Source organism: Cetorhinus maximus, chromosome 14 (genome assembly GCF_964194155.1).
Source record: "Cetorhinus maximus chromosome 14, sCetMax3.hap1.1, whole genome shotgun sequence".
NCBI lineage: Eukaryota > Metazoa > Chordata > Chondrichthyes > Lamniformes > Cetorhinidae > Cetorhinus > Cetorhinus maximus.
The window spans coordinates 58,629,270-59,184,349 of NC_135892.1; the positions used below are offsets into that span (position 1 = coordinate 58,629,270).

General features: G+C 42.6%; 1 protein-coding gene across 4 annotated transcripts; it reads right to left on the reverse strand.

Annotated features, from left to right (window-relative positions):
- Positions 1–890: 890 nt before the first annotated feature.
- sptbn1 (spectrin, beta, non-erythrocytic 1) lies at positions 891–279,173 on the reverse strand. Of its 4 annotated transcripts, none has more exons than XM_078556983.1 (37): positions 278,930–279,173; positions 250,749–250,793; positions 160,768–160,961; positions 77,594–77,745; positions 71,121–71,294; positions 70,797–70,888; positions 69,552–69,632; positions 69,328–69,443; positions 68,775–68,887; positions 67,973–68,160; positions 65,914–66,031; positions 61,134–61,292; positions 59,059–59,361; positions 58,662–58,815; positions 57,038–57,908; positions 54,530–54,667; positions 52,644–53,400; positions 51,755–51,957; positions 49,196–49,286; positions 48,940–49,086; positions 45,311–45,574; positions 43,898–44,122; positions 43,138–43,227; positions 40,097–40,375; positions 39,422–39,552; positions 31,136–31,340; positions 23,377–23,751; positions 21,581–21,825; positions 21,222–21,360; positions 20,743–20,827; positions 20,251–20,447; positions 18,319–18,425; positions 14,331–14,397; positions 5,335–5,573; positions 3,972–4,145; positions 2,468–2,510; positions 891–2,162 (listed from the first exon to the last, which is right to left on the reverse strand). In XM_078556983.1, exons 3-37 carry the CDS (start codon positions 160,910–160,912, stop codon positions 1,947–1,949), a joined length of 7,083 nt encoding a protein of 2,360 aa, XP_078413109.1. In that variant the 5' UTR covers positions 160,913–160,961; positions 250,749–250,793; positions 278,930–279,173; the 3' UTR covers positions 891–1,946. The 4 variants fall into 4 exon arrangements, with proteins under 4 accessions (XP_078413109.1, XP_078413108.1, XP_078413107.1 ...); XM_078556982.1 differs by lacking the exon at positions 250,749–250,793 and adding an exon at positions 273,623–273,710; XM_078556981.1 differs by lacking the exon at positions 250,749–250,793.
- Positions 279,174–555,080: the final 275,907 nt, after the last annotated feature.

Here is a 555,080-nt window from a genome sequence, read left to right on the forward strand (position 1 = left end):
CATGATGCTGTTGCAAAAATTCATAAACTAGTGTTCATCCCAAGAGTATAGATCTTCTCCAAGGTTTTGGTTTGGCTTCATCTAAAATACTGTCTCCAATTGTGGCTCCTTCACAAAGTGTGGTATACAGAGGCTCTGAAAAGTATTCAAAGGAGGTCCACTTTCTTGATGATTAGTTTTCGGGTCCTTAGTTGTCAGGATAGGTTTAGAGAACTGGGACCTTTTACTCAGAGAAGTGCAGATTTTGTGGGGACAGGGTTGAGGTCTTTAAAATAACAAAAGGATTGGATTCTATCCAAGTGGCTAAGTCTTACAGTGCTTAAAATACGTGTTTTGAGAGAAGAATTTTCTGGCCAATAGCACTTACAACAGACAGTTTTAGGCAGGACATTAACATCTAGCTGATGAAAAGGGCCATGAGGGCTCGAAACGTTGACTGATTTCTTCTCCGCCGATGCTGCCAGACTTGCTGAGTTTTTCCAGGTAATTCTGTTTTTATTTTGTTTTGGATTTCCAGCATCCGCAGTAGCTTTTTGTTTTTATACAAATTTTAGATCCGGTTAAGGTCTGATCATAGAAAAGTACAGCCAAAAACCTAAATCTGCCTGTAATTTGGCAGGGTTACTGGTATGGAAAATTAAAATATAGATGCACACAACCTTAATCACTTGAGATTAATACATATTATTGCTAAACATTTCTATGTTGCATCAAATCTATTGTGGTTCAATTCCTGGAAATTTCCAAGGTGATAAACTTACTCATTATAAAGCAGTTAGAACGCAGATATGACATATATTGAGGAAAGACTTCCTAAAACGTACACAAACTGCATTTAGCTCTAAAACAGAAGGTTTATTGAAACTTATACAAGAATACCCATGGCACAATAAGTTTTAAAAGCATTTAATGACATCGCACATTTTAACAGATAGGGTAAAGTCTACAGGTGCAGTCCCATACAACTGAAAGCCTGTTGTACTACATGACTACCGGCCCAGTCTTTGCAAGGATTCATTCCTATTATGTATCCTGATTGTGCAGTAAGATGGATTTCATTACAATAGTTACAATGACAAAAATACACTATGTATCAAATAATAAGGTAATGTAGCAAAATTATGACACGCAGTGCTTTAGCCAACGAGCAAATAACCATTTGAGTAACATTTCTTTTCCAGATAATGAATCCCCACTTCAACACTTAACATCAATGCCTTGAAAGGTTTTAATATACATCTAAAGTTTTATACTTTGTACTTGAATTATTTGAAACATACAGTATAATGCAACTGAGCAACAAAAAAGAAAAGTTAAAATTACATATTATTTAAAAGTGAATCAGTATCCTAATTCATTCTTATATACCAACATTCTTTATTCACGCTTGGTGCACAAAGACCCAGCAGTTTTTGTTAATATCTGTTGCCAGGCTAACATGATTTTTTTAATTAAAATGCAAATTAATGCACATTTGCCTTTTGTTATAGCAAAGATGATACAATATACGTTTTAAATAAATGGAAGTTTCTACTAGCCAAGACTCAGGATAGCAACTTTAATAAATGGAATTGGACAAGTATTTTGGATCTTTTTAATTCACATTCCATGTGCACAATTAGAGTTTTCAAAAGCACTGCTGCCTTGCATTCCAGTAGCACATGGATGTAGGTTGTTTTATTTCCAAGACAGCCTCACAAAATTGAGGAGAAATTTAGATATTTGGACCCTAATCTACATACAAATCATCAACAACTGGTCCTTTCATTTTTAAATGAAAACTGCCCAATGCACCTCACATTCTACAGATTAGCAACACTCTGATGCTTTCTGTATATTAAACTAACTGGCTTGAGGGGCATTAGGCACAGAGTGTAATGTATTGGTTCTAAACGCTCATGCTAGAGTTTTATGGTAATGTAAGAAGTGCAGGCTGCTGATTTGCTCTACTTCTTCTTGCCAAACAGGCTGAATCTCTTCTCTTTGTCTTTCTCTTTATCTTTCTCTCGTCTGCCAGGGCTAGATTCACCAGCCAACACGACACTGGCTGGCAGGGTCTGTGCACGGCTAGCTGCTGGGGTGCTCTGGCTGCTTGGAATTGGCTCGCTCTTATCTGTAGACACAGCTGAAGTGATAGCTTGAATCCAGCTGTTCATTTCCTCCTGTTTAATAAAATAAAGTAGTGGCTAGGTGAAAAGATACTTTCATAGTATCTACATCAATACTTTGCTCTACGCAGCAGTAAATAAACAATGCATGACTGGACAAAGTCCACTACACTGGAATGGCTTTATACACTGAGTAAAAACTCCAGTTAAGAAAAAAAGATTTGAATGTACACAGAAATAAATGCTGAAAAACTGAACTCCAGCATAAAAGATTCAGGAAAGTGTTCTAACCTGAATGTTAAAATGTAAACAAGATAATAAATGCCTAATTTTGTTCTTGACAAGATTTAGAAACTTACATCATCTTTGGCTTGGAAGAGATATTCATTGCCATCGCTCAGCCTGTTTTTAACAAAAAGACACACATTATATGCATTTATTATTGTTGCAACCAAACCTAACAGCAGCAAAGTTCCAAGTTTGACCTATTAATTTACAGCCATGGTGCCCCCAAGCTAAGAATGCTCCCATAATCAACGACCATGCTGACAGACACTGCATACACAAAGAATGGTGTAGAATGTGTGAAATACTATCTATCTACAACTGCTATCCATGGAACTGTACCCTAGCTTTATCTTTGGGAGGTGAGGACTGAATAGAAAATAGATCGCTCCATGGGTGGCATATGCTTGGTTATTTAGAAAGTATGTACGTCTATAAGAAATGTCAAGTCATTTTTGCATTCATTGATAATATAGGTTAAAAATAAATACAGATTTGTGTACTAAAGACTAACTTCCAATCATTTTCCTTAAATGCTGCTTTTCTCCATTTTATCAATAATTCATAAGCTTGACCATATATCCCCTTCATTACAAGGGCCTGATGAATAAAAAAGGTTCTAGATTCAATTCTTGAGCTGAAATGAATTGACCTCAACAAGGGTGGAAACTGCTACAACTTGCCTTGGTGTTAGGGTAGGTAGGGAAGGCTAAAGAAAATTGTCAGGGTGCATGAGTCACTATCCAGTCATCCCTGCTAGTGCATGTGGAACTATACCCAAGCAAGGAGAGACAGTGCCTGCTGTAAAGGAAGGGGAAGGATTACAATATAGAAACCTCCAACTGCAAATGCTGTTACACAGAACACTGCCTGAACTTACTATGTCACTCAGGAGTCACTAATGAAGGTTGGTAAAGTGAAGCATTTTACATTACTGAGACAAAAAGTACATGTATCTGACCAGTCAGCAGGTTACAAATTACTCTGTGTGAACCATATACATAAAATGTATATATGCAGTGGATTCCTAGAATATTTACTTTTTTAAAAAAAACCTGAGACTGAAGAGAATCAGCTTGAATGGAAATTTATAAAAATATTTCAAGTTACTGATGTGTTTGCAGATCTATGTAAACAAACACAGTCATTTCTCATCATAGCAATTTCCAAAAGGAATCTGATTTTGCTGCATTTCATTTGATATGATTGCCTTTTGTTTATTCAGAACAGACATAAATCAATGCCATCAGAAATTTGCTAAGTTCACTTAGCCACTTCTTAATGCCACATTTTGTGACTATTTCACCTGTGTTTGAATACAACTTGCAGTTCAACATCAAAGATGTTAATCTATTTTCTCTTTCAGATATCGACTGATCTACTGCAAATTTCCAGTTTTTATTTCAGATTTTCAGTATTCCCATTTTTCTTTTCCTCGCTGCTACATGTTATCTTTATTTAATAAAGACTCATGAAATGTCTTAAAAATACAGTAAGAAGTTTAACTGATTTGGAGTGGATAAATCTCACATGACATATCTAGCACAGAAAACATGGACTAAATAAGAAAGCACTTACTTTAGTTTAAAGACATGCTTCTTCTTCTTATAGTCAACAGCTACTTCACACAGTGCCTCCTTCAGGCTGATTGGGACTTCCCCATGATATGTGATACCTGAACTAGCATTCTTTGCATCTTTATAGAAGCCCATCTCCTGGTTGTTTATCACACAATACACATTGTGCCATGATCTGAAGAATTAAAAAAATGAAAGAGTCCTTAATAGTTCTACATTTTTATCTTGTAATACACCAACATTTATTTAATCAAATTCACAATCATGAGACACTGCAAAGTCAAAATGTTTAATTTAAAATGTTTACTTTTCTCTTCAGGCCCCAGAGTCATTCTATACAGTTTCATGGGTGCAACGAGCCTTGCAATATTTTGCTCAAGTAGTCAATTTTTCATGTGAATAGGCTGCTGATATTAACTATCACACAACAGTCAAACCCAATTCTGCCTTTATGCAACGGCCACACAAGTACTTGCCAGTATAGGTCACAGGATTCCTGGCTGACTGTTCCCTTCTTAGTTCCAACTGTAGGATTCATATGATAAACCTGACTGACATCAACTGGTTCAGAACAGATTGAGAATCAAAGTTAGGACTTTCTTGGACTGGTTCAGTAACATGCCTGGCTTTGCATTTACTCAGTAAATCATAAAGAGGATTTTATTTTATTATTTTTTTTTTACAGAGATTAATTAAGTAGCAAATGTTTTGTAAATTCGGTTTATATCTGCTAAATAGTATTGATCAGGTCCTCCTCCCAAAACCAGTTTGAACTTTTAATAGATTATCTCTACAGGGGTACCTTTTCAGACTTCTTAAGCACAACAATTTTAACACCCTCAATGTTTTGCATTCTATAGAAGCCCTTTATATGTATATTAGATTACTATACTACTAAACCACTACTCAGTTGTTTGTTGTGCTAAGTTGCAGTATAGCATATTTGAGCTCACAAAGCTCCTGATCACATGTGGACGACTACACACAACGTTCCCTCTAAACTACACGGCCGTGATCTGAAAGTTCCCACGCAGGCTGCGCTCAAGTCTGCCTCTAACTTACAAAATAATTTAAAGGGCCTGTGCACTAGAACAATAGCCTATGGATTATATTAAAACATTGGAGGGTACATTACTACAGAGATACAAACAGAGGCATAGCAAGACAAAAAAAATCAAGGCCGGGGGTAGAAGATTGGTGGGTGGAAGAGAGAAGGCCCGAGAGCAAATTCCCCAGCCTCTTGGCTACCTGAGGTGCAGATCATGGGAGGAAGGATGTCTACATTCTAGACAAAAAAAAAATTACATTAGAAAGCCCAGGTTCAAGTTACTTCACAGAATGTGTACTTGAGAAATTGATGTAACCTGCTTGATGCTTTCTTATTGTGTGCTTCCCATTCGTGCTTGCGATGCAGGAAGCCCTCCATCTGTGCTGATGGAGTTTCTTGTGACTTGACAGGTAAAGTAGCAGATTGGGACTGCAAAGGTGAGGTCTTGGTTTTACGATCTGAAGTTGGTGAAGCTGTAGGACTGGGCTCTTTGGAACTGGTTCTCTGTTCAGTGGCGCCATTCACCATCTCATTTGTTTCAATTGTCTCAGACACCTAGATTCAACAAATAATAAACAAATTACTGTTTTAATGTAGTCCAAAATAGAATGAAACCAAACACACATACAAGGAGGCTGTGCATTCTCCACGCGCTGAAAATTTCATTATTGATTTATGAATTGTAAGTACTCATGTATTCAATGGATTTGAGACACAGTACAATAGAACATTAATTATTTAAGGATTTCTATGAAATGATGACCACCCACTAAAGATTGTGTGGACAACTGCACAGTGCAGTGTGGCATTGAATAATGTGGATAACCAACGTCCTAACTTAGATTCATGTTAAGAGGAGCTAGCTAAGAGTCAACAGGGCTCCTGTACTAAGTAGGGGAAAAATTAACCAGGATTTTAACTCCAGATCTCTAGCAATTGATCTGAACTCGAATTGCATGTATGTGGGTATTGGGTGAGGAGAGGAGCAAGCACAATGATAATGGTCACCATAGCCAAAATAAGCTAGCGCCAACACTTGTTTTTAAGTTTACACATGGCAACTTTACTGAGGTACCAGAAAGCTAATGGTGCATATGTACCTCAAGATGAGTAGTTGCCTGAAGAATTTTCCAAATCTCATGGGGGTGGGGGAATAAAGTTCCTAGCATTGCCAATTTTTGTGAAAAAAAAACTTTTCTTTGTGGAAAAACTTTATTCCTAGAATTAACTTGAGGAACTTCTGTGAGAATTGCCAAGGAGCTCATGTAGCCTGAGATAGATATGACTGATTTGTAAAAGCAGTTTCTAACTGTGAAGTAGATTTAAAGCATTTTTGCACAACAATATTCTTTTTCACACAGTGAGACTAAGCACACAGCAACTTTAACAGTGACCTGGATAAGGTAAACTGTTAGGTATTTGGAATGAGTATAAACAAAGTCTATAATGATACCTGATTTTTTTTTCAAAAAGACGGTGTTTATTAAAAGTTTTTTTTTATAAAAAGCATCTCCTTCCTCTTTTTCTTTCCATTTTTCTCAGATGGACTAAAATTAACCCTCTACCACTTGTTTCTTGTATATCATCTTAAGGGAATCCAGATGTAACATTGCTAAGAGAATGCAGCTCTACACTGGCATTCATATAAGTAACACCAAACCACTCCAGTAGAATCGAGAATAAAAAGCACTGCAGCTGTACTTTTAAAATGGAAAGGAAAGCTTATGATGCAGAGATTTACATCTATTTTCATTAGAAGCAAATAAAGATATTACCCCCAAATAACTTAGTGCATTCAATTCATCAAAAAAAAAAATCCAAAATAATCTTCATACAGATGCTTATGGGAGGGTGGGGAAAATTTTTGACAGTGAACTAAAGGCAGCATAAAGATAAAGATAAATGACGAGGCACTAAAAAAGCCTTGTACTATCCTCCCATTCTAATGGCCACCCCTTCAATGTAGATCGAGTTCTCCTTTAGCTGAGACTTTGCTTATGCTCATTCACTCTTTTCAATTAAGATATCATTTAGGCATGCAGAAATTTCAATCTTTATAGATCACATCATGCAGATCAGCACCACCACCTAGGTTTAGTTATTTATAGTTTGATTAAAAAAAGAGCACAGTTCTCAATGCACACAGCATTTTAAGCAAAGTAATTATAACATTTTTAACTAGTATGGATTTGAAATTAAAGCCAAGAAAGTCACAAAGCCAATACAGTTATTTACCCCCATAAACAGACAGACCCAAGGTCTTGTCCATCACTTGCTTTGTTGTTCATGTTGCTTGCTGCAGTGTGATCCTGACAACCTAGAGAGCAGCCAAGCTTCCAGCAGCTCTGCAGTTTCTATCTGGACAGGGCAGGTATCTTCAGAAATCCAGTCATCCAAATAATTGGAATTGTAATTCCACTAGATTTAGCCACAGAAATTCAGATCACTCTTGGTTCTTGTGCTATCAATACTTTTCTCTCGCTTTTCTGAATCGTATTTGCAAGGTGGATGCAGCAGTCAGTTAGCCACACTGTGACCAGTATGTAATTAGCAAATTTACTACAACTAAATAAATATTAACTAGTGCTTTAGTTTTAATTAAGAGAGGATCAAACGTGCACTCATTTAGAAATTTGCACATTCATACCAGTGCAAAAGATCGGGGCAACATTTTGAATGTTTTTTACATCAGAAGCATGTGCTGTGTATGAATTCTCAGTTCGGGTGGATTACAGCAATACCTTATTAATCTGATTGTTTGTCTCCTTCTTTGCTTTCTAACTTTTACATTTAGTTCACAATCAAAAACTATGATTGGATGATCAAGATAGTATTGATAGTTCTTGAGACTATTCAAATATGACTTTTCAATTTTACACATGCAACTAATTTTTAGAAAAAGGGAAAACAAAAATTAGCTGCCTTATTCCACTAGCATTTCATTCAGAAATCATTATTCATATTTTGCATGTTAACATAAGATTATTTAAAAAAACACTGCAGAAACAGCCAATCTCTAAACTTTCACATGATAAATATGCTTTAATACCTCATTAAACTACTACTGTTCATACAATACCGCTCAGACTTAAAGATGATGCTAACATAGTAAACAATTCCTCAACTCAGTGATTAATAGCTTATTAATCACTGAAAATTCAAATTAAGGGAGCGACACAAAAGAAAATTGGTTGCGACAAAATAACTTTCATCTGTCATTCTGTCGTGGTAATTTGGGGTTAGAGATTTCATATCAAAGTATTTTCTGTTTAAACTGAGATGTCCTTAAACTGTCTTCTCTGCTGCATATCTGCTACATTCTAGTGGTCTCATTTGGTAACATCTTTCCTTGAATTCATTTCTCAATGCTTTTCTATAAAATTTAGTAGAATTAAAGGCTGTCAATATGCATGAACTTTGCATGGTCAAAGCTGACAGTTCCCTAAAGAGCCAGTTGTACAGAACATTTTAGTTCAACACACAGGTGCCCCCTACTGTAAGAAAATGGTAGTTAATGGGAGACATTACAAAGAAGCTTATGAAATGATGGACAGAACTAGCAAATCAAAACAGTGTTAGTGAATTCGGTGAGAAAACAGACAAAAATTAAGAATTGAGGGCATAATCTATGACTGTTGTATCTATACTTTCTAAACCAAGAAATTTGTACTGTGATGCAGCTTCTAAAGACAATTTGGAGCACCAAATTAAAGGAATTTAAGGTTTTAGAACAATGCATATTTGCGCTGTTGTGATCTCTGGCATATTAAGCTTAAATTTACTCATAGCAATGCTTTAAAAATGTACAGTTCTGAGCGAGAGAAAAATATGTACAAAAACTAAGAAACTATGATACTTCTTTTGAAAACACAAACAAGTTAACAAAGAAAATATTAAATATAAGGTGAACTTTAATAATTAAAGCTTGGACATGCTAAACACATGCAAAAACAAACTAATACTGTTAAAAACAAAAATGACAGAAGTTTGTTAATCAAGTGATAGTTACAACAGAATCAAAACAAATATTGGAATTGTTTCATTTGTGTGTATTAGTAGCAATGCTTAGTTCAATTAGATGATGGCCAACATTGTAACAACTGAATCAAAATAAACAAACATGCAATAAGAACAGTCTGTGACTAAAGGTGAAAACAAAATTCAACACCACCATTCTTGTGTTGCACAGAACAATTAAGAACTTTCAATGACAGATTACATTTGACAAAATTATATGAAAATAACCAAAGACAAAAAAGTCTAAACTGGGCTAAATTAAACATTAAAGGGGATATATATTGCAAATCATACTAGCATTTGATCCAGCACGCTGCCTAAAATAATTATGATCAAACTTGACTTACTAACCAATTTGAATATTGAGAACTGACTGATTTGCTACATATAAAAATTTGGAATAAGTTAAAAGCACTCTGCTTAGAGCTCATTAGTTAAGAGCTCAATTAATTTAAAACAACATTTTTTTTGTCTTACTGCTATTAAACAGAGTCAAGATGCTGTTATGGGTAAAGTTAATTTTTGTTAACAGAATTTTTAGACTTCAACACAACTCATTTAATGAAATTGTCAACACATGGGACGTTTGTCATCATACAACGCTTTATGAACCATTCACCAAAGCAGAATTCCTGTACTGGTATGCACAGTCCCTCACCATCAGTGCAGAAAAAAACCCACAAAATATTAATACTGCAACAATAATCAGTGCAAGGTACAGACTAGAATCTGGTACAGGAAATAGAGAGAAGTAAAGAACGCTGACTATTTCTATTGACTCAATTTATAGGAAAGTGATTTCAAAAATCATTTGTACACTGCATGTATCAATATAGTAAATGTACATAAAAACACTTGCTATTGAACATCAATTTAGAGAAAGGTTTACACCTAGTTCCGTCGCTCTGTAATATTTGGTTAGGAAAAACTATATTAATAGTTCTGGGTTGTTTAGTGATGCCAATGTGCACCCTGTGTAGTTTGTTATTTACATGTTAGATAAAGCCTTCATGACCATAGCTTGAATTAGTGGCTTCTAAACATGCTAGTAATTTGTTGTTAAATCCTTCTCAGCTTATCTGCTGACAAGATTTTATAAAGTATTCAGTGTCTTAGATTTGGAATAAACTACTTGAGACAGTTTCCTGCAGTAAGGAAAAAAGTTGGCTCAATTAGAATGAAGGAAATCACTTTTTCACTGACATTAAATCCCCTTATACAGTATATATATGTATCTTATATATATATATATATTTATTTTCTTTCCTTTCCTATGTTGAATTTGAATTTTTTTTAGAAATAAAATCTGATTAACTTTTGTTTCAGAACTTAAAATACTAAATTAAAAATCACAATTAAAACCCAAAGCTCCCTGACACTTTGGAATAGCCAAACATTTAACAAATTCCCTTTCTGGAATAATTTATGAATAAGTGGAAGTAGCATGTGCTGGGCCTTGCTTTCCCTTGATGTCTGCACAAATCAGAAATAAATTGTATTCTTTGGATATTAGCACCTCAAGTAAAAATTTCTTTTATACCACTTCAATTAAAAAAAAATTGTCTCCCGGAGACCATAATGTAATCTTGTAGAAATATTTCATAAGTCACTCCTCAACTTATTTGGAGTAATGTTGATCTTACTACTCAGACTCTGAACAACGCACATCAGTTCAGGGTATGAGAACTGTCATCATCATACCCGACTGCCACTGAACTATTAAGTAAGGCATCATTCTTCAATTTGAACACAATAAAAATTCAATAAATATTCATTTTAGAAACTGTAGTTCAGAAATTGAAGTTCGCAAATACAATTAGTGTTGTTTGTTTTGTTGTGAATAGTATTAAAGAATTAAAAAATTAAGCTATAGATAAATCCAGTGTTACACAAATATAGAAATGTGCTTGGAGTAATTTATCCACCTAACATCTCCTTACAGGTAACATTCAATCTAATTGCTTAAAATTAACCTCTCTAATCAACCCTAGGTAAACATCATTCTCTATAGAGGATGAAATAATATTCTAAAAAAACCACAAATGGGACCACAGACAAGAGCCTTAGGACTCAATGTTCTTGTAAGTGCAAAAATAAGGCCCATTGTCCATGAATAGTATAAACAAGGTTACCCATGAATAGTATAAACAAGGTTACTCTGTTAATGTAGACATGTAAGGATTCAGTCTGAAAAAGTCAGGAGAGCAGCTATGCAACTGGTCCGAAGGGAGCATTTAATTAGGAGAGCAGGCTCGGCTCTAATTTCTCTCAGGTCTGCAATTTAGTTCTTCGCTATTTTTTAAAGAGAGCTGAATACTTGTATCGACTTGCTGTGTAAAACTCATGAACATCACATATTTCACGAAATTATCTTTAAATTGGCACCTAGTACAATAGTGTGTGTGTCAGGTTTGCTCTTTTTTCTTTATGGATCTCATTTGGAATGGGCTTAAGGGAAGCTTCATGAGCACAGGAACTCTTAAGTATCCTTTTGAAGGGTAACGTTTATAGTAAGATTTGAGTACAGGGTAAAGAAGTCTTGCTGCAATTGTATAGAGCCTTGCTGAGACTGGCCTTGGCAATACTGCAGTATTGTGTACAGTTTTGCTCTCCTTAACTAAGGAAGGATAGAATTATCATAGAGGAAGTGCCACGAAGGTTCACTAGACTGATCTCTGGGATAGTGGGATTGTTCTATGAGGAGAGATTGAGGAGGCTGAGCCTATATTCTTCAGAGTTTAGAAGCATGAAAAATGATCTCATTGAAGCATACAAAGTTCTTACAGGGCTTGACAGGGTAGATTCAGGAAGGACGTTTCCCCTGGTGTGGTGGGGCGGGGGGGGGTGGGTACGCTGGTGGTAGCTAGATCCAGGGGACACGGTCTCAGAATAAGAGGTAGGTCTTTTAGGACTAATGTGATGAGGTGGAATTTCTTCACTCAGTGGAGAATCTTTGGAATTCTCTACCCCAAAGGGCTATGGAGGCTCAGTCATTGAGTATATTCAAGACACAGATATGATAGATTTCTAAATATTAAAGAAACCAGGGGATATGGGGATAATGTGGGAAAATGGCATTGAGATGGAAGATCAGCCACGATCAACTTGATTGGTGGAGCAGGCTCGAGAGGTCAAATGGCCTACTTCAGCTCCTATTTCCTATCTTTATGGTGTAGTTTGTTAGATAGGTTTCATATTTGTGAGTTGTATTCACTTTTTGTAATACATTGGTTGCTTTTTTTTAGTAACTCATTCATATAACCTTGCTTTTAAAACATTTCAAACAGATATTTTTTCACGGTTCAAATGATAGAAGATGAAAGAGGGAGGTTAGGAGGCCCAGGCCATTCTGTAGAATGTAACGCAATTGCTAACGGGGACAAATGTCTCACCTTGCTACGGAGAGGGTTTTGTTATCTGTAGCAAATGTTTAACACAGTAATGGTATCACCAGCAGTTGACAAAATCATTACAGTTCTCAATTGGTGTATCTATGGCGTATTCCTGGGCAGCCTTACCGTATCAGGTAGTGTCTAGATTAAAAATGTAACTGATCCTTCGGTCAGCATGCTAGGTTTCTTTTAAATGTCCTTTCCCACTGAATATCACGATGTGCAGCCCCATTACATTTTATGAAGTGAAAGAGGGCATTGGTGATTGCCACATGTCCAACCTGAAGACCATGGAAGATGACAGTGTGTCTAGGTTTTCAGCTGTATATGCCATCTTGACCACCTGTTCTGCTGAGATATGTAAAATATGCTAATGGTAGAACTGTAAGATTTTGTGAGGGTTTGGTAGGCCAGCAGTAAGTGTGGAATAGACTCACAGGCTACACATTATAGTAGGGTGTCATCTAACCTGGTTCATGGTGTTGTTGATTAAGAATGTTGCATGGTAAGACTAAAATGTGCTGTCTTCTCATGCATCTGTTTCCAGTAAACAGTATTCACTTTAGCTACTACCTCCTGACTGGTATGGTGCACTGCCATCCTCTGGAGTGGATACAATAGAGCGCAAAATAGAACAACTCCCCTTGCACTGGAAATCCATGTCGCAGCCATCAATACTGGGTGTCAGGGCAGTGCCACACTTCTATTTGGCCAGATTCCGTTCCCCCTCACCCCACAATAACTACATGTGCAAAGGCTGAAAACTGCTGTGATCATTTTAAAACCTTAACTAAGCTTCAACATTTTAATTAACTAAGTACTTGCATCCCTTTATTTTTAAGGAACAGTTCTTTAAGGGCTGTAGGCTTCAGGCTAATTCTACTTACCACATACCCCAATCCCACTGCTGCTCCCACCAACTACTTCATTAGACTCCGTGTGCAAGGCACCAGCTTTGCAAGGAGCACCTGTAAAGTTATAAAATTAGCTGACCTTGTTAAATCTGGCAAAATTAGCTACCTGTTTGTGCAAATACACTCATTTTCTTGGAATCACAGAATTGACCTTGGCCAGCCTTAATTAGGAGCCATGCTTTTGCTGTGATAGGTGAATAATGTCCCAAGTTGCTAAACAACATTTTCAAATTCACACCATCTTGACTTAGTACCTTTTTGTTCCTCTAATTGACACCAGAAACTCAGTTACATAACATAAAACATGGAACAACAAAAACTCATTCCTTCCACAGACCAGGTGCAATTTGCCTGTTTTGGATTCCATCCCAGTCATTTAATCTTCTGAAGAAAAGTTATGGCAAAATCCTCCCTAATTGCCCATTGCAACAAAACTTCAAAATAATTATCTTTTCTCACATCTCTACCATTCAAGCCTGAGTGGTTGCCCATCAGAAACAAAACTTTCGCCAGCTCCAGTAATACAGGAGCCATTGTGTCTCAAGAATTATATCTACTTATCCATATAATTGAAATATAAAATCTGCTTGCATCAGGGATGAATTATTTGGCTAATCCACCACATAGCATGTCCACTTAAAAGTTTTAATTTCACCCAAACTATTTGGTTTCTATTGTTCTCATCATTCAAGGCTGCCAAATAAGTTGCTGGCCATTACTTATGATGGAGAACCAAAAGCAGTATGAATGCTTGAGATGAATGGATCCTTTTCAACTAGATTATTCATTAAATAAACTGATTTGCAGAAATAAAGCAGGTGAGAAAGTCAGCAGTTAAATGGGAATGAATATATAGGTTAGTCTAAGAAGGTACATATATTTCATTCTGATTGGTTTGGATTTCACAATCCAGATCGGGCCCATTCATTGCCAGCTCGTCTGTTCTGAAAGTTTTTGTAGGTTTGGTAGTTTTGAGAGCGGTAACTAACCCGTGGGGACTCCTGGTCTGATGGTAATCCATTCTGAGAAATGTGTTCTCCTTCTCTAGTGCCTTCCCTGGGAAGAAAAGAAGAAATAGTCTCATGTGATGATACATGTCACTGAACAGCCACGACAATCAACATTTTCTGACTGAATTGGATTTCTCTTCCCTTATTCATTTAAATTAATTCTAGGGAAATTTAGCAGAAGTATGAATTCCAGTTAAACTAGGGGCTGGATTTTCATGGTTCCGAATAGGACCAGCGGCGGAACTGAGAAAAATGACCCGAGAGCAGGGGTGGTTAGAGGTCCCGCCTCTGTTCCCGCCCTCAGCCATTTTCACAAGGGTGGGGGAGGAAATGGGCCTCGGACCCATCTGCTCCCATGAATGATGAAACTGACAGCGCTGTGGGCTCATTGAGAGCTTAGCACAGGTAATTTTAAAAATTTTCATGGAGATAGCTGGACTTTAGCAGCTGTTGGGTTTTACATCAGTTGCGTGCATGGATTGAAAGAAGAGTTTAAAAGGCAAATAAAATGGCTTTGTCTCTTTTACAGGACTTCATTAAATGCTTTAGTATAAATTGTAACAAAGTTCAGTAAGGTGAGTTATGAGAGTGCTATGATTGGAAGACAATTAAACAATGTATTTGCCAGACTGTTACTTACGACAGGCAAGCTGTCAAGTAAAAGATCAACATTGTAAATGTGGAAGAATCTTCAGATGAGTTTAAAAAAAAGCTCATCTAATGGATAAGAAGGTAGAGATATTTCACATATTAAAAGGGTAGTCCAGTACGATAACTGAGTGTAAATGTTTCATCTGTTTCCATTGCTTTTTTCAAATAGCAGTTCTGAAGCCTGTTTGTTTACTTGGAGTTTTATGGGCTATTCAATGGCTTCCAATTACTATAATATGACTTGAGAGTTCTGTTCATAAAGCGAACAATGAGTAATGGGAGCATGGAGTGGGGGGTTGCAAGGGGGAGGAAGGGGATGTCTCACTCCTGGGATTGGCTGATGCTCCCAAGTCCGATGATGTTTCAAACTTCATGACCTAGTATCTCCCCCACCAAGTTCCCTCCTGTCCAGTACCCAGCTTTAGTTAGCATGCTTTCCCATATGACCAATCTCTTAATCTGGATTGGTGCTAGGCAGGAAATTAAATTCAGCAGGATATTCTTTCCCCATACTTCCCGGCAGCTGACGGTTACCCTCATTCCCTTACTGCCAATACCAGAGTTTCTTCAAAGATGGACATTGATTTTTGACACAATAACACATTTAGGGACTTTGGAGAGCAGAGTAACAGGATGTTGCAGAAGTGGCAGTGTTTTGTGAGGGCGAGGGGTTGAGATTGGGCTTGCTGAGGAAATGTATAATTGAGGAGAGGGATCAATGCTATTAAAAATGTTATCATACAGGAAAATCCGAGGAGGCCCCATCAAGAAGCTCAGGCCATTAGCCTACTGCAAAATGCGAAGGAGACATTCAATATGCTATTAAGACCTCAACCATAACTCCTTGGGGCCTGAATAAAGCCACTGACTGATGGCGGAGCCTGAAAATTATCTCAATTTCATGGTACTATCCAGGAGCTACTGACCATTGTTTAAACAAACATAAGTGTAAATTATACCTTTATCTTTAGAGTGGACAGAGGGGGGTGAATTTTTTTCTATTTTAGTGACTAGAGCAAGTTCTCGCTGAAAGTTGTCCCATTTTAAGTCATTTAGATTTAACGTTGTATTTTTAATAGGGCCAGTATTCGTGTTCAGCTTTGTAGATTTGCATTAACCTTGTTTTGCACCAGGTGTGATGCAAGGTTGTGAGACCCAATTGGTGCCATTTTGGATCAACTTTTCCCGCTGGCTGACTCTCTTGCTTGCCTCCTCTTTGGCTTGTGGCTTACCTCTGCGGCTTTGCAACCTGAAGCTGTCCATAGGTTGCTTCCTGCCACTCGCCGCTCATCTCCCGGGCCCTCGATTGCAGCGAGGGTTCGGAAGGGGGAAGCCTAGAAGGGCTGGCCAGTGGGAAAGCCGGCGGTGACCAGAAGGTCAGTCAGTATGGTCGGTGGCGATCTGGAGAATTGGGGAGTGGGAGAGATGGCAAGTCCAGGCCAGGACAAAAAGTTAGTCCCAATGAACAGTCATATTCGCAGAATCATATTTTACAGATAATGTTCCAGGCGCCACCATCACTATCCCTGGGTATGTCCTGTCCCACTGGGAGTCCACAACATCGACTCTGGACCACATGAAATCTCATGGCATCAGGTCAAACATGGGCAAGAAAACCTCCTGCTGATTACCACGTACTGTCCCTACTCAGCTGATAAATCAGCACTCCTCCATGTTGAAAATCACTTTGAGGAAGCACTGAGGGTGGCAAGGGCGCAGAATGAACTCAGGGTAGGGGACTTCAATGTCCATCACCAAGAGTGACTCAGTAGCACCACTAATGACTGAGCTGGTCGAGTCCTAAAGGACATAGCTGCTAGACTGAGTCATCAGCAGGTGGTGAGGGAACCAACAAGAGAGAAAAAGACCTCAGCATCACCAAGCTGCTTGCTGCAGATGCATCTGTCCATGCCAGTATCGGTAGGAGTGACCACCGCATAGTCCAGCGGCTTCATCAATGACCTTCCTTTCATCATAAGGTCAGAAGTGGTGACGTTCACTGATGATTGCACAATGTTCCGGACCATGCACGACGCCTCAGATACTGATGGGGTCCATGTCCAAATGCAGCAAGACCTGGACAATATCCAGACTTGGGCTGACAAATGGCAAGTAACATTTGCGCCACGTAAGTGCCAGGCAATGACCATCTCCAATAAAAGAGAATCTAACCGTCACCCCTTGCCGTCACCCCTTGACATTCAATGGCATTACCAACGCTGAATTCCCCACTATCAACTTCCTTGGGGGGGGGGTTACCATTGACCAGAAGCTAAACTGGACTAGCCATATAAATACTGTGGCTACAACAGCAGGTCAGAGGCTAGGAATCCTGCAGTGAGTAACTCACCTCCCGACTCTCCAAAGCCTGTCCGCCATCAACAAGGCACAAGTCAGGAGTGTGATGGAATACTCTCCACTTGCCTGGATGAGTGTAGCTCCAACACTCAAGAAGCTTGACACCATCCAGGAAAAAGCAACCCGCTTGATTGGCATCCCATCCACAAACTTTCATACCTTCCACCACCAATGCACAGTGGTAGCAATGTGCACCATCTACAAGGTGCACTGCAGAAACTCACCGAGGCTCCTTAGACAGCACCTTCCAAACCCACAACCACTACCATCAAGAAGGACAAGGGCAGCAGATTCATGGGAACACCACCACCTGCAAGTTCCCCTCCAAACCACTCACCGTCCTGACTTGGAAATACATCGCCGTTCCTTCGCTGTTGCTGGGCCAAAATCCTGGAGCTTCCTCTCTAACAGCACTGTGGGTGTGCCTACACCACATGCGTTTCAAGAAGGCAACTCACAACCTTCTTAAGGGCAATTAAGAATGAGCAATAAATGCTGGCCTAACCAGCTATGCCTACTTTATTTATTTATTTATTTAAATTTATTTTTATTTTAGAAGTTATTTTGTTCACGATTACTGTATAGTAATTTAGCAATGTACAGTATTTAAACAAAGGGTATAATGTTTTAATTTCTTTCTAATAGGAAAGTTCCTACAGAATCTAACTAATGTCTTTACTTTGGTTGTAATGATTTGCTCAATGTTTTTTAATTTAAAGTTGCACTTTTCAGCAGCGCAACCAATGTTAAGCAAGGTATTCAGCTTTCTTTGATAAATTTAACTAAAACAATGTCATCCCCTCCCCCATCAGTATTTATAAACTGCTTAACTTGAGCATCATTCAGATTCTCCTGTCATGGTAAGTATGGTGACTAGTATGTTAGCTTGACTATTATTTTCCAAGGAGTTAAAGTTTTTTTAAACAGGTTTTATTTCACATTTTCTATAATGTCTTACTGTTGTGGTGATTCAGACTCATCAGAAGGCTGCGGGGTTGGCTGTGGTGATGGTTGTCTCTTCCTCTCCTCCTCTTCCTGCCTCCTACGTACTTCAAGCAACTCCAGCTGTAGGGATATAGAAAGTATTACGTTTGTGAGACTTTAAATCATGTAGACTATTTTCTGTAAATTTTTCAGTTTGCTTTGATTATGTGCAATTCAGAATGTGTTTTTTTTATGGGCAGAATTTAGCCCTTGTCACATGGGCTTGGCAGGGGCGGTCGGGAAGCTTCTGCCCGTTATCGAGACCAGAAGACGATTTCATGCTGGGCGGGCCAATTAAGGCCCACCCAGCGTGAAATGCGAGTGGCAGTGCTCAGCGCTGCCTGTGAGGGCTGGGGGGAGGAATGCTCAGAGAGAAGAAGAATTTTTTAAAAATGAAGAAATGAATACTGTAATAAAACATGTTCCCTCATGTGACTGTCACCTGAGTAGGGACATGTTATTAATTAAAATGTTTTATTTTATTTTTGATTTGCTTTAGGAAACCTCATCCCACCCGTGGATGAGATTTCTTAAAAAGTGCAAAGGCCGCTTGGCCTTTTTGCCTGCCCGCCAACCCTAAGGTTGGACGGCAGCAAAAAATTTAAGTTAATAACCTTGTTAATGGCCTTAACAGGCCTTTTAATTGTTGGCGGGCGCACTGCCGACTCTGGTGCACGCCCGCCGACCGAAATATTGCACAACTGCACGTTGACTTTGGGACGCTCGCCCAACATCAACGTGAGTCATTTTACGCTCGAGTGGGTTGGATGCACACCCACCCGCAAAGCTAAAAATTTTGCCCTACGTTAAATGTATGAACTGATCAGAAAATTGTCAAGGTATAAGTTTTTTTTAATGACCAAATTAGAATTTCAGAACTTGTGAAATAAAAATGTTTGTCTCAGGACCATGCTTTATCCCTAACTGCTGTTACAATTCTAACAAACATTTGTATCATCCTGAGGCTAGACTTCTGTAGCATCTTTCTCACTTCTACAAGCAACTCATTTGGAACATTATGGCCCTCTTTACTTGCACAAGGTCTTAAATTTCATGCCATCCTTGTCAAGTTATACTGTCCCCCAGACAATTGATTTCAAAATTTCTATCCTCACCTTCAAATCTTTCCAAAGCATCATCACTCTAAACTAAGCTAGAAGACCTCCAGCAGCCATATTTGCCTCTCATGCAAGCTTCACTCCTCTGACATTGGTTTACTTCTTATTTTCCCAAACCCTCTATTGTATGAAAGTCCCCACACCTCATTCCAATCCTTCCATCACACCCCAAATTCTAAAGTCCAAAATCCCTTCTCGGACAGTTCTTTCAATACACTAACAACAGTTGTATTTCTCTTTTTCCCTCTTTCAGGACGCCCACTTGCTTTTCTTGTCATGAAAAAATTATTTTGCCTGTCTATCTTTCCGTAAATTACTTCATGAAAATGAAATTCAAGAAATAGTTGCAAGTTAATGTTCAAATATGAAAAAGTACATTTAAATTATTAAAACACAAAAACAAATTTTATGACCATCTTGTCTGAATTTGCATTTATGATAAAGATAATTAGAGCTATATAGAGTTATATATAAGTGGACAAATGCAATAGTCTCATACCAACCATGTCCCATAAACAGCACTGAGGTGAATGATGAGTTAATCAGATATCTGCTAGATTTCAAATAAGTGTCAAAGGAATTTTAACATCCATTTGAAGAAAGGTACTTCAGTAGAGGACTGGAGAATCAATCTAAATTAAGGCATTTGAAGGCATCAAATTTAGTCCAGAAACCACAGTAATACCCAACTAAGCCAAGCTGACAGGTAATTTCAATTCCAAATAAAAATATCATAGTTCTTCAATTGTTTCATAATTCAAAAGGGGTTGTTCATTAAATATACTCACTGTTGTCAGTCTCTCCAACGCTGAAAACCTTTCATCCCACGTAGCTGCCGATTTCTCAAATGCCTCATGTCTCTTAATCAGTTTCTCCACCTCATCCACACTCTGACCCAATTCTCGACTGGACAGGTATGGCTCTTGGCCTAAAAGCCAGGCTTCTGCCACACCTGCATCTCTAGCAAACTGGTGTACTTCCAATACTAAGCAAAGAAATGAAATTCAGGAGGAGTGTTCAGAAATTAAAGATAAAATGCAGTGGTAAAGCAATAATATTCATAGATTTCTAATTAATATCAGATGCAACTCACAGACAGAATACCCAAAAAACTTAAGGCCTCTATCAAAAGGTTGCAATGTACAGTCAGAAAGATTGACTAAAAACTTCTCAGAAAGAACTTGATTATAGGAAAACGTACATGCATTACGTGTTCAGCAAAATATACTCTTCGTTAAATAGGATTTCTGTGAAAAAGGAATAATGGTAAGTATATTTACCTAGTCTGAGCCACTCCCATCTGTCCTCCCACTTGTCAATCATTTCTTTCCTCTTATCTGTTAGTTGCAACAACTTCTCCTTAATCTGTACATGAACAAAGAATTAATTAGAAATAGGATAATCCTGACTGTTATTACTGTGCATTTAACAATGCCTTCATTCTCTTATGTTACAACTAAGTATAATCATGAAGTATTCATTTAGAAATTGAGGTAAGCATCTATGCAAATATTGAACTTAATAAAAGTTCAGTCATCTTCTCCTGAAATATCAATATGCATTGTGAGATATTTCTACAAACATTCCTTTAAATTACAAACTTCCAATAATCCAGTAAAACTAGCAATGTTCTTGCAGTTGATATTTAGTGACCAGACAATTCAATCACAATGAGTGCTGACAAAATGCAGCAACTAAAATGTGGCCAGCAGTTTTGATGTCAAAGCTAAGCACAATTTCTTGATAAAGGGCGTGCTACCTCTTCAGATGCATAGTGCTTTCTTGCCAGGAGAGATTTCCCAAGTTCAATGCACGTTGTGAAACTGTCATTCCGGGCATCAATTTCAGCCTTGATGCCTTGGTGATTGTTCATTAGCAATTCTACTGATGAAACATCTCTGAAACAAGATAAAATATATATACTCTTAATTATTAAGAACTTGAGTTATATAAAACATCTCGAAGCAATTCAGAGGAACATAATCAGTCAAACATTGACACATTTACTGGATGAAATGAGACAAGGTCACAGAACATTGCACAACAAAATATTAGGTAATTATTACTAATAGTTATCCCTCTGTCTTTTTCTCCCTTAACTCAGCACACTAATTTTACCTTGGTTTCTCTTGGGTCTCAATTTGCCGAATAACATCTTCCATCCAAAGCATGAGATCACGCACCATGCTAAAGAAGCGGAACTTGTCACCAGTATCAAAAAGCTTTGCCCTCCGAGCCTCACATGCATCAAGAAGTGTCTTCCATGCCTCCAATACTTCTGCTTCGCGTTTCTGAATGTCATCAGCCTTGTCACCAGCATAAGCAGCCTGGAGACGAGCAGCGTCCTCCTGCAGCTGCCTTACCTATAACATAACAATATGTCAGCAATATACCACAATCATTTATTCTTACTCTCATTAGCTTCATAGTTACCATAATGCATCTAACCCAAAGACTATGCAAAAGCTAACAGGTACAAATTAAACCAGTAACTTTGTGTAAGATAGCCAGGGACCATGGAATATGAAGCAAGCAGTATATAATCTCAGTTTTTTTTTGAAGTTGTGTCTATTAATCTTGTTGTAATGTTCATGCTAAAAGCACTGTTTGTTTTCCAAAGACTTCAAGTATGACAATTTATGTAAATCCCATATCTTGTATGTAAAATAAGATTACACATTTTCCTTTTAAAGAAGAAACAGAAAAGTTTAACATCTCCAACAATTTCTTAGTTTCATTTCCATGTATTTGCAAAAGTTCCATTCTATCAAGGTGAGAAAACAGGGACAATAGAATTAATACCGAAGCAAATTACTCAGTCATCTGTAAGGCTATTATTGTAACCAGCCCCTCCTCCTCAGTACAAGTATTTGTAACCTGCAGATTTATATTCAGGATCCATTAAAACCATTTCCTGTATTTAAAAAAAAAAGCTGCAACTATGTTTGATTAATTTTCTTTCAAAGAATTAAAAGACCATTAATTAAAAGGTATACAACAATTTAGAATTACTAGGGAGAACATTTACAGACAACTGCAAAAATTATTCTTCGAGACTGTGAAATTATTTTTCTGGCATAGTTATTAACACAGTTTGTTTTTAATTTAATGCATGACAGCTTGATCTTCACTGTATGTGTGACTGCAGAGTAATGTTTGATGTTAAAGTGGATTAAAATGTTGTGATCTGCAGGGTATCAAGCGGTAGTATGCAGATTTCTATGTTCGCAGTGAGGCATCAACTTCTGCCATATAGTGATGACAATATGTCGAGAGGAGACCTGCTGCTTCTCCACAGAAGATGGAAAAAAATCAAAGGCCCTTCAATCATGTACAGGTCTCAGCTTCCAATTTCAAAGTGACACAGAGTGTGCTGGAGCAGGTTACCTGCTCAGTCCTTTGTCTGGAGATGCAGGCCAATAGAAGGATGAGAAATACCATTTTAATTTTAAAAAACATAATTGTCACCCTCAGTTATCAAGACGCATTGGCGGAAATCTGGCAGCACGTCTTCTCAAAGGTAACCTGGGCTGGATTTTATGTGCCATCTAGGAGATTGGAGTGGAAGAAAATAAACCAAATATATTTTTCTAATAAAATGTGCATATCCTGAGAAGTAAAATGAAAAGAGTCACTCACTCTTGGGAATGAACATCATGTCTAATAATGGTCTGTACACGGAAATCTATAATGGTTCTTGTAATAAATCACCATTATATCATATCGTACCCACATTGTGTAGTAATCTTCAAAAGCATAAGTGATACCACCTTGACTCTGAAGCCCCAGTTATGGAAAAATAAATTTGAAACTGCACTGTGGCTATAGAATATTCCATTAGAAAAGTTAACAATCCCAAGCTGTGGCTGTTATTTTATTAGTATTAACCATATTGAGGACATTTGATATTTTACCTGAGTACCAAGAGCTTGAATGTCATGTTCAAATGTTGTATGCATTCTCTGCAATGCTTCCACAGTATTCTGATCTCGTCCTAGTTCCTCTGGAAGCTTCTTGTGCTTGTCTTGAATTCGTCCAAGGATCTCCTTAGCATCGTGGTAAAATTTGTGCAATTCGTAAGAAGCTGCCAGAATCTGTGTTCTGGTGTCAATAAGCTCAAGAAGATCTGCCCAAGCTTCATTGAGTCCATCTTTCCATTCAGCAATTGTAGCAGCATCAGAATGTCCCGAATTGATCAGCTCATCAGCCATACGGTTCACACTGTCAACTCGCTCCTGACCAATATTACCAGTATCACGGGCAAATTCACGGAACCTCTCTTGCAGCATCTGAAAAGAAATAACATTTCTTAAAACATTTTTTATTTAGTTGCTTAGCTCAAGCTCCAAATATTTTAAATGAAACAACACATTTTCATGAAACGCTAGATGACTTCCTGTGGTGCTGCACAGGTCGATCAGGTCGCCCCTCAGTCTTCTCTGCTCCAACGAAAACAACCCTCAGACAATGCTCAATGCATCACATCTCCATCGCTTACCTATCACTCACAGCAAAAACGTACATTTATACAGTGCCTTTAATATAATGAAATGTCCCAACACACTTCAACACGTATCAATAATCTCTATCAATCATGACCCATGCCCAACATTCACAGCTTCACATCATCCTCACACACTTAGCACTGGTGGAAGCCTCATATCCACACCTCCCACCTTGCATGTACTGCCACTACGACCACACCATACTCACTGGCATATTTCCCTCTCTCTTGTAGGACAAGGTGTTGGACAAACAGAGGCAGCAAGTGCTAACTGGCAGGAGAGAGGTGCAGCTGCATGTCCTTATGTTTATGCAGAAGATGACGCTTGCCATCAGATACCCAAAGAACTTTAATCTGGCCAGGTAGTGGTGCAACAGCAAAACATTAAAGAAGAAGAAACATTGGCCTGAATAAAACACTGCGGCACCGAGGGCGGGTTCTGCACCCAGAAGTCAGCGGCCTTCCAACTTCTGGGCCCACCTTCGATAATGCACTAATTGGAGCACTTGAATTTGCAGGGCAGTTTTGAGGCCTTCATCCCGCCCAATCAGTGATGGAGGGTGGGCTGTCCGGCCTCTGAGGTCATTGGCCGTGGCCCAGAATGAGGTCATGGCCAGTAATTTAAAAGGGCGCACGGGAGTTTCAGGGGACACAGTAAATGCCAGCATTACTCAGAATTTGGAAGATCATTTGGACTTCAGCTATTTCCAGGCTTTAAGGTGAGTGTGCATTCGAGTTCTGCTGTCTCCAAACTTTGTCACTGAGAAGAGATGGCATTCTTTTCGAACTTGAACAAGTCTTCCACATCCACATCCATCCAGGTCATGTGCACTGCAGAGTCAGAGTCTTACAGCACAGAAGGAGGCCCTTCAGGTCATTGTGTCTGCGCCGGTCATCAAGCCTCTATCTACTCTAATCCCATTTTCCAGCACTTGGCCCATAGCCTTATATGACATGGCGTTTCAAATATTCATCTAAATACTTCTTAAATATTGTGAGGGTTCCCGCCTCTACTACCCTTTCAGGCAGTGAGTTCCAGATAGCCCCCCACCCTCCGGGTGAAATTTTTTTCCCCCTCAAATCCCCTCTAAACCTCCTGCCCTTTACCTTAAATCTATGCCCCCTGGTTATTGACCCTTCCACTAAGGGGAAACCTTTCTTCCTATCTACCCTACCCATGCCCCTCATAATTTTGTATACCTCAATCAGGTCCCCCCTCAGCCTTCCATCTAAGGAAAACAACCCAGCTTATCTAGTCTCCCTTCATAGCTGAAACACTCCAGCCCAGGCAGGATCCTGGTGAATCTCCCCTGCACCCTTTCCAGTGTAATTACATCTTTCCTATAGCGTGGCGGCCAGAACTACACACAGTACTACAGATGTGGCCTAACTAATGCTTTACACAGCGCCATCATAACCTCCCTACTCTTGTATTCAATGCCTTGACTAATAAAGGCAAGTATCCCATATGCTTTCTTAACCACCTTATCCACATGTCCTGCTGCCTTCAAGGGTCTATGGACATGCACACCAAGGTCCCTCTGATCCTCTGTACTTCGTAGGATCCTACCATTCATCATGTACTCCCTTGCCTTGTCATCACCTCACGCTTTTCAAGGTTAAATCAAGCACTCGTCAGAGTGCCAAGCTTCCTCCAAAGACTAGCTGGCGACTGTCCTGGAAGGGCAAACTGAGCGTATTGCAGACGCAATCGTTGGTATGTTCTCAGACTTGCACACCATCACCCTGACTCTGAGCTCAGGGCCCAGAGTGAAGGTGACAAGGGAACTGAGAGCATGGGTGGTGACCCAGCTTCTGGCACCTCACTGGTTGGCAGGGGGGACCAAACGGCCCTAGTGGTGGAGGATGAGCAGCAGCTGCCACAATCTGGAAGCACATCTCAACGCACTTCTGACGGGGTCAGCATCTCCTCTGTCCATCTGCCATTGACACAGTCCTCGTGCGGTGCCTCTCTCTCAGGAGGGAACTTCTAAAGTGGTGGGCCGCTCAAGGCCGCCACTGCTCAGAGGATGCCTGCCGAAGTCATCCAGGGCAAGGGATGTGGCATATCAGCAGTCCCTCTCCTGTGCAGCAGCAAGCAAGGGCGGAGCACTGTGCCTGAGCACTCATAAGTCAAAAAAATCTCCACAGTGGTCACCAAGAGGGTCACATGGGTGAGTAGCTTATTCCTGTGTATGTAAATATTCATTGCACGTTTGTAAATGAACCTACATCTCACACACCCTCAAGCTGATGTTTAATATTATGTTCTGGCTGTGGGGCTTGTATCAGGAGATAGAGGAAAGCTTGATAATATTGATGCAGGGCAGCAGGCCTCATGTGATCTAGCAACTCAAAACTGGGCATCCATGAGGCACTGTGGGTCATCAGTAGCAGCAGAGTTGTATTCAACCACAATCTATAACCTCATGGCCTGGCATATCCCCCACTCTATCATTACCATCAAGCCAGGGGATCAACTATTTGAATGTAGAACAGGCAAGCATGAGAGGGCCAGTCGACCCTTCAAGTTTGCTCTGCTATTTAATAAGAACATGGCTGATCTGGTTGTGGTCTCAATTCACTTTCCTGTATGACCCCCCATAACTCTTGACTCGCTTGTCTATCAAAGATCTATCTAACTCTACCTTGAATAAATTCAATGACCCAGCCTCCACTGCTTTCCGGGGAAGAGAATTCCACATATTAACAACCCTCAGAGAAAAAAATTCTCATCTTTGTCTTAAAAGAAAGACCTTTTATTCTTGAACTGTTTCCCTTAGTTCTAATCTCCCCCACAAGAACTTGTGAAGAGGACATAAGGAGTCTGCAAAGGGATACAAATAGGTTAAGAGAGTGGGCAAAGATTTGGCAGATGGAATATAATATGGGAAAATCTGAGCTTGTCCAGTTTGGCAGGAAGAATAGAAAAACAGCATATTATTTAAATAGAGAGAGATTGCAGAACTCTGAGATGCAGAGGGATTTGGGTATCTTGGTACATGAATCACAAGAAGTTACTATGTAGGTACAGCAAATGATTAGGAAGGCAAATGGAATATTGTCATTTATTGCAAAGGAAATGGAATATAAAAGGAGGGATGCTTTCTTACAGTTGTACAGGGATTGGTGAGACCACATCTAGAGTACTGTGTACATTTTGGGTCTCTTTATTTAGGAAAGAACATAATTGCATTAGCAGTTCAGATAAGGTTCACTCGACTGATTCTTGGAATGAGGGGGCTATCCCATGAGGAAAGGCTCTACAGGTTGGGCCTGTATCCATTGGAGTTTAGAAGAATGAGAGGCAATTTTATTGAAGCATATAAGATCCTGAGGGGACTTGACAGGATGGATGCTGAAAGGATGTTTCGCCCTGTGGGGGAGTCTGGAACTAGGGGACACAGTTTAAAAATAAGGGGTCTCCCATTAAGATGGAGATGAGGAGAAATTTTTTCTCTGAGGTACGTGATGCTGTGGAATTCTCTCTCTTCCCTGGACAGCAGTGGAGGTGGGCTGATTGAATATTTCCAAGGCAGAGTTAGAAGGATTCTTGACTAAGAAGGGAGTCAAAAGTTATCGGGGAAGGCAGGCAAGTGAAGGCAACCATGATCTTATTGAATGGTGGAGCAGGCTCGAAGAGCCAAACGGCCTACTCCTGCTCCTAATTCATATGTTTGCTCTAATGTAAGAGAGAACATCCTCCCAGCTATTCACTCTATCCCCTCAGGATCTTATGTTTCAATAAGATCATCTCTCACTGTTCTAAACTCCAATGGGTATAGGCCCAACCTGTTCAATCCTTCTTCATAAGATAGGACCTTCATCCCAGGAATGAGTCGAGGGGACGTTCTCGGAAACGCTTTCTAATGCGATTTTATCTTTTTTCAAATAAGGAGACCAAAATTGTACAAAGTGTTCCTGACGTACCCAGATACCTCCTTGCCATCAAGTTCTGCAATTTGTCTCCATTTAAATAGTATACTGCTTTTCTATTCTTCCTGCCAAAGTGAACTAGTTCACAATTTTTCTCATTATACTCCATCTGCCAAATTTTTGTCCAATAACTTAATTTGTCTATATCCATTTGCAGGCTCACTACCTCTTCTTGACAACTTACTCTCCTAACCATCTTAGGGTCATTGGCAAATTTAGCTACCATATGTTCATTTCCTTCCTCCAAGTCATTGATATAGATTGTAAATAATTGAGACCCAGCACTGAGCCCTGTGGCACTCCACTAGTTACAGCTTGCCAACCTGAAAAAGACAAGCCATATAAATACTGTGGCTACAAGCACAGGTCAGAGGCTGGGAATTCTCCAGCAAGTAACTCACCTCCTGAATCTCCTAAGCATGTCCACCATCTACAAGTTACAAGTCATGAGTGTGATGGAATACTCCCCACTTGTCTGGAGGAGTGCAGCTCCAACAATTCTCAGGAAGCTTGACACCATCCAGCTCAAAGCAGTCACTTGATTGGCACCCTATCCACCACTTTAAACAGTCGCTTCCTCCACTACCGATGCACAGTGGCAGCTGTGTGCACCATCTACAAAGTGCACTGCAGCAAATCACCAAGGCTCATTCAACAGCTCCATCCAAACCTGCGACCTCTACCACCTCGAAGGAGACAAGGACAGCAGGAGCAGGGGAACACCACCACCTGCAAGTGCCCCTCCAAGTCACATACTATCCTGTCTAGGAACTAAATTGCTGTTCCTTCACTGTCACTGGGTCAAAATCCTGGAACTCCCTCCCTAACAGCAATGTGGGTGTTCCTTCAACACATGGACTGCAGCAGCTCAAGAAGGTCACTCACCATCACCTTCTCAAGCAATTAGGGACGGCCAATAAATGCTAGCCTAGCCAACGACGTCCACATCCCATGAACGAATAAATTAAAAAGAGTATTTTGCAGCCAGAACAGTGGACAAAGGTAGCACAAGAGCCAGCTCGCTAGAAGGCATGGTCGCACATAGCTTCTGTTGCAAAGCACTCAGTGAACACTTAGTATGACAGGTTCCAGAAGAAAATCAACGGGTATGCACAATGAAATGCATGGTACATTGGCAGGCCTGCCAATCCTGCAGTCAATACCAAGGAGGAAGGAGCAGCCCCGCACCAACTTGGCACAATGTTTTGTACAGAGCTTGTCCATTGTTTCCAGCATGGAACTGGTGGCTAACTCCATTAGCACACTTAGAAAACTAATGATGATGCAGCAACTGATGGCATATGTCTTAGCTTCCATTGCAAAAGCCATCCAATCTGAAGTGTTGCAGTGGAAGCTCAGACATTGGTTATGAAAGCTCAACTTGCTGCCATCTTGGTTATGGGTACCAATATTCAAAGGGCTTGCAGGGTGTCACAGCAAACAAGTAAGCTGTCCTTCAAATGATTACTAGGATTGTTGAAGTGCTGCCCTATGGGAGTGCAGTGGCTTCGTAGAGCATAAATCTGCTGCCCCCCCAGGATGACAGTATCCGTGATCCCACCACTGCCACTGCGCCAATGTCCTTGCTACTGCCTGTCAGCCATTCAACCCAAACTGCCACAGTCCATGCTGAGGTGGTATAGTCTAAAGCCAGGCCTTGCAAGCCCACACCTGCTTGAGTTTGCCTTCAAGGTCACCTAAGTCTACTCCACCGGAAGTCAGAAGCCTTCCACCAGCTGTGCTGCTGTAACTGGGACAGCACTGCATAGGAACACTACAAGAAGCAAAGGCACACAGGAGACAGACACCAAAAGAGTTTACATTTGTATGCAATACCCGATGTTTTGATTTATAAATTTGGTTTAGAATGTTTATTTTGTGATGGTTTTTACATGTGGCTAAGCAGCACTGTGATGGTCATTAACAGAGGGAAGGTAAGGTGTGTGACTGTTGGTCAATGGGGATTGCGTTCATTGGTTTCACAGTTGGATGAATTGCTCACCAACAACCTGGGCAGAAAGGGGCTGTCTAGATTTCCTGCTCCCTTCCTTGTCCTCAGCTGCTTGCCGTATAGCTGGTAGCAAGGCTGTCACCTCATCATGCTGAAGTCCTGCAACATGCAGCAGCTCACCAAGAATCTTGACATCAGCTCTGCCGAGTGAATACAAGGTTCCTTCAGTGGTCCAGGTAGAAACGTTCTTTCAGCCTGCCAATGGTGTGCTTATCACATTTTCTGTGTGGCAGCATGACTTTCATTGTATGCATGCTGCACACATGTGCATGGGTTATGCATCGGAGTCATGAGCCATGTTGTCAGTGGACTGGTAGCTAACCTTTGGTTTGCAGCAGCCAGTGAGATCACAGGGATGGTAAAAGAACTAGACTTGCTCAGAGTTAGGATACAGGCAGCTGAGATTTGGACAAGCTCAAATTCACAGAGGATGCAGGGTATGAGAACAGCGAGGAGAGCATTGGAATAATCAAGTCTTGAGATAACAAAGGGATGTATTATAATTTCAGCAGTAAATGAGTTCAGGCAGGGGCAGAGCTGGGTGATGTTAAGGAGGTGGAAGTAGGCAGTCGTTGTGATGGAGGGGATATGAGGTCAGAAGTTCAGCTCAGGGTCAAATAGGATGGCAAGTTTGTCAAAGGTCTGCTTCAGTCTGAGAGATGGGCTAGGGAGAGGGAGGAGGAGGACAGCAATGTTCACTTTAAGTAGTGCGCATTCACTGGCATGCAGCAACTCAGAAAACATTGCTCAGGCCACTCATGAGCTGTCCCTTTTAAGATACCATAGGTTGAAACAAACAACAAACAGACCACCCACAATATTGGAGGAGAGGCAAAGGGGTGGGGAAGGTGAAGGAGGAGGAGGGTGGGGAAGGTGAAGTAGTAAAAAAATTAAGGTCTTCCTTGCGATCACTGCAAATACACCATTCTTAGCACTCTAATATGGAAGAAAATCGGGTTGTCACAATAACCAACACTTGAATAACAGCTCTGACTCAAGAAATTTCAGTAAATCATTTCCTCCAGAGGTAAGAAAAGATGGCAAAATTAATGGGCAACTGAAAAGTTTTCCACAGAAGTACAGTACCATGTACATGTATTTATAATAAGCAGAGCTGATAAGAATGATCCAGTAACATTAAGATTAGATTCTAATCCTGATTAATCAGACAAAAGAAACTCCAAAAATTATAAAATAAGATACTTTTGAGATGAACGTTTACCGTAACATGCTCATAGTCCTGCCCAAGTTCATGTGATCCAGCGACCACCTCACGTTCGGCTATCCATTGCTCCAAATCGTCCACCTCCCTGTTTAGTTGGAAAAGGCGGTACCTCTCATCCAGTTTCCCTCTTCTCTCCTCAGCCAAGTCTTTCAGGCCAGCATAAAGTTTGTCCACCTGGGACTGGCGCATGCTGATACGTTCACTGAAAAACCAAAAGGTGTCAAAATTAATAAATAATAAGGCTTCTTGTGAAAAAACAAATGCCAACTATTCCTATACAAAACTAAGAACCACAGACAATAACAAAGACCATAGAGGAGCAGGGGTTTTCTGCAACTGCATAGTGACATGGGTAGAAGAGAGTCCAAAATAATTTCACTTGTTTCCACAATTCTAAGCAGAGGATGACTTAGCAGCTTCGTTTGGGACAATATTATCCAAGACATGGACTCAATTTTCTCTCCACTTGCCCTTGTGATTTGAACGTAGACCGCACTGGCTGCACTTGGAGGATCAAACATCCCTGTGTTTTCTTCCAGGATCACTTTCCAGCACTCATAATTGGAGAGTTTGGAACAGGTTGTAAAATGCAAGGCGTATATTGCGTGAAGATGACCTATGCTGGCAGGTACCTTGCTAGAAAGTTCCAGTGACAGCACATGCAACCGAAGAGCTCAGCAGGCATAACTGAAATAGGATTTTGGCGAGACAAGTGACAATTAACTGGTACATTTCACAACTAAGAAAAACAACCTGCACTTTGTAAATAAGGATTTGGAAACAAGATTGCAGGACAGGCATGGCAATGAGAAGGATAAAAAGAAAAGGCATGAAGTGCAAATTTAGAATGAGACTCTGTGCACAGCAGGGGCCAGCGGAGATCACAACAAAGGCTTTGCGTTGTCTGTGTAATTTCATCCCGAATACTGGTGGCAGTTCTTACACAGACTCTACTGTAGTTTTCATCTAGTTTTCTAATAGTTAATTTGCACATATGCGCAGTGGATGGCCACTTGCGATTACAATATTGATTTCCCTCTTCGTCTAACCATCAATGGAAGTGTTCCCATTGTGAAACCCACTAGTGCTGGGAGCATAAAATGATTTACAGCCAGAAGGGGAAAAAAGAACACAAGAAAGATAGTTACAAGGTGACTGACGTACACTTACCTTAACATTGCCGTGCCCTTTCAGTAAGTTTCAGTGTGCAAACCACCAAGCAACCACTGACACCAATTTCATAAGGGTGACTTGCATGCAGGTTATTCCTGCCCCCTTATTTATACTAAATGAAGCAACTGTTCATCGTAGGAGGGTGGTCTGTCGCCATTGGTCCCTGTGCCCTTAAAAGTTACACTGCAGCCAAGTTCAGGCGAAATGAAATTCTTGTCCATTTTCTACTAGCGGCTGTCTAACAAGTGGCAAATCAATGGATAGACAGGAAGAAAATTTTGGCCAGAATTTTATGCCCCCTTGGTGTCAGGCATCATGGCGGGCAGGGGTGGGGGCACAATAAGGCGAGAAGGCCAAAAATTGGTTTTATGCTGTCATGAAACCAGTTTGCAATTGTCTGCTCCACCCGTCAATGGTGGGCCACGTTTCCCACTGCCGCATGTTGAGAACGTCATTTTAATACATTTGCATCTAATTATAAGCCCTGCTCGCTGGAATCATCCCATGTCAAATTTACACCCCTGTCGGCATGACTTCAAAACGGCGTGCTTCATGATTGCGTTTAAAAGGTATGAACCTGGCAACCTGAACTTCAAGTGGAACTCTGAGGTGAGTGCACACAAACTTGTGCAGCGCTCATGAGCATTGTCCGTAGGACATCATGGAAGAGGAGCCGTGCATTCGAGGGGGGCATAGACATGTCGCTGCTTCCCGGCTGGCTTTCAGTGCGGTGCCGGGGCAAGGGCTCCTGTGCAGGTAAGGCCAGGGGGATGGGGGGTCAGGCATGACAGCACAGACTGAAGGAAATACTCAAGCACATGCTGGGTGGTGGGTGGGGGAAAGGGGGTGAGGCAAGCAGCCACATACTTGGACAAGCTTATCAAAAGTGAGCATTTTTCCGCAGCTGAGGCCGTTCAGCTGCAGCTCCATTGACAAGCGTGGAGTTGGGCCTTTGAAGCTTTTATGCCCACTCAAGCAATGCAAAAGCATGAAAAGGGCCACCAAATGCTCCAGAGCTTTTCACTGCTCAGGTGCAGAATGCAAATTAGTGTGCATTTTAGGGGGCAGCAGAGCAACTGGCTGACTGGGCAAGTTGTACAATCCCTTTGTAAAAGGTGGCTATGGCGCAGTCACTGGTGGAGGTGCTCACAGCTCCTTGCAATGTCTTTATTCAGGTTTGGACTAGTATCCATTATGGTTCAAGCTAACAGCACAGCCTTGCAGTGTGGGATAGGAGAATGCCTGCACCTGAGCTGAGAGTAAAGTATGCAGTCCAGTGGGAAAAGCTGCCGCCAATCGGACAAGTGGAGTGGGGCAGACGTGGGTGGGTTTTCGGACAGCCAATGAGGGCTCTACACACTGGACATCCAAGTGGTGGCCAGCACTCTCCTGCATGCGTGAAGGGGCCTTCAGACTTAACTAAGAGAGGTTCTTAGTATACCCATGCTAACCCACTCATGTCTCTCTTTGATCCTGGAGGGGGAGAACATCAGGATCATGGAGCCTGGTGATTTAGCGGTGTGCTTCATGGCTTACAGAGGCCAGAGAAGAAGGGAGCAGTGGAAGCGCCTGACTCAGCAAGATGAATGGGTGGCAGGGCCTGCTGCACACACAGCTGAAGCTCCACAGTGAGCTGGTGCTTGTATGCATCTTGCTAGACCTAGGATCTGTAGACGCTGCCTGTCATTCCCGCGGATGACCGATAACCAGTGTTGCTGAAGACGGCGCATGTTTAGGGAACTGGTCGGTCACATATGCCACCTGCTGCAGGGTTCGGTACCATGGGGAAATGGAGGGCATCCTCTGCCAGTGGCCGTGAAAGTGACCGTGGCTCAATTTTTACCTCAGTGGCTCCTTCAAGGGCTACACAGGTGACCTGTGTGGGATCTCGCAAGCTTTGACGCACAATTGTATCCAGGAGGTCACGAATGCCTTCTTCGCAAAGGCACAGAACTTTGTGCATTTCGCCCGGAATCAGGAAAGCCAGTACGTAAGAGTGCTGGGATTTGCACAGATCTCAGGTTTCCCACAGGTGTATGGTGCCATCGACTGCACTCACTTGGCGCTTAGATCTCCATGGCAACAAGCATTCAACTGTGTCAACTGCAAAGGCTTCCGCTCACAATGTTCAGCTGGTGTACGACCACCACAAACATATCCTACAGATCCGTGCACGATTCCCAGGGAGCATCCACTACTCCTATATTCTAAGCCAGTCTCAGATCCCTGGCATTTTCCAGGGTCCAGAGAGGTTGCAGGGTTGGCTCCTTGGGAACAAGGGCTACCCACAGAGCACGTGGCTGATGATACTCGTGTGACTGCAACAGAGCGACGGTACAACGAGGTTCGTGCCACAACCCCGGCTTTGGTGGAGCAAACAATAAGCATTTTGAAAATGAGATTCCAGTACCTCGACAGGTCTGATGGAGCACTGCAATACAGTCCCCGGGGGTGTCACACACTATCATCGCTTGCTGAGCACTCCACAACCTGCTGCTGCAATGGGGGGAGCGCGGGAACGACCTGGCTGAGGAAGAGATGGAGGAGCTGCATGTATCCTCCAATGAAGAGGATGTCAAAGGGGATGATGAAGAGGTCCCCGAAGGCGAGGATGCCGGTGATGAGGCCATCGCACTGGCCGGAGGAGGCAGGCGCACTGGGGAGGCCCACATTGCTGCACGATTTGTGAAGAATGAATATTGAGATGTAGTGAGCACAGTCCTGACATCCTCACCTTACATCTGTGAACGTTTGACTGTTTGTGGCTAATGGCTGCACACAAAGCCTCAGTGCTCAGGCTCATGTCATGGAGAAGCAGCGGAGGTCCTAATAGTCGCTAGATTCCAGGAGGATGACAATGACATGCAGTGATAGATCTTTACAAGTCTTCACATTACATCTGTGAATGTCTGACCCTTGTCTGGCTGGGGGCAGGTCGCTTGCACTCTGATCAGGGTCAGATAATGGAGACGTAGCCATGAAACTTTAAACGCACCTGATCCTTTGTTAGCCTTCAGCACCCGACCACTTCAGGAGCACAGCGTCACTGGTCACACATGCTGAAGAGATGCTGAGGTGCTGAGAGCACACAGAGAATGACGGAACTCTGTGATGCCTGCCCAAAACATTCTGGCAGCAGTAACGAGCACCATCGAGGTGCAGGTATCACTAATGTGTCCAGTGAGTGTGAAGCCAGACAATCACTTTGGTCTGAAGGTTGCACATTGCACAGGGAAGAGGCCCTGGACTGAGACAACTGTCTCTATCTTGTGCAGGAAGCAAGGTTTTACATCTAAGTGACACGAACATTGCTTATCATAACAAGGAGTCATAGGCAAGGAGACATTCTTGGGAGTTTATTTACAATAGTGAACATTTACAACAGTGAACATGAAGTACAAGTGATTAACAACCATGCCCAGGCTGTGCAACTACATCATCTTAACCTTCCTAACCCTGCTGCTACATCTTGGTGCTCCCCCAACATCCACAGCGGAGGTGGAGGCAGCCTGCCAACTGCTACATGCTGTGATGACCTTGACTGGCATCCTCTGGAGGGCCGAGACCTGGAGGACCCCAGCCTGCTTTCAGGGTCCGTTGAGTGGCAGTGGCATCCTCCTCGGCCTGTGGAGCTGGAGCTGCAGGGGTCACAGGAAGAGGGAATTCGAATGGGCCAGACACTCCCGGAGTTACCTGGGTGGATGGCCCGGGATGTCGAGCTGTTGCTCCCTTGAGGAGAAGGGCAAGCTGGAGTGAAATTGAGCTGGCCCGCACCCCCTCTCGTGTTGACGCTGTTATAGGCACCAACTATGGAATCATAGGCATGCCAGCGCTATCACCTCAGACTGAAGGTGGATGGACTCCTCCATTGTGCCTTGCAATCTGAGGAGTGCAGCGGACGTCCCTTCCTGATGTTCCTAAGCTTGCCTTTGCAGCTCCAGCAACTGAAGCATGTCCAAGCCCAGAGGCTCCTCATCTGACTTGGACTCAGCAGATTTCTGACCTCCAGTAGTCCTCCGAGTGCTGGAAACCTGGGAAGTCCCTGCTGCCACCTGCTGTGGATCAAGCAGTGCGATGTGCTCACCAGATTGTGACCCTGAGGCTACTATCTAGAACTAGGTCCCATCGAAGTGTGCACCTCTGTGCTGGTGGAGGGTGTGGCTGAGCGCTGTGATGGGTCTTCAATTAGGGTGTCATCAGATTCTTCTTTCGCGGCGTCTTTTTTTAATTCATTCATGGGATGTGGGCTTCGCTGGCTGGGCCAGCACTTATTGCCCATCCCTAGTTGCTCTCGAGAAGGTGGTGGTGAGCTGCCTTCTTGAACTGCTGCAGTCCATGTAGCAAAGGTGCACCCATGTTAGGGAGTTCCAGGATTTTGATCCAGTGACAGTGAAGGAACGGCGATATGTTTCCAAGTTAGGATGGTGATTGACTTGGAGATCAACTTCCAGGTGGTGGTGTTCCCAACTATCTGCTGCTCTTGTTCTTTTAGATGGTAGTGGTCGTGGGTTTGGAAGGTGCTAAGGAGCCTTGGTGAATGCCTGCAGTGCATCTTGAAGATGGTACACACTGCTGCTACTGTGTGTCGGTGGTAAGGAAGTGAATGTTTATGGATGTGATGCCAATCAAGCGGGCTGCTTTGTCCTGGATAGTGTCAAGCTTCTTGAATGTTGTGGGAGCTGCACTCATCCAGGCAAGTAGGGAGTATTCCATCACGCTCCTGATTTGTGCCTTGCAGGTGGTGGAGAGGCTTTGGGGAGTCAAGAGGTGAGTTACCCGTCACAGAATTCCTAGTCTCTAACCTGGTCTTGTAGCCGCAGTATTTATATGGCTAGTCCAGTTCATCTTCTGGTCAATGGTAATCCCCCAGGATGTTGCTGGTGGGGGATTCAGTGATGGTAATGCCATTGAACATCAAGGGGCGATGGTTAGATTCTCTCTTGTTGGAGGTGGTCATTGCCTGGCACTTGTGTCGCACAAATGTTACTTGCCACTTGTCAGCCCAAGCCTGGATATTGTCCAGGTCTTGCTACATTTCGACATGGAGGCTTCAGTATCTGAGGAGTCATGAATGGTGCTGAACATTGTGCAATCGTCAGCAAACATCCCCACTTCTGACCTTATGATGGAGGGAAGGGCATTGATGAAACAGCTGAAGATGGTTGGGTCGAGGACACTACCCTGAGGAACTCCTGCAGTGATGTCCTGGAACTGAGATGACTGATCTCCAACAACCACAACCATCTTCCTTTGTGCTAGGTATGACTCCAACCAGTGGAGAGGTTCCCCCCCACCGATTCCCATCGACTCCAGTTTTGCTCGGATGCCTGGATGCTACACTCGGTCAAATGTGGCCTTGACACAAGGGCAGTCACTCTCGCCTCACCTCAAGAGTTTAGCTCTTTTGTCCATGTTTGAACCAAGGCCGTACTGAGGTCAGGAATTGAGTGGCCCTGGGGGAACCCAAACTGGGCAGTAGAGAGCAGGTTATTGCTAAGCAAGTGCCGCTTGATAGCTCTGTTAGATGACTCCTTCCATCAATTTACCGATGATCGAGTGTAGACTGGTGGAGCAGTAATTGACTGGGTTGGATTTGTCTTGCTTTTTGTGTACAGGACATACCTAGCCAATTTTCCACATAGCTGGGTAGATGCCAGTGTTGTAGTTGTACCGCAACAGCTTGGCTAGGGGTACGGCTTGAGTCGAGGAACTGGCTCGTGGGCCCCCTCGGCTGCTTCCCAGATTTGCCTGTGAAAGCAAGAAGAGATAATTAGTTCATGGCAGGGGACTGTGGAACAGGGGAACCCACTCAGCATGGCTGTTTGATGGATGTTGCACTCCTGGATCTTCGCTTGATTGAGCACCGCCAACCTCAACACACGCAGGAACGGTCCAGATTGTCGCTGGCCAGCTATATGACTCTATTTTCAAAGTTTGTGAGGACCTTAATGTCAGGCATTCCTCCACCAGTCTGCGACCTCTCCCTTTTGTTGTGTACTAGCTTGTCTTGCATGAAGACAGATGGAGAAAGTGTAGGCAGGATGCCTGCCAGGTGTGGGTGGTGACTAGTGCCATGGACAGGATGAGGGCATGATCTGCAGGGCAGATGAAGGTGTGTGAGAGAGAGAGTAAATGGTGATGTTCCTTGAAGTGGCAGTGAATGAGATTCCTGTGGATGTGCGATGGGTTTGTGAGTGAATGAGTTGAGAGTGATGAGAAGAGTGACTTACCCTGGCAGAACAGAGGAGATCATTATCCTCTTTCAACACTGGGGGTGGCTGTTCTCTTCTGCAGGACGTTGACGCTGACCACCGCTGCATTTGTCACCTTGCTTGCTGGTCTTCGCCGAAGGCAGGGGGTAGAGGACTTCAAGGGAGGTCTCCACTGCGTCCAGTAGGCACCAGAGGGAGGTGTCACTAAATTTGGGGGTAGCGTGTTTCCTCACTTTGGTAGCTATGACTTTGTAGCAGCTTCCGATTCCTTTGAGAGTGCCAGCTTTGTGCAGGGGCGTCCTTTAAAATATGGCACCCAGGTTACTGAAGGCCTGAGGTGACGGCAGGGCAGGCGAATGTGAGGCCACCCTGCCAGTGGTCTGGCATGTTTCCTGAGAATGCATTATTAATGAGGTGGGTCGTGCCGGGAATGGGATACATTGCGAAAACCCACCCTTGCGGCCGGTGGGTAAAACATCCTTTTTCCCGCCCGCTACCTCACTTTGTGCAAACCTGGGATGATTCTGCCCTTAGGCTTATCTTGCAAAGACTACAATGTAAAAAAAAAAGCTTTAAAAAACAATCTCTCAATTTTTCACATTTAGATGACAGCTATACATTGATGTAAGAAAATGCACAAATGAGGAATGATTAAATATTTAGGGAGTGAAACCGGTTTCTGGTCTTCATGCAAGATGAGCAAAAATGAATTTGCGGACTGTTACACAGCTGATCAATGGAAAAGAAATCAAGTGGGATGTAAAGTTAATTGCCAATTTGCTATCATCTGTTTTAGGCTATTGCTAAAGACAAATCTCTGCGAAGACAAATTTCACCCTTTTTGTATTTCAATACTACTGAACTTAGATATAATATTAATGCCAAGGATTAAACCAACCTCTCTGGGTGCCCATCTGCCACCAGAGCTCGGCTCGTCTTTGAGAGTTGATGCACAGTCTCAGCATAATCTTCCACTGCCAACTCCAAAATCTGATGTTTTTTCAACATCATTACTGCACTCTGCTCATCCTGCAAAGTGATATATCCATGAAAAGTTGTTTTTAACAGTTCCCCAGGAATTTTCTAAATTTTTCTTTAAAAATGTTGAATGAAAGAGGAGATCACCAGAAAAAACAGTGACTAATCATTTAAGTATTTTAAGTAATCTGGACACAGACTTCTTAAAGATGTTCAGAAACACAGACTGAAAAAAAAGGGAAACAATAGTAAAGGCATATTTTGTTCGGAGTACACTGCCCAACATACATGTTCAGTACCTTTAGCAGGGTTGGGTGCAGTAACCATTATAGACAACTATCTTTTTTGGACTACTATAGAACTATGGAGACAGAAGAGAAACATAATTTAATGGGATATCATTCACTGGAAGTTTCGGAAAGATGTCTCGATGGATTTTAATCAAGTTGTCCATAAACTTTAGAGAGATGCCATTCACTTTTGTAAATGAACCTTATTTTAATAGCTTTGTTTTTTTTCCCAATTTAACATGCTTTCATTTAGCCTATTTCTAGTCAGCAGCACAATCAGAATAATAAAACATGCAATATTCAACCTTCGCTTTCTCTTCCGACATCATGTACAATTCTTGTTCACTCATCCAAGCTTCAGCCTCTGCAGCATCAAAATAATACTGTTGGGCTTTGTGAGACTCCACCAAGCGATTGTGCCGCTTCTCTGTTTCTTCAGACAATAATTTCCAAAGTTCTCGTAGATCTGATAATCTCTGCTGAATAGCCTTAGCACTTGGGGAATCAGCAGTTATCATACTTTGGCTTCTCTCAAATATATCATCAATACGTGGTTTATGGCCTTGAATTTCCTTTTGAAGAGTCTAGACAGAAGAAAAAAATGCAGCCTTATTACTACAACACAGAACAAATTCTTGCCTATAGTGGATGCATTCGTATGAACATAATTTGCTGCACGGGTGATGGCTAGTATAGTGTGGGAGTGTTAATTTCAACAACTATAAATTCCTTGTTTGTGAAGTGCCACGACCTTTTGGTCTGATGGGCTACTACGTCAAATGCAATTGTTCTTTTCAGTCATTCATTAAATGAGTTTGCAATCTGCCTTACTCATTTATCCAGTTTTCAGACTATGTAAATGTTATTATTGTTAACAATTTTTTTTGTTTAGATGGGCATTTGGAAAAAAAAAGGCATGAACTATTACAACTGCTGGATTACTGCTATGACAGCCTCAAAATGTGCTGCATGGTAATTTAGCTTTCTTATATTTTGAATGTGAAGTGAATGAAACGTTTTGAGCGCTGTTTAAGTACAACTGATTGCAAACTGTATAATGGCCCAGATTTTCCTTTCAGCAGTGAAAGGATGGCTTTCACCGATTGCTTTGAGTAGTTACCCAGAGACTTTGTGGGCTTATCAATGGACATAATCCCACATCTGGCCCAGTGCGGTGTTCTCTATAGGGTATCCGTGGAATCTGTGAGCAGGGAAAGCAGCAGGGAGGTTCTGAATCAGACTAAAGAATCCTCACAGACTGCAAACATGCAAGTAAAAATCAGGAAATATACATTATATTTAAACTATTGTACAGGAAGCAAAATATAGGTTGGGACATACAGATGGGATTAAGGGAGAGAGATAAATGAGAAAAACAGAATAGTTTTCAAAAATTACTTTAATTTTCATTATTTTTTTAAAAAGATCTGAAGAAGGAATAAGACTCAACACAATTTTTTCTGGACCAGTGAGGCTGGTCAGCAATAATTATCACGTATTACACCATTACAAACTCACTTTCTCCTGAATGCCCTCACCCTAATATTACCAGCTATTTTTAGTGCGAGACCTAGGGAAGAATTTTAGCCCCCATAAATTCACAGTGCCAGGCTGCATGTTGGCACCATTCTGACCCAGGGCAATTTCCTGGAGGGGGAGTAGAGGGTGCCAGAGGGGCTACCTCCCCACAAATGGTGGGTAGCCAATTAAAGTGGGCAAAAAACCAAGTAGGGTCAATTCTCAGAGGTTAATTGGAATTTTCCAGTCAACTTTTGCACCTCCCTCCACAAATCAGTTGCTTCGAGCTGGCCTCCCAGCAGCAGGCCAAGGGCCTAATGTTCTTGGCAGACTGTGAAGCACTTCCCATATATTTGGCCACAACTATCGCTGCAGACCACCCTGTGGAGAGGTTCCCCCCTCCACAATAGTGGCCTAGCTGCTGCGGCAAATTTTAATTCAAAATTTGTTAAAGTTGCTGAGAGAGTGCCTCAAGATGGATGTGTCCTCTCCCTCCTTCAACTGAAAAGACAGGCAGTAGTTCCTCCTGTGCTGGAGGGCCTCCCAATAGCCCTTCAACTTCAGGTGGATGGCGAACGCACCCTCTTGCCACTAATTGGTCAATTCAGGGAAAAATCACTGCCTGGTCACTGTTCCTCATGCAGTGCAAGGTCAGAGCCCTCATTTGACCCTGACGTCAGAGTCCTGACCCAAAACCCTGCCCTTAATTACCCCAATTCACATATTTGTGATTTCAGTGCTGAGTATACTAGCAACAGCACACCCTTGGAGGAGCAGGGTATTTCTAACAGCAGCTTCTGGGTTCTCCGTTTAACTGTGCATGTGAACACCATAAGTTGCTGTCAGATTTACCCTTTAATTATGGCGAACGCTACTAGCCTCACTATCAATTTGCCACAAAATTTAGGCCAATGTTTCTCATTTAACAAAACTATCATAGCCTAAAGTGAAGTGAAGTCTACTTCAATAAGCCTCTTTTAGTATATTCTGTGCACCTTATCAAGGTACTATATACTTATGTTCGTTCTTGCAGTGCAACAGGATGTGAACTTATGTTTGAACAGCAGTTTCTGCCCATCTTAAATGGAGCATTTAACCCTCTATAATTGGCAACTTTGAAACTGATGATATTGTCAACTTATAAGGGTATCACCCTTTTGGCCATTATAAGTGACTGTTCATTTTAAATGTGGATGTTTTAGGTGGTGGGAACTGTATTTCACTACTGTTAAAAATGGGTATGTTTCATTCATCTGATAAAGTAATGTTAACTTTCTAATAAAGTTATGATCAAGCTCAATAAATTTTGCATCTGTCTTCTACAGTACAGAAAGAAAATAACTTGCATTGAATAGCACCTTTCACATACTCAAGATCTTCTAAGGCATTTCTTAGCCAATAAATTATTTTTGAAGTGAATTCACAATCTGCAAACCATCACAAATATCAATGATATGAATAACCAGTTTATCTGTTCATATAGCATTGGTTCAGGGCCGATTGCAAGGTAAGCCACTGAGAGATCTCCCTAATCATCATCTTCAAAAAAAGTGCCTTGGGATTTAATCACACAAACAGGCAGCATTTAATTTAACATCTCATCCAGAAGATGACACCTCTGACAATGCAGTACCTCCTCCTCAGTAGTGCAGTGAAGTTTTGGTGTAGATTATATTTTCAAATACTGGATGCAGACTGGAACCCACAGCCCTCTAATTCAGAGGCAACAGACTGAGCCAAATAAAATTTTGGGCTATTAGGCTACTAGCAGTAAACAATCATACCACATTTTCAAAACATTTGCATCTATACATTTTTCATCAGTCACCTGGTTTTTCTTGATCAGCATCTGTACAGTCTGGAGGTTGTGACCATGGTCAGTGGATGTTGCAAGAGGCATGCGTTCTTCAGCCCACAACTGAAAGATAAAAATGAATGCCAGTGCTTGGTTTGATTTTTTTTATGACCTGTGTCAGTACACGTAGTGATTATATGCAATAAATTATTTTTGTAGGTGGTTTTGCTGGAGAATGCACTTGAGCTCTCCATTCATTTGCATATTTAAAGTGTATTTTTGAAAAGAACTTAAATGAGAAAATGCCTGAAAGTTTACATGCCCATCGCAAAAGCAACGAAGTTGCATTCTTCAATTTTATTGAGCAATTTTGTATAAATTAACTGACTGGAGCACTGATTTTTATTTTTACTGTTTCTCCACCTTTTCCAATTGGAAAGGAGAATAAGGAGGAATAAGTTAAATAAAGTGCTTCATATAAGCCATGATGTTTTGGTGTTGGCAGTTTTACCTTTACTAGCAATTAGATGATTTTCGAAACAGGTGTAACTAAGTTCATTTACAAGGCTGCTTCCAATTTTGTAACACTCTAAAGTACAGCAACACCACCAGCTACTTTGTAGTCAAGCAATACAACCTTTGATCAAACAAGCAGTAATTAACAAAAAGATCAAACCCAAGGCAACACGATATAGAAGTATGATCTAATTTCTGCATGGATTTTAACCAAGCCAAAACAAAGTACAAGTTAACATGCTCTGTTTAAATTACATATAGTGATGTTCCTACTTACAATCTCATCCTCCAGATCTCTGTTGAATTGATGTATTTCTTTAGATGCCAACAAGTAGTTTTTCCTTTCATGTAGTGGTTCCAGTAGCTGCAAAAATCTTTTTTCAACTATGGTGCGCTTGCTATCCACCTCATCAATATCTTTGCCTTCTTGGCTCAAAATCTTGGCCTGACCTTTCAGTTCCTCCACTTCCTTCTTTCGCACTTCGATCTGATTTTCTAACATCTAATGAAAGAGGGGGGTAAAAAAGCAGTTTATAAACTGTACCAAATGATAAATGTGCTGCAATATAGAATTTTTCTTTCGGTAGTCTTCAAATATTTTTGAGAGCAGAAAACAGTTCTTATGCAAAATCTTGAGAATGTTAACTGAATAATACAAATTAATTCAGCATGCTGAAGTCACCCCAATTTTAAAATTCCTTATTTTCACATGTCTCACCCTTTCCAGTCTCTATAACCTCTTTTGTCCCCAGAACCCTCCAAGAACTTTGTGCTGTGCTAATTCTGGCCTTTTGCACAACCCCGATTTTAATCATTCCACCACTGACAACCATTCTTCATCTGCCAAGGCCCTAAGCTCTGGAACTGCCTCCCTAAACCCTTCCACCTCTCTTTCCCCTTTTAAGGTACTCCTCTAAACCTACATTTTTCCTAATATTTCCTTATGAGGCATGGCATCAAATTTTGTTTGATCACACTCCTCTGAAGCACCTTAGAAGGTTTTCCTACTTTAAAGGTGTTATGTAAATTAAAGTTATTGTTGCTGTGGATTCATTGCATTAAGCTAATGCTAAGTTTGCAATGTGACCCAAAGAAGCTACCTAACTACCCAGTCTGAAAATTATATTTTCCAGTCAACACATGTTATTCCTTATTATCTTTATATTTTACTCCACTAAAAAGCAAATGGGCTATAGAAACTTACTGCCTATTTTGAGTTAGTAACATCAATTCCTGATGATAATTTCACTGAAATACTTTACTTAGACAAATAGACCTAATGAACGATATGTAAAAGTAGCCAAAATTGAGATTTTTTATTCTTGATGTAGTAAACTTTCTACTATTTCACATCATCTTGAAAGGGATAAGCTATAGTTGGGTTCTGTACAATAATGCAATTAATTTTCTGAAGATACAAACACAATCTTCATTCTGCATTGAGGTTTGATGTTTACATATTGCTATTTGAAGATGAAAATATAATTTGACTTAATGAAGACTGCTACTAAAGCAATGAGAATCATCTAAGCTCTGAACATATACTTCTTCACCAAGGTGCCCAACAAAGCTATGTTGGATCATGGAGTTTGAAATGGATGATCAGAGGAATATATATTAAAAAAAGGCACATTTGAGGGTTCAACTGGTCCATGTTCCATTGTATAAACTAACATTACTGGGTATATACCTGTTGTTTCTTGAGTAGAATAGAGACACTGGTAAGGTCCTTGCCATAATCATCAGACTGGAGCTGACCTTCCAGGTTATGCAGCCATTTGTCTAAATCGGCACAGCTCTGGGTGAAAAGCTCTGCTTTGTTGGCATCGAACAGACGCTGAGCTTTGGCCTGTGTAGTAGATTCTAGTTCTTCCCACAAATGGTGTAGGGCTGTCAGCTTTTCCTTCACGACCACCTCAGTCTCTGGCTTCTCTGCAGTTAGCTGCATTCCCTCCTACAGGATAAATTGAAATAACATTCAGCAATCTACCAGTTCTCACAGCAGCTATCCTGGTATTTCTGGAAATACAAGCAAGCTACCCTGGGTAGCTTCAGTTGTTAACTTCACCTTCCACACAATGAATTCTTTGCATTTGTTTATAAATAGAAAGTACTTGACTACGTGTAGATTCTGGTGCGCTGTGTGGTCTAAAGCGCAGTGTGTACTACATTAAATAAACATCCACAATGGAATCTCAAAGCATCAACCAATAAGGAGAACTTGGATGGTGAGTATGACAGGGTGCCTGTGCGCTTGTATCTCACAGAAGAATTCCTGATGAGGTGAGCTCTCAATTTCAGATGGTGCTTGGAAGGAAGCACCAATTAGACAAGTAGCATTTAACCACAATCTAAAAGACAAATTAATCTAGGTTGCTTTAGTGCACCCTACAATTGCACACAGATGACACTGGCCATTTATGTATTTTGTATGAAATTACTAATTGCATACAGATGGCCACAACTCAAGTCCTAAACACTAGCTTTATCGAAGCTGCAATACTAAGTGCTACTTTCTGACCATTGAATTGATAGCGCGAAAAACCACATCAAAATCTAATCTGAGGCAAATCTAATACTGACTAGCCATGCTGCAGCTCAGTTTATCACAGCACCGTTTTATAATGTTTTATAATCATAGGTAAAGCCATGCTGTATAGAGGAAAAATCCAATTTTAAGAGCAATTATAATAAGTAAACTCAATTAAAAGGAATTGAGAACTAGGGAAGGGAACAAGGGGCAAGAATTAAAAAAATTATACTCCTGAAATTCAATTTTTTTCCCCTGGCGTCCAGCCGGAACTCTGAACCTCTGGGGCAGCATTTTCCCCGTTGGAGGGGATTGTACGGGAGCGGGTGGGTTCCTGATCAGCGCCCCCAGTTGGGAGCACGCCACCATTTTACATGGGCGAGCCAATTAATGCCTGCCCAGCGTGATGTCTGCCTGGAAGCGTTGTATGCTCCCTGTGCGTGCAGGGGTGGGGTGGGGGGAGAGAGAGGGGAGGGGATTCCCTGAGCAGTTCTGTGTGCTCTTTCGTGCATGCACGCAGAAGAGTGCACAGATCTCCCTGAGGCAAAGTGCTACCTCAGGGAGATTGGTTGAACTTTTAAAAATGTATTAAAGGTAAGAAAAAAATTTCCTGACATGTCCCCTCATGTGACACTGTCACATGAGCTGGGACAGGTCCATTCCTTTTATTTAAAAAATTTCTGAACATTTTAAATCTCTCATGAAACCTCATCCCACCCGTGGATGAGGTTTCATGCTTTTTCGGAAGACCGCCTTAGGGCTCTTCACCTGTCCGCCAACCTTAAGGTTGGACGGGCAGGTCCACTAATCATTTTAATTACTTTTTTAATGGCCTTAATAGGCTGTTGACAGGTCGGCAGGTGCACAGCTGAGTCGGCTGCGTGCTCGCCGAACTGAAAATCTAAATGATGTGGGGTGACGTCGGGATGCACGCCCAACATCACCCCGCGTCATTTTACGTGTCGTTGAGCGGGCCCCGCCCCCGCTCACTGACTGGGAAATGCTGCCTCTGGAGTAATGGCATAAATCAGGGGTTGCGGGGGAGGGGAGGGCGTAAACTGGAATTTCCAGGTGTCTATACTTAGACGCAGTATAGTTCAAAAGTTACTTGTAAAATTGAAATATCTAATTTGAGGCAAATCTAATACTGACTAGCCATGCTGCAGCTCAGTTTATAACAGCACCGTTAGGTAAAGCCATGCTGTATAGAGGAAAAATATAATTTTAAGAGCAAAATTATGTGGATTTACACAAAGAAGCTGAAGCAAACTTCTTATTAGGTGAGTGTACAGGATAAAATCGCAAAGCTGATTTAGAAAAAGAAGTTGGCTAGAATGGGGAGGGTAAAATTAAAAACAAACATCTAACAGAGCAAATCACTAAAGCAACAGTATCAATTGGTAAATTCTATTCACTGAATTCTTATGAATTACCACTCTGCTTCCAGAGAAGTACCAATACTTTAATCCTGCAAGTTTTAAGATTTTATGCATCAGGCAAGCTGGGATCAATTATTGTTAATTATTTTGCTGATAAAAAGAGACATGTCTAAGCTATTCACCTTGCACTCGTCAGGAAACTCGCAAGAATACCAATATAAGAGGGAAGACAACAATTTATACTGTATGTGAAGAGAGTGCAGATTGGTCGGCAAGTGTCATTGCCATGCGGAATGCACCACGGATGGTGACTGACAGTTAACTGCCGAGCATTGTTTGAAATTTAAACCAGGCAGCCTGACCTTTATATCCCTCAGGGCAATGCCATGACCAATCTCAGCGAATGACTGTCACTTATTTTGTTTAGTTGAGACAGGTGCAATTTATGTACATGTTCTTTCTGTTTGCAAAGAACAGGACCCTGTGTATTAATATATGTAGCTTCCAGTACTCACAAATGCGCCACATTTTGAGCCTGACTGACAATCTTAAATTGGCTGTCAGCTTAATTTTTAGCAAATTGAGGAGGCCTAAGGCCATCCCTTTTGGCCCTGAAAAGTGCCCAGTCTACCTCAGTTTACCCTGGAAGGGCAAGATATCTCAAAAATTTAAATCTAGTTGTTTCACACTGCTGCTATGTAGTAGCAACACGAATGGTATTCACTACTAACAGGATGCTGCCATCAAGCCAAAAAGACATTCTGCCTATCACACAAATGAGTAATGTGGTATATGAATTTCAGTGCCAGTGTGATGCTAGGTATGTAGGCCGTACATCCCGAAGTCCCAACTGCTGTTCACGATGGGCAGGGGTACAGACCGTACCCAACCAGTTTTGCTTGCAAAACTCAAAACAGTGTCCAACATTAGATGTGATTCCGCAATTGGACAACATTTGCTAAATAATCTTCAACGTGCTAAGACTTACGCTGACAACCAATTTAAGATCGTCTGTTGGGCTTGCAGTGTGTACTGGAAGCTAAATATATTGATACACAGGGCCCTGTTCTTTGCAGACACAAAGAACATGTACATACATTCCGCCTGTTTCAACTAAACAAACTAAGTGACAGCCATTTGCTGACTCATTGTTGTTTTTCCCATTATATTGGTGTTCTTGCAAGTGTCCTGATGAGTGCAAGATGAAAAGCTTAGACATATCTCCTTTTTCAGCAAGACTCAAGTTCTGTACCACCAAATGACTATTAATTATTTTGTTGCCATCACAAAAGTGACAATAGAAGTGAAAGGGTTAATTTTCAAACTGTAAACTTAAAAAAAACACTCCAAGCGGCAATATATTTATTATAGAAACAGAAACAGAATTGAGTATTCAAGATTCTATCATACCTTATCAATTTTATCCAGCCATTCTTTGTTTGATGCAAGCTCTGCCATAAAAGCCTGATGCTTCTGCCATTTGCTGTGCAAATTTCTGGCTTCATCATAGGACATGTCCTGAGCAGTGAGCATCTTCTCACTGATCCAAAGGGACAACTATAAAACAAAAGCATTAAGGTGTGTTCAAGGAATATAACATTTATAATTTACAATGCACATATAAAACAAAGTACTTTGTTAAAAATAAGTTGTATAGCAAGTTTACTTCCTGGCAGTCTTGGAGAAACTTCTGTAGGTCTCTATTATCCTTAAGGCGCATAAGTAGTTCGCTGGCAGCCTCACGGTTCTTCTTATGCCTATAGGTTAAATTTAATAGTAACATTTTTAAGGAGTTGTTTAGAATGATTTCTAAATAAAAAGGTTTTTTTAAAATGAGACTTTAGGGTCACATTGCACAGGCTTTTCAATATGCAATTTTCCCCTTTTCATACCCTACATTGCACCCTAATGTTAACAGTTGCAGTTCTTGAGTGTACCAAAGAGAAAGGAATTAATTTACCCACTTTATACAGAAAATACAATAACTACATCTTGAAAACTACATTGCAGTACAAAGCTGTAAGACGAGCTAATGCTTCAGATTAGATTAAATGCAAGGACAGATCTCAAATTGTTCAGTCTTGAAGCACTTCATGTAAGAGTTGAATGTACATGAGCTTTACGATACACCCTGATGGAACAGGGGCTGAAACAGAAGTCTCACACGTTAAATTTATGATAGCCAGATGGTTAAAGTAGAAAACCAGATGCCAATCTTTTACTTAATACTAAATTTACCTATAGAATTCAACATTACAAATGAATGCCTTCTCCCTAAACAACACCCAGTCTCCCAGAGGTCTCTTATATTCTACCTTCTTCCTAAACAACACCCAGTGTCCAAGAAGTCTTTCTTTATATGTGCTCAAGCTAATCAATCAATTGTATATCCTTAACAATAATACAATTAATATACCATTAAAATCACAAGCTTTGAAGACATGAATGAATATTGGAGAATGTTTCTAATATTTTAGGCCTTCTACCACTTTCCGTTACACACCATTGGGATAGTAGGTTACCTAGACAACGTAATGGCTTTCATTACTGTCAGTTATCAGTACTTTGTTCTTGCTGCTAATAATCTGGTTGTCAATTATAATCTGGACAATGCAGAGTAAAATCTTCTTCTAATAGTAAATCTTCCTGTTTTGGGTGTCAATAAATCAAATTTAAATCCACTTTGTAGAACTGAGTGGAATTTGAGTTGTTATCAGAAACCACTGGCCTCCTTTGCTCTGATCTTTTGGAGAAAAGTGTTAGTGGGGAGAACATGAAGAATTTCTTCCAGAAAATATATCCCTTGGATGTGATACTTGATCTGTGATGTTTGTATTTAGGGATAGTTCTATATGGGGAACCTCTGAACTGACCAAGAATAACTTTAAACAGCCTTTTAGGCCAACTCTCAAAAGCCTTCCCTTGCTACAGTAATTAACTAAACATGGAGCATAAGACTGAGAACTGGCAGTAATTACTTTACAAAGATCCTGGATACGAGAAACTGTATTGATAACAGGAACACACCAGTTAAAAGATCCTGAGGAACTTCTGCTTTTCTCTTTTTGAATTGAAAATGCAACAACGTTCTACCCTCAAAATATTTAAAACTATTCACCACTCTGCTGTGACTGCAGTTTTTTTCTGGAAGCTGGGGATGGGGGGGCAAAAAGGGTGTGGCAGGAAAGAGTGATTTAAACACCTAACAGTTTTCCACTCTTGTAATTGCTGATTAGTTTTCAACAGTCACCATTAAACTGGTCTGAAGGCAGCCACACAGTGCAAAGTGAAAAGAAAAATGGGAAGGGATCATCTTAATGCTAAAACAATTTATCAGAAACAGGTAGGTTTTCAGGAACAGTTTTTCAAAGGCAAGTAAAATAATTACTGGGCTGCATGTGATGGTAGAAAGTATAATACATGGGGCAGAATTTTGCCTTGATAATATCCCTGAGGCACAGAGCTGCCTCAGGGAGATGAAGAGTTTGAAAAAAAAATAAAGAAATTAAAAATAAAGTACAACATGTCCCCTCATGTGACCCTGTTACATGAGCAGGGACATGTTATTAATTGAGTTTTAAAATTTTTACTTTATTTTTATTTGCTTTAGGAAACCTCATCTTGCCCGTGGATGAGGTTTCCTAAAAAGTGCAAAGGCTGCTTTGGCCTTTTCGCCTGCCCGCCAACCTTAAGGTTGGACAGGCAACGAAAAATTTCATTTTATTACCTTGTTAATGGTCTTAATAGGCCTTTTAATTGTTGGCAGGTGCATTGCCGACTCCGGCGTGCACCTGCTGAGCGAAATATCGCGTGACTGCGTGGTGACGTTGGGCATCAACACGCGTCATTTTATGCTTGAGTGGGTCAGGCGCATGCCTGCCCGCAGAGGTAAAACTTTTGCCCATGAATTCTTTTAATACTCGTTTCATGATGTATATCATTACATTTCCACTATGTCAGCTTAAACAACCTAGTTGCTTTGCTAAATAAAGGCCAAAATATTGTACTGCAGAAGGGCACTCAATGGAAATTTGTCTTAGGATGAGCTCTCCAACAAATCAAGACTCCAACATTAGATAATGATGCAAATACAGTAAAAATTTACTCCTAGTAAAGTAGAATATAACTATTTGCAGAGAATATAGGATATTCTCACGAATGTAGGATATTAAAGTTAAGGGTTTACAAAAAGGACAGAACCTCACTTCATTAGTTTCTTTCTTACCTTTCATCAATTGAGTCAACTTTCTCCTGGATTTTGTCAGAATAAATATTGCCATCGCTGACTAGTCTCCTGCCTGTCTCTACCACTCCATTGATCTTATCTTCATTAGCATCCATGGTAGTCATGAAGTCTTCCTGCTTCTTAATGGCAGCTTCAGCAGCCTCTAGTGTGGTGGGCATTTCAGTGTGTGCCAACACATACTCCTTTATTTCAACAAATCAATGAATTGTCAATCAGCTTTGAATAGTCACTTGTAATCAGGGAATAAAAACACTGATTGCACATAAAATGACTTGTTCCACTTTTAACTTAATTCGTGCTCGGTACAAGATTTTTCTTGGAATGGTTTGGATTACAGGCCAGTACTTCCCAAATTCTTATAAGCTTTCTCTTCATATTGCTCTAATTTGTTTAAATTTTGATTTCCATCTCTCCCTAACAGCACTGTGAGTATACCCACACCAGACAGACTGCAGCGGTTCAAGGCGGCAGCTCACCACCACCCTCTCAAGGGTAATTAGGGATGGGCAACAAATGCTGGCTTTGCCAGCAACATTCACATTCTATGAAAGAATAACAAAATATTTAGAGAAACGCATGTTAAAAAACCTGGTGATAGATTTTTAAAAATGTTCATCTATCTCACTGTTTGTATCTGCTCAGCTGAGCATTTTCCGCTGATCTGGACCAAAAGGCAGCAGGTTTCAAACAGTGGGTCAATTGAATTTTAGTTTCCATCAGATTGGAATAAAATAATGAAAAGTGAGGAAAAATCTTACAAATGTGAGAAGCAACGTGCTAGATCAGTGTTAGAAAATTACCAAAGGGTCTAGGTTATAAGGTGCAACTCAAAGCCAAAATTAACTGTAAGACTCTGTGCTTAGCTTACCTGGTTGTTGAGGAACCCTTCTGCTTGCTTTGTGTCTCTTAAGAAAAGTTGGTATGAATGAGATTGGGACAGGTGATTCTGTCTGTTCTCCCACATCTTGTGCAGCTCATTCCATCCAGTATCCAAAGCCTGCAGACGCTGGCGTAGGAACATATATTGTGCATCTGTTTGCCCCTGCGTTACCATTTCACCCATGTCACGCATTTTCTGGTAGTCTTCTTCATAGTTATTAATTTCATTTTTGATGTTTTCATGCTGGGTAAGCAGCTTCTCCCCTTCTGCCAGGGTGTTGGGCATATCTTCAGAGGCAATTGCAGTTTGGGTTCTTGATAGCCAGGATTGGAAGTCATCCAAATCGCGCAGGAATTGCTGAAGCTTGTTTGCTTCACCAAGTGATTCTTCTCGGTTCTTCAAAGTATATTTCATTTCTTCCCAGACATCATTGATTTCTGCAAGACGGCTCATTATAGCATGTTCCTGGTCAGGATGTTCAGCAGCAAGTCTTTCAGCTTCTTTCTGCAGGTCATCTAGTTTAGCTTCAATAGCTGTCAAATCACGTTCCATTCCAGTTAATTTCCTTTGGAGGGCCATGACACCAGCAAGATCGTTGCCCAGATCTTGTGTGGATTCAATGACTTTGGTCTTTTCCCTAATCCAAGACTTTGTTTCATTGCATTCAAGGTGGTAGTTCTGAATGCTGAGTGCAGAAGTGAGTGCATCTTTCTTTTGGTCCACTAGTTGACGGAATTGACTCCACCTGGAATCAAAATAACAAAGTGGAATCACAGGTAAACATGGCATTGTGCCACTCCTAGCCCACAAGAAAATATGAGGGGTAAGCCACAAGCATTATTTTAACTGCCTCCCTGCACCACCCAGTTTCTGCTAGGTGGAGGCAGTTAAAATCAAGGTGCATGATGTGTGTGTACTTTAGCCTCTCGATAAATGATGCATTCCGCAATAAACTGAAAACATCTTTTGAATGAGGAATAAATTTGACTTAAACAGTTTTAAGTCTGATCCATGTACATAGAAAACAAATACATGCAACAGGTCACATGGCTGCTTACACTGTTAGGTAACCAGTGAACACAAATCTAGTGGCAAGTGAACAAACACAAAGAACTCTTAGGAATAATTTCAGCAAACAAAGCTGAGTGTAATTAAGCAACTTCAAATAGGTTCATATCATCATACAAACCAGGACAAAATTCAATAGAGCTGCACTGGCACTTTTTGGAAGTCCTTGAACTTTAGTCGAAAAGTTACAACTACATAGAATGGTATCTTGGGACAGAAATGCTTTCTAAGACTGACTGAGAACTGCAGGAAATGTAAAATATCAATGCAGTTTGGTCTTAATTAAACATTACAATTTAAACAAACTTGAGTTAGGAATCTAAATATGCTTCCATTGTGGCAAAATTAAAATGAAGAGCTCACTTATTGTTGTATAAAGTGTCAAAGTGGCAAATAAGGTTGTTCTAATTTGTTTGATGCGTCAGTGTATGATCTAACGGGCCATAATATAAGTAGTAGTAGCCTGAAATTAGTGGGTAACAAAGAAATTCAATGAGTACTCTAGAACCAGTACTAAATGTAGTCTGAAAGTGAGGATCCAATGGACAGCACAACCTGATGACAACCTCTCAGCTGAATGGTCATCAGCAAAGGTAGGTCTCTTTCAATATGCTCAAGTAGACAGGGATGCTACTACAGGAGTTGGGCACCAAGATTCATAAAAATTGCAATCATGCATAAAAATTAGACAATAACATTCCTTGGATTTGATGCTCAATGTGAAAACAGCCTTTTCTACAAAACCTCTCAATCAAATTCTATTTTCTTGTCAGCCATAATACTTATCCTTTGTGTGACAGTCATACCTTGTATTTAGCTTATCTTGCTGTGCTTTGATCTCCTTTTCACTAGGATGCCCGCTGTGGATCAACTGACGAGCTATCTGGTTCACCACTGCGATACGAGAGGCCTGGTTGTTCATTTCTGGCTCCAAACTTTCAAACCTGTAGAAGTACAAAAATTAAACTTGGATCAATCAAGAGCTGGATTCTTGGACTGATTCCCTAATTCTTTAAAAACATTTTTTGAACATTGCTGCTGAGATGATTCTGGGAATGTTCAGAAAATCTAATACTTGGTTAGCTTTGTATTTATCTAATGTTTTCGGTTTCCAACTTTCTACCTCTTTTCTCCATAAGTGAAGAAAGCAATTTATGCTACAATAAGGTGTCATTGATACTTTCAGCTTTCTGCTACTTTGCCACAGTGGACATTCAATACATGGAAGTTGGGACAATAAGCACTCGTAGGCTCTTTAATAGCGGAGGTATCACTGTCTAGCTTAGTCTTGTATCCACACCTAATGTGCTGTGAGGGCATGTTTCAGCTTACATCACTGAATAGTCATTTGGAGCAGAATTCTTGGCTGATTTTTCAATTCTCAAGCCAAGGGGTATGTGGACAAATTGTAGTGTTCACCAACAATCCAGCAGTGATCAGATAACTCAGTCCAGGCAAGGGATGCAGAGATACTTGCAAACTCAGTAATATAAAACAACTGCTGTGCATTTAACTCCTGAGCCATTAAGGGTGATTATTCTGATGAAAGGTCAACCACCTCAAGTGTTAACTGTTTCTCTCTCCACAAATGCTGCCTGACCCACTGAATGTTTCCCAGCATTTTCTGTTTTTATTTCATGTTTCCAACATCCATGTTATTTTATTTTGGGTCATTTCTGACACAAACTCAAGATTCTTGAAAAATTTATCACCATTGTAGACAATGTAGAACTAGTTCTCCAATACATTTGTATGACACAAGCATTGTATACAGTGCTATTTAAATATTCATAGGTGCTCGATTAAAAGCAAAATACATTCAATACATACTTGGTATGAAAACAAATAATTTTAGTTGTAACACTGTAGTAATCAATAAAAGCATTTTAGTTACAAAAAAGAAACATTCTCAGACTATGTACCTGTGATACTGTGATGCTATCTATCTAGAACAGGGATCTGCTCTGGAGCTGCAAATGGCTCATTAAGGACTCATTGCTGCTCTTGACCTTCATTGATCAAACCCATTTTGATGGTAATTAAATGGCTTGTTTCTTTTTTAAAAACTTTCATTAACATTGACCCAGATTTTCATGAAGTCCAGAAGGACTGCAGATCCATTTAAAAATGGCAGCGGGACCCAATTCCAAGATACCCGTCACCATACTCAGCATCCCCAATTTTCGCCAGTGCGTGATAAGGGTGTGGGTAGCAAACCCAACCTGGCTGGCTCCCACTGAGGGAGGGGGGTAGGCATCTCCTAGACCCCTGCAATTTTAATGGACTTGGGCCAGCTTCTCCATGACTGTGGTTCATCTCGGAGGAGTCATAATCATAGTCTGGATACAGGAACCTTTTGAAAGCCAAGTTCAAAAGGTCCTACCCAAGCCCGCTTCTCATGTCATCTAAGTGCCAACTCTTGCCCCCCCCCCCCCACCGACCCCATACACCCTCCATGCCAACTCATTGCCCTTCCATGCCCATTCACCATTTTTTCTCCAAGAAATATGAATGACTGCTTTTTTTCTAAGCAGTTCCACACATGTTATTATAGTGTCCATTGGTTCTGTACATCGTGTGTATTATGTGAATGGGCATGGAAGCTCCAAGAGTTGACATGGTGGCTATAAGGGGCAATGGGGTTAAGCAGGGAGGGGGGGGAATGAATTGGCATTTAGCTGGCATGGAGAGTGGGTGGGGGGGTGGATGATGGGGTGTGAGGGATGAGGGCTGGAGGGCCTAAAATGTAACCAAATAACTGGGACTGAAGTCCCAAAGAACTGATGCGGGCCTTTTAACCAGCCCACCTCGGCACTTGGCCGCCTCCTATCTGCTTACGGGGGTAATGGGCCCTATTCCATCCCACGCTACCCCACCCCACAGCAAAAATCACAATTGGGGCACTTTCTACTGAGGCGGGTGCAGCAAACCAGGAAATTTCCTGACTTGAGCTACCTACCTTGGTAGTGAAAATCCGGGTCATTTTAATTGTGAGAATTGTTTTAGGAAAACAAAAAAAGGCTAAAAAAAAAGAGAAATCACTTTCTTGTAAAAACATTTAAAATCTTCTTCAAATGCCTCTGCCTTGTTTTTCATTATTATTGACATTTGAGTAATAGCATTGTGGCTCTTAAGATAGAACTTTTGACCAAATTTTTAAAATGGATTGTATTGTTATTAAGGTTGGTGACTTCTGACCTAAAATGTTTGGTCTCCATTCCACCTTGTTTCAATTTTCACTCATCTTGTATAATGTAGGCCCTGAATCAAAAATCATCTTTTACATTTCATAATCCAAACATTGCATTCCTTACCTATGCTGGATGACCTCTAGATCTTCAAGTTTTTCTGGGATCTCCATGCTGTTCAGCCACTGCTCCTTTTCATCAATCCATAATTCACAAGCATCTGCTTCACTGAACATCTTGTACTGTGACAGTGCATCCTGGAGGGCTTGCTTACGAAGCCGTGCCAGTTCTGCTAACTCCTTGTAACGTTCCTCAATGTCAGTTAATCTCCCTTCTATTTCGGGTGACTTATAATACTCATCAGGCAAACTTTGTCCCTGTTCATGTAGTGCATCAATGATTTGTCTGTAGCTAGCAACCTCCTCACCAACATCTTTGTGTTTCTTCACTAAGGCTTGAGTGGAGTATTCATCATGACCAACATCATTACTGGAGACAATCCTCAGAATATCTAACATCCAAACATCAATATCATCACCATCAGCCTTAAACTGGTGAACATTAGCAGCTTCCTCTAATCGCTTTTTCTGAACTGCAGACAGCTGCTCAAGGTGGGCCCATTGCTCCTGAATGTCTTTAATTCTCTCCTTAATCTTCTCTGATCCAAAGTGCTCCTCAGCTACCATTGCTTCACCTTCTTTTATGGTTTGTTGAAGAGGTCCTCTCCGTCCACTCATTTCATCCTCAAATGCCTTGTGTTTACTGAGAAGGCGAATCACGCTAGTCAGATCTTTGCCATAGTCAGCTGATGAAAGTATCTGTTCTTTCTCCCGGATCCAGCCTTCTTCCTCTGCCATTTCCCAAAAGAACTTCCAGAGGCGTCGGGACTCTTCCAAACGAGCCCTTCGTTCAGCTGCCAGCTGACAAAGCTCTTGGTAACAGAATTCCAGGTGAGTCACACGATCACGAATAACCTGTGGGTCACATGGTTTATAACCTGAAGGGGGAGAAGGGGAGAACGTTTTCAACATGGTTATAAGCTTAAAAACAAAATCCATTTCAGCTCAGTTTAGTAATACAGCAATAACACAGAGAACCATATGGCAGCAGGAGCTTCCACCATTCCTTACAGTTGATATGTTAAATAACTATCCCAATGACATTCTGCTCTGTTTTCTTCCAATAGTTATGCGCCAAAAGCAGACTGAAGATAACAACCGACCTGCTTGCAGGTTTACACCAATTTCATTTGAAACTGGCCACAAGCTGACACATGAAAGTAGCCTGGGCTGGGTAACCTTTGCTCCAGCTTTCTATTTGTGCTCATGAGTTGTGCTATTATGCTCCCAGATTTAACCAATTGTATTTTTTTGGCATTTTATACTTTCCTCATTGCCATCTTGCTGTGAGCAGTTGAGACAAATCAGGGATTAACCCTTCCTCTGTGATGTATGTCAATGGCACGCCACATGCCTTTCCCAGCAGGGGTGACTGAATCACAATCAAGAACTGAAACGCTACATAATTTTTCATCACCCCTGCCTTCCTTAGGGAAACTAAGGCATACATAATACTACCAAACTGAGATTAGCTAACTGAGCACAGTTTAAGGTTAGCTGTTGGGAACTTCCTGGTAGGCAATGTTTATTCAGTCTCAATATATAGTGTACTTACCCACTAAGCCATAACAGGAGCACACAAAATACTACTTGAAAAGCTAAGGGAGAAAAAAATAAAGCTTAAAACATACCTTCTCCTTCAGAAGCAAATTTTTGAGCAGAAGCATTGACAACTTTCACTCTGTCAGCCTGAATAGCAATGTCAGCTTCAACCAGTGCATGTTTCTGTAGGAGATCTTCAACACCAAGTAAATGCTTCCCATAGTCTTGTGACAACAGTAGAACCTGAAACAGTTTCAACAACTTTCATTAAGCGTTAGGTCAAATATACTAAATGCAGCATAAAAAGTTTATAACACATTGAAATAGTTAGTTAGAAATAAATTTGAAACCACCTCTTCTGGTATAAGTGCCATTAAAATTTTATCTTTGTTCTTAGGTGTTTTAACATATTAGTTATTTCTTACGCAAATAAAATAAATTCCACAGTACATCTATACAATGGAAAGTTGGAGTTGGCTTCTCTACCTTCATTTCATCCATCCAGTCCATAATATATAGCATTTCCTGAAAAATCTTTTGCAAGTTAAGATTCATTTCTAAACGATGACGACGAGCTCGCAATAATTCCAGTAAGTATTCCCACAGCCTATAGACATTCTCTTTCCTTGCTGTGATGCGTTTGATGTCATGGTAGTTCTCTGCTTCAAGTTCCTTAGCCACAGCCACAACTGCTTGTACTCGCTCTTCATATGCAGCAATGTCTGTTTCAATAGCTTCATGTTTCTTAGTAGCAGCTTCGACAGCCGGGAGATCAAAACCAAAATTATCCTGTAGCGTAAGAGTTAGAAGTCATATTGAGTGATAGCATTTTTAAAATATTCACAAAAATTGGTATTTCAGAGGTAGGGAGCTATGGACAAATTTAGACGCTGCTAATGAAGTATACATTTATCTTCAGAACCCTACTGCTAAAGGAGATTAAAAGGGACAAAAACCTAGGGAAGAATTTTCCCTCCGTTTGGTGCGGGGGGTTAGTGCAGACATGCCTCCGATCAGCACCCCCAATTGGGGGTGCGCCACCATTTTACGTGGGCGGGCCAATTAAGGCCCGCCTGGCGTGACGTCCGCCAGGAAACGCTATGCGTTCCCTGTGCAGGTAGGGGGGATTCCCTCAGCTGAGAGTGTGCTCTTTCGCGCATGTGCGCGAAAGAGCACACTCATCTCCCTGAGGCTAAGTGCTGCCTCAGGAAGATTGGCGCCAAATTTAAAAATGGTAGATGTACAAAAATAAAATCTCCCTGACATGTCCCCTTATGTGACACTGTCACATGAGTTGGGACATGTCCATCACTTTTAATCAAACTTTTATTCAATTTTAAAAAACCCTCATCCTGCCCATGGATGAGGTTTCATACTTTTTCTGAAGCCCACCAGGGCTCCCAGCCTGTCCGACAACCTTAAAGTTGGATGGACAGGTCCATTAATTACTTGAATTACTTTTTAAATGGCGTCAATAAGCCATTGACAGGTCGGTGGGCACACAGCTGATTCGGCTGTGCCCCCACCGACCTGAAAATTGAAATGTGGGGTGACATCTTCCCGCGTCGGTGAGCGCGCCCCCCCCCACCCCACTGGCCTAAATATCCTGGCCCTAGAGCTTTAAATAGTTGTATGAACATCACACTATAGCACTCAAACTCAATTTTCAAGTCGTTACTCTAGAAAGGTATGTGGTTGAACACAAGATTTCCTCAGTCTTCCTCCCCTCCCTCAAAATTGTGAGTTTCCTTGCCACAATCCACCAATCAATAGTCAAGATAATAAGCAGTTACCTTCCCCTAGGGCCACTGCCAATGGTGCTATGTAATTCACTAATGGGTCGGTCTCACTCATCACGAAGGCCTGGGCTGATTTAACCTGAAGTTTGTAACATGATGAAGCAGCTCATTTCTGGGACCAGAAACTCATCATGAGGACTTACGTGGTGCTTTTATATTAGTGTGGAAGTTCTGGAAGTGGGGCACTGAAAAATAAATCCACAACCTCAGCTCCTCTCATTTTAGTGTACAAACATATTGCTAATGCTTGTTTGAGGGTAAGTATTGAGTGTTCCCTGTGCTAAACGTGGGTGGTAGAAAGATTCCTGGAGCTGCTGGAAACACCTGAAGTTGCCTCCTTTATGGCTGCCATGGCAGCACTGCCTGTGTATTTGTTCCTAATAGAATATTATTAATGTACAAGTCTGTAATCTTTCTGCTTTCATATTAGTACTCGAATCTGAAGGCTTCCAGTTGCATTGGAGTTTTGCTAAACATAACTAATGATTTTGATTTTTATTTCAATACAAGAAAATCAGTGGGCTCTTCATACTTACAGAAATTATGTGTAAGAGCAGTGGTTTATGAAATAATTAAATGAATAGGAAAGACAGTATCAGCCTTGCAGGATTCACCTTCATTCTTGCTTGCATTACTGTAGTCTCGAATTCTCAGCATTATAAAAGTACATGATACCTTGATAGTTTCACATAGAAAAAAATCAATAGATTTAGAACTATAATATTTTTGCTATGCACTGAAAAAAAATAGGTGAAACTTTACCTGGGAAACAAGGCGCTGGTTTTCACTTAGCCAGGTTTCTCTCATAGCAGCTTTACGATCAAATCGACGTGCAAGTTGTTCCAGCTTTTCTTGCCTGATCAGCTCAGTTCTTAATGCCAGTTCTCGCTCATGTTCAGCTTTTTCCAGTCTTTCCCAGGCCTGTCAGATTGGTATTCGGTAATTTGGCAACATTTTAATGAATTAATTACTCATTGAACTGTATTCAAATAAAAATTAATTATATCTATTTTTCCCCATTAAAATTTAGATTACCTATATTAGAAGAAAGAGAATGCAGATGAAAAATATTGACACTTTTGTTAATTTGTGATACAGCCATGTGGAGGCAGACTCTGAGCAGCCACAAACAGCAGCTGCAAGAAGCTCGCAGAACTGTTGTTAAAAGCAGGAGCATGTCTAAATTGTCAACAACACTGGAATACAATGAGATTTACAAATGTTGTTGGGACTCTGTATAACAGGGATCTTGGGTATCTTAGGGGAAGGGAAAAAGGCCAAAATTTCAGATCTCTGTGGGGAAAATGACCAACGGCAGACTCCAAAAAGACCTCTTATTGAAAGGTCAAAGCTTTCAAGTAAAATCCTTTATGAAGGAATTCAAAAGCACAAAAGACAACTTTGCAGATAAGTTTTATCATTTGCATTGTGTAATTTTAAAGTCTTCTTTATCCCAGACAACCAAGCAAAAATGAAGCCACAACATTATTGATGAACCGAAGACTGTCATCCTGATTTTACACATGACCAGCAATTCCACCATGACGTTGCTCATAGTAAGTTGGAATGTAGGTTTTTTATGTATGGGTTGGAGTTAAGCAATAAAACATGAAAGGGAAAGCATGATGCTTGGAGGAAGGGGTTGTATGTAAGCTTTTTTCATTTGAAGATCTCCTGCGGCTGCTCACAGTGAGTCAGGTTTTATAAAAGAGGTGAAATCAAAAATGACCTTTTCACCCAAAAGTAGTGCAAATGTAGAACACCCTCCCCAGAAAAGACCGTCAATGCTGGGTCAACTGAAATTTTCAATGCCGGGATTGAGAGATGTGTTAGATAAGGGTTATCAAGGAATATGGATCAAAGGTGGGTAAATGGAGTTGAGGTACAGATCTGCTATGATTTAATTGAATGATGGAACGTGTTCAAGGCCCTGAAAGGCCTACTCCTGTTCCTATCTGTTAAGCCAAGTAGCATCAGAGACAATATTTTTTCAGCATTGTGGGTGTGTTGTAAAGCTATGGCTTATATCGAAAATGACTTTATTTATTTATTGGGCTGAAACCACAGGTTGAGTTTTAAAAGATTGCACAACAGCATTTCAGCGAATTAAAACAGCAGCTTCTAAGATGGCCGAACATCAATGTAGCTGTACTCTGCAAATTACAAAATCATTGTAAAAGAGCCAGGCTGTCTGGAAGAACGCAAGAAAGACAATCAGCTTAGAGGAATATGAATCTCCTGAACCATTAACAAAACATCCAGCCAATCACCAGTGTACTGTGTATTCAACTGGATGTGGAACAAGTCATTAGATGCAATCACTTTGAACAATGAACCCTGGCTGAGAAGGGAACTTTTTCAGCCATAATCTAATCTTGTCTAAACTATGGACCTGGAATCAATTTGCTATGACTATTGGTGTGTAACTGGTCAGTTAGTGAGGGGGGATCATGTGATGAGCCAACTAACCCTCTTTTGTATTTTAAGAAACTACTTTTCTCCTGGCCAGAGAACAGAACAGGGGAGACACAGGTGATGGTCCAAGTGGGCATGCTCTCTCTCCATCCATGCTACATGCTCGAGCCCTGCCTGTTGTTTTACCATCCGCACACCACAGGCAGTGTTCAACCCAGCAACTGCTAACTCCAGAAGATATAAATGGTCCATCAACATCTTTAAATCATCTTGATGCAGAAACCAGAAAGACAATTGAGACAAGTCTGAAACCATCCAAATCTTCAATCTACAAGATCCATATATCACTGACTTCTATTGGACTTTTAAACTACTTAACCTGTCCTCCCACTTTGTAACTTACTTGCGTGTGCACCCTTGAATGCATTTGGGGGGAGATGGTGCTGTAGTAGTGATAATGTCACTGGACTAATAATCCAGAGGCCCAGGTTAATGTTCTGGACACAAGGGTTCAAATCCCACCAAGGCAGCTGGTAGAATTTAAGTTCAATTAATAATCTGGAATTAAAAAGCTAGTCTCAGTAATGGTGACCAAGAAACCATTGTTGATTGTTGTATAAAGCTACCTGGTTCACTAATGTCCTTAAGGGGAGGAAATCCTTACCTTGTCTGGCCTACAGGTGACTCCAGACCCATAGCAATGTGGTTTATTCGTAACTGCCCTCTGAAATGGTGCGGCAAGCCACTCAGTTCAAGGGCAATTAGGGATGGGTAATAAATGCTGGCTTTTGCCATCAACGCCCGCATCCCATGAAAGAATAAATTTTAAAAAGTGTGTGTGTGGAAGCATTTTTATTAGTTTTATTTAGATCAGGTGTTAAGTACAATAAACACTACTCTCTTTTATTTTAAAAACTTACAAGTAAACCTGCATGTCTTTTATAGTTACAGCACTAAAAATAGTTAAACACTCTGAATTGGCATACTTCTTTTTTTAAAAAAAACCCGTTGCAGTCAAATGAGGAGTGGGAAAAAAAAGGGGACCCATTCTACCCCTCCTCACCTAATCATAACAGGGTGGCTCTTGAAGCACTGGAATGGAGACCCGGAATCTGATGGTTTTGAGATGGGTACTGAGGTGGGCTCTAGCACTACTTTAAGGAGCACACAGAAGGGACAATACGCACAACATTTAATGCAATATAGGGAGCCATAGATTTTTTAAAAACGCAAACTTTAATAGAAATGTTACTCTCTAATGCTCTGCTGCCTCTGTCAAGAATCCAACTTTTATTTACTCTTAGGGGTGAATTTTACACCCCACCTCCCTCCCACCAGCATATTTGTCAGTTGGCGGGGGTTTGTGGGGGCACGTCAAACGAAGCAGGTGACCAGACCACCACCTTCCCGCCCATCTCCAGCCTGTCCCCCATATTACGGCAGGCAGGTAAGGCATCAAACAGCCCACCTGCCCTTAGGCCTATTGAGACCCTTAAGTAGACATTGAAGGGCTTCATTCTGCTCCGCCACAATTTTTCTGCCTGCAGGGGAAGGCGGATGCAAGGCAAGCAGCCCAGTAGCTAAGACAGTGCAGGATGCTGTCCAGCAGGAAGAGAGAATGCCTCTTTTGGGGGGGGACTCTTGTCCTCATTGGGGGCATCCCCCCCACAAGATGGTAATCACCCCTTTGTCCTTCATCCCCACTCCACCTCAGCCATGCTAACCTGAATCCCACCACGTCCTACCCCTTGCTGGGGTCTCCCAGCCATGCCTGCCCAAAATTCCTGGACTTACCTGAAGTCCAGGGGACATCTTCACTTCTTCGTGGGGACTGGTTGTAGTCCCAGCAGTGACCATTACTGTTTTCTGGAGCTGTTGGGACTACAACACTGCTCAGGCTACAGAGAAATTGGCCGGCAGCTCTCTAGGTTGGGACTCTCTGTCCCTGGGGGGGGCAGGAGTCCCATTCTGCACTAATTAAGGTTGCTCCTAGCATATTATAGCTGTCTGGGGCAGCTAGATTTCACATCAGCAACGTGCATACTGACTGTTAAGTCTGAGGGGGTGGGGGAAGTTGATAATCTGTTCCTCCCTCCCCCGCCACTGCCCCGATAAAGTCCACTTCCTGATCTATTCTTGATTCTTCTCCATGTTCATCTGAAGTTTTCCCCTGGTTAATGTTACCCATTATAAGATGCCATTTGGAAATGAGGCAAGAAAATACAAGCTGAATGGTACAATTTTAAAGGGGGTGCAAGGAAAGAGAGACCTGGGGCTATTTGTGCACAAATCTTTGACGGTGGCAGGACAGGTTGACAAAGTAGCTAATAAGGATATGGGGTCATAGGATGTTGGGCTTTATAAACAGTGGTATAGCATACAAAAGCCAGAAAGTTATGCTTAACCTATGTAAAGTACTAGTTCAGTCCTAATTGGGAGTATTGTGGAAGGATGTGATGGCTTTGGAAAGGGTACAGAGTGATTTACTAGAATGATTCCAGGGATGAAGGATTACAGTTACGTGGATAAGTGGAGTTACACTTCTTAGAGCAGTGAAGGCTATAAGAGATTTGGTAGAGGTGTTTAAAATCATGCGGGATGTAGATGAGGTAAAAAAAAAACAAATTTGTTTCCAATGGCTCAAAGGTCAATAAACCAGGGGGGCACAGATTTAAGGTGATTGCCAAAAGAACCAGAAGTGACAGGAGGAAAAACTCTCTTTCACAAAGAGTGATTAGGATTAGTAGCACTGTCTGATAGGTGGTACACACAGATTCAATAGCAGCCTTCAAAAAGGCACTGGATAAATATCTGAAGGAAAAAAAAAATTATGACAGAAAGTGGGACTAACTTGATTGATCTTTGAAAGATCAAGTGCAGACTTGATGAACCAATTGGCCTTTTCCTGCGCTGAATTAGTCTATGATTTTAAGCATATGTGCTCAGCTGAAGTCTCCTCCTGATCAACATCCAGAAACCAAGAGTAAATTATATGCTAGTTCTACTCAAGGGATATTGCTGTACAGTTGAGTGCGTTCCTGGGTTCAGCTGAAACTACCAAGGCTTCTGACGTGGATAAACACATTTCCTTCAAGGAGAAAATAAAATAAACATTTTTCATGATTACCTTGTTGATATCTGAGATGAGTTTGCCTTCTCTTGGCATGTATACTTTCTGATTGTTAGCTCTCATTTTGCTTTGAATGGTGAAAAGCAATACTTCAAGATTTCCTTTTTCTGTAAACCTATATGAGAAGGAATATCAGACAGGAGCCAAAACATTTCATATATTACATAACTATTTATAAAATAATAGAAATTCCATGCTTTTTAATTTTGTAGCAAACTCAGCAGGTGAAACAAGAAGTTCAATAATGATATAACTTGTCCAGAAAAATTACACCTGGCGTATGTGGAATAAGCTTAAATTAGTTCTCATGATGGCAAGAAGCAAAAGCACAAGCTAGGGAGGAAAATCAGAATTATCCTTTTGTATTGTGAAAAGCTTGCTTTGGATCAGATAGCACTCAGCTTTGATTAACAAACAGCAGGTAAATGTTTGCACTCATAAATTTATGTCAGGCAATGACCATCTCCAACAAGAAACAGCCCAACAACTTGCCCTTCACCTTAAATGACACCACCATTGCCAAGACTCCATCAATGTCTGGTCACCGCTGATAGAAATTTAACTGGGTTAACTGATCAAGACAATCTTTTACCTGCTTTTTTAGACAAAGTGTTTTGTTACAAGTGCCCCGACTCCTCGAAACTCAAGCCACCAGACACAAGAGCTTTCAAGAAGCTTGATGTCATTCGGTAACAGAGCAGTCCAATTCAATGCCAGCCCTTCCATTGACTTAATATCCATTCCCTCCACCACAAGCATACTGCAACTGCAGTACCTGTTATCAACAGGAAAGTTTGCAACAAACCCACTTCTACAGTGCCTCCCAGCCCCGTGGCAGTGAGAAGCACAAGAGCATAATGAAGCTCCATAATTTCCCAATGACACACTGGCCTGACTTAGACCTAAAGAGCTGGGTTTTGCACACCTCCTCTGCCACCGTGTTTTCAGCAAGGGGGCGTAAAATACCAAAGGGTGCCCAGCCCACCCTCGAGCTGTCCCACATAAAACAGTAGGTGGGCGGATGTCAAAATTGGCAGCCCACCCATCATTTTTAAATAAATAACAGACAATTGAGCTCGTTACCAAGCTAACCGACTGGGATATTATGCTGCCCAGGCCATAATACGGGTGGGCAGTCTGCTTTTTGAGCCCAAGTTGAAAAAAGGCAGGGATGAAAGGAAGGATGGGGGTGGGGGGGGGGCACATCATGCAGGAGGTGCCCCATGCGCATCAGGGGCGCCCTCTAAGTTTTACCCCTGCCTTTATTCCTTCCTTCCTGCCTGCCCTCCAAAACCAGCCCCCCAATCTTAGGCTTCCTGATCCCTCCCGCCCAAAAATGCCTGACTTACCTGGCTTCAACACCTGTCTCCTTTTCTTCACAGGTATGTTTGCCATCCCAGCAGCACCCACTACCAAGTTCTGGCATGCTAGGGCTGCTGGAGCTGCCCGCCAATCTAATTGGCTGGCAACTCTAGAGGTTAGGACTTCCTTCCTCTGAGGGTTGGAAGTCCCACTCTCTCCTTGTTTAGCCCCCAGCAGCAGTGCATTATGGCTTCTTTCAGGTGTGTCGGCTGCAGCCAACTTTCCTTCTGGGGGGCGAGGGGCATGGAGTGCAAGCAGTTAAGACCCCTGTAAAATCCAGCCCATAATGTTATTTCTTCATTGTTGCTTGGTCAAATTTCTGAAATGCTCTTTCTAATATAATCATGACAGCAATCACCTGCAGGAGACATCCTATCTGTACCATTGCAGGCCAATGAGGGATGGGTACTAAATGAAGTCTTCTCAGTGTCACCCAAATGCAGAGAATAAATTTTTAAAATTCAAGGTGTTATAAACAGCTAAGAGCTAGCCAAACATCATCATTCATCTAGGTTTTCCTTATTGTAACTTTAACCTGTTTTGCCACTATTTGTGCACTATGATACTAATATATTATTAAGTGTACTGAGTCAGAAAATGATAAGTGTTCAGTAATTAGCTCTTAACTATGTTCTCCCAAGCAATGTATGAAACTAATTGAAGTAGTGATTTAGTAACTGTTTAACACTCTTACTTTGATGGTTTTTCTACTGTGCGATATGTGTTAAATGCTTGTAGCTGCTGCTGAACACCAACCAGTGAGTTGGCAAATTTACGATTGTTCAGGATGATGATAGTCTGCTCAATCCACTCCAGCAGGTCAGATGCCAGGGACTCGTATTTTTCTATCATTTTTTCAGTCTCAATTGCATAGTCAAGTACCTGTAACAGGTTGAAACAAAACAATTTTATAGCAACAAAACTCAGACATGTCAGATGTATAAAATGAATGATATTGTACAATCATTTCAGTAAATGAGTTCTGGAATGGTTTAATGTGCTACTTATTGTATCAGAATGGATACCTTGAAATGAGTTAATAACTGTACCATGATCGAGAAGGTCAGATGACAAAAGCAACTTTAAGCCCAGCAATTTAATTGACTGAATACATGCTTTGTGAACTTTTAAGGTGAATGTTATGGGGGGCAGCATGATGGTAAATTCATCTGATGAGTTTATGATCTTAGTTGAGCCATCATGGAATAGTAAAGCATTTCCCATAAGGAAAAATATCTTTTTACAAAATAAGGCAAATAACCCTTCTGGACATGTGGGTCAGTAGCATCATTAGCAGAAAACAGGTCTGACTATAGACACTGGTATCTAAGAACTTAAGATGGGAGAATTACAGTTTCAATGTGTCCCAATTTCAGGTGTTATGAAGACTGCTTTATATACTTAGTTCACCACTGAATGACATTATACTGTTTTCTGATATTACTGGAAGTTTTCCTCAAATTAATACAATTAGATTACAAGAAATTTTAAAATACCTTTCCAATACGTTTTCCTTCCACAGCCAGGGCCTTCATTTTGGAGAAGTAATGGTAGTATGTCACCACATAAGTAATAATTGACTTCTCATCAGGGTGATCAACACTGACATCTGACAAATAAAATGTTGAGTATTATCTAAACTGCATAGCAAGGTCTAAAACAGCTTGTATAAAATATAAATGGAGGGCAATGATCAATTTTACATTATAAGCATTATTACATTTCAGTGAACATGTAGGTTATTGATGCCAATGCATATTTTCAAGACAGCAAGCTAGAGAAATCAAATACTACTGATGGTATTTCAATGTCATTTTCAATAAGGTCAATGTAAATTTATTATGAACATCAGATTGGGGGAATGATGCAGCGAGTGGAGGTGGGGAAGAGTTCAGGAAATAAAAAAAGTGATTGTTTTTGAGTAGGGAATTAACAAGTCTGAAAAAATAAAGCTCCTAGTTCTCAAGCAGCAAATTATACAAAGTCATTAAATGAAAAGTTCCAACAAAGTAACATGCCGAAATTTAAAATGAAACATTAAAAACCAACCTTCAGGATCCAGCAGCTTGGTAAGCCCAAGGTGTTGCTCTGCAAGGTTGAAAGCATTCTGGAGATTGTAGTGGGCATTAGACTTCTTAAGTTTGTCAAAGTCAATCAGGTCCGGCCTGACCAAATTACAACAAAGTGAGAAGATAAAGTCACATACATATTGCAATATGGATGCAAAGTGTGATTATTTAAATATTTCTTTGAATCTAACAATGCCAACATACCTATGCTTGTGTATAACAGCATTGAATGCCATGCCATCTCTCCAGCTGGTGGTAAAGTTGTGAATGTTGACATTGGGATAGCTATGGTGAGGAACAGAAAATGTAACATTTCTTCAATCTGCTTTTCAAAGTGGAAATGAAGTAAGTCTACAAGCTAAAATTGTCAAGCTAGATTCCCCAGTTGCCATTTTAATAAAATTGTAAATCCATTCTTCAGAAACAGATTTATGATTTGGTTACACAGGGCAAATCTTCTAATGGATTAGTAATATTATAACTGCAGTGGGTTCATTTTCTCAAATCCTTATTTCTGGTGAACATGTTCTTTTAGGGTTTTGCTACACAAATAGGAAACCATGCTACAATTACTATATCACTAACATATAGCAACCAGAGAAGAAACACCCCCAACATTAAAATTCATATTTAGCAAATATGCAGCTATTCTTGCAAGTTTAGATTAACTAAGACCAAGGGTAAACAAAGGGCGCCAAATAAGAACAAAATGTAGGCTCTCTCAAAAATGTGGATGGGTGAAGAAAAGAATGCAAAGAGCAAGAGCTAACTTATTCAGAAGTGTGCTACCTTTATAAGCTAGTTCAGAAATTAATGGAAACCAATACTAAATTTAATCGACCTAGTACCATTAAAGGCATTTTAAAGTGAAGGTCACATGCTTGCACGTGCACGAGTAATTGCATACATGCACGATGTGTTTCAGACTTGAGAACTAGGATTACAATGTTTCTACTAAAACTTTGCCCCTAAAACCTCACTTAACTTGCAAATTATTTACTTTTAAAAGGATCAGCATGATAAATACATGGACCTACCATTTAGATATTGCTGCAGGAATTCTTTACCGAAGTATTCATCCAAAAATAAATTAAAATATTTGATTTCACACTACTTAAAAGTATCAATGTTAACATTGCAACCCAAATGTTTAAGAAATACCTTTAAAAAAAGCTCCAGTTGAGGAGGCTATCATGTGATAGAAGTCTTAAATGTATTGTTTTTCTGTATTTTAAAAAAACAGCAAGAGAAATGGTTTTGTTTTTTGAACACCCAAGTACGGCCTTAACTGAAACATCCCATCAAAAATAAAAGACTTTAAAAGGGTGTTGAAGAAAAGCAAAGCAGATTTTTTGTTCAAACCCAAGAGCTTAAAGAGCTCAAGGTTCAAATGAAAAAATCACTATAGTACAGCAAATTGATTACAACAATTCTTTTAATGGCACTCACCCTGCTGTTTTCATTTGGCACCACAACAGCAAGGCATCTTTTGCAGATTTCTTTTCCTTGTTGTCTTCTGATTCAACGCTGATATCTTGGATCTGGAGAATAAAAATGAATACCAAATGGGCTTGTTTACATAATTACATAATTTCCTGGGACCTAAATTGAGGTATTGAAAAGAAGTAGATTTAAGTAGTCCTAAATACATCAAATGCTTTTACAAAAAGGAGTGCTCATATTTTGTTAAAGTGGCCAAAAGTGTAAATAATTAAAACAAGCATTAATTCATCCTAAAGGTCTGAGTGGCACTCGCTGCACTGATGAATTTACCTGGAATCGGAGAATGATGGTCCAAATTAAACCGAGAGTCAGTCGATGGTTGCCATCCACAATATCATGGGATCCCATATTTTCTAAATGTACTCTTTGCTCTTTAAGGAACTGAAGGGCTTTGTCAACATTTTCAAGACAATGGATTCGCATTCGTCCTTTTGTTGGTTTTGGCTAGTAGAGAAAGGGATTATGCACATAAATACCAAATGTCATGCAAAAGAACTCTGGCACTGAAGTATAGACTTAATATTGACCCAGAATTTTTAGTTGTAACAACAGCAAAATTGTCAAGCATTCACTGTCCTTACTCCTCTGAAACTGATAGCAGCTTCCACAGTCCACAAATGTACAGTTAAACACAGAAATACAGAAGTTGCTATCAGCGATTCTACGCTTCTCCAGAGGATATGCTGTTGAGGTCCCCCCAAAATGCAACCAATCAAAATTCACTGATCTGACGAAAACTTCAATCAATCACTATCCCATCTCCAAACTCACTTTCCTCTCTAAGATCCTTGAACATGTTGTGTCACACCTGACTTCAAGATGAGCTTCTGACCTCGCATTTGTGCCAGTGCCTAGACCGCCTATTTCTACCCCTAATGTCACCTGACTTCGCCCCCCGTATCAGCTCATCTGCTGCTGAAACACTCATTCATACTTTCATTATCTCTAGACTTGGCTATTTCAAATTTCAAATGCTCCTAACTGGTCTCCCACATTCTATCCTTCATAAACTTGAGGTCATCTAAAACTCTGCCTCCCGTGTCTTAACTCACAGCAAGTCCCGTTCATCTATCATCCTTGCACTCACTGACCTGCATTGTCTCCCAGTCAGGCAACATCTTGATTTTAAAATTCTCACCCTTGTTTTTAAACCCCTCCATGACCTGGCCCCTCCCTACCTTTGTAATCTCCTCCAGGTCCTATCCCCCACCAACATATCTGCCCTCTCATCTAACTCTAGCCTCTTGAGCATCCCCAAATGGGTGTCAATGCCCCAAGCTGCCAAGGCCCCAAGCTCTGGAATTCCTTCCCTACACCTCTATGCCATTCTACCTGGATTTCCCCCTTTAAGACACTCCTAAAACCTACCTCTTGGACCAAGCCTTTCGTTATTTGATCTAATATCTTCTTGAATGGCTTGACATCAAATCTTGTTTTATAACACTCCTGTGAAACACCTTGGGATATTTCATTAATAACAAAGCATAAGGTGTCCTGGGCTTTATCAATAGGGGCACAGAGGACAAAAGCAAGTAAGTTTATACTAAACCTGTATAAAACACCAGTTTTAGCCTCAACTGGAGTATTGCGTCCAGTTCTGGGCACCACACTTTAGGAAAGATGTGAAGGCATTAGAGAGGGTGCAGAACAGAATCATGAGAAGGGTTCCAGGGATGAGGATCTTCAGTTACACAATTGGAGAAGTTGGGATTGTTTGCCTTGGAGAAGAGAAAGTTAAGAGGATATTTGATAGAGGTATTCAAAATCATGAGGGATCTGGGTGTCATAGACAGAGGAAAAACTTGCCATTGGCAGGAGAATCGAAAACCAGAGGGCACAGGTTTAAGGTAATTGGCAAAAGAAGCAATGGTGTCACGAGGGAAAACTTTTTTATGCAGTGTGTGGTTAGGATCTGGAATGTCCTGCCTGATAGTGTGGTGAAGGCAGGGTCAATTGAGATTATAAGAGGGAAATGGATCATTATCTGAAAATGAAAAATTTGCAGAGTTGCAGAGGAAAGTGGCACTAGGTAAATTGCTCCATCAGAAGGCCAACACAGACACAATGGGCTGAATGGCCTCCTATGCTGTAAACATTCTATGATTAAAGATGCTAAGTTGTCGTTGTTGTCTTATGCTCTCAGTCTCGCTGTTAAAACTTTTGAAAAAAGTCACACCTTGTTGAATGAGGTAATAATTGGTTTATAACAGCACACTATGTTTATAACTGACCCTGAAAGAGTAATTTTATAATTACTAAATGCCTATTTTTTCCATTAGAGGCAATTCCATATATATTTAAAACAACAAAGAAGCTTGGGGGATGGGGGTTGAAACCTACCCATGATGCCAATAGCTACCCTGCAACAATTTAACGCTGGGAGCAGCATTAATTGCTTTAAGATGAGACTTGTGCCCCCTTCTTGGGAGGAAGCCCAACTTAAGAGAGCTGCTGGATAATCAGATGGCCAGCAGCTTTGTAGTCCCAGCAGTGCCAGCTGGGAGCAGTGGCCACTGCTGGGACTACAGGCAGCCCCACCACACCAAACGGCCCAAGTTAGTCCTGGGTCAGGGGCCTCAATGATGAGGCCTAAGGGGTTCATGAGGCCAGGGGAGGGTTAAAATGGGTGGTGACCATTTAGAGGCTGCCTCCGATGGGCCTAGGGGGCCCTCAAATAAGGCTCCTCTCACTTTGTCCGACAGCAACCTGCACAACTAAAACTACTGGGCTTCCTGCATGGTGTGAGCTTCCCCACTGCCATGGGTAAAACGCAGAGGGGTGCAGGATGAGGCCCTTAAGTAGCCATTAATTGGCTCGATGCCTCCCCCACCCCCTGTAAAATTTCAAACAGATTGGGGGCAGGCGAGCAGGTGATGTGAAGGTCACCTCTTAGATTTTATGTGCCCCCTGCCTTTAAACTGCTGGCAGAGAAGCCTAAAATCCAGCCCAATATGTTTTTGTTTTACAGTTTATGATTATTTGAGCTTCACGTAAATCCCATATTTATGTCCCAATCATTTATTTCACTGCCTGTAAATTTTAAAACTGAGGATGAAGGGATTCAGTAGTTTTTAACTTCCTGGTTTGCTGCCTATGAGAATACTTCAATGTGATTGACTGCTTAAGAAGTATTTAGATGAACACTTGAAGCGCCATAGCATGCTAGGTTATGGGCCAAGTGCTGGAAAATGGGATTAGAGTAGATAAGGGCTTGATGACTGGTGCGGACATGATGGGCTGAAGGGTCTCTTTCTGTGCTGTAAAACTCTGACTCTATTAACCTGCTTAATGACGTCACTATAGCTGGATGCCTAGAAAGCCTTTGGCTTTGTGTCAGATTCAAACTAAGGAGGAATTTATGGCTCAGAGATCACTAGATCTTTGTGGGCAGCTTTCTTTGAGTCAACAACAAGCTCAGTACTTGCTGCTGACCCCAAAATCAAGCCCTTTCTTCCAACATTATTCTAGGATAATTAAGAGGCGTATATTAATGTCATAAATCACTTAACGGATTTCTTCTTCAAAGCAATGGGATGACTTCTTTCAACTGGGGGAAAATATTCTCAGTTGTGTTCTTCATTAATTTGATATTGATGAATTAATGTTCAAAGAGAATTAATATAAGGGTGATGCCTCTCCAATTTCCATTTAAAAGGAAATTATACAAATATTTTTTAATAATATTCTGGAGACAATTCCTCTGAATTTAGAGTCCATCACATTTGTAACCTGAAGGCCATTTTTGTATTGTATAGAATACCCAGTCATTTGGCAACAAGGCAGAAACAGCAAACACATGCAATCCAGTTGCAACAACCAAGGACCAAAATTAAATGTGTGGAAAGCAGAAACCTTTAACAGTAAAGTTAAGGTAACTGGTTGTGGCTAGGCAGTAGAGTGGCTAAGCACTCGTTTCTTTGCCTAATGGTTTAAATCTTATCTAAATTAATGGGATAAAGTGTGAGCATCAGGTAGGCATGTTGAACCAGCTGATCTTTTCCTGCCTGTCACTTTTGTTACATTCAACAACTACTTGCATCTAGTTAGCACCTTTAATGCAGTAAAATACCCCAAGGTGCTTCACAGGAGTAAGATCAAATAAAACTTGACAATAAGCCACATAAAAATTATTTTAGGACAGGCAAAGAGGTAGGTTTTAATGAGTGCCTTAAAAGGAGAAGAGAGTGGTAGAGGTGGAATGGTTTAATGAGGGAATTGCAGAGCTGAGAGCAGGTGAAGGCACAGCTGCAAATGGTGGAAAGAATAAAACTGGGAACATGCAAGGAGCCAGAATTGGAGGAACACAGAGATGGTGGAGGCTGGTAGGGATGGAGGAGGTCACAGTGAGAGGGAGAAAGGAGGCCACGGAGAGATTTGAAAACAAGAGTGAGAATTTTAAAATCAAGTCGTTGCCAGACTGGGAGCTAATGTAGGTCAGTGAGCACAGGGATGATGAGTAAATGGGGCAAGGTATGAGTCCCATTGCCGAGTTTTGGATAGTTAAAGTTTATGGAGGGTGCAAGTAACCAGTCAGGAGAACATTGGTATAGTTGAGTCTAGAGGTAACAAAGGCATGGATGAGAGTTTCAGCAGGAGATGAGTTGAGGCAGCGGCAAAAATGAATGACATTATGGAGTTGAATGTGGACAGCCTTGGTGATCAACAGGATATTAAGTTGAAAGTTCAGCTGTGGGTCAAACAGGAACACTAAAATAGCAAATAGTCTGGTTAAGCCATGGACAGAGATGGAGTCGATGGTTGAACATGACGTTTGTGGCAGGTACCAAAGACAATGACTTCAGTCGCACCAATATGTAGTTGGGTGAATCCACAGACATTGCTCCTGGCTGCGTGAAACCCGTGTGTCAGGAACTCAATCACCAGCACTCCATTAAACACAGAATAAAAGCAGTTCAATCATCACACATTTGGCATATATGGGATATTGTTACTGAACAGCAATTGATTAAATGCTAATCTTCCTCCTTTTCAAAGCAGGACTTAACACCAGCCATTTCAAATCATCTCAGTTGATAGTAACTTTTCAGTTATGGTCAATGGTTGTTCGAATTCGACACTCGAGCTCATATGCATAAACTTTGTTGATACTCCAACACAGTAACTGAGGGAGTTTTGTATTCTGGCATTGTTTGGTGAAATGGTCTGCTTGTTCCAGACATTCAGGTGGCTGTTAAGGACCCCACAGCACTTTGTGCAGAAAAACAAAATTCCACAGATTTTTTTTTTTAATTCCATGTGTGCAGCACATGATATGATCATTTGATAAAAGGCACTTGTGGTCATACGAGGAAATAAGCCCATGATATTTAATCAGTAAGCTTGTACTCCTTAATAATTTAACCCAGTGAAAACTACTCATTTTACACTTTACAATGTGACTGAGTGTAAGTAATAATAATGCACACTTTCAGGGCCACACACTAACTTCATCCGAAATCCCCAAGGTATATTGGGGAAAGGAAACACAAGAATGTTTTTCTTAAGGCTGTATTAGTCTGTACCCTAAGAAGCTAATATCCATTTTAAAATCCTAACTGTGGGAATATCATTATAGAAACCATAGCTTCCTGGTTACACAGGTGATTAATGATCAGTCTAACCTTTAACTTACATTCCTGCGTATATTCAAATAAAGGAGTGTTTAACTGTATTGGCTTCAGGATGTCAAAACAGCTCCCTCATAAATCAGAGATTTTCGCCTCCACTCTAACTGTTGTGCAATGTCGAGGAAAAGTATTTGTTCCTTAAGAACCAAATCTATTTGTATACACTATCTTTATTTTACAATGGTTGAAATATCTGTAGTATTTGGCACCTAGACAATGAAAGCCTAAAGGTTGGATTTTTCAGTCTGAAATGGGACTAAATGGAGGTGAGGTGTCCAAGAATTGGCTGCTGAGTGGTGCTAGCAGAAGTCCCACTTCCATTTTTGCAGGTGCCATTTTGCAGGGCAGGGCAAAGGGTACGGAGCAGGAAGCCTGTCCTTATCAGAAAACCTAAGGTCAGATCTTTCAGGATTTTCACTGGGGCGGGTGGGCCAGAAGGCCAGGAAACATCTTAAAAGGTATGTTAGAGAAGCTTTAGGGGCTTAAAGGTGGCATTGGAGGCATGTTCTTGTTAAGAGAGGTCAGTAAAGGAGGGGTTAGAGGTAGGGGGACAACTCCATAGGAGGGCCAAATTTTGGGTAGGCATCGATTTCGTTGGCCCTCTGCTAATTTCTGCATGTAGCATCCTCATTATCCAAGGGTTGCTAATCAGGGATCATGCCATGATATCATGAAAGGGCAAAGCAAGGAGGCAGGCCCCAATAACTACCCCAGCCAGTATGGGGATTAAATCCACGCTGTTGGCATTATTCTGCACCACACTCTAGCCACCAAGCCACCTGAGCTAACTAACCCCATATCTACATAGCTAAGAAAGATTAATTAAAAAATCAAATTAGACACAAAGGACTATTATATGTTTTTACTGTTATAATAATCTTTAATAACTAATTATATTGCTTTCAGCACAAAGAGATTAAAGACAAGCTTCAGTTCTCAAAAGATTACAACTGAAGCTGCAATTCCTGTACATTTTTGTTTAATTTAGTAAGTATATCAAGAACTGCTACCTAAACAAAGCCTTCCATAGTCACATGTTTGTGTAGGGAAAAAATTAATTGATAGTATTTTGATCCAGGGAATATTACTGCTCATACATCTTTCTGTCATACTTACAAGTCTTTCTCCAGACAACACCTCGAGTAGTTTGATCAGCATCCGGCCATCGCGTAGGTCTGTGTACAAATCTGTGATTCTGCAAGATACTCGTGCCAAGTGTGAGTTTACCCATTTTGTGAAAGTCTTCTTTTGAACAGCTTCACGCTCATCTGTCAAATGTAAACAAATAAAATACCGGTTTATTAACTGTTCAGCATTTCAAAGGAGTATTCGTTCTTAAAGCTAAAAATTTAGTACCTCCAGGTTCTCTGTGACATCTCGCTTCCCTCCACTGAAGTGAAAGGCTTTGGGATAATCTGCCTCTGGTCAGCAGCCTTAGCGATGGCTGCTGTGGGATTTCTAAGTGAGTTCCACACTTGATCTGACCTGCCTCATTCCCACCCCAACTGGCTCTAAGCAGGCAGGAAACCCTTCTCCATATCAATTATGGGCTCATTCCTGTGAAAATCTGAATTTTACTCAGATCCCACTGGAGGTGGGTTTCTGGCCAACAAACAGAACTGGCTCCTGTTTCCCACCTTCCTGGCGAAAATTCAGCCCCTGGTGTCAGTTCAAACAGTACTGAATACTTCCTGTATTATATATATATTCATTCTCATATTCCAGTCTTTTCATAATTCCCACACCAGGAATCATAGTGACACTTAGAAATCTCGGTATGCAAACAATGCACCACCTTATGATTAATATGGATATGTGGAGCTTCAATTTTTTTTCGATTAGTCCTTTGCTGAAAAAAAATTGTGAAAGATTGCTAAATAGTAAGCAGCATGATAATTGCTTCAGCAACCAATTGCCTTTGGTTTTGTAAAGGTGGATCACTTAATTTTGGTGTTATGCTCCTGTCTCCTGACACGCAGTAACCCCGAACTAAATTTACTGGATTTATTAAGTTTAGGGCAACCTGTTTTTATTAGGTCTTCCCAACTGCCACCAATCTATCCAGATCCAGTAAATGCATTGTTCTGATTACTTTGCTAACCTTTTGTAGTGTGGAGTCTGTGAAGTTCTTTGAAATGTGTTTTTATTTTCAAGTGTTATATAATGCAAGTTACACCATGATATCAGCCTGTAAAGATCATATCTGGCTAACGTAACAACAACAGTCAGTGCTCTGCACTATACACTGGTTAAACAATCAGCCTGACTGTGCAGATATTACACAGTTGCATCCAGTTTCCAACTGGTTTGCATAGGGATCAACTACTAAGTGTGGGAGATTGGCTGTTCGGAAAGATCTGGCTAGCAATATAAAAGCAGATTCATATTAATTTCCAATCAACATCAAATTGTAAATTATTTTTTAGCTCCCATGCATATTTAGATAAAACACCAGATAAATCATCATACGTCTTCAAAGATTACTCAAAAAATAGGGAAGCAGATTCTGGATTAGAAATGCAATGGACAGCATTACAAGACTCAACTTCTAGGTCACACATTGTCACTGAATTTTTAAAAATTAATTTATGGGATGTGGGTGTCGCTGGCTAAGCCAACATTTATTGTCCATCCATAATTGCCCTTGAGAAGGTGGTGGTGAGCTGCCTTCTCGCTGCAGTCCCTATGGTGTAGGTACACCCACAGTGCTGTTAGGGAGGCAGTGAAGGAACGGCGATATATTTCCAAGTCAGGATGGTGAGTGGCTTGGAGAGGATCTTCCAGGTGGTGGTGGTGTTCGCATGTATCTCCTGCCCTTGTCCTTCTAGATGGTAGAGGTCATGGGTTAAGAAGGTGCTGCCTAAAGAGCCTTGGTGAGTTTCAATGTTAAATATAGAAATTGTTGCATTCCTAGAGAACAGAGGCATTTCATCAATTCATGGAAAGCTGGAAATTTCAAATTAAGTCTCAAACAATTTATTACAGAAGCCCCCTTTAAGAAAAGATCACCATTAATTTAGGCCAACTCCTGACTGCAAATAGCAATTCAGGACTGGCATCTTTTTCAGCTTCATACTTGCCTTTCAGCCAGTCATTATATTAACAAAGGACACTGGGATCACTCCCATCTTTTCTTGGTAGCTATATGTGGAACATATTCATAATTCAAATGTTCAACTACATATTCAATGTTTCCAATGATTAGAGTGGTTATATTTATTACCTCTTTTGTATCAAAGCTTTTTCACTTCTCATATCCTCAATGATAAAATTAGAATAATCCCTCTAAAATCTTTTCAGTTTTCGATTGACATGGCATCTCTACGATTTGACAGATTTATACTGAATCTGGCACAGCTAAGTCAGTGACCACAGGCAGTAAATACATAATTAATACAGAAAAGCAAATATGAACACAATGAATCCCTTGGTCTTACTTTCTTGTCACAATCGTGCAGGTGGGAGTTGGTTTTCAAATTTAAAGCCAAAGAGCACTTTTCCCCATGATTTCTGGAGCTTGCTATTATCAAAAACATTGATTTTGAAATTTGGCATTTTTAGTCAGGTTTTAATAAAACTAGGATCCTTATAAATTGGCTAAGGGTATTCAAAATTAGAGAAAGCAAGTTTACTGCAGAAGAGGAATGCAATAGGTGCCCCTTTCCATCTCAATGGGAATTAGCTTGTGATTATAAATTAACTTCCATGGCTACAGCTGATCACTGCATTGTGACTGATCAGTCTTTAGAATTGAAAAGAATAATGGATACAGGGTGGGTGGTGCCATTGAAATAGAAATTCACGTCAAATACAGTGGAGCACTGCTCAAACATAGCAATTACAGTCCTTAGTGACAGAACTGCACTGCATGTGTGCATTGCAGCATTTTTACAAAAATTGGTTTCCTCAAATATTTAATGCAAAGCTGATCAATGTCCTAGTCACATTAAAAGGCAACCTTCCCTTTTAACTACTGCACAGCAGTCTCTTTTCTGGTTTTCAAGCTAAGAGCTGAATGGTATGGTCAGATTATTTATGGATTGCACAAGGACCATTATTCTAACACTAATTCAAACATTGCTGCTAAGCAACAAATAAATGCATCAAATGATCTTCAGCTTAGGCCCAAGGAATAAATAAATAATTGATCTTTTCAATCTAGGTACTTTATAGTACGTCTGAAAATGAAAATCTATTATATTCTGCCTGAATGGAATGGAAATAGCCGAAAGTTAATTTAAGAACTAACTGCAGCACAATAATGCTGGGCTAAAGAGAAATTGGGTTTCTGCAATTCACTTACATAACTGTAATGCCCTATCACATACCTGGAGATGGTGAACAATTTTGATCTCAAAGCAGAATATAAAGAAAGACATAAAGCCGAAGCTTTCTGCCTTGCACTCACCTTGGGAAACACCAGCTAAATACACTGAATCAACATTTGTGAAAAAATTTACATCCATAACTACACAGGACCCACAGTGTGTAATATTATTTTATTTTACCTCTATGGAATGAGATGATCAGTGTATCATTGTTAAAGTTGATCTTGTGAATTGGGACGATGCTGTGTACTTGCAGTTACAAAATGGAATTTTATTAGAATGGCCAGATAGTTCTAGAATGTTAAATAAATTTCCCTCAACCACAGCTGCAAGTGACCAAAACCTGGCATCGATTGAATGCTCTTTGCACTGAGCTTATCTTCATGAATATAAATAACTGTCAGGTAACTAGCTGGTTAATTGTGCAAGAGACTCTGCAAGAGAAAACTGCATAATATATGAGACCCAACATTCAAACTCTACCTTGTTCTTTATATCTTACATTTGTTTTTTTAAAGAAACACATTAACAATGTGGTGCAAAAATGGACTACCTATTCAATGGATATTATTTCTCCGACATGTAAAAGGCATCTACCTGCATCAGATCATATCGGGGTCATTTTGAAATCATTGACATTAAGTATAGATATGCTCAATATTTATCCAAACTGCATGCACTAAACAGAAGAGTTTTAACTTTAGAACTAGTCAGTTATTAAGTGTGATGGGGAACATGAACAGTTGTCATTATGAGTCAAATCTGTTAACCCTAAAAACTCCCTGCTGCCAGTTAAGAAACTTTCAATCAAATGATATGTATTTTTAGTTACTTAGCAATCTCTGGAGGGACTAGATGATATAGGTGGGTCTTATTTATCTTGCATATTACTAAGAATGTTTTCCCATGGGTTTACACACAGAACACATCTATGAAGAACTCAACTCAGGAAAAAGGAAACTGCACGAGCACTTGTATTGATAATAGGCAGTCTCCTAGTGTTATCTTCAAGCAACACTGAAAGGAAGCTTCCTCTTGACGGAAATAGCTTATAGTTTAGAGTTACCACATTGAGGATTTCAGTTACTGCATCAATACCACTGGCAGAAGATGTGGTAGTTATTTGGTTAACCTAATATATTCATAGATCCCTTATTTTTTCTCCCATCTTCTCCCTGTCTGAAGTTCTATACAGATAAAATAAAAGGGCAAAAGAAAAATGTAACCTGAGAGTGCATTTTATAATTACTTTTACTGACCTAAGACAAACTGTGTTGTGACTGGCAGGCTGTGTTGTGTAAAAGCTGCCAGCAAATGCCTTATTATTTTTTAAAAATCTTAAACTAAAATTTACAATTACATACCACATCATAGGATGCAAAAATGTATTGAGATTCTCAATGCTAGGATCGTCAGACTAATACTAGAAGCATAAATGACATTGAACTATGAATGCAAAAAGCTACGTTTAACACAGCTGCTTTTATGTTCTAATGTGAAGCAATTTCATTTAATCTTGCATAACAAAGCTTATGCTCCTGTTTAACTTGTGCTTGAAACATGCATTATGAAACTTTTATTTCAATCTAAAATTTGAGATCCAAGTTCTCAAAAACTGGCTGCAGTTACTTTTAAAAAGTTCGCTTTATTTTTAATTATTATTGCCTCATTCCCATTTTTCATAAGAGCGATCTAACACAATTAACCTTGAGAGCAAATTAATGACTTACATAAAGCCCGACTTCCTATTCTTGACTATGTTGTTCTGATGTTAGATAGCTAATGGTATATTTTTTCTACTCAACTGAAACAAGGTAAATTCTTCACACAACTAAAATGCTGATGAATGCACTATTGTACAACATGCAGACAAACAAAATACTAAAAGCTTTATCACAGCATAAAAACATTGTACTTGGGCTTTCCAGTATCAAACAGATAGGCGTGTATAGATGAGCGTGTATGTAGCCATGTGTGTGCAGGCACACGAATGTATGCAGGCATGCGTGTGTACATGCGCGCAAGAGATGAAGAGAAGGGAAAGGGAGGTAACTAAGCATTTAGTGTAAACAATACAAAATAGAATAGCAGTTTCGTCGTCACATTGGTATTAGTAATTGCAAATTATGCTTTGCAAAGTAGAATACTGCAGATTCTGGAAACCTGTAATAAAAACTGAAAATACTGAGCAGGTCAGGCAGCACTTGTGCAGAGAGAAAAGCAGAGTTAATGTTTCAGGTAGATGACTTTTCATCTGAACTGAAGAAAGTTAAAGATATAACAAGTTTTAAGCAAGTACTGAGGCTGTGAAGAGGGGAGGAAGAACAAAAGGGAAGGTCTGTGATAGGGTGGAAGGCAGGAGGAGAGATTGAATATAAGAACATAAGAAATAGGAACAGGAGTAGGCCATAAGGCCCATCAAGCATGCTCCACCATTCAATGCCGCCATGGCTAACCTTCGGTTTCAACTCCACTTTCCTGCCACTGTCTATATCCCTTGATTCCTTGAGTCACCAAATATCTGTCTATCTCAAATATATTCAAAAATGGAGCATCCATAACCCTGTGGGGTAGAGAATTCCAAAGATTCACAACACTCTGAGTGAAGAAATTTCTTCTCATGACTATTAAATGATCGGCCCCTTATCGTCAGGCTATGCCCTAGATTCCCTAGTCAAGGGAAACAATTTCTCAATATCTACCCTGCCAAGCACCTTGCAAGTACTCGGCAGGACTGGCAGCATCTGTGAAGAGAAAAACAGAGTTAACGTTTCGGGTCGATGGCCTTTCATAGTTCTGATGAAAAATCATCAACCAGAATGTTTCTCTCTCCACAGATGCAGCCAGACCAGCTGGGTATTTTCAGCATTTTGTTCTTATTTCAGATTTCCAGCATCTGCAATATTCTGCTTTTCCCTTCAGAATCTTGTATGTTTCAATGAGATTACTTCTCATTCCTCTAGGCTCCAGAGAATATACTCAGAATTTATTCAGCCTCTCATCATAGGACAACCCTGTCATCGCAGGACAACCCTCTCATCCCAGGAAGCAATGCAGTGAATTTTTGCTGTATTGCCTCCAATGCAAATCTATCCTTCCTCAAATATGGAGGTCAAAACTGCGCACACTAATCCAGGTGTGGTCTCACCAAAGCCCTGCACAATTGTAGCAAGACTTCTTTATTTTTGTACCCAATCCCCTTGCAATAAAGGCCAACATGCCATTCACCTTCTTAGTTGCTTGTTGTACCTGTTTCACACCTATTAAAAAATATTTTGCTTTTCTATTCTTAGATTCAAAGTGAATAACCTCATACTTCCTTAAATTATACTCCATCTGCTGTCTTGTTGCCCACTCACTTAACATGTCTATATCTCTTTGCAGCCGCTTCATGTCCTCCTCACAGCTTACATTCCCACCAGTTTTGTATCATCGGCAAACATAGATACATTACTCTCTGTCTCTTTGTTAAAGTTATTAATGTGGTTTATAAACAGCTGATGCCTCAGCACTGATCCTTGCAGCACTATCCTGGTTACAGCCTACCAAGTTGAAAATGCCATTTTTCCCTACTGTTTTCTAAATGTTAACTAATCCTTTACCATATTAATATATTACTCCCAACTCCATGGGCCCTAATCTTGTGGTGCCTTATCGAATGTCTTCTAGAAATTTAAATATGCTACATCTACTGGTTCCCCTTTATCCTCCCTACCCATGAAGGATTGAGGACCAGAGGGCACTGATTTAAGGTGATTGGCAAAAGAAGCAACGGCAATATGAGGAAAAACATTTTAATGCAGTGAGTGGTTAGGATCTTGAAGGCACTGCCTGAGAGTGTGGTGGAGGCAGATTCAATCATGGCTTTCAAAAGAGAACTGAATGATTATCTGAAGAGTTAAAATTTGCACAGCTACAGGGAAAAGGCAGGGAGTAGGACTAGGTGGATTGCTCTTGCAGGCAGCTGGCATGGACACGATGGGCTGAATGGCCTCCTTCTGTGCTGTAACTATTCTATGATTCTAGCTATATCCTCAGAAAACACTAATAAATTGGCAAATATAAATTCCCTTTCATAAAACCACGTTGGCTTTGTCTGATCATATTTTGATAGCTAAGTCAACATCTGTACCAGGTTAGAAGTCATTACTTCTCTAACTTTTTCCAATTCTGATGAAAGTTTGACCTGGAAAGTTGCAGGACAATTTTATCAAACTAGTTGCTGCCAGAACACTGAGTCCGTTTACAGGTTGGGAACCTGAATTGTGAAGGAGCAGGCTTTGCCAAAGCTCCTTCCCAGAGTCTTGGCCTTCAGCATCTGGCCTCTGGGTTACTCAACCAATTAGGGAGGGTGGATGGGGTGACATGACCATTCTGTCAAAGCAAAGATTTCTAACTAAAGGGACCACAGCGTGGGTTACAAGGGCTTGGATTTTTAAGGTTGCATGAACCACAGGAATGGAGAGGAGACCTGGTAAGGGTGCTGGTCAGTTCTCTTACCTGCTTTGGGGTCTGAGTAGCTGCAGTGAGGTGAGGTCTCCTAAGGATAGGAGGAAGAGGAGAGCCTTTCCAGCCAAGCAGGCATGGATGGAGGTGACCAAGATAGTCAACAACAGAAATGTGGTCCTTCCAACTTGAAGACAATGCACCGAGAGGATTCAGGACCTTAAGTGGACATGATCGGTGAATGACATACAATTTCAGGTGCTAAGCCCCAGACTCTGACTTTCCAAGCATTCTCCTGCAGAGCACGCCTTAGGACAACACACCTTGCAGTTCCACTCATTTCTTTCTCTGCAGGCACCTCGCATCATTATTTGAGCAGCTAACACTCACACCCATCTTATTGCCCATTCACACCCATGCCTCACAGACACCCTCCATAATATTGCCCTTCCCTCCTCTCCCACACAAGCCATTTCAAACACACACATCTCTGTTTTCACTCCTTGCAGAAGACAGCAAATAACTTGGTTAAGGGTAGAGACCTGAGGGACCTTCATTAATAAGTAACTTAACAGCCATTGGAAATGTGCTCCAGGAGACTGCGGATGTCAGCAATCACCTACCATGAGAGCCTGAGCCTCCCGAGGCACTGTTGCTCACAAATAAATGTTCCGAGATGTGATGCAACCTTGGGTTTCATTTCCTACCAGCTGGATCTCAGTGTCCATCCCCTCTGGCCTGTGGAGGGGCACATGGCTGAGGAGGAGGCAGCTGGAGAAAGTGCTGCTGCTGGTGGTGTTCTGGCTTCTGCTCTTGCCCCTTGCCAGAGGCACAAGTGGAGCTACATAATCTGCTCCCAGGCCTTGGTGAAGGCGGACAGCAAGGAAGTGCAGCTGAAAGTGAAGTGAAGACAAACGAAGTACCTTCCAAGGAGTTGACAATCACCTGTCAAGCGGTAATAGTACTCTCAGAGAAGATGTCCTTTGAACAGCAGCCTTTCACATACTTTGCTGGAGTTCTTCAGTTTCACTAAGCAAATCCTTCCCAGCTTGGTAGTTTCACTGAAGAAGCTCCTCACACCATGCACTTGCATCGGTAATCCTGGCGAGTTGCCAACAGGCCAGGAAATAGGTGCCCAGAATTGAGGTTTAAAACAGTTATTCAGTGCCTCAATTACTTTCCCGACATCTTCAATCCCACCCCGGCGAAACCAAAATGAAGATGGAATGATGTCAGGATCCTGACAGAACATCAATTTCATGGCATTAAACTCCCTACCTGCACTTAAACCTGCATGCCTTTGCCTGTAAAAAATTGGCCTGTTAACTCTGTTTTTCTCTATCCACTGATTCCGCTTGACCTGCTGAGTATTTACAGCATTTTTTGATTTTACCCTAGTTGCAAACCCTGTATTTAATGGGCTGGAATACGATCTTTCTTTTCTACAATATATCCATGATGATAGCAGTACAATTTTTTTTTTAAAACAATACTTGGCTCTGTACTCCAGTGCATTCACCCTCAGGAACCACAAGGAGTTAACTGGACAAAAAGATAAAAGCAAAAAACTGTGGATGCTGGAAATCCAAAACAAAAATAAACATACCTGGAAAAACTCAGCAGGTCTGGCAGCATCTGCGGAGAGGAATACAGTTAACGTTTCGAGTCCGTATGACTCTTCAACAGAGGAAAACGGTTAACGTTTCGAGTCGAAACGTTAACTGTGTTCCTCTCCGCAGATGCTGCCAGACCTGCTGAGTTTTTCCAGGTATTTTTATTTTTGTTTTGAGTTAACTGGGCACTCCTGGTATAGAGGATAGTTTCATGAAAGCATATGCAATGCAGAATCAGTTATAACACAACTTTTTAATAAATAAAAGCCTAGAATGTTCAGCAACAGTGCAATGGAATCAGAATGCTTCCTGGTTAACAGAAAATATTCCAGGCATCTCTACACTCATCCAAATATTAAGTCTGAAATTGGCATTTGCGATTTGTCCAGAGCACACGCAAAGGATATTAATTACCAAATAGCTATTGTTGCAATCTTTACCAAACTTGTACCAGTCACTAAACTACCCTAACATTCAATTGTTCAAAATTCTTTGTCATTACCAACATTAAACACACATGTAGGTACGCAAATATTACTCGCCTCGGCTTTAGAACAAAGAGAAACAAACATCCTTGGATACACAGCGGGTCAATGAAATTCAGGAAATGTGGCCCTTCCTGCAGAATTAGCCTAATGTAATGCACGTACAATAGCAATCTGGATAAGTAAATAAGCAATTATTCATGCATATTCAGGCATTGCCAAGTCAAAATCTGCTTAATTTGGAAAACAATAGTGTTTTTTGAGGATGGTTGGGGTGATGGTGGAAAAGGGAATGAGAGATAGAAGGCAAAAAGTTTGTTATAAATCAATTGTCAGTGTGGTTATTTTCATGACCTCTAACATGTACAAAGCTCCAAAATCAACTTTGCAGCTGGAAATTATCATGAGCAACCCAACTAGATTTCCCAATTGTGATTTAGTTCTCATGCCAGCTTTCACTGAACATACCTTGTACGTGACTCCTTTTTTGCATGGTCAAAAAGTTAATACGAGCGTACGAATTAGGAGCAGGAGTGGGCCACTTGGTGCCTCAAGCTTGCTCCGCCATTCAATAAGATCATGGCTGATCGGAGTGTAACCTCAACCCCACATTCCTGCCCACCCCGATAACCTTTCACCCCCTTGTTAATCAAGAATCTATCTAGCTTTGCCTCAAAAATATTCAAAGACTTTGCTTCCGCCGCCTTTTGAGGAAGAGAGTTCCAAAGACTCTCAACCCTCAGAAAAAATTTTTCCTCATCTTTGTCTTAGGGCTCTGCAATCTCTCACCATTTAGATAATAAGCTTCTTTTTTATTCTTCCTGCCAAAATGAATGATTTCACATTTGCCCACATTATACTCCATTTGCCAGATCTTTGCCAACTCACTTAACCTATCACTTTGTAGCTTCCTTAGTCCTCTTCACAATTTACTTTCCTAACTATCTTTGTGTCATCAGCAAATTTAACCGCCATTCTTTTGGTCCCTTTGGTCCCTTCATCCAAGTCATTTATATAAATTGTAAAAAGTTGAGGCCCCAGCATTGATCCCTGTGGCACACCACTCGTCACATCCTATCAACCAGAAAAAGACCCATTTATGCCAATCTCTGCTTCCTGTTAGCTAGCCAATCTTCTATCCATGCCGATATGTTACCCCCTCCACCATGAGCTTTTATTTTCTACAATAACTTTTGATGTGGCACTTAATCAAATGCCTTTTGGAAATCTAAGTACAGTACATCCAACGGTTCCGCTTTATCCACAGCACATGTGACTCCTTCAAAGAACTCCAATAAATTGGTTAAACTTGATTTCCTTTTTACAAAGCCATGTTGACTCTGCTGATTGCCTTGAATTTTTCCTAAGTGCCCTGCTATAACATCTTTAATAATAGCTTCTAACATTTTCCCAATGATAGATGTTAGGCTAACTGGCCTATAGTTTCCTGCTTTCTGTCTCCCTTTTTGAATAACGGAGTTATATTTGCTATTTCCCAATCTAATGGAGCCTTCCTCGAATCTAGGGAATTTTGGAAAATTAAAACCAGTGCATTAACTATCTCACTAGCCACTTATTTTAAGGCCTTAGGGTAAAGTCCATCCGGGCCTGGGGATTTGTCAGCCCACAGCCCCAACAATTTGCTCAATACTACTTCCCTGGTGATTGTAATTTCCTGCGTTCCTCCCTCCCTTCCATTTCCTGGTTTACAGCAATTTCGGGGATGTTACTTTTGTCTTCTATCATGAAGATCCAAGCAAAATACCTGTTTAAGTCATCTGCCATCTTCCTACTTTCCATTAACAATTCCCCTCTATAGGACCAATGCTCACTTTGTTAACTCTTTTCTTATTTAAATATCTATAGAAACTCTTAATATTTGTCTTTATATTACTAGCTAGCTTTCTCTCAATCTAATGTTGCCCTCCTTATTAATCTTGTCATTCTTTGCTGTTCTTTATACTCTTTCCAATCTTCCACCTGCCACCCATCTTTGCGTAATTATATGCTTTTAAGTTTGATACTGTCCTTAACTTTTTGGTGGACCCTCCCCTTGCAATTTTTCTTTCTCATTGGAATGTATATATTCTGTGTACTCTGAAATATCCATTTAAATTCCTGCCATTGAACTTCAATTGACACATCCTTCAACTCATTTGCCAGTTCACTTTAGCTAGCTCCACTTTCATGCCCTCATAATTGCCCTTATTGAAGTTTAAAATCTTGGACACACTTGTTTCTCCCTCAAAATGAATGTAAAATTCAATCATGTTATGATTGCTGCTACCTAGGGGTGCCTTCATTAGGAGGTTATCAATTAATCTTATCTTGTTGCTCAATACCAGGTCTAGTATAGCCTGCTCTCTGGTTGGCTCCTGAACATGCTGTTCTAAGAAACTATCTCGAAAACATTCTATGAACCCTTCATCTACGCTTCCTTTGCCCATTTGATTTATCCAGTCTATATGTAGATTAAAATACCCCATGGCTATTACTGTTTCTTTCTGGCAAATTCCCATTATCTCTTCTTTTGTACTCTGTCCTACTGTGTAGTTACAATTAGGAGGCCTGTACACCACACCCACAAGTGGCTTCTTGTCTTTATCATTCCTCATCTCAATCCAAACTGCTTCTGCATCCTGGTTTCCTGAATTTAGGTAATCCCTCTGTAATGTGCTAACACCATCATTAATTAACAGAACCACCTTTTCCTAACCTTCCTAAATGTCACTTACCCTTCAATATTCAGGTTCCAATCTATGTCATCCTGTAGCCGTGTCTCTGTAACAGCTATCAGATCGTACTTATTTATTTCTATTTGCACTATCAGTTCATCTGTTTTGTTTCGAATGCTACGTGTGCTTAGACACAGAGCCTTTAGTTTTGTCCTTTTATTATCTTTGTAGCGTCTAGCCTTATCTGCTGATTTACTCTTAGAGTTGTACTCTGTTCTTTCCTGTCACATTCTGTTTATCCTTTCCCATATTAATACCTGTCTCTCTTGCCTTGTCTCTACTCTTTGGTTTACCACATCCTTCCAAATTTGATCCCTTGTCCCCACTATTCAGTTTGAAACCCTCTCTACTTACCTAGTTATGCAGCTCATGAGGGCACCAACCCCAGCATGGTTCAGGTCAGAATATCTGAAAAATATTTTGAAGTACTTTGGCTTCTATGTCCTAACTATTGTTTAAGTGAGCTCTCATCACTCATGTCTTTGACAGTGCTCACACATGCCCTGAAAAATAGACACTTTTGAAAATGTGCCCAAAATAATGGAAAGAAAGATTTTCATCTCTCCACAGGAATTTTTGTGTCTTCGTGAAGCAGCAAATTAATTGCTAACTGAATTCATTTAATAACTGAATAAATTTAAGATAGCCTAACATGTACTATAAGTGTATTTTGACCATTATAAAAAACTTGAAATGAACTGCAAACTACATTTCATAATTAATTCCAATACAAACAAGTTCTGCTAAAAATTCTCGAATTATTGAAATGGCTGCTTAACGAATTCTCATTTCAGATGCCATTCTGACGGAGATAGTGATAGTGTGAATATGAAATTGGCTAAGGGTAAGAAAGCAGAGTAGTGGCAATTGGCTATTTTTTCCCAGAATGGAGGGAAGTATACAGTAGTGTTCTCCAGGGTTCAGCATTAGGACCACCGCTTTTGTTGATCTATATTAGTGCCCTGGACTCAGCTATACGCTGCATGATTTCAAAGTTTGCATTCAAATCAAATCTCATGTGTAGAAAGATAGTAAAAGATTTAAGGAGGGCATTGAGAGACTGGTAAAATGAGCAGACACATGACAGATGAAAATTAATTCAAAGAAGCATAAAGTGATATAGTTTGGTCAGGAGAACGAGGAGAGGCAATATAAACTAAATGCCATAGCTTAAAGGGGGTGCAGGAGCAGAGAGACTTGAGGTTTATGTACATGAATGGGTAGGACAAGTAGAGAAGGCTGTTAAAAGAACATTATCCTAGGCTTGGTTAATAAATAGAGCCATAAAGTACAAATGCAGGGAAGTTATGCTAAATCATTCTAAAATATTGGTTGGCCTCAGCTGAGTATTGTGCTAAATTATGAGCGCCACAGTTTAGGAAGGATATTAAGGCTTTAGCGAGGATGCAGAAGAGACTAACTAGAATGGTGCCAGGGTTGAGGGATTTTAGGTACATTAAGAGACTGGAGAAGCTGAAGTCCTTAGAGCAATGAAAGTTAAGGAGAGATTTGAGAGATGTGTTCAAAATAATAAAGGGGTTTAATCAGGTAAAGAAGAAGAAACTGCTTCCAGCAGCAGAAGGGTTGGTAATCAAAGGACATGGATTTAATGTAATTGGCAAAAAAAGAGAGGCAACATAAGGAAACTTTTTCTTTTACACAGCAAGTTGTCATCTGAAATGCAGTGCATGAAAGGGTGGCGGAAGCAGATTCAAAAGTAACTTTGAAAAGGGATTTGGATAAGTACTTGAAGGGAAAATAATTACAGGGGTATGAGTATGTTCTCTGGGACACCCTAACTCACATGAGGTTGGCTAGCTTCTACTGCTCTGCCATGTGGCTCTTGGACTGTGAGGCAGCTCCCTCACTATCAGTTTTGCTGTCTGGGAATGGCCCTGTTCCCTGTTTAGTTTAGCAAAGGAGGTGGTGTTAGCCAATTTGGTCTCTGGCTCACTCCCTTCATCTCTTTAGAAATTCATTTTCCTGACCCCTTTGAATTTTACTGGCCTAATCTCAGCCTTCTTAAATCCAGGTAACTTTCCCTGAGCCATCTTATCCCTGATGGGTTCTTTCACCCCCTGCAGGGTCTCTGAACTTTTTTCAGCCTCCTGCTACACTGAAGTGTTTTGCTGAAATTGTTCGGTTTACCCAGCTTCTCTGGACTGTTCTGGCTTCTTGAGGAACAGTGCTTGGGACCTCACCAAGTTACTTCCCCGTAATACAACTAATTCCCTGTCTCCTTTCCATCTCTTTTTTGAATTCCTTCTCCACTTCTTGAGCTTTTAATTTTAACTCCAGCATCTCTTGCTGTTGGGCCCGTTCTCTCTCCTGGAACTCTTTCTCTAGTCTCCACTTTCCAGCTTTAATAGCTGTTTTGTGGCTAGGGCAATTATCTTGAATACAGGTCTCCGATCAGTTTTTGGTTCTGATTCTTGTATCTGTTCTGGATAGGGACTGAGGTCTAGCTTCTAACAAAGCATCTGGAGTATCCCAGGCTTTTTGGCCTCAGGAGGGGCTTTTACCTGTATTTTCCTGGCTGCAAATCTCAATGGTCCCAGACTTAGGAAGGCTAAAGTTTCAATAATCAATACTTCCATTCTCATACCCATCTTTGTAGTATAATTTACCATGTTGCTCTAATGTGAGATTAGAAGAATTTGCTGCAGTACATGTATTTGACTTACAGATAATTTCAGCCACTGAATTTTCCCTCTTTGGCTTCCAGTTGATTTCTTTTATCTCTAATTTGGCTTTTCTCTTAACTTGAACTCTGGTTAAATTCAAATTGGATCAATCCCAGATGTGAGTTCCCAATTTCTGTTATGGATAGATTAGAACAGCTCTGATTACCCATCCATAAACAGAAAGATGTTTTCAATTTTCCTATCTTCTCCAGCCCTTTAGCTTTGGAATTATCCAATCCTTCATTAATAACCTCTCAGCAAACTCGAGATAAGGTAAAGTAAAAGGGGTAGTTTATTTTACACACACACACACACAAAACACAGGAAGGGGTTTTGCAGCGTCCATCCCTTTTGCATTCATACAATAAAAGAGTGGTAAGGGAATGAAAGGGGTGCAGGGCAAAGACCATGATAAAAATAAGAATTATAGTTTCACGTGGGTCCAGAGTCCAGAATCAATGTACAAGGAAGGTTTTTTTTTTAAGGTGGCTTTGTCTGGTAGACTTCCTGGTCTTGGTCCCAGGTTGCAGGTTGAGTCCGTTGGAAGATGCAGCAAAGTATTCTTGTATCCTGAATATGAGTTCATTCTGTAGGCAAAACACAGGGTTCTTTCTGGAAATCAGAGTCGTGTCAGAGATGGAGGTAAGAGACAGGCTGCTAGCCTGGAGTATGGTTTTCTCTTGCAGTTAAATCACAACTGAAGATAAAATTCAAAAGCTTTATAATTAAAGGAATTCAAACAGCTCAAGTCTCCATCATGTGACAGGGTGTATTTGGGCTGAGCTATTCAGCTAACCCTTGTTACAACCCATTGTGTTTTGAGCAGGTAACTGTAGAACCGTTATCACAACGTGAGAGAGGAGGATCCCAATAGCTTTGTCTTTGTCCAGCACTGGCTGGTGCAGACGCCTCATCTAATAGCTCTTAGTTGGCTTGGCTGGAATGTTTATACAATGCAACAAGTGTTACATTTTAGGAGTTTGGTGATTTAGCACCCTCGCCTTTGAATCAGAGGGTTGTGGGTTCATGTCCCACTCCCGGAAACCAAGAACTGTGATTGTACTCGAAAGAGTTGCAATCTGTGACTGTTGATAACTCGAAATAATTTTTTTTTAAGCTGCTCAGAAGTTTTCAGAGCTACCACGTGGTCAGCTGCGGCCATTTTATCAGTCCAGCCATTTGTCCATTTTTTAAAAAGTAAGAGGGGTTTATAAAGTAGCCAGGATGATGTAGATATATATATTTTCCTACCAGTCTTCTGATCATGACACGTGCAAAGAAAAGCCAGATGAGTGTAATTCTGGTGAAAACTACCCGAGGAGGCAGTTAGGACATCAAGAGGTGGGCAGCTGATCATAGTTGTCCTTCCCCATTTATGAAACCACAATGCATATCAATGGGACACTATTGGTATCAGAAAGGAATACCTCTGACTTTGCAAAGTCAAATTTCAAATGTAGCCCTGATCATTAGCAGGCTAATACTTGGTAATATTATAGTAAGCCTTGATAAAATTTAACTTACGACTCTATTTCCATATTGTGCATAACCAGGATACGTTTTGGATTAATTTTGTGCATCTGTTTCAAATTCAAGGCAACTTTGACAACGTATTTACTACAGAACCTCTTGGAATATTGCCTAAAGTTCCCAGGGTGTGAAAACTCCCTAAGTTTTGGGATGGATTTAAAAGTGGCAGGAACAACAGAAAACAAATTATTCAAGCTTTTGCATGTGCAGACACTGATAAGGCAGCATCAGATTCATTCCCAGAAATAATAGTTCAGCAGCTCTAAGGCATAGGCATAGCAACTTAATACAGAAGATCCTCTACTGAATCAATGAATGCATTACGTTGGTGAATCTCTTTCCACTATATGGAATACATCCTAACAGTTGCCAATGTAAGCCACTCAGAAGTGTGAATTTTATTATCATATGTCTAATAGCTATCATAAAGTCTCTGCTAGGCCTTACTGAATATTGCTTCTCAATATATTATATTGGCTAATTCAATGGATTCTGACACACAGGATATAATCATTCTCAGGATATAATACCACAGAACAATAGACGCTACCAAAGATATGTACAGCACTTCCATGCAGTCCTTGCTATTTCCCATCAAAAAAAAAAGCAAATCATGAACTTTTGACATCTAAGTGTTGGGGAAAAAACTGTGGAGCATGTCCTGCCACAAATCACCCATTTCTAGTTACTCTAAAATACCTGTGAAATAAGAATTCACTGTTAAAAGAACTACACTTGTTTTATACAGTTGTCGAGTCCATTTTTTTTGCTTTTTAAGAACAGAAAGTATATCATATAGAATGCTCCATAATTCTTAGGCTTCTGTCAATAGGAAAACACGTTACAACCATCTGCAATGATATAAGTGCAAGTAGCAGATCTACCTCTGCCCTTCCTATACTGTATTACAGCGCTTTTTATCTCTACATATACCTGTATAAACTTGGCACAATAGTACAAATTTTTTTCATTCTTTCATGGGATGTGGGCGTCACTGGTTGGCCAGCATTTATTGCCCTTGAGGTTGCAGTGGTGAGTCACCTTCTTGAACTGCTGCAGTCCATGTGGTGTAGGTATACCCACAGTGCTGTTAGGGAGGAAGCTCCAGGATTTTTAATGCAGCAACAGTGAAGGAATGGCAATATGGTTCCTAGTCAGGGTGGTGTGTGGCTTGGAGGAAAACTTGCAGGTGGTGGTTTTCCCATGCATGTGCTGCCCTTGTCCTTCTAGGTGATAGGGGTCACGGGTTTGGAAGGTGCTGTTGAAGGAGCCTTGGTGAGTTGCTGCAGTGCATCTTGTAGATGGTACACACTGCCACCACGGTGTGTCAGTGGTGGAGGGCAAGCAGGCTGCTTTTTCTTGGATGGTGTCGAGCTTCTTGTGTTGTTGGAGCTGCACTCATCCAGGCAAGTAGACAGTGTTCCATCACACTCCTAATTCGTGTTTATAGGGAGTCAGGAGGCGACTTACTCTCCGCAGGATTCCCAGTTTCTGACCTGCTCTTGCAGCCACAGTATTTATATGGCTGGTCCAGTTCAGTTTCTGGTCAATGGTAGCCCCTTGGAGGTTGACAGTTGAAGAATCAGCGATGGTAATGCCATTGAATGCCTAGGGGAGATTGCTAGACTCTCTCTTGTCGATGATCATTGCCTGGCACTTGTGTGTCTCTATATCTATCAATTTCTCCATTTATATTAATCTCTCTATCTCTAGCTAATTTTCTGTGCTGTTGGTAGGACAGGACATACCCAGGGATGGTTGTGATGGTGTCTGGGACATAGTCATGTTCACGGAATAATACCTTACAGACAATGTCAGGCTGTCACTTGACTAGACAGTAGGACAGTACTCCCAATTTTGGCACAAGCTCCCAGATGTTACTAAGGAAGATTTCACAGAGTCGACAGGGGCGGGCTTGCCATTGTCATTTCCAGTGTCTAGAAACATAGAAAATAGGAGCAGGAGTAGGTCATTCAGCCCTTCAAGCCTGCCCTGCCATTCAATATCATGGCTGATCCTCTCTCTCAATGACATACTCCCATGCTCTCCCCATACCCCTTGACAACTTTGGAGCCTAGAAATCTATTTCCTTCTTAAATATATTCAGTGGCTTGGCCTCCACAGCCTTCTCAGTGGTAGAGAATTCCACAGGTTCACCACCCTCTAAGTGAAGAGGTTTCTCCTCATCTCAGTCCTAAATAGCCTACACCGTATCCTGAGACTGTGACCTCTCGTTCTAGGTACCCCAGCTAGAGGAAACATTATCCTGCATCCATTCTGTCCAGCCCTGTCAGACTTCAATGTGTTTTAATGAGATACCCTCTTATTCTTCTAAACTCCAGTGAATACAGGCCTAGTCGACCCAAAATCTTCTCATATGACAATCCTGCCTTCAGTCTGCTGAATCTTTGCAGCACTCCCTCTATGGCAAGTATATCCTTTCTTAGGTAAGGAGACTAAAACTGCACACAATATTCCAGGTGTGGTCTCAGCAAGGCCCTGTACAGCTGCAGTAAGACATCCGTGCTCCTGCACTCAAGTCCTCTTCCAATGAAGGCCAACATACCATTTGCCTTCCTAACTGCTTGGTGCAGCTGCATGCTTGCTTTCAGTGATTGGTGTACAAGGACACCCAGCTCCCTTTGTACATCAACATTTCCCAATCTACCACTATTTAAATACTCTGCCATTCTGTTTTTCCTACCAAAGTGGATAGCTTCACACTTATCCAGGTTATACTGCACCTGTCATGTATTTTCCCCATTCACTCAGCTTGTCTAAATTGCCTTGAAGCGTCTTAACATCCTCCTTACCACTCATTCCCACCAAGTTTCCTGTCGTCAGCAAACATGGAAATATTACATTTGGTTCCCTCATCCAAATCATTGATATATATTGTGAATAGCTGGGGCCCAAACACTGGAACACCCTACTCGTCACCGCCTGCCACTCCGAAAAGACCCACGTATTCCTACTTTCTGTTTCCTATCTGCTAACCAATTATCAATCCATGCCAATATCTTACTCTCAATCCTGTGTGTTTTAATTTTGCACACTAACCTCTTATGTAGGACTTTCTTAGAATCCAAATACACCACATCCACTGGTTCTCCCTTATCTATTCTGCTAGTTATGTCTTCAAAAAAGTCCAGTCGGTTTGTCAAACATGATTTCCCTTTCATAAATCCATGTTGACTTTGTCTAATCCCGTTGATATTTTCTAAGTGTCCTGTTATCACATCCTTTATAATAGACTCTAGCATTTTCCCTACTACTGATGTTAGGCTAACCCATCTGTAATTCTTTGTTTTCTCCCTCCCTCCTTTTTTAAAGAGTGGGGTTACATTTGCCACCCTCCAGTTTGCCGGGACTGTTCCAGAAACTACAGAATTTTGGAAGGTGAGATCCAATATTTCCATGGCCACCTCCTTTAGTACCCTGGGAAGTATATTATCAGATCCTGTGGATTTATCGGCTTTCAGTCCCATTAATTTCTCCAGCATTATTTTTTCAGTAATACCAACTTCCTTCAATTCCTGCTTCTCACTAAACACTTGGTTCCCGACCATTTCTGGGGAGTTATTTGTGTCTTCCTCCAAGAGGGCAGAACTAAAGTGGCTGTTTAATTGCTCTGCCATTTCCTTGTTCTCTATTATAAATTCTGTTTTGGACTGTAAGGGACCTACATTTGGCTTCACTAATCTTTTTCGTTTTACATACTAATAGCAGCTTTTACAGCCTGCTTTTATATTCCTTGCAAGTTTACTCTCATACTCTGTTTTGCACTTAATCAATCTCTCGCTCCTCCTTTGCTGAATCCTAGTGGTTTTAATACACCTGAGTGGCTTGCTAGGCCATTTCAGGGGACATTTAAGAGTCAACCATATCTCTGTGGGTCTGGGGTCACATGCTTGCCAGACCAGGTAAGGATGGCAGGTTTTCTTTCCTAAAGTGAGTAGTGAACCAGATAGGTTTTATACCAATTGACAATGGTTTCCAAGTCACTTACCAAAACTAACTTTTTAATTTGATTGAATTTATTGATTAAATTTCATTGAATTTAAATTCAACCAGCTGCCTGGGTGGGATTCAAACCAATGCCCCCAGAGCATTAGCATGGGCCTCTGGAGTAGTGGTTTGGTGACATTATCACTACACCACTGCCTGCTCTCAAAACTGCCTTAAGAGAAATGTTTTCAAAAAACATAATGTGCCAACCCACGACCTATGTATTTTAAATCTTCAGAAACTAAGCCAATTTTCCACCATTGTATAGAAAACATGGCATTAATAAGCATCCCAGAAACTATTTTCATTACAGAATGGGTAGGGACCAATAATGTTGGTACAGTCCATGTTTGCTGCCTACTACTTTTTCCATCATGCTGGTGGGTCTTCCCACAGCATATAAACAGGAAGTTTTACCAAAACATAACGTGAATAGATCTCGACTTCATAAAATAGAGTAAAATGAGGGATAATGAGTCGACAGTCTGTTTTACATCTCTCAACTTTCATTCTCAATTATTTCAAGTCAGTTGACAAGAAGTTTAATTGAGCCTTTCTTTGTGACTTTGTCCTCTCAGGTCTTGATTCACCATGGCCATTCTTATTCAAACCTTTTCAAATACTTCCCAATAGGACCCTTTCATGTTACACATACTTATTGTTACATGTTCTAATACATATAACCCTACATTTATCCACCAGTCATATCTCAATCCATCTACACAATTAGTCCAAATGTTGATGACGCTCTCCTTTCTATTCATTACCAATCTGCATAGTTTTGAAAATATTTGTACCATTAGTAGAGACTTTCAGTTTCCTATCATTCACAGATATTGTGTACAGCATTGCTGCAGAACACATCTCTATTGAACACCACTGAGTTAAATTACTTTTACAGGCAGCTTTAGAATTATTAAAAATGGTATAAACCAGGATGTGTTCCCAATAACATCACTTTGCTACAACCACCCCACCCCCATTCCATACCCCAATTTAGAATGCTCCCTTATATGTGAGTGGCTTTCACAGGCATTCAGAAATTGAAATGTTGTCAGGGCTAATTAATTCCCCTCATTTACCACAGCATACGGTTTAGTTATAATTCCCAAACACAAAATATCAACCACTGTCATTAAATGTGCAATGCGTTTTCAACAGGCCTAACAGATTGAATGAAAACCTATAAATATCAGCTAGGCTAAGTTGGCCGTACTCTTGTGTGTCACATTTGTGGGTTCAGGTTTCACACTAGGACCAAAGTGCACAAACTAAACTGACAGTTCAGGTGCAGTATTAAATGAGTGTTGTATTGTCAAGAGTGCTACTCTTCAGATGATAAACTGAACCATGGTCCTATATACCTAGATAGGAAAGATCCCATAGCACTACTTGAGGAAAAGGCTCCTGACCAAATCATAAGACATTCGCGCCAATGCTGTTTGAGAAACTGTGTTACAGAATGGCTGCCACATACCAACAACAGTCACTGCTTATTTTCTTTTTTCAGTTTTTACCATCAGCTTCAGTGAAAGCAGCTTCAAATAGCCATCATAAAAAGTTAAATAAGATCCAAAACAAGATCCTACAATATTACATTAAAGTTTCTTACAATGAGTTCTGGAGGTGGGATCAGAACTAAAAATAGTTGAACTCCAACCTTTAGACTGTGGTTGTATTTATATCCAAAGTGGGAATGAGGTTAGTGCACAGCCAGCCCATGCAGGAGTGACAGTGGGGTTGCTTGGACATTTTAACTGTCAGGCACCATTAAACACTGTCGGCTGATTCCCAACTGAAACGGCCTGGATGGTGGCAGGAAGTGGCTGCCCAGTTACAATTGAACAGCAAGAGCTGGCCATAAGTGACCAGGGGAACAGACCAGACACTCAGGTAAGTCTCACTTTTCTCCTTGGCTTTCTACAACCTTCAGATCTGAATATCTATTCACATTCTAGAACTTTTTTGGCTTTTGTATACCTTCTCATTGCTCTGAGCTATTTTCACACCATCTTTGGTTACACCCAATATGTTTCACTCATGAAAGGAATTAGCATACCCATTGTTCTCTAACTGCTTTTTTGTTTTATTCAGGTTTTCTCTTCTTCTATTCCTCTGATAAGGAATCTACACTTATTTTCCGGTATAGATGGATGGACCTGCTGTGCATTACAATCTTTACCTATGTTGTTCAAACTGTCATAGTCTCTCAAATAATTCAAGTTTGCACCTTCACTACCAAACTGGTAATAGCATACCTAATATAAAGTCTTCCGTGGATAAGAACTTCCTGACATCAGCATTTACCAGCTAGTACCCATGTCTCCTTATCCCTCCACCACAACTGAAAATAGTTGGGTTTAATCTTTTCTATTCTTAGAGCCTCACACCTCTCTATGGTTCCCTCTTGGTTTCTTTCCAAGTTCAATTAGAGAATCCAAGATGCAATTGGATGCTATGCTGGGTGGCTGAAATACTAATTGGACAAACTCAGTGCTTCAAATTGCCTTTGCTACCCTTTGCCTTTTTCTTATTTTCTATCCTATTTATATAACTTAATGTTTTGATGATGAGCATCAGCTTCATGGGTCTTTTGGTGAATGGGTTCCATGGCTTCAATGTTTTCATGGTTCAATTCTTATCACCAAGAAACAAAGTACTCAAGATGTGACCTGAACAGAGTATTGCAGGTTGCCTCAGACTTGTGTAATATTGACTTGGCAATGCAGTTTATTTTCTGTTAACTATATTGACTGCTGCTGTACAATGACCAGATGTTCCAAGTCTAGAGCATCATCATCTCCACAGCATGTTTAGCTTACCTCTAGCTATTTCGGTATTGGTAAATTGTTATGGTAGCACAGTGGCTATGTTAACAGACTAGTAATCAAGAGGCCTGGACTGAGAATCCACAGACATGAGTTTAAATGTAACCATGGCAGTTGGGGAACATGGTGAATTTAAATTTGGAATAAAAAGCTAGTATCAGTAATGCTGACCATGAAGCTACTGGAGTGCTGTAAAAATCCATCTGGTTCACTAATGTCCTTTTGGGAAGGAAACCGGAAGTCTTTACCCAGTCTGGCTTATACATCACTCCAATCACAGCAATGTGATTGACTCTTAATTGCCTTTTGAAGTGGCTTAGCAAGCCACGCGGTTGTATTCAAGAAGTTGGTTCATCACCAACTTCAAGGAATGCCGACCTTGACAGTGATGCACACATTGCATGAATGAGTAAAAAAGAATGATGCTATTTCTGGACAAACTTTAATGCAGCTCTGAAACATTAAGGTTTTTTTGGCTCAATACAAATGCAAAACGTTTAGAAGGCTAAGTCAATACTTAGGCTTACAAGGGAAGATCACATAACACTGTGTACTAGTACTTAGAGAATCCACTATTTACATCTACATTTGGACATCATAAAATATTAAATTAAAATGTAAACAAAACCAAAACAACCTATATAAAAATCAATAATATTCCCATGTACACATTGCTTTTCAAAGGTTGAAAAAATCTTGCTCTAATTTTCAGCCTTCATATCTTGAAGGTACTGACTTTTTGCTTAGATACATTTCCTCAGCAAGTAGCCACTCTTCCCATGTAAGCTTAGACAGTGAATGTAAAAGATTATTGAACCAGTGAAAGCATCATAACTGAACACAATCCCATCTCACTCCTCTAACGTGAAGGTGTACTTCTTAATCAGAGTTACCAGATGCCAATCAGGATTTCTGGCAATTTTCTCCTCTGTAATGCAGAACATCGAGATCAATTAGTGCAGAACACAGGTAAATTCTCAATGTGTGCCCCTACTGCACAGAAATACACAGAGCACAGGTCCTGTAACTGTATCGAGTTAGGGCCTAATGGCCTTTTTAGTGCCTGTCATGATGTTCAAGCGAAGCCTGAATCAGGTTTTTTACAAAAATATTTCAAAAGGCACCAGGCATGTTTGTAATGTTTTCAGTTTAAAGTTTCTCTGTTCAATGAAAAAAATTATGAAAATTCTATTACTAATAGAGGATGCAGAGGAGATTTATCAAAATGGCATCAGGGATGAGAGACTGGGTCGTGTGGAGAGACTAGAGAAGTTAGGAATGTTTCCTGACTGTAGAGAAGGGGAGATTTAAGCGAGGTAGTCAAAATTATGAGCGGTTTTGATTGAATAGAAAGGGAAAACTGTTTTCAGTGGCAGGAGGATTGATAATTAAAGGACACAGATTTACGATAAATGTCAAAAAAGTCAGGGCAAGATGAAAATAATTTTTTTAATGCAACATTATGATCTGGAATGCACTGCTGATGGGATGGTGAAGAAGGTTCAATTGTAACTTACAAAGGAGAATTGGATATACAATTGGAAAGGAAACATTTGCAGGGGTTATGGGGAAAGAGCAGGGAAGTGTGACTAAATGGATAGCTCTTCAAAGGGTTTCAAAGGCTCAATGGGTTGAACAGCTCCCTTCTGTGTTGTTTGACTTTATGAATAGTTTGACATTGTTAGTGCTGAAAATTATAAAGAGAGGCCATTGAACATATGCCTTCCACAGGCTACATATAATCTACTGCTTGTTTTACACCCAATGTACTTTATTTTCTGATGGAAGGTTCTGTAAATCTTTCTGTACCCTTACAAGTATATCAGGCAAAGCTCTAGAACATCAAGCCAATCTTACGTCTGACATCTTTAAGCATCCCACTCCTGATAAGTTTGTCCATTTTATTTGTTTTTAAAAAAGGAATTAATTGACAGCATTAATTGCTTTATCTGGGACATGATTCCTTGTATCCATATCCTATGGAAGAATGTGCTGGGAGAGAAGAAGTGAATCCCAATTTCAAGTTTTGCTCAAGGTTTGGCAACTTTAACTCATGTCTCTCAGTGCTAAAGAGAGAAGCAACTAAAGTCCAGGAAGACTACAAGAATACCTAAACAAGTGTTGCAGAAAAAAAACAAGAAAAAAAATGAGGCAGGTAAATGAAATGGGTATAAAGTTTAAAGGTAGAATGTAAGGAGAAGGACAAATTAGTCTACTGCAAGGTTTTGTCCATCATACACAGAAATGAGAGCCTTCCATTACAACCCTAAACTTAAACCACAAACTAATCTAGTCTGGGTGTAGTATCCCATTATTAACCCCATTAATAGATTAACAACCTGATTATTAAATTCCTGCCTGAATCCAGGAAGCCAGTTTTGTAAAGAACCTATCATCTTCCAAGACTCCTGCTGTCAAACTGTATTGTAGGGTTCAGTGAATATGTCAAAGTATCAAAGCCATCATTTTTGGCTGCTACCACTAACTTGGTACCCTTGCCAACAATTTTATCCCGCTCCCCGGCCATTTTTTCAGGCAAAACTAGACTTTTTGCCACCTCAGCAAACTATTTAATCCCACATTGAGCTTCCAACACCGTATTCTCTCCATCACAGAGACCACTGCACCCTTCCCCCTCAGCCCACTTGCTGCTAAAGCCCTCATCCATGCGTTTGTCACCTACAGATTCAACGACTTCAATGCTCTCTTGGCTGGCCTCCCATCCTCTGCCCTCCGTACACTTCGGCTCATCCCAAACTCTGCTCCCATATCCCATCCCACATCAAGTCCTTCTAGTTCATTACCTCTGTCCTCGCTGACCTATATAAGTTTCAATCCCTCAGCATCAATTTCAAGGGCTAATTTTTATGTTTAAATCCCTTCATGGTCTTGCACCTCCCTACTTTCTAACCTTCCTCCTGTCCAATTTCCAGTAACTCCAGCCTCAAACATCCCCTTATTCTCTGCCAATGCTGCCAGACCTGCTGAGTTTTTCCAGGTATTTCTGTTTCTGTTTTTGTTTTGGATTCCCCTTACTCCCTTCACCCACCACTGATGACTGTACCTTTAATTGTCTAGGCTCCTCATTCTGGAATTGTCTCCACCTCCACCACCATTATGATTTGCCTTTCAAACCTTACTGTTGACAACTCCGATTATCTTCATCTTCTCCTTTTTAAAAAAAATTACAAATCTGTGTAATGCTTTAGGACATTTTACTATGTTAAAAGCACTATGAAAATGCAAGCTGCTGCTAACATATTGTGAAAATTCTTTTCACCCAAGATGCAGAAGCTCTTAATAAAATCAAATGGCAGTTGCCTCAGAGTGCTTGATTTTGATTTTAAAATGTGGATCATGTCACCTAGAATCTGTGCACAGGATAATATTTGATTATGGCAAATGTATTTTCACTCCAACTATCTCGGTTTAGTGTCAGGCTATTTACATCAAAGTTTTGGATAAAGGATTTTGAAAGGCTGTGTCAAGATGCTCAATCTTAGATCAACAGGTATTATATCAGTTAAGGCCTTTTGTCCAGTCATAGATGTGACAGGTCTGAATTAGTTCTCATGAAACATGCAGCTTCTCATCTAATGATGAATAAACTAAGCATGTCCTGCCCCACTGAAGTTATAGCTGGTGCTGCACCACAATTATCAAAATTCAAATTTCATATACTTTGCATTTAGAGCTGGGCAATGGAAGTATAAAACCATTTTTAAACAGTTAAGTCTCCAAAATGAATGTCAGAATCTATATTAAGCTGATTTTATATTTGTTTTATATTAAGTCTTTAGAGAGCAGGCTGTGTCATTCTCCCTCATCAACCTTTGTAATGGGCAGCCAATCCTCCTGAAAACCAGTTGTACTATGGAGTCCATCGTTCCATGATTGCGCAGGTTGGTTGGGACATTTTGGCCTGTGCATATGCATTCAGTAACGACATCATAATGCTTGTGATATGACATAACTACAGAAGGAACAAAAGTATGTGACAGTGCCACCAAAGCACATGATTACTGGTCACAGGGAGACTGGACTGAGGCAATAGAAATATGTCTTCCTTTCTTAACAAACCCAGGTGATTTACATTAACGTTGCTGTTAGCGGTGCAAGGTCCATGCTATGGGAACTGGCAACCAATGGACAACTTTACCTGCAACATTGTAGGCAAGGCAGATCTGCTGATAAATAAAATACATCACCAGCAATACCAGACACCAATTTCTGAATCCCTTGAGGCTGAGCACTTGGTTCACTTGTACGTCCAATGTGATTTTCTGCTTATTCTATAAACAAACTCCATAGATTCAAAACTGTCTAGTTATGTAATACTGATGTTTTTATTCTATTTGAACTGTAAACAACTGATGGGAAGTGAGTTATGCTATTGCTGGGTTTTTGACCATGTTTTAAAATAATGAACTTTACTCCAGCTATGGAAAGGATGTACACAATTTTCAAAAATTTCACATGACCTTGAAGCCCTTAAGTATTGATGCTTGGCCACACTGTAATCACTGTACTGTTGTTTAAATCATCTGTTCCTCTAAACTGAAAGGCCCCACAGTTTCACATTTTTTCCAAGTGGGACACACAGCGAGGCATTCAATACTGCTACTAAAGCTGGTTAGCATTGGTTTCCCTACAGTAGTTCTCTCACAAAGAGCATACTCTCTTCCGACCGTTACTGTTCCAGCAAGGCAAAACGAGCTTCTTTGTGTAGCATGGACTCTCCCACCAACGTGACCTTAGCGACAAAAGTAGAAGTCACATGCATGAGTGGATATTATTCATTTTGTACATTTATAAGAGAGGAGCAAGGAGGTTAAATGTGGTTGCAGGCTTCACTGTACCACACTCATGGACGCATAACAAAAGAAACCCAGCCAAAATGATGATAATCAATACCCTTAAGATTATAACCTTCCCATCCTCACTCAATTCCGAAATAAAAAGGAACAGCAAAAAACGTCAATTAAAAATAGCAACATAGGAAAGTTTGCAATGACACAAATATCCAACGTACAAATGCTTAACTTTTGTTTATTGATTTTGTGTGCACACCAAAGATTCCTCAAAGCAGCTTCATAATTTCTATGGTTACAATTTTGCATCCATTTCAGTTGTTCACCACAAATGGCGCGATCAAAAGGATTTCAGTGAAGCTTAATGCAGGCAATTCCACATCATGGTGACTTCAACTGTACACTCAGCAACTGAGTTATACATTTTGTCACTCCAAATTTGAATTTTATCTGGAGACGGAATTTTAATCTACATAACAAACTCCCTCATATTTTATCAATAGGCACCCGTGAATAATTTTTCAGGCTCATGTCTTCAAGCGATCTTTGTCTGATTACTAATTCTTCTAATTAATTTTAGAGTTTTTTTTTAAATGGCAGTTATTTCAATACTAAAATGCTTCTGATGCAAGTCAGTGGAATCTTCAAAGTCACAATTTAACATTTACAAAATCATAAGTCAACAACAACTTGGGTTTATACAGCACCATTAATGCAGAAAGACATTACAAAAGTGTAATCGGATAAAATCGGGCACCTAAGCCACAGGAGGAGAAATTAGGAGGGATGATTGAAAACATGGTCAAAAACCTGAGTTTTCCCCGAGTAGTAGAGAAATTTAGGGATGGTAGTGCCTTACCGTTGAAAGCACAGCAGTCAATGGTGGGTTGAAGGGAGGGAGGGTAAACAAGAGCACTGCAGATTTCTCAAAGCGATTGTAGGGCTGGAGGAGGTTACAGAGATACAGAGAGAAGGGGCAAGGTCACGAAGGAATTTAACATGAGGATGAAGATTTTGAATCTAAAGCATTGGGGGACTGGAAGCCAACATAGGACCAGGGTGATGGACTTGGATACAGGCAACAGAGTTTTCATGAGATGAAGTTAATGGAGGATGGAAAACTGACCAGGAAAGCATTAGAAAAGTCAGAAGATGATAAGTGCATGGATTAGCAGCAACCACACCTTGCATTTATCGAGCGCCTTTAACATAATGAAATGTCCTAAGATGCTTTTACAGAAGAGTAATCAGACAAAAACTGATATAAAGCCAAAGGAGATTTTTGGATGGGTAACTAAAAGCTCAGTCAATGAAGTAGGTTTCAAAGAGATTCTGAAAGGAGTGAGGTGGAGGGGTGGAAATTTAGGGAAAGAAGTTTAGGGCTTAGACGATTGAAGGAACTACTGTCAAAGGTGGGGCTGATGTGCTTACCAAAACCATTCGGTGGTTTGCATGGGATTCACTAGGAGAGCATTGGTAGTTAACACTCGCTGACTGGGTTCCTACATGAAGGAATAGGCACGTGGGGGAGGTACTGGAGGATTTACAGCACTTGTGGAATTGCAACCCAGTAAGAGTCAGTGTGTTGAAAATAAAGAAATGCAAGGGAGAAACTAGACAAACAAAACAGTTTTATTAGACCCTAACGTAATTATAATGCATGTACAGGTTTGATACTGGTGCCAGTTGTGGACTAATGAGAGAAGACAATATAAAGTTATTCTGCCCAATCACAATGCAGATGTGACTATTTAAAAACCCCACTATTTAAAAAATGAGGGAGGGAAAAACAGCGAATTACAGACCAGTTAGCCTAACATCAGTGGGAGGGAAAATGCTAGAGTCTATTATAAAGGATGTGATAACAGGACACTTAGAAAATATCAACGGGATTAGACAAAGCCAACATGGGTTTACGAAAGGGAAATCTTGTTCGACAAACCTACTGGAGCTCTGAGGATGTAACTAGCAAAATAGATAAGGGAGAACTAGTGGATGTGGTGTATTTGGATTCTCAAAGTCTCACATAAGAGGTTAGTGTGCAAAATTAAAACACATGGGATTGGGGGTAATATATTGACATGGATTGAGAATTGGTTAGCAGACAGGAAACAGTGAGTAGGAATAAATGGGTCTTTTTCAGAATGGCAGGCGGTGACTAGTAGGGTACCACAGGGATCAGTGCTTGGGCCCCAGCTATTCACAATATAGACCATGGATTTGGATGAGGGAAGCAAATGTAATATTTCCAAGTTTGCTGATCACCCAAAACTAGGCGAGGAGGATGTTAAGAGGCTTCATGGCGATTTAGACAAGTTAAGTGAGTGGGCAAATACAAGGCAGATGCAGTATAACGTGGATAAGTGTGAAGCTATCCACTTTGGTAGGAAAAACAGAATGGCAGAGTATTTAAATAATGGTAGACTGGGAAATGTTGATGTACAAAGGGAGCTGGGTGTCCTTGTACGCCAATCACTGAAAGCAAGCATGCAGCTGCAGCAAGCAGTTAGGAAGGCAAATGGTATGTTGGCCTTCATTGAATGAGGACTTGAGTACAGGGGCAAAAGTGACTTCCTGCAGCTGTACAGGGCCTTGTTGAGGCCACACCCAGCATAGTGTGCAGTTTTGGTCTCCTTACCTAAGAAAGGATATATATATTTGCCATAGAGGGAGCACAGCAAATGTTCACCAGACTGATTGCTGGGCTGACAGGATTGTCGTATGAGGAGAGATTGGGCTGACTAGGCCTGTATTTACTGGAGTTTAGAAGAATTGGGGGGGGGGGGGGGGTCTCCTTGAAACCTATAAAATTCTGGACAGACTGGATGCAGGGATAATGTTTCCTCTGGCTGGGGAGGGGTCTAGAACAAGGGGTCACAATCTCAGGATACATGGTAGGCTATTTAGAACTGAGATGAGGAGAAACTTCTTCACTCAGAGGGTGGTAAACCTGTGGAAATCACAGCAGGCTATGGAGGCCAAGTCTCTGAATATATTTAAGGACGAAACAGAAAGATTTCTAGACTCTAAAGGCCGTCAAAGGGTATAGGGAGAGAGCGGGAGTATGGCATGAAGATGGAGGGTCAGCCATGTTTCAATGACTCATCTATTTTCGACAGGATAAACAAACAAACATCAAAGAGAAAGACTATGCTAATTTCTACCTAGTATAATATTGTCTGTAGTACCGTGGGATACTTTCAAATTGATGGCGGCAATTGGAGCACAAACTCATGTAGCCATTACAATTAAAAAAGATGGGGAACTCTGTGCCTCTGAAGGGCAAAAGTGTAGAGGTCAGTGACATGGAAAACAGGCACCATTTCTGTTGGCCCCTTCAACATGGACACCAACAACATGTGGTTATATAATACTTCTAAGAAAGAAGAGACTTGCATTTATGTGCACCTTTCACAATCTCAGGGCATCCTAATGTGCTTTACAGCTAATGAAGCACTTTTGAACTGTAATCACTGTTGTAATGAAGGAATGGTAGGAAATGTAATAGAGTAAAATGTCCAAAGACATTTCACAGGGTGTTATCAAGCCACATGAGGTGGTAATAGGACAGGTGATCAAAAGCTTGGTCAAGAGGTGGGTTTTAAGGAGTATCTTGAAGGAAGACAGAGGGAGAGAGGTGGAGAGGTTTAGGAGGAAATTCCAGAGTTTAGGGCCTAGACAGCTGAAGGCATGGCCACCAATGGAGGGGTGAAGGAAATCAAGAATGCATAAGGGACCAGAAATAGAGGAACACAGAGTTCTCAGCGGGCTGTAGGAGGTTACAGAGATAGGGAGAGGTAACTGTTGCTGATTCAGTATTGAGCAGTGGAGCAGTTGGAAATCATTCTCAGGACTCACCAGTGCCCAGTAGCAATCTTAATATGCTGCAAACCCACGGCTTTTGTCTTTCATAAGTAAATTAAGTATTTTATTATTATTAACTTTATTTGCCAAATGTCAGCAAATCATTCTCTTAAATTTCCTAGGGTATCTCACATTGCATCAACTTAAATGCAGACTGAGGTTTATGTTTTCCTAGTAGTACTGTGGGAATGCTACATTGTCGGATGTGCTGTCTTGCAGATAATATGTCAAAATAAGACCCCATCTGTTCTCTCAGATAGTCATTTAAGATCCTATATCACTAATCCAAGAATAGCAGGGGAGTTCTCTTGGTATCCTGGCCAACATTTATCCCTCAACTATTACTAAAGCCAAATTATCTGATCATTTATCTCACTCTTGTTCGTAGATGTGTACAATTTGGTGCTTCATTTCTCTCCAATACAACAGTGACTAGACTTCATTGGCTGTAAAGCACTTTGGAACATGTCATGGTTGTGAAAGGCACTATATAAATATAAATCTTTTAACAGTCAGATAGAATATTTAATTTCAAGAGTAAGTTTTTACAGGAGGTCTGAAGATGCCAGTCTCCTCCTGTGCAAGCTAGTTTTGGGCAGTTGTCTGTAGTAGCTGTTATTAATAAAAGACAATTTAATTTACTCACAGGCAGACAGACACATGAACATGCACATACACACATACAAAATTTAAAAGTGCATCAGTCTGCGGATTGGCTCAGCATAATTCTGAATTTGAGAGTACAACTCATTTACCCAAACTCAGAACAAGATCCCCACTCTTATACTTGCATTAAAGTCACAAACGTGGATTTAAAATTACAGAACTGCAATTCTACTTACCCCTAAGGATAGCACAGTGCAGAAAATCTTTACCAGAATCTGGACAGCTAACAAAGCATACAAAGTAAATCAGACACCACAGATGAATTCAAATTTTACAGTTAAATCCAATTGCTATGAAGAAGTTAATTTCATTCTTCTCAATTGAATTCTATTAAATAGGCGGTCTTATAACCAGTGAAGTGACAATTTTACCTCCATAGTTGACCACAACATGTTTGTGGCAGTTTATAACAATCTGCACACAACATCAGAACGACTTGCCTTAATATAATGCCTTTAACATCATAGAATGTTCCTAGGCACCTCACAGGAGTGCAACCAAATAAAGTTTGACATCAAACCACCTAACAGGATATTAGGGCAGATGACGAATAGGAGTGGCGAATAGGAATAGGAGCATTTTAAAGGAAGAAAGAGGGATGGATGACGAATGTTTTAGGACAGAATTCCAGACCCTAAGGTCTTGGCAGCTGAAGGCATGGCCACTAATGGTGGAGCAATTAATATCAGGGATGCTCAAGAGGCCAGAATTGGAGGAGCCTAGATATGTCAGAGGGTTGTAGGGCTGGAGGAGATTGCAGAGATAGGGGGGAATGATGCCTTGGAGAGATTTAAAACAAGGATGAGAATTTTAAAATCAAGGTAAGTTTAATGTGTTGAATTCATTTGTACAATTCAATTAACAGCCTCAAGGTTTCACTTCAGAACATTTTAAGGGAATGGAAAGTACACTTTCCTCCTTCATAAAAGTTGTCATTTTGCAGACAGTGAATTGCTACAGTTGTTGGGTATGACTGATGAGTAATATGTGTAGCACTCTACTGAATGTTTTGACACGAGATACCAGAAACAGGTATTAGAACAGCTGCTAATGGTCATCAAAACTTTGCAATCCAGCAGAAATAGTGACTGCCACTGCCCAAATTCCCCTGTTAAACTTCCGAAAAGCTCCTGTATGAAAGCTAACATCTTTAAACTATCTTTGGTGACATCGTAGTATACAGATCAGATTTTGCACAAGCATGGACCCAGTTAATATTGCAAAATTGGCCTCAATATGCATTCAACAACCTATTAAACTCATTTTTTTGCCTTCGCAATATTATAGAATCAATTTATTCCTTCGGTTGAATATGTGAACTGCTGGTTCTTAATTCATCTAAATGAAGGATCAATAGTGCTGGAGAATAAAAATATTTTTGTACACCTCAACATATCTCAGAAAGTCTCCATATGCTTCCCACAAAGCTAATTAACCTGAGGTGCAGAAACTTGTGTTATACAAACATCCAATGCAGCTATTTTGCACACATCAAGATCCCCACCAAATGACCAATTAATTTGTTCTTGGTAGGTTTGGTGGAGGGAACAATATTAGACAGGCACAGAGGACTCCTAATTTTCCTCTTCAGTAACATCCACTTGAGTTACTAAGCAAACAGATGAAATCTCAGTTTAAATAGAAAAATGGCACGAGTGACATTGCCAAACTCCCTCAGTCCAGTACTGGAGAGCCTAGGTAATGTGCTCAATAAAATTTTAATTCACAATTTCCTAGTTCTGACGCGAAAGGTAGAAAAGGAGGCAGAGTTGCATAATTAAGGATTTTCCTTTTTCAGAACCCAATATCAGCACAAGTTACAGGTCAACTAATTACACAATACAGTTCCATTGACTATGCTCCAACATGGTGCCCAGCTACAACCCCAGAAGATCACCATTAAGCAGGATTGCTGCAAACCCATCACAGACAGTTATCTATAATTTTCCATGAAGAGATTAATGTCTATAATGCTGTTGGAAATTATTTTTTTAAAAATAGAGTGCCTGTGTCTATGCGTGTTTATGTGTGTGTGTCTTAATTAGATTAAAACCAGCTGGTCTAGAGGCTTTGATGTATAGAAAGAAATAGGTTTGAAATGGTAATTAGATAAACATGGGGAAGTTTAAAAACATAGGTGTCAAGGGGGCTATTTGCATTTTTAAATAAAGCATTCAAAAGAATGGGTGAAATCTTGCACCTAGCTAGAAGACACCAATAAATGTGTTTTTTTTTCAGCTTACTAATAAAATTGGTGGAATCTAAATATGTTATTGGTAGAAGAGGTAAAATTAAAGACCTAGCGATACAATGGGAAATTTACATTCAAAGAGAAAGATATGTATAAGGAGAAAGGAGATTGTGTGTAAGGGAGAGGCATTTTAAGATCTATCAAGTGTGAGAAGCCTCCAGCCTGTAAACCTCAAGTCTGTCTGCAAGGACCCAGGGCTGAAAGAAACTAATTTTGAATGCGACCGTCCAGGGTGTGCTCTGCCAGGTGTCTCTTTAAATCAATGAGTTTTACTGTTGCCTTAACGGGGGTGTAACTGAGAGTCAGATTAATTAGGGGATTTTTGTAGTTATTATAGTAATAATTTTGTAGACATATGTATGTGCTTACAATTTTTCTTGTATTAATAAATGTTTAATTTAGTTTTATAAAAAAACCTCTTGAGACTTGGTAGTCTTATTACTACTGAATTCAAAGCCTGCACCTTGAAACATACAAATTGCAAAAATGGGTTTTGACAGTTGTTTCAAGTTTCCCTCTGGGATTTGAGCAACTTAGCCTTTACCATCAGCTGTGTCATAATAATAATATAAACAACTGTGCTTGAGTTGGTATCCAGAACCTAAAGCTTCATGTATCAGGAGAACGCAGGTTGGAAACTTTGTACAACCTGGCCTCTTTGCACTCCAGGCTCAACAGAAATCAACAGCATACTGATAAACGTTGAAAAGGACAGAACAACAACAGAAGGTCACAGGTTACATCTCAAATCCCTAGCACAGAAAGTTGTGTCTGCTGAAACATTGCAGTAGCTAACACCTTTGAGCAAAAATTAGTCAAGTTTATGTTATGTTGACTCAAAACTGAATAGAGCATGCAGAGAACATGTGTGTGCATCCATTCTTCAAGTGAACAAGTGAATGAGTAGAGTGTTGCGTATATTGAAAAGTATCACATTTACGATTGGAGCCATGCAGGAGATTACCAGAAGTAGCCGAAAACATGAGCAAAATGGTGTACTTTAAGCAAGATTTTAAAGGTGAGGTTTTGAGAGTGGGTTCCACAATACAAAAGCAAGAGCAGAGCAATGGTGGTGGGGGAGTCGGGGCAGGCAGGGTGGAGCGTGTACTGCAGATCAGACTTAGAAGAATCAAGGATGCAATCATGTAGGTAGGAAGAAGAAAGGCCATTGGTTATATGTACACAAGGGTTTTTACTGTTGATGCATTGAGGCATGGGAAGCCAATAGATGTTGGCATTTGATTGTGATGGGGAAACCAAACCAATGATTTTGTTCTTTGAGCTGTTAACTACATTGGTGCACAGGGGAGTAATACACTTGGAGCTACTGAAGAATGACTGACAGATTTACATCAACCAGTAATCCATCTGCATATGAAGAAAACATGGTACCAACATAAGCTAAATTAGCAATGTTACTTTACATCATCTAAGCATCTACCACAAGGCAGGCAATGGTGTGAAACATGGCATTGCGCAGGTAAGTTATCATACTTTACAACAATCTGGTGGGGTTTACCTGACTTTATCATTGGAGAAATTATTATTTTTCAAAGGATCTCCAATTTAAAATTTTTGGGTAAACCGTTGCCCCAACATAGCACATGTCAACTGAATATTTCAAGAGTTAAACTAATAATTATGCACAAGTATGAAGAAAGTTCCCGGCCTTTGACAAAACTGTGCCAATGTCCAATAACAGAGAACAATTTAACTTTCTGTTAAAACTTGCAACAGTTATTTTTTGGTCAGCTGGCAACCTACCACTATTAAGAGTTTCTAAATCAAGCTGTGTAGCCAGTTGAAACTGTTTAGCTTACTAGCACATTGTACCAGTAAGCTTTCTGCTTTGGCCAGCTAGAACCAGTAGGCTTACCTGAAGTAGGATGAAATGAATCCCAGCCCATAAATAAGGTTGGCTAATCAACTGTCAACAGCGCGCTGAAATACTGCAAACCTACCCAACTGAGGTACTGGATTACAGGGTATGGCACAGTGAATCCACTCAGTTCCACTCTCCCATTACCTAGTTCCAGTATGGTTTCCATCTTGGTTAATATTTGAAGGAATCAAGAGTTCCAAGGAAAATATCCCTTTTCAATTTTGTGAAATGTTACTGAGGTGACAAGTTTCTATTTTAGAGCACAATCCATTTATTAATGTTTTACATTGAAGTCAATTCCTTCAGAAGAGCTGAAGAAGTTAAATCATAACCTTAAAAAACAGAAAACAGAATTCAACCATGAAAGTAGAGGAGTAAAGAGCCAGGAGCGCAACCAGGTGGCAAGGGTATACAATAAACCAGTGGGAACAGTTCACTGATGCTTCAATGGTCATATATTATTTTTGATCATTTAAATGTAAAAAGTCAATTGTCTATTTTCAAGTGTTATTGAGGGGTGGTGTTTATGGCATCTTCTGGGAAAGTTATTACTACAAATTAGAATCCACAAATAAACACAAACTCCCATAAACCTATCCAGATTCAAAAACTGAACAGTTGGGAACACCATATAATGCTTTTTTCCTATTGGGAGAAATTCCATCATCAGTAACTCAAAAAAAATGAAAAAAGAATTATAAATGGCTGGGACAATGGGCAGTATAAAGTAATTTCCATTCTACTATTTGAACAATTTCAAATCAGTCATAGTGGGCGTGAAATAATGCAAAATGTACTCACGATATGTTTCTAATTGGAATATATAATATGGATAAATGGAAAAAATTACATTCATGATTGATTCCCTAAATTAGAAATTTTTAGGGCAGTGTGTAGGGAACTTGATTCTCATACTACCTTTATTCTAGACTTGGAGTCTGCCAAGGATTGGCAGAGTGTGAAGTGTCACATTCTTTGGTACATTCATCTCTCAAACACTTTGGGACTAAATTTAGTATTTCATTTGTGGGAATATTATTTTTCTGTTGAACAGTAACGGATCGGAAACCAATGATGCCTGTTGGGTAATTGATTTGCAGGAATTCCTGTGTTTTATTGTGTACGGAAGCTGAAAATATAAATCAGCAGAGATGGATAGTATTTGAGAAGTAGTGTAATTTTATTAACTGCATATTCACTTCACTCCCTTCCACAATTTCTAGCAAATTTTCCCAAGAGCATCAGTGCTGATTAGGAAATAATATTTAAATTAATCACAAGATCTTGTATTTATATGCAAGATCTTAAATTACTAAAAGATCAAGGCAAATATTGACACTGAACTCAAGAAGATACTAGGACGGTTAACTGGTTAAAGAAATAGGTTTGAAGGAATGTCTTCAAGGAGGAGAGAGTGTGGTTAACGGAAATAATTACAGAGTTTAGGATCTAGAAGGCTGAAGTATGACTGTCAATAGTGGGGCAAAGGAAGTGGGGAATGCAGAAGAGGGCAGAGTGAGAGAGCTCGCTGTGTAGTCGAGTTGGGGAAGATAGAGATTTGAAGGGGAAAGGCCACGGACTGACTTGAACACGAGCATAATAACTTTAAAATCAAGATATTGATGGAGCGGGAGCAAATGTAAGTCAGCAAGAGTTGAAATGGCGGATGAATGGATTTGACATGGGATAGGATATGGGTGGTGTTTTGGTTGACCTCAAGTTTAGAGAGGGTGGAAAATGGAAGGTCAGCCTTCCAGGAAAGCACTGGAAGGGCCAAGTTCATTGTATGGATGAGGGCTTCAGCATCAGGTGGGCTGAGGCAGGGGTGGAAACCGGTGATGGCAAGGAGGTAAAATCTGTCGGTCTTTGCAATAGATACGATACTGGGAAGGAATTATCTAGCTCAGCAGATTTTGTGGCAAGTCAAAATTTGTTATATTTTATAAATAAATTATACTATTACACTTTGGGGTGATAATTAACCCGGTTATCCTAAAATCATTCTTAAATGTGCATTAGTGCATATTACTGTCAGACTTTGTGGCTTAAGTCCTTATATGGAGCTCAAACACAATTTTCTGACTTAAGAGGCAAAGGTGCTAACAATTAGGCACTTTGACAACAGTAAAGATCAATTTCTTCTGAAAATCTGAGAGCTGGAGTCGAATCCTTTCTCTCCACAGATGCTGCTTGACCTGCTGAGTATTTCCAACATTTTTTGTTTCTATTTCAGATTTCCAGCATCTTTCACAATATTTTGTCATGTCAAATTCTTTCTCTTCTGAACTGATCCATTTCTCTTAGGGTGCATTTCCACAATAACAATAGTGTCAGGACAAATGCTGCAGTCATAGTATAGCCGAATCTCGAGAAGGGGTTGTGTCACTCCACCTGGTGAAAAGTCAGTTCAGCCTGATACCTAACTTTTATTCAAATTTAGCATTAGTGCATAACCAAAACAGCTTCACAACACCACCAAACATGAGGCTAAAATTTCGATTGTCCCCAAAAACAGAAGAGGGGTCTTGTTGCACATTTAACCTGTGCCTGTTCAAAGCAATGCAGGCAGCAAGCAAACGACATGCTGCCGTCTAATGATAGTGGCAAGAAGTCCAGTGCTAAATGCGCTGTTAAGCGGTTACACGCAGGGGACCCAAGATCAGGTGAGGCTAGCACCACTTAAAGCTAGACTGCTCAACATAACACCAGCCTGTACCTCAAAGGGGAGGGACATTCTGGCTGCAGCACATGGTGAGTGATGTTGTACATGAAGGCAGCCTTGGTTTTGACTGTGAGTGTTAGCAGACTATTTGCTCCATGTCATGGGTGCTATAGCTGCAATTCTCCTTGGAGTTAGTTGCATGAGAGGGAAATAGAGGAGAAGCAACAAAAGCAGACAAGCCGCTTGGAAGGGAAGGGGGGTCTTTTGGGAGCTACCTCCACCTAAGCCAGGGGCAGTGTGTGCATTGCCTGCACTTTATGAAGGAGGTGCTCACGGAACTCTGCTCTCTCTTGCAACCAGACATGCGGCCTTCATAAAGCGCAGATGATGCACACACTGCTCCTGGCTTAGGTGGAGGTAGCTCCCAAAAGACCCTAAGTGGATAAGGCCTCCTTCTGAGAGCCCTTCCACTACAAGCAGCTTGTCTGCTTTTGTTGCCTCTCTTCTATTTCCCTCACATGCAACTAACTCCAAGGAGAATTGCAGCTATAGCACCCATGACTTGGAGCAAATAGTCTGCTAACGCTCACAGTCAAAACCAAGGCCGCCTTCATGTACAACATCACCCCCTGCAGGCTTCACACACTGCTCTTGGTTTAGGTGGAGGCAGGAGAAATGATACCAAAAGACTAAGGCCTTCTCTATGTACAACATCACTCCTGCAAACTTCACCAACTTTAACTCACTCTTCCAACCACCAAAGACTTACACAAACTCAAACAGGGCTAAAAGAGATTAACTAGCAACTAACCTGTAAGTTGATGACTCTTTAAATAGTGCTGATGGGAGGGTCCTTCTTGCTGCTGAACATACGTTCAACTGTGTGTGTTTGAAAGAGGATGTTAGGTTGAAAACAGTAATGTTGGTGCCAAAGGAGCGTTACACACTGATGGTGTCATAATCTGCCTTCTCTGCATACTGCCAGCGCATGGTCCTCATGGCTGCGCTAACAGCCTCACCAAGATGGTGTCTGATGCATGTCAAGTGTGCTTGGGCAGTATGAAGTCATTTTGGAATCAAAATAATATCTGCAGCCTAAAAACCACAGATGCCATGGAACCAGATTTTATGGCTGTTGATTGTCTGTACAGTTAACAGTCCAATGTACAGTGCACTTTCAAAGCAGTGCTCTCATCCAACTTTGAAAGATAGATCAGACATTAAAAATCAAAACCCCATAAACTGTTTCAGTAGTTCAAGGTGTACATTAGAGATCTAAAACACTTTTAAAAAATTTGTTCATGGGGTGTGGGCGTCGCTGGCTAGGCCAGCATTTATTACCCATCCCTAATTGCCCTTGTTCAGAGAGCATTTAAGAGTCAACTACATTGCTGTGGGTCTATTAAAAAGTGGGAAGTTCTTCCAATGTGGGCTAAGATTTCTCCCTCAATCAATATCATTTGAAATACATGAAAGGCTGATGGAAATTTATATAATTATTGCTTGTAGGCTACGGTTGTGTACAAAATGGCTGCTTCATTTCTCTGCATTTGGACTGCAGTGACTGAAGTGTAATGATTGTTTTCATGCTTTCACAGGATGTGGGCGTCACTGGCTAGGCCAGCATTTGTTGCCCATCCGTAACTGCTCTTGAGAAGGTGGTGGTGAGTTGCCTTGTTTTACGGCTGTGATCCATAGAATCACAGAATGGCTACAGCATAGGAGGCGGCCATTTGTCTGATCGTGTCTGCGCTGGCTCTCCAAAAGGAGCAATTTACTTAGTGCCACTCCGTGGTCTTTTCCTCATAGCACTGCACATTCTTCTTTTTCAGATAACAATCCAATTCCCCCTCAAATGCCTCGATTGAACCTGTCTCCACCACACCATCAAGCAACACATTCCAGATCTCAACCACTCACTGCGTGAAAAGCTTTGCCTCATGTCTCCATTACTTATTTTGCCAAGTATTTTAAATCCGTGCCTTCCTGTTCTTGATCCTTCCACCAATGGGAAGTTTTTTCCCCTATCTACACTGTCCAGGCCCCTGATTTTGTATACCACTATCAAATCTCCTCTCAACCTTCTCTTCTCTACCATGTGGTGTAGGTATGCCCACAGCTGTTAGGGAGTTCCAGGATTTTGACCCAGAGACAGTGATGTAATTGGCAGAGTTGGATTTGTCCAGCTTTTTGTGGACAGGACATATCTGGGCGATTTGCCACATTTTCGGGTAGATCCATTGTTATAGCTGTACTGGAACAGTTTGGCTAGGGGCGTGGCTAGTTTTGGAGTGTATGAGTTCAGTACTACTGCTGGAATGTTGTCAGGGCTCATAGCAACATACGTGAGGCACTTTGATATATTTAAGTGTCCACATGAATGCCCTTAAGAATTCTCTGATATGTTTCCTTCCTCTAGGGAAGGGGGAAATGTGGGCTGAATCATCATCAATGGCATTCCATAATTATGCAATTTATTCATAATTGCAGTATGTTCCACTGGTCAGGCCAAAGTGGGTTAACAGTCACACAATGGCAATATGAATGCGTCATGATGCTACTGTGGTTATTTCTACAAAGAAACAGAGTTACTAAGTTTTCCTAATTAAAGTTACTTTGATATTTATCTCACTAAAATACTCTCACTGCTTTTCTTTTAATAAACTGACCCCATTAAATGTATATTCCCTCAGCAATTGTAGCTGCAATACAAAACAATTTGTTTTGCATTGACACAATAGCCATAGTGTAAATTCAACAAATGCCTGATCAGGCCATGGCCAACAAGCAGATGAGGCTGCCTGGAGAAGGCAGTGCTCATCCTGCTTCATTTCAGAAAGATTGGGCCTTCACACTTGAATTAATTGTTTAATATTGGCATGATAAGATTTTTGGCTTCGCACTGGTGCTAAACTTGCTAAGTTGAATCATTGCAAAATTCCCCAGATAATGCATTATGACGGACACGGAATCTGGAGTACAAACTAAATTTCTACAAAACCAAACTCGGCCACTTTGGGATTTTTATATTGTTGACTGTGGGCTGGATTTCTATATAATTAGATACTATTCTGGTTCTTAACATGGCAGCACATCATTCCCAGGAAGTAGGTTCAGTTTCCTTCCCATTTTGCTGAGGCGATTTCCTGACAGGTCAAACGGCAACTGCATCGATACCATCTGGGTGGAACTCTCCACACTTTCCTGAATGAGAATAGCATGTTATAATTTCAAAAAAAAAGGGAAGGGGACAGAGAAGGAAACTACAGAAACATAACTAAGTAGGAAAAAACTCTCACTTTGAAATGGCCTGAGGTTATATATTAACAATCCTCATCCACATAATACCAAAGCCCTTTGTTTATACACTGAGACAATCAAAAAGGATACACATTTCCTTTCAGGGCATCCTCTGTGTGTCATTTGTAAAAATACACAGCGTCTGACATTGACAGGGCTTGTCTACAATGGCCACTCTTGTTGATAAGGAATATGCTGTAATTCACTCATTATTAGCTCCATCTCAACTTCTGCACAGAAATGCCCTGTTTCAATTTGCAAGCCATTACACTAACGTGCTACAAGCTGAGTTAATTACATGAAATCTTTGTTACTGTCTAAAGACAACATTTTTCCCCAACCTATATCTAGCTCAAGGCAAAGCAGGCAATGTGTACATGAACAATTTGGTTCAAACACCAGATGTATACGGTTTTTGACTAGTCAGTCTGCATCTGCCTTAAATTAAGAGATTTTAAAACTTAAAAACAAACTGTCATTCCACCAACACTACAAAACTATTTCATACGAGAAACAATCAGCACCAAAGGAACAACTGAACACTTGATTTGTTTGTGCACAGTTAGAAAGAAAAACAGAAAGATTTGCATTTATATAACACTTCTCTCAGAATCTCACAGTGCAGAAGAGGCCCTTCGGCCCATCGAGTCTGCACTGACATGAGAAACACATGACCTACCTACCTAATCCCATTTACCAGCACTTGGCCCATAGCCTTGAATGTTATGACGTGCCAAGTCCTCATCCAGGTATTTTTTAAAGGATGTGAGGCAACCCGCCTCCACCACCCTCCCAGGCAGCGCATTCCAGACCGTCACCACCCTCTGGGTAAAAAAGATTTTCCTCACATCCCCCCTAAACCTCCTGCCCCTCACCTTGAACTTATGTCCCCTCGTGACTGACCCTTCAACTAAGGGGAACAGCTGCTCTCTATCCACCCTGTCCATGCCCCTCATAATCTTGTACACCTCGATCAGGTCGCCCCTCAGTCTTCTCTGCTCCAACGAAAACAACCCAAGTCTATCCAACTTCTCTTCATAACTTAAATGTTTCATCCCAGGCAACATCCTGGTGAATCTCCTCTGCATCCTCTATAGTGCAATCACATCCTTCCTATAATGTGGCGACCAGAACTGCACACAGTACTCTAGCTGTGGCCTCACCAATGTTCTTTACAACTCCAACATGACCTCCCTACTTTTGTAATCTATGTCTCGATTGATAAAGGCAAGTGTCCCATATGCCTTTTTCACCACCCCACTAACATGCCCATCCGCCTTCAGAGATCTATGGACACACACACTAAGGTCCCTTTGTTCCTCAGAACTTCCTAGTGTCATGGCGTTCATTGAATGTTTCCTTGTCAAATTACTTCTTCCAAAGTGTATCACTTCACACTTTTCAGGGTTAAATTCCATCTGTCACTTATCTGCCCATCCCGTCTATATCTTCCTGTAGCCCAAGACACTCAACCTCACTGTCAACCACCCAGCCAATCTTTGCGTCATCTGCAAACTTACTAATCCTCCCCCCCACATAGTCACCTACATCGTTTATATAAATGACGAATAATAGGGGACCCAGCACAGATCCCTGTGGTACACCACTGGACCACTGGCTTCCAGTCGCTAAAGCATCCTTCTGTCATCACCCTCTGTCCCCTACAACTAAGCCAATTTTGAATCCACCTCATCAAATTACCCTGTGTCCCATGTGCATTTGCCTTCTTTATAAGTCTCCCACGTGGGACCTTGTCAAACTTCTCATGACCACTAGACATCTCTGCGGGATTTTCCACACTCGCCCGCCACCGGGATCTTCCAGTCCCGCTGCAAGTCAATGGACTTCTGGCTGGGGCGCCGCCTCACCTGTGGCGGGTCTTGCTCGCAACAGGGCCAGAAAATCCTGGCCCTCATAGCACTTTACTGTCAATGAAGTACTTTTCTTCAAGGTGTAGTTACTGTTGTAATATAGGAAATGCAGCAGTCAACTGTGAGCACAACAAACTCCCACAAAAAGCAATGTGATAATGACCAGAAAATCTGTTTTTGTGATGTTGAATGAGGGATAAATTTTGGCCAGCGCACTAAGCTAACCTGCCTGCTCCTCTTCAAAATGGCATGGGATTTTTAGATCCACTGCAGAGGGCAGGCAGGAACTCAGTTTAACATCTCATCTGAAAGATGGCACTTCCAACAGTGGAGCACTCCTTTGGTACTGCACTAGAATGTAAGCCTTGATTTTTGTCCTCAAATCCAGTAGTGGGACCTGAACCTGGAACCTGTGACTCAGAGAGCTGAGCCATAGCTGACTTGGTTACAAGTTTGTCAATCATTTGGGACAATCATGCTGAGAACTAGAGGTTGCATGCCTCTTACATAAGAAGGTGATTTTACAAAGAATTTAAAGCACAGAAACAGGTAATTTGGCTCAACTCCCTGCTTATATTTAACACTTCACAGGAGCCTCTCCCACCCTACATCATCTCACCCTCCCAGCAAATCCTTCTACTCCTTTCTCCCTCATGTACTTAACCAGCTTCCCCTTAAATGCATTTATGTGATTTGTCTTCTTGTCTCATCCTCATGTGGTAGCAAGCTCTACATTATAACCATTCTCTGGGTAAAGAAGTTACTTCTGAATTATTTATTGGATTTATTAGTGACCATCTTATATTTATATCCCCAGTTTTTAAATCCCCTCAAGTAGGCGCATTTTCTCTATGTCTATCTTATCAACCCTTTCATAATTTTAAACACTTCTATCAAGTCACACCTCAGCCTTTACTTTCACAGAGAAAAGAGCCCCAACCAGCTGTCTTTCCTGATAAGTATAACCACTCAGTTCTGATATCATCCCCGGTAAATCTGTTTTGCAGCTTCTCCTGTGCCTCCAACCATTGTATAATGTCAAGATCAGAACTATTAACAGTACTCCAGTTGTGGTCTAACTAAAGATCTATACTAAAGTTTGACATAACAGGCCAAATTTCCATTCCAGATCAGAGACTGGACGTACAACTGAAGATGCACATTGGGTCCCCAAGGATGTACTGAGGTGCGGACCTATGTGGGAACTGCCCAGGAAGTTTCAATTTCTGATGGACTATTCCCCTGTTCCCCAGAGCCCTCTGTGCATAACTCTGACTCTGAGTTAAAGTCATAGACTTCAGGCAGTTCTGCGGTATCTACCTGGGTTATCCAGGAAATGTTTGACATTAAAACATAGTATAACAACTGAACTACACAACTGACAACCCAATCTCCCCGGCCACTCTCTCAATCACCTGACTCACCCATGATCTTTCACCCGAGTACATACACCCCGACAACCACCCCCACCCCGACCACTTACGCGCCCACCTAGCCACTTCACCCACCAACCCACCTACCCAATTATCCACGGACCCAGTCACACAAATTCATCCACAACCATTTATTCAGCCATTCATTAATATTAAGACTGGACCTTTAAACTTGCCATACAGCAGCTAGTGCCATAAAAAGAGATAATGTCGTGTCTTCCCTCGATACTACTCTGCTCTGATGGTGTTCCCTGAGGGATGCTGCACATTTCTGTGTAAGCCAGGACTGGAAGACCCCAGAAGAAATGCATCAAATTATGCGAATTTCCAAGCTTGGTGGCAATCCAGCCATCATTGCCGCTGTTCGGAAGATCCAGGCCAACATTTCTGTTTTTCAATTCTATTCCATTCCCTGATACACAAAACAATTTTTATGACCTTGTTGACATATGTTGCTACTTTATGGATTTGTATATCTGTACTCCCAATCCATTTGCTCCCCTAACTCATTTCGACCTTTGTAAAGTATTTTTTTAAGATTCCCCTTTAAAGACAGTGAGTAAATGTGACATTTTCTGCTCTAAGCTGTTATTGACCCAGAGTTTTAATAATAATTAGAAAATTGCTTGGGAAAGAGGAATATTAAAGACAGTAGGCGAGTGGGAGAAGACTAGGTGACTCAAATTAAGGCAAATGCTCGAGCAGATTTGTTGGGGCTGAATGGTCTATTTCTGAGATGTAACGTTCTGGTTTCAGAGCACCAAGCTCAACTGCCTGAAATGCACAGAAATCTTGACTGACAAAAATCTCTGATCTCTGCAAATAAAAGTTAATAGCACAAATGCCATCAGATTAATGTGGTCAATGCCAGTGGCCTAAGATTGATTCCCCGCTCAAAACTTATTTCAAAATCTTCAGGTCACAAGAATTTAATGATTTAGAAAACACCGATAGTTTTAACAAGATGTATCTTTTGCAGTTATTGAGAAATTTGAGAGTGACATGGTGTTTTTTTATCCTTCCTTTTTAAAATATTCCATAGAATTTATGTGGAATAAATGGATTCCTCTTCCTCCTCCTCTTCCAGATTAAAGTCCTTCTAAACAATTATTTTCTGCTGTACTTCCTGTATGGAGCTGGTCCCAGTTCAGTTATAAGTTCCATTCATAATTTTATCTGAACTCAACAGAACATTGTCTCATCTTGGATTTCCAACTCTCACGCCAGCTTGATATAACAGTAGCACCCTATTATCTCGAGTTAGAAGATGTGGGTTGAGACCTACTCCAGGATTTGAGGACTCAATCTAGGCGGTCACTTTTGTGCAGTACAAAAAGAGAATTCTGCATTGTCAGAGATATTGCTTTTGAGATAAGAGACTAAACCAAGCCTGCCCCCAAATGCACATAAAGGATCCCATGGCACGGAGAAGAGGAGTTCTCCTGGTGTCATGGCCAATACTTATCCTTCAACAAAACAAGCGGTCATCTATCTCATTTGCTATTTGTGGGGCCTTTGCTATGCATGCCCCACATAATAAACGGTGACTATCCAAAAGTAATTAATTGATTGCGCCACATTTTGGGAGGCGAAGCTGTGAAATACACAATTTCTTTCCTGTAGTCACTTCAGGTAAGGGGAGTGCAAGTGTGAGCAAAAAGTGAGAGTATAAGAATGCAAGAACACAAAAATGAGGGGCAGAGGAAGAGGGATAAGGACAGTTCAGGGGAGAGGAACGGAGAAAGCGTACTTGGTGTCTCCGATAGCATATGGTTGAGCCATTAGAATAAAGATTTTTAAGCACGGCAAGTGCCACACAGCTCACTGCATCCATGCTCATTATAAAAGAACTATGCGCATATTCCCATTCTATCCTTTCTCCATATACTTATAAATTGTTTTTTTTCCATATCCTCATTTACTTCTCTTTGAAATGCTATTATGGATTTTGTTCTCATTACTGCTTGTGTCAAGGCATGCCATGTCCTAACAACTTACTATGAAGAAGTATTTTTCTGATCTCTTCCTTTATCCTTTTGGAGATAATCTTAAATTTGTGCCCTCCAGTTAGCAACTTATTTGGGTGGAAATTAGGAGCTGACTATTTACCTCATCAAAAACTCTCAATTTTGAACATCTCAGTCAGATCTCTTCAATCTTAGATGATGCTTCCAGAACAGCAGCCTAATCAAGAGTCATACGGAGTCGAAACGTTAACTCTGTCTTCCTCTCCACAGATGCTGTCAGACCTGCTGAGTTTTTCCAGCAATTTTTGTTTTAGTTTCAGGTTTCCAGCATCCGCAGTATTTTGCTTTTAGCCTAATCAATGATTTGTATAGATTTAGCATTATCTCATTGATTTAGTACTCTATGTACCCATTTACAAAATTTAGGTTCCCACATTTTTAAAAGTTTACTTTATCAATATTTCAGCCCACTTTTAAAGATCCATATATCTGAATCTTTAAGTCTTAGTCTGTAATATACTCAGGATGAGAAAAGCCCTTGTTGTTGTACACACATGACAGCTTCTTACTGCTCTCATCCTTGTAATATCACCTTTCCTTCAATCTCACCTCCTAGAAGTGGCAAAATTCAATTAACCTCTTTCAAAAATTCCTGTTTGACCCCTTAAAGATGATCGGACAAGCCCAAGGATGCTGTAACTTGTTAGTTGTTTCCCAAAATATTTTTTCTTTCTGCTGTGATCCTGTAATTTTCCAAGTATGCACCTACATTTTCTTAAATGACTGGAAGGAGTCAATCCTCACTATCAACTCTGCAACCATGTTCCACAAATCAATCAGCTGAGCAAAATCAAGCTTCCTTACACTGAACTGGATTCCTTGCTTTCTCAATTTAATTAGTCGGTCTCTAGTTCTTTTTGGCCATATTGCTGCAAACAATTTATCCACTTGTGTATTATTGATTCCGGTAATAACTTCAATGGTCTGAAACAGATCCCTTCTTAGCCTATTAATCACTATTGAATCCAAAACCATAGCACAATATCTATCTCCATAAACTCAATGTGCTAGGGTGGGGTGGAGGGCAGGCATTCAGGCTTGTGTTCTTTGCAATATCTTCTTTGGAGCCAACATAGTCCTCATTATGGGGGCCAAAAATGGTACACGGTTCTCAAAGTCGGGTCTTCCCAAGACTTACTAAGCTACTATTGTAGCCTGAACAATGCAGGCATGACATCCCAGGGCCCTGTTTGCTTTGGCCGCAGCTGCTCAACAGGAGTTTGAACCTTCATAGAATGGTCAACACCATTCTTAAGTCTCCCTTCCCGTTATCTTTAAGCTGCCCACAAATGTTACATTTGATACTTAAAAGAACACCCAGCTACAAAGACAGACATCTGACAAGCTTGGGTTCACTTCCTCAAATTATTTATATCCAGTGGTAATCTATAATTTATTTCCTTTTCTAACGTCTTTACTACAAAATATATATATTTTTGTTGCCCATCCCTTATTGCTCTTGAACTGAGCAACCTGATAGGCCATTTCAGAGGGCAGTTAAGAGTCAGCCACATCGCTGTGGATCTGGAGTAACATATAGGCCAGACCGGGTAAGGATGGGTGATTTCCTTCCCTAAAGGGTATTAGTGAACCACGTGGGTTTTTTACGACAATCGATGATAGTTTCATGGTCACTACTAACTTTATATTCCATATTTTTACTAATTGAATTTAAATACCACCAGCTGCCATGGTGGGATTTGAACCAGTGTCCCAGAGCATCATCCTGGGCTTCTGGATTACTAGCCCAGTAAAATGCATGAATGTAATAACTGCACTATTTATCCCCTGCTCCAATTTGTTAATAAATGCAAAAGGAGGGGATACATCATTGAACCCTTGGGCATATGAAGCATGATATTATATGTGATGTGTTAAAACAATCTTTTGGAAATCCAAGTAGTTTTTTATTTACCAAGTCACCCCAATTTGCCATTCCAGTGACTTCTTCAAAAAGAAAGATGTTTATCAAAAATAACTTGTTTTCTGAACCATATCGAGCATCCCCTATCAAGGCTAAGCTTTGCATGTAACCTGCTCCTCTACTCCTTCTGAGATTTTAGTGTATATATTGCCTCTACTTGTTCTTCCTCCAAAAATGTATCATCTCACGTTTCTTCATATTAAATTTCACCTTACATCAATTTTCCCAGCCTACTCTCCTATCTCTGCCCTTTTGTAGTCACTTATAATACTCTTTGCAGTTAGTGACACTCCCTATTTTTCTGTCAACTGCAAACATTGTTACTGTACCCATTCAGATCATATATACTTTATAGTATTACTCACAAACTACCCTTCCTGTTGTATGCAGCCCTATAAAATAAATCAGACAGGTCTCAGTAGAGGTCACGGATTGAACTAAAGACCTCTCTGAATGGTATAGCTCAGTAGAACAGTGCCACGTGCCATCAAGAGAAGCAGAGATTCAGATCGATTTATTAGCTGGTAGTATAAATGCAATTAACAAATATCATACCAATACTTCCCTTAAAAAATGCATATCCTACTGTATGCTCTTGAAAACTATAAAACATTACATTTATTTTTAATGATTTTTCATCTCCAAGTAATAGCAACAGAAACACCCAGCTGAGATCAGTCCATTTACCAGAGTTCACAGAAACCCCCTGGGACATTCCTGGTCAGCAAGGTTTGGCTAATCAGTGGTTAAACTCATGGAGCTATCAGGGAAATGGTTGAGACCATTTTTACAGCTGGAGCAGACACATGATGGTCTAGCTGGTTGCTCAAATTTTAAATAATTAGAAAGCAGTTTTTTTTCAGTTAATAAAACATTAGCCTTGCAAACATAATGCCAATGAAGCATCTTATAGTTAGCTACTAAATTATGTTTATTGAGAAATATTTCCTTTCTCCCAGCAAAATAAATCAAAACTACAAAAAGAAAAAGAAAAGCTCCTTTCGCCATTTCAAGCTCAAAGGCATAATTGTCAGGAACACAATTATCATGGCTTCAGTCCCCTGTTTATAATTTATGTGCCAGTGTTAAATATTTCAAAGCGTTGCTGAAGAACAAGGGAGTCCTTTCACAGTCTGAAACAGAGAGCAAAGCTTTGTTCCTGCAAGATTAAATGGCATAACAAAATTTGGGAATTCCACAAGAGATCTAAAAAAGGACCACTCCCTCTTTTCTTCCTCTATTGTTCTCAATAGCTCAGCTACCAAAATGCCCTGTTATCTCATTTAAGGCTAAATTATCTGATCACTCTGAATCTAGAAGGTTGCTTTCAGTCTGGCTTTTGCTTTTAAAATTGTAACTTATTAGCATCCTTTAGCTCTTTCCCACCAGGTACCAATTTCTTAATAAAAATACTTTAAAAGGAAAATTAGCTGGAAAAAATTATAGCACCACATGGTTACTGCACCTGCTAACTGGAGTTCACAGGGATCTTAGCAACAGTAGTAACAATGGCTTGGCATTCTTACCTTGAAGCTGCTTGAATCTTCCTTCCAGCTGATTATAATTGTATGGCATCTGAGCAGGAAAGCCAGCAGATAATGGTCCTGACATGCTAGATGCCCTCTGTATTTCCATTTGGTAGCAATAAATTGAAGGGCAATACAGTAAAAACAGAAGGAAAGTAATCCTTCCGTAAACTCAGACAGCCACAGAACCCCAACAGAAAAGGCTGGCTGCTCACCGTTCGCGTAACTATCCTACAAGCAAGCTTCTTAAATAAACAAAAATCCAGCACGCTTCATTCCGTGTAGGTTGATGGTTTAAAAAGGCATCAGCCTTGGATCAGCATCACATTGTTTTTTGACTGTCCGGTCCGCTAGTCGCCAGACAATTTTACCAGCAGCTTTAAAATTTCAAAGGAAGTGAACGACTCAACGGCACACCCACTAAGCACAAGCCAGCAGCTAATCTTCCTTCTTTCTGAAGCCAGTAAGCACACCTTCACATTACTCCAGTCTGCAGTGTAATTTAAGCAGTAGGCAGTCACAGTTTGAATGATGTCACTATTAACATAAGAGTAGCAAGGAGTGGGAATGTACCACTTGCAAAAAAATAAAGAGGGGTTTACAAAAGGTCAGCAACAGTTAAAAAATAAGTAACTGTTAGAAAAACAGTTGCTCTTTGTGCACATACGAAATTAAATAAAACTTTCAAGTTTATTTTTTAAAATGTTTCTACAAAAATAAACAATAAAGTGCTTCCTGAGGTGGTCCCTCCTTAAAACTGGGAGAATTACAATCATTTAAGTTCCTCGTAACAGGAAAGTCTCAGATTTCCATCACATGGGAAGGAGGAAGAATTTCCTTTACTTAGCTAAGGCAAATTGCATTCCACACACAAAAAACAATATTGGAAAGGTGTCAACGCTACTCTTAAACTTATAGGTTAATTTAAAAATGGGATTACACATCAGTTTCATGTGTTGCTACTGAAAATTGATAAATTCTTGGACTTTAAAATACTGAGTTATTTAAAGTCTTTAAAAACAAAGCAGTGCTGTCAAACTTGTTTTAGTTTTTTTTGAGACTTTATGCAAAACGCGGCTGTGTGTAAATCATAAATGGCAGAATGGAATGGTTAGCACTCTTTACCATGATCATGAATAGCAACTTGAGGAAACAGTATATTCAAAACTCTTAAGGCCCAAACAAAATAAAGGAACGTTCATTTGTCCCTTCTGCACAGATTTATTCCCTGCTTCTCTTTACACAGTAATCCCGTTTCCCAGCCGTGTTATTTTTGGACCCACCCATCCTACCTCCAGGAAAAACAATCTATTGATGTTTTTGTGTACAATGACAGGAATGTGAACAGAAAACAATAATAAAACACAGCATTTATGAAATAATTTTTAAAATTCTATCTTGGGATCTGGGTGTCACTGACAAGGCCACCATTTGATGCCCATCTCGCCTTCTAGAGCTGCTGCAGTCCATCTGGTGCGGGTAGGCCCACAGTACTGCTGGGAAAGGAACTCCAGGATTTTGATCCTGTAACAGTGAGGGAATGGCAATATAGCTCCGAGTCAGGATGGTGTGTGGCTTGAGGGGAACTTGCAGGTGCTGGTGTTCCCATGCATCTGTTACCCTTGACCTTCTAGGTGGTAGATGTCGCAGGTTTGCAAGATGCTGTTGGAGGAGCCTTGGTGAGTTGCTGCAATGCATCTTGTATGTAGCACATAATAGTGCCACTGTACATAGGTGATGAAGGGAGTGAATGCTTATTGTGGTGGATGGGGTGCTAATCAAGTCAGCTGCTTTGGCCTGGATGAGATCAAAGTTCTTGAATGTTTTTGAAGCTGCATTTATTCAGGCAAGTGGAGACCATTCCATCACATTCCTGATGTGTGCCTTGTAGATGGTGGACAGGTTTTCGGGGAGTCAGGAGGTGAGTTACTCACCACAGAATACCCAGCCTCTGACTTGCTCTTGTAGGCACAGTATTGATATGGCTGGTTCAGTTCAGTTTCTGGTCAATAGTAACCCCCAAGATGTTGATATGGAGGATTCAGCAATGCTGATAGTATTGAACGTCAAGGGGAGATGATTAGAATCTCTCTTGTTAGAGTAAGTCATTGCCTGGCACTTGTATGGTGTGAATGTTACTTGCCGCTCATCAGCCCAAGCCTAAACGTCTTGCTCCATATGGACATGGACTGCTCCATATCTGAGGAGTTGTGAATGGTACTGAACATTTGTGCAATCAGCAGCAAACATCCCCAACTTCTGAACTTATGGTGGAGGAAAGATCATTGATAAAGCAGCTGAAGATGCTGAGGAACTCCTGTAGCCATGACCTAGGACTATGATGATTGGCCTCCAACAGCCACAACCATCCTCCTTTGTGCCCAGTGTGACTCCAACCAGTGGAGAGGTTTTCCCTTCCTTTCCATGGACTTCAATTTTGCCAAGGCTCCTTGATGCCACACTCGGTCAAATGCTGCCTTGATGTCAAGAGCAGTTGCTCTCACCGCCCCTTGAGTTCAGCTCTTTTGTCCATGTTTGGGCCAAGGCTGTAATGAGGTCAGGAGCTGAGTGGTGCTGGCAGAGGCCAAACTGGGCAGGTTATTGCTGTGTAAGTGCTGCTTGATAGCACTGTTGACGACACTTTCCATCACTTTGCTGATGGAGCAATAATTGGTCAGAGTGGATTTATCCTGTTTTTTAAGACAATTTTCCATATTGTAGGGTAGATGTCAGGATTATAGATGTATCGCAACAGCTCGGCTAGGGGCACAGCTAGTTCTGTGGTACAAATCGCCAGAATTGTCAGGATGTTGTCAGGGCCCATAGCCTTGCAGTATCCATTGCTTTTAGCCATTTCTTGATATCACGTGGACTGAATTGAATTGGCTGAAGGTTGGCACCTTAGGCTGAGACAGAGATGGATCATCCACTTAGCTATCTAGCTGAAGATGGTTGCAAATGCTTCAGCCTTGTCTTTTGCACTGATGTGCTGCCTCCCCTGGACCACCCCAACCCCCCTGCAATTATAGTGGATGGGAGTATTTGTGGAGTCTCCTCCTCCTCCTGTCAGTTGTTCCACTCACGACTGGATGTGGCAGAACTGCAGAGCTTTGATCTGATCTGTTCATTGTGAGATTGCCTAGCTCTATCGTATGCTGCTTCATTGGTTTGGCATGCAATTAGTCCTGTATTGTAGCTTCACACCTCATTTTTAAGTATGCCTGGTGCTGCTCTCCTGCACTCCTCATTGAACCAGGGTTGATCCCTTGACTTGATGGTAAAGGTAGAATGAGGGATATACCAGGCCTTGAGATTACAAATTATGGTTGAATACAATTTTGCTGCTGCTGATGGCCCATAGCACCTCATGGATCAATTCAGAGCTGCCAGGTCTGTTGTGAATATGCCCTATTTAGCACAGTGGTAGTGCCACACAGCACAATGGAGGGTATGTCTTCAGTGATTATGCAGTGATCACGCCTATCTATACGGTCATGGACAAATGCATCTGCGAGATATAGATTGGTGAGGACAACGTCCAGTAGCTTTCTCCTCATGTTAGTTCCCTCACCACCTTTTGCAGGCTCAGTCGAACAGATATATCCTTCAGGACTTGACCAGCAGTGGTGCTACTGAGCTACACTTGGTGATGGATGTCAAAGGCCCCACCCAGAGCACATTGTGCTCTTAACACCACTTGGAGGAAGCACTGGGGGTGGCATGTTATCAAGGCTTAAGTTGTTGTTGTCTTACACCAGTCCACTAACATTTTAAAAATATTGCCTTTTTTCAAGGAACTGGAAAGGTTCAGTTGCCTTTCACATCTGGGATCTGGGTTGAAACTATGAGAGGAGAATCTTATATCTCTGTGGTACAAAAGTCCCATGGAAAATTGGTTCTGGTCAGCTTCCATCCAATCCCTTGTGGTATGGGCATAACACAAAACTATTCCTAAATAGAAACTAATTGTACACCTTACTGAGGAATTGGCTTCATGCAATGTGAAAGCAATACCCTTCCCACTGGCTCTTGAAACATGGGATTTACATGGCAGGCTTGAAGAGAAATTTCGGACTATTGAGATTCAATGAAACCAGTTGCCAGGAAGACTGGCCTTTAGAATGGATCTTGCACAATACTGAAGTAGATAGAGAAATCACAGGGTGACTGGTGAGAGAAATGGAAAATGTGACCTTGACACAACAGGGCATGTGCTTCTGAATTGGGACTATGGCACATTGCTGAGGCACAATAGAAAATACTTTAAATCCAATCCAGAAGTGTTGTAAAAGGGTTAACATTAACACCTCTCATCCCATTAAGGACAAAAATTCTCACACAAAAATGTATCCTCATTTTAAAAGGTTCAAACTCAAACAGAGTATAACTAATCACATCTGATACAGCAATTAACAATCTGAATAAAATTAGGTAAATAAAAGTGAATTACCAGCTTTGCACCTTAAGGAACCTTTTTTTAAGACTAAATATTTGACGCATAAAGAAAAAATTTCTTTCACACCCTCAGGACATTCCAAAGTGCTCCACAAACAAGTATATCTTATTTTAGAAAGTGTTAGGAACTAGAAGTAGTTAAATTAAGTTATATTTGTATTTGTGGGTGTTAGGACTGAGTTTTAGCTTTAAGTCTAAGTTTGATTTGTGTTTCTGTATTGGTGTGTTAAGAAAGGGGGAATCTTGAGTTTTAGTTTCACTTTAAAAGATGCCTGCATTTTAATTAGGTTTTACGACTCTTGGAGGGGAGTTAAAATAAACACAAGGTAGGAAAAAACTGTGCTGTTGCCTAGAAATAGGAGGCCCACACGGACAGAGAAACCAAAAGCTGTTCAAGTTTAGTTGGATTATGCTCTGAAGTCGAAAGGAGCTATCAGAAGCAGCATAGGAGAGGGACAGATAGCATGTCCCAAACTAAAGAAGAAACCCAAAGCCACGGAGTGAGACTGAAAGGAGGAGTCCCAATAGGACCTTTTAGTCGAAGGGTGAAAAGGAATCTGGCAAAGGCCCTGTTAAGTGAAGCTAATAGCAAGCAACAGAGAGAAATGCTCCAAGCTTAAACAGGGAAAGCTGCAGGACGCAGACTTTGAAGCAAAATAGGCTTGCAAGAAGCCAGAAGGTCTAAGGAGACAGCCGAAGGTCTGTAACTCTTTACTATGGGCATGTGAAGCAGTGGTGTTCTGTTGGCACGGCTGAGCATTTGAGATAGAGTGCGTGGAAGAAAGCTCAAGTGCAAGTGGAAATCCAGGGGAGAGGGACATCGGAAGGAGAGTTCGAAACCCTTGTGGAAGGCATCTGAGAGAAAGCATAGTTTGGGGGAAGATTCCAAAGTGGGCTCCAGAGTGTGAAAGAAGGAGTTCAGTGAGGCCGGTTGGCTCATGGTGTGACAAGCATCAGGGGGGAGTTGATGCGAGATCCGTAGTATCTGTTTGGGGTGGCATCTGTCAGTTGGTTTCAGAGTGTGGTGTGCCTGACCACAGGTTGCCTATTGGTTTACATGGATTGTGTACTTATTGGGAACATTAGAGTATAAGATAGAATTTGTAACTTGTGTTATCCTTACAAATCTGTATATATCTGTAAAGGTATAGGTGTGGGTGAAGGAGTATTATAATATAGTGCATCATTTCTTGTTTAATAAATGTTTTATTCTTTTGTTAAAAGTTCATCAGTTGACTCCTGTGGCTCTGTTCAGTGGCCACTCTCCACATTTCTAAACAAAAAATAAAAGTTAGGATCTATCAAGGATCTGACTTGTCCAGTAGTAACATCAGCTGGGATCATAACAAAAGTATAAAACATAGCAACCAATTTGCACACAACAAAATGGCCAGTTACTTCCTTTGCTTTGCTGATTTAAATTGAGAGATTAATGTTGTTGAGGAAGTGGGGAGAATACTTCTGTCCTAATAGTGTCTTGGAAACTTTTACATCTAAGCAAACAAACAGAAAAGTCCTTGGCTTAATGCTTCATATGGAAGACAGCTACAATGACATTGAAGCACACCTTCAGTACGGCACTCAAATGTTGGCAATGATTACCTGCTTAAAGCCTGGATTGACATTTGAGCTCTTGGCCTTCACATTCAGAAGCAAGGATGCTTTCACTGTGAATGGTGATACTATTTCATAAAGGAAGGATAAAAGAACTAGCACTTACATAGCATCTTTCACACCTTCAGAGTGTCTCAAAGCTGGCCTCAAACTTTAATGCAAGTACCCATAAGGTTCGGAATGCTTAAATAAAGCAAAATGGAAGAAGGGTGTAGACCTAGCTGTCATATTTGCCCTGTCGTATATGTAACAAATTGCTTCACCAAATCTCATGCACTTCTGTAAGGCTGCTTATGGAGCAGTAATGAGAGAGTAACAGAGGAATGCATCCGCATTCTCAAAGAAAGGAGAACGGTATGTTGTACTGGTAAGAGGAGGGGGAAAATAATGGCATTAATTAAAGCACATGCCAAAAAAATGTTGAAGTCTTTCAGCTTTTACATCAATATGGGATTTGTACTTTAATTTTTCTGACTATATTTGGAAACTCAAGGAATGTGGGGCATGGTATCCAATACTTATACAAACAGCTTGCTGAGCAATAAAGGGGCAATTTTAGCTTCTTAATATACAGGCATATAATGAAAGAGTTTGGCTATAATGGAAGTATTGGATTACCTCATGACAATTGATACTGGTTTTTCTTAAAATATAGCATTTTAATCCTTAAGTTACCAAAAATAACAGATAGCTGCAGCTTCTGTAGTATGCAAAACATAATCTATTTTTTCTCTTACTGACTGCCATCCCACATTAAAGTGCCAATTTTTGATTACTACCATCATGCAATAATAATTCTGGTTGATCACAAGGTCTTCATGTGCCTTCCTTCAAGGGCTCTTTACCCCTTTAATAAAAAATAATTCATTTATCTAACAGAAATAGAAAGGAAAGGAATAGCATGAATATTGGAAATTTGAAATTAAGTATAAACTCAGCATCTGAAAGAGAAAGATAGGAACTTTGAGGATTTAACATATCAGCATTTTGGTACACGATTAACATTTAATGTTTTCACTTCACAAGTTCTTCTGTGAGAGATCTTTTTAAGCTATTAAGTATGAGTTGTGCACTTGATGAAGGGTCATCGACCCAATATGTTAACTGTTTCTCTCTCCACAGCTCTGCCAGACCTGCTGAGTATTCCCAGCACTTTCTGTTTTACGAATGACTTAATTTACAAGTTAGATTTAAACTAAAGAGAAAAACAAATTAATCATCCAATCTAGACAATTAGGCTTATAAATTCAATTTAGGGTGGCCATTTTAGATATAAAATGAGCTCCATAGTGGGCCTCCAAAATAAAATTTTCCTGAACACAGGCAGCATTAGGTTGGCTACATTCTAGATAACCAGATCAACATCTAGTCTAACCAAGCAGTCCTTCAAGGGGCATCCATGCTACCATTAAAAAGGTAGTCTTAAAAAATACTTACTTGAACGTGGAGCTGGGAGGTGCAAGAGTGCTCTTTCTACCTTCACATTAAAGAAATAGACTGCCATCAGCCGCCACTCACTGCCTCCTCATTCCTGATCATTCTCTTCATTTTTTACAACCAAACTACATCTCTGGCAGTCATCCAAAATGGAATGGTCCTTGCTGGCGAGATATCTGGGGTTATCTTGCAACTTGCCGGTCTGATGTTAATGTGGTCCTAGGGACAACATGGAATGGGCCCTGAGCCTACCCATTTTGCCTCAGGGATCAAACTCTGAAGGTTGGCACAAACCACTTTCTTGGTTTATTACCCCCAAGATCAGCTTAGAATTTTCATTTTCTGGGAAACACCAAAAGTACACCTTTTGTTGAACCATGATTGCTAAGAAAACAATTCTATTCATTGAATGAAAGGCAGCAAGAAAGTGCCTTTGAAATATTGAAATACAACTAAACGAAAACCACTGTACAATAAGTCCTTGCTTAACGCTGACTCACTTGATTTACGTTTTCCTTTAACATCTTTCATAAAGTGGTGTCAGTATATCCTTTTAACATTGTCAGTTTCACTTTAACGTCGTTTGCTACAGGCTTGCTCTTCTGTGGCCTGCCTGCTCACAAAACCTTTCCCCTCAGCATTTCCACTCTTGCCTTCAGTCCCTCTTCCCCTCTGCAATGCCACCCATGGCTCCCGGCATTGCTTCCTGTCCTGGCTCTCCAGCCTCCCCTACTGAGCCTTACTCCCCGGCCTCGCCTCTCCTCCCCAGCCTCCTACATTACTGCCTGCTCCTCCTAGACTACCTGATGGTCACCCACTCCCTCTGCCTGCACTCTCATAGCCTGCGGTGTAACCACCTCCCCAAATGTGCTATCATGATTGTGCCACAGTGACTCCAGCTGTTGCTCGAGTTCTGAAACCCAGAGCTCAAGTTTCTGCAGCTGGTAACACTCCCTGCACACGTGGTCATCTAGGCCATGAGAAGCGTCCACAACTTGCCGCATGTCACATGATGCTCAGTCCATGCATCCTAGTTGCCCTGCCATGCTGTAACTTTATTTTGCCGTACACACTATTTATTATAAACCGGAGACTAGAAGGTAGAAAGTAGAATTACCTACCAATCAGCTCCTTTTCCATGCCAACAACACTTTTTATTCCTGATGTCACATTTCGAACTCTGCCTGTACTTCACTCTCGTCGGCCACTTTTATGTACTGCTCAGCTCAGTCCTTCCTGCTGCTCTCCAGTTAGCTAATTACTTATTTTATTAAATGATTTTAAAAAAACTAATGCCTCTCCTCACTACCGTTTAATGTACTACTTTAAACCTAAGTAAAACAATAAACATTACCAGTTAAAAATAAAAAACTGTTGATTCACCAGCTTCTTACTTCCCTTCTGCTTGTGTCTCTCTAAAGTTTACCAATACTAATAAACCTTGCTACTATTAATACACCTTGTTAATACTTAATACACCTTGCTAGTGGTAATAAACTTTACTTAAAATTAGAATTTAAGACTCACCAGCTATTCACTTGCTACTTGTTATTAATATTTATTTAATATTTTAAACGTTTGTTGTTTAGATTCAGTCCCTAAGCAGCAATTCTCACCAGCCAATCAACTTATAACTTCCTGTAATGTCATGTTCCCTTTTTTTTAGGAACACAGCGCCCTCCTGGACCTTCCTCCCCAAAGCTAAGTGCTGTAGGCCTCGCTTCTAGGGCTTTATCTATCTGCTCTCTGCATCTCCCGCAGGTCTGCTCATTTTCGCCCGTCTCCCTGAAGGTAACTGCTGTAGGTCCAACTCTTCGGGCTTTATTTATCTGCTCACTAGTCTGTGTTTCTCCTGTAGGTCCGCTCCTCTTCGCCCTCCGTGGTGGGATTTGAACGCATGTCCCCAGAGTACTAGGCTGGGCTTCTGGATTACAAGTCCAGTGACATTATGTGGGGGGAAGATGCCATGGTGGTAAAGATGAAGCAGTAACTTGACTGAATAAGTCAATGAGTATAATCACAAAAACAGAACATTTCAGCAGATATGCTGCGACATCTAGGACTGAAATACTTTTCATTTGATGTTAGGTCTCTGAATTTAATTGCTTACTAGTTGGCTTCCTGTAGTACTGCTCGTGTTAAATGGAAAACTCCAGACATAGTTGGAAGTAGGTGATGATTGAAGCAAACACAGTTGGGTGGTTGTAATGGTACAGATAGAAAGCATTACACCGGTTGGGAAGGACTAACCTATTGGCAGGTGGGATTAGGACTTTGAGTCATTGGATATTGCTGGGTCCTGACGGAATGGTCCCGGCAAACAGGTAAGTGGTTAGGAGGAAGATCAGAGGGCATGGTGGTCATGGTAGAGGGAGGAATGCTCAAAGCTGAGTAAGCTCATTGTTTGTTTTTGGGGTCAAGTGAAGCACATTGGCCCTTCCTGGCCTACAAGGAAAACCAAAAATCCCATATCGCTGTGCCTCTTTTGCTTCTGCTTGCTGCCAGGCCAGGCCTGAGGTCAAAGTGGCAGATCAAGCTCAAATTATGTCACTGGAACACGATCTGTATATTTAAGGCAGGACCCTAATGTCTTCTGGCGGATGTAGCGCTTCCTTGATCAAAAGAGCAGTTTAAAATTCTTAACCATGGGAGGGCAGTGGGACCACAGCAAATAAGTCGCTACAGTCATTTTAACTGCCTACCTGCCCTGTTTCCATTGGGTGGACATTGTTGAAATCAGTCTTCTTTTTGCATCAATTTGAGCTCATTATGTAAGAACAATTTGAGTATAGCTTTCTTTCCCCCAACTGTTCTTGCTCTCAGTGAATGTTTATTGAAATTTTGCATACAGGCAGGCACAGGCCGAAGAACAAATTATGCACAACAGATGATGCACATGCAATTAGAACAGATGAGAGGAAATGAGAAAATGAATAAGCAGAGAAAACTATGTTAGGATAGAAAAGGAAAACTTTTCTATATTTCATCTAGACCGACCAACTATGGATTGATTCTACAGATTAAAAGCTGCACCTCTGCCCAGTTTTCAGAGAATAACTTACTTTTTCAGCAGTATAGTTCTGACATTTTGAAGAAACTCTAACAAAGCATAAGTGCTTTTGTATTGGTTTTAGTGGGGTATCACCATCCTCTGAAAGATGGGTCTCATTTAGCTAGTAGCAATTCCGAATAAAACTTGTCAAATGTGCTGATTCCGTGGCTGAAGATACATTTTTACTATGGCCAATGGCTACAGAGACTGGTTTTACTAGATATACACAGCTGCGGGCTTTAATGAATCTGGCAAGTTTATTTAGGGATTGCTGCCAGCCACGTGAGACATATGCATCAGGAGTTAGTGACCGTGCCACTAAATACTACTTAAAAACTTTGCTGGTTAATGTTTTACACCATGTGATTTGCATGCATGTTGCTACTTCAATAATATGAATGCTGGCAGAATTTCAAAGGCAAATGTAGAAAGTATGCATACCTTATAACTGCAGCATTCTTTCAAGCATTCAACATTTAACCTTGACAATGAGTGGTAGGGTAGTCCTTACAAGTGCCACTGCCTAGCCAAATCCAAAGTCCAGACCGACATACCAGGATAAGTTGCTGGTTGTCAATCAGGAGTAGAATCCCTACTTTGAGGCATTGAAGTCAGTTTCAAAATCTCACTATTATAATGGTTGAGATCTGCTAACTAGCACTCTGTAAACATAAAACCTTGCATATGGATTCCAAAATTTGGGGAAAAGATGCAATGTTGTATTTCATTTTCCTTCTCAACCCCTATTCTACCCACCAAATGCACCACAGCCTTTGCAAAACTGCCCCACCAAGAGATGCATGAATGGCCTGGTTAGATATCAGATGCCTCAAATTAAAAATTAACCATCATAGAATCATATCTTTCAAATCTCTTTTTACTCTTCTTTGGTTTCAGGAGAGAAGAACCTAGCTTCTCCAGTATATCCACATAAGTGCAATCCCTCATCCCAGAACCATTCTCGCAAATCTCTTCTGCATTTTCTCCAAAGCCTTCATGTCCTTTCTGAAGCGTGGTGCCCATATTGTTTTATTTGTTTACGGTATGTGAGCATCAGTGACAAGGCTATCATTTGTTGCCCATCTCTAACTGCCCTTGAGAAGGTGGAGGTGAGCTGACTTCCTGAAATGCTGTAGTTCATGTGGTGTAGGTACACCCACAGTGCTGTTAGAGAGGGAGAGGAAGTTTTAGGTTTTTGACCCAGCGACAGTGAAGAATGGCGAGAAAGTTCCAAGTCAGGATGGTGCGTGGATTGGATGGGAACTTGTCGGTGGTGGTGTCTGCATGAGTTTGCTGCCCTTGTCTTTCTAGGTGGTAGAGTTTGCAGGTTTGGAAGGAGCTGTCAAAGGAGGCTTGAGTTGCTGCAGTGCATCTTGTGGATGGTACACCCTGCTGCCTTGTGGTGGAGGGAATGAATGTTTAAGATGGTGGATGGGATTCCAATCATGCAGCCTGCTTTGTTCTGAATGGTGTTGAGCTTTGAGTGTTGTTGGAGCTGCACACATTCAGGCAAGCAGAAACTCTTCCTGACACTCCTGACTTGTGACTCTAGATAGTGGACAGGATTTGGGAAGTCTGGTGGTGAGTTACTCACCACAGAATTCCCAGTCTCTTACTTGCTCCTGTAGCCATAGTAATTATATGGCTGGTTCAGTTAAGTTTCTGATCAATTATAAAGGATATTGATGGTGGCATATTCAGCAATGGTAATGTCTTTGAACAAAGGGAGATGGTTAGATTCTCTCTTGTTGGAGATGGTCATTGCCTGGCATTTGGGTGGCACAAATGTTGCTTGCCGCTTAGTGACCCAAGACTGAATGCTGTCCATATTTTCTGCTTGTGGGCATGGACTGCTTCAGTATCTGAGGAGTTGTGAATGGTACAGAACACTGTGCAATAAATACAGACCTTATAATGGAAGGAAGGTCACTGATGAAGCATCTGGAGATGGTTGGGCCTAGGACATGACCCTGAGGAACGCCTGCAGCAATCTCCTGGGACTGAGCTGATTGAACTTCAACAACCACAACAATCTTGCTTGGTGCTAAATATGACTCCAACCAGTGGAGAGTTTTCGCCAATTCCTATTGGCTTCAGTTTTACTAGAGTTCCTTGATCCCATACTTGGTCAAATGCTGTCTTGATGTCACATGCAGTCACTCTCACCTCACCTTTGGAATTCAGTTCTTCTGTCCATGTTTGGACCAAGACTGTAATGAAGTCTGGAGCCAAGTGGGCCAGGCAAAACCCAATTTTAGTATTGATGCGAAGGCCATTGCTGAGTAAGTGCCTCTTGACAGCATGGTTAACAAGCCCATCCATCACTTTGCTGGTGATTGAGAGTAGACGGATGGGACGGTAATTGGCCAGATTGGATTTCTCCTGCTTTTTGTGGACTGGACATACCTGCGCAATTTTCCACATTACCAGCTGGATGTCAGTATTGTAGCTGTAATGGAACAACTTGGCCAAGGGTACAGCTAGCTCTGGAGTGCATCTTCAGTACTACAGAGAATTCAACAACAACTTGCATTTATATAGCACCTTTAACAAAACCTTGAGCACCTTTAAAAGTACTCCGTTGGCTGTAAAGTGCTTTGAGCTGCCTGGTGGTTGTGAAAAGCACTATATAAATCTAAGTCTTTTTAAGCTACTGAAACATTCCACGGTGCTTCAGAGGAACAAAATTTGATGAACATTTATACTGAGACGAAGGAGGAGGCATTCAGGCAGGTAATCAGAAGCTTGGCCAGAATGGTGAGTCTTTGGAGCTTCTTAGGGGAGGGGAGAGAGAGAGAGATGGAGAGGTGGAGAGCTTTAAGGATGGAATTCTAGAGCTTAGGGTAAAGATGGCTAAAAGTAAACCATCAACATTGGGGTGAAAGAAGTGCGAGGTGTACAAGAGGTTTGAATTGGAGGAAAAATAAATTCGCTAAGGGGTATAGGGCTGCAGAGGATCAGAAAGATGGGGAGCAGCAAAGCCATGGAGAACTTTGAACATAAGGGTGAGAATTTTAAAATTGGTCATTGGTGGGCCTGGGAGCAACATGGGTCTGCAAGCAGAAGAGAATGGGTGAACAAGACTGCATGCAAGTTCGGATAATGACAGCAGGATTTTGAATGAGCTTAAGTTTATGAAGACTGCAAGATGGGAGGCTGGTCGCAAAGCTTTGGAACAGTTGAGTCTGTAGGTAACAAAACCCCAGATTAGAGTTTCAGTGGCAGATGGGCTGATGATATTACAGGGATGGAAGTACACAGTCTTGGTGATGGTGTGGATATGGGATTGGAATCTCAGTTCAGCAGTAAATAGGATGCCAAGGTTGCAAACACCTTAGTTCAGTCTGAAACAGTGATCAAGGAATGGAAATGGTAGAGGGGACCAAAGGCAATGGCTTTGGCCCTCCCAATGTTTAAACCAGGACTGGATGTCAGATCATCAATCTGACAACACATAGGCAGTGGAGCGGTCAAAAGTGGGTAAGGTAGAGCTAGGTGATGTCAGCGTATAATTGAAACCTGTCATGTTTTCCAGTGATATCGCTGCAGGCCAGCATGTGGATGAGAAATAGGAGGAAGCCAAGGATAGATCCTTGGGGGACTCTAGAAGTAATAGCATGGGAGCAGCAAGAGAAACCATTGCAGAAGACTCTCTGGCTATGAATAATAGGTAAGCGTGGAGCCAGGCAAGGTCAGTCCCACTCAAATAGAAAACAGAAAAGAGGCATTGAAGAAGAATTATATGGTCAACTATATCATAATCTGTAGGCAGATAGAGAAGAAGAAATAGAGCACCGTGACCACAGTCACATAGGTTTTCACTTGTGACTTTGATAGAGCCATCTGAGTGTTGTGGCAGGCGTGGAAATCCAATTGGACCAGTTCCTACCCTTTCAATTTAGGAAAGGAACCCAGAGAATGGTAATACCATTTGTCATAAGCCACTTGTCATAAAATAATGATTCAAAGGCAAATTAATAAATTATTATTACATGTTCAGATATGCATGGTAGTTGGGCCAAAGGGCTGTTATCTAAAACACCCCAAGGGCCAAAGGTTTTTGCCTTTGCCAATTTGACAAAAATGGAGACGCAAATAACGTATGGTAGAATATAAGTAGAAAGCATTAAAAGGCTATTTGCCTGCTCTCACTATTACAAAATCAGATTTATGCAAATCAATGCAATATTAGCAAAAAATCAGTTTTTTTCCTTGTTGAAGGCTGTTTAAGGTCATGAATGAAGAATTCAAGTAATATTCTACAGTTACAATCAAGTCAAATAGCTTTTTACTTAAGATCAACCTTAAGGCCTCAATGAAGGGCACAGTTTTAAAGAATCACGGAAAAATAGTTAGAGACCTAGCAACACCCACAGCACACTAGCTTCCTAAAACAAATTGCTTGGAAATGTTCATATCTTAAAAATTAAGAGGACCAAATCTGAATTCTGAAAAAATAAGTCATTTGGTCTGGATTGAATTTACCCATCTCATGTTAGAACATGCTCACACTACCAGCATAATGTTTTTATGCTAACAAAAAATTGTAATACCATCTGAAAGTTCTAGGAGCATTGTATTGTTGAGAAGATCTCTTCAGGAAACAGGTCTAACAACAACTTAGATTTATATCGTCCCTTTAACGTAATAAAACACTTCATGGGAGCATTATAAAACAAAATATTGAGCCGGATTAGGTAATAATAGGTCAGATGATCAGAAGGTTGGTCAAAGAGGTAGGTTTTAAGGATTGTCTTAAAGGAAGAAAGCGAGGCAGAGAGGTTTAGGGGTAGGGTTAGGAAATTTCAGAGCTTAGGGCCTAGGCAACTGAAGGCATAGCCAACAATGGTGGAGTGATCAAAAGCGGGGATACTCAAGAGGCCAGAATTAGATGAATGCAGGTACCTCGGAAGGCTGGGGCTGGAAGAGATTACAGATACAGTGAGGGATAAGGCCATGGACGGATTTGAAAACAAAGATGAGAATTTTAAAACCAAGGCGTTGCTTGACTAGAAACCAGTGTAGGTCACAGGAATGATAGGTGAATCAGACTTGGTGCAAGTTAAGACATAGGCAGCAGAGCTTGAATGATCTCAAGTTTATGGAGGGTAGATTGTGGGAGATCAGTTAGAGGTGCATTGGATAGTCTAGTCTAAAGGTAACAAAGGCATAAATGAGGGTTTCAGCAGCAGTGAGGGAGAGACAGGGGCAAGGTCAGGTAACTTTACAAAGGTGGAAATAGGTGGCCTTAGTAATGGCACGAATATATGACCGAAAACTCATGTCGGGGTCAAATATGACAGCAAGATTGCAAACAGGCTGGTGTAATCTCAGACTATTGCCACAGAGATGGATGGAGTAGGTAGCAAAGGAATGGAGCTTAGAGCAAGGACCAAAAACAATGTCTTCAACCTTCCCAATATTTAATTAAAGGAAATTTCTGCTCATCCAGTATTGGATGTTGGATAAGCAGTTTGATAATTTAGCAACATTGGAGGAATCAGGAGAGGTGATGATGAGGTAGAGCTTGGTGTTGTCAGCGTACATGTGAAAACTAACTTTTGGATGATGTCACCAAGGGGCAGCATGTAGATGAGAAATAGGAGGGGGCCAAGGATAGATACTTGAGGGACACCAGAGGTAACAGTGCAGGAACAGAAAGAGAAGCCACTACACAAGGTGGTCTGGATGCAACTGGATTGATAAAAATGAAACCGGAAAGAGTGGTTCCACCAAGCTGGACAACAGTGGAGAGGCATTGGAGGAGGATGGCCAACTGTGTCAAAGGCTGCAGACAGGTCAAGAAGGACAAGGAAGGAAAATTAATCTTTGCTACAGTCACATAGGATGTCATTTGAGACTTTGATAAGTATCGTGACAGGGACAGAAACCCGATTTCAAGGATTCAAATACTGTGTTCTGGGAAAGATGGGCTTGGATGCACCTATAGAAAATGAATGCATTCTACTGACATGCAGGCTTTGATGATGCAAGATGGTGCATGTACTGGTTTTATACATATATAAACATGCCCAGTAATAACTATTTTCAACAAACATTCCAATGACTCTGAGTGAAAATGACAGTTTGGCATGAAGTCTTGAAATGTTGATGTGATAGGGTTGGAACCTACCATTTTACATTTTCAGTAGTAACTGGTTCCCAACCACAAAACGATGATGCCTGTTTGCCTACCTACTTGCTAGACCAGCTATAACTATTTACAGCGGAAAAATGTATGTAGCTGAAAGTTAAAAGACAGATAATTAAAACAAAATTTTCTTAATAGTGGGTACAAAAAAATCTGATTACCTTTGGAAGGTTTCAAAAGTCACTCTACAAAATCAACCCATTGGCAGCCAAGGATGAAGGGAGGAAAAGGTAAAGAACTGAACAGAAACAAACAAAGATAAAGAAGAATCCAATGGTCAAACACGAGGCAGCAAACAAGAGATACAACAGGTCAGCATCTGAGCCCTATTTGACAGCTGCTGACGTGGGGTTAGGGCTAAGGTGGTTAGAGAAGGATGCCCATTTGCCTTTCATTGCATTCAGAGATCAACATTCTAGCATGCTCAGATGATAATGGATGCAGGCTTGAATCTGCAGGCCTACTCCACCATCACTGGTTATACCAAGTCCACGTTGCATGTTAACAAAACAGGGGGGTAAGGGAGCAAAGGGAAGATGGTGAAACAGTAAGAATGCACATAATTAGCAGATTTGTTTTTCATATATACCTCATTACTTTGAAGTTGGGCTATCAGCAGGCAAACTACACTGCCCTGGACATTTTAGAGACCCACTCCACTGGCATAAATGCAGCAAGGCAGAACCTATACCTAGTGAAATTGAAGAAGACTGACCTAGTTAGAAATTCTGGGGTCAGTGAATTTAAATAATGCTGGTTGTACAAGAATGGGTGTCCTATCAATCCAGATACGCTAAGGCAACTGTAAAATTCAAGGAGGGGACAAAGCAAAGGTGTAACTTCCCTATTTAAAAGATGCCATGCAATTAAGGATTGAGCGAGATGAATAAAGACAAGTACCTCATTTGTGCTGCTAGCACAAATCTGAAACAATAGGAAGTCTTTGGAATCTTGGAAGAATAGGCTGCAAGAAAAGAGGTGGCTGTGGCCGTGAATGGGAGTTGGTGAAATACTGATGGATATCCCTGCAATCCTTTGAGGTATCACAGGCCATTGTGTCATTTTTGTAGTGGTTATGTTAAGAACTCACATCTTGCAGTACTGCTAGCACACTGATGTTTCTCAACTTAGGGCCTTATCCCTGCCCTCAAGTATTCCACAAATTTTGACTTCTTATAACTGTAGGATTTGGAGACTGTGGCAGCCATTTAACACTTTTTATTCCTCCCAGTGGAGGAAACAGCATACAATGTCATAGAATTCCACATTACTGGAGGAGGATGTGCCAATATCTGACATTTGACAGCAAGTGAAGATGAAGCAATAGCCATAATTGACTTCCGCCCTGGCTGAGCAGATGGGGATGGAGATCTGTTGTGAGGATGTATATCTTCTCTTCTTTAATGCTTCTATACATCCTTCAATATTTTCATCAGCTACCACTTTCCTCATAAGAAATTCACAAAGTAGCTTGATTAACATAAAATATTCCTCATATACAAAGTTAACAGTACTGCTCATTCCTACAGAAGCTGAAAACGAAAATAACAGTGGAGAACCTCAGTGAAGAACAAGACATTGGAGTCCCCCATACCTCGCAGAATACTGGCAACTACTTAAGCATCCAGTCATTTAACCATTCTCTTACACTCAGCAGGACGTGGAGGAACGGTAGGATTTTCTGTTGACTCCCTGGTACTGAAGGATCTGTTCTCCTACTGATCACAGGTAATCAGAATTCTGTTCCAGTAGCAATGGAGGAGTTGTGTGTGGTATCTCAAAGTCCATGTTCCCTCACAACAACAGCGTAATAGAGCATTCCACCTCCCACTGAAGCCTTTACATTTACAGGGTCAGATTCCCAAGCAGTCCATGTGCCCATTAAGTATTTGAGGGCTCTAAGAGAAGACCCACCTCGATCCCAAGAGGTTCATAAGGTTTTGAAAAAGCCATCTACAACTTAGTGTTACGCTATGTACTGAAGCCTAAGAATTGTTAATTATTTGAGAAATTTAAAACAAAGTGTTCAGTTGCACTTACATTATGAATGGAGTGAAAGAGAAGCGGAAGTGCAAAATTGCAGAGGTATTCTGAATAAAAGATCATTGGAATTCTACAAAAACGGTGCAGCACTTATTTAATATACAGATGACATTTTTATAGTTACATTATAAAATACAGGTGGTATGCAAAAAAGTGTTAGCAAAACCTACTGGGTCTTATGGCTATGTTGAATCACTGGAATATGTGAAGCAAGGACTGTCTGGTGTTTTCTTCCTCTAATTGGGAACAGGTAATGCGCTGAAGCTGAGGTTCAGTTTTAGGATAGAATATTAGGAGTAAGGAATTTACACTGACCATTGAAAGTTTGATGAGAGGCTAAGATTTCCAATCAATAGTAATCTATACAGCTGCAAATGTAGGCCAAATGAGTCTGTAAAACATGTTGGGAAGGCCTGAAAGGTGCTTGATAAATGCAAGCTCATCTTTCTTTCTTTCTATGGGATACCTACATCAGTTCTTTCGTGGGTGCAAAATTCTGAATCGCACCAAATGCCATCACAGCTCTCAATATGATGTTGGGTGCATATTCAAATTCAAAGTAGAGACATATGAGTTTGGATTTCATCTGGGGCCACCAGGTTAAATGGTGATTCATTACTTGGATATGTACAACAGTGAATTTCCAAATTGGCTGATGCACATCTATACCCGTGCTGTAAAGGTTTGGGTTAAACATCGATACCCCAGGATGTAAACAGATAGCAAGCAGGTCATAGCAAAATACTGGTGTGTTAAGGCTTCAGGATGCAAAGAGCATCATCTTTTTTGGGAATTAAAACAGCAATTTATCAATGACTGGAAAAAGGACATTTTTGCAAGGTTAATTTTTTTGTGGTTCAATGTGAAAGTGAAAACAAATGGTTCATATTAGACCCTATGAGTAAGGGGAAGCCTTCTCTTTCAGAGTTCAGTTCCTTAATAGCTGGCATACTACTGAAGTAGCTGAGAAAACAGGGGCTACACATTAATGCTGATATTATGAGGAACGGGGTACTGAGACTTCCATTACAAAGCCCATCATGTTATGAACAGGGCACTGAACTGGGCGAAGTCAATATCTGTGTATTAATGACCTGATTGCTGTAAAGTGAAAATATCCAGTTGGCTCTAATCTCACATATCCCCATTGTCCTTATCTATTTATGCAATCTAAGCTTGAACATTGATTTAATTTCTGCCTGAACCACTAACCCTGAAAGTGACAACCTCAATGTGAAAATAAATTTCTCATGCTCTTAGTTTTAAATATCCTACATTTAATCTTGTATCTGATGGCCCCTTATTCTAAGCATCTTAAGTGCTGGAAACAGTCTGCTTTAATCTATCATGCTCCATACTTGAAAATTTTTAATTGTTTTCTTCATGCCAGACAGAAATCTAGTGAATGTGCAACGATAATGATCGGAGCAGTTAACAACAGCAATTTGGTATCAGTGAAGATCTGGTAGGGGGAAGAAGTAGCAGCAGTAATTGAGGGGTGAAATGTACTGGCAGCTGGTGCATGCAAGAATGTGGCATTGGGAGAAGCACTTTTGCTTCACACAGGTCTGCATTCAGGTAAATATATTTTCAAATCTTTGTTGATTGTGGTCCTTTAAGGGCCACCTGTTAGCCCACATGCAAACCTTGTTTTCTTCAGTGCAGCCAACAACAGCTGCCCATGGGTAAACCAATCTTGCAGTGGAAAGGTGCTCAATACCTTATTTGCATATACACTGCACGCCAATTCTTGGTCTATTTTAGATCAGTAACTCAAGAAACCAATTAGGGAACAGGATATTTCAGATCAAATATTGTGCAGTGAGACATTGTAGCGTTAGAAAGAGAGGGTGCCCTTGAGAGGGCTAGAGCAGTATCTATTTCATTAGAGTAGAGAAACAAGAAAGGTATGATCATGCTCCTTGTGATATTCTATAGGCCTCCAAATAGTGAGAGATGAAGGAGCAGGGAACTCCGAGATGTGCAAGAGCTATAGAGTGGAGATATTGGGGAACTTAATCCCAATCAATATTTGGGTAATTAATATTAGAAGAGGGGGATGAATTTCTGAAATGTGTTCAGGAGAATTTCCTTGAGCAGTATGTTCGCATCCAACTGGGAATGAGGCATTGCTGGATCTAATGCTGAGAAATTAGGTAGGTCAAGTGTCAGTGGGAGAACATTTGAATGATCATTCTATCATAAGATTTAGGTTAGTAATGAGAAGAGCAAGGAACAACCTAAAGTTGCCCTCATCCAATTCAGAAGTTCTAACTTAAATGGGTTGAGCAGGGATCTAGCCAGGGTAAAATGGAACCAAAGGCTAACAGGAAAAACTGTAATGGAACAATGCGTGATCTTTAAAGAGCAGGTGTTTCAAGGACAGGAAAGGTACATTCCAAAAAGAGGGAAAGACATGGGGAACAAAAGCCAGGACTTCCTGGATGACAAGGGAGATAGAAAATATGTGAGATATAAAAGGATGCAGGATGCATGTCAGGTGAATTCTTCAAGCGAGAACCAGGCCAAATACAGTAAATTGAGGGGGGAGGAAGTGGAAATTAAGACTAGCAAAGAGAGACTATGCGAATAGATTGGCAGTTAACGTGAAAGGGAACCCAAAAATTTAATATCAACATGTAAATATTAAGCAGGTAGTAAGAAGCAGGGTGTGGTCTATCAGAGACAAAAAGGGTGGGGAGCAGGGCAAGCTAGAATACTTAATGAGCACTCTGTATTGGTATTTACTAAGGAAGGGGCTGCTGACAAAATATTGGTAGAAGCAGAGATGGTAAAGGCAATGGACGGGGTGAAAGTTGATAGCCGCTCTTTCCAGTACATCCTGTCTCTGCAAAGAGCGGATTAGTTGCATGGTCCAGATGGCTTGCATCCCAGGTTGCTAAGGGAAGCAGAGATGGAGATAGTAGAAGGGCTTACCATTTTCTTCTAATCTTCCCTAGATATGGGGGAAGGTGCCAGAGGATTGGAATGCAGCAAATGTAACACCCTACATGTCAGCCAGTTTAACATCAGTGGTGGGTAAGGTTTTAGAAACAATAAACAAAGGGAAAAAAGAGACTTTGAGAGGTTTTAATTAAGGAGAACCAGCAGGGATTTGTAAAAGGCAGTTGTGTTTCATCAATCCAATTGAATTTTTTGATTAAGTAACAGAAGGTTGATGGAGGGAATATGGCGCATATTGTCTACATGGATTTTAAGAAAGCACTTGACAAGTACCCACATAAAAAGCTGGTTAACAAAACTGAGGCTCATGGAATAGGAGGGTCAGTGTCAGCTCGGATAAAAAATTGACATAAGGACAGAAAATGGCGAGTCATGGTAAATGGCTGTTTTTCAGTCTGGAGGATGGTAGAAAGTGGTGTTCCCCAAGGGACAGTGCTAGGATATATTCTGGAACACAAAAAAGTAAAATTTCAAAATTTGCCAATTATACCAAACATGGAGGTGTGACAAACAGTGAGAATGATACCAACTGACTGCAATAAGATATGGATAGGCTAGCAGAATGGGCACATAAGTGGGGGATGGAATTTAATACAGAGAAGTGTCAGATGATGCATTTTGGCAGAAGGATAGAGAGAAGCAACGTAGGCTTAATGGCACAGTTCTCTCGGGCATGCAGGGACAGAGGGACCCGACCATTCATGTGCAGAGATCTTTGAAGATGGAAGGACATATTGAGAAAGTGGTTAGCAAAGCATATGGAATCCTGGACTTTACAAATAGAGGTATTGACAAAAGCAGGAAAGTTATGCTGAATCTTTATAAAGCTCTAGTTTGGTTACAACTGGAGTGTGTGTCCAGTAGTAAACAGGTCGTTTTCAGGTTGGCAGGTTGTAACCAGTGGGGTACTGCAAGGATCAGTGGTTGGGCTTCAACTACTTAGAATCTATATTAATGACTTGGATGAGGGGACCAGGTTTAATGTATTTAAGTTTGCTGACAATAAAAAATTGTGTGGCAAGATATGAAGAGGACAAAAAGAGGCTGCAAAAGGATTTAAACAGGTTAAACAAGTGGACAAGAATATGACAGATGGAATATAAGGTGGAGAAATGTGAAGTTTTCCATTTTAGTCGGAAAACATAAAAGCAGAATAGTTTTTAAATTATATGAGGCTGGGAAATGTTAGTATTCAGAGGGGTCTCAGGGTCATACACAAATCATAGAAAACTAACATATAGGTACAGCAAGGAATTAGGAAAGTAAATGGTATGGTGGCTTTTATTAAAAAAGGATTGAAATATATGGGTAAAGAAGTCTTACTGTAATTGTGTTAAGACTTTTGTGAGACCACATCTGGATTACTGTGTACAGTTTTGGGCTCGTAACCAAAGGAATATATTAGCCTTAGAGCAAGCACAATGATTCCTGGGATGAGGGGATGGTCCCAAGAGGAGAGATTGAGTATACAAGGCCTATATTCCCTAGGGTTTAGAAGAATGAGGGACGATTTCATTGAAACATATTAAATTCTTAAGGAGCTTGACAGGGTAGATGCTGGTAGGATGATTACCCTGGCTTAAGAGTCTAGAAATAGTGGTCATAGTCTCAGAATAAGGGGCTGGTCATTTAGAATTGCAATGAGGAGAAATTTCTTCACTCAGTTGTGAATCCTTGGAATTCTCGACTTCAAGGGAGCTGTGGATGCTCAATATTTGAATATATTCAAATCAGAGATCGATAGATTTTTGGATATTAAGCAAATCAAGGAACACAGGAATAGTGCAGGTAGATATAGCTGAGGTAGAAGATCAGCCACAATCTTACAGAACAGTGGAGAAGACTTGAGGGGCCAAATGGCCTATTCCTGCTTATATTCACAATTTCTTATGACAAGTGGGAAGTGTGCCACCCATCAAGAGTGTCCTTCATTTTGGAGGCTAAAAAAGTCAGTTAGTGTCCGAAAAATGGTTGCCTCATGGCTGAATTTCTAGGCTAATATGGCTTTCAAAAATCCCTGCAGCTTTTCTGAGTCTACCTCTCACATCTCTTTGAAACTTGCGTGTATACCAACATTTGTTTTCAGTCATTAATTTAACTGTGCTATCAACTTTAGAATAGATTAAAAATTAATGGCAATTTCAAGATTGTTTTCAGCAAATAATCTGTCATCTGCTTCCACTGTACAATTAGACACTTCGTTAAACATTTAAACGGAAGTGGCAACAATTAAAAGGTCTCAACTTGCATTTCCAATTTGTTAATTATTATAATAATTAAGATTATTGCAGGCACAAGGTTCAAAATAAAAAGTTCATAACTGATGAAAGAGAAAAGTTAAAATATTTACCAATGGCCTTATTTCCGCATTGCTTCTTTACAAACTCATGTTACCACCTGTCTCCTCTTGCATATTTCAAGAACAAGTAAATTATTCAGTAAGCAAACGTTTTGTTAATGGACCTGGCTCCTTCCTAAATTTTTGGTGGACCGCTCAGACCAATACCAAAAATACCTACTTGTAAATTAAAGAAAGTATTTGTTTTGTACAGCATCTCATCACATCCTCAGGATGTCTCAAAACACTTCACTAAATTATTTTCATATGCAGTCACTGCTGTCATGTGGGTAAACATGGCAACAACTGAAATGAATAATCAGTTTTTTTTGATGTTGCTGCTCAGGGGAGGAGCATAAGCCAGGAATGTCGAGTGGGTGATTCATCTTGGCCTGCTTCTGAAGGACCAGCAGAGATGGCAATCTTCAGCCAATTTGGTTCATTCTACGTGATTTCAAGGAAGAGCTGAGCACACTGGATATATAAAGGCTTTGGGTCCTGACAAGGTGCAACACTTGATCGAGAACTAGCCACGCCCCTAGCCATGCTGTTCTAGTATAGCTTCAACATTGGCATCTACTGGACAATGTGGAAAATTGCAAGGTATGTCTTGTCCACAAGAAACAGGACAAATCCAATAACCTGCCCATTGATGCTCAGTTTCTGTTTTGCCAGGGCCACTCAGCTCCAGACCTCATTACAAAGGAACTAAATTCCAGTGGCGAGGGTGAGAGTGACCTCCCTTAACATTAGGGTAGCATGTGATTGCGTGTGTCATCAAGGAGCTCTAGCACAACTGAAGTTAATGGGAATCAAGGGGAAAACTCTCCACTGGTTTGGAGTCATACCTAGCACAAAGGAAGATGGTTGTGGTTGTTAGAGGCCAATCATCTCAGATCTAGGACATCACTCCAGGATATCCTCAGACAGTGTCCTAGGCCCAACTCTCTACCATAATCAGTAAGCTTTTTCTTTAACCCGAGTGATGGTCAATTTGAATATCCAGCAAGCTTTTTGTGGGTTTAAATAAATAAGATTGGTTATTTACACACACACACCAAAATCTGGTGCTCAATCACAGAGTCATATACAAACACACTCAAGAAAAGTACAGTTGAAGAGAATAGTGCACTTTTACAGGTTATAAGCAAAAAGATGAGTTCATAATTCACATGATTCTTTTGTTCTGGAAAACATGCGTTGCAAGCCTGATGAGGACGAGGGGCGGAATCGTCCCACATTTGCACTAAGTGCACTAGCAGGTGGGTAAGACGACGTTTTACCTGTTGGTCACAATGGCAGCTTTTCACATCGTATCATCCCAAACCCGCCGCATTAATTGTGCATTACCAGGAAACACACCATTTCCACGGAGGCCAGGCTCTCATTCGCCTGCCATGCCATCACCTCGACGCTTCATCACACCACTTTAAAGTACAGCTGCACTCAGTGCTTCCAGCCCAGGACTGCAGCAAAGAAGACATGACCCCAAAAGGCAAGAAGACTGCAGCCCTCTAGTGACTTTTGGGCGCCATGGAGGCCTGCTGTAATGTCCTCTACCCCTGTTCTAGCCGCAAGAAGGGCAGCTACATTACCACTCTGGCTTGGTAGGTGATGGCAGTGGTGATCAGTGCTAATGTTGCACAGAAGAGATTGGCCATCCAATGCAGATAGATGAATGATCTCATCCGTGCAGCCAGGGTATTGCAACCATCTCATCACTCTAACCTCCAACACATACTCACTGGCATCTCACTCACTGCCAGCTCAAGGGACATCACCACCCATTCTCTCTCTCACACCCTCACATGTCCACCTGGCCTCATCTCCTCTGGAGACAGCCTCCTCAGCCCTCACCATCTTGAGGCCATTTGCACAGACCAACATGTGCACTCACACACACCCTGGGATACCCTCCTTTCCCCTATACAGCTCTCATCCTACGGCCTCTTCCTTTGCCTGAGGCCACTTCTCCCCCTTTCCCAAGCAAGACCTTGCCCTGCAGCTGTTGAAAAGCCACTCACATATGGCTGATCTAGTAGGTAGAGGCCTACCCGTGAGCCTCCCTGAAGTGATGTGGTGATGTCTGTGAAGCCTGGCGCTGATGACTGCGGGTGCTGACCGAAGCAAGTTAGGCAAACAAACCTTGACGTCCCAAGCAAAGTGCAGACACCAAGTGCACAACTTATATATGCTGTTGGGAAACACGTTGTCATGTTTTCCCGCCAACATGGGCGGACAATCCAGCGGGGGCTGATGAGTCCGGCGGGCTGGCCTTATAATGATATGCTGATGTATTACAATGAGGTTCCCTACGTCCAATGGTGGGGAATGCGGCCTGTCATTGGCAGATGGAGCAGACGATTGCAAATTAGTTTCACAATGTCGCGAAACCAAATTTTTGGCCTTCTTGCCATATTGTCCATAGGTGGTGGGCATGGAAAAACCCAGCCAACGTCCTGAGCCCTGGCACAAAGTTCAGGTGAATTCAACAGCTGAAGTCAATATGCCAAAGCTGTTCCAGGATTCTGTCGCAGGGATGGGTATCCTGTAGGTCATGAAGTTAGTTGCTTGTAGTCTCATTACCATGTCAGTTTGCTGTGTTGATGGACCCGAGAAAGATCAGGCTTGGAGGCCTTGCCATATTCCAGCCTCCGGTTCTTTTAAGGCATAGGTATTATTCCCCTTTCTGCTGCAGCTGCTGTCTTTCTACAGACAGCACTTTGAAGATTACAGAGGGGCAAACCTGGCCGCCTTACCACATGACTCCTCACAATGGCAGTTCCTCTTCCAAATATGGTGGTGGTTTTAGGTTGAGTAGCCACATCCTGATTTGTTGTTTTAAGGCACTCATCCTTATGGGGGCTAACTCCATCACCTTCTTTGTTTCAAAAAAAGACCCTTGCAATTCAGGAATGTCTCTTGATGGTCTCAGGATATGTGTAGTTAACACCTTTTAGTCTGGGCTGTGCCTTTTTATCTCTGTTCGACAGTGAGGCAGTGTTTGAATACACAAGCAAGTTTATCTGACCTTTGGTAGTCATCTTTGCAGCACATTGTCCATTCTTAAAAAGAAAAGCCAATTTCAAACAATCCGTATTGAATAAAGTTCATATCTTGAAGGTTAGGAATATGATACGTCTTTACTGAGCATAATGTCACCTACAAGAGATAAATTAACCATCTCCCCATGACGTTCAATGACATTACTGTTGCTGAATCCACTACCATCTGACATCCTGGCAGTTACCAGTGACCAGAAACTTTACTGGACCAGCCATATAAATACCATGGCTACAAGAGCGAGTCAGAGGCTGGGAATTCTGAGGTGAGTGACTCACCTCCTAACTCCCAAATGTCAGTCCACCATCTACAAGGCACAAGTCGGGAGTATGATGGAATACTCGCCACTTGCTTGGATCAGCGCAGCTCTAACAACACAAGAATTTTGACACCATCCAGGCCAAAGTAGCCCCAAAGCACCAGCCAGCTCTGATGAAGAGTCATACGGACTCGAAACGTTAACTGTATTCCTCTCCGCAGATGCTGTCAGACATGCTGAGTTTTTCCAGCTATTTTTGTTTTTGTTTCAAAGCAGCCCCTTGATTGGCACCCCATCCACCACCTTAAACATTCACTCCCTCCGCCACTGGAGCACAGTGGCAGAGGTGTGTACCATCAATAAGATGCACGGCAGCAACTCACCAAAGCACCTTCCAAAACATGCGGCCTCTACCACCTGGAAAAACAATGGCAGCAGACGCATTGGAACACTACAACCTGCAAGTTCCCCTCCATTTCACACACCATCCTGACTTGGAACTATATTGCCGCTCCTTCACTGCTCCTGGGTCAAACATGACATAGACTACAAGAAGAAGATAGCTCACCATCGCCTTATCAAAGGCAAATACAGATGGACAATAATAAATGCTGCCAATGTCAGCAACACTCACCCTAACGAAAAAATATACATCCGTGGCTAATATCAGCTTCCAAAGATGTGGTTCCCATAACTGCACATAGTGGGCTAAATTTAACAGCTATGGTGGTGGCACCAGCCAGTGGCAGCCCTGCTGTGGCCATTTCCAGGAGACCCAACAAGATTAAATGGCAATTAATTGTCTGCCGTCAGGGTTTCTGTGCCTTCAATGGCAAAGATCTCACCTCCTGGAGCTGCAGGCCAGAGGGCCAGCAGTTCCATTTCTACAGCGCCACTAGAACAACAGCCATAAAGGAAGCTCCAAAAGACAGGTGAGTAGGATGGATTTGCCGGGAGGGTGTTGAGTCATTGTGATGGGCGGGGGGACAGGGGGACACTTTCAGAGGCAGCCCTTTCTTGTGGAGACCTTGCATGTGCCAGAGAGTGCACGATGAGGAGGCTGCCTTGGTCCCTGCTGCCAGGGTGGCGAAATAAAGCCCTTAAATGGTCTTTAATTGGCCATCTCAACATTCCCCATACCAGGCCTAAATCAGTGGAGTTGGGAAGGGAATGGGCTCTTCATCCTATGTCTTCCCACTCAATTATTGACCCCCCCAACCTTCCAGGCTGCTCCTGGGGCAAGGGGAGGGAGCGAAGTGGAGGGGCAGATTTAAATACTGCCCAATCTTCCAGGTGTGGTCTAACAGGGGTTCATACATTTGAAGTAGCACTTCTACCCCTTGCATTCTAGACCTCTCAAATGTAAAAATAAGCCAGGTTTGATTAAACTGACCTGAGCAGAAAGTAATGATCTACATATATGGACCCCAAGTCTCTTTGGACCCTTCTGTAGTGCTTCTTTGTTTAGAAAATATCCTGTTGTATCCTTTTAAGATCCAAAGTGGAGACCTCACATTCACTTACATTGAAATCCGTTTGTCACATTTTTACTTATTCACTTAATCCATCGATATTTCTTTGCAATTTTATGTTCCCTTCTACACTGACTACAATGTTGCCTTATCTTTGAGTCTTTGGCAAATTTGGATACGTTGCATTACATGCCATCATTTAAGCTATTACGAATAGTGAATAGTTGAGGCCCCAAAACAGATCCTTGCAAGACACCACTGGTTATTTCTTGCCATTACAATACTTGCCCATTCTCCCTACTCTATGTCTCTTCAGCTCAGCTAATTTCCTAAACAGGTTGATAATTTGCCTTCAATTTCATGAGCTTCAACTTTAGCTAACAGTCTCTTATGAAGGACTTCATCAAATGCCTTCTGGAAGTCCATATGAATAATATCCATAGACAATCCCCTGTTACTTTAGTCAGCTTTTCAAAAAAATTCAGTCAGTTTCATCAGATGTGATCTACCCTTTACAAACCCACGCTGGCTCTCTCTGATCAGCTGAAAACCCGGGTTCACTCCTCCATCATCCCCAACTCCTCATCCCTTTCCCACTGCACCTTCCCATGCAATCGCAGAAGGTACAACACCTGCCCCTTTACCTCCTCCCTGTCCACGGGCCCAAACACTCCTTTCAAGTGAAGCAGTGCTTCATTTGCGCCTCCTCCAATTTGGTCTACTGCATTTACTGCTTCCAATACAGTCTCCGCTACATTGGGGAGACCAAACATAGACAGAGTGGCCGCTTTGCGGAACACCTTTGGTCTGTCTGCAAAGATGACCCAGACCTTCCTGTCGCTTGCCATTTCAACACACCATCCTGCTCTCATGCCCACATGTCCGTCCTTGGCCTGCTGCAATGTTCCAGTGAAGCCCAACACAAACTGGAGGAACAGCACCTCATCTTCCAATTAGGCACTTAACAGCTTTCTGGACTTAACATTGAGTTCAACAACTTCAGATCATGAACTCTCTCCTCTATCCTCGCCCCTTTTTAAAAAAAAATTATTTCTTATTTACTTTTTTCATTTTTATTCATTGCTTTTTCCCATTTTTTTATTCCCCCTTTTTAAAATCCTTTTTTTTTAAGCTTTTTTCTCAACCACCGCCTCTGCCCCGCCCCCTCCAACCCCAGCCCCAAATGGGCCAACTGTCACTTGTTCTATGTTGTTCTTTCACAGTGCTGACCCTTGTTCTGCTATTAACACATTCTGTTTTCTTATCTTTATGCCACTATCAGCACTTTCTTCAGTCTTCACCACTACCATTAACATTCCCTTTGTCTTGTGTCCATGACATCTTTGTCAATCTCTCCTTAGCCCCCACCTATTTCTGACCTTCCATCCTGCTTCACCTGCTCCACCCCTCCAACCCTTAAACAGTATAAATTCCATCACATTTCTACTTCTCTTTAGCTTTGAAGAGGAGACATACGGACTCAAAGCGATAACTCTGTTTCTCTCTCCACAGGTGCTGTCAGACCTGCTGAGTTTTTCCAGAATTTTCTGTTTTTATTTCAGATTTCCAGCATCCGCAGTATTTTGCTTTTAACAAATTGACATGGGTTTGTAATGCTAGTTCCCATACAGATCAAGTCATTCATATTTAGGACTGCAGCCTACTTCAGGCCAATGTTGTTAACAGAGCTTATAAAGCACATAGCATCTTGTCAGTGATCACAGGCTCCAAATTCATATGCCTCATGAGAGCATACATTACTTATAATGTCCTTTAGACCAGACCATTCCAGTTTATGGCAGCCTGTGTGTGGCATCAGCTAAGGGATTACGATAGGAATGGAAGACATAAACAAGCATTTTATTAAAAGTTATAAGATCCATTATACTGTTTCCAAAAAAAAAACTGATCTAAAAGACAATAGTAAAGATTTATTCCAATCTTCTCAGAATACAGAAATCAGGATCAGAATTTTCAGAATCTATTCTAATCAATTCAAAAACACTCTTGTAGCCATTGTACTGAACTATTAAGCAAGTGACTATTATGAATTAATATTCATTCCTTTTCACTATTTTACACTGCAAAACAGATGCATTAACTCATTTAAAATAAATTCTTCAGCAGTAAAGAGGAATTTGATATAAACGCTGCATTTGTACAGTAGTGTGGCACAGCATAATTTCCAATGTCATTAATAGCACACATTATATGGGAAGGGAAGGGAGTGCAGAGGAAGGATATATTTTTGAAGACGGCCATGGCTTCTAATCCCAATTGTTATGCAGGTAAACAAGCTAGAAGATGGGTCTGTGAGTAAAGGACTGTATTGGTATCAGGTCTGATAACCTCTGCAGCTGAACAACTTTCAAGCATTCACCCTCTTGCAACACACAATGTACGTTCACTTGGGTGAACATGCTGTGTACCAAGTACGTAGTAAATGGCCTTTCAGAGATGAGAAAAGGAACCAAATTGGCACAATTAGAAGGGAAAAGAAATAATGGATGTTCTTCACTTCAGTAAGTTTAACCTGACCAAAAGGGTTCTTATAAAGATGTCACATACCTGCCAAGGCTTTAATACGGGACCTTTCAAACAGCCTGGCAGAGCTGTTTTCGTTATCCCATTCTTCCACATCCCAACGATTGTTGACATCACTATACTGCTGCTGAATATCAATGTTGTCGTAGTCTGTTGCTATTGCTGTCATCCTTCCTTCTTAGCTGCTCCTCGTCATGAGCTGCCTTTCACAAAAAGTTCTGGAAACAATGAAACAGCATTTTAGAACACAAAGGATCATATTGTATATTATCATTTAATGCTTGTAAATATACATCTGGAACTACACAAACTAGCAGGAGGGTGTGACTGCAGGTGAGGCAGGTATGGGGGCCCAGGGGGTAGCATTCAAGGAGCCCCAGCCCCTGAAATTGTCCAACAATTATGAGGTTCTTGCAAGCTGTGTGGACGAGAGCAGGGGCTGCAGAGAGGATGAATGAATTGACCATGGTACAGGGAGCCATTCAAGTGTGGAAAGGAAATGGGAACATAGTAGTAGGGGACAATATAATTAGGGGGATAGGTACTGTTCTCTGCAGCTGTAAGCGTGAGTCCTGAAGGCTGCGTTGCCTGCCCGGTGCCAGGGTTAACGACATGCCCTCAGGGCTGGAGATGAACTTGGAGTGGGAGGGAAGGGATCCAGTTGTCATCGTCCATGTTGGTACCAACAACGTTGATAGGAGTAGAGAGGATGTGCTGCTGAAAGAATTTGAACAGTTAGGAGCTAAATTAAAAAGCAGAACCTCCAAGGTAATAATCTCAGGATTACTACCACGGGCAAACTGGCATTGGTTAAATAAAGTCAAGGAGTTAAATGCGTGGCTCAAAGATTGGTGTAGGAGGAATGGATTTCAGTTCATGGGGCACTGGCATCAGTACTGGGGTAGAAGGGTGGGGTGGGCTTCACTTGAACTATGCTGGGACCAGTGTCCTGGTGAATCGAATAACCAGGGCTTTAGAGAGGGCTTTAAGTGAAATAAAGTGGGGGGGGGGGGGAAGGAGGAAGGAGGGTTCTGGAGAGGGGATAAGTAGGCTTGCAAAGCAAAAGGATATGGCAGCATTGCAGGGCAGCTAGTTAGGTAATGATACCCAGAGTGTGACAGGAAGGGATAGTGTACAAACATTAAAAAACAGCAGCAAATAGGGTCAAAGGGGGAAAAATGGTAAAAAGGCAAAATTTATGGCTTTTTACTTAAATGCACGTAGTGTTCAGAACAAAATAAATGAATTAACAGCACAAATAGGAGATTAATGGGTATGATCTTATAGCCATTACGGAGGCATGGTTACAAGGAGATCAAAGCTGGGAACTAAATATTCAAAGGTATGTGACTTTTCGAAAGGACAGGCAGGGAGGAAAGTGTGGTGGGGTAGCTTTGTTAGTGCGAGATGGAATAAGTATGATAGCAAGAAATGATCTTGGATTGGAAGGTGTGGAATCCACAAGGGTGGAGCTAAGAAATAACAAGGGGAAGACGACATGGGTGGGAATAGTCTATAGGCCCCCTAACAGTAGCTATGCTGTGACAGAGACATTGAATAAATCAGGAAATAATGAGAACATGTAAAAAACACATATAATCATGGGTGACTTTAATCTCCATGTTGATTGGGAAAATTAAATTAGCAGAGGTAGCCTCGAGCAAGAATTCATAGAGTGTATTCGGGACAGTTTCCTAGAACAATATGTTGTGGATCTAACCAGGGATCAGGCTATTTTGGATCTGGTAATATTTAACGAGGCAGGTTTAATAAATGATCTCAGAGTAAAAGATCTCCTACGAAACAGTGACCATAACATGGTGGAATTTAGCATCAGTTTGAGAGTGAGAAACTTAGTTCGGAAACATCTGTGCTAAACTTAAGGGTAATTACAAAGAAATGAGGGCAGAGTTGGCTGGAGTGGACTGGGAAAGGAGTTTAGCAGAAAGGACGGTTGATGAACAATGGCAGACATTTAAGAAAATAGTTCATGGCTCACAACAAAGATATATCTCAGTGAGGAAGGAGGATTGTCGGAAGGGGATAAACTAACCATGGTTAACCAAGTTAGTTAAGGATAGTATCAAAATGGAAGGAAAAGCATACAAATGTGGCAAAGATTAGTGGTGAGTCAGAGGATTGGGAAAGTTTTAAAAATGAACAGATGACCACCAAAAAAATAAGAGGGAGAAAATAAACCTTTGAGGGTAAACTAGCAAGTAATATAAAAACAGACAGCAAAAGCTTCTTTAAATATATAAAAAGGAAGAGAGAGGCCAAAGTCAATATAGGCCCTTTAGAGAATGAGGCTGGGGAAATAATAATGGGGAACCAGGAAATGGCAGAGGAGTTGAAGACACTAATAGCACACCAAAAATACTAAATAATAAATACTAAATAAAGGGGGGGGTGGAAATAAATACAATAACTATCACTAGAGAAAAAGTACTAGGGGAACTAATGGGGCTAAAGGCCATTAAGACACCTGGATGTGATGGGTTGCATCCTAGAATATTTAAGGATATAGCTGCAGAGAAAGTGGATGTGCTGGTAGTAATCTTCCAAGAGTCCTTAGATTCTAGAAAAGTCCAAGGGGATTGGAGAACTGTCAATGTAACACCCTTATTCAAAAAGGGAGGGAGACAAAAAACAATGACTATAGGCCAGTTAGCTTAACATCTGTCATTGGGAAAATGTTGGAGTCTATTATAAAGAATGGAATAGCAGAGCATTTAGAAATGCATAATATAATCATGCAGAGTCAACATGGCTTCATGAAGGGGAAATCATGCCTGACAAATTTATTAAAATTCTTTGAGGTGGTAATGAGCAGGATAGATAAAGGGGATCCAGTAGATGTAATATATTTGGATTTCCAAAAGGTGTTTGATAAGGTACCGCACATGAGGCTACTTAATAAGATAAGAGCCCATGGTGTTGGGGGTAGTATATTACGGATAGAGGACTGGCTAGCTAATAGATGACAGAGGGTTTGGATATGGGGGTCATTTTCAGGATGGCAACCTGTAACTAGCAGAGTGCCACAGGAATCAGTGCTGGAGCCACAATTATTGACAATATATATTAATGACTTGGATGAGGGAAATGAATGTACTATCACCAAGATTGCGGATGACACAAAAATAGGTGGGAAGGCAAGTGGTGAGATTGACACAAAGAGTCTACAGAAGGATATAGACAGGTTAAGTGAGTGGGCCAAAATGCAGCAGATAGAATATAATGTGGGAAAGTGTGAGGTTATACACTTTGGCAGGAAGAATAGAGGATTTGAATATTATTTAAATAGAGGAAGACTGAAGAAAGCTGTAGCACAGAGGGATTTGGGGGTCCTCGTGCATGAATCCCAAAAATCTAGCATACAAGTTCAACAGGTAATAGATAAAGCAAATGGAATGTTGGCCTTTATTTCAAAGGGAAATGAGTATAAAAATAGGGAAGTCGTACTAAAACTATACAAGGCACTAGTTAGACCACAACTGGAATATGTGAGCATTTTTGGTCCCCTTATCTAAGGAAAGATATACTGGCATTGGAGGAAGCCCAGAAAAGGTTCACTAGGTTGATCCCGGGGATGGAGGGATTTTCTTATGGGGAGAGGTTGAGTCGGTTGAGCCTGTATTCATCGGAGTTTAGAAGAATGAGAGGCAACCTTATTGAAACATAAAAGATTCTTAAGGGGCTTGACAGGGTAGATGCTGAGAGGTTGTTTCCCTTTGTGTGAGAGTCTAGGACCAGAGGGCATATTCTCAGAATAAGGGAGTACCTATTTAAAACAGAGATGAGAAGGAATTTCTTTTCTCAGAGGGTAGTCAAACTGTGGAATTCTTTACCGCAGAGGGCTGTAGAAGCTGGGTCGTTGAATATATTCAAGGCTGAGATGGACAGGTTTTTAAATCAGTAAGGGAATCAAGAGTTATGGGGAAAAGGCAGGAAAGTGGAGTTGAGGATTATCAGATCAGCCATGATCTCAGTGAATGGCAGAACAGGCCCGATGGGCTGAATGGCCTCCTTCTGCTCCTACGTCTTATGGTCTTATAGGAAAGGATAAAATACAACTGATGGAAATAAAAGCACAGTCAGTGGTGATGGCCCACTTAAAGGCTTAATAACTTGGGCAGAAATTGCATCTAGACAATCAAGGACAACTACATTGAGGGTTACCTTGAAATTTAACAATGGAGGATATAATATTCTCAGGCATACTTCCTCTATGTAGCAAAAGGAAAAGGTTTCCTCAGAATTAGAGGGTGTAAACAAATGGCTGCAAGAGGTACAATAATAGTGATGTGATAGTAACTGGAACATTTTTCTTGAATAAAAGGAACGGTTTTGGAAAGATGGGTTGCATTTTAACCAAGCAGGAACCATAAGGCTAATAAGGGACACAGAATCAGCCTTTGTAAATCATTTAAACTCGATGGAAAAGGAAAAAAGGGGATGGAGATAAATGCATCCCATATGGGTTTGAAATTTGAATACATTACAGCAACAAGCTAAAGGGAATTCACTAACTCAAGGAAAAATATTTGATCCAGCCTCCAACAAGGTGTCAAACACAGAGGAGAAAAATATTTCCTGTTTAAAAATTTGGGATTTAACGGAAGTAAATCCTATAGAAGAGGAAAAAGTACCCAGAACTAATAAAATATTCTACGGGCAGAAATTTTTGCTTGGCGGGCGGGTGCGCACCTGACCTGCTCGAGCATGAAATGACGCGTGTTGACGTCGGCTGAGCGTGCCAGTGTCAACATGCAGTCGCGCGACAGTTCAGTCGATGGCGCGCGCCGGAGTCGGTCGCGCACCCGCCGGCATTTAAAAGGCTTGTTAAGGCCATTAAATAATCAATTAAGCTAAATTTTTCATTGCCCATCCAACCAAGTGGCCTTTGCATTTTTTTGGAAACCTCATCCACGGGCGGGACAAGGGTTCCAAAAGCAAATAAAAATATGTTTTATAATTGAATTAATAACTTGTCCCTGCACATGTGACAGTCACATGAGGGAGCATGTTTTATTACATTTTTTTTTCTTTATTTTTTAAAAAAATATATCCGTTCATCTCCTTGAGGCAGCTCTGTGCCTCAGGGAGATTATGAAGCGCCCGCTTGCGCACATGCACGAAGTTCACGCTCTGCTCGCTGGCATCCTCCTCGCCCCCCAGCACAGGCAGCGCTCCCACTTGCGTTTCACACTGGGCAGGCCTTAACTGGCCCACCAGCGTGAAATCATGGTGTGGTGACGAACGCTGGCGGCGGTCGGCTTTCCGGCCACCACCACCCACCAAGGGAGAAATTCTGCCCTATATTCCCTCTTATTCATAACTGATGATCTGTAGTAAATGCCTAGTTCTAGGGAGGTAAAAACGTGAATACATGAAGGGTACATTATCGGTGAACTTCTGTACACAAAAAATTAATTGTGAATAGTTAAGCAGCTTAAAGACAGTATTGGTTAACGCTTGATTGTTTCACGGAACATGCAGTGCGGGTTGGAGAATCAGAGTTACGACATTGTAGTCATATCTGCAACCCGTGCGCTCTCTGTCTTTCTGTCACTGTGCCACAACAGGCCCCCTGCCTCTCTCAACATGTCTTTCTATTTCCATGATTTCCTTTCTCTCCATGCATGTGTCCTTCGGTCTCTGTCCTCATATTTGCCTCACTCTCTCTCTTGCAAATAACCCATTCCACCCCCCCACCACCCCACCTTGACTCCCTATGATTCCTTCCCTAATTGTTTGCTGCCTCAATCTCTTTTGTTATTTTGCAGTGGAATATCATTGAACAAAAAGGCCAGGGAGAGAAGATGCACAGTCAGCAGAGCCAAACAAATAAAAAGGTTTACAAGGGAGGGAGCAGGGGAGATACCATGAAACGTGCCCATACAGCCAAAAGAAACCGTAAAGCCTTCAGTGATGGGAGCTATGCATTTAAGACTGTTAGAGTGTGCCAAACTAGAGGTCCAAGGGATGCCTAAAAATACTTAAACCACAGCTAATTGCCAAGAAAGTCTTACAGTTATCAGTTACACAAAGGGAGTGGAACTCAGCTGCCAGGAGACTGGAATCTAAGGACATCACCTAGTGAAAAACAGCCTGCAAGTGCACTATGACAAGCAGCTATTTACATAAGAAAATTTACATTATACATATTTACCAATACAGTAACAATTATAGATGTCAATGTGAAAGTCTCAACAAAATAGTAACAACTGTAAAATTTTTAATCTACTGGCCAATTTCCTATGATGCAGCACATCATAGCCATCAAATATGGTCACCCCTTAGTCTGATGTCCATGTGTTGCATATTTTCTGTCTCTTGTTTTGCCACTGTGTCACTCTGTATTGCTGTTCCTATCACCTGTTTCTGCTTTCTTCTCTGCCTTTTTCTTCTTTTGGATGTGTGGTGGGTGATAAATTGGGGAGCTGCGCCACCTACAGCTTCAAGCTACATTTGGGTGGGGGTGGAGGGGGAAAAACATGGCCATTAGTGACTCACTATCTCCTGTCTCAATTAGGTGTGCTCTTTATCACCCTTTACACTCCATCACTTCCCCTATCCCCTTACCCTCCTACTAGTTATTCCTCTTCCCATATCCTTCACTTCTCATATCTCCTACCTCTTTCCCCTTGATGGCTCATTTCATGTATCTGCTCCTTTCTCGTGTTCTAGTAACTCACTTCATGGGTACTATGATGTCAGAGGTATCCTCACCCTCAAACAGTTTACCTCCTCCTCTCCCTACTTTAGATTCACTCAGAGGCTTTGCTTTCAAAATTCAAACTTTTAAAAAAAGATGAAATTAATAAAAGCTGCCCGTCTTTCTCTCTGCCTTATAGGCCTTAGAAATTTGGATCTTTCACCCATGTGTGATTAGCACTGACCTTTTTCTAACTGCAACAAACCAAACTCAGGGTATTATATTCTAATAGCACCTACTGTGCTCACACAGTGTGACGCTTCTAATGTTGAAAATATCTAGTACATCAACACCTACAGGAGTAACAAGAGATTGACTAATTATATATTAAATTTAGTACATGAACTCAATAATATAACAGATCACTCTCTCATGGCATAACGTGCCAAGGTCAAGTTCAGTCCTTGGGTCAAGCAGGGTACAGCATGTGGGTGAAGGAGAGAAAGAGGGAAAAAGGAAAAGTGAGAAAGATGCAAATGAGAGGGAGACGATAACAGTGATAACCTATTGTTATCAAACAATTCCATAGGCAAGTTTAATCACAACGGTGAAATAGGCGCTTTTTGTTTTTATGATGAAACTTATTTCGATCCCTGGATATCTGAATTTACAAGAAAATTACAATTTTTTGAAAATCCTTGAGTGATTAGATTTTAAACAGTATCAATGGTGTTCTTTGCAGTGTATAATTAGAGTTCTAATTTATTGCTATTTTACAAGTGCAAAGGTTGAGCCAAACGACAAAGCATGACGTCTTGCATGCGATGGACAGGAAATGCACACATGCATACTTTTAAGAATAAAATCTAAACTATTTTTCTCTTCCGTTCCCACGCCTGCAGGGAACACATTGGGAAACTATAACTCTAATCCCAGCTGGAGATATGCAAGTTCACAAAAAAACTCCTATTATATAGGTATTAGGTGAGGTGCTAGTATGCAAGTGAAGTAAACTGTGATGAGGCAGTTTTTTTTCAATTTTCTGTATCAGTTCAAGTTTGTTTTTCAGGTTCTTGCATTTTTTTTTCTCTTATTTTGAAAGGAGTTTGCCGCAAGTAAATAGAATAATTATCAGTTGTACTTTATGGTTTTGACCACCAAGTGGCACTACAGCCCCACAGGATGGCAATAACTGAGTACAGTCACTAGCCCAAACTTTAAAATCTGTTTCAGAAGATTTTAACTGACATCAGACAGAAATATGAGAAATTCAAATAGTCCAACATTTAATTGAATGATATTTTGCGATTGGCGACGTAAGCACATTATTACAACTTCCACAACTATGTATGTTGTATTATTCGTGCAAGATTGGTATAGATTAGATTCGAGGTTTTGAGTTTGGGGTGGGGGGGGTGGGAAGCATAAATTACTATTCTTATAAATAAGAGAAACATAGTGCTTTGGTCATAAATGAATATTTTGATGTCATTCTACGCCTCAGTTTGCCAATCAGACTCCTTATTAAATCAGAATTGGAACACATTTTATGCTATTCTGTAATCATTGTCCTTTGTTCTTCGACCCTCCTAAATCTCGCCCAGGTCCATTTATTCATATAGTTCACAATTACAGCAATTTGTTGAATAGATAAACAGACTAGATTAATTGTACAGAAAAATTGCAGCATCTTGAACATGCCTTATCACCAGCACACATCTATACTTAAGTTTTAGCTACAGTCCCAATGGTATCAACCTACATTTTCACTGGCTCAGCTACCTTTGAATTTTTATTCAAACAGCATAACTTTACAATCATGCAAGTGTTTTAGAACCTCAGAATAACAAATTAACCCGTAACCATGAGAATTTAATGGCGTTCCAAGAATACTGCATAAACAAAATGGAGGAGCAAAACATTTAAAAGAGGAAGTGTTCATTGCTGTGGCTGTCCCAGGTGTACAAAATGTACAGCAAACTGGATTTTGCACAGTACTGTGATACAATATTAAACTATGTGGGCATGCATAGCCAATAATATATTTATGTTGAACAGGTTTCCAAAATGGTGTTATTCGTGGTTAACACACTGGTGGAAGAATCTCCTGCAAGGATTATCTTCCTGCTCCTGCACTGTTACCTCTGGAGTCCCCCAAGGATCTATCCTTGGCCTCTTCCTATTTCTTATCTATATGCTGTGCCTGAGCAACATGCTCCAAAAACACAATGTCAGGTTCCACAATATCCTGAAGACGCCCAGTTCTATTTCATCACCACCTCCCTCAACCTCTCACTGTCTCTGATTCTCATGTTTTGCTTGGCCAGCATCCACTATTGAATGACCAGAAATTTCCTCCAATTAAATATTACAAAAACTGAAGCCATTGTCTTTGGTCCCCTCCAAAAACTCTGTTCGCTAGTCACAAACCCCATTCCTCCCCGCCGGCCACTATCCTGAATCCTGAGTGTTCACAGCTTCATAGTCATATGTTGCCCCAAGTTGAGCTTCTGACTGCACAACCATTCAATCACCAAAACCACCTACTTCCAGTGCCATAACGTCACACTCTCAACCTGTGCCTCAGCTCATCCACTGCTGAAGCTCTCATCCATGCCTTTGTTATATACAGTCATGGCTATTCCAATGCTCTCCTGGCTGGACTCCCATCTTCCTCCCTACATATACTTGAACACATTGTACCAATCACGCTCACCTATAACCCCTGGACTCACTAACCTACAACGACTGCTGGTCCAGCAACACCACAATTTTAAAATTAATTTGTTATGACCGGTCCCCTGGAAAGGTTCCCAAAAATTTATGATCCCGGACGAGATACCCCAAATTGTTATGCTCCCAGGTAAGGAGGAATGAACTAGCTCTGTTTCTTTATTCAACCCCCTCAGTTGGTCGCAACAAGGTTAATTTAAAAAGAGTCCCTTTTCCCTTATATTATAAAAGGGGCCAATTTAACAAGGCTATTTTGAGAAAAAGAGTGAGTTTATAAGTTACTAAAACACAAGGAAAAAAATAAAAACACAACACACATACATAGGTTAGAAATGAGAAGTCCACAAATAAAAATTTTAAAGATATCTGAATCTGTCTTTGGCCGGTCCGTGAGGAATAGATGATGAGAAATGTTGTAGCCGTTAAGTTGGATGATTCTGGTAGAGCTGACTTTGGCAATTGAGCAGCTGGTTTGGGGATTTTTGGTTCTGCAGGTTAGTTCAAAGGAGTTGTCCTGCTTCCTTTTCGACTGTGGCTTTGCTGGCTTGTGACTTGCTTCCAGCAATCAGCGAGCGCGGACTTTTTTTTAACCTGCAAATGCAGGGATACCTAGTTGATGTTCTTCAGCTGTGACCTTCACAGCACACCCTTGCACACCATGCCTGGAACACCAAAACTACACATAGAACTAGGGTTGCAGTTGGCTTTTTAACCCCTTTTCTTGTGCATTCCTGGAAGGGAAAAAACAAACATGTATTTCACCCAGATCTGCTTTCTTTTCAACTCACATCATGTCCACAGTCTGGGATATAACTCACAGGAGATGGTTTCTGCTGAGATGGTAATAAGCCTTCATTATCTCCGCAACCGCAGGAGATTACAGTTCTGTTTTTGCCTTGCATCTTTTCCTTTGAAGTGTCTCTGTCTGAAGTAGGCCTTGACACCTTTTTAGGTGCGATATTCCATTCTCTGGACTAGCTGGTCAAATGTAATCCACATAGGAATTTTCCATCAAGTGATACTTTACAGCCTCGGGCATCTTTTGCTTCTATGTCTCTTTTTTTCCCAAAAAACACATCTTACTTAAAAGTTCACTCTGTCCCTAAGTAATTCGGGGCTATGATCCATGGTCATGACACAATGCATTCAAATCCCTCCATGCCCTTGCCCCTCAATCTTTTTGTAACCTCCTCAAGCCTACAACCACCCTCCCCTGGACCCAAGATCTCAATGTTCTTCCAAATGTGGACTCATGTGCATCGCCATTTTTCATTACTCCATGATTGCCAGCCAGCTGCTTAGGCCCTAAGCTCTGGAATTCGCTCTCAAAATTCTCCACCTCTTTCTCCTCCTTCACAACACTCCTTAAATCTACTTCTTTGACCAAACTTTCAATCAGCTATCTTAATATCTCTATAGGGCTGAGCTCAAATTTTGTTCGATAATGCTCCTGTCAAATGCCCTGGAATGTTTTAATTACTTAAAAGGGCTTTTTAATGCAAGATGTTGCTTTTAATGATAATAAGGCAAGTGTTTTAAAATACATCTGGGATCAGGTTTTCATCTCCCAATGGAGGTGCAAATTGGGTTGCGAAACACTGAATTTAGTTACTTTTTGCTGGAAAATCAATTTTCTTCTGCCTTCCTGACCCCACACCATTTTCATATGGCCTTTTCACAGGTCAGGAAGGCCTCGAGTGCAAAATACATTCATGCATCTCTTCTGAGGTCGGAGCTTCATTGTGAAGACCATAGGAAAATTGCATTTCCTTCCGCACACAATTTTCATGTACTGCTGCGGGGTTTGCAAGCCCTAAAGAAAATTGCAACTCCTTGAAGATTTTGTGACCACTGGGGGAAACCTGCTGAGGAGCCAGGAACATTCTGAAAGATAAGTGTAAAATGCTTTGACGCTTCAAACAACACCTTCAGATACTGCATTATAATGTAGATGTATTTTTAATGCAGTAATTTAGCATAGGGATCTGTCCTGCAAAGGTAAGTTGATCCTTACATTGACCACTTGAGCGTTATTATGCATTACATGGCTGGAGGGGTATGGTGTAGCATGGGGATGGGTTGGGAGGGCATGGTGGTAGGATGGACAATATGAGGTGGTATGGGCGACCTGAGGAGGAATGGGAGTGAGTGGAAGGGATGAGGAATGAGGTTTACATGGCCTTTAAACAAAATTAGAGCTGGGCTACTGTGTTAGAGAACTGAGGCAGGTCTTCTAACCAGCCCACCTTCGCACCCGTGTTCTTCACACTCTCCACTGTGGCTTGCAAAATGCACTGTGAACCTGAGTCTTGTAAGAAAAGGCAAGAATCCCAGACATGTTCGGGTATGCATTTCACAAGGCACAGAAGCGCACAGGTTGAGTTTTCCCAAGCCCACAGGTAAATCTGGCTCCTGGTATAGGGTACTGTACAGTTACATAACAAATGGCACTCTCATACACACAAACCAAAAAAAAATTACAGAAGATAGATTGGTGAATGAAATTTAGAAACCTTAAGTGAGTGAATTTGACAGGCATTAGACTACATAAAAACAAATAATTTGGTAACAAGTTTGTGAAACAGATGACTTATGCCACCACCACAACCCCTCACCCCAAACGAAATCATTAATTTCATAAAATGCACACTGAAATTTAAACAGGGTCTTTGACTGAAGTTATGGTGCTGCACAATACCAATTAAACTCACCAGAAATCTAGTGACCATTAAAGGTAAATGACTCTCTTCCCTATCCTTCAGGTACCATGCCCTAAAAGGGCATTGGCCACCATGGAATTCCATTGGACTGGTCCCTGATTACGCTTGGCAAAGTACTGCAGTAGTTTGCCATTGCCTTCAACAGAATGGCTGACCAGGAAACTCTGCCACTTTTACCGCCTGCCCTCGGACGTATTGGGAGGACTTACAAGCCGATAATCAAACTGTTTGATCACGTTATGAACGTACTTTCCATGGCCATCAAGTCCCCAAGTGGGACTTGAATCCAGAGCATCTGGCCCAGAGGTAGGGATGCTACCACTGCACCACAAGGCTTATAAATAATTCTATCCATGCTGAATAAAAATGATGGTCTTTTAAGTATCTTTGAACATACTTTTAAGATCAGAAACAATTCTGTGGCACTGGATCAGCTCCCAGTTTGCATCCAGTTGCAGTAAAGCCACCAGCTGTCTAGACTTCTAGCTTTTGTTGTGGACTTGTCATTTTCTCTCACTTTTTAAATTTCCTTTGATATTTTCCTTAAATTTTAAAAGATGTCAATGAGTATTCAGTAATTCAAGACGTTTGTCCAGCCTCAGTCAATATTGTGTTTGATGTCATACGCAAACAGAAATTATGGGAGGGATTTTCCACACCCGCCCGCCACTGAGATCTTCCTGTCCCGCCGCAAGTCACTGGACTTCTGGCTGGGGTGCCGCCTCACCTGCGGCGGGTCCCGCCCGCAACGGGGCCGGAAAATCCCGGCCTATGTTTTTACAATACACATCTCTTTCAAATCTAGTGTCAATCATAAATTTTCTCGTCAACATTAAAGTCATTCCATGTTCAGAACATATGTGCCTGTATTTTGCAATAAGAACAACAAGGCTATCTGCAATCAGGCTATCATCGTTCACCCTTAAAATGCAGGAAACTTAACAACCACCTCTGGAAAATATACATGCACAGTTGATGTTGCTGTCAGGTATACCCTGCTCTTCCACAGGTTCCCCTGCTGCAGTCCTCACCAAAAGACTTGGCACCGAAATGACTGCAACGGCATGAACATGCTACACTTGTCCATTAGCTCCACAATAAAGACAGCTGAAAAAGTTAGGGCTGGTGCATTCAGGAGTAAATTAGTTTATGAATGGCGTCATAAGTGATCATTACTGCTGAACAACCTCCCAGACTCTGAAAAACTTTACATGCTGAGTCTCATTCCTAAAGAAAATTAGTTTTGGAGATTTCCAAAGAAATAGCATTTTTAAAAGAACTTCTCATTTGCCTGCCTCTTATATCTCTCTCCTTTTACCTCTGACAGCAAAACAGATTCCAGCCCAAGATATTACCCAAATAGATGTCAATCTCAGGTTTCAAATGTTCATGAATACACCTTCATTTTTAAAGATTTTCACTCATCCCCAGTATACAAATATGACAACTAGGTAGTAGTGTCATGATATTCAATAGATCAGGAAGCTGAAAGAATCATTTTCCCATCAGTCCCCATTTAATTGCCAATTAGTTTTACTTATCCTTCAGATGAAAGTTAAGTATGAAGAGAGTCAGATAATACATGTTTCCACAAGGGGACCAATCATAAGTGTCACATTAAGACAAACATTTATCATGGCCTGAGATTATTGAGAAAACTGCATATTCAGTCTACTAGATATACCACAAGTTTAGGCTGTCATATCTATACCATTCTAAAAACGTTTTCTGCTCCCTTGACTTCACATTAACATTATGAGCAGCACATTTGACAGGGTGTGCTCCAAGTTGATTGCTCATCTGGCTTCAGGAGACATCAATTAGATAAGGAGCTCCATGATGGGGATGCTGCAACTCTCATTTGATACAGTTTCTACATAAATGTATTGTCTGACTTTGAAATTTTTCCGAGCGTAGGCAACGTTTTCTGCCTTTCATTCAGATATCTTATTAATTCAATAGGGTAGTTAAAACAGAAGAGCCAGTTTCCTCAGATAAGGAGTTCAGAGAATAAGCACCTATGCCATTCAGGTTAATGGCTTATTAGGTAACAATCTTTGTAGGATTTTTAACTTACTCATATTCTTCTTGATCCTACTGTTTAGTTTTCTGCACCTTAATAAAAGTTTCATCATCCTTGGATTTTCAATAGGCATCCAATTACTCCACCTCATTCACATACCTATGACACAAGGCTCTATTCTCATGAGGAAGGATAGTAGAATTGAGCTGTCAAAAAGCAGATTGTCTATATTGCAATTATTCTCGGGAGCCTAAAAATCAAACAGTGCAGAATTGTTACACTTGCAATCCTGCTGATTTTACAACAGGGTCTTTGTATGCATTAAACTATTTCACTTTTTATTACAGCATATTTTCAAGAATTAATCAGCAACATAAATCATCAGAACCTTGACTCTTATTTAAGAAAAAGCTAAAATTCTTAAAATCACATAAACTGAACATCTCCAGCAAGTCATCACAACTTATAGATATGGACTGAAGATGTAACTTTCAAAGAGTTGCATCAATCCTTATTTAACATCAGATCATAATAGGAGAAAAATACAATAAATTATTCATTTTCAATTTGGTGCCACAGTTGGGCGGCTCACCAGAGTTGCAACTACATAGCTTCAGCCTTCCAAATATGAGGGTAGCTTAACAGGTTTTAAAATTTCACAAATTTTGGGAATGAATTTCAGGTCCCATGAAACTCAATTTGGAAGTCATGTACAAAGGGATTTTTAACTTGATGGAAGAAATTAACTATTCTCTCAGTTTGTAAAAAGAGGTTGGCTGAAGTACTGCCCCATTCCCCCTTTCCTTTCCAAAAACCCTTGAACTTGTAGTCTCCTTCCATCGTTCCCAAACTCCATGCTTGAAACCCTCCAATCAGGTTTCTGCCCTGTCACAATTCTGAAGTAGTTTAATATGCCCCTTAAACTATGCTTCATTGACCAAGCTTCTGGTTATCAGCCCTAATATCTCCTCCTTGCTGTCAAATGCTCTTGTTTTATTACATTAAAGTGCGATATAAATAGAAGTTGTTACAGGCTTCACAAGGTGCAATATGCTAAGGAAAGCATAATAACAAATCTAATGCGCTAATTGTGAAGAGTTCACATTGCATGGCAAGCACTATGTGCCAGTCAAAGACTGGATATATGTTTAATATTGATAAGGGAAATGCACAATTTTGTTTCAATATAACTTAACAGGGGTCTGGATTGTATCTCCGTGGGAAGTTTGTTGGCTTGGACTCACTAGCCAAGTGCTTTTGCTCATCCACATGTTTCTTGTATACTACTGCTTGAACACCTCATTGATGGGTGTTGTCATTTACAGCCATTGCTAGATTGCAAGTAGCTTTCAGCAGGATAGGCTAACTGAAAGTATTCCATTCACAATTAGTGATTCCAGACCATTCAACAATGCACTATCACATTAGCAAAACCTTTGTACACTGACCTTGGATCAGTGTAATTACTTAATCAGAGAGACAAGATTTTAAAAATGTAAGTAAAGTAAATGAAAATACAATGGGACATATTGGGAGAATGAAAAGTTCCCTGCTGGTCAAGAAATCCTTGCACTGCCCCTCATTCCAGAAAAAATATTATTGGAATTCATAATCTGCAACATAAGAAATACAATAATGACTGTGGCATAGTTGCAAAGTTTTGCGGAATGAGGACCGTATCAAATTGAGACATGTGCTCACCACTTTATGCATTAATCAGACATTTACTTTTCTAGGGCAGAAGTTGGGATATTAGATTCTGGTTGCATTTAAAGAAAGATTCTGCTCATCTCAGCAAAGAATCGTGAATACAGCACTGTATCAGGATCACAAACAAATTCAGCTAATTGTGAAGTATAACATACGTCCCTAAAGTAAAATAAAAGTGTCACTTTTCATTCTGAAGTAATAAATGTCCCGCACTCAGGTAAATTACCCAACTTTCCATTAACTGTGTTTGACTCTTCTGCCCTTGCAAACTACCGCCCATCTCCAACTTCCATTCCTTCTCAGAAGTCCGTGAACATGTTGTTGCCCCCAAATCCGTGCCCACCTTTGAACCTATCCAATCAGGTTTCTGCCTTTCCCATGGTACTGAAACAGCTTTAATCAAAGTCACAAATAACATCCGAAGTAACTATGATCAGTCCACATCTTTCTCGATCTGTTACAGCCTTTGGCACATTTGACCACACTATCCTCCTCCAGCTCCTCTCCTCTCTTATTCAACTTAGTGGGACTGCTCTCGCCTGGTTCCGCTCTTGTCTATTCAGTTGTAGCCAGAGAATCACCTGCTGCTACTGCTGCACAGTTATCTCCAGAGTCTTCCAAGGATCTATTCTTGGCCCACTTCTGTTTCTCATCTATACTCTTCTCCTTGGCAATGTTATCTGAAAACACAATGCCAAGTTCTACATATATGCTAACACCACCCAGCTCTACTTCACCATCACCTCTCTCAACTTCTCTACTGTCTCTGAATTGTCACACTACTTGCCCTATATCCAGTCCTGGATGAGGAGAACTTGCCTGGATGCCAACTCCATCCCTCTCCCTGATCACTGTCTGAGGCTGCAATCTTGGTGCCCGAATTGACACAGAGATGACCTTCCAATCACATATCCACTCCATCAGGAACCACCACCCACATCCGCCTCAGTAAAATCTCCCCTCTCCACCCCTGCCTCAGCTCAACTGCTGCTGAGACCCTCATCAATGTCTTTGTTACCACTAGATTTGACTTTTTCCAATGCACGCCTGGCCGTCTCCCACTTTCTATCCACTGTAAACTTGAGATCATCCAAAACTCTGCTGCCTATATCCTAACTCACACCAAGTCCCACTCACCCGTCAAACCTATGCTCATTGACCTACATTGGCTCCCAGTCCAACAATACCTCAATTTTAAAATTTCATCCCTGTTTTTAAATACCTCCATGGCCTCACTCTCCCTACTTCTGTACCTTCTCTAGCTTTAAAACCCTCAGATTGCTGTGCTCCTCCAATTTCGGTCTCTTACATATCCCTGGTGTCCATGCCTTCAGCTGCCTGGGCCTTACACACTGGAATTCCCTCTCTGAACCTCCCCATCTTTCTACCTCTCTTTCCTCTTTTAAGACACTCCTTAAAACTTAGTTCTCTGATCAAGCTTTGTCATCAGCTCTAATAGCTCCTACGTGGTTCAATGGCAAGTGTTATTTGATAAAACAACTGTGAAGTGCCTCGGAATGTTTTACTACTCTAAAGTTCCTACATAAATATAGGGTTGTTGTTTTGTTGCTTCTATAACAACATTTAAATGAAATTCCTAAATTTAACATTGTTGGTGTGCAGGATAAATGGCAATTTGTTAAGTAAGATGCTTGTAATCAGCACATAGCAAAAACAACTTTCGAAATTATGAGAAAAACGGACAAAAGTTAGTTCTTTAAGGTAATGACTTTGTTTCTTTTTAAAAGCACTGCTTTTAGAAGGACATGCCAGAAGATGCTTTCAGGTCTCATTTTATAGATTATCCTTCTATACTAATAATGATTCATCAGGACATGAAACCAGCCATCCAGAACGCAGAGGGTCAGGTGTCCTCCTTTAAAAAGGCTAAAGCGACTACTCATTTTTAGCCCTTTATCCCAATTGCTTGACATCTACATAATCAGGTCGCAGTATGGCAAAATAATCCTAAAATGTCAAGAAATTGTTAATTTTCAGTTGAACAATCTATACTAAATATAAATTCCATACAAGTTATTGACCAGACTCTCTTTCCAGTGTGTGTGCATGAGACACCTTACCAGAAATATCTGCTGTCCTCTCGAAATCATGTATTTCAAACTCAAGGGTGACGCGCAAGAGGTTTTTTAGGAACTTAATTCCTTCCACATGGCCAGCAACAAGCTGTGTAGTGAAGACAGAAAGCAGCTCTGAATACTTCTCACTGCTGTTTACTCAAGAACACTGAAAAAAATACTAATAGTGCACATTTCAACTAAAGACTGAATGTGAGAGTTACAACCATCAACAAATATTTAATTCAAACACTGCCACTATTTTTTTTAAATAAAGACAGCCTCCAAGGAAAGTGACTAAAAGCTGCATTAAAAATTCTGGTACCAACAAGTCATTGCATAAACAAGATCAATCACATTTTCATATGTTTCTTTGCTGTCAGCTGAACGATTGTTATCTTTAAGTGGACCCCAGTGTTATGTCTCACACCTCAGACTAGAGAAGCAAACTTCAAGGAAAGAAAAAATATAAAAAGTCCAGCAAATAAGTATCTCCGACTGAAATATTGCATCACTGTTACTACAGTTATGCTGCCTATATTTTTGCCTCTTTTCATCTCAGTAACAATTCACCTCATCTACACTTCCCAACTTCATCATTCTCTTGATGCCATATGTCAGTGCAGCAACTTAGCTACCAGAGATAGAAGATTACATAAATGTAACATTTTTGCAGTTCATGAGTCTCTAATTAAACCCAATTTAGAAGTCTGCTGCTTGGAAGTAACTGTAATTTGCAGCCTAGTCTGTCAATAACCAGATTGCTTCTCTCCCCCACCCTATACTTGGGTGGAAAATAATCATAGTTATAGCAAAGTGTAAAATACTTAAATGTGTCAGCTGTCGCACCTTGAAAGCCCACCAAAACACCAAAGTCCTGTCATAATGGAATTAATTAGTTGAAGTGGTCACTTTAAACTGGGATGTTGCTGAAATAATATAGCATAGATGTAAATCAGGCCGGACCAACGTACAGCCCAAAGCCCCTCGGTGCAGCCCCCGCACCAAGTTTCCAAAATGCTGGTCAAACAGGTAAGTTGGAATGGAAGATTCTGCAAGGGGCAGCTCCTCCAATCACAAGCTGCTTCTCTCCCGCGTTTGCTCTAGGCTCAACTAGTGAGCCTCGTAGCAGCAAATGTGGTAGAGAAACAATCTGAAATTGGAGAGCGCGAACACCAGCAACGGGGAGTTCGGGGCCCGGGAAAACAGCATGCAGGGGGAAAGCAGGCCCAGGGGAACCGTGTTCCAGGGGACCAGGGAGGAGAGATTGGCTGCTAGGCCCAGGACTGAGACACTACAGAGCCCCAGGTCGGTTGGGGGGGGCGGCTGCGGAGCAAAGGGGCTGACTGTCATATGTGCGGGAGCAAGCGGGTGAGCATCAACCCGAGTGCACGGGAGCGTGTGGGCGAGCATCCACCTGTGCCGTGTGGAAGCGTGCGGGCGTCCACCCGCATGCGCAGGAGCGTGCAGATGAGCGACCATCCTCGTGGGAGCGTGCAAGCGAGTGAGTGAATGAGTGTCTGTGTGGGGAGTGAGTGCATGTGTGTGGGAGTGAGAGAATGCCTGCGTGCAGCAGTGAAAGTGAGAGTGTGATTGTGTGTTTGCATTACTCCCAATCTCAGGTTTTTCACTTACTCTCACCACCATTCACTAACACATTCACAGTCGGCGAGGGTGAGTGAGTGAGTGAGCATCCCGAGACTGGGGGTGAGCCTGGCACACACACTGGCCCTCTCACACTTTGGTCATTTTTATTACTCTTTTTCTAAAAAACTTATTGCCATGACACTGCTTTATTTTTTGCTCAGCAATTGTCTCTTAATGCCTCAACCTTCTTTTTGAAATTCAGTTGAAAGTTTTGCCAAACCTTTTCTTTCCGAAATTTGCTCATCAGCCCCACGAGGAAGAGAAAAGTGGAAATGTAGGCCCACCAAGCGAAAGAGTTGGACAAGCCTGATTTAAATCAGTAGCTGAATATCAGTTTTACAAAATGTCAGGTTTAAAACGTGCCTTTTGTCAAGCCAAGCAAGTCTATTCAAAATCTTACCTTTGCAGCACAATGGTTAGAATATTTTACATAGCACAGCCAAGCCCCCTTATAGGAATATCTGATTAAAGAATAAAATGTTTAAGTGAATGAATCACTAATCACAAATTCCTTTTCTATCTTTTCTAATGACAGCTGCCCATGGTAAATTAATTTAAATGAATAAAATTGTTAAATGAATTGCAAAAATTGTGGATTTATTCATATGACCATTGTACTGCTTCCTTAAAGCTGATGCATTAAGCTCGTTATACTAATCAGTATATTAAGCTCTTTTTTATATGTATTTTGTCCTAAGTGTCAAAACACTTAGTAACCAATTCAATGATTTTTCAAGAGTACTTTTCACCTCATTAGGTGCTAATGTTCAAGGTTTGTGATACTTACTTACCCAAGTTTTAGTGGCACAAAAATTCTTTGGCAACAAACTATGGCAAAAACTATTGTCTCTGTAAATAATGGAAACACCACCTTTAAAGAATGCTCTTTCTCTTGCTGATAAGATTAAAGTAATTGCCATGCTGAATGCTGCAAAAGTTTCAAACATTTGTAGAGAGAAATCAATAAAGTTTCATCATAATCAAAAATGCAGTTTTGCATCATCGCCTTTTAAAGTTACAAGCAAAATTTGTTATGGTGCACTGCAATGTGTGCGCTGTAATAAGCAAATGATGAATACGCTCTCAGACATCTGCACCAACTGTGTAAAACTTGGTACAACAGTTAAAATGAACTTTAAAAAATTGAATGGTTAAGTAAATAGTAGTATCGGTCAAAATCATTATTCATTAAATAGTTTTCCTCTGCAAAACCTACATCCTTTGGAAAAAAAACTGACTCACTCTACCACTTCTATACCAACACACAGCAAAACAAAAAGTGTTCTCCAATTTAGAAGGTGTTCAGTCCTGCTGTTCATCATTATCAATTTGCATAACGGCATGTGCAGAGATTTAAGAAAAAACTAAAATTAATATTTTCCAGCTTTGTTTTACAGTTCAAGCCACCTGGATTGTGGAGAGGCCCATAAATGACTGCAGCAATTTAAGGCAGTGGCTCACCACCATCTTCTCAAGGGTAATTAGGGATGCACAATAAATGCTGGCCTTGCCAGCAATGCCCACATCCAAGAACGAATTTTTAAAAATTGAAAAAAATCTGACCACTCTCACTGGTTATATTTCAAGAATAGTCTCTGAAGATTATTTTAAATTTAAAATAAAACATAAATCACAAATCATAAGTAAATGTAAGCAACTATATTCAGATCAGCAGGTCTGACAGTATCTGCGGAGGGATACAGTTGACGTTTCGAGTCCATATGACACTTCATCAGAATTAAGACATATATCAACTGTATCCCTCTCCACAAATGCTGTCAGACCTGCTGAGTTTTTCGAGGTATTTTTGTGTTTGTTCTAGATTTCCAGCATCCACAGTATTTGCTTTTATATTCAGATCAGATTCATCTCATCAAAGCTTAATTATACGCAAAAAAAATATCTTAAGCTCTCTTATACAGAAGGCCTCCTGGGGTTTGACACTGTTTACACCAACTCATTGCAACTCCCTGTTCAAAGCCTGACATTCAGCAATAACAGTGGTTTCTAAAAAGGCGGTTGGTAATAAATTAGCAGAACAGAATGATCACCACCCCAACAGCAACTTCAACATTTATGAAATGGTAAGATACCAAAAATAACTCATCTTACTTGTGAAGGTGATTGTGAAGAAACAAAAAATTGCTTCAGAACTACTAATATAAATGGATTCATTGTTTTACTATAATTTCACAATGCAGACCATTGCATCAACATTTTGCAAACAACATTCAACACCAAGTATCTTTGGTTAATACTACTTCACTGTATTGCAGGATAGAAGGTTCTGGAAACCTTGACATTTTAAGGATTTCCTTGCAATCACATTCCTCTCTGCATGCACATCCAGCACTGACATCATTACTCCTGGGTCCAATTGTAATATGACTGGCTGCATAAAGCTGGCTTCGTTCAGCATCTTGCAGGTGTCACACATTACATCACTTGACAGACAAATAACACAGCTAACCTGCCTTTAAAAAAATCAGGGCTTATTTCTGGATCTGATTTTGGCTTTTTCAAATTATAACTTAGCAGACTTCAATTTGCTAATTTGATTACACTCTTGCTAATGGAGTTTAACGTTTAAATAATACAGTTGGGTAGCAAGTTTGAAGAAGCAAAATATTCTGATTACTGCTGAAAGGTGCATCAGAGAATATGTTCCAACATGAACCAATAAGTAAAGATACAGCTTTCAACTGGTGAAGTGATTCAAACAATTAAACTCAATCTACATCAGATGTTAATTTTAACGAATTTATTTTATTTGCTGCCCTTTCCCCTTTATGAGCTTCCCTTTGCTGACAGCTGGGCTACAGACCTTTTCGGCTCTCTAATTGGATACAAGGGTGCGTGAGGAGGAACCAGGATAGCTGCTCATCCCAGTTTCCCTTTCTATATGGAAGTCACTGGCTTGCATGTATCACTGTGCTTCAGATTAAGAACTCAGTGTCACAGGTGTGCTTTACACCCCTACATTATAGAAGTCGATATGTTCTTAAAAAATTGTTTTAATGCATATGTTGATTATATTTCTTCACACTTTTTCCACAAAATATTTTGCTTGTTCATAGATTTTGTAACTTTGGGATAATGTTATCTACATACCAATTACATTAAAGTTTTTTTTACCATCTAGAACTCCTAGTAAGAGCAGGTAGTAATTTCCCACTGGTGGATATGTAACAGTTCCTGGGTGGCAGAACAACCAATCAGCATTCACCAATTAACAAGTAATAGTTCATGACTTTTTAATGAATGGGGCATTTCAGTCAATCAGGGTGCTTCATGTGCTACAGAAATGTCTACTGCCCTAAAAACATGTTTTCCCCTACAGTGTGTGCCATATGCAGAACTTTCTATGATACGCATTTCCCAATGCTCAAATCATACCACCCTATTCCTTCATCAGATTCATTGAGTATTTATCTTAACAGCACCATTCACTGACAGACTTTGAGGTGGGGACTGTGTAAAATCTTAATACTATTAGGCTAAAATTCGATTAAGTCCATTAGCAAGCAGCTGTGAATTTTGTACTGCTCGCTTATCTGAATAATTGTGTCATGCAGCCTAGGATGAAGCACGCTACTGACTGCCTGCATGTTCAGCAGGGGACTCAGGTATGTGCGAGGGAAGAAAGATCAACACGTCAGAGGGAGGGCTCCAAGGTTCACTGATGCAGTTAGTCCAGGAGGTCGAAAGGAGGAAGATCATCTTTCTGGAGGGAGGCAGAGGTCCTTCAATGCAAACCCTGCGCAAGGAATGAGAGCACCTGGCTGGAGAGGTGAATTTCAGGTCTCTGACTCGGAGGACCTGATTGTGGTGCCGGAAAAAGTTCAATGATCTCACGCAAGTGGTCAAGGTCAGTTAATGCATATTCCACTGACGTTTCCTATCCACTGCACCACCAACTTTTCACACTGTTCAATGCACCATAGCCATCATTCATGTCTAACATTCAGTTCCACCTCACCCAATTACCAATGCTGCAAGCCTCACACTCATCTCACAGCTTCCATATAACTTCCAGCTATTCATCAAAGACAGGCACATCACCTAAATACATTGCAATGTACTGATCTTTTTCATCGCCCATGCAAGGCAAGGTTGCATGCAACAAGAGGGAGCAGCAGATAACCAGCAGGGACAGGCACACCTGCATCTCCTGAACTCTTTGCATGAGATAATTGGCAATTGAAAAGTGAAGTTCAACACAGATAAATATGAAGCAGTACATTTTGGTAGGAAGAATAGGGAGGTGACTTATTACTTAGAAGCTGCAAGTCTAGGTGGAGTAGAGGAACAAAGGGATCTGGAAGTACAAGTATGTCACGGACAGAATATATGCATTCCCTTTACAAATATACCTATCATAGGCACTATGTAATAGGCATGTGTTTTCCCACCCTCGGGAGTGCATCCCAATCAAATACTTCCAGTAGCAGTTTTTTTTTAAGAGTTTTAAAACAAAGAGGGTCATTTATTTTAACACACTTACCCTGAATTTAACGCGACATCTTACTCACTCGTCTCACAATCACACAAAGATTAGATGCAGATGAAAGTAATATACTGTTACAAATTATTAACTGAGGTTAACTCAGTCTCTGGTTTATGTTCTCCACCTTGCACAAGCCAGGCCTGGTTTTTTAGATGGTTTTGATGCTTTGAAGTTGATGCGAGGATCTTGGAAAGCAAAGGATTCTCAGCAGGATAAGAGGTTTCTTGTAGTCAAATTTCTATGAGGTTAGTTCTCATGTGAACTTGAAGTTGGAACCGATTGGGAGAGTCCTTTTATTTGTGAGGATCTCCCACTTTCAAGGCATTGCTGTTTATTACCTTGGCTGCTTGGATGACTTGCAGCTAGTTCAATGGCTTTTTGGTGGAACTCTCTGCCTGCAAGCAGCTTCTTGTTGATTTAAAAGAACACTGCAAAAATGGTTCCTTATCATGTGACTTCTACAAGTCCAAAGTCCTTTTTCCAAACAAAGGATGGTGTGTATGTTGGTTCCAATCATCCTGCATTGTCATTTGACACTACGAGATTCACCTAGTCTAGTTTGGTTGAGGGAAAGCATCATAATACAATGGAAGGTTGATAGGATCCATTAACATCTGTCTTACACACGTTGAGTTTCAATGTCCTCTCTTGTGCAGCATTAAACAGAGACAGGCCAGCTGGAATTTTATAGTTACTTTGTGTTGATCCATCCTTAAACAAAAACATATGTGAATTCCCCGTATTGCTGTGAATGTCCATAATTAGGTATTTGCTTTAAACATAAGGCTGTCTGAAGGTCAAAATGCCAAAGGTCACATGATTTTCAGTGGCCATTTTAATAGCTTGTGTTTGTCTAGTTTTAAAAGTATGACTGAAAGTTCACAATATATTAGGGCATGACAAATACATCAATCGCTAAAAGTTGCACCACAGGTCAGCAAGGCCATTAAAAAAAAAAGTAAACCAACACTAGGGGTCAGGTTTTGGCTACTGAGGTAGGTAATTTCCCGACTGCTGGATCTGCCTAAGTAAAAAGTACCCCGAATCGCAAAATGTTTGCCCCGGGGGGAGGGGCAGGCTGGGCAGACTTGGAATGAAGACAGGCCTACTTATCCCTGGAATGGGAATGGATGCTAGAAGAGCATGAGGCCAGGCGAGTGCCAAGTGGGCTGGTCAGAAAGCCCGCCTCAGTTCTCTGGGACTTGGTCATAGTTGTTACCCCCTCAACCCTCACCCACCCAACCCCATGGCCCCTTATATCCCCATACCAGCTCCCTAGTCACTCATCCAGTATCCATCATAGGGAGACTTCAGGAGCCTTGTGGAGATGAAGTAAAATAAACTTCTAACATTCTTGCACAGTTTTCACTCCTACACACTTGATAGTGAAAAAAATGAAAGCAAAGCTTTTAAATCTCAAGTGGTTAATTGCTTACAAAAACAAGCAAACTTCTGTTCATACCATTAATTCTTTAATAGCCCCTTTAAGCTGTCAATCAACCTTTGAACTCAAAGTCCCCAGCTGAGATAATGGTACCCTTTGAAACTCAGCCAAGCATTAGTAATGAATAACTCTTAGGGAAATATCAATGAAAAACTCTACTGAAACTGCTCGAACAGATGCTACACCATCTGGTCTGTCAATCAAAGCACTTCAATAGAGTTTTTTTGAAAAACAGTCAATTTTTTTAATTAAAGGGCAGGGTATTTAAAAAACTTCAGACAATGGCAGTTAAACAGATCTTATTCACCTTCAAGTCATGACTTACTTGCTTTTGTACTCTACACATCTATTTACAAAGCCCAGGGTCCCACATGCCTTTATAACCACTTTGTGAACTTGCTGTAAGGGTTTGTTCTGTTTTTCACAAAGAGGTCTGGTGGCTTGTATGGTTGAACATTAAGCATTTATTAACAGCTCATAACTATATAAATCACCAGGGTATAGCCCTAACTAGGTACTAACCCCATCCTGGCTTCTGCTAGACTCTACTGTACTTGGTCCACTATCATGTGACTCTCTACATCACACTGTGGGCAATAGCGTTTCCAAGTCTCGCATTAACCCTTGCTATGCCGAACATCCTTATACAACACCTCCAAAGTCTTTACATAAAAACATTTACAGTGCAATCTTTATTTGCTACCTCTTCTCCCTGCCTCAAGCCTCAGACTTCATAAATTCAGTCTGGGGGCTCGACAATTCTTCCAGATCTTGTTCTGGTTGCATTTGGAGGAATGGTAGGCTAAGTTACTTTGGGCAAGCCTTTCTTGGTTTGGAGTTGAAATTGTGGTATTCTGTGTTTCAAGCACTTTGTTGTCTCCATTTGATTCATTTTTGAACTTCTTGGAGTTCAATTTCTCCTTACCGACAACCTGTCTGCTTTGTTTGGACTCCATGGATTTGTCTCGTTCCTTCTGGAGGGAATGTTCACTCCATTCATTCACAGAGTGGACTCAGGTTTTCTTTTTCTGTGGGGTCTGCAATGATCTTGCTGGAAGTTGGCGTTTCAAAAATTGCACCCAATTTCACATTTGCTTACTCTCTTATTTTCCAACTCTTTTTCAAGCTTATAAATCTTTTCATTCAGCTCAGCAACTACTCTGGTGAATTCTTTTTTCATTCATGGGATGTGGGCTTTGCTGGCTGGGCCAGCATTTATTGTCCATCAATAGTTGCCCTTGAGTAGGTGGTGGTGAGCTGCTTTCTTGAACTGCTGCAGTCCATGTGGTGTAGGTACACTTCCAGTGCTGTTAGGGTGTTCCAGGATTTTGACCCAGTGACAGTGAAGGAACGGAAACATATTTCCAAGTCAGGATGATGAGTGACTTGGAGGGGAACTTCCAGTTGGTGGTATTCCCATCAATGGGCTGACCTTGTCCTTCTAGATGGTAGTGGTCGTGGGTTTGGAAGGTGCTGTCTAAGGAGCCTTGGTGAATTCCTGTAGTGCATCTTGTAGATGGTACACACTGCTGCTACTGTGCGTTGGTGGTGGAGGGAGTGTATGTTTGTGGATGTGGTGCCAATCAAGAAGGCTGCTTTGTCCTGGATGGTGTCAAGCTTCATGAGTGTTGTGGGAGCTGCACTCATCCAGGAAAGTGGGGAGTATTCCATCACACTCCTGACTTGTGCCTTGCAAATGGTGGACAGGCTTTGGGGAGTCATGAGGTGAGTTACATGTCGCAGGATTTCTAGCCTCTGACCTGCTCTTGTAGCCACAGTATTTATATGGCTAGTCCAGTTCAGTTTCTGGTCAATGGTGACCCCCAGGATGTTGATAGTGGGGAATTCAGTGATGGTAATGTCATTGAACATCAGGGGGCGATAACTGGATTCTCTCTTGTTGGAGATGGTCATTGCTTGGCACTTGTGTGGCATGAATGTTACTTGCCACTTGTCAGCCCAAGCCTGGATATTGTCCAGGTGTTGCTGCTTTTGGATATGGACTGCTTCGATGTCTGAGTTGTCACAAATGGTGCTGAACATTGTGCAATCATCAGCCAACAGCCCCACTTCTGACCTTATGATGGAAGTAAGGTCATTCAGTTGTCTTTGTTTCAGAGTTATCTACGCAATCCTTATAAAAGCTGAACAGCTTCATCTGGACATTCAGTTCCTTTCGGAATCTTTCTCCCATGGTCACCTGACCATTCCTTATATGAACATGCGAACTAGGAGCAGGTGTAGGCCACTCAGTCCTTTGAGCCTGCTCCACCATTCAATAATACCATGGCCGATCCAACTGTAACTTCCTACCTATCCCTGGTAACTCTTGTTTATCAAGAATCTATCTATCTCTGCCTTGAAAACAAAGACTTTGCTTCCAGTGCCTTTTGAGGAAGGGAGTTCCAAAGACTGACAATCCCCAGAGAGAAAAACTGTCTTCTCATCTGTCTTAAATGGGTAACCCCCTATTTTTAAACAGTGACCCCTAGTTCTAAATTCTCCCACAAGAGGAAACATCCTCTCCACATCGACCCTGTCAGGGCCCCTCAGGATCTTATATGTTTGAATCAAGTCATCTCTTACTCTTCTAAACTTCAGCAGATACCAGCCTAGCCTGTCTAATCTTTCCTCATAGGATAACCTGCCCATTCCTAATATTAGTTCAGTGAACTTTCTTTGAACTGCTTTTAATACATTTACAGCCTTCCTTAAATAAGGAGACCAATACTGTACACAGTATTCCAGAGGTGGTCCCACCAGTGTCCTGTACAACTTAAACATAACCTCCCTACTTTTGTATTCAATTCCCCTTGCAATAAACGATAACATTCTATTAGCGTTCCTAATTACTTGCTGTACCTGCATACTAGCCTATTGCAATTCATTCACTGGGACACCTAGATCCCTCTGAACCTCAGAGCTCTGCAATTTCTCATCGTTTAGATAACTTGTCTCTTTTATTCATCCTGCCAAAATGGGCAATTTCACATTTACCCACATTATACTCCATTTACCAGATCTTTGCCCGCTCACTGAACATATGTCCCTTTGTAGCCTCCTCATGTCCTCTTCATAACTTACTTTCCTATCTTTATATGATCAGCAAATTTAGCAACCATACCTTCGATCCCTTCATCCAAGTCATTTATATAAATTGTAAAATGTTGAGGGCCCAGCACTGATCCCTACGGCACACTACTAGTCACATCCCGCCAACCAGAAAAAAACCCATTTTTGGCTACCCTGTTTCCTCTTAGCTAGCCAATTTTCAATCCATGCCAACGTTGCTCCCTACGCCATGAGCTTTTATTTTCTGAAATAACCTTTGATGTGGCAAGATTTATTCAAGTCACTCGTTAAATCCTTAATCTATTTCTTATAGCTTTCCTTTTCTGCTTTTAAAAAGCCTGGATTTGCTCTTCCACACCGTGCATCTCAAGTTTCATGAACTTTGACCCAATCTGAAGAACAAAGATTTAATCCACTTTGGTTGTTAATTCTGCATTCAACTAACTATTCAGATTCATCAGCACTTCCTTCTCCTGTTGCAGGCATTTTTCAAGATACTTAATAGAAACTTCTGATACTTGAAGTTCATCAAGTTCTAATTGAAGGTCTATCTTCGTTGAATTTACTTCTACAAGGTTATTATTTAGGTGTTTCAAGTCCTCCTTCAAGAGCTCTACTTCTTGTGAGGGGCACTCCAGTGTTCTCCTCAGGTCTTGTTTTCATTTGGAATTTTTTGTCTGTGAATGTTGGTTCTTTGCTCTGAATAGTTTTCCCTTAGCAGAGCCTAATTCCTCTGTGCTATCCTTCAAGGTCACATTCTGTCATTACATTTCTGCTAATTGTTTTTGAGACTCTTTCTGCTCCTTTATAAGAACATCTACTTTCTCTTGCCATTTTGATTTTCATTTCAGCCATTTCATTTTTCAACAACTCAATTGGTGTCAGTAAGTTTGAGGCATCCAGTGCTTTTCCTTCTAGTTCCTTGAACTTCAGCTCTGCAGTCTCTTTCCTGTACCTCTTGGCTTCCTCCTGGAATACAGAACATTGCTGAGCCTTCTCTGCCAACTGATTCTTCAGTTCTTTCAGAGTGACATGAAATACATTTTGCTTTTCTTCGCTTTCCAGAGGAACAAACTTTGACCTGAGGGATCCCTGTGGTGTATGATGGTCCTTCAAAAGGTTTTCCTTTTATTTGCAAAGCTCAATTGCTTTGTCTTAAATTCTCTTGTAATTCAACAGTGTCTTCTCGTCTTTGTTCTGCTGTTCCTCCGTTCTGCTGTTTAAGGCAATCTTCATTTCTTCATGCTGCTGAAGGGTTATGTACTCCTTTTGCATTTGATCTTGAAGGACAATCAGTGTGCTTTCAACTGTTTCTTTTCTTGATCCACTCTGCACTTCAACGCATCGCTTTGTCATTACGGTTAGTTACAAAGCAGCTTTTTCTGAAGTAGCATTCAACATCTTTTCTTAAACTCATGTTTTTCCCAGGGGCACATATTGATTCTTCAAAGGAGTCCTTCAAGGCAGCAATTTCTCAAAGTACATTTTCTTCCTGCTATTGTGCCTGACTGAACTCCTGGTTGAGTTCTCCCAACTCCCTCTTCGATTTGCCAACCATATAATTTAGTGGTGTTATTTCCTCCTTGTACTTTTCTGGAGATATGTACTGAGTCTGCACACGATTCAGATTTTTGCTTATTGCATTCTTCTCAACATTCAACCTGTTTCTTTCAAAGCCTTTTTTACATTTAGGACAAAACAAATGTGTTCAGATCTTGAACAGTTTGATTCATTGAAGGTTTTAGCTTATCATGCGTTTTCAATGGTGCATACTCTGCTTGAATCCTGTGTTTCAAGTCTTCCAATTCAGCTGTGATACAAACATTTTCCTATCTTATTTCTGCCTTTTCTTCCTCCACCTGCAGCAGACCTTTGCCCTTCATTTTGGTTTCACTATTAACTAGGTGTTTTTCCAGTGAAATCTTAGCTTGTTTCAATTCTGTATTCATGCTACTCGTGGCTTCATTATCCACTCGCAGCTTTGAATGCTCTAGTTTACCTTCAATCAGAGCCAGATGGCTCGGCAGTGCCACCAGTTGTAGTTTGGGTAATGCTAAGCCTTCCAGCTGCCTCATCTTTTCTCTGCACTAAACTCTTCAGCTCATGCACTTCATTGTGCTGGCCTGGTTATGATCATCTTGTGGTTTTCTTGGGCATTGTCTTTTGCCCTTTCACTGCTTTACTGAGGTTGTTCCCTCTTTTTCTTTGCACACTCCACAACTTGAAGATTAAAATGCTTCTCAAAAGCTTTTAATAGCTCATAAAAGCTGGCTGAGGATTCAATGCCTTACATTAGGTGTACTTCATCGGCAATTTCACCAAATAAGTATAAAAATGTGTTAACTTGGATTTCCTCTGATTTCCTACTTAATCCTAATGTATTCCTGTAATCTAAAAAGTTTCTTCTCCATGAGGCCCAATTTTGCATCTGGTTTGGCCTTGCATGAGCTTGAAGAGCTCTGGCAGTTTTGATTTAACATTCATGGCCATTTTCCAATACAGCGGAGTACAGCTTTAAATTTTTTTCTCCCAAGATGGTGCCTCAGTAACCGTCATTTCAATGCTTCTTCCCTCACCCATTAGCCCTTAGCAGGCTCCCACAATGATCATGGGCCCAATTCTTTAAACTAATTAATTCTGCAGGAAATGATAAAATTCAGCAGTTTGGGCCAACAAGCGCGTTTTCTACGTGTAAAAAAAGGCAATTTTAGGCTCTGGCTACCGTTTTAAAAACCTCTTTGCCCATTCATTTGAGCTTGGCCGCCATGTGGTATGGCGCCAAATCCGGATCCAGATGCAGCGTACTTCCAGCTGCGCTGGTTAAACAATCTGAATGCTCTGCCTGATTGGTGCCCTGATTATTTTTAAAAGGTTAGTTCAGTCTTTTAGTGAATTTTGCTCACCCTTTTTGTGATCTGGCTAGGTCCTTTGACTCTGCGTTTGATCAGGTCTGGCAACAGTCCTCCACACACTCTGGTGGAGCCTTTTCAACTGCACGTGGATCTTTCTTCTGCCCTTCAGCCACCACATCTGCAATGGAGCTTCTTTTTAGCAGATCTCCAATTGCTTCTTCAGTTCAGATGCAGTTCAGTCAGATCAGGCCTTCGGTTTCTTTAACTTTTCACGCCTTGAGATTCTGGGGTCATACTCTAGCTTCTTCAGCTCTGGGTTCGTGCATTAGCTGCCACCATGTTGTAAGGGTTTGTTCTGTGTCTCACAGAGAGACTTGGAGGTTTGTGTGGTTGAACATTAAGTGTTTATTAACAACTCATACCTATATACATATCTAGGGTATAGCTCTAACTAGGTACTATTCTCCATGCTGGCTTCTGTTAGATTCCACTGTACTCAGTCCACTATCATGTGACTCTACATCATACTGTGAGCAGTACTGTTTCCCCAGTCCCATATTAACCCTTGCTATACCAAACATCCTTATACAACACCTGCCTTCAATGATTTCTGCAGCTCTTTCTGTTCCTGCACTTTTAGAAATTACCCTTTAGTTTATATTGCCTCTCCTTGTTCTTCCTACCAAAATGTATCACTTCACATTTCTCTGGATTAAATTTTATCTGGCATGTGTCCACCCACTGTCTCCCTTTTGAAGTCTATCATTACAGTTCACAATATTTTCAAGCTTTGTGCCATCTGCAAATTTTGAAATTGTGCACAGTAATACCCAAATTAAGTCATTAATTATGTCAAGAAAAGCAGTGGTCCTAGTACTGACCACTATCAGTAATCTAGGTTATACATTAAAGTCTCTGGAGTGGGCCTTGAACACATAACCCTCTGACTCAGAGATGAAGCAGCCATTGCTGAGCCAGGGCTAACACCTAGAATTGCAACGGTCAATAATTGCTGACAGGAATTTAAATTTATACAATTTTTTTAGACTTTGCCATTCCCCTGCCAAAGGTATTAACTGATATTTCACTGAACCACACAGAGCAGAAACGTCCAATGTTTGATCCCTGAGAATATTCTATTCAGCAATATAAAACAGGTTAAAGCAGTTTAGAGATAGGATAAACAGTTATGATGTGGCACATAAAGCCTAATTCTGTTGCAAAATTACATTTAGGGACAGTTCTGTTTTAACAATCTTATCACTACTAGACATACAGTGCTGAACTTTTGGAAGTACTGTTCCATAGTTTAAGGTCAACCCATAAGGAGTTAGTAATTTACTTTAGCAGATATTTTATTCTGTCATTTAAATGCAAATATCCATGAACTGATGCAAGTATGCCAAGTAAACATACAAGAGGGTCAACAAACAATTACATTATTTTAATTTAAAATGTGAACAAATCAGCTTCCTGCTACATCTATAATATCCTCACAAGCATTACATTCTATTCTAACGGCAGAAAGTTGGAAGCAAGAAATTTCAGAAAACTGCATGAAGGAATAATGAGTATTAAATTAGAAATAATTTAAAGTCTGTTCCAAGGCAGCAACAAAATCTGAGATTTAGATGACACTGCAAACTACTTGAATATATTCCAGAATGCATTCTATTTACAATCTATTGAAACACAGTCCTTGTTTACCCCCTTAAGCAGGGTTTCCCTAACTGAGTCGCAAGATGAGGTTTTGGGGTCGCAAGCTCTGAGGCAGCAATCGCTGCCTTGAGTTTGAGTTGATTTCAGACAACTGTAAGGTTCCTTTAAATGCTTGTTTTCTTTTGTTGGTGGGCATGACCTAATGGACAGCTCTCCGAGGTTCGATTGCTGCTGCAAAAAGGCTGCGAATAGGTAGGTGCGTTTTTTTTTGAGAAACCCTGCCTTTTCAACAACTCCTTCCTCCACTCCTCCCAATCAAGAACTAAAGCTTCCCACCCCCATCACTCAACCATGGATGCCTCCCCGACTCCCCCACTCAACAACTCCTGTACCCACCCAAATGTTCAATCTAGGGTCATATGAAGTTTGAGGCATTAAAAGGGAAGAACTTTGGGAAGCACTATCTTAAGGCTAATTCATACACAATCACACTGGTATTTCAAGCAGGCATTAGGCTGCCATTTAAGGACTACATGATTAAGGAAGAACAAAACAAATAGGAGGAGTGGACCATATGGCCCATTGAGCCGGCTCCGCCATTCATACGATCATGGCCAATCTTGGGCTTTGGCTCCATTTTCCCACCCGCTCTCCATATCCCTCAATTCCCCGAGACTCCAAAATCCTGCCTATCCCAGCCTTAAAAGCATTCAATGATGGAGTATCCATAACCCTCTGCAACAGAGAATTCCAAAAATTCATAGCCCTTTGAGTGAAGTAATTTCTCCTCATCTCAATCCTAAATGATTGGCCCCTTATCCTGAGACTGTGACCCCATTTTTTAGAATCCCCAACCAACGGAAACAATCTCCCAGCATCTACCCTCCCAAGCGCCCTCAGAATTATGTAGGTTTCAATTAGATCGCCTATCATTGTTCTAAACTCCAGAGAATCTAGGCCCAATTTACTTAGCCTTACATCATAGGACAACCCCCTCATCCCAGGGACCAATCTTGTGAACCTTTGCTGTACAGCCTCCAATGCAAGTATACCTTTTCCTAAAGGTGGAGGCCAAAGTTGCACACAGTATTCCAGATATGATCTCACCAAAACCCTGCACAACTGTAACAAAACTTCTTTATTCTTGTACTCCAATCCTCTTGCAATAAAGGCCAACATGCTATTCGCTTTCCTAATTGCTTGCTGCACCCGCATGCTAACTTTGTGTTCCTTGTTCAAAGAGACTTTGGTATGCTTGTACATCAACACTTACAAGTTTCACACCTTATAAAAAATATTCTGCTTTTCTATTCTTACGACCAAAGTGAATAACTTCACACTTCCCTACATTATACTCCATCTGCCATCTTGTTATCCACTCACTTAATGTCTACATCTCTTTACAGCCTCTCAGTGTCCCCTCCCCACAACTTACCTTCCCACCTAGCTTGGCATCACCAGCAAACTTTGATACCTTACTCTCTCTCTTCATCTAGTCATTAATATAGATAATAAATAGCTGAGGCCCCAGTGCTGGTCCTTGTGGCACTCCACAACTCACTGTTTGCCAACTTGGAAAAAGCCCCTTTTTTGCTCACACTCTGCTTTCAATCCATTAGCTAATCCTCTACCCATGTTAAAATACTAACCCTAACTTCATGAGCTCTTATCTTGCCTATCAACCTTTTGTGTGGCACCTTACCAAATGCCTTTTGGAAATCCAGGTACGCTACATCTACTGGTTCCCCTTTAGTAATATCGTGTTGAATTGCTCTGATCATACTATGCTTTTCTAAGTGCATTGTTGAGATTTAATAATAAATTCCATCATTTTCACAATGATTGATGTTAGGCTAATTAGCCCACAGTTTGCTGTTTTCTCTTTCTCTCCTTTCTTGAAAAGTGTAACATTTGCCAACTTTCAATCTAATAAGACCGTTCCTGAATGCAAGGAATTTTGTAAAGAAGTGACATTGGAACTTGCTCAATGATGATACAAAAAGGATGTTAAAGCTTTTAAAATTGACAATGCCTTAATGGTGCAAAATGGCCACAAACTACATAATTTGTTCATTTGTTCAAAAAGACAGACCTAATCACATGACTAGAAACAAAGGGCAGAATTTTATGGCCTCTCCCACCGACGGGATTTTCTGGTCCTGTGGAAGTCAATGGACTTTTGAACGGCTCACCACATTTTACGGCCCTGCCACCGCCAGGACGGGAATGTAAAATTCCGCCCAAAAGGTCGATAGTTGGCAATAACAGAAACCAAAAGATTAAATTTAGCCTTTGGGCTTTGATACAAGAATAACATGCAATAAAACATACAGTGACTCTCGAGGATCAGTGCCATGTTCTCCAGTTTCAGATTCCCTCCTCTAGATCCCTTCCTGTAGGTTGCTTTTTCATAGGGCTGAAGATGATGATTATAGTGCAAATACACATCCAACTGTAACAATAATTCTATTCTATAGATTCTGGAATGGTCCCTGTAGATTGAAAGGTAGCAAATGTCACCCCACTATTTAAGAAGGGAGGGAGAGAGAAAACAGAGAACTACAGACCTATTAGCCTTGAATCAGTAGTATGGAAAATACTAGAATCTGTTTGTTATGACACAGCAGTTGGTAAAGGCTGAGTTGTTTAAATCTCAGAGGGAAACTTGAACAATTGTCATAACCTACATTTTCAATTGGTATGTTTTAGATGCAGTTCTGAATTCAGGAATAAAACCACCAAGCCTCAAGAGGTTTTTTATATAAAACTAAATTAAACATATATTAATTTAACAACAAATTTAAACACATGCTCATGTCTACAAATTACTACCATAATAACTTTTAAACAAATCCCCAAATTAATCACTCCCAGGTAAATATTCACCAAAATAACCCATAGACTTGAAACAGACACCAGACAAAGCACATTTGATCTTGCAAATTCAAAATGAGGTTCCTTTCAATTTGTTTCCTTTGCAGACACAGTCCTAGGCTTTCAGGCTGGTTAGACTTTAAATGCCTCTGACCCACACACACAAACTCCTTTCAGTTTATACCAAACTTCCCCTTTGAATGTAAATTTTCCATTGTATTACTAGGTTTTTACATTTTACCTCTCCTAACAATAATCCTTTCATTCCACCAATTTTATTAGGAATATAAACACATTGCTTGTTGTCTCTCTTCTCTAAAGTTGCAATTTTAAAAAAACTGTCATAATGGATAGTTCCCAACTTCAGCAATGCTGCTAACTGAAGTATTGTATTCAAATTTGTCATTCAATTCCAGGCTAAAATTAATAAGAGTTTTTCATAGTTAAGATAGTAAAATATTCTCTTTCATGGGTGCTTTTCCAACGTTTTCATTGCCATGAACCGAAGTAAAAGCCAAAGAACACAAATAATTTTTTTGGTACAATTACATCACTGTTAATTTGAAATGTATTAGGAACAGTTTTTAAAAAAAATTAAACTGTACTAAAGCCCTTTATCATTTTGCTGCACATTATAAAAAGACAGGATGAAGGACTAAATCAGCAACTTTCTTTTGGCAGAATATTGCAATCATCATATTAGGCCAAGTCAGCCTAAGGGAGGTCAGGATAACTGTCAAAACTCAAGTGACATGCAAATAAAGGGATGACATTATGTGTTTGCCTTAGATTTTTTTTTCTAAAGCACAGGACAGGTCTCTGAAAGCAAACATTCTCCCCAGCTTACAGTTCAGGTGCTAAACGGAGTAAAATTCTAAGTATTGCCTTTGCAGAGTTTGTGTGATCCAGATCTAACAAGCGCTTTAATTGCACTAAATTGGCATACTAGAATTTGTGCAGACATGTACTCCACTTTCAACCATATCATTAAGATTTTAATCAAAAACTTAACAGAACATTTAGAAGCTAAAGTAGAATGGGCCTCAAAGGGAAAACCCCAGGGCAAGACTGCAAGAGTTCTTCAAGGAGGGATCCTCATCCTAGCTATCTTAAGCTGCTTCATCTGTCATATGGACAGGAGCAAGCCTATTTGCTGTTGATTCTACGGTGTCAGTTCCTTTCACAACTCCTCCGATAACGAAGCCCACACTGGCTTGAAGCAGAATATGGATAACATCAGGTTTGGGCTAATAAACAGCAAGTAACATAGTTACATTCATGCCACACAAGTGCCAGCTAAATGGCCATCTTCAACAAGAAAAGGTAAAGCCATCTCCCTGGGCTTTCAAAAGCCCCATCTTCCCCAAGTGCCCCCAACAATATCATCTTCAGGGTCACCATTAATCAAGAATTTAGCTGGATCAGCCCACCATTGTTACAAGAACATGGCAGGTACTGTGTACTTTGCAAGAACATGGCTCACCTCCTGTACCTCAAAGCCAGGATTAAGTAAGGCATATGAGACCAGGTACTCACAACTTGCCTGGATGGTTACAGCCACAATATTCAAGAAGCTCAACATCATCCAGGACAGAGGAAGTTGCTTGATCAGTGCCCAGTTCCTCAGTTTGATATGTACTTCATTACTGGCGCACAGTGGCTACAATATGTACTGCAGCAACTCACCATGGTTACTTCAATGACATTCCTTCTGCCTGTGACCAACACCACCAAAAAGGGCAAGATTTGCAATCATCGCCAAATTACCTTCCAAGTCACATATCAACCCGAATTGCTCATATGCCATTATTTCTGCTGGGAAAAAAATTATGAAATTTTTTGCAGCAGCTTCATCATTCAGACTGCAGTGGTTCAAGAGGGCAGGCAATCACCATCTTGCCTGTGTGACTAGAGGAGCACTAAGTGAGGCGTTCCCATTATTCCACACTCCAAAAATACATTATTTAAAGTATTAATTTATAAAAACAAAATTAAAACCTTACAAGCCAGCAATATTAAAACTACACAATGATTGAATGCAGAAGTTGTAAAGTCATAGCGATGAAGTTTCGTGGCCCCCGAAGACAGGGGCCGGGGGCGCAAAATACTGGCACCAGGCAGCGTGTTGATTTCAAGATGCCCATCCTGGAGCTGGCAATAATGAGCAGCATGGATATTGGGGTGTGGGGAGAGTGGGGGGTAGGGCAGGACGGGGATCCAGCTCTCCCTCCAATTGAAGCTAATTGAACTAGTTAAAAAGCTCATTTGGAGCACATTGAAGGGGAAGGCGGAATATTTAAAGGGGTGGGACGGTTGGTACATAATGGGGAGCCAGTTGCCTCAATTCATCACCCTGGCCCCATAAGAGGATCCGCAGGGCAAATGGTGACACATAAAAGTGTACCCTTGGTGCAGCAAAAGTGGCAAAGAGAGTGGGCACTCAGTTTTAAGTGGGGTCAGCAAATCCCTGCCCGACCCCCTTGTCCTGCATTACAGGAGCAGAGGAGCAGGGGCCAAAACTGCTGGGAAACAACTGGCCACCTGCTCAAAAGGAAGGCTCCAGCTGGCAATAGGGGCATGACTGTCAGATTTTACACCCTGTGGTGATAGGGGCGACACCCTTTGCAGGAAGTGGAGAACCACAGGCATCAAGAGGGTATGGGAGAGGAAAGAAGGGCAGGAAAGCAAAAAAGAGGCCAAACTCTCGCCACAGGGTTAACCCCAAAGATGAAGCTACCTAGAGATGACCGAAAACCAGTGCTACAGAAATCTATGATCTGTGCCCCTGCATCTGAAGACCTTACACCTGTCAGCACTGGTCACCATTCGCTGTCAATGGCTGTCAAAGTCACTAAGGCCTTGAACTTCTTTGCTTCTGGCTCTTTCCAAGGATCAGCTATGGACCTTAATGTCATCTCAAAAACTGCTGCACACCACTGCATCTCACTGCTCACTGACGCTTTCTTTGCTAGAGCTGCACAATATATAATTTGAGGACCGGTATGTCCTTGAAGGGATAGCAGGCAGGGGATTTTGCCTCCATTGTTGTATTCCCCCAGGTGCAGCATATCATCATTTGGCTAACAAAGGTACCCAGGGACCAGCCAGTGGGAACCATCAACTCCCTCAAAGTCTGTGACCACACAAGAGCTTCCTCCATGTGAGCAGTCGCTTTTCTGGCAGTTGCCATCACTCTTTTCTTCCTCTACCTGTACATGCATCACCTGCTCATCAGGACAACCTGAGTAAGCCATCTGGCTTCTGAAGATATGATTCCTGTGCTTGGTCAGGCCAAGTGTTGCCCTCCAATGCCCTCCTGCAAGGGCTTCAATCATTGTGGTGGACTGCTGCGCTCTCCATAATGTGGTTTTTCAGAGGAGTGTTGACCTTGAGGACAGTAAGGCCACGGAAGGAGAGAGCTAAGGGGAGCAGCATGAGATAAGAGAGAAGGGGGAACTGGAGGCAGAGGGAGATGACACTGAACAGAAAGGTGCCTCTGCTGCACAATGAAGTGGTCTCCTCTTGTCACCCTCCCACGTGACCTCTAGCATTAGATCCAGGTTGGCAAGGAAACGATGGTCTGCCCTGCCCCAGGTGCCAGGCCTCCATCTCCCCTGTCAAATCTTACTTCCTTCCGGTAAAGTGAAAGGCTTTGGCACAAACTGCGGATCCCTCTCAGGACAACCAGCAGCCTCAGTGAGGTTGCCATGGGACGTGTAAACAAGTCCCACACTTCATCTGACCTACCTTTGTTCCTGCCCCCACTGGCTCTCAGTAGAATGGAAACCCTTCAACATATCAATTAAGGGCTCCCCCCAACCTCATGAAAATTTGAACTTTAATCAGTTTCCTACCAGAGGGGTGTTTCTGACCCCAAAACAGACATGCCTCCTGACGAAAATTCAGCCTGTACAGTCATTACAGCACAGAGGTTATTCAGCCCATCAAACCCCATGCTGGCTCTCTAGAGAGAGTAAGCCAATAGTCCCATCCCCCGCAGCTCTTAAGTTTATTTCCCTCAAGTATCCATCCAATTTCCTTTTGAAATATTTCATCGGACGGAATTTTACAGCCCCGTCACATGGGGTGCGGGCCGTAAAATGCAGCAAGCCATTCAAAGTCCACTGACTTCAGCAGGACCGGAAGTTCCCGCCAGCGGAGGGGAGAGAGGGCATTATCTCCGCTTCTATCGCCCTTTGAGGCATCAAGTTCCAGGTCATTACCACTTGCTGCATGAAGAAGCTCCTCCTCACGTTCCTCCTGTATCCCTTGCCTAAAAGCTTAAATCTGTGTCCCCCTAGTCCTTGTACCATCAGTTAGTGGGAATAACTTTTCTTCGTCTACCTTATCTAAACCGGTCATAATCTTGCACATCTCTATCAAATCTCCCCCCAATCTCCTTTGCTCCAAGGAGAACAATCCCAACTTCTCCAACCTAACCTTGTAGCTAATATCCCTCATCACTGGAACCATTCTGGTAAATCTCCTCTGCACCATCTCAAGGACCCTCACATTTTTCCCGAGCGACCAGAGCTGGTCGTAATAATCTACTTGTGGCCTAACTAGAGCTTTATAAAGATTCAGCATAAGGTCCCCGCTTTTGCACTCAAAACTTATTTTTATGAAGCCCAAGATCCCATATGCTTGTCAATCACTCTTTCCGCATGTCCTGCCATCTTCAAAGATCTATACACATGAACTTCCAAGATTCCTCTGTCCCTCTACACTTTTTACAATGGTGCCATTTCAGCTATATTGCCTCTCCCTAACCCTGCTGTCAAAATTCATTACCTCACACTTCTCCGCATTCAATGCCTTCTGCCACTTTTCTGCCCATTCTGCTAGTCGATGCTCTGTTGCGGTCAGTTTGTATCATCCTCACTGTCTGTCACACCTCCAAGTTTGGTATCATTAGCAAATTTTGAAATTTTATTCTGTATTCCAAGATTCAAGTTATTTTATATACATCAAAAATAGTACTCATCTTGGCACTGAACTTTGAGGAACACGGCGGTCTATAATTCTTCAGCCTGAAAAACAATCAGTGCCTGCAAGGAGTTAACTTACCCTTAGTGATAGTTTTTTGCACTATTTAAGAAATTTTTTTGATAAAAAAGCAAGGTAAAGTCATTTCTTTACACAATTTCTTAAAGTACTGCAAATGAGGTTTTCTTGTTCTCTATTTCTCCAGCATGATCCTTCAGAAAACAAATACTTCTTCCATTCCACATTTTAGAACTCTCAAAGATGTACTGTGCAGGTACAGTTAAATAAATCATTTGTAGCCTAAAATTTGGGGTTAGGATTTACAATGAATTTAAATGATTTGGTCACGAAGGATGTAATTATAGCTAAGGGTGGATATATCCCTCCAACTTTTACAAATTAAGTTTAATATATTTTAACAAGTCAACACTACAGTAGCTTAGTGTTAATGTTACTGGACTAGTAATCTAGAGGCCTCAACCAATAATCCAGTGATCCGGAGTTCAAATCAGTTTGAAAATTTGAATTCAATTTAAAAAACTGGAAATAAAAAGCTGGTATCAGTAAAAGTGTCCATGAAGTGATCAAATTGTCATAATGGTAATAGCTAATGTGCTTTAGGGAGGGAAATAAACCAACCATTCTTAACTGGTCTGTCTTACATGGGGCCCTCACCCCACACCAATGTGGCTGAATCTTAACTGCTCCATGAAGTGGCTAGCAAGCTTACTATACTCATGCAGGGCAACCAGCGATAGGCATTACTTGCCAGCCTTGCTAATGATGCCCACAACATTTGACACTGAATTTAAAAAATGACATACACATATCAAAATTGAGCAAACCGCTGGATAAACTGCTTCTTACAATAAAGGAACAAACTTAAACATTGATCAAAGAACCACCTCATTCTTATTCCAGTCAGGTTGGTTTCTGGTTGCTGTTTTAAATTTAAAGAGCCGTGACAAATTATAAATCTTCGCATTTCAGTAGTTTCCTACATCTTGATATCCAGAAAGGTGATAAGAGTTTTGAGACAGCCTTGGTGCAGCCTTGGCAAATGGAGTGCAGCTGAGCGAACTGAGTGAAGACTTAAGAGTTTGGTGAGAGGGGAGTTTCCTTTTTCTATCTTTCTCACCCCATAGAAACTGGTTCTTGCTCTACTACAGGGAAAGGAGCTAGCTGTTTGGTGAGTATCTGGTAAGTGGCTAAGTTCTATCCCTAAGGTTTAAAATAGTAAGCAAATTGGTGGTAAAGTTAATAAAATAGATAAGAAAGCAACATGAATAAGTGTTTAATATAATTAAGTAATTATTTAAAACACATTAAAGGTGGCAGCACAGGTGATGTGTCAAGGCTGCTGCATGTGGGAGCTCCTGGATAACATTGTGATCCAGGGCAAACACACCTGCGGTAAGTATTTGTGGCTTGAGGAACTTCGGCTCAGAATCATTGAGCTGGAGGCTGAGCTGCAGACTCTGCGACACATCAGGGAAGGGAAAAGTTACCTGGATGCTTTATACCAGGAGGCAGTCGCACCACTTAGGATAGGGTCTTCTGATTTGGTCAGTGGTCAGGGACAGGAAGGTATGACTGCGAGTGAGGCAGGTAAGGGGTCCCAGAGAGCAGGGGTGCGAGCCTTTGCAATTGTCCAATAGGTTTGAGGTTCTCTCAGCTTGTTTGGATGAGGGCTGGGGCTGCAGGGTGAATGGGCAAATTGACCATGGCACCATTATACAGGAAGCCATCCAAATGGTGGCAGCCAAAAGGAATATACTGGTATGAAGGGGTAGTATAGTGAGGAGAACTGGCACTGTTCTCTGTAGCAAAGAGTAGGAGTCCAGCGGGCTTTTTTGCCTACCTGGTGCGAGGGTTCGGGGCATCTGCTCAGGGCTGGAGAGGGTCCAGCGGTCGTGGTCCAAGTAGGTACTAACGACATAGGCAGGATGAGGAAGGAGGCTCTGTGGAGTCAGTATAACGAGCTAGGCACCAAATTAAGAAGAACCTCAAAGGTAATAATTTCTGGATTATTACCTGAGCCACGTGCAAACTGGCATAAAACAAATAAGATTAGAGAAATAAATGCGTGGCTCAAAGACTGGTGTGGGAGAAGTAGGTTCCAGTTCGTGGGGCACTGGCACCAGTATTGGGGAAAGTGGAATCCGTACCATTGGGACTGTCTACATCTGAACCGTGCTGGGGCTGGTGTCCTCGTGAGCCGCATAACTAGGAAAGTAGAGAGGATTTTAAACTGAATAGTGGAAGCAAGGGATCAAATCTGGGAAGATGTGGTAAACCAAAGAGTAGAGACAGGGCAGGAGAGAACGTATTAATATGGGAATTGATAAACAGAATGTGACAGGAAGGGACAGAGTACAATTCTAAGAGTAAATCAGTAGATAAGGCTAGATGCTACAAAAATAATAAAAGGGCAAAACCAAAGGGCTCTATATCTAAACACACGTAGCATTTGAAACAAAACAGATGAACTAATAGTGTAAATAGAAATAAATAAGTACAATCCAATAGCCATTACAGAGACAAGGCTACAGGATGACATAGATTGGGACCTGAATATTGAAGGGTAATTAACAAGGACAGGAAGTTAGGAAAAGAAGGAGGGATGGCTCTGTTAATTAATGATGGTATTAGCATATTAGAAAGGAATGACCTAAGTTCAGGAAACCAGGGTGTAGAAGCTGTTTGGGTTGAGATGAGGAATGATAAAGGCAAGAAGTCACTTGTGGGAGTGGTGTACAGGCCTCCTAACTGTAACTACACGGTAGGACAGAATATAAAAGAAGAGATAATGTGAGCTTGCCAGAAAGGCACAGCAATAATCATGGGGGATTTTAATCTGCATATAGACTGGGTAAACCAGATGGGCAAAGGTAGCATAGGTGAGGAGTTCATAGAATGTTTTCGGGATAGTTTCTTAGAACCGCACATCCTGGAGCTAACCAGAGAGCAGGCAATACTAGGTCTGAAATTGAGCAAAGAGATAGGATTAATTAATAACCTCAGTGAAGGCACTCATAGGTAGCAGCGATCATAATATGATTGAATTTTACATTAATTTTGAAGGAGAAACAAGTGCGTCCAAAACTAGTATTTTAAACTTAAATAAGGGCAATTATGAGGGCATAAAAGCGGAGCTAGCTTAAGTGAACTGACAAATGAGGTTAAGGGATAGGTCAATAGAAATTCAATGGCAGACATTTAAAGGGGTATTTCAGAATACACAGAATAGATACATTCCAATGAGAAAGAAAAATTCCAAGAGGAGGGCCCACCACCCATGTTTAACTAAAAAAAAAAGTTGAAGACAGTATCAAGCTTAAACCAAAAGATATAATTAGGAAAAGACAGGTGGCAGGTCAGAAGGTTGGAAAGAATATAAAGACAACCAAAGAATGACAAAAAGGTTAATAAGGAGGGAAAAAATAGCGTATGAGAGAAAGCTAGCTACTATTATAAAGACAGATAGTAAGAGTTTCTATAGATATTTAAATAAGAAAAGAGTTAACAAAGTGAGCGTTGGCCCTTTAAAGTGCGCATCTGGGGAATTGCTAATGGAAAATAGGGAGATGACGGATGAATTAAACAGGTATTTTGCTTCAGTCTTCACTATAGAGGACACAAGTAACATTCAGGAAATAGCTGAAAATCAGAAAATGGAAGGGAGGGAGGAACTCAGGAAAATTACAATCACAAGGGAAGTGGTAGTGAGCAAATTGTTGGGGATGTGGGCTGATAAATCCCCAGCTCCAGATGGGCTACACCCTAAGGTTCTGAAAGAAGCTGCTAATGAGATAGTTGATGCACTGGTTTAATTTTCCAAAATTCCCTAGATTCGAGGAAGGTTCCATTAGATTGGGAACTAGCAATTATAACTCCTTTATTCAAAAAGGGAGGAAGACAGAAAGCAGGGAACTATAGGCCGGTTAGCCTAACATCTATCATAGGGAAAATGTTAGAAACCATTATTAAAGATGTTATAAAAAAAAAATTCAAGGCAATCAGGCAGAGTCAACAGTACTTTGTAAAAAGGAAATCATGTTTAACCAATTTATTGGAGTTCTTTGAAGGAATCACATGTGCTGTGGAGAAAGTGGAACTGGCGATGTACTGTACTTAGATTTCCAGAAGGCATTTAAAAGGTGCCACATCAAAACGTTATTGCAGAAAATAAAAGCTCATGGTGTAGGGAGTAACATATTAGCATGAATAGAAGATTGGCTAGCTAACAAGAAGCAGAGAGTTGGCATAAATGGGTCTTTGTCTGATTGGCAGGATGTAACGAGTGGTGTGCCAGAGAGATCAGTGATGAGGCCTCAACTTTTTACAATTTATATATATGACTTGGATGAAGGGACCTAAGGTATGGTTGCTAAATTTGCTGATGACACAAAGATAGGTAGAAAAGTAAATTGTGAAGAGGACATTAGGAGGATACAAAGTGACAAGGATAGGTTAAGTGAGTGGTCAAAGGTCTGACAAATGGAGCATAACGTGGGCAAATGTGAAATCCTTCATTTTTGCAGGAAGAATAAAAAAGCTGATTATCTAAATGGTGAGAGATTGCAGAGCTCAGATTCAGAGGGATCTGGGTGTCCTAGTGCATGAATCACAAAAGGTTAGTATGCAGGTACAGCAAGTAATTAGGAAAGCTAATAGAATGCTATCATTTATTGTGAGGAGAATTGATTACAAAAGTAGGGAGGTTATGCTTCAGTTGTACAGGGCATTTGTGAGACAGCATCTGGAGTATTGTGTACAGCACTGGTCTCCTTATTTAAAGAAAGATGTAAATGCATTAGAAGCAGTTCAGAGAAGGTTTACTAGACTAATACTAACAGGTGGGTTGTCTTATGAGGAAAGGCTGGACAGGTTAGGTTTGTATCCAATGGAATTCAGAAGAGTAAGAGGCGACTTAATTGAAGCCTTTAAGATCCTGAGGGGTCTTGACAAGGTGGGTGTGGAGAGGATGTTTCCTTGTGGGGGAATCCAGAATGAGGGGTCACTGTTTAAAAATAAGCGGTCGCTCATTTAAGACAGAGATGATGAGAAATTTTTTTCTCTGAGGGCTGAGTCTCTTTGGAACTCGCTTCCTCAAAAGGCGGTGAATGCAAAGTCTTTGAATATTTTTAAGGCAGAGCTAGATAGATTTTTGATTAACAAGGGGGTGACAGGTGATCGGGGGAAGGCAAGAATGTGGGGTTAAGATTACATTCAGATCAGCCATGATCTTGTTGAATGGCAGAGCAGGCTCGAGGGGGCGAGTGGTCTACTCATGCTCCTAATTCGTATGTTCGTATGAAAAAGGAATCACTGCTTTTTAACTGATTTATAATCATACCCTTTGTCTGGACAATCTAAATCAATTGTGAAACAGGCCAAACTGACATTGGCTTTCAAACTTTAAAAATAACTTCATGTTAGCCAGAATTTAGGCTGGCAAAGGTCCAGAGGTTCATTAAAACACAGTTAGCTTCTAATAAGAAATGAATTGGAGGATATAATCCTAGAATCAATATAATAAATTTCAAATATTTTATCATTGCAGTAAAGTCGCTCGGATTTTGGTTGTTACTTTTAAGGTTTCAGCTTTCCTTTGTGAGCATATATTCTACCAATTACTGAAATGAACATTCAAGGCTAAGGTTCATTTAGCATAATATTAGCAGAAAGTGTTACGGTAAAGGGCAAATTTCTAATAATTTCTAGTCAATACCTTTACAAAATGCTGGGTTTTGTGGGCGGATGCAGGTGAGAGGGATTAGTAATCCACTTGTCAGTATTATTAACATGTGAAGATGAATATAAAGATGAGGTAAAGTTTGACTTGGTGTAAGAGTACAGTCACTGATGAATGGTTCACACAGGTTTAACATGACAGCAACATTTCAATATCACTATTTTGACAACAATAGTAAAAAAAAATCATGGGGAGTCAAGTGGATCCAATGAATTATAGCCAAGCAATTCCCAAATCCTAGTAAGGTGGAGTTACTCACATTCATTCAAGGCCTCAGTTTAAGCAGTTTGAAAAGAATCAATCTGTATCACCACATATAATCATGGGAATAAAAAAGTTAACCTTGTGGCACTAACACATGGGAATGTATAATGCACAGAAATGTTTCATGCACAAATAGGAAGGATTGATAAACAAGTGTTCAAACACTGCCTTGAGTGCTTTGAACCTATTTTGTATTGTGTTTCGGATGCACACTTTGATCAGACATTTAGTGAATGGATACATGGAACACCAAGCATGGCAATCACTGCATGGCTAATGCAATGCTGTTCGGTCTCCAAGATGTAGGAATCCCAAATAGTTGAACTTTGCCCAAGAGCAGGCACTCACCCTGCTGAACAGAGACTTGAAAGGGAAGGCATGATATGGAAATATGGAGAGAGAAGAATAAATGTAATTTTTTGACAATTTAACAAAAATCACATGCCTTTGCCCTGCCTTCTGGTAGCAATGTGGCTATTTCTAGAGGGGTAAAACTGCCTTTCTAAATGTTGGACTAGGACTCATCCTGTAAGAAACTTCACCATCATCATCTTGTTCTGGACTCCAACTGCGGCATGATCACCAGCAATGTGCATCACATTTGTTAGTATACATTCTAAAATCGAAGTAAAATATAAAGGCTTCACTGGGGTGATATGTTTGAATAAAGTAAAACTTAGCTTCTATTGTGATATTTTCACTTACCACTAATAGCAATTAAAGCACTGATTTGTAGGTATTGCTGTATTTATATTCAAGCAGGAACTATGACTTGTTGCCACTAGGATGGGTTCTAAAGAGCAATGAATGCAAAATGCATTTTAGCCAGTTTTGTAATTAAACAGATGCCAGAAATATACTGCAGAAATAAATCCTGAACATTACCTTATTAAACGTACATTGAAAAGGAGTTATCCACATTATTCCTACATTTTGACTTCAAGAGTGCAGATCATTACCCAAAGTACCAGGCGGCAAGCTCAGGCTGAATACCAGAAATTAGCCTCACCAAATATTGCAACCATTCATTTCAGGTTACTTTTCCAAATGAAAAATTAGATGCTCAACTATAATAAACCCAGAATGCTCATTTTGTTATAACAGATCTACCAATCTCTACCAGAAAACATTCTAAATTACTGAACGTGGACATCAAACAGGATGCCATTTCAATTATTTAAGCCACTATAAACACGTCACTGCCAACTAATTGGTTTTTAGATAGTTAAGAAAAAGCAATAAGGATTGCCACCACCTTGACTGCATTTTAAAATTGGAATAACTCAAGGACTGAACAAAGAATGGAAAATTGGGTCTGTTTCTCAAAGTGGTGCAACATACCAATGTTAAACTTGGCATGCAGATGCATGGTGATAAAGTGTATCTGTCACTTTTGGAATCTGGCAGAAGTCCCCTGCTGGTGTATGAAAGGACTAATGACAAAGAAATGGCCGTTTTCACTTCTCCTAAGCAACATTTCCTCTAATATTTCTTCGTTATGCACTGCTGTTTGTTGTAGTCAGCACTTTAAGATTGCTGCACAACTGCGCTTGCAGACATATTAAAAAAAACATTGGTTGTGCAAGGCCTGTTTGTTTCACTGATTGGTATGTTGCAGACTGCTGCTCAGCTTAGAGGGAAACATTACTACGGAGTGCACCATGTGGGTGTGTTGTTGGCTGCAGATCTGGTTATAGGAGCTAGCATTAGCCAGAAATTTCAAACCAGGTAGGTGGCTCATCATCAGCACCCTTCATGCTTTGAGCAGTATCACATTCTGAAAGTATGCTTACTATACCCTTGAACCTCCAAGAACAATGGCTCTTATGGAGGAGGCGGTGACGTAGTGGTATTGCCGCTGGACTAGTAATCCAGAGGCCCAGGTTAATGCTCTGGGGACTCAGGTTTGAATCCCACCATGGCAGATCATGGAATTTGAATTCAATAAAAATCTGGAATTAAAAGTCTAACGATGACCATGAAAATCCATTGTTGGTGGTCGTGAATTTGGTTCACTAATGTCCTTTAGGGGAGGAAATCTGCCATCCTTACCTGGTCTGGCCTACATGTGACTCCAGACCCACAGCAATGTAGTTGACTCTTAAAAGTGCCCTCTGAACAAGAGGCAATTAGGGATGGGCAATAAATGCTAGCCATCGACACCCACATCCCATGAGCGAATAAAAAAAAAATTACTCAGGGACATGAAGTGAGCCGAAGGTGTGATGGGATTATTGTAGTGTAAGGGTATCTGATATAACAAGGATTAATGTGGGACTGGGAAACAGTATCGCCCACGCAGTGTGATGTAAAGAGACACATAACCTGAGACTAGAGTCAATTGTGGACTAGACAGAGAACTGTGTAGAAGCAAGCATGGAGTTAGCTCATAGTTTGGGCTATACCTTGTATTTATGTACATTGCAATCTGTTATCAATAAACACTTAATGTTCAAGGCTCAGAACCTCTGAGACCTACTGAACAAACAACATACAACATGGTGGCAGCTAATGGCAAAACCCAGAATCTCAAGAGATGCTGGAGCAAAAATTCAAATGGTGGAAAACTAAAGGAACAGCATTCTGACTTGATTAAAAGCACGAGAAATGATGACACAGAAGGAGATTGCCTGAAAAAAAAAACCACCTTTGTAGAATTTGAAGTAGAAAGGCAGAGAAAAAAAAACTGTGTAGCTGAAAGCTCCACAGGATCTCGTGGAGGTCCGCTGTGAATACCCACAGAGTCAAAGGAGGTGGGTGAGTCAAAGCAGGGGTGAGTGAAAAATTCAGGCCTAAGCCAGGACTAGTTTAAAAAGTTTAAATGCTGTAAAAAAGAGTCAGAGCAGCCCATTTCCAAAATCACTGGGATCAGAATCGGCGACATACAATGAGCTTGGCTGCCATATTGTAAGAAAGAAAAAAAGCAGTAAATTTAGAAACCTCAGCCAAAAATCATTTGTAAAATGCCCAAAAAATCCTCAGGTATCACAGGGAAGCCCCAAATCATTGACTTAACAAATCGCTGTATAAAACTAAATCCCAAAGGGGTCAGGTCCACCATCATCATCGGAGTCTGCCAAAACGCAACAAGCACGGAAAGACTCTGGAAAAAACGGTCACTGCAGCACCACCTTTAAAACTTGCGCAGCATTTAAAGCTGTACTCACCTGAACTTTAAAGCAGACAGAGACAACAAATCAACATTACCAGGCCTATTTTGACTGCTCCAAGGGCCAGACCAAACACAAAACTGGGGACTTTGGCAGAAAAGCTTCTTAAGATACACAATAGCCTCAGGATTAGACAAAAAGGCAGACGCTGAACAAGTGAATACACTACTTTATTCAGTAAGTCCGACAGCTGATGATATTATTGCAAGGCAAGGAATGAATGAATCCCCAGATAAATCTGATGATGTTCCAAAATCATTCGATACATATTTTAATCTAAGAAACAACAAAATTTTAAGAGTGTGTGAAATTCAACATCCATGTCCAAGAGCCTGGAGAACCAATTGACTCTTCTATAAACAAATTATACAGTTTAGCTAAAGGCTGTGACTACAGTGGCCTTAAGTCAGAACTCATGAGACAAAATTGTTGTTGGAATGGTCGACGATGCCCTTTCAAACTTATTACAGGCCAAGGAAGGTCTCCCTCCAAAAAAGATCATCCAAATATTCAGAGAGTTTGAAATTTGTCAACAGCACTGATCCCTTTTACATGGTGAAAGCAAACTATGGTACACAGCAACCCCAACTGACCAGCTAGTAAAGCAACAAAGGGCCAGGCCAAGGAAAGCAATACCCAAACAGACCACAAGAGGGTGGGTGACCATGTCAGTGTTGTGGAGCCAAACAACCTCACAGGCCAGAGCAATGTCCAGAATCCCAGTACAGTGTTTCAACAGCAACTGCTTGATACATTTCGGAAAGCTATGCAGCGCTAAGACATCCAGACAGGCAGAGGATCCTAAGACAATCCATGAGATTGAGGAAGAGACCCAACTTAGTTTTTTGGGTGGGGTCAAGAATCCTGGATTCTCTGTGGAATGCAGACATCTCAGTAAAAGGTCACCTCATCAACTTCAAATTGGTCACAGGAGCCAGTGTTGCGGTCTTCTTGGATAAGAACCGTGGTTGAGGCACCTCTGGCTATGAACAACAGACACACCACTCTACTGGCCTGAAGGAATCTGCCTTCTGGTCACTGGCATGATCCGAGAACCACTAAGAAATGGCAACAAGTAGATGTCCAAAGTTATGTATGTCACCCAAAACCAATTTTTTTCTCTTGAGCAGAAATGCCTGTATTGTCCTTAAACTGCTTAAAATGGCAGAAGACATCAACACACCTTCTGTCGTCAACTACATGGGACTGCAAGTTCCGAAAGTCCCACCATTAAAGAGACTCTCGGCTGGGAATTCAACTCTAAATTGTCTTCACTCTTCGCAGGGCTGGTTTGTCCAATTTTTTTTGCAGGCAGCAGAAGCTCCTCTTTGGTCAGACCAGCCAATCCTTCAGGTAATTACACTGTACCTCGAGTAAGAGACACCCAGGAAAATGTGCAGCAACAAAGACTGAGGCTGCAACGGTTGCTGTCACGCTATCTACAAACACCACAGCACAGATACAACAACTCAATGCACAAAGCTGCAAGATGATGCTGGAGGATGGAACTAGAGACTATCAACTCACCAGAGCACACCTCAGTGAGGCATGGAGACACACAGTAAAAACACATGCGATAAAAGCAAAACTGCAAGGTCAGCCTACTGATGAGGAACATCCAAACAACAGGGAGAGATACCTTCAGCTCCCACAAAGATCATGGCGGAACACACAGAAAAAGAAAAACCGGGTTTGTAGCACAAATGAAGGGAGTGCACAATCTCTCCAGAAAGAACTGGACAAGCAGGTGGCCCCCAAGTAGAGCAGATGGGGTGTTGACAAAGTTCAACTCCAAGGAGTGGAAAAAGACAACTATCAAAAGACGACAACCAAGTGCCAGAAACAGAGGCTACAACTCAAACTCCAAATCAACAAAGATTGCCAAAAACCCAGAGAGCCTACCACTCATCCGAATGTGACCAGGACAAGATCTGGAAGAATTGTCAAGCCTCCAGACAGTCTGAACTTATGAAGTCAGGGACTTGAGTGGGGGCGGAGAAGGGGTAGCACAACTGTATTGTAAATGTGTTTGGTAAAGACTTGGTGGAGGTGTAATATAAGGGTATCTGGCATAGCAAAGGCTAATGTGAGACTGGGAAACTTTACATCACACTGTGGGTGGTACTGAGACACATGACCTGAGATTAGAGTCAGTTGTGGACTGAACAGAGACCTGTGTAGGAGCAAGTATGGAGTTACCTTATAGCTTGGGCCATACCCCATATATATGCACATAGTTGTGTGTTATCAATCAACACTTAATGTTCAGCCAGACAAGACAGAACCTCTTCATGAGACTGACTGAACTTACAATTACTGCTGGGGAAGCATCAGGCAAGAGGGTGGTGGGGGAAACATAGAAAATAGGAGTAGGCCATTCAGCCCTTCGAGCCTGCTCCACCATTCATTATGATCATGGCTGATCATCCAACTCAATAGCCTGCTCCCGCTTTCTCCCCATATCCTTTGATCCCTTTTGCCCCAAGAGCTATATCCAACTCCTTCTTGAAAACATACAATGTTCTGGCCTCAACTACTTTCTGTGGTAGCGAATGCCACAGACTCACCACTCTCTGGGTGAAGAAATTTCTCCTCATCTCAGTCCTAAATGGTCTACCCCATATCCTCAGACTGTGACCCCTGGTTCTGGACTCCCCCACCATCGGGAACATCCTTCCTGCAACTACCCTGTCTAGTCATGTTAGAATTTTATAGGTTTCTACGAGATCCCCCCTCATTCTTCTGAACTCCAGTGAATATAATCCTAACCGACTCAATCTCTCCTCATATGTCAGTCCCGCCATCCCAGGAATCAGTCGGGTAAACGTTCGCTGCACTCCCTCTATAGCAAGAACATCCTTCCTCAGATAAGGAGACCAAAACTGCACACAATATTCCAGGTGTGGTCTCACCAAAGTCCTGTATAATTGCAGCAAGACATCCCTGCTCCTGTACTCGAATCCTCTCGCTATGAAGGCCAACATACCATTTGCCTTCTCTATCGCCTGCTGCACCTGCATTCTTACCTTCAGCGACTGGTGTACGAGGACACCCAGGTCTCGTTGCACATTCCCCTCTCTCAATTTATAGCCATTCAGATAATAATCTGCCTTCCTGTTTTTGCTACCAAAGTAGATAACCTCACATTTATCCACATTATACTGCATCTGCCATGCATTTGCCCACTCACTCAGATTGCCCAAATCACACTGAAGCATCTCTGCATCCTCCTCATAGCTCACCCTCCCACCCAGCTTTGTGTCATCTGCAAATTTGGAGATATTACATTTAGTTCCCTCATCTAAATCATTAATATATATTGTGAATAGCTGGGGTCCCAGCACTGATCCCTGCTGTACACCACTGGTCACTGCCTGCCATTCGGAAAAAAACCCGTTTATTCCTACTCTTTGTTTCCTGTCTGCCAACCAGTTTTTTATCCATCTCAATACACTACCCCCAATCCCATGCACTTTAATTTTACACGCTAATCTCTTATGTGGGACTTTGTCGAAAGCCTTCTGAAAGTCCAAATAAACCACATCCACTGGCTCCCCCTCATCAACTCTACTAGTTACATCCTCGAAAAATTCCAGTAGAATTTTGGGAGGATTGTGTGATCATGGCAGCCCAACTGCCTGCAGATTAGCTTGCTGTGCTTGCGGGAAACACTGCTCTTTCTGTCCCACAAGCAATGCATTAAAGGCATTTACCTCAAGGGTGCAGCCCTTCTCGCCTCGTTTAATCTGAAAGGAATTAAATTCCAGTTAAAATGAAGCTACCTAGTTTCCTCAAAAAGTTACAAAGACTGACCTACCTCCTGAGAGTAAATTAATCATTCCCACCCCGTGGCCTGCCTCTGTTAAAACCAGAAGTGGGTGGTTTGGGGGTCAAGCTTTGAGATATTGATTTTAAAATTGACCCCCTCCCCACCAATGTCTTGTTTTCCTGTTCTTCCTCTAAAGTATCTAGCAAAGAGAGGTTTAATGCTACACCCAAGTGGCTCCTCTTTGATTAGACCTACAAAATATCTCCTGCTCCATTCACCCCTTGATCTCTGCCAGCAACCTCTCGGTGTTTTTATGATGTTATGTGCAAACTAAGTAAATCTGAATCACAGGGTGTTGCTTAAGAAATATTTGAACAAATAAACTTAATACTTGGTCAATGCGTTAACTATGAACTGTGCACTAGACATGTTTACTTGTAGGAGCAAGTTGAAGAGCATAGGTAGAAGTTTGCATCAGTTCCATTCAAGTAAACTCCAAACTGCTATACCTCAAAGCTAATAGTCAATGCCATATATACATTCATTGTAAAACTAAGAAAAATTCACTCCATTCTGGTCAAGCATTCAAAATTTCTGAAATCAAACAAGTTACACTTCAGTTGGAATGATAGACTTCAGGCTGCTACAGTTAAAATTGCAGTCCCATTAATCATCTTGTAAATACAAGTTCAGGGAAGCATGTGCAAAGGAATGACAGTAATTTTAAGTGAGCTTCTAAATGCATTCTCAATTTAGAAGAAGCCTTCCCCATTCCCAAGCACTCCGACCAAAAGAAGTTCTACTATGTTACTTAGTGTAACAAAACAAAATAATATATTCCGGTGGGAGAATGAGCTTACTATCATCTACAACACAAATAGCTGTTGCTATGGAAATTCACTGAAATATAAGCACTTTGTTGCAGAATAAAGCATTTTCCAGCAGTGATAAATAAAATTGTTCTCCTGTGTCAGCTGTGGCTCAGTTGGTAGCACACTTCCCTTTAAATCACAAGGTTCTGGGTTCAAGTCCCACTCTACGGTTTGAGCTCAAAAATCAAGGCTGACACCCTAGTGCTGCACTGAGAGAGAGGTGCCATCTTTTGGATGAGAAGTTAACTGAGGCCCCAACTGCCTGCTTGGGTGGATATAAAATATCCCTCGACACCATTTTGAAGAGAAACATGGGAGTTAACCCCAGTGTCCTGGCCAATATTTATCCCTCAATCAACATTACAAAAAAAAATCATCTGGTCATTTTCACATTTCTGTTTGTGGGAGTTTGCTGAGCAGAAATTAGCTGCCACGATTCCTGCATTGCAACAACGACTACACTTCAAAAAGTATTTCATTGGCTGTAAAGCATTTTGAGACATCGGGTGGTTATGAAAAGCACAAGATAAATGCAAGATTTTTAAAAATCTAAAGCATTCAATAGAGTGAAACATCCTATACTGCCCTATAAGGCAGTCCTATGAGCCTGAACATTCAACTTTTCTGTTCTGAGCCATTTAAGATAAAACTACTGAATTCAGAATCAAGTTAAGGTCTATGCTGTGTCCACATCAATAAGAACCCCAAAATATATAATTTTTTCTTTCCCCCATCACCACCCCCACAGTAAATGTTTAATGTAGATGCATGTTCGTTTGAAAGGGTTTACTGCATTCACAGAAACAGACAATGTTTGATCTGAGAAAAATCATCTGACAGAAGTGAACACAAAAGCAATGTATAAAATTAAACTGACAAACTTAAATTAGCAAAACTCATTTTAGTAAATACATATATTCAAAATTAAATTGGTTTCACAAAGAGGCATTGGACATATTTAGCACCATTAAGAAACAAATTATTTACCAAATGCATTTCAATGATTTGAGGATTACAAATGCAGTTTTGAATTATAGATATTCTACACAATGAGACAGAGAACTCAAATTCCTAGTATACACTTGATCCTTTATCATGTACTTAGAATCCACTTCTAGTAATGTATATGCCAAAAATGTCACCCTAGCCTACTGTATTGTTATATCAGATTGAGATTAGTAGCGATTACATGATAATACAATCTGTGCACAATTCACAAGTTTTATTGCAAATATGATTCACTTTCAGTGATGCCTTATTTTGTGATGGTGTAAAACTAGGGTTTACTTTGAACTGGTCAAAACTTTTCAATTTTCTGGTGAATTAATAAAATTAGTCAATATAAAAGATCTATGACATTGGGAAATATACAGAATTTATGATAAATTACAACCAAAGCAGGCACTCATGTCCCTCTTGAAAATAATTTTATATAATGCCAGTTACTATGAATAAACACCCCACCCATAAAACGCTGCATAGAAAAATACTAATATTAAGACCTGGAAGTTTAAAATAAATGGATCAACACCTCTACTAAAATAGTGGGCAAAGGATTCTTGTATGAATTTATTACATATTAGTTACCCATTAATCAGAGTATAATTTTTCAGGTTTAAGTGCTTTCAAACTTCTATAAAATAGAGCAAACCATCCCAGCAGAAATTTCTGATTTAAGTTTGAGACCAGTGTCCATCTTGGTAAATACAGTTTCCACCGCAAATGTGAAAAAATAGTAACACTGGATGTAACAGTCTGAAGCCTGCAGCCTGAAAATCCGGTCCTTCTGCTAATAAAGGGGGATTGCAACCACAATTACAGGAAAATATTCTAGAATATCTCCCCATCCATAATGTATCTGAGTTGCAGAGAATTCTGCCACCTTGTCATGAAAATCATGATCGCCTCTCTCAATCCCTCTACTGCCTCAGTGTTATCAATCTGCCTGTCTAACATGCAATCCTGAATGAGCTGAAATCTTCTCCACTAAACATTGAGAAGATTGAAACCACTGTTCTTTGGTCCCCACCACAAAATCTGTTCCCTGGCCAACATATCAATTCACCTTCCTGGCCACTGTCTCAGGCTGAACCAACTTTGACATATGACTTGAGCTTCAGACTCCAGATTTCCTCTCCATCATAAAGGTTGACTATTTCCACCTCAGTAATAATCACCCGTCTCTTACCCTGCCTCAATCATCTGTCACTGAAACCTTCATTCATGCTTTTATCGCCTCCAAACTGGATAAGTTTAATGCTCCATAAACTTAGGGCCAGATCTTCCAATGCCAACAGTGGCGAATGTTGAGAGATTCACCACTGTTGGGCTTTAGAACCCATCGGAGGTCCTGATCCATGCACATGCACTCTAATTGCCGGGGAAGTTTAAACTTCTGATGGGCTGATTTGTGCTGCCCAGGGCCCTCCACGAATGTCTCTTACACCGAGTTCTGAGTTGGAGACTTGACTACGTGCACATGGCTTACCCAAATACTTAACCTAGAATTGTTACACTGTTTAATCTCTTGTGTACTCAACCCATTAGCCCCCACCACACGTAGCCCCCACAAACCCGAACCAGACCCGATTCCAACCCCCAACCTGACCTGACTACCCCACCCAACCACTGAAAACCTTTGAGATCTTTAAATGTTTAACAATATCAGCTGCTGCATTCAGATAATAAGGGGCATGTCCTCTGTGCTGCTCCTCTTCGCTGGTGCTCTCCATGGATGGCTGCTCAGAAGCTTCGCTAATGTAGCCAGGACAGGAAGTCTTAGCTGGAAGGGCATAAAAAGGCAAGAATACAGCAATCTTCACAGTCAGCGGTGGTCCCTCCAGCATCGCTGCTGACCGAAGGTCTGGGTCTTAAACTTGTCCAGAACTCTTATGCCCACATAGGAACAGGAGGAGATATCAAGTCCGAGCCTGTTCCACCATTCAATAAAATTGTGGCTAATCTGGGATTTAATTCCCTATCCCTAAAAACCTTTGGGTAATAAAAATCTATCAATCTCAGAATTAAAATGAACAACTGATCCAGCATTATTTGCTATTTGCGGAAGAGAATTCCAAATTTTATCCTAAACACACCTTCTGTGGACCGGTGAGGTCGCAGGTAATTAGTTTCTATTGCATATGCACAAAGCTGCAAGATTTTAACCAGGTAGTTAACTGCCCTTTTTACTGCATCACTGATCATAATCTCATATGAAAAATTTAACAATTGATCTAGCACTGATATTGATCTAGCATCAATTGCTGTTTGTAGGAGAGAGTTCCAAACTTTTACCGCCCATTCGATAAGATCACGCTGTCTGATTGTGGCCTCAACTCTACTTTGCTGTCTACCCACTATAACCTCCGATTCCTTGTTAGTCAAGAATCTATCTACCTCTGCCTTAAAAATATTCAATGATCCTGCCTCCACCACTCTGGGGAAGAGAGTTCACAGAGTCATGACCTTCTAAGACAAAAATTTCTCATCTACATCTTAAATGTGCAACCCCTTATTTTTATATTAGTTCTAGTCTCTCTAACAAGAGGAAACATCCTTTCAGTATCCACCCTGTCAAGCCGCCTCAGAATCTTACACGTTTCATTAAGATCACCTCTCATTCTTCTAAACTCCAATGGATATACAGGCCCAATCTTTCCTCATAGATAACCCCCTCATCTGAGGAATCAGTCAAGTGAACCTTCTCTGAACTGCTTCAAATGGAATTCTGTCCTTTCTTAAATAAGGAAACCAAAATTATACACAGTACTCTAGATTGTGGTCCACCAACACCCTGTACAACTGTAGCAAAACATCCCTACTTTTATATTCCATTCCTCTTGCAATAAACAACAACATTTCATTTGCTAAGATAAAAGCAAAATACTGCGGATGCTGGAAATCGTAAATAAAGACAAAAAATGCTGGAAAAACTCAGCAGGCCTGGCAGCATCTATGGAGAGAGAAACAGAATGAACGGCTCTGAAGAGTCATACAGACTCAAAACGTTAACTCCATTTCTCTCTCCACAGATGCTGCCAGACCTGCTGAGTTTTTCCAGCACTTTTGTCTTTATTTCTACACTTCATTTGCTTTCAATTGCTGTACCTGCATACTAATTTTTTTGTGATTCATGTACCAGCGCACCCAGATCCCTCTGTACCTCAGAATTATGCAACCTCTCTCCACTCTCATGCACTCCCTTAATCCGAACTCTGTGGCTGTGGCTTAATCTGTCTAAGCCCCGAGCTCTGGAATTTCCTGTCTAAGCTTCTCTACTTCAATCTTCCCCTTCAATATGTTCCTTAAATCCAACCTCTTTGATCAAGCTTTGACAGTGTGCTAAATTTGATTACACAATCAATTTTATACTGTTCTATTAGCTTTAATTGTCAACTTAGTTCAGTTGGCAGTATTCTCACTTGATCAGAAGATTGTAGGTTCAAACCCAAACTTAGAGTTTGAGTACATAATCTAGAGCCATGGAGATAGCTTCCTGAAGTATAAAAGGAATGCTGCAGACTTTCAGATACAACGTTAGATTGAGGTTCCCACCAAATGAAAGAGTAGAATTCTCTTTGTTTCCAGGCCAGTATTTTCCCTCAACTAACACCTTCCAAAACAGATTATCTTGTCATAACTTCATTAATATTTGTAGGATCTTGCTCACAAAATAGTCTGAGCTCTAAAATCAATGTGGATCAAATCAGCCACTGGAATACATAATCTGAGTACAATATGCACAACATGCCAGTTTCTCCCAGTAGAACGCCCCCCAAAATGGCTATTAAACAAAATCAAGATTATTTTTCTTTGAAAGACAGTACAACATAAAGGATTGACTTATTAGCAGCATGACACCAAAATTCAAATAGTTCCATTTTGCATATGAAAACCTAGCTTTCTAAATTGTGTTTAAACCTAGTAGCGCTGCTCACTACCTACAAGAAAAATAAAATGCCAGACTTGATGGGCCGAATGGCCTAATTTCTGCTCCTATGTTTTATGGTCTTAATGAATAATATCACCCTATTGGGTTGGCATATTTTTACTCATCCAGTAACGTTTTCAGTCCACGGGTAGATTTGAATTTCTTTCCGTTCCTAATCAATGTTAATCAAACAAAGTTTGCAATGCTGCCCAGCAGGGAAGGACAAAATGGAAGTCACATTTCAATAGTCCATGACACAGGGACATAAGCAGCAACTTAACTGCTAGGTGCTGTCAGGCAACTGAAGAGAAAGGCGATCATTATAAGAGGGAGGTTGGGAAATTTATCCAAAAAATAACCTAGACAGAAAAAGAAAGTCAAGAAGAAAAAAAACACCACTGTTTTATGGAACACAAAAGCGTGTTTACACTACTAGTTCATTATCCATGCGAAGCAATTCCTGTTTCACGCCATAATTGTTAGGGCTTGACAAAATTGGACTGTTAATCAAATTAATGCTTTAGTTTACAACATGCTAGTTATCTTGACAGGTTTTATGGAGGAAAACTGGTATGTTGTGGATCTCCTGAATTTATACCTGCCTGAACTTAAATTAACTGCTTGTAAAGAGAGGGAATTCTCCAGTCTAGTTTTGAATAGTTACATTTTTATATGTTGCAAGAATGCTACATGTTTGTGTAATCACATTTGTGCAAAACTCTCTTGGCTAAACGATTACAAAAGGTACTAACTAGCAAGCAACAAAAGCTCAAACACGGACTACAGCTCTGGTCTCAGATGCTGTGTAAATGCTCTCTTTATCACCATCAATGGTAAGGTGAAGGAATTCAGCGAAGTGCAGGAGAAGGTTAAGCACAGGAAAGTAAATATTAAAAAACATCTGGCCATTGTGGGATCAGATTCTGGTAAGACTTAAAATAGTTTAGATCACATTTTATTTCTGCATGAAAAGTTCACATTTTACTTGTGTATCAACTTGCAAGCAAATTTTAGGCATGCACTTGCACCCCTGGTCTCATGTATTTGCAGTAAACAATTTCGCTGTACTAACAACGTTTTAGAATTAGGCACATGAAGCCCGCAATGACATCCTGCACTGAAGAAAAAGTGAAAATGGCAATCCAGAAATATTTTTAAAGGCACTGGGAATTTCTCGATTTCAATAAGAGCAAAAACGTGTTATTTGTGGAACTGAAAGGTCCATCAGAATTCTCATCTGATTTCTAAGATCATCTCAACTTGGGTTTCGTCAGTCAATTAAATGGTTTTTTGCCTGGAAGAACAATTTATGATCTTGGTATGGCACACTATGCAAAAGTTAGAAAAATGTTCCAATTCTGCCACTGCATTTCTGGCCCTTTAAGAAGCACAAGTGCTCAAAACTTTACAGAATGGAATTTATTTAGCAGAAGGCCTGCATTTAAATGCTAAATAACTACACCAAATTATATCAGTAGAGTCCCAGCCATACTGCTTCTGTAGATCATCGCTCCAATAACAGCTCTCCAAATCATGGCTTTTAAAACTTGGTTCCATGCGGAGATCAAAGGGCCTAAAGTCAGATTTGTAGTCAATCATCGGGTTTTGTTTCTGTTGTCTTTAGGTTTCTGTATATACTAATCAAAAAAAACAAATATTTTCTGCAAATACAGCACTCTTAGCCGACGTTGGTTTTGGAAGTGTATCAATGCTTACAAGAGATCCCCCGCAAAAGTTTGAAATCTACTCATTTACACAATGTATATTTATGTACATTTCACATTCAACTTCAGAAACCATTTAAATTAATTGTTTATCCTGCCCTATAAAACAAACGTAGGACCCTTCACTTTTCTGCAAACTGCAATAACAGTTCTGGTTTCACCAGCGCACAGCAGTTATTTTGATCAGTTAGTCCTATAGCAAAGTGCTTGTGGTAATCAGTTAGATTCAAGAATTATTCTCAAAATCAGAACAGGGGCACTGTGAATTCTCACAAAGGTGAAATCAAAATGTGTGAAACATTTCACAAGACCACTAACTAGTTTACTGTAGGTTACAGAGAGTTGAAACTATCAACAGCTGCAAATTACTTCATTCCTTGTGCAAAAGCTTAATCAAGTACATGAAGTATTCAAGGCATTCTGTTTGGGGTGCAGATTTGGCAGCTGTCATCTGCCACTACATAGAAAGCCAAAGATAACAAAATACGAAATGTTCATCCATCACTCATGGAACACATTCCCATTAACAATCCTAATCTAGCCCGTGTACATACCTACGATCTAATATATAGCTAGAATGTGAAGTACCAAAAATCAGAAATATGTGGTTATTACATGCAGATTTCTATACAGGAACAATTGCAATAGGCTTTCCAATGTTGACTGTGCAGTTTAGCACACCACCAGAAATTGCAAAGTTGGATGCTTTACAAAGTGTCTAAGCTGTAACTCCAGAAGGTAAAATGTACAATTCCAATAACTATTTGCCACAAATATGAAAACAATCTAAAGGATAGCCAAAAAATGTTTTTGACATGTGAATAGGAAAAATACACAAATTGCTGCAGTATATTGGAAATATCAACTAAGCTTTGTTACCATGCACTTCAGGTAGGAGCATTTACTCCAAAATGACTCAGGCACAAATATCCTGACATTGCTAAATAAGAGCATAGTACAAAACAGGTACTCCAAGCAAAATTGATACAGTGCTTTTGTCAGGAGTAATTTGTGAACAGTGCTCATTTTCTAGTTCAAGATGACATATTGCAGTGGCCAAAATTGGTGTAGTTGCTATTCACTGTCAATAAAACAAACATTTAGCTTTTTGTTGTATCAAATAAGATTGAATTTTGCAACAGGAAGTTAAACTTCTAAGTGATTCAGAAAAAATTGCGACTACAGAAAACAGCCCACATCCACTTTAAGAATATGATTAAGGAAGATTAAGAATATAATTTTTATCTGCTACAATTTCAAGGCAATTATAAGATAAACGGTGTGATACAGCATTGCGACTGCAAGGAGAAATATCTCAAACACCGCATGCATAGTATATCAATTCCCCAAATCTATACTTTTAACTATTCAGATTAACAAATTTTCCTAATGCCAAATGCCTATTAAATGCATCAATAACTATAATACTTGTACTATATCCCCACATTTGTAGTGTTATAATAGCACAACTTGGGGCAAAATAGAGATATTCTCCTACTATCGCCTCAGCCCCACCATGTTCTCTCGACCTCCCATCAAATCTCATCTCTACCAGCAAAATAAAAATGCCCTGGCAATTGCAATAATGTCATTTCAGCATAAATTTAACTTGATTTGGAAGTTACCATACCAACATAGCTTTAAATTGTGATTCAGTGCAGTTTTAAGGTGCAAAGATATGTTCAGGTTTGCCATTGGGCATTTTATAGAATACCTCCATTTGCAATTTAAATTCCTTAAGAATTGCAATTCAATTTCTCAAATTTAAAATTAAAACTTAAAATTTTATAATTACTATAAATAACCAAATGCAGCAGATTTACAGCAGTAGAGTTCAGCAGCCTACTATACAAAATGAAGCAGTGCAGAGTTTTTATTTCAATAGCGCAGTTCACAGAATCACAATGCAGAAGAGAACCTTTGGCCCATCGAGTCTGCACCGACACGTGAGAAACACCTGACCTACCTACCTAATCCCATTTACCAGCACTTGGCCCATAGCCTTGAATGTTATGATGTACCAAGTGCTCATCCAGGTACTTTTTAAAGGATGAGGCAACCCGCCTCCACCACCCTCCCAGGCAGTGCATTCCAGACTGTCACCACGCTCTGGGTAAAAAAGTTTTTCCTCACATCACCCCCTAAACCTCCTGGCCCTCACCTTGAACTTATGTGACTGACCCTTCAACCAAGGGGAACAGCTGCTCTCTATCCACCCTGTCCATGCCCCTCATAATCTTGTACACCTCGATCAGGTCACCCCTCAGTCTTCCCTGCTCCGACAAAAACAACCCAAGTCTATCCAACCTCTCTTCATAATTTAAATGTTTCATCCCAGGCAACATCCTGGTGAATCTCCTCTGCAACCCCTCCAGTGCAATCACATCCTTCCTATAATGTGGCGACCAGAACTGCACACAGTACTCCAGCTGTGGCCTCACTAAGGTTCTATACAACTCTAACATGACCTCCCCACTTTTGTAATCTATGCCTCAATTGAGAAAGGCAAGTGTCCCATATGCCTTTTTCACCACCCCACTAACATGCCCATCCGCCTTCAGAGATCTATGGACACACAAGCTAAGGTCCCTTTGTTCCTCAGAACTTCCTAGTGTCATGCCGTTCATTGAATACTTCCTTGTCAAATCACTCCTTCCAAAATGTATCACCTCACACTTTTCAGGGTTAAATTCCATCTGCCACTTATCTGCCCATTTGACCATCCCGTCTATATCTTCCTGTGGCCCAAAACACTCAGCCTCACTGTTAACCACCTGGCCAATCTCTGTGTCATCCGCAAACTTACTAATCCTACCCCCCACATAGTCATCAATGTCGTTTATATAAATGACAAATAATAGGATCCCTGTGGTATGCCACTGGACACTGGCTTCCAGTCACTAAGGCATCCTCCTGTCATCACCCTCTGCCTCCTACAACTAAGCCAATTTTGAATCCACCTTATCAAATTACCCTGTATCCCATGTGCATTTGCCTTCTTTATAAGTCTTCCATGTGGGACCTTGTCAAAGGCATTGCTGAAATCCATATAAACTACATCAACTACACTACCCTCATCTACACACCTGGTCACCTCCTCAAAAAATTCAATCAAATTTGTTAGGCATGACCTCCCTCTGATAAAGCCATGCTGACTATCCCTGATCAAACCTTGCCTCTCCAAGTGGAGATAGATACTCTCCTGCAGAACTTTCTCTAATAGTATCCCTACCCCTACCACTGACGTGAGACTCATTGGCCTGTAGTTCCATGCCTTATCTCTACAACTCTTCTTAAATAGCGAAACCACATTAGCTGTTCTCCAGTCCTGTGGCACCTACCCCGTGGCCAGAGAGGAATTAAAACTTTGGGTCAGAGCCCCTACGATCTCCTACCCTGCCTCCCTCAGCAGTCTGGACACAAATCATCTGGACCTGAAGATATGTCCACTTATAAGCCTGCCAACACCTCCAATACCTTGTCACTCACTATATCAATTTGCTCAAAAACCTCGCAGTCTCTCTCCCCGATTTCAATACCTTCATCCTCATTCTCTTGGGTGAAGACGGATGTGAAGTATTCATTCAACACTCTATCGATGTCCCCTGGCTCCACCCATAGATTGCCGCCTTGGTCCCTTATGGGCCCTACTCTTTCCCTGGTTATCCTCTTCCCATTGACATACTTCTAGAATATCTTGGGATTTTCCCTACTTTTACCAGCCCTATCCCCTTCTTTGCTCTCCTAATTGCTTTCTTAAGCTCCACCCTGCACTTTCTGTGCTCCACTAATGCCTCTCTTTTCCTTCTCATCATAACCTGAATATCTCTGGTTATCCATGGTTCTCTGGGCTTGTTACCCCTTCCTTTCACCCTCGAGGGAACATGTTGCGCCTGTACCCTCCCCATTTCCTTTTTGAACACCCCACTGCTCCTCTGTAGATTTCCCCTCAAATAACTGTTCCCAGTCTACCTTGGCCAGATCCTGCCTTATTTTACTAAAATCCACTCTCCCCCCAATCCAAAACATTTTTTTGCAACTTGTCAATTTCTTTGTTCATAACAAACTTAAACTGTACCATGTTGTGGTTGCTATCGCTAAAATGATCGCCTACCACCACCTCAGCCACTTGTCTGGCTTCATTCCCCAGAATTTCGTTCAGCACTACGCCGTCCCTTGTTGGACCCTCTACATATTGACCTAAAAAGTTCTCTCGTACACATTTTAAGAAATCCACTCCATCAAAGCCCTTAACACAATGTCTATCCCAATTAATGTTGGGAAAGTTGAAATCACCTAATATAATGACCCTATTGTTATTGTTTTTACACACCTCCACAAAGTGTGCACATATTTGCTCCTCAATTTCCTGCTGACTATCAGGGGGTCTATAATAAAGACCTAACAATGTGGCTGCCCTTTTTTTATTCCTACGCTCTACCCACAAAGCTTCATTTGATGCCCACTCCAAGATATCATCTCTCCTTACTGCAGTAACTGACTCCTTGACTAATAATGCAATGTCTCCTCCTCTTTTACCCCCTCCCCGTCTCGCCTGAAGATTCTATATCCCGGAATGTTGAGCTGCCAATCCTGCCCTTCCCTCAACTATGTCTCAGTGATGGCTACTATATCACAATTCCACGTGTCAATCCTCACCCTTAACTCATCGGTTTTACCTGTAATACTCCTGGCATTAAAGTAGAGGCCATCCAGCCTTGCCTTACTCACTTGAAGCTTAATGCAGCTGTACTCCCTCTGACTTGATTGTTTTACTGTATTATGATGTGTCCCTATTTGCTAACATTCTATGTCCCCTCCCCCTGCCAAATTAGTTTAAACTCCTCCCAACAGCACTAGCAAACCCGCCCGCAAGGATGTTAATCCCACTCTGGTTCAGATGTGGACCATCCCGCTTGTACAGGTCCCACCTTCCCCAGAAACGGTCCCAGTGATCCAGGAATCTAAAACCCTCCCTCCAGCACCAACTCTTAAGCCACGTATTCATCTGCGCTATTCTCCTATTTCTGAGCTCACTAACACGTGGCACCAGGAGTAATCCAGAGATTACAACCCGGGAGATCTTGCTTTATAGTCTACTGCCTAACCCCCTGAATTCTTTATGCAAGACCTCATCCCTCTTTCCACCTATGTCATTGGTACCAACATGTACCATGACCTCTGCCTTATCACCCTCCCCCTTCAGGGTGCCCTGCAGCCGCTTGGTGACATCCCGGACCCTGGCACCAGGGAGGCAACATACCATCCTAAGTCATGTTGACGGCCACAGTAGCGCCTATCTGTTCCCCTGACTATAGAATCCCCTATTACTATTGCTCTTCCTCCCTTCCTCCCCTCGTGTACAGACAGGCTGCTTGTGGTACCAGAAGCTTGGCTCTGTCCGCACTCCCTGGAGGAACCAGTGTCCTCATCAGCCTCCAAAATGGAATACCGATTTGCGAGCAGGACCCCAGGGGACTCCTGAACTACCTGCCTGTTTCTCTTGGACTGCCTGGTGGTCACCCATTCCCTTCCTTCAAGTCCCTTCATCTTCGGTGTGACCACCTCTCTAAACGTGCTATCCACGATGCTCTCAGACTCGCGGATGCTCCACAGTGTCCCCAGCCGCCGTTCCAGCTCTGAAACCCGAGCTTCCAGGAGCTGCAGCTGGACACACTTCCTGCACACATGCTGGTCCCGGACACTGGAAATGTCCCCGGCTTCCCACATGGAGCACGAGGTTGACAGTTAATTTGAGGATGACTTTTAATTTGTAGCTACATTCAGTCTTGGTAATGAAAATCTATACTAGCCCTGCAGCTCAATGTTGAATCAAAGTATAAATGAGGCTGAGATGTGTCTTGCTCATTGCCATCTTGAAAATTTTTGTTGTAGCTTATACAAGGAATAGAGAAGGGAGCATTGATACAATGTTCACTGCCATCTCCATTCAAAATATTTATCAAATAATGATCGGAGATCCCAAGAAAAATCTTCCAGCTGACTACCAGGGTTGGCTTCAAAATCTCTTTTTGTCATCGCACTATTAATAAAGCAAAGGCAGGCAGAAAAAAATTAAAACTTAAATGAAACTGACCTGTGTCTAGGATTAGCCAATACAAATGATAACAGGAAGCTTACGTGAAGGAAAACTATATATTCACATTAAGCAGCCACTGGCATTGAAATTAACTATGCAGAGGATCCATTGAACACAAAATCTTGGAAGTACTGTAATATTTGTAATTCTAATAGCGAACTGACTTTTCTTTTTTGGTACTTGAAGTTAAGTTTTCTTGCAATTGGATTTAACATCCAGCAAATTTGTGGGTTGAAGTTACATCATAGCAACATGCAACACCATAACAGTATACTGAACAATGTGGCAATTTCTGCATCATGTTCTCTATGGAGTTTGGTATTAATGCCATCTTCCTGGCTTTGGTTGTTAGTAATAGGTGAAGTATATCTACCTAATAGCAAGTTTATCAGACATGGGATACCTGGTAACTAAGTAGCTATAAACAGAATTATTTACTAGGGCACGTTGCACCCAGAACGTGGGCTGATGTGCCTTTGTTCTCAAGTGAGAAGACATCTAGAGAACGCTGCCAGCCCTTGGTAAGGAATGCTTTCTAGATTTGAAGTTATCAGTACCATAATGCATGTCAAAAGAAGTTTCTAGTGAGCTGTTTGAATGCTCGAAAACATTGAATAAGAGAAAATGTAACTTGAACTATTCTACTGGTACTTCACCTTTTGTTACATGTTTTTTGCTGAATCACTTGCAAAACAATCCTTGAGATTCTGCACTGACCATACTACAATGGGCAGCAAATATAAGTCATGCACTTACTGCAAGATCTTGTTGACTTAAAAAAATCCTGACATAACAAAAGAAAATACTAAAAGTAAACTGAAAAAGACTTTAATCAAAATTGCTTCTTACTCTTGGTTATCCTTGCAAAAACAAAAGCAACATAAATTTACAAGTTTCCAACAACTGGAGAAAAATAATTGCAGAGGGATCATCCTGGAAACCATGTGTTCAGTAAAACGTTTCCTGTGTATTTTGGACGAAGCAGATACCCATGAGATATAGAGAGTAAATTATGCCTTCTTTCACAGAAATACATAAAAGTTACTATATGGAAATAGGCCATCATGTTCTATTAACCCGTGTCATAAACTAACCTATTTTGACTCCTGGTCCAATGCTTCGATTTTAAAATTCCCATCCTCATACTGGGGTCCTTCCATGACCTTACTCCTCCCTATCTGCATAACTTTCTCCAGTCTGAGAACCCGCCAAGAACTCTGCATTCCCTTTTAGTTTTAATTTTATTTATTCATTCACAGGATGTGGGCTTCGCTGGCTGGGCCAGCATTTATTGCCCATCCCGAGTTGCCCTTGAGGTGGTGGTGGTGAGCTGCCTTCTTGAACCGCTGCAATCCATGTGGTGTAGGTACACCCATTGTGCTGTTAGGAAGGGAGTTCCAGGATTTTGACCCAGCAGCAGTAAAGGAACGGCGATATATTTCCAAGTCAGGATGGTGAGTGGCTTGGAGGGGAACTTCCAGGCAGAGGTGTTCCTATCTATCCGCTGCCCTTGTCCTTCTAGGTGGTATTGGTCGGGGTTTGGAAGGTGCTGTCTAATGAGCGTTGGTGAATTCCTGCGGTGCATCTTGTAGATGGTCCACACTGCTGCTACTGTGCATCGGTGGTGTGGATGTGGTGCCAACCAATCGGACTGCTTTGTCCTGGATAGTGTCCAGCTTCTTCAGTGTTGCAGGAGCTGCACTCATCCAGGTAAGTGGGGAGTATTCCATCACATTCCTGACTTGTACCTTGTAGATGGTGGGCAGACTTTGGGGAGTCAAGAGGTGAGTTACTCGTCGCACGATTCCTAGCCTCTGACCTGCTCTTGTAGCCACAGTATTTATATGGCTAGTCCAGTTCAGGTTCTGGTCAATGGTAACCCCCAGGATGTTGATAGTGGGGGATTCAGTGATGGTAATGCCATTGAACATCAAGGGGCAATGGTTGGATTCTCTCCTCTTGGAGATGGTCATTGCCTGACACTTGTGTGGCGCGAATGTTACTTGCCACTTGTCAGACCAAGCCTGGATATTGTCCAGGCCTTGCTGCATTTGGATATGGGCTGCTTCAGTATCTGAGAAGTCACGAATGGTGAACATTTTGCTGCTGATTGCACACATCCCCACTTCTGACCTTATGATGGAAGGAAGGTCATTGATGAAGCAGCTGAAGATAGTTGGGCCGAGGACACCACCCTGAGAAACTCCTGCAGTGATGTCTTGGAGCTGAGATGACTGACCTCCAACAACCACAACCATCTTCCTTTGTGCTAGGTATGACTCCAACCAGCGGAGAGCTTTTCCCCTGATTCCCATTGACTCCAGTTTTGCTAGGGCTCCTTGATGCCACACTCAGTTAAATGCTGCCTTGATATCAAGGGCAGTCACTCCTACCTCACTTAATGAGTTCAGCTCTTTTGTCCATATTTGAACTAAGGCTATAATGAGGTCAGGAGCTAAGTGGCCCTGGCGGAACCCAAACTGGGCATCAGTGAGCAGGTTATTGCTAAACAAGTGCGGCTTGATAGCACTGTTGATGACTCTTTCCATCACTTTACTGATGATCGAGAGTAGACTGGTGGGGCAGTAATTGGCCGGCTTGGATTTGTCCTGCTTTTTGTATACAGGACATACCTGGGCAATTTTCCACATAGCCGGGTAGATGCCAGTGTTGTAGCTGTACTGGAACAGCTTGGCTAGGGGCGCAGCAAGTTCTGGAGCACAAGTCATCAGTACTATTGCCAGAATGTTGTCAGGGCCCATAGCCTTTGCAGTATCCAGTGCCTTCAGCCGTTTCTTGATATCACACGGAGTGAATCGAATTGGCTGTAGAGTGGCATCAGTGATGCTGGGGACCTGCAGAGGAGGCCGAGATGGATCATCCACTCAGCACTTCTGGCTGAAGATTGTTGCGAATGATTCAGCCTTATCTTTTGCACTGCTGTGCTGGGCTCCTCCATCATTGAGGATGGAGATATTTGTGGAGCCTCCTCCTCCAATGAGTTGTTTAATTGTCCACCACTATTCATGGCTAGATGCGGCAGGGCTGCAGAGCTTAGATCTGATTCACTGGTTGTGGGATCGCTTAGCTCTGTCTATCACTTGCTACTTATGCTGTTTGGCACGCAAGTAGTCCTGTTTTATAGCTTCAACACGTTCACCTCATTTTTTTTAGGTATGCCTGGAGCTGCTCCTGGCATGCCTTTCTGGACTCTTCATTGAACCAGGGTTGATCCCCTGGATTGATGGTAATGATAGATTGGGGGATATGCTTGGCCATGAGGTTACAGATTGCGTTCGATTACAATTCTGCTGCTGCTAATGGCCCACAGCACCTCATGGATGCCCAGTCTTCAGTTGCTAGATCTGTTCGAAATCTATCCCATTTAGCATGGTGGTAGTGCCACACAACACGATGGAGGGTATTCTCGATGTGAAGGCAGGACTTCATCTCCACAATGACTGTGCAGTGGTCACTCCTATCGACAGTGTCATAGACAGATGCATCTGCGGCAGGCAGGTTGGTGAGGATGAGGTCAAGTATGTTTTTCCCTCTTGTTGGTTCCCTCACCACCTGCTGCAGACCCAGTCTAGCAGCTATGTCATTCAGACTTGGCCAGCTTGGTCAGTAGTAGTACTACCGAGCCACTCTTGGTGATGGATATTGAAGTCCCCCACCCAGAGAACATTCTGCACCCTTGCCACCCTCAGTGCTTCCTCCAATTGATGTTCAGCATGGAGGAGCACTGATTCATCAGTTGAGGGAGGGTGATACGTGGTAATCAGCAGGAGGTTTCCTTGCCCATGTTTGACCAGATGCCATGAGACTTCATTGGGTCTGGAGTCGATGTTGAGGACTCCCAGGTCAACTCCCTCCCGACTGTATGCCACTGTGCCGCCACATCTGTTGGGTCTGTCCTGCCGGTGGGACAGGACATACCCAGGGATGGTGATGGTGGAGTCTGGGACATTATCTGTAAGGTACGATTCAGTGAGGATGACTGTCAGGCCATTGCTTGACTAGTCTGTGAGACAGCTCTCCCAATTTTGGCACAGATGTTAGAAGGAAGGACTTTGCACGGTCGACAGGTGCCTAGGTCGATGCCGGGTGGTCCGTCCGGTTTCATTCCTTTTTTGAGTCTTTGTAGCGGTTTGTTACAATTCAGTGGCTTGCTAGAGTTGACATTTAGAGTCAACCACGTTGCTGTGGGCCTGGAGTCACATGTAGGCCAGACCAGAGGGCGACAGATTTCCTTCCCTAAAGGACATTAGTGAACCAGATGGGTTTTTACAACAATTGACAATTGGGCTTTTAATTCCAGATTTTTAAAATTTAATTAAAATTCCACCATCTGCCGTGGTGGGATTCAAACCCAGGTCCCCAGAGCATTACCCTGGGTCTCTAGATTACTAGTCCAGCGACAATACCACTACCCTGTCGAGCCTCCCCATCACCTTCAGTCTTCAGCTTTTAGTCACCCATGTCCATCTTTGGCTACGTCTTGTCCATTTACATTCCGATGAAGCATCCTGGGAAGCTTTCTGACGTTTAAAGGCACCATATAAAAGTGCAAGTTATTTGTTATTCTCCACGAGTGAATACAGGAAAATCTGTTATCTGGCATGCTATGGGAATAGGAGATGCCGGTTAATCAATTATGCTGGTTAACTGAGATACAAGGTGAGTTCTACATTTTCATCCAATGAGAAAGCTCCAAGATGATCACGCATGTACTGAAGTCTCACAAGAGGTGCATGAGAAGAGCATGCGAATCAAGTGAGCAGCGCCGAGGGGAGATGGTGCTGCAGAGCAGTGGAAGGCTGATACCCGAGTGAGAACAGGCCACCGAATAGGCTGCCTGTTTGACATCTCCAACCAAAAACGTTACCCAACAGACCCGACCCCAGAATTCCACTTAGAGATTTCCGGTTGGTAGAACTGATGTTTTAATCACATTTGCCCACAATATTCTCATATCCTTTTAACCCCTTCTGCTTCATCCAGTTATGCAACCTAATCTTGGATGTTGACAGTTTCTGCCTCAACCACTAACCTTGGAAGTGAACTCCACAATCCCTCAATGCTGTCTAAAAAAATTATCATATCTACTTCTTCAAATCTGATACATCGAATCTTACACTTTCTTAAAGGATCCCTAACTGACAGAACTATTAGCAAAACTGCTCTCATGGAGTAATTACATGACACTTTTGAGGGAAGCAATACTCCTAAATTTGCACTAAGTTTTTACTTTCCTTTGTTACTGTACCATTTTTTTCCCCACTGTTCTTCTGAAATCGCTGACTCGGTTAAAATTAAAGAAGAGTTGCACAAAGTAGTTATTCTTCACACACACATCCGGACAGTGAACTTGAGCAGGATAATTAAACTAATTTGGCAGGGGGAAGGGACACAGAATGTTAGCAGAATAGGGACACATCATAATACAGTAAAACAATCAAGTCAGAGGGAGTACAGCTGCATTATGTTTCAAGGGAGTAAGGCAAGGCTGGATGGCCTCTACTTTAATACCAGGAGCATTACAGGTAAAACGGATGAGTTAAAGGTGAGGATTGACACATGGAATTGTGATATAGTAGTCATCACTGAGACATAGTTGAGGGAAGGGCAGGATTGGCAGCTCAACATTCCGGGATATAGAATCTTCAGGCGAGACAGGGGAGGGGGTAAAAGAGGAGGAGACATTGCATTATTAGTTAAGGAGTCAGTTACTGCAGTGAGGAGAGATGCTATCTTGGAGGGGGCATCAAATGAAGCTTTGTGGGTAGAGCGTAGGAATAAAAAAGGAGCAGCCACATTGTTAGGTCTTTATTATAGACTCCCAGATAGTCAGCAGGAAATTGAGGAGCAAATATGTGCAAATTTGTGAAGGTGTGTAAAAACAATAATAATAGGGTCATTATATTAGGTGATTTCAACTTTCCCAACATTAATTGGGATAGACATTGTGTTAAGGGCTTTGATGGAGTGGATTTCTTAAAATGTGTACAGGAGAACTTTTTAGGTCAATATGTAGAGGGTCCAACAAGAGACGACGCAGTGCTGGACCTAATTCTGGGAAATGAAGCCAGACAGGTGGGTAAGGTGGTGGTGGGGGAGCATTTCAGTGATAGCGACCACAACTTGGTACAGTTTAAGTTTGTTATGAACAAAGAAATTGACAAGTTGCAAAAAAATGTTTTGGATTGGGGGGAGAGTGGATTTTAGTAAAATAAGGCAGGATCTGGCCAAGGTAGACTGGGAACAGTTACTTGTGGGGAAATCTACAGAGGAGCAGTGGGGTGTTCAAAAAGGAAATGGGGAGGGTACAGGCGCAACATGTTCCCTTTAGGGTGATAGGAAGGAGTAACAAGCCCAGAGAACCATGGATGACCAGAGATATTCAGGTTACGATGAGAGGGAAAAGAGAGGCGTTTAGCAGGTACAAGGGAAGCAAATCAAAAGAGGCATTAGTGGAGTACAGAAAGTGCAGGGTGGAGCTTCAGAAAGCAATTAGGAGAGCAAAGAGAGGATATAAGAAAGCTCTGGCTGGTAAAAGTAGGGAAAATCCCAAGATATTCTATAAGCATAACAATGGGAAGAGGATAACCAGGGAAAGAGTAGGGCCCATAAGGGACCAAGGCGGCAATCTATGGGTGGAGCCAGAGGACATCGATAGAGTGTTGAATTAATACTTCACATCCGTCTTCACCCAAGAGAATGAGGATGAAGGTATTGAAATCGGGGAGAGAGACTGCAAGGTTCTTGAGCAAATTGATATAGTGAGTGACAAGGTATTGGAGGTGTTGGCAGGCTTAAAAGTGGACATATCTTCAGGTCCAGATGATTTGTGTCCAGACTGCTGAGGGAGGCAAGGGAGGAGATCACAGGGGCTCTGACCCAAATTTTTAATTCCTCTCTGGCCACGGGGGAGGGGCCAGAGGACTGGAGGACAGCTAATGTGGTTCCGCTATTTAAGAAGGGTTGTAGAGTTAAGCCAGGGAACTACAGGCCAGTGAGTCTCACGTCAGTGGTAGGGAAACTATTAAGAGAAAGTTCTGCAGGAGAGTATCTATCTCCACTTGGAGAGGCAAGGTTTGATCAGGACAAAAACAGAATTACCTGGAAAAACTCAGGAGGTCTGGCAGCATCGGTGGAGAAGAAAAGAGTCGACGTTTCGAGTCCTCACGACCCTTCAACAGAACTGAGTATAGTTAGGAGAGGGGTGAAATATAAGCTGGTTTAAGGTGGGGGGGGGAGAGAGAGGGAGAGAAGTTGAGGGGGTGGGGGGGTGGTTGTAGGAACAAGCAAGCAGTGACAGGAGCAGATAATCAAAAGATGTCACAGACAAAAGGATCAAAGAGGTGTTGAAGGTGGTGATATCATCTAAGAAAATGTGCTAATTAAGAATGGATGGCAGGACACTCAAGGTACAGCTCTAGTGGGGTCGGGTGGAAAGACTGACAAGGTATTAGTTGTAGATTTTAAAATAATGGAAATAGGTGGGAAAAGAAAAATCTATATAAATTATTGAAAAAAACAAAAGGGAGGGGGAAGAAACGGGGTGGGGATGGGGGGAGGGAGTTTAAGATCTAAAGTTGTTGAATTCAATATTCAGCCCGGAAGGCTGTAAAGTGCCTAGTCGGAAGATGAAGTGCTGTTCCTCCAGTTTGCGTTGGGCTTCACTGGAACAATGCAGCAAGCCAAGGACAGACATGTGGGCAAGAGAGCAGGGCGGAGTGTTAAAATGGCAAGCGACAGGGAGGTTTGGGTCTTTCTTGCGGACAGACCGCAGGTGTTCTGCAAAGCGGTCACCCAGTTTGCGTTTGGTCTCTCCAATGTAGAGGAGACCGCATTGGGAGCAACGAATGCAGTAGACTAAGTTAGGGGAAATGCAAGTGAAATGCTGCTTCACTTGAAAGGAGTGTTTGGGCCCTTGGACGGTGAGGAGAGAGGAAGTGAAGGGGCAGGTGTTGCATCTTCTGCGTGGGCATGGGGAGGTGCCATAGGTGGGGGTTGAGGAGTAGTGGGTGATGGAGGAGTGGACCAGAGTGTCCCGGAGGGAACGATCCCTATGGAATGCCGCCAGGGGGGGTGAAGGGAAGATGTGTTTGGTGGTGGCATCATGCTGGAGTTGGCGGAAATGGCGGAGGATGATCCTTTGAATGCGGAGGCTGGTGGGGTGATAAGTGAGGACAAGGGGGACCCTATCATGTTTCTGGGAGGGAGGAGAAGGCATGAGGGCGGATGCGCGGGAGATGGGCCGGACATGGTTGAGGGCCCTGTAAATGACCGTGGGTGGAAAACCTCAGTTAAGGAAGGAGGAGGACATGTCAGAGGAACTGTTTTTGAAGGGAGCGTCATCAGAACAGATGCAACGGAGGCGAAGGAACTGAGAGAATGGGATGGAGTCCTTACGGGAAGCGGGGTGTGGGGAGCTGTAGTCGAGGTAGCTGTGGGAGTCGGTAGGGTTGTAATGGATATTGGTGGACAGTCTATCACCAGAAATTGAGACAGAGAGGTCAAGGAAGGGAAGGGAAGTGTCAGAGATGGACCATGTGAAAATGATGGAGGGGTGGAGATTGGAAGCAAAATTAATAAATTTTTCCAGGTCCCGACGAGTGCATGAAGCCGCACCGAAGTAATCATCGATGTACCGGAGAAAGAGTTGTGGGAGGGGGCCGGAGTAGGACTGGAACAAGGAATGTTCCACATACCCCATAAAGAGACAGGCATAGCTGAGGCCCATGCGGGTACCCATAGCCACACCTTTTATTTGGAGGAAGTGAGAGGAGTTAAAGGAGAAATTGTTCAGTGTGAGAACAAGTTCAGCCAGACGGAGGAGAGTAGTGGTGGATGGGGATTGTTCGGGCCTCTGTTCAAGGAAGAAGCTAAGGGCCCTCAGACCATCCTGGTGGGGGATGGAGGTGTAGCGGGATTGGACGTCCATGGTGAAGAGGAAGCGGTTGGGGCCAGGGAACTGGAAATTGTTGATGTGACGTAAGGCGTCAGAGGAATCACAGATGTAGGTGGGAAGGGACTGGACAAGGGGAGAGAGAAGGGAGTCAAGATAACGAGAAATGAGTTCCGTGGGGCAGGAGCAGGCTGACACGATCGGTCTGCCGGGACAGTTCTGTTTGTGGATTTTGGGTAGGAGGGGGACGTCCGAGGTTGGGCGACTATCAGGTTGGAAGCTGTGGGAGGAAGATCTCCAGAGGAGATGAGGTCAGTGACAGTCCTGGAAACAATGGCTTGATGTTCAGTAGTGGGGTCATGGTCCAGGGATAGGTAGGAGGAAGTGTCTGCGAGTTGACGCTCAGCCTCCGCGAGGTAGAGGTCAGTGCACCAGACAACAACAGCACCACCCTTGTCAGCGGGTTTGATGACAATGTTGGGGTTGGACCTGAGAGAACGGAGTGCAGCAAGTTCAGAGAGAGACAGATTAGAATGGGTGAGAGGAGCAGGGAAATTGAGACGGCTAATGTCACGCCGACAGGTTTGATCAGGGATAGTCAGCATGGCTTTATCAGATGGAGGTCATGCCTAACAAATTTGATTGAATTTTTTGAGGAGGTGACCAGGTGTGTAGATGAGGGTAGTGTAGTTGATGTAGTTTATATGGATTTCAGCAAAGCCTTTGACAAGGTCCCACATGGAAGACTTATAAAGAAGGCAAATGCATATGAGATACAGGGTAATTTGATAAGGTGGATTCAAAATTGGCTTAGTTGTAGGAGGCAGAGGGTGATGACAGGAGGATGCCTTAGTGACTGGAAGCCAGTGTCCAATGGCATACCACAGGGATCTGTGCTCGGTCCCCTATTATTTGTCATTTATATAAACGACATAGATGACTATGTGGGGGGTAGGATTAGTAAGCTTGCTGATGACACAAAGATTGGCCGGGTGGTTAACAATGAGCTTGAGTGTCTTGGGCCACAGGAAGATATAGAGGGGATGGTCAAATGGGCAGATAAGTGGCAGATGGAATTTAACTCTGAAAAGTGAGGTGATACACTTTGGAAGGAGTGATTTGACAAGGAAGTATTCAATGAACAGCATGACACTAGGAAGTTCTGAGGAACAAAAAGGACCTTGGCGTGTGTGCCCATAGATCTCTGAAGGCGGAAGGGCATGTTAGTGGGGTGGTGAAAAAGGCATATGGGACATTTGCCTTGCTCAATCGAGGCATAGATTACAGAAGTAGGTAGGTCATGTTGGAGCTGTATAGAACCTTAGTGAGGCAACAGCAGGAGTACTGTGTGCAGTTCTGGTCGCCACATTATAGGAAGGATGTGATTGCGCTGCAGGGGGTGCAGAGGAGATTCACCAGGATGTTGCCTGGGATGAAACATTTAAGTTATGAAGAGAGGTTGGATAGACTTGGGTTGCTTGGGGACATATGCTCAAGGTGAGGGGCAGGAGGTTTAGGGGGGGATGTGAGGAAAAATTTTTTTACCCAGAGGGTGGTGACGGTCTGGAATGCACTGCCTGGGTGGGAGGTAGAGGCGGGTTGCCTCACATCCTTTGAAAAGTACCTGGATGAGCACTTGGCATGTCATAACATTCAAGGCTATGGGCCAAGTGCTGGTAAATGGGGTCAGGTAGGTAGGTCAGGTGTTTCTCATGTGTCGGTGCATACTTGATGGGCCGAAGGGCCTCTTCTGCACTGTGAGATTCTGTGATAATTATCTGTGGAGACATCACAGCTGAACCAAAATCAGTCCTCAACCAAAAAACCTCTCATATTTTCCAGCCAGAATTGAGGTCAACGTCTTCATTATCTAACTGTCGGCAATTGTCAGCTACCAAAAATGGGTCTGAATTTGCAACATTATTGTACATTAGCAATGGTGCATCTATGGTATATGCCATTTTCTAGAGCAGAAATTCGATTAAATAATGGTATGAGTGACTTATGTTATTACGTACACTTCGCCTTAATTTGTTGGGACTTTTGCGTTGCCCAACAGATTCCCTCACTGAAAAAGCTGAATCAGTTCTGCCCCATGAAAGTCAATGGTGAGACTGACTTTTCTTAATTATGTAACTGTGATTACCACAGCTGGAACCCTCCTTCATACATACCAGCTTATATATTTATAATATGGTTTCAGTAAAAGCTCCAATTAAATTGAACTTAATCTAGACATTTTCTCTGTACATACTGTAACTAATGCCCATATTAACTGATCAAAATGTTATTAAATGACCCAAAATCTTGGAAGTGTCATGAAACTAGTTATTCCAACGGTGAACTTTTCTTTTTTTGGCACTGGCAGGGAAGGTCTGCTGCTTTGTTCGTTGTTGTGTCCTGGTATGTTGGATGCATACCAGACATTGGTTGCATAGCTCCTCCTCCAATTATGTTCACTGAAGGATATTCTAATTATTTTTCCAGCAAATTGTTGTGTGAATTTGCTACAGTCGGATCAGGGAACACAACTCATGGTGTTGGTTGCCAATATTGTCATTGCAATGTGTTAGCAGCGATCAGCTAACTTATCAGAGACCAAACCAAGGAACTTATAGTTGTTAACCAGATGACTTCATTGACTAAATAATTGAGAGACTTTATCAAATATATTAACAGCAAAAGATTAATTATTGTATCTGTCACTCAGCTGTTCCTGTATCAATAGAAGTAACTTCAACAAAGACCTAACTCTCACCTTTTCTCGCAAATTTAAAAATAAATGCAAAAAGATCATATTAAATCCTTTTGTATACCCACGAATATATAAGTATCAAATTTCACTGGCAACTATATTAGTTATGATGAGATATTATTGTGCTACAATATTTGTAACTTCTCTCTTTTCCTCAAAGCATAGGATGATGTATCACAAGAGGCAGCCATCAGGCATATGGTACAGATGCTTTGCTGGAGTTATCTAAATACTGCCACTTCCCTCAAAGCTTTATACGTATTTCCCCCTTCAAGTATTCATCCAATTCCCTACTATCAAACTTGCATCCATCACTCATTCAGGCAGTTAATCACAGATCATAACTCGTTGTGTAAACTGTTTCCTCGTGTCCCTTCTGCTAATGGAGACAGTTACTCTTTATTTACTCTATCAAAGCCCTTCATTATTATGAACACTTCTATCAAATCTCCTCTACTTCTCTGATCAAAAGAGAACAACCCCATCTTCGCCAATCTCTCCATAAAACTGAAGACCCTTGTCCATGGTATTATTTTAGTAAATGTTTTCAGCACCCTCTTAAAGTGTGATGCCCCAGAATTGAACACATTTTCCAACTGAGGCCTAACCAATCTAATAGAAAGGTTTAGTATAACTTCCTCACTTTGGTACATACCTTTAGTATTGAAGCCATGCTTTTTTTAAAAAAAAACCTTCTCAACTTGTCCTGCCATCTTAAAGATTTGTGTACACATACCCAGGTGTCCCTTTGCCTGCATTTGAATAACATTTTTTTGTATTCATCAAAAGCATGATTAGCTTAATTGTTAGAACAAGCAAACAAGAGCAACATAGAAATACAAGGTCATCTGTCAATTAAGTTAATCCTCTGCAGTTATCATTTTGCTTAAAAAAAACACCCTGCCCTTTTCCCAAAATAAGGACAGATTTAGTCCATTTAGTACCTGCCACAGTAAATGGCTCATTTCCAGTTAATAGCAAGTGCAATGCAGAACATTTCACAGAAATACAAATGCACTTTTCCCTGGGAACTGAAATCCATTTCATACTATTGCTAAACACTGCTGCTAAACACTGCTGCATCCCGCAGATCTAAATGGCTCCTAGCCTAACCTCACATTCTGTTTTTCAATGAATACTTCTCTTTAAACAACAGCTGCTTTATCTTCAGAATGACTGCATAGACATTCTTGAGCTCTACTGTAGTGTTAGATTGGCAACGCCTTTCGGGTCATGTTGGGTTTATAGCTGTTTAGCAGAGTTCTACCCAAAAACGAATTTGTAACCTTGGCAAGTTTCTGCAACAAATCTAAGAGCTACAAAAAATATTTTAGGCCACTTTGCACAGCTGCAAGAAATCTCAATTCTGCAGCACCCTCACCTGTCATTCAATCTTCCCATTTACAGATTTGTGCCCTATGATCTAGCAATTTACACTCGTAGTCATTTGGCAATACAGAACTTGAGTATTGCTGAAAAAAGAGACATGCTGTCTAAGCTTTTCTTCTTGCACTCATCAGGACAGATCACAAGATTACCAACAGTAAAACAAACAACAATTTATGCTATGAGAAGAGAGTGCTGATTGTTTGGCAAGTGAACTCTGATTGGAGAGGCATTGCCATGGAGAATGCAGCAGGGAACAGTTAACACCCAAGCTTTTGTTCAAACCCAAACCAGGCAGATCAACTCTGTTTGGACAAGGCCTTGCCATGGAGAATAAACCAGGGAACGGTTGTCCCCCAAGCTTTTGTTTTTTTTACAAAAGACGCACTGTGCGGACATGCTCAATTGGCAACAAGATTAAGTACAGGTATGACAGGGTGAACAGCCTTAGATGGTGTGACATGGCATGAGACGACCCTTAACACTCTGGTCAGACCACAACAAAGCTGCAGCGCCAGAGTGTTGACATCACAGCATGGTGACTGCACAGAAAGGCTTTGAAGACTCACGCTGGGACAGTACTCAAGTAAAGAGCTGGTAAGCAGATGGGTCCCTTGTGGTGAGATTGCAGCGCATAGCCCGTCAGTTCAATGAGTGGGACAGCGTGTCGAGAGGACCAGCACCAGGTTAGCTCAGCCGGAAGTGACCAGGATGTGAGCTGGATCGATAGTGAGCGAGGGAGGCCAAGCAAAAAACCATCATAAATAACAGGCCAGAGAAGGTTACGATTGTAACCGGTGGCTTCGAGAGTTGCTGAATAATAGATTGAATAAAACAAAAGAGAAAGGTCAAAGGGATATTGTCAAAATGTCCATAAAATTCCCCAGTTTGAATTGGGATGCAGCTGACCTGCTATCTGAACTCAAAATGTTTAAACAACGTACAGAACTATGGTTTCTTGATTCAGGTGTGTCTGAATCAGACAAGCAAGCCATAAAAACGTGCCTAACAAATGGGAACTGAGGTCTATATAAGCTGAACACATCAGGGTTAACAGAAGGAGAGCTAAAGGATCCTCAAAGGAAACTGGCTACTTTGGAAGGCCAGTTCAGAATCAGGTTAAACTTCCATGCCCATTGACTAGAGTTCATGTCATTTCGCCAACAGCCAACTGAATCTGTAGACCACTTGGTCAGCAGATGCAGAAAAAAGGGTACGTACTGTGATTTTTCAGACGCAGAACTGGCAGACAGAATTGTCGAGTTGCTGATCATATCCACTCCCATGGAGACATTCCAGAAAGCTACATAAGACAAGCCCAAAACGTAGCAAAGGCCTACTCAAGGATGAACGTAAGTATGAAGTGATCCTCACAGGTTGATGAAGCTTACAGGTTCTAAGCACAACCCCCAATTGTTGGCGCACGTACTAAAACACCCAAACCGAGCAAGACATGTAGAAGGTGTGGCTTTCTGCATGCACCAAGGAAATGCCCAGCTTTCCAGCAATTCTGCAAGGAATGTGGCAGAAAGGGCCACTGGCAGTGGCAGTGCAGTAGGGCAAAGGCTGATGCAGCTACAAAGAGCCATGCACTTATCCAAACAGACCGTACCTAACAGGTACCTTCAGACAAGACAAGGGTACCTTCATCCAGTATCCCATCAGAAACATAAACATGAGGTGACTGACAAACAAAAAAATGATGCGCACAACGAAACGAAGAGTGATGAACACGTTTCAGACTGTCAATTTCATGGAAAACTGAAATACTGAAATCCGAAGCATTTGCTAAGATTCAAATTATCTGCCCCAAAAAAACTGGTAACTATTTGTTATCGACAAAGATTAACACAGGGGAAAATGCCCGCATACTACCCCTGAAAATTCTAAAAGGCATGTATCCACAGACATGGAAGGCCATGGCAAAACCTACTACTGTGCAACTTTCGACATAACACGGTTCATTTATGCTATGTGCAGGATCCATGACTCTGGAGTGCAAGTACCATTAATCTTCCTGCATGTCACCGATGTTCTACATCGTGGAGTAGGTCCAGCAATTGTAGGTCAACTGGCATGCTTTGACCTCACACTAGTGACAATCCATGGAATCAGTCAGACTTTACACAGCAGATCAATCTCAGAAGTTACTCCCATCACCTCAGTTCATGACCTAACATCGAAGTATCCAGAAAGTTAACAAAATTGGCAATTTCAAGGGAGCTGCAACATTATACTTGCAGGGGAATCCAAGTCCATCAATTGATCTTGTACATTTTGTGCAACGCAAATGACAACATCTACAAGAAGAAATGGTGAAAGATTCCACATTACAGAAACTGCGGAAAACCATCAAAGTATGGCCTGATTCAATCGAGCACGTCTACAAATACACGAGACCATTTTGGCCTTACTAGGATGAGCGAGGAATCACCCGGGGAGTCATTTTTAAAGGCAGGCAAGTCATCATACTGGAATCTTTGCAACCTGATATTCTTCAACAACTTCATCACTCACACATGGGCACAGATCGGACAAGACGGCTTGCAAGACAGTCTATTGGCTGGGTATGAACAATGACATTGAACTTGTTGTCAAGAAGTGCGAGGCATGTCAAGCACATAAGCCAAGTCAGCGCAAAGAACCACTGATTCCACATGACTTTCCTATGCATCCTTGATCCAAAATCGCATCCAACCTCTTTCATATCCATAGCACTAGTGACAATCCACTAGGAGTCCACGTCCAAATGCAGCAAAGCCTGGACAACGTCCAGGCTTGGGCTGACAATTGGCAAGTTACATTTGTGCCACATAAAAGTGCCAGGCAATGACCATCTCCAACAAGAGAGAATCTAATCATCACCCTTTGACATTCAATGGCATTACCAGCCCTGAATCTCCCACCAACAACAGCCTGGGGGTTACCATTGACCAGAAACTGAAATGGACTGGCCATATAAATACTGTGGCTACAAGAGCAGGTCAGTGGCTAGGAATCCTGCGGCGAGTAACTCATCTTCTGACTCCCCAAAGCCTGTCCACCATCTACACGACACAAGTCAGGAGTGTGAAGAATACTCTCCACTTGCCTGGCTGAGTGCAGCTCCAACAACACTCAAGAAGCTCAACACCAACTAGGACTAAGCAGCCCGCTTGATTGGCACCACATCCACTAACATTCACTCCCTCCACCACTGATGCCCAGTAGCAGCAGTCAGCAGTGTGTGCCACCTTAAGGATGCACTGCAGGAACTCACCAACGCTCCTTAGACAACGCCTTCCAAACCCACAACTACTACCATCTACAAGGACAAGGGCAGCAGACACATGGGAACATCACCAGCTGCAAGTTCCCTTCCAAGTCACGTACCAACCTGACTTGGCAGGATATTGCTGTTCCTTCACTGTCACTGGGTCAAAATCCTGGAACTCCCTCCCTAACAGCACTGTGGGCATTCCTACACCACATGGACTGCAGTAGTTCAGGAAGGCAGCTCACCACCACCTTCTCGAGGGTAAATAGGAATGGGCAATAAATGCTGGCCTAGCCAACAATGCCCACATACTGTAACGAATACAAAAACTGACTTCATCAACATCATTGACTACTTTACCACATACCCCATTATTTGGCAATTGCACAATACATCAAGTACACCTGTCACGCACGCTAAATGATATTTTCAGTTTATCTGGTGTGCCTAGGGATCATCACAGATGATGGTCCACAACGTATTGGTAAGCCAATTCAGGATGTGTATAGGAATGTCGATTACACTACTACTTCTCCTCATTACCCTAGATCTAACAGCTTAGCTGAACGAATAATTCACACGGCAAAATCCCCAAGTCTCAAATGTAGACAGACCAAGCAAGATCTACACATTGCAATGTTACATCTGAGAACAACACTTTTAAGTGCAATAATTCTAACACCAGCGAAGCTCATGTTCAGCAGACCATTGCATACCAATTCATCTACTCTTACCCATTCCGCTCTCCCAGAAACTAGACAGCAACTTTTAAAACTGCAAGAGAAGATGACCAACGTGCATGATAAAAATGTGGGTACAGAATTGGCAAGTTTAGAGTTGGGACAACAAGTTCACATCCAGGATCCAAGGTCCTATGAAGTTGTTGCACAAAAAAGTGCAACAATGAGGTGCAACCGAGGACAAATCAGATCCACTCCAGCTCCTCAACCATCTACTGCAGTCCTACTACATCTAGGACAAGATCCCAAATGCAACCAGGAACAACATCCAAGAATAACAATCCCTCAGATCACTGTGAGCAATTAAAGAAACCTCCAAACAAGGTTACCATTACAAGATTTAGACCGACCAGAAGATTACCTCTACACTTTAGGAATTCGTAAATTCATCAGATCTATACACTCATGCAATGGTAACTAAATAGGAACATGTATTGTAAATAGTTGTACTTCTTTGAAAGCACAGAAAGCATCTTTAAAAAGGGGGATGATGTAATATGCCTTTAAGGGATAGGAGCATGCCATCACTAGATGAGAAGTATGTCATGTGATCCAGCCTCAGTTTCACTTCAGCCTGGAGCAGAACACAGTCCTGCTGTTGATGTCTTCAAGCTTTCTATCCATGTATATATGTTCTCCTGTGCCTGCTCTGAATAAATGAACCCACATGTTTACACAATCCCTTATGAGCAACTGGTGCCTTTATATCATTCTAAAAACAAGACAATCAGCACTCTATTCTCATTCAGTATAAATTGTTGTTCACTTTACTATTGGTATTCTTATGATCTTATGAGTGCAAGATGAAAGGCTTGAACAGCATTTCTTTTTTTTCGGCAATTTACATTAAATTAATTTTTTTTGGTGGAGCAACTGATTGGTGTAATAGATTAGATGCTTTTACCTTTGGAATCGAGATTCCAATCCATTCCAGGCTGGGGAGATTAGCACTAAATTGGCAATTCTACTTGAGGTGCCAGGAGGTGGATTGAGCAACATGTAAAAATATCACATGGTGCTGTGGAGGCGCTTTTCTGAAGAGAGAATGGAGGCAAACTGCTAAGGTAACGTACAGGAACAGTTAATCTATATCTAACCCGCGAGTGTTTAGTGCTGACATTGGGTGTCTGAAACCAAAAGTCTTCTATTCATCAACATGAATAACTTTAGCCTTCATAAGCACAAAATTCTGCAAAGACAAATTTAGCAAGGCCAGCTTAATATCAATTCTGTATTTCCATTTATTGCAAATGATATTAACACTTCTGGAACTAGCTTACATATTTCAAAACCTGTTAAAATATGATCATCTATTAAGATTTTGTTTCAGAGAACAAGATATTTACTATTCACTATTCATGTTTAACTATTTAATCAAGCACTGTAAAGAATTTGAATTATACAATCCTCCATAAAACTAATGATTTCAGCAGAGAAATACACATTAAAACATGCCAAACAAACCAAAATTATTTTCTACATATAAAAAAATGTATGCCTTTCACAAAAATGTAAACCATTAAGACAGCCAAAATTTCTGAAACATTTTATTTACAAGCCTAATGGATAGTAATTGAATCTTGCTACATCAGGGCTGAATTTTTGTCTGGGTTTAGAGGAATGTTTCAGTGTGTGAATGGCCACACTTTTTTTTTGGAGGAACTCAGATTTTCCTCCGCAATCCCAACCCCACGCCATTTTCCGCTGGCCTTTTTGTGGGTTGGGAATGCCTAGTGTGCAAAATTTCCTTCCACACAACATTTTGGTCTGGTGGTGTGGGGATCTGGAAACCTATTAAATGCATGCCAGGTTTGAGAGTTCATGAAGAAAATGGAAATACTGCTGAGAAGTCTGGAGCATTCTGAAAGTTAAGTGTAAAGTGTTTTCATACACACTTTCAACTGTCGCTATTAGATGCTGTATTGTAACGTAGATGCGTTTTTAATGCAGTGATTCATCATCGGGATCTGTCCTGAAAAGGTAAGTTGAACCTTACATGAACCAGCCTTGTGTATTTGTTCACATGCATTACCGTGGTTCCCAATGGAGAAAACACCATAATGTAGTGGAAAAATATTACAAAATGTCCATTCAACACTCTTCTAGTGTGCGATTTAAATGGCTCTGGCTTATGTAAAAAAAAATGGTTTTGACACTTGGAAAAAAAATCCTAACCAACTGCTCCCTCACTTCCCAGTAAGTAGTCTATTGCTTGGACAGATGTGGCCATTATGAATACTTGGCTGATCTTCAAGTGCTAATGGGTTTCATCATAGTAGGTGTTCCATTCATCTAAGAATGAATAACAGTTTCAAGAAGTTGTAATAACAGACTGTTGCTTGATGTGGTTTCTGGTTTGTTGACACAAGCTGACAGGATTACAAGTATTACCTTTTTTCCGCTTGGCAGAATGCATTTTATCTCTCAGTGATATGGAGACTTTCATTAAATGGTGAGAGGTCCATTCCTTCACCACACCCCAACCCCGCCCAAGGAATGTAAAATATTTTCCATTGATATTGCATAAAATCTGCAACCTGTACATAGTGTATACAGGGTGGGATGACTATGGAGGATACATGGGGGCATAGAGGTAGCATGGGTAATGCATGGGGCAGAGGTGGCATCAATGATCTGAGGGGGCATGGAGGAAACATGGGGGCATGGCTGTGGCATGGGCAATCTGAGGCATGTGCTGGCATGGGGGCTGGATAGGGGAGTGAGGGATGAAGTTTAGGGGGCTGGGATGCTGTCTTAGAGAACCGAGGTAGGTCTTCTAACTGGCCCATCTCTGCACCTGGGCGCCTCCTGCACTGGTTCGTGGCTTGCAAACTGCACTGCAACGCTGACCCTGTTGTGAAAAGACAAAAAGGCATGGGTCGGGCATGCAGTTTGAGAGTGGTGAAAGAGCGTAGGTCGGGTTTTTCTGAGCCTAGAGGGAAATTCTGCCCCAAGAATTGAAAATAATCAAGGTTATTATTTTGTGGCCAGCATACATTAATATTAGGACAGGGAAGTTTCTTAGGGCTGGATTTTCCAGCCCCACTTGCCGCCAGGATCATCTGGTTCCGCCGAAAGTCAATGGACTTCTGGCTGGGCCGCCGGATCTCCCACGGCAAGTCTCACCACAACAGGCCAGAAAATCCCAGTCTAAGTTGCTAATTCTAAGTACTATATTCAAGAAAAGTACGGTTTATGGTTATCTAGATTGTTCCCTTTCCTCTTTCTTCCTCCTAATCGCCTGAGTTCATACCAAATATAACATATTTTAGTTTCTATTTGTGCTTTTTCTGCAACAAGCAAGATCACAGAAACAAAGAAATTTCAGCGCAGGAGATGAATGTCCAGCCACTTAGTCTGTGGCAGTGCTGGCAGAGCTATCTACCCTAATCACATTTCCTTGTTCATTCTCCAAATCTGACTCCAAAACCTACATGACTTTACATATATCAGAGAGGATGATGATTTTTTGAAATACTTTGTTTTGAAAAAGTTAGCTTTCAAAAAAATTATACATTATGTCCACTTATTTTTGTTGGCAGCGCAGTGCATGCATAAAATTTACATCACAGCACTCTGAGATACATGAGATGCTTAATTTGAAGTTTACTGTTAAATCCTGTAGTATAAGAAATCCTACATAAAAGTCCAAAACCAAAGAATGGTAGCAGGCTTCCCAAACTTTTCCAGTGATTATCCAAGTTTATTCACCTATAAAAGGACAGTGCTTCTGCATCTTTTTTTTAGGATAACAATTAAGTACAGTGAAGAATGCCTTTTGTGCAAGAAAGGTTGTACCAGGGCAAAAGGACTAAATAGCTTTTTTTATTGACAGCACCTATAAAATATTAACTTTACTTAAGAGGCTGTATTGTTCAAAAGGATTTGTGATTTGAATGTAGAAAGCTTCTATTTAAAAAACTAAAGACATCTTAAGTTTAAAACACTCTAGAAATTCTGAACAGAAAGATGCACATTGCCTAGTACTTCTATACACTGTATCTGAAATTGCCTCTATTTTCAAGGGTATATTAAAGCTCATTAAATAATTGCTTATCACTGTTTGAATTCTGCTGTGTTACTAAATGAAAACTGGTTTGAGCTGGGTGAAACAAGAACAAGCTTGTAAACTGCTCACCTTGGGCTTGACCTCTTTGGTGGTGTCCACTACGGTATCAGCCATTCTGAGTGAGTTTAGGGTCTATATAAATAAATTGTATATAAAAAAAAAAGAACAAGCTTGTTCCAAAACCTTTGCTTCCATACAAGCTGGATACAGAATTCCCAGGAGTGCATAATGCTATTAGTTTATGCAGTCTCAATACTCCCATATCCCTGGTATGTACAATAGCCACAAGTAACCATTCACATTATGGTAAATACTGAGCTTTTAGCTGCATTCCAGTTAGTGAACACATTATATAAACAAGGAAGCAACATGTAATTAACTATGGTAAGCGCTCAACACAAATACAAATTTCAATTGGCAGGAACATTTAAATAAAACCATCATAGTGCCAGATCACATGCAATTGTTCCTAAAGATTGTGTTACAGGTTCAAAAATTGCTGAATGTGATAATGTGTGAAAATAATTTAGTAAAACTTAGGAAATTTATCTCTTTTCCTTCACAGTGAACTCAGCAACGGTTCACAAATTTATCTGTCCTATTTCCCTTCCTGATGTTTCTAGGTATCAAGTTTACAGGGTGACCTATTCCAGGGCTTCTACCAGATGAGTTAGTGCAATCCAGGTAAGTGGTGCTTCTAAATTCACACCTGAAAAGGAGTTGGCCTCTATTGATGCTTTTTCAATATTGGGCAGATACTTATCACATGGAAATAACATATCCCAGAAGACAATGGCTCACTTTACACACCAACAACTCCGGCCAACAATCTGACTGGAAACCAACTTAAGTTCAGCAACTTTTTAAAAACAAAAAAAAACCTCTTAAATTCTACTTCTTGCAATAAAACTGCTGACGGAGCTATTCAATTTATGTAGTCAGACACTCAATCTTGGGCACTGGAGCCACCATACAACATTATTCATCTAGTCTTGGGAGAGAAGCACATCACCTCAAATATTCATGAGATGAAGTCTTGTGTAAGGGGAGCTCAGGAATTATTTGAAATTGAGTCTGTTCTTCATTTTAAACTTGTGAAGATTATACATTAATTGTTAATTGCCTGTATTTTTAGGCAGTTAACAGAACTTTCTTTACACAGGGGGTTGTTAGACCATGGAGCACTTTGTCACAGGCAACAGTTGAAGGAAAGACTGTTGCAGCTTTTCTAGAAAAACTTGATAAATATTTGAAGCAGAGGAAGATATACGAGTACAAGAAAGGTAACGGCAGTGGGGTTCAAGTAGTGGATTGCCCCAGTAGAGTGCTTCTTACCAAGTTTCATCTATATCAAGAAGTATAACTGAATGCTGTCTCCTCCTGTGATTAAAGAAAAGGGAAATGAGTAATTTAGTTTCAGGCAAATACACTCAAAGGTAAACAATGAGTTACACTTACAGGCATCCTTTCCTGCTGATTAGCTATTTTTCAATTATTCCACTATCCTTTCACTGATGGGAAGAAAATTTAGCAGTATGTATGGCTTTACTAATTAGGTAGATATACCACGGCCGGAAAAAAAAATCAGAATTAATGCAAGAGAGTTAGTATTACTAAAACGGATAAAGTTAAAGGCAAACTAGCACTGAGTTAACCAGTTGTCTAGGGTTGGAATGACAGAAATTCCAAATGTTCACTATAATCTTGGTGATAACCACTTCCCTTTGACAAAAAAAGATAAAAAGTAAAAGAATGTTAATTAATTGTCACAATGTACATCTTGCACTTTTTAAAAATTCTTTCATGAGATGTGGGAGTTGCTGGCTAGGCCAGCATTTTTATTGCCCATCCCAAATTGCCCTTGAGAAGGCGAGCTGCCTTCTTGAACTGCTGCAATCCATGTCATGTAGGTACACCCACAATGCTGTTAGGGTAGGGTTTCCAGGATTTTGACAAAGTAGTGAAGGAACAGTGATGTAGTTCCAAGTCAAAATGGTGTGTGGCTTTAAGGGGAACTTGCAGGTGGTGGTGTTCCCATACATCTCCTGCCCTCGTCATCCTAGTTGGTAGAGATTGGGGGATTATAAGATGCTGTTGAAGGAGCTTTGGTGAGTTGTTGCAGTGCATCTTGTAGATGGTCCACACTGCTACCACTGTGTGTCAGTGGTGGAGGGAATGGGCGTTGTAGGTGGTGGATGGGATGCCAGTGAAGTGGGCTGCTTTGTCCTGGATGGTGTCGAGCTTTTTACTGTTATTGGAGCTGCACTCATCCAAGTATGTGGAGAGTATTTCATCACATTCCTGACGTGTGCCTTGTTTAGTGGTCAACAGGCACTGGGAGAGTCAGGCAAGTTACTCACCACCGAATTCCCAACCTCTGACCTGCTCTTTTAGTCATAGTATGTATATGGCTAGTCCAGTTTAGTTTCTGATCAATGGTAACCCCCAGGATGTTGATAGTGGGGGATTCAGTGATGGTAATGCATTGAATGTCATGGGTTGGATTCTCTCTTATTGGAGATGGTCACTGCCTGGCACTAGTGTGGCACAAATATTATTTGCCACTTAGCAGCCCAAGCTTGAATGCTGTCCAGGTCTTGCTGCATATGGACACGCACTACTTCAATATCTGAGGAGACGAGAATGGCTTTGAACACTGTGCAATCATCAGCAAACATTCCCACTTCTGACCTTACGATGGAGGGAAGTCATTGGTGAAGCAGCTGAAGATGACTGGGCCTATGACACTACCCTGAGGAACTCCTGCAGTGATATCCGGAGACTGAGATGATTGACTTTCAACAACCACAACCATCTTCCTTTGTGCTAGGTATGGCTCCAACCAGTGGAGAGCTGTCACCCTGATTCCCGTTGACTCCAATTTTGCTAGAGCTCCTTGATGCCACACTTGGTCAAATGCTGCCTTGATATCAAGGGCAGTCACTCTCACCTCGCCTCTGGAGTTCAGCTATTTTGCCCATATTTGGGTTGAGGCTGTAATGAGGTCAGGAGCCGAGTGGCCTTAGCAGAACCCAAACTTAGCATGAGTGAGCAGTATATTGCTGGGCAACTGCCACTTGATAGCATTGTAGACGACCCCTTCCATCACTTTTCTGATCACAGAGAGTAGATTGATGGGGTGGTGATTGGCCGGATTGGATTTGTCCTGCTTTTTGTGGACAGGACATACCTGGGCAGTTTTCCATATTGCCAGGTAGATGCCAATGTTGTAGCTGTACTGGAACAGTTTAGCTAGGGGCGCAGCTAGTTCTGGAGCACAAGCCTCCAGTACTATTGCTGGAATGTTGTCAGCACCCATAGCTTTTGCAGTATCCAGTGCCTTCAGTCATTTCTTGTTATCACATGGAGTGAATCAAACTGGCTGAAGACCAGCATCCTGATGCTGGGGACCTTCCTGAATTGGGCTTGCATTATAAAATCCTTCTCACGTTTCTAATAAAAGGGGCTGAAATATTTCAGAATCATACAGCAGGGAAGGAAACCATTCAGCCCATCATGCATGTGCCAGCTCTTTGAAAGATGCATCTAAGTCGTGCCATCCTGTTTCTTCCCCATTGCCATTCAACTGTTTCCTTTTCAGGAAGTCTTTGCTTCCACCTATATATTTACTACAAAAAAATAGCAAGAATGCAACTTTAATGGGAGTATTCATTTTTAAATATTTAAATGGTCACTCACGTAGCTGAAGATGGCATATACATATTGTTTCGTACATGTCTATTAATTGAGGGGCCGGGGGGGAGCATCTCATTTTTGAACTCTTCTGGACATCCCCACCTGACCTTGAATCATGGTTGTTCAAGCTAAATTCTGTTAATACTTCACATAGCCTTTCTTCTTTCCATGAATAGTTACTAACTAATTACCATATTACTTTGCAGCCACAGATATGTAACAGCAGTCTATGCCTATAAATGAATTCCTCAGGAAAAAGGACAGATGTAAATGTCTAAATTGTCTAACATCTCATACTCAATCTAAAAAGTACTTATAACACAGTTGCTCAGGCTAACTTGCAAGTTTCTGTGGGGGACAGTTCAGCCCTATTATTGAAAAGTAACCTAAATCTACTTTAAGTCAATACAGATGAAATTTGTGAAAATATCTTGCCTTGTCAAACAGATTAGTCATACCTAGTTGATGCTCTTACAGGGAAATATAGATAATTAGAAAATAAATTATGTTAAATATATTCAATTATTGTGTTATCATTAGCTTGTAATCTGCTGCAGCCTTAATTGATTGCTCTGAAGATTGCAAAACAATCAACTTTCCCCCACTTGTTATGAAGTCAGTACACCAAAAGTAGTAAGTTTTTTCAGGAATAAAGAGACACTAATGCTAATATGAATTAACATGAGGCAGTAATAATATGAGGGAATTTTCCATTGTACAAAAAAAAATAGAAGTTTGTATATCTTGCACAAAAGTATAAGGTTATAGACAAATAGGTAAAGGATGTGGTCCAGAATTTCATGAAATAGTGTAAGTGCCAAAATTTATATTTATCTTCCTTTTGGCAAGTTGCACCAAAATTTCTTGAGAACCTTATCAGCATATACAGGAATGTAAAATCTTGCCTAAATCAAGCATTAACAATTAGGGCCCGAGAAAAACACCAACTTTATGCCATATTCTTTAAGTTCCTCTTTATGCTTGAAGAATAAAAGTTTGAAGCCATTAAGTCATTATTTATGTAATACAAGAGTCTGGCACATATGGGGTTAACGTGGGACTGAGTACAGTATTGCCCACATAGTGATGCAAGAGAACACATGACCTGCACTTAGGGGTCAGCGTAGTGTTGGACAGATCCGTGTGTACGTGCATGGAGACAGCTCCTAGCTTGAACCTTTTACTGTATGTATGTACATAGTTAGCCTGCTTGAGGCTACAAAGACTTCATTCGGACCTAACGTATTGTATCCAACACCCTACAACATGGCGGCTGCAAATGGAAAAACCCAAAACCTTGCAAAAATACAGATAAAAACTGAAATCCTGCAAGGCTAAAGAAAAATTCGAAGCAGTCTGACCTGAAGAAAAGTTCAAGAAGCAGGTGCGCAGAAGAAAATTGCTAGGGAAAAGCTCCAAAGAAAGGCTTGGAAGCTGAAGACAGAAATTTAAAATTCCTCGCCACAGCAGAAGATTTTGTGGAAGTCTGGCTTCAGTTCCCAGGGTGCAGTCAGCAGACCTAGCAGAGGTGAGCTAAAACTTTTAAATTCCAGGATATGGCAAGTCCTGAGAAACTTTTAAATAGTTTGGCGGTCAGAAACTGCCATTTAAAAACTCCACCAGAAAAACCAGATTCCTGAGCCGGCGCCAGAACACTCAGTTCACTCTGGAAAGGAAATTAATTAATTAATTCAGGAGAATCACAACTATGGAAGCAGCTCAGCTTTAAAGACCAGAAAAGGCCAGGAGTCAATGGTTTCACAACCCTAAAGCGTAGTGCTGAAAAGAAGGAGTCTGCAGCCAATCGATCCAAGCAGTTGTTTAAATTTTTTTTCAGGACTGAGTGCAAGCATCGTTATAGCGGGACTCCGCCAGGGCTGGTAGGCGCGGGTGAATCCCTTGTCTTCAAGTGAACGGTGGCGACAGCTGGAATTTCAACAACTTCTTAAAGCTGAACCTACACTTTTCAACTATGGATCAGAAATCTTATCCAAGGCCCATATCAATTGCATAATTGCGGACTTGAGAAAATGATTCCTTAGATATACGATTGCTTCAGGTCTAGGTAAAAAGACAGAAGCTGAACAAGTTAACACACAACAAAAACAAAAATACCAATTAAAACAGTGCACATTAAGCTAATTTGTCCTATTAAACTGTAACAAAGGAAAAATAGAAGAGAGGTGAAATATAAGCTGGTTTAAGGGGGGGGGGTGGGACAAGTAGAGCTGGATAGAGGACCAGTGATAGGTAGAGGCAAAGAAGAGATTGCCAAAGATGTCATAGACAAAAGGACAAAGAGGTGTTGACGGTGGTGACATTAGCTAAGTTATGTGCTATTAGGTGATATTAAGGGTAGAAAGCAGGACGAGCAAGGTACAGATAGCCCTAGTAGGGGTGGGGTGGGGGGAAGGGATCGAAATAGGCTAAAAGGTGGAGATAAAACAATGGATGGAAATACATTTAAAAATAATGGAAATAGGTGGAAAAAGAAAAATCTATATAAATTATTGGAAAAAGGGAGATCGGAAAGGGGGTGGGGATGGAGGAGAGAGTTCATGATCTAAAGTTGTTGAACTCAATATTAAGTCCGGAAGGCTGTAAAGTGCCTAGTCAGAAGATGAGGTGCTGTTCCTCCAGTTTGCGTTGAGCTTCACTGGAACATTGCAGCAGGCCAAGGACGGACATGTGGGCACGAGAGCAGGGTGGATTGTTGAAATGGCAAGCGACAGGGAGGTCTGGGTCATGCTTGCGGACAGACCGAAGGTGTTCCGCAAAGCAGTCACCCAGTCTGCGTTTGGTCTCCCCAATGTAGAGGGAACTGCATTGGGAGCAGCGAATGCAGTAGACTAAATTGAGGGAAGTGCAAGTGAAATGCTGCTTCACTTGAAAGGAGTGTTTGGGCCCACACCATTCGGTAGGCCCGATAGTGGACAAAATTATTGCTAGAAAAGGAAACAAAGAATCATTGGCTAAATTTGAAGAAATACTAAAATCATTCAATGTTTATTTTAACCTAAGAAGCAACAAAATCCTCAAAAGGGCTAAATTTAATAAGCAAGTCCAGCATCCGTTGAATCATTCATTAATGATCTACGCAGGATGGCTGAAGACTACAAATATAAAGACCTAAAATCTGAATTTATCAGGGATAGAATAGTTGTAGGAGTAGCACACAACATGCACTCAGACATGTTGAAAGCAAAGGAAGATCTAACCCTCGAGAAAGTTATCCAGATTGTTGAACTCTGTGTGCAGCATAGGTCCATTTTAAGAGAAAGTAAACCATACTACAAAGGAAACCCCACAGTCCAGTTAGTTAAATAGCACAGAAACAGGGGCACTCCAGGCCAAGGGAAGCAATATCCTAACTGACCTGTAGAGCGACCATGCCAGCGCCATGAAGCAAAGCATCCCCTCAGCCAAGATCAGTGTCCTGCAATTTCAGCCCCATGCTTTCAATGTAACAGAACTGAACACTTTGGCAAACTGTGCAAGACCAAAACAGCTAAGCTCACAGAAGACCCAAAGATGATTGATGAGACAGACTGCACACCAAAAGGACACAGCCATGCTTCTTGGGTGAGGTCAAGATCCTGCATTTTTGTATTGGATCGCAGGCATTTCAGTTAACGGCCATCTCACAAACTTTAAATTGGACATGGGAGCCAGTGTTATGGTCCTATCAGACAAAGAACCATGACTAAGACACTTCTGGCTTTGAACAACAGACACACCACTCTATGGGGCTGCAGGAATCCAACTTCCGGTCATAAGTATGATTCTGGAACACTAAGGTGTAGCAGCAAACAAATATTTGAGCTAATGTATGTCAGCTGTAAACAGTCTTTTTCTCTCTTAAGGGGGGTTGCCCGTGTAGCCCTGAATCTCCTCAAAATGGCATAAGGTATCAAGACAACTGCTGTCGTAAATTATATAGAACTGCAAGCTCCTGAGAGCTCAAACAAGAGAATCCTGACTGGGACTTAACCTTTGAACTGTCTTCTCTTTGCTGACCAGGTTTGTCTAAATTTCGTTACAGGTGACCGAAAGCCTCATTGGTCAGGCCAGCCAACCACCCAGATGGTTACCATGACATCTTCAGTGGAGAATAAACAAGAGAGCAGCCAGCAACCAGAAAAGCCTCAACCACACCACACAGCCAAACACAAAGATGAGCTTAGTAAAAAAAAAGACACATCCTCATAACAAGATAGGCCATCTTCCATCACAGAGGACATGGCAATGACCCACACGATGAAAGGAGAAAAAAAAGTATGGGGATGAGCACAGCATTCATCGACCCCAGAAAAAACAGGATAAATCAACAACTACCTATTATTACAACTGCCGAATCAACAAAGAGCAGCTTGATACCGAGGAATGGAAAAGAGGAAGAAGAAATACCCAGATGCCAGAACAACCTCCAAATCAACAGAGTTTACCTGCAACTAGAGCCTACCACTCCTCTGACAGTAGTGTGAATGAGAAATGGAAAAGTTATAAGGCCTCCAGGCCACCTGAACCTATGAACCCAGAGATTTGAAGGGAGGAGATGGTTTAGTAATAACAATGTAACTACTTGGGGTAAACTAGAATAACTTGAAATGCACTGGATAAAGACTTGGAGGGAGGTGTAGTATAAGGGTCTGGCATATATACGGTTAACATGGGACTGAGTATAGTACCACCCACAGAGTGACATCAAAACACATGGCCCACACCTGGGGGTCAGTTTAGTGCTGGACAGAGCCATGTGTACAAGAAAGCATGGAGATAGCTCCTAGCTTGAACCTTTACCGTTTATATGTACATAGTTCTTGTAGTTAATAAATATATACAGTTAACCTACTTAAAACTAAGACGACTTCATTAAGACCTACCTAACGATAGCCAACACCCTACAACAGACAACACCCTACACCTTCCGTCACATTGCTAATGGTAGAGTAGGTTGATTAGACAGCAATTGGCCAAATTGGATTCATCCTGCTTTCTCAGGACAGGACATACATGGGCAATTTTCCATTTTGTCAGGTAGATGCCAATGTTGTCGCTGTACTGGAGCAGCTTGGCTGGAGGTGTGAATTGTTCTGGAGCACAAGTTTTCAGGACTACAGCTGGGATGTTGTCAGGGCCAACAGCCTTTGCTGCATCCTGTTCGCTCAGCCATTTCTTGATAGCACATGGAATTAAATTAACTGAGGACTGGTTTCAGTGATTATGGCGAGCTTAGGAGGACGTCAAGATGGATCACCCACTAGGCACTTCTGGCTACAAATGTTTCAGCTCTAAAGAAGTCATATGAACTTGAAACATTAACTCTGTTTTTCTCTCTCTGCCAGACCTGCTGAGTTTTTTCAGCATTTTCTGTTTTAATTTCAGATTTCCAGCATCCGCAGTATTTTGCTTTTATGCAAATGTTTCAGCCTTATCTTTTGCATTGATGTGCTCAGCCCCACCACCATCAAGATGGAAAGTTTGTGTGCCTCCTCTGTCCATTAGTTGTTTAATTGTCTACCACCATTCATGACTGGATGTGATAAGACTGCCAAGTTTTGATCTGATCCTTTGGTTGTGCAAATACTAAGGTCTGTCTATAGCATACTGTTTTGGCTATTTAGCATGCATATAGTTGCTTAGCCAGGTTGACATCTCATTGTAAGCTTCATGTTGCTTCTGGCATGCTTTTCTATACTTTGAACCAGGGTTGGTGGCCACACACACAAAATGGAGGGTGCCCTCTAGGTAGACTGGGTAAGCACGAGGTCAATTTTCTTCCCCTCACTTGGAGTTGCTTTGCTTACCACTTGCCACAGACACAATCTTGCAGTTTTGTCCTGCACCTGTAAGTTTCTGGTAAATGGTGACCTAGAATGTGTTCAGGGATTTGGCACAATAATACTACGAAGCCGCTTTTGGGAATGGACATTAAAGTTCTCTAACTAGGCTACTTTCTGTGCCTTTGCTACCCTCAGCACTTCTTCCAAGTAGTGCTAAACATGAAGAATCACTGATCCATCAGTTGAGGCAGGACAGTAGGTGATAATCAGCAGGGGGGTTTCCTTGCCCATGTTTTACCTGATGGCATGAAACTTCATGGGGTCTGGAGTCAACGTCGACGACTCCGACTGTCTAGCATTATGCTGCCTCCTCTGGTGGATCCATCTTGGAAACAGAACATATCCAGAGATTGTGATGGAGGAGTCTGTGACTTTGGCGGTAAGGTATGATTCTGAGTATGACTATGTTAGGCTGTGGGTTGACAAGTTAATGGGACAACTCTTCTAATTTTGGTACAAGTACCCAGATGTCAGGTGACTTTGCAGGGTTGACTGGACTGGGTGTGCCTTTATCATGTCCAGTTCCCTTGTTGATGTCAGATGGTCCATCTGCTTTTATTCTTACTGTTTCTCATAGCAGCTTGATACAACTGAGTGGCTTTCTAGGCCATTTCAGAAAGCAGTTAAGAGTCAACCACATTGGGCCAGATCGAATCAGATTTTCTTCCCAAAAGGGGATTAGTGAACTAGATGGGTTTTTAAACAAAATCTGGTTGTTTCACAGTCACCATTATTGTTGCTAGATTACTTAATTAACTGAATTTACATTTCCCAGCTGCTTTAGTGGGATTTGAACTCAGGGTCATTAGTCGAGGCCTCTGGCTTACTAGTCCAGTAACATCATCACCTGTACCTGATCAGAAAAGTTAGATGACAATAAAGGGACTTTAAAGGAGTAAACATTACTCAGTGGAATTTTATTGCAGAATCAAAGCAAATTAGAGGGTTTCCTGCGGGAGTGCTGATAGGTTATCTTGTTTAGCAGCAAATTTGGTCTGTGCCTTTTAAGACCATTGCTTTATATAAACAAATCTAGGCTGCCCATATCTACTTATAAACTACTGATGTTAATCAGCAGATAATTGCTAATGCTGGTAAACTTCACACGTCAAGAGAGTGAAAATTTCCAAGGACAGTGTTGCAACTGTAACGTGACAGACATGTTGGGTGCTGGACATATATATCTATATACTTAAATCGGTGCACACACACACACACACACACACATATTGCTTCTTTGATGATATGTTGTCATTTTTTATGCTAACATTTAATATCAATGCTGCTTATTTAATTATAGTTTAAAATAAATATGTTGTTGCATGATCTTCCCACTAGGTTGTGATGTCAAGCAAGTTTGAGCCTCTCCTATCTGAGGATGGACTGGCTCCCTAAAGAGTACGAGTCCCACTGAAAAAAGGGGTGGGGGGAAGGACACCAATAATGTAGACTATAGAACCATTGATGGAGGCATGAGGGAAATCTCTTTATTTCAGTTTGTCTTGTTCGTCTACTCTGTTCAGATGTAATTTTAAACGTTTTACCTTTTCTATATATTTTACCTATATGTCTGGAAGATATTGCAATAGACACAAATGATTGTGGACAACAGATTGTGAGGGCACATCAATGGACAGATAGTGATTCATGCAGCAAAGACACAGCACTGAAGTCAGAAACCTGAGTGCAAAAAAAGCTACATATTTGAGGGTACAGAGATGGAGAGCGAGAGACAGACAGACAAACAGAGCATGCAAGCAGAAAAATTAGTAGGGCATAGAGATTGATGATGACAAATAATTGTTTCACATGTTGATGAAAAAAATCATCCAAGGAAAGCTTTGAGAGAAATAGGTGGATACACAAAGATAAAGCGCAATAAAAGAGTGGACACTGAGATTAGCTAGGCAGACATCACAGTGACAGAGAGACATAAAACCTCCAAAGGATGAAAGAGGAATTGTACACAAGAGATTGTGCGTGTGCATGAGACAGACAGACACAGAATATGGAGATAATCATCCAAAAAGGGCACCCTCTCAGAAAAACACAAACGTGCTACGACAGAGAGGCTAAGACAGGCCAACATGACAGAATGAAATAGACAAGAGATCAAGGGAACAGAGAACTGACTGAGCAACAACCTGGGAGATCTACTAAACTGTCTACCTCCCATGACATTGCTCACAATTAGTTAGAAAAACGCTATTCTTTTTATCAATGTTTAATCTAATAGGCTGAAGGAAGTTACAACAGCACTTTCACAGCAAGAACAGTTGTTCTTGTAATTTTCTTTAAAAGAGGTAACAACGTCATCTTATACAGAAAAGAGCAGAAAGTGGTATCCACTTATTTCAATGGGCTGGAATTATTTAAGTGTTTCTAACTCAAGGATTATACATGGGTAGACAGATATATTTTTATCATTTTTTTTGCATATAGCACAGACTTCCTGTAAATGTTACACTTCACAGAATCTCAGAATGTTACAGCACAAAAGGAGGCCATTCGGCCCATCATGCTTGCACCAGCTCTCCGAATGAGCATTATGAGTTAGTGCCATTCTCCTGCCTTTTCCCTGTACCCTTGCACATTGTTTCTATTCAAATAATCTTCTAATGACCCCTTGAATGCCTCGATTAAACTTTCCTCCACCACAGTTCCAGGCAGTGCATTCCAGACTCGAGCCACTTGCTGTGTGAAAAAGTTCTCACATCACATTTGCTTCTTTTGCACTTAATTTATGTATAATTTTCCACATCATGTTTTGTTGATTGGTTTAAAGTAAAGCAGCAGCAAATAATAAGTAGGAAAAATATGAATCCAAAGTAAGGTAAGTAGCAAGAAAATTGCTAGTGAGAATGTGAGAAATCTCCAGTCCTGAATGACCAGTCAGGATAACTTACCAATAAAATAATTGAGCAAGTCAACCAATCAAAACACTCAATGTTAATTGGAAACATTTTAATCAGTAACTGAAATTTATGTCAAAAATTAGGGTATATCATAAAACATTAATTTACATGTTACAACATCTTAAAATTTTAAAGTTGCTCTTTTCACCTTTCAGTGATGTTTTTCTTTGAAAGCCTCACCATCTCTCAAAAGCTAAGACTAAGATTTGATATTTTTGCGCTAAATTAGAAATGTCAGCTCAAGCCAGATCCTGCAATCAGAGTGCATACATTGGATCAGTAGTATTCTATCAGATCAATTGGAATAATGTTCCTTTTTCAGCCTCTAACACTATATGTTTAGTTGCATTTTGAAATAGTTTCAAGAAAAGCTGGAGGCCAAATTTTAAAAGCTCTAATTCAGATAAAATTCATTTTTACTGTATTTTTTAGAAATAGGGTTAAAATTATCCATTAGGAATAGGAGAGGACACTACTTCAAATATGACAAATAATGTTGATTATATACTTTGTTTAAACCTTAAGCATAAACAAAAACTATTATAATGGAAAAGAAAAATCATGGCTCAGTATAATACGATTTCAGTTAGTGTGCTTTTGAAATGATTTGAACACAAATTAGATGGTGACTTTGAGCAGGTTTTCAGATGCAAAATAAAAGCTCTTAACTTTATTACATCAGAAAACAGGTTAAGCAGTGACAAAAAGGAAGAAACTAATCGCAGCTCACATTAGATTTGGTCATATACCTGCTGTGAGTAAGTGAAAAACTAATTATTTAATGTTAACTGAAAGATCGGAAGCTATGCAATGTCTTTCTTTTGTATACTACATTAACATGAGCAACATAAATCATTTAATTGTTAGGGCTTTATTCTTAAAAATAGTTATAAAGTAAATAGTGTTTTTGGAGTAAGTTTGGGAATGCTTACCATTGATAGGAAGACTGACGATGTACGTAGAATATTTGTCACAAGTCCCACCTGCTCCTACCCCTTCTGCGAGATATGGGATTTTCGGTTCAAAATAAATAAAGTATGTTATATTATATCAAGTAATGTTTCTATTAACTGCTCCAGAGAAGTGGAAACAGAGGGCAGCACCTTCTATACTTGTGTAACTGTAATATCTTATGCAGAAAAACAATATTTTTTCAGGAATCAGTTACAAAACCATTTAATCAATGTTTTTAAAGAGCTATTACAGTTTATAAATCAGCAGTGCCAGGCCCAAGATTTCACACCAATGCTGTTAAGGCCTTTGTCCTTCTCCCCTTCCATTTCTGACAGACCCCAGGAATCCCCACTGAACAAAGCCCCAGCTGTGCTAAATCCCAAGCTTCTACTCCACAGTGTTGCCAAACTGCAGCAACTCCACCCCAAGGCTGCCAAGCCTCAAACTATTACCACAGTGCTGTTAAACTCTATTGCCACTCCCCCATTCCCCACACACCAGTTCTGCTGAACATTAGGTACAACCTCCATCATCATGCATACCATCTGTACGTTTGTCCTCTGCTTTTAAAATATATTCAGAGGTAAAGGAATATATTTAAAAAGTCACTTATTTATGAATACAAGTAAAAACAAGACCACTGAGTTACAATTTTCAGAGAGATAAACAATCACAGAATTCAATCCCCAAAATACTCAAAAAGCCAGAAATCTTACAACAAAAACAGACTTATTCAACTACAGTGAACCACTGGCCTTCAATTCATTGTGCACTACATGACATAAGCCCCTTATTGTTATAAAATACCAAATGTTCCAACTCATCATGAACAACGTCAAGGGACATCTGCTGAAATAATACATAGCTTTCTTTCTCTCTCTACACCCACAGACGTAGATATAAACTCTCTTCTAACCCCCAATTTATCTCCTGTGGCATTTCTCATGATTAATCCAAGATTATGGCGGCATGAGTGAACAAAAGATGATGACAGGAATGATACAAGATACAAGAATCAATGAAGTATCTATTTATAACATATAAAATGTCTTATTTCTAGCTGGCATTTCCTGATCATCAAATTTTCTTCCTATGTTATAATTCTGTCGCAGCTAGATATTGCTTTTAACTGTTAAGCAAGTATGAGCATTACACTTGGTCTTTCAGTTTTCTCAACATTAGATGGCATTGCTGCACTTCCAGCCACCTGCACCCAGTTAAGTTTTTTATTTCAATGTAATTAAACATTGATTATTTTCCAACAGTTTAGCTTTATTTGAAATTTATTTAAATTTACAGATATTGTAACTTTAAATATTACTAATTACATTTCGGTGAATGCCAAAGCCACTTGCACAAGCCTGCCCATTCCACCACCCACCCCCCTCATTGTGGTGCTCAGGGGTCAAGTTACACTACATTCCCCTTGCCTCCACCACAAGACTCAGACACTACGCCTTGTAACTGTAAGTGATACCCTCACTTGGCCTCTTTCCCCATTTCTTTTCAAGTGCCCTGTTAATCAGCTATGAATTCTCTGGCTTCCCAACACTAAACTGGAAAACCAGCAATGTGTGCGCGTGCATGCACATGCATTTTTAATGCATTTACAGTCTTATTTGTTTTACTTATACTTGATCTAGTGCTGTAAAATATGTTTTGCCATCAGTCTAGTACAGACATGGGGAAAATGAGTGAATTAGGAAGAGAGAGAGGGAAATAAGGATAGTAAATAGGGAATGACGAGAGAAATGAGGATGAGAGGGTAGTGCAAGAGGCATAGATGAAGCAGTGAGATCAGGAGATGGAAACAGAAAGGATTAAGGAATGTGATGAGGCTGGAGGAGAGGCAAACAGGAAGTACCAGAGAATTGCGGGAGGACACTATAGGCAACAGAGTATGCTAGGATGTATAGGGTGAGGTAGTGGTTAGAAAGGGCGGCATGTGAAATCAGTGAGGGGTAGTGAAAAGCATATACGGTGATATCAGCACGTTAGTGAGAAAATATTGGAGTACAATATCAGTGAGGGGTTGGTGGGTAGGAGTAAGGTGGAAGCACTGAGCAGATCCCTCTCCTCCCACCACTTATCATCAGCATACTGCCTTGTCTCCAGATTGGTCACCACCCCTACATGGACCCATTCCCACTTGTGACCTTCAAGCACTTGGCCCTGCCTGGATAACTCCCATGGCCAGTATCTCACACCCACAATTAGAAAATACCCTCTTGGATTGCCACTGGTTCCCTTACCCACCCAAATGGAGTTATGTACCTACCATTGGTAGAATATGATCTACAGTCCTCAGTATCGTTCCACCTTCTGCATATCATCAATAGGGAATGATATGGAGAAGCAAAACAGCACAGACGTAGAGGAACACAAAGGAGAGGGAGGGAGGGAGACAGAGAGAAAGAAGCAACAAAGATTAATGAAACAGTTGAGAGAACATTTGCTTCAATTTGTGAGCAAAACAACTGGCGATTTCCTGATAATATACTACAAGTTTTGGCACAGCGCACATAATTGTTCATTTCATATTCCCATGTCAACAACTTTCCCATGTCTATGTCGTTTATACATAGCTATTTGAATACCACAGAATTCAGACTAATTAGCTGATTGCTTCCTTAATCCCCTGTGCTGAATGTGATGGCCAATGCTCCCACTCAGACCTTTCCAATGCCCTTGCTCACTCACAAATCATGCATCTAGCTTCTCTCCCAATGCTCATCAGGCCATCTCCCCATCAGAGCCTGTACTTTCACCATTTTTCCACCAATAAACTGGTAAACTAACAATTTTTTAATACACAAACTATAGTCTACACATAGTTTTATAAATGGATGAACTCTCTTCCTGCCACCTTTCACCTAAAAGGGAAGAGAAAAGGTGAGAAAACAGCAATCATGTAAGTAAGAGATGCCACATTGTGCAACATACTGAGAAATGCCATAAAAGATCCAATTATACAATAAGTAGCTGAAATGAGCAGTTCACGAATTAGACCATGGGCACTGCTCCAGGCTCCCCCACAAGGAAAGCTTGGGCCTCTTAAGCTATAAACCTGGCCCCCCACGAAATGGCCCTAGCTGACAATCTCTACCTACAAAAGCAAAATATGGCGGATGCTGGAAACCTGAAATAAAAACAGAAAAAGATTGAAATACAGCCGGTCCAGCAGCATCTGTGGAGATGCATGGTCAACTTTTCAGGTCTGTGATATTTCAAGGGCAAAACGTTAACTCTGTTTCTCTCTGCACAGACGCTACCAGTCTCACCATCGGCATAGTCTGCTGGGCAGCCTATTGGTTTAAGAAAGGCCACACTTAAAATGATCTACTTCGGCTGCAGGCAGGTGGAAAATTAACTTGTCAGTGTGATTTCCTGAGGAAAACCAGGTGGTAGTTAAACTTCAGCCCTATTATTTTGTACATTTATCAAATGATAGAGTTCAGTTCATGATGGGATAGAACATGGACTGGAAAAGGATTCTTCCTCTTAATAAAGTGATCATGGAAAATATTAATATGTTACCAATGCCATGTCATTTGTGGAGGAAGCATCAGTCACAGAACTTAAGTGTAAAAATATTTATTGATTGGATGTCCAAGTGAAATCTGGATTGCAAAAAAAAATCTTGGTTTCCAGTTTACACATCAAGTTCTCAACTGTTTGCAACATTGTTGCTGCAGAAAACAGCTAGTCATAAAATGTTATATTTTACAAACGATATCATTTCGGAAACAAATTAAATAAAAATGTATCATGATATTTGTTTTAAAGTTAAAATGTTTTTGGCAGCAGAAGCCACTTTCAAGCCCTATGCCCCAGATCACCATTCAGCTCAAAAACTATAAGTGCAGTACTTGTTATTCCCTTCACCAAAAGGCATTTATCACTTCCCACGTTGGAGGAATAAACCACCACTGAGAGGCAGATGTGACTGAAAAGCATTTAGCAATCTCTGAATCTGAAATACCTTGGCAGGTACAACATGTTATGGTCAGCACACGAGAATGCATTACTACAATCTCCTCAATAGTTCAGAATTTATATATTGTCTTTCTGAGAATGTCCAATTTAGCCATATCCTCATAAACGTTAGACAAAAAGAGATTTTAGACACAAGGGGTGGAATTTAATGTCCTCCCCTGAGGCAAGTTTGGAAAGGGGGGGGGGGGAGGGTCATTAAATCAAGAGGATGGGGGAACAGCCAGCTTCCCACTTCAGCGCCGATTAACTCAGGGGTCGGAAGGCTTGTGGCCAGCCTTCCCCTCTCAATGCCAATTGAGGGTCTTAAGTGAGCAGTTACTGCTCACTTAAGGATTTCATCCTGCTGATTGGCTGGCAGCTCTCAGGGGATGGGTTTGCCACCCCAAGATCCTTCATCCCAGAGGAGGCTTGCTGCTGGCCACTTAAGTGCCTGATTGGCACTTAATACAGCAGGCATTCCCCAAAGGAGGCAATGCAGACGCTCGCTGGTTCTCCAGTTGACAGGCGAGACCCTTGTCGCCTGGATTAAATTCTGCCCAATATATTTCTAAGTAATGCACCCACAGAAAACCAAAATCAAGTAGGATACAAATATAAAAACAAAAAACTGCAGATGCTGGAAATCCAAAACAAAAACAGAAACAGAAATGAAAGGTCATGAGGACTCGAAATGTCAGCTGTGCTCTTCTCCGCCGATGCTGCCAGACCTGCTGAGTTTTTCCAGGTATTTCTGTTTCTGTTTTTGTTTAGGATACAAATATCCCTGGTGTTACAAATTATTCAGTTTCGTCAATACTTTAATTTCATTTGCACCACAGGTTGAATTCAATCTGAAACAATAAGCTTGAAGCAAATTCAATCTCTTCAGAATTCACACAATATCCTGCCTCTGAAAGCAGTAGTTCCTACGATAGTATCAAATTAACAGTCCTATTCATAGCCGATGTTGAATAGGACACAGAATCCAGTGGGAATTATAATCAGATGGTTTACATGTTTGAAATTTGAATGGTTTTAAGTGAACTAAAATTATTAACAGCTTGCATTTATATATCACCCTCAATGTTGAAAAATACTGCAAGGCACTGGCGAGGGATACAGAAATGGGAGATATATATTTTCACTCTCCAGCACAGGCACATTTACGCAAATCATTTCAATTCGTAACAGCTGCAAATGCAGTAGAAATCCAAATTAGCAGCTGCTCAGTTAGCTAGCTGGGACATACAGTACTGTACTATGGGAGAGAATGGATACAAGGCTAGCTGATGCCAAAAGAAAAAATACCTTGGAAAAAAATATGAAATTGCACAAGATAATTATATATATCAAAGTAAAATTCATATGAAAAATGTGCTTTAAATACTAGTTTCTTCAATAGTTTTACGAGTGAATGCGTTGAATGATACGACACTGAACTGCACAGTGCACAAGATTCCCAGATATGATCAATTTAGTTTCTTGACAGCAATGTTCTCATAATGCTACGAGAAAACTATTAGAAGGCATTTGGCACCATGGAACCATTCCCTACTTTAAGGCAGCACCTTCGAGGAGTGAAGGAAATTGGGCATGGGGTGGTAAAAACATTGAATGATCTTTAAACTTCAAATGGTCTGCTCTGAAAAGACCTACAACCCATAAAATACTACTGTTTTTGACTCAAGAAATAACTAAATATAAACTGCCAACTGAAAGGCAACCACTTAAATGTCATTTTTCAAATCATTAATTCAGGGATATGGTCAGATCAGAGGGTGTTACTTTTGTTACTGTTCTTCTGGCAGTATTTACATTTTATTTTCTTTCTTTAATGACACGTATAATCTACAAACTAATGGCTACATTACAAGTGTTTTTTTTCAGAATGAGAGTCTGAGTATGTTTGGTAGCGAAGGAAATAATTTGCATTTATTTAATACCTTTCATGTCCTCAGTTAATGAATCGCTTTTAAGCGTATTAGCTGTTAGAATGTAGAAACATGGTAGCTAATTTGCATAGAAGAATCTGCAAACAGTTCGTAATAAATGCCTGGAAATCTGTCTTGATGCGGTTGCTTGAGAGATAAATGTTGGTCAAGGCACTAAGAGAACTCCCCTGCTCTTCGTCCAACAGTGTCATACCTGAACCTGCTCATTTTACTCAAACATCATCACTTTTTCCTTTAAGCGCATCTTTATACACAATTTTGTTCCCATTTTGGGGAATAGTCAGGAGACTGTGGAAGGATTCTCAGCTGATTATCAACCTATTGAGCCGTGTCATGAACACTCCTTCCGTAGCCAACAAGTCCTAGCATAAGACTTTCAACCCAGAGCTTCTGGCCCAGAGGTAGGGATGCTACCACTGCGCAACAAGACTCCTAGCATCATCATTACTGATTTATAGTGACAGACTGAACTGCCTGTGTAACCTTTACCACTCATTTAGTCAAGCAACTCTTTGCAGTAATTTGCTACTCAACTGCCAGATGAATCTGTTTACACTTGTGTGTGTCCAATTTGCATGTCCAGTTTTAACTTCAAGCTGTGATTTGTATCCAATTGTGTTCAGTAGACTTGTAGCCTAGCTTTATGCTTAATGATTTGGCAAGAAAGAGTTAATTCACTCGTTCATCAGCTTGAGGGTAATCCAATTCGGGTTTAGTAAATTAATTTCTGAATAGTTTACAATGATTTGTTGAGCCAAATCAGGCTTCGTTCATTCTTTGATTTATTGTTTAAGGTAGAACTCTAGACTGTTCTTTGGTAAGGAGTTAAAGGAGAGAATTAAGGATTGGTCTGGTTTCATGGCATACATTTGGCAGAATACTAAAACCCAGCTTTATAACACACTTAAAATATTAACAAGTAAAATCAAAATTATTTCACATGATGACAACATTCTACTTCATCTGTTATCAAGGATTCATAATTTAGTTTAAAATGCAACTAAATGCATAAAATAAAATATTCTCTGTCTAATGCCAAGATTGTAAGTTTAAAAAGTAGGATAACACATTTTGTTCACAAATTTAAACTATTAACCAAGTTACTGCAAAGTAGAATCATATTTTCCTTTCAAACATCCAGCAAGGACTGTACTGCTGTCCATATGGTTTTAGTAAGATCAATATATTTTAGTAATAAATTAATGGTACAATTTTCATAAGGACAACATTACCTCTAACTCTAATACAGATCATGATAATAGAACATAACACATGAACTATAATAAATAATAATAAATTCATGAATGCAGGTGAAACAACATGCGGTTCCATAATGAAATTATCGGCAGAATACAATATGAAAATCGGGCAGCTTTTAACATACATATTGAAATCGTTAAATAAAGAGCTCCCATGCTTTTGCTGATTTTTTTGTATCTGAAACAAAACATTTATAAATATGCGTAATTAAACTATTTCAGTGCTGTCATGAGGAACTAAGTACAGTTTAACGGTACACGGGTGAAATGCTCATCTTATATCCAACTGAACTGTGAAAGACACTCACCAATATTATAGATTTTGCCCTTCCAACTTGTGTTTGGAGACTGTTTTAATCTATGTAATACTAGGGTGAAGCACAGGTTCGTCAATAGTCACAGAGGCAAATTTAGATATTAAATAGTATCCCAAAATGAACTGACATAAATGCAGTTATTCATGTAGCATATTGTTACTATAATATGTTGAGTTACAACACTGCATTTAATAAAGTTCTGCACATTATGTCCTTAGTTTGAAGGTTATTTCCTCCACATTCTATTGGGCCTCAGACTACTGATGAATTGTAGCCAAAACTTCTTATCCCATACATTTGCAAACACATACACTACTTTTAAGTAATCATTAGGAGATGCTGGTTAGCAGCACAGAGCACAGGTCAGTTACAGGGACATCCGAACCCTAGTTTCTTCAGAACCGAAACTTATAGCTTCCAACAGCACAACACAGTACCATATTTCTGGAAGTATATTTCTTCAACTTTTAACTGCCATAAGGAGTTTTATTCAAGGATGCTGTAGCTTGTATTCTAGAGTTCATGTAATCATCTCCTCAGGTCAAATTAAACTATTAACTATGTACAGTATATACAGAACGTGTTCTTCTTTCAAGCTAAAATCATTGCCAGCTTGACAAGCAATATACATTCATCTAATACATTTAAGTTAATTTTTTTATTATTTCACAGTATGTGGCTAGGCCAGCATTTGTTGCCCTTAATTCTTGCCCCTTCTTGCAGTCCATACAGGTACACCCACAGTGGATTTTTACCCAGCGACAGCGAAGGAATGAAAGCTCCAAGACTGGATGGTGTGTAGCTTGGAGGGAAATTTACAAGTGGGGGTGGTGTTCCCATGCATCTGCTGCCCTTTTCCTTCTAGATGGTAAAGGTCACGGGTTTGGAAGGTGCTATCGAAGGAGCCTTGGTGAATGGCAGCATTGCATCCTGTATATGGCACGCACTGTTGACACTGTGCATCAGTGGTAGGGCGGGTCAATGTTTAGGGTCGTACATGGGCTATCAATCAGCAGGCTGCTTTGTCCTGGATAGTGTTAAAACACTTGATTGTTTATGGAGCTGCACTAGTCCAGGAATGTGGAGAGTATTCCATCACACTCCTGACTTGAGCCTTGTAGATGGTGGACAGGCGTTGGGGAGTCAGGAGGCGAGTTACTCACCACAGAATTCCCAACCTCTGACCTGCCCTTGTAGCCACAATATTTAGCTGGATGATTGTCGCTGGACTAGTAGTCCAGACACCCAGGATAATGCTCTGGGGGCCCGGGTTCGAATCCCACCATGGCAGATGGTGGAACTTGAATTCAATATTTAAAAAATCTGTAATTAAAAATCTAATGATGACCATGAAACCATTGCCAATTGTCATAAAAACCCATCTGGTTCACTAATGTCCTCTGGGGAAGCCTTACCTGGTCTAGCCTACATGTGACTCCAGATCCACAGCTATGTGGTTGACTCTTAAAATGTCCTGTGAACAAGGATATTAGGGATGGGCAATAAATGCTGGCCTAGCCAGCGACACCCACACCCGATGAATGTATTAAAAAGGAAATTGGTTCAGTTCAGACTCTGGTCAATGGTAACCTCGAGAGTGTTGATAGTGGGGGATTCAGCGATAGTAATGCCATTGAATGTCAAGGGGAGATGGTTGGATTCTCTCTCATTGGAGATGGCCATTGCCTGTAATGTTACTTGCTCCTTATCAGCCCAAGCCTGAATGTAGTCCAGGTCTTGCTGCATATGGTCATGAAATGCTTCAGTATTTGAGGAGTTGGCATTGAACAATGTGAAATCATCAGCAAACATCCCCACTTCTGACCTTGTGATAGGGGGAAGGTCACTGATGAAGCAGCTGAAGATGGCTGGGTCTAGGACATTACCCTGAGAAGAGCGATGTCTTGGGACTGAGATGATTGACTTCCAATAACCATAAGACCATAAGACATAGGAGCAGAAATTAGATCATTCAGCCCATTGAGTCTGCTCCGCATTCAATCATGGCTGATAAGTTTCTCAACCCCAATCTCCCGCCTTCTCCACATAACCTTTGATCCCCTTACCAATCAAGAACCACAACCATCTTCCTTTGTGCTGGGTATGACTCCAGCCAGTGGAGTTTTTTACCCCCCAATTCCCATTGACTTCAGTTTTGCTAGGGCTCCTCGATGCCATACTCAGTCAAATGCTGCCTTAATGTCGAGGGCAGTCACTCTTACCTCATCTCTGGAGTTCATCTTCTTCCTGTACTACACTAGCAAGAGGCTTTTCAGGGAAGACAGATGGACATTAAAAGATTTAAATGAGCTTGAAATTAAGCAAGAGAACAAGATAACGTAATATTCTAAATTATTACTGCTAAAGGGAAGACCGTCCCAACAAATGTATCATGGCATAATTCAAGATTCAATATAAGTGAGATAGAAGACAAGCTAAAAGAACTTAAAATAAATTAAAACTTAAAATAACAAAGGAGATTTGTGAGGCACTGACATTCAGTATGAGGAAGTCAGTAGACACAAAGTGGGGGAAGGATATGTGAAGGGTGGCTAACAGTAAATTGCAATGGTCTATTTGAAAGAGTGACAAAACAGACATTGGCAACTAGACACATTAGACTTTCTTCAATTCCTTGTAAAAAATAATGTAATTAATAATCAGAAATAAACTTGACGATCTGTAAAGTAACCTAATTAATAGAGGACAAGTTGACTTTAGCAGAAGATTCTATCTGACCAACTTCCTGGATTTCTTTGAGGAAATGACAACCCAGGTTGACTTGATCACTAAGCAAAATACATGAGTGGACTGAACGACAGATGAAATTTAATGCAGACAAGTGAAAAGTATTGTTCATAGAAAGGAAAAATGGGTAGCATACTTTTCTGTTGCTGAAATAACTGTGGGTGAAATAAAAATAGATCAAGGAGTCTTAGATGACTGAACACTCAACATATCCAGCCAATAAGGCAATCAACAATGTCAGCAGAACGTTGAAAGTAAATAGGCAAAATGGTAGAACACAAATCAGAGGAAATCATGATCAAATCATACATTGCTCCGATCAGACCACATCTAGAGCATTGTATCTGTTTCTGGTCATCAAGAAACAAGGGAGAAGTTCAAGCACTGGATGCAGCAAAGTGCAAAGAGCCATGAGGCTGACCCTTAGTGTCATGAATCTGAGCTGTAAGGAAATACTAGAGAGACATTTTTCTGTCTGGAAAGGAGGCATCTGAGAGGTGATATTATAGACAGTTTATTTTAAAGTATTCCAGATTAACTCTTTTCTTACCATTTACTATGGGAGTAGGACAAGGGGAACACGGTTTCAAACTAGTCACTGCCAACACTTGGAATGGACTTCTGAGTAGATGAAAACTCTGGAACGATATAAGAAGCAACCAGATGTAACAAAAAGGGGAGTATAGGTTTCTTTAGAACGGACAAGTTAAAATACGGCAAATCGCTCTCATCTGTAAACATTTTGTGATATGTTGCTCTCTCGCAAGGCTTGGGTACACAATCTAGGCTAACACTCCAATACATCAGAGAGCATTGATTGTTGCAGGTTCACCCTAAACTGAGGCCCCATCTGACCACTGTACACAACTGGTTCAGGTGGATGATAAAGATGTCATGGCACTATAAGAAATCCTCCCTTATCCAAAACCAGCAAAAACAGATTAAGTGGCGACTCACCTCATTGTTGTATGTAAGACCTTGCTTTGTGCAAGATGCCTGTTGTACTATCCTATACAAGAATCACTACATTTTCAAAAAGATTGCTTTTGAATCTTTGAAAGACTTAATAAGATACTCAATGTAAAGAAGTCTTTTTCTTCTTATCCACCAGAATTTGTAAAATGCTCCAACATCTCAACATGATAATATTAATTAATAGCAGTACAAAACCAAAATTTACCTTTTTACTTTTATCTAACCTTGGACAGAAAGGACATGCAAATGTATGAAAATAAATATAAAATTATGCTTTGCATTTATAATTCCACGCTGCTCTGGAATTTTCTGCCCCTCTTTGAACCCCCATTACTGTTTATAAACTTGCATATTTCCAGTAGAAACATGTGACCAATTTTTCAAGGAATTGCATCAGAACTCCACAGAACTAAAGAAGATGAAAATCTAAAATACACAATGAAAACTTGAAAACCAAATGCTCATTCACATAATCATGATCACAATGGCTTATACATCAAACCCGAGTCAGCTTGTATCCTTGATTCAAGTGAATGTAAGGTTTCTAAAATAAGTCTCAAAATCAAACTGGCAAAAAAAAAATCCCATTATCAAATCCTGAATATATTCTAAAGATGAAGTTTAAGTTTTGTTAGTGTAAATTTGCTTTTGTGTTAGTTTGAACTGGCCTACCAGAAAGTCTTAATTGCTAAAACTAAATGCAGCTTCAGGTCACTCAGTTTACTTGCTGGTTGAAACTTCACAGATTAGAACGTGCTAGCTAGTTTCTGATTGCAGTTTGAAAGTCGCCAGCATTTTAAGATTTAAAAACATTTGTAATGGATGGACTTTTTTATGTACTGCTGTACTGTTTTTCATATAAAGTACTGGTGAATCTCCTGTGGTGCTGGTCATCGTAAATTGAATGATAAACTGTTTTCTCAGGATTCTAATGTTATCATGTAATGCACAATGATTCACTCTGTTGACAAGTCAGTGTGGTCTTCCTTTAAGGCCACAAAATATAGTAGTAAACATATCTTCAGGCTAAAAACTATGATTGTTGTTCATGAATGAACCGACAAATTGTAAAATCCCTATAAAGTTTCAGGCTTCGAGATAGAGGCAGGTAGTCTGTGATCTGCAGTGCTGTTGTGTTAATCTGCTAATCTAAATAGATTCCGAGATGGAAATTTACCTAGCATCCAGTGAAGGAATTTTACAGATGACTTTGTAAATTTCCAGCTCTAGATCAGGGAAAAGCCAGTACATATTTCTTTTAGTTTTTTTATATTTTTGACAATGAACTATTGAACTACGACAGATGTGTTCCTGATGCAAGACATCATATACATGGTTTAATCTCCAGTGGAATTGCTCACTGGATGCATATTTTATAAAGGACAGTGACATTATATCTTGGTTATACTGCACAATATATTATTATGCTGCTAAAATGTAGGCCCAAGTCCCGAGAAAGGGACCAAGTGTAGTTTGCTCTACATTCTGAATGCTTGGGTCAATTACAGACCTGGGTTTCTTTATCTTAAGGGTTGAAATATTTAATTATCATTAAGCAGGGACTTAAAGATAACAGAATTAAACTGGTCAGGGAACTGTGGAGATTGGAATACACTTGTCAATTCAGGCATTTTTTTTAAGTATGATAAACAGCTTTTATCAATTACAAAAATCTTTTGTCTTTATTAAGAAATAAGTCTTAATCCAGTTCCTATTCCACACTGTGAAACTACCTCCAAGCTCACACTAAGCAACTTATAATTGAGCATGTCTTTCAGGAAGTATTAGGAATAACTGCTTTGGGAAATCAAAATGCCGCACTAATGCAATAAGAGGCGTTCAATTTAAGGCACAGAAGTTGAAGTAGAATGGAGAGAGCTTAGATCTAGCCACGTTGCATTTAACCTGACAACCTGACAGCATCTAATACCAACGCTGCATGCATGAAATTATTATTATTTCGGTGTTTTTTTAAAAATAATGTTTAATCATCCATTTATGGTAATATACCACACAATTAACAAAATGATGTAATCAGATTGCTTTCGGTGGACTAATGAAGAATCTGATATATCATTATGATTTTTTTTTCAAATCTTGCCAAAACTGCATATTCAAATGCATGATGACATGAATCTCCTTCACTCAGCAGAAGTTATGAAGATTGATACTATCGAGTTTTGATGCACTAAACTTTCAATGGAATCAATACTGGAGCAGGAGGGGAGTATATCAATTTTCCTGTTGCATAATTACTTAGTGCAACTAAGCAGACATTTAGAAACATATTATGTAATATATGGGAATGTGTTGCAAAGTAGCAACAATACATAAAAATTGAGATGACACCACTAAACACGAGTAAAGCTTCAGCAGTTTATCCATGTCACCTCAAACCCAATGTTATGTCCTTGAAATACATTCCAACCAGCAGCATTCTCCGATCAGAGTGCTGTGTCTAATGCTCGGATAATTGTGCACAGGAGAAATATTTCCACTCCTACATGAATGAAAATTACAAGATATGAAAAGTTGGACTGTAGTCTTACTTCCTTTGTTACTCAACTTAAAAAAAACAAAAGGTTTTGCAGCACTAAATTCAAAATTTTAAATATATCAAAGTAATTGTCAATAATTTTATTAAGTAAAATTCAACTTTGTTGGTTGTAATAGTGCTTAGAATCATATTGTCCATTTCCAAATAAAATCATAGCCAATTAAGACAGTGCACATTAAGCTAATTTGTCCTATTAAACTGTAACAAAGCTGCAATCAAATCAGATGACAGGTCTATTTACCAAACTGACATCTTCATCAATACTTCATCCACAAATCTCTTAAAACAGTGGTCATCAGATATCACAATGTTATTTAGGCATAGTTACTGAATCACTATAACTTTGGTGATGCATTCAAAAGTAGCTTGAGAAACATGATATCCAGAAGAGTGCTGAATAACTGCATAGTAAATCTGATGGTCAAAAGAAATCCATCAATATAAAGATATCAGATCAATACACAGAAGGGGGTAGGGGGAGGTGCCACAGGGCAGAATTGAATCTCCAGTTGGATAGGGATTTGCACAGAAGAAATAGTACACTTAATATCATGTTATCTTATTGCAGGGCATACCATACACGTTTTAACTGATAATATCTTAAGGCAATATGGGATGACCAAGAAATTTCCAATGAACTATCATTACATTCCTGTTGATAGAGAACAATTTAGGAATATATTTAGTCTGATGTAATAGCAAGGAAATATAGTGGGCACCAGGGGTGATGCATGTCAAGCAGAAAACAATTATGTTCAGGGCAGTCAGTGTATTTTCAGCAATAACGTTGGTCTGGAGAGGAAATAGTGGGTAGAAACATTGTCATTGAATTTGACGTTGGCCTTATGTAATGAGGCATGGCGCTCAAGGCCACTGAAGGGTTTTTAAAAATTTACAATTCCAGTTTTAGCCTCGCTTATTTCATGTGAACTACACGTCAAGTAACTAATCGGTCAGTGAGGGGTATAGGTTAACAATTACAACATTAATTCGGATGTTCCTTTGTACAGTGCAATTCAGCAGAGCAATTAAATAAAGCTCAATTCTTTTGTATGGGCTGCTGACCTGAAGCCGCCCAAAACCTAATCTAGATTATGAGCCTTTAGATCCAAAGAATCAAAATCATATGAAGATTATGATTCAATAGTTTATTCAATACCTAGATTTCCGTGATCCAACAATCTCCTAGAACCGTGGAAGGGCTTCTTGGTGGGTCAAATCACACATGCAAATTGTATTATATACCTTTAAAGTGTTAATTAGGTGGACTGTACGGTTTATCTTGATTATTGGGCAAAGGGCTGGGATGCAAAAAACCAGGATGTCTTTACCGCCCCTGTGTGTACGCCATTGGAAATGGAGGATTGAGTACTGTACAATCAACAGGATAATTAACTCTGCATTCTCTAAGTGTCATCTCACACTCGTTTTCCAATTGCAAATCCATACATTTTAATTGCCCACACTGCACCTAACCCCACCCCAGCCAATTTATCTGTACAGTGAAGATTAATATCGAATGCAGCTGCAAGCTGGACACAAGCACCGCATTCGGTTGCAGCATTGCGATTCATAATAAAGCATCGCGTTAACCACCACTCCCACCCCATTACCAATTCACTATGACAAAATGCGCAACTTTCCACGCTTTACACTGCTACTTACCTTTAATGTTACTGTTAACTGTCTAAACGGGAAATTAAGAATCAAAGGTAATTTACGAAAAAATCAGATCTGCAAGAGCTTTCATTTTTTTAAAAAGAGATATTAAAAAAAAACAAGATTACAGCAAAATACAAAACAGTTCAGATTCTCGACCGAAACCGTATTTATCTGACAGCAGCAATCAGCATTAAAACCAAAGCGCTTAGATTTTCGCGCATTCAACAGCTCTTGTTCTGGTTGCAGCCCGAGATCCGCACGGCCACGCCTATTTGCATCTGTACCGTTAGATTAACGTGGAGAAAAAAATAAATGATTGGCTTTCACAGGACTCAAACTTGAACAAAATACCATCTACAAATCCCAGACCAAAAAAAGGAAGTAAACAAATCTTCGAACCCAGACTGGGGTTGCTTAAATGTTAAACAAATCCATCTGCTCCGGTTAACAGCATCAGAGCCACAGAGAATCGTCACATACCGCGGTTATTCCCACTTCGGGCTTCTCTCCACTTCACCTTCAGATTCATATATTTTAAATGAATCAGAAACGATGTCTTTGCTCCATACAATCGAAATTATCTGCCTAATTAAATATTAAATGAGGGCTGTTGGTGCGACCTATTTCCCTGTTCATCGTCCTTGCCCGGTGAAGAATACATACCTTTACCCAGAGAGAAGCGAGTAATGTGGAGCTGCGGAAGCGAGAGCCGAGGCTGGGAAAATCCGCACCGTGGAGCAAAAGCAGAGGCACTGATTTGAGTGGGCGCTGACACAGGAGGCAGGCGGGGGAGGAGAGGGCCGGGCCGGGGAGGCGGGAACAACATCCAGCGTCACCTCACTCCATCCCATCTAACAACCGTATACTTGCCCCCGCCTCCGACAAGACTGGAGGATGCAGTGCTTAGTACCTCGCGGGATCTGCTTCCGAGTGATGGCGTCCGGCCGGCACTGTGGCGGAGGGATAAACAAACCGCCACGGCTCGCGGGTGAAGCGGCCGCAGCTAAAGCGCTTCCCGCGGGCCTGGTCGCAGCCACTCGCTTTTACCTCATGTGGGGCAGGTTTCTTGCAAAATGACGGCTTCGGTCAGTATGATGTGGAGAAGTTAAAACTCAGTTGAATCGAATGGAGGAAATCTTAGAAGGAAAACATCATTAATATGAGCGATTAAAAAGCTCATGGCATCCTGGGCTTTATCAACAGGCGTGTAGAGTAAAAGCAAGGAAGATACAACCTGTGTAAAACATTGATTCAGCTGTGACTAGGTCGGGGAACCACAGTTCAGAAAGGGTGTGAAGACACTAGAGCGAGTGCAGAAAAGATTGACAAGAAATGGGTTCCAGGGATGAGGAACTTCAGTTACGTAGAAAGATTGGGGAAGTCAGGACTTTGCTCCTTGGAGAAGAGGAGGTTTGATAGAGGTATTCACAATCATTAAGTGTCTACAGAGTAGATAAGAGGGAAACTGTCCCCATTGAAAAGATCAGAGGGCACAGATCTGAGGTAATTGGCAAAAGAAACAATGGTGACATGAGGAAAACTTTTTCACGCAGCGAGTGATTGGGATCTGGAATGTACTGCTTGAGAGTGGTGAATGCAGGATCAATTGAGGATTTCCAAAGGGAATTGTATCATCTGATAAGGAAAAATTTGCAGGGTGACAGGGGAGTGGCACTAGGTGAATTTTTCCTTCAGAGGGTTAGCACTGACAGGCCATTCAGCCCATTGAGTCTGCTCCGCCATTCAATGACATCATGGCTGATCTGATAATTCTCAACTCCACTTTCCTGCCATTCAGCCCATTGAGTCTGCTCCGCCATTCAATGACATCATGGCTGATCTGATAATTCTCAACTCCACTTTCCTGCCTTTGCCCCAATACCTTGATTCCCTTACTGATTAGAAATCTGTCTATCTCCGCTTGAATATACTTAGCGACCCAGCTTCTACAGCTCTCTGCGGTAAAGAATTCCACAGATTAACTACCTTCAGTGAAGAAATTCTTCCTAATCTCTGTTTTAAATGGTCAATCCCTTACTTTGAGATTATGCCCTCTGGTCCAAGACTCTCCCACAAGGGGAAACAACCTCTCAGCATCTACCCTGTCAAGCCCCCTAAGAATCTTATATGTTTCAATTAGTTCTCCTCTCATTCTTCTAAAACTCCAATGAATACTGGCCCAACCTGCTCAACCTCTCCTCATAAGAAAATCCCTCTATACCCAGAATCATCCTAATGAACTTTCTCTGGACTGCCTCCAATGCCAGTATATCTTTCCTTAGATAAGGGGACCAAAACTGTTCACAGTATTCTAGGTGTGTGCCTTGTATAGTTTTAGCAAGACTTCCCTATTTTTATACTCCGCTCCCTTTGAAATAAAAGCCAACATTCCATTTGCCTTCCCTATTACCTGTTGAACTTGTATGTTAATTTTTTGGGATTCATGCCTTAACAGAAGTATAACTGGGAGTTACCATGGCAGTGATTTGTAAACCTATGTATGTGCTTAAGATCATTATTTTATTAATAAAGGTTTAACTTAGTTTTGTAAGAAACCTATAAGACCTGGTGGTCTTATTACTACGGAATTCAAGGCACGCATCTCGAAATAAATACGAATTGTAAAATAGTTGTGGCAGTTGTTTCAGGTTTCCCTCTGGGATTTGAACAGCTCAGCATTTACCATTGCTGTGCCGTAACAAAACTGGGGACTCCTCGTGGGATATATTTGAAATTTCTGGATTGGTCTGGAGTTGGTGAATCTTAAGGTTATGAACACAAGAAGCACTTTGAATTCAGGGGTTGGGTTGAGGTTTTTTTTAAGGGGTGAAATTGCACTATGGCTTTGGCAGTTGCTAAGACTTGTCTGGGAGTTGAAGTTATAACTTTGGTTGGTTTACAAAAGGCAAATAAAGCTTAGTTAATGGAATTGGCAGATAAGTTACAATTAGGGTTACCTGCAGGAGTAGGGAAAGCAGACTTAATTGAAGTTATAGCACAGCATTTGAAATTGGAAGGAATACCTGAGAGACCGAATTCCCCAAGGAGTGGTTCACTGGAATGGGCTCAAATTCAGTTGCAAATGAAAAAAATTGAGCTAAAGGCAGCTGAAAAGGAAAACGAAAGAGAAAGGGCATTTCAAAGGGAACTGGCAGAAAGACAGGAAAGAGTAAAAGAGAGAGACAAAGAATTCCAGCTTAAAATGCTGGCAGTTAAAAAAGAGACACTAAGAGGTAAGGAAAGACTTATTTCCAGATCAGGACCCAGTGGGGAGATGTTTAAATTTGTACAAGCTCTTCCAAAGTTTGAGCAAAGAGATGTTTAAGCATTCTTTATTTCATTTGAGAAGATAGCTAAACAGATGAAATGGCTACAGGAAAACTGGACATTGTTGTTACAATCCAGGATGGTGGGTAGAACATATGAGGTTTTCCACCCATGGTCGTTGACAGGGCCCTCAACCGTGTCCGGCCCATCTCCCACGCATCCGCCCTCACACCTTCCTCTCCCTCCCAGAACCATGATAGGGTCCCCCTTGTCCTCACTTATCACCCCACCAGCCTCCGCATTCAAAGGATCATCCTCCGCCATTTCCGCCAACTCCAGCATGATGCCACCACCAAACACATCTTCCCTTCACCCCCCCCGGCGGCATTCCGCAGGGATCGTTCCCTCCAGGACACCCAGGTCCACTCCTCCATCACCCCCTACACCTCAACCCCCTCCCACGGCACCTTCCCATGCAACCGCAGAAGGGGCAACACCTGCCCCTTTACTTCCCCTCTCCTCACTGTCCAAGGGCCCAAACACGCCTTTCAAGTGAAGCAGCATTTTACTTGCACTTCCCTCAATTTAGTCTATTGCATTTGTTGCTCCCAATGCGGTTTCCTCTACATTGGAGAGACCAAACACAGACTGGGTGACCGCTTTGCGGAACACTTTTGGTCTGTCCGCAAGCATGACCCAGACCTCCCTGTCGCTTGCCATTTCAACACTCCACCCTGCTCTCATGCCCACATGTCCATCCTTGGCCTGCTGCATTGTTCCAGTGAAGCTCAACGCAAACTGGAGGAACAGCACCTCAACTTCTGACTAGGCAATTTACAGCCTTCCAGACTGAATATTGAGTTCAACAACTTTAGATCATGAACTCTCTCCTCCATCCCCACCCCCTTTCTGATCCCCCTTTTTTCCAATAGTTTATATAGATTTTTCTTTTCCCACCTATTTCCATTATTTTTAAATTTATTTCCATCCATTGTTTTATCTCTACCTTTTAGCCTATTTCGATCCCTTCCCCCCACCCCCGCTAGGGCTATCTGTACCTTGCTCGTCCTGCTTTCTACCCTTAATGTCACCTATTATCACATTCCTTAGATAATATCACCATCTTCAATACCTATTTGTCCTTTTGTCTATGACATCTTTTGGTTATCTCCACCTATCACTGGCCCTCTATCCAGCTCTACCTGTCCCCCCAGACCAGCTTATTATTTCACCTCTTTTCTATTTTTCCTTAGTTCTATTGAAGAGTCATACGGAATCGAAACGTTAACTGTGTTCCTCTCCGCAGATGCTGTCAGACCTGCTGAATTTTTTCAGGTATTTTTGTTTTTGTTTTGGATTTCCAGCATCTGCAGTTTTTTGCTTTTATCCGAGGTTTATGCTTCATTGTCAGAAGAAATGTCGGTGAACTATGACGTGTAAAAAAGGCTATTTTGAATGCATATGAGTTGGTTCTTGAGGCACACAGGCAGAAATTTAGGAATATGAGAAAACAGCCTGGGCAAACTTATAAACAAAAATAAAAATACCTGGAAAAACTCAGCAGATCTGGCAGCATCTGCGGAGAGGAACACAGTTAACGTTTCGAGTCCGTATGACTACAACAGTTCCTCTTCGCAGATGCTGCCAAACCTGCTGAGTTTTTCCAGGTATTTTTATTTTTGTTTTGGATTTCCAGCATCCGCAGTTTTTTGCTTTTATCTGGGCAAACTTATATTGAGTTTGAAAGAGTAAAACAAAGTAATTTTGACGGGTGGATACAGGCATTAAAGATAGAGATGACATATGCAGCTCTTAGAGAGGTAATTCTTTTGGAAGAATTTAAAGATTCAATTCCTTTGATAGTGAGAACTCGTGGAGGAACAGAGGGTTGAAAAGGTAAGAGATGCAGCAGAGATAGCTGATGATTATGAGTTAGTTCATAGAGCTAAGCGTTTTTTGTCATCACCCTTTTAAATCAGAGAAGGTGAAAGGAAGGTGGGTAGTCAGGGAAGAGAAGGCGTAGGTAGAAATTCGCAGGAAGTTTTTTCAGAATAAAAAGGAAGGTGCTGAGGGTAGAAGTGACATTCGAAAATTGATGTATTTTCATTGTAATAAAATTGGACACAAAGCCTGTGTGTTAGAAATTGCAGGGAAGATCTGTTGGGATTATTGGGGTGCAGAAAAGTTCTGGAAATAAAAGTACTGTGGGTTCTGAGGTTCAGGCACAGGAAAAACTAATGGTTTGTGTACAGATAAAACGGAGAATCAGTGATAGGTAAAGAAGCGGGAATGCGTTCACAATTTATCCAAGGGAATTCTGAGGAGAACGTTACAGAAATATTTAAAGATTTTGTGTGTGAGGGGAAAGCCTTTCCATGTGTACAGAATGGAGTAGGTAAAGATGTTCAGATTTTAAAAGACACAGGGGCTAGTCAATCCTTAATGTTGTGGGATAGTGATATTTAGGGAGTGTTGCAGGAGCAGCTGATAATAAGTGGGGTTCATGGAAATGCTAAACCTATTCCATTGTGGAAGGTAAATTTAGGGAGTAAGTGGAAAACAGACAAAGCGATTGTTGGAGTAGTGGAAAAATTGCCGATTGCAGGTGTTCAATTTATTCTGGATAATGATATAGCTGGGTCACTAATGTGGGTGATGCCTATGGTAGTTGAGCAGCCTGCAGAAGTGTTTTCAACAGAAGTGTTGCAGAGAGAGCATCCTGGATTGTTTCCAGATTGTGTGATAACAAGATCACAGGCTCATAGGTTGAAACAAGAAGAACAGGAAGTTCAAAGGCAGGGAGAGGTATGGAAGTCCAATTAGTTGTCACTGTCTGGCAGCATCGGTGGAGAAGAAATCAGTCAACGTTTCGAGCCCTCATGGCCCTTCAGCAGAACTGAAGCATAGTTTCAACAAGGGAGAAATATAAATTGGTTTAAGGTGGGTGGGGGGGAAGAGACACATTGTGTCTCTTCCCCCCCACCCACCTTAAACCAATTTATATTTCTCCCTTGTTGAAACTATGCTTCAGTTCTGCTGAAGGGCCATGAGGGCTCGAAACGTTGACTGATTTCTTCTCCACCGATGCTGCCAGACTTGCTGAGTTTTTCCAGGTAATTCTGTTTTTATTTTGTTTTGGATTTCCAGCATCCGCAGTAGCTTTTAGCTTTTTGTTTTTATCTTATAGTTGTCACTGTGTTTGATAACATTGGAAAGGAGGAAAAAACAGAGGACAGTGCAGCTGAAGTCTTTAACTCAAGGCAGTTAGTGAAGATACAGAAAAAGGATTCACAAATAAAACAGTTATATCAGACAGCTCACTCAGAAACAGAGGCAGAATGAATTCCAGAATGCTGTTACCTTAAGGATAATGTTTTAATGAAAAAATGGCAGCCTTATCATGCTTCAGTCTTATTACTACTGAATTCAAGGCACGCATCTCAAAATAAATACAAATTGTAATATAGTTCTGGCAGTTGTTTCAAGTTTCCCTCAGCTTTGAACAGTTCAGCATTTGCCATTTGCTGTGCCATAACACCCTCCACGTAAACTCTCCAAAGATTATTCACAGCCATTCCCATGATTTTATAATCTCCTGTGGCCTTGCAACATCCATTGTATGCATCACAGATCAGGCCACCACTGACCATTTCCTTGTAGAACTCTCCACCCACATCTTCTTCCATGTTCCAACCCTACCCTCCTCCTGTGCTCCTCCTCCTCCATGGAAAAAAAAACTATCTCCTTATTCACCTATTAAAGCAACAGCCACTTGTACCCATATAGTACCTTTAATGTAATAAAAGATCCTAACACAGGAACATTGTAAACAAAATTTGACACCAAGTCACATAAGACAATATTAGTGCAAATGACCAAAATCTTGGTCAGATTTAGATTTTGAGGATCGCCTTAAAGAAAGAAAGAGAGAAGCAGGAAGGTTTAGAGAGGGAATTCCAGAGCTTAGGGCCTAAACAGCTGAAGGCATGGCCACCAATCGTGAAGCAGCCCTCACCTGCACCTTTGGTGTCATAGGGCTGAAGTTTCCAGCCCTGCCTGCCGCCAGGATTGTCCGGTCCCACCGAGTATAAATGGACTTTGGCTGGGCTGCAGCATCTACCGTGGCAGGTCCTGCCATGACGAGGCCAGAAAATCCCAGCCAGAGTCCCCACTAAAATCATGACTGTCTCTCACCTTGGTCATTTCCCCAGTACGGCCCTCATCTCTGGTCCATGGCAGACAACAGGCTTAGCCATTCACTGCCATATTTGTTGGTCCATATAAAGCACTATCGGATTCTGCTATTGTCTGCTAAAACTGCTTGCTATTTCATCCTGGAACGCAACAGTAACCCCGACTGAAAACCATCTTCTTAAACTACTCCTCCCTGTCTCCTCCACCCTCACTTCCAATAGTGAGAGGAGCTTATGGGCTTATATGACCTAAAATTGAGACCATCTGATTAGCTGCCTCTGCTATTTTCCTCCTTTCCCCTAGCCCACTGGCCTAAACTTCCTCTAAAGTTCCCCCCACCCTTGCACTACATTAGTATCTTTCACTAGTTTCTCACCTATCTCCCCTCATGTCCTCTCTGTACATTTTTTCTATGAGACCTACCTCTTGCTACCTTGATCCTGTTCACATCAAACTGCTGCCCATCAACTTCACTCCCTGGTCCCCATGTTAGCTGATACTGTTAATATCTCTTCAGATATTATCCCTTTCTCCTTCAAAACTTCCATCATCACTCCTCAAAAAAACCCATTGTCCCACTGTCCTTGCAAACTATCGCCTTTCTCTGCCTTTTCTCTCCAAAGTCCTCGAATGCATTTTCATCTCCCAAATCAGCCCATCTTTCCTGGAACTCCATTTCTGAATCCCTCCAGTTAGGTTTCATTCCGACCACAGTACCAAAAGTGCTCCAATCAAAGTCATGAATGGCAACCTATGTTATCGTGGAAAAGGGGACCTATCCATCATCATCCTTCTCAATCTGCAACCTCTAACACAGTTGACCATACCATTCTCCTCCAATGTCTCCTCATCATTGTGCAGCTGGAAGTGACTGCACTCATTTGGTTCTATTTGTATCTATCTAATCATAGCCAGTGTATAACCTGCAGTGGTTTCTATTCCCACTTCTGCATCATTACCTCTGGCGTCCTCCAAGGATCTATCCTTGGCTCCCCCTCATATTTCTCATCTACATGCTGCCCCTCAGTGACATCATTCAAAGACACTGCATTAATTTTCACACGTACACTGACAACCCCCAGCTCTATCTCACTGCTACATCCCTCAACTCCTCCACTGTCATTAAATTATCAGACTACTTATCCAGTACTGGATGAACATAAATTTCCTCCAATTAAATATTGGAAAGATTATAGCCATTGTTCTTGGACCCCACTAAAACTCTGTTCCCCAACTACCGTCTATCCCTGTCCCTGGAACCAAACTGCTCACAACCTTGGTGTCACATTTGACCCCAAGCTGAGTTTCTGATTACATATCTATGCCATCATTAAAACAGCCTATCTCCATATCTGTAACATTGCCCGACTCCACCCCGTCTCAGTCCATATGCCAGCTGAAACCCTCAACCAGGCTCCTTAGGCAGCACCTTCCAAACCCATGACCACTACCATTTAGAAGGACAAAGGCAGCAGATACATGGGAACACCACCACCTGAAACTTCCCCTCCAAGCCACTCATCACCCTGACTTGGAAAAATATCGCCGCTCCTTCACTGTCGCTGGGTCAAAATCCTGACACTCCCTCCCTAACAGCACTGCGGGTTACATCACGGGGACTGCAGCAGTTCAAGAAGGCAGCTCATCACCACTTTCTCAAGGGCAATAGGCGATGGGCAACAAATGCCCTTATATAAAAAAATGCCCTTATTACCTCTAGATTTCCATGCAATCCAGACCACCCTCCCACATTCTACTTTCTTTAAATCTGTGGTCATGCAAAACTGCTGCCTGTGTCCTTACTTGCACCAAGTCTTGTTCACCCATCACCTTTGTGCTCACTGACCTACACTGACTCCCAGTCAAGCCAATCTCAATTTAAAAATTGTCATACTTGTTTTCAAATTGTAAAGAAAATATCAGTTTTTCCAATATTACTGTGGGATACTGTGAAGCAGGCTTGTGGGGGATGTGTGTGTGTGTGTGTGAGAGAGACTAATTTAATTAAACAGAAGACAGACTGCAAGGTTTAAATAATCAAAGAGTTAGGTGTAAAAGCAAGTATTTTGAAATGGAAATGGACAAGCTAAGATGGGATACAAGCAGATACAACATGAATAGGAATTTGCATTAGGATATAAATAGGGATTTGAATTTTTAGCTGTTGAATTTTTAAGAGACATAAAAGGAAGCTTTATAGCTGGCAAAGATCATAAATGAATAAAGCAAAGTTATTAAGTTTATTTTTCCCGAAAGTAATGGCCATAAAAACAACATGGAAGATTTTTATATCTTGGAAAAGGTAACTTCCAAAGAAAGTTAAGAACTATGGGTTTAAAGATGAAAGAGAAAAAAACACAATTATGGAAGGATTGAAAGCTGTATGAGGTGTGTGGCCATCTGAAATCTTGAAGAGTGTGCTGTGAGAAGACAGGCCTGTGAAGGAAGCAGCCTCTAGCCACCCCAGAGAAGCATTTGGTTGTTCCAGAAAGCAAGGTTTTATTACAAGCCTTGGATTTCCATTGTCGAGTGAGAGGGTGAAGGAAGCCCTGTGAGATAATACCCCAATAGCAACAGTGGGTGCCTTGCGGTAATATTACTGGATGTTTTATAGATTAAGAATCTATATGGATTGTTGCCTGGAAAAGGGTGTTTATTTGTGAGTCTAGCTAAGTAGAAATCTTTTAGGAAACGTTGTAAGACTAAATTTAATTGTGTAACTGTAATCTTGTGTGTTTAAGTTCTCTTTCTTTCATTAATAAATCTTTTAATTTAATATTTAAAATCTCCAAAAGTGGCAATGGAATCTTTACTTCTGACTTCAGTACACATACCTTCTCATAATAAATACAAATGGCAAAATCACTGTGATAGGTTGACCAAGTTTCTTTTTGGGATTTGGTCAGCCCGCAATTACCACCTGTCAAATCATAACAAAATCCCTCCATTACCTACCCCCTCTCTTTTTTTGTGAACTTCTCCAACCCCAAAATCTTCCATGATATCTGCGCTCATTTAATTCTGGCCTTTTGAGCATCCCCAATATTAATTGCTCCACCATTGCTGGCTGTGCCTTCAGCTCTCTAGGCCCCAAGCTCTGGAATTCCCTCCCCATACCTCTCTGCTTCTCTACCTCACTTTCCTACTTTAAGACACTGTTTCAAAACTTCCTCTTTGACCAAGGTTTTTATTATCTGTCCTAATATCACCTTTTGTGGTTTGATGTCAAATATTGCTTTATAACACTCTTGTCATGTGTCTTGGAATGTTTTAATGTGTTAAATACGCTATATAAATACAGGTTATTGTTGTTGTGGGTTGAGTCACTTTCCCTTGCTTAACCACTGTTCTGCTTTGTGCAGATGAGTGATGGATTGATCAGGGCCTGATCATTTGTGTGTTATGTGAGCACACAGCTATTGGAAAGGGACATATAACAACTCCAAAAGAATGTGATGTGAAAGGACAATGTCTGTCACTGATACTATTTTCTAGCACTTGGAATCTGTAAAACATATGTTTTCTAGCTACAGAAAATGTATATTTTTCAAATAGGTTTAGGCCAGCCAATCTCCTGCCACTTATATGAACAGATTGACCATCTTTAACATTTCCCCTTTAAGAATATAGGTTTCAGGATGGACTAAAATCTATTTGTCCTCTTCAACCTCAAAAGATGGAGGTGACAAGTGCAAATATGATTTACTTGTACAACAATCACTTTTTTTTCCCTCAAGTGCAGTACACAATTGCCAGACCGGAGTAACTTGTAATATTTGGTTACATGACATAGATGACGCTGACAAGACTGCATTTATTACTGTTCTCTAGTTGCCTGAGTAGCGAATGTTTATGGGGCTGAGTGAAATACTCAACCATTCTAGAGGGCCAGCCAGGTAGAAATGAGTAGAATCACATGTAACTAAGATTGGGCAGGGATGACAGGTTCCAATCCCAGAAGATTATTAATGAGCCAATTCTAGTCTTATGACAAAATGGCAACTTCCTTGATTCTTTCTAGTCTTAGCTACAAATTATTAGATTCGTCAAATTAAAATTTCACAGCTTCTCATGGTGAAATTTGTGCTCACGAAGAAAGACAACATTGCCTTTTGAGGAAATGTTTGCTAAAAGGGTGCATTTGTAGTTTCCTAATCAATAAGTCCAGGAATGAAAAGTTTTGTACTTCCAATTCGAGATCCAGGTGGATGAATAGATTTTGGCCCTTGCAGAATCTTCGCTACTTAGTGTGAAAGATAGTCACTCTGTCCATGTTCACTCTGTTGCCAGTTACAGTATCATGCTCCAGCAACGCAGGAATGTTGTGCATGATAATTGAAAAAATCGTTTTCAAGTGGTAGAAAGGTGTTTAATAAATAATCAGAGTTATTGGGGATTTGGAAAAGGATCTAGTAAGTTTATCTCGAAAAGAGGTTTTGTGGTACTGTGGTTGCATCCCTACTTCTGGGCCAGAAGCTTTGGGTTCAAGTCCCACTTCAGGAATTTAATTGGTGGCTTGATGGAAGGTTTGTTTATAATATGGCCAAACAGGTTGATTATCAGCCTGTAAATCCTTCTAAAATACTTAATGTCAGGCAGGAGAATTTCCTGGTCTGCCATACTTCAGAAGGCAACGGCAAACCACTGCAGTACTTCAGCAAGCTTAAATCATGGACCAATCCAATGGAAGTCTATGGTCTCCAATGCCCTCTTAGGGAGGGAGGAGGAGGAAGTTTATCTCATGATTACCTGAGAATATTTCATCCTGAGTTCTGATAAGAAGTAGAAAATTCTGCAAAGTCTTAATTCAGTTGTTTTTAAAGATGTTTGCAGAAAAACAAGAGCATTCTTATGATTGATAATACTTTCCAATGTTTTTGAGGGCTATGTTTCTTCATGGTTTACTTCTGTGATAAACATTGTTTGTGAAATAATGGTCGCTGCAAGAATTCTTCCACCAATTTAAAATCAAGATAATATTATGCTATCTTCAGCCTTTTTGGAAATTAGGGAACTGAAAGGTATATATGTGATGAAAAAGATGTGCTAATTATTAAGGTAGAATAGCTAAGTGGAGAAAGCATGAAAAACTGTCAAAGCAGAGCAGGAACTAGTGGTCAGGGTTGTGGTGGAAGAAAAAGGCAGGTTGTCAGCAGGTTTATATGTTACTTAGAGATAGAAAACTGATGATGGAATCATCCCAGATTTCCACTAAGTGTGGTAGTGGGCAGGAAAAAGGACATTTTACCCATCAGCCTCAATGACACCAGCCTTTTCAAGCCATATCGTCCCATCCCCACCTCATTAATTATACAGCCACAGGAAACACACCATCTCATCGGTGGGTGGCCTCCGATTTGCTTGTCACGCCGTTATCTCGCCGCTTCCTCACACAGGGCGCCATACTTAAACTGCAGCTGCGCGCACACTTCTCAATTCTTGCAGCCCAGGAGGGCACCGTGGAAGACTTGCCCAGAAGCCAAGAAGAGTGCAGCTCCCGATTCAATGAAGCATCTCTGGGACATCTTCTGGACGCCATGGAGGCCCGCTGCGATGTCCCCACTCTGGCCACAGGAGGCCCATCAGCGTCACCACTCCGGCTTGGGAGGTGGTGGCAGAGGCAGTCAGTGCCAATGTTGCATACAAGAGGTCGGCCATCCAGTGCAGAAAACGGATCTGTGCTGCCAGGGTAAGGCAACCATCTCATCACTCTAAACTCACACACTCACAAGGCCATCACACATTCACTCGCATCTCATTCACTGCCAGCTCAAGGGACATCACCACTCACTCTCTCACACAAACACTCACATCACCATCTGGCCTCATCTCCTCTGGAGACTGAGTCCTCAGCCCTCAACATCTTAAGGCCACTTGCACAGATCAACATGTGCCCCCGCACACACCCTGGGATACCCCTCTTTCCCAATACTGCCCTCACCCTGCAGCCTCTTCCCTTACCTGAGGCCACTTCTCCCCCTTCCCCAAGCAAGCCCTAGCCCTACAGCCATTGAAAAGCCACCCATGTCTTACGGTTGATCTGGTAGGTAGAGACCTGCCTGTGATCCCCCCTTAAAAGTGATGTGGTGCTATCTGCGAAGCCTGGCACGAATGACCATGAGTGCTGCCCGAAGAAAGGTAGGCAAACAAACCTTGAAGTCCCGAGCAAAGTGCAGCTAGCCAGGTGCACGTCGCTTGTGTACAGTTGTGAATCGTTGCAGGCCGACGTGCCCAGATGATTTAGCGTGGGGGGATGATTCTGGCGAGCAGGGCTTATAATTAGATGCAAATGCATTAAAATGACATTCCCGATGTTCGGCGGCAGCAAACGTGGCCCGCATTGACGGGCAGAGCGGAAAATTGTAAACTGGTTTCATGACGGCGTAAAACCAATTTTTGGCCTTCTCACCATATTGTCTGCTCAAGCCCACCATGACGTCTGATGCCAATGGGGGCAGAAAATTCCAGCCTGAGAGTCTCAATGAGTAAACCTAGTAGATATAAAAGGGGAAAAAAATTTCTGGTATGAAAATGTTACAGCCCACCACAATATAAAATGGAGGTGGATGTACAGCTGTGGGAGGTCATAAAAGAGATTAATGTTAAGTCCTAAACTGTAATCATGGGGATTTTAATCTTCCTTACATAGCCTGCAACTTAAGGATGAGGGTTGTATTTTGAGAATTGTAAATCCAGTATTGCCTTTCCCCTTGTGGGTTCCCTCACCTACTGTTTAAGATGATTCCTGAAGTGCTTCAGTAAGCTCTTTTATGCATATAAATTGCCAAATATCATTTTTTCATGGTAATTGAGGCACAATACATTGTATATGTATTAGGTAGAATCTAAGGTTGACCAGTCCAATTAGCTTATGTGCAGAGAACAGATAAGTTAACATTTGAGACCACGACTCGTCAACAGAATTTAGGCTTTCTTAATATGCCTTTAAAATGTTATAGTAGGCAAAGGTCTTTGAAGTGTATCTATTGTTTGAAATGAATTAGTTTCATTATTAATGGCATCAGTAAAGAGCAATAAAAGCTTGTGATATGTAAGCTAATTTAACCTGTTTTGTTATGAGTGGGTGGAATGTATGCAATCATAATCCTGAAAACATATTTGATGAGTAATAAAAAATGTCTGATCATTCTTTAGGAAGAGCCTCTGAGACATCTTGGTACTCGGTCCTGTGACACAGTATGACAGTAGCCTCAACATGTGATGAGATTTGATCTTTTAACATGTAAACAACTGAGTATAAATAGTGATGTAAAGGAAATTGTTTCCAGCTGATGCCTGAGTGGCTACTACTTTTGAGTGGGTGAGGCTTCTGTGCCCATCCATGTCTATTGGGAAATAAATTTATTTTAAGTTGTTACCTAGATTTGTTTGCTGTTGAATGTCTGAGTAGAAATGTACTACTAGCTGGATGTAGATTTTAAAAATCCCTGTGGACCTCTGCTAAAGTTGGCCAAAACTAAGGAATGTAACTGCTGAAAAACTATTAAAAATTGTACACTGTACCATATGATATGCAGTTTGCAAGGTAAATCTTCTACAGACTTGTAAGGATGACTCATTCCTAGCACTCTGTTTTCCACACCATCTGAAAATGGAAATAGAAACATCTACCTGTTATGACTTCTTAAAGCTTCTTGCACACTTAATTCACAGCTCTATATTAAGGATCCCTCACTGGTTTTATATTTTACCAATCATACATATATATTACTCCTTGACTTCAGTTTGTGCATATATCTGGCTTAATTCTGTCCATTCATTATTGTCTCCATCTTCTCCATTGTCCATGCTGCAATACAACACCTCACCTCCAGCAAGCTACCCACAGGCATGGAGATATTTACAGAACAGATGGGAAACTATTCAACCTATGCTGCCCTCAATCCAAAGCCAAAGTCACTCCAACCTCACTCATTGATCTCCAGTATGCTGATGAAACTTGTGTGCGCTTACTCAAAATCTGAACTCCAGGCCATTGTCAACTCCTGCTCTGAAGCATATGAGAAAATGGGCCTTACACTTAACAATTGGAAAACTAAGGTTCTCTTCCAACCAGCTCTCACAGCACAACACCTCCCACCATCAATTAAGATCAACGACAAGATCCTGAAAAATGTGGACCATTTTCCATATCTTGGGAGCTTCCTCTCAGTGAAGGCAGACATAGACATATGTGCAGTAAGAGTGATTGGCCTTGACATCAAGGCAGCATTTGACCGAGTGTGGTATCAAGGACCCCTGGCAAAACTGGAGTCATTGGGAATCAGGGGGAAAACACTCTGCTGGTTGGAGTCATATTTAGCACAAAGGAAGATGGTTGTGGTTGTTGGAGGTCAATCATCTCAGTTCCAGGACATCACTGCAGGAGTTCCTCAGGATGGTGTCCTAGGTCCAACCATCTTCAGCTACTTCATCAATGACCTTCCTTCCATCATAAGATCAGAAGTGGGGATGTTCGCTGATAATTGCACAATGTTCAGCACCATTCGCAACTCCTCAGACACTGAATCAGTCCATGACCAAATGCAGCAAGACCTGGACAACATCCAGGCTTGGGTTGACAAATGGCAAGTAACATTTGCGCCGCACAAGTGCCAGGCAATGACCATTTCCAACAAGAGGAATATAAACATCATCCCTTGACATTCAATGGCATCACCATCGCTGAATCTCCCACTATCAACATCCTGGGGGGGGGGGGTCAACATTGCTCAAAAACTGAACTGGACTAGCCATATAAATACTGTGGCTACAAGAGCAGGTCAGAGACTAGGAAACCTGCAGTAAGTAACTCACCTCCTGACTCCCCAAGGCACACGTCAGGAGTGTGGTAGAATACTTTCCACTTGCCTGGATGCCTGCAGCTCCAACGACATTCAAGAAGCTTGACACCATCCAAGACAAAGCAGCCCGCTTGATTGGCACCCCATCCACAAACATTCACACCCTCCACCATCGATGCACAGTAGCAGCAGTGTGCACCATCTACAAGATGCACTGCAGGAACTCACCAAGGGTCCTTAGACAGTACCTTCCAAACCCATGACCACTACCATCTAGAAGGACAAAGGCAGCAGACACATGGGAACACCACCACCTGGAATTTCCCCTCCAAGCCATTCACCATCCTGCCGTGGAAATATATGGCCATTCCTTCATTGTCGCTGCATCAAAATCCTTGATCTCCCTCCCTTACAACACTGTGAATGCACCTACACCACATGGACTGCAGCAGTTCAAGAAGGCAGCTTACTAACACCTTCTCAAGGGCAATCAGGGATGGGCAATAAATGCTGGCCTAGCCACTGACACCCACATCCCATGAATGAACATATAAAAAAATAGTCAATGAAATTCATCATCACTTCCAATGTTCCAGGTCAGCTTCAGCCAACTAAGGAAAAGAGTATTTGAGGGCCAGGATCTCAAATCCGAGACCAAGGCCATTGGTTACTGGGCAGCAGTGATCCCTGCTACACTTTGGAGACTTGGACAACCTACAGCAGGCATCTCAAGCATTGGGGAAGTACCACCAGCAGTGCCTTCACAAGATCCTCAAAATCCAAGGGCAAGAAAGGCAACATCCTCTCCCAAGCCAATATGCCCAGCATCATTCAAAAACTGCTCCTTTGAGCAGAACATGTTTTTTATATGCCTGACACCAGACTCCTGAAGCAACTGCTGTAATCGGAACTTGGTCACAGCAGGAGACTCCCAGGAGGACAGTGTAAAAGCTTTAGGGATATCCTCAAAGCATCTCTGAAGAGATCAAACATCTTGGCTGACTCATGGGAGTCTCTGACCTGTGTTCGACCAAAATTGAGAAGATTCATTTAGGAAGGCACCAAACACATCAAGAGACTGCATCAGAAAAAAGCAGATGCAAATACAAGGTGTGGAGAGAGCCTGCAAAGCTCCAAAACAACTCATCTATCCAACCCTTCAAGCACCACCTGCTCCGCATGCGGCAGCGTCTGCAATTGCACATGGTACTTAACAGCCATCTCAGAACCATCAAACTGGAGTGGAAGCAAGTCATCCTTGATCCCGGGGGTCTGCTGAAGAAGAAGGATGTCTCAATTTTATGAGATGAGATTATAACACAAAAGGAGACTAGTCAGACCATTGTTCCTCTATTGGTGTTTCCTAAAGCACCCAAAACTAATCTCATTGCCCTGTATTCTCCCCACAGTCCTGTAACAATTTTTTTCAAATGTCTACCTACTGGTCGTTTTTTTTAAAATGCGATGCTAAAAATTGATCTGTGCCATTATACGTGCAGGGAGAACCATGATTCATGATCTTCCTGCACCAGTTGAGGGAGGTGGAGGTAGGAAGCACATAAATTTGGTGCAGCGACTGCATTTACCTGATTGTTTTGTAGGATTGAGCACCTGCCATACTGCTGACTGCCTCTGCGCTCAACAGGGAACAGTGTGTTTTAATAGCACGTGGTGCAACCAGCCTTCTCTTAAAGGCAGTTTATCCTTTTTAAATGGATACTGCACTGAATTACAGCAGGCTGCTGATGAATAGTATTGCTGTAATTCTAAACAAGCAAAATGGAACACCCAGGGCAGAGAAAGGGTGTCAGGCACATGGATCTGGAATTTGAGGTCTTAGAGGTGGAGGTGGTTAGGAGGAAGGATGCCATGGTTCCAGGGAAGGGGGCCCTCAGGATCCACCCACAAAAGGGATTGGAGGCAGGTGACCAGGGGGGTTAGTTCCTAGTGTTGGACTGGGAACCAGACAGCAGTGCCACAAGATGTCTAATAACCTCACAGAGGCAAATGGATCTTCACATGACATCTCCTACCCATCATTCCAGCAAGCTGTCATGCTGGTCAATGCAGAACACTGCCATCACTCATCCAGCACCAGTCCCTGGTACTCTGGACTCATGTCTAACATCCAGATACACAACCTCAGCATCACACACCTGCTAATGCTGCCAGAATCACACTTAGCTCTGGCTACCACCACGTACTTCCAGATATTCAGCTATAGCAGGCATATGACACAAACATTGCTACACAATCACTGACATCCTGCCCTCTCTTTTGCAGGACAAGGTGGCACACTATAAAAGGCAGCAAAGCAGAACTGGTGGGGGTCTAGGACGCCCTGCATCTCCTGAACCCTGCAGAGGAGATGGCCCTGCATCTCCTGAACCCTGCAGAGGAGATGGCAGTTATAAAGAGTGGGAAACAGAGCAGTGGCAGTGTAATAAACAGAAACAGAGGGTGGCAGCTTAAAGAGCAGGAACATAGAGCAGTGGCAGTGTAAAGAGCAGTCAAAAAAGGTGAACGTAGGGCCACGGCAGAATAAAATGAGGGAACACAGAGCGAGAGCAGTGTAAAGAGCAGGAACACAGAGCAGTGACAGTATAAAGGGCAGTCAAAAAAGGGGAACACAGAGCGGCGGCAGTGTAAAGAGCAGGAACAGAGCGGTGGCAGTATAAAGAGCAGTCAAAAAAGGGGAACACAGAGCAGCAGCAGTATAAAGAGCAGGAACACAGAGCAGCAGCAAAGTAAAAAGCGGGAACACAGCGATGGCAGAGTAAGAAGTGGGAACACAGAGCGAAGGCAGTGTAAAGAGTGTGACCAAAGAGCGATGGCAGTATAAAGAGCAGGAACGCAGAGCAACAGCAGAGTAAAAAGCGGGAACACAGAGCAACAGCAGTCTAAAGAGCAGGAACAGAGACCAATGGCAATCTAACTAGCAGGAACATTGTGTGGTTGCAGTATAAAGAGTGGGAACACCGAAGAATGGCAGTAAAGGGTGGGAAACAGAACAGCAGCAGTATAAAGAGCAGGAACACCTCGGCTGCGGTATTAAGAGCAGGAACACAAAACAGCAGCAATATAAAGAGTGGAGTTACAGTGTTCAGAAAAAAAATCAACGTTTTACAACACGGGAGCGCATGAGTGATTTTTTTGGTGAATACTTTTTCTCTTTTTTCTCTTTAAACTAGGGCATTCGTTCAAATTAAGAGTTTGAATATTAAAAATTTCATTGGCGTTAGTAACAATAAGTGAGTTAATAAGAGTATAAGCACAGAGCTGGTCTAGAGTTTATAAATTAAAATTCATAGTTTAACCAGGGTACTAAGTAGACTTAAAAAAGGAATAGAGGGAATTTCTTTACATCATGGATGGGCATCTGAGACCTGTTAACTGCAATTCCTATGTCATGTGGGAACTTTAAGATGCTTCATTTGTCCTGGGGAACCACATAAGTAGGAAGCGTCTCCAGCTGCTTCAGCTCAGAATTTCCAAGCTTTAGGGGCAGCTGGAGTCACTATGGACCATCAGGGAGGATGAGAATTTTCTGGATCGTACATCTGGGAGATGGCCACCCATCAGGTAGTGAGAGTGCAGCCTAGTAGGTGGATGGCTATCTGAAAGAGGCAGGAAGTGCAGGAGTCTTTAAGGTGTGTGCCACTCTCAAACAGATATTTAATACTGAAGACTTCTGGGAGTGATGTTACCCCAGAGGAGTGCAGTCCAGACCATGGCACCAATGGACATGAGACTGCACAGGAAGGAACAGCAAAGCATGGAAATGCAGTTGTTAAAGGAGATTCCATAGTCAGAGAGACAGACAGGCATTTCTGTAACCTTCATCATAAGTCCCACATGGTGTGTTGGCTCCCTGGTGCCAGGGTAAAGGATATCTCAGAGAGGATGCAGAATATTTTGCAAGGGGAAGGGAGTGAGCCAGAAGTTGTGGTACAACAACATAGAAAGGACAAGTACTAAAGACTTACAGTCAGATTTTCAGGAGCTAGGAAAGAATTTTAAAAGTAGGACCTCAAAGGTAGTAATCCCTGGATTACTCCCAGTGCCACGCACTAGCCTGAATTGAAATAGGAAGATAGGGAGGATCAGTGTGTGGCTTGAGGCATGGTACAGATTCTTAGGGCACTGGGACCAGTTCTGGACAGGAGGCACCTTTTCAAACAGGACTGGTTGCACCTCAGTAGGACTGGGACCAATGTCCTTGTGAGAGGGTTTAAACTAAATTGACAGGGGGATGGGCATCAGTGAAAAAAAAGAACGAAGCACATGTTGGGCAGTGCTAGAGAAAGGAGTAGCTCCATACTAAATAGCAGTGGACTAAGAAGTACTGTTAGAAATACAAATATGGGATTGTAATGCATGTATGTACATGCACAAAGTGTAGTGAATGAGGCTGGTGAGCTACAAGCACAAATAGCCATGTAGGAATATGACGGGTGGTAATTATGGAAAAGTGGCTTAAAATGGTGAGAACTGGGCATTTAATATACAAGGATATAAAGTGTTCAAAAAAGATAGAGAAGGAAAAAAGGGAGATGGGGTGGCAATACTGATTAGGGAAGACATTGTAGTGTCGGAAAGCGGAAATATCTTTGAAGGGGAAAGGACAGAATCCATTTGGCTAGATCTGAGAAGCAAAACGGGTGTGATCTTGCTACTGGGGATATTTTATAGTCCTCCAAATAGTGTGAGAGAGATAATGGAGCAAATCTGCAAGGAAATCACAGAGATGTGCAAGAACTATAGGTTGATGATATTGGAGGACTTTAGTTACCCAAATATCAGTTGGCATAATGTTACAGTAAAGGGTAAGGTGGGGGAGGAATTTCTGAAATGTGTTCAGGAGAACCTCCTTGATTAGTATGTTCTCAGCTCAACTAGAAAGGAAATATTGCTGGATCTGATGCTGGGAAATGAGATAGGCTAAGTGTATCAAGTGTCTGTGAGGGAACACTTTAGTAAGAGTGATCATCACATCATGAGGTTTAGATTAGTAATGGAGAAAAGCAGCAAACAATATAAGTAGAACATCTAGATTGGAAGAGGGCTAATTTCAATGAAATGAGAAGGGATCTAGCCAGGGTAATATGGAATCATAGACTGACAGGAAGAACTGTAACGGAACAATGTGTGATCCTTAAGGAAGAGATGCTTCAGGTACAAGAGAACTCAAAAACAGGACTCCTTGGGTGATGAGGGAGATGGAGATTATGATGAAACAAAGAAAAAGCATGCATGATGCATTTCAGGTGAATTCTTCAAGTGAGAACCAGGTCAAATACAATACCTCAATAGGGGAGGTGAAGAGGAAAACAAGACTAGCAAGGAGAGAATATGAGAATAGAATGGCAGTCAACATAAAGGGGAACCCAAAAATATTCTACCAGCATGTAAACAATAAGCGGGTAGTAAGAGGTGGGACGAAGAAAGTGATAAATGCTCAGAGGCGCAGGATAAAGCTAGAATACTTAATTAGTATTTTGTATTGGTATTTACATAGAAACAAAGAAAATAGAAGTAGGAGTAGGCAATTCAGCCCTTCAAGCCTGCTCCGCCATTCATTGTGACCATGGCTGATCATCCAACTCAATAGCCTGCTCCCGCTTTCTCCCCATATCCTTTGATCCCTTTCACCCCAAGAGCTACATTTAACTCCTTCTTGAAAACATACAATGTTTTGGCCTCAACTACTTTCTGTGGTAGCGAATTCCACAGGCTCACCACTCTCTGGGTGAAGAAATTTCTCCTCACCTCAGTCCTAAATGGTCTACCCTGTATCCTCAGACTGTGACCCCTGGTTCTGGACGGCCCCTCCATCGGGAACATCCTTCCTGCATCTACCCTGTCTAGTCCTGTTAGAATTTTATAGGTTTCTATGAGATCCCCCCTCATTCTTCTGCACTCCAGTGAATATAATCCTAACCGACTCAATCTCTCCTCATATATCAGTTCCGCAATCCCAGGAATCAGTCGGGTAAACCTTCACTGCACTCCCTCTATAGCAAAAACATCCTTCCTCAGATAAGGAGACCAAAACTGCACACAATATTCCAGGTGTGGTCTCACCAAAGTCCTGTATAATTGCAGCAAGACATCCCTGCTCCTGTACTCGAATCCTCTCACTATGATGGCCAACATACCATTTGCCTTCTTTACTGCCTGCTGTACCTGCATGCTTACCTTCAGCGACTGGTGTACAAGGACAACCAGGTCTCGTTGCACATTCCCCTCTCTCAATTTATAGCCATTCAGATAATAATCTGCCTTCCTGTTTTTGCTACCAAAGTGGATAACCTCACATTTATCCACATTGTACTGCATCTGCCATGCATTTGCCCACTCACTCAGTTTGTCCAAATCACACTGAAGCATCTCTGCATCCTCCTCACAGCTCACCCTCCCACCCAACTTTGTGTCATCTGCAAATTTGGAGATATTACATTTAGTTCCCTCATCTAAATCATTAATATATATTGTGAATAGCTGGGGTCCCAGCAACGATCCCTGCGGTACCCCACTGGTCACTGCCTGCCATTCGGAAAAAAACCCGTTTATTCCTACTCTTTATTTCCTGTCTGCCAACTAGTTTTCTATCCATCTCAATACACTACCCCCAATCCCATGCGCTTTAATTTTACACGCTAATCTCTCATGTGGGACTTTGTCGAAAGCCTTCTGAAAGTCCAAATAAACCACATCCATTGGCTCCTCCTCATCAACTCTACTAGTTACATTCTCGAAAAATTCCAGTAGATTTGTCAAGCATGATTTCCCTTTCATAAATCCATGCTGACTCTGTCCGATTCTGCCACTGTTTTCCAAGTGCTCAGCTATTAAATCTTTTATAATGGACTCTAGAATTTTCCCCACTACCAACGTCAGGCTGACTGGTCTATAATTCCCTGCTTTCACTCTACTTTCCTTTTTAAATAGTGGGGTTACATTAGCTATCCTCCAATCTGTAGGAACTGTTCCAGAGTCTATAGAATCTCGGACAATGACCACCAATGCATCCACTATTTCTAGGGCCACTTCCTTAAGTACTCTGGGATGTCGATTATCAGGTCTTGGGGATTTATCGGCCTTCAATCCCATCAATTTCTTCAACAACATTTCCCTACTAATATTGATTTCTTTCAGTTCCTCCCTCTCACTAAACCCTGTGTTCCCCAACATTTCTGGTATGTTATTTGTGTCCTCCTTTGTGAAGACAGAACCAAAGTATGTATTTAGTTGGTCAGCCATTTCTTTGTTCCCCATTATAAATTCCCCTGTTTCTGATTGTAAGGGACCTACATTTGTCTTCACCAATCTTTTTCTCTTCACATATCTGTAGAAACTTTTACAGTCAGTTTTTATGTTCCCCGCAAGCTTACTCTCGTACTCTATTTTCCCCTTCTTAATCAATCCTTTGGTCCTCCTTTACTGAATTCCAAAGTGCTCCCAATCCTCAGGTCTGTTGTTTTTTCTGGCCAATTTGCATGCCTCTTCCTTGGATCTAATACTATCTCTAATTTCCCTTGTAAGACATCGTTTGGTCACCTTTCCTGTTTTACTTTTGCACCAGAGAGGAATAAACAATTGTTGCAGTTCACCCATGCACTCTTTGAACGTTTGCCATTGCCTATCCACCGTCATCCCTTTAAGTAATGTTTCCCAATCCATCATAGCCAACTCACGCCTCATACCATCGTAGTTTCCTTTATTAAGCTTCAGGCCCCTAGTCTCAGAGTCAACTACGTCACTCTCCATCTTGATGAAGAATTCTATCATATTATGGTCGCTCATCCCCATGGGGCCTTGCACAACTAGATTGCCAATTATTCCTTTCTCATTACACAATACCCAGTCTAGGATGGCCTGTTCTCTAGTTGGTTCCTCAACGTATTACTAAGGAGGATGAATCTGAAAAAGTATCAGTAGAATCATATAGTGGAAGCAGTAGATAGGGAGAAAATTGAGAGGGAGGAGATACAGGAAAGACTGACTGGGTACTTAGAGCGGTTAAGACACGATGGCTTGCATCCCAGGTTGCTGAAGGAAGTGGGAATAGAAATAGCAGAAGGGCTTGCCATATTCTTCCGTAGATGTGGGGGAGGTGCTGAGGATTGGAGAGTGGTAAATGTGACACCCTTATTCAACAAAGGATGTACAGACGGTCCTAGCGACAATAGGTCATTAGTTTAACATCAATAGTAGTAAGTTTTTAGAAACAATAATCAGGGAAAAATCAGCAGGCACTTGGAGAGATTTGAGCTAATTAAGGATAGCCAGCATGGATTTTTTTAAAGGCAGATCATGCTTGACTAAGCTAATTGAATTTTTTGATGAAGTGACAGAGAAGGTTGATGAAGGGTGGATGTTGTCTATATGGATTTTAAGAAAGTGTTTGACAAAGTACCACACAAAGGCTAGTCGATAAAATTGAGACTGACCCTAAGGTTGGCGGGCAGGCGAAGAACCCAAGTGGCCATGCTGTTTTTCAGGAAATCTCATCCATGGGCGGGATGAGGTTTCCTGAGGGTTTAATAAAATCAATAAATAAAGTTTGCCAAATTGACAAACATGTCCCAGCTCATGTGACGCTGTCACATGAGGGGGCATGTCTAAATAATGTTTCTCTTTCTTTATTAAAAAATTTCAAGATGTACTTAATCTCCCTGAGGCAGCTCTGTGCCCCAGGGAGATTGCTGCGCTATTTCGCGCAGGCCCCGACTCTCCCTCCTCTCCCTGCCCACACAGGTAGTCCTGAATGCTACGGAACGCGTTTTATGCTAGGCGGGCCTTAATTGGCTCGCCCACGTAAAATGGCAGCACGTAGCCGATCGCGGACGGCGATCAGCTCCACACCCGCTCCCACCTGCTCCTGCCCAGCCTGCCCGGCATAGGTAAGTTTCTGGCCCATGTCTGCAGTCAGAGAGGATTGGAAAATGATGGAAACCAGAGCCCCTTGTTTCTCTTAGCAGCCTGGGGTACATTTCATTCAGACCTAGTGATTTATCCAATTTCAAAGATGCTAAGCACCTTAATATTTCCTATCTCATGATGTTTATCCCATCTAATATTTCACACTCCTTTCCTTAACTACAATGGCCCAGATCTTCCGAGCAGCGGCAATGATTGTCGGACTGCTGCTGCATCTGTAAATTCTCCCAGCTGGACACTACTGCGCATTTCTTGCTGGGTCTTCTGAGCCCAGCTTTAACGGAAATATGGGAATTTAGAGAACTCAGGGAACTCAGAGAACTCCATTGGATTGTAGTCATCAGGGTAAGACAGGACATGCCTCTTTTTTACAGCACTACCTCATGTATGATAATATAAATCTCCAATTTGAATGTTAGTGAATGGATGAGTGAATGGTGAGTGAGTGAATGGGTAGGTAGATGAGGTGGAGAAGTGGGTAAGTAGATAGGGGATAGGTGGGTGAGGTGGGTACGTGGATTGAAGGGTAGGTGAGTGAGGTGGGTAAGTGGATAGGAGAAAGAGGGGGGAGGTGGGTGAGGTGGGTAAAGTTCGCGAGATGGGTAGGTGGGTAAGTGGGTAGGGGGTGAGGCAGTAGGTGGGTGAAATGGCAGGTGGGTGAGTTGGCAGGCAGGTGAGGTGGCAGATAGGTGACGTGGTAGTCAGTATGAACATAGGACTTGGGAGCAGGAATAGGCCATTTAGCCCTTCAAGGCTGCTGCACCAGTCAATTAGATCATGGCTGATCTGGTTGTATCTCAACTCCACTTTGCTGTCTGTCTGCCAAAACCTTGACTTACTTGTCTATCAAAAAATTCTCAAACTCTGCCTTGAATAAATTCAACGATTTAGCTTCCCCTGCTTTCTTGGGAGGAGAATTTCACATACTAACAACCCTTTGAGAGAAAAGATTACTCCCCATCGCCGTCCTAAATGTTAGACCTCTCATTCTTAAACTGTGTCCCCTGTTTCTAGTCTCTCCCACAAATGGAAACAGCCATCTACCCTATCAAATCCCCTCAGGATCTGGTATGTTTCAATAACATCACTTCTTATTCTTCTAAATCCAATGGGTATAGGCCCTATCTGTCCAACCTTTCTTCATAAGATAAGACTCTCATCCCAGGAATGAGTCGAGTGAACCTTCTCTGGACTGCTTCTAACACAATTATATCTCTTTTCCAAATAAGGAGACCAAAACTGTACACAGTATTCCAGATATGGTCTCACCAAGGCCCTGTACAGATGCAATAAAACTTCCCTACTTTTATATTCCATTCCCCTTGCGATAAAGGCCAACATTCCATTTGCCTTCCTAATCATTTGCTGTACCTGCATACAAACTTTTTGTGATTCATGTGCCAGGACACCCAGATTCCTCTGGGCCACCAAGTTCTGTAATCTCTCTTCATTTAAATAGTATACTGCTATCCTATTCTTCCTGCCTAAATGGACAAGTTCACATTTTCCCACGTTAAACTCCATCTGCCAATTTTTTGTCCCATCACTTAATCTGTCTATGTCCATTTGCAGACTCTCTACCTCCTCTTGACAACTTTCTTTCCTATCTATCTTGGCGTCATCGGCCAATTTAGCTACCATACATTCAGTCCCTTCATCCAAATTATTGATGTAGCTTGTAAATAGTTGAGGTCCCAGCATTGATCCCTGTGGGACTCTACTTGTCACAGCATACCAACCCCAAAAAGACCCATTTATCCCTACTCTCTGCTTCCTGTTAACCAACCAATCCTTTACCCGTGCCAGTATATTATCCCTAAACCATGTAATCTTATTTTGTGCAGTAACTTTTGATGTGGCACCTTATCAAATGCCTTCTGAAAATCCAAATACATCACATCTACAGGTTCCACCTTTATCCACCTTGCGTGTTACTTCTTCAAGAAACTCTAATGAATTAGTTAAACACCATTTCCCTGGACTCTGGGGGATAGTTGGGTCAGGTCGGGACCAGACTATAGTCAGGTTGGCTTGGGTCGGGGGTAATTGGGTGGTCGGGGGATAGTCAGGTGGCCGGGGGTGGTCATCGGTGCTAGTTGGGTAGTCAAACAATAATCGAGTCGGAGGGTAGTCAGGTGATTGGGGGGTTGTTAATCGGGTTGGGTTGGGGCGTAACTGGTGGGAGGGGGTCAGTTGCGTAATTACCCAGATGTTAGACTAGGTTTTAATCTGCCTTAACATTTACTGAGTAACAATCCAGGTAAGTACATTGAAACTCTACAAGGTCTCTGACTCTAACTCAGAGTCAAAGACATGCAAGGGAATTGCCCATCAGAAGTTGAAGCTTCCCAGCCAATTCCCAAGTAGGTCAGCATGCCAGGACTTCCACAGGGTCCTAATGTGCATCTCAGTCATAGATTTGGTCTCCAACAACCTGGAGACTGGAACATTTGGGCCAATGACTGCAATGTTGGCCCCCTCTTCTGTGAGGACAGATGCAACTATTCATTAAGAACCATGCCTATGTCTTCCACCTCCACACAGAAGTTACCTTTTTGATCTCTAATTGGCCCTCCTGAAAAGAACATATCTTTTTATTTCTGTTGGACTGTGGATTAAAATTACAATCGCTGCAGTTTGAAAGACATGTCTACTAGAAAAGTGTGAGGGATATATACAATGTTGCTGTCCTGGAACAGAGCGTACCATGAAAGACAGGATGGTGCCAAGGAGGAGTCTGGTCTAATGGGGAACTGCCTGGCAACAACATTTTAATTGGCTCTTAACCAGGTGACCAGGGTTTGTGTGAGAGCAGTGCAGCAGAATAACTGATGATGAAGAGTCTGATGAAGAGTCATACAGACTCGAAACATTAACTGTGTTCCTCTCCGCAGATGCTGTCAGATCTGCTGAGTTTTTCCAGCTATTTTTGTTTTTGTTGCAGCAGAGTAACTCCTAGCCTGAAAGGAAAAAGACCTAAAACCTCCATCTCCTCTGATTGTAAGATTCCAGTAATTCTACAATAATAGCTAGCTGGCTTTTTCTCCTCATATCTCTATAACCTGCTCTCTTTCTGAAAACCCCTGTCAAGGGGCAAAGGGGAAAATCACTGTTAGAGACATTGAAAGGCAAGTGCTCAACCAGTGAACTAAAGACTGAAAGTGCTGGAAGACCACCTCGTGTCATCAACAAAGAACTGAAGGGAATTTGGAAGACATCAATCAGCCCATTTAATCCTATCCTCCGAAATTGAACTATTGGACTATTTTATCCCACCCTTAAAATCCATCTTTTTGTGTGTCTTATTTGTCTTGTATGTGTGCATATAGGGATTTAAGAAGGGGTAGATTTTAGGCTATAGGGTTAGAAATTAGCAGTTCATATTTCTTTCTTTTGTTTAAAGACAATTTGTTCAATAAACAGTTATTTACTTATTAAGTTTACAAACCTGGTGCTCGTATCCTGTTAGCCTAAATTAAACAATTGGGTAGGTTGATCAGACTTTTTCACATTTGTCACAGCTCGGGGAGCAGTTGGGCTTGATATTGCAGCGCACTATCCCCAGTGAGTTATGACACTCTTTCCTTAGTTATCCTCTCGCCATTTATGTATTTATAAAACATATTTGGGTTTTCTTTGACTTTCCTTGCCAAATATCCTTTCATGCCTCTTCTCTGCTTTCCTAATTTCCTTTATAATTTTGCCCCTGCACTTTTTGTACTGCATTAGACTTTCTGCAGTATTGAGCTTTCAGTATCTGACATAAGCTTCCCTTTCTTGCCTACCTTACTCTGTATGTTCTTTGACATGCAAAAGAATCTAGATTTGGAGGTCCCACACTTTTCTTTGTAGAAACTTGTTTGTTCTGAACATTCTCTAGTTCCTTCTGTGATACCTCCCATTGCTCTGACACTGACTTGCCATCAAGTAGCTGTTTGCAGTCTATTTTTGCAAATCACATCCCAGCTTAGTAAAATTGGCTTTTTCCCAATTTAAAAATTTTACTCTTGGCCTATCTTTGTCCTTTTCAAAAACTATGCTAAAGCTAACCGAATTATTATCACTGCCACCAAAATGCTCTCCCACTGATAGCCCTTCATCCAGCTTCATTTCCTGAAGCTAAGTTCAGATCTGTCCCTTCTCTTGTTGGGCTTGCTATGTACTGGCTAAACACTTAACCATATTAAATTATATCTGCCACATAACTGCATTTTTCTTCATTCTATGTGTTCCTGAAGTCTGCTATTATCCTGCTCATTATTTACTATTTTGCCAAATTTTGTGCCATCCTCAAACTTCAACATTGTACTCCTTATACACAAGTTCAAGCCACTTACGTATAACAAGGAAAGCAATGGTCCTAAGACTGCCTAGGGCACCCTACTGCATACTACTCTTGAGTAATCAGTTTACCACTACTCTGCCTCTCATCACATAGCCAATTACCCAAGTAACCATCATACTATTAATGTCACGTGCTTCTATTTTCCAAATAAGTCTGTTATGTGGTACTTTACCAAATGCCTTTTGAAAGTCCATATGTACAACATCTACTGCACAACCTTCATCAACCCTCTCTGCTGCATCCCTAAGGTTAGTAATATCAGGGTTATTTATAGTTCCACTCATTAGATAATATTGGAATAATACAACAACATTATATTTAAATTTATATAGTGTCTTTAATGGAATGAACGTCCCAAGGTGCTTCAAGGGAGCATTATAAAACAAAGTATGATATCAAGCCACATAAGGAGATATTGGCTTGGATTTTCATGAAGTCATGAAGACACCATGGACCTGGATCTGAAAATCCCACCCCCATTTTTGCCGGTAGGGGAAAAGGGATATGATGTGACTCACACATGAGGGAACCCTGAACTCAGTAGAGCCATTTGAATTTAGTGCTGAGTTCAAACAGACCCCAGTTTTGTTGTAGCAAGGGCCTTGACCTATAGGGAAGAATTTTCCATTTGGTGTGCGGGCATGCGCTCGACACCAAATTAAATGACATTAAATGACGCGCGATGACCTTGGGCGTGTGTCCTGACATTATCGCGAAGTTGCGCGATATTTCGTTCGGCGGGCACACACTGGAGTCGGCTGCACACCTGCCAATAATTGATTGGCCTATTAAGGGCATTATCCAGGTAATTAACCAGAATTTTATGCTGCCCGCCCAACCTTACGGTTGGCGGGCAAGTGAAAAGGCCAAGTGACCTTTACGTTTTTTAGGAAACCTCATCCATGAGCAGGATGAGGTTTCCTAAAGCTTTTACAAATTAAATGAAAACTTTTTTTGAAAAATAAAAACATGTCCCATCTCATGTGACACAGCCACATGAGGGGACAGGTTTCATAAAATTTTTATTGTATTTATTTATTTTTTTAAAAAGCGCTTCAATCTCCCTGAGGCAGCTTCGTGCCTCAGGGAGAATGCTGGACCCGACTATCCCTCCTCCCCCCACTCGCACAGGTAGTGCTCAGCACTACCACTCGCGATCCACGCTGGGTGGGCCATAAATGGCCCACCCGCGTGAAATCGCGATGCGGAGCCAACTGCGGGCAGCGGTCGGCTCTGCGACCACCCCTGCCCACTCCCGCTGAGCCCGCCAGACCAATGAAAAATCCTGGCCATAGTGTGGGAGTTACGATTTTATGGAGAGGAAATAAGTGCTCATGAAGGGTGATAAGGTATGTAGAAAGGTCAAGCTGTCGAGTTATTTAAATCCCAACCCTTTAAAAGTAAAAAAGCAGCCTGCTTGTGTCAGTGAGAGTTGCAAAACTCAAGCTGTGAAATAATTTAAATCCCCAGCACTTTAAAAATTTGAGAAAAAAAACAACCTACATGTGTCAGCGAAAGTTGAAAGAAATATGTTCCATGAGTTACAAAAGCTGTTTGTGAACATTACCCCATGGAGACTCATTATAACATTATTAATAGGTGGCTGTTTTTCACAACCTACAATTAACCCAGCCGTGGTGGGTGGGGGGGGAGCGGGGGTGGGGGATGGTTGTAAGTTCACAGTTTGTTGACAGCTCTAAGAGGTTTTTAAAGGTTAGGGGGAAAGAGGGAGGGGCATGATTCACAAATGAGGGAAACCCAAACTCAGGAGGGCCATTTGAACTCAGTGACTTCATTTTTGCTGTAACGAGTGCCTTAACCCACAGTGTAGAAGTTACAAATTTTTAGAGTGGTCATAAATGCTCTTGAAGGGAAGATAAGGTCCATAGAACTGTCAAACTGTGGAGTTATTTAAATCCCTAGCCCATGAAAAATTTTAAAAAGCCAGCCTGTGTCAGTGAGAGGTAAAACCTCAAAATGTGAAGTTTTTAAATCCCCAGTCTATTAAAAAATTTTAAAACTAGGTTGCCTGTATCAGTGAGAGTTGAAAAACATTTGTTCCCACAGTTACAATAGCTGTTTGTTGACATTATTCCAAGGGTTATCATTATGTCATCATTAATGCTTGGCTGCTTTCCACAACCTATTGTTATCTCAGTAGGAGATCCTAAGTTCAAAGTTTGATTGCCAGCTCAAAAAGGTTATTAAAGGATTAACTGTTTTTGATGTCAGATTATGAATAGAAGTTTGTTTTTATAGGGTATTAAGTACTAGAGGGAATTAAAACATTTCAAATGGGCTTTCATGAATGGGAGTTTTTTTTAACTATAGTAAGGGTTGTAATAGATATTCAGACCTTTATTTTATTTCATCTCAACATGGCTCCTAAGGCTACCCAGGGTGGATACTGGCTAGTTGGCATGGACAGTAAAGGGCAAAGGGTGGTGGGTCCATTAGCTGAGTTGGCATTAAGTTGCCATGGAGCTATAAGGGACCTTTGGGGTGGGGGAATGTGGTAGCCTTAAGGTGGCACGGTGGCTTTAAGGGCCATGGGAGTGGTGGAGGGTATGGGTTGCATGAGTTGGCATGGATGAGGCATAGTGAGTGGGTGGGGGTGAGAGGATATGAGGGATGAGGGCTACAGGATCTAATGTTTAACAAAAAAACTGGGATAAATTCCCAGAGAACTGAGGCAGGCCTTTTAAACAGCCCACCTTGATATGCAGCAGCCTCTGACTCCATCCCACACCTGCTACCACCCCTCCCTCCATACCCCCAACTGAGTGACGAACGTGCCATACAGGTGAGTTTCTCCTGAAGCGGTGCAACGAGCCAGGAGTTTTCCTGATTCCTACTGCCTGTCTCGTGAGTGAAAATCCAGGTCATTAGGAAAGATGACCAAAAGCTTAGTCAAAAAGGTATGTTTTAAAGAGCGTCTTAAAATTGATTTTTTGAGAACATCAATTTGTCCATTTAAAATGACATGTTAGTTAATCCCTTGCTCTTTGAAATATAGTTTATGCTAGATTGTGGCTTTGAAAATTGTAGCTTATTACTTCAGGGACACAAAAAGTTTGTATTGTTCGGTGGATTCAATATCATTCAGTGATGTTCAATTTTCCTGTGGACATATTTGTCTTTTGATGTGATCTACTAGAAGGAGAATATGTGAAAATTATTTAGGACCACTGCCAACTGCAACATAGTGAACAACAGTCACTATTTAGCTAACCATCAACTTGAACTGACATAGGCATAGATGGATTAAAAACAGAACTGCTTTTGCATGACTATATAGTGTTCCTTCATTATTAAAAATGCCACAATAAAACTTATTTACATCTAATATTGCCTCCTGGTTAATAATTTTCAATAAAGTATCTGGAGCATGAATATGAAATCCATTAAAATTGAATCACATTTTCATTGGTCTAAAATGCCATATTTATTTTCAGGGTTGTAAAAGCAAAATTATTTGTCATTTCCCCTAATCAGTCTTCCATTGCATAAAGGAAGTCAAGACAAAGGGCAGTCTTAAGATAAAATGGGGTTAGGGGGTGAATGATGAACAGATTAAGGTGCACAAACATAATGTAGTTTCTAATTTAAGTCATAATTGCATCCTTATTTTTAATTTTTTTTATATTTCAAATGAGCACAAGATACTTACAGATGAGGAATGCCATTTGCTCTAACTTAATATGTCCATTCAGAACAATCCTACGCTTTCCTTTATTTATTGTTTCTTAAATGATTCCAGATTTCGCCTTCACTACCCTGCCTAGAAGTCCATTCCAAGTGTTGATTACTGCTTGTTTAAAGAACTTCCTGCTACAAGTTTGATAGTGACCTTTTACTGATTTGAACCTGTGTCCTCTTTTCCTAATTCCACAGTCTAATTTAAAGTAGTATTATGAATTAAACCTTTTTATACCATTTACTATCTTATACACCTCTTTAAGATCAACTTTCAGGTGCCTCCTTTCCAGAATTAAAACCTAAGTCTCTGAGTCCTTCTTCATGACTCAGACCCTTAACACTAAGGATTTGCTGAATTCGAGTCAGAAAATGAGACTCTGGACTTGGTCATGTCGCAGTTGCTGGTGCTGCAAAGGTAAGCTCAGGAATACCAGGAAGGGATGTCCGCTTGCACTCCTCAGATTGCAAGGCACAATGGAGGATTCCGTCCACCTTCAGGCTGAGGTGATAGCGCTGGTATGCCAGCGAGGTCAACACTGGTAGGATGGCGGCCACCATGGAGACCTTAGTCCAGGATGTTGCTCCTGCATTGCTACGCAGGCTGAACTCCATTGCCAATGCCATAGTTGGCCTCTAACAGTGTGTATACGAGAGGGGCGTGGGGCAGCCCGATTTCACTCCAACTGGCCCTTCTCCTCAAGGAGTCAGCCAAGGGTAATTGGGCACCCATAGGGTGTAGGATCAGTGGGTTTATTCCCCCGGGGCCATTCATCCAGGTGACTCCGGGAGTGTCCGTCCCACCTGAATCCCCTCTTCCTGTGACTTCAGCAACTCCAGCTCCACTGCCACACAGCAGGACTCCAAAAGCAGGCCAGTGCCCTCTAGGTCTTGGCCCTCCAGAGGATGCCTGCCAAGGTCGTCACAGACAGGGGTAGTAGTCAGCAGGCTGCCTCCACCTCTGCTGTGGATGTTTGGGGAGCACCAGGACATGGCGGCAGGGTTAGGAAGGTTAAGAAGATGTAGTTGCACAGCCTGGGCATGGGTGTTAATCACTTGTACATACTGTTCACTATTGTAAATAAACTCCCAAGAATGTCTCCCTGCCTATGGCTCCTTGTTCTGATGAGCAGTGTGTGTGTCACTCAGATGTGAAACCTTGGTTCCTGCACAAGATAAAGGCAGGTGTCTCAATCCAGGGCCTCTTCCCTATGCTTTGTGCAGCCTTCAGACCAAAGTGGTGGTCCGGCCTCACACCCCCTGGACATGTTAGTGATGCCTGCACCTCTACGGTCCTTGTCATTGCTGCCAGAATGTTGTGGGCAGGCGTCACAGTGTTCCGTCATTCTCTCTGTGTGCTCTCAGCACCTTTAAGAAGGGCTGCCCCCCTCCATCTCTTCAGTATCTGTGACCATGACCCTGTGCTCCTGCTGAAAGCGGACAAAGGATCAGGTGCTTTTAAAGTTTCATGGCTGCGTCTCAATGATATGACGTTGATCACAGAGCGCAAGTGAGCTGCCTTCAGACAGACAAGAGTCAGACATTCTCAGAGGCTATGTGGAGATCTATGGAGCACCCTCACTGCATGTCATCATCATCACCCTGCAATTGAGTGACTATTAGGACCTCTACTGTGTCTCAATGACAGAAGCATTATCACAGAGGGTATGTGCACTGCCATAAGCCAGACTGGAGTCAAACATTCACCATTGATGTCCGCCTCATCGGAGGAGACCCTCAGCTCCTGCATCTCCTCAGCCAGCTCCTCCATTGCAGTGCCAGGTTATAAAGGGTGCAGCAGGTAACGGTGATGAATGACACCTTCTGTGGACTACATTGCAGGGCTCCACCAGACTGGTCCAGGCTTCCTGATGGTCTGCCCCACCAAGTTGCGAGTTGCAGCATGAGCCTCATTATACCTTCACTCTGCTGCAGTCTTAGGCCGCCACGAGGGTGTCATCAGCCACATTCTCTGCGGGTAGCCCATGTTACCTACGAGCCAGCCCTGCAACATCAATGGAAGATGTCAAGGATCTGTGACTGACTGAGAATGTAGGAGTTGTACACTCCCTGGAAACCATGCACAGACCTGCAGGATGCGGTTGTGGTAGTTGCACACAAGCTGCACATTCAGCAAATGGAAGCCTTTGCGGTTGACATAGTTGACCCCTTGTTGCGACAGAGATCTGAGCACCACATGAGTGCAGCTGATCATACCCTGTACCTGTGGGAAACCCAAGATCTGGACAAATCCAATCACTCTTGCATCCTGTCTCTCTTGGTCCCAGGCGAAATGTACAAAGTTGTGTGCCCTCGCAAAGATAGCATCCATGACCTCATGGATGTATTTGCGGGTGGAAGCTTGTGATACCCAACCTGTGGATCCCTGAAAGGAGCCACTGCCATAAAAATTGAGCGCCATGGTCACTTTCACGGCCACTGGTAGTGGATACCCTCTATGTACCCAGGAAGAAGGGGCATCTGAGGATCCTGCACATGCCGCTGAAGAGCCACAGTGAGCCATTGTTGGTTGGCGCTTATCTAAACCCAGGGTCTATGGACGCCGACTTTCATTACTGCAGATGGCCGACAATCAGTGTCGCCAAAGACTGCACATGTCTAAAGAACTGGTCAGTCGCATCTACCAGTTACAGCAGGATTTGATGCCACGGACAAAGGATCAGGTGCTTTTAAAGTTTTTAAAATGCTTTTAAAGTCTCCCTCTGTGCAACCAGGCGCCGCCTTCACTCTCTTCTCCATCGTCTCCAGTCTATGTACGCCACGAGGCATACAACTAGTTTACCAGGCTCTGTGTTTCTGATGTACTGCTCCTGCAGGATGAGAGACACGTGGGTTAGCTTGGGTATACTAAGAACCTCTCTTGGTTAAATCTTAAGGCCCCTTAACGCAGCCCGGAGAGTCCTGGCCGGCACTTGGATGGCCAGAGTTCATTGCCCTGCATGACTGCCCGAAAGCCCAGCCACCTCCGCCCCACTCCACCTGACTGACTGGCAGAAGCCTTACCCATTGGACTGCATGCTGTGCTCTCAGCTCAGGTGCAGCATTCTCCTAACCCACACTACAAGGCTGCACTGTTAGCTTGAACCATGAGGGAGACTGGTCCAAACCAGGATGATGACATTGCAAGGAGTTGTTAGTGCCTCCACTAGCGACTGCTCCATGGCCAGCTTTAGCAAGGAGATCATACAATGTCCCCAGTTGTACAACTGTTCTGCAGTCCACTAAAACGTTCATTAGTTTCCAGTCTTTGCCCAAGGGGTGAAAAGCTCTGGAGCGCTTGGTGGTACTTTCATGCCTCTGCATTGCTTAAGTGGGCAGATAAGCCAGAGGCCCGACTCCATGCATGTCAATGTGGCTGCATCTGAACTGTCTCAGCTGTAGAGGAATGGTCACCTTATACAGGGTTTCCCTAATGCATAGACACTTCCCTCCCCCCCACCCTGTGTGTGCTTGTGCACTACCTTCAACCGGTCAACCGCAGGGCAGCCCTTGCCCCCACCCCCAAGTCATCTCAATCGCAGGGCAGCCCTTGGTCCCCCCCATCCTCCCCCTCCCTCTCAACATGCCTCAACCTTGACGCCCATCAGGCGATCTGGGTGAGTGCTGTGCAATGTTACTGTGCACTCACCCCTGAGTTCCCCTCAAAGTGCAGCCCGCCAAGTGCACACCTTATATATGCTGTTGTGAAACGTTGGCAGATGATCCAGCGATGGGGGGATGATTCTGGCAGGCTGGCCTTATAATGATATGCAGATATATTACAATAAAGTTCACGAAGCCCAATGGTGGGAAACGTGGTCCGCCATCAACGGGCTGAGCGGACAATTGCAAACTGGTTTCATGGCGTTGTGAAACCAATTTTTAGCCTTCTACCCATATTGTCCACTCACGCTGCCGAATATGTCCAACACCAGTGGGCACAGAAAATTCTGCCTGTGGTCTGACCAAAGCCAGTTTCATTGCAATTTCCTCTGACTCATATTCTACTGTTTTAGTTATATTTTTTAACAACGTATTGCCTTTGCTGATTGATGCTCTATGTTCGTTGGACCTTTCAGCTGTGGCTTAGTTGGTAACACTCTTGCTTCTGAGCCAGAAAGTTGTGTGTTCAAGTTGCACTTGAGCACAACAATCTAGGTTGATACTCTAGTGCAGTACTGAGGGAGTGCTGCACTGTTAGAGGTGCCAGTTTTCAGATGAGACATTAAACTGAGGCTCTATCTCCCCTCTCAAGTGAATGGCAAAGATTGCATGGCATTATTTCAAAGAAGAAGTGGGGGTGCTGGTGGGAGTTATCCCCATTGTCCTGGCCAATATTTATCCCTCAATCAACATCATGAAAACAAATAATCTGGTAATTATCTCATTGCTGTTTGTGAGAGTTTGCTGTGTGCAAATTAACTGCCTGGTTTCCTACATTTACAATGACTACACTTCAAAAAGTACTTAATTGGCTGTAAAGCACTCTTGGATGTCAGGTAGTCATGAAGGGGCTATTATAAATGTAAGTCTTTCTGTTGCCCATCAACTGTACCAAGAATATGAAGTCTCTTTCAACTTAATTTGTATCTATTTTATCACCATTCTTGAACAATATTGTCCATTTTTATTTTCTGTGAGCAGTATTTTGCACTTGTCTGCATTAAACTTCATCTGTCATTATTTGGGCCAGCCACACATTTTGTTAGCTTATTCTGTAATTTCTGGATTTATTTGATTCCAATGCTTTGCTGAATTTGGCATTACTTGCAGATTCGATCAATTTTCATTGAGTTTCTGAGTCTAAGTCATTAATATAAATTAGATCAGTCCTAATGCTAATGTTTGGGGAATATCATTTCATTGGTTAAGCAGGATCTTTTTGTATCTAAAACCATGCTGACTGCTGCTTACTAGGTTGTTGTTGTGTTAATTCTCAAGTTTAGTCTTGAGAATTGATTCCACTATTGTTACTCAAAACTGAAGTAAGACTAATAATGAGTCTGTAGTTAGCGGTGTATATTTTGTCAACATTTTTTGATGTGAGTACTACACTATCTTGTTTCCAATCTATTAGTACAATGCTATTGTTTGAGTCCCTCATAGTGACTGCCTGTGCTTCACAAATCTATTTGCTAGTCTCTCTCAATAGAGATAAATACCATTTAGAATTTTTTAATAACCAATAGCAAAATTTATTGCGTTTTCAGAAGCATGCAAGTAGAGTTGGTTGGACGAAAGAAAAATACCTCAGATCTTTAAATCTAAAATAAAAACAGAAAATGCTGGAAATACTCAGCAGGTAAGGCAGCATCTGCGGAGAGAAAAACAAAGTTAACGTTTAAAACATTAACTCTGTTTCATTCTTCACAGATGTTGCCTGACCTTCTTGAGTATTTCCAGCATTTTCTGTTTTATTAGAGTTGGTTGGAGCATTGAATAGGTTTTGCTCTTAACCGCCTACATGGAAATCTGGTGGAGAAGATTGCCTGGACTTTATAGAATTGGCCCGATTTTTATTCCATTCATTTTGATGGAATGAAAATTGGGGGAGGGGAAAATTATGAAATGCTGACATTTCACTAAGCCAAATCACTATCCAGGTGGTGAAGATGAAAATCTACCCTGAGGAGTTTCTCTGCAATACAGGCTGAGTAACTGGCAGATACATAACTGCATTGCTACAGCAATGTTTTGCATTAAAATCCTATATTTTTTTTCATTAGGGCAAAAACAAAGTTGGATACAATTATTTTACCGAATTTTATTGAAGCAAAGTTCCATTGGTACAAGAAGTACTTTGTCTGAGTGGTCAGCCTTTGTTACTTTACTCTTATTTTAGTGGGCTACTAGATAATAGGGGGAGCGATTTTGCCAGTCCTCACCTGGTGTGTGCATGCATAGAACCATCAAGCTTTGGGTGTGTGGATCCTTTGTCAAAATTGGCAATGGTCTACACCCGAAATGTGAAATTGTTTGCTCCATTCAGATTTTGCCTGACCCATTATTTGCAGCATTTTTTGTTTCTTTTATTGACCTTTTAGATCTGTATAGCTCACTGCCACAATGGACAGACAACTTACTTTTTAGAGTCATCAGGGGATCTCGGTGGGATAAAATTATAATATAATAGAAGGTAGATCCAACCAATATGTGACATATTAGTATTTCATTGAAACTTCTATTTTGAGCTTTATTCGCCTTGTTATGTTTACACCTCCCCCAAACTGTGTTTATAACAGTAGAAATTTCCAAACTGTTGTTGTACCCTAATTTTAGGACTCTATTTATAAAGGTTTCAGAACACTACAGTACTGACTGGACATTCCAAGAAAATAAGCAAGCAGTTGGTTTTGAGGTCCCCCACCAACCAGGATAAAATCACAAGATAATTATGGCTGAAGAAAGCGCATCTCAAGTTCTCTCTGGATGAATTAGTTAACATTTGAGAACGATTTCAAGGTTTTTTTTTCTCTGTTTCTCCATCTGATCATTCTGTGTGAAGAAAAATTTCATGTTATCAGTCCAAAAGTTAAATTTTATTGGTTTGAAGATGTATTTTCTAGTTCTATCTCTCCAATGTTGAGTAATAAGCTCATATCTTCCATGCTATTTCTCTTTTTCCTCTTCACCATATTTCTCACTGTTGAACTTATGTGACAGTTAGCAGCCTGAGACTGGTGACTACAGTGTCAATTCCAGGCAGTACACGTTTCTGCACTTCCTGGCAGGGACTACTATTCTGCAGCCTAGGAGAGAGTTCTGTCCACATCTGGTTACAGATATTAACTCTCCTCTTCAAGAGGTTAAAATTAAATACAGGTGCATGTCCGGCATCTAGCTTCCTCCTAGATGTGACAATATGCAGCCTTATATACCTTCCATCCCTCTCCCTTGTGATGAACATATAGTTCATGTTAATATTTTAGAGGTAATTTTCAGTTCTGGGAATACTATTGTTGTAGAAAGTAAGGGAATCAAAATGCTGGGTTTTAAATATTGCCAGAACACCTAAAAGAAAATGACTTTCAGAAGGTTACCAATGCTTGTTTGATAGAGTCAGAATAGAAGAGATGGAGCCATAAAACAGCAGATGGGCTTGCTTGGCTGGAGAACTGGAGACATGATGTCTACACTGCTTGCAAAGAAGTGCAATCCAGAGAGATGTTGATTGCAGTTTGAACTTTGTGGTTTACAGCTCACAAAGATGCCCTGGGAGCTGTTAGCAGGCTCCAGACAATTAGGGCTCAGGGAAGTCCTGGGGAGCTGAGAAAATGATGGAAGGTCACTGGTTCCATGGCAGGTCGTTAGGGCTCAGTGAAGCCTTGGGAGCCATGTAGCTCAGTGCAGCCAGGAGACTGGAGTTCAGAGAAACCCAGGGGCAGTGCCAGCTTAGTGAAGGTAGTGGCCTGTGAAAGAGTTGTAAGTGTGCCAGTAATTACATGTGCAAGTGCAGTTTTGTGAATCCCATGGAATGCAGTCTCAGCAGAAGAGATTGAACCATCGGGAGGTGAGCAGTCATTGAAGCAGTCCAAGTCAGTGCAGCCTTTGAGGGAATTCAGAGGCTAGAACTTCAAAAGCGAGGAGTTGAAATCCCTTGTAAGGAAGACAGATTTTTAACATGATTTTGTGGCTGACAGTGGTCACTGACATATGGGTCGGTTGCTGAGAAATCTGTAGGATCTGTCTGGGTTGCATATGCCATTTAATGTGCAGTGTGGTTTGTTTGACTACACTTTACCTGTTATTTCATATTCACCTCATGTTAATTCTGAATGTTAGAATATAAGATAGATGTTGTAAATTGCTTTACTTCCCTGACTTTGTATGGTAAAGTTTATTTTGTTTATCTAAAACTGTGGAATCTTGTGGCTTTATTCTCTTAGTGAGTAACTATGATTTCAAACTCTGTCCATTTTAAGCAAAAAGTTATTAATTCCTAACTGGATTGTAACACCCTCCAGTGACCTCCTTGGTAATGGGTTACTTCTTTTAAAAAGTGTTCCACTTCAGGAGTCCAGGCCATCACCCCAGCCAAAACTGATGTGGAGTTTTGACATCCTATTAATACTAACAACATTGCTGCACCAGGTCCTTCTGAGGTTTGGGGAAACATGGGAGAGGCAAAATTAGAATACTTCTACCGTGTAATCTCAAGAATGTCTATATGTGTACATGTTTTGTGTTACCTTTGTAGTAACTAAGAAACTGCTGTGCCTTTTGGGTGCAAATAACATTAGGGAAGGAAAAGTAGGAGAACTGGGACAATAAAACATCTGTTAGATATTCTACAGCAAAATGACACAACAAGGACTTTGTGGAAAGAAATGCTGGAAAAGATCAAGGGCTGGATTTTACAGCCCCCCCCGCTGGGCATGTTTTTGATGATGGCAGGGGGTGGGGGAGCATGTAAAATATGACAGGTGGCTAGTCCACCACCTTCTCACCCAACCCTAACCCAATCCCCATAACATGATAGGCGGGTAGGGGCTGAAATTGGCCACCTCCCCACCATTTTGAAAAAAAAATCATTAATGGCAATTGAGCTTGTTAACAAGCCAATTGACCCGAATATTACGCTGCCCATGCCATAATGCACAATACTTCTGTAATGGGGGTCAAGATATGCACCCCCCTAACCTGTAAAATACAGCCCAATTATGAATTTTGGCCCCCCCCCTCCCCCTATCTGGATGAGCAGTGCTATAAAATTAATATTAGTGACAAAAACAGTACAGAGCATGTGAGAACACTATCACAGAATCACAGCATTGTTACAGCACTGAAGGAGGCCATTTGACCTGCTGCGTCTGTGGCGGTCCTTCGTAGGAGAATTTACCTAGTGCCACTACCCTCACTGTCTTCCTGTAGCTCTGCACATTCTTCCTTTTCAGATAACAATGCGATTCCGTCTTGAATGCCTCAATTGAACCTGCCTCAATCACTCTCAGGCAGTGCATTCTAGATCCCAACCATTCACTGCGTGAAAAAGTTTTTTCTTCTGTTGCCATTGCTTCTTTTGCCAATTACCTTAAATCTGTGACTTCTTGTTCATGATCCTTCCACCAATGGGAACAGCTTTTTTCCTATGTACCCTGATCAGACCCCTCATTATTTTGAACACCTGTATAAAATCTTCTCTCAACCTTACCTTCTCCAAGGAAAACAGTCGCAATTTCTCCAATCTATCTACATAACTGAAGCTCTTCATCCCTGGCACCATTCTCATGAATAATTTTTACACTCTCTCTAATGCCTTCAAAACTTTTCTAAAGTGTGGTGCCCATAACACAATAGTTGAGGCCGAACCAGTATTCTATACAAGTTTAACATTACTTCCTTGCTTTTATACTCTATGCTGTATGCTTTATCAACAGCTCTCTCAACCTGTCCAGCCCCCTCAATGATTTATGAACATATACACCCAAGTGTATACGTCAGTTCCTGCACCCCCTTTAGAATTGTACCCTTTATTTTATATTGTCTCTCCACGTTCTTCCTACCAAAGCAAATCACTTCACACTTCTAAATGAGGGAATAACTGAAGTGAACTTTGACCAAAATGAATGAGGGAGGTTCAGAGCAAATTAAAGAATTGCAGGGGGTATAAAATCAACACTCGATATTGTACAGGATTTCCAAGAAATCCAAGGCAAGATTAATGAGATAATTAATGAATCTAATGAAAGCAAGGATCAAACTTCTAAGGCTATCATCTGTATTATGTATGGAAGTTTCTTATTAAATCAGTGTGGCAATATATTCCAAGTCAGGATGGTGTGTGGCTTGGAGGGTAACTTGCAGGTGATGGTGTTCCCATGCATCTGCTGCTCTTGTCCTTCTAGGTAGTAGAGGGTTTGGAAGGTGCTGGCGAAGGAGCCTTGGTGAGTTGCTGCATTTTGTAGATAGTACACACTGCTGCCACTGGGCATCGGTGATAGAGGGAGTGAGCATTGAAGGTGGTGGGTGGGGTTCCAATCAAGCGGGCTGCTTTGTCCTGGATGGTGTCAAGCTTCTTGAATGTTGTTGGAGCTGCACTCATCCAGGCAAGTGCAGATTATTCCATCATACCCTTGACTTATGCCTTATAATGGTGGACAGGCTTTGGGGAGTCAGGAGATGGGTTACTTGCCGTAGAATTCCCAGCCTCTGCCCTGCTCTTGTAGCCACAGTATTTATTTGGCTGAACCAGTTTAGTTACCAGTCAATGGTAACCCCCAGGATGTTGATAGTGGGGAATTCAGCAAAGGTAATGCTATTGAATATCAACAGGAGATGGTTAGATTCTCTCTTGTTGGAGATGGTCATTGCCTGACACTTGTGTGGCGTGAATATTATATGCCACTCCTCACCCCAAGCCTGAATATTGTCCAGGTCTTGCTGCATATGGATATGGATTACTTCAGTATCTGAGAAATCTTTATAAAATGACTCAAGTAGGAAATGTTGATTTAATTCCTATAAGAACTCATAATGTAATCCAAGAGCATATGAATATTGGCATACAGCAAGAGGCCCTAGAAGACATGGTGAAACTTGGGCACTAATTCCACTTCTCATAGATTAAGCTCCATCAGTGAAAAAAATTTCTTCCCAGAAACAGCTAGTTAAGATGTTTCTTAACAAATAACTCCCAAATTGAAAAAGCAGGAAACAAATTGGGAGACCACAAATGGCAGGAAGTAGCTTAAAATGTAAGTGAATATCCCTGGGCAAGGATGGCCTCAGCAGCGCAATAATTTCATAGTGTCTGGTCCTGAATATCCTAATTGCAATGTCATGCTTTCTGAGAGTGGGTATAGGGACATGAGTTGGCATAGGGGGAATGACGGGCCAGGCAGGGTGAGTAGAAGAGCATGGGTTGGCTTGGAAGTTATGAGGGACCATGGTTGGGGGATGGGGGGGGGGGGTGTGGGGGGGCATAAGATGGCACAGGTTGGCATGGATGGAACATGGGTAGTATGTGAGGGTGAGTGGGGCAGGGTGAGGGATGAGGGCCTACTGAACCTCCAAACCAATAATCTAGAAATGGCCTCGTTAATAGAAGGTCGAAAATGAGAGGTCGAAAGAAGTTTCTTCCTCCCAAGGTGGGGTATCTGTTAGAAATTAGAAATATGCTTAGAATATCTGGTGACAACATGGCTTATGACCCCAGTTCTCAACCCATGCACAGCATGCACGCACTCAAAGCCAGGCCGCCAGTAGAAATCTTGTGGAACAGACTATTAGTATCATGAAGCAATGATTCCGTTGCCTGGACCAGTCTGGCAGAGCACTTCAGTACTTGGCTAAGCAGGTATCAAGATTTGTGGTGGTCTGCTGCATCATAAGATAATAGCCCTTGCCTCAACCTGGCAGGTGAGAAGCTGAGGTGAGGCTTGAGGAACGACGGTTGTGGAGAACAATCTCTAACAGCTTTTGGTGTAGAAGGCCTGGCTTTGGACTGCACCAACTCAACATGGACAGCAGAAGTCTGGGATGGCTGGTTGGCTGACAGGCAACACCAAGGGTGAACAACAGCAAAGTATGGATGGGATCAGAAATACTGGCATCCTGAGAGAGGATAGCAGGTTTGTTCCATATGGAGCCATTGCCACCTCAGCAATCCTAGTAATCTGTTGGAGGATAAAGTGCTGTACTGCTGTGACACCTTGCAAGTGCCTTTGAACACTGATATCTATACCATGGCCAGAGCAGTCTGATAGTCTGATCTTGTGAGGTAATAAGCTGAGATTGCATGACTGCAGTCTGAGTTTTCATTACAGCACTCAAGACTTTTGGTGGAAGCTATTTATGTTGCAATGGAAGCTGAGACATTGGTCATTATATGCTGCACCATGGTTGACACCAAAAGTGTGTTTATGAAATTGGCCACCACATACATGCTGGAACGGATGGGCCCCAAGTTTTGGACAAGCTGTCTGTTAAGTTAGTGCTGACTAGTGTCATGGGATCAAAATCCTAGAAGTCCCTTCCTAACAGCACAGTGCATGTACCTGCACCAGATGGACTGCAATGGTTTAAGAAGGTGGCTCACCACCACCTTCTCAAGGGCAATTATCAATGGCAGCAAATGCTGACCTTTCCAGTGATACCCACATACCATGGAAGAATAGAAAAAATTCCTCCGTGCTGCTTGACATTGAACACAGACTTTGTGGCAGGCTTCCTAATGCACCATGCAGTTGTTTATAAACACACATTCTTTTGTAGCTTAACCCCTTGAAGAGCTAGGCCCAGATTTTCACCTCTGTGTCAGGTGTGGAAAGAAGACAGAATTCCTGGCTCTGCGAACCCAAACTTTAAAAGTGGCTGCCCGCTGTTCCTATTTTCAATCCAGGGGGATGGGCTGGATTAGATGTCAGCCCGTCCCCCCCAGAACAAGTGCGGAGGCTGCCAGATGCAGAGGCAGGCTGGACAGAAGTTATTTAGAAAATTATTAAAACAAATAATATCCCTCCAGCCCTGATCCCTCACCCTCACACACTCCCCATGCCCCATCCATGCCAATCTGTGCCATCGCATGCCTCCCACACACCCCCCATGGTTTCTCATAACCCCTATGCCAATCCATGCCTCTCTGCTCACCCTGCCTGGCCCCTCATACCCCTATGCCAACCCATGCCCCCCACCCACCCATGGCCCCTCATACCCCCTTGCCAACCTATGTTCTCCATCCACCACCATTTTCCCTTACCCCTTCAATGTCAACTAGCTTAGTATCCTTTGGCAGTTCTTTGACAGTTTTAACAGTTCTTTAACAGCCAACAGTTCTTTGACTGCTTTGACAGTTCTTTGACAGGTTGACAGTTCTTTAACAGCTTTGACCATTCTTTGACAGCTTGACAGTTCTTTAACAGCTTTGACAGTGAATGAATGTATGCACTTTTTATGCACAATCATGTTTATTTTTAACAATCCCAAAGGGTGCCTTACCTCTCCCAAAAGTGTCCTGGAACCCTATCCAAAGGGATACCTTACCTCTTCAAAGGGATGCTTTGGCTGTCCCTGCAGATACAAGAAATCATTCATTCTTTCCACCACCTCTAACAAAAATTACAGTGCAGTGTACGAAAACCTTTGTGCATCCTCCCTCTCATGGCTAACGATTGTTGATTGTTGCACAGCACTATTGCTAATGAAATCTGTATCTCTAGCATCATAATGCATTTTCCCTTTAAGAGGTGCAGGCTAGCTTTAAACAGTGCCTGGCATTGGGTCTCCTGTTGATGTGCACGGCCAGTGAACAGTGCAGTTAGCACTGGCTGAAATGATCATAATGAACAGGCAGCGCAAAGTTGTCTTTCTGTTTGCATTATACTGAATGGGCATGGAATAATTGTACATTGCGAACTCCATATCCGTTTTTAAGGCTGATCTAAAGTAACCCCCATAGTTCTGATGAAGGGTCGTTGACCTGAAAGGTTAACTCTGTCTCCCTCCATAGATGCTGCCTGACCTGCTGAGTATTTTCAGCATTTTCTATTTTTATATAACCCTCATTAACACTTGATCTTGGAAGTACTCACGTCCAACCCTAATACCCCTGCATGCCTGCCTCCCCAACCCAATGCTGACGGCCTTGTAAGGGGTGGCTGAAGCTTTAACCACTTCCAAAGCTCTGGGAATACTCACAAAAGACTGGGATCCAATGTACTTGGATTCCAGCTTCTCTGCTGCACACCCACTGAAGCTGCAGCAGGAGATTTCCAGAAGGACCAAGAATTTTCAATCCTGATTTTTCTATTTGGAACAGTTGATTCTGCTTGGAATCAAAACCTGCTCATGTAATGAAATTTATGGCCAGAAATTTTAGTTCGACATGTGGGCAAGCGCCCAACACACCCGAGCATGAAATAAAGCGCGTTGATGTCAGCCGAGCTGCTGACATCAACGCATACTCTCACGATATTTCAGTAGGTGGGCGTGGGATGAAGACGGAGGCGTGCCCACCATTAATTAAGTGGCCAGTTAAGGCCCTTGAGACATCAGTTGTCTCAGACTTTACATAGCCCATGCGATTTTCAGGCCGTGGCACAGGCTAAATGGGCAGGCGGGCAGGCCACAATTTCAAAAACCTCATCCACGTGCGGGATAAGAGGGGTCAGTAGACTTGTAAATGCGAGTAGTTTCTAGTTTAGGGTATAACTTGCTGCTGGTTGCTTGTGTGAACAGGACATCTTAATTTCTTAATAGTTGCTTTTGTCAACAGGAAGGGATTCCACTCCATGAACATGCAGATAGTATGTGACCATAGGATGCTGATTCTGCGAGTCTGTGCAAGGTACCCTGGCAGCTCCCATGACGCTTACATCCTGAGACACTCTCAGGTTCCGAGGCTCTTCAGTGCTCCAGCCCGACTGGATGGATGGCTGCTGGGTGACAAGGGCTATCTCCTCAAAAGGTGGCTTATGACGTCTCTCCACCACCCAAGAACAGAGGCCGAGCAGTGGTACAACAGGAGCCATGCCTCCACAAGGGCAGTGGTAGAGAGAACCATAGGTCTTCTCAAGATGCGCTTCCGGTGTCTGGACCGTTCTGGAGGCACACTACAATACCCCCCAGATCATGTGTCACTGATAGTGGTTGCATGCTGCGTTCTCCACAATCTGGAAAGGGGGGACACAGTGGAGGAAAAAGATCCTGATGTAACTGCACAGGCAACAGACGATGAGTCCAGTAGTGAGTCCGAAGACGAGCACAGTTAGGAGAATGCTGAGGGGATAGATAAAAGCAAAACACTGTGGATGCTGGAAATCTAGAACAAAAACAAAAATACCTGGAAAAACTCAGCAGGTCTGACAGCATCTGCAGAGAAGGATACCGTTGACGTTTCGAGTCCGTATGACCCTTCATCAGAACTAAGACATATAGAAATGAGATGAAATATAAGCTGGTAGAGGGGGGTGGGACAGGTAGAGCCCGACAGGGGGCCAGTGATAGGTGGAGGCCAAGAAGAGACTGCCAAAGATGTCATAGACAAAAGGACAAAGGGGTGTTGGCGGTGGTGATATTCTCTAAAGGATGCGCTAATGGGGACATTAAGGGCAGCAAGCAGGACAAGCTAGTGGCAGATGGCCCTAGTGGGGGTGGGGTGGGGGGAAGGGATCAAAATGGGCTAAAAGGTGGAGATGAAACAATAGATCGAAATAAATTAAAAAATAGGAGGGAAAAGAAAAATATATTTGTTTAAAAATTGTAAATTATTGGAAAAAGGGGGATCGGAAAGAGGGTGGGGATGGAGGAAAGAGTTCATGATCTGAAATTGTTGAACTCAATATTAAGTCCGGAAGACTGTAAAGTGCTTAGTCGGAAGATGAGGTGCTGTTACTCCAGTTTGCATTGAGCTTCACTGGAACATTGCAGCAGGCCAAGGATGGACATGTGGGCATGAGAGCAGGGTGGAGTGTTGAAATGGCAAGCGACAGGGAGGTCTGCAAAGCGGTCACCCAGTCTGCGTTTGGTCTCTCCAATGTAGAGGAGACCGCATTGGGAGCAGTGAATGCAGTAGATTAAATTGAGGGAAGTGCAAGTGAAATGCTGCTTCACTTGAAAGGAGTGTTTGGGTCCTTGGACGGTGAGGAGGGGGGAAGTAAAGGGGTAGGTGTTGCATCTTCTGCAGTTGCATGGAAAGGTGCCATGGGAGGGGGTTGAGGTGTAGTGGGTGATGGAGGAGTAGACCAGGGTGTCCTGGAGGGAACGATCCCTGCGGAAAGCCGCCGGGTGGGGGGTGAAGGGAAGATGTGTTTGGTGGTGGCATCATGCTGGAGTTGGTGGAAATGGCGGAGGATGATCCTTTGAACGCGGAGGCTGGAGGAGTGATAAGTGAGGACAAGGGGGACCCTATCATGGTTTTGGGAGAGAGAGGAAGGTATGCGGGCAGATGCGTGGGAGATGGGCCGGACACAGTTGAGGGCCCTGTCAACCACTGTGGGTGGAAAACCTCGGTTAAGGAAGAAGGAAGACATGTCAGAGGAACTGTTTTGGAAAGTGGCATCATCAGAACAGACGTGATGGAGGCGAAAGAACTGAGAGAATGGGATGGAGTCCTTACAGGAAGCGGGGTGTGAGGAGCTGTAGTCGAGGTAGCTGTGGGAGTCGGTAGGCTTGTAATGAATATTAGTGGACAGTCTATCACCAGAAATTGAGACTGAGAGGTCAAGGTAGGGAAGGGAAGTGTCAGTGATGGACCATGTGAAAATGATGGAGGGGTGGAAATTGGAAACAAAATTAATAAATTTTTCCAGATCCAGACGAAAGCATGAAGCGGCACCGAAGCAGTCATCAATGTACCGGAGAAAGAGTTGTGGAAGGGGGCCTGAGTAGGACTGGAACAAAGAATGTTCCACATACCCCATAAAGAGACAAGATAGAGCTGACTTGGACAACCTCCAGGGAGGCAGGTACACCCCGGAAGGCTTTGATCCAATGCTCCTTCAGCTAGCCTACCAAATAAGAGCCACCACCACATGCCAGGGCTGTAGGCTCCATACTCGATCCCTGACAGGACCAGTTCCTTGATCAATAACATACACTATGTGCCATTTCAATAAAGTTTATGGAGAAACATGTCCATCATAACGTCATGGCTTACCCTGCACCTGCAGAACAAATGAAGCATCCAGAGGCCAGTTGCACAAAAACATATTTAATTAACTGGTTCCTGGCAAACATCCCACAAATTAACATTGACAGGTGTTTTCTATCACACCAATAAACACTGAACGGAAAAATGGGGCAACAAATATCACCTGTGATCAGGCCACGTTGTGATTAAGGTGCTTTAAGTTTTCGCTTGCGGGTGGTACGTCTAAGTGCTCCCTCCTCACTGCACCGGCATTAGAGACAGCCTTCTCACTCTGCTGTCCTGGTGGCCTTGATAACTTTGACGGGGGTCCTCTGGCCTGCGGAGCTTGTGCTGGTCCCGCCTAGGAGGGAGCGGCCAGTGCCACGGCTGGCTTCTCCTCAGTCGCTGCAGCCTCATTGGATGCCATGGTCACTGGCAGAGGGGCGGAGGAGCTGCTGCTCTCATTCAGAGTGCCCTGAGGAGAGCCCGCAGAGATGAAAGGCAGCTCGTGCGTCAATGTGAAGTCGCTTTGGACCTCCCTGCTCACCATTGATGGACAGGCATCTAGCTGGAATACTGGGTACCCAATCCAATCCCCACACTGACACTGACTACTGAGGTAATTGCTGGTGTGAGGGTTTGCAGGTCCGAGCACATATTCAGGAACCCCTGATTCAGTTCCTGGAGGAACCTCTTCAAGAGGGTCGCCACTCTCTCCATGAAGGAGGCATTGCGCTCGGCCATCAGGGTCAACGCATTGCTCACGCCCTGCAAGGACTCTTCCACAAAAGAGACCATGGCACGCATTCCCTCATGTATCTCCACCAGATCCTCCCGCACACCCTGCTGGACTTCCAGCATCTGCTACCTCAGGGACGACTCCAGGGCATATCATCAGCCATCAACTGAGCATTGTCCTGATCCCCAGCCATTCTCCATGTGCCGGCGCTCTGGGCACTCTCTGCCTCTGCCTGCACATCAAGCGAGTGTGAAGTGCCCTCACCAATGTGCACCAAGATTGTAGCCGGTGATCTAATGCTCACCGAGGTGCTGGTATCTGCGCTGGTCCCTGCTTGAGAGAGCAGGTGTGATGTAGGTGTGTTCTGATCAGTGTAGTCCTCAGGGGTCAGGGGTGGGGCTTCAGGCTCCTCATCCAGAAAGGCTGATGGTGAGCCTAAAAGGAAGAACAAGATCGTGTTATTAGTTGAAGTCATCACACTGTTACTGTGCATGCCTGGCAGCCTCATGAGACAGAGATATGCATTAGGGTGCCCTCGTCTTTCCATTATTAATGGAGATTCCAGGTTCGAGGCTCACATCAATATAGAGACTACAGTGGAATGGTTGCAACTACTGATATTCTTGCCTCAGTGCACTGCACTCTTACCTCCCTGTGGCACCCCAACCTCACTGCGGCCGGTTGACCTAGGCACATGGCGCCTCTCCAGCTCCAGCGCCTCCTGATTATAACGAGTGAGGATTAGTAGGTGTGGCGGTCCCCCACCAGTATGCAACCTCTCTGCATTGTATCAGGATGTTTTCTCCTGAAAGGATAGAGGAGCATTGATTAGTCTACTCTCTACCTGCAGTGCCATTGCAGCCTGGCCAACCCCACCTGAGGAACACCTCACAGTGTTCAGCCAATTCGTAACTCTGGAGCCGCAAGGCACTCAGTCCAAGCAGCCAGGGCTCACCCCCTTGCCCAGATGCTGCCTCATTGACATTTGCCACTCACACTCTAACACCTCTGAGGTCCACGGGGGCATGGGCAGCTCTTAAATGCTCTACAAAGTGATCCATGCCAACACGGTACTCACCCTTCCTGATCGCAGATCGTTGAAACGCTTACGGCACTGCACCCATGTGCGCCTCACCATATCGTGGGATGCCACCTCCTCCCAGGCCTTCTTGGTGAGGTGGGAGGGCTTCCTCCTCCCGTCCCTGGGTACAAGTGTTTCTCTCCATACTGCCACCTCCTCCAGGAGGGCAACGAGGCACGCATTGGAGAAATGTGTAGCCGAATACCCCACTGACCTGCCCTCCTGCCTGCCGTGTCCATCATCATGACTTCTGAATCCCTCGGTGGCAGTCATCACGGTGCACGGCTGATCGCGGGTGGCAGTCGGCTTCCCGACCGTCCCCACTGATCCCGCACACCAAGGACAAAATTCTGCCCTATATATAGACAATCACTCTTTTTAATACCATCTGAAGCTATTGGTCATAATCTGGACCAGGGCATGTACAAATATTTATCCTTTTGTTAATATTGATTTGGATAGAAATTAATGTTGGCTGGTGATAAAATCCCTAAGGCAGTCATGTATCCACAGCTTAAACTTGGAAGCCACTGGCGAGGTAAACCAAGATTAGGGTTCAAGGATACCTTGAAGGCAAACCTCTGGAAATATGGCAAGTCCACCATGTACTATGAGAAAAATGCGCAAGAAAGAGTTACCTGGGGAGAGATCTCAAGTAGTAGTATCGCTTCATTTGAACAGCAAAGAAGTCAGGCAGCTACGGACAAAAGGCAAGCTAGAAAGACCGGGCAGTCCTAACAAAGTCAGACAACTCATTCTTTCCTGCCCTGTGGAAAGCCATTGCAGGTCTGCATTTGGGCATCGCAGCCACATTAGATCACACAACAGATAACACTATGCATGCAAAACACAGCTATCTTTGATAGCGAAGGGAAACCGACGAAGAGTGTTGACATTACAAAAATATAACTAAAGCTCTTATTCTGGAAAGGGTTTGCCAGGTGTCTTTATACTAAATGAGATCTGGTAAATCTATTCATCCACAGCCTATTCTTCTTTTGTGTTATGGCTAATAGTTATATTTTGCAAATAAGTTTAGAAACATTCCCATGTATTCTTAAATAGCTTCTATTGTAAATAGGGTGTGTACATGATGCTTTCCTTAGTGATTGTCTCACCAAGTATCTGTGATCACGTACCAACCCCAGAGAATTCCTTCTTTAGCCAGAAGAGTGTGATATGTATTATGATATCAACATATTAAATACAAGTTTCCTCCCTCAAGGTAATCTATTGTTTTCTTTTGGGAGGCCAACCAAGCTGACACAGCTTATTGAGTTGATTGCTATGCTGACTTTGGATAACCTTTTTGACCACATCTAGGACTTGAACGCCCCTGGATTACACAATTTCATCAAAATTAAATCTAATAAATCTTTCCTTGTCCTTAAAATAGTTATAAATAGGGAGAGTATCACCAAGGATTTTTAAAAATAATTTTCCACCATTTTTTTTGTAAATTTCAGGTTAATGTAGCAATTAAAGATTTTTTAGGAACACAGTATTTTCCTTTCTTGCCCATTGAGCCTTTACTTGTAATTAATAGATATTAGGACAGTGATGGTCTTGTATAATAGTGTTACAGTCCCTTGATGTGGAACTGGACCTTACAGTTTAGCTGCTGTTCTATACTTAGCTAGCTAATGTTAACTGGGGTGGGATTAAAGCACTAAAATTGGTATCTGAATCCTAAACTCGGTGTTGTGTCAATATGACATGGAAAGAAATCCAGAACTATATATGTATCGAAACTTTATATTTTTTTGCTATTTTTAAAATGGATTTTCTGCTGAACCAAAAAGATGGCTGCTACAAGTCTCATGACCACAGGATTGGCCCTCTGTTCTGGAAGCTACCATCAGGAGTTACAAGAACTAAAGAATCTTCCTCTCATCATCATGAAATCTCACATCCAATTGTAAGGACATTATGATCATGAAATCAGGGGATTCACAGATCGAAACTCGTTATGTATGCATAGTTGTTGACAGACCAATCTCACGTCTGGGACTGTCCAGATCCATTTCAAAACAGGAACATTGAGTGGACAATGGATGTCGTTTGCATCTTGATTAGCTTACCTCTCTAGCAGAGTCGGACGGTCTGCCTAGACAATGGATTCCTGATAAAAGAACTTCAATATTGATGGTAACTCTTTCAAAAGCTAATGGTTGGGACATTATCAGTCCTGAAACCAAAAGCCAGTTCCAGGCAATAGATAAACATCTGTTTTGACATCATTTTGGAGAAAGAAGGTTACATGACTCAAGTGACCATTTTGAAATCTCTATATTTCTTTGAGAACTCAGAAACCGTCAGTCTGCTGTTTTAGCGCCAACTGGAATTAAATCCAGCAGCCTGGCTAACCAAGCAGCCAGCCACCATCTCTCAACTCCTCAATACCTGTTTGTTTTTATAAGTCTCTGATTAGTGTCTCCAAATGTTCTAAGCACAAAAAAGCCCGTCGTGCTGCAGTGTCATTCATTTCAAGGATATTTTCATGTTGCTGTCTCCAACCAGGAACTCACTTGGACTGAACCCCACCATGAGGGAAACACCATCTGGACTTTGAGTTCTTAGACTCTGAAAATCACGTGAACTAACATTCAATTCTGTGGTTCTTTTACTGTTGCTGCCCATAGTTGTAAATCTTCCTCTTTTGTATCCCCCTTCTTACTGTATGTGTGTGTATATATATATATATATATATATAGTGTGTGTGTGTGTGTGGTTGCGAACACTACCCACCCCCTCTCCCTCAGTCTCCGGGTTTAAATGTCAATAAACTAACCTTCTAAGTTAATCATAACATGAGTTTGCTGCGAGTTATTATTAAATTGGATAACACAAACTGAGGGTTTGGGGAAATATGCCACAGCCTACTTTAAAAATAATTCAAAAACACCTCTGCTTATGCACAGGTGGGGAGAGGATACAGAAGTTCAGATTCTCTCTCTCCTGTCTGTAACATAGGGAAGGAAAAACATCAAGGGGGAAATTTTTATAAAGTTCATTTTCAGACACAGGAACTGTGATGCAGTATTACCCTGCATACAGCCCCCATTGAAGCAGGAAACTTTGTGCTGCCTGCCCATCTAGATGATTTCAGCGTACAACACAGCACGAAATGCACTGCTGACTGACCACATGTTCAACAGGGGGCCAATCAGCATGCATGGATAGCACAACACATAGATTGAGTGGACCTCATAAAAGTAGCCTACCACTCTCACAGGGGAGATGCACTTATGCAACAGGGGCCACTGTAACTGTCTCTAGAAGGCTTGGCTGAAAAGAAAAGCACAACAAATAGAACAACATACAAAAGAGAGGGCTCCCAGGTTTCATGCTGCAGTGTTGGATGCATTATTGATGGAGGTGGAAAGGAGGAAAGATGCTATGTTCCCATAGGCCCTCAAGGCAGACCCTGAGAAGGGAATAGGAGAAGGTTGCCACAGTGATCAACTCTGAGAGTCTGTTCCCAAGAACTTGGCTGCAGTGCTGGAAAAAGTTCAATTTTCTCACAGGGCTGGTCAAGGCCAGTGAGTGCATCTTCACATGAGATCTCCTACCCACCAATCTACCAACATCTCACATGACTCAATGCACCACAGCCCCATCACTCACTCATCAACAATCAGGATTCATGTCTAACATTCAGATACTCCACCTCACCCCCACAAATATACCAAATGCTGCCAGCCTCAGATCCTCTTCTTGCTGCTTTCACCTACCTCCAGCTATTCATCTGTGATAGGCATCTCACCCAAACAGATTGTAACAAACTCGCTGACATTCCTCCCTCTCTCTTGGGGGAAAAGGAGATCCATAATTGCAGAGAACTGGCAGGGGCCAGGCTATATACTAATATTCACACACAGAACCCTGTTCTTTGCAGACAGAAGGAGCATGCCCATCTATTGCGTCTTTTTTAACTAAACAAAAGAATAGGGGACAGCCATTCCCTGGTTCATTCGCCATGGCAATGCCTTAACCAATCAGAGTTGACCTGTCTGGTTTGAATTTGAACAAAAGCATGGCAGTTAGCTATTCCCTGGTGCATTTTCCATGGCAATGCCTGTACTAATCAGAGTCCACTTGTCAACCAATCAGCACTCTCTTCTCATGGAGTATAAATTATTGTTCCCTTTACTATTGGTATTCTTGCGAACTGTCCTGATGAGTGTAAGACGAAAAGTTTTGACAACGTCTTTTTTCAGCAATACTCAAGTTCTGTACTACCAAACAACTATTTGTACACCAGACTTCTGATGAAAAAGTACTTTCACTTGATCTGACACCCACATGCATCAGCTCAGATGCAGCAGATTGTGGGTCAAATCAGTATGCATTCGAGGATGTCAGGGTGCATTGTGCAGGTCATGCCAGAAATGTCCTGAACCTTTCCAGCCAACATTTTTCAAGCGTGGGCCACAGCTATGTTGTTCCACTCCTAATCAGGATGGCAACAGGACTGGTTTTTGGGATCTGGGAGTGTGGAGGGAGAAGGTCCTTTGCATGGGAGCAGTCCTAGGACTTGTGAGTACAGGGAAGGATTCTGGCATTGGGGTGAAGTCCTGTCAATGGAATAGTGGCAGAGTATTATAATATTGACTTGCTGGCATACTGTCATGGTGGGGGTCGGGTCAGTGTCTAAAGTCTTCCAGCCTTCTCGGGGAACAAGCCCAGCATTATGAGATCCAAGCTGACTCTGACATTCTCCAGATAATCAGATTTCTGCTGAACAGCCTTACCCTAACCCATTTTGAGTTGTGAAGTATGCTTCCCCCACTTACCCAAAGTTACTTAATATCTGCATTTAAATTCCTGCTTTAAAGCCCCAAGTACACAATTAGTGAGTCAGCCAACTTATGCAGTCTTTAATAAACATAAATTACCTCATAAACAAAAAGTACCTTATAAAAGATCAAAGGTTCATTTGTTTTGCAGTTTCCAAGTTTATATACAAAGCAAACTACTTTTAATCCTCAAAAATTGTTTGCTGTCCTTCTCAAGGAAAAAGATTTTTAAAATGTATTTTGAACTAAAATGAAAGGCTTATGATTGACATTGTCAGCAACAACGACTAGCATTTATGTAGCACCTTTGTAGTAAAATGTCTCAGGGTGCTTCAAAAGAGCATTATCAAACAAAATTTGACATCAAATCACTTAACGAGCTATTGGGTTTGATGACCAAAAGCTTATACGAAGAAGAAGGAGTGAGGGGTTGCAAGGTTTAGGGAGGAGGAGTTTCAGAGCTCAAGGCCTTGGCAGCAGAAAGCACGGTTGCAGCAGCAGAAAGCATGACTGCCAATGGTAGAGTGAATAAAATTGGGGATGCCCAAGAGACCAGAATTGGAGGAATGCAGGTGTCTCAGAGGGTTGTCGGCTGGAGTAGAATACAGAAATATGGAGGGGTGAAACCATAGCGGGGATTGAAAACAAGGATAAGAACTTTAAAATCACTGTTTTTCTTAAGTTGGAGCCAATGTAGGTCAGTGAGCACAAGGGTGATGGTGATTGTGTCTGCTGTGGCTGAGTTGGTAGCCCTCTCACTTCTGAGTCAGAAGCTGTGGATTGACTTCACATTCCAGAGACTTGAGCACAAAAATCTGGGTTGATGCCCCAGTGCAGTATTGAAGGACTGCTGCACTGTCAGGGGTGTGTTGTCTTTCAGACAAGACTTTAAACTGAGGCTCCTGTCTGCTGTCTCAGGTGGATGTAAAGGATTCAAGGATACTATTTCAAAGAACAGAGGGGGAATTATTCGCAGTGCCCTGGACCATATTTATCCCTCAATCCACATTACAAAAATAGATTGCGTGTCCATTATCACTTTGATGTCTGTGAACTATGCACAAATTGGCTGCTGTGTTTCTGACATTACAACAATGACTACATTTTAAAGTACTTAATTGGCTGTAAAGTTATTTGGGATGTCCCAAGGTCATAAAAGGATTACAATATAATTACAAGTATTTATTTTGAATAGAACTTTGGTGTGGATTAGGACACAGTTCACAATGTTTTGGACAGCCCCAGGTTTACAGAGGGTAGAAAGTAGGAGGCCATCTAATAGTTTTTTTTATTCATTCATGGGGTGTGGATGTTACTGGCCAGCATTTATCACTCATCCCTAAATTTAAGAGTCAACCACATTGCTGTGGGTCTGGAATCACACATAGGCCAAATAACTGATTTCCTTCCCTAAAGGACATTAGTGAACCAGATGGGTTTTTATAACAATCAATAATGGTTTCATTTTTTTACTGAATTCAAATTTCACCATTTGCCATGGTGGGATTCAAACCCTGGTCCCCAGAGCAATACCCTGGGTTTCTGGATTACTAGGCCAGTGACGCTACCAGTATGCCACTGCCTCCCCTTATATTTGACAATTGCATTGCAGTGCCCCGGATGGTGTGGTTTTTGCTCCAGGGGGCCAGGTGCAGGATAGAGTCAGGCCCACCACTCCTGGATACAGATCAGAGGCGGCCACAGTGGCTGCTGAGTGCCAAGGCAGGCTGTTTAAAAGGCCGGTCTTGATTCTCTGGGATTTCATCCCAGTTGTTTTGTTAAATATTAGGCCCTCTAGCCCTCACTCCTCACCCCCCAGTACCCCTCCACCCACTCCCCATGCCCCATCCATTACAACTCATGCCCCCACACCCCTCATATCCTCCATGCCAACTCATGCCACCCACCCACCCTCCATGGACCCTTACAGCCTCCATATCAACTCACCAGTATTCACCATGGGCAGCCTCAGGAGCCATTGAGATTAAATTAAATAAAGTTTGAAATATCCATTACAGTTTTCACTATAATAAAAAAGAACACTCCCATTCATGACAGCCTATTCAAAACTTTAAAAGCCCCTCAAGTATAATCCATTATCAAAACAAAAAGACATGTATTCATAACACTATACCAAAGACAGTGAATCCTTTAAAAACCTCTTTGAGCTGTCAATCAAACTGTGAACTTATAACATTCCTGCTGGGATAATTGTAGGTGTAGAAAGCAACCAGGCATTAATAATGATATAATGGTAGCCCTTGGGGCATTGTTAACAAACAGCTATTGTAACTAATGGAACAGATTTTTTTCAACTCTCACTGACACAGGCAAGAATTTTTTTCCAATTTAGTTTAAGGACTAGGGATTAAAATAACTTCACAGCTTGATTTTTTCAACTCTCACTGATGCAGGCTTTTTAAACTTTTAAAGGATTGGGCATTTAAATAATTTGACAGCTTGACAGTTCTACATACCTTATGCATCCTTCACAAGCGTTTACCTCTCCTCCATAAATTCATGACCCCCACACTGGGGGTTCAGGTCTTTGCTACAGCCAAAATGGGGTCTAATTAAACTCAGCACTGCTGAGTTTGGGTTTCCTTCATGCATGAGTCATGCCCTACTCCCTTTCTTCTATTGACAAAAATGGGATCTGTCGGAAAGGGAGCACAACTTCCAGATCCGGGACCCATTCACCATTTTTAAAGGTTCACAGAGTCCCCATGACTCTGTGAAAATCCAGCCCAAGGAGCTTCGTGACAGATTTGGCAGGTAACAGCAAGTTCAAGAACTTTGGAGAGGAAAGGGAGATTGGAGATGGGGCAGTATTTTGTAAGAACAGTGATTATTTTCTGAGGAGAGGGGTAATAATGGCAGATTTAAAGGAGGGAGGGAACAGTACCTGAGGAGAAAGAAAAATATCAGCTAACATGGCAGCCAAACAGGAGAAACCCAATACCCATAGTTCAAAATCATTATCTAGCTTGATTTATGTCACTCGAAAATCAAACTGAAATACTATTTAACTTTCACACAAAGAAAAATATACCCATTCTAAATAAATTATATTTATTTTATTCATTAGCACCTGTGGTTTAATTGCTTTCTAGGGACAAGAGTAGGCCATTCAGCACCTTGAGCCTGTCCAGCCATTCACTTACATCGTGGCTGATCTATACCTGAATTTTATTATCTTCCGTTGTTCTACACAACCTTGAAACCCTTGCCTAGCAAAAATCTATTGATCTCAGTCATGAAAATTTCAATTGACTCAGCTTCCACAGCCTTTGGGTGAGCAAATTGCAGATTTCTGACATCCTTCATGTGGAAATGTGCTTCCCAATTTCACTCCTAAATGGCCTAACACTCATTTATGCCCTCTTGCTCTGGATTCCCCCACCAGAAGAAATAATTTCTCTGCATCGTCCCTATTGAACCCCTTAATTACTTAATCCTGCAGTTGGATCACTTTCTAAACCAAGTTTATGCAACCTGCCATCATAATTTATCCTTTTAAGCTGGTGTCATTCTGATGAAGCTGTACTGTATCCCTTCCAAGGCGGAAATATTTTTCCTAAGATTCAGTGTCAAAACTGTATGTAGTATTGCAGACATAATCTGACCAAGGCTTGTGCAACTGAAGCATCAAATCCTCATTCCTGAATTCCAATCCCTAAGAGATAAAGGTGAGCATTTCATTAACCTTTTTGTACCTATGCACTGGCATTTACTGATTTATGTATATAGCCATATAAATTCCTTTGTTCCTCCCTAGCTCTCATCTCTTACCATTTAAAAAAATTTTTCTCTGATCTAAAGTGGATGACCTCACACTTCCCCACATTTAACTCTATCCGCCATTGTTTTTTCCAATAGTTAATCCTCTCTTTTTTAAAATTAATTTTGAGGATATCGGCATCACTGACTAGGGCAGCATTTATTGCACATCCCTAATTGCCCTTGAGAAGGTGGTGGTGAGTTGCTTTCTTGAACCGCTGCAGTCCCTGTGGCGTAGGTACACCCACAGTGCTATTAGGGAGTCAGTTCCAGGATTTTGACCCAGCGATAGTGAAGGAACGGCAATATATTTCCAAGTCAGGATGGTGGGTGGCTTGGAGGGGAACTTCCAGGTGGTGGTGTTCCCTTCTAGTAAACTTGTCCTTCCAGGTGGTAGCAGTTGTGGGTAGAAGGTGCTGCCTAAGGAGCCTTGGTGAGTTCCTGTAGTGCATCTTGTAGATGGTACAATCTGCTGCCACTGTTCATCAGTGGTGGAGGGAGTGAGTGTTTGTGGGTGGGGTGCCAATCAAGCGGGTTGCTTTGTCCTGGATGATGTCAAGCTTCTTAAGTGTTGTTGGAGCTGCACTCATCCAAGCTAGTGGAGAGTATTCCATCACACTCCTGGCTTGTGCCTTGTAGATGGTGGACAGGCTTTGGGGAGTCAGGAGGTAAGATACTTGCCACAGGATTCCTAGCCTGTGACCTGCTCCTGCAGCCACAGTATTTATGTGGCTAGTCCAGTTCAGTTTCTGGTCAATGGTAACCCCCAGGATGTTGATAATGGGTGATTCAGCGATGGTAGTGCTATTGAACGTCAAGGGGCGATGGTTATATTCTCTCTCATTGTAGATGGTCATTATCTGGCACTTGTGTGGAGCAAATGTTACTTGCCACTTGTCAGCCCAAGCCTGGGTAATGTCCAGGTTTTGCTGCATTTGGACATGGAGTGCTTCAGTATTTGAGGAGTCACGAATGGTGCTGAAGATTGCTCAATCATCAGCAGCCATCCCCACTTCTGACCTTATGATGGAAGGAAGGTCATTGATGAAGCAGCTGAAGATGGTTGGGCCTAGGACACTACCCTGAGGAACTCCTGCAGTGATGTCCTGGAACTGAAATGCTTGATCTTCAACAGCCACAACCATCTTCCTTTGTGCTAGGTATGATTCCAACCAGCAGAGAGTTTTCCCCTGATTCGCACTGACTCCAGTTTTGCTAGGGCTCCTTGATGCCACACTCGGTTAGATGCTGCCTTGAAATCAAGGGCAGTCACTCTCACCTCACCTCTAGTGTTCAGCTCTTTTGTCCATGTTTGGACCAAGGCTGTAATGAATTCAGAAGCTGAGTGACCCAGGCGGAACACCAAACTGAGTGCTGGTGAGTGGGGAATTACTAAGCAAGTTCCACTTGATAGCACTGTTGGTGACCCCTTCCATCACTTTACTGATGATCAAGAATACACTGATGGGGTGGTAATTGGCAGGGTTGGATTTGTCCTGCTTTTTGTGTACAGGACAAATCTGGGAAATTTTCCACATTGCAGGGTCGATGCAGGTTAGATGCCAGTGTTGTAGCTGTACTGAAACAGCTTGGCTAGGGGCACGGCAGGTTCTGGAGCACAAATCTTCAGCTCTATTGCCAGAATATTATTGGGGCCCATAGCCTTTGCAGTATCCAGTGCCTTCAGCCATTTCTTGATATCACGTGGAGTGACTTGAATTGGCTGAAAACTGGCATCTGTGATACTGGGGACCTCTGGAGGAGGCCATGATGGATCATCCACTGGCTGAAGATAGTTGCGAATGTTTCAGCCTTATCCTTTGCACCGATGTGTTGGGCTCCTCCATCATTGAGGATGGGGATATTTGTGGAGCCTCCTTTGAATTGTTTAATTGTCCACCACCATTCATGACTGGACTTGACACGCAAGTAGCTTCACCAGGTTGACACCTCATTTTTAGGTATGCCTGGTGCTGCTCCTGGCATGCCCTCCTGCACTCTTCATTGTAACTTCTTCCCTTTGTAACTTCTTGCTTCTATCTACCTCATGTGCATCCTACCTTGGTTTCCTTCACAAACTTGGATATACTACTCTCTATTCCTTCATCCAAGTCATTGATATATATGGTGAAAAGCTGACATCGTAGTATGGATCCCTGAGGAACACTACTTGTCACATCCTGCCAATCACAGGACCTTCCCTTCATTCCTGCTCTCTGTCTGCTGCCAACCAATTACTGACCCATGCCACAAGGTTCTTTCTGTCTGTGGTAAGTTCATAATAGAAAAGAAGCTGTTGTAATATTTTAACATTGAAACTTGGTCTGAAATAATAGTTTGCGAATTTCATCTCCCCGTTTTATATGAAGTATGCTTATTGTCAGTAATTACATTTGTATATAACAGAATATTCCATTTTCTTTACTTTATCTCCTATCTTCCCCAGTGCTTTCTCCAAGCTCTCATCATGACATCCACAGCACTCTAGACCACATTCCCATTAAACTGTTGATCACCCAGTTAGCTGACCTTGTAAAATGTTTCCCTCTGCTAAGGCACAGTTCCTTTCTCCTTCAAAGACACCACCAGCACCTCCTTCCTGAAAAAATATACCATTGACTGCTTTGCAGCACTATTCATCTCCCAAGGACTTGAATGTTTTCACATCTCCCAGATCCTTGCCAATCTCACACAACTCTGTAAGTGAATCTCCCTAATTAAGTTCCTGAACTCCCACGGACTCAAATGGATCACAAAATAAGGAACAACATTCTTTATGGCTGGAATCGTACTGCATTAACCCATTTCTTCTGCCTTGACCAGCCTTTGACAGGGGTGACCATGTCATCCTTCTCCAACACCTCTCCTCTGTTCATCAAATCAAAAGAAAACCATGCAGTGTGAAAAATGGGCTGCCGACATGCTTTTTGCACTACTTCCCAAAATAAATTTTACTTCCGTTGAGTCATAGGATTTATCTCATAATGTTCACTAAGCTTGCCTTGTTTCCTAGGTTTTCTATTTCTTAAAAATGCTCAAGTAGTTTTGTTGGATGTAATTGCCTTTTGATTAAGCCATGCTTCTAACTTATAACAGTAATTCTATGCCTTGTGAGGAATGCTGCCTTTTAAAGAAAATTGTTCCTATATTTCATTTATTTTTTTCTTTTTGGTCTAATGGATAATAAGATCCACTCTCATCTTATGTAGTGCCTTGGCATTATTCTCTTCTCTAGTTTCTGTCCTCAAATGAGAATGATTTATACATGTTTAAATCAGGGTAAATAATTACTTACATGTGATTACTAGGAATCCACCATTAGTTTACATGGACACGCTGACTGACATTTTTGCCTCAGAACAATTTGTATGTAACATGTATACGCAAACCATTTCTGGTTTAACACAAAGTATTTTGTGTTTAGTTTCTGCCATGTATTTTAGCACAAGCAACAAAAGAATATTTTAAAAATTGTAACAAGCTCTTTGAACTGCCACCAATTGTTACTGTTTGCTATTCACTCTGTGTAAAAGTCTGGTTTCTATTTAGGCCCAGAACTAAATGACTGTTATAGAATGAACTTTGAAATTTTCTACTTTTGGAGTCACACTATGGGGAGAATTTTCTCCCCGTCGGGCAGGCCGGTTGGGAGCGGGTGCAGGTGGGCGATCGGCTGCGCGCCACCATTTTGCACGGGCGGGCCATTCAAGACCCACCCAGTGTGACGTGCGCCCGGAAGTGCTCAGCACTACCTGTGCGGGCGGGGGCAAGAGGGAGAGTCGGGGCCTGCGCTCTTTCACGCATGCAGGTGAAAGAGTGCAGAAACCTCCCTGAGGCATGGAGCTGCCTCAGGGAGATTAATTTCATAATATGAACTTTAAATAAAGAACCTAAAAAGTCATTTACACACGTCCCCTCATGTGACAGAGCTGGGACATGTTTTTCAAATGTTCCAGAAATATTTATTAATGTTATAAACCCTTCATGAAACCTCATCCCTCCCGTGGATGAGGTTTCATAAAAAATGTGAAGGCCACTTGGGCTCGTCACCTGCCCGCCAACCTTAAGGTTGGACGGGCAGCTTTCTCAATTGTCTTACCTGTTTGATTAATGGTCTTAACAGGCCTTTGGCGGTTCAGTGGGCATGCAGCTGACTCTGGTGCACGCCTGCTGAAAGGAAGATCAGAATGACACGCGGTGACGTCGGGACGCATGCCCAATGTCACCATGCATCATTTTACGAACAGAAGATTCTGCCCTATGTAAAATATTCAATAAATTGTAAAATTTTCATGGAAGATAGATCAGAAAGACAAAGGGCAAATTTTCAAAATTTCACAATCTAGGTGTGTCTTATTTGCATGCTTTGAAAGTCACATAGTAAAGCAAAAGGTAAATCCAGTCAAGCATATTATATAAGTTGCAGTTGTACACGGTGTAAATGGAGGCAAGATTCATCCTTTAATTATTTTATGTTATGGCTGTTGTAACCAGGAAGGACTGGGATCCTACCCCTTATTTTTTTGTTATATTTCTAGTGCAATTCTGTTCTCTGGTTTGCCTCTGTTCACTCCCAAAGTGCTTCACAGCATTGTAACCAGAAAAAAAAAGAGCCAAGCGAAAGGAGACATTAGGAGAGGAGATCAAAGGCTTGATCTGAGATGTGTTTTAAAGGCATCTTAATGGTGGTAGAAAGGTGATGGGTTTAGGGACGAAATTACAAAGTAGAGGCCCTAGTCTTTCAGCCCTAGTAGGGGCTGAAAATACATCCACCAATAATGGAATGAAGGGAGGGTGATGCACAAGAAGGCATAAGTGGAGGAACAGAGAATTTGGAAGGGTTTTTAGGGCTGGGGGAGGTTATAGAGATGGAAAGGGGAAGACCATGAAGGGATTTAAATATGAAGACAAGAATTTAAAATTGAAGATGTTGGGGATTGCTGCCAATGTAGCTAAGGAAGGACTGGGGTGACGGGTAAGTGGGACTTGGTGGAGGATAAGACATAGTCAGCTGGATTTTGGATGAGCTTAAGTTTATGGACCATGGAGACACAAAGCTAGCTACCATGGCATTGGAATAGTCAAGCCTGGCGTAACAAAGGCATGGGGAAGGGTTTCAGTAACATATGGGTTGAGCCACTGCAGAAGTGAGCAATGTTACAGATGAGGACGTAAACAATCTTTGTGATGGAGAAGGTGAGAAGCTTACATCAAGGTCAAATAGGATGACAAAATCTAGCAATGGTAGACAGTACTTAATTTTAATTTTGTGCTACAATGTGTTAAGCACTTCCTTCCCTTCTGAGACTTGAACTAATCCACTGCTTTCTTACATATTCAGGTGTAACTAAATTTAGACTCACAGGAGAAGGAATGACAGTGTAAAGGGTGGTATAATATCTTTCTCAATTGCAAGAAAGAAAATTAGCTGTAGGAGATACCCCGTCAACAATCTGTTGGTCCTAGTTGAGTTTTGAAGTCTGGAAGCAGGATACTAATGCTCTTAGTAACAGAAGAAAATGACTCTTGGCAAGATCATTGCCTGCCAGGGGAGAAAACAAATATTTTCAGCAAAGATATTTACCAGAAAGAGTAAGTGCATACACCTGTGTCATATCCACATGTGTCATATGTTCAAAATCTGAAGGTGAATTGTTCAATGTTTCTTTCAGATATTGGTCGGTACCAAGGGCAAATCAGCATTAAAAAAAATCATGGAGAACCATCACTGCTGGTACACTTAATTGGGGAATAATAAACCTAAGCACATAAGATAGCACATAAAACAGGATATTTAAAATATATTTACTATGTGCATAGGTTCAAGAGCTCAGAGAACTCTTAAGAGGGCTAGTTGCATATTATTTTTCTGATTGCCTGTTTTGTATGTTCATCTAGGCAAAGCTTGTCAGGGCTGATTGAGTAATTGCACATTGCCAGATACAAGTATAGGATGGTCAGAACAAGGTAAATCTCCCTCCACCCTGCCCCAACAAGGTGCCTTGACTCAAATGTTAGAATAACACCTCAAATAGCACAAAAATATTAAACAAACAAACAGAAATGATCTCTGTATTCTCTATGTACTGTTTAAGGTGATTGTGGTGACTATGGTTTTATCTAATGTGTAGCATACCTTTAAGAAGAATGTTTTAAAGGAAGATCACATGATCTTGTGTAACCAATAGTGGAATAGCGCAGGCTAACTCTGTAGTTAGTTGGAAGTCAGTAGTCTGCAAGTGAGCAGCAAAAGTATATAGATAGAGTTTGGTGTAGAAGTACACATGGGTAGCTGCTGAGTACCTCATAAATAAACAGAGTGTGTTCCACCTAAGATGTGTCTGCAGAACTACTCTATCTAAAGTACCAACTTGGTCACCCCACAACAAGCGTGCAATTGGGACTCATAAGTCACAACAAACTGGCGGTGAGGATAAAACGAGGATAAAGCGAGGATAAAACGAAGATAAAGCGGAGACCCAACAAACTTGCAATGAGGACGCAACAAACCGGCGACAATGAGAAAGCAATGATAGAAGGAAGATACAACAAACTAGTGTTGAGAGTAAAATCATGGAGGAAATCAAAAGAATCAAAATCGGACTGTACCTCGCACAGTCGGAGTAAGTAGAAGTTTCCATTCAAATCGTCGAAGCAATCCCCTTAAAGAATGCCACAATTCAGGATAATTGATCCATTCGATCCCGCCACGGAAGATTGGTCTCATTATGTTGAACACCTTGCATTCTATTTTCAAGCAAACAAGATTATGGTGGAAGAGAAATGGCGGGCGATCTTCTTATCTACATGTGGGAATAAAGCCTACGGCTTAATTCGAAGTTTGATGGCACCAAGTGCTCCAGATTCGAAAAATTTTGATAATTGGTGGACCTCATGAAGAGTCATTACCAGCTAAAGCCCTCAGTAGTGATGCAACGTTTCAAGTTTAATTCAAGAAACAGAGCCCCGGGAGAGACAATGCTTGTTATGTGGCAAGTTTGAAACAGTTAACAGAACATTGTGAGTAGGGTACATCTTTAAATGATATGCTCAGAAATTGTTTAGTGTGCAGTGTAAGTGAGGACACAATTCAGAAGAGATTGCTGTCCGAACCAAATTTGGATTTTAAGAAGGCGCTAGAGATAGCACTGGCTATGGAAAGCGCATGGAAAGGGATTCAAAAGCCATGCAGGGAGCGCAAAATGGCACTGTCCTCCACTTTGGGCGGGAAGCCCCAGCCAAAAAGGGTGCAAAAGTGCCCGACGCTGCCAAGAAGCGGGAAACAGTCACCGCTAGCAAAAAAATTACAATGAATTGACTCAGCAGTGAAAATAAGGAATAATGGCAAGAGGTGGAAATAAGCAGATTAGTAACAATTGGCAATTTGAAACAAATTGAATGTTTTTATTGCCATTGAAATGGACAGTGCAAAGAAAGACTCAGGCAGACTTTCAAACAAAAGAGAAAACCCTGTGAAATTTACATTGTAGAAGAGCCTGAAGCAACAAATTCAGATATTAACTTGAAGGAAGGGAAAACAGACCTAATTTATGTAACAGTAAAAGTTAATGGCAGACCTATTCATATGGAAGTGGCTACAGGAGCTTTCACTACAGTAATTGGTGAATACACCTTCAAATACCTGAATTATGGTGAACATAAATTAAATTTGGAAGAAACTGATGCCAAATTAAAAACTTACACTGGTGAAGACATCCAAGTCAAAGGCATAAGTAGAATTACTTTCCATTATAGAAGCCAATCAGCAAAGCTATCCTTGATGGTGGTGGCAGGTGAAGGGCCAAGTGTCCTGGGATGAAACTGGCTAAAGGGTTAAATTAGAATGGGCTGAAGTTTTCCAGCTAAGAGCAAATGGGTTACCAGGGCTACTACAAAAATACCTCAGTCTTCAAGGATGAACTTCGAAAGATCCAGGGGCTGCAAGCAAAAATTAATGTGGACCCAGAGGCAACCCCATGATTCATGAAGGCAAGACCAGTACCTTATGCACTGTGGGAAAAGGTCGACACCAGATCGGACAGATTAGAGAAATTGGGGCGTTATACAATCTGTGCAGTTCTCAGAGTGGGAAGCACCAATAATCCCCGTCCTTAAACCTGACCAAAGCGTCTGAATTTGTGGAGACTGCAAATTGACAGCTAACAAAGTGGCTAAACTGGACAGACACCCCATACCAAAAATCAAAGACCTGTATGACAAGCTGGCAGGTGGAACTGCCTACACAAAGCTTGATATAAGTCATGCTTATCAATAATTTGAGTTAGAGAAGGCCTCCAGGGATTTTTGTCACAATTAATACTCACAAGGGATTGTACCAATATATTCAATTACCTTTCAGTGTCCCCTCAGTTTGTGCCATATTCCAGAGAACAATGGAAAGTTTACTGCAGGGACTGCCCCACATTGTAGTTTATATAAATGATGTTCTGGTCACAGGGCTCTCTGAAAAGGAGCATTTGGTGAACTTATAAGAAGTCTTAAAACCTTTCTTGCAGGCTGGAGTGAGTTTAAAAAAAGAAAAGTGCACATTCTAAGTGAAGGAGGTAATCTATTTGGGTCACCGGGTAGATTCACAGGGCCTCCACCCAGTTGAGGAAAAAGTGAGAGCCATAAGAGAGGCACCTGCGCCAACAAGCACCCCCAAGCTCAAATCATTCTTGGGAATGATCAAGTATTTATGGGCGGTTCTTACCCAATTTGTTTACAGAACTGGCACCCCTGCATTCTCTATTCGAGAAGAATAGTTGGTCTTGGGGGGCGCTCCAGAAATAAGTTTTCACTAAGGTGAAACAACTGTTGCACTCGTCCAACCTATTAGTACATTTTGACCAGAGAAAATAATTGGTGTTGACATGTGACACATCCTCTTACGGAATGGGAGCAGTGCTCTCCCATCAGATGGACGATGGCATGGAACGGCCTATAGGATATCTGTCAAGACCGCTGACCTCAGCAGAAAAGAGATACTCAAAGATAGAAAACGAAGGCCTGTCAATCATCTTTGGTGTCAAGAAATTTCACCAGTACGTACATGGCTGTCATTTTACTATCAGTTCTGACCACAAACCATTGCTAGGATTGTTCAATGATGACAAGGCTATACAACCCATAGCCTCAGCAAGAATACAACATTGGGCTCTAATCCTGGCAGCATATGAGTATACTTTTGTACATAGGCCTGGAAATCAAATTGCAAATGCCGATGCACTTAGTCATTTGCCTTTACAAGAAAATAATGAAGATGTCCCAGTTCCACAAGACTCATGTTATTGTTAAATTTCTGAGATTCATCACTGGTATGTGCTATACAGATCAGAGACTGGACAAATAGGGATGCAGTCCTATCTCAAGTACAATGACAAGTGCTTCATGTTTGGTCACAAGAACCTGTATCTGACGAAATGAAACCATACTTTAACAGAAGACATGAAAAACCAGCCAAGCTGGCATCCTATTGTGGAGAGCACGAGTGATAGTTCCTCCAAAGGGAAGAGAGCCATTGCTAATTGAACTACATCGTGCACACCCAGGAATATCCTGAATGAAAACCATAGCACATAGCTATCTATGGTGGCCTGGAATGGATGGAGAAATAGAGAGCTTACTCTCGTGTGCAGTGTCAGCAATTGCAAAAGTTACCTTCAACAGCTCCTTTACACCTTTGGGAGTGGCCAGGAAGGCCATGGGTATGATTATACATTGACTATGTGGGACCTTTCATGGGAACAATGTTTCTGCTCATTGTGGATGCCCATTCAAAATGGATGGGCATATATGAAGTGATGTCACCAATGTCTTCTGCTACAATTGAGAAGCTACGTCAAAGTTTTCCAATTAATGGACTACCAGACTGGTCATATTTGATAATGGCACAGCATGTACGAGTGCTGAGTTTCAATGGTTTAACAGCCTCAACGGTATCACTCATGTGAAAACTTTGCCGTACCACCCTTCTTCAAATGGATTGGTTGAAAGAGCAGTTCAAATGTTCAAGTCAGGCATGCAAAAGTTAACTGGAGATTCCCTAGCAACCAAGCTAGCATGCTTTCTTTTTCATTATAGGACCACCCCTCATACAACAACAGGTGTCACACCTGCGGAATTGTTAATGAAATGCCATCTCAGTACAAGATTGAGCTTAATAATGCTGAACTTAGTGGGGGAAGGTGGAAAGGAGTCAAGGAAGTCAGAAAACTGGACACGACTGGCACAGTCGTGAAACGAAATTTACCATGGGAGAGACGGCATACGTGAAGAATTTTGGAGAAGGACCAAAGTGGTTACCAGGTGAAATAAGTGCAGTGACTGGACCTCTATCTTACCATGTGAAGGTGGAAGGCCGAGTCATATGGAGACATGTGGATCATTTGAGGAAAAGAGAGACCACCAGTGTTCATGACTGAGTCAACATTTTGTGTTGAGAGAACTCAACCTAGTCCAGATGTGTCTGAAGTGCCTGTTGTACCTACAAGAGTTGAGGATACAGATTTGCAAGTACCCACCTAAGAACCTGATGTCCAGACAACTCCAGAAAATGAGGCTCCTAACAAAGCATCTGAAGTTGTAGAGCTGAGACATTCTACAAGCCAAAGGAAACCCCCAGAAAGACTGAATTTGTAAATTATTTATCTGTGTAAATAACTTGCTATTTTGAAAAGATTGTAATTGTAAATGTAAAAAATGTGTTTCCAAGTAAAGGGAGAGGGATGTGGTAACTATGGTTTTATTTAATGTGTAGTATACCTTTAAGAAAAATGTTACAAAGGAAGATCGCATGATCTTGTGATACCAATACTGGAGTAGCGTGTGCTAACTCTGTAGTAAGTTGGAAGTCAGTAGTCTGCAAGTGAGCAGCAGAAGTATATAGATAGTGTCTGGTGTGGAAGCACACATGTGTAGCTGCTGAGTACTTTGTAAATAAATAGAATTTGTTCCACCTAAGAAGTGTCTGCAGAACTACTCTATCTAAAGTACCAACTCGGTCACCCCTCAACAAGCATGCAATTGGGACTCACAAGTCACAACAGTGGTTTCCATGTGAAAAATTAACTCAAACCCCAGAACAAGGAGTGATAAAATAGAAGATTAAATGTTTCTTTCTGAGTCAATGGTTCACTGCATTTAAAGACATTTGCAAAAAATTAATGGTGATAGGACAGAAAATAGGACTTATCATGAATGTATGATGCTCATCTATCTACTACTTAAATGGAGGCAGCCACATTTAAAATTGAAGGGACAACCCTTCATTAAAATAACAGACAGGGAAGCAGCATAAGTTTGTGTTGAGCGCTCATACTCTAATATCAACAAATAATTTCTAGGCTAAGACATGTTGTGGGCATAGACACACCGAAAGCAAATAAAAAATCATCCCTTCTGTAATATGGTTAAACTTTTCAAATTAGCTTCTTATGTCAGTATTGTTCCACTTAAAGGCAGCTCAAACACGTGTTTGCACAGATATTTGAAAATATAGTGCAGATGTACAGAAAGGTACACAAACAATTATGAAGTTTGTTGGCACAGGCAGAAAGTTCAAAGTATTTGGTAAAGTGCACTGTGGATTGTCAATGTCGTAGAATAGTGGTGAGTTATTGATTGGCATTGGAGTGGAGGGCTCAACTACCCCATTGGGAAAGAAGGAAGACCTGAGAGTGAATTGTTCAGTGATTTTTCCACATAGTAAGCCAGAACAGCATTAACAGAGCCCTGGAAACATAATGTGAGCTGACTCACTTGATTGAGGAATAATGAACATAAGCAGGTAAGGAAAAATATCACTTAAGATTAAAAAATAGAATTTATATTTCTTCAAAGAACTCTTAATGGGGTTAATTGCACATTTTTTGTACTCCTTTTGATAAGGGATATCAGTGCTGGGTGATCAAATATTATTGCATAGAATTGTAACATTGCCATGTGCAGACTAGAGCTTACTCCTCTGATCTCTAACAAATGTGTTTTAAATTTATGCTGAGAAGACCTCCAGTAACCACTCAAACTTATTGCTCCTGAGTCAAGCCGATCAATTTGAATTTATTTTTGCCAAGTTAGATAATGGATTCTACTGGGGGGTGAGAGGAGTCAATTTTGACACGAGAGCCAGGCTTTAACAAAAATATAGCTGAGAAAAGAGGAAGCAGTCAGGCAGTAAAGTTCTGTGAGGGGAAGAAAACATGCTTCACTGGGCTGCAGGACAGAATGCAGAGGATTCATTAGGTGGGAAATTGGGATAGTTTGTGTCCATTTTTGCACATTATGGGCCAGATTTTGTCCAGGCAGTGCTGGTCCCATTGATGGGCCAGAAAGCTGGGGTCAACCCAGCCCTTTGAGGGAGACTGGGCCGGATATTATGCCCATCTTGCAGTTAATTAGCTGCCGACGGGGCGTCCATCCCATTGAAGGATGAGAGCCAGCTTCCAAGAGGTGCCAGGCAATCAGAGGGTTGGCAGCTCAGCAATCCAGCAGCGTCACCAGGGCTGGTGGACACTGTTGGGACTACACCCAACTGAGAGTTGCAGCAATGGATGATGCACTTGCAGCAAGCTAAATGGCATTGGGGGTCACCGGGGCCAGTTAGGCAGGCTCTGGCAAGGAGCAGAGGGGTAGTGTTGCCACTGGAGCGGCCATTGCCACTGGGGGGAAACTCTATGGGTGACAGTGTACCTGATTAGGAGGGCTTCCCTCCCCTCAAACCCACAGGGAGGCTGCCAGGATTCACCAGGCAGTCTCCCCGCATGGCAAACAGCCCACCCTTCACTGGTAAAATGCCTGCGATGATGGAAGGAGACCCTTAATTGGCCACTTAAGTGGCACAATTGGCGTTTGGGAAGGAGGGCTTTCCTCCACGTTCCCCACCACTCATGGCAGTGGTGAGGCGACGGGCACTCCAATCCCCCACTTTCCCTCGCCATTTTTCACACCAGCCCCTACCCCGAGCACCTCCTGTCCCTCTCTTGCAGGCTGCATGAGGTTCAGCCCTACTAGTGCTCTTCTTGGTGTCAATGGCACATGTGCACACTTTAGGGACAAATTGCACAGGTCGCCATATTGGTGAAGGCATTAGCCAGAATTATGCAGATAATTCAGTGTGCAATGCTGATTTTATGTCAGCAGTGTCATTTTGGAGCTAAATGCCCTTTCTCAATCTTGCACAGCTGAACAGACATGTTTATCAGCAGGAAAGATCCGCCAACAACTTTAATTAAAGGGATCAACAACCACTTATAGATTAATGGGGCCACTGCTGCCAGGACAATCTCCAGCCCATAGTGTGCAAAAATGGGCACAAACTATCCCAATTTGTCACTCAATGGGTGGAATTGTCCGGTCCTGTTGGCGGTGGGTGTCAGGGCGAGCGAAAGCAGACAATATGGCGAGAAGGCCAAAAGTCAGTTTTACGCTGTCGTGAAACCAGTTTGCGATCATCCTTTTCACCTGTCAATGGCGGCCGTGTTTCCCCCCGCCGTACATCGGGAACCTAATTTTAATACTTTAGCATCTCATTATAAGCTCTGCTCGCCGGAATTATCCCCCCACATCAAATTTACTGCCCGCATCATTGTGACTTCAGAACGGCGTGCTTCCTGACTGCCTTTGAAATGCATGCACCTAAGGAATTGAATTTCCGTTCCCGTGGTGTCAAGCTGCTGCTCCTCCTCCCTATGGGTGCTGACTGCTCTAGGCTGACTCCTTGAGGAGAAGGGGAAGCTGGAGTGAGATCGATGCCCTGTACCTACTCTCGCCTTGACACTGTTGGAGGCCAACAATGGCGTCAGCGATGGAGTTCCGCCAGCGTAGCAGTGCAGGACCGATATCCTGGACTAAGGTCTCCATGGCAGCCGCCATCCTACCAGTGTTGACCTCAGGGTGTTGGCATGCCAGTGCTATCTCTTCAGACTGAAGATGGATGGACTGCTCCATCATCCCTTAAATCTGAGGTGTGCAGCGGACATCCCTTCCTGATGTTCCCGTGATTGTCTTTGCAGCTCCACCAACTGATTGAGGACTGAGTCCAGAGGCTCATCATCTGACTTGGACTCAGCAGATTCCTTGCCTCCGGCGGTCCTCCAAGTTCTGGCGACCAAGGATGTCCCTGCCTCCGCCTGCTGTGGGTTAGATTATGTGGTATGCTCGCCAGATTGTGATTCCGAGGCTACTTTACAACTAGGTTTCACCAAGGTGTGCGTCACTGCACTGGTGAAGAGTGTGAGTGAGCGTTGTGACGGGTCTTCAACGGTGCTGCCCTCAGGGTCATCATCCCAGGTGCTCTCAATGCTGGAGTTGTGGTCAAGTTTTCCTGAGGATGATGCGCCAGATGAGCCTTGGATGGAAAGTGGAGATTATTAATGCTTGACAGACGCGTTGAACACAAAACAGTGGACTCAGAGTAGCATTGAGGGAGAAATCATGTGGTGCAGGATCCTCATGTGGGTGTTCACCGTTGACCTCACTGTTGCCGCAGGAACAGTCTACGTCCTCTCTGGTCAGCTCCAACATGCGACTCTCAAATGGAGTGAGGACCGTGATGTCCGGCACTCCACCCCCGGTCTTGGATCTCTCCTGTTGATTGGTCACGATCTTGTCCTTCATAAAGACAGTTGGAAAGAGTGTGAGCAAAGCGCATGGCAGACCAAATGAGAAGGATGCCAGGCATGCATGTGTGCTGAGTGGAGCCATGAATGGGATGAGGAGGTGATCTCCAGAGGAGAGGAGGCCAGATGGAGATGTGAGGGTCTGTGTGACAAAATGAGTGGTGATGTCCCTTGAGCCAGCAGTAAGTGAGATGCCAGTGAAAGTGTGATGGAAAGTGGAAGATATGGCATGAAAACCCGCCATTGCGGCTGGTGGATATAATGTTTTTTTTCACGCCTGCTACTGCACTTAGTGCAAATCTATGACGATTCCGCCCAGTGAATCCTTTGCATTCTGTCCTTACATAAGTTCATCATAACCTCCCTGCTCTTGTACTCTATGTCCCTATTAATGAAGCCTAGATTAAAACAGCTCTCTCTACCTGTGCTGCCTCCTTTAATGACTTATGTATATATACACCCACGTCTCTCTGCTCCTGCACACTCTATAGAATAGTACCCTTTATTTTATACTGTCTCTCCATGTTCTTTGTACCAAAGTGTATCACCTCACATTTCTCCATATTGAACTTCATCTGCCACCTATCTGCCCACTCCACCAATGTGTCAATGTCCTTTTGAAGTTCTACACTGTCCTCCTCACAGTTTACAATTCTCCCAAGTTATGTGTCGTCCGCAAAATTTGAAATTGCCCCCTGCACACCAAGGTCTAGATCATTTATATATATCAGAAAAGCAAGGGTCGCAATCCTGACCCCTGGGAAACTCCACTACAAACCTTCTTCCAGCCCGAAAAATATCCATTGACCGTTACTCTCCGTTTCCTATCCCTCAGCCAATTTTGTATCCATGTTGCTACTGCCCCTTTTATTTCATGACCTATAATTTTCCTCATAGGTTTGTTGTGCGGCACTGTATTGAATGCCTTTTGGAAGTCCATATACACCACATCAACAGCCCTCATCAAGCATCTCTGTTACCTCTTCAAAAAACTCCAGCAAGTTAATTAGACACGATTTTCCTTTAACAAATCTATGCTGACTCTTCCGAATCAATCCACATTTTTCCATGTGACTATTAATTCTATATCAAATAATTGTCTCTAGAAGTTTCCCCACCACCAAAGTTAAACTGACTGGTCTCTAATTATAGGGCAGATCTTTATAACCTTTTTTGAACAAGGGCGTAATGTTTGCAATTCTCTAGTCCTCCGGCACCTCCCCCAAATCCAGGGAACATTGAAAGATTATTGCCAGTTTCTCTGCAATTTCCACCCTCACTTCCTTCAATATTCTTGGATGCATCTCATCTGGTCCTTGTGCCTTATCAACTTTAAGTTCCGACAGCTTACATAATACCTTCTCCTTATCAATTTTAAACCCTTCTAGTGACTGAGTTTCCTCCTATGTCACCATGGTCTGGGCAGCATCTGCCTCATAGATAAAGACATATGCAAAATATTCATTTAACACCTCAGCCATGCTTCTTGCCTCTATGTGTAAATACCCTTTTTGGTCCTTAATCGACCCTACTCCTCCTTTTACCACCCTTTTACTATTGATGTGCTTATAGAATACTTTGGGATTTCTTTTTATGTTAGCTGCCAGTCTTTTTTCATAATCCCTCTTTGCTTCTTGCATTTGCTTTTTCACATCCCTTCTGAACCTTCTGTATTCAGCTTGGTTCTCAATTACATTTGCTACCTAACACCTGTCATAAGCACACTTTTTCTTCTTTAACTTAATTTCTATCTCCTTTGTCATCCAGGGAGCTCTGGATTTGTTTGTCCTACCCTTCCCTTGACTGTGCACAAACCATCTCCTCTTTGAAGGTAGCCCATTGCTCAGCTGTTGTTTTTCCTGCTAACCTTTGCTTCCAGTCTATCTGGCCCAGCTTCGTTCTTGCCCCATTGAAGTCTGCTCTCTGCCATTTGATTATTCTTACTCTGGATTCACCAATGTCATTTTTCACTGTCATCCTAAACCTTATGATACAATGATCACTGTCGCCTGAATGTTCCCCCAGTGTCACTTGATCTACTTGGCCCACCTCATTCCCAAGAACCAGGTCTAGCAGTGCCTCCTTTCTTGTTGGACTGGACACATACTGCTGTAGGAAATTCTCCTGAACACAATCTAAGAATACCTGTCCCTCACTTTCCCTTATACCACCACTATTCCAGTCTATATATGGGGAATTAAAGTCCCCTATTATAACTACTGTATGATGTTTATACCTCTCCGTAATTTCCTTGCAGATTAGTTCCTCTACATCATTCCCATTACCTGGTTGTCTATATATAATACATCAAGAAATGTAATTGCACCCTTCTTATTCCTTAGCTCTAGCCAAATTGATTCTGTCCTTAAATCCTCTGACATATCTTCTTTCTCCAGTACTGCAATACTCTCCTTAACCAAAAATGCCACCCCGCCTCCTTTTTTCCCTTTCCTATCTTTTCTGAACACCTTGTAACCAGGAATATTTAACACATAGATCTGCCTTTCCTTAAGCCGGGTCTCCATTATCACCACGACATCATAATCCCACAAGGCAATCTGTGCCTGTAACTCACCAATTTTATTACCTATGCTCCATGCATTAACATACATGCAGTGTAACCCTGATTTAGACTTCACTACTTGCTCCCTTACCCTGACTCCACCTATTAACTTACTGTTCTGTACTTTAGTGCTATCTGCCTCTCTCAGCTTTCCGTGCACCCTGGTATTACTTTCTAATATTCCCTCCTGGTTCTCACACCCCTGCTGAGTTATTTAAACTCTCCCCAACAGCACTGGCAAAACGACCCGCAAGGAACTCAGTTCCGGCTCTGTTCAGATGCAACCCATCCGGCTTGTACAGGTGCCATCTCCCCCAAAGCCAGTCCCAGTATCCCAGGAATCTAAAGCTCTCCTTCTTGCACCGTCTTTCCAGCCACCATATCTCCCTATGTCGTTAGTACCAATGTAGACCACGATCTCTGGCTGTTCGCCCTCTCCCACAAGGATGTCCTGCAGCCTTCTGTGAAATCCTTGCCCCTAGCACCAGGGAGGCAACAAACCATCATGGAGCCACGTTGATGGCCGCAGGAAGGCCTATCTGCTCCCCTAATTAAAGAATCCCCTATCAGTCCTGCCCTTCCACTCTCCTTTCTCCCCCCCTGTACAGCTGGGCCACCCGTGGTGCCACAAGCTTGGCTCTTGCTGCACTCCTCCAAGGATCCATTGCCCTCATCGATATCCAGAATGGAAAACCGGTTAATGAGCCGGACCTCTGGGGACTCTTGCACTACCTGGCACAGAGGGAGGGATAATGAGGCTCTGGAAACCTTTGCCACTGCAGCAGGAGCAATAAGAGGGTCAGCCTTTGGCTGGGCAAGCCACAGATGGGCGCATGGCAACAGGCAGCAGGAGGCCGCACGAAAAAGGGCCCAACTGCTGCTGAGAGTATACCAGACTTCCCTAAACTACTTGCAGATGCTGGACTGGCGGTGTCAACGAATACTGTCAAGGGAAGCCATCACAAACTTAAGTATCATGCTGGAGGATGAGCTGCCACCCATGGGCCTTGATGGGTACCCAATATCCATGGCCCTGAAGATAACTGTTGCACTGAATTTTTGCGCATCCGTCTCTTTTGAGCGATCCACTGGAGACATGTGTTATGTCTCCCAGGCAACAGCTCATCTCTGCATGAAGGAGGTGACCAATGTCTTGCTTAAGAGAGCTGGTGACTATGTGCATTACCAGACCGACCCTGACAGCCAGGCAGAGAGGTGCATCAGCTTCGGGGCAATCATAGGATTCCCCCAGGTGCAAGGTGTCACTGATTACACCCATGTGCCCATCAAGGCTCCCAGGGACCAGCCAGCGGCCTTCATGAACATGAAGGGGTTCTACTCCATTAATGTTCAATTGGTCCACAATAACCAAAAGCACATCCTGCAGATGTGTGCCCTATTAACCAGGAGCAGTCACAACACTTCCATACTTCAACAGCCCCTGATTCCACAGCTGTTCCAACCCGCAGCATCCCCTCAGGGATGGATTCTCATGGTCAAGGATTACCCACCAAAGGCATGGCTGCTGGTGGTGGTGAGGAGCTCTCGCATTGCAGCTGAGGAAAGGTACAATGCATGCCACGGCCAGAGTGACCATCGAGCAGGCCATTGGCCTTCTAAAGATGAGATTCTGTTGCCTCCATCGATCCAGTGGAGCCCTGCAGTATGCCCCAGCGAGGGGGTCTCGAGTCATTATGGCCTGCTGTGCTCTGCACAATCTAGCACTACAGAGGGGGGAGGCCTTACATCAGGAGGATTTAGGTGAGTGCCACTCCTCATCCGATGAGGAGGATGTGGTGGAGGTGGCAGAGTAGGGGCAGGATGATGATCCCTTTGCACCGGAGGCAAGGGTCAGTGAGAGATGTGCAAGGGAGGCTTGGGACAATCCAATTCATCTGCTTCTTGAAAATATGATGCCCTTTCAATGTCTGCATAATAAAGACTCACCCACACTTTGATCAGATATCGCCTCCATCATATCACACACTATTGCCTAGCGCCCAGCTTCACCACACGCAATGACACGTCTGAGGATATGACCAAACTCAGCCTACACCTACACTGGGAGCCCATTGAGGGTGCAAGGGTGTAGGTGACATCTGACAAGGCAACAATAAATCCATAAATGATCCATATCAGTAACTGTGAAATGAATTTAATAGCACTACACCTGTCAATTCATAACATGTGCCAAGTTGCAACACTTTTGAACCCCTGGTGCAACTAATTACTTTTCTTATCGCATTTATGAGTGTTTCTAGGAAGTGCTACCCCTGTGCTTGTAGCTCGAGTAGAGACAGGCTGCTGATTGGGCCGCCCTGCTGCCTACAAAGGCTTTGGCAGCTGTCCTCTGGCTGCTTGAGGCATGGAGGACCCCAGCACATTGAGGGGCACCCGCACAGTGGCAGGATCCCCTTCTGTCGCTGCGACTACTGGGGGCATGGGGTCACTCACAAAGCAGCTGAGGAGCCTGTGTTGTGAGAGGAGCCCAAGGTGCGGAAGACAACTGCTCCTGCTCCATTGCATGGCACACTTGCACCTCCTGGAATGAGCTCCTTGACCCCTCTCACCTTGCCACTGCTGCATTGAACTCATGGACAAGGCGATGGTAAGCAGGTCTGCGCACACCTCCTGCATCCACTGACTGGTCTGCTGGATTTGGCTCTCTGTGAGGGTTATCAAGCTCTTGATGGAGAAAGCCATGCCTACATGCGCCCCAGACATGGCAGCACTCATGGCCTGGATGGGCTCTGCCATTGTCTATGCATCATTTATGGCAACTCAACCAAATGTTCCCTTACCTCTCGCTGCAACTCCAACAGATTCCATGTGACCAACATCAGAGGCCCATCATCAAGATGGGGCTCAGCACAGGCGTGGCCTCTCACAGACTTCCGACTGTCAATGGCCTCGATTGTCACAGCCTCCATCAGCTGCATGACTGCATCTGTGATGTGCTCATCAGCTTGTGACCCTGAATCTACTTGTGAGAGCAGATCCACTGATGTGAGAATATCTGTGCTGGTGGAGGGTGCAGGAGAATGATGTGATGCGGCACCCTCTGAGGAACCCACTGCCTTGGAGGGGGTGAACTACAGGTGTGATCTCAGCATTTGTTCATTCTTCTGGGATGCGGAGACCTGCATGAGAGAACAAAATAGTTAGGGATTAGGGTTTTACATCTCTCCCTCCTACCCATACTTGTTGTGAATCTCCATTTGTCTAGTGGTGGACACATGAACCCAATTCCTCTTCACTCTCTGGGTTATCATTCCTGTTTGACTATCTGCAATCACCCAACCACCCTGCAAAACAGCCAGTTCAAGGATTTCCTCAACTTCTGCCATCAGTGCCCTAATGTTGGCCACTCCACCACTTGTCTGGGACCTCTCCTTACTGTTGTGAGCCTGCAGCCAGGAGAGATACTGTGACACAAGGTTAGCATGTCATGTATGCTGGTGGCATTCCTATGGCCCATGATGGTGGCCTCTCAATGCCTCCTCCATATGTTCGCTCTCACAGGACATGGAGGGGGTAAGCAAAGATAGAAATCTGGCTATTGTCAAAATGCAATCAGGCATCATAAGGCAGCTCGTGCTGGCACTCTCCATGGCTAGCGCCTGGTTGGTCTTTCCCTCCCCACGTGGCGATTCATCCCATTTGGCCACATGCAAGCCCCAATGATGAGTACCATATTTTAGAATCACCCTGGCAGAGTGGAAGATGTCATTGAGCCATTTACATTACTGAACCCAGGAGCGCAGTGTGGCCCCATGACTGCTGATCTCTGCTGCTATCTCCATCCAAGCTTCCTTGATCAGGTAGGAGAGTCTCTTCTTGTTATCCGTTAGGAAGAGTAGGGAAGGAGAAAAGAGAACCTACAGGGAAGCATTGCTGAACTGTGGGGCCACCTGAAGTCTTCCCTTCGACATGCCTCCTGGCCACCTCCTTGACTATCTGGTTGAGCTGCAATGGATTGCCTTGTATGGATTCAGCAATGGTAAGCCTTCAGGTTGCTGAACTCAGTAATTATCAGCCTTCAGGTTGGTGGTGTCCACTCTGGAGTGAGTTCCATCTCAGAGGTCCTGTTTAAGCTCTGCTGACTGGATCTTTTTGGAGGAGATTTGTCATAGTCAGGAGAATGCATGCTAAGATTCATTGTGGCCTGTTGCATGCTGCACAGCCTTGCTATCATGAGGGCATAGCCCTTGCCACCAGCTGTATGGAGACTAGCTGAGGTGAAGGAGGAAAGAACCAGGCAACCAACAGAGCCCCTTTCTGCCTGGGCCAGATCACCCAGTAACAGTGCACACAACCCTAATTCCCCATTCACCAACAGTCCCATCCTGCCTTCCCTCTGTTACTGCACGCTTTTGGCACAATGCTAAGGACCACCACAAATCAAACATTTCAAATCAAATATATAAATCAAACATTGCTACATTGCATATAGAAGTCAATTAATCAACCTCGTCTTAATGCCTGAATTCCATGTGCCCTTGCCTGTCCTGGTGTTCCCATGCAGTGGTGCCCCAGTGGCTGCAGCATGGTTGATGGAAGGCTGCTGATTTTCAGAGCCGGAGACTGTAGATTCCTTTGGAGGACGGCCTCAATCAGCGTTGGACCTAGAAGGCCTGTCTATGGGCTGCTCCATCTTGTTATTGGCTGTATCAGCCTGGACTGGTTAGCAGAGAACAGAAGGGCACTGGTGGAGTGGCAGCAGTGGGAGGATGAATACTGTTTTTCTGAGACAGGACAGTAGGTTCATGCTCCAAGGAGTCACTTCCACTTCCCTGGGGCAGCACCTCAGTAATCTCAGTGATCCATTGGATCCCCTGGCTAGTGCCTTGACAATCCTAATAGTCTGTTGGAGGACAGATAGCTGGACTGCTGTGACACTATGCAAGCCCCTTTGCACGCTGAAATCCAGAATGGCAGTAGTCTGACCTTCATGCAACATTGGCCATCATGATTAGGTCCATAAGTGTGAGAAAGGAGTTGGCCACCACTTCCATTCTGGATGGAAAAGATGGGTCCTGAGCTCTGTAGGAAGTCCTATGCCAAGTCAGTTCTGTGTTCCTCCATGTGACTTGACATTGGCTGCAGACTTCCGGTGTGCTTCCCAATGTGCCAAGCATTTAGTTATATGTACCCACCAGTATTCTTTGGTAAGCAGCCCTGTCAAAGTGCTAATTTGAATCATCTGCAGCAGAACCCTGTGTCACCTCGCCTTCCAGTGATCTGGCACCTGTGCTATCCTTGCTTCCTGCTCTAGTTGCAGGTCACTCATGCCTGGTGTCTTACCACTTACAGATACCATCCATATACCATCCATGTACCATCCTTTAAATTACATGCAATGTCAATATCTGAGCTGGTGAGAGTGTGAAATCAAGTAATGCTGTATCCTCATCGTCATTCTCCCCTTGCTGTTCCTTGAATGCCTGGTCTAGGGGAGGCAGTGACATTGTGGTATTGTCACTGGACTGGTAATCCAGAGACCCAGGGTAATGGTCTGGGGAGCTGGGTTCGAATCCCACAAGGGCATTCAATTAAAAAAAATCTTGAGTTAATGATGACTGTGAAACCATTGTCAATTGTCATAAAAACTCTTCTGGTTAACTGATTTCCTTCCTTGAGGGAAGGAAATCTGCCGTCCTTACCTGGTTTTGTCTACAAGTGACTCCACATCTGCAGTAATGTGGTTGACTCTTAAATGCCCTCTGAAATGGCCTAGCAAGCCGCTCAGTTGTACCAAATCGTTAAAAAGTCAATAAAAAGAAATGAAATCCCACGGACCACCCAGCATTGACCTTGGCACAGGAAAATTGGGAGAGCTGTCTCACAGTCTAGTGAAACAGCAGCCTGACATAGTAATACTCACGGAATCATAACTTACACATAATGTCCCAGACACCACCATCAACATCCCTGGGTATGTTCTGACCCAGCAGAGGTGGCAGCACAGTGATATACAGTCGAGAGAGAGTTGCCCTGGGAGTGCTGAGCATTGACTCCACCCCTATGAAGGCATCAGGTCAAACATGAGCTGATTATCACATATGGCGCCCGCACCACTCCCTGCACCTTCACCCCGCCTCACCCTCCCCACTCCCACCCTCAACTGATAGATCAGTACTCTTCCATGTTGAAAACCACTTTGAGGAAGCACTGAGGGTGACAAGGGCACAGAATGTAATCTGGGTGGGGGACTTCAATGTCCATCACCAAGAGTGGCTCGGTAGGACCACCACAGGCCGAGCTGGCTGAGTCCTAAAGGTCTTTGCTGCTAGACTGGGTCTGCAACAGGTGGTGAGGGAACCACCAACAGAGAAAAGCATACTTGACATCATCTTCACCAATCTGCCTGCTGCAAATGCATCTGTCCATGACAGCTTCAGGAGGAGTGACCACTGCACAGTCCTTGTGGAGATGAAGTCCTGTCTTCACATTGAGGATACCCTCTGTCATGTTGTGTGGCACTACCACCATGCTAAATGGGATAGATTTTGAACAGATCTAGCAACTCAAGGCTGGGCCTCCATGCAGCACTGTGGGCCATCAGCAGCAGCAAAATTGTACTTAACCACAATGGGTAACCTCATGGCCTGGCATATCCCCCACTCTACCATTACCACCAAGCCAGGGCATCAACCCTGGTCCAATGAAGAGTGCAGGAGCAGCATCAGGCATACCTAACAATAAGGTATCAACCTGGTGAAGTCACAACACAGGACTACTTGCATGCCAAGCAGCATAAGCAGCAAGTGATAGTTGGAACTAAACGATCCCACAACCAATGGGTAAGATCTAAGCTCTGCAGTCCTGCCACATCCAGTTGTGAATGGTGGTGGACAATTAAACAATTCACTAGAGGAGGAGACTCCACAAATATCCCCATCCTCAGTGAGGAGGAGCCCAGCATATCAGTGCAAAAGGTAAGTTTGAAGGATTCACAACAATCTTCAGCCAGAAGTGCCGAATGGATGATCCATCTTAGCCTCCTCCGGAGGTCCCCAGCATCACAGATGCCAGTCTTCAGCCAATTCGACTCACTCCACGTGATATCAAGAAATGGCTGAAGGCACTGGATACTGAAATAGTGCTGAAGATTTGTGCTCCAGAACTTGCCATGCCCCTAGCCAAGCTGTTCCAGTACAGCAACAACACTGGCATTTAGCCGGCAATGTGAAAAATTGCCCAGGTATGCCCTGTACACAAAGGCAGGACAAATCCAACCCGGCCAATTACCACCCCATCAGTCTACTCTTGATGCTCAGTAAAGTAATGGAAGGGGTCATCAACAGTGCTATCAAGCAGCACTTGCTTAGCAATAACCTGCTCACTGACCTTCAGTTTGGGTTCTGCCAGAATCACTCAGCTCCTGACCTCATTACAGCCTTGGTTCAAACATGGACAAAAGAGCTGAACTCCAGAGGTGAGGTGAGAGTGACTGCCCTTGTCATCAAGGCAGCATTTGATCAAGTATGGCATCAAGGAGCCCTAGCAAAACTGTAGGTAATGGGAACCAGGGGAAAACTCTCTGCTGGTTGGAGTCATACATAGCACGAAGGAAGATGGTTGTGGTTGTTGAAGGTCAAACATCTCTGTTCCAGGACATCACTGCAGGAGTTCCTCAGGGTTGTGTCCTAGGCTCAACCGTCTTCAGCTGCTTCATCAATGACCTTCTTTCCATCATAAGGTCAGAAGTGGAGATGGTCACTGATGATTGCACAAAGTTCAGCACCATCCGTGATCCGCAAATGCAGCGAGGTCTGGGCAATATCCAGGCTTGTGCTGACAAATAGCAAGTAATATTTGCGTCACACAAGTACCAGACAATGACCATCCCCAACAAGAGAGAATCTAACCATTGCCTCTTGACATTCAATGGCATTACCACTATTGAATCCCCCACTATAAACATCCTGGGGTTTACCATTGACCAGAAACTGAACTGGACTAGCCATGTAAATACAGTGGCTACAGGGGCAGGTCAGAGGCTAGGAATTGTGCGATGAGTAACTCACCTCCTGACTCTTCAAAGCCTGTCCACCATCTACAAGGCACAAGTCAGGAGTGTGATGGAATATTGTCAACCTGCTTGGATGAGTGCAGCTCCAGCAACACTCAAGAAGTTTGACACCATCCAGGACAAAGCAGCCCACTTGATTGGCACCCCATCCACAAACATTCACTTCCTCCACCACCAATGAACAGTGACAGCAGTGTGTACCATCTACAAGATGCACTGCAGAAACTCACCATGGATCCTTAGGCAGCACCTTCCAAACCCACGACCACTACCATTTAGAAGGACAAGGGCAGCAAACACATGGGAATACCACCACCTTGAAGTTCCCCTCCAAGCCACTCTCCATCCTGACTTAGAATTATATCGCCGTTCTTTCGCTGTCGCTGGGTCAAAATCCTGGAACTCCCTCCCTAACAGCACTGTGGGTGTCCCTGCACCACAGGGACCGCAGCGGTTCAAGAAGGCAGCTCACCACCACCTTCAAAAGGGCAATTAGGGAAGGGCAATGAATGCTGGCCTAGCCAGCGATGCCAACATCCCTTAAATGAATAAAAAGTTGTCATTCATGAGCAGCTGAAAAGAGATAGAACCATGGGCAAGGTGGTGAGGTGGAAATTAGGAGGCCCATTCTTACAAAATCTCTAGCTTGCAAACCAAAATAGCGTGTGGGATGAGGTGGGGTTTGTGATGGAGGATTAGCCTTGAGTTTTGATGGTTTCAACCCCACCGCTGGCCACAGCCTCAGCAATAAACATCCCAATAATGGCCCGGCCATGTTTCCTGGCAGTTAGGACATACAGGCATATCAGTTGCCCCCCATGTAGCACCTTCCCTCTGCAGTTTTTTGCCAAATTTTCTTGCAAGAGGGAGGGAAGTGTGTCAGTGAGTGTCATGCAATCTGTTTAGGTGATGTGACTGTTGTGGTTCAATAGCTGTCAGTGCAAGCTGAGAGTTCTGGGTGTGAAGCTTGTAGCAGTCATAAGTGTGTGAAAATGTAGTGAAGCATATGAATATCATGTATGAGTCCTGATTGATGGATAGTTGATAGGTCAGTGATGGGGGTGTGGTGAATTGAATAGTGTCTGCAACTACATAGGAATAAAACTAGTGGTGCAGCTGGTAAGATATAACATTTGAAGATACAGTCACAGACCTTGATCACTCATGTGAGGCCATTGAACTTCTTGTGGCACTGCATCCAAGTTCTCAGGGCTAGACTTCTGGCAATAACGCCCAGGACTATCTGCTCCCACTGCCTTCTGACCGAGGTGAAGCAGCAGGATTGAGCACAAGACTTGAACCAGGAAGAGTCAGGAGGTGAACCAGTGAGAGAGAGCACAAGATGAACATAGGAGAGTCTGGGAGGCGAAGCAGCAATAGAGAGTATGAGATTCGAACCAAGGAGTATCCGGGAGGTGAAGCAGCAAGATAGAGTGTGAGGCCAGAACCAGGGCGAGTCCGGGAGGTAAAGCAGAAAGAAGGTGCGCGAGACCTGAGACCTGGAAACAGCAAGGTAGAGCATGAGACTCAAACCATGGAGAGTTGGAGGCAAAGCAGCAAGAGAGAACGCGAGACTCAAACCATGAAGAACCCAGGAGATAAAGCAATGAGAGAGAGTGCGAAACCCGAATCAGGGAGAGTCCAGGAGGTAAAACAGCAACAGTGTGAGACTCGAAACAGGGAGAGTCGGAAGATGAAGCAGCAAGAGACAGTGTGAGACTTAAACCACGGAGAGTCGGGAGGTAAAGCAGTCAGAGAGCAAGTGAGACTCGAACCACGAAGGGTCTGGGAAGTAAAGCAATGAGAGAGAGTGCAAGACTTGAATCAGAGAGAGTCCAGGAGCTGAAGCAGCGAGATTCCGAGGAGCCCCAAGACCCAGTCAGAGCCACGTTCAGAAATGAAAATTGAGGTGTGACATCATGGAAGAAGGTGGGTGATCGGCTGGTGAGTATTTGCTCTTTATCCTGTTTATCTTAACTGTAGAATTTCAATCAGGGTAAGTAGAACATTTATTGAAATAATAATATAAGCACAGGCAGGACTAGAGACATGAATTAAAATTTAATTAGTAAAATAATTAATTAATTAAACATCATAAAGATGGCAAGACACGTCATATGTGGCAGCTGCAGAATGTTGGTGCTTGTGGACACCAGTGTGATTCAAGGCAAACACGTCCGCAGTAAGTGCCTGTTGCTTGAGGTACCACTGCTCAGGGTCATTGAGCCGGAGGCCAAGCTGCAGACACTGTGACACATCAGGGAGGGGGAAAGTTACCTGGGCATTTTATTCTAGGAGGCAGTTACGCCCCTCAGGCTGGCAGAACTTCAGAGTTAGTCAATGGTAAGGGACAGGAGGGTGTGACTGCGAGTCAAGCAGGTATGGGGAATCAGCATGTGGTGTTGGGGGACCCTCAGCCCCTGACTTTGTCCAACAAGTATGAGGTGCTTGTTACCTGTGTGAATGAGGAGGACTGCAAGGAGGATGAGCAGACTGACCTTGGCATCTTGGTGAAGGATACCATTCAAGTGGGGAGAACAGATAGGAATGTGGTAGTGATAGGAGACAGCATAGTCAGAGGTATAGATACTCTTCTCTCCAGCTGCGATCGGGAGTTCTGGTGTTTGTGTTGCTTGCTCTGTGCCGGGGTTAAGGACATCTCCTTGCAGCTGGAGAGGAACTTGGATTGGGAGTGGGGAGATCCAGTTGTCATGGCCCCTGTGGGAACCAACAACATAGGTAGAACCAGGAATGTTATTCTGTCAAAAGAATTTGGGGAGTTTGGGACCAAAATTAAAATGCAGAACATCAAAGTTAATCATCTCTGGATTGTTATTTGAGTCACATGCCAATTGGCATAGAGTCAAGTAGATTAAAAAAATTAAACATGTGGCTCAAAGAGTGATGTTGATGAAGAGGTTTCGATTTATGGGGCACTGGTATGAGTACTCATGGAAGAGTGGGCTATTCCATTGGGATGGGCTTCACTTAAACTGCCTGGGACTAGTGTCTTAGCCAGTGGTATAGCTAGGGCTGTGGAAAGGGCTTTACACTAACAAAAGGGGATGAAGGAGGGAGATTTAGAAATCAAAAGAGAAAGGTCAGGGGATTGGAACAGCATAGCGATGTGAGTATAGGCAAGCAGAATGGAACAGGAAGGGACAGAAAAATTGTTTAACAAAAATAAAAATTGTACATCAGTGAATAAGGTCATTGTAAGCAATAGAAGGAAAATACAAAATTAAGGATTCTTTATCTAAATGCACAAAGCATTTGCAATAAGATGGATGAACTAGTGGCACAGATAGAGGTAAATTATTTAGATCTAATCACCATTACAGAAATATGGCTACAAAGTGATCAAGGTTGGGAAATAAGTATTCCAGGGTACACAATATTTCAAAAAGACAGACAGAATGGTAAAGAAGGATGGGTAGTGCGTAGTAAAGTATGACAGAAAGACATTAGTGAGAAAGGATCTGGCATCAGAAGATCATGAAGTCAAATCAGTATGGGTGGAAATTAAAAATATCAAGAGTCAGAAAACACTGGAGAAGTAGTTTATAGGCCCCCTGACAGTCATTATACCATTGGATGGAGTTTAAACAAGAACTTCCCGGAGCTCGTAACAAAGGAAATGTAATAATTGTGGGAAACTTTAATCTTCAAACAGACTGGGACAATTAAATTGGCAAGAGTGGTCTAGAAGATGAGTTTGTAAAATGTTTTCATGACAGTTTCTTGAAGCAATACATCGTGGAATTGTCTAGGGATAAAGCTATCTTAGATCTAGTATTGTGTAATGAAGCAGGGCGAATTAGTAATGTTGTAGTAAAAGACCCACTGGGAAATGGTGGTCATAATACCACTGAATTCCATGTCAAGTTTAAAAGTGACATTCTCCAATCACAAACGAGAATCTTAAACTTAAACAAAGCCAATTACACAGGTAAGGGGGAGAATTGGCTAAGGTTAATTGGGTAAATAGACTAAAGTAATGGTGGTAAATGAACAGTGGGAGACATTTAAAGAAACAATTAAAAATGCCCAACAAAATACACTCCATTGAAAAGAAACTTAGCAAGAAAGATCCACCTGTGGCTCACTCAGGAAGTTAGGGATAGTATTAGATTGAAAGAAGAGGCTTACAGCCTTGCAAGAAATTGTAGCAAGTCTAAGAATTGGGAGTGAATTAGAAACCAGCAAAGGGCCAACAAAAAACTGATAAAAGGGAAAAATAGAATATGAGAGTAAACTAGTCAGAAATATAAAAAACAGATTGTATGCACTTTTAAAAGTATATAAAAAGGAAAAGCGTAGCTAAAGTGAACATTGGTGGGTTAGAAGCAGAGGCAGGTGAAATTATAATGGGGAATGAGGAAATGGCGGAGGCAATGAACAAATATTCTGTGTCTGTCTTCACAGTAGAAGACACAAGTTTCATGCTAGAAATTGACAATAATCTAGGGGTTAAAAAGAGTGAGGAAATTAATATCAGCAGAGAAAAAGTATTGGACAAACTTAAGGGACTAAAATCTGACAAGTTCCTTGGACACCCTAAAAGAGTTCTAAAAGAGATAGAATTATAGAAAGTTTGCACACAGAAGGAAGCCATTTGGCCCATCATGTGTGTGCTGGCTGAAAATATGAGTCACCCAGCCTAATCCCACTTGACAGCATTTGGTCCGTAGCCCTGCAGGTTATGGCATTTCAGGTGCACATCCAGGCACTTTTTAAATGAGATGAGGCTTTCTGCCTCTACAACCCTTTCAGGCAATGAGTTCCAGACCCCTACTACCTTCTAAGTGAAAACATTTTTCCTCATCTCCCCTCTAATCCTTCACTTTAAATCTATGCCCCCTGGTCACTGACCTCTCTGCTAAGGTAAATAGGCTCTTCCCAGCCACTGTCTCCAGGCCCTTCACAATTTTTTACATCTCAGCTAAATCTCCCCTCAGCCTTCTCTATTCCAAGGAGAACAATCCCAGCCTATCCAATCTTCCCTCATATCAGCAATTTTTTAGTTCTGGCAATATCCTTGTAAATCCCCTCTGTACCCTCTCCAGCGCAATTACATCCTTTCTGTAATGAGGTGACCAGAACTGCAAGCTGCAGAGATAGTGGATGCACTGGCTATGATTTTCCAAAATTCCTTAGATTCCAAAACGGTCTCATCAGATTGGAAGTTGACAAATGTTACACTGCTTTTCATGAAAGGAGGGAGAGAGAAAACAGTGAACTACAGGCCAGTTAGCATAACATCAGTCATTGGGAAAATGCTGGAGCCTCTTATTAAGTAAGTGTTAACAATGCACTTAGAAAAACGTTGTATGATTAGAACCAGTCAACATGGTTTTGCTGAAAGGAAATCCTGTCTATCAAATGTATTAAAGTTATTTGAGGATGTAATTAGTAGGGTAGATAAAGGGAACCTAATAGATGTAGTATATCTGGATTTCCGAAAGGCATTTGATCAGGTGTCTCACAAAAGGTTAATAAAGTTGGGGTAAAACATTAGCATACATAGAGGATTGGCTAACACTCAGGAAGTAGAGACTGAGCATAAATGAGCTTTTTCAAATTGGCAGGCAGTGAATTGTGGAATGCAGAAAGGATCAGTGCTGGGGCCTCAGCTATTTATAATCTATATTAACGACTTAGTTGAAGAGGCAGAGAATAATGTATCTAAATTCGCTGATGATACAAAGCTAGGTGAAAAGGTTCACTGGCAGGAGGACACAGAAAGGCTGTAAAGAGATATAGACAGTGTTTTGGCAGGTGGATGGTATATGCCAGGCTGCCCAAATCCCAGAGGGAAACTTGAAGCAGCTGGCACAAGTATTTGCAATTTGTACTTATTTTGAGATGCAGGCTTTGAATTTAGTAAAAAGGCTACCAAATCTTAAAGGTTTCTTACAAAACTAAATTAAACCTTTATTAAAAGAAGAAATTATTTTAAGCACATACAGAGATCTACAAATTACTACTATGATAACTTCTAAATCCCCCAATTAATCTAACCCCCAGTTACACCTCTGTTGAGGCAACAGTGAGACACATAGATTTTAAAAGACTCAGGCAAAGTAACACACAATATCCTGAACAGTTGAATTCAAAGTGAATTTTTCTCAGCTTCGGTTCCTTGCAGACAACAATTTGATGCTTAGATGCTGGAGGCTTTTCACATTTATGTTAGATTTTAGAGTGCCTGCCCTTGCACATAGTCTTCTCTCCTTTATACATATTTTCCCCTTTGAATGCAAATTTCCATTGTTTCATTATGCCTTTTGACTTTAACTCTAATAATAAAATCTATGATAGTACTAATTTTACTAGTAATCTTTGGGAAAACTAAGCACACTGGGCAGAATTTTCTGCCTACCAGGTGGGCCCGCCCCAATTTCCGGCGGGCGGGGAGCTGATCCCTGCCGGAGAAGCGGGCCCCGGCGCTATTTTAAGTGGGCGGACCAATTAAGGCCCACCCAATGTGATGCCTGGTGGAAAGTGCACTACGCTTACTGTGCGGGTGGGGGGATTCCCCAAAAGCGAGTGCGGTCTTTCGCGCATGCGCATGAAAGAGCGCACGTCTCCCTGAGGCTAAGTGCTCAGGGAGATCGCTGACAGCTGTATACACATTAAAAATAGAAAAAAAAATCCTTAACATATCCCCCTCATGTGTCACATGAGATGGGACATGTTAATAAATTTCACTAAAACTTTATTACACTTTTTAAAATCCTACATGAAACCTCATCCCGCCGGTGGATGAGGCTTCATGTTTTTTCAGAAGCCTGCCGGGGCTCCTGGCCTGCCCACCAACCTTAAGGTTGGATGGGCAGGTCCTTTAATTGTTTTAATGATCCTGTCAATGGCCTCAATTGGCCATTGACAGGTCGGCAGGCGCACAGCTGATTTTGCTGTCCCCCCGCTTTCCTGAAGATTTAAATGGGGTGGGTTCCCCCCGACGTCATCCCGCATCATTTTGTGCGTCAACCAGCGGGCCCCACCCCCTGCTTGCCGACGGCAAAATCCAGCGCACCATTTCTTAACTTCTCCTGGCTAGGTGTAACATTTCACCCACTCTTTTGAATTCAAGCTAGTCTGGTTTATTTAAAAATGCAAATGTTCCCTTTACGCCTCACATTCTAAAACTTACCCCATGTTTGTCTACTTAATATTTCAAACCTAGCTTATCTTCTGATACATCAAAGCCTTGAAACCAGCTTCCTTTAATTCAATTAACACACACACATATAGACACAGACCCCACTATTACTCTACAATAAATTCCAATAACATTATGAAAATTATTATATCTTCCTGACAACAGGTTAAGTGAGTGGACAACAAGGTGGCATATGGAGTATATTGTAGGGAAGTGTGAAGTTATTCACTTTGGTTATAAGAATAGAAAATATGAATATTTTTTAAAAGGTCAGAGACTTGTAAGTGTTGATGTTCTAAGAGACTTGTGTATGCTCGTACAAGGAACGCAGAAAGTTAGCATGCAAGTACAGCAAGCAATTAAGAAGGCAGATGGCGTGTTGGCCTTTATTGCAAGGGGATTGAAATAATGGAATAAAAAATTCCTGTTCCAATTGTATCGCGTTTTGGTGAGGCCACACCTGGAGTACTGTGTTCAGTTTTAGCCTCCATATTTAAGAAAGGATAGACTTGCATTGGAGGTGGTGTAGCGAAGATTCACTAAATTGGTCCTTAGGATGAGAGGGTTGCCCTATGATGAGAGGCTGAGTAAATTGGGCCTATATTCTCTGGATTTTAGAAGAATGACAGGCAATCTAATTGAAACAGGCAAGATTCTGAAGGGGCTTGATGGGGTAGATGCTGATTGTTTCCACTGGTCAGGGATTCTAAAACATGGGGCACAGTCTCAGGATAAGGGGCCAATCATTTAGGTCTGAAATGAGGAGAAATTTCTTCACTCAAAGGGTTGTGAATCTTTGAAATTCCCTAGTCCAGAAAGTTGTGGCTGCTCCATTGTTGAGTAAATTTAAGGCTGGGGTAGATGGATTTTTGGTCTCAAGGGAGCGAGCAGGAAAGTGGAGTTGAAACCCAAGATCAGCCATGATCGTATTGAATGGCGGAACAGGCTTGATGGGCCATGTGGTCTACTCCTGCTCCTAATTCTTATGTTCTTGTGGCTGTGTGTTTTGATGATTTTCTTGCCACCCGCGTATACAAGACATCTTTCCTCCTTTCCACCTCCTCCACCAAGGCCTCCAGTGCAGCATCCAAAAAACCTGGAGCCCACTTTCTCCCACGTTATGCCATTCTTTAATGTTTCCTGGTTAGATTCACTTCCTGCACAACTGCCAGCACCACATCTGGGCACAATGCGCCTCCCCTTTAAGAGATATAGGCTAGCTTTAAGTATTTCTAGCCACTCATGATATTGGTAACCTGCTGATGCATGCAGCTTATGAACAGCACAGTTAGTGCTCACTGGATGCTGAAATCTTTGAAATGAGTAGGCAGCATGAAGTTGGCATGCTGCCTGCATTGCAAATAATGGACATGGGTTACTGGTGCATTGCAATCTCCACACTCATTTTCAGGGGTTATCAAATTTAGCTCCCATTCTGTTTAAGTCAGGGATTCACTTCCTGCAGGCAAGGGCTGGAATATTTTTAATATATTTTGATTCTCAGGATGTGGGCAAGTCTGGCTTTTATGCTCATCCCGAGTTGATGCATGCTTATTACATTGTAGAAACTACAGTGCTATCATAAAATTGGTTGCAGGGCAGTGTAAGATAACTTTCATAAATGGGTGCGGTGATCTTACTGTCACTAAACTTGAGTATCTATGGTGGACTCAAATTTGTAACAAGAACTTACGTTTTCTCTGAATCAACGTTAACTTTGGCCAATGTGTTCCATCCTTAGAGATCCACGAGAAAGTTTCAAGGAGTATGCCAAATTGTAGGTGAAAGTAATGCTTTTTTTGCTACAGCAAACTAAGCTGATTCAAATTGGCACAGCTCCACGGTGTGTATGCAATACAGTGAAGTCAATGGAAAGTAAATGGCGATTGGAAACTATCATCAGCAGTGCAGCATTTGAAAAAGGCGAGTTGGTAATCTGTGGGAACAGGTGAAAGACACATCTAGAGACAGGCAGCAGCATCTTGGGATAGTCCTAGCAACTTATCTGGAGACAGTAGTGCCCCATGGTTTCTAGGTTGGTACCAGTTTCTCTTTATTGGGGGAGTGGGTGGGGATGATGTTGATGGTTAACTGGATGAATTGCACACTGGCCCTTCCCCCACCCCCGCATTACCCCTGGTGGATCTGGCTTCTCCTAGAGGGTGTGCATTCCCATGTGGAGTTGCTATTTAATCACCTGCACGTGGCCGCTACAATAATCGGTGGGGCAGGGGTTTGGGCCCAGCAACTCATCACGCAGCACCTCCCTAGAACTGGGAATAAGCTCACTATGTAACTTATCAAAGCATCTCCTTTATAAGGAGGTAAAAAAGCAAATTCCTGCAACAGTACAGTTGCTGGAAAACAGCAGGTGAGTCAACATCTACAGGAAGAGCAAACAACATTTCTTCAGAAGGGTTTGGACTATTTGATCCTTTGTTAACCAACCTCGGGTATCTGATGCTTTGCTCCTCCATTTGGGATATCTGATGATATGTTTGCCCATTTAAGGTTGGAGTATCATGCTTTACTCACCATGCAGATAAGGGCTTAATATTTTTAATATATTTTGATTCTTAGGATGTGATAAAGTTGTCATTTATGCTCATCCCGAGTCGGTGAGTGTTTATTACATTGTAGAAACTACCGTGCTATCATAAAATTGAATGCAGGGCAGTGTAAGGTAAGTCTCATAAATAGGTGCAATAATATTACCGTCACTAAACTAGAGTAACTATGGTAGACTCGAATTTGTAACAAGTACTTAAGTTTTCTCTGAATCAATGTTAACATTGGCCAGTGTGTTCTAAGTAGGCTGTGGTGAACTATTGTAAGACCAGATTCATAGAAACTCAAATCTGCAGAAACTGGGTTGACAATGCCAAGTTACATTTCACATGAAACTTTTACAACTAGCAGAGAGGAAACCATGTAATCAATTCAGATCTTCCAGGTGAGAGTATGGTAACATCTATTTTAGTAAACAAAAGAATATTTTCATATAACTTGCTTGGACACAATCATTTTATTAGATGACACATTTTTATCAAACTGGAACAATTTTTTTAGCAGATTTAACATAGCATTTATATTAGACTTAGATTATATAACATGACTAAAGCAAACTCAAGAAGTTTCCATTATTTGTTTAGTAGATTTAGAGTCATTTTTACATAGAAAATGGTACAATAATAACAAAAAACTAATTGCTAGAAAGTTCAAATATGAAGAGGAAATATTGGGAATGCACAAGGGGTAGTTGGCATTTGAAAGAGACAGGTGAATGTTATAGATGGCAACTTTGTTGCAACTGATAAACGTTTACACCCAAAAAATATATGGTCAGTAGTAATCTGTCTTAGTTGCTAAGTGATTTACTAACAGCAGCATTTTGAAATACAGCTCTGTTCTTGGCACCAGTTATTCATTTTAGTCACCAAAATTATTTAAGATTTTAAGACTGTAAAGAATGAAAAATTAAGGAATCATTAACAATAAGCATTGCAAATTGCATACACTAATGTCTACACCCAAATATTCAATTTGCATTCCTTTTGTCTGAGATTCCATGCTAGGATTCTTGTGACTTTTACCCTGTAGAATGTTGACTGAATTAATACTGTGTACCTAGAAAATCATACCTTTAGAAGTAAAATGTTTACAATATGACTAAATAGTATAATGATTAAGTTTTAAGTTTTCTTTTTATTTGTCAGCTAAGTGTGCTGATTCTATGCAATTTGCAATTTAGATAAAAACACTCGAAAGTGAAGCAAATACGGTATGTAATCATGTTTTGAATCACAAGCTGAGGTAACAGCCTTGAAATCACTTGAATAATTTAAGACAAAATACGAACAGGTGGAGCCATTTTGTCGAACATGCTAGGTCTTTAACTGAAGCTAGCTACTCTATTGGTAATAGTGAATTGGATGCTCATATGATAGATACTCTGTATCCAGGGCCAGAATTTTTACCTTGATGGGCGGGCGGGCCCCACCGGCTCAGCGGCGGGCAGGCAGCCAAATTTCGCAGCCAAAACGGGGCCTGTCGCCATTTTGAGTGGGCGGGCCAATTAAGGCCCGCCCGGCGGCCTGCCCGACAGGAAGCGCTATGTGCTTTCTGTCCACGGGGGGGTAGGGATTCCCCATCTGTCAAAGTGCGCTCTTTCACGCATGCGCGCAAAAGAGCGCATTGCTCCCTGAGACTAAGTGCTGTCTCAGGGAGATTACTGACAGTATAAAAATCTTTAAAAATAGAAAAATATTAAAATTATTAACATGTCCCCCTCATGTGATAATGTCACACGAGATGGGACATGTTAATAAGAAGCATATAAACTTTATTGAAGTTTTTAAAAACGGACATGAAACCTCATCCCGCCAGTGGATGAGGTTTCATGTATTGTCAGAAGCCCGCTGGGGCTCCTGGCCTGCCCGCCAGCCTTAAGGTTGGACGGGCAGGGCCTTTAATTACCTTAATTATCCTGTCAATGGCCTCAATTGGCCATTGACAGGTCGGCGGGCGGACAGCTAATTTCGCTGTCCGCTCACCTTCCTCAATATTTAAATGGATCGGGATGACGTCGGGGGTTCCTCCCAATGTCATCCCGCGTCATTTTCCCAACAGCGAGCGGGCCCTGCCCGCAAATCGCCGATGGGAAAATTCTGCCCCAGGTTTTCCTTTTTATGGAAAATAAAATCAGATGAGGCACAAAACAGGCTGCTATTCACTCTCCCCTATTTAGAATTACTACTGAAGTTGAATTTCACTCCCATCACTCCAGTGGAGGGCCCCTCACATATTGATTCTAAAAATAGCGCATAACATGGATTTATTAAAATTTATTCATTCATGGGTTGTGGCTGTCGCTGGTCAAACTAGCATTTATTGTCCATTCCTAAGTTGCCCTTGAGGAGGTGGTGGTGCGCCACCTCCTTGAACTTCCAAGGTGTTGTAGGGAGGGAGCAATCCAAATCTGATGCTTTTGGTACAAGTCCCATGGGTTAGTTAGAAGGTCTTTGCAGGGTCAACTGAGCTAGGTGTATCTTTGTTGTATCCGAATCCAATGCCTAGGTTGAAGTTTAGTGGACCACCTGGTTTTATTTTTATTATACTTCTCTATCGGAATTTGAAACATCTGAGTGGCTTGCTTGATCATTTTAGAGGGCAGTTAAGAGTCAACTACACTGCTCTGTGTCTGGAGTCACATATGAGTCAAATTGGGTATGGGCGCAGGTTTCCTTAACTAAAGGACATTAGTGAACCAGTTGGAATTTTATGACAAAGAGTAGCTTCATGGTCACTATTAATAATATGAGCTTTTAATTCCAGGTTTATTTCATTTGGTTTTTTTTAAACTGAGTTCAAATTTACAAACTGCCATTGATGAGGTGCGTAACTTGGTTTCAAAACGCGTGACTGTTATTATATTTGGATCACAACGTTTAGGACAAAGTGTGAGGGCCTTATATGTTGATTTTAAATAAATTAATTTAAATTGAACTTGATATTTTAAGAAAAAGGGTATGTACTTCTGATCACAAAAAAATGATATAACTTTTAACTGTGTAAAACTGAAATGCAGCATGTGGAATTGCAATATGTTAAAAAATAATGAATTCCTGCCTTTAATATTACAACCTTCCAAAATTACTTCATATTTGGGATAGGACGCAAGAATAGATTAAAACAATTTTCCATTATCATATTAGAACTCAGTGGGTAGGTCCGACTTGCTGATATTGTTCGCTGGTCTGGACCGAACATAGCAGCAATAATGCAAAAATAATGAAAAATTCCAATTTAAATTTAAGCCATAATTTATGAGTACTTTGTACTGCTGATAGAATGCAGATCCAGCACTGGGAACCACAGGACCATAAGCAGAGTTGCAGTTGGCAATAGTGCTTAAATGACTACAGAAGCAGGCTCAAATAGCTATAATACCAAGTAGGTATTTTAACAATAAAATTAAACTGAAATTAACAAGTTTATGTAAAATTCAGAAAAGCTTCTTTTTTGATATAATAATGATGCTTGTAAAGATTAAAATACTGAACAGCTGTGCCATTTGAAAAAAGCTGTGTTTTTTTTAAGTGCTGACTACTGTCAGTTTGTGTTTGGTGTTGTCGCTGACTAGAACATGTGAATGGTTAGTCTGAGATATCAAGCTCACTGTTGGAAGTGATAGATGCAATGGTGTGCTAACAGTTGTACCAACATAGCTACTCTTCTGTTTTGTTGCTGACGTGGGATCCAGGGCAACTTGCTGCTGCTCACTGAGTCCACTATGTACTTCATCTGTCTGTGACTGTAAGCTGTTTTGTCCTTCAGCAGGAATCCTGGGATAGGCCTTGGCTGCTTCCTCCAGGTCTGGTTTTGATAAGCAAGCTCCAGAACACAGCATCTGTTGAAAATTCATTGAGCTTAGCTTGGGTGAGGCCAATGTGTTTTCCCCCATATTTCCTCTTTCTTCTTTTAACTGTTCCAGTGAATGTGACCCTCCAGTAAGTAGGAATGTTTCTTCTCCTCTGGGAGCTATCTTTCCACTCTGTGGGTTTATCTGTGTGCACACAAAGGCTCCATGACGCTAGAAAAGGAAACAAATTCAGCTTTAACAAGCGGAACACAAGCATCTAGTGGATGCAGCTGTAGGCTGAGTTCATTTATTAGCTCAAGTGCTGGCACTCACTTGCTTCTTCCACTCCACTGGCCATCAGCTGTAACACAGTTATCTACAGGCAGCAGATAATGGATATACTGTCAGCTCAACTTATTCATGAAATTAAACAACAATGGAAAGTTTGGTATTAAGAACTTGGCTCTGAAATGACCAAAAGAAAAGGAGTCTTATTTTGTTACCATTTGAATGCATTTGCCATTTATCACTCAAATGCATGTGACTAGAATATTATACTGTGTTGATGATCCCAATTGAATTTCATGTCTTGCAGCATGGGTTCCCATGGATACTATTGCACACTGATTATATTATGGGCTGACAGATTTAGAGCAGAAGTTTGATCACCTTTCTTTTAGTGCACTTCATACAAGCAGAAATTAAATACATTTATTACAAGGGTAAAGAAGCAACTTGCTCTGGGGTCTCTTCTGGTGCAGCTACAAAGTATATCTGTTGTAGTGTGCCCTTGTCGCCTATTTGTAATAGATCTGCAGACAACTTTCTAAGTGGAAACATTAGGTTTATTTACAATACAGCCAGCAGCAACTATGTGTGTGTTCAACTCTATCTCTATTTCTAAACTGTGGAGTTAGCCCACGTTGTTAACACATTGGTTTACACAGATCATGCGATCTTACATTACAGGACTATTCTTAAAGGTACAGTCCAACATTTAACAAAATCATAATTACTACATTCCTCCCCCTTTAACTTTGCTGTACATATTGTTTTTACAAATATATTTATCTAATGACATTATGGTATTTACACATGTCATGAAATTTACAAGTTCAGTCTTTCAGGTGGTTTCCTGATTTGTGTGGAACATCACAGCTCCACGACTTCAGGTTCTTTTTCAGGAGCCACATTCTCCTGAACTACATGAACATCAGGTACCTCGGTGGGCACTTGCAGTTCAGTGTCTTCCACTTTGATAGAGACATCAGACATGTCAGTCCTTAATTGAACATCTTCAACAGGAAACATTGGTTCAGTAATGGTTACAGGTGGTACAATATCTTGCTGTGGTATCTCTCTTTTTCTTAAATGGTCCACATGCTTATGGGTGATCCGGCCTTCCGCTTCCACATGGTATGATAATGGTCCGGTCACTGAACTTACTTTGCCCGGTAACCACTTCGGTCCTCCACTGAAATTCTTTACATAAACTGCTTCTCCTCCTTCCCCTCCAACTGGAAGCATGAGATCCAGTCTGGCCTGAAGACAGCGCCTTGATGAAAAGATAGAGGCATAATCAGAATTCCTGGGTAAGCAAATGGTGCAAACTGGCACTTGTATCGCTGGGTTGACTTGTGTTTGACCAGTGTTGGTGCATGGTAATTCCAGTAGTTGAAAGTGAACAAATGGCATTGTCATGGGTTGCCTCTGAACCAGAGTGCTAGAATGATTCACAAAATCAGGATGTTGAGCAATGCTGAATCCCACACAGAGTGATTCTTTTTTTCCTTTTGTTTTAAAATAAACCGGGGCCTTATCAGTAATTCTGCATCCCCTTTCTACATGCCTCCTTCTTTCTAGCACAGAATTTAGTCTCAGCTTTCATTTTGACTTCACTATCGGCTAGACTTCTCTCAGATGCAACCTCAACTTGTCTGAGTTCAGTAGCTGAGTCTCCCAAAACTTCATTATCTGCTCAACTCTTGGAAAGTTCTTCAACTTTTGTTTTCAAAGCCTCTTTGGCTTCATTTAATTGATTGTTCAGCTCTTCAGTCTCTTTTTTGTATTTGTTTGCTGCCTCCTGGAAACTTGAACATTGCCGCGTCTTCTCTGCCACCTGGTTCTTCAGTTTGTTCAGAGAGGTGCTGAATTCTTTCTGTTTCTCTTTGTAATTTTCCAGAGGCACAAACTTTGACCTGGGGGAATCTTGTCGTGTGTGAAGGCTTTTCAACAGGGTTTCCTTTTCCTTGTGAAGGTTACTCACTTTGTCTTGAACTCTGCCATTCAACAGGGTCTCCTTGAGTTTCTTCTACTGTTCTTCCATGTTTTTGTTAGGGATAGACTGAATTTCTTCAGGTTGTTGAGTCCTTTTACATCCTGTTGTAGTCCTTGAACTCTCCAGGCTCTTTCTGCCATACTTTGCCTTGTTCCTTTTTCAAGACATGAATTCTTCCAGCTTCCTTTCTAAATCTCACTGGCCAATCAAGGTTGATTTCCCTTAATTAGTTTAGTCCTAGAAGGCTTGGTCCTCTGCCTCTCAATACCATCACTGGCAGCTGTGCCGATTGGTTTCTATAATGGATTCTGCTGATACCCTTTACTTGGATTTCTTCACCTGTGTATGTTTTCAACTCAATGGATGTTTGTTACAAATTTAATTGTTGTTCACCATTATTTAAATATCTGAAAGTGTGTGCTCCAATTACAGTAATGGAAGCTCCCATGTCTACTTCCATTTTTAATAGTTTGCCATTCACCTGTACTGTAACAAATAGTGGCTCTGTCTTCCCAACTTTTCATGTTAAACAATGAATAAATGTCAGAATTTGTTGTTTCAGGCTCTTCTACATTGTAGATTTCATTGGGCTTCTTCTGTTATTTGCAAGCCTGTTTAAATCTCTCTTTGCACAGTCTCATCATATGTTCGTTTCTGTGATATAAGTAACATGCTACTTTTTTAAACTGCCAAATGCTAAGAGACTGATTGTTTCCACATCAATTAAAGTTGTTCTTCGATTTAGCTGCTAAATTGTTTCTTCTTGTTTTTTGGTTAGCGGGGGCTGTTTCCCGCTTTGTGGCAGAGTCTCACTTTTTCGCGCCCTTTCAGCTGACTGTTCCAGCCCGATTTGGAGTTCGGCGCCATTTTGCGCCCTTGTATTGCTTGTGAATCTCAGACAGTACTTTCCATGGCCAGTGCTATTTCTAACGCCTTCTTAAAATCCAGATGCACTTTAGCCAGCAATCTTCTCTGAATAGTGTCTTCTTTCACACCAAACACTAAACAATCTCTGAGCATGTCACTCAGAGTCTCACCGAACTCACAATGTTCCATTAGTTGCTTCAAATTCACCACGTTGCTAGCAATTGTCTCACCTGGGGCTTCATTTCGGGAATTGAAACGGACCTCTGCATCATGACTGAGGGCTTGGGTTGAAAATGTCCCTGCACGAGGTCCACCAATTTTCCGAAATTCTTCATATCTGGGGCACTGGGAGCTGTCAAACTTCAAATCAAACTGTAGGTTTTGCTCCCTAAGGTACTCAAGAGGATCGCTCATCTCTTCTCTTCCCCTGTGATTTTGCTCGCTTGAAAGAAGAACGCGAGGTGTTCTATATACTGAGACCAATCGTCTGTGGCTGGCTCAAAGGGGTCAATTCTACCAAATTGTGGCATTTTGGGTGAGTATATCTTCTGTTATTTTAAACGGACATTGATACTCACATTCACTGGGCAAGGTACAGCACCAATTCTGATTTATCTTGATTTATCCTGATTTATCTTCGTCACCAGTTTGTTGTACTGTGGCTGAATGACTTATTTGTAATACAGTTAATCTGCAGACAACTTTCTTAGTGGAAGTGTTAGGTTTATTTACAATACAGCCAGCAGCAACTACACGTGTGCTTTCAACTCCATCTCTATCTCTACACAGACTGAGGAAGTAGCCCATGCTGCTAACACATTGGCTTACACAGATCATGTGATCTTACATTACAGGACTAATCTTAAAGGTAGAACATTTAACAAAACCATAATTATCACAATATCCGAGTGTTATAACTAATTCTCTGGTTTTCCCTCCCTCCCCTGAGAACCACATGACCTCAGCTTGGTATGATTGAACTTGTGTTTTACCACTTTGCTGGAACTCAATGGGCTACACTTCCATATTCCAGAGAGAGATTTGGAAGTATTTTGTTGCAAAAGCTGTTATTACGATATTTTTATACATCAACTATAAGGCAGTATTCCACATTAATACTGTTTAGCTTCCAAGATTACAGACAGTCTCTTTTCTTTATAATAGCTGCTAGCTAAACTTTTGCAGCACTTTATTTCTTTGCCAGATATTTCCTTGCATTCAACATCACTCATACTGCCACAGGTGGACTTTGGATCTTCAATGGGCTATCACATATCTTTATTTACCTAATATTTAGGTAAACGTAGCAAGACCTAAAAGTCAAACAAAGAAAACTTGTCATTGGAATCTACCTTAACTAAAATATATTACATGCTGCCACTTCATTCATTGATAGGCAGAACAATATAAATCACAACTTGGCTGTAAACCATAAACAAATTTATTGAACAATAATCAGGCACTCAGAATAAACATCTTTAAAATAATTAAATCACTACTAATCTAAAATATAAGAATCAACAAATATATTTCTTGAGCTCACACTCAACATTAAATCAGCTGAAGAAACAAGTTCACATGTCTAGCTGCCAGCATAGAGAACTTCTTCTAATTGTGTATCCCTAAGGGTTCCAGATAATTGTCTTGATACAATACTACCCAACATATATCTCCAAATTCCTTGAAGATATCCCAGAGCAAGGAGACAATTATATCTGTATAGAAATGTATGGAATCTTTTACAACTAAATTGGGAGGTCATCTACATTCTGCTCACAAAGCTGGCAGATGAAAAGCTACTGCAGCAGCCCCCAGGATATTTGTATTTGAACTGAATAGCTTGACCTACTGATCAGTTCTGATCATTCATTCTGATCAATGAACAATCAGTTACCTTGGTTCCTATCCGAGGACAATGGCAGAAATCAATACACATGTATATAAGTCTCGCTGGACTCAGCTAAAACAACACTTTGTCCCAAGGATGTACATGGCATGTGAAGAAATAGTTAGCAGTAACCAATTCTAATATTGTTTGTGCTGTGACCATCATGAAAGAAATTATGTAGTGCAGAACACTGCTCTGAACCCAGTAAATACAAAGGTTATGTTACCGACCGTCAGAAAAAATGTTTTAAATTTCAACTCTAAAAATATAAAAAATGTAAACAGCATTTAACTAAACTATCATTCATCATTTAGTGTTTAAAGTTATAACCATAGAACCATAAAAGTATACAGTACAGAAGGCAGCCATTCATCCCATCATGTTTGTATCAGCTCTTTGTTGCAGCAAACCAACATTAATTCCACTGCCTTGCTTTGTCTCTGGGTACTGGTACTTTCTTCTGCTTAAAATACTTATCTACTCATCCCTTGAAGATCTCTGTATCAACTATCTCCTAAAGCAAAACATTCCTTGTTCTGAGAGTAATCTGAGCAATTAAATTTCTCTTAACCTCTCAATTACTTGGGAAAAGTTCTAAATTGATGATCCCTCAACATTGACTCCCCAACCAGAGGAAAATTTTTTCTCCTAATTCCTTGTCAAAGCTCTTTGAAATTAAAAAAAACTCATTTATATCTTTCCTCCTCTGCAACAGTGAAAATAATCCCAGTGACTGAATTTTAATCTAAAAAAATGGGCAGGTTTGGGTTGGATAGGTGTTAAAGTCTTAAAAAAATATGTTTCCTAACCTAAACCTCCTCCAAGGTGGTGGGTTGGAGCTCTGAAGTTGAAATGAAGCTGCAAGCCTCACTGTCATTCAAGTTTGACTCTGGTCGGCTGGTTTCCTCCCTCTTGGGAAACCCATCAGCTTCATTGAGGTGAGGATGATGGAATCAGGACCTAAATGCCTTCACACCTACCTTCTAGATCCAGGTAATTGCCTGAGAAGCCTTCGCAAAAGGGAGCCCCCCATCCAATAACCCTCTTTCCCTGAGGTGTCCAATCCCACCTCCAGATCCCAATCTCCCCACCAAAAGACCTCTGACCTCAGCCCCCAACATATCTCCAATTTCCCCCACTCAGCCTCTGGTCACTGATTTCCCTCTTCTCCGAGCAACCCACCAATCTCTTCCCCCATCTCCCCTGCCCCGAGGCCTGCTATTGTCCCCCAAGCTTGTGACACCCTGACACCATGAAGCTTCCAATCTCACCCACCAATAGACCCCACCCATCCCAAATCCCTCCCAAAACTGGCAGCTCACGAGGTGTAGGGGAATCCTGAACTGAGGGTTCCCCATGACATCCTAACCAACCTACACCCTATGGGCCAAGTAAGCCAAAGTAATGCCTTTAGTTAAGTGGAAAATGTTTCAAACAACCAACACAGTTGCAGTGACAGGATTAATACTCTTGCTGAAAAATAGGATCAAGAGCACTCATATTATTTACATTATGCTCAGCACAAATTCATTATGGGTGATGCAAAATAATAGGCTGAATCTTGTGCTCTCCCCCATGGCATGTTTGGTGAATGGGTGGCATTTAATTTGGTGGGAGAGTGGGGACCAATGCTCAAAAACTGAAATTTTGGCCTTAGTGCAACTATTCCTCTTGAAAAGAGGGAATGATTTCATTTTCAACTGACAGTGTTGCAGGATCTACCAGCAGCAAAGTGCCACATTCCTCCCACTTCCAAGATGTGCTGATATTGGTACAAGTGCTTGTCTGTTTTATGAATAAAGCTTTACTGTGAAAACTTTGTGATGCGATCAGGCTTTCAGAACATCAGCAGCATGCAATTCTGTTTGATTACATTTATGCCATGGAGTGGGGTTGGAAATATTTGGTCCAAATGTATAGCTCTAAATAGGCATTGGTGGAGAAAGAAATTTGAAAATACTCTTAAGTTCCAGGAATGTCATTATATATTAAGCTTTAGAAAAATAAACCAAATCTATTAGTTAGGAAGTGATGTTTCGGCTGACTTTAGTAGAGAGGTCAACAGCATAACCATAGGTCAAATCGTGGTATTTCTGTGAAATACTAATGTATGTCTGACATTATCACTGTTTCTCAGAGCATACAGGGATTATTTTTAATATGTTCAATTTGTCCTTAAGTATGTGGTGTTTCATTATGGGGGAATGGTTGACTCCTCCCACCACTTCTGACCTTTTCCTTACTTGTTCTTCATTTCCTCTTCCCCGTCCTGCTGCTTTGCTCACATTGGCCAAGATCAGCTTGTTCAACTCAGGTTGGATATTTAATCGGGCACCATTCTGAGCTTTATGGCTTCATTCCACACGAGAACATGCATTAACCACTTATATACTGAAGCATTCCTTTCAAGTACAATTGAAGTACATAGTCCATAAATTTCCTTTGAGGCTGATTCAGTATTTACTCACATCCTACTTTAAAGCAGTTTGCACATAAACCTTACAGCTATAAATCCTTCCTTACCTTTCCTCTGATGGGTTCATTTGGATACTTCCTTGCATCATATTGGTGAATGAAAGATATATGTTCTCGATAAACCTTTGGAGGAGACAGTAGCTCACTGGGATCCACCTGTGGGACTGAGTGACAGTTCAAGAAATAGGTAAGTTCAAAACAATACGAAACAAAGTACTATGTACTGGAGTCTATATTATACTATTTACAGCAGTGTGTTACATTTGTACATTTCATCTCAAAAACTGTCATTTCTTGAATACAATTGTTCTTCAGAAACTGATCCCAAAATTGAGAGCTCTCGATTTACAGCAAACATATGATTGAAGAGCTGTGTTTGTTCAATTTTATGATATTAAGTGTCACAATAGATACAGGGCCTAGCATTTTGTGACATAAGAGCAGCAGGTCATTTTGACTGGAGTCATGCAATCTCATGCCTCTTTGCTGGTACACTGACAATTTTGTTTCGCAATCATTCAACTCAACTACCTCCTGTGCTATTAGAGGTTTCTCTCTCTCCCACACTATGTCTGTACATTATGCAAATCAGAATGTCTATCATCATTCCATTCAAAAGTTTGGTCAACAGCAGCCGGCATCTTCTGCTCCCAATCGGAGTGGGCGTCATGGTGGGCGTGAGAGCTAAATCTCGCGAGAAGGTCCAAAACAGGATTTCTGATGACGTAAAATGAGGAAGCGATTGTGCACTTCACCCGTCAATGGCCACATTTCGCGCCACCGAATGTTGTGAACATAATTAGCATAAATCTGCAACTAAATATGACGCCTGCTTGCCAGAGTCATCCAGAAGGCATAGGACTGTCTCAGGGAGCTGAGGAATTTTACAATGTGAAATAAAGATTTTAAAAATAAGGGAAACATCCCCACATGTGACTCAGTCACATGAACAGGGACATATTAAAAATTATGTTTAAAATTTTTAATTTTTTAAAAATTACTGTTGGAAACCTCATCCCGCCTGTGGATGAGGTTTCCTAAAAAATGCAAAGGCTGCCTGGCCTATTCGCTCGCCCAGCAGCCATAAGGTTGGACGGGCAGCGAAAAATACAAATTAATTGCTAGTTTAATGGCCTTAATAGGCCTCTTAATTGTTGGGGGGGGGCGTGCTGCCGACTCTCGTGTGCGTCCGCCGACTGAAATATCCCACGAGTGCACAATGACATCGGGATGTTCACCCGACATCATGATGCACTGTTTTTCTCCTAATCGGGTTGGCTGCACGGGATGTAAAATTCAGCCCCATAAGTGTGTGCAGGAACCAAGGTATCACACGTGATTGATAGTAACACAGCTCATCATGGGAAGGAGGCATAGACAAGAGGAGACATGAAATGAATGCGAGTTTATTTACATTTGTGAACTTTATGTACAAGTGGTACACACATGTGCCAATGTTGTTCAACTACATCTTTTTTACTTTCCTTACCGTGCCACTACGCCTCGGTATTCCCATGACATCTACAGCGGAGATGGAGGTAAGCTGCTGATTGCTATGCCCTGTTGTCTATGATGACCTTGGTGGGCATCCTCTGGAGGGCCGAGACCCGGAGGGCCCCACCTGCTTTGGGTGCCCTGCTGTTGGGCAGGTACACCCTCCTCGGCCTGTGGAGCTGGAGCTGAAGGAGTCACAGGAAAAGAGGATTTTGATTGGGCGATCACTGCCGGAGTCAAATGGGTGTATAGCCCCAGGCTTTCGAGCTGCTGGTCTTCCTCCCTATGGGTGCTCGAGGGTCCCTGGCTGATTCAGCAAGGAGAAAGGGCAGCTGGAGTGAGATCGAACTGCCCGGCAGCCCTCAGTGATGGATGCCACCAATTTCTACAACCATGGAGTGCAGCTCCTGCAGCAGTGCAGGGCTGGTGTCCTAGACCAAGGTCTCCATGGTGGCCGCCATACTACATGTGTTGATTTCAGTGCTTTGGCATGTCAATGCTATCACCTCAGACTGAAGGCAGACAGACTCCTCCATTATGCACTGGAATCTGAGGAGTGCAGCTGACCTCCTGATGTTCCCATGCATGTCTGCAGTTTCAGCAATTGATTTATGACAGAGTCTGGATGCTTGTCATCTGACTTGGACTCAACAAATTCCTGGCCTCCAGCAGTCCTACAAGTGCCAGTGACCTCGGATGTCCCCATCTCCACCTGCTGACCAGGTGGTGCACTGTTCTCACCAGATTGTGACCCCAAGGCTCCTCTAGAACTAGGTCCCATCGAAGTGTGTGTCTCTGCACTGATGGAGGGTGTGGGTGAGCACTGTGATGGGTCTTCTAAGCATCTGTTCTCAGGATCCTCATACAAGGTGGCTCAGGGCTGGGGTTGAGGGCTTGACTCGTAGACGCCCTCGGGAGCTTTCCAGAGGTGTCTGTGGAAGAAAGAAAAGATAATTGATACAGAGTAGGAGATTCTGAAATGGGAGAAAGCACTCACAGTATGGCTGTCTGATGGATGTTGTAGTGCAGTACCCTCACTGACATCACCGTCAGTGCAGGCACAGTCTACGTCCTCTCTGGCCAGCTGTATGGCTCTGTCCTTGAAGTCCATGAGGACATTGATCTCGGGAAATCCACTGTCACCTTTGGACCCCTCCTTATTGTGAGCCAGCTTATCCTGCATGAAGACAGATGGAGAGATGTGTGAGGCAAGATGCATGCAAGGGCAGATGATAAGAATGCCTGGCATGAGTGGGTGGTGAGTGGATCCCTGGGCAGGATTAGGACACAAGCTGCAGTGGAGATGCGGCCAGATGGAGATGTGTGAGAGTGAGTGGTGATGTCCCTTGAGGTGACAGCGAGTGAGATCTTTGTGAATGTGTTTGTGAGTGTGTTAGTTGAGAGTGATGAGATGGTTGACTTACCCTGGCAGAACGGAGGAGATCATCCATCCTCTTGGTGCATTGGATGGCTGACCCCTTCTGTAGGGCATTTGCACTGACCATCGCTGCGATCACCCACCCAAGCCAGATTGGTCACCTTGGTGGAACTCCTGCGGGCAGAGTGGGGGTAGAGAACATCGCAGCAGGCCTCAACTGCATCCAACAAGAGCTCCAGTGAGGCGTCACTGAATTGGAGCGCAGTATGCTTTTTGCCTTTGGAAGCCAGTTCTTCTGTTGAGCTATCCTAAGCTGCCGAGAGTGTGAATGCTGTGCAGGGGCGCCATTTAAATATGGCGCCTGGTGTTGGGGAGTGCTGAGGTCACGGCAAGGCGGGCGAATCGGCTGCCACCCACCTGTAATACGGCATGATCCCTGTGCATGAATATTTAATGGTGTTTGAAGCACACGATACAGTGTGAAAATCCGCCATTGCAGCTGGCGGATTTAAAGCCGTTTTTTTATGTCCACTGCCGGACTTTGCGTTTTTCAGGGAAATTGCCGGCCAATATACATGACTTCTCAAAAGTTAATTCTCTCCACATTTGGTGCCACTTGCCCAGTCACATTTATAATATGGGTTCCCATTAATGTAACAGGCTTTGATGCTGCAGTGCAGACAGGTACCACTGTGGAACAATAGCTTGTTTAGCTTCCCTGTACTTCATCTCGAGAAAGGTGATCCTTGGAGATGTGTATAAAATTCTCCTTTTAAAACTAATATTTATTAGAACTTCTAAAACTGAATGACCTTTTACGTGATCGTGACAAAGAAAAATTATCCCTCCTCAACCTTCTTGACCTTTGTGTAGTCTTCGACATGGATGACCATACCATTCTCCTCCAATGCCTCTCCACTGCCGTCCAGCTAGGTGGATCTGGTTCATCTGGTTCAATTCTTATCTATCTAATTGTAGCCAGAGTATCATGTGCAATGATTTCTTTTCCCACTCCTGCATTATTACCACTGGTGACTCCTAAGGATCTATCCTTAGCCCGCTCTTATTTCTTATCTACATGCTGTTCCTCAGCAATATCATCCTAAAACACAGAATTAGTTTTCACATGTAGACTGATGACATTCAGCTTCACCCCACCATCACCTCTCTTGATCCTCCATTGTTGCCAAATTATGATCCTGCTCGTCCAACATCTTGTACTGGATGAACAGAAATTTCTTCCAATGAAACAATGGGAAGATCAACCACAGATTTCAGTTCTACAAACTGCATTCCCTAGCTACTGACTTCATCTCGCCCTGGCAACTGTCTGAGGCTGAACCAGACTGTTTGCAACCCTTGACATCAAATTTGACTCTGGAATGCGTCTCCAAGCACATATCCATGCCATCAGTAAAACCACCTATCTCCACCTCTGTAACATTGTCCCACTCTGTTCTTTCTTCAGCCCACCTGTTGCTCTCAGCCATGCCTTTGTTACCTCTAGGCTTGACTATTCTAATGCACTCATGGTCAGTCTCCCACATTCTACCCTCTATAAACTTGAGGTTTTCCAAACTCTGCTGCCTATGTCCTTACTTGCACCAAGCCCCGTAGAGCCATCAACCATGTGCTCGCTGACCTACATTGACTCCCGGTCAAGCTCCGCCTCAATTTTAAAATTCTCATCCTTTTTTTCAAGTCCCTACATGACCTTGCCCATCCCTATCTTGTAATCTCCTCCAACCTCACAACTCTCCAAGATATCTGCACTCATCTAATTCTGGCCTCTTGAGCATCCCTGGTTTTAATTGCTCCATTTTTGGTGACCATGCCTTCAGCTGTCTAAGCCCTGGAATTCCCCCCATAAATAACCTGTATTCATGTAGCTCATTCATTCACTGCTCAGCCCATTTTTGCCCTCTTTCCCAACCAGCTCCAAACCTTAACTTTTTTTTCATTTATTCATTCACAGGACGTGGGCCATCATTTATTGCCCATCCCTAATTGTCTTTGAGAAGGTGGTGATATGTCATCTTCTTGAACTGCTGAAGTCCATGTGGTGTAGGTATACCCACAGTGCAGTTTGGGAGGGAGTTCCAGGATTTTGACCCAGTGACAGTGAAGGAATGGTGATATATTTCCAAGTCAGGATCGTGCGTGGCTTGGAGGGGAACTTGCAATTGGTGGTGTTCCCATGATCTTGACCTTCTAGGTAGTAGAGGTCGCGGGTTTAGGAGGTGTTGTCGAAGGAGCTTTGGAGAGTTGCTGCAGTGCATCTTGCAGATGGTACACACTGCTGCCACTGTGCATCGGTGGTGTGGAAGTGAATATTTAAAATAGCGGATGTAATGCCAATCACTTGGACTGCTTTGTCCTGGTGTCAAGCTTCTTGAATGTTGTTGGAGCTGCGCTCATCCAGGCAAGCGGAGGGCATTCCATCACATTCCTGACTTGTGCCTCACAGGTGGTGGACAGGATTTGTGGGAGTCAGGAGGCGAGTTACTCACTGCAAAAATCCCAGCCTCTGACCTGTTCCTGTAGCCACAGTAATTATATGGCTGGTCCAGTTCAGTTTCCGGTCAATGGGAACCCCAGAATGTTGATTGTGGACAATTCAGTGATGGTAATACCATTGAATGTCAAGGAGAAGTGGTTAGATTCTCTTTTGTTGGAGATGATCACTGTGTGGGGTGAATGTTACTTGCCACTTACCAGCCCAAGTCTGGATTTTTTTTATTTTATTCTTTCATTGGATGTGGCATCACTGGCTAGGCAGCATTTATTGCCCATCCCTAATTGCCCTTGAGAAAGTGGTGGTGAGCTGCCTTCTTGAACCGCTGTAGTCCATGTGGTGTAGGTACACCCACAGTGCTGTTTGGGAGGGAGTTCCAGGATTTTGACCCAGCAACAGTGAAGGAATAGTGATATGGTTCCAAGTCAGGATGGTGTGTGGCTTGGAGGGGAACTTGCAGGTGGTCGGTGTTCCCATGCATCTGCTGCCCTTGTCCTTCTAGGTAGTAAAGGTCGCAGGTTTGGAAACTCCTGTTGAAGGAGCCTTGGTGAGTGGCTGTAATGCATCTTATAACTGGTACACACTGCTGCCACTGTACATCAGTGGTGGAGGGAGTGCATGTTGGAAGTGATGAATGAGCTGCCAATCAAGTGGGCTGCTTTGTCCTTGATGGTGTTGAGCTTCCTGAGTGTTGATGGAGTTGCACTCATACAGGCAAGTGGAGAGTATTCCATCACATTCCTGACTTTTGCCTTGTAGATAGTTGACAGGCTTTGGGGGATAAGGAGGTGAGTTTCTCACCGCAGAATTCCCAGCCTCTGACTTGCCCTTGTAGCCACAGTATTTATATGGCTAGTCCAGTTCAGTCTCTGGTCAATGGTAACCCCAGGATGTTGATTGTGGGGGATTCAGCAATGGTAATGCCACTGAATGTCAAGGGGGAATGATTGGATTCTCTCTTGTTGGAGATGGTCATTGCCTGCTCATTTGTGTTGCAAATGTTATTTGCCACTTGTCAACCCAAGCCTGGATATTGTCCAGGTCTTGCTGCATTTGGACATGGACTGCTTCAGTATCTGAGGAGTCATGAATGGTGCTGAATATTTTGCAATTATCAGTGAACATCCCCACTCCTGACCTTATGATGGAAGGAAGGTCATTGATGAAGCAGCTGAAGATGGTTGGGCCCAGGACACTACCCCGAGGAACTCCTGCATTGATGTCCTGGAACTGAAATGCTTGACCTTCAACAGCCACAACCATCTTCCTTTGTGCTAGGTATGACTCCAACCATTGGAGAGCTTTCCTCCTGATTCCCATTGACTCCAGTTTGGCTAGGGCTCCTTGATGCTACACTCGGTCAAATGTGACCTTGATGTCAAGGGCAGTCAATTTCATCTCACCTCTTGTGTTCAGCTCCTTTGTCCATGTTTGAATTAAGGCTGTAACGAGGTCAGGAAGTGAGTGACCCTGGCGGGATCCAAATTGAGCACCAGTGAGAAAGTAATTTCTGAGTAAGTGCTGCTTGATAGCACCATTGACCACCCCTTTCATCACTTTGCTGATGATGGAGAGTAGATTGATGGGTTGGTAATTGGCCAGGTTGGATTTGTCCTGCATTTTGTGGACAGGAAATACCTGGGCAACTTCCCAAATTTCAGGGTAGATGCCAGTGTTGTAGCTGTACTGGAACAGCTTGACTAGGAGGGCGGCTTGTTCTGAAGCACAAGCCTTCACTACTGCTGCTACAATGTTGTCAGGGCCCATAGCCTTTGTAATATCCAGTGCTTTCGGCCGTTTCTTGATAACGCATGGTACGAATCAAATTGGCTAAAGACTGGCATCTGTAATGCTGGGGACTTTGGGAGGAGGCGGAGACGGATCATCCACTTAAGGCTGAAGATAGTTGCAAATGCTTCAGCCTTGTCTTTTGCACAGATGTGCTGGGTTCCCACATCTTTGAGGATGGGATATTTTTGGAGCCTCCTCCTATTAGTTGTTTAATTGTCCACCACCACTGAACGTGGCAGGACCTCAGTGCTTAGATCTGATCCATTGGCTGTGGGATTGCTTAGCTCTGTCACTCTTAGTGATGGATAATGAAGTCTCCCACTCAGAAGACATGCTGTGTGCCCTTGTTACCCTCAGTGTTTCTTCCATGGGGTGTTCATTATGGAGGAGTACTGATTCATTAGCTGAGTGGGAGGGAGGGGTGGTAGATGGTAATTAGCAGGAGGTTTCCTTGCCCATGTTTGCCTTGATGCTATGAGACTTCAGGTGTCTGGAGTCAATGTTGAGGACTCGCAGGGCAACTCCCTCTCGACTGTATACCACTGTCTAACTATCCCTCTGTTACCCACATCCTCACAGCATCCTCTTTTCCAAAATTCTGAAATAAAATACATCACTAAGCAACCATTCCATGCCAAATTTATCCAAGAACATTTTGAATAATCTACAATGTTCAATTATCCATACTTGTGCATTGCCTTAGTGCCAATGCTTTTGACTGGCCTCGAGCTCCTATGCAATGCTATTCCTGTGGCTGCATCATGGTTGATGAAAGGTTGCTGACTTTCACTGGGGGAGTCTACAGATGGCCTTGTAGAGTGCCCTTGGACAGCTCTGAGCCTTGAGGGCCTGACTTCGAACTATAACACCTCAGCATAGGCGGATGCATTGTGGGTTGGCTGGCTAACTGTCAACTGTAGGAGTGCTGGTAGAGCGACAGTGGTAGGAGCATGAATGTTTACATCCTGAGAGAGGAGCCACTGATACGTCCCCTGGTCTGCGCCTCAGCAATCCAAGGAATTTTCTGGAGCTCAGATTGATAGACTGCTTTTAGACCTTGAAAGTATCCGCAGTGATGAAGGCAGTAGTCTGAGCCTGCATTGCATCAACCTGTCCTTACATAGAAACAAGCAGAGATCTCATAACTGCAGTCTGAGCTTCTACTGCAACACCCACATGTTAGATGCCTTCTGCCTCTGCTGCAGTGGAAGCTGACACATCGACCATCAGATGTTGCATCACAGTTAGATCTGGAAATATTCTCAGGGATTTGACCACCATTTCCACAGGAAAGGATGAGCTTCAAGCTGTGTGTAAAGCTGTCTGCCACGTTGGAGCTGGACTCTTCTGTGCTCTTTGACAATCACATCAAGCTCTCTGGCAGGCCTGCCAATGCAACAAACATTTTGGGACGCATGCTCATTAGCCTTTTCCTGTACCCCACCACAAAGTTCTCACCTTTGCCCTCTGCAGCAGAACTTACTTGCATTGGAGGCGGTTCAGAGAAGGCTAATTAGGTTGATTTCTGGGATGAGGAAGTTGTCTTATGAGGTTGGACAATTTGAGCCTTAACTTATGTGAGTTTAGAAGAATGAGAGTTGACCTTATTGAAACATATAAAATTCTGAGGGAGTTTGACAGGGTAGAGACTGAGAGCATGTTTACCCTCACGGGAGAGTTTAGAACCAGGAGTCATAGTCTCAGAATGAAAGGTCACCCACTTAAGATGGAGTTGAAGTGGAATTTCTTCTCTAAGAGTGCAGTGAATCTTTGGAATTCTCTACCCCAGAGAACCGAGAAGGCTGAGTCATTGAATGAATATATTCAAGGCTAAGATAGACAAATTCTTCAACTGTAGGGAAGTCAAGCATTATGGGGTAGAAGCAAGAAAGTGGAGTTGAGGCTAAGATCACAGCAACCATAAACTTATTGAGTGGCGGAGCAGGCTCGAGAGGCTGTATAGCTTACTCCTGTTCCTATTTCTTATGTTCTCAGCTCATCTACAGCCTTGCCCTTTCCAGAAGTTGGCACATGTACTATCCTTTCTCCCTGGCCTGGCTGCAACCCACTCATACCCAGTGACTCACAATGTGCAGATCCCACCTCTATACAACTCTCTAAAGCAGGCTTGTCCAACCTGCGGCCCGCAGACCAGTTTGTGACCTGCAAATCCCCTCTATGTGGCCACCAGAGTGATTGTTCAAAATGCCAGTAAGAAAGGTTAGTGGGGTTGAAGATTTCCACAGTGGGCTGCTCTTCCAGTTACAGGCCCATCCTCTCTTGCACTTGCTGCTGACAGGCTCACTGGTTCCACCTGAACATGGGAGAGAAACAGGTTGTGATTGTAGGAGCAGTGAACATCTGCAATTACGAGTATTTGGAGATAGAGAGAGACTCTGGGGTGCATGAGGCCTCCACTCAACATGCTTTCCCCCCACTTTTGCCACTATGCCCTTGTTCTCCCTGCACTCTACTGCTTTTCCCTGGCTTTTGACCGCTTTCCTTTGGCCCTGGCAGCTCTCACCCCAGCTCTGGTCGCTTCGCTCCCACACCCCACCGCACCCCACCCCCCAGCCCCCACCCTGGGCACTGGCTGCTTCCCCTTGGCTCCAGCCACTTTCCCTCACCCGGTTCCGGTTGTTTTCCCTCAGCTCCAGCACTTTCTCCTAACTCCCGGTGCTTTTCCCTGGCTCCTAGGGCTTTCCACTGGCTCCCGGTGCTTTCCCCTGGCTCTCAGAGTTTTACCCCCAACTCATCGCTCCCCTCTGCGGGCAACCACGTTCAGGCACCGCTAGGCCTCGGGCCTCTTTTCAGGTTTTTCTTCTGCTCTCACTGGACCTACCCCCACCACCCAACCCCTCCCCTTTGATTTTGTGAGTGGGGCAGGGTAAGTGAGAATGCGGGTCAGTGGTTGAGAGTGAGGGTTGGTGGTTGAGAGTGAGGGTTGGTGGTTGAGAGTGAGGGTCGGTGTTGAGAGTGAGGGCGCATGGGTGAGAGTGAGGGTGCGTGAGTGAGGGTGCGTGAGTGAGGGTGGGTGGGTGAGTGAGGGTGGATGAGTGAGAGATGGTGGGTAAGTGAATGAGGGTGAGAGTGAATGAGGGTGAATGAGTGAAGATGAGGGAGGGATGGAGGGGGGGTGGGTGGATGATTTATATACAATGCTGGAATTTTCTGGCCCTATTGGCGCAGGTGTCATGGTGGGGCGGCGGGGGGTGGGGGTGGTGGGGGGGGTACAATATGGTGAGAAGGCCAAAAATTGGTTTCAGGCATGCATGAAAACACAGTGGGATCATCCGATAGTGTCCACCATGGCGGAACGCCAATCCCGTTGGAGGTCAGCATGAATCTATTTTGCATCCCATTAATGGGATGCAAAGTAAGGTCCGACCGGAATGGTACCCCCCACACCACAATTTCCATTGTGCCGGTGGGAAAACACATCGGCTCATAACACATCTGGACAAATGTGCCGGGCAGAAGTCAGGACTCAATGTTAGGGCCTTGCTCAGATCACAGACATCTGAGGAGCAAAAGATGCTGGAGCCCTACAGCTACCGGACCCTGAAGGAACATATGCGTCGCGTGCTTGGTGGATTCTCATGGACATGGCGCTGCTGTGAAATAGCTCGCAGAAGGTGAGAGGTCACCATTCATATCTTGGGTCTGCTTTGGAACATCATGGTCTTGGCCATGGGCTGCTACGGACGATTGGTGAGCTGGGGGATTGGAAGGTCCAGATGTGAGTGGGAGAGGAAGGTGTACCAGGGGGTGGGAGAGAAAGGTATGCTGAGGCTGTGGGGGGCGGGGATCGAACATGTCGGTGGGGGGGGAAGGTTGGGAGTGGGGGTAACGAAGGCTTCGGGGGGGGCTGAGGTTGGGAGGGGGAGGAGGGAATACGGAGAGGAGGGTGTAACAGGGAAGAATGCAGCATGGGGAGGTAGGTGTAAGGGGAGGAAGGTGTAAGGGAATGAGTTTGGAGGGGGGAAGGAGTTCAGAGGAGGGAAGGAGCTTGGAGGGGGGAAGGAGTCCAGGGAGAGGAAGGAGTCTGGGGTGGGGGGAAGAAGAAGTCTGGGGTGGGGGATGGAGGAGTCTGGGGGAGGGGGATGAAGGAGTTCGGAGGAGGGAAAGTGTCCAGGGGAAGGAGGAGTTTGGAGAGGGGAAGGTGTCTGGGGGGAGGAGGGAGTTCGGAGCGGGGAAGGTGTTCAGGGAAGGAAGGTGTCTGGAGGGAGGAGCGAGTAAAGGGGAGATGTCCAGGCGAATGTATAAAGGAGGGCTCTGTGGAGTCAATGACTGCCTCCTGGAGAGCAAGCTGAGGGTGGGTGTGTTAGGCGAGAATGGTGAGTATGAGAAGGGGCAGATTGAGCCGGAAGGTTGGGAGAGTGAGGGTGTGATGGTAGTGGGAGAAGGAATGGTGAGGGTGATTTGTGGGGACTCGGATTCAGGCACCAACCCTAGGGGTGGAAAGGAGGAGGTTGGGGAGGTCAATGTGGATAGGGGTGTGATTCTCAGGAAGGTAGGGAATGTGCACATTTATCTGGACATCCTGGAAAGAAAGCAGTTCTGGTCGGTAGGTGACGGTGGGGAGGTGGAAAGTGATGCCAGGGGGTGCAACAGTGATAGGGGAAAGGACATGGGTGACTGGGGGAGGGTAGAGTAAGGGGGAGCTTACAAGAAACTTGACTATGACCATGTTTTTCAAATTGAAAGTGAGCGGAGCCTCGTGTTGGACGGGCACAGGTGCTGCATGCGAGTGTGATCAGTGGGTGGGAGATGCAGGTCAGCTCAGATGGACAACTGAACGAGAACCCCAGTAGGCAGCATTGAAAATGCTCAGGACAGTGAAATGAGTGTGATGGACGAAGGCTCTGTGTGCATCGAAAAGTGCTTGCACAAAGCTTCGAAAGGCCCTGCCATACACACACTTCTCCCTCCAGAATCACTTGTGGTCTGGCTGCATGCAGCTGAACTGCTAGTGGGCAGGATACAGCTGAAAGACAACATTACGTATTATTCATTGAAAGTGAATATATTTTCTGATTATAAAGTGACAAAATGTGTTCACCTGTGCAACCACTTGTGGTCAGAATTTGTTAACTTTTCTAGGCCTAGGCTTTCCGACAGGATGTTTAAGCAAGGGCTGTCTGCCTTTTCTGGTGGATATAAACAAAAATCTCATGGTGCTATTGGAAGAAAAGCAGGAAGTTCTCTTCAGATGATTTGAAGATATACCACATGTTCACTGTGAAACGAAACTGACTGTCAGGTACCCCAAATGTGTTTCCTGTCCTTTTGCTGTTCAAGCAATGCTTCAGAGGTCCGCAGAAAATAATTTATTGTTAAGGCCTGGCCTATAACCAATGATGTTGCGTGTACTCACTGAGACAAATTTTGATAACCATTACGGACTTGTTCAGTGCCTAAGAGATCTATTAAATTTATTTAACCACAGTAAGGTAAGAGGACAAAACAGACTTGGTTTTATTAAGTTCTTGTTGTGTGATCATATGGTCACATACAGGCAGTCTAGTATGCTTTTAATCGCGCCTAAATAGAATTAATGTAAGTGTCATTTTTGATTTAATAAATTGAATTGATTAATATGAAACTAGCTTCTTTTACTCTGTAAATAATCTCCAATAAATGTTGGGTTATGATTTGACATTAGGATATTAGTTATTGTCCATGTCATGTGTTAAGCAATGTGTTTTCCTCTTGAATCACTGATGTATTGCATGTATATATTCTATTAGAGAAGGAACTTGCAGCTATAAAGTACCTTATTTTGTCCTCAGGACATTCAGAGTATGTCTCATTTAATAAATCACTATTACTTAAGCAAGCATGAGTGCCAGCTTGCACGTAGCAAGGTCACACAAACAACAAATTAGAGTTGATCTCTGTTTGGTGATGTTGGCTGTTTGAGGATGTTGGCTAGAGCGGGCCGTAATTTCTGAGCTCCAGGGCATTGTATTGGGAGGGTACCCCAAAGATGTGCTGGGGAATCCCTTCGGCCATTCACAGGTAAGATTTGCATGGCAATTGCCCAGAAGCGCAAACTTCCCCTGGGCCATTGCAGTGCACTGGGAACCAACCAAAAATGTGATTTAAATCACAAACTTTGGATTGTTTTGACTGGGTTGCATCAATAATGACCCATAAAAGGTTAGAAGAATTAAAACTTCTAACTTCTGGGTAACTATTGTAAAGGCCTAGACCAAGCCCCCAACGGGACTCCCCCACCCCTCTGACTACTCCTCCCCACAGGACTCCCCCACCCCTCTGACCCACCGGAGGTCTCTCCCCACCACCCCGGCTACTCCCTCACAGGACTCCCCAAACCCCAAAGGACTACACCCCCTGACAGAAACTCCTCAAACCACGGGATTCCCCCCCCTATCCCCACAGGGACTCTTCACCAACCCCACCCCTCACCACTACCAGTCCCAACTCTTACCCCACACCCCCAGGGCCAACCCAGCCTTAATACGACACCCCCACCACCGAGCACTGACACATGCCCTCCCCCCGGGGTCCGACACCCTACCTCAAGGCCTGACACCCAACCCCACTGAGTCCTGACTCTACCCAACCTGAGGCTCCACCCCTACCCACCGAGGCCTGACACCCTCCCCCACCCTCAAGGCCCGACAACCTCCCCTCTCTGTGGCCCAACACCCCCCACAAGGCCCGACCCCCAGCTGGTGCTGTAAAAAATAGGGCATGGCCTCCTTCCCTTTGACAGAGTTGCCCTTTGACGCTAGTCCCCAGGGACTAGCTGCACTACTCGGATCTCGCCCAGCCTGGGTCAGAAAGTCGGGCGAGACAGGATGGGAAAAAATTTAAGGTAAAAAAACGAGGAACAGAGTGGCAATCCAATGCTGATTGCCACTCTGAGTAAGTTCAGGCCCAACGCTTTTAGTTCAACTAAATAACCGTAGACTTCTTTCATCAGTTTATCTATTATAGCCCATCTAAGAATTTCATTTAATTTTATAATGCATCTTATTAAAAGAAAACATAATGTTAAAATGTGATTGAGTAGTGAGCAGGCACCCCATTCTATTAGTTCTGCAAAACCAAAGCCTTGGTTTCTTGTCAGCATTCAGCACCTACATGCCACCGGACTTGATTCTATAAAATTTCCCAGCTACTGCCTCAGAATAAGTCTAGAGGCACAGAAAATTAACACACTTTTTGACTAACCCAAGTTTCCTTCCTTTGGTCTTTGACTTTGGTCTCTGCTCCAAACTCCATTCCTAACCTACCAATCTTACCCTCTCGCTGACAACTGTGTTGAGACTAAACCAGACTGATTGCAATCTTGGTGCCTTATCTGACCCTGAGATGAGCTTGTGACTACAAATCCGCACTGTGACTAAGACTGCCTATTTGCAGTTCCGTTACATCGCCCGACTTCTCTCCTGGCTCAGCTCACTTTTTGTTTAAAACCTTGTGTAATCTTTGTTATTGCTAGACTTGACTATTCTAAAGTACTCCTAATCCACCTACCAAGTTCTGCTCTCCATAAACTTGACGTCATCCAAAATTCTGCTGCCTGTATCCTTATTCACACAAGTCCTCTTCACCTATCACCCATTGTTCTTTGGAGTGAAACAGAGTTAATGGTTCAGGTCTGTGAACCTTCATCAGAACTGAAGAAAGATAGAAATGTAAGAGCTTTTAAGCCAGTGAAAGTGGGGAGGGGCAGGAAGATCAAAGGAGAAGGCCTATGATAGGGTGGAGGTTAGGGAGATTAAGTACCAAACAATTTCATGATGCAAAAGCCAAAGAGAGTGGCAATGGATATAGGAAAGGTTGTGTCCAAACGAGATGTGAATTGCTCTATAAAAAACATCTGAATGCAACATGAAAGTATAAAGAAAGAGACAAGATGAAGACCGACCCAGGAAAACAAAAAAAAAGGAGAATAAAAGAATAAGATGGATGCAGAGGTTATGATCTAAAATTGTTGAACTCAATATTGAGTTCAGAAGGCAGTAGAGTGCCAAATCGAAAATAAGGTGCTGTTCCTGGAGCTTGCATTGAGCTTGACTGTAACACTGCAGTGGGCCATTGACAGAAAGGTCAGTTTGGGAGCAAGGTGGAGAATTAAAATGACAAGCAACCGAAAGCTCAGAATGAACGGAAGTGTTCCGCAAAGCGGTCACCCAGTCTGCATTTGGTCTCCCCAATGTAGAGGACACCACATGGAGAACAACGAATACAGTATACTAAACAGAAAGAAGTAAATCACTGTTTCAGTTGGAAGGAGTATCTGGGGCCTCAGACAGAGGAGATCAAATAACAAAAGATTTCATGATGTCAAATGATGTTAAGGAGGGGGTTCCAGTAATTTGATCCAGCGACAGTGAAGAAGTGTCATTATTGTTCCAAATCAGGATACTGTGTGGCTTGCAGGCGGTGGAGTTCCCATGTCCTTCTAGATGGTAGAGGTAGCAGGATGGGAAGGTGCTGTCAAAGGAGCCTTGGCAGTGCATTATGTAGATGGTACACATTTACTGCTACTGTGCACTGGTGGTGGAGGGAGTGTATATTAGAGGTGGTGGATGGGGTACCAATCAAGCGGACTGCTTTGTACTGGATGGTGTCAAGCTTCTTGAGTGTTGTTGGAGCTGCACTCATCCAGGCAAGTGGGGAGCATTCCATCACACTCCTGACTTGTGCCTCTTGGATGGTGGACAGGTTTTGGGAAATCAGGAGGTGAGTTACTCATTGCAGAATTCCCAGCCTCTCACTTGCTCTTGTAGCCACAATATGAGAAGAATGAGAGTTGATCTTATTGAAACATATAAGATCCTGAGGCTATTTCATAGGGTAGATACCGGGAAGATGTTTCCATTTGTGGGAGAGTCTACAACCAGGCAACACGGTTTAAGAATAAGAGATCGACCGTTAAAGACGGAGGTGCGGAGATTTTGTTTTTCTCTCAAATGTTCATTAGTATGTGGAATTATTTTCCCCAGAAAGCAATGGAGGCTGGGTCATTGAATTTATTCAAGGTAGAGTTAGGTAGATTTTTGATAGACAAGGGAGTCAAGGGTTACGGGGGCGGACAGGAAAGTGAATTGAGACCACAACTAGATCAGCCAAGATCTTATTGAATGGTAGAGCAGACTCGAAGGGCTGAATGGCCTACTCCTGCTCCTAAGTCCTATGTTCCTATTCATATGACTGGTCCAGTTAAATTTCTGGTCAACAGTAACCCCTAGTATGTTGATGGTGGGGGATTCAGTGATAGTAATGTTGTTGAATTTCAAAGGACGATGATAAGATTCTGTCTTATTTGAGATGGTTACTGCCTCGCACTGTGTGGAGTGAATGTTACTTGCCACATATCAGTCCAAGCCTGAATGTGTCTATCTGTATGTGGCATGGACGGCATCAATATCTGAGGAGCTACGAATGAACTGAACATTGTGCAACCATCAGCAAATATCCTCACATTTGATTTTATGATGAAGGGAAGGTCGTTGATGAAGCAGCTAAAGATGTTTGGGGCTAGGACACTATCCTGAGGAACTCCTGCAGCAATGTCCTTGGACTGAGATGATTGGCATTTAACAGCCACAACAATTATCTGGTGTGTTAGGTATGACTGTGCAGTATTTTCCCCGATGCCCATTGACTTGAATTTTGCTCGGGCTCCTTGATAACATGTTTCATTAACTGCTGCCATGGTGTCAAGGGGAGTAGTTCAAACCTCATCTCTGGAATTTAGCTCTTTTGTCCATTTTTGGACCAAGGCTGTAATGACATATGGAGCTGAATGGCCCTGGCAGAATCCAAACTAAGCATCAGTGGGCAGCTTATTACTAAGAAGTGCCTCACACACTGTCAATGACGCCTTCCAACACTCCAGGGCTTGAGCACAAAAAAAGATCAAGACCAATATTCCAATGCAGTACTGGGGGAGTGCTGCACTGCTGGAGGTGCCATCTTTCAGATGAGACATTAAACCAAGACCCCACCTGCCTGCTCGGATGGAGAGAAAAGAATCCATGGCACTATTTTGAAGAAGAGCAGGGGAGTTATCTATAGTGTCCTGGCCAAAATTTATCCTTCAGTCAACATCATTATATGATCTATAACCATAATCAATATGATTATAGAACACATAATCTTGTCAAGCATCACATTGCTGTTTGGAGGAGTTTGCTGTGCGTATTTTAGCTGCCGCGTTTCCTACATTACAATGGAACTACACATCAAAAGTATTTTATTGGCTGTAATGTGCTTTGAGATGTCCAATGGTTGTGAAAAGTGCAATACAAATGCAAGCATTTTATTTTTCTTTTCTTTGCTGATGATTGAGAGTGGAGTGGACAGATGAGGCGGTAATAAGCCGGATTGGATTTATCCTGCTATTTGTGGACAGGGCATACCTGGGCAATATTCCACATTGTTGGGTAGATACCAATGTTACTCGAATAGTTTGGCTGGGGGCGTGGTTTGTTCTGGAGCAGGTCCACAATCTTTGCTGTATCCAGTGCTTTCAGCCATTTTTTTGCATGTGGAGTAAATCAAATTGGCTGAAGATTGGCATCTGTGATGCTGCAGACCTCAGGAGGAGGCCGAGATGGATCATACATTCAGCACTTCTGGTTGGAGCTAGTTGCAAATACTTCAGCCTTGTCTTTTGCATTGATATGCTGGGCTTCCTCATCATTGAGATGGGGGTGTTTGTGGAGCGGCTTTCTTCAGTTAGTTGATTAATTGTCCATCACCATTTGTGACTGAAATGTAGCAGGAGTGCAGAGCATTGATCTGATCCATTGGGTGTTGCATCACTCAGCTCTGTCCATTGCATGCTGCTTCTGCTCTTTAGCATGCATGTAGTCCTGTGTTGTAGCTTTACTAGGTTGACACCTCATTTATAGGAACATCTGATTCTTCTTTTGGCATGCTCTTCTGCACTCCTCATTGAACAAAGATTGGTCCCCTGGCTTGATGGCAGTGTTAGAGTTCTTTTTATTCATTTACGGGATGTAGGCATCGCTGGCTAGGCCAGCATTTATTGCCCATCCCTAAATGCCCTTGAGAAGGTGGTAGTGAGCTGCCTTCTTAAATGGTGCAGATCCTATGGTGTAGGTACTCCCACAGTGCTGATAGGAAGGGACTTACAGGATTTTCACCCAGTTACAGTGAAGGAATAGCGATACATTTCCAAGTCAGGATGGTGAGTGGCTTGGAGGAGAAATTCCAGGCGGTGGTGTTCCCATGTATCTGCTGCCCTTGTCCTCCCAGATGGTAGCAGTCGTGGGTTTGGAAGGTGCTGCCTAAGGAGCCTTGGTGAATGCCTGCAGTGCATCTTGTAGATGGTACACATTGCTGCCATTGTTTGTTGGTGGTGGAGGGAGTGAATGTTTGTAGAAGGGGTACCAATCAAGCGGGCTGCTTTGTCTTGGATGGTATCAAGCCTCTTGAGTGTTGTTGGAGCTGCACTCATCCAGGCAAGTGGAGGGTATTCCATCACACTCCTGACTTGTGCCTTGCAGATAGTGGACAGGCTTTGTAGAGTCAGGAGGTGAGTTACTCGCCACAGGATTCCTAGCCTCTGACCTGCTCTTGTACTCACAGTATTTATATGGCTAGTCCTTTTCAGTTTCTAGCCAATGGTAACCCCCAGGATGTTGATAGTGGGGGGATTCAGCAATGGTAATACCACTGAATGTCAAGGGGCTATGGTTAGATTCTCTCTTGTTGGAGACGGTCATTGCCTGGTGTTTGTGTGGCACAAATGTTACTTGACACTTGTCAGCGCAAGTTTGGATATTGTCCAGGTCTTGTGAATGATGCTGAACATTTTGCAATCATCAGCGAACATCCCCACTTCTGAACTTATGATAGAAGAAAGGTTATTGATGATACAGCTGAAGATAGTAGGGCCTAGGACACTACCATGAGGAACTCCTGCAGTGATGTCCTGGCACTGAGATGTTTGACTTCCAACAACCACAACCACCTTCTTTTGTGCTAGGTATGACTCCAACCAGCAGAGAGATTCCCCCTGATTCCCATTACCTCCAGTTTTGCTAGGGCTCCTTGATGCCACACTCAGTCAAATGCTGCCTTGATGTCTAGGGCAGTCACTTTCATCTCACCTCTGGAGTTCAGCTCTTTTGTCCATGTTTGGACCAGGGCTGTAATGATGTCAGAAGCTGAGTGACCCTGGCGGATCCAGAACTGAGCATCAGTGAGCAGGTTATTGCTAAGCAAGTGCAGCTTGATAGCACTGTTGATGACCCCTTCCATCACTTTACTGATTGTCAAGAGTAGACTGGTGAGGCAGTAATTGGCCGGGTTGGATTTGGCCTGCGTTTTGTGTACAGAACTTGCCTGGGAAATTTTCTACTTTGCCGGGTAGATGCCAGTGTTGTTGCTGTACAGGAACAGCTTGGCTAGGGGTGTGGCAAGTTCTGGAGCACTAATTTTCAGTAGTACTGCCAGAATATTGTCAGGGCCCATAGCCTTTGCAATGTCCAGTGCCTTCAGCCATTTCTTGATATCACGTAGAGTAAATCGAATTGGTCGAAGACTGGCATTTATGATGATGGGGACCTCCGGAGGAGGCTGAGATGGATCATCCACTCGGCACTTACGGCCGAAGATTGTTGCAAATGCTTCAGCCGTATCTTTTGCATTGATGTACTGGGCTCATCCATCATTGAGGATGGGGATATTTGTGGAGCATCCTCCTCCAGTGAGTTGTTTAATTGTCCCCATCATTCATGACTGGATGTACAGGACTACAGAGCTTAGGTTTGATCCATTGATGATGGAATCACTTAGCTCTGTCTATCACTTGCTGCTTATGCTGTTTGGCATGCAGGTAGTGTTGTAGCTTCACCAGGTTGACACCTCATTCTTAGGTATGCTTGGTGCTGCTCCTGGCATGCCCTCCTGCACTGTTCATTGCCAGGTCATAGGATTACAGATTATGCTTGAATTTGATTCTGCTGCTGCTCATGGCCCCCAGCACTTCGTGGATCCCAATTTTGAGCTGCTAGATCTGTTCTGAATTTATTCCATTTAGCAAGGTGCCACATAATATGATGGACTGAGTCGTCTCAGGTTTGCACTAAATGCAGTAGCGGGCAGGAAAGCAATGTTTTACCCTCTGGCTGCAATGGCGGCTTCTCATGCCGTAACGTCACAGTTCTGCCACATTCCCAGGAAACATGCCATTTTGATCACAGGCACTGTCTCATTTGCCCACCATGACATCACCTCTTCGCTTCATCTCACCGGGTGCCATATTTAAAGTGCATCAGCGTGCTTCCAGCCCAGGACTGCTGCACAGAAGACATGGCCCCAAAAGGCAAGTAGACTGCAGCCCCCCCAGTTTAATAACGTATCCCTCTAGTGCCTTTTGGACACAGTGGAGGCCTGCCGTGACGTCCTGTACCCCCACTCTGACCGCAGGAGGGGCAGCAACGTCAGCATGGGAGGCGATGACAGCAGTGGTCAGTGCCAATGCCCTGCAAAACAGCACAGCCATCCAGTACCGAAAAAGGATGAATGATCTCCTTCGTTCCACCAGGGTAAGTTACTCTTCTCATTACCCTCAACTCACACACTCACAAACCCATCACACATCAACAAGGATCTCATTCACTGCCAGTTCAAGTGACATCACCATTCACTCTCTCATACACACTTTCATTATCCTCATCCCGTCTGTGGGACCACTCATCACCCACACATGCCAGGCATACATCATCTGGCCTGGCAGGCGTCCTGCTTACACGTTCTCCATCTCTATTCATGCAGGACAAGCTGGTGCACAACAAGAAGGAGAGGTCACAGACTGGTGGAGGAATGCCTCAAATCAAGGTCCTCACAGACTTTGAAAATACAGCCATTCAGCTGGGTGGCAAGGATCTAGACTATTCCTGTGCTGACGGTGAGGTCAGCGGTGCCCTACCAAGTGAGGATCCAGCAGTGCAACATCCATCAGACAACCATGCTGTGAATGATGTGTCCTGCTTCACAGGCCACTGCCATGCAGTAATTATCTCCTCTTGCTCTTGCAGGCACACCTGGGAAACAGCCGAGGAGGCCCATGACCCAGAGCCTCCCATCAAGCCCCAAAGAAACCTCTGAAGAGGAATCTGAAGGCACCTTCATTGAAGATCCATCACAGCACTCACCCACACCCTCCACCAGCGCAGAGACACACACCTCGGTGGGACCTAGCTTTAGATTAGCCTCAGGATCACAATTTGGTGAGCACATCACACTGTCTGATCCAATGCAGGTGACAGCAGTGACTTCCCAGGTGTCTGGCACTTGGAGGACTGCTGGAGGCCAGAAATCTGCTGAATCCAAGTCAGATGACGAACCTCTGGACTCGGTCATACCTTAGTTGCTGGAGCTGCAAAGGCAAACTTGGGAACGTCAGGAATGAATGCCCGCTGCACCCCTCAGATTGCAAGGCATGATGGAGGAGTCCATCCACCTTCAGTCTGAGGTGATAGTGCCGGCATGCCAATGCACTGATGTTGGATAGTAGGATGGTGGCTGCCATGGAGATGTTGGTCCAGGACAATGATCCTGTACTGCTGCGCGGGATGAATTCCAGTGCTGACACCATATTTGGCCTCCAACATTGTCAACACGAGAGGGGTGCAGGGTAGCTCGATCTCACTCCAGCTACCCCTTCTCCTCAAGGAGTCAGCCAGGGGCCTTCAAACAACCATAGAGAGGCGGATCAGTGGGTGCATACTATGGGGCCATCCACCCAGATAACTCCGGGAGTGTCTGGCCCATCTGAATCCCCTCTTCCTGTGACCCCAGAGGCTCCAGCTCCACAGGTTGAGGAGGGTGCCACTGCCATAGAGCAGGATCCTGAAAGTAGGTCGGGGCCATCCAGGTCTCAGTGACTATTAGGGCCTTCGTTGCATCTCCAAGACAAGAGGCTCATCACAGAGGGTATGTGTGCTGCTTTCAGCCAGACTGGAGTCAAATGTTCACAGATGCAATGTGAGGGTCGATGGTGTCTCCTCACTGCATGTCGTCATCACCTTCTACAAATCTAGCAGCTATGAGGGCCCCCTGAGCTGCCTGCCTCATCTGGCTAGTGCGATGGCCTCATCACCTTCATTGTCATCTTCAAGGACCTCCCTCTCCCTCATTCTCGTTGACATCCTCCTCATTGGAGGAGACCTTCAACTCCTCCATCTCCTCAGTCAGCTCCTCTTCCCTTGCAGTGCCAGGTTTTAAAGGACACAGCAGACAACGACAATGTGTTACAAAAGTATAATAATTTTCGTAATATTTTTCTTGTTTATTGTGAAGTAGGTTTATGGGTGTGATTATAGCTGAGTCTGTCTGTGTGATTTAATTACATTTGGAGTCAAGTAGACTATAAGCCTGAAATCATCAAAAGAAGCTAGGTGTAGGAATGTGCTTGACATGCTAATGAGTACACATGGTTGCTGGCTTAGCATGTGAAGGGAATTTGCATTTTTAGATAAATGAAGGGATTGTTGGATTTCAAAGGGATCTTAATCTGTTTATAACTAGCCAGATAAGCAAGGCTAAGGAGTGTGTTTATTTTTCCCAAAGATTACTGACAATATTGGCAACATGAAAGTTTTATATTATGAGGAAGATACAGTTTCACAGACATATAGAACAATAACATTTACATACTAAAAAGAGAAACATATATAAAAGAGGATGAAAGGCTATGCGGAAAAGGCCATGTAAGATCTAACAGGAGTGTGTGAAACAGGTTTCAAGAAGCCTCTCGCCATTAGTGCATAAGTCTGAAGTTGGGGAAAAGCCATTTGGAATTCTACTGTTAAGTGGGTATTGTGTTAACTTGCTGAGTTTGTTTTAAATCTAAAATTTATTTTGGACTGTTGCCTTAAAGGGAGTGTAACTGGGAGTCAGGTCAATTAGGAATTTTAGGATCCATTATAGTAGTAAGTAATTATAGTCTTATGTATGTGCTTGAAATATTTTATTTTGTTAATAAATATTTTAATTTAATTTTTAAAATCTCTAAAGGTCTTGGTGGACTCATTACTTCTAAATTCAGTGCACACATATTCTCGTAATAGATACAAATTGCAAAACTATTGTGATAGCACAACTAAGTTTCCGTTATGGATTTGGTCTGTCTGCCAAGTCATAAAAAATGCATGACACCCTCTGTAGACTGTATTGCAGGGCTCCACCAGACCAGTCCAGGCACCGGAACCTCATTTTCAGCATCCCAATGGTTTGCTCCACCAAGGAGCAGGTTGCAGCATAAGCCTCATTATATCTTTGCTCTGCTGCAGTCTGAGGTTGCCGCACGGGTGTCATCAGCCATGTCCTGTTTGGGCAGCCCTTGTCCCAAGGAGCTATCCCTACAGCCTCTATGGACTCTAGACGACATCAGGGATTTGCGACCGATTGAGAATGTTGGAGTCATGAACACTCCCTGGAAACCATGTGCAGACCTGCAGGATGCATTTGTGGTGGTTGCACACCAGCTGCACATTTAGCGAATGGAAGCCCTTGCGGTTGACATAGTTGACCATAGGCGATGGAGTTCTGAGTGCCACATGAGTGCAGTCGATGGCAACCTGCACCTGTGGGAAACCTGAGGTCTGGATAAATCCAATCGCTCTTACATCTGGCTTTCTTTGTCCTGGATGAAATGCACAAAGTTGTGATCCTTCGCGAAGATGGCAACTGTGAACTTATGGATGCATTTGTGGGTGGAAGCTTGCGATATCCCACAGAGCTCACCTGTGGAGCCCTGAAAAGAGTCACTGGAGTAAAAATTGAGTGCCGCGGTCACTTTCACAGCCACAGGCAGTGGATGCCCTCCATGTCCCCATGGCGCCCAATCCTGCAGCAGTTCACAGATGTGACCGACCAGTTCCCTAGACATGTGCAGTCATCAGTGACACTGGATCTCGGTCATACGCAGGGATGAAAGGTGGCGCCTATAGACCCTGGGTCTAGATAGGTGCCGACCAGCAACAGCTTGCTGTGGCTCTTCTGCAATGTGCGTGAGAGCCCCAGCTGCCCCTCATTCCTGCAGGTGCTGTTCCTCCCTCTGCACAGCCAGGCACCTCCATTGTTCTCTTCTCTGTCATCTCCACTCTGTACGCCACGGGGCATATAGCTAGTTTACCAGGCTCCATGTTCCTGATGTACTCCTTCTGCAGGATGAAAGAGAGAGATGCGTGGGTTAGCTTAGGTGTTCTAAGGGCCTCTCTTGGTTAAGTCTGAAGGCCCCTTAACACACCCCAGAGGGCGCTGGCCACCATTTGGAAGCCAGATTTTAGTGCACTGCATGGTTGCCCGAAGCCCCACCCTCCTCTGCTCCACTCCACCTGACCAATTGGCAGAAGCTTTGCCCACTGGACCGCATGCTGTGCTCTTAGCTCAGGCGGAGGCATTCTCCTAACCCGCACTGCAAGGCTGCACTGTTAGCTTGAACTATGGGGGAGACTGGCTCAAACCAGAATGATGACTTTGCAAGGGGCTGTGAGCACCTCCACCAGTGACTGCTTCATGGCCAGCTTTCGCAAGGAGATTGTACAATGTGCGCTGTCGTCCAACTGTTCTGCAGTCCACCAAAATACTCATTAGTTTGCAGTCTGTGCCCGAGGGGTGAAAAGCTCTGGAGCACTTGGTGGCACTTTAATGCCTCTGCATTGCTTCAGTGGGCAGATAAACTAGAGGTCCAACTCCAAGCATGTTAATGTGGCTGTGTCTGAACTGTCTCAGCTGCAGAGGACTGGTCACTTTCTACAAGGTTTCCCTGATGCACGGCCACTTCCCTCACCCAACATGTGCACTACCATCAACCACAGTGCAGCCCTTGCCCCCCACAAGTCACCTCAACTGCAGTGCAGTCCTTGCCCCCCTCCCAACTCGCCTCAACCATGAAGTCCAACACGAGCGCTGCACAACGTTACTGTGCACTTACCTCCGAGTTCCCCTCAAAGTGCAGCCTGCCAAGTGCAAGCCTTATATATGCTGTTGTGAAACTCTTTGGCGTGTTTTCTCACTGATGTGAGCGGATGACCCAGTGTGGGCGGATGATTCCGATGGACTGGCCTTATAATGATATGCAGATGTATTACAATGAGGTCCCAGGCATCTGACGGCGGGTAATGCGGCCCGCCATTGATGGGCAGAGCAAACAATTCCAGACTGGTTTCACGATGTCATGAAATTGATTTTTGGCCTTCTCGCCATATTGTCCACTCATGCAGCTGAATACGCCCGATGCCAGCGGAACGGAAAATTCCCCCCAAATGCAGTGTGAAGACAGGTCTTTGTCCCCACAAGGACTGTGCAATTGTCACTCCTACTAATACTGTCAGAGGCAGATGCATCTGTGATAGGTAAGTTGATGAGAATGACGTTAAGTAGGCTTTTCCCTCTTGATTGTTCTCTCACCACCCACCACAGGCCTAGTCTGGCAGAAATGTCCTTCAGGACTCAGCCAGCTCAGTCAGGAATGGTGCTACAGGGCCACTTTTAATGATGGAATTTGAAGTTCCCCACCCAGAGGACATGCTGGCTGTGCCCTTGCTATATTCAATGTTTCTTCCGAGAGATGTTCAATATGGAGGAGTACTGATTCATCTGTTGGAGGAGGGCAGTAGGTGGTAATCAGCAGGTTTTTTGCCCATGTTTGACCTGATGGTATGAGACGTCATGGAGACCAGAGCCAATGTTGAGGACTCTCAGGGCCACTTCTCCCCACTGAATACCACTGTGTCACCATCTCTGGTCAGTGTGCCCTGCCGGTGAGGCAGGACATCCCCAAGGATAGTGATAAAGGAGTCTGGGACATTGGCTGTCAGGTATGATTTGATGAATATGACTTTGCCAGGCTGTTGCTTGACCAGCCTGTGGGACAGCTCTCCCAATTTTGGCACAAGTTCACAGATGTTAGTGAGGAGGACTTTGCAGGGTCAACTGGGCAGGGTGTGATTTGTTGTTTCTGCTATCAAGGTCAATACTGGGTGGTCTGTCCTGTTTTACTCTTGTTCAACTTTTATGTCGTGATTTGATGAAACTGAGTGGCTTGCTAGGCCATTTCAGAGTGAAGAATCAACCACATTGCTGTGTGTCTGTGGAGTCATATGTAGGCCGAATTGGGCCAGGATGGCATATTTCCTTCCCTGAGGGACATTAGTAAACCACATAAGCTTAAATTGGCTCCGAGTCAAACAACACCTTGATTTTAAAATTCTAATGCTTGTTTTCAAATCTTTCACTGGCCCTTCACCTTCCCAAATCCCTACATTTTCCGGATTCACTTTTGGCTGGATCTTTGAGCCTCCCCGCAAATATATTTTCAGTTTTATTGTCATCCAATTGTTAGCATCCACCATTTTTCATCACTTTGTGAAGCACTTTGAGATATTTTTCTGTAAGTTAGGGGCACTATACAAAAGTAAATTGTCATCTTAATAATCAATTTACATTTCAAAAATGGTGCCACATTATTATGAGGATTAGCTGCAGACGTATCGCGGTGTGGCTATAGTGTAGGAACCGCACATGTACTTCTAGAATGAAAAGAAATCACAGACTACAGGCTTGTGCTTGCATTAGGTCTACAACTGGAGTTATTCTATTTCTATTTTCGTGTCTTTTCCCCATATTCTCTTCTGGAACATGCATAACAGCCCTTGAATAGCCAACACCTTCTGCTTCAATAATTTTCCAACATCTCTTTCATCGGAGCCTGCCAGTGCTTGTGTTTGTAATTAAAAAATCCCTTACTTCCTTAAGATCCTCCTTTAGACAGCAGAACAAGTTCAATGCTTAAGGCCTCCCTCCATGGACTCATTGATCATCTGTAATTGCACACATTACTAAAGCAATTGGTATCTATAACATCAGTTTTCAACTTGCAAAAAAACTCTGAGTCTGTGCTGATTATTTACCATATGTCTTGGCAGAATGACATTCAAGTATAAATTTCAATAAATTCACTATAATTTTAAGATTGGGACTACAACAACAGGAAGTTCATACTCTGAGGACAAGGCTACAGTTACATCTAAGAACAGAGCTGTCAATTGATTTTACCATGGATACAAGGCAGACAGTCAGTAGTGTTGGCAACTGTACTGAATTAAACAAAAATAACTCTCATGGTGATTCTAAAACAAGTGAAATGCCTAAGACCAAAATAAAAACTTATAAGGTCTCTGTTGAAGCAGCTTTAAATACACTAAATTTGTTTGTTTCAAATGGGTATGTTAAAGAATAGAAATATTACAAGAAGTATAGAAGCTCGCTCTGTCCTTTTTGATCTCTAATTTTCTTTATTCCTCTTTGGAAGACACAGACTCCTTCTTAAAGTTACATCCAGAAACCCTCTGGTACCTTATCCACAAAAACATTCTCCATGATGGAGCTTAAGCACGGAATGTTGGTGGGCTTCTTGATAGTGAAGGAAATCATAGGGCAAAATTTTTAGCTCGGTGGGGGGGGGCGGATGGTGGGGGGCACACCCAACCCGCTCAAGCATAAAATGATGCGCGCTGACGTCGGGCAAGCGTCCCGACATCAACACGCAGTCGCACAATATTTCGGTTGGCGGGCACGCGCCAGAGTTGGCAGCGCACCCGCCGACAATTAAAAGGCCTTTTAAGGCCATTAACAAGGTTATTCAAAGAAATTTTTCACTGCCCGTCCAAGCTTACGGTTGGCAGGTAGACGAAAAGGCCAAGCGGCCTTTGCACTTTTTAGGAAACCGCATCCATGGGCAGGATGAGGTTTCCTAAAGCAAATAAAAATAAAATAAAACATTTAAAATGTAATTGATAACATGTCGCTGCTCATGTGACAGAGTCACATGAGGGGACATGTTTTATTACATTTTCATTTCTTATTTTTTGAAAATTCTTCATCTCCCTGAGGCAGCTCTGTGCATCAGGGAGATTCTCAAACGTGCACGCGCACACATGCGCGAAGTTCACGCTCGTCCCACTCGCCCTCCTCCCCCTGCCCGCACAGGCAGCGCTGAGCGCTGCCACTCACATTTCACGCTGGGGAGGGGGCCTTAATTGGCCCGCCAGCATGAAATCCCTTTCCGGCCTCAATCGTGGGCAGCGGTCAGCTTCCCGACTGCCCCTGCCCACCCTCGCAGAGCCCGCCCAACAAGGGCAAAATTCTGCCCATAGTCAAACCCAATCTTAGCATCACCCAGCAATGAACACTTTCCAGCAGGGGCCACTGGACAGCAAATCACTTAGCCAACCGAAGATCTAAGTTAGGATGTTGTGGTTTAAGGTGTGAATTTTCTGAGATGGTCGCAGAAGCTGCCTAAAATAGCACAGTGTGTATTTTTTTATTTGTTCATGGGATGTGGGGGTCGCTTGCTAGGTCAGCATTTATTGCCCATCCCTAATTGCCCTTGAGTAGGTGATGGTGTGCTGAGTTCTGGAACAGCTGCAGCGCATGTGTTGTAGGAACACCCACTGAGCTTGTTAGAAAGGGAGATCCATGTAGGATGTTCCATTGAATCCAAAAATTGGATTAGGACTATTATGTGAAGAAAACAAGCTCACAACGGGATTTTGAGGTTGAACTCTGGCAGCTCATACAGCCATGACAATGGAATTTTAAATGTAAGGATGTTTTTTGCAAAATTAAAGGGGGTACAGGTTGCAACATTTAAAACAAAGATGTGATGGAGATGTAGCAATGAAAAACTGGGGTCCACAGATTCTACAGGAGCTCCTGTTGTAAAAAGTAGCTAAAAGAGGTTTTCCAAATTAAGCACCCCAAATGTTAATTGTATAAATTAAGGTTAAATGTACAGGTGGGGTCACTCAATGAATAATTACTTGTGTATATATGAAGAGACAGTCGTGGAGGGGGTCATTAGACCTGAATGCCTGCCTCTCTTCTGTGGTTACATCCATGTTTGGGTGTCTATGGAGAGGGAACATATGATGTCTACTTGTACACTTGAGGCTTTCTGTGACCAATGGGTGCTGCAGGGGCTGGAGTGCATCATCTCCCCTCCAAAATGTTACTTTAATTTAATAAGCTTTCTTTGTAGCTTTGTTTTATTCATAGTGTCCTTTTAAGGGGTTGTCAATTAGTAAATTTTTTATTTGGTTTTAGTTTACTCAAAAGCATATAAAGAGACACTTTGATAAGTATTCTTTGTAGTTTTTGTGTTGTTGTAATAACCCTTTAAGGGGTTGTTCATTTGTTTATTTAGTTAATTATTTGATCGTTCAAAAGAGTATAAAGAGACACTTACTGACACTGGTAGTGGGTTATAGAGTTTGGAATTTATTTGTAATGTCTCACATTGTGAATAAATCTAAAACTGAGTAAAGTTGGGACAGAATCGTTCGGTCCTGTTAGCGATGGGTGTCATGGTGGGCAAGAGTGGACAATATGGTGAAAAGGCCAAAATCGGTTTTATGCCTTGGTGAAACCAGTTTGTGATCGTCCACTCCACCTGTCAATGGCGAACTCCGTTTCCCACCTCTGCACATCAGGAACCTTATTTCAATACTTTAGCATCCCATTATAAGCCCTGCTCCGGGAATCATCCCCCCACGCTGGTTCATCCGGGGTTCACAATTGTACATAAGCAATATGCAACCTGCATTTCGCTTGGGACTTCGAGGTTTGTTTGCCTACCTTGCTTCAGGCAGCACTCGTGGTCATCAGCACCAGGCTTCGCAGGCAGCACCACATCACTTTTAGGGGGGCTCATGGGAAGATTTCTAACTACCAGACCAGCCATAAGGTAGGGTTGGTTTTTCAATGGCTATAGGGCTAAGGCTTGCTTGGGAAAGGGGGAGAAGTGACCTCAGGCAAGGGAAAAGGCTGCAGGGCAAGGGCTGTACTGATGTAGATGGGTATCCCAAGGTGTGTGTAGGGGACCTCAATATGGTGAGAGCTGAGGGGGAAGTCTTCAGAGGCGATGAGGCCAGATGGAGATGTGAGGGTGTGTGTGAGAGAGTGAGTGGTGATGTACCTTGAGCTGGCAGTGAGTGAGATGCCAGTGAATGTGTGATGACCTTGTGAGTATGTGAGTTTAGAGTGATGGTTGGCTTACCCTGACAGCATGGATGAGATCATTCATCCTCTTTCTGCACTGGATGTCGAACCTCATCTGTGCAGTGTTAGCACTGACCGCCACTGCCACCGTCTCCCAAGCCGGAGTGGTGAGATTGTTGGACCTTCTGCAGCCAGGGTGATGGTGGAGTACATCATGGCGAGCCTCCAAAAGGCATTCCAATGAAGCGTCACTGAACTCTTCTTGACTTTCATTGGAGCAGTCCTGGGCTGCAAGCATTGAGAACTGTGCATGTGGCTGCAGTTTAGTTATGGCACCCAGAGTGAGGAAATGGTGAGGTAACAGAGTGGCAGGTGATTCAGAGGCTGCCTGCCAGCAAGACGGCGTGTTTCCTGTGGCTGCGTAATTAATGTGGTGGAAAGCAGATGTTGAGAAGTGGACGATATGGCGTGAAAATCCCTCATTGTGGCCAGCGGGTTAAGCATTGTTTTTCATGCCCACTACCGCACAGTACAAATCTGGGATGACTCCACCCTTGGACTTCTGGTCTCCTCCTTCACAAACTGGCTATAAGCAGTTTAACATGGTAGCAGAGAATCGTTGCCTAAAGGTGAAGTTTCGAAATGAAGAAAAGCATTTTAAGACAGAAGATTACAATCTGAGTAGATTTTGTGAAGAATGGCTGAAAGCAAGTGTAAATTGTCAGGTTATGATTACTTGCCATTGTTCTCAAAGTCAAAACCTTATGACCAGTGAAAGAATCAAATGGATATGTGGGCATGGGATACGTCCCTGCCAAAGAGGAAACCAGGCCTGGCAATGTCTTTAACGCTTTCTAACATAAGTACAACCAGAAGTGAAGTATTTTGTGAACCGGAAGCCTGTCAGCTGGATACTAAAGATGGTTTTGCTCTTTTAGGTTTTAAAGATGAAATTTACCAGAAAGATGATCTCTGGGAGCCTCTGAGGCGTGGTCAGACTTTAATAGATTTTGAAAGACAGATGGTTATTCTATGAAGGAATACATCATGGATTTTAACAGACTGTATAAAAGTTTGCAGAAATTCAATTTGGAGATTCCTTGTTCAGTGCTTGATTACTGGATTGTGCTAAAGTATCACAAATGGATAGGCTCCTGGTCTTAACTGGGGTTTGGTTCTCAGAAAGAGTCTCATTTTTGGACAAGGTGCCTGCTGCCTTGAAAAATCCTGAGGAAGCAGTCATTTCCAGCATGGCACAAATGGAACATTCCATGGAGTCGCAGAGGATGGAGGACTCAATGATGGTGGCATATCAAGCTTGACCAGACACTGGACACAGGCGCCAGAACAAAGGAAGAGTTACAGACAATTAGGAATGAAGATCAAAGCACTTTTAATAGATTTGGGTACCATAGCAGACTTCAGGATTGGAGCAGCACTAGTAATTGAATGAACCCCAGGAATACCCGTGGAACAGTAAACAGATGCTTCAGGTGCAAATACATCAAAATATTATTACACGATGAGCTGCCCCAAAGCCCAAAAGTGACACATGACGCAGAGAATTCAGGGGCTGAAGATGATGATAATGATCGGTCTGAAGGAATTGTACTTGTCACGAGAAGCTTTTGTCTTGTGATGAGTGTGTTAGTCATGGGTTCATTTAGTGTGGTGTTAGATACAGATGTGTGGAACAGATTTGTTAAAATGTTATCTAGATTCGCTCAATCGTGAGGATCGCATAAAGTCAGGAAGAACGAAAATTGAGGTCACTAAGAAGAGTGGTGATTCCATGCAGAATAGCTAGAGTAAGCCACTTTATTAGTACTGGTGTAGTTTCTAGTGAGATACCTTTGCTGTTAAGTCCATGAAAAAGCTACAAATTAAATTGGACATAGAGGACGATAAAGCAATAATTTTTGGAAAGTCAGTGAATCTGCAGTTTACCCTATCAGGACATTATTGTATCACCTTAACATAACCTGATGTTTCTAATCAGAATGTTTTTGAAGTATGGCATCAGGTGATAATAATGAGAGAAAAAAGGCAAATTGTCTTAAAGCTGCACAGACAATATGCTTACCCTTCTTGTCAAAGAGTTAAAAATCCTGTGAAAGAATGCAGGCATGGTTCATGAGGGGAATCTGAAGCTCATTGAAGAGATTAGTGCAAAATGTGAAATATATAAAAAGTATCAGAGGACACCACCATATCCTACTGTAAGCCTTCCGTTGGTACATGACTTTAATGAGGTGGTTGCCATGGATCTAATGGGATAGGACAAAGACAGAAATATTCTCATTGTATAGTTTATAGACATGACAATCAGATTTAATCTTTCTACGTAATACATGGCAAGAACAAAAGGGTAATTGTAGATAAAATCATGGAGAAATGGATAAGGATTGGACTTGAGGCACTGGCTAAGTTTCTGACTGACAATGGAGGGGAATTTTCTAACGACAAGTTAGAGACATGTGTGGAAACATGAAGACTGTGGTCATGAATATTGCAGTTGAAAGTCCTTACAGTCATGGACTCTGTGAAAGGAATCATATGGTGATAGGTAAAATGCTGCATAAAATCTTAGCAGATCAACCAAACTGCATATTGACAACTAGACTGCCATGGGTAGTTCATGCAAAGAATTCAGTTCAGATGGTTGGTGGGTAGAGTCCTTACCAATTGAGAGGAATCCCAAATTACTTTCTGTGTGGGGCAATAGTCCCCCTGCCCTAGAGGGGATTATGATTAGTTCCATTTTTTCTACATATTTGAATGCTTTACATGCAGGCTGAAGGCTGAGGTCTTGGAGAAAATCCAAAGAGCTCTAAGGCATTGTGTAAAACTGTCTCAAGATAGACTTTAATTCTGGGGATATAGTGTTTTACAAAACAGAGGACCATAAGGAATGGAAAGGTCTTGCCAAGGTGATAGGGTGTGAAAGCAAGTCAGTGGTTCCCCAACATGGTAATCAAACTATTAAGACAGGCCATATGGAAAAGAAGGAGGAGTAGCCCTTATACTAAAGATGACATAAGGACATTATTGAGAAAGGACCTTGACTCAGAAAATCAGGAAGTAGAATCAGTATGGATGGAGATCAGGAATGGCAAATGTCAGGAAACACTGATGGGAGTAATTTATAGGTCTCCCAACAGTAGTTATACCATTGGACAGAGTATTAAACAAGAAATTATTGGAGTTTGTAACAAAGGAAATCTAATAGATTTGGAGACCTTTAATCTTCATATATACTGGACCAATCAAATTGGCAAAGGTGGCCTGGACGATGGGTTTGTCGAATGCTTTTGTGACAGTCACTTGAAGCAATAGGTTATGAAACCAATTAGAGATAAATTCATTTTAGGTCTAAGTACTGAGACGGGGTTAATTAGTAATATCATAGTAAAACATCCACTGAGAAATAGTGATCATAATACAACTGAGTTCCACAATAAGTTTGAAAACAACATACTTCAATCACAAACCAGAATCTTAAACTTAAACAAAGCCAATTACCTAGGTATGATGGGATAAATAGACTAAAAGATATGGCAGTAAATAAACAGTGGGAAACTGAAGGGGGAGGTGAAAGAGTTAAAAACCAAATACAATGGACAAAGAGGTGGCTTTTGATAAACCACAAGTCATAATCTGGACCAGCTAAGAGTCAAGGTCTGTGTGTATACATTGAATAGGAGTGGATAATATAAACATGCACACATCGAAGATAATAGGATAGACCAAACTAATTATGTGTGTAAATGATTGGGTCTTGTAACGAGGTCAAAACAGGTAGACATTGATCACTGGTGCATGCAAATAGAGTAAGATAAGGGAAAAGTATAACTGCAAGGAAATGTAACCATTCAGGGAGCTTGTACCCATCTTGTAATGGATACAGTCTCCCCTGCATGCTTGAATAAAACCGGTTAAAGAAGCTTGAGTCTCGTGTGGTTGCTAAAGGATTGGAGGGTGCTTGAACTCCCTTTCAGAAACATTTAAAGAAATAACTCAAAATGTTCAACAAAAATACATTCCATTGAAAAACAAAAACTCAGCAAGAAATTCAATCATTAGCTCACTAAGGGTGTTAAGGATAATATGAGATTAAACAAACAGGCTTCCAATATTGCAATGAACAGTAGTAAGTCTGAGGATTGGGAGTGTTTTAGAAACCAGCAAAGGGCCACCAAATAGTTGATAAAAAGGAAAAATATAGAATATGAGAGTAAACTAGCCAGGAATACAAAAACAGATTGTAAGAGCTTTTACAAGTACAGTAAGTCCTTGATTTAGTCACCCTGTTTATCGTTGTTTGGCTTTAACACTGTTTATTTTTTAGGGCTTGTTTTTCCGATTTGTGTTGCCATTTTTACTTTTATGTTGTTTGCACTCTGGCCCCTCCCCACATGTGCTGTACTCTGGGCCAGCTGCTGCCAGTTCCGATGCCGGAGCCACCGCCGCCATCACCAGAGGCTGAGGCTACGAGGAGAGAGCAAGGCCTCAGGTCCGGGAGCAGGAGCCCACAGGGCAGGGGTGGGAACCTTCTGACCATCGATCAGGTAGTGAAGTGTTAGTATCCTTGGGGTGGGTGGGTGGGGGGGTGGGGGGGTGAAGGGAGCAAGTTATATACCAGAAAGAGAAGGTAAGCTAGGGGTCAATAAGAATGAAGAAAATAAGGTCATTAATATCAGCAGTGAAAAAGTACAGGAGAACCCCAAGGGACTAAAATCTGACAAATCCCAGGACCTGATGGCCTCCATCTGAGGATTCTAAAAATTGCGGTAGCAGGCTGGAAAAGAATCATTTTACCTGGTGGCTGCAATGGTGACTTTCACGTCGTATTGTCCCATTCCCAGTGCGCCCCACCTCATTGATAATTGATTCACAGGAAACACTCAGGATGGATGGTGGGCAGGCTCAGATTTGCATGCCACACTGTGACCTCAGCTCTTCCTCGTTCTGGGCACCATATTTAAAGCACACCAGAGTGCATACCTATTTCTTGTGTACAGACCAGGACTGATCCAGGCAACAGATGGCCCAGAAAGCAAAGAAGACAACAGCCCCCAAATTAAGTGATGCCTCTCTGGGCACCTGCTAGACGCAGGGCAAGGCCGCCACAATGTCCTCTACCCCCCCCTCTGGCCGCAGTAGGTCCACAAGAGTCACCAATCCGGCCTGGGAGGCGGTGGCAGTGGTGGTCAGTGCCACTGGAGCACAGAGAAGATCAGACAACTGGTTCAGGAAGAGGATGAATGCTCAGGATAAGGCAACCACTCTCAACTCACACACCCAAACCCATCACACAACCACAGGGATCTCACACCTTCAGGGCAGCACCACTAACTCTCAGATCTCCATCAGGCTCATATCCTCTGGAGCTTGTGTCCTCATCCTGTCCATGGCTCCGCTCACCTTACAAACATTCCACACAGTGCCATGAGTCTCACACACTCCATCTGCTTTCATGCAAGAGAAGCTGGTTCACAACAGCAAGGAGGGGTCCCAGACTAGGGGTGGAGTAGCCCACATTAGGCCACACTTTGAGGAGCGTGCCATCATTCTGACCAGTGAGGACATGGACCGTGAGGTTCTGCAGCACATCACCCCTCTCTCAAAGCAAATGTGAGTGCGCTCTCTCCTGCTTTTGACTCTGTTGCTATGCACTAATTATCTCTACTTTGGTTCACAAGGAGATTTGCCAAATGACTGACACCCTCAGCCAGCCAGTCCCTCAGCTCCATCCAGGTCCTCACCTCCACCCAAGAGGACTCCTCCTTTGAAGAGCTGGAAATAAGCTGCCTGGAAGACCCATCACAGCACTTACCCACACCCTCCACCACCACAGAGACACACACTTTGGTGGGGCCTAGATCATGAGTAGCCTCGGGACCACAATCTGGAGGTCACTGCACAGACACATGTCCACAGCAGGAGGAGGCAGGTTCAGCCGAGCTCCCTGGCTTCAGAGGACTGCTGGGGAAGAGGCATCTGTGAGGTCCGAGTCAGGTAACGAGCCTCTGGATTCAGCCTTCTCAACGTGCAGAGTTAGCAGAAGGCGGGGAACATCAGGCTGAGCTGTTGGAAGCCCTCAACAGAGTGGCACTGGAGTTGGAGGAGTGCGTCCGCCTGCTCTCTGATGAGGTGGTGCCCACATGTGCACGCATGTAGTTCTCCATGAGAAGGATGGCGGACACCATGGAGACCCTATTCCAGCAGAACACGGAGATATGTGCAGACCTGCACCCCATCGCGGTAGCCATGGGTGAGTTCTTGCAGTGTCAATGTGAGAGGGAAACAGAGATCCCCAACATCCCTCCAGGTGCTCCTTCCCCTCAAGGAGTTTGGCCGAGGCTCTCGGGCACTCGAAGGAGGAGCAGCAGCTGGATGCCCCTGGGTCATCTACTCAGGAATTTCAGAGGCTGCCTGCTCCCTCTGAATCCCCTTTGCCTGTGATCCCCTCAAACTTGTCCTCTGTAACCGCAGATGGAGCAGCTGGCCCACAGGAGGATAGTCAAAGCAAGCTGGTGTCCTGGAGGCCTCAAGTGATTCTGGAGGGAGAAGTATGTATGTGGCAGGGCATTTCGGAGCCTCGTGCAAGCACTCTCCCACACACCCAGAGCCTTCATCCATCACACTTACAGTCCCAAGCATTTTCAAAGCAGCCTGCTGGGGTTCTCTTTCAGTTGTCTACTTGAGCGGTCCAGCATCTCCGCCCATGCACTGATTGCACTCCCATGCAGCCCCCGTGCCCATCCAACATGAGGCTCTGCTTATTTTTGATTTTGACAATGATGATCGTAATTAATTTTTGATCAGCTCCCCCTCATCCTTTCCCCTCCCCCAGTCACCCATGTCCTTTCCGCCATCCGTCAAACTCCCTGGCATCATCCTCCACTTCCCCACTGTCACCTACCAACCCGAAACCTTGTCCTTCCGGGGTGTCCAGGTGAACGTGCACATTCCCTACCTTCCTGAGAATCCCACCCACATCCACATTGACCTTCCCGACCTCCTCCTTCCTACCCCCAGGGCCCATGTCTGTCTCTGAGTCCCCACCAACCATTCTCGCCTTCCCTGCTACCTCTACTGTTGCACCCTCACGGTTCCACCCTTCTGGCTCCCTCTCACACTCACCATTCCCTCCTACCATGGCCACTCTCAATTCGCTCCCCAGGAGGCAGTCATTGACTTCACAGACCCCTCCCTAGCATGTTCACCTGGACATTCCCCATCCCTTACTACCTCCTCCACCCCTTACTCTCTCCTCCACCCTTACTCTCTCCTCCCCCCAGACACCTTCCCTCCTCCAAACTCCTTACCCCCTCTGAACTCCTTCCCCCATCCGAACTCCTTCCTCACCCCTGAGCTCCCTCCCATACACCTTCCTCCCCCATACAACTATCTTCCCACTTGCCACATTCTTCCCGTTGCACCTCCCTCCTCCCCCACCTCACCACCTCCTCACACCTTTGTCCCGCCCTCCCAACTTCACCACCCCGACATCTTCACCCCCCGCCTCCCAACCTCACCCTCCCAGTACATCCTTCTCTCCCAGTCACACCTATAGACCTTCCTCTCCAAATCCCCCCACCACAGTACACCTTCCTCTCCCACTCACAACTGCACCTTCCTCTCCCCACCTCCCCTCTCGCTGATCATCCGTAGCAGCCCATTGCCAAGACCGTGATGTTCCAAAGTAGACCCAAGACATCAACAGAGTCCTCCCACCTTCCGTGAGCTGCTTCATGGCAGAGCCATATCCATGAAAATCCACCTAGCATGCGATGCACGTGTTCCTCCAAGGCCTGGTAGCTGTAGGGCTCCAGCATCTTCTGCTCCTCGGATGTCTGCGATCTGAGCAAGGCCCTATCTATAAGTCCCGACATCTGCACATCACACTTGTCCAGACGTGTTCTGGGCTGTTGTGTTTTCCCGCCATGGTAAATCTGACGTGGGGGAACATTTCTGGTTGGGCCTTACTTTGCATCCCATTACCACAATGCAAATCGGGTTCATGCCACCCTCCAGTGGGACTAGCGTTCTGCCATGGCGGACACCATTGGATGACTCTGCTGTGCTTTCACACCGGTGTGAAACCGATTTTTGACCTTCTCGTCATATTGTCCTCCCCCACCCACCATGATGCCCGACGCCAAAGGGGCTGGAAAATTCCAGCAAGTAGATGCGTTGGCTATCATTTTTCAAAGTTTGCTCAATTTTGGAAAAGTCCCAGGAGAAAGGAAGTTAGCAAATGTAACACCACTGCTCAAGAAAGGAGGGAGCGAGAAATAGGGAACTACAGGTCAGTTAGCCTGACGTCAGTCATTGGGAAAATGCTGGAATCTATTATTAAGGAAGTCTTAACAATTAGAAAAGCATAATCAGATTAGAACACGTCAACATAGTTTTATGAAAGGGAAATCCTGTTTAACAAATTAATTAGAGAGTGTTTTGAGGATGTAACTAGTTGGGTAGATAAAGGAGAACCAATAGGTGTAGATTAAATAGCTGTTTGGAAGTACAGAAGTGTCTTGATAAGTGCAAGACAAAAAGCTTCGACATGTCTCTTTTTTCAGCAATACTCAAGGTGCAGTATATTTGAATTTCCACAAGATATTTGATAAGGTTCCACACAAAATGTTAAGACACAAGATAAGGGATCACGGAGTTGGGGGTGATATATTAGCATGGATAGAGAATTGGTTAACAGACAGGAAGGAGACAATAGGGATTAATGGGGCATTTTCAAGTTGACAGGCTGTGATTAGTGGAGTGCTGCACGGATTAATGCTGGGACCTCAGCTAAATGAAATTTATATTATTGATTTAAGAGACAGAGAGTAACATATTCATGTGTGCTGACAATAAAAAGCTAGGTGCAAATGTAAGCTATGAGGAGGACACAAAGAGACTGCAAAGAGATATAGACTGGTTAATTGAGTTGTCAACAAAGTGACAGATGGAGTATAATATGGGGAAGTGTGAGACTATTCAGTTTGGTCATAAGAATAGAAAAGCAGAATATTTTTTAAAAGGTGTGAAACTTGTAAATGTCAATGTTTAGAGAGAGTTGGGTGTACTCACACAAGGAACACAAAAAGTTAGCATGCAGGTACAGCAAGCAATTAAGAAAGCAAATGGCATGTTGGTCTTTATTGCAATGGGATTGGAGTACAAGGATAAAGTGCTACACATGTATAGGACTCTGGTAAGAACACACCTAGACTACTGTGTGCAATTTTGGTCTCCATGTTTAAGGAAGGATATACTAGCATTGGAGGCAGTACAGCGAAAGTTCACTAGATTGGTCCCTGGGATGAGAGGGTTGTCCTATAATGAGAGGCTGAGTAAATTGGGCCTATATTCTCTGGAGTTTAGAAGAATGAGAGGTGATCGCATTGAAACATTCAAGATAATGAAGGGGCTTGACAGGGTTGATACTCAGAAATTGTTTCCTCTGACTGGAGTATCCAGAACAAAGGACATAGTTTCAGGATAAGAGGCCAATCATTTAGGACTAAAAAGAGGTGAAATTTCTTCACTTGAAGAGTTGTGAATCTTTGGAATTCTCTACCCCAGAGGGTTGTGGATGCGGCATCATTGCATATATTTAAGCCTGAGATAGATTTTCGGTCTCTCAGGGAGTCAAGGGATCTGGGGAGTGGGCGGAGAGTTGAAGCCCAAGATTAGCCATGATCATATTGAATGGCGGAGCAAACTTGACAGGCCTTATGGTCTTTTCCTGCTCTTATTTCTTATGTTCTTATGTTTTTATTCTACAGGACTACAGAACAATCTCGAGATAAGACTAGAAGCAGAATCCTCATGCCCGGGAGCTTTTGGTGGCTGCTAATAAGCTAGAGGGTAAAATAATAAGAGGCAAAACAAAAGGAATTAGATCATTGGAAGGAATTTGGAGTTAATTGGATTGATTACACTCTCTTAAAATCTGAACAGCTGATAGAAGGCAATGAGGCACCCTGTACCTCACATACTGCTGAGTTTTATGATGACAGTCCTGAAGAACAGAATACAATAGATGACAGGCCTGTTGGTGGCAGGCTGAATGATCATGATGCACAGGACAGCGCCATCACATCCAAAGGTCCAATTACCTAAAGTGGGTACTCAGGTGACATATGTTCTAGAAGGGTCCAGTGAATGTAAGGATGTGACTATTGTGAGACATACAGGTAAAGTTACTGGTAAGTTTAAATAGCGGTTATATGTTCAAGGTGATGGCCAAGAAGTGAGGTTCGTGGACTGGCAGAATGGGGTAAAAGAATGGAAAGTAAGAAAGTGCAATGCAAGTTGTAATAGAGGGTCTGAGAGTGACTCTCGCATTAGAAAATGAGCACATACCAGAGAATGTCTCCAATCGCGCGAGAGAGAGGTCTTACAATAATACTCCCAAAAGACATCAAAGTGCAAGTAGAGGCTGCAGCTTGAATAGATTACACAATGAAAGGAGGGCTACAGAACAATCTCGAGATAAGACTAGAAGCAGAATCTTCATGACCGGGAACTTTTGGTGGCTGCCAATAAACTAGAGGGTAAACTAATAAGAGGCAAAACGAAAGAAATTAGATCATTGGAAGGAATTTGGAGTTTATTCTGAAGTACCACATAGGGGTCAGCCAGCTTGTCACATAGATGGACTTGCAGATGGGACTTATAAAGCTAAAGCGAGGCAAGTTGCTTGAGGTTTTGAAGAGCGATTGGACAATACAGATGTTAGCAGGAAAAGTAATCCTGACAGTCTTTTTAGCTCTTTCGGCCACATTCGTGGGAATGTAGATCAATTGACCTAAAAGCCACGTTTCTACAGGGTAAAACATTTCAGAGAAAATTGTTTTTGAAACTACCTAAAGAGGCAAGCAATGCAGAATGGAAACTATGGAAGTTAAACAAATGCATTTATGGCCTGAATGATGCCTCAATGTTGTGGTATTTTTCAGTGAAATCTGTTTTGCTGAAAGTAGGCTGTGTACAGCTAAAAGCAGATCCCACATTGTTCTATTAGTATCAAAAAGGGAAACTTTCAGGCATCTTCATGATGCACATTGATGATTTCTTATGAGGTAACATTGTGGAATTTGAGAAATGTGATATTAATAAGATCAAAGTGAAACTAAGATTCGAAGTCGGGCTTCAGGGGTTTTTAATTGTATTGGTTTAGACATAAAGCAGAATAGGTCTGGGATAACTTTGAAGCAGCAATCCTGTTTAGGGAATGTTACTTTTATGTTGGTTAGTTGTGATAGATCATCACAGAAAGATGATGTCACATCTAAAGAAGAAACAGGGCAGTTGCGAAGCTTGATTTGTCATTTGAATTGGTTATGTGCTCAGATAAGCCCAGATGCAGGAGTTTTCAGGCATTGCCTAGGTAAGACTGTCAAATATTTATCTTTACCAAATAGATGGGTAAAATATATATGTCACAGTGTTTCCTCCCAACCTATTACACCTTGGCTGTAGCTGTAAGCAAAATACTGAGACAACCATATAACGCTTTAATTGCTAAACATGTCCATACTGCAGCATACCTGTAAATTACAATTGGAAATTTTACTTCACATCTTTAAAGGTAGCCCCTAAAAAGATTTTTCAACAAAAACTGGTTGCAAGATGTATGTCATCTTACTCACACGTGCTCAGATACAGAATGAGCATTTAGGTGCCATTTTGTGTACTCTTCAAACTTTTAATATCTCAAAGCTACTCTTCTGTTTCAGGATTATAGCAGCAGAAACACTGAGTCCTAGCTCCTCCTGGCCTCACAAAAGGGAACAATAACATTTTTTACTTTTGGCCTCCTCCGGGGCTGGTCCTTTCCTGCCACAGTGGCTTACCAAACCCAGGCCTGTTAAGATTGCAGTCATCCAATGACATAATAGGGACCTGAACCATATATCTAAAGAGGACTCCAATCACTTTGGGTATCATTGTCGTCTGCTTAGGATAGTATATTAAACACACAGGCAGTGATATCCTGATGGCTTCAGGGCTGGTAAGTAACCCAGCATTTTAACTACCTAACAGGGCAGCTAGGATTAAAACCATCTCCATGGAGTCAGCTTCCATTTGTATCCTAACAATACCCAGACCTACCTTTCCACCACATCTCTCAAACCCAACACTGCCTCCCTATTATCAGACTGCTTGTCCAACATGCAGACATGGATGAGCTGTCTTTTTGCCCGGCTAAATGTTGGCAAGACAAAAACCGTCAACTTTGACTCCTGTCACAGGCTTTGCACCTTTTCCACCAATTCTAACCACCCCTGGCCACACTTAGGATGAGCCAGATGGCTTCTAATTTTAGCATTCTATTCAACCATGAATTGAGTTTTGGACCCAATATCCTCTATCCCAAAGACGATCTACTTTCATCTCTGTAACATTACTATCTCATCCCCTTGCTGCTGAAATCCTCATTAATGCCATTGTTATTTCCAGACTTGACTATTCTAATGCTCTCCTGGCCAGCCTCCCACACTCTCTCCATATAATTCAGCCATTCCTAAACACTGTTGACCATATCTGTTTACCCATTATCACTGACGCTCATTGACTTCTGGCCCCCCCAGTGCCTCAAATTTAAAACATTTCATGGCCTTGCTTCATAACCTCCTCCAATCTTACACCCCTACCAAACTTTTCATTCCTCTGACTCACAAGACAAGAACTTAGAAATGTCACCTAATCACTAATAATTGTGCAGGATAATTTGTAAATTACCAGACAATCCTCCAAAAGGGATCGCTTTGAGAACAATAGCTTGATATCAAATAGAACATAAACTGTAAAAATGCAAGCCAAAACACTGTATGTACAGTGAGATAAATGAACACAGCTGGCATTAAGAAACAAACATATGGGAAATCTGAAAATTGATCTGGAGAAGTTAACAGGATGAGAAAGAATTGTGTGAATAGTGCAGAATGCAGCACAGAACTAAAAGTTGTCCAGTCTTTGTGAAAGCATGCATAAAACAAAAAGAGTGACTATTCAGATGTCTGAAGTTATAAAACAGGGAAAATCACAGGCATACATGGAGAAAAGCTGCCTGAAATATTTATTGGGGGATATAGTAGGTTATTAATAAAATTGATATTTGATGGTACTATTCATAATTAAATGAGTCATATGATTTATTATAAGTGAATGTCATCTCCAAGCAGGAATACAAGAATTATAGTATTGACTTAAACATCAGCAGGCTAAGATAAATGATGGGATACTAGAGACCAAACATACTAGTGAAAGGGAAGCGTATTAGATTCTTGTTAGGCAAGGGAATCAAAGGTTATCGGGTGTACATGGGAATGTGGAATTTGAAATACAACGGGCAGAATTTTAAAAGACAGAACTAAAGGCTCTGTATCTGAATGCACATAACATTCATGACAAAACAGATGAATTGACAGCACAAGAAGAAATAAATATGTATGATCTGAAATCCATTACAGAGACATGGCTGCGGGATGACAAAGACTGGGACCTGAATAATTAAGGTACGTGACATTTAGGAAAGGCAGGAAGGTGGGAAAAGTGGATGGGTAGCTCTGTTAATTAAAGATGATGTTGGAACAATAGAGAGAGATGAGATGTAGAATCAGTTGGGGTTGTGTGGTGGTTTATAGGCCCCCTAACAGTAACCACATTGTAGGGTATACAGGAAGAAATAATGGGGGCTTATGAGAAAGATACAGTAATAATCATGGATGATTTTAATTTATATATAGATTGGATAAATCAGATCGGCAAAGGTAGCCTGGACGATGAATTCATACAATGTTTTCGGGACAGTTTCTTAGAGAAGCAGATGTTGACACCAACCAGAGAGCAGGCTATATTAGATCTGGTAATGTGCAATGAGACAAAATGAATTAATGACCTCATAGTGAAGGCGCCCGTAGGTAGCAGTGATCATAACATAATTGAATTACACATTCAGTTTGAGCAAGAGAGGAGTGGACCTAAGAGTTGTGTTTCAAACTTTTTTTTCATTCATGGGATGTGGGCATCGCTGGCTGGGCCAGCACTTATTGCCCATCCCTAATTGTCCTTAAGAAGGTGGTGGTGAACTGCTTTCTTGAACTGCTGCAGTCCATGTGATGTAGGTACACCCACAGTGCTATTAGGAAGGGAGTTCCAGGATTTTGACTCAGCCACAGTGAAGGAATGGAGATATATTTCCAAGTCAGGAAGGTGAGTGGCTTGGATGGGAACTTCCAGGCGGTCATGTTCCCATGTGTCTGCCGCCCTTGTTCTTCTAGATGGTAGTGGTGGTGGGCTTGGAAGGTGCTATCTAAGGAGCCTTTGTGAGTTCCTGCAGTGCATCTTGTAGATGGTACACACTGAGACCACTGTGCATCAGTGGTGGAAAGAGTGAATGTTTGTGGATGGGGTGCCAATAAAACGGGCTGCTTTGTTCTGGATGCTGTCAAGCTTCTTGAGTGTTGCTGGAGTTGCATGCATCCAGGCAAGTGGAGAGTATTTCATCACGCTCCTAATTTGTGCCTTCTAGATGGTGGACAAACTTTGTGGAGTCAGGAGGTGAGTTACTCACCACAGGATCCTAGCCTCTGACCTGCTCTAGTAGCCACAGTATTTATATGGCAAGTCCAGTTCAGTTTCTGGCCAATGGTAACTCTCAGGCTGTTGACAGATTGCAGAACTTTGAGTTAAAGAGGGATCTGGATGTTCTGGAACATGAATCAGGAAAAGTTAGTATGCTGGTACCACAAATGAGTAGGAAGGCAAATGGATGCTGTTGTTTATTGCAAGGGGAATGGAATATAAAAGTATGGATGTCTTGCTACAGTTGTACAGGGCGTTGATGAGACTGCATATAGAGTACTGTGTACAGTTTTGGTCTCCTTATTTAAGAAAGGATATAAATGCATTAAAAGCAGTTCATAGAGCATTCACTCAACTAATACCTAGGTTTGTGGGGGGTTTCTTACAAGGAAAGGTTGGACAAGCTGGGCCTGTGTCCATTGCAGTTTAGAAGGTTGAGAGGTGATCTTATTGAAACACATAAGATCCTGAGGGTACTTGAAAGGGCGGACACTGAAAGGATGTTTCCCCTTGTGGGGGAGACTAGAACTAGGGGACACAGTTTAAAAATAAGGGGTCTCCCATTTAAGACAGAGATGGGGAGAAATTTTTTCTCTCAGGTGGTCATGAATCTTTGGAGCTCTCTTCCTCAGAGAGTGGTGGAGGCAGGATAAATGAATATTTTAAAGGCAGAGGTAGACAGACAATTGAATAACAAGTGAGTCAAAGCTTATCAGAGGTAGGCAGAATGTGGAGTTGAGACCACAATCAGATCAGCCATGGTCTTATTGAATGGTGGAGCAGGCTTGAGGGGCCGAATATCCTACTTCTGCTCCTAATTCATATTTTTATATGCATGTATGTTCCCCTTTAGCCATTTTCTCAATCACCACCACAATCCATGAACACACAGAAATCTCAGCAATATCTTCAAACCAAAGTTTTATAACTACAGAAATTAATGAAAACGCCAAAAGAGCAAACTTCACCCAGGTGACTCAGCAAGGACAGCTAATGGAGTGGCACTTTGCACTCATACCCACTCCTATGCAGTGCTTCCTCTGTGGCTCAGGATTAGGTTGAGGCAACTTTTCCATTGCACCTGCAGTCAGTTGAGACGCCCAGAATTTCCATCTTCATCATGGAGATGACCACAGGGGCTCCTCCGAAGGCTGCTGTGCCTGAAGCATTGCAGGGGCAGCCTCTGTCATAGAACCTTGTGGCATGGATGGTCTCTGAGTCAGAGGGCCTGAGATAGCCCGCTCATTAGCCTCTTTGACTGCCTCAGTCCTTTCATGCTGCCCTTGAATGCTGGACAGGGCCACCAGCTAGAACGTAGCCAGCATCCACTCCTCACATCTCTCTGCCATTAGTGACACAAAGCTTTCCTTGTGACAGAGAGTCTCACTCTTTCTGTGCATAACAGCCCACTGCTCCTGCACCCAGCCAGAGTGGTACCGCACATGGCTCTCCAAATGGGTAGTAACTATCTCAGTGGAGGAGTTCATGTTCTCAAATCTCTGAACCATGACGGTATTCTTCATGCCCTACACCTGAGGATAGAGCTATCAACTGACCCTACTCTTCTTGGCTTCCAGCCTTACCATCACCAAAGGCCTGCCACGATGGCACCATGGAATGCCCAGCACTGCCTCCTTGATGGCCATGAGCTGCTGCAGGTCCAGCACTCTACATCCTGTCCGCACCATCTCCCGGGTATTGTATGTGTGCTTCTCCTGAAGGATGAGGGGAGATTTGTAGGCTGCCTGAACTCTTACAGTATGACACTGAAATGAGCTGTTTTGGTCTTTGATGATGCACCCTGCTCGCTCACGCCCCACATCTCAATGCAACTTGGTACTCGAAATGACAATTAGGGAGGACAATAGGCATGCAGTCTACTGAGCTCATGTGCATGCTGCTGTGTACAGAGTTAGAAGTCTGTCGCCCAGGCACCACTTACCTCTCCAGGTCCTATGGAGGCTTTTGAAGCACTCGCGGGACTGGACTCGTGTCCTCCTGGTTACATCATGACTGATTACCTCCTTCGGCACCTCCAGCCATGTATTTCTCAGCCAGAGACTGGGAAGAAAATCTGCCACCTATCAGCCACGTGCTCAGTGTGGACCTCCAAGGAGGCATCCAAAAAGTAGGGGGCTGCCTGTCCCCACCTTCCCCTGGCAGCATGGCCCAATCTCAATCTTCTCCCTAAGCAGCCAACTCTGTGGTAGATACAGTCATGATTGTTGCTTCCATTTTCAACGGGCCCACAATGACTGTGCCCGCTTCTAGTCCACTTTTGGTGCCACCAATTGGATACCGAACCTGCCCCTGAGCCAATTAGCTCATTTACATTTGACACGGGGTCAGGACCCAGAATTAATCCAGTGGCCAGATTCCTGACCCAGAATCGAAAATCCCGGCTCTGGAATCAGAAGAGTTAATAGTAAAATCTGAACATCGAGGCAGCATTTACATTGTTTCTGGCACTGAACAAAGAACTTTGTCTGGTAACAATACTACATGATTCACTTTGAGACCATAACGTGCCTTCCCGAAATAAGAGATCAAATGTTGTGTAGTTTGGAAACAGAAATGTTTGTGTATTTAAAAGTTTCAAGTATGCAGTCACAATATGTCAGTGGTATTAAAATCCTTTTGGCTCACTGTGCCTTTAAGAGCAACACACTAGAATTCAACAATAAAACAGCCAACAATCAAGTATTCTGGATCTGATCTACCAACTATTATCAGGATGAAAAGAAAGGCAGGAACCTGAGAGAGTACGGCATTTGCAGCACATCAGCCTGGAGAAAAATGTTACAATGCATTCACCCTACAAGTTTATTGTTGATACAAAACTATTTCAGTTGTTTACCAATGCAAAACTTAGAGATAAGAAGTCAGATGTAAAAGTCCAAGCTGCCATTAACACATGAAAGCATTCTGAAGTGTCTTACTGAAGTGTTAGGAAAATCAGTTGCTGATCCAAGAAAGTAGAGGAAACATTGGTCAGAGTGGGTTATTAAGAATGTTTTAAAAGGCGAAAAGATAGGCTGAAGAGTTTAGTGAAAAAATAGTAGTCCTTGAGACCAAGGCAATGGAAGGCATGGCTACCTAAGGTAGCTGAAGAGGGATGCGCAAGAGGTGGAGTTAGAGGAGTAGAGAGTTCTGGACTGGAGGCAACATCTAAGGCTAGTTACAAAATGTGGAGAGATGTCAGCAGCAGATAGACAACTAGAGGTAGGCATTATGAAGGTAGAAGTAGGTGGTCTTGTGCTGGAGAGGATGTGGGGTTGGAAGCTCAGTTTGGGATTGAACAGAATGCTGATGTTTTCTGCTTAAGCCTGTGGCCATAGATGGTAAGGGGAATGGAGTTGGTAGTGAGAATATGGAATTTGTGGTGGTGAGTAAAGATGCTGGGTGAAAAGTTTACCTCAATAACACACCCTTTCAGGGAGAATCATGTTGGACACTATATTGGTGATGACATTAGCACACGTGCAATGAACATCCATTCTAAATATGAGAGCAGTCAGATCATGAGGTCATGATCTGAGGAGTGCACAGAAAGTGGACTATGCTGAAGTGAGATGTAGACAGAATGTGTAGTTGGGAATTTGGTTCAGGTGGTAAGTTTTTTTTTCATGTTTAAATTTAGATTAAGAGTCAGGCTCTGACATAGAACTTTCAACCTCCATGTGAGTTAAGTAGCCTTGTTAAACAGGGAGATGCCTGGCAGTGGCACTTATCTGTCAAACAGCAGAAATTAGTTGTTTCAATAGGTGTTAATTACTGTAGCAGGAAGCTAAGCTAACTAGAAAATCATCATCAAGCCATAGTCCCAAAGGACCATAGGCACCTCTCTCCATTAGAGAGAGACAATTTTGGCTCGTAGGTTGAGGGGTGCCACTCTGCAAACATGAGGCAAAGCAAGGAGGCACGGCCTCCATAAATTACCACAGTCAGTTCGGGGATTGAATTCATTGGCATCATTCTGCATCACACTCTAGCCATCTAGCCAACTGAGCTATCAACCCCCATCTGAGGGCCTAAAAAAGCAGACAGGTTTTTCAAACTGCACAGAGTAAGGGGATGCACAAGATGAGACTACGTCGGGGTGAGACATAGTGCGTTGTTGGAAATTTTGTTCAGGTGGGAAACTCGGTGCAGAGGGGCAAAGAGGTGCTCATTTTTCTATTTTTATCAGCCTCCAGTAGTTGGTGAGTTTTCTTCCTTTGTCTCCAAACTAGGTGTGTGCAACTTTATCGTATTTTATCTGTGTAAATTATTAACTAATTGACTAATTAAATAAATAAGTTTGGACAGAAATGGCAGGCCTGGTGACATACCATGATTGCAGCATTGGGAATCCTAGAGAACTATATCTGCAGTAAGTGTCTTCAGCTTAGGTAACTTTGACTCTGAGTTGCTGTTCTGGAGTCTGAGATGTGGACATTGCGGAGCATCAGGGAGGGGGTTAGTTACCTGGGCACTTTGTTTCAGGAGGCAGTCACACCCCTTAAGTTAGGCAGAATTTAAGAGTTGGCCAATGGTCAGGGACAGGAGGGTGTGACTGTGAGTCAGGCAGGTAGAGGGAATCAGCAGTGATGGAGGAACCTCAGCCCCTGAATTTGTCCAACAGGTACGAGGCGTTTGCTACCGTGTGGATGAGGAGAAGGACTTCAAGGTGGATGAGCAAACTGGCCATGGCACCATAGTGAAGGGTGCCATTCAAGTGGGGGGAGTGAAGAGGAATGTAGTCGTAATAGGAGACAGTACAGTCAAAGAGGTAGATACTGTTCTTTGCAGCCATGACTGGGAGCTCTGACGGTTGGGTTGCCTGCTTAATGCCAGGGTCAAGGACATCTCCTCACAGCTGGAAAATAACTTGAAATGGTAGGGAAAGGATCCAGTTGCCATGGTCCATGTGGGACACAACAACATAGATAGAACCAGAAATGACGTTCTGCTAAGAGAATTTGAGGATTTGGGGGTCCATATCAAAAAGAACATCATCAATGGTAATCATCTCTGGATTGTTACCTGAGCCATGTGCCAATTGGCATGGGAATCAAGCAGATTAGAGAATTAAACATGTGGCTCAAAGAGTGGGTGGGAAGAAGGGATTTCAATTCATGGAGCACTGGTATCAGTACTCAGGGAAGAGTGAACTATTCTGCTGGGATGGGTTCCACTTGAACCGGGCTGAGACCAGTGTCCTGGCTAATCATATAACTGAGGCTGTGGACAGGCTTTAAACTAACAGAGGAGGGGACGGTTTGGTGAAGGGGAGTTTGGAAATCCAAAGAGAAAGGTGGAGACATCAGAACAGTATAGCAATGTGAGTAAAGGCAAACAGCGTGGGAGAGGAAGTGACATAGAGTTTGACAAAAATCGTACATTGGCGAATGAGGTCACTGCAGAGAATGGAAGTAAAAGAATGAAATTAAAGGTTCTTATCTGAATGCACAAAGCATCTGTAATAAGATAGATGAACTAGTGCCACAAATAGAGGTAAATGATTTAGATCTAATCACCATTACAGAGAACTGGTTACAAAGTCATCGAGGTTAGGACATGTATATTCCAGGACACACGGTATTTCAGATAAACAGACAGAATGGCAGAGGAGGGGTAGCCCTGATAGTAAAAAATGACATAAGGACATTAGTGAGAAAGGATCTGGTCTTAGAAGATCATAAAGTATAATCAGTATGGATGGAAATTAGAAATAGCAAGAGTAAAAAACACAGGTGGGACTATTTATAGGCCCCTAACAGGGGTTATACCATTGGGCAGAGCATTAAACAAGAAATTATTGGAGCTTGTGACAAAGGAAATGCAATAATTGTGGGGGACTTTAATTTTCATAAAGATTAGGACAATCAAATTGGTAAGAGTGGTCTAGAAGATGAGTTTGTTGAATGTTTTCATGAGTTTCTTGGAGCGATACTTATTGGAACCAAATAGGGATAAAGCTATCTTAGATCTAGTATTGTGTAATGAAGCAAGATTAATTAGCAATGTCATGGTAAAAGAACCTCCAGGAAATAGTGAACATAGCAACATTGAATTCCATGTTAAGTTTGAAAGTGACACATTCCAATTGCAAACAAGTATCTTAAACTTAAAAAAAGCCAATTACATTGGTATGAGGGGAGAACTGGCTAAGGTTAATTGGGTAAATAGGGTAAATAGACTAAATTGGGTAAATAGGCTAAAAGATACAGAGATAAATGAACAGCGGGAAACATTTAAAGAAATTATTTAAAATGTTCAACAAAAATACATTCCATTGAAAAACAAAAGCTCAGCAACAAAGACTCATCCATGGCTCAGTCAGGAAGTTAAGGGTAGTGTTAGATTAAAGGAAGAGGCTAACAACAGTAGCACGTGTTTTAGAAACCAGTAGAGGACCACAAAAAAGTTGATAAAAAGGGAAAAAATAGAATGAGAGTACACTAACTAGTAATATAAAGCAGATTGTAAGAGCTTTTACGAGTATATGAAAAGGAAAAGAGTAGCTAAAGTAAATGTTGGTCCCTTAGAGGCAGAGACAGGAGAAATTATCATGGGGAATAAGGAAATGGCAGAGACATTGAACAAATATTTTGTCTGTCTTGACACAAATTTCATACCAGAAATAGACGGTAACTGTAGTAATTATGGTTTTATTTAGTGTGTAATGTACCTTTAAGAATAACACTTGTTAGGCAAGATCACATAATCTGCAGTAACCAATAGGAGAGTAGCGTAGGCTACCTCCGCATAATGTAGAGATGGAGTTGGAGTTGAAATCACGCATGTAGTTGCTGTTGAGTATATTGTAAATAAACTTAAAGTTACCACCCATGAAGTGTCTGCTGATCAATTCTATCACTAATAGTACAACTTGGCAACCCCACAACAAACTGGCGACGAGGATAGATCAGATCCATCACTGTCCCTCGCCCGGCGATTGTGAATGTTTAAAATAATTAAAAAGAAAAGATATACTTACCAGGTATGTTGTCACTTTAAGTTAAAGACAAAACGGGCCCTGATCCAAATGGCTGAGAAATCTCCCAGAGCACTCCCAACATTTAAAAAAAATGCCAAAATTGCAAGACCCCTGAGTGAGAATCCACAAGACAGGTGAGCAAAACAAAAAAGAGAATCTGTACTTATATTATAAAATAGGTAGCAGCCCCACAGGCTCAGTAGGTTAGAGAAGCTGGCACAATAAATTTAAACAAAAAAAAAAAAATGGCCCAATTGGACAACAAGACCACTGGGTCTCCCGAACTGCGGGATGTCCAACATCAAAAGATGCTGGGGTGTTAAAAAAAAAGGAAAAAACCCTGCAGAAACACCCAGAAAAGGGAGAAGAAATCACAGCTGTGTTTTCTGAACAGGAACCAAGTTTTACAAAGTTAAAAGGCCTATAATCGTGGGGATCCCACCAAAACTCAAAAAGTGCGGGAAACACAGCACAGAAACGTCGACAACTGCAGAGAAAGCCCAAGTAAAAAAAAAGGTGACTGTTCTTAAAGCAGCAATAGATTTAAAGTGGTAAATACAAGAAAAAAATGGCTATAAACAGAAAATTAGAAGAGACTCTAGAGAGAGAGGGCAACTCTGCCAAAGGGAATAAGAGACCCCAGAGAGAGGGCAACTCTGTGGAAGGCAACAAGAGACCCCTAGAGAGAGGGCAACTCTGAAGAGAACAAGAGACCCTAGAGAGAGGGCAACTCCACCAAGGGGAACAGGAGACCCCAGAGGGAGGGCAACAAGAAATTAAAAAGTTGAAAGAAATGTCGATTGTCCTTCATGATCAAATGCAAAAGGAATATGTAACCATTCAGCAACATGAAGAAATGAAGGCCATCTCAAACGATAGAACAGAAGCGCAGCGGAAGAAATGTGAAGAAGACTCGGGAAGCCCTGGTGAACGAAGAGGGGTCAGGGGAAGCCCTGGTAATCAGATAGGGTTCAGGAGAAACCCTGGTAATTGAAGAGGGCTCACAAGAAGCCCTGGGAGTTGTGTATAGCTGGATATAGCGAGGAGACAACAGTTCGGATAAACTTCAAGTAAACGTCAGCTCAGTGAAGCTGTCTAGAAAAGAGCTGAAGATTCAGCTAAATAAAGCCAAAGAGACTTTGGAAGCAAAAGTCGCACAATTTCCCAAGACGCAGACAGAGACTGAAATTTTGGGAAACTCAGCCACTGAGCTCAGACAAGTTGAGCTTGCATCTGAGAGAAGTCTGGCCAATAGTGAAGTCAAAAAGAAGGCCAAGATTCTTGGCCTTTAAAAAAGAATGCATGTGGAAAGAAGATACAGAAATACTAATAGGCCCTCCACCCTGTTGAGGAGAAAGTGAGAGCCATAAGAGAGGCACCTGCGCCAAGGAATGCCTCAGAGCTCAAATCATTCCTAGTATTGACCAACTATCATGGGCAATTCTTACACAATTTGTCCACAGTGCTGGCCCCCTTGCATTCTCTCCTCAAAAAAATACAATGTTGGTCTTGGAAGGCACCCCAGAAAGAAGCTTTCATAATGGTGAAACCATTGTTGCACTCGTCCAATCTATTAGTGCAATATGACCAGACGAAAGAATTGGTGCTGACATGTTATGCATCTCTCCTCGGAGTGGGAGCAGTGCTTTCTCATCGGATGGAAGACAGCACGGAACAGCCAACAGGTTACGTTTCAAGAATGTTCACCACAGTAGAAAAGGGATACTCGCAGATAGGAAAAGGCCTGTCCATCATCTTTGGTGCCAAGAAATTTTACCAGCACATGCACGACTATCATTTTACAATTATTTCAGACCACAAACCATTGCTAGGATTGTTTAATGAGGACAAGCTAAACCACCCATAGCCTCAGCAAGAATACAACAATGGGTTTTAATCCTGGCAGCATACGATTACACTTTTGTACGTAGGCCTGGCAATCAAAACGCAAACACAGATGCCCTTAGTTGTTTGCCTTTACAAGAAAATGATAAGCACGTCCCAGTTTCACAGGAACTTGTTTTACTGTTAAATTTCTTAGATTCCTCGCTGGTATGTGCTCAACAGATCAGAGACTGGACAATTTAGGACTTAGTCCTATATCAGGCACGAAAACAAATGCTACATGGTTGGTCACAGGAGCCCATATCTGACTAAATTAAACCGTACTTCAACAGAAGGCATGAAATAACCAGCCAGGTTGGCATCTTATTTTGGGGAGCACGAGTAATAGTTCCTCCAAAGGGAAGGGAGCCACTTTTAATTGAACTACACAGTACACATCCAGGAATTTGCCGAATGAAGACCATAGCATGCAACTATCTATGGTGGCCTGGGATGGACGGCAAAATAGAGTTTAGTAAAGTACTGTGTGCAATGTCAGCAACTGCAAAAGTTGCCAGTGACAGCTCCATTACACCCATGGGAGTGGCCAGGTGGGCCCTGGGTGTGGTTACCCATTGACTACGTTGGACCTTTCCTGGGAACAATGTTTCTGCTCATTGTCGATGCCCATTCAAAATGGTTGGACGCATATGAGATGAAGTCACCAATGTCAGCTGCTATAATTGAGAAACTATGTCAGAGTTTTACCATTCACGGACTACCAGAAGTAGTCATTTCCGATAACAGCACTGCATTTAAAAGTGCTGAGCTTCAACAGTTTATCAGCCTCAATGGTATCATTCATATGAAAACTGCACCGTACCACCCATCCTGTAATAGACTGGCCGAAAGGGCGGTTCAAACACTCAAGGCAGGCATGAAAAAGCTAACTGGTGATTCCTTGGCAACCAAGCCAGCATACTTTCTTTTCCATTACAGAACTACCCCTCATACAACAACAGGTGCCACACCTGCTGAGTTATTGTTGAAACCCCGCCTCAAGATGAGATTGAGTTTAATAATATCGAATTTAGAGGGGAAGGTGGAAAGGAGTCAGGGAAGCCAGAAAGTTAGGCACGACTGGCATAGCCGTGAGAGGAAATTTACCGTGGGAGAGCTGGTATACGTGAAGAACTTCAGGGAAGGACCAAAATTGTCACCTGATGAAATAAGTGCGATGACTGGACCTCTATCTTACCACATGGAAGGCCAGATCATTCGTAAGCATGTGGACCATTTAAGGGAGAGAGAGACAAATCACCAAGATTTGGTTCCACCAGTGATCATGACCAGGTCTGTGTTTCCTGTTGAGGATGTTCAATCCAGGACTGACATGTCTGATGTTCCTATGGGAGTTGAGGATATAGAACTGCAAGTGCCCAACGAAGCACCTGATGTTCAGGCAACTCCGGATAAGGAGGTTCCTGACAAAGAATCTGAAGTTGTGGAGCTGTGGCATTCCACATATACCAGGACACCACCTGAAAGACTGAACTTGTAAATTCCTTATCCAGTGTAATTATTATGTTGTCTTGAAAAATATGTACTTGTAAATATAATATGTATAGCCGAGTTAATGGAGTAGGAATGGAGTCATTATGGTTTTATTTAGTGTGTAATGTACCTTTAAGAATAATACCTGTTAGGTAAGATCATATGATCAGTAGTAACCAATAGGAGGGTAGCGCAGGACACCTCCGCAGGCAATGTAGAGTTGGAGTTGGAGTGGAAAGCACATGTGTAGTTGCTGCTGAGTATATTGTAAATAAACTTAAAAGTTTCCACCCAAGAAGTGTCTGCAGATTAACTCTAAGACTAATAGTACAACTCGGCCACCACACAACAGTAACCTAGGGGCCAAAAGAGTGAGGAAATTAAGGAAATTAATATCAGCAGAGAAAAAGTATCAGAGAAACTTAAGGGACTAAAATCCGACAAATCCCCAGGGCCTGATGGCCTACACCTTAGGGTTCTAAAAGAGATAGCTGCAGGGATAATGGATGTGCTGGTTATGATTTTCCAAAATTCTTTAGATTTGGATACAATCCCAGTAGATTGGAAGTTGGTAAAATGTTACACCACTTTTCAAGGATGGAAAGTGAGAGAAAACAGTGAACTACATGCCAGTTAGCCTACCATCAGTTGTTGGGAAAATGCTGGAATCTATTATTAAGGAAGTCTTAATAATGCACTTAGAAAAGCATATTATGATTAGAACAAGTCAACAGGGTAATACTAAGGGAAATCCTGTTTGTCAAATTTATTAGAGTTTTTTGAGGATATAACTAGTAGGTTAGATAAAGGGGAGCCAATGGACGTAGTATACCTGGATTTCCAAAAGGCATTTGATAAAGTGCCACACAAAAGGTTGATAGCCAAGATAAGGACTTGTGGAATAAAAACAGAAAATGCTGGAAAAACTCAGCAGGTCTGGCAGCATCTGTGGAGAGAGAGAAACAGAGATAATGTTTCAAGTCTGTATGACTCTTCTTAAGAGCTCATGGAGTTGAGGCTAATGTTTTGGCATGGATAGAGGATGGTTAACAGATGGAAAGCAGAAAGTGAGCATAAACAGTGTCTTTTCAAGTTGGCAGGCAGGGAATAGTAGAATGCCACAAGGATCAGTGCTGGAGCCTCAGCTATTTACAATCTATATTGATGATTTAGATGAAGAGACAGAGTAATGTATCAAAGTTTGCTGATGATACCAAGCTAGCTGTGAAGGTAAGCTGTGGGGAGACACAAAAGCTGCAAAGAGATTTCGACAGGTTGAGCGAGTGGCAGATGAAGTATAATGTAGGGAAGTGTGAAGTTATTCACTTTGGTCATTAGAATAGAAAAGCAGAATATTTTTTAAAAGGTGAACTTGAAAATGTTGATATTCAAAGAGACTTGGGTATACTCATACAAGGAACGCAAAAGTTAGCATACAGATGCAATAAGCAATTAGAAAGGCAAATGGCATGTTGTCCTTTATTGCAAGGGAGTTGGAGTACTTGCCTCAAATGTGCAGGGTTTTGGTGAGACTACATCTGGAATTCTGTGTGCAGTTTTGGGCTCCACATTTAAGAAAGGACACACTTGCATTGGAGGCGGTTCAGTCAAAGTTCGCTAAATTGGTTCCTGGGATGAAAGGGTTGTCCTATGATGTGAGGCTAAGTAAATTGAGCTTATATTATCTGGACCTTAGAAGAATGAGATGTGATCTCATTGAAACCTACAAAATTCTGAAGGGGCTGAGAGATTATTCCCGCTGGTCAGGAGATCTAAAACATGAGGTCACATTCTCAGGATAAGGGGCCAATCATTTAGGGCTGAGACGAGGAGAAATTACTTCACTTGAGAGGTTGTGAATATTTTGAATTCTGTAGCCCAGGGAGTTGTGGATGCTCCATTGTTGAATACATTTAAGGCTGGATAGATAGATTTTTGGTGTCTCAGGGAATTAAGGGATATGTGGAGCGGCGGGAAAATGAAGTTGAAGCCCAAGATCAGCCATGATAGAAATGAATGGTGGAGCAGGCTCAACAGGCCATAATGTCTAATCCTGCTCCCATTTCTTGTGTTCAATCAATGGACAATGCTGATTAACACCAGTGGTGCCATTTCAGAGCTCGATTCTTCAGCTAATACCCTCATTTAACCTCACACAGCTGATGATGTGCTCAGCAGCAGGAAGAGCACACACCCACCACACCCAACTACGGCTATTTAAAGGGATCATCAACTACTTACAGGTTAGTTGCTGGCTAATTTCTCCTGGCTATTGCAATGATTCTACAAGTGTTTGGTGATTTCTACAGTTTTAAAATTGCAGCCTTGATAGAATGCTGGGGCAGTTGCTGAAGGACTTTTTTTCTGACTTCAATGCTTCTGTACAAACCAGTTGCTCCCAAACATTAGGGTACCACTCCTTGGAATAAAGCATGATTTGCAGAATGAACAAAGTTCTCACAGAGCAGAACAAGATGTTGGAAGAGGAAGGAAGAAGAGGGGTAAGGCTCCTAGCAGGTGGCAATATCCATCGAGGATGCATAGGGAGCAATTTTCTTACCTAAACCTCAGCAAGAACAATGTGTGAGACCTATGCAATTTAGTAGGAACATTCTCATTTAAATCTGCTACCTGCTGCAGCCAGAACTGCAAACTCACTGCAGGGTAAGGACCACATTGCTAGTGGCTACGACAGTTATCATGGATTTGATTTTTTGATGCATTCCTTCCAGGCTGCAGCTGGAGATATCTCGCAGTTGCTTGTCCACTATTATATAAGGGAGGTCACTGAGGCTCTCTATTCAAAGAAAGCTAACTACTTTTCATTCTCTCTCGCCTGGGACAAATAGGCCATGCAAGCACATTACTTCACTAAGATTGCATGCTTCCCCGAGATGCAGGGTACCATTGAGTGCATGCATTTCACTTTCCAGTGCTGCATGTCAATTTTTATATTGAAAGGGATTCTACCCCCTCAACAGCCAGCTGGGATCAGACCATAGGCAGTGCAGGTCAATACTCGGTATCCTGGCAGCAGTCATGATGCCTTCATTCTGTAACAGTCCGTTGAGCCAGCTGCAATTGGCGCCACCATGGCAAACTAAAGAGTGGTTACTGGGCATCAAGGCCTATATATATGTTGATGACATGGCTGATGATATTAGCCATTCCTTTGAAAATCGTGTCAGATGACTATTTCTGACACAGTGCAGGTGGGGACCCAGATGTGATTTTGATGTCGGGGTCTTGACCCCAAAACAAAAAAAGTCCTCTTCACATCTTTTCCCCACAGTATCGGCTTTGCATTTATACTTTCAAGAACGTTGAGATGGGGCGGGGTCCTAAAATGCCATGGGCTCCTTTTCTGGCACCCAGCCGCTCGCTGCTTGCCGCTGCACCCGTCACAATTTTATGAGCTGTGAGGGAGGCATTGCGTGGCCAATTAATGACCACTTAAGAGCCACTTCCTGCTTCCGCCGCTATTTCACTGGTTGCGCAAGCTAAGGGCAGCGACTGGTGGGAAAGCCAACAGGTAACACTGCTCAGGTAATTAGTGCAAAGTTAGTGGAAGGGGCGGACCCCGTATTTCCATTGGAGGCTCCCCCCAATCCTATGATGACCCCCATGTTTTTCCTCCCCCTACTCTTCCCTGTCCACCTTAGCCCCCAAACCACCTCTTCAGGGCCTGCGAGCCTGGTGCCAGCAATACACCCCTTGAGCCGCCCCTCACCGCCCTGACCACCTACCTTTCCATGTGGCTCCAGCGACAATCTTTGTTGGGGACAGCTGCAGTCCCAGCCATTGGCCACCGATCCTGGTGGTGCTGCTGGAACTAGAGAGATGCCAGCTATTTGGTTGGTGGAAACTCTGAGGAGGTGGGACATCCTCCCCTGATAGGGGCAGAAATCTCACCACGAGGTGATTAAATTGCTGCAGAATGATGAGACTATGTGGGAGTTGACAATATACCCGCTTCCACTTGCACCCCCACTACCCACTCGCTCCCTTTAAAATTCTGCCCACAGAGCCATAACAGTACACAAAGAGGGCCATGGAGTCCATGCTGGCTGTCTGTAGAACTATTCAGTCATTCCCACTCCCCCACTATATCCCCAAAGCCATGCAAGTTTATTTCCATCAAATGTCCAATTTCCTTTTGAAATCATTGATGATCTCCACTTTCACCACCCTTGTAGGCAGCAAGTTTCACTTCATTACCACTGTGTAAAAAAATCTTCCTCATATCACCCCTGTACCTTTTTCCCAAAATCTTATATCTGTGTACCCTGGTCCTTGAACCATCAACTACTTGAAACATCTTTTCTTTTGTCTACCTTATCAAAGCCTATCATAATTGCTGAAAAAAGAGACCTGTTCATGAGTTTGCGTGATATACAGCAAAATGATCTTATCAGGGTAGCCATTATCCCACAGGGTGTCTTTGATGCGCCCTATTTCGGCATTGAGCTTGACTGGTGAGCAAATTGCTCGGGCCCGATTTATGAGGTTGCTGATAAGGCCAATCATATTGCACGTGATATGTCAAGGAAAGGGAGTTCATTTGACTGTTCTATTTCAAAGGTGAATTTGAGTGCAGGACGGATCCCATTAAATATATAAGGAAATTATTACATGCAGCTGCAGATTTAAATATAGCAAATGTATCATCCACATCTTGGAAGTATGCAAGGGGTAGGAGGTGTGGTATCATTCCATTGAAGACACATTTCTCATGGAACCCAGCAAAATTGTTTGCAAGAACTGGACCTAGAGGGGATCCCAGTGCTACTGTGATGCTAGTTTTGTAAGCCGTATGTCCCAAAGACTGGTGGAAAAAGCATGTCCTTCCCATTGTTTACAACAGCAAGGTACAGATCATACCCATACAGCCTGTGCTTTCAAAACTCAAAACACAGGGCGGAATTGTCCCAGATTTGCACAAAGTGCGATAGTAGGTGGGGAAAAAGTCATTTTGCCCTCCAGCCGCAATGGTGGGTTTTTGTGCCATATCATTCTATTCCCTGCGTGTTTCGCTCATTAATAATGCATTCACAAGAAACATTCCAGATTGCTGGTGGGCAGGCTCGGATTTGTCTGACATGCTGTGACCCCAGCGCTTCCTTGCTCTGGGCCCCAAATTTAAAGCGCACTGGAGCGCATGCATACTTCATGTGACAGACCAGGACTGCTCCAGGCGACAGATGGACCTGAAAGCAAAGAAGACGGCAGCCCCCACTTCAAATTACACCTCTCTGGGGCATCTGCTGGATGCAATGGAAGACTGCCACAATGTCCTCTACCCCCATTCTGGCCACAGGAGGTCCACCAGAGTCACCAATCCAGCCTGGCAAGCAGTGGCAGCAGCGGTCAGCACCATTGGAGCATGGAGGACATCAGTCATCCAGTACAGGAAGTGTATGAATGCTCTCATCCGTTCCACCAGGGTAAATCAGCTACCTCATCACTCTCAACTCAGGCACTCCCAAACCCATCACACATCCGCAGGGATCTCACACCTCAAGGAACAACACCACTAGCTCTCACACACACCCTCACATCTCCAACAGGCTCATTTCCTCTGGAACTCGCATCCTCATCCTGTCCATGGATCTGCTCACCACACAACATTCCATGCAGTGTCATTCGCCCTCTTGTTCTCCACTCTCCATCTGTTTTCATGCAGGAGAAGCTGGCTCACAACAGCGGGGAGAGGTCCCAGACCGGGGGTGCAGTGACCCACATTTGGCCTCTCACTCACTTTGAGGAGTGTGTCATCATATTGACCAGTGAGGACGTGGACTATGCCAGTGGCGAACACCCATGTGGGGATTCTGCACCACATCACCCCTCTCTCAACGCAATTGTAAGTTCTCTCTCTCCTGCTTTTGACTCTGCTGCTGTGCACTAATTATCTCTACTTTGGCTTACAGGGACGTCTGCCAAGCAACCTACACCCTCAGCCAGCCAGTTCCTCAACTCTATCCAGGTCCTCATCTCCAGCCAAGAGGACACCTCCTCCATTGAAGTGCTGGAAATAAGCAGCCTAGAAGACCCGTCACAGCACTTACCCACACCCTCCACTAGCGCAGAGACACACAACATGGTGGGACATAGATTTAGAGCAGGCTCGGGTTCATAATCTGGTGTTCACCACACAGACGTGTATCCGTAGCAGGAGGAGGCAGGTTCAGCCGTGCTCCCTGGCACTCGGAGTACTGTTGGGGAAGAGGCATCTGTGAGGTCTGAGTCAGATGATGAGCCTCTGGGTTCAGCCTTTCAACTCATTAAGGAGAATCAGCAGAAGGCAGGGGAACATCACACTCAGCTGTTAATCTGTTAATCAAAGAGGGCATTGGTGCAATAATTAGAGGTGACCTTGGTTCAGGACAGCAGCATGTAGAATCGGTTTGGGCGGAGATGAGGAATAGGAGAGGAAAAAAGTCACTAGTGGGAGTGGTCTACAGGCCCCCTAACAGTAGCCGCAGTGTAGGACAAAGTATTCAAGAGAAAATATTGTGTACTTGTAATAAAGGCAATAATCATGGATGATTTTAATCTACACATAAACTGGGAAAATCAGATTGGCAGTAGTAGCCTGGATGAGGAGTTCTTAGAATGCTTTCGAATTGGTTACTTACAGCAGCATATTCTAGAACCAACCAGAGAGCTGGTTATATTAGACTTGGTATTGTGTAACGTGACTGGATTAATTAATGACGTCAGAGTAAAGGCACCCCTCGGTAGTAGCGACTACAATAATGATTGAATTTTACATCCAGTTAGAAAGTGAGAAGAGTGGGTCTAAGACTAGTATCTTAAACTTAAATAAGGGCAACCATGTGGGGATGAAAGCTGAGCTAGCTGAAGTGAACTGGGAAATTAGGCTAGAGGATAGGTCAATAGAGAAGCAATGGCAGACATTTAAGAGTATTCAGAATAAGTACATTCCTACTGTAAAGAAAAATTCTAAGGGGAGGACCCACTATCCATGGTTAACTAAAGAAGTTGTGGAAACATCAAACTTAAGGAAAAGGCATACAACTTTGCAAAGATGAGTGGCAGGACAGATGATTGGACAGAATATAAAGAACGGCAGAGAATGGCTAAAAGGTTAACAAGGAGAAAGAAATTAGAGTATGAGAGGAAGCTAGCTAGAAATGTAACAATAGATAGCAAGAGTTTCCACAGGTACTTAAAAAGGAAAAGAGTAAGTAAAGTGAGTACTGGTCCTCTCTAGACAGTGACAATGGGGAGTTAATAATATATGATAAGGAAATGATGGAAGAAATGAACAAATATTTTGCTTCTGTGTTCACTGGAGAGGATACAAAAAAACATTCCACTAATAGCTGTAAATCAGGAGGTGAATGGGAGAAAGGAACTTGGTGAAGTTGAAATCACCAGGGAAATGGTTCTGAGCAAATTGATGGAGCTGTGGGCTGGCAAGTCTTCAGATTCCGATGGACTACATCCTAGGGTCTTAAAAGAGGTGGCTAATGAGGTAGTTGATGCACTGGTGTTAATTTTCCAAAATTCGCTAGATTCTGGAAAGGTTCCATCAGATTGGAAAGTAGCAAATATAACCCCTTTATTCAAGAAAGGAGGGAAGCAGAAAACAGGAAACTATAGGCCAGTTAGCTTGACGTCTGTCATAGGGATGTTATTAGAATCGATCATTAAGGAGGTTATAGCTGGGCACTTAGAAGAGGTCAAGGCAATCGGGAAGAGTCAGCAAGGTTTTGTGAAAGGAAAATCATGTTGAGCCAATTTATTGGAGTTTTTTGAAGGAGTAATATGCACAGTGGATAAAGGGGAGCCTGTAGACGTACTGTACTTGGATTTCCAGAAGGCATTTGATAAGGTGCCACGTCAAAGATTATTACGGAAAATAAGAGCGTATGGTTTAGGTGGTAACTTATTAGCATGGATGGAAGATTGGCTGGCTGGCAGAAAGCAGAGAGTATGCATAAATGGGTCTTCTTCTGATTGGCAAGATGTGACGAGTAGACTCCCACAGGGGTCTGTACTGGGGTCTCAACTTTTTATGATTTACGTCAATGACTTAGATGAGGGGAATGAAGACATGGTAGCTAAATTTGCAGATGACACAAAGCTAGGTAGGAAAGTATGTTGTGAAGAGGACATGAAGAGGTTGCAGATGGATACAGATAGGTTGAGTGAGCAGGCAAATATCTGGCAAATGGAGTTTAATGTGGGAAAATGTGAAGTTGTTCAATTTGCCAGGAAGAACAAAGAAGCCGAGCATACTTAAATGGAGAACGGCTGCATAATTCTGAGGTGCGGAGGGATCTAGGTGTTCTATTACATGAGTTACAAAAAGTTAGTATGCAGGTACAGCAAGTAATTAAGAAGGTTAATGGAATCTATCCTTTATTATGAGAGGGATTGAACATAAAATTAATGATGTTATGCTTCAGTTATACAGGGCATTGGTGAGACCACACCTCGAATACTGTGTGCAGTTTTGGTCTCCTTATTTAAGGAAGGATGCATTGGAGGTGGTTCAAAGGAGGTTTAATAGATTGATACCAGGAATGAGTGGGTTGTCTTATGAGGATAGGTTGGACATACTGGACTTGTTTCCACTGGACTTTAGAAGAGTGAGGGGTGATTTGATTGAAGTATACAAGATCCTGAAAGGCCTTGACAAGGTGAGCATCGAAAGGATGTTTCCTCTTGTGAGTGAGTCCAGAACTATGGGGCACTGTTTTAAAATTGGGGGACCCCCATTTTAGGACAGAGATGAAGAGAAATTTTTTCTCTCAGAAGGTTGTGCAACTTTGGAATTCTCTGCCTCAGAAGGCAATGGAGGTGGGGTCATTGAATATTTTTAAGGCAGAGGTAGATAGATTCTTTTTAGGCAAGGGAATCAAAGATTATCAGGGTTAGATGGGAATGTGGAAATTGAAACACAAGATCAGCCATGGCCTTATTGAATGGTGGAGCAGGCTCGAGGGGCTGAATGGTCTACTCGTGTTCCTATTTCTTATGTTCTTACGTTCTTCTATTCTTATGTTGGAAGCCCTCAACAGAGTGGCATGCAAGATGGAGAAGTGCATCCACCTGCTCTCTGATGAATTGGTGCCCACACGCATGGAGGCCTTCATGGGAAGGATGGAGGATGCCATGGAGACCCTGCTTCAGCAGTACGCAGAGATGCATGCAGCCCTGAATCCATCATGGTATCCATGGGTGGGTTCCTGCAGTCGCAATGTAAGAAGGAAATGGGGCACCTCAACATCCCTCCAGGTGATCCTTCCCCTCAAGAAGGCAGGCCAAAACCCTCGGGCACCCGAAGGAGGAGGAGTGGCAGCTGGACACCGCTGGTCCATCCACTCAGGAATCTCAGAGGCTGTCTGCTCCCTCCGAGTCCCCTTTGCCTGTGAGCCCCTCAACCTCTTCCTCTGTCACTGCAGAGTGAGCGGCTGGCCCACAGGAGGACAGCCAAAGCAAGCCGGGGCCCTCAAGGTCTCAGCTCTCTAAACAACATATGCCAAAGTCATCAAAAGCAACAGGGCCAATCATTGCACAGGCTGCCTCCACCCCTGCTGTAGATGTCAGGACAATACCCAGAAGTGGTAGGCCCAGAAAAGTCAAGAAATTTTGATCACAAGTGGTTGCACAGGTGAACACATTTTGTTACTTTATAAACTGCAAATATATTCACTTTCACTGAATAATGTGCAATGTTGTCTTTCAAAATCATTGATAGGCTTCGCAAGTTCTCCCCAACATTAGCAGTTCAGCTGCACTCAGCCGGACCATGACCGATTCTGGAAAGAGATGTGTGTGTGTGTGTGTGTGGCAGGGCCTTTTAGAGCCTCGTGAAAGCATCTTTCCTTCATCACATTTGTCCCAATGTCCTGAGCATTTTCAACGCTGCCTGCTGGGGTTCTTTTTCAGTCGTCCGTCTGAGCTGACTGCATCTCTGCCCACCCACTGATCACACTCCCATGCAGCCGCTATGCCCATCCAACACGAGGCTCTGCTCACTTTCGATTTTGACAACGACGGTTGTAGTCAAGTATTTGATCAGCTCCGCCGTTCCTTTCCCCTCCCCCAGTCACCCATGTCCTTTACCCCATCACTGTAGACCACTCCCGGCATCACCTTCCACCTCCCCACCGTCATCTACCAACCTGAACCCTTGTCTTTCCAGGATGTCCAGGAGAATCTAACCCCCATCCACATTGACCTCCCTGACCTCCTCCTTCCCAACCCCAGGGTCCGTGTCTGCTCCCGAGTCCCCACCAACCACCCTTGATGTCCCTTCTAGCACTACCGGTGCACCCTCACCCTCCCCACCCTTCCCACTCCCCCTGCCCCCTCTCATAATCACCATTCCCTCCTACCATGCCCACACTCAGTTCCCTCCTCAGGAGGCAGTTATTGACTCCACAAACCCCTCCCATGGAAGTTCACCTGTACATCCCCCGCCCCTTAGTCCCTCCTCCACCCTTGCTCCCTCCTCCCCCGGACACCTTCCCCACTCTGAACTCCATCCTACCCACCCCCGGACATCTTCCCCACTCTGAAATCCTTCTCCCTCTGAACTCCCTCTATTACACCTTCATCCCTGCTTACGCCAACCTCCCCACTTGCCGCATTCCCCTCCGTTAAATGCTCCTCCCCCCATACTCCATCCTCCCCAGCTCCCAACCTCACCCCCCCAACACCTTCATCCACCCTCCCAATCTCACCACCCCATACCTTCATTTCCACCCCTCCCCAACCTCAGCACCCTCAGTACACCTTCCTCTCCCAGCCAAACCTAGATCTTCCTCTTCCATCGCCACCACCCCCCACCCCCCCACCACCACCCCTGGTACAACTTCATCCCCCACTCACAGCTGGACCTTCCTCTCCCCGCCACCTCGTTGATCATCCGTTGCAGCCCATGGTCAAGACTGTAATGTTCCGATGTAGACCCGTGACATCAATGATGACCTCCCACCTTCTGTGAGCTGCTTCGCAGTGGAGCCATATCCATGAGAATCCACCCAGAGTGCAATGCATGTATTCCTCCAGGGAGCGTAGCTGTAAAGCTCTAGCATCTTCTGCTCCCCAGATGTCTGCGATCTTAGCAAGGCCCTAACAGTAAGTGCTGACTCCTGCATGTCACACTTGTACAGATGTGTCCTGGGTTGGCATATTTTCCTGCAGGCATAACGGTAAATCTGACATGGGGGGACGACTCCAGTCAGGCCTTACTTTGCATCCCGATGCCTGCCTCCAGTGGGATTGGCATTCTGCCATGGCAGACACCATAGGATGATCCTGCTGTGCTTTCACACTGGCAATGAAACCGATTTTTGGCCTTCTCGCTATATTGTCCCCTGACCGCCATAACGCCCAACACTAATGGGGCCGTAAAATCCTGGCCACAGTGTTCAACATTAAATGTGATTCCACGATTGGCCAACATTTGCTAAATAATCCTCAGTCTGCTAAGAATTATGTTGACAATCAATTTAAGATTGTCAGTTTGGCTTTCAGTGTGGCGTATTTGCATGTACTGGAAGCTACATATATGAATACACAGGGCCGTGTTCCTAACAGACAGAAAGAACATGTACAGACATTGCGCCTGTTTCAGCTCAACAAAATAAGTGACAGCCATTCGCTGGTTCATTCCTCAGGGCAATGCCTTGACCAATCCGAGTTAAGCTGCCTGGTTTAAATTTTCAGACAATGCTTGGCAGTTAACTGTCAGTCACCATCAACTGGTGTATTCTCCATGGCAATGCCTCTTCGAATTAGAGTTCACTTGCCAACCAATCAACACTCTCTTTTTGTATGGAATAAATTGTTGTTTCCTTTACATTTGGCATTCTTGCAAATTGTCCTGATGAATGCAAGGCAAAAAGTTTTGACAAAAAAACTCTCTTTTTTCAGCAATACTCAAGTTCTGTACTACCAAATGACTATATGCCTATCATAATCTTGTACACATTTATCAAATCTACCCTCAACATCTTGCTTCAAGGAGAACAATTCTAGTTGCTCCAACCTAACTTTGTAGCTAAAATCCTTCATCCCTGGAACCACTTTGGTAAAATGTGATGATCAGAACTGGACCCAGTACTTTATATTGCCTCTCCCTAACCCTTCTGCCAAAATGTAATACCTCATACTCTGTAATAATTTCCATCTGTCACTTGTCTGCCCATTCTTTTAGCTTATCTATGTCCTGTGGCCTTTTTAAGCAATTGTCAATTTAATGCCAATTGTCTTGAATTTTAGGGCAGCTTTCCAATGTAACTACACACCAATAGCAACTGTGTCCAAACTGCCTAAATTCATCTCATGCAGAATTCTTACCCCACCAGACAGGGGAACTATCCCAGAAGTAGGGCTGAAATTAAATCTAGACCTGAGAGATGAAAGGCCAATACCTTAACCGAATGTACTAGTCACCCTTTGTAACACCACTTTATATTTCATTGTTAAGAATGACCTGCACAGTTCACCAGTTCACCATCTTCAACAATCAGGCTTAAAGTGATTTTATTTTGCTATATTTTCCATACTACTGCTAACTTATGATTAATATTAATTTTTACTGCATTGTCTGAAGATAATTACTTTGAATAAATATCACATTCTTTCCACCAATACACTTGCTTACCTATGCCTGAGCAAGGATATTTGTTTGGATTACATCCATGTCTTGTTTGCACATGAGGTTTAGAGGTTAAGATCTGGTAATCATGCCTTTGGGTGCTTTCCAAGCTGTAAGTTGGTACATGTCGCGTCAGAAATGGTGATTCATGTTTCATCCAATGAAACTGTTAAATAATAATAAAGCAGTAGACAAAAGGCCTTGTAAAATAATGATAATCTTTATTCTCCTTCCTTACTGTGCCTCTAGAATGTGATAAGATATTTCCTGTATAGCACATAATTTTCCTGTATTCCATCTGCTGACTCACTTCTTCAGGAATGTAAGGATGTCAGGAAAGCAGATGGGAACAATTAAGCTGTTTCCCATGTTTCTTCTCTCATTTGGTCATTACAAATTTGAGGTTTGTAAGATTGTTGTGTTTCAGGAACTGTCTCTTTAATTTAGGGTAAAATGGGGAAATGAAAGGTGAGGTGATGGGGGGGTAGTGGTCAAGTGAGTTCTGAATTCTGTCTGACAACAAGTTTTGATGCCTTGGTTGTTAAAGGTCAAAAGGGGACCCAGGTTGTTTTACTGGGGAGGTGGTGCAAGATACTCACACCTATAAACAATGACCAGAGCAGCTATGCTAACGGTGGATAGAGTATTAATCTCGGAAGCCTCACAGGAAAGTGTTAGGAATGTTAGGTTTTGTAAACAATTATACTTTAAACTGTCTATTTAATGCCAAGATAGAATAAAATTAGAGTCTAGAGGACAGCTAATTAGCATTCCTAACTGGATACAAGGCCCAAGTGATTCTAATGGCCATGGAAGTAGGCTTTGAGAGAGAAGAGTCCATAGGAAGCCATTATATGATCAGACGGCAGGTTTTCCTAAAATATCAGTGAACCTCACAGAGTCAGTCTGCAAGAATCCGAAAGAGAGCAGAGAGATAGAAGCAGCAGGTCTCTATTGTTCACAATGCAAGATGCGGGTGATAGCTCACAATCAGACTGAAGAGACCAAGTTCATGAGGGTTTAAACAAAGCAGGAAAATTCACCTAGCTTTGATTAGAGGGGGGAATCTCCAATTTGTTCCTCACCATGAAAGTCAGAAGTTATCCACTGGAAAAGGGAAACTGAGCTGAGAACAGCTTTGGAATGGTTCCTGGAAAATGTCCGCTTAAAGGACAGACTAAAGTAAAACTGTGGACAGAGATTTTCAGTTGTTTAAAATGTTAAATGAGAGAACTTTTCAGTAGTTTAGAGCATAAGGGCTGGATTTTCACAGAGTCAGAAATACCCTGTAAACCTTTAAAAATAGAGGGCGATTCATGAATTTTGAAGTCCCTTCCCCATTTCCAACAGATGCAGTTTTTGTTGGTAGGGGAAAGGGGGCAGGGCATCATTCACAGAAGAGGGAAGTCCGAAATCAGCAAGGCCATTTGAACTCAGTGCTGAGTTCAAACAGACCCCTTTTTTGGCTGTTGCAAGGGCTTTAACCCACATTGTGGCAGCCACGAATTGATGGAGCAGCCATAAACAATCTTGAATGGAAGATAATGTATATATAACTGTCATTATCAGAAGTTTTTAAAATGCTGCATTCTTCAATTTAAAAAAAACAGCTAACAGTGAGAGTTTACAAAAAAACCCTCTTTGAGGATTGACAGGTGAAGATTAGAAAAAGATTTAGCATCTGGCTGTGCAGTTTCCATTGAGCTCTTTGTTGACATTTTCCAACGGCTATCATTATGTCTTTATGAATGCTTGGCAGAATTTCAAAACCTACAATTATCTCAGTAGGTGGTTCTGAGTCCACAGCTTGACTGATAGTTTAACAACTCATTAGAGAATGAGAAAAAGCCAATTGGATTCACCCCTCATGCATTATCTTCCTCACCAAGAGAACTAATTGAATTTTAAATAAACCCAATATTTTTATTTCTGCTTGCTTTATGAATTTTTCAAATATTTGTCACTCTTTGAATAAACAATAATTTTCATATTACTCCTTACTTTTCACTTGTTCCTATAATGACCTTGAATCTTATTTCCTTGCCATACTTTGAATGAATTGTCAGGATTTTAATTAATCCATACCATTAGTATTTTAGAAATTTTGATGAGCATCATCCTTAATAAACTTATTTCTAGACTGTAAGAATTAAGTTGTTTTCATCTTTCCTCATAACTCACCTCATTTTACAGGTGCTTTTCATTTTGTTTTTGTGTATTCTGTGTTTGATTGTTAGAAGTATTTTTTCATCTCCACAAGGCTCCTGATGTCTGCCCATGGTACATACTGGATAAGTAGCTATGGAGTTGGCATGGAGGGTATGAGGGGCCATAGGGTGGATGGGGGAATGAGGTGAATTTGGGTTGGCATTTGTTGACATGGAGGGTGTGAGGGGCTGTGTGGGTAGATGGGGGCATGAGTTGGCATGAGTTGGCATGGAGGGTATGAGGGGTCATGGGGAGGTGAGTGGGGGGCATAAGGTGGAATCGAGTTGGCATGGAGGGTATGAGAGACCATGGGGGATGGTGGGGGGGGTGTGAGGGGTGAGGGCCACAAGGCCTAACAACTTTTAAAACAAAGTCCCAGAGAACCAGGGAAAGTCTTCTAACTACCTGGTGTCCTATGCTCTGCTTCTGGATTTGGTGGGCCCAACTCCATCCTGTACTCGTACCACCATAAATCCAATATTTTCATTTCTGTTGACTTTATGAATTATTCAAATTAGTCCCTCTTTGAATAAACAATTTTCCTGTCTTTCCTTACTTTTCAATTGTTTCTATTATGGCCTTCAATCTTATTTTCTTGCCACACTGAGTGAATAACTGGGTTTTTAATTAATCCGTACCATTTAGTATTTTAGATATTTCAATAAGAATCATCCTTAAGCAACTTCTTTCTAGACTGTAAAAATTAAGTTATTTTCATCTTTCCTCATAACTCATCTCATTTTACGTGTTTTCCATTTTTTTGGTATTTTTTTCCAATGGATGTACATCTGTTTTTCATGTGTTAGCCAAAATTACTTACAATATCTGGATCTGAAGTGTTCTTTGGCCACTGCTTTGGCAGTATATTTGCAGACCTATATTGTAAAGCTGTGTCTAAATCTCCTAGTATGACGTCAACTTTTATAATTGTTTTGCTAATTTAGAAATTTAAAGTGTTGTGCTTACTATTAATAATAGGTCCCTGTCCCAAACATCATTTTGTGTTATTCAATTCCATTCATTTTATGCTTATGTCCCAAATTTTTCTGTCTTATCTGTAATACCAGTGTTAAATCTAATATGCTATCTTTTGGCTCAATTGCGTAACTGATCCAATGTTTTATGTCTTTGCTACCCCTATGTCTATTTCTCTGCTTTTGTGTCATCAGCAAATTTGACCAACTTTCATTTGACTTTCATCTCCAAGATATTCATGCATATTTAATATAATAGATTCAACAGCAGTTCAAGAACATAGGAACATAGTTACATAGGAATTAGGAGCAGGAGTAGGCCATTTGGCCCTTCAAGCTTGCTCTGCCATTCAATAAGATCATGGCTGATCTGGTTATGGTCTCAACGGATGGACAATAATTGCTGGCCTTGCCAGCAACATTGACATTCCATGAGTGAATTTAAAAAGGTTGACATTATAGCTTTTACAAATGCTATCTGTTTCTATTTCTTAATCATATTTTTAGTCCCATGTTCTAATCTGGATTTCTTGCTTTGTTTCCCTTTTATTTGTTTTCCCTTACTCTCCCTACATGACAATTCATCAGCTATCCTGTGTTACGATCGGGATGGGAAGAGTGTGCAGATTATCTAGCTCCACTGCTTCACAGGTCGTGCCATTAGTTTAAAAGTTTAATTCACTCACCAAAATGGCCAATTATTTACCTTTGCTGCTGTTAGACCCAGAATAAAAGAGATTTTAACCAGGCTTCTTTCAATAAACTCAATGATTTTTTTAATTCACTCATGGGATGTAGGCGTCACTGGCTAGGCCAGCATTTATTGCCCATCTCTAATTGCCCATGAGAAGGTGATGGTGAGCTGCCTTCTTGAACCGCTGCAGTCCCTGTGGTGTAGTTACACCCACAGTGCTGTTAGGGAGGGAGTTCCAGGATTTTGACCCAGCGACAGTAAAAGAAGAGTGATATATTTCCAAGATAGGATGGTGAGTGACTTTGAGGGGATCTTCCAGATGGTGGTATTCCCATGTGTCTTCTGCCCTTCTGGATGGTAGCGGTCGTGGGTTTGAAAGGTGCTGTCTAAGAAGCCTTGGTGGTTCCTGCAGTGCATCTTGTAGATGGTACACACTGCTGCCACTGTGCGTCAGTGGTGGAGGGACTGAATGTTTGCGGATGGTGTAAAGCTTCTTGAGTGTTGTTGGAACTGCACTCATCCAGGCAAGTGGAGAGTATTCCATTACACTCCTGACTTGTGCCTTGTAGATGGTGGACAGGCTTTGGGGAGTCAGGAGGTGAGTTACTCACTGCAGGTTTCCTAATCTCTGACCTGCTGTTGTAACCACAGTATTTACATGGCTAGTCCAGTTCAGTTTCTGGTCAATGGTAATGCCCAGGATGTTGATAGTGGGGGATTCAGTGATGGTAATGCCACTGAATGTCAAGGGGTGATTGTTGGATTCTCTCTAGTTGGAGATGATCATTGTCTGGCACTTGTAAGGCATGAATGTTACTTACCACTTGTCAGCCCAAGCCTGGATATTGTCCAGGTCTTGCTGCATTTGGACATGGACTGCTTCAGAATCTGAGGAGTTGTGAATGATGTGGAACATTGTGCAATCATCAGCGAACAACCCCACTTCTGACCTTATGATGGATGAAAGGTCATTGATGAAGCAGCTGAAGATGGTTGCAACTAGGACACTACCCTGAGGAACTCCTGCAATGATGTCCTGGAATTGAGATAATTGACCTCCAAAGGAACATCAGAACATAGGAACAGGAGAAGGCCATTCGGCCCATCCAACCTGCTCTGCCATTCAATACGATCGTGGCTGAACGAACACTTCAATGCCTTTTACCCACACTATCCCCATAACCCTTTACAGTATTGTTAATCAGAAATCTATCAATCTCTACCTTAAACATACTCAATGACTGAGCTTCCACGGCCCTCTGGGGTAGAGAATTCCAAAGATTCACAACCCTCTGAGTAAAGAAATTCCTCCTCATCTAAGTCCTAAGTGGCTTCCCCCCTTATTTTGAAATTGTGTCCTTGGTTCTAGACTCCCCAACCTGGGGAAACATCTTACCTGAATCTACCCTATCTATTCTTTTAAGTATTTTGTAGGTTTCAATGAGGTCACCTCTCATTCTTCGAAACTCTAGAGAATACAGGCCCAGTTTGCTCAATCTCTCTTTATAAGACAGTCCCGACATTCCCAGAACAAGTCTGGTGAACCTTTGTTGCACTCCCTCTATGGCAATAATATCCTTTGAGGGAACTAAAACTACACACAGTACTGCAGGTGCAGTCTAACCAAGCTGCTATACAATTGAAGCAAGACTTCACTATTCCTGTACTCAAATCCTCTTGCGACAAAAGCTAATATTCCATTAGCCTTCCTAATTGCCTGTTGCACCTGCAGGTTAGCTTTCAGTGACTTAGGGACAAGGACATCCAGGTCCCTTTGCACATCTACACTTTCTAATCTCCTACCATTTAGGAAATACTCTGCACATCTGTTCCTTCTACCAAGGTGGATAATCTCATATTTTTCCACATTATATTCCATCTGCCAAATTCTTGCCCACTCACTAAGTCAGTCCAAATCCTCCTGTAGCCTCTTTAAATCTTCCTCACAACACACATTCCTGCCTAGCTTTGTATCATCCGTGAACTTGGAAATGTTACATTTCGTCCCCACATCCAAACCATTGATATATATTGTGAATAGCTGGGGCCCAAGTACTGATCCTTGCGGTACCCCACTAGTCACAGCCTGCCAATGCGAGAATGACCCATTTATTTCTACTCTGTTTTCTGCCTGTTAGCCAATCCTCAATCTATGCCAGTATATTGCCTCCTATCCCACGTGCTTTAATTTTGCTAATCAACCCCCTGTGGAGGACTTTATCAAAAGCCTTCTGAAAATCCAAGGGTACTACGTCCATCGACTCTCCCTTATTAATTTTGTTCGTAACACCCTCAAAAAACTCCAACAAGTTCATCAAACATGATTTCCCATTTGCAAATCTATGCTGACTATGCCCAATCAGATCATGATTATCCAAGTATCCATTTATCACATCCTTTATAATAGATTCTAACATTTTCCCTACTACTGATGTAAGGCTAACAAGTCTGTAGTTCCCTGTTTTCTCTCCCCTCCCTTTTTAAATAGTGGAGTGACATTTGCTACCTTCCAATCTTCAGGAACCATTCCAGAATCTGTAGAATTTTGGAAAATGATCACCAATGCATCCATTATCTCTATAGCAACCTTTTTCAACATTCTGGGATGCAGAATATCAGGTCTCAGGGACTTATCAACTTTCAATCCCATTAATTTCTCCAATTAAACCTTCCTACTTATACTAATATCCTTCAGCTCCTCATTCTCCCTGTTCCCTTGGATCTCTAAATCTGGGAGATTTCCTGTGTCTTCCTCAGAGAAAACAGACACAAAGTAATCATTTAGCTTCTCTGCCATTTCTCTATTCCCCATTATGAATTCCCCTTGCTCCTGCAATGGACCCACATTTGTCTTAGCCAAATGTTTCCTTTTTACATAACTATAGAAGCTTTTACAGTCCGTTTTTATATTTTTTGCTGGATTGCATTCATATTCTATTCTCCTTTTCCTTACCAGTTTCTTGTCTTCCTTTGCTGTATTCTAAAAACGTCCCAATCCTCAGGCTTACTACTACTTCTGGCAACTTTATAAGCCTTTTCTTTTAACCTTATACAATCTTTAACTTCCTTTGTCAGCCGCGGTTGACTGACTTTTTTGTGTTTTTGCACCTTGAAAGAATGTATAGGTGCTGTAAGTTATGTAATAGTTATTTGAAGACTATCCATTGCCTATGTACAATTATACCTTTTAATGTATTGTGCTAATCCACCTCAGCCAATTTGTCCCTCATACTTTCACAATTTCCTTTATTCAGCTTTAACGCCGTTGCTTCAGAGTGAACTACCTCACTTCCAAACATAATGTAAAATTCTATCATATTGTGGTCAATCATCCCTAAAGGTTCTTTTACAGTATGATTATTAATTAGCCATTTTTCATTACATAATACTAGATCTAAAATAGCCTATCCTCGAGTTGGCTCCTCAACATACTGCTCTAGAAAATCATCCCTAACACATTCCAGAAACTCGTCTTCCACAGCATTAGTGCTCAGTTGGTTTACCCAGTCTATATGCAGATTGAAGTCATTCATGATTACTGTATTGCCCATGCTACATGCTTCTCTCATCTTCTGATTAATACCATGCCCCACATTACCATTACTGTTTGGTAGCCTATAAACAACTTCAACCTTTGATGTTTCTTAGCTCCACCCAAATACATTCCACGCATTGTAATTCTGACTTGAGATCCTCCCTTACTAATGCACTGATCCCATCCCTTATTATCAGCACAACTCCACCTCCTTTCCCTTCTTGTCTGTCCTTCCTAAACGTCGAATATCCTTGAATATTCAGTTCCCAGTCTTGGTCACCATGCAGCCATATTTCTGTAATGGCAATTATATCATATCCATTTACCTCTATTTGTGCCTTTCGATCATCTACCTTAATGCGAATGCTGCATGCATTCAGGTAGAGTGCCCTAAACTTTGTCTTTTTAACATCATACTGCATTCGAAGCATACTCAATGCTCTGCTTTATTTCTCCTGCCTTCTAGTCTCACTACTATTTCCTGTTACCAACTTTCCTTTCTTCCCCTCAGGTTCCCAACCCCTGACAAGCTAGTTTAAACCCACCCCAACAGCACTAGCAAATCTCCCTGTGAGTATATCAGTCCCAGTCTTGTTAAGATGCAACCCATCCAGCTTGTACAGGTGCCACCTGCTCCAGAACTAGTCCCAATACCTCAGAAATCTGATGCCCTCCCTCCTACGCCAGTTCTCCAGCCACATATTTAATCAAACAATCCTCCTATTCCTATGCTGACTAGCACGTGGCACTGGGAGTAGTCGTGAGATTACTGCTCTTCAGGTACTGCTTTTTAATTTCCTTCCTAACTCCCTGAAATCTGCTTCCAGGACCTCATCCTGCTTCCTACCTATGTCATTGGTACCAATGTGGACCATGACTTCTGGCTGATCCCCATCCCCCTGAAGGATGTTCTGCAGCCGCTCCGTGATATCCTTGACTTTGGCACCAGGGAGGCAACACACCATCCTGGAGTCACGATTACTGCCGCAGAAATGCCTGTCTGATCCCCTGACTATGGAAGCCTCCATCACTATTGCCTTTTCATTCTTCTTCCTCCCCGCCTGTACAGCTGAGCCACCCATTGGTGCCACAGGCTTGGCTCTAGCTGCACTCCACTGAGGAACCACTGCCCTCACCAGCATCCAAAATGGAAAACCAATTAGCAAGCAGGATAGACTCAGGGAACTCCTGCACTACCTGTCTGGTTCTCTTAGACTGCCTGGTGGTCACCCATTCCCTCTCTGGCTGTATGCTTCTGACCTGTGGTGTGACCACCTCCCTAAATAAGCTATCCACGTAGTCCTCTGCCTCACGGATGCACAACAATGGCTCCAGCTGCCGCTCATGATTGAAAACCCGGAGCTCAAGCTTATGGAGCTGGTGATGCTGCCTACAGATGTGTTTGTCAGGGACATATGGTGCGTCCATGACTTCACACATACTTCAGGATGTGCACTCCACTTAGCCGTGCCATCCTGTAACTCTAAAAACTATTTATTACACTTAGAGTAAGTAGAATAAATTACTAGTAACTTAACTTTACTATACTTACAGTAACTTTATCTTACTTTGGTTTACTTTATTTTACTTTGACTTTATTTGACTTTTCTTCCCTATTGTTAGTATCTCTACTGAAATCCAAGTAGCTACTTCTTTATAAATAATACGTTTTTCTAATTTTAAGCTATTTAAACATACTCCCTAACAGCAGCTTCTCACCAACTAATGAACTTACAGTTTTCCTGTGATGTCATCCTTGGATTTTTTCAATCTTAGCCCGCTGCCTGAGTAGAAGTGTTCCTCGCTAGTCCAGCTGTCTCCACTCCCGGAAGGTGAGTGAAGGCCCCGAGCCTCACCCTCTATTTATCCGCTGCCCGAGCAGAGGTGTCCCTCGCAAGTCCAGCTATCTACGCTCCCAGAAGGTGAGTCCTCCAACAACCATACCATCTTCCTTTGTGCTAGGTATGACTGCAACCAGCAGATAGTTTTCTCCCTGATTCCCATTGACTCCAGTTTTGCTTGGGCTCCTTGATGCTACACTCAGTCAAATGCTGCCTTGATGTTAAGGGCAGTCACTCTCACCTCACCTCTGGAGATCAGGTTTATTATAAAGCAAAACTTATTTTTTAAAACAAGTTGCAAGAACTGGTTAACATACAATTGCAATCCGGAAGTATAACTATCTAACACTTTTAAAATTCCCAGCGTGTGACACACATACACACATACACATTTACACACACACAAACAAACAGATAGGGCCTCTGCAGAATGAGCTTTGGAGGATAGGCTTTCTAAAATAAAGGATAAAGTTTACAGAGTTTCAACGCTGTCGATCTGGAGCTCCCTTGCGTGAAGTCGAGCTGCTGGTCCCAGTAGATGTCAGGAGGTTCTCACCAATAGATCTTTGGCATGGAGGGGAAAGAATATAGCTGGATCAATCCTTCTTGTCTCAGCCTCTTGGGTTTCCAGAGACAGACATGTTCCACTGAGCTGAGAATTCTTAACTGGATACTAACAACCACTTTATTTTTGGCAAGGCAAGAAGGCGAACTGGGCAGTTTTTTACTTTCTCAGTTCAGTCCCAACTGAATTCAAAAAACCAAGTCCCAAAACTTAAAGCTTACCCCTGCCATGTGATTTTCAGTAAAACACTAGTCTTTGCCTTTAAACCAGTTTTTTTCCCATCCATTAAAATAATTGCAGCGCAAACAAGCAAACAGTCCTTCCCCCTCAAGTGCCATGCTGATCAGGTGATTTATTGGAAAAGGCATGTTTGCTCCCAGTCCAAAGGTGAACTTATGACCTTTCTGTAACAAAAACCAAATGTCCAAATAATACAATGTCTTTCCAAATTTTAGAAGAAAAATACAGTTCGTGACGATATTGTTTTCCCAATATGCCTCTGCCCTTACGAAATAAAACTGCCATTTCCAAATACATTTCATTACAAAGGGTACAGGAAAGTTATATACGATATATAACACAAAACTCAAACACTCTCTCAGCTATTCACTCCTTATACAGAATCTGTACAGTTTTCTCTGGGCTGGACCATCCCAGATTTGAACTAAGTGCAGTAGTGGGTGGGAAAAAGGACATTTTACTTGCTGGCTGCAATGGCAAGTTTTCTCACCATATTGTCCCAATCCAGCCTCATTAATCATGCATTCCTGGGAAACATACCATTTCACTGGCAGACGGACTCCGATTTGCCCGCGATGCTGTCATCTCACCACTTCCTCATGCCGGGTACCATATTTAAAGTGCTGCCACGTACACACATCTCAGTGCTTCCAGCCCAGGACTGCTGCACAGAAGACATGGCCCAAAAGGCAAAGAAGACTGCAGACCCCCAATTCAGTGATGCATCCCTGGGACGTCTTCTGGACACTGTGGAGCCCACTGTGATGTCCTCTACCCCACTCTGGCTGCAGGAGACCCATCAGTGTCATAATAATGTGTTCACCTTGGGAGGTGGTGGCAGATGCCAACGCTGCACAGAAGAGGTTCGCCATCCAGTACAGAAAGAGGATGAATGATCTCATCTGTGCCGCCAGGGTAGCTTTTTACTTTCATCACTCCAAACTCACATACTCACAAGCCCATCACACATTCGCTGGTATCTCACTCACTACCAGCTCAAGGGACATCACCACTCACTCTTTCACATACACCCTCACATCTCCATCTGGCCTCATCTCCTGTCGAGACTGCCTCCTCAACCCTCCCTCTTGAGGCCACTTGCTCAAATCAACTTGTGTCCCCACACACACACTAGATACCCTCCGTCCCCATAATGCCCTCGCCCCGCAGCCTTTTCCCTTGCCTGAGCCACTTCCCCTCCTTTCCCAAGCAAACCCTAGCACTGCAGCCATTGAAAAGCCACCCCCACCTTGCAGCTGGTTTCGTAAATAGAGACCTGCCCGTGAGCCCCCTTAAAAATGATGTGGTGCTGCCTGCGAAGCCTGGTGCTGATGACCGTGAGTGCTGCCTGAAGCAAGGTAGGTAAACAAGCTTCAAAGTCCCAAGTGAAGTGCAGCTCGCCAAGTGCATGTCACTTATGTTTAGTTGTGAAACACGTTGGCGTGATGTGCCTGGATAATCCAGTGTGGGGGGATGATTCCGGTGAGCAGGCTTATAATAATATGCAGATGTATTAAAATGAAGCTTCCGACATCTGGTGGTGAGACAGGTAGCCCACCATTGACGGACGGTCACAAACTGGTTTCATGACGTCGTGAAACCGATTCTTGGTCTTCTTGCCATATTATCCGCTCACGCCTGCCTTGACGCCCAACGCCAATGGGCATGGAAAATTCTGCTCTTTGACTTGATTGCTTTCCAGATAATTCTACAAAAATTACATTCTTGATATTGCATCCACAATTATATTATCCTTTCCTGCAATATGAACAATCTTTAAGTTATAAGGCTGTATTAGAAGCTCCATCAGAACAGTCTGTCATTCTAAGTCTTAAATTTTTCCACAAAGGTCAAGGGATTATGGTCAGCATATACTAGTGTTTCTTTAAAGCCATGATGCATATTTACCTCAAAATGTTTAAGAGCCAATAACAATCCCAGGGTTTCCTTTTCTACAGTACAGTATCCCTTTTGATGCCAATTTGATTTTTTAGAAAAGTACCCCAATGGCCTCCCCTTGCCCGATTCATCTTCTTGCAATAAGAAAGCACCCAGCTCCAAGTCACCAGCATTGATTGCCACCTTGAAGGGTTTATCGAAATTAGGGGCAGCTAACACCTGTACATTAGTTAGGATCGCCTTCAGCTTCTCAAAAGCTGTCTGGCACTCTCTTGACCATACCACCTCTGCCTTCTTTTGCATTAAGTCCATTAGTGGAGAAGCTATTGTGCTGAAATTTGGCACAAATTTATGATAGAAGCAGTATATCCCTAAAAATCTCATGATTTCTCATTTAGTTTTGGGGACAGGGAATTCCATTAAAGCCTGTACTTTTGCTGTTCTTGGCAACACTTGCCCCTGCCCTATGATATACCCTAGATAGGTTACTCACGCTTTCGTGAACTCGCTCTTGGCAAGGTTTATTACTAGGTGTGCCAACTGTAATTGTTTAAATAGGGCTTCGAATTGTTTTAGCTGATCTTTCCATGTGTTGCTGTAAATCAATACACCATCCAAGTAAACTACACAATTAAGAACACTAGTTACAACTTGATTCATTAGTATTTGGAAAGTGGCTGGAACATATTTTAGTCCGAATGGCATTACTCAGCATTGGTATAGTCTATTCGGCACGACAAAACAGATATCTCCTTAGCTCACGACATTAAAGGTACTTGCCAGAATCCTTTCAATAAATCTATCTTAGTAAGGAATGTGGCACTGGCAACCATGTCAATACAATCTTCTAAACAATTGATTGGGGAAGAATCCATTTTTGTTACTGCATTAACCTTTCTATAATCTATGCAAAATCTGACTGACCCATCAGGTTTAGGCTCGAACACGACTGGAGAACTCCAACTGCTTTGACTAGGTTCAATTAGGTGATTTTCTTACATTTATTGAATTTCTGCCTTCACTTGAACTTGTTTTTCTGGACTTAAACAATAATGATGTTGTTTTATAGGAGGAAATTCCCCCTGCATCCACATTGTGCATGGCTAAAGTTGTACACCCTGGTTTATCCTTACAGATTCCTTTAAATTCTATAAGTAACCTCACTAGATCTTCTCATTGCCCAGCCCCTAAGTATGAAAATAAAGTGTCTAACTGCCCTAATCTTTCACTGTTAGCTAACCAGTTAATAGGAGGTTCAATTTGTGAACTAAGTCTCTTCCCACCTTAATTTTCATCCTTCACTGTATTTACTACCGGACATACCTGCTCCTTCTTACCATCCTCCCTAGGATGGCATTGTTTTAAAATATTGATATGACACAGCCGAACATATGAACAAGGAGCAAGAGTAGACCATTCGGCCTCTTGAGCCTGCTCCGCCATTTAATAAGATTATGGCTGATCCGATAGTAACCTCGAATCTGCATCTCAACTACCCCTGATAACCTATCACCCCCTTACCAAGAATCTATCCACCTCTGCCTTAAAAATATTCAAAGACTCTACTTCAACCACCTTTTGGAAGAGAGTTCCAAAGACTAACTACCCTCTTAGAGAAAAAATTTTGCCTCATCTCCATTTTAAATGGGCGACCCCTTATTTTTAAACAGTGACCCTTAGTTCTAGATTCTCCCACAAGAAGAAACATCCTCTCCACATCCACCTGTCAAGTCCCCTCGAGATCTCAAATGTTTCAATCAAGTTGCCTCTTACTCTTCTAAACTCCAGCAGATACAAGCCTAGCCTGTCCAACCTTTCCTCATAAGACAACCTGCCCATTCTAGGTATTAGTCTGGTAAACCTTCTCAGAACTGCTTCCAACACATTTACATCCTTCCTTAAATAAGGTGACCAAAACTGTACACAGTACTCCAGATGTGGTCTCACTAGTGCTCTGTATAACTGAAGCATAACCCCCCTACTTTTGTATTCAATTCCACTTGCAATAAATGTTAACATTCTATTAGTTTCCTAATTACTTGCTGTAACTGCATACTAGCCTTTTGCAATTCATGCACTAAGACACCCAGATCCCTCTGCATCTCAGAGCTCTGCAATCTCTCACCATTTAGATAATATGCCTCTCTTTTATTCTTCCTGCCAAAATGGACAATTTCACATTTCCCACATTATACTCCATTTGCCAGATCTTTGTCCACTCACTTAACCTATCTATATCTTTTTGTAGCCTCCTTATGTCCGCTTCACAAGTTACTTTCCTACATATCTTTGTGTCATCAGCAAATTTAGCAACCGTCCATCCATCCCTTCATCAAAGTCATTTATATAAATTGTAAACAGTTGAAGTCCCAGCACTGATCCCTGTAGGACACCACTCATTACATCTTGCCAACCTGAAAAAGACCCATTTATGACTACTCTCTGCTTCCTGTTAGCCAGCCAATCTTCTATCCATGTCAATATGTTATCCCCTATACCATGAGCTTTTATTTTCTGCAATAACCTTTGATGTGGTACTTTATCAAATGCCTTCTGGAAATCTAAGTACAGTATAGCCACTGGCTCCCCTTTATCCATAGAACATGTTTCTTCCTCAAAGAACTCCAATAAGTTGGTTAAACATGATTTCTCTTTCACAAAACCATGTTGACTCTGCCTGATTACCTTGAATTTATCCAAGTGCCCTGCTATAGCTTCTTTAGTAATAGCTTCTAACATTTTCCCTATGACAGATATTAAGCTAACTGGCCTGTAGTTTCCTGCTTTCTGTCTCCTTCCCTTTTTGAATAATGGAGTTATATTTGCTACCTTCCAATCTGGTAGAACCTTTCCTGAATCTAGGGAGTTTTAGAAAATTAAAACCAGTGCATCATCTATCTCACTAGCCACTTCTTTTAAGACCCTAGGATGAAGTCCATCAGGACCCAGGCACTTGTCAGCCCGCATCTCCAACAATTTACTCAGTACCACTTCTCTGGTGATTATAATTTTCCTGAGTTCCTCCCTTCCTTCCATTTCCTGATTTATAGCTGCTTCTGGAATGTTACTTGTATCCTCTATAGTGAAGACTGATGCAAAATACCTGTTCAATTCATCTGCCATTTCCTTGTTTTCCAATATCAATTCTCCAGACTCAATTTCTATAGGACAAATGCTCACTTTGTTAATTCATTTCTTTTTAAAATATTTATAGAAACTTTTACTATCTGTTTTTATATGTCTGGTTAGCTTTTTCTCGTACTGTAATTTTTCCCTCCTTATTAATCTTTTAGTCACCCTTCGCTGCTTCTTATATTCTGTCCAGTCTTCTGGTGCTTATTTAAGTTTAAAAACACAGTCTCGGACCCACTCCTCTCTCCCTCAAACTAAATGTAAAATTCAAGCATATTATGGTTGCTGATATCAAGGGGCACCTTTACTTTGAGATCATTAATTAATCCCATCTCATTGCACAAAAACGGGTCTAGTATAGCCTGCTGTCTGGTTGACTCCAGAGCATGTTGTTCTAAGAAACTATCCCAGAAACATTCTATGAACTTCTCATCTAGGCTACCTTTGCCCATCTGACTTTTCCAGTCTATATGTAGATTAAAATTTCCCAAGATTATCGCCATGCCTTTCTGACAAGCTCCCTTTATTTCTTCCTTTATGCTCCATCCTACCATGTGGTCACTATTAATGACTTTAACATTTCTCATCTCTACCCAAACCATTTCCACATTCTGGTTCTCTGAACTTAGGTCATCCCTCTCTATTGCGCTAATACCATCATTAACTAATAGGGCCACCCCTCCACTGTTTCCTCACTTCTTGTCCTGCTTAACTGCCACATACCCCTTAATATTCAGGTCCCAATCCATTTCCTCCTGCAGCCATATCTCTGTAATGACTATCAAATCATACTTATTTATTTCTATGTGCACTCTCAGTTCCTCTGTTTTGCTTTGAATGCTTCGTGCATTCAGATACAGAGCCTTTACAAAGAACAAAGAACAAAGAAAAGTACAGTGCAGGAACAGGCCCTTCCGCCCTCCAAGCCTGCGCCGATCATATTGCCTGTCAAACTAAAACATTTTGCACTTCCGGGATCCGCATCCCTCTATTCCCATCCTATTCATATATTTGTCAAGCTGCCTCTTAAACACCACTATCGTACCTGCTTCCACCACCTCCTCTGGCAGCGAATTCCAGACACTCACTACCCTCTGTGTAAAAAACTTGCCCCGCACATCTCCTCTAAAGTTTTCTCCTCTCACCTTAAATCTATCTCCCCTAGTAATTGACTCTTCCACCCTGGGAAAAAGTTTCTGACTATCTACTCTGTCCATGCCACTCATAATTTTGTAAACTTCTATCAAGTCGCCCCTCAATCTCCGTCGCTCTAGTGAGAACAATCCGAGTTTCTCCAACCTCTTCTCATAGCTAATAATCTCCAGACCAGGCAGTATCCTGGTAAACCTCCTCTGCACCCTCTCCACCTCCATATCCTTCTGGTAATGTGGCGACCAGAATTGAACGTAATATTCCAAGTGTGGCCTAACCAAGGTTCTATACAGCTGCAGCATGACTTCCCAGCTTCTATACTCAATACCCCTGCCGATGAAGGCAAGCATGCCATATGCCTTCCTGACTATCTTATCCACCTGCGTTGCCATTTTCAGTGACCTGTGGACCTGTACACCCAGATCCCTCTGCCCGTCGATGCACTTAAGGGTTTTGCCATTTACTGTATAATTCCTACCTGTATTAGACCTTCCAAAATGCATTACCTCACATTTGTCCGGATTAAACTCCATCTGCCATTTCTCCACCCAAATCTCCAACCGATCTATATCACATTGTATCCTTTGACAATCTTCTTCACTATCTGCAACTCCTCTTTAGTTTTATCCTTTTATTATTTTTATAATCTCTAGCCTCTTCTATTGATTTATTGTTAGATTTGCACTATCTATCCCTTGCTGTCATGGTCTGTTTTTCATTTCCTGTAATAATACCTTTCTCTTTTACCTTGTCTTTACTCTTTGATTTACTACACCTTCCCAAATTTGTACCCTTGCCCCCACTACTTAGTTTAAAACCCTCTCTACTTCCCTAGTTATGCGGTTTGTAAGAACATCGATCCCAACACAGTTCAGTTGGAGACCATCCCAACGGCACAGATCCAACCTTCCCCAGTATTGGTGTTAGTGCCCCAAGAACTGGAACCCACTTTTCCCACACCAGGCTTTGAGCCATTCATTCATCTCCCTAATCTGATTTATCCTGTGTCAGTTTGCATGTGGCTCAGGTGATAATCCAGAGATTTTGACCTTTGAGCTGCTGCTTCTTAATTTGGTGCCAAGCTCCTCATTCTGACTGTGCAGAACCTCCTTCTTTGTCCTGCCTATGTCGTTGGTATCAACATGGACCACGACGACTGGGTCCTCCCCCTCCCACTGCAAGTTCTTCTCCAGCCCCGAGCTGATGTCCTGAACTTTGGCACCAGGCAGGCAACACAGTCATCTGGACTCACGCTCTTTGTTGCAGAGAACGGAATCAATCCATCTGACTATACTGTCCCCTACTACCACTACATTCCTTGTAACTCCCCCTGCTTGAATCGCTTCTTATACCATGGTGCCATAGCCAGTTAGCTCATGCACCTTGAAGCCCCAACTCTCATCCAAAGAAGCTGAAAAAACCTCGACAATTGCAAGGGCCTAGGCTCTTGCACCCCTGCCCTCTGGGTCCCCTTACCTGCCTCACTTGCAGTCACACCCTCCTGTCCCTAACCACTGACAAATTCGGAAGACTCCATCCTAAGGGGTGTGACCACCTCCTGGAATAAAATGTCCAGGTAACTTCCCCCCCAATATGTCACAGTGTCTGCAGCTCGGCCTTCAGCTCAATAACTCGGAGCCGAAGTTCCTGCATCCGCAAACATTTGCTGCAGATGTGTTTGCCCTGGATCACACCAGTATCTAGAAGCTCACACATCCTGCAATCATAGCACATCACCTGCCCTGCCATCTCCAATATGTGTTAATTAATTAATTGCTAATTAATTATAGTTAATAAAGCTTACACTTCCCAACAGGTTTTGGCAATGCCAGTAAACTTTACAATACTGATAAAACAATACAGTGCTTACAATATTGATAAAACTAATAATACTAGTTACTGGTTTACCTGCTCCTTCTGCCGCACCAAAGTGGAAATCAAATACTGGAGGCTGAAAAAGAGTAGAAGGAGAAAAAAAAAGCACCTCCTCCCCTCTCTTCACTGAACTCCCCACTCAGCACACTTTATTTCTTGCAGTAAACCTTACCTAAAGCACTTCTTTCCTCCTATGCACTGAATTCCCACTTTGAACCAAATTCCCAAATATACTCACTCAGTCTCTGTCTCACTCTAGTGACTGTGTCTCCCCTCTGTGACTGTGCACCTCTTACTGATCGTGTGCTTTAAAAGTCCCTTTCTTATATAGAGCTGTGATGAGTCACTCTTTAGCTTAGCTTCGCCTGAATAGGTGCCTGAATAGGTGTTGACTACTGTAGCAGGAAGCTAAGCTAAAGAGTGACTCATCACAGCTCTATATAAGAAAGGGACTTTTAAAGCACACGATCAGTAAGAGGTGCACAGTCACAGAGGGGAGACACGGTCACTAGAGTGAGACAGAGACTGAGTGAGTATATTTGGGAACACAAAGGAAAAATTCCTGGTGCCTTTTTCCGTAACTGCTCTGTCTCCTTAACCTCACTTGGGCTTTCCATAATAATGGGAGAAGCTCCAGCTAAATCATTTCCCAGGAGTAAGTCAACTCCAACTGCAGGTAACTTCTGGACAACCCCGACCCCATCACTGTTCTGGACGTTAGCTCATACTCTAGGTGCACCCGGTACAAAGCTACAGATATATACCCCCAGCTAATACCATTTATTAAAACCTTGGCTTTTAACACACTAGGGTAAAGTAATGCCTTTCCCCAGCAAAAGTGTTTGAGTGGATCCTGTACCTCTTAATAGAATTATAGGTTAAGCTGTCTCATTTGAGGGATAAGGGGTTACTTTTCCTCTCAACAAAAATTCTTTATAATTCTCATGTATCTTATTTACCTCTCCTGAACTCACTGCAGGGTTCACACTTGGTTTCGCAGCTGTAGTTAATGCTACAACTTGATCTGTCATATTTTCAGTCAGGGCTCCTTTTCCTGAATCGCCCTTATGTACCCCAATTAGTCCTATGGATTTCCTGCACAACTTCCAGCAATCTATACGAACATGTCCCACCTTGTGACAATGGAAACTCTTAGGCCTTTGAATATCACTTCCACCCTCAGCACCTTCCTTTCCAATCTGAGGAGGAATTCCTGGGGCATTCCCAGGTGTCCCTTCTATTCCCTGGCTACTTGCCTTCCTTTCACCTTCCCACCTTCTATCCTCAGATTTGTAGGGGTGACAGAAAAAGGGTTTGGATTTATGGACCAGCTCACAATCATCAGCCATCTCCGCTGCCTGTCTAGCACGTATGGCATGTTTTACAAAACTACGCCATATCCTTATGAAGGCCTGGCCAGTAAAACTGTCAGTCCCAAATGAATTCAGAAAACCAAGTCCCAAAACTTAAAGCTCATCCCTGTCATGTGATTTGCAGTAAATCACTAGCCTTTGTCTTTAAACTAGTTATTTTTTCCATCCATTAAAATAATTGCAGCGCAAACAAGCAAACAGCTCTTCCCCCTCAAGTACCATGCTGGTCAGGTATTTACTTGGAAAAGGCATGCTTGCCCCCAGTCCAAAGGTTAACTTATGGCCTTTTTGTAAAAAAAAATCCAAGTATCCACATAATGCAATGTCTTTCTAAATTTAAAAAAAATACAGTTCGTGAATATATTTTCCCAACACCAGCCACAAAAAAACATAACTGAAATCTTCTGAGAGTCATTGAAACATTTTAGAATTTTGGTGGACATTTTTAAGGTGGCAGCAGCCACTTAATGGGACTCACTTTATCTCTCTTCATTTCAATCTTTGTTCTAAAGTGTGAATTTCTTTCGATCTGGCAGCACTGTATTTTGACTAAAGGACAAGAATGCAGCGTAAAATGGTTTGCACTACAGAAAATTAATTTTTATGCCATTTGAAAAAGTAACCAGTTTAAAATTAAAATTCATAATCTAGCAATGGACTCTCTAAATGCATCCCTATAATGAATCTTTTACTTTTGGCTGGTAAACACAACAAAAATAACAAAAAACTACTTTTCTTTTGCCTTTACTTCTCGTTATTGCTCCTCTGTTGAAATCAGTGATTTACACTGGGAACAAATCTATAGACATTAACAAACATCCAATACAGTGCTAAAATAGTCATGTGTGAGCTTAGAAGTAGGTGGTGCCAGATACCTGACCGTGCAAACATCACAGCTAAGCCAATTCTATCTTCACCTGAGATTCCCAAACAGCAGTGAAGGGCCATGGGAGCAGGTGTAGGAAGTCTACAGATTTTTCCTTCATTAGAAAGAAGACATCAAAGCCAAATACATTGCTTCCACCATTGTTTTGACTGAGATGATCTAGCCCCACCCCAAGCAAAGGCCAAAACTAGAGCCTTTTGGAGTGATTAAGAATTAATTATATTTTTCCTCATTTTGAAGACAAGGGGCAGGATTTTTCAGATGCTGGTGTTTCCCACACTGCCACCCAAAGAGTCAGTGGGGAATGTATCCCCACCAATACCAGCTGCCCTGTAGCCATTTAATACTCTAGAGACAACACTTCTGCCCCTTACTCGGGAGCAAGTCCTGCCTCAGAAAGCTGCTGGAAAATCTGATTGGCCAGCAACTCTGCACTTCCAACAGTGCCAGTAGCAGCTGTGGCCAGGACTGGGAATAGAAGCAGTGCTCAGACACAAAGTCCTGGAGTCCAGGACCAGTAAGTGCTTGTGGTCTCATGGTAGAGTGGAGAGGTGAGGCCCAGGAAAGAGGGATAGTGGTCTTGATGGAGAGGCAAAAGGTGGAGGGAGAACCCACAGGGGGCAGGCCTTGTGGGGTGGGTGACAGATGTGGAAAGGAGTCTGTTGAAGGAGGTGCACCTCCCAAGGCCTAAGCAGGATGACTTTCCAGACTTCTCGCCCCTACCCATGAATGCCCCCCGCCAGCCTCACAAATGAGGCTAGGTGGGAAACAGCCCTTAAGTGGTAACTAATTGCTCACCTAAGGGCCTCAATTGGGACAAGGGTGACGGGCTGGCCTAGGCCTCGCTCGTCCCCCGTAAAATTGCAGTTTGGGGAGGGAAGTGGGTAAACCATCCCCACCCCGCACCCCCCCCCCTGTCCACCCCCCCCGCCCCGCTTGCAAAGCCGGCAACAGGGAACCATTTAATTCTCCCCATGGTGTCAATAACCAGATATAATGCAGCCAGATTATTTTCCATTCTTAAATTTTATATTCTTTGGAATAAATTACATGGGGCAATAGGTGAGGGTGACTTGGTGCAAAATAAGATATTGGCAGTAGAGTTTTGGAATGGCAATGTATTACATTTTGAAAAAGGTATGGCATGAAAATACTGCTTTGTCCAAATTGTACATAATTACATAGAAACTAGGAGCAGGAGTAGGCCATTTGGCCCTTCGAGCCTGCTCCGCCATTCATTATGATCATGGCTGATCATCCAGCTCAATAGCCTGCTCCCGCTTTCTCTCCATATCCTTTAATCCCTTTCACCCCAAGAGCTATATCTAACTCCTTCTTGAAAACATACAATGTTTTGGCCTCAAGTACTTTCTGTGGTAACGAATTCCACAGGCTCACCAGAAATTTCTCCTCATCTCAGTCCTAAATGGTCTACCCCGTATCCTCAGACTGTGACCCCTGGTTCTGGACTCCCCCTCCATCGGGAACATCCTTCCTGCATCTATCCTGTCTAGTCCTGTTAGAATTTTATAGGTTTCTATTAGGTCCCCCCTCATTCTTCTGAACTCCAGCGAATATAATCCTAACTGACATAATCTCTCCTCATATGTCAGTCCCACCATCCCAGGAATCAGTCGGGTAAACCTTCGCTGCACTCCCTCTATAGCAAGTACATCCTTCCTCATATAAGGAGACCAAAACTGCACACAATATTTCAGGTGTGGTCTTACCAAAGCCCTGTACAATTGCAGCAAGACATCCCTGTTCCTGTGCTCGAATCCTCTGGCTATGAAGGCCAACATACCATTTGCTTTCTTTACCGCCTGCTGCACCTGCATGCTTACCTTCAGCGGCTGGTGTACGAGAACACTTAGGTCTTGTTGCACATTCCCCTCTCTCAATTTATAGCCATTCAGATAATAATCTGCCTTCCTGTTTTTGCCACAAAAGTGGATAACCTCACATTTATCCACATTATACTGCATCTGCCATGTATTTGCCCACTCACTCAGCTTGTCCAAATCACACTGCAATTTGTACAATTGCGCAAATGGTTTATTTAGTGGTGATTGCTTCCACTTGGCAAGAATATATAAAGCAACAAACAACTCTATGCTACACAATGTGGCATCAGTGTTTACTCAAAGTGGAGAAAATATTTAATGCAGAGGACACCAGATAAATAGAGGGAATCAGTATGATATATTTTGGGGTGTTTTGTACACATATAAAAGATGACATTGAGGTGCACAATTCCCAATAACATGTTAGTCATCAGTTCAAGCTTACAGCACTCATGAGGGGCTTGGATTACATTACAAGTCTATATCAGTTAAGTTTGAGTAGCTTTTGAATAACTGAACCCCCAAGAGTCAGTCACGCCCTGAGAGCACAGCTCCAGACATTTATGATTCTTTTTATTCAAGTGTTCTGCATTATTTTTTCTTATTACTGGCATTTTCCATTAAGGTTTTGCTAATGATGCTAGTATTTTCATTTTTTTCCTTTTTCTGCTAATGGACATCCTTTTGACCATTGAGTTTAGTCATATTACATGAAAGGGAAAGTTTTTTAAAAAGTAAGCTAGTATCATAATAGAACATAATATAATAATCATAGTAACAAGAAAAAGAACTGTGGAATGGTAATAGGGTAATGCTCTGGGGACCCGGGTTCAAATCCTACCATGTCAGATGGTGACATTTGAATTCAATAATAAAAAAAATTCTGGAATTAAAAGTCTGATGATGACCATTGCCAGTTGTCGTAAAACCATCTGGTTCACTAATGCCCTTTAGGGAAGGAAATCTGCCGTTCTTACCTGATCTGGCCTACATGTGACTCCAGACCCACAGCAATGTGGTTGACTCTTAAATGCCCTCTGAACAAGGGCTGTTGGGGATGGGCAATAAATACTGGCCACCAGCTAATGGATTAAACTATTCATGTTATGTGTGTAGCTGTACAGGAAATATCCATCATTTTTACAACTACCATATCTGTCTTAAGATATAAGGCAAGTGAATATTGATATTTATATCACTATTAAAGCTAATACTGCACTCCTATCAACTACATTGCTATAAAGATATGTAAATTATCCAGTATTAGTGCATGTAAAATATAAACGTTGTTGCAATGAGGCATAATTAGTAGCATAATTAGTAACAAAACACATGTACAAGAATCATGTATAGATCACACTGCGAACATGAGTATACTTCTACCTTTAGGTGGTTGTGTAAATACAAAATGTTTAACTTCAATTTTTATTTGTGAAGATATGATATATCATTCAGTTACACTATTGCCTAACACATCCAATTTACATGGATCAACATTGTCCATTCTTGCACTATAGGGCAAAAAACAATTCCTGCTAACATTTCACAGAGTTGAATCTAAGATTTTTTTATAGACAAAATTATTACTAATTTTGGACTGTTTAGATTGATCAGCTGAGAACTGTGCCAGTCACCTAATGAGAAATGCAAAATTGACTGATCAAATTCCCAAGATCTAAGATTTTTTTAATCTGTTTTAGAAAAATAAATACTGGAAGGTTTGTTAGAGTTATTTTTCAAATCATAATTTCCTACGGAGGGTATGGGCAGGCAACCGACTTTCCAACTTCCCTACTATATCTATTTGAGGATATACAAAATCAGTCCAGGTTATCCTCTATCTAAGAAATGCATTGATTTGTTAGCAAACACTTAGTTAATTCAGATCTGAGAATATATATTTGGAACTGCATTTTAACTTAATTCACTACATCATCATATTTTATCTGTAGTTGTTCCTCTCTGTCAAAACGTGCTGCATCGTCATTCCAAAACTCTACTTTCCACATGTTATTCTGCATTCAGTCACCCTCACCTATCACCACATTTTTGCTAATTTACACTTGCTCCCAATTATCCAGTGCCTCAAATTCAAAATTCTCATGGTGTTTAAATTCATCCATAACTTTTGTTCTCCCTATCACTATAACTTCCTCTAGCCTTACAAATCCACAGCACTTCTTCATTTATCTGACTCTGGCCTCTTTTTCATCCCCCACCTTCTACTCATCTTTGTCAGCCATGGCTTCAGCTGCTTAGGCCCTACAGTCTGGAATTCCCTCCTTAAACTGCTCTATCTTCTTGTGTCCATTTAAGATCCCCCTTAAAATCCACATCTTTGACCAAGCTTTAGATCACCTTTCTTTAATATCTCTTTGTTTAGCTTAGCATCCATTTTTTAAATTACACCTCTGCAAAGCACCATGGGACATTTTTCTATCTTAAAGGTTGTATATCAATGCAAGTTGTTGTTGTTTAAACCATACTTATGAACATGAGTTGTATAATATTTGTGTAAGTTACAAACTTAAATGAGATATATATTTAATATAAATTAGACATTAGAAAAAAATTAACGTGACATGAATTTTACCTGCTTTGACATTGTAGCTTCAGTTTCCATATATGCAAATGGCTCATTTATAAATCTTGTATTACTTCTAATACATCTTGCATAATGTGGCTGAGGTTTATTACGATTTGGTGATCTTGGACGTTGAGGGAGGGGCTTGGAGCCATCTTGGACTTTATTGAATATTCCTGAATGGTTTGGGCTGAAACCATAAAGCCCAAATAGTTATTTAATTAATTGTTTAGGATGGTTAAACAGCAGCATTAATCAGAATAAACCTCCTTGTTTATGTATATTTTATTGCATCATATATACCCTTCAGTTAAGAGTACTTTCTTTTCTCCTGATTTGATCCCATACAGTATGTACATTTTCTGAAAGAGGTGTTCAAATAGCTTGTTGCTAGGCACTCTCTGTAGTATCTTGAAGATGCCAATTCTGAAAGCAGGATACAGTGCTTGAGGATAGGGAATCTTTTACAATATCAGCTCAAATGGGGGCCAGAAAAGGAAGTTAGGTGGTCAGAATGAATGAGGTGAAGAGCAGGAGATTGATCTCATGGGTTAGATGAACTTGGAGAAAGGAGTGGGAAGATGGGAGAGAAACAATGATTTAGGACTAGGACAGGGATAGCAATCAGTGTATATTTAACTCAATGGGCAAGTGGAGGAGGGGGAGCAGAAGAGATAACTGAATGAGTGGCCTGTAATTTGGTGACAAAAATACTTCATGCCTGTTGGAGGTGTGGTGGAAACAGCAAGTGTTTAAGGAGATGGTTGGTGGTGGAGAAACAGACCCTGCAATTAACTTTGCTCTCCAAGATCATGCTGTCCCCTTCATAAACAATCCACAGCATGATGTGACAGGGACACTCAAATTTTGGCCCCTTACCTTGAAGGCGGGAAGATGGGGCAGGGAGGGTGGAGAAGTTCCATACTAAGATGGAAGAAGGGACCACAGGGATGGGAAATGGTAGAGGTTTTGTTCAGAACAAACTTAAAGTTAAGGTGAAAGAATGGCTAAGCAAAACAACACTTATAGAGGTATTGTAGCAAAAGAAGTTGGCTGTAAGCTAACTGGGAGGGAATCATTTTCTAGGGACAGTTGCAAAAATAAGCGGGGTTAAAAGAGTATAAAAGAATATTTGTACTTGTCTATAAGCCAGATAATGGGAGTGGAGAAACCATGGGAAATGTTGAAGTCGAGAGGGTGACTATGAATATAGTTAGGAGCATTTACACAGAGGAAGGAGGAGCACCGATAGCTGAAGTGTAGATTGAAATCGCCTAGGCTGAGAAGTTTTCAGTACAAAGTTGGAGGGAAGAAAATCAGGGAAAAATTCAGGGTGGGTCTTGGTGGCATAGCAGAGAATGGGGAGTTTAAATGAAAGGCAAAAGGCAAGGCAAGGTGGAACAGAGTAAGGTGCTTGAAGAAGTAAGAAGCTTGTTCGAGGAATGAGGGCAAAAGCCAAGATATGACTTGCTGATAAGGGCCACCAAACCACTGCCGCAGCTTGCATGGGTCAGGTGGCAGAAAGCATAACCAAGTTGAATGGCTTCGTTAAGGAGTAAGGTGTTATCCCCAAGAAACAGGTTTGAATCATAGTAAGATCGTGGATGGAAGATGTCTTGTTCAAGAGTGAGCAGACATTCTGGAAGGAAAAGTAAAAAAACATTGCAAATACAATGTATGTTTTCCTATTATTAACAGGATAATAGATTTCCCTCCGAGTCAGACAGTAATGGGGCTGTGGCCCATATCAGAAGTTTGAGCTTACAGTACAGTACTGAGAAACCTCAGTATTATAGGATGTGCTGTCCTCTGGAGAACATATTACATCAGATTTCATCTGTCTGTTCCATTGGTTCAGTGGATGTTAAAGATACCTGGTACTATTTATGAAAAAAAGGATAGTTCTTCTAATGTCTTGGCCAACATTCCTCTCTCAATCAATACCATTAAAATAAATGAGCTAGTTCTTCACCTTCTTCTTCATTTGTGTGATCTTGCTGTGCATACTATAGCTACCACATTTGCATGTGTAGCAACAATTGCTGCAAAATAACTTATTTTGTGCAGTGTTTTATAGTGACTCTGAGAGTCATGATAATCTGCTAAATAAATACAAGTCTGATCTTTTGATGAATATTCTTACATTCATTCAGCCAATCTGCTCCTAAGATCTTCAAAGATATGTAAGTGAGATGTGTATTTTATGTAATTCTATGTTCCTATTGGTAGACAGTATGCACTCCTCATCAGGCAAACAGAAATCTTAAAACATGGCAATGAATTTCACATCTACCAGGTGCCCAGCAACCAAAGTAAAACTGGTTAATACATAATATTTCTAAAATCACAAACAAAATCATAAACTAAAAAAGGTCTATATTGCAGCCACTGCGAGTGTATGCACTCTTTTTAACCAAACAATTACAAAATAGTTGCTGCCAGCTGTGAACATTTCATATTGCAATATATGCAACATCTCTATTAAGTACTGGTGGTGGATTTAGGCTGCAAATCAATTCTAACTTGGCAGTAGCTGAAAGATGCTGCTTGACTGTAACTTGGATTTAAAGGGCTAGTGAGGAATTGGATCTGAGTCATTAAATTTCAAAAATCTTAAGTACCGGAGGACCTGTGCTCTCAAAATATTTAAAGCAACTCTTCATAAATTCATAAAGTTTCAGGTACCATCAGCACTTTTAAAAAGGTGTTTTAGCACCACAAGGAAGTTATATTCTGTAGACCTTCAAGTCAAAATACTAAGATTTTATCCTTGAAGGGCTCCTATTAATCTCCTCCATAATCACAATGGAACCAAATTCCAGAGTTATACTGCCTTTTAAAATTTTTATTCTGCAGCAACACAAAGAAGGGTCTTTAATGGATACTTGGGACAGAATATTATGGGCCCCAGCTGGTGGGTTTGCTGGCAGGGGACAATAAAATTCTCTTGGTGGAATTTCCGCTGCCTACCCACCTGCCAACGACCTTCCCACAATTTTATGGGGGCGCAGGCTTGGCTTAAGGTGACCACTTAAGGACCACTTCCCATCTGGCCACGATTTTGAGGCTGGTGGGAGGAGTTCAGGGGCGGGATGGGGATGAGGGTGTGGAAAAGCCCAGCCGGTAAGACTGCTCAGACGTTGGGTGGGAAAGGGCGGGGGGATGCGCCTCCATCCCTGACCCCCTTTCCAGATCGGGCACCTCACTCCCACAGGGTCAGCCCGACCGCCTTCCAGGTGCTCCCTCCCCACCTGGCCTTGCTACCATGACCCCCACTGCCCCTCTTCCCCTGGCCTCCCCTCCTGTTCCTGTCATGATACCCCTGTCTTATCTGATTGTGTGGGCTCTGCCACTTAGATGGCAGATCTGCTTGTAGTCCTACCAGTGGCCACCGCTCCAGTGCGCTCCTGGGACTACAGAGTCTCTGGCTAATCAGATGGCCAACAGATCAATGAGGTGGGACTACCCCCTCAAGTGAGGGATACAAGTCCCGCCTTTAGCCAATTAATGCGCCACAGAACATTAAATGGCTGCGGGGCTGCCATGATTGGCGGGGATGCGTTCCCTGCCAACTTTCTTGGTGGTGAGGTAGGAAACCTCACTATCCGAAAAGTCCTGTCGTTGGAGAACAAGTTGTTGCACAGCTTAAATAATCAGAAAAAGGCACCTCAGGAATCCTGATTATGTTCCTTAGCAGTTTAATAACCAATGCAACAGCTAAAGAAACTTTCTGAGGCAGAATCTTATCCATCCAGTCATAGCTGGAGAATCAGTTGCAAGGGCTTCTTTCCCCACTCCCAAACCGTTACCTCTGGTGCCCCCTCTCAAGGATCTATCCTTGGCCCCCCTCCTATTTCTCATTACATGGCTAACCCCTCGGTAACATATTCTGAAAATATAGTGTCAGGTTCCACATGTATGTTGACTACACCTATCTCTATCTCATTACCACCTCTCTCAACCACCACCCCGCCAACCCCCACACTGTCTTTAGATTCCCAAGCTGCTTGTTCGACATACAGAAATTTTCTCCAACAAACATTAAGAAGAGCGAAGACCTTGTTTTTAGTCCTTGCTGCAAACTCTGTTCCCTAGCAACCAACTCCATTCCTTTCCCTAGCAACTGTCTGAGATTTGACCAGACCATTCGGAACCTTGCTGTCATATTTGATCCACAGATGAGATTCTGACCACATATCTATGGCATAACTAAGACAGCCTATTTCCACCTCTGTAACATTACCCAACTCTGCCCCTGCCTCAGCTCAGCTGCTACTGAAACCCTCCTAGATGGCCTTGTTACCTCTAGACTTAACTTTTCCATTGCACTCTTGGGCAGACTCCCATTTTCCAACCTCCATAAACTTAAGCTCATCCAAAACTCTGCTACCTGTACCTAACCCACACTAAGTCCCATTAACCCATCACTCCTGTGCTCACTGACATACATTGCTCCCTGCAGTTGAGCAACACCTTGATTTTAAAATTTTCATCCTTGTGTTCAAATCCCTCCGTGGCCTCAATCCTCCCTATAACCTTCTCCTATAACCTTCTCCAGCTCCACAATCCTCTGAGATAGTTCTTCCAATTCTGGCCTTCTGCACATCCTTGCTTCACTATTGACAGCCATACCTTCAGCTGCCAAGGAGCAAAGCCCTGTAGTTCCCTCCCTAAGCCCTCTTTCCTCCTTTATTACACTCCTCAAAACCTATCTGTTTAAACAGTATCTAACCTAATAAATCCTTGGCCTGAATTTTTCAGGCAGCGGGTGGGCTCGGCAGGAGCGGGCAGGGGCAGTCGCGGAGCCAATCGCCACCCGTGATTGGTTCCGCACCGCCATTTTACGCAGGCGGACCAAATTAAGATTCGCCCAGTGTAATATGCGTTCCGTAGTGCTCAGTACTACCTGTGCACGGAGCTGCCTCAGGGAGATTGAATCGATATTAAAATAATTAAATAAAAGGATTTAAAAATTATTTAAACATGTCCCCTCATGTGACTGTGTCACGAGATGGGACATGTTTTTATAATTCGGGAAAATTTTTCATTTATTTAGTAAAAGCTTTAGGAAACCTCATCCCGCTCGTGGATGAGGTTTCCTAAAAAACACAAAGGCCGCTTGGCCTTTTCGCCTGCACACCTACTGTAAGGTTGGATGGGCAGCGTTACTCATGGCATGAATTACTTTCTTAATGGCCTTAATAGGCCATTTACATATCAGCAGTCGGGCAGCTGGCTCTGACGAACAAAATATTGCAGAACTGCATGATGACAGGACGCACGCCCGACATCATTGTGCGTCACTTTACGCGTCGGTGTGTTGGGCCCGCCCCCGCACGCTTACTGAAAAATCCTGTCCCTTATGTAGTTCGGTGTCAAATTCAATATGATAACACTCCTGTAAAGCAGCTTGGGATGTTTTACTACATTAAAGATGCTAAATAAATTCAACTTTTTGTGTTAATAGAAAACACTTTTAGTCTGGAATGTCTGGAGGGGGTGATAGAAGTTGATGTAGGGCTTCCAGTTCTGACTCTGGCAAGGATTGCAATTTCCACTTCCTTGTCAGCAGATATTGAACAATCACAATGTTGGGATCAGTTACATAAATGTTTGCCAGTTTGGTGATGCATTATTTCATACTGACATGATCAATAAATATACAATAGTATTCCAGCTGATGATCCTTAAGATAAAGTGATATACTTCTAATATATATGCCTTTTTCTCTGGACCATCTGGCATTCAAGAACACAATACAGCACACTGCAATACACCTCTCACAAACTACAAGGACAACTGCACAGACACAGAAGTACCTGCACTAACAAATGATACTGAGCATCACCACATGAGCAATAATTGAGCACATAGGAACTAACACTTCCTCTGCCAATGTCAATTTGAAAGCCCAGATCAAAGTCACACATTTCCCAGGATTGAGTTCATTAGACCAATAGATGGTTAAGAGATCAAAGGGCTGGTTTTCAAACTATGGATGTTGGAACAATGGTAGAACAATGACCAACCACACAGTATGATATATGTGAGGTTTGAAAGTTCAGGAAGCTCCTTCTGGCTGTAATAGAATAGTGAATATGCACAATCAAATACACCCAATAGGGTTGAGATAGCAGCAATAGTACAAAATTGTCACTCCTCTCTCCAGCAATTTCTCTGCAATTAATGCTTCAGTCACTATTTTAATACAAGTATAATACATTTCCTGTAACTCTTTTCGAGTCAAAATAATTAACTAAATTAACAAAAACAAGGGATAAATCAAGCACAGCCCCTAAATCAGGTCAGCTGTAAAATCAAGGAAAAACTTTAAAGGAACCTTACAAACATCAAACCAAAATGTGATTAAAGGGGTCAACAAAGCACCCCAGTCCCCGCGGTGCCCACCGGGCACGGAAGGCCTCGATGGTGCCGGCAGACACCGCGTGCTCCCTCTCCAGGGACACCCGGCCGCGAACGTAGCTGCGTAGAGGGACAAACAATCGGGCGGGACTCCCCCCTCGATCGCCCGCTGCCTGGAACTGTTAATGGCCAACCTGGCCAGGCCCAGGAGCAGGTTCACGAGGAGATCCTCCTCCTTCCCGACCCCCTTCCACACCAGGTGTCCGTAGATCAGGAGCATGGGACTGAAGTGCAAACAAAACAGTAACAAAAGGTTTTTTAAATAACTAAAAAGGGAGTGCAGCCTACAACACCCTATGTAAATGTGGTCCACGGACTCCACAAGACCACAAAAAGGGCAAGTGTCCTGGGAGTCTGTGAACCTAAACATCCTTCAATTGTATGGGACTGCTGCGTGCAACATCCTCCAACCCAGGTCCCCGATAGAAAGCGGGAGTACACCTCCGTAGAGGGCCTCCGCCACCGGACGGCAACAAGGCACGCCAGGGCGTGTCTGGGCGGCGGACGAGGGCGAGAAAATGGAAGGTGTGCAGCAGCAGTCCGTACAGAAAACTCCTCCGCGCCGTGCCAAATGGCACGGAGGGCATGTCCCCGAGGCAGCTCATATTATTGGGGGGCACCGGCACCCGAGGGAGGGTTCGGGGCTTGGGGCCAATGTGGAATTCCGTCCGAACAGGGGAACGTTCAGACGGAAGACCACCGCGCACCTGGGCCACCTCGAGACCTAAAATGACATCGGGTCCAAGCACGACCGTCCTTAGGTCTTGGATGGCATCGGCTGCGATCTGGACACTCACTGATGCGTGACGCGCCAACTCCTGCGGGAGCATCCAGCCCAGTCCTCCGCCACCCAGCACGTCCCCGATCCTGGTTACCCCGGCAGCCACAGCCCTCCTCTCCGCCAGCCACTGAAAAGGACGGAGGGGCGGATTCCTGAGCAGTGGCTCTCTGACGATAGCCGCCACTCCTGACGGGGGAGAACTGCATCGCGAGGCGACCACGTTCCAGACTTTGATCAGGTCCTGGTAAAAGACGGGCAACACCTGGAAGGAGCCACCGAGGCCCCTCTGCTCTATAAACAGGAGCTGCATGTCATAATTCAGGCCGTGCACCTGGCGGAAGAAATACGTCGTCAGGGCACACCATCTCGGAGGAGGCGCGACGTAAAGGTATCGCTGCAGGGTCTGAAGACGGAAAGTCGCCACCTGTGTGCGTAGGCACACTAGCGCCTGACCGCCCTCCCTAAGCAGGAGACTCAGAACCTCAGCAGCGATCCAGTGCAATCTTTTGTCCCAGAAGTAGTCGACTAACATTCTCTGGATTTTTGCGACAACGTCCCGGGGAGGGGTCAAAGTGACCAACATTTCCTGTACAAGCACTTCATTCAATGTACTTTGTACAATCTAATTACCAAGCAAATAATAACTGCTGTTCCTCACATGGGAGAAATAAAGGAGTTGCAAATTTCCCAGCCAGGCAGGCCATGAAAAGAGAAAGCAAAGTTAAAAAATAGGGAAGATAAAGAAATGCACAGAAAGAGAAACGTAGTAAAAGGAAAATTAGAACTGAAAAAGAGAGGGAAAGGAGAATAATACATTGAAGCCTTTTGACTTATCATGGGATAGATGTAGCTTCCCACTTTTAGCCAAATTGGGCACAAATGGATACCTCAGGTATATAGTTTGGGACTGAAAACTGCACACCTACAATTTATCCCAATTTGGCTGCTATGACTTTTGCAACTACAGGCAGAAAGTGAATTATCTTTAAATTGATTTACGGCATCACATATACTTCCTAGAAAGCCTGCACCTCTCAATGTAAGTTGTTCCTATGCAAGATGATATGTTTATGACTCTTCTGCTTGCACATTCATTATTCTATTACAACTATGGCATACTGTAACACAGCCATTTGATGAGGCCTGTTATATTTAGGGCTACCCTTTCATTGATGTAAGATCATTTTCTCAATTCGCTTAGTCTGCATACTCCCGTCTTCCTTTCTTCTTTTCTTCCCCTAATAACATTATTACTCTTCCAGTACAAGGGAAGTACCATGTTCTCTCTCCTGAAGCAAGGCCCTTTCACTTTACTGTTACTGTTAAAGTCTGATGCAAATGTAGCTCATAGCAGAGGCAGAACATGTCTGTGTGAAATTCCAAATATGCAGCATGATTTAAGTTAATTGGACTGCCACTCCTCCTCTAATATTTGGCTGAATTAGTTAACTCATATAATTGTTTGTTTGTTTATCACATCTTCACACATATATAGTTTGTAGTAGAGGTTATATTCAAGGGCTGACTAACAGTCTGATAAGGCACAATGTGAATGCTCCCATGTGGTTGTAACTATTTTTATATCAGTCAATAAGATGGTTAGTCCTATATAGCAGAAGGATTTTCTCGGCTCCCACTATTCAGACAATCAGGGAGGGGCCACCCACCAGATGTGACTATCCCATTGGCTATCAGCCCAGAATTCAGATTCATTCACCAGGTATGTCTACATCACAATGTGTGAACTGGTATTAATGCTGGATTAGAAAGGGCCCCCCAAATTATTAGGGACAATCTACAGTGCTTACCACTTAACAGCATCTGGAGAAATGGGTTGCTGCTGTATTTGGATAACTTGCTTGCAAGCTGTTTTTTCCACAATTATTTTCTATGAACCAATGGTTATTGGGCTGGCCAAATCACTTCAATGTGATTAAGCAGTGTGTCAGAGTCTCTCAATGAATGAAATGTAGATAGACTGGGAAGGTCAGAAAGAGAATAGTGAATTACAAAAACTGATTGCCTTCTGGGAGACTGAATTGCTGGGAGTCAATTCAAAATGATGGGTTTCCCATAGCAAGAACAATCCATTAAATGGGACAAAACTGAACCAAATTGTCTTTTTTAACTGGTTGCCATTGTAACTGCAAAGTACACTTTTCTAGGAGATGGCAAAAAATAGAAATTATTCCTTTACAAACTTTGACCACATTTTCTGATAACAGAACATAGTAATACATTGGTAGTTGTATGAAATTTACACAAGGTCCAATGAGTAAGGAGAGATTTATGAAAAATAAATTGCATTTGACAAAATCGTTAGAGTTTTGGGAATTGTAACTGAATAAAGGTGAATCATTGGATTTTGTGTGTGTGAATTCTCAAAAAGCATTCAATAAGGTGCTATACAAAAGGTTAGTGGATAAAATTAAGGATCATGGGAACGGGGATAATATATTAGCATTGACTGAGGATTGGCTAACTGCCAGCTAACAGAAAATAAACAGTTCATTACCAGATTGGTAGGCTGTGTCTAGTGGGGTACCACAAGGATCAGTGCTTGAGCCTCGAGCTGTTTACAATCTATATCAATGACTTTAGATAAGGAGTCTGATTGTATCAGCAGCAAAATTGGATATATTACAAAGTTAGATGGGAAAGAAAGCTGTGAGAAGGTTGAAAAGAAGACGTAAGGGAATATAGACAGGTTAAATGAACGGCATTCATGTGTGAAGTTCTCCACTTTGGTAGGCAAAATAGAAAAACAAAATATCTTTTAAATGGTGAGAAACTGGGAATTGTTGGTATTTAGATAGACCTGGGGGTCCTTGTGTACGAATCATAGAAAGTTAACATGCAAGTACAGCAAGCAATTGAGAAAGTAAAAGGTATATTAGCCTTTATTAGAAAGGGATTGAAATAAAAGAAGTCTTACTTTTTCTTATTCTTTCATGGGATATGGGCATCGCTGGCTAGGTCAGCATTTATTGCCCATCCCTAATCGCCCTTGAGAAGGTGATGGTGAGCTGCCGACTTGAACTGCTGCAGTCCATGTGGTGCAGGTACACCAACAGTGCTGTTAGAGAGGTAGTTCAAGGATTTGACCCAGCGACAGTGAAGTAACAATGATACAGTTCCAAGTCAGGGTGGTATGTGGTTTGGCGGGGAACTTGCAGGTGGTGTTGTACCCATGCATCTGCTGCCTTTGTCCTTCTAGGAGGTAGAGGTTGTGGGTTTGGAAGGTGCTATCGAAGAAGCCTTGATGAGTAGTTGCAGTGCATCTTGTAGATGGTACATACTGCTGCCACTGTGCATTGGTGGTGGAGGGAATGGATGTTGAAGGTGTTGGATGGTGCGCCAATCGAGCAGGCTATTTCACCTTGGATGGTGTCAAGCTTCTTGAGTGTTGTTGGAGCTGCACACATCCAGGCAAATGGGGAATATTCTATCACACTCCTGACTTGTGCCTTGTAGATGGTGGACAGGCTTTGGGGAGTCAAGAGGTGAGTTACTTTGCACAGAATTCACAGCCCCTGACTTGCTTCTGTAGCCATGGTATTTATGTGGCTGGTCCAGGACCATTTCTGGTCAATGGTAGTCCCCAAGGTGTTGATAGTGGGGAATTCAGTGATGGCAATGCCAGTAAATGTCAAGGGTAGATGGTTGGATTCTCTTTTATTGGAGATGGTCATTGCCTTGCACTTGGATGACGTGAATATTAGTTGCCACTTATCAGCCCAAGCCTGGATGTTATCCAGGTCTTGCTGCAAATGGGCACGGACCGCTTCCGTATCTGAGATCTCATGAATTGTGCTGAACATTGTGTAAACAAACCCATTTCTGACCTTATGATGGAGGGAAGGTCATTGAAAAAGCAGCTGAAGATGGCTGGGCCTTGGACACTACCCTGAGGAACTTCTACAGTGATGTCCTGGGACTGAGATGATTGACCTCCAACAACCAGAACTATCTTCCTTTGTGCCAGGTATGGCTCCAACAGTGGAGAGATTTCCCCCTGATTCCCATTGACTCCAGTTTTGCCAGGGCTCCTTGATACTACATTCAGTCAAATGAGGCTTTGATGTCAAGAGCGGTCACTCTTGTCTCACCTCTTGAGTTCAACTTTTTTGTCCATGTTTGGACCAAGGCTGTTATGAGGTCAGGAGCCGAGTGGCCCTGGCGGAACCCAAACTGAGCATCAGTCAGCAGGTTGTTTCTGAGTAAGTGCAGCTTGATAGCACTGTCGATGATGCCTTCCATCACTTTGCTGATGATCAAGAGTAGACTGATAGGATGGTAATTGGCTGGGTAAAATTTGTCCTGCTTTTTGTGAACAGAATATACCTGGGCAGTTTTTCACATTGTCGGGTAGATGCCAGTGTTGTAGGCGTACTAGAATCGCTTGGCTAAGGGTGCAGCTAGTTCTGGAGAACAAATCTTCAGTACTGTTGCTGGAATATGGTCAGGGCCCATAGCCTTTGCAGTATCCCGTGCCTTCCGCCATTTCTTGATATTATGTGGAGTGAATCGAATTGGCTGAAGACTGGCATCCATGATGCTGAGGACCTCTGGAGGAGGAGGTTGAGATGGATCATCCACTCAGCACTTCTGGCTGAAGATTGTTGCAAATGCTTCAGCCTTGTCTTTTGCACTGATGTGCTGGGCTCTCCCATAATTGAGAATGGGGATATTTGTGGAGCTTCCTTCTCAAGTGAGTTGTTTCAATCTCCACTGCCATCACAACTGGATGTGGCAGGACTGTTAAGCTCAGATCTAATCCATTGGTTGTGGGATCTCTACTACATGCTGCTTTTTCTGCTTGGCATACAAGTAGTCCTGTGTTGTAGCTTCACCAGGTTAACACCTCATTTTTAGGTGTGCCTGGTGAGCATGCCCTCCTGCACTCTTCATTGAACCAGGGTTGATGCCCCAGTTTTATGGTAATGGTAGATGAGGGATATGCCGGGCCTTAAGGTTACACATTCTGGTTGTGTACAATTCTGCTGCTGCTGATGGCCCACAGCACCTCATAGATGCCCGGGTTTGAGTTGCTAGATCTGATTGAAATCTATCCCAGTTAGCACGGTGGTAGTTCCACACAACATGCTGGAGGGTATCCTCAATGTGAGGGCAGGCTTTGATGGTTACTCCTACCTAATACTGTCATGGACAGATGCATCTGCGACAGGTACATTGGTGAGGACAAGGTCAAGTATGTTTTTCCCTCTTGGTTCCCTCACTACCTGCTGGTGACCCAGTCTAGCAGCCATGTCCTTTAAGACTCGGCCAGCTTAGTCAGTTGTGGTGCTACCGAGCCAGTCTTAGTGATGGACATTGAAGTCCTCCACCCAGATTACATTCTGTGCCCTTGCCATCCTCAGTGCTTCCTCCAAGTGGTGTTCAACTGATTCATCAGCTGAGAGGGCACAGTAGGTGATAATCAGCAGGAGGTTTCCTTAACCATGTTTGACCTATGCGCATGAGACTTCATGGGATCCAGAGTCGATGTTGACTACAATAATATAGGGCCTTGGTGAGATCATACCTGGAGTACTGTGTACAGGTTTGGTCTCCTTACCATGAAAGAACATACTTGCCCAGGAGGGAGTGCAACATAGGTTCATTAGACTAATTGCTGGTTTGAGGGGATTGACTGATGAGGAGAGATTGAGCAGACTAGGCCTTAGTTTTACTAGCGTCTAAAAAAATGTGAATACTTCATTGAAGTACTTAAAAAAATCTATCTTCTATATTTTCTATTTTCTTACTAAAGTAGGTAGCTTCACACTTCTCCACATTATATGTCATCCGCCACATCCTTGCCCATTCACTTAGCCTCTCCACCTAAATTTCTTATGGGGTAGATACTGGGAGGATGTTTCCCTTAGCTGGGATGTCTACAAATAGGGGTCATAGTTTTAGAATAAGTTGTCGGCCATTTAGAACTGAGATGAGGAGAAATTTCTTCACTCATGGTGTTGTGAATCTTTGGAATTCCCTACCTCTGAGAGCTGTGCATGCTCAGTTGCTGAGCATATTGAAGATGGATATCAATAGACTTTTGGAAATTAATGCATCTGGGGATGGTGTGGGAAGGTGGAGTTGAGCTCAAAGATCAGCCATGATCTTATTAACTACTGGAGCACGCTCAAGGGTGGGATCACCTGCTCCTATTTCTTACGTTCTTATGTATCTGTCTTGCATCAAAGAAAAAACTATTTTTGCACTCGGGAGCAGTTGCCAAGCATTGTAAAGCTGGTTCTTTTAAGATATAAATAAGATTGGTCACAAAACATCCACAACTTGGATCGTGTGAATGTTTGACAGGCCCATTTTCATGAGCAAAAACTAACAGGCCCAAATCATGCTATATTTTACAAAATATAATTACAATTGTTTTTAAGCAAAGCAGGTAATTTTTTTATCTGACTTTTATTCCAAGTTAATTTTTTTTTATTTTAAAAGTTGTAATTTGGTGGAAAAACAATGAAATCAGTATTAGACATCACTTCAATGGGTTTTTTTTTTGGCCTGGGCTTATTAAATTCTTTTCCAGAAAATTATTTAACTTTGTGTGAGGTACAGAAATGTTTTAAAAACCTGTAGTATGGGGGAGGATCTTACATCAGTTTTTGTAGAAAGACTAAATGACACAACCCCTCTCTCAAAATGACACATTTGCGTTTTTTAACAGTTCAATCTGTTGATCATTGACGATGGTCGACTTTTTATGTATAACAGCACTGTAGTAACATTTTTTATTAGTCATAATCTATGACAGCAATAGCCACGAAATAGCATATGGCTGAATGGGGTGCCTGTTTTACAGAAGATGACCTGCTACAAGGCAATTTAGAAGAACTTTCAATATGAGTATTAAAATAAATAAACTATTGGAACAAGTCAAACCTCTCTGACTGCCAAAGAAACTTACCACCGTTCTATTTTATGAGCAAATACTACCACGCTCAGTGTTTAAACAATGTTGATATTCCTTAAAATTGCTGATACCTAGTTTTCCAACTAAAGGTAACGAAAACACTACCGCATAATATATGTCAAAATGTAAAGTGACCTTTGATGTTGGTGGTGGATTTAATCACCGTTTAGATGAAGCCTGGTGACAACATTTTTACTTGACAGAGTCAAGTAAAAAAAAGCCCTTTTACAAGGTTTGTAATTTATAAAAAGTATTTGCTTAAAAAGCTCTTGTCCACAAGCACACAGGGCCTGGTGATTTAAATTGCATCTCAGTACGCTACTTGCGTGGGAAGAATGTCTGATCTTGCCCCTTCATAGATATAATTATTGTGTTCCGATCCCAAATAAATACGAGGCGCGATTTTTTTGTTTGCATTAAGCTTTGAATTTGTTGGTGGTCTAACTATCCCCTTTGATTTCCGCCTAAAATGTGCCAGGGAACTCGAGCACAGAGAGGACATTGTTCTTCATTTCAATTTGGCTTGCTAACTTTCAAGTTGGTTGGAATGTTTGTTAAGATCATACTTACTAAAACTGGCTGGTGACCATTTGTTCTCTGGAAGTCTGTTCCTGTGGAGCCTGATACATTTTGGTGTAGTAAGTGATAACAGACGCATTCAGCTTTGCACGAGGTCGGCAAGCAAGGACTGTTTTGTCAAAGTGCACCTGGTGAATTTCATGTTAGCTGTCAGTTGCTAGGTTACACACGCGCGTCTCCAACCCGGCAACAGGCAGGTCAGTGGAACGAGCATTGCACCAGGTGCAATAACTTGCAAGATTTTGCTTTTCATTGTTGCAGTATTATGTTTTTACGGCTCAAGTTAAAGATAACAAACGTTTACATTTCTGTTTTTATATCCCCCCTCTCTGTTCAGCATCTTTACTTCTAATATTAAAAATCAGATATACTTTAAAGAGCTCTCTTTAAAAATACAGCATCGGCTTTACCATGCTGACATAACCTGTAAATCTGACATGTGGTTCTGTTTAAAGTTTATGATTTTGCCGATAGGTGCCACAGATTATATTCCAGCTATGGCCGTCTTTACGACTTCACATTTAGTCTGCACTAGACACGGCGAAACTAGTTTTTCCTTCACATCATCCAAGTTCTAACAGAATTACCTACAACGTGACAGGTAAGCTTGAGATTCAAAGCTGTGGACAATATTTCCTTTTTCAGATCATGAGAACTGACTCCATCTAAATCGAGGCATCTGGAATGAGCATAGGGGTTTTGTTTTCAAATAATCTGGGACATATCAAATTCCAGTAACAGCAAGCAATGTTCTTCGAAAAAAACAGTAGTCACAAACATCCCTTTATAATGTCCAGCCACTACTTTACTACTTAAAACAAGCTGCCGAAATTGAAAGTTTGACAACCGTTAGAGAGCAGGAAATTGGACACAGCTCATGACCGCGATGATTGAAAAATCATATATACATTCTCCAATGAATTTAGACATGCTTCAATGTGGCTACCCAACAAAGGATTAGACCCCACCACTGAACATCAAGCCATTGTTTCTAGGACTGTCACTGACCTCATCTCCTCTGGAGATCTTCCTTCCACAGCTTCCAACCTCATAGTCTCCCAACCTCGGACAGCCTGAATCTACCTACAACCCAAAATCCACAAACAGGACTGTCCGGCAGACCGATTGTGTCAGCCTGTTCCTGCCCCACAGAACTCATTTCTTGCTATCTTGACTCCATTCTCTCTCCCCTTGTCCAGTCTCTTCCCACCTACATCCGCGATTCCTCTGACACCCTACATCATATCAACAATTTCTAGTTCCCTGCTCCCAACCGCCCCCTCTTCACCATGGATGTCCAATCCCTCTACACCTCCATCCCCCACTGGGATGGCCTGAGGGCTTTCCGCTTCTTCCTCGAACAGAGGCCCGAACAATCCCCATCCACCACTACTCTCCTCCGTCTGGCTGAACTTGTTCTCTCCCTGAACAATTTCTCCTTAAACTCCTCTCACTTCCTCCAAATAAAAGGTGTGGCTATGGGTACCCGCATGGGCCCCAGTTATGCCTGTCTCTTTATGGGGTATGTGGAACATTCCTTGTTCCAGTCCTACTCCGGCCCCCTCCCACAACTCTTTCTCTGGTACATCGATGACTGCTTTGGTGCTGCTTCATGCTCTCGTCTGGACCTGGAAAAATTTATTAATTTTGCTTCCAATTTCCACCCCTCCATCATTTTCACATGGTTCATCTCTGACACTTTCCTTCCCTTCCTTGACCTCTCTGTCTCAATTTCTGGTGATAGACTGTCCGCCAATATTCATTACAAGCCTACAGACTCCCACAGCTACCTTGACTACAGCTCCTCACACCCCGCTTCCTGTAAGGGCTCCATCCCATTCTCTCAGTTCCTTCGCCTCCGTCGCATCTGTTCTGATGCTGCCACATTCAAAAACAGTTCCTCTGACATGTCTTCCTTCTTCCTTAACTGAGGTTTTCCACCCACGGTGGTTGACAGGGCCCTCAACCATGTCCGACCCATGTCCCGCGCATCTGCCCTCACACCTTCCTCTCCCTCCCAGAACCATGATAGGGTCCCCCTTGTCCTCACTTATCACCCCACCAGCCTCCGCGTTCAAAGGATCATCCTCTGCCATTTCCATCAACTCCAGCATGATGCCACCACCAAACACATCTTCCCTTCACCCCCCTTGGCGGCATTCCGCAGGGATTGTTCCCTCCGGGTCACCCTGGTCCACTCCTCCATCACCCCCTACACCTCAACCCCCTTCCACGGCACCTTCCCATGCAACCATGCAGAAGGTGCAACACCTGCCCCTTTGCTTCCCCCCTCCTCACCGTCCAAGGGCCCAAACATTCCTTTCAAGTGAAGCAGCATTTCACTTGCACTTCCCTCAATTTAGTCTATTGCATTCACTGCTACCAATGCCGTTTCCTCTACATTGGAGAGACCAAACGCAGACTGAGTGATTGCTTTGCGGAATACCTTCAGTTGACTCAGACCTCCCTGTCACTTGCCATTTCCACACACCACCCCGCTCTCATGCCCACATGTCCGTCCTTGGCCTGCTGCAATGTTCCAATGAAGCTCAACACAAACTGGAGGAACAGCACCTCATCTTCCGACTAGGCACTTTACAGCCTTCCGGATTGAATATTGAGTTCAACAACTTTAGATCATGAACTCTCTCCTCCATCCCCACCCCCTTTCCGATCCCCCTTTTTCTAGTAATTTATATATATTTTTCTTTTCCCATCTATTTCCATTATTTTTAAATGTATTTCCATCCATTGTTTTATCTCTACCTTTTACCTATTTCGATCCCTTCCCCCCAACCCACCCCCACTAGGGCTATCTGTCCCTTGCTCATCCTGCTTTCTACCCTTAATGTCACCATTAGCACATTTCTTAGCTAATATCACCACCACCCACCCCCCCCTCACAAACTAGCTTATATTTTACCTCTTTTCTATTTTTCCTTAGTTCTGGTTAAGAGTCATACGGACTCGAAATGTTAACTGTATTCCTCTCCGCAGATGCTGTCAGACCTGCTGAGTTTTTCCAGGTATTTTTGTTTTTGTAAAGGATTAGATGGTCCCAGCTCGATCAAGAGGTGTACAACTAAAATCTCGCATCTCTTTGCTCTTACTTTCTACAAACCTTGCTTCCAGTTGTCATATTTCTCACACACTTTTGTGTCAACTTTTCTGTTATAAACTCCTACAGCCACATTTATAATTGAAGTTATCTTTGTCTTATGCTATTATTACACATCCTGCCAATAGTGATAGTAAAAGCTTATATGCTCCTACCAACTCTATTTCCCTGCTACTGAAATTGCTCTAAGCGTTCCTATTTAATTGCAAATAATATAAGATCTGAGAATATCAGAATAAGCACAGAATATATGTCTCTAAAATCTTTAGGAAAAATTTTGGTGGCTTTTTTTTAGGTTAGTTTGTGGTTGTAGTAGCACCGTTGTGTTATGCATAATTTTTGCCACAAAACCACAATAAAATGGGCTATTTCTAAACAGAAAAATCCAGGCAAGTGTATCTGGGCAGAGTAAAATTAAAAAGAAACTATTATCAGATGGGAGTTGTTACAGACAGAGGAGATTTATTTATTTAAATATTCATTTGCATTGCCATAGCCTCCAGGGCTATGGGCCAAATGCTGGAAAATGGGGTTAGTGTAGTCAGATCTTTGTTGACCGGCGTGGACATGATGGGCCAAATGGCCTCCTTCTGTGCTGGGAACGTCTGAGCCTATGAGATGAGGGATAAGTTTCCCCCTTTTCCCACTCTTGACTGAACGTAACGAGATGTATTTTAGAGAAGAAGTGTTTTAACACCTTGAGTGCTGTGGTTTTCAAGAACAGACACAACACAGGCTTTCTCGTAGGTTTAAATTAAATGAAGGAATAAGCATTTCTTTTCTCAACGCCTGAAATGTAAATGCAACAGCACCCACTCATTCATTTACACAAGACACAAACACATACAAGAAAAGATGATTGCAAAAAAGGAGGTAGTGTGCACTGGTATCTTTAGAAGAGTCCAAAAGAATCACTATTACTCTAGTTCTTCAAGATAGTGGCTGGAAGCGTTGCAGGCCTGAGAATTCTCTTTTGGTTCATGAGGAGAAGCTGGAGGTTAGAGGTTTCTGACCTTACAATGGTTTACTCCATGCAGCAGCAGGTTTATGGCCTCTCCAGTTAAAGTTATGGTTGAGTCCCTGTAGTGAAAATATAATTCTGCAGTTAAAACACATTAGCCCCACTTCTCTGCCTATGGGTGAGTTTCCAGGCAGGGTTCTTCCCTTTGCTGAGTGCGATGTCTTCCCTCTGTGGTCTTTGTATTCCAGACTGTATCTGGCTGTCCTTGTTAATTAAAGGTATTTCCTATCACAAGTCAGCTTCTGTCATGTGACCATTGTTCACACTAATAGTCTGATGGGCTCAGCAATTATCATACAACGGGGAAAGTTTACAATCTCCAACAACATTCCAGTTATGAATAACTTCTGAATATTTTTTGTTGCATTTCCATCTCTATGAGGCTGGTGAGTCTATCAGGTGTTGTTACTCTAAGTAAATTTAATTGAAATGGAGAGGGATAGTCATCAGTACCTGGAAAATGTTGTTTGCATCTTAATGACTTCCAGAAATAGTCCTTCTGTACAGAAAACACAAAAGAAGGTGAGCTGACCACCCTTGAGTCCCCATGTCAAGGTAAATTGTCCATATTCCAACTGGGCAACCGCTTTGCAGAACACCTGCGGTCTGTCCGCAAGAAAGACCCAAACCTCCCTGTCGCTTGCCATTTTAACACTCCACCCTGTTCTCTTGCCCACATGTCTGTCCTTGGCTTGCTGCATTGTTCCAGTGAAGCCCAACGCAAACTGGAGGAACAGCACCTCATCTTCCGACTAGGCACTTTACAGCCTTCCGGGCTGAATATTGAATTCAACAACTTTAGATCTTAAACTCCCCCTCCCCCATCCCCACCCCGTTTCTTCCCCCTCCCCCTTTTTTTTCAATAATTTATATAGACTCTTCTTTTCCCACCTTTTTCCATCATTTTTAAATCTACAACTAATACTTTGTTAGTCTTTCCACCCCACCCCCACTAGAGCTGTACCTTGAGTGTCCAGCCATCCATTCTTAATTAGCACTTTTCTTAGATAATATCACCACCTTCAACACCTCTTTGATCCTTTTGTCTGTGACATCTTTTGATTATCTGCTCCTATCACTGCTTGCTTATCCCTACAACGACCCCACCCTCAACTTCTCTCTCCCCCCGCCCCCCACCTTATACCAGCTTATATTTCACCTCTCTCCTAACTATACTTCAGTTCTGCCGAAGGGTTGTGAGGACTTGAAACGTCAACTGTTTTCTTCTCCACCGATGCTGCCAGACCTGCTGAGTTTTTCCAGGTAATTCTGTTTTTGTTTTGGTCCATATTCCATGTTGTTCTTAGGAACAAAATGTCCATCTTCTCCATAGGTTCAAGGGCATATGATGCGGTGTATCGGAGTGCATTATAAGCCATAGAATAGTATGAAAGGAATCAAGGGTAATATTCATAAGCTATTTAGAGACATTTGCATGGTGATGGATTGACAATTGTCCGAAAATAGGCTGATGTGGATGGTGGGAGCGGCTATGTGTGGAGTAACCTTCAGGGATGGCACCATCATATGAGTACATTTTTGCCATGCCTGTCATGCTGAGTACTGGCTTTGCATGCTCACAATCTATATGTGAGCAGACTTAATGATGCCAATAACATGACAGGAGCCATCAGAGTTAGTTAGCTGAATTTCAGCTCCAATTACTTAAGACATCAGCAGAGATGGTCCTCTCCTGCATTGCCCCAAATCTCTATAACAGCTGTCTGAATATCCATGGGGATACCACAGACTACCTTTATAATGCTGGGGCCTAAGCTACATACTTTCCCAGAACTGCTGCACTCTCTGCAGTGGTGTATTGCTGTGAAACCATTGATTGGTTAAGTGCAGAGAATAAACTCCTCTGACTGACACTGGCAACTTCACAATGTTGAAGCATGTCCCCTCTGCCAGCACTTACATTTATCTAGAAGCTTCCTTTTAAGAGAAGGTCTCATGGAATTGAATCCAGGCTCCTCAGCCACAGGATGACAGCGACAAAAAAGTACTTTTCTGACTTAAGTTTTTAAATTTTTCATCCTGCTAGAAACAGTATGCAAGGGGTTAACACAAAGACCTCAGAAAGAATAAATAAATAAATCCCAATAAATAGCTTTCAACTGAAGCTAGAAGTTTGGTTGCAAGGTTTTTTGTTGCAAATTGAGATGCTTTACCCCCATCATGGGCAGAATTTTCCCATTGGCAACGTCACCCCGTGCCATCACGATATTTCGTTGGGCAGGCATATGTTGACCTCCGATGCGTGCCCGCCATTAATTAACCAGCCACTTAAGGCCCTTGAGGCGCCAATCAACAGCAATTTTTTGGTGTTCGTGCAATCTTCGGGTCGGTGCACGGGCACAACGGGCAGGCAGGTAGGACACATTTGTATAAACCTCATCCATGGGCGGGATAAGAGGGCTCACTGGGGTCGTGAGTGTGCTCTGTCAATTATTGATGTTACACCTGCCTGTGTGATCTGCAATACTTCAAAACGCATATCAACTGCTTGGTCTAGACTTACAACCTTCAGGTCTCAGCACTCTGCAGTGAGGAATCTTTTTTTGGGCTTGCATGCTTCAGGAAGCCTTCCCTTATCCTGGGAATGGGAGCTGAAATCTCCACTGGAGCCATCTCCTTTGAGGAGAAAGGGAGGGCTAGAAGGGGGAGGAGACCAGGAGTGCACATTCAGCCTCCAGAGGAGCCACCTTTGGGAGGTCTGGCGCAGGCACAAGGGGTGCAGGGCCAAGAGGTAGCCCAAGGCAGAAGGGGCCACAGAAGACACCACTATCCTGCTACTAGGGTATACAGGCGGCAAAGTAACTACGTCCATATGTCTGAAGTGCAGTGCCGAAGGAGGCTCTGTCTCTCAAGGGAGACAGTCAACTATATCTGCCAGATGATTGGGCCTGAGACCTCTGCGAACTGTGTGGCTGGATACCCCATGCCAGTGGCTCTAAAGGTCACAGCTGCCCTCAACTTCTATGCCTCTGGCTCCTTCCAGGGGTCAGTGGGTGATCTTTGCAGTGTCTCCCAATCAGCTGTCCACACTTGTGTCAAGCAAGCTACAGACACTCTGTTCAGTAATGCATTAACCTTCATCCACTACCGTTGGGATCAGGCAAGCCAGACACAGTGAGCCAGAGGCTTTGCGGCCATTGCTGACTTCCCCCGCATCCAGGGTGCAATAGACTGCACACATGTGGCCATCAAGGTGCCAGCAAGTGAGCCCGGTGCCTTCGTCAACAGGAAGGGCTTCCACTCCATGAATGTGCAGATAGTGTGTGATCACAGGACGCTGATTCTTCAAGTCTGTGTAAGGTACGCAGGCAGCTCCCACAACGCCTACATCCTCAGACACTCCCAGGTACCGGGGCTCTTCAGTGCTCCAGCTCGGCTGGATGGATAGCTGCTAGGTGACAAGGGCTATCCCCTCAGAAGGTGGCTCATGACGCCTCTCCACCATCCAAGTATAGAAGCTGAGCAGTGGTACAATAGCAGCCACGCCTCCACAAGGGCTGTGGTGAGGAGAGCCATTAGTCTTCTCAAGATGTGCTTCCGATGGCTGGACTGCTCAGGGGGTGCACTCCAGTACCCCCCAGATCGTGTCTCAGTGATAGTGGTTGCATGCTGCGCTCTCCACAATCTTGTGCTGGAAAGTGGAGACACTGTGGATGATGAAGACATAGACGCATTGGCTGCGGCTGCACACGATGAGTCCAGCAGTGAGTCCAAGGATGAGCACGCACAGGGAAATGCTGAGGGTGTAGACGCCGACCCGGTCATACTCCAGGGAGGCAAGGGCACCCAGGAGGCTTTAATCCAACAAACCTTCAGCTAGCGCACCACATATGGATCTCCAGGACAAGCCTGGGCTGTAGGTTCCATATTCAAGACCTGAGTGCAAAATCTGCCTGGTTAGGAACATTAACTAAGGCCCTTGTTAATAAAGCTGAAAATCCCACAAAACACATGACATTATTGGAAACCATCCACCTGCAGAAGAAAAGAGGCACCCTAGGCCATGGTGACATGTCTGAATTTAATATTGCAACCAAAGAAACTTAATGAAACAAAATGACAAAAATCACACCAGCTCATAAAGACCTCATTGCGGGCCAACACAAAAGCACCAGTGATAAACCCGTGGTGTGCCTAAGGTGCCTTATGTTTACGTTGTTGGATGCTACGTCTTGGTGCTGACCCTTGCTGGGAGTGGCATCTGAGACAGCCTGCTGACTTCCACCTTCAACACCTCTTTGATCCTTTTGTCTGTGACACCTTTTGATTATCTGCTCCTATACTGCTTGCTTGTCCCGTGAACCACCCCACCCTCAACTTCTCTCCCCCCGCCCCCCACCTTAAATCAGCTTCTATTTCACCCCTCTCTTAACTATACTCAGTTCTGTTGAAGGGTCATGTGGACTCGAAACGTCGACTCTTTTCTTCTCCACCGATGCTGCCAGACCTGCTGAGTTTTTCCAGGTAATTCTGTTTTTGTGCTGACTTTTTAAAACAGGCTGCCGGGTCGCCATTGGACCCGGCGGTCATTGCAGTCCCGCTGCTGCCTGCCACTCCCGCAGTCCTCGGGAGCGGCGATTCACGCTGGATGGGCCTCAATTGGTCTGGCCACGTAAAATGGCGGCACAGACCTGATCGCGGGCGGCAATTGGGCCCACGCCCACACCTGCTCCCACTCCATTCCCCCCCACCCTCCAGCCAAAAAATTTGTATACAAATCTACCATTTGCCCTCTTTCAGTAGTGATAAATGGCTATTTGGTCAAATAATATTTTGAAGGGTACACCCAACCATTACTTTTGTTTCAGAATAGCTGCAGCGGTAGGTTGCACACCACTTGGACACAGCTCAAATAAGATCATAGAAATAGGAGCAGGAGTAAGCCATTTGGCCCATCGAGCCTGCTCCATCAGTCAATAAGTTCATGGCTGATCTGACTTTTTAATTCAATCGTGGGATATGGGCATCGGTGGCTAGGTCAGCACTTATTGCCCATCCCTAATTGCCCTTGAGAAGGTTGGTGGTGAGCTGCCTTTTTGAACCGCTGCAGTCCATGTGGTGTAGGTACACCCACAGTGCTATTAGGGAAAGACTTCTAGGATTTTAACCCAGCAACAGTGAAGGAACGGTAATATATTCCCAAGTCAGGATGGTGAGTGGCTTGGAGGGGAACGTCTATATGGTTGTGTTCTCATGTGTCTGTTGCCCTTGCCCTTCCAGATGGTAGTGGTCGCGTGTTTCGAAGGTGCTGTCAAAGGAGCCTTGGTGAGTTGTGGCAGTGCATCTTGTAGATGGTATACAGTGCTGCCATTGTGCGTTGGTGGTGGAGGGAGTGAATGTTTGTGAATGGGGTGCCAATCAAGTGGGCTGCTTTGTCCTGGATGGTGTCAAGCTTTCTTGAATGTTGTTGGAGCTGCGCTCATCCAGGCAAGTGCAGAGTATTCCATCACACTCCTGAATTCTGCCTTGTAGATGGTGGACAGGCTTCAGGGAGTCAGGAGGTGGGTTATTCACCTCAGGATTCCTAGCCTCTGATTGTGGCCTTACTGCACTTTCCTGCCTGTCCCCATAACTCTTGACCCCCTTGTCAATCAAAAATCTATCTAACTCAGGCTTGAATATATTCAATGACCCAGTTTCACTGTTCTCTATGGAAGAGAATTCCAGTGAAAAATGACCCTTTGAGAAAAGAAATTTCTCCTCATCTGTATCTTAAATAGGAAACACCTTATTTTTAAACTGTGTCCCCCAGTTCTAGATTCCCCCACGAGAAGAAACATTCTTTCAGCATCTACCCTTTCAAACCCTTTCAAATTTTTCAGAATCTTATGGGAAAAATTTTCTCCCTGTTGTGGGGGATGTGCGGGAGCGGGCATGGCCGGGCATACCTCCAATCAGTGCCCCCAATTGCCATTTTACGTGGGGGGGCTGGGGGGGTGGGGGTGGGGATTCCCTCAGCTGGGAGTGCACTCTTTCATGCATGCGTCCAAAAGAGCGCACTGATCTCCCTGAGACTAAATGCTGCCTCAGGGAGATTGGCTCGGAATTAAAATTTTTAATAGAAATTATAAAAAAATTTCCCTGACATGTCCATAACTTTTATTGAAAGATTTGATTAAAATTTAAAAGCCCTCAAGAAACCTCATCCCACCCGTGGATGAGGTTTCATGCTTTTTCCGAAGCCCGCCAGGGATCCCGGCCTGCCCACCGACTTTAAGGTTGGACAGGCAGGTCCATTAATGACCTTAATTAGTTGTTCAATGGCCTCAATAGGCCATTGATAGGTCGGTGGGTGCGCAGTCGACTCGGCTGTGCCCCCGCCGACCTGAAAATGGAAATGATGCGGGGTGACGCCGAGAGATCCACCCGATGTCATCCCGCGTCATTTTACGCGTCGGTGAGTGGACCCTGCCCCTGCTTACTGACTGGAAGATCCTGCCCTATGTTTTAATAAGATAACCTTCCATTCTTCTAGACTCCAATGAGTACTCCAATCATCAGCAACCTACTCAACCTTTCCTAATAAGGCAATCCTTTCATCCCAGGAATCAGCTTAATGAGCCTTCTCTGAACTGCTTCCAATGCAAGCTTATCCTTCCTTCAATGAGGAGTGCAAAACTGTACACAGTACTCTAGATGCAGTCTCATCAATACCCGATACAATTGCAGGAAGACTTTTCTACTTATATACTCCATCAACCTTGCAATAAAGGCCAACATTCTAGCTGTCTTCCTAATTATTTGCTGTACCTGCATGCTAACTTTTTGTGATTCATGTACAAGGACACCCAGATCCCCCTGGACTGCTGCCTTCCTCAGTCGCTCTCAATTTAAATGATATTCTGCTTTTCTATTCTTCCTGCCAAAGAGGTCAACTTCACATTTTTCCATATTATACTCCATCTGCAAAATTTTTGCCCATTCACTTAACCTATCTATATCCCTTCTCAGGCTCTTTGTATCCTCCTCACAACTTGCTTCCCTACCTATCTTTGAATCATCAGCAAATTCGGCAATTTTAGCAGTTTCCCAATGACAGATATTAGACTATCTGGCTGATAGTTTCTTTCTTTCTGTCTTCCTCCTTTCTTGAATAGTGGTGTTACATTTGCGGCTTTCCAATCTGCTGGGACCTTTCAGGAATCTAAGAAATTTTGGAATATCACATGCATCACTATCTATCCTTCCTTTAAGATCCTAGGATGCAGACCATCAGGTCCAGGGGATTTATCAGGCTTTAGCCCCATTAGTTTTCTGAGTAAATTTTTTCTTCTGATAATGATTATTTTAAGTTCCTCTCTCCTTTTTCCCCTTGATTTTTACTAGTTTTGGGATGCTTTTTGTGTTTTCTATTGTGAAGACAGATATAAAATGCTTGTTCAAGTATGCCATTTTCTTGTTTCCCTTTATTAATTCTCCAGTCTCATCCTCTAAGGGACCAACACTCTCTGTCACTACTATTTTCATTTTACATACTTGTAGAAGCTTTTACTGTCTGTTTTTACATTTCTTGCTAGTTTTCTCTCATACTCCAGTTGCCCCCTCCTTATTTTTTAGTCATCCTTTGCTGGTTTCTGAAATTTTCCCAATCTTCTGACCAAGCATTAATTTTTGCAGCATTGTACATCTTTCCTTTGAATTTGATACCATCCTTAACTTCTTTAGTTAACCACGGATGATGTATCCCTCTCATAGAGTCCTTCTTTCTTAATGGAATATATTTTTGTGATAGACCCCAGACTAGGGCCGTATCTTTGATTGACAGTTTTCTCTAAGATCTTTGGAGAAAGAGATAGTGCCATTAATTGGTTGGAACTTGAGGTCCAAAATCCTACATAACAATTATATTGATAGTCTCAATGAACCTTTGAATCATTTAGCCACCAGCTTAAGGCTGAATGTTTTAACTTGTTACGCCAACCTTGTCATGGGATAAAGCAAGATTGAAGTTATAGTAAAGTAAATGTTTATTTAAACTGTAGGTTTAGACAGTGAATGTGTTATATTTTTTATTTTATGTATTTGTATTTGAGATGTTTTTCACTAAAATTGGTGCATGTGGCAAAAAAATGTGTCACCATAACCACATCTGTGGTGAGGCAGAAACCTCTAACGACCCAACCCACTAACAGCCAAGCATTGAGCGGGAGCTCATCAAGGAAAGGGAGGCAGTCAATGCTCACTGGAGGGAACATTTTGAATAGTTCCTCAAATGAGACTCTGTGTTCAACTTGTGTCCTCAACTCCATTCCTCAATACCTCACCCAACTCAATCTCTGGATCTAGAGGGAGATGGAAAAAGTCATTTGACAGCTAAAAAACAACAAGGGCTCAGGAGCAGATGGAATCCCTGCTGAAATTCTGAAATATGGCAGAGATACAATCCTGGCACAGCTGCACATCCTCATATCCCTCATCTGGGAAGGAGAGAACATGCTGAGGAATCTCAGCAGCACTGTGATCATGACTATATTCAAGAGGGGAGACAAATCCGATTGCGGTAACTACAGGGGACTCTCCTGCTCTCTGCCACAGGGAAGATCATTGCATGGATTCTCTTCAACCACCTCTTCCCAGTGGCCAAGGAACTCCTTCCAGAGTCGCCTTGTAGTTTTCACCCATTAAGAGGTACCATGGACATTATCTTCATTGCTTGGCAAATTCAAGAAAAGTGCAAGGATCAGCACCAACTGCTGTACGTGGCCTTTCTCGACCTCACAAAAGCCTTTGTCTCTGTCAACCACAAAGGTTTATGGAGTATCCATCTGAAATTGGCTGCCCTCAGAAATTTGGCATACCCTCCGCCTACTCCACAATGACGTGCAAGCTGCAATCCTCCCCAGCAGAACCACCACAAACCTTGTCTCACTGAAGACTGGGGTCAAACAAGGTTGTGTCATTGCACCAACTCTCTTCTCCATTATCCTTGCTGCAACACTGCACCTCACCTCCATCAAATTGCCGACAGATGTGCAGATAATCGACAGATCAGATGGAAAACAGTTCAACCTGCACTGCCTCAAATCCAAAATCAAAACCACTCTGGCCTCAGTTATAGAGCTTCGGTATTCAGATGATACTTATGTATGTGCTCACTCAGGAATTGAGCTCAGTTCATTGTCCACTCCTTCTCCAAAGTATATGAGAAAATGGGCTTTTCACTAAACACCTAGAAAACTAAGGACCTCTTTCAACCAGCTCCCATAACACAACACCTCCCCCCTGCCGATTAGTATCAAGAGTGAGATCCTGGAAAATGTGGACCATTGCCCGTATCTTGGGAGCTTCCTCTTGACAAGGGCAGATTTAGACAACGAAATTCGTCATTGCCTCCAATGTGCCACCTCAGCCTTTGGCCGACTGAGTAATAGAGTATTTGATCTCAAGCCTGAGACTAAGGCCATGGTTTACCTGGCAGCAATGATCCCCACATCCCTGTATGCTTTAGAGACTTGGACAACCTACAGCAGGCACCTCAAAGCACCAAAGAAATACCAACAGTGGTGCCTTCATAACAGCCCCCAAATCTGGGTGCAAGAAAGGTGGTTCAACAGCAGCATCCTCTCCCAAACCATCTTGTCCAGCATTGAGGTGCTAATCACTCAAAATCTGCTCCACTAGGTAGGCCTTGTAGTTCATTTGCCTGACATCCAAAGCTACTGCTCTACTTGGAACTTGGTCGCTGCAGGAGACTTCCAGGAGGATAGCAGAAATGCTTTCAGAATGACCTCAAAGCATCCCTGAAGACGTCAAACATGCCTGCCGAATCATGGGACTCCCTGGCTTGTGACTGGCCAAAATGGAGAAGACTCATCCAGGAAGGCAACGAGCACATCAAGAGACTTAACCCAGTGCAGAGGCAAAGTCGAGACATTGGAGGGAGTGCACAAACCTCCAAAAAACTCATCTACCTAACCCTACAAGCACTACTTGCCCCACATGTGACAGGGTCTGCAGGTCACTCATTGGACTTATCAGCCATCTCAGAACTCATAAAACTGGAGTGCAAGCAGGTAATCCTTGATCCTGAGGCATGGCCTAAGAGAAGACTAAGCCAGGCAAAGGCTCATGGAAAACAGGCACTAAGGGAATGCAGAAAGCTGATCAGTTAACTTTTGTCTGCAATATAGTAATGTTTGATTTATAAATTTGTTTTGGAATGTTTGTATTGAATGTTTGTGGTGCTTTTTTGTTTTGGCATTGTGGCTAAAGGACTTGTGATGATCAGTAACAGAGGCAAGGTAAGGTGTAGGACTATTAGTGAATGGGCAATTGGGGTTGTGTTCACCAGCACCACAATAAGATGATTCAATCACGAACAGCCTGGTCAGAGAAGGGCTGTGCTGGTTGCTTCCTCTCTTCCTCCTGTTCCTCTTCCACCTCCTCAGCTGGTCATCATACAGCTGGTGGCAAGGGCTGTTCCCTCATGATGCCAAGTACTGGAGGGCTCCTCCTGAGTACTTCAGGCAGCAGAAGAGCTACTTAAGCACTCCAATGGTCTACTCAATCCCATTGATTAGCAGCATGACATTTGTGCATGGGTTATGCACTGAATTCATAAGCCACATGGTCAATGAATATCCATTGTCACCCAGTGACCACCCTCTGGTTTTTGTAGTGGCTCAAATACAGATGCTACAGCAGACTGCCAGGGAATGAAGGCATCATGACTGCTGCCAGGGTACCAGGAATTGATTTGCATGATTCACTATGTGCGTTTGCACACCAGCCAGATGTTGAGGAAATGGAATCCTGGTTGCAGTATATCTCAGAATTGACATGTGTCACCCACAAAGTGATGCAGGTGCAGTCCATGTTACCCTACGCCATGAGAAAGCCTGCAGTCCTAGCGAAGCTATATGCTTACTCCACTAGCTTCTCTCTGGCAAAAGAGAATGAAATGTATTCAGTTCTCTTGGAATACAAAGTTTCAGTGGTCTTCCTTATGTAACACTGGATGGTGAACTGGGAAATGTTGAAAATTTCACCTGTTCTAGCCTTGAAGGAGCTGGACACAGAAAGGTTCATGGCCAAGATCAGCTCCACAGCCACTGGCAATGCCACACTCATCCTGCTCTGGTGCTGCAATTGCAGCTGCAGCAGGTGCCAGATTTTAGTGAGGACCTCCTAGTGAAGCAAAGACTATGACACATGGTAACTCACCGAGGTTCAGGTAGGAGAATTTCTCCCTTAACACCCAAGGCACCTCTGCTGAGGACTTTTCACCCTTTCCTCCTCCTCCCTCTAGAGGACACGAGCTGGAGCATCGAAGTCCAGAACTGCAATGCTGACATCACAATCTGCCCACTTTGCATACTTCCAGTGGACCCTTCTCTGTGTGTGTGCTAGTGCCTTCACCAAAATGGCAATGGCACAGCCAGCAGCATAAGTGTGCGTGCACAGCGTGGACACCATTTTGAAGGTAAAATGGCATTTGTAGCATAGAAACAAATGAACACTATGCATTCACTTTTTTCTGTCTCTTTGTTTAACAATCCAAAAATTTGACAGTCACATTTCATAGACCATGAGAAATAGGTACAGGAGAAGACCATATGACCCCTTGAACCTGTTCCACCATTAGTTAGATCATGATTGAACTTCTATATCAACTGCACTTTCCTGAACTATCCCCATATCCCTTGATTCCCTAAGATCCCAAAAATCTATCAATTTCAGTCTTGAATACACTCATTGATGAACATACACAGCTCTGGGGTACAGAATTTCAAGATTCAAAATCCTCTAAATGAATAAGTTTTTCCTCAACTTAATCCTAAAGGCTGACTCCTGGCTCTGGAGTCTCCGGCCAGGGAAAGCAACCTGTCAGGATTTATCCTGTTAAGCCCTCTAAGAATTTTATGTCTCATTTGTCTATTCCTAGAGAATTTAGGCCCATTCTACTCAATTTCTCCTCATGGGACAGCCCTCTTATCTCAGAACTCAAATTAGTGGATCCTCATTCCACCCCTTCCATTGCATTAAATAAGGAGACCAAAACTGTACACATTTCCTGACCACCTGGTAAAGAATGTCTTTCTCCTTGTATACAACTTCCCAGCTGCCCCTACTTGCTTATTGTTATGACCAATGAATAATTTTTAAGTTGAATTTAGATTTTGTTTGAGCCTTGGTACTTGGGAATTTGGATTGTCACGGAAAGGTTTCAGGTCTTTTGGGTTTGTTTGTACATATACATTTTAATGAGGTTATACAGCCCCTGGAGTAAAAGAGATGGATTGAAAGGGTTAAAAGTTTGGTGATTTTGGAAACAAAACAATAAAAGTAGAAAAAGCTTTACTATTGCCTAGCGATAGTGATCCAAGGACATGGTCCAGGAAAGACAGGAGTTGAAAGAGAAGGGAGTTCAGACTGCATGTATCAGAGAGAGCAGACAGGGATTTTTAAGCCCTCTGAGAAGAAAAACTACAAGGCAATTGGGACAGTAGTTAACTGAATAAGCAGTTATAGGGCTCAGAAAAGTGATCAGTTTAGCTGAGGTGCAACTGGAAGACTGAATTTAGGGAAGTCATTGATCCTTAAACTGCAGAGCAAACAAATGAGTTTAGAGTGTGGTTTCTGGGTATCTCGGAGAGAGATACGAGTTGGTTGAGAGGCATCAAGTGAATGCTCAGGAATTCACTAGAAGAAAACTGTTCGCAACTGTGCCAGTCCCAAGCCAAAAGCCTTTGTGTCAAACTAGTGGTAACCCTTCACTGGTCTATGTGCCTGCAAAGATATTGCTGGAGTAAAGAAATTGTGGAAATTTGAATTGTCTTCTTTTGTATGCATTGAGATCTTTCTAACCTTTTTGTCTGGTATAATATAGTTCATTTTCCTTGTTTTAATAAATATTTTATTGTTTGTATTAAAAGTTCATGAGCAGACTCCTGTGAATTTGTTCAGTAACTTTCCTTCATGAGTTTCTAAAAAAGGTTAGGATCTGTCAAGCCAGGTTTCACTCTGGGATCTGACTTGTCCAATATTAACAGTGGCTGGGATCATAACATTATGCCTCTGTGCTTCAACCAATGAATTCTTCTCTGCCTCACATTCAGTTTCTGAACTCTTACTTGGAAAAATGAGTGAGTGATGCATACATTCTGAAGCTCTGGCAGGTATTGATGTAGAGGGGGTTGTCTACTCTGCTTCTTTCTTGGGCATATCTGGAGGATCAAAAGAAGAAGAGGCTAGAAAGAGTAGCTGAGGGGTAGATGTCACAAATCACTTTCTGCAGAAGGAGTAGTATGAATGTTGGACAATCTAGTTTGCTCTCAAGTCTTGCAGGGTACAATTAGATGAAATGGAAGAGAAACAGAATGTCATGTGAAACCTTATGCACTTATCCTCAGATTTCCTGTTTCTTCAACTCTATGGCTTTCCTCTAAGCAGCTTCAATGCTTATTCCTTGCAGTGTGTGAGAGGCTTGATGTTGGAGATCCTCACCTGCCACTAATCTCTCCCTATTGCTATGAGTTGTCTTTTCTTGTAAAAGGAATGCAAAATGTGGGAATCATTTCTGGCTTCCATGAGATACAGTAAAACTTAGATACTTGAATGAATGGAAATAATGATCAGGGAATGAAAGATAAACCATATATAATGGCCTTAGTGGAAAAAAAAGCATGTAAGCTAGTGAGTGAAGGAAGGTAAAGGCTGGTCTATAAAGGGTCCAATCAAATTTCATAGGTATTGATGATAAATTATTTAACAGCTTTAACATCGTGAGATAGAGGTGATGGTTAGCTGCAGACTTATTTACTTCAATGAATTGTTGAAAGATATGGCAATCTCATCTCACATTGCCAGACTAGTTAGGTTTGGACACTGAATTGCTATGTGCTTGGGAGTCAATTTATCACTAACTATCCTAGCTACCCCTTGCCATTGCTACACTCTTCATGGGACAGTGTCAATACATCCTTCCATTAGAACTGGAAAAAGTTAGAAATGTAATAGGTTTTAAGCAAGTGAGGGGCGGGGTGCCGCAGCTGAGGATAGTGGCTGATTGGAAGAAGAACAAAGGGGAAGGCATGTGATAGGGTGGAGGGTAGAAGAGATTAAATGATGTAAAGTTTCATGGTGCAAGACCAAAGGGTGTGCTAATGGGATAAGTAAAGAAGCAAAAGACGTGCTTAGAGGAAGTATGGCTAGCAGGATTCTAAATGACTGCCACAGATAAATGAAATAAAATGGAAGCAGAAGCTATGATCTAAAATCGTTGAACTCAGTACAGAGTCCAAAAGACTGTAAAGTGCCCAATCGGAAGATGAAGTGCTGCTCTTCTAGCTAATGCTGTGCTTTATTGGAAGATGTAGCAGGCAAAGGACAGAAAAGTCAGTGTGGGAGTAAGGTGGAGAGTTATAATGACAGGCAACTGGGAGCTCAGGGTAATGCTTGTGGAATGAATGGAGGCATTCTGCAAAATGGTCACCCAGTCAGTGATCGGTCTCCCCAGTGTAGAGCAGCAATTTGGGAGTAGCAAATAAGATAAATTGAAAGAAGTATAAGTAAATCACTGTTTCACCTGAAAGGAATGTTTGGGGCCTTGAACGTAAAAAGGGAGGAGGTAAAAAGGCAGGAGCTGCATCTCCTGGCTTGCATGGAAAGGGGAGGGCTGTTAGGGGGGCTGTTAGGGGGTGACATGAGAAATGAACCAGAGTATTGCGAAGGGAATAGTCCCTTCAAAATGCTGAAAGGATTGGAGAGGGGAAGGTATGTTTGGTTGTAGCATCATGCTGGAGGTGGCAGAAATGGCAGAGGATGATCCTTTGAATATGGAGGCTGGTGGGGTGGAAGGTGAGGATAAGGGGAACTATATGGTGGTTCTGGGAGGGAGGGGAAGGGGTAAGAACAGAAGTGCATGAAATAGAACAGACACAGCTGAGGGCCCTCACGGTGGTGGTGATGGGGGGTCGGGGCTGCTGGTGGAGGAAGCCTCGGTTGAGAGAAAAGGAAGGCATATCAGAAGCGTTAGTGTGGAAAATTGCATCATCCAAATAGATGCAAGGGAGCCAAGAAAACCTGGGAATAGAAAGAGTCTTTAAAGGAAGTGGGATATGAGGAAGCATAGTCAAGGTAGATATAGAAGTCAGTGGGCTTATAGTGAATATTGGTTAATAGCCCATCCCCAGAAATGGAAACAGCAAAGTCAAGAAAGGAAAGCGAAGAATTGAAGATGGCCATGCAAAGGCAAGAGGAGGCGGGAAATTGGAAGAATGTCGAAATTTTCCAGTTCCGAGTGAGAGCAGAAAATGGCAATGATATAGTCATCGATGTATTGGAAAAAAGATGTGAGAGAGGGGACCTGAGTAAGACTGGAAGAAAGAATATTCCACATTTCCTACAAAAAAGCAGGCACAGCTCGTACCCTAGCATGCCATAGCAACACCTTATATTTGGAGGCAATTAGTGTAGTTGAAGGGAAGTTATTCAATATGAGAATGAGCTCAGCCAGGCAGAGGAGGATGGTGGTGGGTGGAGACTGGTCGGGCCTTCATCAAATAGAAGCTCTCAGACCATCGTAGTGGGGTTGGAGGTGTAGAGGGATTGGATGTCCATGGTGAAAAGGACACAGTTTGGGCCAGGGAACTGGAAACTGTTCATTGAATCATTGAATGGTTATAGTACAGAAGAAGGCTTTCTGTCCTTCTTATCCATGCTGGCTCTCTTCAGGAATAACTAACCAGTCTCACTCCTCCGACCATTCCACATAGCCCTGTAAATTTATTCTCTCAGATAATTATTCAATTTTCTTTTGAAAGCCACCATTGATCCTGTCTCCACCAGAATCTCATGCCTTGAATTCCAGATCCTGATCACTTGCTATATAAAAATGCCTTTCCTCATGTCACTTTTGGTTCTTTTTGCCATTCACTTTAAATCAATGATCTTTGATTCTTGACCCTTCCATCAATGGGAACAGTTTCTCACTATCTACTTTGTCTAGACTGCTCATGATTTTAAATAGCTTGATCAAATCTCCTCTCAACCTCCCCTTCTCTAAGGTGAACCACCGCAGTTTCTCCAAACATTCCACATAACTGAAGTCCCTGATCCCTGGAACTTTCCTCATTAATCTTTTCTGCACCCTCTCTAATGCCTTCACATCCTCTCTAAAGTGTGGTGCCCAGAACTGGACACAATGCTCCAGCTGAGGCGGAACCAGTGTTCCATAAAGGTTCACCATAGCTTATCAGTTTTTTGCCTACCAAGTGTCTCAGCTACCTCCTCTTTCACTATGGCTTTGGCAGCATCTTCTTCCTTGGCAAAGACAGATGCAAAATACTCATTTAGTACTTCAGCCACACACTCTGTCTCCATGTGTAAATCCCCTTTTTGGTCCCTAATTGGCCCCACATTTCTTGTTACTGCCCTTTAACCATTTATATACCTATAGAAAGCTTTTGGATTCCCTTTTAGAGCTAGCTGACAGTCTCTTCTCATATCTCATTTGTCATCTGGAGAGCTCTGTTGATTTACTTTTCCCCTCAGGGAATGGAGCTCAACTGTACTGAACCATCTGCCCTTTAAGGGCAGCCCATAACTCTTTTACAGTTTTGCCTGCCAATTATTGATTCCAATTTACCTGGGCCAGATCTGTTCTCACCCAACTGAAATTAGCCCTTCTCCAATTAATTATTTTTACTCTGGATTGCTCTATATCAGACCTAAACTTTATGATATATCACCATTGTCCTCTAAATGTTCCCCTGCTACCATTTGACCCACATTTTTCCCCAGAACCAGATCCAGCAATACCTCCTTCCTGAAGACATACTAATCTAGAAAATTCTCCAGAACACACTTCAGAGACTCTTTCCCCTTTCCCCCTCTCTGCAGTGGCATAGTGGTATTGTCATTGGACTAGAGACCCGTGGTAATGCTCTGGGGACCCAGGTTCAAATCCCACCACAGTTGATAGTGAAATTGAAATTCAATGTTAAAAAAATTTGGATTTGAAGTCTGATGATGACCATGAAACCATTACTGATTGTTGTAATAATCCATCTGGTTTACTGATGTCCTTTAGGGAAGGAAATCTGTTGTCTTTACCTGGTGTGGCCTACATGTGACTCCAGACCTACTGTAATGTAGTTGACTCTTAAATGCCCTCTGAACAATGGACAATAGGGAATGCTGGCCTAGCCAGTGATGCCCACATCCCATGAATGAATAAAAAACTATCCCAGTGTATATCAGGATAATTAAAGTCTACCATTATAATTGGTCTATAGCTTTTGTACCTCTCTGTAATATCCTTACAAATTTGTTCCTCTATGTCTTTCCCACTAGTTGGTGGCCTATGGAATGCATAGTGTAGTCTATTGGTCCATTTGTTGGTTCTTGGCTATAACCAAAGAGATTCTGGCCTTGACCCTTCTCAGGCATCCTCTCTGGAGAGAGAGCAATATAATATTCCCCTTAATCAATACTGACACCCTCCCTCCTTTCCTTCCTTCCCTATTTTGCCGAAAAACCTTGGATTAGATTTTCCTCTTGTGTTTTGTGAGTCAGGCCATTTTACAGCTTGAAAACTACACTCCTAACTGACGTGCATACACCCTCTTCACTCCCCTCACCCCACTCCATGCACCCCCATGTGCTCTCCATAGCGATTCGCCCAGTATCCACTATGTACAGTGCTCATATTCCATGCAATATTTCCAGTGGAAACAGTTTTTCTTAACCCATTCTGTCCAGATCCCTTATGATTTTTAATATCTCGATCAAATTTTCTCTCAGCCTCCTCCAGGGAAAACAGTCCCAACTTCTCCAATCTATCTACGTCACTGAAGTTCCTCATCTCTGGAACCATTCTCGTGAATCTTTTCAACGCCCTCTCTAATGCTTTCATATCTTTCCTAATGCATGTGAACCATTACACATTGCTGGTCAATGTACAGGTCAAGTTACCTTTGCATGGCAGATCCCGATGATGAATCACTGCATTAAAAACACACCTACTTTACAATACAGCACCTAATAGTAACATTTGAAGGTGTGAAAACATTTTGCACTTACTTTGAGAATGTTCCTGGCTCCTCAGCAGGCTTTCCATTTTCTTCAAGAACTCTCAAACATGGCATGCCTTTAATGGGCTTCCAACACCCCATACTACCAGATGAAAATGGTGCACAGGAAGAAATCTATTGCTTGTCCTCCATTTAAAATGGGGATCCCAACCTCAGTGGGGACAGATGTGCATTTTGCACGCTAGGCATTCCCGTCCTGCAAAAAGGCCAGAGGAATTGGTGTGGGGTCGGAAGTGTGGAGGAAAATTGGATTTCTTCCAGAAAAATTATAAAGAGTCAATGTTGGTGCAATGAAATGCACCCCTGCACCTAGATGAAAATTCGGCCCCTTATATCCAGGAAGATTTTGTGTGCAGCCTTGCTCAGTGACATCCTTGACCCTGGCACAAGGGAAGCAACATATCATCCTGGATTCATGCTTATGGCTACAGAAATGCTTTCTGTTCCTTTAACAATAGAGTTCCCTATCACTACTGCTTTCCCTTTCTTCTTCCTGCCCCCCTGTACAGCCAGAACCAGCCATGCTGCCATGGACATGGCTCTGGCTGCACGCTGTAGAGGAACTATCATCTTCAGAACTAAATACTGATTAAAGAGTAAGGTGCACTCAGGGGACTTCTTTACCACCTGCCTGATCCTCCTTATCTGTCTGGTGGTCACTCACTCCCTACCTGCCTGTTCTCTCATACGCTATGGGATGACCACATCCACACATGTGCTAACCACAAAACTCTCAGGCTGGAATTTTCTGTCCTAATTGGCGTCGGACATCATGGCAGGTGTGAACGGCCAACATGGTAGGAAGGCCAAAAATCAGTTTCACGACATCGTGAAACCAGTTTGTGATTGTCCGCTCCACTTGTCAATGTGGGCAGCGTTTCCCACTGCCGAACATCAGGAACGTCATTTTAATATATCTGCATCGAATTATAATTCCTGCCTGCTGGAATCATCCCTCCACGCTGGATCATTGGGCACATCGGGGTGGTTGCACGCCGACGTGTTTCACAACTCTACATAAGTGACGTGCACCTGGTAAGCTGTACTTCACTCAGGACTTCGGGGTTTGTTTGCCTACCTTGTTTCGGGCAGCACTTGTGGTCATCAGAGCCAGGCTTCTCAGGTAGCACAGCATCACTTTTAGGGCGATTCACGGGCAGGTCACCAGCCATAAGGCAGGGGTGGCTTTTCAATGACTGCAGGGCTAGGGCTTGTTTGGGAGAGAAGAAATGGCCTCAGGCAAGGGAAGAGGCTGCAGGGCAAGGGCTGTACTGGGGAATGGGGATATCCCAGGGTGTGTGTAGGGGTACATGTTAATGTGTGCAAGTGGCCTCAAGATGGTGAAAGCTGAGGAGGCAGTCTCCAGAAGAGATGAGGCCAGATGGAGATGTGAGGGTGTGTGAGAGTGAGTGGCGAGTCCTTTGAGCTGGCTGTGAGTGACATGCCAGTGAATGTATGATGGGCTTGTGAGTGTGTAAGCTTAGAGTGATGAGATGGTTGCTTTACCCTGGCGGCACGGATGAGATCTTTCATCCTCTTTCTGCATAGGATGGTCAATCTCTTCTGTGCAGTGTTGGCATTGATCACCACTGCCACCGCCTCCCAAGCTGGAGTGGTGAGATTGCTGGACCCCCTGCGGTCAGAGCAGGGCTAGAGGACATCATGGCAGACTTCCAAAAGGCATTCCCATGACGGGTCACTGAACTCTTCGTGGCTTTCAGGGCCATATCTTCACTGGAACAGTCCTGGGCTGCAAGCATTGAGAACTGTGCATGCAGCTGCAGTTTAGATATGGCACCCGGAGTGAGGAAACATTGAGGTAACAGTGTGGTGGGCAATTCAGAGGTCGCCCGCCAGCAAGATGGCGTGTTTCCTGAGACTGCATACTTAATGAGGCAGGAAGTGTCCGATACAACGTGAAAAGCTGCCATTGCAGCCAATGGGTAAGACGTCGTTTTTCCTACCCACTACAGCACTTAGTGCAAATCTGGGATGATTCCGCCCTCAGCCTCGTGATGTATCACAGCGACTCCAGATGCTGCTCAAGCTCTGAAACCCGGAGCTCAAGTTGTTCTGGCTGCTGACACTTCCTGCATATGGTGTCCAGGATACGAGAAGTGCCCTGGAGCTCCCACATGGAACAGGATGTAAAAGTGGGCAAAAACAAAAATACCTGGAAAAACTCAGCAGGTCTGACAGTATCTGCGGAGAGGGATACAGTTGACGTTTTGAGTCCGTATGACCCTTCATCAGAACTAAGACATATAGAAATGAGATAAAATATAAGCTGGTAGAGGGGGGTGGGTGGGACAGGTAGAGCTCGATAGGGGGCCAGTGATAGGTGGAGACCAAGAAGAGACTGCCAAAGATGTCATCGACAAAAGGACAAAGGGGTGTTGATGGTGGTGATATTATCTAAAGGATGTGCTAAAGGGGACATTAAGGGTAGAAAGCAGGACGAGCAAGTGGGAGATGGATCTAGTGGGGGTGGAGTGGGGGGAAGGGATCGAAATGGGCTAAAATGTGGAGAAGAAACAATAGATCGAAATAAATTTAAAAATAGGAGGGAAAAGAAAAATATATATGTAAAAAAAATTATAAATTATTGGAGAAAGGGGGATCGGAAAGGGGGTGGAGATGGAGGAGAGAGTTCATGATCAGAAATTGTTGAACTCAATATTCAATCTGGAAGGCTGTAAAGTGCCTAGTCGGAAGATGAGGTGCTGTTCCACCAGTTTGCGTTGAGCTTCACTGGAATATTGCAGCAGCCAAGGACGGACATGTGGGCATGAGAGCAGGGTGGAGTGTTGAAATGGCAAGCAACAGGGAGGTCTGGGTCATGCTTGCGGACAGACCGAAGGTGTTCCGCAAAGCGGTCACCCAGTCTGCGTTTGATCTTTCCAATGTAGAGGAGACCGCATTAGGAGCAGCGAATGCAGTAGACTAAATTGAGGGAGGTGCAAGTGAAGCGCTGCTTCACTTGAAAGGAGTGTTTGGGCCCTTGGATGGTGAGGAGGGGGGAAGTAAAGGGGCAGGTGTTGCACCTTCTGCATGGTTGCATGGGAAGGTGCTGTGGGAGGGGGTTGAGGTGTAAGGGGTGATGGAGCAGTGGACCAGGGAGTCCCGGAGGGAACGGTCCCTGCAGAATGCTGCCAGTGGGGGGTGAAGGGAAGATGTGTTTGGTGGTGGCATCATGCTGGAGTTGACGGAAATGGCGTAGGATGATCCTTTGAACGCGGAGGCTGATGGGGTGATAAGTGAGGACAAGGGGGATCCTATCATGGTTCTGGGAGGGAGAGGAAGGTGTGAGGGCGGATGCATGGGAGACGGGCCGGACACGGTTGAGGGCCCTGTCAACCACTGTGGGTGGAAAACTTCGGTTAAGGAAGAAGGAAGACATGTCAGAGGAACTGTTTTGGAAAGTGGCATCATCAGAACAGATGTGATGGAGGCGAAGGAACTGAGAGAATGGGATGGAGTCCTTACAGGAAGCGGGGTGTGAGGAGCTGTAGTCAAGGTAGCTGTGGGAGTCGGTAGGCTTGTAATGAATATTGGTGGACATCTTCCCTTCACCCCCCCCACCCCCCCCCCCACACCTCCCCCGGCGGCTTTCAGCGGGGATTGTTCCCTCCAGGACACCCTGGTCCACTCCTCCATCACCCCCTACACCTCAACCCCCTCCCGTGGCACCTTCCCATGCAACTGCAGAAGGTGCAACACCTGCCCCTTTACACCCCCCCTCCTCATCATCCAAGGGCCCAAACACTCCTTTCAGACCTGCTGAGTTTTTCAGGTATTTTTGTTTTTGTTCTAGATTTCCACCATCTGCAGTATTTTGCTTTTATTTTTGTAAAAGTGGGCAGTTCAGTGTTTGGGGTGTGGGGAAGCTATAAGGTTGGAGGCTGTGGAGGGAAGATCTCCTGAGGAGATGAGTTCAGGCTCAGTTTAAATTTAACTTGTACTTTTTGAACAGTACATACAGGATTGTATTTTTCAAATGGATATTCCAGAGTAAATCTATTTTAAGAGCTAATTTTAAACTGTTTTTATTTCTTTCATATTATAATTTTGATTTATCTACATATGCAACATGTACTATTATAGAGAAGTGGAGGGAGTGGCAATATTGTTGCACTTTGGATATTAAAATCAAGATTAATATACAATGTTTCAGCAAAGAACTGTACTTGCAATATTATAAGTTTTTTAGAATTATACCTATGATGAATTACACTGCTTTATTTCAAATGCTGGGGGCAAACAGACCCATCTAGATGAATATATTTTGAAATCGATAAACTTTTTACTGACATTGAATTAAATATTGGGGCAAAATTGTCACAAGGATAAGAAAGCTATGATTTTTTTGAAAGCAGCCCTGCATGTAAAAAGTGGCTTCTTGTTATAAATTAAAATTTAAACTAAGGAAGGGTGAATTATGATTCAAAGGGAACATTGCAAGCTCCTCCCAAGAAATTTATTTTTGTCTGAGGACAAAATGTATTTGCGAGGTATCTTTGTCTCCCCATTCACACCATCAAACACAAAACCTGCTCTTTAGCAACAGCCAGTGCTTCCTGAAGCTAGATAGTAGGTGGGAGATAAGTAAGAGTAGATAGGTTGACTTTCCCCTGTAGTTTCCTTCGCTCTCTATGCCACACGTAAGATCTCAAACTCCACATATAGATGCAAACAGGTTTTTTTTAAACCTGTGATCAATGTCTTAGGTATTTCATCATCAGCAGTCAGTCACAGACTGACCCAAAGTAACAACACTAGAGATGTCATCATACAGTTCACTCTGACTAAAAAAATCAAAAATGAATTATCTTTCCTAAAATGTTTCCTGTGTATTTCCTTTGTCACGAAACTAACATAACCAGAACACACTGAAACAATATAACCTGAAACTATTCTATTCTCACACAACACAGAAACTCTCTACTGCTAACTACAGACTGCATCTTGTTATTAGTTCTTGCAAAATTGATACAAGTTTGTAGTGGTCTGAAATTTTCTACAAAATAGACTGTAACAATGAAAATTGCCACAGCGATTGATGTTTCAATTTGGGGTCCATAACAATGTTGGGAAATCATAACTAAACCCAGTGACAGAAATTCTCAGTTGATTTCTGTTTTAGATGTATGGGTGGAAACTTGTGGTTCTATTCAAACAAATAAGACATCCTGGGTAGATCAATAATTTTAATTTATAACAAGAAGCCACTTTTCACATCTGTAATACATCTGTCTAAGCAGAAGGTGTTTTGAATTACTTTTAAAGTACGCTGTGGTGTGTTCTTCCAAACCTTCAGTTTGTGCAATCCAATTTATTAACAACATGAAGCAAACTCACATTATGATTAACTCAGAAGTTTTTTTTATTCACATTCAAAAAAACCAGGAGAGGAGTGTTTGCAATGTCCCACTTCACTACACACATGCACAAACTGCAAGTGGGGATAGAAAAAGTTCTACAACCATGGATAGTAACAGTACAAGAACCACAGAAATGAATATTAGTTCACGTGATTATCGGAGTCCAGAATCAGAGCCCAATGAGGAGTTCTTACATGTAGAAGCTCGAGTTCAGCTGACTGATGACCAGAGATGTAGAGTTCTCTTTATAGTTGATGCTGATACTGCAAGATGAAGTTGGTACACAGAGACTGGGTCAGTTCTGCAGACAATGGTAGGAAATCTTCCAGAAGGGACAGGCTTTGAGGAGCAGGCTGATGTTCATCCTGGAATTTTGTTTCTTGGCATTCACCAGTTGGATGTTAAACAGCAGACCGAGGATTTATCAGCTCCCAAATATAGAGATTTCAAAATGGTCATTCAAGTCATGTGTCCTTCTTTCTCCTCAATGATTTCAAAAGGGATGTTTATCCATTGTCTGGAACTGGCTTTGATTTCAGGATTGCTAATGTCCCAGCCATTAGCTTTTGAAAGAATTACCATCTGTATAGAAGGCCTTGTGTCGGGAAGCCATTGCCTCGGCAGACCCTCTGACTCCGCTAGAGGGGTAAGCTTACCAAGACGCAAATGACATCCATTGTCCACTCAATGGTCCTCTTTGAAATGGACCCGGGCAGTCCCAGATGTGAGATGAGTCTGTTAACAACTCTGCGGGCATAATGAGTTTCGATCTATGAGTCCCTTCCTTTGCTGATAATAATGTCCTTACAATTAGGTGTAAGATTCCATGATGATGAGAGGAGGATTCATTTGTTCTTGTAACTCTTGTTGGCAGTTTCCAGAACAAAGAGCCAATCCTGTGGTCATGTAACTGTAGTAGCCATCTTTTTTGGTTCAGCAGAATGTCAATTTTAAAAATAGCAAAAAGAATAAAGTTTTGATTCTTACAGTTTTGGATTTCTTTTCATGTCATTTTGACCTTACAGAGAGTATATTAAATGATAGATAGATCACATCAAGATGCAGGCTATTGTATCTGTCACTGGTGCTTAGTTGATGAATTTCCATGGGATTCACACCTTTATCTGCTGTTTGTACAGGGGGAGAGCTGCAGAACACCAAAAATCTAAATACTGTTGGCAATGTTTCTCCTTGTTTCTGTAGCTCTTCCACCAACGTTAAAGTGGATTATGGAAGAATCCCTTCATGACTAGAATTCTTAGTATGTTGTAATCTGAAACTCTGCACTGTGGAGGCAAGTTCCAGAATGCATCAAAGTCTGCAGAAAATCTAAACTACAAGTTGAAGCATCAAGGAACACCAGTTCTGAATTGATTTTCTCTAAGAAGTTACAAGACAAAGGAAGAACCCAAAACCGCTCAAGGCCTTGACTCTCCAGAGGACACACACCAAAGTCATCAGAGGCAACAGGGCCAACCATTGCACAGGCTGTCTCCACCCCTGCTGTGGATGCCAGGGCAGCACCTAGAAAGAGTGGTAGGCCGAGAAAAGTTACGAATTTCTGATCACAAGTGGTCTATCTGAACTGGCCTGCATCTCCGCCCACCTGCTGATCGCACTCCCATACAGCACCTGTGCCTGTCCAACACGAAACTCCACTCACTTTTGATTTCAACAGCCATGGTAGTCATTAAGTTTCTTCTCAGCTCCCCTGTCCTCTCTCCCATCACTGTTGACCCCCCACCCCACCCCTGGGCATCATCCTCCACCTCCCCACCATCACCTATCAACCAGAACCCTTTTCTTTCCAGGATGTTCAGGTGAACGTGCACATTCTGTACTTTCCTGAGAATCCCACCCCCATCTACATTGAACTCCCCCACCTCCTCCTTCCCACCTCCAGGGTCTGTGTCTGCCTCCGAGGTCCCCAACAACCACCCTCGCCGTCCCTTCTACCGCTACCGTCTTACCCTCAGCCTCCCACCCTTCCGACTCACTTAGCCCCCTCTCATACTCACCATTCCCTCCTAACATGCCCACCCTCGGTTTGCTCCCCAGGAGGCAGTCATTGACTCCACAGACCCCTCCCTTGCACCTTCACTTGGGACAACCCCCCTTAATCCCTCCTCCACCCTTACTTCCTCCTCCCCCCACAGACTGCTTACCCCCTCTGAACTCCCTTCCCCTGGACTCCTTTCCCCCTCCAAACTCTTTCCTCCCCCAGACTCCTTCCAACTCCAAACTCCTTCCCTTACACCTTCCTCCCTTCTTATACCTACCTCCCCAGTTGCCGCATTCTCCCCGTTACATCCTTCTCCCCCCATACTCCTTCCCACCCCTCCCAATCTCAACCCGTGACACCTTCGTTTCCCCCCTCCCAACCTCATATCCCCACCCGTTACACCATCCTCTCACAGTCAAACCTGGAGCTTCCTCCCCAACCCCCTGTCCCGGTACACCTTCCTCTCCCACTCACAGCTGGACCCTCCCCTCCCCCAACCCGCTGATCATCTGTAGCGGCCCATGGCCAAGACCGTGATGTCCCAAAGCAGATCCCAGACATCAACGGAGACCTACCAAATTCTGTGAGTTGCTTCGCGGCAGAGACATGTCCATGAGAGTCCACCCAGCATGCGATGCACGTGTTCCTCCAGGGTCCGGTAACTGTAGGGCTCCAGCATCTTCTGCTCCTCGGATGGCTGCGATATGAGCAAGGCGCTAGCGGTAAGTCCCGACTTTTGCATGCCACACTTGTCCAGATGTGTTCTGGGCCGGTATGTTTTCCCGCTGATGTGGGAGGTAAATTTGACATCAGGAGATGATTCCAGCAAGCAAGCAAGATGATGAGGTGCAAATGCATTGAAATTAGGTTCCCGAATTTGGGCAGTGGGAAAGGCGCCCACCATTGACAGGCAGAGCAGACAATGGCTAACTTGTTTCATGACAGCGTGAAACCAATTTTTGACCTTCCTGCCATATTGACCCCCATCCACCTGCCATGATGCCTGCTGCCAATGGGGGTGGAAAATTCCAGCTAGAATCTGTTCTACTCAAAGGAAGCAATATCCAAACAGCAGTTTAATTGTGCAGGGAATTGGCTGCCAAACTGTGAAAGTGTCTGCAAGCTGTGTCCTGAAGAAGTGGCCCTGCAGAGGGTGGGGCCAACATGAAGTGAAGTGCAAAGTGAAGGTGTCTCCCAGGTCCACAGCAGCCACTGGAAACGGGACAAACTTCTTGAGAGGCTTATTGCTGTGGAATCTTCATCTGGCTATGGGATCAATGATGAGGATGCAACCAAATGTGAAACAACCAAGGAAGTTCCAGTGGGTTGAGGAAGCCATTGGACATGGACGAGGAGGGTGCAGGGGGCAAGAGGGAAGCCTCATGGTCACAGAAGGCATTACTCAGCTCAAAGGGTGTATCATCAGACACTAAGCTTCATGGAGATATCCAAGCATCAAAGATTGTGTCTCTCCACAAAGGTGGTGGTAGAGTTGCATGGTGTGCTGGAAGAGGAGCTGATGTCAATGTGAATTGGTGGACACCAAATACCTGCAGCATTAAAAGTGCTGTTGGCACTCACCTTTTTCATCTGTGATTTATCCCAGGGATCATCTGGAGATCTACGTGGCATCTCTCAGTCATATTATTGTTGCTGCATAAAGTCATGGATGCCATGTACCGTCGGCTGGCCCATATATCAAGTTCACAACCAATCAAGCCAGACAGGCTGAGAAGGCAGTTGGCTTCACAGCCATGGCTGCATTTTACCGGGTGCAGGGGGTCATTGACTGTACTCATGTGGTCATTAAGGCTCCCTCAGAGCAGTCAGGTGCCTTTGTGAAAAGGAAGGGGCTCCACTCCGTGAATGTTCGAGTTGTCTGCAACCATTGTAAGTGGATCGTGCAGGTGTGTGCGAGGTTTCCAGGAAGCTGCTACGATTCCTAACTCCTTAGACAATTCCAATTGCCTCCGCTCTTCACCCACTCAAATACCTTTGTGGCTCGTAACTGGGGGATATGGGGTATCCACTGAAGTCATGGCTTCTGACCCCTGTATGCAACCCCAACACACAGACGGAGGATACATACACACACTGCCATATGATTACAAGGGCCACCATCAAGCAGGCCATTGACCTTTTGAAGATGAGATTTGGATTCCTCAAAAGATATGGCAGAGCCCTGCAATGATCACCCTTAAGAATATCCTGCAACATTGTCATCTACTGTGCATTGCACAACCTGGCACCCCTCAGAGGAATAGTGCTGGAGCTAGAGGGATACACTGAGTGAGCCGCATCCTCAGAGGAGGAGGATGAGCATGCAGTATCTCAACAGGTGTCAATGAAGATGGCGCTGCCAGGCCCACCTCACAGTATAGTGATATGTGTGGCAGAGAGATTCACTACTTTCTGATCACATGAGGACAAATGCAAGGGGCCAGCGAACTAATAAGTACTCTAACAGAGGCAGCTTTGCTGACTATTTGTTACAGCCCTCACCATCTCTCTGTACTCATCAGAACTATATTCTAAGGTGTTCCCTCAATATTGGCACTCATGAGGCACTCACTTTTACATACCATCCATCTATTTGATTCCATATCTGGTTATTGTCAACTATTGCATAAAGATAAATGCACTAAATGTTACACATTGAACATCGAAAGCTTTAATTCTCATTAAACATTAAATGCTTCTTCACTTAACAAATTATTACCACCTTGTGAAACCAAAGTCCTAGTCCTGGCATTTACTTGCTTGCTTATGGTCACTTCCATGGGGTGCTGTCCCTGTGCCTTCCGTGGATGTACGGACAGGCTGCTGCCTTTCTTGCTCCGGTGAATTATATGGCTGTGTCTTGAATCCTCTGGGTGCCTGAGCCCTACCGGGGCCCGGCTCATTTGGGGCCACCTGCATCTGTACAGGGGCCACCTCAGTCATCAGGCCAGCATGCAGCATTGGTATCACCATCAAAGAGGCTGAGGATCTACCTTCAGCTATTGAAGCACCTTGAGAGGACCTCCATTGCCTTCAGCCCTGCTCCTTCTCTGCCCTTTCAGGTACCACATGCACTCATGGCTGCATGGAGTGGTTCAGCTTCTGACAATGAGGAGATGCATGGCTGACTCATTTCTTTCACTCATAGCTCAATCGACCTCATGGACGAGGCCATGTTATGGAGGTTTGTGCACACCCTGGCATCCACTCAGTGTTGTACTCCATGTCTGTCTCCATAAGGGTTGCTAATCTCACAAAGTGGGACATCATGTGTTCACATGCAGAGATATGGAATCACACATGGCATGGATAGACTCTTCTATCATTTGTGCTTGGGACTTCACTACCTCTAGAAGCGCTGACAAATCTTCACATATTTTATGCATCTGTTCAAGCATCCGTTGTTTTTCTGATGACACCCAAAGCTCACCCATCTGCATGGAGTTGAGCATTGGGCCTCTCTTCACTCCTCTGAGGAGAAGTGACCGTAGCTGCCATTGTCTCCATAACCTCCTCCTATGCATTTATGCAGTGCTTAACAGTTGTACCACCCATTCTACATGTGTATTAAAGCCCACCAACATGAATATATCTGTGCTGGCAGTTGGTCTGTGCTGGAATAAAGTGACACAGTGTCTTGAGATTGTAGTGCATTCTCTGAATTCTCCATTATAGCGGGAACCCTCATCTCTTCCTCATCTGCTGCAGGACCTGATGGAGAGACTTGGTTTAAGTGAAGCTGCTGCTCCTTCAACCAACCCCTGGTGCCTCTCCTTGGTCAGGAGCTTCCAGTGACATTAAAGGCGCAGGCAGTCTTGCTCCATCAGCATCATAATGCCGATTAAAGGCAGTCCTTTTGGTGCATTCTCACCCCCTACAAGCAAACTTCTCCTGCAAGTACAGACATAAGAGGTATCACTCCTGTCATTTGGCCCATTTGTGCCAGTCACTCTGAAGCACTGTATATGTGCAGCACTATGCCGCTAGGATGACATTCAGCCATCTCAATGCAGCCATCACCAATCACTGACCATGGAGTTCGGATACATGTGAATTGGGTACCTTATTGTTGATGTTGGTGTCTGGTGTAGCCTCATGCATGGGTCCACCACCTGGCCACACATTTCATGGGTGCCTTTTAATTTATGCTGGACTTCCAGTTTGCAGCTCTAAATACCACTCACCTTTTCAGATCGCAGCAGGTCGATAAATCTCTTCCTGCGCTGGATCCAGTGGTTTCATCTTATGCTGCACGGCAGAAGTGAATGACCACTCCCGCCTACCTCATTGTTTCTGCTGCATTTAAGCACTGGCTGGCTAATTAGTGGTCAACTGATGGGACTGCTTGCCAATTAGCACCCAACCAGCGGAACTTGTGGCAAATTCATGGTTTAAGGCCGAACATTCTGTATTGGTGAAGTCAGGCTGTGAACCAGAAGGAGGTTCTGGCAGAAGTTTAAAGGGCCGCTGACAGCGGAGATGACACCTACAGGGGCAGCTTCTGGTATTTGGCTGCCCACCATCGCTGAGGAAAGGTAGCACTGCATACAAAGAGGTGAGGTGGAGAGAGAACTGTAGGGCAGAGCATCTGGTATGACCTTGGTGACTCTTGTTGCAGCTGCATTTCCTGTCAGCCCTGGAAAATAAAGGAGGAAATATCAACTACTCCTCCAAGGCTCCTCCATAGCATCAGCTTCTAGGAGCAATGGAGGAGACAAAAGGCCGAATGGCCCCATGGTTGATGATGATTTCCTCCGTGTCTTCCTCCAGGTTGTGACTGAACAGCAGGATGTCCTCATACAGTAGGATGGGAAGAAAAGACATATCTGCCAGGCCAAGCAAGCCTAGATGGCAATGACAGAGGAGGTCAACAGCCATGGGGGTGTCTGATGGATGTGACTGCAGAGCCACAAGAAGCTGAACGACCTTCTCTGTTCTGCAAGGGTGAGTGACAAACCTAATTCTCGATGTGGGCGCACATCTATGGAAGGGCATGTGAGACATGTACATGGGAAGTGGGGAATGAGTTAATGAATGGCCAGCGGCCAAAATGCATACTTAAGGAGCCTTGGTACGCTGCATGGCTTCGAGGACTGGGAGGTAGTGGTTGGAAAGAAAGGGTCGTATGCAAGGAGCCTTACCAAGTGGTGGGGTTAGGTACTGTAAGTTGTTAGCTCAATCCTGAGGGAAAGATCTTTCCAGAGATGAAACTCATCATTGTTACATTGCCTTTGCAGGAGAAGAGGACATGAGAGGTTACGAACTGGTGGAGGTGTGTGTAATCTGGCATATTGGCACACTGATGGAGGGGGAGATCTTGCTTCTGTGATGCACATCCATTGGCAGCAGAAAGGCTGGGGTTTGGCCTTGGGGGTGGGGGGTAAGAAACTGAGAGACCATCCCTCAGCCAAGAGGGGCCAAGGGAGCAGTAGGAGGTGTCTGTGCTGCAGTGGAAGGGGAAGGAATGAATGTGTCTTGTCTGAAGTCTGGGAGAGTATCACTCTATCATGGGTTAAATGGCGAAGGCGTCTGTCTGAAATGCAGCAGTCTCTTTATTAACTTTATCCAAAGATGAAGCGTTGTGAATTGTTATATTTTCTCCAACTGGTCAGTCATCAGCCCCAGCAATCCCTGAGAGACCAGCATTAACCTCTGAGGAAGAATAAGGGACTTAAGAGGGTGCATCGTCTCATCCTTGCATTGCAGCTCCCACCAGCTCAAATACTTACACCTTGGTGCGTTTGCACGCGCCAGTTGAATGGGAAGCGCAAACTGGTTTCAGCACCACACAAGCACTGGGCCAGCTGTTGGAAGCTATTATTATCCAGGCTTCTGACACTCGGAGGAGTGGCGGAGTCCAGGCTGATGCCGAGATCCAGGCTGATTACAAGCCTCTGAAGTTGTCCATAAGTTGGCAGATGTTAGTCATCCAACAGGAAATGTGTGAAGATCTGGTGGAGATTCTAGGAGTTATGCACACCCTCACAAGGACAGTGGAGGAGTCCATACAGACCATGAACGCTTCTATCTCCCTCTCATCTGCACACATAGTTTCCTCCATCAAGAGATTGGCAACTCTCATGAAGAGCTAGATCCAACAGACTAGTCAACGGCTGCCAACAATGTATGAAAACCTGCATTCCATTGCATTATCACTGGGCTCAAGCAGGCAGTGCCAATGCAAGAGAGGAAATGTGGTGTTCGGTGTCTCCAGCAGGTCCTCAGCCCTCTTGGGTAAACAGGAAAGGCCAAATGGACCTCATGATGGTGGCTAGCATCAGCTGTCTATACCTGGGGCTCCTCTCAGGGCACTCTTCCATCTCTTCCGCCACTCTGCCAGTGACACCAGCATCTCAAGTTGCCTCAGCAGCAGAAGAGGCTCCTGCCACCAGTCAGGAGTCCCTCGCCTGCGCCCTCACAGGCTCAGGTGATCACCAAACACCCTCCAAAGTCATCTAGGCTAATGGACATCAAGATCAGCGGACTGCCTCCAGCACTGCTGGCAGCAAAGGAGAAGCATTGCAGTGTAGATTGCCTAAATGTATTAAGAAATCACTGTTGACACATATAGGTCATCACGGGTCCTCATTCGATGCGTTTGTCGGAATGTTACATTGTGATCCACTTTATTAAATGATTGTCACCTATTATGATTGTGTCATCTTTGTAAGAGGGCTCACAGCTACATGATAGTGATAAGGGCAGCAAGTCCATGGCCTCTTCCAGTGGACCTTAGAGAACCTCTTGATGAGGAAAAGGGTGTAATTGGACTTCCTGGCTGTAAGATCATTTCTGATAAATTACTCTCTGCCTGAGGCTACTATGGAAATGAAAGCTAGGTAATTAAAAAAAGACAAATAGATGTTTATTGGGAGTCTTGGGTTCCAGCCTATTGTGTTGCAGAAGAACACACACAACTCCTGGTGTTCAGGAGACGCAAGCAGAGCTCTCTAAGAAGGAGGTCTGTTTTCTGTTCAGAAGAAAAGAGGACCAATAGGAGCTCTTGGTGAAGCAATGTGTGAGCTAGCTAAAAGGGACTGAAATCTAAAAGCTGTGTGAATAGCTCAGACCTGCTAAAGAGCTGGGCGTTTTTACCAGAGGTGACCAGACTGTGAACCAGGATGCTTTTGGTTGGTCAGTTGAACAGGAACTCTGGAAAGCTACACCATCATGGCTGTCATGACCCAAGGTAGAGATGATTTGTAGAAGTGCGCCTTGATGATGATAATTGTATCCAGGGAACTTGGATGGAATTAAGCTGCCGGTGCAAGTGACTCAAGGATGAAATCAAGTGAATGGGAAAAATAAGAGACCCTGTGAACATGAGGCAAAGTTTAAAGGACTTTGATACTGCACGTGGTGCGACATTTGCACTGGGATTGATGCTGAGACATTTATGAGATTTATCTTGGCTGTATCAATGATTTAAAGTGAAATTCATTGATTCTATTGAAATACCATTTTTCTGTTAATGCATGCTTAATTTTATGTTGTTTTGGGGTTTGACTGTTACAGGTGTTATGATCAGGTGATGAAGGTTAAGATGGCTCCCTTCTTATCCCACTCCTCATCTGAATGCAACAGGCTTTGTTTTCTTAAAAGGTTATGCTTGCTGATTCAGTGAGTGTTTAACTGTTTATGTGCAATGACTATAAAATACATAACAGACAGGTTTTCTTGAGATTTTTGGAAAGGCAAGAGATTAGTATTTCTTGTGTCTAACCCTGTGTAAGAAAAACAATAAAAACGCTCAAATTTTCTCTCACAAATACACACACAGACATACACACACATCAGTAAGTTACAGAGTGGTAGGTAGATTAAGTGAAACTTTAAAGTCCAATAAAGATTGAAGTGATATAGTTCTCGTAGGTTGATGAATTGAGTGCATCTAGGCTGGCCTTGGCAGTTCTTTTAGTTTTGGCACTGATCAATTCAAAGATGTAGATGGACAATTTATCTGTTTTTTTTCTGGAGACAGCAGTTGCTGGGTTGAGTTCTTTAAAAATATCCCTACCTGTGGAACATGGATAGTCAAAAACAGCAGACAGATTTCAAGCTGGTAAAATAGATGGAGAGTGTGAGAGCCCCACACAGGGATCTTCTGTACTGTTTGTTTCAGCACTGGCTTGTTTCTCCCTTATTCTTGAAGTAAAAGATTTGTTAGCTGAAGTCAGTTTCAATCAGGTGACCACCTGATCAATACTTCCATTGTCTAAATAAATGGTTCAAAGTTAGAAGCCATTGCCACACAATGGGGAATGGATGGTGGTTATTCATGCCTACTTCTGATAAACTGGTTTCTTCAAAGCTCTCATTGTTAAGTTTCGAGTTCAGAGACAGTGAATCTGGGAGTCCATGGATTTTGAGTTTGTCATGACCACGGGTCATAGCCCTGAATTACTTACGGACATATTGCGCTTTTAAGTAAGACATTTGTTTTTTAAAAAAGGACCTATAAGCAAAAGCTGGCTGAGCCTGCAAAGTAGTCGTTTACTGGAAAATTTCTGTGTGCATTACACGTGACCAACTAGTCTGGAGAGAACAGAATGTCGTACCTAAAAAGGCGTCAAGGTCTCCTTCAGACAGAGACACTTCAAAGGAAGAGACACAATGCAAAAAAACTGATTACCATCTCAGCAGAAACCATTCCCTTTATGTTATATCCCAGACTGTGACATGATTTGAGTTGACAGAAAGCAGTTTCTGGGAGAAAGACATATTCGTTTTTTTCCTTCCAGGAATACACAAGAAAAGGCGTTAAAAAGCCAATTGCAACCCTGGTCTCTGTGTGCTAGTTTTTGGTGTTCCAGGCCTGGTATGCAAGGGTGTGCTGTGAAGGTCACAGCTGAAGAACATCAACTAGGCACCCCTGTGCTTGCAGGTACAAAAGTTCTCTCTCTCTCTGATTGCTGGAGGTGGGTCACAAGTCAGCAAAGTCACAGTCGAAAAGGAAACAGGACAACTCCTTTCAGCTAACCTGCAGAACCAAGAATCTCCAAACCAGCTGCTCAACTGCCAAAATCAGCTCTACCGGAATCATCCAACTTAACGGCCACAACGTTTCTCCATCTATTCCTCACGGACAAGCCGAATACTGATTTGTATTTTTTTTTTAACTTTCTGGTTATCTTTCTGGTGAATATTTCTGGATTCACTGCTCATTTCCAATCTATATGCATGCATGTTGCGTTTTTATTATTTTTTCTCATATTTTAGTAACCAATAAACTCAGTCATTCTTCAAGAAAGCCTAGTTAAATTGGTTCGTTTTAAAACATAAATACATTTGGAATGGGAAAAGGTATCCATGAGGGAAGGGACCCATTTTAAATTAACCTTGTTGTGACCAACCAAGGGAGTTGAATAAAGAAGGGGAGCCAGTTCATTCCTCCTCACCTGGGAGCATAACAATTTGGGGTACCTCGTCCGGAATCATAACAAATTGGGGGTACCTCATCCGGAATCATAACAAATTGGGGGAACCTGGTCCAGGACCGGTTGTAACAAGTTTTACAAAGTCTATAGACAATAGAAGGTGTGAATTCCACAGATGGTTTCATCTCAGCATGTCAATTCAAGGGAGAGCACCCCCAACCAGGGTCATTTAATTAGGAGGTTTCTGGAGATTAAGTCACCTGACTTCTGGAAAACCTCTCAACAGCTTGCTGTTTCAGTCCTTTTTAAAACTTAGTGATTTCCAGCTCGTAAATACATAGGCCAGGATTTTCCCCTCGGCGATTTGGGGGTGGGGCCCAGTCGCTGAGGGGAAAATGACACGGGATGACATCGGGAGGAATCCCCGACATCATCCCGGTCCATTTAAATTTTTAGGAAGGTGGGCGGACAGCGAAATCAGCTGTCCGCCTGCCGACCTGTCAATGGCCAATTAAGGCCATTGACAGGCTAGTTAAAGTACTTAAAGACCTGCCTAGCCAACCTTAAGGTGGGCAGGCAGGCCAGGAGCCCCAGCGGGCTCCAGATTATTCATGAAACTTCATCCACTGGCGGGATGAAGTTTCATGTCCGTTTTGTGTAAAAATAATAAAGTTTATGTGTTCTTTATTAACATGTCCCATCTCGTGTGACATTGTCACATGAGGGGGACATGTTAATTTTTTAATGTTTTTATTTTTAACATTTATACCACTGTCAGTATTCTCCCTGAGACAGGACTTTGCCTCAGGGAGAAGTGCGCTCTTTCGCATGCGCGAAAGAGCGCACTTTGACAGATGGGGAATCCCTCCCCCCACCTCACAGGAAGCGCATAGTGCTTCCCATCGGGGATGCCACTGGGCGGGCCTTAATTGGCCTGCCCACATAAAATGGCGGCAGGCCCCATTTCAGTGGTGGGGGTCAGCTGCCCGCCCACCGTCAAGCCGGTGGGGCCCGCCTGCCATCCAAGGGCAAGATTCTGCCCATAGTCATTTTTTTTGTAAAGCATAGCTTCACAACACAATAAAAGTTTTAAAAATTGAAATCTGGTCCATCAGTTCCTTCCTTTGGGGTTACTTGGGGATTTGGTGACGGTAGCCTCTGCAGCCTTCTGTCCCTTGGGCAGGCACAGCTGTCCTTGGCCAGCTGCCCTTCTCTCTCTCCTAATCCTATTCTCCTCCTCACTGGGGGAGCCTCCTCCAGAATGCACAATGCCTATGGGGACAGTGACCTCTGACTTCCCATTTGGACCTTTCCCTTCCAAGGATCCTCTGTGGACCATGACCTCTCACTCTCTTCCAGAGCCTCCTTGATAGTAGTTCACCTCTAAAAGTTGCCCCATGATCCAACATTTTAAACTCCTCTACTCTAGCAGCAGGCTCAGTAATTGCCTCCACCTTCACAGAATGGATCTCTTTCCACCCCTTTTGTAGCACCCATGATTATTACTGGGTATCACTCCTGTTTGGCTCATGCACAGTCCGTAAAATGGCACAGGTGACATAAAGTTCTAGTAAATTGCCTCTTTAAGTGTGTTATCATTCAGTAATTGCTCATTTTCAGAAGGAGGGCAGGCTTCTGACTTCAGGGCCCGCTCGCCTTCCATAATTTCAGATGGGCACCATGATGTTGGGTTGTTGGCCCGACATCACGAGGCCTGATTTTATGGAGGGGCAGGAGGAACAGCTGCCCATCTGTTTCTGTAAATTCCAGCACCAGGTTCTTGCACCAACCACTCGGCTACTTACTATGCCTGCCACCTCCAGCCAAGCCTTCTTTGTTAGGCTTGCTGGTCTCCTTCAGTCTGTTGGAAAAAGGACATCTCTTGTTTATCTTACTGCCTGTGCAGAAATGCCTCCAAGGAAGCGTTGCTGAATTGTGGAGTGACCCTCCCTCATGCAGAAGCAATTTCTCTACTGTCTCCATTGCTTTAGACCACTCCTTTTTGCCTGTGTCTTTAGCCTGCCTCAATGCTGCACATGTGCCTTTGAAAAAGGCTTCTCGAGTGGTCAGCACAATGACCCCCCTGCCACCCTTAATTGATCTGCTCCCCGCCTGCCAGCCTTTTGGCTCTTCCAGGTAAAATCAGGGAGGAAGCCCCCATGTCCATGTCTGTAACTGACCCATGTTTCCCTGCAACATCAGGTCATCCACCCAATCGGTAAAATTCAGGCCAATGGCTCTGCAATCACTTATACAATTAATTACATCCACTTTATGCCCAATTATCAAACATAACAATCACAATATCTAGGCTTTAATTTTATTTCTTGGCCAAGTGATACAGAGATAATTATTTCAGTTGAGAGATACTGCAGATGCTACACCGATATTTTACCCTGTTTAAAGGCTAATGTCTAATGTTCAAATACCCTCATGCCAAAGGAATCCTGTGTGATGCACGTACTGCTGGATCAACTTGTCAAAGTATTTCCTAGTTGTAGTAACTGAAGGTTTAGCCTATCCTGCTGTCAATTAGGGGTCATGTGATGTTCTGGGAGACTCTGAACAATGAACCCTAAGCGCGGGCAATCCAGGGGATGGGGCTTCCTGATGAGAGTCCTGATCGAGCATGTAGCACCTGAAAAGCTCTCTGTAAAACCAGTACCTACATGGACGACATTTCACCATTGTGTCAGACCGTAAACCACTAATGGATTTATTCAGTGAGGATAAGGCCATTCCGCCAATGGCTGCAACAAGAATACAACATTGGGCTCTGATATTGTCTGCATATGAGAATACTTTTATGTACCGCCCTGGCTTACACATTGCAAGTGCGGATGCACTCAGTCATCTCCCATCAACAGATAGCATTGTACATGCTCCTGTTCCACAAGAGGTTGTGTTATTACTGAATTTTTTGGATTCTTCGCTTGTGTGCGCAAAGCAAGTTAGAAATTGGACAAAAAGAGATCCAATATTGTCAAAAATCAGGGACAAGGATGGTCAAATTCACCTGTATCTGAAGATTTAAGACCAGAAAAACAGAGTTAAGCTCTCAAGATGAAATTATTTTGTGGGGATCAAGAGTTGTCGTCCCATCACAAGGTAGAGAGCCACTCTTGACAGAGCTTCATGGTGCGCATCCAGGCATATCAATATTGAAAATGCTTGCGCGAAGCTATGTCTGGTGGCCAGGCATTGACAATGACATTGAAAGCATAGTCAAGCACTGTGTCCTTTGTCAACAACAACAGAAGTTGCCTCTTTCAGCTCTCCTGCATCCATGGCAGTGGCCTTGTCGACCCTGGGTTAGATGACATATAGATTACGCAGGACCATTCTTAGGTACCATGTTTTTGTTGATTGTAGGTGCACATTCTAAATGGATGGGTGCATGCAAAGTCAAATCACCAACATCGAGTGCAACTGTCGAGAAGCTGCGTCATTGTTTTAGCATACATGGTCTACCTGAAATTGTCATTTCTGATAATGGTACAGCCTTTACCAGCACAGAGTTTCAGAAATTCATGAATCTGAATGGAATCAGACATATTAAAACAGCCCCTTACCAACCCACAACGAATGGTTCAGCCAAGAGAGCTTTACAAACTTTCAAGTCTGGTATGAAAAGATTATCACAAGATATTCTAGAATCTCGACTTTGCTGCTTTCTTCTCAGTTATCGTACAAGGCCACATTTGACTATGGGTTCAACACCGTCTGAATTATTGATGAAATGCTGCCTACATACATGATTAAGCCTGGTGTTTCCAAATTTAGAAGGGAAGGTAGAGCGGAATCAGAGTAATCAAGAATTGAATCACAATATGCACAACAAAACTCACACATTCAGTGTAGGTGACTCGGTATTCATGCGAAATTTCGGAAGTGGACCTTGTTGGTTTCCTGGAAACATTGTCTCAGAGACTGGTCTATTATCTTTCCAAGTACAAGTGGAAGATAGAATCGTTCGTAAGCGTGTAGAACATATTTGTGCTAGAGAGAAATTCCAGCAACCGGTTATTCACCTGTGATTAATGTCGAACCGTCAATTCCTGAATGACAGATCGACCTAGAATAGACATGCCCATTGTCTCTGCAGAGTTACCAAACCTGAACTGTCACATTCTAATGATGTATCTCATGCTGCAGTTCCAGATCCTGTTGATCCTGTTGAGGAACCTCAAGTGGTAGAGCTACTCCGCTCTAGCCATATGAGAGCACCTCAGAGACTTGATCTCTAATCACTCGAAGTTGTATATATGTATATGTTGTTGGGTATTCAAATGTTTCCCTGTAAATAGAAATTGTAAAAAAACTAAAGGGGGAGGATATGTAGTAACTGAAAATATAGCCTCTCCTGCTGTCTATCAGAGGTCATGTGATGTTCTGGGAGGCTCTGACCAGTGACCCCTAAGTGCAGGCAATCTGAGGGGTGGGGCTTCCTGATAAGAGCCGTGATCAAGCATGTAGCACCTAAAAAGCTCTCTGTAATAAAGCTTACCTGTTTCTTGTTGAAACCTGTCCAGTCTGTCAAGTCATTCCAACAGTGCAGTGGGAAAACAAAGAGTTGCTAGTACCTTTAAATCCTGCTTCATTTTTCCTGGTTGCTGTTGCATCAGCTTTTGCACAATATATAATACTACATGTCTTTTGTAAAACAGATTGGATAATGAGATTATGCACATTATAGATTTTGTTGCAGTTTTTAATTTCACACCAACATTTGACTAACAAATCTTAGAGTGCAGAGAGTGCATTACCTCATTGCTCTGCATTGTTAGTCTGTCAAATTCCTGGAAATTGTTTTGCAGCCAGCTCAAACAGATGGGGTGAAGGTCTCCTCCTTCAGACAGCATGCAAGAGAACCCAACCCAGTCCCATGAGTGCACAGCACCAAACTGGCCAAATTGTGAAAATAATGGATGATTTTAGTAGTTCTTGCTCAGATTTGTCATGAATCCAAGAAAACAGCCCTATGCCATTTTTGAGACTCACTGAAATGTATTATCTGAGCAATCAGAGGAACCCTGAATGCAGCTGGTTAATGTTATTCCTGACTTGGGAGTACTTGATACTGTTTTCAGGTGCAAAAGAAAACATTGTCGGATTATTGGCACTGTTTACATTATTGAATTTGATTAGTCCAAAAAGGGGAAAAAAACAAATCATCACTCAAGAGCTTTGCATTGAGTGTATGTTTTTAAAATCAATGTTTAAAGTAAAAGCGGCAGTTGCAAAGGAAAGGTACATTTTCTCCACTGAAAAATCTTAATGTAATAAAATATCATGCTTGTTTCTACAATTCATACACGTGTTGAGAGACATGAAATATCTTCTGAAGTTACAGTCGTAAACAATCATACCCATCAAGCTGTAGCAGCACTGATGCGTTGCAATAGGACATATATTCATAAATTAATATTTGGATTCTGTAACTAATTAATTTGTGCTATTCAATAGCTGTGAAGTTCTTATGCACCCAGTAAATACACGCAATGAGTTTGTTTTGCTGACATGTAGAGAATGGAATGATGACTACAGCAAATGAAGCATGCTCAAAACAGTGAATGGTAATAGCAAATGAATAGAACTAAAATCTGTATTTTAGCATAGCTAAGCCTATGGCTGAATACAACAATGCTGAATGGCAAAGCTTGTTGATTTGTCATTGTACTGAAGTATTCTAGACCATCAGTGATAAAGCTAGCTGCGTAGACATGCAGTTCTTTGTGCCATAAAATGATAATCAAAAGACAAGCATAATTCGGGGCTTGGAAACCAGTAAAATTACTTGAATGCAATCCTCTGTTAAAGCTACAGCTCTCTGAAATTAGCATTTTCCAAACATTATGCATGTTTAGGTGCTAAGGATTTCTGTCCTTTAACATTTTTTCTATCTCTATAACTAGCAAGAATCTGTAGTCAAGAGTAGAGGTCAGCAGCACAGACACAGGCTTCATGTTGCTGAAATTAAGCTGCGCTCTGAAAACTTTAATATCTTTATAACCCAGGGGGTTAGAACAAACATCTTATAACTGTTAAACTTCCCTAACTCTTTCCATATGCAATAACCTTATTTTTACAGTGGCATGGAACTGAAGCTTCTTTAATTTTTCATATTTTTTCTCCAAAGGCCTTGAACTTGGTGTTGCCTCACAAATCTGTGCACGTCTTTCTTGTTTGCATCCCTCCAATCAGGTTTCTTCCCCTGCTATCGTGCTGAAATGATTCTTACCACAGTCACAAATGACATCCTAGTTGACTGTGACAAAAGTAAACTATCTTCCTCATCCATTTGGACCTGTCTACAGCCTTTGACATAGTCGACTATGAAATTCTGCTCCAATGCCTCTCCAGCAATGTTCAGCCAAGTGGGACTGCGCTCGCCTAGTTCCATTCTTATCTCTCTAATCACAGCCACAGAATTACCAGCAATGGCTTCTCTTTCTGCTCCCACATCATTACCTCTGGAGTCCCCGAAGAATCTATTCTTGGTCTCATCCACTGCTACCCCTTGAAGATTTCATCCAAAAACGTAGCATCAGTTTCCACATGTTCGTTGACGATACCCAGCATTAACTCACCTCCACCTCCCTCCACCATCTCTAAACTATCAGGCTGCTTTTCTGACATCCAGCACTGGATGAGCAGAAAATTCCTCTCACAAATGTTGGGAAGGCAGAAGCCATTGTCTTCGATCTCCATCAAAAACTCTGCTTCCTTGCCAGTCACTTCATCCCTCTCCTTGATAGTTGTCTGAGTCTGAACCAGACTGTTCACAACCTTTGATTATTTGATCCTGAGCTGAGCTTTTTTTTACCACATAGCCACACCATCACTAAGACTGTCTATTCCCACCTACGTGGTATCACCTGATTCTGCCCTTGCCTCAGCTTATCTGCTGCTAAAAGCCTCATCAATGCCTTTGTTACCTCTAGACTTGACTATTCCAAAGCACTTATAGCTAGCCTCCTTAGTTCTACCCTCCACAAACTTGAGGTCATTCAAAATTCTGCTGCCTATTGCCTAATTCGCAGCGAGTTTCACTTATTTATCTCCCTTGTGCTTGTTGACCTACATTGGCTCACAGTTAAGCAGCACCTTAATTTTAAAATTCTCATCATTTTCCAATTCCTCCATGACCTTGCCCCCTCCCTATCTCTGTGGTCTCCCCCAGATGTACAGACAAACTCCCAAGATTTCTGCTGCACCAACACTGGTTTCTTGAGCATTCCTGATTTAATTGCTCCACCACTGCTGGCCACGCCTTTAGCTACCAAGACCCTAAGCTCTGGAAATCCCTCCTTATATCTCTTTGCCTCTCTATCTCTCTTTGCTCCTTAACTTTTGATCATCTGGTCTAATATCTCCTTATGTGGCTTGGTGCCAAATTTTGTTTGATAACATTCCTGTACCTTGGGATGTTGAAGCTACATATAAGTGCAACTTGTTGTTATAAGCCCAATTAATATTTACTTTTCAAACAAGGAATACATCAAATAAGAAGGAAACATATTACTAGAAATAAAAGTAAATTTTTGCACAGAAGTATAAAGGTACTCTTAAAAACTATAATAAAAACGAGTTAAATGATTCTGGTTGAACCTCAAATTCTGCCTATTTTCCAAAACTGAATTACATAAGCATGATTTCCATTTTCCACAATTAATATTCATGTAAAAATAAATCAATAATATCATCCAGAAATAAATATCACATTCAATATTTTAAATTATTTAAAATTCAGAATCATTCACTCCTCTGACTAGTATAACATGAATTAAATGTGAAATTCCCATGATTTTACCAATAATAATGCACCTTAATATCCACAAAAAATTTGTTGCATTGTGTAATTTTTCCTCTCCTTGAATCAACCACCCTCCCCTATTATTTGCTCAACTATGTTTCTTGACCTAAAACACATGCTGTTAGGTTATAACAAATCTGTTATTCATTATGTAAATACAAGTTCCCCAAGTATTTTCTGCTTTCAGTTATGATTAAGATCAGTTTCAATACAATGTACCCATATACCAACTTTCAGACTAGTGCTGAAGCCAGGAAGAACACCTTGCGGGTTTAATCATTTGAACCTTTGCCTTATGAACCCATTGCTGTGTAACTTTCCTTTTATCTAAGGTAGTTACTTTTGTGGCCAGCACTTTGACTACAATGAAGAATTACAAAATTGAAATACTGTGGCTATATCCAGTAACCATGCATAGTAAAGGAATACAGTGCTTTGCAACCCTAACCGTTACCATCCATTGCAATCCTGTACCCTTTCACCGCCAATCTTTCTTCAACTGTTTTAAGCTCCATTGCTCTAATCGTGGTCGCAATTTAGTCCTAACTAGAAATTCAAGCTAAAAGCAAAATACTGCAGATGCTGGAAATCTGAAATAAAAACAGAAAATGATGGAAAAACTCAGTAGGTCTGGCAGCATCTGTGGAGAGAGAAACAGAGTTAATGTTTTGAGTCCATATGACACCCCCACCAAATTCAAGCTGCAAGGTTAAAGTTACTTGGGCACACTGCCCATCCTCTGATGATGCCTGCTGTTGTTTGCATCAGTGAACACTGAACCTTTGCTCTAATTTGAATTCTAAATTCTTGGTCTTCACTGCTTTCAAGACCACACTACTCCATTGGACTACACTGAACCCACTGAAAGACCCAGCTGCTGTATCTCTTCTATTCAGTTGCTCATGTTTTAAGGTATCTTTGTGTAGCCTATAATAGGCCCAGACCTTCCAGTATACGGATAGTCAGAGACTGGACATCCCCAGAAGATGCACCACGGGACCCCTAGGAAGTCCCAAAGCAAGGACTCCAGGGAATTGCCTGAGAAGTTTGAACTTCCGATGGGCAATTCCCCTGTTCCCAGGACCCTCTGAAAATGTCTCCAACTCTGAGCAAGAGTCGGAGACTTTGGACAGTCCTGACTTACTTACCTTGGTAGTTACCCAGGAAATTTTAGACAGGAAAAAGCCTGGTCTAACACCTGGGTAACTATACAACTGACACCTCCAATCACTCACACTGACTCCTCCGACTACTCCCCTGACACTTCAATTAACATCCTGACACCCCCAGTTCCCCCAACCTAACCTGACTAGCCTCCACCACCTGACTCCCCTCATGATCCCCAAACTCCCCCACAAATCCAACCTGACTGGCCCCCAGACCAAACCTGACCTGAGTCTACCACTCGACTCCTCTCTGACCCCCCCCGATCCAACCTGAATAGCCCCCACCACCCAACACCACCATCGACCCCCACCTCCCTCCCAACCCGAACTGACTAACCCCCAACCCAACCTGACTCCTCCCTGACCCACCTACCTATTCACCTACCTGTCACCCAACCCACCTTCCACCCTCTCCACCTCACCCAACCGCCACCCTACCTACCTGCCACTCTATCCAGCTGCCACTCCACCCTCTTACCCATATCTTTACTCATCCTACCCATTTACCTCACCCACCCTATCTTGGCCAGAAATTCACTTTCCGGGGTGAAGTCTATTTCTTTCCACTTACAGTCACCTCCAAGTTTCTCGTAATTTTTCTGCCCTGTAATCGATAGTACACACCTCCTCACTCTTAATTCGCATGGAAATACCTCTGGCAATGCATCCTCTGATAGTTCACCCATCAAATAGGTTTTGACTCACATGCCTCCATACCTGTCTCTGAACCCGGATATCAGTTCATCAATCCTCCAAGCTGACTCTGCCCTCTCTCCTAGTGATTCCTCTCAATTCCCTATCTATTACTAGGATATATCTATCTGAATTTTGCTATGTAATCAAGCCTATATTACTTGTGTTTTTCTGTGTCTATTTGATCCACTTTTTGGCTGCCACTCCAGGCCCAAGCCCATCAGTTCTGCATCTTCTTTCCTCATGACCCCTCCTAGGCCCATCTGTGATAATTTCTCCCCTCACCGGTAGTCTTGCCCCAAATCAATAGCAACAACCCTTCACTCCTTGATCTGCTGTCCAGGGTTGATTCCCTCATAGATAAGCTACAGTTTCCCTCAATGTCTCTTGAGACAACCTCAGAAGAGTCCATGGACGCACTTATCACCGTCTCCTTACAAATAACAATTCCAACTGCTACTCTCCTGCTGACTTTCCAACCCAGTATGCCCACTGGTGGCTAATTTTTTCAATCTCCTTCCCATTCCTTTCTTCCTCCCAGCACTGATCCTGTGGACTTTGCTAGTAGATCAATTATCGCTGCCATTCTCTTCATCTTTCCCCAAAATGTCTTGTGAACAAGACCTTTGCCATGCATGAGGATATTGTGGAAGTTTACATTGACATCATCATCTTGTCTGATCATATTTTCCCCCTAAATGAAGCCTTGCTACATGGCTATACCTTCCACTGCTTTCTCCTTCCAGACTGCTATAATGGTGGTGCAGCCCATATTATCAAATCACACTCTGGGCTGTTTCCCCTACTTCTCTGGCACCTTCTTTTCCTTTCAGCCTTGTTGCACCCCTCTCACCTCATTTTTAAGATCATTGTTCTCTACTACCCACCCAAGTATCATGCCAAGTTTTTCACTGAGATATCATCACTGCTTTCCTCCCTCAGCTCCGTACTTATTGATTACCAGTTTTAGCCACTTAATGTTTTCACATACCTGCCAATGTGCTCTTAGAAATGATCGACTGTATAAAATTGGAACAGTCAGATTTAACATATGTCCTATTAAGACTGAGGAAACTGTAAAGAATTCAGATAAATGCAAAACAAAGCCCATGTCTGCTCCAGCAGCATTTGGCCTAGATACAGTGAGTGAACTAGAAGTAAGCAAACAAGGGGAAACCTTGTAGCATTGACATTTTCCAAGGTGGTATTAGCTTGACTTTATCAGACACCTGATCCAGTGTTGTTGAAAAATGGTAACGTACATAACCGGGACATGAGTAGTCAGATTTTAGGGAAAGCAATGAGATAAAGGGGCAAGAAGAGCCTGAATCCTGGGAAAATCAATGAGACCAGAAGCCCATGAGGTTTTTGGCATGACGGAATAACGGCACCACATCTTAATTTTGAAGGTTGCATTTCAAGGAAGGCCCCTTTCCACTTGATGCTCCATTGTCATTCCACTGAATTTTATGGTCTTTTATTCTTTTGTGTGAGTGTCACTGGCAAGGACAGCATTTGTTGCTCATCCCTAATTGCCCTTGAGAAGTTAGTGGTGAGCCACCTTCTTGAGCTGCTGCAGTCCATCTGTTGTAGGTACACTTACAGCACTGTTAGGCAAGGGTTTCCGGGATTTGACCCAGTGACAGTGAAGTAACGGTGATATAGTTCCAAGTCAGGATGGTGTGTGGCTTGGAGGGGAACTTGCAGGTAGTGGTGTTCCCATGCATCTGCTGCCCTTGTACTTCTAGGTGCCAGAGGTCAAAGATTTTGAAGGTACTGTCAAAGTCGCCTTGGCAAGCTGCTGCAGTGCATCTTGCAGATGGTACACGCTGCTGCCACTGTGCGTCAGTGGTGGGGGGAATGTTTAAGGTGGTTGATGGGGTGCCAATGAAGCACTGTGCTTTGTCCTGGATTGTCCTTTTCAAGTGTTGTTGGAATCGCACTGAGCCGGCAAGTGAAAAGTATTCCATCACACTCCTGATGTGCCTTGTAGGTAGTGCACAGACTTTGAGAAGCCAGAGTGGAAGGGGCTATTTTCTCTGCCCACCTGTTTAACAGCACACAATTGAATGAGATGGGTGGTGGAAGACAGTAGAACTATTGTCATTTTCATCCCTAACTGGCTTATATTGTGTGTTATGGTTTTGTGATTGAGCAGTTGAATAAGTGATTTAATGAAGAACACAGAAGTGCAGATGACAGCTCTTGAGATTGGGTTGGTCCTCCAGTTTCACCTGCTGTCACAGCTAAACAAATCTAGCCTTTTCAAAAACAGTCAATGGCTGGTAACCTTTGTGCTCTTTTATTTCAGGTCTATTCTTTTGTTATAAACTATCTTGCCTTGCAAACAAATAAATAACCTTGAAATGTTGCAAGCAGAAGTCATGGAAATCATAGAATCATTACATCCCAGAAGAAGGCCATTTGGCCCATTGTGCCCTTGCTGGCTCTCCTAAGGAGCAATTCACATACTGCCACTTCTTAGCCTTCTCCAAACATCCCTGCACAATCTCCCTTTTCAGATATTTAGAAAATTTTAAAAATGTAGAAAAATTTACTGTACAGGAGGCCATTCTGCCCATCCTGCCTGTGACAGCCGAAAAATGAGCCCCAAGCCTAATCCCATTTTCCAGCACTTAGTCCATAGCCCTGGAGGTTACAGGAGTTCATGTGCATATCCAGACACATTTTAAATCAGTTAAATGTTTCTGCCTCTTCTAACCTTTTAGGCAGTGAGTTCCAGAACCCTTCCATCCTCTGGGTGAACTTTTTTTCCCCATCTCCCCCCTGATCCTTCTACCAATCACTTTAAATTTATGCCCCTCACTGATCTCTCTGCTAAGTGAAATAGGCCCTTCCCATCTACTCGATCCATGCCCCTCACAAACTTGTACACTTCAATCAAATCTCCCCTCAGCCTCCCCTGTTCCAAGCAGAACAACCCCAACCTATCCCATCTTTCCTCATAGCTGCAATTTTCAAGTCCCGGCAATATCCTTATAAATCTCTACTGTACCCTCTCTAGTGCAATTACATCTTTTCTGTAAAGAGGTGACCAGAACTGCATGCAGTACCCAAGCTGTGGCCTAGCTAGTGTTTTCTATCACTCCATTGTACAGTCTCCTCGACAATACTGGCCATGTAGCAGTCACTGCTGGAGGTGCTCACGGCCCCTTGCAATTATAGTTATGAGCTGTCTCCCCCATGTCGCAGGCTGACAGAGCAGCCATTTCTTTATTGATCTCACCACTGTTGATGCCTCAGCTCCTTGTTTGGGTTGCTGGCAGACATCCATCTGCCTTCCCACAGCTTTCCAAGCTAACTCTGCTGACTCCTTTCTGACACAAGGCTCTGTGAGGACCACTGTAGATTCTATCCACTAATTGCAAGCTAGAGCAAACCTGCCAGCTGCTTCTCCCTCATGAAGTCCAAATTGAGATAGAGCTCTACCTGCACACTGGGCAGAGTTTTCCATGCCCGCTGGCAGCAGGCATGATAAGTGGCAGGTGTGGGCAATATGGCACGATCGGTCTCACGAAGGCGGGAAGGCAGGTCGCGATCGTCCGTTTCCCGCCAACGGTCGTCGGGGAGCTCATTGTAATACATTGGCATATCATTAAAAGGCCATCTTGCCAGGCTCTTGGACCCTCACTAGATCATCCGTCCACATCGGCAAGAAAGCACGTCGACATGTTTCACAACAGCACACAGGCGACATGCACTTGGCAGCCTTCACTTTTGGGGAACTGAGGTGAGTGAACAGCATCGTTTTCCACAGCTCACCAGGGTTGCCTGTTGCTGTGCAGGCTTCAAGGGACGCTGGGCGGCCTGGGTGAAGTGCCGCCCTGCCATGGAGGCAACTGTTGTCGGGGGGGGTGGTATCTGGGGACAACTGCCCTGCCTCGGAGGCGACTGTTGTTGGGGGACCGTGGGGGGAGGGGGATGTCTGGGGGCATCTGCTGCCCAGCCTCAGAGGCGACTGTTGCTGTTGTCGGGATGGGGTGTAACTGCTGCCCTGGTGTTGGATCCCGTGCATAAGAAATAAAGGTGGAGGGCAGGGTAGGCAAGGGAAGTGGCCATGCAGTGGGTACACCTGTAAAAAGTGACCATTCCTCTGCAATTGAGGCAGTTCAGGCACAGCCACGGTGATATGACTGGGTTCGGGCTCCTAGCCTGCCCGCCCACACAAGCAACACGAAGGCACCAAAGTGCCACCAAGCACGCCAGACCTTACCCACCTCCCCCCCCCGCACCCTACAACCCACCCCCTCCCAGCACAGACTGTGAGTCCGTGACTACTTTACTGGATCACGGAGCAGTTGGACAGCACACATTGTACAATCTCCTCGACAACACTGGCCATGTAGCAGTCACTGCTGGAGGTGCTCACGGCCCCTTGCAATCATAGTTATGAGCTGTCTCCCCCATGTCGCAGGCTGACAGAGCAGCCATGCAGCGCACGCATCTGTGGCCATCCAATGCGTGGTCAGCATTCTCTGGGAAGCATTAAGGGACCATCACACAGGACCAGGAAAGGTGCTAAGTTAACCATGCGGGCCCCTGGCTGACTCCTTGAGGGGAAGGGGTAGCTGGAGTGAGACCGAGCTGCCCCTCACCCCTCTCGCATACACAATGTTGTAGGCCAACTATGGCAACAGCGATGGAGTTGAGCCCGCGCAGCAGTGCAGGAGCGAAATTCTGGACCAAGGTCTCCAGGGCGGCCGCCATCCTACCAGTGTTGACCTTGGTGCATTGGCATGCCGGTGCTACCACCTCAGCCTGAAGGCAGACGGACTCCTCCATCATGCCTTGCAATCTGAGGAGTGTAGCAGACATCCCTTCCTGGTGTTCCTCAGCTGGCCTTTGCAGCTCCAACAACTGTGAAATGACCGAGTCCAGAGGCTCATCATCTGACTCAAACTCAGCAAATTTCTGGACTCCAGCAGTCCTCCAAATGCCAGGGACCTGGGGAGTCCCTGCCACTGTCTGCTGTGGATCAGACAATGTGATGAGCTCACCAGATTGTGATCCCATGTCTATTCTAAAGCTAGGTCTCACCGAGGCGTGTGTCTCTGCACTGGTGGAGGGTGTGGGTAAGCGCTGTGACGGAATTTCAAGGAGGGTGCCTTCAGATTTCCCTTCGGAGGTTTCTTCAGGGCTTGATTGAAGGCCCTGGGTCATGGACTCTGTCGGCTGTTTGGCAAATGTGCCTGCGAAAGCAAGGGGAGATAATTAGTGCATGGCAGTGGCCTGTGAAAGAGGACACATCACTCACGGCATGGTTGCCTGATGAATGTTGCACTGCTGGGTCCTCACTTGGTAGAGCACCGCCGGCCTCACCATCAGCACAGCACCGGTCCAGATCCTCACCAGCCAGCTGGATGGCTGTTTTAAAAGTCTGTCAGGACCTTGATTTAGAGCATTCCTCCATTGGTGTACGATCTTTCCTTCCTGATGTGTGCTGGTTTGTCCTGCACGGATAGAGATGGAGAGAGTGTATCAGGACATGTGCCGGGCCAGATGATACATGTGCCTGGCTTGTGCGGGTGGTGAGTGGTCCCATGGAGAGGCTGAGGACAACGCAGGTGTGAGAGAGTGAATGGTGATGTCCCTTGAACTGGCAGTGAGTGAGGGCCCTGTAGATGTGTGATGGGTTTGTGAGTGTGTGAATTGAGAGTGATGAAAAGAGTGACTTACCTTGGCGGAACAAAGGAGATCATTCATTCTCTTGCAGCACCGGGTGGCTGTTTTCTTCTGAAGAGCATTTGTGCTGACCACTGCCTCCCAAGCTGGGTTGGTGACGTTCCTGCCCATCCTACGGCCAGAGTGGGGGTACAGGACATCCCGGCGGGCCTCCACGGCATCCAACAATTGCTCAAGGGACCTGCTGTTGAAGCAGGGGGGCTGCAGTCTTTTTTCCTTTGCTGGCCATGTCTCCCGGGCAGCGGTGGTGAGCTGGTAGCGATGAGCGGTGTGCTGGTGGCTGCGTTTTAAACATGGCGTGATGCAACGGCGGGTTGATGGTGGGGGAGCGAATGAAAGCCCACCCGCCATGGAAACGGCCTGTTTCCCGGGAATGCATAAATAATGAGGCAGGTTTGGGATGATATGGCGTGAAAATCCACCATCATGGCCAGTGGGTAAAACGTCGTTTTACCCGCCTGCTACCGCACTTAGTGCAAATCTGGGAAAATTCCGCCCTCCATTTGGAGAACAATGAAGTTATTATTTTCTCTGCTTGAAATGTAGGCCTAACTGACTATCACCTCCTTTTGGCTCTCCCAATCTGGTGAGATGCAGCCTCCACCAAAGCAAAACTATAACTGCCTTTGTCTGTTCCCAAAATGAACTGCTTGCTTCTGTCAGCAAACACACACAGATAAATAAAAAAAGAACCTTCTCACCAAGTCTCCACCCTGAATTACTATGGCAATGTGACATGCTTTGGGATGTCTCAGCCATAAATGCAAATGAATTATTTTACCTTCAACATAACACTTTAATTCTGTAACACATATGAATAACTTCTATCTCTAATGGAGTTTTACAACCCTCTTTTCCAGAATTGCTAGACCTGACCTCTTCAGTCAACATGGTCCCATGCTTTTAATTGTAATAAACTCCAAGGCCTAGATTTTCACCACTCCAGGGTGTATCCAAAATGGCACTGGGAACCCAGATCCAGAAGTCCCACTCCCATTTCTGACAGATCCTATTTACAAAGGGGATGGGACATGTCTCACACAGAGGTAGAAATCTGAACTCAGAAGGGCCATTTTAACTCAGTGCTGAGTTTACACAGACCTATTTCCCTGGAGTGAGGACCTTAGCCCCCAGCATGTAAGTTACAAACTTTTAGTGTAGACGTAATTGCTTATGGAAGTCTGTGGAACTGTCAAGCTTTCAAATCATTTAAACCCCTTGCTCTCTAAAAATTGAAAATAACCAGCCTTCTATGAGTTCAAAACAATGTGTGCTTGCAGTGTCAATAGCTGTTTGTTGACATAGCCCTAAGTGCTATCATTATAGCATTAATACAGCTTGACTGCTTTCAAAACCTATCATTATCACAGTGGGTAGGGTTGTAAGTTCACAGTTTGGGAGGTTATTAAAGGATTAGTTATCTTTGATTTGGGGTTTATACAAATGTTTGTTTTTATAAGGGATTAAATACTTGAATGGATTTTAAAGTATCGAATGGGCTTTCATGAATGAGAGTTTTTTTATGTAGTGAAGTGTATAATAGATATTTAAAACTTTATTTCATATAATCTCAGCATTGCTTCTGAGGCCTGCCCATGCTGGATACTGGGTAATTTGGAGGGTTGAAGGGCAAAGGATAATGTGTGGGGACATGAGTTGATACTAAATTGGCATAGAGGCTATATGGTGCCATGCGGGTGGGTGTCAGGTCATGGCAGTCATGGGGCTATAAGCGGCCATGGATGTGGATGGGAGCATCGGTTGGCAGGAGTTGGCGTGAATGGGAATGGGGAGTTGGGGGGGTGAGGGGGTGAGACTTAGAGGGCCTAATATTTAACAAAACAACAGGGACAAAGGTCCAGTGAACCAAAGGAGTCTTTTTAATCAGTCTGCCTCAGCACTTGGCAGCCCCTGTGGCAGCCTCCGATCTGCATCCAGGGGTGGCAGGCCTGACTCTTTTCCATGCCCCACCCCTTCCTGGAATGAAGATCCTGCCATTCAGGTCACTTTTTCACTTTTCCCTAAGGGGGGTATGGTGGGCTGGGAGATTTCCCAACTCTGCACACCCACCTTTGGAGTAAAAATCCAGGCTCAAGTTTGTTAGAACTGCATTTACTTTAGGGTTGTTTATCAGTTTCTCAATATGCCTCCAATTTTACAATTAAAACTTGAATTCCTAAAACTAAAAGTTATATTCTAAAACATATGAAATATGAACTAGACATTCACAACAATACTTTGTAATATATAATGTATAAATCAACCTTTGTTTAAAATCTAGTATATATATCTGGTTTCTGCCAATGAAGAACGTGTGGTAGATGTGGTTAAATTAAACCACCAAAACAGGCTTAAAATTCATTTTATGTATATTCACATTCACATCTATGGTATTCATGAATTATGTAGCCTGTGCCATCCTTTTCTGAGGCAATTAAGCTCCTCTATTTTTTTTTTCCTTGTACAGGCCATTAAGCCACACATTTCCTCCAAGCAAGAAGCCAGACGCATTCCCAGTCCATTGTTAATGACCCTATAAGTCAACTATCAGAAGGAGCACAACAGTGGCATGGTGACAATTATTTCTCGGCCTCTTTCCCCACAAGTAATATGGCTGATAATAGAAATTTAGTTTGGGAGGAGCGTAAATGAACATAAATCCCTCCACTGCAGGATGCAATTGATTGGGGCTTCAGTGCATTCTTTCTGTTATCTTGACTGTGCCATGTCACTGTCACTGGAAGATGGGGCTCCCTGTACCCACTGGAGGTACCCCACCCCAAGATCATACCACCATCGTCTAAAACCCAACCCTTTCAAACCCCTCTCCCCCTTGTTGGGGTGATGAAAACGTCTAAAACCAAAATGCTCGGTCTTACCTGAAATCCAGTATCCACCTTCAGTTTTTCTTGGGACTCTTTGTAATCCCAGCAGTGGCCAGATGCTGGCCAATCAAACTGGCTGGCAGCTCTTGAGGGCAATCCTTCAGGAGTGGAAGTCCCACTCTTAACTCATTAAGGCCGCCCCCAGTGTATTATCACTGCGGGGCAGTCAGATTTAAAGTCAGTGTGGTGCCGACTGACTTTTCAATTGGGGGTGTGAGGAATACGTTCCCTGTAAAATTCACCCCATCTTTTCCCACAATGGCAACTTTATCTGTTTGCTTTTGTATAATGCTGAAGCAGGTTTCTTTATCTGTTTCTTTTTTAATGAGCCCACATTTGTGATGTTTGTTCACTCTGGTCATTTCCCTTGACTGTTTATGATAATACAAAATAGTAAAACGTTGCAGATATAATTGAGCAGCCGTTTTAGAGTGGAGTACAATAAATGAACTCCTTGAAAATCACACCAAGTGCACTGCTGATTCCTCCTCCCCACCCCCGCCTTCCCTAAAGCACTTAATGTCTTACTCATCCAAACTGTGTTGTGGCATAGATTCAAAACTACACTTTAATCTGACAACATTCTTTTATAGTTATTGATGAAAAACTACTGTTGATTGTAACCTGACCAACAGAGAGAGAGATATGTTTTGTTACTTCACATTCTTTGTGATGTCACCATGCTGATTGGAAAGGGTTGAATAATGACTGGTTTAAGCAATAGCTCTATTCATCTGTTGTATGTTTTGTTCCGTCAGTATGTGTAATTATCACTCTGGCTTCTAAAAATAATGCTGTTTCTGTTCTTTCAGAAAAAAAATATTCTGCAATCAAACCATAACCCTTTAAGAACTTCTCGACTACATTCATGTTGTTGCCAAGTGGAAGCTTTTTGTCATTGAAGTGGCAAATGCAGGAGGAAATAGGAGAAATTCTTTTCATAGTATGAGCATCCATTAGTTATTTCTTTCTTTTAGAAATCTTCAGAAAATGGCCTATCATCATTCAACTAAATTACTTGGTGTAGTTGCAGTTCTTGATTACTAATTATATTCTTCAATTCACCTTGAAGTTACTGCATGCCTTGCATATTAAGATGCCGCTTTTGAGGTTGAAAAAAGCAATAAACTGTCACAAAATGATCCTGGCATGATGTTTCTGCTTGGCTGTCACCCCAGGGAAAGTGAAGGGGGTGGCAGATGTAGCATGGACTCAGATCGTTTTTCTGATGCTTACATCATTACTGTACCAGAGACAGGAATATGCAGCTGAAAGCATCAACAGAGTGCATGGCAACTGCATTTGAAGCTGCAGCAGCCTTCAACTCAAAAGTTACCCTTGGACTAATCTGTCATTCTGTCATGAGGGAAGTACAGATTGCTACCCCTGTGGCGGTAGAGGATACATTAGACAGAAACCGCCATAACAACATGTAGTCTCTGTTGGTGCAAACAACTGTTTCTCAGGACTTATAGGATCTGATAACTACCATTAAACCAGCTGATTGGTTGATCAGTGGGCACACAGATCTAAGGACCAATGGAGTGGCAATGGCTGCTATAGCTCTGCATAAGACTGCCATTTCTCAGGACATTAGCATATGCCAGGATGGCCCAGACAAGTAGTACAGACTTCAAGGACCAAGCTGGCATGAAAGAGGGCTACTCAAGTCCCAGGAGCCTTTTGTAGCGTACCAGCAGCCAAATCCTTTCATTTTCTACCTTTTCTTAGTAAGAAGAGTGGCAGCCTTGGTAAGTAGGACCTGCTAAGTATCTCTTTTGTCCTTAATATCCTCTAAACTAGAGGAAAAGGTGTAATTTAAGGGTAAGTCATGACAGTGCAGCTTGGCCAAGTGGAATGCTCCTCCTGTGCGATATGGGAAGTCAGGGACACTTCCATGTTTTGGAGCTGGAGCTGTGGCTGGAATCGCTGTGGAGCATCCACAAGGGTGAGATTTCGTAGATAGCACATACAGTGAGGTGGTCACACCGCAGGTAAAGAGTGCACAGGCAGAAAGGGAATGGGTGACTGCCAGAAAGAGTAAAAGCACTAGGCATGTAGTGCAGGAGTTGCCTGGGTCCATCTCCCTTTCCAACAGATTTTCCGTTTTGGATACTGCTGGGGGAAATGGTTTCTTGGGGGTTGCAGCAAGAGTCAAGTCCGTGGCACCATGAGTGGCTCAGCTGCACAGGGTCAGGGGGGAGGGGGGAAGAGCGGGAGAGCAATAGTGATAGGGGATCCTATTGTAAGGGGAACAGATCGACGTTCCTGTGGCCACAGATGTGGCACCAGGATGGTATGTTGCCTCCTTGGTGCCAGGGTCAAGGAAGTCACTGAGGGGCTGCAGGACATTCTGAAGGAGGAGGGTGAAATGCCAGAGGTCGTGGTCTATGTCTGTACCAACAACTTAGATAAAAAGAGGGATGAGGTCCTGAAAGCAGAATATAGAGAGCTAGGAAACAAATTAACAAGCAAGACCTCAAAGGTACTAATCTCAGGATTACTCCCTGTGCCATGTGCTGGTGAGATTAGGAATAGGAGAATAGACCAGATGAATGCATGGCTGGAGAGGTGGTGTAAGTGGGGGGTGGGATTTAGATTCCTGAGGCATTGGGACTGATTGTGCGGAAGATGGGACCTGTACAAACTGGATGAGTTGCACCCCAGCAGGACTGGGACCAATATCCTTGCAGGGGTATTTGCTAGTACTGTAGGGGAGGGTTTAAACTAGATTGGCAGGGGGATGGGAACCTGAGCAGGGAGACACAAGAGAGGGAAACAAAGATAGGAATGAAAACAGAAAAGTAGAAAGTGAATGTGGAAGGCAGAGGAAACAGGGTCATAGTACAAAAAATGTGTAAAAATGTTAAAAAGACAAGTCTAAGGACATGTATCTGAATGCACAGAACATTTTCACTAGGGTAGATGAATTAACAGTGCAAACAGATGTAAATGGGCACGATGTAATTGCGATTACAGAGACATGGCTGCAGGGTGACCAAGACTGGGAAATGAATAACCAAGGGTACTCAATATTTAGGATGGACAGGCAAAAAGAAAAAGGTGGCATGGCGTTGTTAGTTAAGGATGAAATCAGTGCAATAGTGAGAGAGGATATTGGCTCAGAAAATCTAGATGTAGAATCAGTCTGGGTGGAGCTATGAAGCAACAAGGGGCAGAAAACATTAATGGGAATTGTCTATAGGCCTCCAAACAGTAGTGATGGCATTAAACAGGAAATTAGAGATGCATGTAACAAGGGTCAGCTTGGTTAAATGGATAACATGGGACTATATTCGACATTGGTTTTCTGTGACCGTGTGACCACCTCACTGTACGTGCTATCCACAAAGACCTTAGCCCTGCGGATGCTCCACAGTAACTCCAGCTGCTGCTCCAGATCTGAAACGCGGATTTCAAGTAGCTGCAGCTGAGACACTTCTTGCACACGTGGACACCATGGACACAAATGAGAAAGGGGACGGGAAATACAGGACTGAAGGTGTTGTACCTGAATGCGCGCAGTATACGAAATAAGGTAAATGAGCTTGTGGCGCAGATTGAAATTGGCAGGTATGTTGTGGTGGGCATTACGGAGACATGGCTGCAAGGGGATCAGGATTGGGAACTAAATATCCAAGGATATACATCCTATCGAAAAGATAGGCAGGTTGGCAGAGGGGGTGGGGTTGTTTTGTTAGTAAGAAATGAAATTAAATCGATAGCAAGAAATGACGTAGGGTCAGATGACGTAGAATCTGTGTGGGTAGAGTTGAGGAACCGCAAAGGTAAAAAAACCATAATAGGAGTTATGTACAGGCCTCCGAACAGTAGTCAGGATGTGGGGAACAAGATACACCAGGAGATAGAAAAGGCGTGTAAGAAAGGCAAGGTTACAGTGATCACGGGGGATTTCAATATGCAGGTAGACTGGGAAAATCAGGTTCGTAGTGGATCCCAAGAAAAGGAATTTGTGGAATGTCTACGAGATGGCTTTTTGGAGCAGCTTGTGGTGGAGCCCACTAGGGAACAGGCAATTCTAGAATTAATGATGTGTAATGAGGCAGATTTGATAAGGGAGCTTAAGGTGAAGGAACCCTTAGGAGGAAGTGACCATAATATGATAGAATTTACCCTGCAATTTGAGAGGAAAAAGCTGGAATCAGATGTAACGGTATTACAATTGAATAAGGGCAACTACAGAGGCATGAGGGAGGAGCTGGCCAGAATTGACTGGGAGATGAGCCTAGCAGGAAAGACAGTGGAACAGCAATGGCAGGAGTTTCTGGGAGTAATTTGGGAGACACAGCAAAAATTCATCCCTAGGAAGAAGAAGCATACTAAGGGGAGGACGAGGCAACCATGGCTGACAAGGGAAGTTAGGGACAGCATAAAAGCTAAAGAGAAAGCATACAATGCGGCGAAGAGCAGTGGGAAACCAGGGGATTGGGAAGCCTACAAAGACCAACAGAGGACAACTAAAAAAGACATAAGGAGGGAGAAGATTAAATATGAGGGTAAACTAGCCAGTAATATAAAAGAAGATTGCAAGAGTTTTTTTTAGATATATAAAGGGTAAGAGAGAGGCAAAAGTGGACAATGGGCCACTGGAAAATGATGCTGGAGAAGTAGTAGTGGGGAACAAAGAAATGGCGGAGGAACTGAATAGGTACTTTGCGTCAGTCTTCACAGTGGAAGACACGAGTAACATCCCCAAAGTTCAAGATAGTCAGGGGGCAGAGGTGAGTCTGGTGGCCATTACCGAGGAGAAGGTGCTAGGAAAACTGAAAGGTCTGAAGGTGGATAAATCACCTGGACCAGATGGATTACACCCCAGAGTTCTGAAGGAAATAGCTGAAGAGATAGTGGAGGCGTTAGTGGTGATCTTTCAGGAATCACTGGAGTCAGGGAGGGTCCCAGAGGACTGGAAAATTGCTAATGTAATCCCCCTGTTTAAGAAGGGAGTAAGGCAAAAGACGGGAAATTACAGGCCAATTAGCCTGACCTCGGTCGTTGGTAAGATTTTAGAGTCCATTATTAAGGATGAGATTTCAGAATACTTGGAAGTGCATGGTAAAATAGGGCAAAGTCAGCATGGTTTCATCAAGGGGAGGTCATGCCTGACAAATCTGTTAGAATTCTTTGAGGAGGTAACGAGTAGGTTAGGCAAAGGAGAGCCAATGGATGTTATCTACTTGGACTTCCAGAAGGCCTTTGACAAGGTGCCGCACAGGAGGCTGCTCAGTAAGATAAGAGCCCATGGCGTTAGAGGCAAGGTACTAGCATGGATAGAAGATTGGCTGTCTGGCAGGAGGCAGAGAGTGGGGATAAGGGGGTCCTTCTCAGGATGGCGGCCGGTGACTAGTGGAGTTCCGCAGGGATCAGTGTTGGGACCACAACTTTTCACTTTATACATTAATGATCTAGATGAAGGAACTGAGGGCATCCTGACTAAGTTTGCAGATGATACAAAGATAGGTGGAGGGACAGGTAGTATTGAGGAGGCAGGGAGGCTGCAGAAGGATTTGGACAGGTTAGGAAAATGGGCAAAGAACTGGCAGATGGAATACAACGTGGGGAAGTGTGAGGTCATGCACTTTGGTAGGAAGAATAGAGGCATAGACTATTTTCTAAATGGGGAGAGAATTCAGAAATCTGGAGTGCAAAGGGACTTGGGAGTCTTAGTCCAGGATTCTCTTAAGGTTAACTTGCAGGTTGAGTCGGTAGTTAGGAAGGCAAATGCAATGTTGGCATTTATTTCGAGAGGACTAGAATATAAAAGCAGGGATGTGCTGCTGAGGC

Bases quoted from the DNA above. Each gene is read 5' to 3' on its own strand.
- sptbn1 (XM_078556981.1), bottom strand. From the start codon at position 160,912: ATGACAGCAATAGCAACAGACTACGACAACATTGATATTCAGCAGCAG. The intron at 43,228-43,897 runs GTAAGTAGGAAC...TTTATCTTTCAG, and splicing joins GAGATCTGGAGGATGAGATT to TTGTGGGCTGAAGAACGCAT. The intron at 2,163-2,467 runs GTAAGTTTCTAA...TTTATTAAACAG, and splicing joins TCTTCCAAGCCAAAGATGAT to GAGGAAATGAACAGCTGGAT.